Raw genomic sequence first — 475139 nt, 5'->3', positions numbered from 1 at the left:
CTCCCAGGCTCCAGCAAGGCACAAGGTAACCCTTCCCTGCATAATCACATTCTCCCTTTTCACATTAATTTTTGTTTCTAACCTGATCCCTTTCAAACTCCCTCCAAGATAATTATTAAAGCAACATAATCCAGCCACAAAAAACTGTTTTCTTTGTAATGTTAAAGCAAGGATCCTATTGTGAGGGCCACCTGATGTAGCCTATGACTACTACCTTTGACTAAGATCTTTATTTCTCCCTGGCCAGGGTCCTATTTGTCTCCTGAGATTCCGCACTCTTGTGATTAGAGGAATGAAAACCAAATCACAGTTCTGCCTCTTTCTCTCCTTTGTCTTTGTTGATCTACCCAGCTCCTCTCCTTTATTAGACTAACTCTTGCTATTTCTGCTAGTTAACCCTGTACTACAGATGACTCCTCTGAGCTCTCTCAATAACTCCTGTTTAAGAAATGAAGACAATGAGGTTCCAAAAAGTTAGTTACAACACTACTAACACTAGGATAGGATTTGAATTCAAAACTGTTTTATTCAAAGCCCATGTGCTTCATTCCATACTCTGACTCCTCTTGAGATTGCTTCATTTGTGATTGAGTTAGAAAATTAAGTGGTAAGGGAATGGACTTTTTTGTTTATTTAACATGAATAATCATCCCCTATGACCAATTATCCTGCTGTTGAACATTTTCAGCAACATATAAATAAAATGTATATGTTCACACATTATAATATTTTCATTATTGTTATTTCATTTACAGACATCTTAACATTGATTTGTTTTCTCCCCAGATTTTTAGTAAGAATCAATCATTTCATATAGCTTTGCAATTTTTAAGAAAATCATGCTGGTTTTACATAAAGATCTTGTGGAAGAATATTTTTCAGGGAAGAAAAATTAAATGATAAATAATACACAAAGTTTACTCTAGTTTCCTCAAAATAACTTCTGCCCTTGATTCAGTTTGTATGATCTTATTGGCATTGGTATGTATATATATAATTATTGACAAAATCCCTATGCAAGGTTCCACATGGCCAATAGTTATAGCTAGGTAGCACTGGAAGTTGAAAATATTTATAAGCTAATCTACATTTTAAAAAAATATATGTTTTTATTGATTTTTACAGAGAGAAAGTGAGAGAAATAGAGATAGAAACTTCAATGAGAGAGAAACATCATCGATAATCTGCCTCCTGCACGCACCCCTACTCGGAATCCAGCTGCAACGTGACCTCCCGGTTTATGGGGCAACCTCTTGGTTCCTGGGTCAACACTCAACCACTTATTAGCGACACTGTCCAGGCACAAGCTTATCTATATTTTGAAGTTTTGCTTGTGGTTTATTTTCTGCAAAATTATTCTTAATTTTATGGACAGTTTTGTTTTATTTGGGGGATTTTAGGACAATCTAATATCATAAATGATTATTGTTTTGGACCATGATATAGAATATGTCCTGGAACTTCTGTTTCTTTTAGATCAGAGTTATTGCTAATGTGCTTCGTGTCAAGTTTCTATAAGTCATACTGTGTGTCAATGTTAGTTTTTGTCAATAACTTACGATATCTTGTTTTACTTCTATTTTATGCATTTAATCATGTTAGTCTGCTAAGAAGCCAGGTTGTGCAACGATTTAGTGATATGCATTCATGCACTCAGACACTGAAGATAAAATAGCATGCAAGACGAAGTCTCTGCCCTGATGGAGTCTAGTTGGAAGGACAGACAACAAACTAGTAAGCGAATATCTCACCTACTATCTCCCATCTTGAAGTTGTAGAGAACTTGAAAAGCAAGAACTGTTGAATATAAAGACTGAGAGTCCAGAAATCTAGACTGTCCAGGTTCAAGTGCTTCGAAAATATGCTCTGTGCCACATATTCCTGAATCTTGGCTATAGTATTTTTGCCATCTCACCAAAATAACATTGGCTACTTTCACTTTCCCAACAGAGTAGCAAACTTGGCTCAGTTAAGATCAAGAAGCAGGAAAAGTTGGCATTATTTATTTGCTTATTCCAACAAAAATGGATTATTTCTGTTCCATCTTTTTGGAAGGCCAGAGTTCTTGTAAAGACTAGAAATTATGTGGAGAAGGACTTCTGCTTCTTTTTTTTTTTTTTTTTTTTTTTAATTTCTTTATTGATTAAGGTGTCACATATTTGTCCTCATCCCTCATCCCCCCATTTCCATCCCACCCCTCTCCCCACGCATGCCCCAATCCCCTGTTGAACTTAACCATTGGATAGGCTTATATGCATGCATACAGGTCCTTTGGTTGAACTCTCCCCCTCCCCCCCACCCTCCCCCTACCCTCCCCTATCCTCCCTCTGAGGCCCGATAGTCCGATCGATGGACTTCTGCTTCTAAGCAGAATGTAATAGGCCAATACTCTTACTGAAATAAATAAAAAATATTACAAGGGTAATTTTCAAAACATTGGAGAGCTATGAAAGCAATGAAGACTAAATGAACTGAACTTCCAGAAAACAATTTGGAGGCAATGGTTGCCAGCTACTTTTCTCTCGGGGCATTTGTCAGTTCTGGGGATTCACTGATGCTTGGGCTTGACCCAACTGGAGGGACTCTGCTGGAAGAAGAGCTATCAGCCAAGTGTTTATAATCTTGTGGAGCATTGGAAACTCAAGGAGCCTCAAATGCATGCCCGGAATGCATACATTCCCCATTGAGAGCTCCCAGTCTCGCAGAGTTTAGAAAACAAATTCATTGGGGAATAGATCTGTTTCAAGTGCATGGTCAATTGCCAGAAGACATTTGTCAAATCTTGAAGTTGAATGGAACAGGAAACCAAAAAGTAAGCTGAAAACTTCTGAAGGGCAGAAATGTATCTCCTGCAGTTTAGAATCAAAAGCCTGGAATAGTTTTGCACAAGGAACATGATTAAACCAGAAGTAAACTAAATCTTACTAAAACGTTACCCTAGTCCAGTTTCTGATGGGATTTAGTGACTAAGTCCCATTCTCTGCCTAACAGAGGTGTATTAGTTGGCTTGTGGGGGTGGGGGGTGGGGAGAGAGATTATCTTCTTATAATGACACTAATCCTATCAGATTATGGTCCCACTCTTAAAACCACATTTAATCTTTTTTGTTTGTTTAAGAGATTTATTGTTTACATTAATATAGATTAAGTGGAAAGATACCAACTACTTTTCAAGTCAATCAGACATCTTTGAGGTTTCAATTTATGGCATGGCATATTTCTTATTATAATTTCTATATAATCAGTGAAACTTTTTCTTTTTTTAATTTTAGTTTTCAATTAAAGTTTACACTTATTATTATTTTGTATTAGTTTCAGGAGTATAGAATAGTGGTTCACTTTACAAAGTGATCCTCTGATATTTCAAGAGCCCACCTGGTTATTACAATATTATAAATCTTATGCTATACCTCACATCCCATGACTATTTTGTAACTACCAATTTGTACTTCTCAATCCCTGTATCTTTTTCACCCAGAAACCCAACCTCCCTCCCCTCTAGCAACTATGAGTCTGTTTCTGTTTTGTTTGTTTATTTTGTTCATTAGATTCCACATATAAGTAAAATCATATGGTATTTGTCTTTCTCTGTATGGTTTATTTCACTTAGCATAATACCCTCTATGTCCATCCATGCTGTCACAGATTGCAAGATTTCATTCTTTTCTATGGCCAAATAATATTCCATTGTATATATGTGCCACCACTTTTAAAAATCCACTTGTCTATCAATGGGCACTTGGGTTGCTTCCATATTTGGCTATCGTGGTAAATAACACTGCTAAGAACATAGGGGGTACATATATTCTTTTGAATTGGTATTTTGAGATTCTTAATATATATTCTCAGAAATGAAATCACTGGGTACAAAAGCAGTTTCATTTTTAATTTTTTTGAGGGAACTCCATATTGTTTTCCACAGTGGTTGTACCAGTCTATATTCCCACTAGCAGTGTACAAGAGTTCACTTTTCTCTACATTCTCACCAGCACTTGGCTGCTGATTTATTGATGGTAGCCATTCTGACAGGTGTAAGGTGATATCTTATTGTGGTTTTAATTTGCCTTCCTCTAATGATTAATGACGTGGAGCATCTTTTCATGTCTGTTGGCCATCTGTATGTCCTCTTTGGAGAAGTGTCCATTTAGGTATTTTTCCCACTTTTTAATTTGATTGTTTTTTGGTGTTGAGTTATATGGTGATATTGACCCCTTATTCCTCAAGGGGGACCTCTGCAGCTGAGAGATCCCTCTGGATTTTCAACCACCATATGTGGGTGCAGGGCCAGCCCTTTTCATGTCTCTGCCCTTCCTACCAGTCTTGATGTGGATTCTTCCATTTATCCTTAGTTATAAGACTTCTGTTTAGCTAGTCTTCAGATGATTATTCAGATTGATTGTTCTATAATTTAATTATAATTTTGCTATGGTCATGGAAGGAGGTAAATATAACTTTTACCTACTCTGCCACCATCTTGGACCCCCAATACCTCATTTAATCTTAATTACTTCCCTTGAGGCCCCATCACTAAATACAGTCACATCAGGAGTTAGAGCTTCAATATATGAATTTGGGATGACCCAATTCATCCATAGCAAGAGGAGAAGGAGACATTTCTTCTTAAGGAATATAATCATATCTGGAAACTCTATGGGTCTTTTATATATAATATACATACCTACAATCAAGAGTCACTACACGTATAATGAGGCAAGTTCATATGACCAATAATTGAGGGGGAGGAAGAACCAACAAGAACAATGGACTGATGATTCACATAATTGAAGTTATCAGACAAGAACTTCGAAACAATTATAATTGGGGACTTCTGGGTAGCTGAAGAAAGTGGCAGCTGCCTAACTACTTGCCTCCCAGTATTTCCTCCTCCAATGATTCAAAACAACAAAATATGATATGCAAATCTACATAAATCCATGCCATCAGCATGACTTGAAGACAGAGAATGTTAAAACTCTAAAATGACTGTGACTAAAAAGAGAAAAACCACCACATCCCAGTGCATGATTTCTCATACTCTGGTTCGACCCCTGTACTACTGTGAGGCTCTGCAGAGGGCAAAGGCAGACTCAGAACAACTCCAGGAAAGACAGAAAAAGGAAATGAGCAAAGGTGCTTAAGGTTCATCAAAAACCACCACCAAAGAGACTATATTCACCCTCCATATGAAAATATGATGACAGTATCCAGGCAGAGCATAACTTGGACTACAGGGAAAAGACTTCAGAATATGTGTGATTATAAGGGCCAAGAGTTATTTAAAAGGCATATTCAAAACATTGTTTAAGGGGAGAATACAAATACAAAAAGGAAAGAAGAAGCACCCTTTGTAATTGGGTGGTGAAGGGAAAAAGGAGCAAAAGGTGGGAAACTTAGGGTCCTGCAAGATCAAAGAGAAACACAGAATTGGAGGACTTATAGCTCTTCCTTGCGCTACCAAAACAAATGAACAACATAATTCCAAAAGCATATGGACCTTGCTCTATTGATAGATGTATCCACTAAGCTAGGAATCTTTCAAATCACTAAAATACCATAAAAATGAAAAGAAATATTAACAAATTCATACAGAGCCATTGCAAACAAACAAACAAAAAAAAAACAAGCAAGAAATTTTACATGTACCAACTGAGCAACAACATTCCTCCTATGAGAAAAAACCTGACACAGAAAAAATTTGTAAGTCAACACTTCAATCAGAATCACATATATTCATTCAAGCATTTGAAGATAGAAAATACCATTGAATTAGAAATTCAAAAACTAAGAACAGAAAAGGATAAAACCTGGAAGAAATAAAGAGTTGATTAAACTCAAGAAAGAAATGAATTAATAAGACAAAAATATCTGAGATATAAAAAAATAAATCATAAGGTCCCCAAGGGAAAATGGACTTCCTAAACATTTAATAAGCATAGGAGAAAGGCAGGAAAATAGATAAGATAATAAAGTAAAAAGGGTCAGAGAGAAAGTAATGGAAATGGAAGAAAGACAAGGAAAGACAGTATAAAAAAACAGTAACTATGAACCAATATTCTTTTAATATTGATGCAAAATACTAAGTAAATACCAGTATTAGCAAGCAGACTCCAATACCATATTAAAAATAAACCATGACCAAGTATTGTAGAAATGCAAGATTTGTTTAATATTAGGATATACATTAATCTTACATACTATTTCAATTGTGCTAAAGAAAAAATGATTAGTTCCATCAATACTAAAAAAAAGTATGAAAAAATTAAAAATTCAAATTCATTCACAATAAAGACACTCAAAAATAGGAATTGAATACTTTCCCACACTGATTATACGTATATAGTGAGCTACTCTTTATGTAATAAAAGAAGGGTATATACAAAATATACATGCATCTGCTAATTTGCGCAAAAATAATGTGATAGTAATGTTAAATAAAACTGGTTACCTATGGGTAGTGGTGTGGAAAGGAGTAGAAAGAATGGAGAAATTAAAATGGAATAGTGAGGTGAGAAGAAGGTGGCACTTCCCTGAGTATACCCTCAGGTATATCTCTGACTCTTAGAACCCATGACTTGCCAGTAGGTTAAGCATAACATGAGGCCAACAGCCATGTTTTCTTCAGGCTTGGACACAGGAGGCCATCAGAGATGCAATACTCATTTTTTACTTTCGTGTTTTTCACACCAACTCTATTTCTTCATTTATAAACAGCTCATAGTTCTTTGTCTAGATTTTTAAACCTTAAAGTAACAAATACCCCATATAGAGCAATGGTTAAAAACAAAGTCAATTTTAAGTACCAAATGAATCATTTTATTTGCAATCTGTCAATTGAGAGTTTATAACCATTCCCTTTTGATACCCATGGTGTACCCCAGGCAATTCCCTCCGCCGCCAGCTCTGGATAATGAGCCTAACTAATTCTTAGCAGGTTGATTTTGTACAGGGGTTAATTACCTCCTTAACACGTTGCTCTGTCTCTCTGAGCACTAACTGCTCTTAATTACCTTCAGTTCGTGATGAGATAACAGGAAAGGAACAAGGGGGAAACTGGGAACTCCTGTACCCTGTGGTTCATCTTTTGTGTAGGCAAGCAATTACTGAGCCAGTTCTGGAGCCTTCTCTTTTCACCCAAAATATTGCATTTTGCCATATTTGCTATAAGGACATGTGATTACCATACACCATATGTCTTGATTATCCTGGTGTAACTATTTAAATTTGGCTAATGTTATTTATTCTTGTTTCCTTGATATAGCAAAAGAATTAGAGCTGAATTTGAATTTTGACTTTTGCCTACTGACTTACGGCAGATCTCTCCCCTAAGTCTTGGTTTTTCTACTTGTAAAGTTGGAACATTAATAATTGGGTATAATAAAACCTAAGTCTCAGTGCCAATTACTAGTAACACACAATCTTAGTTTTCTCCATAGTGCGGTGAAGGCCTGGGGAGGAGGCAGGCATGGATTGGAGGGGGTCAATGGGAGAAAAAAAAGGGACATCTGTAATACTTTGATCAATAAAGATATATTTAAAAAATTTAATTTTCTTTCTGTAGTCAGTAAGAACTAATCTTCTATCACCATTTAAAAAAATAATACAGCACTGTGTTTCCTAAAGATATTTCAGTGGAGGTTTGTGAGCAAAAGCAACATAACCTAACTCTGATTCAAGCGGAAAATTATTTAAGTAAAGGATATTGGGTAGGTCACAAAATCTCTAGGAAAGTTAGAAAACCAAGCCTGGAGGCCAAATAGCCTGGGGGGGAAAGCTCCAAACTAAGCTCCACAACTATTTAGAGCCACATCCTGCAGTTGCAGTGGGAATAGGCAGTATTTGGTACATTTGGCTCCTCTGATCCTGGAGCCAGGATTACACCACCAGACCACACATGGATCCTGGATGTGGCCTTGCTAGGAATCCCTAGTTCTATGTCACCAGCTTCTGAATCAGTGTCCGGGGTAATCTCATTATATTGGCTAAACCTATGTCTTGTGTCTCTGTGCTGGTTACAGGGGCACTAGAAAAATGTTTCTCTAAAGGGAGATGACGCCGAAACCGGTTTGGCTCAGTGGATAGAGCCTGCAGACTGAAAGGTCCCAGGTTCGATTCCGGTTAAGGGCATGTACCTTGGTTGCGGGCACATCCCCAGTAGGGGGTGTGCAGGAGGCAGCTGATCGATGTTTCTCTCTCATCGATGTTTCTAACTCTCTATCTCTCTCCCTTCCTCTCTGTAAAAAATATTAAAAATAAATAAATAAAGGGAGATGAACCTGGATTATAAAGTGGGAGTTCTGCCCAACGAGGAAAGGGTCTCAGGTACCAGTCGGTAAAAAATGACAATGCATGCCACAGAATTCAAAGAGATGGAGTAAGCATTGCCCAAGAATATGGGGATATGTTCCATGATCAGGTAAACTAGGTAAATGCTCATTTCCCTTCTTTCTTTCCCCGACTCCACCCTCATTCTTCACCTTCACCTCACTTAAACCTTCTCATTCTTTAGGGAACTTCTCTCTTCTCACACAAGAATATACATGGCACATCAATGGCTTTAGGCTAAGGGTAATCTTGAATATCCTCTCTAATTTAAAGGAAAAAGGTAAATGCAATCTAAAGTCAGGTATGTATTGGTATTGACAAATATATTAAAATACACGTGATTTTGACACATTATGAGTTATGATACTATGACTAAAACATGTTTTAGGCCAAATAGTAACAGAAACACATTCTCCTCAAAATGTGCAGGTTGGAGGTTGCTCTATGAACAACATTAACACTCAATCAGAACCCCACTGGGTTTTGCTGCGTCCTCCTTCCCTTCTTGACTATCTATTGAGTACCATAGTTTATGCTATTACTAATATTATTTGGTGGTGTCCACTTAAGCTTCCAGTATCTTTCCACATAATCTGCAATCAGTTCTAAATAATTACACATTTAAATACAACTTTGTAACCAGCCAACATTAATTGCTGCTTTCCTCAATTACAATCTTTCCCAAATGATTACGTCCATAGACTAATGTACAGTGCTCTCCATTCTAGCCTATTATGTCAATTACAAATCATTCTGTGATGTCTGGTAGTGCTGATTTATGACTTGTACTATCACCTTATTGAGCTTTTATCCTGTTAATGACGCTGCTGCCACAATCCTCACATCACTCAATATAAATTACCTGTGGCTTTGTGCCTTACCAGTGGATTTGTGTGTGCCTGTGTGTTTCTCTTCACACACAACAACAACAACAACAACAACAACAACCTACTGTTTTGTTAATATCCCAAATGTCTCTTATGCACTGATTGAGGCCTTTAATGCTCTGGAGGAAATTCCACTGTATTTGCCATTGGCCCTCACCTCCAGAAAAATAGAGACATTTGTCTAAGTTTAGCTTAGAAGTCCCATGAGTGTTCATATCTCAAGTCTGGGCCAGTTTCCTCCCATTTACAACTCATATTCCCTGTTAGTGTTTAAATTTTTCTTTCTTACTGGAATGGTTCTTAGTACATCATTCTAGGCCCCCACTACAGATCCCCTTCTTTCTTATGAATCTGACTGGGTTATGGATGAATGGACACCAAGTGGAGCATCTCTGCTACTATCCTAGGACATCCCTGGACACTGTCTGTCCCCAGTTTTCATTACACCGGCAGAGAGAGATACATGCTAAGACATCTCTCACTCCACAGCGCTATTCTGGAGGGATTTGAAATGTATCACTTCTATCATTTCTCATCTTCCTTTTGACAGTGTTTCCAAAGTATATGAAAGAAAGAAAAAGGAATCAACAGGAGAGAAGAAACTGAAAGCAGGTTGTATAATTTTTAGGGTACATATTTCAAGTCCTAAAAAACAAAGAATGACTTAGATGCACAGTTGTGAACCTTAAATTGTTCCTGTTTGTTTTATAAGTTTAAAAATTTGGCCTGGCCAGTGTGGTTATTAGGTCGATGAACCAGGAAGTCATGGCTGGTTTCTGGCTCAATCTCCAGTGTGGGAGGCAGTCAATCAATTATTCTTTCCCATCATTGATGTTTCTACCTTTCTCTCCCTCTCCGTTTCTCTCTGAAATCAACAAAAAAATATATTTTTAAAAAGTTTTAAAATTTGTTATATTTCAGTGTCAGGCACAGTGTTTAATGTTCATATTTGAATATACAATAATGAAATGTATTGCAATGTAATTAATAATTACATATAATATTAGTAATATGTAAACACACTCACACACATATATATTATTTACATCTTACAACAATCCTATATATATATTATTTACATCTTACAACAATCCTAATATTATGAGAAATATGAATTATCTGATTTGGAGAAATTTGCTGATCTGAAAAATTGGTTCTTACTTTGTATTTGATGTTTGTATCTAAATTACTCCTACAGATTTTAATTTTTGAGATCCCTAAAGGAATTAAATATTGTTAGGTGACCTACTAGAATGGCAGTTCTGCTTCTAGTGGCATAAAATTAGGCTAGAATCATCTAGAGATTTGCCAGCAAAATTAGCAGCAGAGGGTATAAAAGCAGCAATGAATTATGCTAGAAAATGAACAGAAGGGAAGGCACTAATCGTGTTAGCAACTATGCCATCAGTCAAAATAGCAACGATGTAGGAATGAAGCTTTGAAGGCTAATTTCTCTTCAAGAATCCCTGTTTCTCTTTTTATTTCAAGACCAGTAGCAGAATAAAGAATAATATAGCAAATGAAATTTAACAGGGGTGAAAAAACAGAGTTGTATGATTGTTCTGTCACATAATTTTGTAAGAATGGACATGGCTCAAGAGTGACTTTGGGCATGCACAGCACTTATGGCCTAGATGCCACAAGCAGTTGTCACTGTGTTCAAATTATATTGAAAGTTTTGCAAGAACAGACCCTCTGTGTAGAGTTAGCTTGAGTGGGTAGACTAATGGATTCAATAGGAAGAAGATGCAACAGACCTGGGCATTAGCAGAGAAGACGGTCTGACTTCAGCTGGCCCAGCCTACACAGTCCAGAGGCCATAAGGATGAACAATAAGACATGGATGTGTTCTGTTCATTGGTCTCTATACATGGAGACTATATTATTGGGCATGTGGCCCAGCAGGTAGGGTGACGTGGGCACTTTATTTCTCCTTTATCCAGTGTAAGGTTATGAGTCAACAAAAGTGTAGAGTGTGAGGAGAACCCACTTTTCCCAAAGGTAAGGAGCTCAAAAACTATTTATTAGAAAGATGATCCCACATTTTACCACTGTGGCTAATCCTAGACTATGGCTAAATAATCAAATTTTTTTGTTTACATTTAATTTTGCCCCTGATAAAAATGGACTTAAATGTTATTCCTAGCTTGCACTTATCTCTCATTTGTAAATTCTCAAAGTCTCCTTACATTGTTAACATGTGGATATTGTGGCTAATCAAATCAGACTCACAACTGGAATGGTTAAAACATCTATATATATAAAGAGGTAATATACAAATTAGCCAGGTTGCTGTAACAGTCACGACTGGCTCAGGAGGAGGCTGCACGTGCAGATGGGCGGGAGGGGACTGCATGCATGGTGAGGCAAGCCATGGATGGAGCAGGCCCAGAGCGAACACACACAGGGGGGCCAGCCCAAGCTGCTGCGACAGGCCAGCAGTCCTGCCTCTGTGCGTGAGCTACAGAGGAAACACATTTTCTGACCACTCATTGGCTAAGCTCCCTGTACAGCACTTGCAGTGTTGTTGGCAACTTGGGTAATAAGAATCCAAGAAGGTGATCTAGGGTTTTTCCACCTCACTCCTGGAGGAAAAAACGAAGGTCTGCTGATGGAGGGGGTAAGAAATGTCATATCCTGCCATAGCTGGTTTGGCTCAGTGGATAGAGCCTTGGCCTGCAGATCATAGGGTCCGGGTTCGATTCTAATCAAGGGCATGTACCTAGGTTGCAGGCTCCTCCCTCGCCAGGGCCCAGGTCTGGGCTCATGCAGGAGGCAACCAATCGAAGTGTTCATCTCACATTGATGTTTCTCTTTGACTTTCCCTCTCTCTTCCATGCTCTCTAAAAATCAATGGAAAAATATCCTCAGGTGAGGATAAAAAGAAAGAAAGAAATGTCACATCCTATGAAAGAGACATCTTGAAAATGTCTAACGAAAGTTGTCATTTTTTTGTGGTGAAGGGACTGGAGTCCGTGTTGATGAAAACACCTTGGCGGCTGTGGTGGCTGACAGTGGCAGCAGCAGCAACAGGGTGATGGGGGTGGCACCTTCCCCTGATGAGCCTGGTCGCCTCCTAAGCTGTCAGTAGGACATCCCCTGAGGGCTCCTGGACTGTGAGTGGGGGCAGGCTGGGCTGAGAGACCCCCCCCTGCAGTGCACAAATTTCGTGCACTGGGCCTCTATAATAAAAGGCCAATATGCAAATCGACCGAACGGTGGAACACCTGGTCACTATGACGCGCACTGACCACCAGGGGGCAGACGCTCAATGCAGGGGCTGCCCCCTGGTGGTCAGTGCACTCCCACAGAGAGAGCACTGCTCAGCCAGAAGTCCTGAGCCAGGCTCACAGCCGGCAAGTGCAGCGGCGGTGGCAGCCTCTCCCACCTCCATGTCAGTGGGACATCCCCTGAGGGCTCCGGACTGTGAGAGCATGCAGGCCAGGCTGAGGGACCCCTTGAGTGCACAAATTTCATGCACCAGGCCTCTAGTGTAGACATAAGTATCTCCATGGAGTCTTGTGAGGACATTTTAAAAAATTGGACTTCTGAGTCACCAAATCCCATGGCATTGACTTAATTTCTAACTAGATATAATCTCTAGTGACTTGACAACAGCAGCTATATGAAATTCAAAATACAACTACTGTCCCATTTTCACATTCATTATTGAATTAATAAAATACTCATTTTTATTTCAAAAACTTTTCTTGAATTTTTTGGGTGACATTAGTTAGCAAAATTATATAGGTTATAAGTGTACAATTATATAATACATCATTTGTATATTGCATTGTGTGTTCGCCACCTAAAGTAAAGTCTCCTTCCATCATCATTTATCTGCCCTTTAACCTCTGCCACCTGTTTCCACCCCCCTTTCCCTCTGGTAATCACCATACTGTTGTCTGTGTCTATGAGTTTGGCCCTTTGCCCACCGCCCCCCCCCCCTTTTTTTGCTTAATCCCTTCACCTTTTTCATCCAAAATATTCATTTTTAAAAACCCATAAGCTTGTTGATTTTTCCCGAACACAATTAAAGAACTCTAAATACCAATACAGTAATTCAGGTTGAATGACAAAACAGTCTCATGTGATAACTTTCAAAGGAAATTGTGGAGAGGCCAGAAGTAATTCTGGAGAGGTGAACAATGTACAGAAGTGAATAAATAGTGCTACTAGCACTGTGCTTGGCACTAGAATGCTCAAAAAAGTTGTTTCGCTTCCCTCATCTGTATTGTCTAGTTCATGCAGGGAAAGTCTTGGGCTAAATCCACAATTCTCCATAGTGCTACCCAGCTAGGGAAGTTTGCTTCGGTTTTCTGAGGGCTAGAGACTGGGTTCTTATATTGTCCTACTGCTGGTTTGTAACTACCCCACCTCCAATCCTATTTTATTTAATTATTTTAATAGTACTTTGATTTTCCCCTTGGGAGCCACTCTTCCCTGACTCTCCCCTATGAAATTTAGGTGGCTGGTGGCAGGGTGGACTCATGCCTTGCTAAGCAGCATGTTCAGACACAATGATTCTTACCTCATCACACCTGAAGATTATCTACCCTTGGACTTACTGATAATGTGATTTTATAAATCCCATTTCTAAATAACCAAAGAATTGTAGCCCCCTTACTTTAGAGCAGGGGTGGGGAATGTCTGGCCTGTAGGCCATATAAGGCCTGCAAAATCATTTGGTCTGGCCCTGCCAAAGCATTGGGGTGAGTTAGTTAAATGTTTGACCAAGTATAGCAGGCTAATTTTTAAGTTGATAATTTTGTGTGGCCCTCGAATGATGTTATAAATATTCAAATGGCCATTGGCAGAAGAAAAATTCCTTCCTTCTGTTTTACAGCAAAGTCCTTTGCTTTCTACACAGGCAAAGCCAGCAGACAGAGACATGTCTCATAACAACTAAGAGTTATGTGACTTTAGGAATGCCCCTGTGCTTCTCTTGTGTAAAATTTTTCCTGTTGAGTCTATGCAGGACTGCTACTGGAGTCAGTTCCAAGTCCCTAATAGACAGTCCTGGTTTGGGGCTGCAAATGTCAATCTGAGTTAGTGGGTCCCTAAACTGGGAGCTCTCTGAGGTCAGGGTTACTCCTCCCTGTTCACCACAAAATCCCCAGTGGTTTAAAGATAAAAGCAGCTTTAACTCTATGGATGAGAATTGCCTAATTGCCTCAAGGTTAGTTACTCACAGTTATTACCCCCCCCAGTAACCACTCTTCCGTGAACAAAAAATTAGGCCATATCTGTTTCTGGGTTTCTAATATTGCTAACCCCAGTTACTAAGTTGTCCCAAGTGAAAGCTATATTTCATATGCTTATAATAATTATTTCTTTTTAATTTTAGTCTGGCCAGTTTTTAACATCATGGATTAGTTCTGCATGAAGGCATATACTTCTTATTTATTTTTTTTCATAGACATTCATTTTTTAAAAAGTTAGAAAATAAGTGAAATTGCCTGCATCGGGTTCAGTAACAAACAATGAAATTTTGGGGGGACAGCTTATGAATGCTCTTATAATAGTTCTTTTCTTATGTAGTCACACTAGGAAAACATACTGTCTTTATGTTTTACATTTTCTCTGTTTAAAATTTGTTGGTATATTTAGAACAACCTTTAATAATGCTATTTGTAAAGCAATATTAAGATTTCATTAATCACTATCTCATAAATTTACATTAGGTTGAGAAAATCTTATATTTATAAAATTTAGTTTTTCAATAATTCACTAGAAGGAAGATCTTGAATAATTTGTAGTTAAAACAGCAATGAAAATAGATTCAGTTTATTTGTTAAGAAAATAGTTCCCACAATCTCTGTGAAAACCTCCTTTCCTGTCGTATTCATTGTATTCAAACTCTAGCATATGAATCTGAGAAGTAGGCTACTTAAAACTGGGATTAGAAATAACGGTGACAACAAACTGAGCATTCATTTGGGCATTAATTTCTCTCAGCATTGAATTTTAATGGCAGATATTTGTTAGTCTTGATCAATTTCTATAACTCTTAGCAGTAAATTAAAGTCCAGTTTTATTCGGGACAGGAGGTGATACAACTGGAGGATAGATGGTCTTGGTAAATCCCAGAGGGGCTGTGAGGGCCCCGGGGTGTGCCTGCTATTCCTCCCTCATGGAGTTTGCCTTTAAAGGAGCTCATGGTATTAGAGAAGCCATTTCATATCCCGTAGCTTGTCATAAATTATTTTGGTCTTGGCCTAACAATTTCTTTGAGAACTTGTCTTAAAAACACAAGGTGTTTAGCTTATTAAATAGGTAACAAAAATAAGGTGGGAGGGGGTGGGTGAGTGGGAAGAGATCAACCAAAGAATTCGTATGCATATATGCATAACCATGGTCACAGACAATAATAGGGTAGTAAAGGCCTAGAATGGGGCGGGGACAGGCTAGACAGGGTCAATGGGGGAGAAAAAGGTAACATATGTAATACTTTCAACAATAAAGATTTAATTAAAAACAAACAAACAAACAAACAAACAAAAACCCACAAGGTGTTTAGCTTGTTAAATAGGTAACAAAAATAAGTCCTTTTATAAGTCTCAGAGCATTGCAAATTCAGTTTGGTTTTGTGAAATCAGAGAAGGGCTTAATTTACTGTAAAGTTGTGCCTATGTCTAATGACACAAACCAGACAAGGAACTGCAAATGCTCTCATAAATACAACTAAATTGAGTATCTCATTCACCCATTGAACAACTATTAAATGTGAACTCAGTGCTTCTGGTCTCTGTAAAGCATGGAAGAAAAGGCACAGACCAGAATAACTGATGTCATCTAGTCCCAGTTTGCTTTGCTATTGACTGTATAATTAAAATCCAACGTATGCAATACATAGAGGAATAGTTATTCATTTATCTCACACTTATTAAACTCTTACTATAAGAAAAGCACTGAGCAGGAATGAGACTCAATCCCTACCCTCAAGGTTATATATCAATTACTTAGTGTATAGAAATCATGTAAAAACAAACAGTGTTAGTCCCCAAACCAGAAACACCAGATCACTAACTCCCTTCTTCAGCCATTCTGTTTATATACGGCCAAGTGGTAAAAGCTGCTGCAGGTCTGGGCAGTGCTTCCAATTATGATTTTATCGGAGCCCTTCCAGTTCAGTATTTTTTACCAGGTCTTTCCCTCCACAGTGTGCCTGTCCTGCTGGTGTCTACCAAGGACCTACTCAAGAGGAGCTCAACTGCCTTTTTAAAAAAACAATCTTCAGTCTCTGAGAAACCTAGTCAGTCCAGTTAATCTGTCTGGCAGAAACCCTAGCCATGGCCTTGGCCTTCGGCTTGGCCACTTGCCTGTTCACAGGCTTCTTGACTCCTCTGTACTCGGCCACAGCTTGTGAGCCGCATCATCTTGCTTCTTGCTTCCTTTCTGGCCCTGGCAAAGAGCCTGTGTGTGTTCTGTATCATATTGTGGGGTAGGAAGGGTGTGGTTTGGGCCTCAGATAAGAGATTGACTTCTCCTTTGCTGTTTACTAAAGCTGTGCAATCTTGGACAAAATAGTTAACCCTCCCAGCCTCTAAGACCTCCACTTTAAAGGGGATAATAGTTTTTAACTTCCTCTGATTGTTACAAGGATTAAATTAGCTAAGTAGATAAAATGCTCAGCACATAATTACGCTGTATACACGAGCTAGCATTTGCTTTTCTTCTAGACCCTCACTTTAATTAGCCAATCTCCACACTTGTGTGCCTGAACAATTTAGCAGTTGAGCTTCTGAAAACTCACCTACCACATGTGTCAGCCAAGCTTCCTCTGGCCCTCCATGGGGAGCCCCAGGTCCCTTGCCTACTACCAGTCAGGGAAGAAGGCATTTCCATTACCAAAGCAGTGTCTATGAAATACAGCGGTTCCCACAGACAAGCTCTTGCAGCACTTTCTGAGTACAATTCAAATGAAGGAATAATGAATATAGGAATAAAGGCTCAGCCTAGGCCCAGGTCTCTTACTCCTCAAGAGCCTGCTGGAAAAGGTCAAGCAGTGAGAAGACATTGGCTTTCTTTCCTTTGCTCACAGTAGGGAGCAAGCATTGTATTTGAAGCCTGCCAGGGATTCTAGGGCCAGACTGCCTGCGTTCAAACCCTAATTTTGCCACTGACTAGCCAACCACGTTTAGTGAGCTTTTTAACTTCATCACTCAGTTTCTTCATCTATAATATTAGGATAGTATCTACTTCATTGAGTTGTTCTGACAATTAGTGTGTTCAGATCTGGGAGCTGACAAGCATGTGACACTCGCGCCCCGTGGGTTGCAGGCCTCATATAAATAAACGAGGCCTGCGGCCCATGAGCCTAGAGTTTGACATGCTTGGAGAACAATGTTTGGGATGTGGTGACCACATTGTGGTTTTTCAAATAGAACACATTTAAAACTAAGAACTGAAATCCTGAACACAAAACTTGATGAGCACTGCATGCTCTACTCATTCCTTTTGCCTCACTGTGCTCTGGAAAGCTTTTCTGGAGCCACCTGCACAAATTCTGCAGGTTCCTGCTCCTGCCATGTCTGTTAAAAAAAACTTCACTGATTCAAGAATATAGACTCAATATGGGCTTCATCAGGTTAGACCAGTGGTCGGCAAACTCATTAGTCAACAGAGCCAAATATCAACAGTACAACGATTGAAATTTCTTTTGAGAGACAAATTTTTTAAACTTAAACTTCTTCTAATGCCACTTCTTCAAAATAGACTCGCCCAGGCCGTGGTATTTTGTGGAAGAGCCACACTCAAGGGGCCAAAGAGCCGCATGTGGCTCGTGAGCCACAGTTTGCCGACCACAGGGTTAGACTAAGTGATATTCCTTGAATCGATTACCCAAGACATCTACCTCCTAAAGAAACAATGCTAGCTCTTCGTATATACATTTTAAAAAAACCTCTTCAGCATAAAGATGCTATTCATCCCTGGGGCAAATTGCATGATGTAATGATAACAGTTATACTTGCTTAGACCTGTGATTGTTTTCCCTGTCTCCCTCTGAAGAATGCATTTTGCCAGTAATCACTATTCCTCAAGGCCCTCAGCTCAGGTCCCTTCTGCCATACTGCCCTTCTTGATACTTGCAACAGGTGAGCATTGTCCTGTTTAGTTCACCTTCTTTCCTGCGTTCCTTTTACCTTCTGTACTGATGAAGCACTTGTGACGTGCCAGGCACTAAGCCAGGTACTGGCTACACCAACAAATCAAATGCACACGTACTCAGTTGTCCTGAAGCTTTCAATTTTGAGAAGAGGAATTATGTTTTGTAACTTCCTCTAAACATCTGGTGAAATGGTTTACACTTAAATGAGTATTTGATGAACTTGTTAGATTCAAAGATCAGCTTAGGGGGAGTCAGAATAGGACTCTGCTGGTAACTCCTTATCTGTGTAATGCTAGCGAGGGTGAGACCATAGGCCTATGTTGTCTTCAAAGGTCCCTGCCATCTCTAAATGTCACTAAATAGTATTTGTGAACTTGAAGATAAATACAGATAGGTATGCTAGTGTTAGGTGTCTTTTAAGTGAGGGGTAGGACTTTAAAAATAAGATAAACCACCATGGCAGCTCTGAAAGAAACACGAAAGTGTCTAGATCCATTTTATAGGTTACTTTTGAGTTATTACAACATTAGCATTTAGATATTTGTTTCAAAATGAGATGAGTTAAAATGACACCAGATAAAGAATGGAATTAGTCTTTTAAAAGCTGATGTGAAATTTTAGTTTCTCCATAAATATTTGGTGATGAAGTCTCTTTTCTTCTTGAATGGGGTAAATATGCCACTCATCCAAAAATGACTACACAGGGAGTAAAATTATCCACAGAACTTAGCTCAGTAGGAGTCTGAAGTAATGACTTCCATGGGCAATTAGGCTTATGAATCCAGGTTCTCTGCAAATTGTACATACTTGTATTTACAGTTTAATTTGTATTAAATGACTGATGATGAAGAAAAAAGGATATGCTGTACAATCCATGTCTTGATTAAAAAACACACCAGCCTGAATCCCACCACAGTGAGTTTTATTGAATGAAAAATGTCAAAGAAAATATGTCTGAAACTTCCTTATATCAATATTTAAAGTTGGGTTATACCCATGTAGACCTAAGAACCTAAAAAGATGATTCATTCAAAATCTGCTATCTTGCAGAAGCTTAGAGAAAATAAGTGACCTTCCCAAGGTCATTCCATGAATTAACAGCAGAGCTGGAATTCTACCCCTCTTCTTTGGTCAGTTAATTCCAAAGATTTTGTACTCTGTATGTAATGCAAATGGACACTGGCCATATCTGATACTCATCTTTTTAAAGATATTCAATTAAAGAAAACTCAAAGCATCCATACTTCATAAATCTTTGTTTTAGACAGTTCTCTTAATTAAGCTACTCATTGTTAAGTTTAACCTTTCCTTTCTTCTTATAATCTAAACATTTATTTTACCTTTAAAGGTCCCTCTTTTCTATTTTCTTTATTTCTATTTCTGAATCTTGTATAAAACTTAACTTCACTCATTTTATTTATAATCTCACTGGTCTTGTTGCAGCCTTGACAAGCTCTCTAGTATCTTCACTCAGGATTGTTAGGATTTTGCTTTCGATTTTGAAAGCTGGCACATGTGCATTCATATCTGGTATTCCTTATTTCAATTATTTTTGAGCTGTTATCAGAGATTTAATGTTGACTGTGGAAACTTTATCTCTCTCATCTGACATTTTGAAGACAAATTCCTTCATCCTGGATCATCCTAGGGAACCACACTATTAAGTCCTGGATAGAAGGCTAGGTATTACTTGTCATATTTGTTTGCTAGGTGTAGCCCTTTTGAGGGCATAAGGGGGTGGGGAGATGAACCCATAAAATGACTGAAGGAGAAAGTAATTAAATTTTTGATGCTTCTTAGGCAGAGAAAGTGGTTACATTAAGCTGGTGCAGGTGGCTAAGTATCAGCTTTCTCTCACTCTAAGCTGGTAAAACACATTCTTCCAGAAATATTGAAGAGAAAGAATCACTCTTCTTTACCTCAGCTTCTGCAGAGAAATAAAGTCATTTCCCACATCTGTGGGAATCTATGGGTTTATAATGTCTCAGCTCCCAATATAGGCTAATTGCTCTGAAGGAAAGTTAATTTCTGAGATACTGAGTTAATGATATGCTTCCACGAGTCAATGTGAAAAACTGATGGGAGAATTTCTGCTTCTGGCTATGTCAGACTATCTTATATCAGACTAACCCTCCCATTGAATCGAATTACGAAAGCAGCATAAAGAAAATGTTTGAAGGAGTCCAAGAACTTCCAAGAACTTCCTCTTTGTGCTTAAGGGGCTATGATGCTGAAGAAAAGGGAAGCACAGAGAGAGCCTGACATTTGGCTGAACAATTCCCCTGAGCCATTTGCTGATTTATAAGCAGCAGCTGAAATGAAGAGAAGCTAACTAAGCAGAGCTTTTGGCAGGCTCACGAGGCCGATGAGACAAAAATTTGTCACCGAAGAGGAGGGCTGATAAAAACTTTAGGTGATGAAACCTTGAGCTTTAGGGCAAACAAGAAATATACCTGCCCTCTCAAAACCTGATACCATGATTGGAGTCATCCCCAATTAGATTAAAAAGATCTGCCTCTGACTTAACAGCCTGACAGAAGTTGAAGCACATTCTCTCTAGGAGGAAGTGACATCAGACTCAGGGCCTCAAATTATTTCTAGAATCTTTAACAACAATGTCTGAAATTTTATTTAGAAATTACCACAAAAATATAGAGCTTAATTTAGGCAAAGATTTCTTAGCTATGATATCAAAAACACATTCCATCAAAGAACAAATTGGTATACTGGACTTTTTCAAAATTGAGACCTCCTGGTCTTTCAAAGAAACTGTTAAGAAAATGAAAAGAGAAGCTATAGGATGAGAGAAAATATTTGTACATCACATTTCTGATAAAGAATTTGTAACTAGAATACGTAAATTGCTCTCAAAACTCATTAACAAGAAGCAAACTATTCAATTAAAAATGGGCAAAAGATTTTAAAGGAGACTTCATCAAAGACAATGTAAAAATGACAAGCACATGAAAAATGTTCAACATCATTAGTCATGAGGGAAATATAAATTAAAATCACAATGAGATACCACACACTCTAGTTATAATAGAAAAAAAGACAAAAGCAAATACTTTCAGGGACATGAAGCTACTGGTACTCTCATTTATTGCTGGTAGGAATGGAAAATGGTACAATCACTTGGGGAAATAAAATGTTTGCAATTTCTCTTTATTTGACATTTTAAAAAATACTAGTATATCTTTATTTATTTATTTTATTATTATCTTAAGTTTTACATATGTCTCCTTTTTTCCCAATTGACCCTCCCCCCCAAGCCATTCCCACCCTGGCTAGCCTCCACCCCCTCAGTCTCTGTGTTCATTGGTTATGCTAATATGCATGCATACAAGTCCTTTGGTTGCTCTTAACCCCCATCTCCCCTACCATTTGTCTCTGGATCTACTTTTGTTCATCAAATTATGTTGATCATTATATCCCATTTATGAGTGAGATCATGTGATATTTATCTTTCTCCGACTGGCTTATTTCACTTAGCATAATGCTTTCCAGTTCTATCCATGCTGTTGCAAATGGTAAAAGTTCCTTCTTTTTTATAGCGGCGTAGATGTACCATAGTTTTTTAATCCACTCATCTGCTGATGGGCTCTTAGGTTGTTTCCAAATCTTAGCTATTGGAAATTTTGCTGCTATGAACATAGGGGTGCATATATTCTTTCTGATTGGTGTTTCTGGTTTCTTGGGATATAGTGCAATTTCTTATAAAGTTATACATACACTTAAAATAAGACCTAGCAATTCTATTCCTATTTACTTTCCCAAGTCAAATAAAAATTTATGTTTACACAAAACCTGTATATGAATATTGACAGTGGCTTTATGTATAATCACTCAAAGCTAGAAACAACTCCTTCAACTGGTGGATGGATAAACAAACCACATTACAATGGAACACCATTCATTAAACAACAGAAAAGAACAATCCACTGATACAACATGGATGACTCTAAAATGTACTGTGCTAAGTTATAGAAGCCAGTCTCACAAAAGCTACATGCAATGTGATTCTATTTACATGACATTCTGGAAAAGCAAAATTGTAGGGATAGAAAATGGATCCATTGAAATGAAGAAAGGAGTTGACCAAAAAGAGACATGGGGATATTTTGGGGGATGATGGAACTTCGCTAAATGTAAATATGATGTTAGTTACATGATTGTATGTATTTGTCAAAACTCTCAGAACTGTGCTGTGACTTCCACTTCCAGGAGCATGGAGTAGACATACTTTTCACTAAGAACAATTCCAAACTCTGAACTTTACACATAAAACAACCATAAAAAGGCTCTGAAAGGTGAAGCAAAGCAGACAAACCAGCTTGGTACCACGGGTCCAAAGTAACACCACCAGGAGATTGTGATAATTATGAATATATAATGTAATACCTAGAGCAACCCTCAAAAAACTATACTTAAGATATATACTAAAAAATACTGTAGGCAATTCAAAATAGAATTCTAAAGAATTCTCAGGTAACCCACAAGGAGACAGAAAAAGGTGAAACAAAAAAGAGAATGAAAAGCAGAAAACAAAACAATAAAATGGCAAACTTAACCCCTAACATGTCAATAATTACATTAACTATTAATGGTCTACATAAATCCACTAAAAGACACAGATTGTCAGAGTAGACTGAAAAACACGACTTATATGCTGTATACAAGAAACCCACTTCAAATAGGGTGATATAGGCAGGTTGAAAGTAAAAAGATGAAAGATCTATCATGAAAATATCTATCAAGAAAGCAGGAATAGTAGCCCTAACTGGTTTGGCTTAGTGGATAGAGCATCGGCTTGTGGACTGAAGAGTCCCAGATTTGATTCCGGTCAAGGGCATGTACCTTGGTTGCAGGCATGTCCCCAGTAGGAGGTGTGCAGGAGGCGGCTGATCGATGTTTCTAACTCTCCATGCCTCTCCCTTCCTCTTTGTAAAAAATCAATAAAATATATATTTTTAAAAAAAGAAAGCAGGAATAGCTATGTTAATATCAGATAAAATAGACTTCAGAGCAAAAAATAAATTAACAGACAATAGAGGGACATTATATAATGATTAAAAGGTCAATCCACCAAGAAGACATAATAATCCTAAATTACATGAAGAGATATTTCACTAAAGAGGACACAGAGATGGCAACTATCACATAAAATTATTTCAATACTATTAGCCATTAGGGATAAAAATTATAATCACAATGAGACATCATTACACACATATTAGAATGGCTAAAACAAAAAAGTATTGCAACAAACAAATGTCAGTAAGGATACAGAGAGGAGCACACATATATTGCCAATGTGAAAATTGAATGATATACAATCACTTTGGAAAACAGTTTGGCAGAGAGAGAATGAAGCAAAAGCAACAACTGAAAAAAAATGACCATGAATTTTCCAATATTAGTGAAAGATATGAAGTAACAGATTTAGCAAGTGCTATATATAAAAACAAAAACAAAACAAAACAAAACAAAACAGAACAAAACAAACATATAAAAACCAAAAACAGAATAAATGCAAAGCAAAGCACACTTAGGCACATCATTGTAAGACTGTTGAAAACCAAAACCAGAGGAAATTTAAAAAGCAGCCAGAGAGTCCTGGTCAGTGTGGCTCAGTTGGATTGGAACATTGTCCCATGCATGGAAGGGTCCCAGGTTCGAGTCCCAATGAGGGCACATACCCAGGTTGTGGTTCAATCTCCCGGGTCAGGGTGCATTTGGGAGCAACAGATCAATGTTTCTCTCTCACACAGGTGTTTCTCTCTCCCTCTCCCTCTCCCTTCTTCTCTCTAAAATCAATTTAAAAAGTACTATGCTTGGGTGAGGATTAAAAAAAAAAAAGAAGCCAGATATAAAAGACACAATGAAAGGGACAATGTAGACCTCAATCTGACCTTACGATAGAAATAATGAAAATCAGAAGACAATGGAATACCTAATAGCATTAGATATCATCAAATGGATACATGCAAGATATCCATGCAAAAATGACCATACTTTGGATTAAGCAACTGACGTTGCTTTGGATTAAAATTGTGGATGTGGAGGCAGGTGTGGGGCTTTAAGATAATTTTGCAGAAGTGCATTTCATTTGTTAATTGTCATACAATTCTCAATAATTAAAAAAGAAAGTGGAAGTAAATATATTAACATTAGAAAAAATAAAATTTAAAACGAGAGCTATTACTAGAAACAAAGGAAACATTTTTAATGACAAAAGATCAATATTTTAGGGAGATTTAACAATCATAAGAGTATATACACCTAGTAATAGAGGCCCATAATATATGAAGCATATACTCTGAAATGAAAAATAGACAATTAAATCATTATAGTCGAATATTTCAATGTCTCACATACAACTCTTAATTTATAAAAACTCTATCATAGCTTTGAAATTTATAAAGTAAAAGTAGAAATAAGAGGAGGAACAGCAAACCCACAATCACAAGGGAGATTTTACTGCATGTCTCTCAATAACAGATTGAAGAAGCATACAAAAGTTAGCAACAGTATAGACAATTTAACAACATGATTTACAAAATAGAACTTACTGATATATCTAGGAAACTACCCCAAAACTGCAGAATATAAATTGTGTTCTAGTGCTTTGAATTATTTACAAACTGAGATTACCTAGCCATAAACATGTTTCTACAAATTTCAAATAACATATAGTGAGCATATTCTCTGACCACAGTGAAATTAAGCTAAAAATCTATCTAAAAAATATAAAATTACCCAATGCCCAGAAAATTAAAGTATATTTATATATATTGGTTAAAGAGGAGATCACAATAAATTAAAAAATATTTTGCACATAAGAATAATAAAATAAAACATACCAAATCTTTTGGAACACAGCTAAAAGTTATGTTTAAAGGAAATTTATAGCCTCTAGTGCATACAGGGGTGGGCAAAAGTAGGTTTACAGTTATGAGTAATTGAAAGTTTATTCTTGTCTTATTATTTATTTATAAATTATTGTGTTATTTGTTTGTATTACTTGTTTTCTTCTTATTGTTATCATTTTGTATCCTTACTTATGATTTATCTGCTAGGTAATGATGGTTGGTAATTTAATCTACTTTTGTACACACCTGTATATTTCAAAGAAAGCTAAAAAATAACTATGTATTTACCTCAAAAGATAAAGAAAAAGACAACACCAAATAGAACCTCAAAAAAATAGAACAAAGGAATGATATGCAAAGGTACAAAACAAATGCAATACTCAGAATAAATAAATGAAAAAGTTGGTCCTTTAAAAGTTATTAAGAATAAGTCCCTCAAAAGAATACTGAGAGAGAGAAAAAGATAATTTTCTCTCTCTACTTGTAGAAATGGTGACATCACTATAGAGTCTTTATTTATTAAAAACACATAAGACAGTATTAACAAATTTTTGCCATGAGTTGAAAAATCAAATAAAATGGGAAAACAGATAGAAAAACACAACTTTATAGAAAATGATGTAAGAAAAAGTAGGATATATAAATATTCCTAATTTAAGTAATCAAATTTCTATTTAAAAACCATCTCATGAGAAAACTCCAGGCACAGAAGTTTCCATTAATCAATTCTTTTAAACATTAAAGGACAAAATAATATTAGTCACACACAAACACCTCCAGAGAACAGAAAATAATAATTAATAATCAGCTTATTTTTTGAAGCCAGCATAATCTTGATAGCAAAATTCTATAAAATATTTTTTTTAAAATTACAGTCAATCTCTTCCATGAACATAGATGCAAAATAATTCTAAACAAAATGCTCGCAAAACAAATCCAGTGATATATCAAAGGAGTCATGTAGCATGGCTAAGAATGTAAGTTTGGTTTAGTTCTACAAGAATTAATCAGGATAATTCACTGAATTAAGAGAACCATGAAGAGTAAAATCATATTTCAACACATGAGTTAAAAACATTTGATGAAATTCAATATCCACATATAAGAAAAACTCTTAGCAAAATAGAAATAGAAGGGAACTTACTTAATCTGACAAAGTCTATTCACTAAAGAAGCCTACTGCTAGCATTACACTGAACAGTGAAAGAGTAAAAGCATTTCTGGAGGTTGGGAGTAAGACAAGGGTATCTACTACCAATACTTTTATTCAGCATTGTCTTGGAGGTCCTAAGCTGGGCAGCAAGTCAAGAAAAAGGAGTAAAAGTAGTCAGGATTAATAAAGAAACTGTCATTATTCACAAATAATATGACTATGTCAATGAAAATCCAATAGGATCTATAGATACTCTAGTAGAGTTTAGAAGTGAATATAGCAGTTTCTTGAACTAGAGCAATATACAAAAACCTTTTGTATTTCTATATACAAGTAGCAAACAATCCTATCTAATAATGAGGGAATATGCTAATTGACCATCATGCCCTCACAAATGGCGACGCCCAGTCCCCTCAACCCTGCCTCATCCAGCCAGAGTCCCCCAATCCCCTCAGTCCCTGCCTCATCCAGCCTTAGTCCCCCAGTCCTCTCAGCCTCGCCTCATCCAGTCCCCGCAGCCCTGCAGAGGAAAGCAGTTGTGGGTGATCGGGCTGGCAGGGAAGGGCAGTTGGAGGCAATTGGACTGGCAGGAGAGGGCAGTGGGGACGATCATTCCGGGAGGGGAGCAGTTAGGTGTCAATCAGGCCGGCAGGGGAGTGGTTAGGGGGCTATCAGGCTGGCAGGCAGAGAGATTAGGGGCAATCAGGCAGGTGAGTGGTTAGGAGCCAGCAGTCCCAGATTGTGAGAGGGATGTCCTGCAGGATTGGGTCTAAACCGGCAGTCGGACATTCCCGGAGGGGTCCCAGATTGGAGAGGGTGCAGGCTAGACTGAGGGACACTCCCCCTCCCATGCATGAATTTCATGCACTGGGCCTGTAGTTAGAAAATAAAACTTTAAATATTTTTTAAAATAGCCTAAAATTCAAATACCTAAAAATAATTTTAACAACAGATGTACCAGACCATTACATACACACACAAAACATTTTTTTAGAGAAAATGAATATGACATAGGTAGGGGCACTTCCCAATTAAATAGTAGAACAGTGGGGTTATTTTCCTTTTAAAATTGAATTTTTAAATTTAAAATGATAAGTAGCATCATTTAGGCAGAATTAATTCATGCAAACAACCAAATATAGTTTTTATTTCTTTTTTAAGAAAGGTAGGTTGTAAGTTAATACTTTTTAACATTTATTCTGATTATATTTCCTTTGTTCTTTATTATGTCTCTCAAGTGTATTTAAGGAAGTGGCAGCATTTCTTTGGGAACATTATGTTCTTTAAAAAAAAGTTTATCTTGTTCAATCACATCTGTGCTACTATTGAAGAGAGTCCAATGGATAAAAATTTATAGTGTCCCATGGAGATAAAAGTGCATGCTTTGTTGCAAAACAAAAAATATGTACTGTTAGATTTTAGAATTAAGCTTTAAATGCCCCTAAAATTAGTAGGAGTTTTCTATAAGTAGTTAAAAAATAACAAGAATTGGATACAAGGGTAAGAATGAGGCTAGCAAAGAAGGTATTGAGCAGGCATAAAAGATTGTATGAACTAGGAAGAGATGCTTCCTTTTATTTTATTTTATTATTATTTTTTTAATGAATCTTTATTGTTCAAATTACAATTGTTTCTCCTTTTTCCCCACATATCTCCCCACCACCCAGTTCCCACTCCCCCTCTGCCCTTACCTCCTCCCCCCCCCGCTGTCCTTATCCATAGGTGTATGATTTTTGTCCAGTCTCTTCCCATACTCCCCACACAGACACCCCTTTCCCCCTGAGAATTATCAATCCACTTCCATTCTATGCCTCTGATTCTATTAAATTCACCAGTTTATTCTGTTCCTCAGATTTTTAATTCACTTGACTTTTAGATTCACTTGTTGATAGATATGTATTTGTTGTTCATAATTTTTATCTTTCTTCTTCTTTTTCCTCTTTTTAAAGAATACCTTTCAGCATTTCATATAATGCTGGTTTGGTGGTGATGAACTCCTTTAGCTTTTTCTTATCTGTGAAGCTCTTTATCTGCCCTTCAATTCTGAATGATAACTTTGCTGGGTAGAGTAGTCTTGGTTGTAGGTTCCTGCTATTCATCACTTTGAATATTTCTTGCCACTCCCGTCTGGCCTGCATGGTTTCTGTTGAGAAATTAGCTGATAATCGTATGGGAGCTCCCTTGTAGGTAACTAACTGTTTTTCTCTTGCTGCTTGTAAGATTCTCTCTTTGTCTTTTGCTCTTGGCATTTTAATTATGATGTGTCTTGGTGTGGTCCTCTTTGGATTCCTTTTGTTTGGGGTTCTGTGCGCTTCCTGGACTTGTAAGTCTATTTCTTTCATCAGATGGGGGAAGTTTTCGTTCATTATTTCTTCAAATAGGTTTTCAGCATCTTGCTCTCTCTCTTCTTCTTCTCTCTCTCTTCTCTCTCATAATTCTGATGTTGGTTCGCTTGAAGTTGTCCCAGAGGCTTCTTACACTATCTTCAACTTTCTGAATTCTCTTCTCTTCATGCTTCTCTGGAGGAGTGTCCTTGGCCTCTTTGTATTCCAAATCTTTGAGTTGATTCTTGCAATCCTCTAGTCTGCTTTTGGGTCTCTGTATAATATTTTTTATCTCAGTCAGTGTATGTTTAATTTCTAGTTGGTCCTTTTTCATATCCTCAAGGGTCTCATTGAATTTATCGGCCTTTTCCATGAAATTCTTGAAAAACCTTATAACCGTGGTGTTGAACTCTATGTCCAGTCGCTTGTTCTCCTCCATTTCTTTGGTTTGTGATCTGTTTCCTTGCCTCCTCATATTCTCTGCTTTCCTGAGTTGGTAGGGTAGTTTTGTGTACTAGGTGTCCTATTGGTTCAATGGGTCTGCCTCCCAGTTACTTGAGGTGGACACTCTTGGTGTACCCTTGTGTACTGTGTGTCCCCCAGCAGGAGCTACAGCAAAGGCTAGTTTTCTCCTCTTTGCTTGGGCGGATTTGGAGCAGTCTGACTGGAGCTGCAGTTAATTTCGTTGAGCTGCCACAGAACAGGCCATTTATATGCAAAAGCCGCTGTGTGGAGCCTGGGCGGGTTTGCAGAAAGTGTGGGGCGGAGTCTCAGGCCGTCACTAGGCTGGGGCGTGGCCAAAGGCAATGGCTGGTGTCAGCTGTCTCAGCCTTTCCACTTTTCCAAGTCCCTGCGCCCTGCGCTCCAGCGCAGTAAACAATGATTGCTGGGCGCACCTCTGCAAAAAAGTCACTCTCACTTTCCGACCTGATGGCCGAGAGTCCAGCTTCTCCCCGTAGGTGTCTGGGTCCCCCGAGTGTCCCCAGAAACTGGATTTCAGAGTGATCGGGAGCTTGTCTCCCTGCGGGTTGAAGGAAAGCCGCGCACCCAGCCGCCCGCCACCAGCCCGATTCACGTGCCTCCGTACCTCAGCTTTTCAGCGTTTGTGCTCCTTTCTCTTCTTAGTTGTAAATTTTCCACTCAGCCAGCTTTCCCGTGGTTCTGGGTGGTAGACGTTTTGTCTTTTAGTTGTATTTTTGAAATTGTTGTGTGAGGCAGCAGATTAGTTGTTTAACTATGCCACCATCTTGGTTCCTGTCCTTTTATTATTTTCAAAAAAATAAATAAGAATATAATTTTATTATAGGAAATTTAGAAAGTACATGGAGGGATAAAAAAGAAAAGAAAAAATCACCAATAACTATCTTACTAACTCAGAGATAAAATCAAAACAAACAAACAAACAAAAACCCAACATATCAGTTTGGGCCTATTTTTGCAATGTATTTTCTGGGTCTCTAATTAAGTAGGTTTTACTGTATTATAAAAGCTTCCCACCCTTACCATTATGTCTAGAACATGTTCCCACATTGTTCATCAGATTTTTATTAGATTCCACATATGAGTGAGGTCACGTGATATTTATCTTTCTCTGACTGGCTTATTTTGCTTAGCATAATGCTCTCCAGGTTCATTCATGCTGTTGCAAATGGGAACAGTTCCTTTCATGAGAGCAAAAGGAAGCCTTTGAAGCTTTATAAGCATAGAGGAGATGTTATAGATTTTAAAGCCTACTTTGGCTGCTGAGAAAACACTGAAAGAGGCAAGAATAGAGCAGGGAGACCAGTTGGTTACTGTTTTTGTTCAAATGTCAGTTAAGGTGGAGAGAAGTGGATAGGTTAGAGATATCTATTGTAGGTGGGATCTATAGGAAATATAATTAGATCTGAAATAAGTTATTTGTGCTATAAAAGCACATGAGTGAAAATGGGATAATAAAAATATGTGTGCATTTATGCAGTGTTATAATAATGATATTTCATGTTTCTATAGTACATGGCAGTTTACTAATCATTTTCTCAAAGACAAAAAATGTTAACTGAGAAAAAAAAGAAAAAGAAAAAACAAAACAAAAGGTTAATCGAGCACCTACTATTAACCAGATACCATTTTAGACACTGAAGTTACAGATACACATGGCATAGACGAAGTCTATGCCCTCATGACATGAGGTAAGTGGTGGATAAATAAGCAAACAAAAGTGCTCTTTCAGTTGGCAATAAGAATTTTAAGGTCAAGCAAAGCAGAGTAAGGAATTGAAGGAAGGAGGACAGGTCACTTCTAGCTATTTTGCATATTAAGAAAGCCTCTCTGAGAAGTAACATTTGGACAGAAATCTGACAGCATGAGAAGAGACATGAGGAGAGAATGGTGGGAGATGAGGTTGGAGAGTGTAGGTGAGGTCCTAACAGGCTCTTGTTGTCAGAGACATAGAACCCTGGGATAGACTGAGGAATTTCAGAGGGAAGGTGGGGGCGGTGTGGGAAGGGGGGTATTAACTGGGGAGTTTATATGCATATTAGAGGCCCTGTGCACGAATTCTTGCACGGGTGGGGTCCCTCGGCCTGGCTGGTGATTGGGGCCAATTGGGGCCATCTCGCCCAGTCCCAATTGGGGCCGATCAGGACTGGCTGGCCAGGGGGAGGGACAGTGGGAGGTTGGCCAGCTGTGGGAGGTTGGCTGTGAGAGCACACTGACCACCAGGGGACAGCTCCGGTGTTGAGTGTCTGGCCCCTGGTGGTCAGTGCATTGTCATAGCCACCAGTCGACCAGTTGAGTGGTCAACCGGTCACAACAGATGCTTAGGCTTTTATATATATATAGACTAGAGCCCGGTGCACAAAATCTGTGCATGGGTAGGGTCCCTAGGCCTGGCCAGGGATCAGGGCTGATTGGGGCCTTCCGGCTGCTGACCGAGGCCTCCCTTCCCCAGCTGCCAGCTGCCAGCAGGGTCTCCCTTCCCTGGCTGCCAGCTGCCGGCTGGGGCCTTCCTTCATTCCATGCCACCCCCTAGTGGTCAGTGCACATCATAGCGAGCAATTGAACTCACGGTCTCCCGTTTGAACTCCCGTGGGGACACTTTGCATATTAGGCTTTTATATATATAGATATATGTATAGCCCATGGACACAGACAATAGTGTGGTGAAGGCTTGGTGGGGGGTGCAGGGAAGAGGGGATCAATGGGAAAAGAAAACAAAGAGGACATTTGTAATACTTTCAATAATAAAGATACATTTTTTTAAAAATTAACATCTTTAGCCTAACCTAGAAGGCCTGGCATAATCTCATTCACTTGCTCTGTAACCCCTTTTCTTACACTTACAAATCTCTGGTGGCTACTCTGGTTTTTTCTGTTTCTGTTTCTTGACTACCCTGAGCTCTTTCCTGCCTGAGGACATCTATACATGTCTCCACTACCTGGACCTCATTCCCCATTTTTCCCTATTTAACTTCTACTCAATAGTCACCTTCTTCAGGAATGGCTTTCCTGACTCCCTGGTCTTGATTGGGCCCCTCTGTCAAAAACATTTAGAGCATTTTATAATTTTACTTCTTAAGGTTTTTACAACTGTAGTTATATCTTTATTTCTGTAGTCTATCATCTCCACTGGACTGCAAACTCCATGAAGGTATAGCTCTGCCTATTTTGTCCCTGCTATCTCCAACAGCTAAAATAATATCCGGAATATACTGACCTAATTTTAGTGTGTCTCTATTGAATAAGAAATATGAGTTTTGTCTTTAAAATACCTTTAACATTCCAAAATGTACCTTGTATATGAAAATGGCATTTAAAACTCAAGCCTGCGTATTAACTGCTTCTATTTCCTAGCACAGCAATTCTTATTAATAGACCTAGAATAAACATTTTTTTGAATGGCCCAGGTCTCCACTCAGAATGAAAAGTATACTAAATAAAGCAAAATTATTCTTACAACATTCTTTCGTCATCCTAATGTCAGATCGTGGCATCAAACTATTTTCCTAGTTGAAATGGGATTCTGAACTTTTTAGATAGTGAGAAAGGGTCCCAAGGCTGCTGTTAACTCACAGAACTCATTGGTGGCTTAGGAAAAGCCCCTTCCTCAGGATAGTTTACTGCCACCTGTTTGCAATTGTTGTAATATACTACTGATCTTGTTGAAATTTTATTGTCAAAATTGTTCTAATCATTGCACAGTTCTGTAGCATCCACAATGTGAATGGCACCTCTGGGTGGCGCCATTGTACCTGCCCAAATGTCCAAGGTAGCCTAGGGGGGTGCACCAAACTCGGACTGGGACACTGAAAATGTGTCATCCATTGCATACTTGTGCAGTGGCTTTTCTTCACCAGTGATACAAACCACAGTAAATGTCCAAAAAAAAATAGATCTTTTTTTATGCTCATTGGGATTTTTCCGAAGGAAGACTGTAACCACATTGATAGGCCTTTAAATATTTGATTTCCCTCTTCTCGTTTCTTTTTCTGAAACCCCATCAGTTTTGCTCGATTCCATTTTGCCCCATGTCACTCTAACTGATCTCTTACTTCACTTTTATGATAGACCTTTAAATTCATGCTTTAAATTCATCCCAGAGGGCATCATCTTTCCTGCCTTGAGGAAACAACAACAAACAACTCAGGTAGTCTCCTGGAGAACTTAAAGTAAAAAATTAAATTTTAAAGCAGCTGTTTTGTTGGCATGAATTTTCTCAGTGGCAATGAATTTTATCCTCTCATCCAGCCTTTCCTAACGTGGTATTCTGTAGGATGCCAAGAGGAATATGGTGGAAAACCACTTTATGCTGTAAAAATTAGGAAACTGCTGGTTCATCACATTTAACCTGTTGGGTCAGTTTTTCTAATGCTTGTTTTTGTGTTGTTGTTTTTTTTTTTTTAAGTAGGTTTTAACTAGATTTTTAATTAAGTTATTGTGTAACTGAATTTGAAATGTTTGAATTTAACCATAAATCCTTTGCAGCACCTGTTATGAAAACCCTGAAAAATGTTTTGCAGAACACAGGCTTGGGAAAGGTTGCTTTACTGATTAGTCCCTTTGTGTGTGCTCCTGGGAAGCAGGGTGGTGATGTGGAAAGGCACTGACTGACAATGAGGAGACCTGATTTCCAGGCCTTTTTTCCATTGAGTAGTTAGATACCTTGAGCAATTAACTAAATCTTGCTAGCTCTAGTATCCTTCTTGTTGAATATTTGCTCAAAAGTGAGGCAAGTCAATATTCTTAGCTAGCTATATAGTGGGCTGCTGTCACAGAGCACCAAAAACTCAGTGGCTTAAAACAAAAATGTATTGTCTCACAGTAAAGGCTAGAAGACTTGAAAGCAAAGTATCAGCAGAGCCTTGCTCTCTGAGGGCTCCAGGGAAGAAGCTTTCCTTGTCTTCTAGCTTCTGGTGTGCTCTGGCAACCCTTGGTGGTACAGATGCATCACTTCAGTCCACAGCCATCTTCTCCTGTGTGCCTTCACACTGCCATTCCTCTGTAAGTGTGTCTCCAGGTCCAAATCTTCCCTTTCTATGAGGACACCAGTCATATTGGATTAGGTCTCATCCTAATGACCTCATTTAACTTGATCATCCCTTTAAAGCCCAATTCCAAATAAGATCACATTCTGAGATTCTGAGGGGTTAGGACTTCAACAGTATCTTTTTTTGGGGGGGTGGGGGGAGGAATTCAATCTATAACAAGCAGCCATCAACAACTTTGCTTTTTTTAAAATCTGAAATACATTAAATTTGCAGATTCTTCCTTTGTTAGGAACTACATTTCTCCCAACCCTGTGCTCTGCTCCTCACTATGGCCAGCTTTCCAGTTGTCTGCTTTGCATATCTCTGGGCCGGCCTAAGATTCTGTTGTACTGATATAGTTCCTGGACTAGCAGCATGGGTTCATCTAGATTCTAGAAGCTTTTCAAAATGAAGACTCTTGCCCTGGCCGACATGGCTCAGTGGTAGAGCATCAGCTTGAGCACCGAGGGGTTGTGGGTTTGATTCCCGGTCAAGGGCACATAACTCAGTTGTGGGTTTGTGAGTTTGTTCCCCAGCCCCAGTATGGATGTGTGTGGGAGGCAACCAATCTATGTGTCTCTCTCACCTCTCTCTCTCTCCCTCTTTATTTTTCTTTCTCCATCCCTCCCTTCTATTTTCTCTGAAAATCAATGGAAAAAATCATTCGGTAAGGTTTAACAACAACAAAAATGGAGACTCTTAGGCCTTATCTGGAACCTCTTAAATCGAAATCTATATTTTAAAAGATCTCAAAGGGGCTCTTATGCACATTAAGTTTTAGAAGCACTGTATTGAAGAATTACTAGTAGCTCCCATGAGATCAGAGGACACCTAAGGCTGAAGTAGGAAACTGACCCTTCTCTTAAACCTTATTTGAACCTAGGAAAGAGACCTGGTTCTTCAGATGTTCTCTCTTGTTGCCTTCCTGCTTTCTTGTCATCTTCTCCTGTGTCCTGTCCTGACTGTGTGGATCGCTGTTGGTATCATCTGGCTTGACTCTTGTCTTAGTATTTACCTTCCTCAGTCCTTCCTAAGTCTTTCTTCTCTCCTAGCTACCCACCTTGCACTTAGGCTCTGCTCCTGCTGCCTAAGCCCAGGCATGCTATGAATTTTAAGTGCCATTGCCCCTGGAGTACAAGGAATTATAACAAAGCAAGTTGAAGACTATCAAGCAGATGTATTATCATATCCTCAAATGACATTGGAATGTCAGTCTCATTAGTTTCACAATGTCTATGATATCTCCTTCCCCCATTACTAATATAATCCATGAAGCTAAAACAAGCTGCCTACCAGCTGGGAAAGTGTGTGATGTAAAGCAAAATCAAAAATATTATGATATTGAAGTTATAAAAGCATGTATGTAATTATGCGGGCTTTATTTTGCATTGGATTCTCTCCGAGGTAGAAAATGAAATTGCCTTCCTTTGATAAAAAAAAAAATCCATTTATAAAGGATACTATCATTCAAATAAAAATAAAAGTGACTGACACAAAAGCAATATATGAGCATGCAATTTTTATTCTGTGTGTAAATTATAATTCATTAATTAAAAAGAGGAACAGTGAAGTGTTATTTTAAATAAAATATTAGCATAAATTTCCTTTTTAGAATATTATTTTGGACCACATTGATTGCTACTTACTCTATTAAGATAAAATTTTATTACCTGCTTATGAAAAAGATGCATTTTTTCCTATTTTTTATTAACATGTGAATCTTTATGTTTCACAGAAGTAGATTTTTTTTAAACTAGAAATATCTATTATCCATTTCCCCCCCTATATTTTATACAAAGTCAAATAATGTCTCACATTTAAAGGTATGATTCCTCTATCTATGTTTCCTCTATTACATGAAATTGTTTAGCTTTATTTCAAAAATCTATATCTGGTTCTTTTTCCCCAAATTATTTTTTTTCACCTGAGCAATGTTTGTTCTTTTTAATCCTCACCTGAGAAAAAAGGGGCGGGGGAAGAGAAACATTGATGCCTTCCATATGTGCCCCCAACCAGGGATCAAACCTGAAACCCTGGAATGTGCCCTGACAACCTTTCGGTGCACAGGACAACACTCAACAAACTGAGCCACTCTGGCTGGGCATCATATGAACAATGTATAAAATGGAGTTGTCTGTCTGGAATTGGATCATTAACAATCCTTACTGATGATATCCAGTGAGACTGAAATGTTCAGATTCAAATGGGAAACACTCAGCAATAAATAATACCCTTTTTATATAGCACCTATCATGCTCTCCCATTAAATGTGCTTATGGCTAGGCATACTAGAAAGAAAACATTTATGACCAGGAAAGTGCATGCATGAAAAACCGAGCAGGCTGGAAGGAGAACTATTTTACACTGAGAAAGGCAAAGATCAACTCAGAGGAGATGAAACTGGAACTCAGTGTTTCTTTTTCTGTTAGTGAATCATTTATCTGGCTCTAAGCACTTAATTAACTGCTTTGAACATGATTTTTTGTCTATACAGGTAAGCCTCTACTTATGACAGAAAGGTACTTTTGATATGAAATATGGAAATGAGTTATATAGAGACAATTTAAGTAAAAATACTTTCCCAGTCATTTACTTAGGCATTAAACAAAGTTTTAATACCTATCTATTTCTATGAAACATCGTTGACTTGAGGAACTAACTCATAACCTAAGGAATATGTCATACTAGAGGCCCGGTGCACAAAATTCATGCACAGAGGGGAATTGTCCCTCAGCCCAGCCTGTACCCTCTCCAATATGGGACATCCCTCTCACAATCCAGGACTGCTGGCTCCCAACTGCTTGCCTGCCTGCCTTCCTGATTGCCCCTAACCGCTTCTGCCTGCCAGCCTGATCACCCCCTAACCACTCTGCTGCAAGCCTGTTTGCCCCCAACTTCCCTCCTCTGCCGGCCTGGTCACCCCTAACTGCCCTCTCCTGCAGGGCTGATCACCTCCAACTGCCCTCCCTTGCAGGCCTGGTCCCTCTCAACTGCCCTCCCTTGCAGGCCTGGTCCTTCTCAACTGCCCTCCCTTGCAGGCCGGGTGCCACCCAACTGCCCTCTCCTGCTGGCCATCTTGTGGTGGCCATCTTGTTAATGGGGGCAGGATCTTTGACCACATGGGGCAGCTATATTGTATGTTGGAGTGATGGTCAATCTGCATATTACTCTTTTATTAGATAGGATAGAGGCCTGGTACAGGGGTGGGGGCCAGCTGGTTTTCCCTGAAGGGTGTCCCTGATCAGGGTGGGGTTCCCTTGGGGCGTGGGGCGGCCTGAGCGAGGGGCCTGTGGTGGTTTGCAGGCCGGCCACGCCCCCTGGCAACCCAAGGGGAGGCCCTGGTATCTGGAATTTATTTTCCTTCTACAATTGAAACTTTGTAGCCTGGAGCAGAGCCAAGCCTGCTGCTCCCTCGAGGCTGGCAGCCATTTCTGTGGCAGTTAATTCACCTTCTATAATTGAAACTTTGTTGCCTTAAGTGGTTGGGCCCGGCCAGGGTGTACGGAAAGCTTTGCTTCCCCTGTTGCCGGTGGCAACCCTGGCCTGCTCTCTTAAGCTCCATTCTGCTGCCATTTGTTTGAATTTGTTTACCTTCTATAATTGAAACTTTGTAGCTGGAGTGGAGGCTTAGGCCTGGCCAGGGCAGGCGGAAAGCTTGGCTTCCTCTGTTACCTACGAAACCTTGCTCTCTGTGGCTGTGGCCATCTTGGTTTGGGTTAATTTGCATACTCACTCTGATTGGATGGTGGGTGTGGCTTGTGGGCGTGGCTTGTGGGTGTGTCAGAGGTATGGTCAATTTGCATATTTGTCTATTATTAGATAGGATACTTGGAACCAACGGCAGGAGAAACATCTTATGATATATAGTTGAAAGATTAGGCTTAACTCTTGTTAGCTGGGTGAACCTATGTATATCTTCCAACTCTTCCACCTTAGTTTTCTCATCTGAAAAATGAAGCAATATTCTTACCTGTCTGGAATACAAACATTAATCATTTTTATTAACTTGTAGAAAATTAACACATTTAAAACTCTGTTGATAAACTATCAACTAAAGCAATGACTTTCAACTACCATACAGTTTAAAAGGTATAGGCTGGAAAATAAGAATTATTATAAATACACTGCACATAAAATATGATATGAAAAATTATAACTAATTTCTCTTTTCAACTCCAACATAGAATCTGCTGAAAAGCCTGGGCAATTACTGATCTCCTAACTACAAAGACCTTTCAGATGAAAGATTCTCTGTGAATTTAAAGTAATATTGTTAATAAAGTTTTATCAACCCTCAATCCACAGACTGGGTGATCAGCCCCTAAATGATATTGGTCCTCTTCACTTAATGCTACTATTTTGCATAAATATTGCTTCCACAGGAGTCAGGATCTATCTGTTTATTGTACAGGCACTGATAAATAAGCTCCTTCATCCAGAGGTCTATTGAATGCTCTAAATGTCCCTTTATTTACTCTTGCTTGGCCTAGAAGTCTTTTCACAGGTGCAGATTTATAAGTAAGGTGGGAAGAAGGGATGGAGAAGCCCTGACACTGAAGGGATGTCCCAAATGAGAGTGGTTGGAAGAGTTACCAAATCACAGGCTATAATCTAATAGTGACTAAAAAGGGTTTCTGGGCCCAGTTCCTATGTATGTGTGGAGGCTTCCTCACACCAACAAGTTTCTTTGATGCCAGCAGGTGTCCAAGATTTCAGCTCAATTCTGGCACTATCTAGTGATGGAGTCAGATTCCACAGGTAAAGGCCTCAGTCCCACAAGACTGCCCTCTACTTCAGATGCCAGTAGCAAGCCTAGGTTGCTACTTGTGCTTCTGACCAACTGGCTATAAATCCCCACAACCCCCTCCTTGGGTTTAATTTGCTAGAAGTGCTCACAGAACACAGGAAAACCCATTTACTCACTAGATTAGAGATTTATTACAAAGAATATTAAAGGATATGAGTCAACAGCCAGGTGAAGAGATACACATGGTGAGGTGCCAAACAAAGGAGCTCTGTCCTTATGGAGTTGGGGATCTGGCATAGTGCCATAGTTCTGATTCCTCAGCATGGAAGCTCTCCAAAAAATGGCAACAGTCTCCTGAGGCTTTTACGGAGCCTCCATTACATAATCACGATTGACTAAGTCACTGGCCATTGGAGATTTATTCAATCTCAAGCTCTGAAAATCAGGGGGTAGGATTGAAAGTTCCAATTTACTAACCAGGTTGGCTCCTATTGACAACCTGCCTTTGTATGAGGTCCAAGAGTCGTCTCATTAGCATAATAGGAGACACCATTGTTGTTCTCACCACTTCCAAGAGGTTTGGGGACTGAAAGACAGGTATTGTAAATGAAGACCAAATATATCTGCAAAATATATTCTGGTCATCTAAATATATATACTTCCTATGAATCATAATGTCACAGTGACCTTATGCAAATCTCATCACCTCTCTGCTCCTCAGTTTGCTCAGTGATAAAACATTAGTAATAATGGTCTCTGCAGATCATTCAAAGGAGAAAATGAAATGACATGTAAGGACCCAGAATAGTGCCTGCTACATAATAGGTGCCTTATAAGATAGCTATGGTTCTTCTTACTCATCATCATCTTATTCTCTCAAACTTTCTCTAGGATCAGATGCCCTGGGGCTGCCCTCCTTCTATAATTCTCGGGTTAAAGCTGTGCCTGTAGCCAGTTTTTTTGATGTTGCCAGGATGATGACTTTAATTAATGTTCTAAATTTCTCAAAGATAATCTCATGTTATTTATTATCTGAGTCTCTCAGGCTCTCTAGGCCTTTTACCCTCTATCATTGGAAAACATGTGGCCATTTTTTCTCTCTCCTTTCAATTTATATATATATATTTATATATATATAGTATATATATATATATATATTTGCAAGATCCATGACTCTGTTTTTCTGTCACAAACTAGTTACGTATCTGTGGCATGATTTTAATGTTATTCCACCTTTTCAGTCTTGCCATTTTATTATGAGTGAAATGCACCCTGACTATATCTTCCTAATTTAAATTTCTTTTGCAATCATTCTTAAATCAGTCCCTGATTTTTCTTAAGTACAATAGAGCCTAGCTTTCTTTCTTTAATATTTAGAAAAAGATGTTTCTTGTAGAAGCTAATGATTTAATAAAATATTTTCATTTTATTTAAGTTGTTTTTGTCTATACTATCCTCCTGTGCTCTAACAGTTAAGAGGTGATTATTAATATCACCATTATTAACATTTTGATTAATTATAGAAATTATAAAAAATAGTATATGTTCTCCTCTTTGTGTCCCCACTAGATTAAGCAGTAAAATTTTGAATGAATAAATAATTTCTATGAAGGAAAAATATCTCAATGATTATGTGTATTTATAATTGAGAACTCATAAAAAATAGAGTGAGGCTAAATCAAGAAAAAAAAATCTAGAAATGTTGAGGTTAATCTTCACATCATAATTATGATTTAAATACTAATACATCCAGTGGCCTTATCTGAAAGCATGAGTACTGTACTGTTTTCTACAGATAAGGTACCTATAACATACAAGAGTATTTATTCTGCTGTAGAATTCTGCAGTTCAAATGCTAAAAGAGAAAACTCAGGCATCATAATTTTTCTTTCAGAATCTTTTGTGTATAGGATATTTAGAGATAATATCTGAAACAGTAAAATTAAATTATATATAAAGAAGAATAAAAGCTAGACTGTTGGGGAAGACATCCCATTAAGAAAACATTTGTGAGGATATTGGCTGCAGTTTGAGAGGAAATTTTAAACTTACAGTATTCAGGTGGGTGATAGCTGCCATAAAAATAGTGAGAAATATGAGCTAAAGAGAAGGATTTACTGGAGTCATTTACTGGAATCAGTACACTCATACAACCTTCAGATATAAGCTAACTCAGAATTTATTTACCAGGTTACCAACAGTAAGGATTCTATGACTGGAAGTATTTTTCAGTATAGTAGTATTAGTTGTAGTAGCATTAATTATTATTTAAAAATAGAGCATAGCTTGATTAGTTTTCAATATATTATTTTCTCTGTCATGAAGTAGATAAATATAAGGCAAACATAGTAACTTTTTCCAGATAGAGTATTGGGAAGCCCCCCTGCCCCCAATCAAGCAAAAGAATTTCTTATCATGCTAAAGGATAGGCGGAAAAAGAGAAACGTTATTCTCATGCCTATTTTACAGATCAGAAAACTGAGGCACAGAGAAGTACTGTAATTTGCTTAATGTCACATATCTAATGACAGAGATGGTATTTGAGTTAATGACAGAGATGGTATTTGAGTTTAGGCAGCCTTCACTCAGAACTTAGACTCTGAAATTCTATATTTTACTGTTTTCCAAAGAAGAAAATTCCAAAGTACTGTTCATTCTGAAAAAGATAAATGTGTAGACATCAGTGCACAACATAAAACATTTTCTATAACATACTCAATTCAGTTAACAGCATTAACAATTCTAAGAAATCCTAGTTTACATTAATTAGATTTGGTTTTCCCATTTGTCTTTGCTGAATGTCTCCAGCCCGGGGTCACACCATGACTATTGTGTGGAGCAGTAATAAATGTTCAAACCACCTGGAAGAACCAGTGTACAGGGAAATGTTCAGGCTTTGCCTAGAAGGAGTCTTCCCATGTTGTCTGGACTTAGTGCTCTCAGATAGTGACTATTCCTCTGGGTTTCCAAACTGGACCAAATCTCCAGTGAGATCAGGAAACTAGGCAGTCAGTTACTATGCCTTTAGCTGACTCAATGTTACTTAAATAAAAATAATATATTTTGGCACAACAAGAAGTACAATGGTAGGGCTGCTCCAGGGTTGAACTAATTCAGTGGTTTGACACTATCATTAAGGATGCAGATTCCTTTCCATTTGTCACTCCGTCATCCACAGTGAATTGGCTTTGTCTTGTTATAAGATAGGAGTTACAACCAGTCTGATAAAGTCCAGTGGTGGGCGGGGATTTTTTTTCTAGAAGACCTTTCCTCATAATTACTGGGCCAACACTGGCAAGGGGAACGGGGCTATTAGGATTGGTTGACAGAGCCCCTGCAACTGGGTAAAGGACCCCTCTCTTTAGTCTTGGAAGAAGGATTAACCTTCAAATGCCTTGCTCTTCCAGAAAGGAAAAGGAGAAAGGGTTGTGGATGGACCACCAACAATGTATACTACAGGAGGATAAATTGCTCATTTTGAAACTGTTCACCTTTAAGTTTTTTTTTTTTAAAAAAGAGACTACCTTTAATTCCAAAAGATATATTCATAATACTGCCCACCTTTCTGGTTATGAGAAAGGCTCATTGGTATTTTCTGCATTCAGAGACATTTTTTCATATTCCTAGATCTAATTTAACTCCAAGTTCTTTAACTTTGCAGGAAAATATTATGCAAGCATGGCAGGCAAACAGAGGAAGCAGAAGCATGATGCACCAACTAATACTTTAGTAACTGAAGAGTGAGAGAAAAACCTGAAGTGGCTTAACAGGTGGATTGAGTAACTCTTTACTGGACAGTGTTCCCTTCCCATGTAAGTTCAAAGTCTTATCCCAGATAGAAACAGGAGGAGGATGGAAAAAACACACAGAGAATTTGGGATTTCCAGGACTTAAATCTTGGCCCACCTTTTTCTAGGTGTGCGCTCTTAACTAATTCTCTTTCCCCACCAGTAAAATAGTAATAGTTAAAATCTACTACATGTTTATCATGAAGCTCAAATAAGATATTATTTACAGAAGCACTTAATCACTTAGGAATACTTTCAGCTGCAAGTAACAGAAAATCAAAATTCCAATACTTTACACCATCAATTTCCAACCTATGTGCCACTAGAATTTTTAAAACATGCAATACCTGACTATTTAGTCAGGGGCACTGACCTCTTGTCCCTTAGATTGCCAATAAGAAAAGACAACAGCCAACACAACTATATATATTTTATGGTATGTTGCAGAATTTTAGTAATTAGTTTATGTGTGCCATGAGATGAAAAAGGTTGAAAATTGCTGCTGTAAACAAATAGAAGTGTATTGTTTTTTTCTCATAACAATACATCTACAGGTAGGTGAGCAGGAGTAGCAGCCCTATGACATCATCGATGTCTCAGGATTCTTTTATCTTTCCTTTCTAGCTTCCTTAGCGACTTGGCTAATTGCTTCATCATCACAAAAAGTACTCAGCTTTTCAACCTCTACAGTGGAGAAGAGCCAGGGAGTGAAGAAGATTGGATAAAAAAACAATCAACAATGTCTGCCACAAGCATTTTGTAAAATAATAACTATTGGTAAATGTTAATTACTAGTGTTTTAGTTAAAGTTTCCTGGAAGTAAATCAGTCACTAAATACATGGTGGATGAGAATTAGTAAAATATATAAGAAGAAGAGAAAGTTAAAATGTTAGCTTGTTTAGAGGGACATCTAGTTTCTACCGTGTCACTGTGGTAAACTGGTCATGACTTATTACCTTTGCCACAGGAAAAATGTGCAAAACAGGCCTTCAAATGAAATGCTACAAAAAGCATGGATTAATTGGGCACCCTTTTCTATTCTTATCACCATGTTTTACAAAAGATTAAATAATTTGTGTCCTTTCTATCCCCCTTTTAGTATTTGTCAGTAGTATGGAGTGTCAAAAAGGACTTACAATGCCTAAAACACTTAGAAATTAAAACAGTATGTCATGGTACCATGACCTTTTCAATATGCTGGGTTTTCAATTATTCAGCCATTTCTCTTGTTCTTTTCACTGACTTTTCTTTATGAGAGGAAAGGGTGTACTGGCACCTAAAGTATGGAGTACTCACAGGAACAAAACAGCACATCATTAAAACAATTCAGAGGCAATCCGGCATTGCCTCAAAGTGGCAAGGGAACAAAAGAAGGTAACTTTATTAATTGTGACAAGGCGGGGCAATGGATTTAGAACCTTGCCTCACCAATTTTCCTCTAGTGTGCTCTGTAAGTACCTGTCTATTCATAATCAAAATGTGACCCTGCCTGTTCCAAAGAATAAAAACTAATAAATCCCCCAATGATATTTCTTCTCTATTTCTCTGAAGGAAAATGGTTGTTGCTTCAATGTCATTATGTCCTAAGACATGTCTTGGAGGAAGCCTTCTGGGGATGCCCAAGCCCCTCTTTTTAGTTTCCCTAGCACTCTGCATGTGTTCCCATGCAGAAATTACCACGCGTTATTGCAAGTTTCTGTTTACCAACCTGGTCTCTCAGAGGAGTGTGATTTCATGAAGGGCACCTAGCACATGCCTGGAATACCAGAGGGATTCATGAAATGTTGACTGAATAAATACCACCCTGTGGGAAGAAGAAAGCCAAATCACCAATCAAGAGGCCTTTCTCCTGCTGGTCAGAGGTTCTCCATCTCTGAAAAGATTTAAGAAAACAGCAAGCATATTAGATGGGTGACTGCCTCCTCTACCATCTCCAAGTTTTATTCCAAAGCTGACTTTGGTATAGCTCTGCCTAAATTATAGAAAACTGGGATGACTTCCTAATAATTCTACAGATGCAAGCAGCTCTAAAGATACTCTTCTACTTTCTTAGAGTAAAAGAGGAGGTAGATGTCATTCTTAGATAATATTGGTAATTTCAGAAATAAAATTAAAATATCCAGTGTCTCACACTTTTATTTTTATCTTTCTCCTTTCTTGCTTTATTTCCCAGAGGTGAGTAGCTCCAGAATCAATTGGCCAACATCTATCAGGAAGGCAGGTGTTTGCACATCCATGCTAGATAGGTGTCTGAGCACAGCAGGTCCTGGCATATGGAACTACATATTTAGCAGGGGGTAAAGAAGCCAGTATTTTTATATCTGATTCTGGTTAAAGAAAAAAAAAAAGGAAATAAGCAAGCATATTATATTGGTTAAGAGGGAGGCCTGTAAAGTGTAAGGATTTGCGTTCAAATCTGAGAGCAGCCACTTGGTAGCTATGTGACCTTGGTTACTTTACTTCTCTAACCCTTCATTTCCATATATGCAGGATGTTGATAATAATAGTGCCTGAAACATGGAGTTGTTAAGAAAATGAGATGTGATGTACAGGGCTTGGCTATTAGTGAGTTCTCAAAAAGCATTCACTGTGAATATTAGCTATTACTATGTGACAATGGGCCTGTCATTGTTCTTCTAGGAGGCTGGACACGTAGAGTGGAGAAGGTACAATGGTCAGGAGGCCTGAGCTAGGGTCTCAGCTCCATGACAAACTATAGACACAATGCTGGGCAGTTCTCAGGGCTTCAGTTTTCTCATCTAACAAATGAGAAGTGTTTAGATGAATCATTTCCTACCTGATTGTTCTGGAAACTCTGGCTTCTAGCAACCAGTATAAAACAATTTAAACACTTCTCTGAGTATTTTCCGTGAGATTGAATGTAGCAAAGTTCAGTTTCCTAGGAGTATCCTTCAACGGGTGCATGTATGAGGTCTATACCCACAAAAGAGGAATTAAAAGTATAGCTCCGAGTTCTCACTGCCAGCCCTCAAATGAGCACAGAAGATACTGAGAACAACGGTCCTACATGACTCCAATAGCCCTAAGAACAACTCTTTTGGGTTCCTGGACCCAATTCCAAAGTCTACTTGTACTGGGGGGAGGAGTTCCTACAAAACACCAAGCAATTCCTGGACACCAGCAGGATGTCCAAGGAGTCAACTCAATTCTGACACTATCTACCCAGAGATAGCATCAGATTCCATAAGTTAAAGGCTCAGTCCTACAAAACTCCACCCCCACCCCCATTCCCACAGGTTGTTACCTATGCTTCTAACTGACCAGCTATAGATCAGAGGTTTCCCACAACCTTCTCCTTGGACTTCAGAGGCCAGTCACAAGTCCAAGTTGTTACCTCTGCTTTTGATGGACTGGCTATAATCAGAGGTTCCCTGGACCCCCTCCTTAGTTTTTGTTAATTTTATAGAGCAGCTCATAGAACTCAAGGAAACACTTGCTTACATTTACCAGTTTAATAAAATATATGATAAAGGATATAGATAAACATCCAAATGGAAGAAATGCATTGGGCATTTCTCCAGCCCCTTGAACTCAGGTATGGCTTCCTGGATTCAATTCCTTTGGCCAATATAAGATGAAAAGAAGCCTTTCAGAGCCAATACACTTATCACTATGTCCTCTTCCCCTGCTGCAATGATTGGAAGCACAAGCTCAGATGGAGACACTGTGGGGAGGGGCACAGAGCTTCTATACCTCTATTTGGGTCACCACTTTCCCAAGCACCTCCATGTGTTCACCAATCCAGAATCTCTCCAAACCCAGTCTCCTTGGGGTTTCATGGAGGTTTCATTACATAGGCATGATTGATTCAATCATTGGCCATTGACAATTGATTCAAACTTCAGTCTCTCTCCCCTCCCCAGAGGTCAGGGTAAGGAGCAAAAGTTCCTATCCTCTAATCACAAGGTTGGTTCTCTAGATAATCAGCCCACAACCAGCCACCTCATTAACATAACAAAGGACACCATTACCCACTCTAGAAAATTTCAGGGGTTTTAGGATCCCTGTGTCAGAATCAGGACATATATATATATATATATATATATATATATATATATATGTCTTATAAAACACAATATCAGTTACCTAATACCTCCCAGCTTATTTTCCTTGATCACCTTTCTGGTCATGCTTAACTTTTGTTTTAATAATGCTTTTCTTTTCCCTGATCTAATCACCCATTCTTCACCACCAAATTCTTTTTTTTTTTTTTTTTTTGAGCCCTTTACAACTCCAAATCATGGCCCCAAATCATACTCTACATCCTTAGCTTCTTGAGGCAGCCTTCCCTCAGTCTTGTTGCCTTCACAGATATTTGGCTATCACCTCATAAAGCCACTTGGTCCTATAACCTTTTTGAGAGGAGAGCTCTTTTTCTCTCCCACACACTATGTAGCTCATGATTGGGAAGTAGAGTCTGTGGCCCATTACTTCTGCATCTAATCTCATATTAAGGAAAACTCCTGTCTCTGTGGAGTCCTTGACAACTAGACATAGTCCCTGAGTAACTTCAGAACCAGCTCAGAGACTTGGGATGGAGGCTCCATCTGAGCTTGTGTTTCCAATCATTGCAGCAGGGGAAGAGGACATAGTAATAAGTATATTGGCTTTGAAAGGTTTCTGTTCATCGTATATTGGCCAAATAAATTGAATCCAGGAAGCCATACCTGAGTTCAAGGGGATGGAGAAATGCAATCTTACCATATGCTGGGAAGAAGGACCAAATATGAATATTTATGAATAGCCAGTGACTGCCACCATCATCAATCTCAGCTGCTCCTGGCTTTCTTAATGTTTCTCCATGGCAACAATTTCAAATTTCCTTAACTCTATTCAGCATCTAACTGTACCTCATTCTTGTGCTCCTACAGCTATGTAAGTTGGAGAGAGATGAGACTGTCCTAAGAAGTGGTTGTGGAAATTTATCATCTACAGTTTCCTCTCTATAACATTGAGATAGTAACATCTGCCAAACTTACTTCAAGGCTAAGAAAGTATAAAAATGAACTAAGAGCCCTGGCTGGGTGACTCAGTTAGTTAGAATATCATCCCATACACTAAAAAGTTTGCGGGTTCCATACCCCGGTGGGCCAGTATGGGAGATAATCTCTCTCTCTCTCTCTCTCTCTCTCTCTCTCTCTCTCTCATCAATAAAAACATGTTCTCTGGTTTAAAAATTTACTAAAGACATATTTGTGAGTGCTCTGAAAAGTTACATACTATCTATATATATAAAAGCCTAAGTGACCAACCAGCTGAATGGCCGGTAGCTATGATGCGCACTGACCACAAGGGGTCAGACACTTAATAGGAGTGGAAACCACAGGCATGAAAACATCGAACAGACTGATGAATCTCAGAGGGAAGGGGGGAGTGAGGAGGCCAGGAAGAGATTAACCAAAGATCTTATATGCATACTAGAGGCCTGGTGCATGGATTCGTGCACTGGTGGGGTTCCTTGGCCTGGCCTGTGTCCTCTCGCAATCCAGGACCCCTCAGGAGATGTCGGAGAGTCGGTTTTGGCCCGATCCCCATAGGCCAAGACGAGGGACCCCACCAGTGCACGAATCCATGCACTGAGCCTCTAGTATATTATAACTTTATATTATTATTATTAATTATTTCAGACTACCTAACATGCAAAAAGTGCAAAATGGGCACATTAACATTGCAGTGGTTTGGATTTTAAGCTCCATGTGGACTGACTCTTTTTGTCCATTCACTGCTATATTCTCAATGCCTGCAATGTCTGACACATAGCAAGTACTCAGTAAATATTATTGAATAAATCCATTTTTATAAACTATCTGTCTGATTTATAAGATAGCATCACTATTGTAGGATGTTAAATATTTTTTTCTAAGTTCATATAGTAGGAACTATTACCTAGTTCTGTATACAACTGAATATTTTCTTGTTAATCCAGTATAAAATTAGAACTGTGTTGGGAAGTGTAGGGGGCTGGTTATCTCAAAGAAATAAGCTCTTGCTTTAATGGTATTTTAGAAGTAAAGTTTTGCTTGCTAAGTTTTCCATATTCTAAATGCTTTTCAAATTCATATGAATTTTGTATGTGCATAATAAAATATTGTCATTATTATGAATTTAAAAATACATTATTTAAAATATGAATTTAACATACATTATTTAATATACTTAACATATGGCAAATGTTTGCCAAAAATGTTTTCATTATATATTAGACAAGGCAAATATATTACTTGATACATCCTGGCATGATAATTTAACAGAAAATATTCACAATTGATCTTTTTTAAAAATAAATTGGATGCAGCTCAATATTTACTCAGCAAATTATCAGTCATTTCTTTTTAGTTTACATAAAATAATTCTTGTCTAATTTTAGTTATATTGCATAGCAGTAGTATATGTGAATAGATATGCAGTTAATACTTATTTGCTTTCCCTTGTACTAAATGCATTGGTTGCTAATATTTTTTTAAAACTTAACTATTTTCAAGTGATTAACCTTTGAAAACATTTATAACTGTGGGCAATTATTTTTTCAGCATACAAAATTCAAAAAGCAAGTCCATTTAAATAGCCTTTTTGTTTGAAACTTTTTAATATGTATTATGATTTTGTTCAGAATGGACATTTAAAGTGATGTTTAAAGTTCCCACCATAAATCAGCAGCCATTCTAAAAAGTCACAACCAGTGATGACAACCACAGAGTTGCTTGGTATTTCAGCAGAATGTTGTGCCACACAACTCCAGGCCACAAATGTCAAGTAAGTCAGGTTCATTGTGTCACCAAATCCCCCAAAGGCTCAGGGTTCTCATATTTTCCATTTTGGCACAGATATCATGAGATACTTCATTACACTTACTAAGGGCAGCATTTAATCTCTCTCTTGATCTAATTCTCCTTATCAAAATCATATGTCTTATATTCTCCATATTAAGCCTTAGAAGATATCTTGCTACTCATCTCATAAACAAAACCAAACTTAGCTCTTAATGAACACTTGATGTATTTTCCTACGACAGCTCAAAACACGTCTGAACATCTACTGTATGCAAGTAAGATGCTAGGTTCTGGAGTAAGAAAAAGATTCTCTCTTTAAGGATTTCTACCTGTTGAATTAGACAATCTACAGTATTATTAGCTTGTTTAGATTTAACTAAAGGTAACCAAAAGTTAATGAGAAGGTGTTATGGGCCAGTCATTGTCCGGGGCACAAGTAAAGAACACCCAATCTGTGCCCTCAAGGAACTCAGGGTACCATGGGGGCAAAAGTGGCAAATTTGTATCTGCAGGCCCACTGCTGCCTATAGAATCCTTGTGTTTTTAATTGGCATAGTGCTTTAGCAATTTTGAGACTAAACTTGAGGTTGTGAGATTTCATATAAAAATCTTTACTTTCCAGTTTCTCCAGAAAAATCGTAAGATCTGGCACCCTTGGTCCCAATTCCTGACACGCTCATCTGATATTGAGTGGCAGTTTCCTCATTTTGGCAGAGTGTGAGTTTCACAGTTTGTCACAGTCCTCACCAGTCCCTTTTCCCTTCTGACACCGAGATTGAGTTTTAGTGGCCAATGAGTTTGGAAAGAACTAGAGAAATATTTTTATAACTATGTCCATAGCAAAAGTGGAAATGAAAGGCCCAAAGGAACACATTTTAAGAAAAATGAAGGAGAGCATATTCCTCAAAAGAAGTAAAAGTAACCCAATCTATACTAATAAAAGGGTAATATGCTAATTAGACCAGGAGACCTTCTGGGATACCTTCCAGATGTCCTTCCGGACAAAGCTATAGTGGTGGGGCCGAGGCAGAGGTGGTTAGGGGTGATTAGGCCAGGAGGGGAGGGCAGTTGGGGATGATCAGGCCAGTGGCGGGGGGGGAGGGGCTGTTGGGGGCAGTCAGGCTGGCAGGAGGGGCAGTTGGGGGTAAGCAGGCTGTTGGGGGGAAGTTGGGGGTGAGAAGGACAGTGGAGGGGTGTGAGCAGGCTGGCAGGCAGAGTGGTTATGGGCAATCAGGCAGGCAGGCAGGTGAGTGATTAGGAGCCAGTGGTCTGGATTGCGAGAGGAATGTCCGACTGCCAGTTTAGACCTGATCCCATCAGGCAGTTGGACATCCCCCAAAGGGTCCCAAATTAGAGAGGGTGCAGGCCAGGCTGAGGGACACCCCCTCCCCCGTGCATGAATTTCGTGCACTGGGCCACTAGTATATTTAATAGGCACCTAGCAGACCTGTGTCACTCATTTAAGTCAACTGCTTTACCTCTCTAAGCATTTGAATTTGGGGCCACTGGTTTAGGAGATACTGGTGTAAAGTGCACGATGGGAGGAAGGAACAGAAGAAATTGTATGGGAAAGAGAGAGTGATAATTAGTGGGAAATCTGGACAGGATTCAATCAGGCGGTGGTTTTGTGGGTAGGGTAATAAAAGTTACTCATGGAGAAGCATCATCTTGATCAAGTTCTAAAGGCAGGAGAGAACTTAGTGAATATTAATGAAATAAATGGTAGCCAGAGTGAGGTGCCCTGGAGGGGAAGGGGATTGAATGGGTGATAATACAGAAGTTAGAAGCTCTGATACATAAAATGTAATGTTTTATATGGGCTTCAAGGAGACTAATATGAGTATCTCTTTCTCATCCTTTCAGTGACTCCTTCCTAAAGCCATTATAGACCATTTTCATTACGCTTTTCGGACCACCATTGAACAAGGCAAAAATGTGGCATCACTACATTGTTTAATACCATGCAAAATAATCTCAAAATCAGGCCCACATTGTATCTTTACCAGCAACTGATCAAAGGGGATATCCCCAAGGACTGTAGGTGTGGGTTAAGCTAGACGTGACAAAGTAGCAAGAGTAGGTGCTTAGGAATCTGAGCTAACTGCTTTCAAGCTTATCTGTCATCAAGGCTTACTTGAGCATGATCTTGTTTAGAGTACCTTCACTTGATTATGGAGTGTTGCTGCCCATGCCCAAGTCTGTGACTCAATGAATTCAACAATATCAGTTTATGATGAGAAGCTCAAGCTATATGATTGCTTGATGGACCATGTTAGCCATTCAGGTTGTACTTTGGTTCAGTTTTATTCTAAGAGTTATTTCTCAAAAGGATAAGAATTATCTGTGCAAGAAAGCATGGCTTCACTCTAAAAACCAGGGGTTGCATTTTAATTTTCTTATCTGGATTTGTTAGAGGCTTAATATAGCATTTCCATTTGAAACAACTGGTCTTTACAAATTAGTATAGAGAAGAAAGCATTTGCCAGATCAACAGTGACATACCTGATGCCAAAGGATGCATTAATTTGCTCCAGAAAAGATAGCGGCAGTAATTTAATTAGTGTCACAGACTAATTAGGTTTATGACAATCTACTGTTTTTTTTCCTTCAAAATTCATCATTTTTCTTCTGTACAAGATAAAAAGAGGAGATTTATGTGAATGTGATAGGAATTACCACTTCTGCATCTTTCAAGTTCTTGGTGATGATATAAATCTTTGAAGTCCCCAGGGTTGTAGAATTATTATTAATTTACTACTCTGGTAGAAAGGGTTTCCTCTTGGCCTTTCCTATCATAATAGCCCTCACTTTATGGGTCAGGAAATGAGGATTCTCCAGTTGCCAAACATGCTTTTGGAAACTGGGAAAATAACCACAAGGCTAAGTTCACAAATTCACAGGGACTCAAGCCAAAACACCATTTATTACTGACATCCCTAAGTCCCTCCTCTAACTGGTGGATCCTAATATTTTGGGAATCTATTCAGATTCAGTGTTCAAAAATCTGTAAATATCTGAATATTTTCCTTTTCCAAGAGTATATAATCATACTGATAAATAGATGCATTTTCCTTTCAGGAAAGCTAGGAGGAAATTTTAAGTATATTCTTGTAACCTCATTGGGTATTCCTCAAGTGGTCCCAGCCTCCCCTTTTAAGGAACCCTATTAACTAGCTCAGGCCTGAGAACTGGTGAGAGTCCATGACTCTTTACTGTGGCTATTAGTTAGTTATATTAATATTACTATTTATATATAATATAAATATTATATTATATTTAATATATACAAAATTTGTGCACGGGAGGGGGGGTGTCCCTCAGCCCAGTCTGCACCCTCTCCAATCTGGGACCCCTCTGGGGATGTCCAACTGTGGGGTCAGGCCTAAACCGGCAGTTGGACATCCCTCTCACAATCCAGGACTGCTGGCTCCTAACCACTCACCTGCCTGCCCCTAACCACTCTGCCTGCCAGCCTGATAGCCTCCTAATTACTCCCCTGCTGGCTAGATTGATGCCTAACTGCTCCCCTGCTGGCATGATCGTCCCCAACTGCCCTCCCCTGATGGCCCAATCACCCCAAACTGCCTTCCAATGCGGGTTGAGGAAATTGAGGGACTCTGGCTGGATGAGGTGGGGCTGAGGGGACTGGGGGACTGAGGCTGGATGAGGTGGGGCTGAGGGGACTGTGGGACTCCAGCTGGATGAGGCGGGGCTGAGGGGACTGGGGGACTGAGGGGACTGAGGGGACTGGGGACTCTAGCTGGATGAGGCAGGGCTGAGGGGACTGGGGGACTCCAGTTGGATGAGGTGGGGCTGAGGGGACTGGGGGACTGAGGCTGGATGAGGCGGGGCTGAGGGGACTGGGGGACTCCAGTTGGATGAGGTGGGGCTGAGGGGACTGAGGCTGGATGAGGCGGGGCTGAGGGGACTGGGCGCTGCCATCTTGTGGTTGTGGGTGCCGCCATCTTGTGAGAGCATGGCAGTCAATTAGCATATTCCCTCCTGTTGGGAGCCAGCAGTCCTGGATTGTGAGAGGGATGTCTGACTGCCCGTTTAGGCCCGATCCTACTGGAATCGGGCCTAAACGGGTAGTCAGACATCCCTCAAGGGGTCCCAGATTGTGACTAAGTCATGTCAATTGGCCTCTGCAACTCATGGCAGGTCTTCTGAATAGTGTTATATTATAGTGTCACCCTGAATCTGAAAAGGGACAGATAACACTGAGATTTTCAGGGGTGCTGGTGCTTCCCTTGCTAATATATTTCTCAATGTATTATCTGGGCTCTCCTTGAGGTAGGTGAGTCAGTCCCATATGATTGATCCATGCCAACAGTGTTATCTTCCTAATCCTTTGAATTCTTATTATATCAATTTAATGTAATCAAGGCCACTGTTGGGTCCATTTTAGTCAACAATCAAGCAGACTCTTTATAGGATTATTCTCAGACACTCAAACTAAACTAGAATTGAATCTAGAATATGTGGTAATTCCACTCATATTAACAAATTTGACTATATCCAAAATTATGTTTCTTCTTCTGTTGTCTAAAAATTTTTGACTCCATTCCAATTAATGTTTTCCAGATTTCTGATATCCCTCCAGAGCCTATTTGGCACTGACCCTAGTCATAAGTCTGGGGACAATAAGTGGTGGAAGTGGACCATGAAAATAATCTTTATCCCTATAAAAAGTAATTGTTTCAGAAGGCTACTCGCAAATGGGAAAGAAAGACAGCTCTGTGGGATTTAGAAGTTCATGACTCTCAGAACCATTAAAATCCACCCAAAATGTCCTCATTTCAATTTTTGCTCTTTCACAATCAATGCTTTAACTTTTGCATAAGAGACCTGTCAAGTCTATGAATTCTATTTGAGTTATAATTATGCAACCTACAGGATAAAAAATTTATACATTAGCCATATGGCTATAAGATATATTTTTAGATCAGTCTTAGAAGCTCTGTGGTTCTCTGACTTTGCCTTGAGCTGAGAATTCAAAATCTTAATTTTTTATTTAGAAGCAGTCAGCCATACCATAGTCCTCACAAGTCCTTATTCTCTTTTAAAATCTGAGCATAATAGTAATTTCTCAACGGCTTTTCTATAATAAACGTTTCATTCCAGAAAACTATAGGTAATTATTTTGCCGCTGCTTTTTATGGACTACCAGTAAACTGGAGATAAAGTCTTAACTACTTTCTAATCTAAGGTCAGATAACTAATCCCAAATTCCTGTCTTTGAGTTTCTGCATCCTGAAACCACTTCTGGAAACCAAACACTGTTATCAGTCAGGGTCTTGCCAGGAAAGCACTTAACTCTTTAGTTTATAGCAGGAAGGGATAATTAAATACAAAGGGATTTACAAAACTGTTGGGAGGACTGGGACAGTTAAGGTTCATGGAAACATACTACTGGCTCTAAGAAAATATGGAAATCCAAGAATCACAGTCAGTGACTGGTGGTTACAACTGCTTGAAGTACCAAGGGAGATAATTCATAAAGACTTACCCAGAAGCATCTATAAACTTCATGTTTGCTATCAATACAGACATTGACCAACCACTACTGAAGAAGAATAATGGCTACTCTTTCTTCTATCTTCCAAATTTTGTGCAAGATGCCTTTTACTGGCAGAATGTAATTGAGGCAGTGAGGGAGTTTAAGCAATGTATTTTCCAGGCTTCCAGACTTTATAATATAATGAAGAGTTTGGATGGAGGAGATCATTCTGACTATGAATAATCAATATTTGGCATAGAAAATCATCGTCAGCTTCTCAAAAATATTTAAAATGTGGCAACAAAAATTAATATATGAACATTCAACTTCTTACTATAGGTTTTTCAATAAGTACAGGATTATAATTTTCCCATGACCTGTTTCTTCTTTTTTCCTGACATTTCTGAACCAGTTATTTTGAACCTTTAAGATGAGACTGAGCAGGTAAGAGGTAAATAGAGAAGAATTCAAGGATCTTGAGCAGTTGGGCTAGGGAAGAAGCTTTTCGGGGAGGAGTTTGGAGAGAAAGGCACAAGAATAGCTACAATATGAGAGCTTTGGATGGAAGGCGAAAATGACTTTGAGAAACAATGCTGTGAATTGTATGTTTAGTTCATGGTGCTTGAGAAACACAAATAGAGGATTTTAGTGGTTTTGAAATTCCTTAAGTTGCTACATTTTGTTTGTTGCTTGTTTACAGCAGAGCTTCTCCAAGTGTGGTCCAGAAATCCCTAAGGGTTCCCCAGAGCATTTCAGGGGTATTATTTTTGTTTGACTTTTTCACCATGACACAATTTCTACTGATGTGCAATAACAACGATGGGCCAAACTGCTGGCAATTTAGCAAGAATCAAAGCAGTGGCACAAAACTGCACTAGTCTAAGCATGTTCTTCACCACCATGCATTCACACTATAAAAATAAAATTAAAATACCAGTTCCACTTAGCAATGTTCTTGATGAAGTAGTATAAATGATATTCAAATAAACAAAATAAGCTGGTTACTTCCAGGAAAATATTTTACAGTGTATGTTGCTAATGATAAAATCCAAGCTTTCAAGTAAAAGTAAACACTTTGGAAAACTTGTATTTAAACCATGAGCTTGACAGAAAGATTTTTCTAATGAGATTGATGCTGATATTAAGTATATGACTCTTTTGTATTAGGTAATGAAATGTGTCAACATTTGGAAGATCTGCATAACTCAGTGAACCAATATTTTCCAAATGACCAATGCATGATATTACAAAATCATGCATGAGTTAAAGATCCCATCAAAGTGCAAGACAGACCAATGGATCTTAATCACGAACTACCAAGAGTTCATTGATGTAGTTTCAGATTATTTATTTCTATTTCTGCTAAAAGTCTAGTTGGTCCAGAATAGCCAGACACTTCTGCACATTATTTGACTTTTTCAAATAAGAGAGAGTCAGAAGCTCAGGTACCTTCCATGTTTTGCTTTTATGTTCTATATGCGTGTCCACAGAAACATTTGCATTTCATCCAGTAGAAAAAGAGTAAGAGAAGAATCCTGGACAAAAACATGTATTTATTTAAGTGATGTAAAAGTTGCACATGTTATTCTGCCCACATCCTTTTGAAAAACACTTAGTCACATGGCTACATACCTTTAAGTAGGCTGAGAAATAGTCTCAAGGTGGTAAACCATGTACTTGTCTAAAAATCCATTATTATTGAAGGAGAGAATATATTAAGATGCCACTATCAGTTTGCCATAGCTAATGTGTGTTAAATACCTAGTCTAGTACCTGCTAATTCATAGGTACTCAGCAATCTGTGTCTATTTTTATTATGAGCAATACTGTAAACAAGTATATGTTTTGTCAAATAAGCTAAAAGATTTACAGAAAAGTCTTTTGAGAGAACATTTCCACAATGGCAAATTTTAAGTGGAGGAGAAAATTTGGTACAAATATACTTTTCTTGGTTTAATATTAAAAAAGGTTCATAGCCTTAGGTTGTACTTCTTTCATTCTACTGGAATGCCTGAAAATTTCACCATTAAGGTCTAATTTCTTTGAATATGATAGAGGTGAATAATAAATTATTATGGAATAGTAGCATCTTAAAATAAATTTATTAATTTGTTATCTCCTATCCCACTCCTCCTCCTGTTTTCCTTTATTTTCATAAAAATCCACAAGAAGCAAGAATTTCCAATTTGGGTAGAAGAGAGGAACTAAGCAAGGAAAGCCAGAACCTTTCTTATAAGCTCAGAGCAGGTACTTGTCAGAATAAATGAGGGACATAATGGGTGAGTTTTAGTAAGAAAGGGGAAGAATGTTGTTCTGAGCCAGGGTTCAGTCCTAACAGGGTAAGTCTTAGTGAAACTATAAGAGCATTAGGTGCTCCTGAGAGCAGAGAAGGCACTGGAGGTGCTGATATCGAAGCAGCTACTTCACAACTTATTTCCAGGATCAGCCACACTTCAGAGGCTTTGCTGCAGCCCTATTTAGCTAGAGACAAATAACGTATATGAAAGCTTCCAGGGCTTCAAGCTTTGAAAAAGCTCAGTGCAATTTCTAGGCTTTTCAGTTATTAAATCAAGGCAAGCAAGAGGGTTATAAATGTAACAACTTTGTGATTAAGATTAATGTGCTCAGAAGTTAACTCTTGCTTTTACAGGCAACTGACAAGTGAACATTATACATTAAACATTCCCTAAATTAAATCTCCCTGCTTGGTGGCAAAGAACAAAAACATGGCTCCTGGAATTTAGCCTTTTCATGGTTGGCACCAGAGTCAGATTAAATGGTAGCATTAGTCAGTTAGGACATTACCAAGAGTTGCAATCTGAAAGGGGTGATAAAACATCATGGATCATGTAACTAAAACATGGTTTGAGGTCCTGGCCGGGAAGCTCAGTTGGTTAGAGCATTGTCCAGATAGGCCAAGGTTGGAGGTTCTATCCCAGTCAGAGCACATACAATGAATACACAACCTAGTGGAACAACAAATTGATATCTCTCTCTCAAATCAATCAACAAATAAAAATAAAAAGATTTGTTTTTGAACCAGAATTTCTTTCAGAAAGATTGCTCTGTTATTAGAAGGAGTAATTTGAATATGTTATGTAGGGTTGATGTCAACCAGCCAAAGAGTTTGCTTATAGCTTTTTCTATCTTCATTTTAAGCTGAGACTTCAAAAGCTGAGAATAACATGAAGGGTTATTGGTGTCAATTCATGCTCACTTTCCAAAATGAAGCGCTAAACCATTATGCAAAGAAGGATCACCCAATTCTTAGGCAAACAGCCGTCTGAGGATATAAACAGGTTTGAGTTGAAGATGTTGGGGTGGGGGTAGGGTGGGTGTTTTTAGAGAAAGTTGTTGTTGGAGTTCTATGACTATCCCATCCTTAGCAATGTTGGAGTAGTAGGGTGTGCTCACCTCTACCTCAAGGAAGATCTCCAGGGAAACTACTTAGAAAATTTGACTTATGTCCCTGAAGCCTATAGGGAACAGAGACTGGAAAAGTATAAAGATAAGAGCCTGTGGCTGGCTTGATGCTCTTGAGTAGTTAAACAATCTTAAGCAGTAGCCGGTGGGTAAGAGTCAGTAGGCCACTATGGAAACTGCTAAATTGGCTTACACACTTTCAGAGATTCGGCTGGTAAAGTGACAGTGAGCCCGAGCACATTCAGGTAGGTTCTTACTACACAGCAAAAGCAAGGTCACCATGGTGTCATTTCCCCTGGCTGTCTCCCACAGGACAGGGGAGGAGGTGTGGGTAGTGGCCAGTCTGTGGTGGAGGAGCTAATTCTAAAGTACAGCCAAGAAGTTTTGTAGACTTACACAGAAGCCCACGTCTGTACCCTAAGGAGGGAAGGGAGAGTGGGTGAAAAGGCCTGTGTTCAGCTGAAATTAGGGAGATGGATGAGAAATGCTCTTTGGCAGTCTTTCACAAGATAAGAAGGCAGGTGAGAAACTGCATTGGGCAGGTTCTCACAAGGTGCTTATGTCCCTGTGTTCTGAAAGGAACCACAGGGCATTCAGCCAGCACTTAGATCAGATTGTGGTCAAGTCTTCCCTACGTGTCCTATGTGGAGAACAAGGCTATCAGGGTGCTGTGGTGAAGCTGTCTCCTGAGTAAGTCATGGTAAGACAGATAAAAGAAGGCTGCATTAGGAAGTGTCTGCTTTGGATTTTGCCCAAACAGATAGTCTTGAGGGTAAATGGTGGAATCAACTATTTGCAAATGACCAGAGGCTGGGGCAGGAATCATGCGATGCATGTGGAAAGAGATACATCCCCAAATTGTGTGAAATGCAACTGGATATTCCCAGCTGGTAAATCTCAGAAAAACACTCAGCAGCACCCAACAGAGAAGTCAGCCTGAAACATCCACAGAGCCCAGAGAGCAGCGCTGCCTTATCACAGCAGATTCACCACGTAAAACCTCTCTCTCTGTCCAGCTTTTCTGTTTAACCCCACCCCTGAGCAGACATCAGAGTCAGTCTAATGGAAATGGAGTGCTCTGCAATAAATACAAGTTAGAGAAGAAAGAAGAGGCCGAGCATGCATCCTTTTAGGCTTTTTAGATCATGTACCAATGTAGGCTTTCAGCCAGAAGTAGCCCAATATGGAGGAAGAGAAAAAGCTTTCAATCTGATTGAAGTTTGAAGTTTTTTTAAAAAAATATTTTACTTAAAATGTTTTTTTATTGATTTTTATAGAAAGAGGAAGGGAGAGGGATAGAAACATCATCAACTGGCAGCCTCCTGCATGCCCCTACTGGGGATTCAGCCCACAATCCAGTCATGTGCCCTGACCAAGAATGGAACTGTGACCTCTTGGTTCATGGGTGGAGGCTCAACCACTGAGCCATACCGGCCAACCTGAAGTTTGCAGTTTTGACTATTATATTAGAATGGAAATTTTAATTACTGATATTGTGCTTTGACTAGAAGTCCCTGAAGGACTTTTAAAACATTATCTACAAGTGAACATAAAAGGCTATACAGAAGTATGCCTGAGTAACAGTAGATGGTGATAAATTGACTTGAAAGAAGTGACTGTCCTTTCGCTGAGTGGGATGTGCAAGTTTGGATTGGAGTTGAATTGCCTAGGGAAATCAAGAAAGGACTGAGACTGCCCCAACCCCTCCTTTTCTACCTTTCCCCCTCCTCACCTTTACATAAACATTAAAGTAATAGTTAAGAAATACTAGACGTGAGTGCCAATTGTTTAGTCTGTTTGCTGTAGCATATCAATTGGTCCAACCCTGGACCAAGATTTTTTTCTTCCTAGCTAGACTAAGAATCAATTGGGTTGGAGGTAACTCTAAGTGGAACAGATTTGGAATCAGAAGAGGGTGAGTACTTCCTTCCTTTAACAAACCTTGCTGCCTCTATGAACAATTTACGTGGGCTTTCAAACAACTCATCAGTGAATAGTACTGTCTTCCTAGGTAGGTCACAGTTCCAAAACAGAAGTGGTTTTTATTTTAATATTTGGACACATAGTGTCTGGAATGTTTCCTTGTTTTTGAGACTATGAAACAACTTTTATATATAAATGTGGGTTTTATATGAATAGCTTTTAAAGAGAATAATTGGTTATAATCAGGCATAATACAATGGTTCTTAGCTCTGGAAAAACTTGTCCCTAGGTAAACACTGGTGGGTGGTTCATTACTGAATGAGAACTAGAGCAATAGGCCACTAAAAATAGTGCTTACAAGTTTCAAAGATCTTGCCAATTTCCTAGTGCCCAGTCAGAATATATTTCTGTTCATGCCACATAGCCAATACAAATATTCAACCTTTGTTTTCTAAAAGCTACAACTAATAAATCTCTAATCAAATAGAAGGTAAATGTTGGTGCTCAAATTTCAGAGAATGACAGAAAAAGAGCCATGTGTCAGGTTTGGTTCATTCAAGTGAATGCCCTTAGACCAGGAATGTTTATTTCTGTGACATCCTACATTTAATCATAGGGTACTTTTAAAATACTCAAAGTTAATTTAATTAACTTTAAAGTGATATGCCTTAACAGATTTTCAGCAGGATGGTTGGGTATAATAAAATAAAGCAAATAGTAAAGGTATCTATATTCTAAAAGGTTAGGTCTTAGTGTCTGAAACCTGTCAAAATGGAAAGTTATATACCTACTAGAGGACCGGTGCACAAAATTTGTTCACAGGGGTGTGTGTCCCTCAGCCCAGCCTGCACCCTCTCCAATCTGGGACCCCTCGAGGGATGTCCGACTGCCCGTTTAGGCCCGATCCTAAAACCAGGACTGCTGGCTCCCAACTGCTCACCTGCCTGCCTTCCTGATTGCCTCTAACTGCTTCTGCCTGCTAGCCTGATCACTCCCTAACCACTCTCCTGCCAGCCTGTTTGATGCCTAACTGATCCCCTGCCAGCCTGATTGCCCCTAATTGCCCTCCCCTACAGGCCTGGTCACCCCTAACTGCCCTCCTCTGCAGGCCTGGGTCCCCCCCAGCTGCCCTTCCTGCAAGCACAGTTGCCTCCAACTTCCCTCCTCTGCCAGCCTGGTCACCCCTAACTGCCCTCAACTGCTGGCCTGATTGCCCACAACTGACTTCCCTTGCAGGCCTGGTCCCTCCCAGCTGCCCCCCCCTGCTGGCCATTTTGTGGCAGCCATCTTGTGACCACATGGGGGCAGCCATCTTGTGTGTTGGAGTGACAGTCAATTTGCATATTACCATTTTATTAGATAGGATAGAGGCCTGGTGCATGGGTGGGGGCCGGCTGGTTTGCCCTGAAGGTGTCCTGGATCAGGGTGGGGGTTCCCTTGGGGTCTGGGGTGGCCTGGGTGAGGGGCCTATGGTGGTTTGCAGGCTGACCACGCCCCCCGGCGACCCAAGCGGACACTCTGGTATCTGGGATTTATTTATCTTCTATAATTGAAACTTTGTAGCCTTGAGCAGAGGCCAGGGCAGGCCAGGGCTGTGGGAAGCTTTGCTTCCTCCATTGCTAGGGCACTCAAGCCTCCTGCTTTCTCCAGCTCCGTGGCCGCAGCCATCTTAGATGGGTTAATTTGCATACTTGCTCCTGATGGGCCGGTGGGTGTGGCATGTGGGCATAGCAGAGGAAGGTCAATTTGCATGTTTCTCTTTTATTAGTGTAGACTAGAGGCCCAGCACACGAATTTGTGCACAGGTGGGGTTCGGCTAGCCAGGGAGAGGGGCTGTGGGCAGTTGGCTGGCCGGCCCCATTCCCTATTGAGGTGTGTGTGTGGGGGAAATAGGGGCGGGGCCAGCCAAGGGGAGGAGCCTCAGGCTATTGGTCAGTTGGTCCCACCCCCTGGTCGAACTCCAGGTTGAACTCCCGGTCAAGGGGACAATTTGTATATTAGCCTTTTATTATATAGGATAGTTTCCAGAAATAGAGAGCCATGAGGTTCTCTCAGCAATCTATTTCAGTAATTTATTCCATGAATGTTGTATAAGCAGATAATACCCATGCTAGATATTTTGTCTAGTGTCCCAAGTACTGCCTGAGGGAAAATTCATATATTCCCTATGAATATAATGGGGATAAACAGAATTTTGTTTGGAGCAGAATGACTCAAGGCAATTATCACATCCTTATAATTAGGGATGCAGGGGTATGATAGCTGATGATGGTTGAACAAGGGTCAGGTAGAAGGGTCCCTATCAACTTGCACTCACAAAGATAGTTATATGTTTTATAACATATAACATCCATTCAAAACGTATATGCTACTACAAAGCGAAACTCAAGAGACTCTCTTCCTTTCCTTATTTCTAAAGTCAAATATTGCCCACATTTTTCTATCAAGGCTGTTCTTGATGTTAATTTAAACATACTGTTCCTGTGTAAACATTGTTTTCAGGCTCTGTGTATCTGGATAATTGGCTCTGGATCTGGATGGCTCTGGACCTTTTCCTATCTAGAAATAATTACAAAGATATGAACAAAGAGTCATCCAAACCTCTCCCCAAATATAGTCTGTTTCTCTTTGTCACTGGAAGGCATTTGTAACCCATCCTATCACTTAGTCACCATCTTGGCACAGTCCCAACTGGATTTCTGTGGGCATTTTCTGTGTTTCCCTTCTGAACCCTCATAGGATATTTACACTCTGCTCTCTGCACCAAACCTTCACAGAACTGTACCTTTCTGACTTCCCCAAGAAATCAAACCCACTAATTATATCATAATTTTTGGAGTTTTTGAAGATTTGTGATCTGATAAAAGAATCAAGTTGTACCCTAACCAGCATTTTGGTGCCATCCTAACTCTCCCATCCCCCACATCCCCCTCATTGGCTTCTGTCTCAGACTTTCCTCTTGCTGCCATCTGCTGCCTTCCCAAAGCTTGTGTTCCTGCCGTGGTACACTCTCTGTCCTGCATGGAGCCCCCTTGTTGGTTGTAGTGTCCTTCAGGCCTGTTTTGGCTTCTTATCTCAATAGCCCTTTCTTTTGTTAATAGTGCCTCAATTCTCCTCCTCATATTCATTGCTTGACTTTTGGGCAAACTGTCAATCAAGGTGACCCAGAGTTCTTGGACTGGGCCAAACAGCTGTTCTATCCTAGTGTTTGAAATCAGCTGGAGCTGATTCATCCAGTCAGTTGCAACCCAAGAAACTGCCTATTGTGTACACTCGTTCCTTTCCTTTCTAAAGCCTTTCCTTCAGTTCTCTCCGATATGTCATTTCTTTCTTTTCTACTTAAGTCAGTAGAGCTCCAACCAAAGGACCCTGACTGATATAAAAATACTGCCTAGTTTTTTTCTCAACTGCCTTAGAAAAACATTTTTTTCCTAGAATTCTGGCAAATAATTTTTTCATCTTGCTATATAAATATTAGGGAAATTATCACATTTCTCACACCTAGCAGCAGGTCTTTTTTAATGGGAATGTCAGGGGAAAGGCAAAGGAGTCTGAAATTAATACACAAAATATAGGCAAATATAGTTAAAGCTGCCCACAAAAACTCTAGGATTTGTCCTAGGCTGAAATGTGCAACTGAGATGCATTCCAAAGGCATGAATGAAGGAAAGATTTTCCTGGAAGTTAAATAGTGGCTTGAAAGTAATTGTTCCCTTTTATTTATGAGAACTCGCTGTCCGTACTCATTCTGCTGTTGTAGTCTTCTTCTTCTTTTTGTCATGTGATTAAACAGAACAACTTAATTGTACCTTCTTCTCAGCTAAGAAAATGCTTTGTAAAATATTTATTGTCCTGGATTTCTCTATATACAACTGGATCTCTGAATAGAAATCATCTATCAAGTTAACTGAAAATTGAGTTTAAAGAAAATATTATGCAACTCTCAAAAAATCATCCAGTGTTTCTTGCAGAAGTTATAATACTAATGTTTTCATTTGTTCTTGTACCAAAAATACACAGAGAAATGTAATAGCATTCCAAAATTTTTGTTTGCCAGGTATCTTCAAAGAAATATTTTCAAGGAAAGTGGTGTTTAAGAGATTAAATATTTATCTTTAAGATGTGATTAGGTATAAATGTGATTAGGTGGGGTAGTAGTTACCAGATGAAACAGGTTATTTGTGTTTTCACATAAAGTGAAAGGCATACTATAGGGAGAATTATTATATAAAGTATGATGTACTCAATAAAAATGGAAATAAGTTTGAATTATACTTCAAGTTGGTCTAGTATTGTGATTGATTATCTTGACTGTAAGAGAACTGAGTCTTGCAGACTTAAGGCATTCTAAAGTAGTCTATAGGTTGCTATGGAAACTCCCCAGAATGTATTCCTACACTATTTGGGGACATTTCTACTGTACCTATTGACAAGTGCCTGGTAAAGACTGCTCAATTGGTGGCTTACTAAAGTAGTTTTGGATTAGATTTTTAAGAAAAAGATAATTATTGGAATGTATATTGCACTTTGCATTTTTCAAACTATTTTAGACACTTGGGTTTTGCAGTTTTTTTACAACACTTATGAAGTAGATCAGTACTATGATTGCCCTCTTTATTTAGCTGAGAAAACAAAGAATTGCGGAGCTATAAAGCATTTTCAAAGCATGGGTCTTAGGCAGGACTGCAATTAAGCTACATAAACTAGCCTGCATTTTACTGTGAGAAATCCCTAGTTTATTCATTTACAACACACTAATTGAAAACAATTTGAACACTGGGTATGTACTAAGTACTCTGCTAAACTATTTCCATACATCATATTATTTTTTCTCTCACACAGATGTGATGTAGGCATTGTTATTGCCATATACAGCAGAGGAATCTCACTCAGAGAGGTTAATTAACTTGCCAAAGCTCAATATGAAGTGACAAAAGCAGAATTTGAAACTAGATCTATTTGACTCCTAATTTAAATACATAATAATTTTGTGGCAGGATAGTAAAAAGCTAGCAAAATCCCTGGGCAAGTGGAATAGGGAAACTGAGACAGGAAAATTAAGGTCAAAGAGTTTGGGCAGCTTGCAGCCAGCTTGTGAATCACAAGACCGTATCTTCCCCAATTAAGGACACTTGAGAGCAAATGGTTTATACCTCTCCTCCCCAACCAGAGAATACATAGCTTAAATCACCCTGGCCTAGGAAAACAGAGAACAACAACCCAATTAATGCTATTTGTGCCAGCTAAACCCAAGGACAGATGAAGTCGGGGAACAAATAACAAAAACCCCATTAAAGCCAAACAGACCAAAGAATAATATAAAACTCCTGTATACACTCATTTTGAAGAATCAGTATATTAAATGCACCTGGAAAGCTGATGAATATTCTACTGAAACCCTCCCCTAAGAGTCTCACCTGCAGGGAAAAAAAAAAAAAAGGATAAAAGCCCTCAGGATACTCAGTGCAGACTCACTTTAGAGCAGGTGTCCTCAGACTATGGCCCGTGGGCCACATGCGGGTGTTTTTGCCGTTTTGTTTTTTTATTTCAAAATAAGATATGTGCAGTGTGCATAGGAATTTGTTCATAGTTTTTTTTTAAACTATAGTCCGGCCCTCCAACCGTCTGAGGGACAGTGAACTGGCCCCCTGTTTAAAAAGTTTGAGGACCCCTGCTAGAGCATGCCCATACCTCTTCCTGGACATGAACTTTGTATTTCTTCCTAAACTCTAAGGGTTCCCACAAGACTTGAAACCAGGGAGCAGTGGGCAGCAGCAGCTTGACCTGGCCTCACCCCCTGATCCTAACTCTAAGGACCCCTTTTGCTGTGACTTCCCAGTGAGCTAACAGCAGCCCCTTCTTGGCTCATTTCTTTCTTACAACATTTCTAGAGAGCCAAAGCAGAGCACAGTGTAGGCTCTCCCCTGTTGTTTCTTCTATCTTAATTCTTCTGTTTCACTGTCCCAAGCTTTAGTAAATGTACTCTTACAATCACCTGGACTCATGAGATATTTTCTACACAAAGTGGAGAAAGATCAACCAAAGGACTTGTGTGCTTGCATATGAGCCTAACCAGTGATAACGGACAACAGAGGGGTGGGGGCATGCGTGTGGAGGGGTTTGGGATGGGAATGGGGGGGGGGTTTGAGGACAAATATGTGATACCTTAATCAATAAAGTAATTAAAAAATAAATAAAAAAGAACCCACATATCACAGGCTGGCCTGAGGCAGACCTGCTCAGGGCCAGTCCCTGTCCAATAGCATTTTTGCCATACTTTCTGTTGCCATTTTATATTTGCATCCAACATATGTAAAAGTGTGTTTTACAATGTAACATGTTTTTAAAGTAGTAGTAAACTAAAAAAACGAAGGTGCTAAGGTTAGAGAACCTTGGGCTCAAACTCAGACAGTAACCAGTTTGTAGCTACTGCTTTATTTGATTACTAGAGGCTTGGTGCACAAAATTCGTGCATGGAGGGGGGTTGTCCCTGAGCCCAGCCTGTACCCTCACCAATATGGGACTCCTCAAGGGATGTCTGACTGCCCTCTCACAATCCAGGACTGCTGGCTCCCAACTGCTTGCCTGCCTGCCTTCCTGATTGCCCCTAACTGCTTCTGCCTGCAAGCCTGATCACCCCCTAACCACTCTGCTGCCAGCCTGTTTGCCCCCAACTTCCCTCCTCTGCCAGCCTGGTCACCCCTAACTGCCCTCTCCTGCAGGGTTGATCACCTCCAACTGCCCTCCCTTTGCAGGCCTGGTCCTTCTCAACTGCCCTCCCTTGCAGGCCAGGTGCCTCCCAACTGCCCTCTCCTGCTGGCCATCTTGTGGTGGCCATCTTGTGTCCACATGGGGGCAGGATCTTTGACCACATGGGGGCAGCTATATTGTGTGTTGCAGTGATGATCAATCTGCACATTACTCTTTTATTAGATAGGATAGAGGCCTGGTACAGGGGTGGGGGGCAGCTGGTTTGCCCTGAAGGGTGTCCCAGATCAGGTGGGGGTTCCCTTGGGGCATGGGGCGGCCTGAGCGAGGGGCCTGTGGTGGTTTGCAGGCCAGCCACGACCCCTGGCAACCCAAGCGGAGGCCCTGGTATCTGGAATTTATTTTCCTTCTACAGTTGAAACTTTGTAGCCTGGAGCAGAGCCAAGCCTGGGGCTCCCTCCGAGGCCGGCAGCCATTTCTGTTGGGGTTTATAATTGAAACTTTGTTGCCTTAAGTGGGTGGGCCCGGCCAGGGTGTTCGAAAAGCTTTGCTTCCCCTGTTGCCTGGGGCAACCCTGGCCTGCTCTCTCAAGCTCCATTCTGCTGCCATTTGTTTGAATTTGTTTACCTTCTATAACTGAAACTTTGTAGCTTGAGTGGAGGCTTAGGCCTGGCAAGGGCAGGCAGAAAGATTGGCTTCCTCTGTTAAGGAAACCTTGCTCTCTGTGGCTGTAGCCATCTTGGTTTGGGTTAATTTGCATACTCACTCTGATTGGATGGTGGGCGTGGCTTGTGGGTGTGTCGGAGGTATGGTCAATTTGCATATTTGTCTATTATTAGGTAGGATTGGAAGAATTTAACAAGATTAGACAAGTCAGCCTCAGCACTTAGAGTAGGGGCATAGAACAAGGGGTCAACCCATTCTCCCTAACTCTCACATAGAAGAGCTGTTCTCACCTAATTCATTCCTCTCACTTAGATTAGTTAACCTATCCAAAATACAAACAGGCAAACAACATTCATTAAACAGATGCCTTCTCAATTCTTACAGCAGATACTGTCCCAGGAGCTGCTGACACAACAGTCAACAGTACAAACAACAACAGGCTCCTCTAGTGTCATTTTCCTGCTAAAACCCTTCAAAGACTCCACATTACTTACAGAATAATATTCAAGGAACAGTTAGTCATTCTTGACGAGGCCTCTGTAATGGAAGGATTTATCAAGTAGTTTAGAGAAGGTATAGGAAAGGCCTGGAAGGATGGGAGAAGGTAGGAAGGACATGACAGAGTCGTAAAGAGCATGGGAGTCTAAAAGGCCAGGCAGGACCACGAATTGGACTTCAGGAAGCACGAATTCTGCTCTGGATGTGAGCTCTCCATAAGTTCTCCCCTTCTCTACTCTGGCTCCCCATGATCTTCTAATCTCCACGAGGACAGGATTGTGGCATCTCATCTGTGTATCCCCATTGCCTGACCAAGGCCTGGCACACCGTAAGAATGTAATAAATGTAACAACACAATGGTCTAAGTATGTATGGAAATTTGTTTCTAAATCCAGTCTGGGTCAGATTTTTCTCTTCAGAAAATGAGGTAAAAAAGATCCTTGCAACACAAAGTATGGCCCATAGATGTGCAATATACCTGGAAACTTGTTCAAATCAAAGAACCCCGGGCCTCACCAAAAATAACTGACTCTGAGTTTGCTTTTAAAAAAGATCCTCAGGTAATTTGTCTGCACATTAATGTTTGAGATATGCTAGCCAAGATAGTTTTTATAACTAATTAATAATTTTAAGACAAAATATAAGTAACTCTAACACACTACACTCTGACAGTTCCCACTGTTTTCATAAATATCAGGGAACAAGTGCAAGGCCAGGGCCTGAGTATGTTGCAACAGGATAGACTCTGAAATCCTGTAAACCTCCTCGGAAATATTGGCACCCAAGAGAGGAGGACTTTATAGCCCCTGACAAAGTTAGGAGGCTGTAGACAGAACATATTGCATTTGTCAACCTGGAAACATTAAAGAAAGTTTGTTCTTTTGTGCAATCATTTAGCAATAAGGTAAGGCTTGCCAGCTAGATTTATTGGGATACTGGATTTTATGTTTCTTGTATCGAATATTTTTTACATTGTTTATGTCTAAATAAATCTGTCTTCTATTTTACATTGCCCTGTAGTATTGCTGCATATAGATAAAGGGTTCAGGTAGCATAATTTGCTCTGCTCTTGGGATATGCTGCCATACATTAAAACCCAGTCTCTACTGTAGTAGAGAATTTCAATGTGCTCTGAGAAGTTACACAGAATAATGAAGAAATAAAGCCCAATGAGAAGATGGAGTTTCTCAGCTTGCTATCTAGTCTGTGTCTGGCAGACACTGATTATCAACAGACTTCAAACCCAAGGATAATTTCAAAGTAAAATCTAGTATGTCCTAAAAAATCCCATTTTTGATCCAGTCCTTGCAACAGTTGCTTTGTAACATCGTGGCTTTATGCCCATCAATACCAATGTGTTTTTGATTATTTTTATAGCATACATACAAGAATCGAACCAATAAGCAATAATTAAAATAAAATACAATCAGATTAGCATTTTAAAATAAGTTAAAAATTTGCAAAGGAAATAATGACTGTTAAAAGGCAAATGAATGTAGACCCTTCTTTGTGCTTATAAAAGGAATGAAAATGGGGTCTCATTTTGAACAGGCAGGATAAAATATGCCTATTTGTGTTACAGTCTTTATCTGATAGTCTGCTTTATGATTTGATTTCATGTTTTCACTGTTCCAAAGCAATTCTCCAGATTGAATCTTAAAAGGATTATAAACCACAAAAGTCATTTTAAATTCTACATGGAGTTAATATACCTACTACAATTCTGTGCATTTGTCTTTTAAATTTTATAAAGAAATTTGTTGACACATTCCCTTTCACTTGTTTCTGACAATACATTTTGTGTAAAAATATGTCAAACACTGATGCCTGTCTTATTTGCTATGTTTTAAAATATGCCAGCCAATCAGCATAATTTCAAATGTCTAATATTTGCTAGAGTTTTACATTCTTTTCGGTATTAAAATACTACCCCAAATTGAAATAATTTGATGATGTGACAGAAATAGCTAAAGGCTTGGGGGAGGCAAATGGAGGAGGTCAATGGAAAAAAAATGACATCTGTAATACTTTCAACAATAAAGATAAATTTAAAAAAAGAAATAACTGAAGCTTAACTTCAGAAAGCAGTCATTGGAGGTGGTTGTTTTCTGACAAAAGTCTGGTTGCATTGTGCTTTCTCACTCTAAAATAGAGCCACTGTTGAGAGCATTGGGTAATTTAATGTGCAGTCTTCTTGAGCACCTTTGAAAGACAGCCTGTGTTTGAAATGGATGGGGTAAATAGAAATGAAACGAATCCCTCTATCTGTAGAAATAAGAGCAGGTGTTAAAAATTCTTTAGCAGACCCAAAACATTTTAGTCAAGTTGGCTAATATGGGCACTAATTTTTCAGTTAGAAATTTAGCCTTTTCAAAAAGAAATGAGTAGCCAGTATCTCCCTGTTCATACATACAGAGAAGGAAAAAGTCCTGAGACTGAAAATCAAGCAGAGGGCAGGGAAAGACCAAAGAAGGAGGCTGGTCACTCTAGATTGGTAATTAATGGAGTTTACTAAGGGAAACTTACATACCAGGCATGTTTCAGGAGGTTCCAAGACAAAAATGGATCCCCACATCACTTGGCAGGTGCCAAAGAATTAATTATATAGGATAAAAGGGGGGATAGTAATAAGTACTAGTGAATGCTACCAGGTACAGAAAATTACATAGTGGACCAGATCAGGATAACGAGTTGTTCTAGGAACTGGCACATAGCAGGAGGCAAGTGAGGGGTGCTGATTTATGTCATCATGAACATAAATTACAACCAGATAATCTCTAAAGTAACCTCAGTTCTGGCCTGGGTCTATTTTGCAGGATACACAGTAGTCACATCATGGAACAGTGCCTCCTCCACACTTCCTCAAATATTCTCCTCTTCATAATTAAAACATAGGAGATGGTTCTTGATGTTTGAGATCCCAGTGTAAGAGCCCAGGCCAGGGATACCTGGAGGATTCAGACCTGTTCAGGAGGTAGGTGGGCTTTCCAGAAGAAATAGATAAGCTTTATGGTTCAAATCAGGGTTGGTAGAAATGATCTGTGTATAAAAAATTAAAAATTTCCAGTAGAGTAAAACAGACTTGGGTTCTAGCCTTCTGCCTCCCCTTCTTTTCAATATTTAATTATCTAATACCACTTTTGGATGGATTGACTACAACCCATATAAGAGGGTATGCTTCTCTGTGCTGATCCTGGGAGCAGGGAGTCATCAATTTTCAAATTGATACTCGAGTCATCTGACACATGCAGGAAGTAGCTTTTATCCTTTCTTGGAATGGGTGATTACCATTCTTTCCTCCTTTCTGATGGACATTTTTCATAGTGGTACCACCCATTGGTAGTCCCAGTTATCCAAACTAATCCCAATAGATTGCACAACTGGAGAGGCAGTGTCTGGGACATGACTATCCAATATATGTTTTTACTGGGTAATTATTCTTTATCAAATAGGCAAAAAACAGAGCTTATTTTATACTTTCAATTCGTACCGACTGATAAACATATTGTTTTTGTCAGATACTAATTTGAGGGTAGAATATATCTCCATTGCTTACAAAAAAATAAATTAGAATTAGAACAGTTATAAGAGCAAGTTTTTTGATGTTTCCACAAAAGGTAATAACAACATTTTTCAGAAATGTGAGTAAGTAGTAAAAATCTTGAATTCACCATTCACTTTCCTATATTCCCACACTATTTCACACATGTTCACAACTCAAACTTGCCCTTCCTATACAGGGCAGCACTAAGGGTACTCAATCTTTGCACACTCCCTTGTAGGAATGGTGAGTGGACCAAAAATGAAGATCTGCTAGGGGCATGCAGTTGCTTCTCAGTTGGTTATGCCTCACTTCTCTCATTCTCCAAGGCCCGGCTGCCATTGTGAAAGCTGACACTTGCCAATATCATAGGAATACAGGGAGGTAAACCTCTGTGCAACTGGGGAGACGATGAAGACGGTTGTTGTTGCTACAGTTAGACACTCAGGAGAGCATGCGATTGCTATCTTCTGCATAGTTAGGAGACCTGAGCTCACTTTGTTCTAGAGCTGGGCTTTAGGAGGAGCAAGCTTACCAAATATAAGAAAGTCATTTTTTACCAATTAGCAAATATTCACTTCATTTAGGACAAGTTTGTGAATACTTTCCAGTAGGTAGAATCATGCACTACAGATTCCATGATAGAAACCACATGAATAGACATCAATATAATTGTCCACTCCTAGAGTCATCATCTTTGTCAGCCTTTTCCCAGGGCTATATGGCTCTCAAAAAAGTATAGGTAGCATTCTAGAGCTAGGATGGTAAGGAATTTAGAGCTTATCTGGTCTTATCCCCTATTTTATATCAGAAGAAACTGAAGTCCACAGAGGCTATATATATTAAGGGTCAAATAAGATATATCCTGTAGATTGCTTACCATACTGCCTAATACATAAGTGTTCAACAAATATTAACTATTATAATTATACTAGAGGCCCAGTGCATGAAATTCATGCTGGTAGGGTCCCTAGGCCTGGCCGGAGATCAGGGCTGATCGGGGCCTCCGGCTGCAGGCTGGGACCTTCTTTGCAGCTGCTGGCCTGGGTCTCCCTTCCCCAGTTGCCAGCTGCCCACCAGGGCCTTCCTTCGTTCCATGCCACCCCCTGGTGGTAGGTGCACATCATAGCAAGTGATCGGTCTCCCGGTCAAACTCCCATGGGGACAATTTGCATATTAGGCTTTTATATATATAGATTGGTCTGCAACTTGCTTTCTCAAATATATACATGTATATGTATATGTGTGTATATATATATGTGTGTGTATATATATAGTGAATATATATCCATATATATGTATATATATATATATATATATATATATATATACACTTAAAATATATAACATGAACTTTTTATAGACCTATTTCATTCAATTATATAGATGTTTGACTAATTTTTTAAGTAGTTCTCTATTGATGAACATTTAGGTTATTTCTAATGTTGTTTTTTTTCCATTTCAAACAATGTACAATGAACATCCTTAAAGATCTTCTTTCCATATCTATGTCTTATTTCTGTAAGCTAGATTCCTAGAAGTGGGATTGCTGAATGTATATATTTAAATTTTTAAAACCATAGCCAAATATTTTTCAATAGTTATTCTACTAATTTCTACTCTATCAACCATGTATAGGAAGATTTCTCTACATCTTTGTCTGCACTGGATGTGATCAGTCATTTAAATATTTTTTCCCCAATCTGGAAGGTTAAAAAAACAGATAACTTGTGATTGTTTTAATCTGCATTTCAATTATTACTATTGAGATTGCACACCTTTCCATATGTTTGCAAACATTTGCATTTTCCTGTGTACTTCCTACCATATTTTTTGCTTATTTTTCTACAGGTATTTTTTCGTGTTAATTTGTAGAAGTTATTTATTTATTCAACAAATACTTATTGAATGTACCAGATGTGGTCCTTTCACTGAGGATGTGACAACGAGCAATGACTACTATTTATTAAACTTTTACTAAAAATCAAAGACAATGGTAAGTGATTCTCACAAAGATATTTATGAACTGAGTACTGTTGCTTCTCCCCATTGGGTAGTTAAACTGAGATTCACAGAGGCTACAAGACTGCCCAATATTATATACCTCTATATAATGTCAGAGTCAGAACTTCAACCCAAATTTGGTTAACTCTCTTCATTATACTAGAAACTGTGGGTGAGGAGAGTCACAAGAACCTGCAAGGGATGGTGGCCTGGGAGACATGGTTCCCTGCAGCAAGTGCTTCAGTCTGAAATTAATTCTGAGAACCATGAGGGAGTAATGCTGCTGAGAATAGTCCAATTAAGAACATTAACTCTTTGTTACAAGTATTACAAATATTGCCTCCCAGTTCTGTTGCATGAGAAGTGTTTATTTTTTTTTTTTTGGGGGGGGGACAGTTCTTAAAATATTTTAAAAAATTAAAATATTATGTCATCATATCCGTCAGATATTTTTCTTATGGTTTCTGGATTTTATTTCTCACTTTGAAAGGCATCTTCCAAATACATATTTTCAAAATTTTATGTAACATATCATTTTAATACTTCATGACCTTGATTTTTAAAATTCATATAGCACTTATTTGGGGTCTGACTTTAACTTTAAATAATCCAAATAAACCTTTTTCTAAACAGAAATGAGTTCTATCTCATTTACTGCCATTTTTAATTGAAGTTAAGTTATCTGTTGCTTAAAGGATTTCAGATTGAGAGAAGGCTATAGAGAGAAAGGCATTGATAAAAAGTCTGCTTCAAATTTTTTCATATTTCAGTTGCTTTTGAGAGGACTTTATGTGTCTTTCTGAAGTTGGGCACACTAGTGAGTACATATAGAAAAGTTTAATGATCGGCAACAGGTTGATTCTTCTTAAACCAGTATATTGGAGGAGAAAGAATTTGGACTTTGAAATCAATAACTTGAGTTTAAATTTTTGCTACATTACTTATCAGCTGAATGACTTTTAGAATTATTTAACCTCCATGAAAACCAATTCCCTTTCCTGCAAACATGGGGTGGGGATAATCACCTAATAAGGTAAAGATTAAGATAATGTGGGAGAGGAAAAAAAAAACAGTAATTGGCCAATCACAGTCCCTCAGAAAACATTAGTTTGGTTATGTTTGTCATGTCTATTGTCATGTTACATATGATTGAGAAATTTTTGTTTCCTAATCCACTAGAGAAGGACATCAGCTAGTGGGTCACAAGACAGAATAACAGAGAGGGGAGACCTGCACACAGTGAAAACTCCAGAGCTATGCAGAGGTTCTGCTTTAGGTGAGGTCTAAAGAGAGCATGTATGTGCAAAACTACTTGAGTCAAGAAAAAATAAAAATTCAAAAATATTTGAGGTAATAGTGTCTGGCACTCACACAGGGCTGGGAATAGTGTCTGTTTATCTCAGCCAGATTGGAAAATCTCAGGATTCATGGGGAACTATATACTATAGTACACAGAAAAGTGTTGCTTCAGTGGTGGGGAATAAATATTTCTAAACTGAATGTTACTGTAGTTCTGTCTAACAAATCTTAGAAGGAAGAACTGAAAGGACCAAACCATTTCCAAATAACTATATTCTAGAGTAAATCTCAAGTGTATTTGGAGGTATACAAATTATTCACCATGCAAAAAAGGTAAAATCACAAGATCCTGCATACAGAGACCATTTGCAGGCATGCAAAAACAAAAACAAAAACAAACAAAAAAAACAAAAAGGATAAAAAAATCAATCTGTTTGAACTAACATAGGCCTGACACAAATGTTAGAAATAACAGATAAGGACATTAAATCAGGTATAACTGTATTCCATATGTTCAATAAATTAAAACATAAAAAGACCCAAGTCAAATTTATAGAGATTATAACTACAATGTATAAAATAGAAAATATACTAGAAGGTATTATTAGCAAGTTAGACAGTGCAAAAGAAAAAAATAATGGATTTAAAGGCATAGCAATAGAAACGATCCAAAATGAAATACACAGAAAATATAATTTTTTTAAAAAAACAAGCAGAGCATCAGTGAGCTGCGGAACAACTTCAAGCAGATTAATATATGTGTAATAGGAGCCCTAAAGATGAGGGAGACAAAAGTAATTGAGGAAATAAAGGCAAAAGTTTTCTAAAAACTATAAATCCATAGATTTGAGAACTTCAATAAAACATGAAGACGACATCAAGGCACATCATAGCTGATTTGCTTAAAATCAGTGATAAAGAGAAAATATTAAAAGTGGTCAGAGAAAGAAGTTACTTATACTAGTATAAACTGGAATAAAAATAAAGATGATAGAATTCGCACTGGAAACAATACAAACTAGAAAACAGTGGAACAACATGTTTAAAGAACTGAAAACACATACAAAACTAGTTTAAATGAGATTAAAAATGTTATTTTCAGACATGTAAAAGTAAAAATATTCACCAACAGATAAAACCTACACAAAATTTTAAGGATAGTATTCAGACAGGAAGAAAATGGTACTGGATAGAAATAAAGATATACAAAAATAAATGAAGAACACAAGAAATGGTAATTACATGGATCCTATCTAATAAAACAGCAATATGCAAATTGACCGTCACTGGAACACACAAGATGGCTGTCCCCATGTGGACACAAGATGACTGCCACAAGATGGCCAACAAGGGAGGGCAGTTGGGGGTGATCAATTCTTCAGGGGAAGGCAGTTAGGGGTGACCAGGCCGGCAGAGGAGGGAAGTTGGGGGTGACCGGGCCTGCAGGAAAGGGCAGTTGGGGGGGACCCAGGCCTGCAAGGGAGAGCAGTTGGGGGGAACCAAGCCTGCAGGGAAGGCCAGCTGGGGGTGACTGGGCCTGCAGGGGAGGGCAGCTGGGGGTGACTGGGCCTGCAGGGGAGAGCAGTTGGGGGGGACCAGGCCTGCAAGGGAGGGTAATTGGGGGTGATCAAGCCTGCAAGGGAGGGCAGTTAGGGGTGAACAGGTTGGCAGAGGAGGGAAGTTGGAGGCAACCAGGCCTGCAGGGAAGGGCAGTTGGGGGGATCCAGGCCTGCAGGGGAGGGAAGTTAGGAGTGACCAGGCCTGCAGGGAGATCAGTTGGGGGGGACACAGGCCTGCAGGGGTGGGCAGTTGTGGGGTGACCAGACCAGCAGGGGAGAGCAGTTAGGAGCGATGAGGCTGGCAGGGGAGGGCAGTTAGGGGTTACCAGGTTGGCAGGGGAGGGCAGTTAGGGGCAATCAGGCTGGCAGGGGAGCAGTTAGGCATCAATCAGGCTGGCAGGGGAGTGGTTAGGGGGTGATCAGGCTGGCAGGCAGAAGCGGTTAGGGGCAATCAGGAAGGCAGGCAGGCGAGCAGTTGGGAGCCAGCAATTCTGGATTTTGAGAGGGATGTCTGACTGCCATTTAGGCCCAATCCTACAGGGATCGGGTGGGATTGGGCCTAAACGGGCAGTCGGACATCCCTTGAGGGGTCCCAGATTGGAGAGGGTGCAGGTTGGGCTGAGGGACACATCCCCCCCGTGCACGAATTTCATGCACCAGGCCTCTAGTAATTATATAAAATTTATTTTCTTATTTAAATTTCTTTAAAAGATAATCAAGTGTTTAAGCAAAAATAATTAGAATGTAACATGTAGCTTATAATGTATAAGAAGCAAATGTGTGACAACTATGGTACAAAGACCAGAAAGGAAGAAATGAAAGTATGCTGCTGAAAGGTTCCATGCTATATGTGAAGTGGTCAATATCAAATGACAGCACACTGTGACAAATTAAAGATATACACTGTAAACCCTAAAGCAACCACTAAAATAACAAATCTGAGTTATAGCTAATAAGCCACTAAGAAAACAAATTTGAATCATAAAAATTTTAAACAATCCAAATAAGGCAGAAAAAAATGAAAAAGAGAACAAAGAAGAGATAGGAAAAATAGACGATAGCAAGGTGATATATGTAAACCTAACCATACTAATAATTATAGTAAGCAAATTATCTAAATACTCCAATCAACAGGCAAATATTGTTGGACCCAAATAATGGTGGCTATGAGAAACTTACATTAAATATCAACATACACATGAATTAAAAACTGGAAAAAGATGTACCAAGATAAAATCATATAAAGGAAAGCCAGATTAACTACAATTTACTATACTATCAAGTGAATTAGATTTCAGAGCAACAAAATATTACCTGGGATAAGAAGATCACTATGTAATAATAAAAATGTTAATTTTTTGAGATGACATAAAAATCTTAAATATTAATGATCCTAGTAACAGAGTATCAAAATATATGAAGCAAAATGAAATAAGAAAATGCACAGTTAGAGTGTATATTTCAATACTCCTTTCTCAGTAATTGATGGAAGAAGATGCCAAAATTCAGTGAGTGTTCAAAGATTTGAAAAACGGAATTAACCAACTTGACCTGATTGACATTTGTGGAACAGCAGAATACACATTCTTTTCAAGTGATGCACGTGATGTGTAAACCCTTTCTGGTCCATGAAATAAGTCTCAATAAAGTTAAAAAGGACTCTAGTCCTACAAAGTATGTTCTTTGAAAACAGTGTAATTCTATAAGAAAACAGTGTCAAAAATGTCTCTGGAAACCCCCAAATATGTGGAAATTAAATAAGAAACTTCTAAATAAACTGTGGGCCAAATAAGAAACCAAAAGGGAAATTTGGAAGCATTTTAAACAAAATGAAAAAGAAAAAATACATTTTAATTTGTGCAATGCCACTTATGGGGAAATTTACAACACTCATCATCCATATTTAACACGAGGAAGGATCTCAAATTAGTGACCTTAAGTTCTACCTTAAGAAAACTAGAAAAAGAAGACCAAATGAAACTCAAAGTAAACAGAAGAAAGGAAACAATAAAGATCAGAGTAGAAATCAATGAAATAGAAAAAAAATGATAGAAAAAAAACACTGAAATCATATTTCCTAGAGATGATCAATAAAATTGATAATCCTCTAACCCAATTAATCAGGATAAAAAGAGAGTAATCAGTGAATACCAATCACCAATATCAGAAATGAAAGAGGTGACATCATCACACATTCTACAAATAATATAAGAATAATAAAGGAATATTATTGCCCTGGCTGGTGTGGCTCAGTTGGTTGGAGCTACATCCCATCACTGAAAGGTCGCAGGTTTGATTCCTGGTCAAGATGCACATTTAGGTTGAGAGTTTGATCCCCTGCCCCAGTTGGGGTATGTCTGGGGGGCAGCTGGTCGATGTTTCTCTCTGTGTGTCTCTCTCCCCCTCTCTCTAAAAATAAATGAGCATGCCCTTGGGTGAGGATTTAAAAAAGGAATATTATAAATAACTTTAAGCTAATACATTAAAAAACTTAGATAAGATATACAAATTCCTTGAAAGACAAAGTATTCTTTCACCCTAGCAAAACTAAATAACTTGTATAGCTCTACATTTGTTAAAGAAATAGATTTGGTGATTAAAAACTTTCCATACCCTGCCCCCTAAATCTTCAGTTTCAGATGGATCAGTGGTAAATTCTACCAAATATTTAAGGAGGAAATAATACCAATTCTATAAAAACTCTTTCAGAAAACTGAAGAGAAGGTAATACTTGTCAACTCATTCTGTGAGGCCAGCATATTATTATTATTATTTTTAAAAATATATTTTATTGATTTTTTACAGAGAGGAAGGGAGAGGGATAGAGAGCTAGAAACATCGATGAGAGAGAAACATCGACCAGCTGCCTCCTGTACACCCCCTACTGGGGGTGCCCGCAACCAATGTAAATGCCCTTGACCGGAATCGAACCTGGGACCCTTCAGTCCGCAGACTGATGCTCTATCCACTGAGCCAAACCGGTTTCGGCCAGCATATTATTTTGATACTAAAACCGAAGCCATTACAACAAAAGAAAACTACAAACCCATACCCTCATGAATATAGATGCAAAAATTCTTAAACATAATTTTAGCAAATAAAATCCAACAAAAGAAAAAGAATGATACATCATGATCAAGTGAAGCTTACCAGCAATGCAAACTTGGTTTAGCATTCAAGTCAATGTAATGAATCCTTTTAATGAATTTATTCTATTTATTAATAGATGCAGAAAAAGTATTTGACAAAATCTAGCATGTATTCCTGATCAAAACTCTTATCAAACAAGGAGTGAAAGTGGATTTATTTAAAGAGCTTCTATGAAAAAAATCCATAGCTAAGGGTGAAAGACTGCTTTTCCCCTAAGATAAAAAAAAAAAAAGACGAGAATATCTGCTCTCACCACCCATATTCATCATCATACCAGAGGTTCTAGCTGGTACAATAAGGAAAGAAGGAGTATATATATTTCATGATTCCATTTATACAAAGTCTTGGAAAAATGCAAACTAATTTATAGTGACAGGAAGCAGATCCATGATTGCCCGTTTCTGCTTGGGACCCTGAAAGGTGGGAGGAAGGAATCACAATGGGGTATAAAGATAATTTTGGAGGTGATAGACATGACAAATTCCTTAACTTGATTATGGTGATGGTTTCAGAGATGTCTATGTGTGTCAAAACTTATCAAATCGTATGCTTAAAATACATGCAGCTTATTGTATGGCAACTATACTTCAATCAAGTTGCTACAAAAATAAATAAAGGCATGGACAAAGAGGGGAAAAAAGATAAAGGGCTATAAATTCAAGGATCAGTGTATGGGGTAAATTTATAGTGTGGATTAGGAAACTTAGAAATGAATCTATTTATTAATGAGCCAGATTGTCTCCAGTGTCTAAGTAATGCTTAAATAGGAAGTTAGGTGTAGTGGGCTGAACATTATCTTTTTCTAATCATCAGGGTGCCATTTAGTGGCTCTCTAGAAAACCAGCAATAATGCACTAATTGCTCAGAATGGAGCCAGTGACTCCCTGGGGACTCGGCACAGCTCTCAAGACTCAGAGCATCTGATGCTCAGCCAGAGGTCTCAGCAGCAAACAGGGGAAGTGACATGGAATCCTCAAAATCCTGTTCTACGAAAAATCTATCCTATCACAAAAAATATCACCAATTTCCCAGGTTTTCCACCTGAGCCATCTCTAAGCCTGCTCACTAGATAGAACTAGCAATTGTGATGGAGGTGGTGACAGCAGCCCTCAGTGCTCAGCATTTACTGAGTACCTGTTCTGTCCTAGCTACTGTATTCAGAGCTCAGAGTGCAGCCCCTTCTGCGTAGGTGCAGGGCCACAGTTAACAATCTCTACTTAGCTTATGGGGCAGAACATATTCCTTATCACGGTTGGCTCTGGGCATTTTGCGAATCTTTTCTTTGCCAGGTCTTTTTCAAGGTTAAAATAAGGAAATAAGTACCAAGATTATGTCCTTACCTCATTGTGTCTTACACATTAAGCTTGACTTTGTGGCTCTTTGTGTGTGTGCACTTTAGATATCATCAACTGAGTTATTTCATGATTCAGACACTATTCTAAGAACTTTATTGGATTAACATATTTAATCCACATAAGAACCCTGTGGGTTAGTAATATTATTATCATCCTTTAAAAATGAAGAAACTGAGGCATGGAGGGGCTTAGTAACTTGCCCAACTTCTCAGAGCTAGTAAGAACTGATGGAGCTAGGACTTGAACCCAGGCGTTCCAATTCAAGAGCCCACATCCTTTTTATAATACTAATTAAACTGAGTGAAGGGGAAGACTGATGGGCTGTGAGCCAATCTTCTTTGCCAAGTGAAAAGCGTTCTGTTTTGTGGTCACAGGCTCTTTAAGAGGTTTGTTTATTGGTGACAAGCAGTATCAAGTGAAAGATATATAATGACTCATTGTAAAGCCATTCTGATGGCTTAAAAAACAGCTCACATTTCAGTGAGTGCCCACAATGCCATCTCATCCAGAGAACCTTACTTTTCCTTCATCCCATCTCTGCCCAAACTGCTTTTGTGAGGAGTGGGGGCCACAGAGTGAGTGGGAAAGGCAGGCACTGGAGCACTGGCCAGGGAAGAATTACTGCCCATTGCTGGACGCTATCAGAATGAAAAAGGAGGGGCTGAGCTTTGTTTTTGAGGTTCTGAGGGAGAAAGGCAGAGGAATCAGATTTCAAAATACAGTAAGGAAGAACCAGAAGTAATTTCTGGAAGGCCTTGAATAGAAAAATGTTCCAGATGACAACTATATTCTTCATGACTTTTAAATACCAACTAACATCCTTGCTCATTAAACCAACTAGCTTTCCCGTTGCAGGAAAAATCCTGCAATAGGATTTCCTGCTGCACTCTACCCCGCCTCCGTTCCTCCCTTGTCCCCCGCCCCGCCTTCTCCTCCAGCCCACCTGTGTTTCCGTTCGCCCCCGGCCCTGACTTCGCTCCTCCCTTCTCCCCCCCCCATTTCGATGCTGTCTTGATATGCAAATTAGCCGCCATCTTTGTTGGGGTAATTTGCATACTCGTCCTGATCGGTTGGTGGGCGTGGCTTGGCTGGTGGGCGTGGCTTAGGTGTAGCGAAGGTGCGGTCAATTTGCATATTTGTCTATTATTAGATTAGACATCAAGTTTTTAATATGGGAACTGAAACTGTTTTCTCTTAGACACTAGGTCTCGGCTTCCCAATTGTCCCTCCTGGTATCCATTCTCCAAAAGGGCTAATTTAATCCAGTAGTTGCCTAACTGTGGACCATAGGTCTTATACTCTCATCCATGTTGCCCCTAGTGACCCACAATGTCTTGAGCCAAAAGAATCCAGGAATATGACAAGGGCCCTCATTCTTCTCTGGCTTTTGTCTTGGCTCTAGCAGATCTGATTGATAGCCGACCTGCCTCGTCTTTTGCTACCCATGATCCGATATTACAAAGTACTCCTAGGGTTCAGGGCCACAGGCTGCAGATCTCTGCTCGCTTGCCTTCATCTTATATCTTAATCATCACTATATCAGGCATGGCCATCTCCAGGTGGGTGAGTAACCCAAGGCTGGTGCTTCCCTTTTATATTCTTTACATTTTCCGTGCATACACAATGCATGTGCTTAATAAACATGGGTGACCTAGGAGATGTTTGATCATTCTAATTTTAAAGTCCTGTAGGGAAGCAGTTGCTTTCACATAACTTGACTCTAGATAGGGAGATCCTAAAAAGAGGGTGCAAGGTCCAAATTTCCTTAGTTATGCTTCTGGCATAATGTTTGTGCTATCAAGTGTTTTCCTGCACCAAAGATTTCACTTTCACTTAAATTCAGTGAGACCTCAGTAAAAAACATGGTATAGAAAGATACATTACAGAGAAGATTAGAAACATAGTCCATGCCTTTAAAAAAGGAAAGAGAAGTGATCTTTTTTTTCCCACCCTATATAAAAGGACCACACTAATAATAAGCAATAACAGTGTTAATGAGATTAGGTTTAATGATTAACTATTATGAATCCTTATTATGGTTGTTGCAATTGGCATGGTTCTACTGTTGATATATTAAGTAATTTCTAGCAATTAAGAAATTCAAACTAGATCTCAACTATAAGGTACTGGGTAATAAGGGGGAAAATCACAGACAGGAGGAAAGCAATAAAGAGCAGCTGGATTTTGAAATTGTGGAGTGACTTTGAGCAGGTATGCTTGAGGAGCTATGCAGAATGTACACATGGGTAGGTATAGGACTCTAGGAAAGTGACAATATGGCAGAGGGTCTAGTTGATGGTAAACTGCATTGTGCATTGAATACCAATATTCCCATTGCAGGGACAGAAGTGGGAGGTCCCTGTCCTCAATCCACATCATCCTCATCTTTTGGCGTCCTGTTACCACCTTGAAATCCTCTTTCCAATTCGCTTTTTCCTTCTTGAATCTTACCCCTCCTCCATCCCATCTTCTGTTGTCTCTTTTTCCCCTCTCATCCTTGAAATATAGCTCCTTTCATCTGCTATTCTCAGCCCTCTACTCTTTTCTTTTTATATGGTTCCTCCGAGAACTTATTCACTATCAAAGGGTCAACTACCACTTCTAAGCTGTTAACTCCCAAGTCTTTATTTCCTCCCCAGCTCCTCTTTCCAAGCAAGGATACACAATTGCCTACTTGATTTCCTACTTCATTTTCACATAATGTGTCATTTAGAGCTCAAGATGCTTCAAATTAAACTCTGCCCAAACTAGTTATTTTTACCAAAGTCTTTCTAAGAAAGGCATCAGTATTCCTTTAATTTCCAGCTGTTCCTCACCCTCCATAGCTAATCACTCCTCAAGTAACAAGCCTTTGATCTTCACAATTCTCTCATCTATCCCATATTTCCATGAGCCATGGCCAGAGTTTAGGCTCTTATCTCTTTTTTTTTTTTAATTTTATTTATTTATTTATTTTTTTAATGAATCTTTATTGTTCAGATTACAATTGTTTCTCCTTTTTCCCCACATATCTCCCCACCACCCAGTTCCTACCCCCCCTCTGCCCTTACCTCCCCCCCCCCCCGCTGTCCTTATCCATAGGTGTATGATTTTTGTCCAGTCTCTTCCCATACTCCCCACACAGACACCCCTTTCCCCCTGAGAATTATCAATCCACTTCCATTCTATGCCTCTGATTCTATTAAATTCACCAGTTTATTCTGTTCCTCAGATTTTTAATTCACTTGACTTTTAGATTCACTTGTTGATAGATATGTATTTGTTGTTCATAATTTTTATCTTTCTTCTTCTTTTTCCTCTTTTTAAAGAATACCTTTCAGCATTTCATATAATGCTGGTTTGGTGGTGATGAACTCCTTTAGCTTTTTCTTATCTGTGAAGCTCTTTATCTGCCTTTCAATTCTGAATGATAACTTTGCTGGGTAGAGTAGTCTTGGTTGTAGGTTCCTGCTATTCATCACTTTGAATATTTCTTGCCACTCCCGTCTGGCCTGCATGGTTTCTGTTGAGAAATTAGCTGATAATCGTATGGGAGCTCCCTTGTAGGTAACTTAACTGTTTTTCTCTTGCTGCTTGTAAGATTCTCTCTTTGTCTTTTGCTCTTGGCATTTTAATTATGATGTGTCTTGGTGTGGTCCTCTTTGGATTCCTTTTGTTTGGGGTTCTGTGCACTTCCTGGACTTGTAAGTCTATTTCTTTCATCAGGTGGGGGAAGTTTTCATTCATTATTTCTTCAAATAGGTTTTCAGCATCTTGCTCTCTCTCTTCTTCTGGTACCCCCATAATTCTGATGTTGGTTCGCTTGAAGTTGTCCCAGAGGCTTCTTACACTATCTTCAACTTTCTGAATTCTCTTCTCTTCATGCTTCTCTGGAGGAGTGTCCTTGGCCTCCTTGTATTCCAAATCTTTGAGTTGATTCTTGCAATACTTTAGTCTGCTTTTGGGTCTCTGTATAATATTTTTTATCTCAGTCAGTGTATGTTTAATTTCTAGTTGGTCCTTTTTCATATCCTCAAGGGTCTCATTGAATTTATCGGCCTTTTCCATGAAATTCTTGAAAAACCTTATAACCGTGGTTTTGAACTCTATGTCCAGTCGCTTGTTCTCCTCCATTTCTTTGGTTTGTGATCTGTTTCCTTGCCTTCTCATATTCTCTGCTTCCCTAAGTTGGTAGGGTAGTTTTGTGTACAAGGTGTCCTATTGGTTCAACGGGTCTGCCTCCCAGTTACTTGAGGTGGACACTCTTGGTGTACCCTTGTGTACTGTGTGTCCCCCAGCAGGAGCTACAGCAAGGGCTAGTTTTCTCCTCCTTTGCTTGGGCGGTTTTGGAGCAGTCTGACTGGAGCTGCAGTTAATTTGGTTGAGCTGCCCCAGAACAGGCCATTAATATGCAAAAGCCGCTGAGTGGAGCCTGGGCGGATTTGTAGAATGTGCGGGGCGGGGTCTCAGGGCTGGGCGGGGTCTAGGGCGTCACTAGGCTGGGGCGTGGCCAACGGCGATGGCTGGTGTCAGCTGTCTCTGCCTTTCCACGTTTCCAAGTCCCTGCGCCCTGCGCTCCAGCGCAGTAAACAATGATTGCTGGGTGCACCTCTGCAAAAAAGTCACTCTCACTTTCCGACCCGATGGCCGAGAGTCCAGCTCCTCCCCGTAGGTGCCTGGGTCCCCCGAGTGTCCCCAGAAACTGGATTTCAGAGTGATCGGGAGCTTGTCTCCCTGCGGGTTGAAGAAAAGCCGCGCACCCAGCCGCCCGCCGCTGCCGGCCCGATTCGCGTGCCTCCGTACCTCAGCTTTTCAGCGATTGTGTTCCTTTCTCTTCTTAGTTGTAAATCTTCCACTCAGCCAGCTTTCCCGTGGTTCTGGGTGGTAGACGTTTTTGTCTTTTAGTTGTATTTTTGAAATTGTTGTGTGAGGCAGCAGATTAGTTGTTTAACTATGCCGCCATCTTGGTTCCATTTCTACCTTATCTCTTATCTGAACTATTGAAATGGCTTTCTAATTGATCTCCCTGATCTAATAATCTCATACTGCCTCATTCCATCTAAAATCTGCTGTCAAATTAACTTCTCTAGAATACTGCTAGGATGTTTCATCCCTTAATCAAAAATTCTTATGATACTCATTATCCATTGACTAAAGAACAACTCATATAATTATTCATTGAACAAATATTTATTGAACACCTACTATGTGACATGCACTTGCATGGTGTTGGGGTTTCAGCAGTGAGCAGGATAGAAAAGATCATTCTCTTCATGGCTTTTGCCTTTGAGTGAGAAGATAGGCAGTAAACAAGTAAGCAAGTAAATAGGATGATTTAGTGCTATGAAGAAAATGAAATGTAGCCATGGGCTAGTGAATGAGTTGCTGGGTGGAGAGGGAATTGCTTTAATGATTTGGGCAGGGTAGATTTTTTTGGGGAAAAAATGAATAATGAGCAGGACCTGATCATCTGGAGATCTGAGAGAAGAGCACTCCAAGTAGAGAGAATAGCAAGTGCAAAGGTCCTGAGGAAGGAAGGCAAATTACTTATCATTCTTGGCTCCTTATTCAAGTTAGCTTTTAAGTCTAATCTTATAGAACTCCTCCATACAATATTCAGGTTTTAGCCAAAGCATTCTTCGTACTATTCTCCAAACATGTCTTTGTATTCCTGCCCCATGGTTTTGTCCATTCTTTCCTTTCCAATGGAAAGCCCTACCCTTTCCTATTTATGACTATTAAAAGTCAACAAAACCGAGTTCAGAAGCCATCCCTTCAATGAAATCATCGCTGATTACCCCCAGTAAAAGTCTATCTTTTCCTTATTGAAATCTTCTTGCACGTGTGTGAACCTCTAATCTCATACTTGCCACATCCATATATTTCTATAGGGGGCTGCCTTCCTGGAAAAGACATCATAATTTGAAGTATGTAAGCCAAATCAGAACTTGCTCATGGCGACTGTGTCATGATGATGGCTGTATGCCCAGTCAAGGGCCTGATTGCCAGTATATAGAGAAATGTTCCAAAACAATAAATATAAGGAACTCTTCCTAATAAATCCATATTCTATCTCAGAATTATTCAAATTTTATTTTTAAGCAGGAGAACTTTCCCTCTCCCCTTCCCTGCCCCCCCTCCCCCAGTAACATATACCTGTATTTCCCACTATATAAAGTAGTGCTTGTCTGGTCAAATCAGGAAAAGGAGGCTCAGGGGTCTTCCTGCTCAGCTTATTTGACCTCTACAGGCAACAGATCCTCCCTCTCCACCCCTCCACCCCCGGAGCCCTGAGACCTCTGTGGAACCTTAGGGCTTCAGAAATACGATTCAATAATGCACAGCCATATCCAACACAAAACATCCTATATAATAAAAGAGTAGTATGCAAATTGTCCCCTCCACAGGGAGTTCTTCTGGGAGTTCGACCAGGGGGTGGGGCAGGCCAGGGGAAGGGAGGGAGTACGCGGCCTGCCTCCGCCAGCCACATGAATGTCATGCACTGGGCCTCTAGTATGTAAACAAGTTCAATTAACCTCATATCTTTAATTTCTTTAGATGAACTCAAATGGAGGATTTGAGGATAGTGGGGACTAGAGGAGGCCATTGCCACAGGGCTCACAGATATAGCTAGCCATAGTACTCACAGGACAGAGTTTCTGAGTTCCCATCGTGATCCACCTTTTTAAGCTAATTCCTCCTTTTCCTTTGGGTCTCACATAGATGTCACTTCTTCCTGGAAACCTCTCCTGCCCCAAAGCCTGAGTTAGATTCCTCTTTTACAGGGTTGTACATTACCCTGCACTTACCTAGCCACAGCTCCCTATTGTAACTGCATGTTACACTGTAATTTTAACAGTGGCTCCTCCACTGTTCTATGAGCTCCATGTGGGCAGCAACTGCACCCATCTTGATAACCCCAGAATTTCCAGTGCCAACAATGACCAATGCATGGCACAAGGTAGGTGCTCTGGTATTGGATGGATGGATGGATGGATGGATGGATGGATGGATGGAAATAGGCAAGGAGCAATTCAAAGCAGGAGAAGACAAGGAATGGGGTCTTACTAGCCCGAGCCCATTTGAAGCACTCTGATGCCATGTAGTGTTGTAAGGAATATTGTGAAGTGCCTTGTATTGTGGCCCTGCATATATGTTTTGTTCTCCTTTTGAAGTATAAGCTTATTGGGAGGCTCCACCTACAGTTTGGAATATCCATACTCTTTAGGAAACCTTTGCTGTTTGTTGCCTAGTATCTATCCCTGCTTCCCTTGCCAGTCCCTTTTGGCAAACACTCCTGCACCCTTTTCAGCTAGGTGCTGTCAAATGACTGACCATACTCCCAGCTCCAGGGTTGGTCCTAATTGCTTTAAACCAATCAAACTATCCTGCCCCAAGGGGCCCATAGTAATTGGTTCAAGAAGAGACACAGGACCCAATCCGAGTCAATGAACTGTCAGCAGCCCTTAGCCTGGCCTTCTGGGAAGGAGGAACTCAGCAGAGAAGGTACAAGCACAAAATTTAGCTCCAGACTGGGTTAGAGTCCCATTTGCATTGCCAACTAGCTGAAAGAGCTCTGTGTCTCAGGTTTTTTTTAAATGTGTAAAATAGTTATATCTGTATCTATCATCTATCTATCTATCTATCTATCTATCTATCTATCTATCTATCTATCTATCAATCACTTAGAAAGACACCTGAGATGGCTGTTAAATACCTTGATTGTAGTGAGTATTTCACAATGTATACATACATCAAATCATCAAGTTGTACATCTTAAAAATATATACAATAAGTAAAAGAACACAAATCAACAGAGAGGAGTAGCTGCTGTTCCCATTGTTGTCACTGTTGATACTATTGCACAGGCTATAGCATGTGAAGATGTGTCCATCTTGCTGCCTTAAGGGAAGCCAGCTGGAGGGTGAGGCCAGTACAGAGGACAATGGAGCCCAAGACAAAGAACTGAGCCCAAAGACATGCATTGTATCTCTGGATTAAGCCGTGCCTGAAGCCAACTTTATGTCTACACTTCCAGAGATGTGAGCTGATGAACCTTCTTTCTTGTATAAGCCCCTTAGAGATGTATTTGCTATTATTTGGCGGGCTCACTGTTTTTTGGTAGCAAGGAAAAAAACAACTTTTTTAATACAAATGTGGGAAACCAAGTGATCTGCTACACTTTGTTAGTCAGTTTTGCATGTGCAATATTATTTAACCTTCATTATGACCTTTAAAATAGATATATCTATGACAGTTATTATCCCCTTTGTATGAATGTGGAAGCTAGGATTGAGTGATTGATTTTCCCAAGACTTAGAGCTAGTCAGGGTGGATTTGAACTCTCCACCCTCTGACACTAGAGCCTTTTCCAAACCTTTTACCTCTCCCCAAGGGTAGAGATAGGGCCCCAAAGGATAAGTGCTTTATATTTAGATACTCAATCCCAGGGACAAGTACTGGTTAGCAACTAAATGTTAGGTGAATCAATAATCTAATTTTTAAAAAGGGAATTAAGGCCAAACTTAAATTTTTAGGCTATAGATCTCATTTTATTAGAACTACTTTAAGCTGGCTGAACATTAAAACTAGAAAAGATCATGAAATTGGTGTGCAGAGGTTTTTTCTTTCTTTTTTCCTTTCCTATATTTTAACCCCAGGCTCTAGATGGGTAGCAATCCTAATTAGGAAATGATTTCCTTTCAATTAATTTAGATGGCCAAAATCATACTAAAGGCTCCAATTCATAGCTCAATATTAGTACCTTGGGCCAAAATTTTGACAAAAAGTTCCTGTGGTGAATTGTGATTGTCCTGCTTTTAGTATTTATTTTTTCCCTTAGAATTAACATCTTGTGAATCCATTTATAAACTGTTAACAATAAATTTTAATTGCTTCCTGAAACATAAACATCATAAAAAAACATACAATTTCTTAAGTAATAATTTATAAAAAGAAGTACTGATTGCCGTATCTTTAAACTTTAAAGGGTGTTCAATTAAGTCTTCCAGCATATCTTTTCTGATTTTATTTGATATTAATTTTATCTATGTTTGTAGTTTAAAGTAATTGGCTTTATATGAAAAGGCAATCGGAGAGGAGAAACTCTGTCCCTGCAGTCTCTTTGGGATATTTATTTGGAGATAATTTGGATAATACATTTAGCAACTAGCTAATGTATATTTTTTGCTATATCAGAATTCTTACCTAGTCCAGTGCAAACAAGTGAAGGTTTATCTGGCAGAGTTTGTATGGAAACTTGTTGGAGATGGTTCATGGGATTCTTTATATTATTTTCTCACCTAGAATTTAAGTCAAAGAATGTCACTTCACAATGAAGTCTTAGGAAGGAGACCCATTACCTGAGGAATATTTAGCCTTCCCCCTTTTCTTTTGAAATTTATTCCTGGGGGATTGTGCACTGGATGAAGCATCATGTTTAGGATGCAATTCCAGTGCAAATATAAATGATACGTTTTTATCATTAATCTGTTGTTTGTTCATTGAAAGCCAGCTTGTTGTACAAACTGTATAGCAAGATCCTTGGGCAACACATCAGAAAGGTAACCAAAGGTAAATTTGTTAAGTTGTGCTCCCCATGTTCTGCAAGTGTTCCTTATCAGGCCAACTTCTCTATCACTCAGACACTTCCTATTCATCATGTCCACATCTCTGTAATTTGGGCCTTCCACCTTACCCAAGGAGGAGAGCAGGTGAGATAGTCAGATGGCCCTTTTCTGGGCAGTGGATTGGTTGATCCTTCATAGCCTGCCTTTATTTTTTCCATCTTACACTCTGGAAGAATTGAGCGTGTCTATGACCAGAGATGGGGCAGTGGGAGGGCCTGTAACAAAATGGTTTATCCCCTCCTTCAGTCAGGCAAATGTTTACAAAGAATCCTTAAAACTACTATTCTTAGTATTTTTTAGCTAAGATGCAAGCAATATAACCTACTAAACAGAGTCCAAAGTGTGGTGGGTATCTCTAGTCTGGCTAACTTATTCCAATGCCTCATTTATAGGCATGGGACCCAATTCTAGCTTTTTGGGGAGCTACATATGTCTATCCTATCAATTGCATGCAGATTCTGCATGAAGAACTTCTTTTACATTCTTTTAACTCCTTCTCCACCCCCATCCCAAGTGTCTGGCTCCTGTCCTATTGTATTCTCTGGTACCCAGGTCTAGTCTTTCTCAACACAAGATTGAGTGGAGGAAGATACATAGAACCCAGACAGAGCCTGAAGAGGGAGTGGGTAATTAAATGGTCTGACCTGAGACTGAAATATCTTTCTAAAAATCATATTTTTCACACTATAAAGGTTACAACTTCACAGACTGTTTTTTCCCCAGTGACTCCCAGGCTGTTTTAGCACACGAGTATAAATCTCTGTACATGTCCAATTAGCAGTGATTGTCTTTGCATCTTTCTGCTGCTTTCCTGTGTTTCTATCTATTTTCATTTGTAACTGTCCCATTTTTTTTTGCCTGTGTATTTTATTCCCTCAATTTGATTTCACACTCTTAAGAGGAAGGGCCATATCTTCTATTTCATTTTAATTCTCTAAATTCTCTACAAACAGAGCTTAATGGATGCTCTTGGCTGTCTGATGTGCCTTAACAAATAGCTTTGAATCTGCCTGTGCCCTGGGCTTTTTACAGGAAGCTTGTCATGTGGAGGTGCCCCTTTTGACCTTGAACAAAGCTTTAAATCCTAGTCAGCTGTGTGTTTGCCTTTCATCATAAAAATGCTGCCACCAAGGAGTTGTGGCCCAACACAGATTCAGGAATCAAAGCTCAAATTTGACCCCACTGCCTATCTTGAGGACAAGGGCACTGCAATTCACACCCTGGACACTTTTTCCCCCCCTAGCTCTAGGGAAATTGTATATAACGAATAGTTCTGCTGACATAGATTCATTCATTCAACCACTCTCTTCTCTGAGAATGGTTTGCCTGACAGGCTCATAATTAAATTCTTTTTGTCCCTTTCTTGTATTCTAAAAAATAAAAACAAGGCCATCCGCAGAATAATGACATCAAAATAATACCATGCTTGTGAATGAGCATAATGAATGCAGAGAAAATTGTGGGCAATTAAGACTGAAACACTGTCCCTGTCTTTCTAGGCACAGTAACGCCTTTCCGAACTGCTTTCTTCCTCTCTATCCTGCCCAGGTTTTTTTTTTGTTTTGTTTTTTTTTTTTTTTTTTAAATGAATCTTTATTGTTCAGATTACAATTGTTTCTCCTTTTTCCCCACATATCTCCCCACCACCCAGTTGCTACCCCCCCTCTTCCCTTACCTCCCCCCCCCCCCGCTGTCCTTATCCATAGGTGTATGATTTTTGTCCAGTCTCTTCCCATACTCCCCACACAGACACCCCTTTACCCCTGAGAATTATCAATCCACTCCCATTCTATGCCTGATTCTATTAAGTTCACCAGTTTATTCTGTTCCTCAGATTTTTAATTCACTTGACTTTTAGATTCACTTGTTGATAGATATGTATTTGTTGTTCATAATTTTTATCTTTCTTCTTCTTTTTCCTCTTTTTAAAGAATACCTTTCAGCATTTCATATAATGCTGGTTTGGTGGTGATGAACTCCTTTAGCTTTTTCTTATCTGTGAAGCTCTTTATCTGCCCTTCAATTCTGAATGATAACTTTGCTGGGTAGAGTAGTCTTGGTTGTAGGTTCCTGCTATTCATCACTTTGAATATTTCTTGCCACTCCCGTCTGGCCTGCATGGTTTCTGTTGAGAAATTAGCTGATAATCGTATGGGAGCTCCCTTGTAGGTAACTAACTGTTTTTCTCTTGCTGCTTGTAAGATTCTCTCTTTGTCTTTTGCTCTTGGCATTTTAATTATGATGTGTCTTGGTGTGGTCCTCTTTGGATTCCTTTTGTTTGGGGTTCTGTGCGCTTCCTGGACTTGTAAGTCTATTTCTTTCATCAGGTGGGGGAAGTTTTCCTTCATTATTTCTTCAAATAGGTTTTCAGCATCTTGCTCTCTCTCTTCTTCTGGTACCCCCATAATTCTGATGTTGGTTCGCTTGAAGTTGTCCCAGAGGCTTCTTACACTATCTTCAACTTTCTGAATTCTCTTCTCTTCATGCTTCTCTGGAGGAGTGTCCTTGGCCTCTTTGTATTCCAAATCTTTGAGTTGATTCTTGCAATCCTCTAGTCTGCTTTTGGGTCTCTGTATAATATTTTTTATCTCAGTCAGTGTATGTTTAATTTCTAGTTGGTCCTCATGGAATTTATCGGCTTTTTCCATGAAATTCTTGAAAAACCTTATAACCGTGGTTTTGAACTCTATGTCCAGTCGCTTGTTCTCCTCCATTTCTTTGGTTTGTGATCTGTTTCCTTGCCTTCTCATATTCTCTGCTTCCCTAAGTTGGTAGGGTAGTTTTGTGTACTAGGTGTCCTATTGGTTCAACGGGTCAGCCTCCCAGTTACTTGAGGTGGACACTCTTGGTGTACCCTTGTGTACTGTGTGTCCCCCAGCAGGAGCTACAGCAAGGGCTAGTTTTCTCCTCCTTTGCTTGGGCGGTTTTGGAGCAGTCTGACTGGAGCTGCAGTTGGTTAAGCTGCTCCAGAACAGGCCATTTATATGCAAAAGCCGCTGTGTGGAGCCGGGGCGGGTTTGTAGAATGTGCGGGGCGGGGCCTCAGGGCGGGGCCTCAGGGCTGGGTGGGGTCTCAGGGCGTCACTAGGCTGGGGCGTGGCCAACGGCGATGGCTGGTGTCAGCTGTCTCTGCCTTTCCACGTTTCCAAGTCCCTGCGCCCTGCGCTCCAGCGCAGTAAACAATGATTGCTGGGCGCACCACTGCAAAAAAGTCACTCTCACTTTCCGACCTGATGGCCGAGAGTCCAGCTTCTCCCCGTAGGTGCCTGGGTCCCCCGAGTGTCCCCAGAAACTGGATTTCAGAGTGATCGGGAGCTTGTCTCCCTGCGGGTTGAAGAAAAGCCGCGCACCCAGCCGCCCGCCGCCGGCCCGATTCACGTGCCTCCGTACCTCAGCTTTTCAGCGATTGTGCTTCTTTCTCTTCTTAGTTGTAAATCTTCCACTCAGCCAGCTTTCCCGTGGTTCTGGGTGGTAGACGTTTTTGTCTTTTAGTAGTATTTTTGAAATTGTTGTGTGAGGCAGCAGATTAGTTGTTTAACTATGCCGCCATCTTGGTTCCTCCTCCTGCCCAGGTTTTTTGAGGACGTTTAGACATTCAGCCATTTTAGCCTTTGCTGTGTTTGTTCCTTGTTACTGGTTGAGGAGTTTGTTGTTTGCTCTTTAGTGTTAAGACTCCTTCCATATATTGGCATTTTCAAGGAGGATGTAAATAATCCCATGCAGGACAATGTTTTGAAAGTTTCTCATTTGACAGATAATGATGACTTCATCTGAGCCAGTAAACAAGAAAGCAAGAATGAAGCCCAGGGTCCAGGCAACATTGGCATTCAAACCTGGGAACCGAAGCCTGAAGTTATTCAATCAGGCTCTCAGAAACCCAACATGGGTTGCAGTCAGTGCCACAAGGTGAGGAACACAGGTCAAGTTACAAATGGCATCATGTTTGAATGATGATAGGGGATTTGGGTTGGATGCTTATATTTTGGCTGATTATACTTTGTCACCAAAGTAGTAAATGATGGACCTTATTGGTTATCAAAGCACTGTCTGTCTAAGAAAGTGGAAGACTGCATTTCTTTAATTCTGACTTTCTTTGGATTATGCTCCTGAGCTTCCCTGGCTGTTAATCTAGTGAAAAGCAAAGGATACCCAAAGTTCTAATTTTCTAATTTGTTTAGAAGAGACTTCTGTACACACTTCCAAATTCTGCTTTTCATTTCAGTACAATTAACGCCCTCTAGCTTGAGTAAAATCTTAAGGTAAAATTCACCATGTATTTTTGAGGTCAGTTCCCCCAGGAAGGAATTCTGACTTACTCTATGTTATTCCAAATCAGAGAGAACAAATCCCATTATATACTAATTTTGAATCTACTTTAAACCTCATTGCTCTGTTTTTCAATGCATGATGATACTTCTCGATCTACCACGAATTACAATTTTTGTTTCCATGCTTCTACCTGCTTTGACAGAAAGACCCATGATTTTGATTTCTTTTCATGCCCTTGATGTTTGAAATCATGCCAAGAATCTTTACAATTTATTAAACAGAGAACTATGGTGTATTTATTTTGTACCTATAGAGTCTCAGATCTGTTTCACAAAGAAAATTAATTCATCTCTAAGGTTCAGGGCTTCCCAACTGCTTCACAGTCATGCACTCAAATGCACTGAGGTGAATATGTACATATACATCCAGGGCATAAGAAACAGTCTCCTGGGCCCTGCTGCAGCTGGGATCAGGACTAGTGAAACACAACTGGGAATTCTTTTCAACTTAAAATGGGCTCTACTTTAAGTGTCAGCCACCACACTGCTTGTTTTAAAACACTTATTCAACTCCTAGAGAACTTACAAATTCCTGCAGGGGTAGTGCAGAAAGAGAAAGGTACAATCCTGCCAAGGTCTAGAGGGCATGAGCCAACCTCTCCTGAGGGATGAATTAGAGCAGAGAGGAAAGAGCTAGGTATTTTCTTCATTTGTCCCATGCCTACCCTCTGGCAGTAGCTAAAATCAATACCAAAAGTTGGTTGAGAGTAGAGTACAAAGAAAGTAAAGTTGGTCAAAAGATCATTTGATTATTTTATATTAATCCCAAATGTTTTCCACTGCATTTCCACCTCAAAGAAAAGAGTCAACCAATAGAGGACAGTTAAGTTAGTTTGAAAAGTTTCTTTCTAAGGGATCAGAAATTTTGAAGACAATGAGAGTTAAATAAACCCCACGCTTACATTGAAGCACCAAGTGTAAGGCTTTTGAGCTAACTCTATTATTAGGAAAGCAAGATATATAGTAAAATGCCCTTCCCCTCCCTAATATAGTTCAATGATAAAAGTAGATGTCAGGAGGGCTTATGAATGTTACTTTCTGCTCTGGTTACTACAGCTTCTGTCTGCCTGGGTCTCTCTTCTTTTCTGGTCATGCCTAGTCATTGGTCAGGCACACACACTCACTAGTGTTTTAGGGAACAGAAGCCAAATAGGGCAGTGTGCATGTTTATATAAACATAAAATTCAAGTATTATTATTAGCACTAAATTTTGAGAGGATGAGAAACTGGCTCTATGCCCTATCATGACTTGCAATTGGTCTGTTTATACATAAGCTTTGGTTGGAGAAAAATATGTCCTCTGAAAATAATTCTGAACGTAAATTGTAAGTGCTTTCTCATAGATTTATTTAACTTTTGAAAACACCAACCTTCAAATTAATGGTCCATTTGTTTGAACAGAATGAACTAAAAAATGAAAAAAGGACGAGGACAATACTCTAACACTCAGCTCAGGGCTCCTGATTACAGGTCTAGGTTATCCTGGGAACGGGAGAAGAGGGTAAGCAGAAGTCTGCAAGTGCCTCAATCAAAAAAAGTGATAGCACTTTTTTAAAACATAAGAAAAGACATGTTTAGAGTTATCGTTTGATAAAAATACATTAAAATGGCTGTGAAAGTTTATTTTATTTTTTGAGAAATTCAATGTCTCCCTACCTACTCTCCCTGCTCACCCAAAAATTAATAAGAGCTTATGCTGAGAGCATGGTTTTCTTAATCCCACTTAGGAGTGGTCATTGATAACAAAACTGTCCCTCATTCTTTCATTCAACAAATATTTATTAAGTGCAAATTACTGGAAGGTTCTGTGATGAATGTTAAAGATTCAGCAATGAGTTAGTAAAACCCAGTCCTTGCCCCTAAGGCAGTGGTCGGCAAACTGCGGCTCACGAGCCACATGCGGCTCTTTGGCCCCTTGAGTTTTTAGCAAAGGCCAGCTTAGGAGTACCCTAATTAAGTTAATAACAATGTACCTACCTATATAGTTTAAGTTTAAAAATTTTGGCTCTCAAAAGAAATTTCAATCGTTGTACTGTTGATATTTGGCTCTGTTGACTAATAAGTTTGCTGACTACTGCCCTAAGGGAACTCAAGAGCTTGGGGAAGAAAAAGTTAACTGATGACTGCAATGCAGAAGGATAAGGCTCACCAGATGGTTAGTATGGCTCACCTGATGGTTAGTAAGAATCACCTGATGGGAGTAAGTGGAAGGAAAGTCCAACCAAGCATGCCTGTGGAAGGGGTCAGGGAATACTCTCTGGAGGAACAGATGCGTAGGCTAAGACTGGAAAAATTAGGAGTTAGGAGAAATGAGTGGGAAGTTGGGATATGTGGGAGAGCTTTTCAGGAAAACAATGTGTCCAATCCTAGCTGGTGGTGGGGAGGAGCGCATTTCCCATTAATTAGAGCAGCTAAACTCCAATTATTATCTTTGCTCACATTCTCCAGTATAAGAGTGGTCAATAATTAACATTTCTACAGAGCATGTAAATATGGAAAATAAGTTTTGAACTTATACCCATGGAGGTAGGCACCCAAGGGGGCCATTTTGCCTTAGGATGGGATTTCATGCAGAAATACTGCTTCCTGTTACTGTGACTTTTTAACAACTGACAACAATAGTCTGAAACATTTAAACCTCTTTTATATGTTATATACATTTAAGTGGGTGAAAATTTAGAAAGAACCAAAAAGCAACACATTATATATTTGTCTTGTTTTATTTCCTTAACAATATATCTTGAAGATCATCCCTAATTGGTGGGTTAAACAGTTCCTCATGCTTTTTAAAGGCTTCATAGTATTCTATTATATGGATGTATCATACAATGGTACTATTATATATACATTTAGGTTTATCCAAATTTTGATGTTAAAATAATTCTGTAGCACTAACATTATTCATTCCGCAGGTTAAATTTCTAGAAGGTCAACTGCTAGATCAAATGCTATGTGGGTTGTTATTTTGTTAGATATTGACAAATTTACTTCTATAGATGTATGTAAACTTGCACTGTAATGTATAAGAGAGCATATGTTTCCCAACAGACTTTATAATCTTTGAATATTTACCAATTTGATATATTTTTTAAATGACATATCAGATTAATTTTAATTTGCATTTTTGTTATTCTAAGTGAGTTGATCATTTTTCATCTTTTCTAAAGAACCATTTATGTTTCTTTTTGTGAACTGTCTATACCTAACCTTTGACCCCCATTCCTATTGTTTTGACTTTTTATTACTTTAAATGCGTTTTTACATAGATATGACAAATAGTTTTTTTATACTCTGATTAACATGGGCCTAAATACTTTTGAGGCCCAAACTTATTTTAGCTTATCATCCAGTGTGGAAAATGGAGTCTTAAGCACACTGATCACCAGGGGACAGCTCCTACATTGAGAGTCTGGGAATTCAGAACTGCTTCCTAAGAAATATCTTGACTTGAATTTCAAACATCCCTGCCTTCCCACATAGAGAAGAATAGGCCTTAATCTATATACATAAAAGCCTAAGCGACTGTTACGACTGGACAACCGGCCGGGTAGCTATGACGCGCACTGACTACTAGGGAGCAGACTCTCAATGTAGGAGCTGTCCCCTGGTGATCAGTGTGCTCCACAGCCAACCTCCCTCGGCCGGCCAACCTCCCAGGGTCCCTCCCCCCAGATGCCCCACCCTGATTGGCCCCGATTGGGACTGGGCGTGACGCCCCCCCCCCCCCATCAGCCCCAATTGCCGGTCAGGCCAAGGGACCCCACCCATGCACAAATTCGTGCACTGGGCCTTTAGTCTTATTATAAAAATCCTTACCACTTAGTCATCTTCATGGTTTCCAAAGCCAATGAATTAGCAGTGACAAGATCATTTCATTTCAGGCCCACTTTAGGGAGTAGAATCTTGGTGTGCCTATAACTATCTTTTATGAAGAGCTGTAATGGTAATGTCCTCAAGGTATGAGGTGGAGGGATAATGGCACCTGCTAAGTTCTATCTACGTGTTATTTGAAGATGCCAGGCCTACACATTAAAACAACATCTCTGCAATCTCTTAAAGAATTGCCTTCATTGTGGTAATTGTTTTACAGTGTGTATTTATCTACAAGCCCATAAAGTTGTATACATTAAATCTGTCTCAATAAGCCCTCAATAAATTGGTTAAAAAAAAAAAAAAGGACTTCCCTTACTTTGTCATCAAGCATGAAAATTTCCCTCAGTATTTGAGCCAAGAAGAACTTGGTTTTTGAAAGCACTAGTTTGTTTCCTCCTTCTAGGGAATAAAAGCTTTAATTCTAAAACCCCAGCCCCTTCTATTTGAACTTCTTTAATTATTGTTATTATTATTTTTGATAAATTGACTTTCTCCCAAGGGACAGGTGATCCAGCTATTTAATATCCAACCAATTCATTCAGTATGTCTCAACCTAAGCTGCACACTAAAATCACCTGGAAATTGAACATCTCCCTATGTTTCAGACAATTTAGTTAGAAGAATCTCTGGGGGTTGGTCTATTTAGAAGCTGCCCAGGTTATTCTGATGCTTGTGAGGATTAAGGACCAGTGCGCTAAACAGTTGAATAAAATTGTAGCAGCAGAGTAGAAACTGCCCAATGATGTCATTTCCATTCTCTGCATGATTAGTAAAAATAATAATAGCAAATGGTATTATAGTAACAGTCATAAGTTTGAAATGACATTGGAGTTGGAGAGCTGGTCTCTCTCTGTGTTTCTCTTTCTCATTCACTGTGAAATGCTATAAAAGAAGATTCATCCGATACTTTCTGATAGAAAATTTCCTAGAAAACTTGACTTGAAAAGCTAATATTGTCCTGGGCTTTGTTGCAGTGCAATTGTGTCATTTTTTTCACCCACCTACTTGGTAGAGCTTATTAAGGGCAAGGATCGCTGAAACTGGTTTGGCTCAGTGGGTAGAGCGTCGGCCTGCAGACTCAAGGGTCCCAGGTTCGATTCCGGTCTAGGGTATGTACCTTGGTTGCGGGCACATCCCCAGCGGGGGGTGTGCAAGAGGCAGCTGATCGATGTTTCTCTCTCATCGATGTTTCTAACTCTCTATCCCTCTTTCTTCCTCTCTGTAAAAAATCAATAAAATATATATTTTTTAAAAAAGGGCAAGGATCATGTCTTAACTAGCTATGTATGTATGTTTTGTGTCCTACATGTTGCTAGGCATATAGTTGGTACTTAATAAACATTTATGAAAGGAAAGAAGGAATTAAGTTTTTCAGATTTTTTAAATTTTCAGGAATATACTGAGCATTCCATAGTTGTTTTTGCCATTTTATACTGTATTTAATCACTCAACTGGAAAGCCTGTTTTGAAAATGAACTGGTCTTAAAAAAATTACCTAACTAAATATCCTATGAAACAGGCATTAAAGTATACACAGAATAAAGACAGGACCAGTAACTGTGTTACAATATTCCATCCCATTCCATATGTGTTTAACTGTGTTACAATATTCCATCCCATTCCATATGTGATAAAATTTATCTATTTTATCTCTTTCCTATCTCTTTGATGTTCATCTCTGTAGAAAGAAAGTGAAAGAAAGTGAATCAGTGTGGGAGGAACAGTTTCAGAAGAGAAAGGGATGGCGTGGAAAGAGAGATGGAGAAAGAAAGAGCAAAAGGAGAGGAATAAAGAGAAAGGAACAATAGTATAGAGTAAGGATTAGTTCTACACCATGTGCATTTAGAGTTAATAAGTTGAAAATAACATTCATGAAATTTTGTGTAGGAATTGATCCTTCAGATAGAGCTCAGGAATGGGGTGGAGAGAGCAAGAGAGTGTAGTACAGAGGCCTTGGCCTGTGAAAGTCCCAAAGCAATGACACAGATGGCATATCTTGTAAAGCCAGTTCCACCAGCACCCCTACCATTATGGTTCTACAGCCAACCCCCTCTCCATTAATTCAGTAGAAGTTCTCTGAGTACTTAATGTTTGTAAGAGATGGGCTTATGTAAATATAGGGAATATATGAAGATTTCAACAGGGATCCTGCCCTTAGGGGTCTTATGTGTATATCTTCAACCATTTTTAAAGCAAAAAGTACTGATATCAGTACCATAAAAAAGTACTGATATTATGGGATTTCATAAGAGGGATAGATTCTCACACTGATTCTTCTGTAGAAGCTCTTTTGATGCTTCCTTTTCAAAATGGCATATCTCTAAATATCTTAACCTCCTGCAGTCAATCCATTGTGCCCAAAAGGAAATAACTCATTATTGTGAAGTACTGACTCCAAGTTATGGCCAAGGTACCTCCCAATTATTAAATTCCATATCATTAACATTAATAGTGTTTTCTAAGTGGCCATAGGTCATAGCTCTAAACCTGTTTAACACACACAGCCCTTGTCTTCAGGAGTGGAAAATCTCAGTAGACAATTAAAAAATGTAAGAACACACATGTGCATTGTATGTATGATGGAGTCCCCTCATTCCTATTTTCAGGAATCCTATATAATACAAGGCTAATATGCAAATCGACCAAATGGCGAAACAACCTGTCGCTATGATGTGCAATGACCACCAGGGGGCAGATGCTCACGGCTGGCAGGTGCAGCAGTAGTGGCTGGAGCCTCTCCCGCCTCCTCAGCAGCGCTAAGGATGTGTGACTGTCAGCTTAGGCCCGCTCCCCACTGTGAGTTGGATATCCCCAAAGGGTTTCGGACTTTGAGAGGGTGCAAGCTGGGCTGAGGGACCCCCCTCCCCCCGCACAATTTTTGTGCACTGTGCCTCTAGTGAAGTAATAAGGGATATAAATATCTTTAAAGGCTCTTCCATTATTGGGACCAATCAATTGAAATCTAATTAATACAGGCTTGGTACCAAACAAAATCTTACGAAAGATTTGGAGTTTCTGTTGATGCAAAGGGTGAAATAGAACCAACTTCAAAGTGTTAGAGAACCCCAGTTAAATGAAATAAGATGTGAAGACTCATGTTTGAGGTGGGTGGCAGAGAAGGATTCCCTTTTTAATACCCAGATTGAAATGACATTTGATATACTTAACGAATGTATAATTTTGCCTTTTAATGATTAATGATGGATTTGGAAAGGGCTTTTCCCAGGCACATCTCAGGAATGCACTAAGAGAAAGTTGGGAGATGAGTAGAACTAACTACCTTGATATATGGTAAGTATCTTTTCTCATTACCTGAAGAAACTGACCTCTATGGCCAGTCCCATAGGAGACACTGATTCTGAAGTGCAAAAGGTCAGGACAAAAGTATTAAACTTGTTAGGTTCTGTGCTTTGGTACTTGTTTGCTCTTCACTTGGTTGTCAAGTGGCAAATTCCTTTTAAAAACAAAAATTGGTAATTCTGTTTCAGCAAACCAATGGCCTAGCAATTGACTGATTGATCTCATTTCAGTCAGCGCAGTCAGGGAGCAAGATGGTGCTGGAGGTACATGTACTGGGGGCAGCACTCGCTGCCTCAGCTCATCCTCCCTCCAATTGTCCCTGGGCTTAGGTGGAACTCCAGATGAATATGCTGGATAAATGAGAGAGGAGCAAGTATACTAACTTCTCTTTACCTGGGTCTATCCTTTGCCAAGTGGCCAACACTATGCTGACCTGGGCTAAGGAGTGAGAAAGGGCTGAAGAGGAGGTGGTTAGTTCATCAGAGGACCTTGGTCAAGGACTGAAGGTTGATTAAAGGGGTGAGGGTGGGCTCTAGGTGCTGCTGTTAAGGAGGAAAGGAGCTTGGTCATGGAGGGAGATAAATGCTCTTGGCAGCAGCATGAAGCAGTCTCCTCAGGCAGAGTGTGCAAATCCTGTGAACTGCTGCTGCGAATCCGGCTGAGTTGGATCCTAGCACTTCATATTGTACATGTCATTGTCAATTTAGTAAACCAGGCAGTGACTGCAGCCACCGTTTCAGAAGCCTCATAAAGTGAGGCTGCATTATAGTTTTAGCAGTGTTAAGAGAAACTGAAGGTTTCAACAAAATGAGACCCTGTGACTAGATATGAAGTTCTATCTTCCCTAAAAGCGGCTTTATGGCATATAAAACCAACGTTGCTTTGTGCAATTAAATCAGAACAAGATAGATGTGTCTCATTCCTGACATAATGGCCTTGAAGATTCTTAATGGAAACATTCTAATAAAAGTTTATTTCCAATACTGACCACAATCCTAGCACTGGCGGCAGTGAAAATGGTGAGCACCAGCCCAGAGCATTCAGCCTTATTGAAAAAGAAACTTGTCAAAACTTGGTGATGAAGAAATCAGGATGAATTGTGGGAACTGTGAGGATGACAAAAATAGAATGACATCTGTATGGAGCTCCCTTACCTCACAACTTCAGAGAAGTAATTTCTGATCTCTCAGTCAAAAGGTCTTCTGCGGACCTTCTGATACCCCCATCAACTTCTCTATAGTGGCTGGAAGATGAATAGAATGGCCTATAATCTCTCTTTTCTTTGAGAGCCTTGTGCAAGAGAATAGGGCATCACTGTACTGCTCACACTGGAACTGAGCTCTTTAAAAATAAAATCCCTTTTAATCTTTAAAAGAAAGAAAATCTTTGAGTAGTCATAAAGAAAACCTTAAGATGTGTTCAGAGAGAAAAGCACTCCTAATAAATGCACCTCTTAGCACTAATATAATACCTGCAACACAGATGGAGACCTGAACTGCATTTCCCTTAGTGTTGCCTCCCATAATGACTGTATTCCACAAACTTTAGGCCAAATTCATGTATAAAATATACATCTGAACCCTGTCCCCTCAGCAGGAGATGAGGGATGGACTGATCCTCATTTCACTCAATGCCATCAGGAGACAAGATGGTGCTCAGATAAAAAAACAAACAAAAATCAAATCACCTTGATCTTAAAGGAAGCTTTGAAATTGGAATATGCTGTGTAGTCATGTCCATAGCCACAAAGGTCACTTGATATCTTTAGCTTTATTTACAGAAGGGGAAAGCGGGCACAGTTTACACTGAAATGTAGCCATGAAAAATGGAATTCAATCACTACATTCATTTCCTGTTGTTTGCCTTTGCTTGGAAATGCCACCTTGTACTAGTGCTGCGATCTGATCAGAGTGCTGGGAAAAGCCACGTCTATTAAGTGACAGTCACTGCTCTTGGACTTTAGAAACTCAGTCATAAGTCAATGGCATGGACTTTCCATGAAGTCCCTGTTGGTGTTGGTCTCAGTTTGAGTCTCTGTCTCACAAGCTCCTAGCTATGTGACCTTGTGCAGGTTATGCACCTTTCAACATATTTTTTTTTAATCTGTAAAAAGGCAGCTACTTCATAAGTGTGCTGGGAAGAGAAATTCAGACAACTGTTACAGACAGTGGTATCTGGCAACTAGTAAGTGCTCCATAAATGCTAGGTAGTGGTGGTAGTGGTGGTGATAGTAGTAGTAGTAGTAGTAGTAGTAGTAGTAGTAGTAGTAACCGTGTTATTCTTATTCAGTCTCTCAGGCCAAGGATATATAAACTAGGCAGACTAGGGAAGGGCTGAAATATTCAACGTATCTTTCGTTTTCCTTGTTCCATTTTCTGGCAATGAAAGAATATTAGTGAGGCTTTCCAGAAAGCAGATCCAAAATTTTTTTTTTTTCTGTATTCGACTGGTATCCTCTTTGTTTGGCCATGAACAACATACTGCCACTGTGAATAATGAAAATTCTATAATGTTTTCACTCAACTTCTGTCTCTTGGCAGCCATGACCAAAATCACCCTGCAGCTGTCATTTACAACAGGGATCCAAAGCTAGTCACTTGCAGCCACCCTGCTGTGAGGGGCAGCTGCTCAAGAGTATTTCAAGCAGGAAAGTGACAGAGCCAGATGCTCTCAGGAATCCCTCAGTGAGGTCAGGGCATTAGGAAACGGTGCGCCTTGCTCTCCCAAAAGGATGGGGACTCCTGCTTCCAACTCATTCTAAGCCACAAACCATATGATCTTCCTAAGATCTTGTTAATTACAACAAAGGCCCAGATACTTTTCAGTGCTTGGAGACCTACAAAAATTAGTAGGAAACCAGTGATAAAGTTTCAGGGAAAGCTGGTCCGCTATGCTAATTCTTTAAATCCCTTTCTTGTAGGAGTTCAGAATTTAAAATGCAATTATGTAAGAAGTGATAATAATGTATACCTTAAACTTATATATAATTCTTCCAAATATATAATACTAGAGGCCCGGTGCCTGGATTTATGCACTGGTGGGGTCCCTCAGCCTGGCCTGTGCTGTCTCGCAATCTGGGACCCCTCGGGGGATATCGGACTGCCAGTTTCATCCTGATCCCCGCAGGCCAGGCTGAGAGACCCCACCAGTGCATGAAACTATGCACCAGGCCTCTAGCATGCATATAAGATCTTTGGTTAATCTCTTCCCACCCTTCCCCCTCCACCCCTCTTCCCTCTGAGATTCATCAGTCTGTTCCATGTTTCCATGCCTGTGCATTGAGTTTCTTCCCCTAATGGTCAGTGCACGTCATAGCTACTGCTTGGTTGAACCGTCGCTTAGGCTTTTATATATAGAGATACATTCTCTCCTTCAAACGCTCTGAATTCAAAAACCCATTTGGAAATTCAAAGATCTTAGGGTTTTCCTGGAATTCTTCCTCCACTAGAAAAGGAAAGATGTTCAGAAAAGGATCTTGCATTGGTTTTTTGAGAAATGCTAGTTTCTCAACAGGGATTACACAAAGGTTTGCAGTATAAATTTATAAGGAATAGTGTCAATACGTGTTCCACAAAGGTATGTCTAAGTTTGTCTGAATGAAATAAAATTAAATAAGATTCTCTATCACCAAACACCCAGAGCTTTTAATATGCAGATGTATGATGTACCCTGTGTACAGCATTTCTCAAATGTGTTTGATCACTGCGCACGCGCACGTGTGCATGCGAGAGAGAGAGAGAGAGAGAGGGGTGCACAACTTCAGGAACATGTTTTCTCTGTAACAAAGTTTGGGAAATACAGCCCCAGACTATAAGAATCTTGAAAACAGGAACAACATTTTATTTTTCTTTATTACTCCTAGACCCTAATACAATGCCTAGCACGGAGTAGGTATTCAATAATGTTCACTGAATGAATTAGTCAATGCTGAGGCAATTCCTCAGATTTATTGGTAAATACTTATGTATCAAGGAGGAGAAGATAGTTTAAGATGTGTCACTTAACGAGGGACTCAATAAGTTTTATAGTAAAACTTGGAATTATTCAGAAAAGAAAAAAAAGTGATATGCCAGGGAATAAGAACACAGTGGGTCACACATCTAGTAGAACAGTGGAATTATTTTAATACAGGAAACTCAATAAATAACACTTTTGCAAATGAGTTCTATATATTAAGGTCTTCTACCCACTTGTACTCTGGTGATGGGAGTGACCTAAAGGCCTCCTTTGCCTGCCTAAAGGTAGGGTATCTCCTTAATTGTCTTCTATTTTACTTGCAGAACACAAAAAGGTGAAGCAGATTTTGTAGGTGTGATTGCACTATAATCCTTAGTGAGTAGATGCTGGTGGGAGGAGAGAAAAAAGTCTGAAGGAGGTACATTTCTTCACCTGGGCCTCACTTTTTCAGCCCTCACACTCAGCAGGGCCCACACGACACACAAACCTGCTGCCCTTTCTCCAGCACTTCCCTCACCCACATGGCAGTATGAAGACCATCTGGACCACTGCTGGAAGGCATTGTGGATAATGTGTCCCACAGAGAAGCTGCAGACATGATAAGGAACCAACATCAGCTGCCAGGATGCCAGTTGCCAAGCCAAGCACCTGTCTCCCATGGAGACTTACAGGGCTGTTGGAGAGGAGAGCTGAGACCCATTCAGACCTGGCAGGGTAGTTGATATAATAAGATGACAATATTTTACTTATCAGATGGGAAAAGATCAAACAGTTTGATAATTAAGCATACTCTCTTGTTTTCTTAAAGCCTCATATTATGTATTCTGAGAAGACTAGGCTGGTCAAGAATTTTTGGTACACTGGCAAATTATTAGCAACTTGTGTTGAAGGCAAAGAAGATGTTATTTGTGCAAAGTGAGATAATTCAGTTGTGATTCTTCAGTGTACAAAACTACTTTTAAATCTCTGGCAGAATATTTATAATCAAGCAAAGTCTCCTCTTCCTATGCCAGCAGCTGCTGCATTGTATGTGCTTTCCTAGGATTTCTTTGTTGCCAAAAAATACAATTACTTTTCAGTGACTTCAGAAAACTTTTAAACAAACTATAGGAAAATGTCATGATCCAAAATAAGAATTTGCAAAGAAACTTGTTTCAATCACATCCATTTTGGCTGTGAGGTGCAAGCTTGATAGATTGTGTTTCATTTGCTTTGTAAGCACCTTGTAATTTATGCCTAGGGTTGAATTTTATCAATGGAAATCTGAGCTGTGTGTGTTTGCTATTGGGCTGCTCTCTGTGTGTGCCTTACCTAAGGCCTAGGATCTGTCTGCTGGGAAAGCCAGTGTTCCATTAGATCAGCTGCACACATGACAGTAAGGACAATCAAATCTCCAAACTGATCTCATATAAATACAAAGTGACAGTGGGCATCAGGGACGTGAAGCAAAATTTCTGAAATGGCTGTAGATTTCTATTTTTTTATGACTATTTTAAAACTAGAAGACTACTGTCCTGAATAAAGCTGAGCTGTGCTTAAGAACCAGATTGTCCCACGGTCCTAGCTGATCTCTGGAAAGGAGTGGAAAACTCAGACTGATTGAGTGCCTACTACATGCTGTTACACTACTTCAGATGATCACATCTATGACCTTATATAATACTCAAAAACTCCAGTAATGTTGGAATTATTCTCCCCATTTCCCAAGATAGAATGCTCTGGTGCTAAGAAATTCATTTATATAAACAATGTATTATATGGCAGAACCAGAATTCAAACCCAGATCTGTCTAAATCCAAAGTCTAGGCTCTTTTCACTAAATAACCATAAAAGATTACATTAATTCAGTCAGTCCTTTAAGATGGTATTTGAAATGCTATTGAGTTAGTCTGTTCAATAGAAAGTTTTCAGAACAGTTTGCCATATTTCTTCTTACTCATATCTCTAATTGTTGACCAGGCAAGGAGAGATTGTTCTTGTGATTGTGATTTTAGGACATTTATATACCTTGCAATGCAGTAGACTGGAATTTGGGCAGCCTCCACAGGAGATCACCTTGAAGTAGAGAGTGATATTGACATTCAGACAGTGTGGCCCATTCAAGTAAAGCCCATTTCCATTTTCCATGCTACAGCCCTCTGAAATGGGATGGAGTTCTCTCAGCTCTGCTGTTCCTCACCATGACCTGCCTCTCCCATCAACTGTCATGTTTAGCTATCAAGAATGTGAAGTGCTTAGTCTCACTATCAGAAGAAAACACAATAGTTGCAAAGGAAGAACATCCTCTTGTCCCCTTGGGGCCATGGAGATCAATGGTGTGCACAGTATTAAAAAATAAGCCCACAGCTATACTGGCAGAATCCCAAGCTCACATCAGACCAGAGGCTGGGGCACTGTGAAAGATCTCAGAAGAAAGTGCAAAGGATGGAGTGATTTATTCACTCACACCGTCCCCTGAGCAACAGCTGCTACTCTACTCTACCTGGAACATGAGAGGATCCAGTTTAGTATTAAACATAGTACATCTTGCGTTTTAAAAAGCATTTGGGCACCTTGACATTCCTGCCATTCTTTATGAAAGTATTTATTTACAATGCCTATTATGTGCCAGGCACTGTTTTAGGTACTAACTGGATATTCAACAATTAAATAAAGCAGAAAATAACCACTAAAACACATTCATGAAAATAATCAAAGTAATACAAATTTGAGTATATGCTTCAGTTGCAATTATATAAAATGTGAACATCAGGCTGAAGAATGCAATAGTAAACGTACAATTGAAAGTAATTATGTCGGTGTCCAAGATAACAGGATTTTCCCCCCGAAATTTTCTTTACTATTGGTTTTATACTTATTTTAAAGAAAGCAAAAACTAAAGTCAAAGTAAACGTTAGAGTTTGCTTGATGATTTCTACTTTTTTGGGGTCTATGATTCCTTGATTTTTCTCACCTAGTTTAATTAGGAACTTAGGTTTCTTGAATATTGAAACTCAATTTCATTTGGGATAAAATTTTTGGAGATGGTGTGGTAATAAATCCGTGAAGAAGATTAAAAACTAGTTTCTAAAAGGAACACCTAACTGAATCTTGATGTCCAATCATTATATTGTCAAATTGTAATTCTATAGGAGAAGTAAAAGCAAAGAAATTAGATTCCATAATCAAGAATTAGAAAAAAGAAAGGGCCATGCATTAAAGAATATTCATATATTCTTTTGTTCAAATGAATTTGAGACTTGTTTTAGAAGACATTATAATTTGCCCCAAATTTCCTACAATATTTCAAAAAAGTCTGTATGCATATGTTGGTATATTTTTCCAGTTGAACATTATGTGAAAATTAATGGTGAACAGATGGTGATAAACTATTGTATTGAAATGTTAACAGTATTAACACTACATTGAAACTATGCTTACTCTCCTTCATCAACATCTTTTCACCTGTGTGACTAGCAGCTTCTGTTTGACAAGGGATCATCCTTAAGCTAACCAGCCAAAATCCAATCACATCCCAGTTATTTGGGGGGGGGGGGGATGGTCATTATTTACATGTAAAAGTCTTAAAGTACTGAGTTTTGTTTATATATTCTGTATTAATGAAAGAATTAAATATATTATCACCATCAACTCATTATAATAACCAATTTCTCATTATAAACTTGACACAGTTTCTGATTACCAAATGCCTTCAGGCATTATGTAAATAATTTTCTCTTGAGCAGGTCTTCAGGAACTTTGATCTAGTACCAAACATCACTTGTAATGTTTTTTTCTTCCTTAGGTGGGTAGAAAGTTATGTATTAGCACCGAAAAGCAATCTGGTAGTTGACTTTACCACACATAGAAAGAATTCAGTCTCATACCATGGTTAAAAAAAAATAAAAAATGAAGTGCACAAAATGAGAAGTGTTGCCATGAGTAATTTCACACATGCTGCTAAATTCTGCAGAGTATTGCCAAGACTACCCTTTAAATCTCTAGGGGAGCCACAATACCTATAAACTCTTATTTGCTGTCAAATGTCTTTTGTAGGGTTATTAGAAAAGATAGGAGGTGAAAAAACCCTTCTAAGTTACCTTACTTTTTAAAATAATAATGCTTTTATTATCACTACCACTTTAACCTGTTGATAGCTCAAAACATGCTTGTCACCAGCCCTAGTCAAAATTATGAAGCAGGATTCATGAGGGTTTAGTTTCTAGGTTCCACTCTACTTTTCTAGGTTCTCATCTACATTCTCTCCCAGCAAGTTGCTCCCCTTCTGAGCCCAGCTCCTGCTCTCTGTCAAACCACTTAACAACAAATTTAAGGCTATATTCTCAGCAAAATGCTGACCAGTGTGATATACTGACCCACATTCATGGATTACTAACTTCCTTAAATCTCGCAGGTAAGGATCTTACATGACTAACCATTCCAGTTTGCCTAGGATTAGGGAGGTTCCTGGGGCACAGAACTTTGCTCAAACCAAGGAACTTCCAAGCAACTGGTGACAAGTTGGTCACCTCTAAATCTACTTCACAGGACTAGAATGAGGAATAAGAGAACTGTGTATGTTAAGTGCTTAGAACTGCAACTTGCAGTTAGTATTATGTAGAACTGAGTTATCATTCTTATTTCTCCAGATACATGCCTTTGGTTCAGTGGTTGAATTGTGAGATTTAATGGCACAGTGACAAACTGTGGCAGAGACACTCATGGATAGAGAGGCATTCTCAGAACCACTTATGTAAGCCGAGGTCCTGCCTAACTCAGGCCTACTGCTGACAATGTTCTGAAACATCCTCAGCATTATAGGGTGATAGGTGGAGAAGAGCTGTCTCAACAATAGTTCCTGTCTGCTATTATCACTGTCCTGGTCCACTTTGAACCTGCTATTTGAAGGGAGGAGAAAGGTCAGAGAAGAAAGGAAAACAATTACCTGGTTATTTGATGCATCTTGTGAGGAATGACTAAGGCCTGGAGGGTTAGGGGAGGTGAAGCCAGGGATAGGTTTCAGCTTCCTACCTTTTCTATCCTGCTCGGAGCAGACTCCAGCAGGGACCGTGGGCTGTATTTTTGATGCTGTACATTGAACACAATTGTAAGGACTTGATGTATTAATTCTGTGCTTCTCCTGGGTCTGAAATCAGTCCTGCCTCTGCCCCTGCATGGTGGGTGATTCTGGATAAGTTATGCAACTTCTCAGTTCCTTCTTCTGTTAAACAGGAATAATAACAGGACCAATACCATGAAGGTGTTGTGAGAATTAAATGAGAAAATCCATGAAATGAACTTTTCTCAGATCCTGGCTTGAAATATGGCAAACATTCAATAGTTATTCCTCTAAGAACCCATTTACATATGGGGGAAATGGTGACTCTATAATGTTGCTTCATTGCTATGCTTACATTTCCATGTACTAAAATCTTCTTTTAGCTAACTAAACTTACACATTATTTATTCACTCATTTTTAACATTTCTCTGAAATCAGAATGTTAAAACTATGACTAAATATTTTTCTAAGCCTAATGCTTAGACATGGAGATCATGTATACTTTTTCTGCCTTGTTAAGAGTTTGTTTGCTTAATGTAAACAACCAATAAGAATTTAAAGTCTGGGGTTCCAGAAATTAGGTTTTAGTGTGTCATCAGCTCTCCCAGACAGAATGCTAGAAATGAATATCAAATAATAAAGTTATATTTTGCATGTTTAATTGCTTACATGTTTACCAAAATCACTCATTTATTATTTGATCAAATTCCTGATCCTTCTATCTATCAGTGTTTCAGAAGCAGTTTAAATTGTGATAAGGAAAATTGAACAATGCCTTAAATTCCTGGTTCGATTTTCCCTTCCTTCATGTTCTTCTGGATTTACTTTTTGGTATTCTCTGGTATTTTTCCATGCAGAGGACCTTACCCTTGGAAGCATGACACAGGCAAGTCTTTTTCCTTAAGACAGACTGGTGCTGGCAGAATACCTTGTGCTGCTCCTTCTTCCATATTCTTTCTTGTACATAAGAACAGAACCAACTGTTTCTATTAAAGCTGAGTAGCCCAGATCATACCACCAAGAGCAGCCCTCTGCTTTTACTCTTTTTACATATCCTTATTCATCCAAAACAGGCCTTCAGATTGAACCAGTGGGATGATTCACAAAGGTAAAAAAAATCTTCTGGCCTCATAATGCATGGCCTTCCCAGTTTATTGATGTGTATCGTGAATTCATTGTTCTAGGGCCGTGGTCGGCAAACTGCAGCTCGCGAGCCACATGCGGCTCTTTGGCCCCTTGAGTGTGGCTCTTCCACAAAATACCACGGCCTGGGCGAGTCTATTTTGAAGAAGTGGCATTAAAAGAAGTTTAAGTTTAAAAATTTGGCTCTCAAAAGAAATTTCAACCGTTGTACTGTTGATATTTGGCTCTGTTGACTAATGAGTTTGCCGACCACTGTTCTAGGATATATAGTAAAAAAAAAAAAAAAAAAGAAGTTAAAACACACACAGACACACACACACACACACACACACACACACACACACACACACACACACACAGACTCTTGCCAAACCGTTGTACCCTCTGAGTAAATGCAGCCTAAAATATATTTTGAAGGTAATTTTAATAATCATTTCCATTTCTGCTAAGTCTCTGAATTTCTTCCTTCCATATTGATGCTCAACTTGCTGCATGTAGGTCAAAGGTTGTGCACTTCAGAATTTTATGGCACCTCAAGTTTAAAAAATGAACCCACTCATTAAACTATAGACCAAATTCTATAATGTTACCTTATGTAAATGAAACCTAATTTTTAAAATTGTCCCAGTTAATTCAGAACCAATTGGTAGTGGGTTCTGGATATGGGTATACTTTCCAAAACTCTCCAGGTGACTCTAATGTGCACCCAGGGGTAAGAAACATTACCCTCTAATACAGGAAATTCAAGGAGAATTTGGGTGCAGGGTTTGGGCACTCCTGTAATATCTGGGCATATCTTCAACTCCTAGCACTATAGACTCAACCTCTAATATACTACAGAAGCTTCAAGAATGCCATTCCCTTTTAAGCTGGATATGACTCCTCTACCCTTCCCCACATAGACCTTCTAGAACTTTTATTAATATGAGTTTGTGAAGGGTACTTATGAAATAACAATGACCCTAGAATCTCTTGTCTCACTCATCCTCCCAGAATGGACATTTATTTATTGTGAGATATAAAAATGTACCAAAAGCTTACTCTGTTTTTTTAATCAAGGTGTAAAATTATTATTTTTATTGCAGTATAATGAGTTTGAATCTTCTCTTTCTCTTGACCTTCTCCTCTTTCTTATCAGCCCCAGAAGCACTTCTCCATGACACACTTAGAACTAAGAAGGAACTGTGAGTCTCACACAGGAAGGAAGGAATGTATCTACCACAGACCACAAAAAGCATGATTGGCAGCTTCCGGGGCCAACCCAGAAACCAAAAGTGTGGCTTATACTGGAAATGACAGAGTAGCCTATGTACCCTATTGGCAGAATGTTTTTCTAAAAGATGGCCTTGATCATCCCATGTCCTTGATCAGAATTTTCCAGAAGACCTGTTGGCTGCAGAATAAAGTGTGTCCTCCATGTCTACCATTAAATGTCTTTACTCCTCAAGCCCACAGCGGCTAGTTCTAGCCTCATTTTCCACTACTGATCAGCAATACTCCTTGCTCTTCCCAAGATAATTCTTCCCTTTCCCACCCCACTTCTTGCTCTGTGCCCTATATGTAGAACATCCTCTCTCCCATTCAACTAAATTTTGAAGTGACCTTTTCCTTTTCTGAAAGTGTAAGGCTGTGTTCCTACTAGAATGAACATGGGCTTTGGACTCAGACAGGTCAACTTTAAAATCCCATGACTTTCAGCTAGTTTCTTCATTTTTTAGTGCAAAAAGGGGGGAGGTTATGATAAAACTCCTGGGAGAGGACGGCTGAAAGAATTATATGACATCACACGTGAATGCACTTAGATGATCAATACATATTTCCTTTCCTTTTACCACTCAGATAGCATTGCTCTCTACTCTGGGTTTTTGAAAGCATGTCTTAATGTCTCTATAACAGCATAGGATCCTTGAAAGCAAGGGCCTTTTCTTAAACTTATTTGAATATTCCCTAATACTAGGAAGAGTGCCTGGCATGTAGAAACTTCATTTTTGATGGCTGAATCAATAAATGAATAAATTTTCTGGCCCTCTGTTGGATAAAACATAATGCATAGGGGGAGATGAGAAGGAAAGAGCCAGCCTACTTAAAACAGAGTGCCCTAACAAAATGTTATAATGATTAGCATCATTATGAAAAATGCATTAAATAACTTACCCAGTCATATTCTAACCTGTTTAGGCTTCCTGGATATGGACATGAGGATTTTTTTTTCTTCTCAAAATGTATTTATTTATTTTGTGATTAAAAAACATAAAAATAACTATTTAACCATTTTTAAATGTACAGTTCAGTAGTGCCAAGTGTATTCATATTGTTGTTAACCATCTCCATAACTTCTTGCAAATCTGAAACTCTATACCCATTAAACAACAAGAACATGAGGATTTGTTCAGCTTATGCACACAATTGCAAAGAGGTACTCAGGTTCACACAAAAATAAATTAATTGACATGTGATGTCTTTATACTTGCAATATAAAGAATAAAATAGGCTTCCACAGTTTTCTATTTAAAACTTCCCTTTAATAAACTGCCCTCTACTGTGTAATCCAGAAGGCTGTATTTGGTATATCAATGTAAAAGAATGCTTTAAATTCTATGAAAATAGGAAGGACGCTCACAAAAGGGATATTTTATAGATAGTCCAAGTAGGGATAGTGTCTCTTTCACAATAGTGACAAAAACATTTTTTAAAAAAGATTCTGTATATAAAAAGGTTACTGCTTCATTCTGAAGTGAACTGACAAAGAGATGATGCCAGAGAGTTTCTATTCTTCAGGAGGAGATATCTTTGTCCTCTCTCCAGAGAGAAAGAAAAGAGAACTAGATGTGTTTACTCCTAATACTGCTTAAAAAGCACTCATAGTCTTATTAGATGACATAAGAACAGATTCAAATTTATATTGCAAGGTAAGAATGAGCCACTTACTGATGTTTAAGATCCATTAAGACTTGCAGATAAATTGAGATTTTTGACAGATGACCTTGAAACAAAGCACTGCAATGTGATATTTCTTTACCACCAGAAAGAAAAGACATTCTTGACAGCTGAGAAATGGGGACCAGATCTTGAAGCCATTCTTTCTTCTTAAAGGAATTTGAAATATAAAACTTAGGACAGAGGTCATGACTTTGCTGAGCTCTTCAAGAGCCTAAGGTAATATCAATATCCCACAGATAAATCATGATTTATAATCATTATGTTTATAAGGAAAAATAAGTGATATTTTTAGTGAGAATTTAGTGAGAATTAAATTTAGAGCATGGTTTAACAAATTCCTCACAATTTCACAAGGTCAGATATTTATTCAGTTGTACCTTCATTATTATATCTAATATTGATGGAAAAAATATATAGGTTAACATAAAATCTCATTGATGTAAATGCATTATAATAGTAGCATGGCTATTTCCCCCAGCTAGTACTCTTTAGGATAATAAATATAAACAAAATTAAACAATGCTGCATTTTATTAGCTCCTTTAGGACTTTAAAAATCCGCATTATTCTTTCAGGTCAGGTCTTATAAAGCCATTTACAAGAGGGAAAAATCGCTTTTTACATTAATGATTGATATAATAACTGGTAAGTAATCAATGGCATATGATTATTTTTCTAATAGGTTAGATTTAAAATAGGAAGGAAAACTGAAGGGAAACAAAAGAATGAAATTTTAGGATCTGTTGTTCTCATCAAGACACAAAATATTTAACAAAAATTAAGTTATAAATCAGTGATGGGCAACCTTTTGAGCTTGGTGTGTCAAACTTCGCCAAAAAACTGAGCATAACTCGGGTAGTGTGTCACTTTGAGGAAAAAACATTATTTCGCAAATGTTTCATCCTCAGGAGCAGCAAATGTTTCATCCTCAGCATGCGGCCACCTCAGCGGCCTCGTGTCATCAGAAATGGCTATGCGTGTCAGTGCTGACACACGTGTCATAGGTTCGCCATCACTGTAATATAAATAGTAATGTTATTATTCTCATTACAAACTATCATTTATTTAACATAAAATGTTAAAGATATATATAATTTTGCTATTTATTCTTGAGCTAGCAACTCCTCAATGTTAGAAAAAATATCTTATTCCTGCCCTTGCCAGTTTGGCTCAGTCGATAGAGTGTCAGCCTGTGGACCAAAGGGTCTGGGTTTGATTCTGATCAAGGGCACCTACCTTGTTTGTAGGCAGTTCCCCGGCCCAGGCTCTGGTTGGGGCTTGTGCAGAAGGCAACCAATTGATGTGTTTCTCTATGGCTTTCCCTCTCTCTTCCACTCTCCTAAAATCAATGGAAAAATATCCTCGGGCAAGGATTAACAAAATAATAAAATAAAAAATATCTTAGTCTAGAACAAAATAGTCCTCACAACCAGCTTCTTTAGCTGCTTTCCTAATTCCCACCATCTTCCCCACAGATCAGTGTCTTCTAAAATACAGGAAAATAGCTCCCTTAGAGAAAACTGATTCACAAACAGGAACCTTTTTGTTTTTTTTTAAGCCCCCCCCCCCTTTTTTTAAAGCAGCCTTTCCAGAAACAGGAGACACATAAATAAGCCTAGCAAAAAAAAAACAAAAAAAAACAAACCTTTTTACTTGGAAGTAATTTCAAACTTATACAAAGATTCAAGAATAAGATTAAATATCAATATTCACGTTACTCAGATTCACCTATCCTATCTATATATATAAAGAGCCAGGGTCGTAACATCCACAACGACCAGAGGCTCAACTGATTGCCAGGCTGTGTGCGCAGCAGGCGAGCAGGCTGAAATGCTGACCTCTCGGAGAGAGAGAGAGGCAGGGCTGATCAGCAGTGGCAGTGGCTGCTGTTGAGGCCCAGATAGAGAGGCAGGGTGATCAGATCCTGCTTCTCTCTCCTGGCCTCAACAACAGCCAAGCCTCTCTCTCTCTCCCAGAGATCAGCAGAATAGCCCACTCGCCAGCAGCCTGGGGTGGCTGCTGATCAGCCCCGCCTCTATGATCAGGCCCGTAGATAGGCCTGGAGATGCTGACTGGCATAAAAACTGACCAATCAGAACCAAATCTGGGTGAATTGCGAGGAGCCAATGTCTGCCTAAGAGGCAGAGCTTTTGATGCTGACTGGCATAGAAACCGACCAATCAGAACCAAATCTGGGTAAACTGCGAGGAGCCAATGGCTGCCTAGGAGGTGGAGCTTTTGATGCTGACTGGCATAGAAACCAACCAATCAGAACCAAATCTGGGTGAACTGCAAAGGCAGAACCTAAGGTGGGGGCTGAGGAGGGGTTTTAAGGTTAATAGCTGTTTGGTGTAAGATGTAAGAAAGTGATTCAATTTTTTAATGACTGGTTTGGCAGTATAGTGCATATGGCTGGCTATCAGTCCAGATATAGGAATTATGTATTTTTGTCTGCCAAGTGCATCTCCTCCTGCTGAAAAAGGCTCCCCACCTTCCCAATTTAAACAATCCTATCCTATATAATCTATCTATACTAATAAAAGGGTAATATGCTAATTAGATCAGGTCGACCAGCCATCTTTCAGACATCTGACTTCCTTCCAAACAAAGCCATGGTGGTGGGGGCCGAGGCAGAGGCAGTTAGGGGCAATCAGGCCAGCAGGGGAGGGCAGTTGGGGGTGAGATCAGGCCGGCAGGGGAGGGCAATTGGGGGCGATATCTGGCCAGCAGAGGAGGGCAGTTGTGGGTGAGATCAGGCCAGCAGGGGAGGGCAGTTAGAGGTGACCAGGCTGACAGGGGAGAGCAGTTAGGGGCAAGATCAGGCTGGCAGGCAGAGGCAGTTAGGGGCGATCAGGCAGGCAGGCAGAGAGGTTAGGGGTGATCAGTCATGCAGGGGGGCAAGGTAGAGGCAATCAGGCCAGCAGGCAGGCAGAGGGCTTAGGGGCAATCAGGCAGGCAGGTTAGTGGTTAGGAGCCAGTCATCCCGGATTGAGAGAGGGATGTCCCCCAAGGGGTCCCAGATTGGAGAGGGTGCAGGCTGGGCTGAGGGAACCTCTCTGTGCACGAATTTTGTGCACCAGGCCTCTAGTAGTATAATAAAAGGGTAATATGCAAATCAACTGAATGGTGGGACAACCAGTCGCTATGACATGCACTGACCACCAGGGGGAAGACACTCAATGTATGAGCTGTCCCCAGCCCGCAGGCCCTGATTGCATGATCAGGACCTGCCAGCCAACCTCTCAGTCCTTTCCCCCAGCGGGCAGGCTCCGATGGCCCAATGGAGGATGGGGAACCGGGAGTGGGTGGTGGCGGGGGGGGGGGGGGGGGGCAGGTGCTGGAAGCCAGGGAAGATGGTCCTGATCGCAGGCCAGGCCTAGGGACTGTATCCATGCATGAATTTCATGCACTGGGCCTCTAGTTGTTAATATCTTACTCTATTTGCTTTATTTGTGTATTCTCTCTTTCCCTCTCTTGTGAATATTCGATATAATAAAGATGTAATATGCAAATGGTTGTTATGCCATGAAGCATAATGACTGACCGTGTAACTACCAGATCATGGTTCAGCAGGAGGGTGAGGCAGCGAGCTACAAGCGGGCGGCGGAGAGCTATAGGAGGGGGCAGGGCAGCAAGCTATGAGGGATTGGTGGGGGGGTGGAGGGAGCTATAGGATGATGGGGCAGCAGGCAGAGAGCTACAGGAGGGTGGCAGCGAGCTACTGGCTACAAGTGGCCAGCGGAGAGCTACAGGAGGGGGCAGGGAAGCAAGCTATGAGGGGGTGGGGGTCAGAGGGAGCTACAGGAGGATGGGGCAGTGGGCGGAGAGCTACTGGAGGGCTGGAGGGTGGCAGCAAGCTACTGGCAAGCTACTGGCACACAGATTTGTGCACAGGGCTACTAGTATATAATATTTTTCTGTGAGTAATTTGAGAGTAATATGTATACATCACACTCTTTACCCTTAAATGCCTTAGTGCTTATTTAATATTAGAAATATTCTTTTATATAAATAACCACAATATAGTTTTCAACTTCAGGAAACATAACAATGAAACAATACCATCTAGTCCACCATCCAATATGTCCATTTTTCCCCCCATTAAAACACTTTATAGCATTTACTTCCCCCCAGTTTGGGATCCAGGCTAGGATCAAATATTGCATTTAGTTGTCAGCCTTTCATTGAAATATTTCCACAGGCTTTCTTTGTCTTTTGTGTTATTAACTTTTTTGAAGTATACAAAAATATACACTATTCCTCATTTGGAGTTGTCTGCTATTTCCTCCTGATTCAATTTGGATTATAAGTTACTGGCCAGAATATCACATGAGCAATGTTGTATCCTTTCCAATGTATCATATTTAGAAGTACATGATGTCTATTTGCCCTTCTTTGGTGATGCTAATTTTGATTACATGGTGAAGGTGTAGTACTATGTGTTTACTATATAGTTATTGCTTTTTCCTATGTGGATTTCTTGAAGACCATGCAAATATCCTGTTCCCCATCAAAATTATCCCTATAATTAGCATCCACTGGTGACTCTCGCCTGGAACAATCTTTACCAATTGATATTTACCCAATTCCAGCCCTGCCTCTGTGTTTGCCACTGACACCCAGCATTGTATTTTAAGCAAGAGCCCTCCTTCACCCTCAATTTATCTACTTATTATCAGTATGAACACATGAATTCTTATCTTATAATTGTTTTATAATTCATTACTATACTCAGTTATTTGGGCACTAAAATTGTCCCAGATTTGGTAGTGACAGCCCTTTCAAACTGGAAATTAAAAAAATTTCCTTTATCTTTTCCACAACCAAATGTTGTAGGTCCATCTTGTACCTATTCTGCTCTAGTCTTGTAATCAGCCATTTCTCTAAGAAACACTGGTTCCTTTAGAAATATTCAACACCAAAATATGCATGCTAAGAGTGCTCATTGCTACTGTGGTCTCTTTATTTCCAGACCATCCTGGAAATTATATACATATATGTAGACATAATTATATACACATATGTACACATATATTCATGTGCATGCATAGATATGCCTATACACACACATACACATATTTTAGAAATTGTGAATTCACACTGTACTTCCAATTTTAATTTATCACCATGGGATTCTTTCTTGTATTTTTCAGTTCTATATTTGTGCACCTCTTCTTTCATAGTTAGAATCCTGACTCTCAACAACATCAATACATTCATTCACCTGCTTAATTTTATAATGTACTAGAGGCCCCGTGCAGTAAATTCGTGCACTGGGGGGGGGGGGGGTCCTTCAGCCCAGCCTGCACCCTCTCGTAGTCCAGGAGCCCTTGGGGGATGTCCGACTGCCGTGTCATCTCCTGCTACCACCGCTGTGCTCGCCAGCTGTGAGCCCTGCTTCTGGCTGAGCGGCGCTCTCATTGTGGGAGCACACTGACCACCAGGGGGCAGCTCCTTCATTGAGCATCTGCCCTCTAGTGGTCAGTGTGCATCATAGCAACCAATCTTTCCACTGTTCGATCTATTTGCATATTAGCCTTTTATTATATAGGATTTTAAATGGTTTCAAAATTACTTTAACTATAAAACTAAAAAAACAATAGATAAAACTATGAAAGAGAGGTCAGGATTTGCTTTCAGTACTCACTATATCCCAATTGTCAACCAAGACTGAGGCTACATAGTCAAACACTGTGTTTGTAAATTATCTGAATTAGAACTTCCCACCCCACCCCTCAGTATAGTTATGGCAGACGTTTTAAATTGTGTTTGTTTCCCTCAATGCTTTCCATTTTAGTTTTTTTCCCTTTTCATCCTTGTTGAATTAATGTTATTTTTAATTTGTAGAACATTAGTATGATTCCAAAAGTTGAAACTATGCAAGAAATTCCCTCTCATATCCCTTCTTCCCTATTTCCTATTCACATTGTTAAGTAACCAACTGCACTGTTTTCTGGTTTATCCTTCTATATTAGTTTTCTAGGGCTGACATAGCAAGATACCACAGATTGGGTGATTTAACAACAAAAATTATTTTTCACAGTTCTGGACTCTGGAAGTCCAAGATCAAGGTGCCAGCAGTTTTATTTTCTCTGAGGACTTTCTGCTTGGGCATCCTCTTGTGGCCTCTTCACATGGCCTCTCTTCTGTGTACAGGTTCCTGGTGTCTCTCCTTTCTCCTCTTCTTATAAGGACACCAGTCTGACTGGATTAGGACCCGCCTTCATAGTCTCATTTTAACTTAATTACCTCCTTAAAGGTCCTATCTCCAAATAAAATCACACTCTTATGTACTGGGGATTAAGTATTCAACATATGAATTTTTGAGGAACACAATTCAGTCCATAACTCCTTCCTATGTTTCTTTTTATAAAGATAATTAGATATGTGAATGTTTGCTTATTTTTCGTTTTCCTTATGCAAATGGCATAGTACTTATAGTTTTTTACACTTTTCTGGCTCACTTTCTTTTCAGAGGCATTTTTGTTAAACACGATTTTGAATTTTAGTATCCATTATATAATATCAGTTGAATATATTCAATAGTTCTAAGATTCAAGAATTTTTATGCATTTGTGATGAGTGAATCAATCTTAGCCTCATATAAACTGTGTTCAGACTAGACAGTGAGGAGTCATTTTGGATTTTTGGCTTACCAAGGGGTCTTGAAAACAATCATTTCTGGGAAGAGTGGTTTAATTCATTAAAGTGGATATGAATAAATTAAATAGCAAAATTGCAAGTGACTGTAGTCAGTGGGCATTTGATGTGTGGTGTTAAAATAAGCATTATAGCCAATCATTCTTGCTCAGAAGGAATTCTTGCTGGTCTTTTTCAAGTATGAATTAATATTTTCTTTACAAATGCATAGTTCTCTATAATCCTTTTCACTATCACAGTACAGCAGAGAAAGAAAGCACAGAACTATAAAAGATGTTCTTCAACCCACCCTTACCACCACCCCCTAAAACCCACAAAAACTAAAAGCATTTATTCTGAAGAATAAGTTTGAATCTATGCAATAATAAATTATGAATAGTGGTAGCTAATGTAATAGAAATATACTTGCCAAGGACTATATATCTGAAGCCTGAACATACATCATTGAAACAGAGAGATTGAGTCTCTTTGCAAGAAAAACAACTTGGAATCACAGTAAGAAGTATGCATGGGTTTCAGAGTCATGCATACTTGTCAAGTGTCTTTGGTCATTCAGCCAAACTGCATTTAGATGTTTGGAGAATCTGTCACTGCATATATGAGCCTAGCAGAAGTCAGGGCCTAGATTCCCATAATGAAAGAGAAAATAAAGAAGCTGGTTCACTACTATGGACTAATTGTGTCCTTCCAAAATTCATGTTTTGAAGCCTTTATCTCCAATCCTCCTATTTAATAAAGAGGGAATATGCAAATTTACCATCATGCCGTGACAAAGATGGCGGCACCCATAACCACAAGATGGAGGGACCCAGTCCCCTCAGCCCTGCTGGAGTCCCCCAGTCCTTTCAGCCCCACCGGGGGGGGGGGGCAGGGGATGGCAGGTGCACATGGTGCAGCCGGACCCACCCTCAGCCCCCCAGCTACCCAGGGCTGGCCCAAGGTGCAGGCAAGTCTCGGATGTCAGCTGCCCAGCCAACCTAAGGCTGGCCCAAGGCACAGGGAAGCCTTGGATGGCGGCTGCCCAGCTGCTCAGGGCCGCCCAAGGCTCAGGTAACCAGGGCTGGCCAAAGCTTATGCAGCAAGCAGCAGCAGCAGCAGAGGTGTGACGGGGGCATCGCCTTCCCCTGATCACCAGGTCGCCTCCTGTCCCTGAGAGCTCCCGGACTGTGAGAGGGAGCAGCGGGCTGAGGGACTACCCCTCCAGTGCATGAATTTTCACGCACCAGACCTCTAGTGTAATTATATTTGGAGATAGGATCTTTATGAGGTAATTAAGGTTTAATGAGGTCATAAGGGAGGAACTCTAATGTAATAGAACTGGTAGTCTTATAAGAATGGGGGCGGAGAGAGAGAGAGAGAGAGAGAGAGAGAGAGAGAGAGAGAGAGAGAGAGAGAGAGAAAGAGAGAGAGAGAGACACTAATTCTTCCAGGGCACAAAGAAAAGAAGAAAAGGCCATGGAGGACATAGTGAGATGGTGGTCATCTGTAAGCCAGAAAGAGAGGTTTCACTAGAACCTGAAACAGCTGGAACTTGATCTTTAACTTCTAGTCTCAAGAACTGTGAGAAGAAAATATCGAGCCTGTGTTATTTTGTAATGCAGCTGAGCTGATTTAATACACAGGACCAGACCCAGGCTCTTCATCTTTAGATGCTCTACTTCTGGAGCAAAAGATAGAGAGAAGGAACAGAGGCAGAGAGCTCATGATGCTGGTGGTAGCAGCAGCAGAAGTAAAAGAATACTAACTTGTCCCTCTTCTGGCATCTTAAATTTATTATATATTACAACTTTACATAAATACAGAAATGTAATCACACTCACACATGTGTCTTTTTAATTCTTTCTTTTTTTTCTTTTTCTGTTTTGCTTGATTTCATCAATGGTCCTTCTGTCCTCCACCCCAGACAATCATTTCTAGTGGTCACTTAGAATAAATCCTTCCATGTTTTTCTCCATATCATGTATTTATATGTAAACACATATATATTCATATTAGTATATATAAATATGTTGGATTTGTTATGTTTTAAAAAAGGGGGATCATATTATAGATACTTTCTGCATTTTGCTTTTCCCATTCAGCAACTCCTTATGAAAATCTCTCCAAGGTACCAGGGAGTGATCTGTTCATCATTATTAATGGCTGCATTGTATCCCATTAATTCCATTACAATTTATTTCAGCCAGTCTCCTTGATGGTCATTCACTATCTCCATTTTCTTTTTACTATGAACAAATGGCATGACTTGGGCTGAGTTTCTGACCTACCCAGCCTCCCCTTTGTTCCCTTGCTCAGTTTTGAGCCTACTTCTCCAGCATAATGAGATACCTTTTTAAGTGGAAAAAATACATATATAATTTCTGGAAGGATGCACATAGAGGTTGTGAGGTTTCTGGTATTTAACCAGAATCAGAATCTATCCTTTGCAACCCAGAACCCTAATGGGTATACCAAGGTTCCCATCTTACCTTTGCTGTTATTATTAATTATTAACTGTGTGCCCTCTCTGAGCCCTTACTTGTTAGTAGAGTTATAAGAATTTGGAAAATATATGCAATGTGATTGGTACAGTGCTTGACATCTCAATAAATGTAACAAGAAATCATCTATATATATAAAAGGCTAATATGCTAAGTGTCCAACCATCCGGGTAATGATGACACATAGCAACGCCCGGCTTCCTCTCCCTAGTGATTAGCCTCCTTGCAGTTTCTTCAGCCCAAGAACACAACTTGTTTTATAGCCTGGTGGAAACATTTCACACTGTAACCAAATGTCTGTGAAGCATTTTCCCGTGCCTCATCTCATTTGATCCTCACAGAAGTCCTGGAGTAGGTAGATGGGAGACTCAGTGGAATCCTATTTTCTTTTCATTAGCCGGAAAATGGAGATTTAGAAAGCTTAGAAAGTTGACATGACTGAAAAGTAAGACATGGTGGACACTGAAAATGACTTCAAGTTTTCTCACTGCACAGAATATAGTAAACACTGCTGCAGTTAAATATTTTACCCTTTGTTCTCCCTGTGTGATCTACAATCATAATCTGCTTTGTGTTGATATTTCCTGCTTTGTTGCTGACAATTACCTGAAAGAGAAGTTGGGGTGCTTCACTGGGCTGGAAAAAGTTTAGCTAACTCAGAAAGCAGGTGTAATTAAGCAAGTTTATTCTATACTAGAGGCCCAGTGCACAAAATTCGTGCGGGGGTAAAGGGCTGTCCCTCAGCCCAGCCTGCACCCTCTCCAATCTGGGATCCCTCAAGGGATGTTCGACTGCCCATTTACAGGGATCGGGCCATGGGGGTGTGGCCAGCCTGGGTGAGGGGCTGATGGCTGTTTGCAGGCTGGCCACACCCCCCGGTGACCCAAGCTCCTAGCCCCTCCTTTTTTTCTTTTCTTTTCTTTTTTTTTTTTCAGCACCTCCTTGAGCAGAGGCCAGGGCCAGCTGGAAGCAGGTATCTGGGATTTATTTTTCTTCTATAATTGAAACTTTATAGACCTTAGTGGAGGCCAGGGCCGGCCAGGGCTGGTGGGAAGCTTGGCTTCCTCCATCACCGGGGACAACCCAAGCCTCCTGCTCACTCCAGCTCCGTGGCCGCTGCCATCTTTGTTGGGTTAATTTGCATACTTGCTCCTGATTGGCTGGTGAGTGTAGCGGAGTGATGGTCAATTTGCATGTTTCTCTTTTATTAAATAGGATATCTATACTAATAAAAGGGTAATATGCAAATTGGTCAGGATGCCCTCACAGTAACAACTGAATAGCAGGCTGCATGGGGTGGTGACTAGGCCAGCAGAGGGGGGCAAGTGATGGGTGACCAGGCCAGTAGTGGAGGCCCTGAGGGGCGACCAGGCCAGCAGGGGGGACAGTTGGGGGTGACCAGGACAGAAGGGGGGGCAATTGGGGGTGACCAGGCTGGCAGGGGTGGCAGTGAGGGGAAATCAGGCTGGGGGGGTGCGCAATACATATAAAGCTCTCTCTGGCACCAATCTCATGCCTGTGTTTCGATCTGTCATTGTCGATCATAAATTTAGTTGACACTTTATTACAGAGAAAGGGCGAATAGCAATAGTAAAATATTTCTTCTAATTAATTTCCTTTCAATGTGCACAAATTCGTGTACCGGGCCACTTGTCATTAATAATAACAGTTACTGATAACACGTAAAGGACAGGTCAGAGAATCAATGGAAGATATGGAAAAAGGTAAGAATCTAAATGGGACCAGGCTTAATTAAGTCTTCACCAATCCTTTATTGAGAAGGATTTAGGGTTGTTGTCAGAACCATATAGTATAATTACCTATTTATGATTCTGTATATTCTTTCCCCACTGTGGATTCAGGCATTCTTATTTTGTCCTATCCATCATCATTTCAAAGTCTGGCAATTCAAGAATTCCCTGTGATCATAACATGAATAGTGAAAGGAGTGAAGCAGTAGACACATCCGATGATACTGAAATGATTTGGGCCAAAACCGGTTTGGCTCAGTGGATAGAGCATCAGCCTGTGGACTCAAGGGTCCCAGGTTCGATTCTGGTCAAGGGCATGTACCTTGGTTGCAGGCACATCCCCAGTAGGGGGTGTGCAAGAGGCAGCTGATCGATGTTTCTCACTCATCAATGTTTCTAACTCTCTATCCCTCTCTCTTCCTCTCTGTAAAGAATCAATAAAATATATTAAAAAAAGAAATGATTTGGCCCAGAATGGGTAAAGCAAGGAAGCAGGTCCTTTTATCCCAAAGCCTATCCTTTGCAAGTCCCACATGTAAATTACCATTTGAAACACTCCAAAAATGTATATATTCCTTTGAATTTTTCTTTACCATATAAGCGTATGATTGCAATCGCTATTCCAATGAAAAGTATGTCTGCATTTAGTTGTCGATATTTTAGGTGGGTCATGAAATTAAATTTTCCTTCAGCAGTGAGCATATGTTGACAGTGCATGGCAGAGCTATGTGTATGTGTGAGTGTGGTTATGAAGAAGGGAAGAGACCTTCTGTCTTTTATATGCATATTCATGGGGAAATCCAAAGTTCTTTGACAAAAGTTTCATTTATATATTTGAATCTTGATAATTAAAGCAATTAACTGAAAGGGAGCCATTAGTTTCACATTTTCTATTATTTAGAATTTATTTTCAGGTTGTTTTATTTTAAAATCATGATATATCACCATGACAGGCCGTCATGACAGACCATCAAACCTCAGAGGGAAGGTAGGGGAGGTTGGGGGTAAGGAGGAGAGATCAACCAAAGGACTTGTATGCATGCATATAATCCTAACCAATGGACACAAGACACCATAGGGGTGGGGTGGGGGGGCAATGGGAGGATAAGGACACATATGTAATACCTTAATCAATAAAGAAAACAATAAAAATAAAATCATGATATAAATTTATTTTCATTGAAAATTATTTATCCTACTTCTTATGACCAAATAATGATTCCCCTTTATTAAACTTTCAACTTTTTCTTTGATATCTACACTAATAAATGAGAAATATGCAAATTGGCCATACCTCTGCAACACCCACCAGCCAATCAAGAGTAGGTATGCAAATTAACCCAACAAAGATGGTGGGTTAATTTGCATACACAAGCACAGAGAAGCCGGGCGGGGCAAGATGCTTGATATGAGAGGGAGAGTGGGGGGCAGAGAGAGGGAGCTACAGGAGCAGCGCTCCAGCTGGAGCAAACACTGAAGGCTCCCGCCAAAGGGAAGGCAGAAGGCGGCGGCTGGAGCGAAGGCCTGGGTCCCAGGTGCCAGAGGAAAACTGGTGACGGCAGCCAGGGGAAGAAAGGCCTATTCTTGCATGAATCTTCATGCAATGGGCCTCTAGTATTTGATATTTGCCATTAACTGTCCTTACAGTTTTATTAAATAAATTTCAGTTTTAAATAGTTTACTATTATGGTTATTCATGTTCATGACTAAAAATTCAAAGGCTATAAAGGTGTATAAATTATTAAAAAGCACAAATAAACCTCTCACCACAATCTCACTTCTAGTCGCTGTTCACAATCTCTTGTGCATCCTTCAAGAAATAATTATATATATGTAATTTCCCTTAAAAAGGTTAGGCATATGATGTCACTATATAACTAGAGTTTTTTACTTAATGCCTATCTGAATATCTTTCCATATCTTAAATATCTGTATATATAAGTATTATCTAATAATATAAAAAATAAAAATGTCTTTATATATAAGATATAAAAATATCTCCATATGTTTATCTCCCAATTGCTTATATAATTACTGTAAAATATTTAAATACATTTTTGTGTATATGTTAGTCACTGATTAGTATTCTATTGTATTGAATATATTGTAATTTTTTACCTTCAATTTATGAGCATTTAAGACATTTTGAGGGTTTTGTTTTGCTTGATTACTTTTAATAAAATGATTGACATCAATTAAATTGTCCATCATATTATTGAGCTATGGATACCAACTGACCAAAGAGAAGACTTGAAATTCACCAATATCAAACCCATGCCAGCTCCTGTTCCAACAATGACTCATATTCTGCTTCTCTAGCAGTATTCTGGAAACCAGTTAATTAAAGTAACAATCTTCCTAGAATGATTACTTTTGTCAGTAAAATATACTTCCACTGTTATTTCTGGGTGAGAGTTTGCTATAATTCAAGAAAGTTGGTTATTTTGATAATTATATAATTTTCTTTTTGATGACAATGAATGCTTACCAGAAAGGCCATGTATCAGTAAGATCTCAACTGAGACTATGTACACTGCCTAATTGTTTGTGTGATTCCCACAAGAAATGCAATAATAGCAACAAAATAAATGAAAGAGGATTCAAAAATTCTACAAAATGTATCAAGTGCTTCCCACTTTTCTCAATAATTTTTATATTGTTTTTGAGTGTTTAACAATTTTTTGTTTGCAATTGATTTCTTACTTTTCTATTAATGGACAGATTTCTCTTACTTGGTTGACAACTTCTACTTTGTGGTACCTACCAACATTAAGCTAATACTAAATACAAACAATCTTATCTTTAACCTTTTGTACGCGGATGTCGAGTGTGACTCGACACGGTTAGCATTAGAATAAAGGAATTGAGAAAAAAGCAAGCGAGTGCAAAGGGTTAATATTCTGAGTTGTCTTTTTTCTTCTCTATTATTTCCTTAATAGCCTCAATTTCATAAAAAGTCTCTTTTTCATATTTTTGTTGTCTATTTCTATTTATTTCTAAGTCATCACTCTTGCAGCTATCCCATGATGCATGTATTGTATGAAGTCCTTTCATTCTCTTCATTATTCTTACCTTTACCTTTTCTGAAATATAATAGATCCATAACATGGGATATTCCTATGCCTCTTAGAATGAGCCCAGCTATTATATGTGCATTGGTTAGGCATTTTCCAGTCACTTCTCTGTTTACTACTAGCTCTGAAATATGCATTTTCCTCTGTATCCTTGCTATTCCTATATTCTTCTGCAGCAATATGTGAAAATCCTTATGCTGTGGAAAACATATATATATACTACCAAAACAAAACCAATATTTTATTTAGATTATATGTAAATTTTCAAGGTGTTTTCTTCTTTGTGTTGCTAGTACCTTAGAATAGTGCCTGGTACTTAATAGGCAGTTGGTAAGTTCTCATTGGGGGATTTATTTGCTTGTTGAATGGATGCAAACTGCTATAAATGTAACTGTAAAATTATGTTTGAAGATGGACAAAATGAATAAAAAAAACAGAAAAATAATAATTGATTTGTTAGGGTGGGGTAAGAGTTGGCACTTTGCTGCTATTTTTATTGTGTGACATCATTATATTGCTGACTGAACAATAAAAAGTTCTGTTGAAGTTTATGTTATAGGTCTGTCTTGAATTCAGTATTCCCCATTTTTTTTTACTAATAGCAGAGCACATTGTGGCCTTCCTCTGACTCACTCCCAACATTTTTTTGATATAGTAAAACTGAACTGAAAGGAGCAACCATATGAACAATAAGGATAATGATAAAAATAAAAGCCAACATTGCTTATTCACCCATTGGTGAAGTACAGTACAGGGTAGGCAAAAGTAGATTTATAGTTTTGTGACTACATGAAACTCAGTTTATTCTTGTATTAGTATTTATTAATTATTGTATAATTTTTCTTACAAACAACTGTAAACCTACTTTGATCCCACTCTGTGTTTTGCACATTTCTTGCAGCACCTCATTTAATACTGCCAACATTGTTAGGGGGTAGAATTATTATTGTCTCTATTTTAGAGATCAGGAAGAAGAGAGTTGGAGAAGTTAAAGTCTGGGAAATACCAATATCTTGGGTCTGTCTCCAAAGTCCTTGCTAGTAACCATAATGGAGCCTGAGATAAGCAGTTTAGAATGGAGAATTGACAGGTACATCTACTTTGCTCCAACAAGGATTAAAGGATTGATTGGCTATTATTCTTTGTTCAAGGGTTGTGGCTGTTGCCTCTTCTTTGTTTTTCTCAAGACTCAGATAAATCAGAATATAACTGAAGAACATATAGAGTATAACCATCAAGAGAATTATTTGCACAAGAGACACATGTATGAGCTGGGAAAATAAAATAATAAGAAAAATAACAACAACAAAACCACATTCTTATTCTCAATAACAGAGTTTTGAGACTGCAGGTTTGACCTAAGGCTTGTCACTCCAGATCAGAGGAAAGCACCTGTTCAGATCATAACAGTCCTTGGTCCCAGGTTGATGGTGTTATGAGCCAGAATGAAGGGGCTCTTTCATACCACTTCTCTGAGGCTTTGAGAACACCGCTTTCTGAGTCAAATAATAGACCACATAAGGACCAAGGGGTAGGGTGTGGAGTGAGGGACCCTTTACACTGCAGCCTCAAGAGTCTGTCACAAGACAACCAAGTAAGCAAGAAAAATAAAAGATGATGCCATTTATGAATTCTTGTGAGACAGCCCTAGTGTTCAGCCTTGAGCTGCCCTCAGTGTTCAAAACTACATTATTTTCCTTGCTGGCCTTCTGACTGCTTCTCTGGGTCATTCCCCCTGGATGAAGGACAGCCCTACCAGAATTCACTGCACCCAACTGACAGCAGCTTTTTATTGTTTTTGTTTCTAAGAAGATAGTGGACTTCAAGGGCAAGGGCAATATTTTTTGTCTCTCTGGTAGGGCTTAGCCAGTATGTTGGGCATAGAGCAAGCAGCTATAGTTCCTCATTAACCTGATTTGACATTAGCTTGGTTCTTATTGTTAGTAATTCAAACTGTACAAGGTTGCTCAGAGGTATAAATGAAAAGAAAAAAATCCCTCCTTCCTGGCTACCTCCCAGGACAACACTTCTTGGAAAGGATTAAAACATTTTGCATCTCTACTAACCATTTCCCTGGGAAGCAAAGCAAAGTCTGTAATGCTGATTAACAATGTTAATATTCTTCTGTAGGTGGACAGATCAATTATATTTCTGAGTCTTGCTTCCTCACCTTCCCTCTCTTCCTTAGATAGAATGACTTAACTCCTCTTTTCAGACACACACACACACACACACACACACACACACACACACACACACAGAGAGAGAGAGAGAGAGAGAGAGAGAGAGAGAGAGAGAGAGAGAGACTTGTTTATAGCTATATAGACTTGTAGACTCTACCTGGTATATGCATATCCTATAGGAATTTAAAAAGCAGTGAACTTTAAATTACAAAAACACAAATAATCTATGCTTAACCCTGTCTTCCATATCAGAATAAAGTAGGAACTAAGAACAGAGAAAAGACCTGATGTTTGAGGCCATTTAAGGGCCTTCTCGCTAAAGCCAGTGAGGTTTCAATATCAGAAACCTCACTGGCTTCTAGATCTCAGTGACTATAGGAAAATAAAATACCACAACACACCTGGCAGACTATAGTCTTTCAGCTTGGTTGTTTATTTATACTTCACTATGCATTTACTTGTCTAAGAGACCCTGTTTCTCCTAATTTTTCTTTTTTTTTTTTTTGCTGAACTCTTCTTTATGTTTGTATTATATATTTTTTCCTTTCTTTATTGATTAAGGTATTAAATATGTGTCCTTATCTCCCCCCTCCCCCCCGGTGTCTGTGTCCATTGGTTATGCTTATATGCATGCATACAAGTCCTTTGGTTGATCTCTCCCCCTAACCCCCACCCTTCTCTACCTTCCCTCTGAGGTTTGAGCATCTGATCAATGCTTCTCTGTCTCTCAGTCAGAGAAAGATAAATATCACATGATCTCATTCATTTGTGGATTATAATGAACAACATAAACTGATGAACAAAAACATATCTAAATTTTTTATTGCCAGACTCCATGTACTACCAGATCTCTCTGGTGATGATTGGGTGTTTGTTAGTTTGTTTGCCCTTTGACAGAAATTAAATGGTGGGATGACTTGTGGTTACAACTAAGTTTGATAAAGTATGTTTAGACATTGCACAAAGGAGTGAGCATGGGTCCAAGAGTTAATACTTTTTAGCTTAATTCCTTTCTGACCTTTAGTAAGAACCTCATCTCTCTGTGCCCCATTTCTGTATCGGTAAATGAGCAAGTTGGACTAGATGACTTAAAGGATCATTCCAAATTCTAATGTGGTGTGCTATCTATCATCTACAAGAGAGTGGGGTTGATGGAGAGATCTCCAACTGAAAATCGAAGACATGTTCTTGAGGTCCTCACCTTGTCATTAAACAACTCATTAAACCTTTCTGAGACTTGGTTTCTTTCATCTGTAAGATCCATTCCAGTTCTAAATTCTATGATTTTTATGATATTACTTATTGAGTCTGAAAATATCACAAACATAAGTTCTCAGAAATTACCTTTAAGATTTTCATGCTACACAGATTGTATCACATAAACCACCCAATTTGATCATCAACAACCAGGATTTATTGTGCAAGTAAATGGTTTATCTGCACAGCAGAGGTGAAACGCTGCCTATTTTCCAAATACCACTCAGAAGCAATGGTTTTACTTGCCCTATCATAACTGCATTTTAAATCACTATTAATATTTAGCACAATTACCACCATGCTGTCTGGTTTTCATGAGGTTAAACACTGTGTCAACTTGATAGATTCTATATTTTTACACTCTGGGTTGCCTGCTTTCTATTGAATGGTGCCACTGGCAAACAGCCAACAAGCTCGGATTGACACCTTTCTACAACTGACCGTGGAAAACTGCATGCCTGTATATGTGTTTATGCAGCCAGATTCCTTTAGTAGGGTCCACTTTAGAACTTGACAAACTCATCTCCTTCCTACCCTAGGAAATAAAGTGTCACTTTTTTTTTTTTTTTTGTACCAGCTTGATTATGGCTGGCTGTTGTCTGAACTATAAGAGTGCACGGAGCAAAGAATGGCTATTTCCAAAGAGCTATCTGTAAGAGACAGAGGGAGGCTGCATTGCTCTGGGGTACTGACATTGTGCTCATCATTTTCCATTCTGTCTTATTGGCTTTCCTCTAAATGCCAGAAACAGAAGATGGTTTGAATTCTCTGGCAGCTGCCAAAGTCAAAGAGGGAGGAAAAAAGATGGGACCTAATATGTTTATGTTTATTAAGTACCTGCTGTGTTGCCAGACACTGTTTAACTCATGAAGGGACATCAGACACCACAGAATCGGGGGTCCAAGCAATGTGGTCAGAAAGCTGATGGTCACCTCCTGGTTCTGTTTTCCCCTGCTTGACTGTTCTCACACAGGTTCTCTTCACATGGTGGCAAGGTGACCACCAGCAGCCTCACTCTCACATCCTCCTAGCTTAGCAAGCCTGTAGATGGAAGATTTATCTTTCCCATGTCTGTATAGCAATCCCAAGGAAGATTCAGATTGATGTTGCTATGTCACATGTTCATGAATGAACCAATCACACACACACACACACACACACACACACACACACACACACACACACACACACGCCATGGTGAGCCTGTTCAGGAATCAGGGTGGAACAGTGATGAACAGTCCCAGTGTGGAATAGGAGAGGAATTTCTTTAAAGAACCAAAAAAAGAGAGGTGGCAGCCCTTGCTAAACAGACAACAACTCTGTCCAAATGGCTACCCCAGTCCATTGCAATGAGTTACTGAAGAATAATGTCAGTTTCAGTTGTCAGTTTGGATGTTTTCTCCAGTAAAACTGAATCATAAACCCAAAAGGAAAAGTTAAGGGCAGTTTACCTTCTCAGTGGGCATATATTAATATACATTTATCAGACAAGCTACAGAAATTTGTCTTTTTTCATCTTTTGATGACTCTTGTACAGAAATGGCAGCTAGCTTTCTCCTGGATACATATGCAGGCATCTAGATTTAAAGGCATATGGTCTATCTTGGATCACTTACAAATTGCAAGATGGCTCTGTAGCCAAACTTGCTGCTTATTTCATGCCCTGAACATTTAATTACTGCTTGATGTGAACAAAGAGTTTTATCTGTAGATATGCAGCACTGAAATCTTAGCTGAGTTGAGTTATACAAGTTTTTAACAGATTGAGGCGATCTTAGAGGGAAGAAAGTTGGCTTGAACTACCTCACTGTAAGTCATACATGTTTTGAATCTGTCTGATACAAGTGTTCCTAGTTAGTACTTTTCTGGAAAATTCTAAAAAACAAAATTACTCTGTTGCGGTTAGTCAATATTGGTAAATGGTTAACAGGTTGGTTCTGAAAGAGATAGGGCATTTCCCTTACTTTTTTTCTCTTGAATTGTACTTTAGTTTTAATTTGGTGAAAAACTAATTTCTCTTTTTTTTTTTCAACTTTTTTTATTAAGGTATTATATGTGTACATATCTTACCATTGCCACCCCCCACCCCACTCCCATATATGCCCTCACCCCCCAGAGTTTTGCATTCGTTGGTTATGCTTATATGCATGCATACAAGTCCTTTGATTGATCTCTTATCTCCCCCACCTCTCCCTAACTTTCCCCCTGTAATTTGACAGTCTGTTTGATGCTTTACTGTCTCTGTATCTGTTTTTTTGTTCAAGTTTATAATGTTCTTTATTATCCATAAATGAGTGAGATCATGTGGTATTTTTCTTTCATTGACTGGCTTATTTCACTTAACATAATGTTCTCCAATTCCACCCAGGTTGTTGCAAATGATGAGAATTCCTTCTTTTTTATGGCAGCATAGCATTCCATTGTGTAGATGTACCACAGTTTTCTGATCCAGTCATCTGCTGATGGGCACCTAGGCTGTTTCCAAATCTTAGCTATGGTGAATTGTGCTGCTATGAACATAGGGGTGCATATATCCTTTCTGATTGGTGTTTCTAGTTTCTTCGGATATATTCCCAGGAGTGGGATTACTGGGTCAAATGGGAGTTCCATCTTCAGTTTTTTGAGGAAACTCCAAACTGTTCTCCACAGTGGCTGCACCAGTCTGCATTCCCACCAGCAGTGCACGAGGGTTCCTTTTTCTCCGCATCCTCGCCAACACTTGTCGTTTGTTGATTTGTTGATGATAGCCATTCTGACAGGTGTGAGATGGTACCGCATTGTTGTTTTGATTTGCAGCTCTCGGATAATTTCTCTGCAGCACAAGTTTTCTTAGCTCCACTCTTTGACTTTCTTCCAGGTGTTCATGTCAGTTCAACCATTCCTCAGTGACGTCATCTTGGTAGCACTAGCCTGGGGCAGAGAAGAAGTAAGAACTGGGGATCCTGTATAACCTGGGATAGATAAAGAGCTCATGAGTTTGGATTGTTCAATGTAATGGGTTGCTCTACCAATTTCTATTTATCTAAAAGTAAATAGAGGAAAATAGTCACACTTATGATGAGGATTGAGTAAAATAATACTAATGAACCGCCCAGCATAGTATTGGGCACATGCCCTTTATCTAAAGTGGCTGCCATGTTGTTGTTGTCATCCCTAGGCTGCTGTCCACATACATTCTTCACATTGGAGTACATTGGGTGGTGCCGGGTAGCTACTAGCTACTCCTAGCCCCTGCATACTGCTTCTGAAATATCCTCTGCGGCCCTAGCTGGCTTGGCTCAGTGGATAGAGCGATAGCCTGCGGACTAAAGGGTCCCAGGTTCAATTCCGGCCAAGGGCACATGCCTGGGTTGCGGGCTCGATCCCCAGTAGGGGGTGTGCAGGAGGCAGCCGGTCAATGATTCTCTCTCATCATTGATGTTTCTCTCTCTCCTCCCTTCCTCTCTAAAATCAATAAAGAAATATATTTTTTTAAAAAAAGAAATATCCTCTGCCTTTTCTTTCTCTGCTGCCTTCCTCTGTGTGGAAAAAAATGCAAAAATAAGTAAATAAAGGAATGAATTAGAAAATATCACCTAAGCTCTGATGCTAAGAACGAAAGAATGCAGAAAGTAATTTTATTGACTTCTTTAAACCCCTTCAAAGCATTGCATGTTCTCTCCTCTTCTGAGTCTTCACACAGACTGGTCCTTCAATCAGGAACACCTTTCTTCTCATATTTGTTTCATGAGCCTTCTCATAATCAAGGCCTCAGTTTGGATTCCTCTGTCTCCAGAAAGCTCTGCCTTGATCCCTGCTGTGAAGCTGGGGTTAGATGTTGCGTCGTCTAGGTCTTCTATGCCTCTTAGAATGTTAGGGCTCCTTTATCACTACAGGGTCACTCTGGTGACTGGCTCTTGCAGAAACTGTGAGTTCCAGGAAGGGCAGAAATCATGTCTGCCTCATTGATCAAACTGATCATTGTACCATCAGCACCCAGCAAAGTGCCTGGCCAAGAGCAGACACTCAATAAATATCCTTGCTTTAAAGCACATGTAATTCTTTTTCTGGACGCGGCTCAAGGATTGTTTAGTATTTTGTATCTCCTCAATTATCTGTTTCTTGGAGCCGCACAGCAATCATAGTGGAAATGTCCCATAGCTATGTCGGCTAACAGAGTAACCACTAGCCACATGCTGCTGTTGAGCATTTGAAATGTGGCTAGTGCAACTGGGAGGTTTTTGTTAACTTAATCTAATTGAAATTGAAAAAGCCATACATGCTATTATATTGGCCAGCATAGCCCAAGAGCCTGGGGTTTAAAAGTGTGTTTCCAGGAGCTGTAACCCTAGAAACTTTCATCTTTTAGGAAGATAGAATTATCACAAAATCCAGAAGTTCGGCAGTAACATCAAGTATAATTAAAGTTTAGAACCAGGTTCCTGAATAACACATAGTATCATTTGTTGGGTGATACTGAGCATCCCAATTTTAAGCAAAGGAATGCAGGGCCTAGGTTAATGCATGCCTGCTCTGATTCCTTCTCCCTGTGTGACCCCAAGCAAGCTACTTAACATCTTGTGTCTCCATTTTTTACCTATAAGATAGAGCTGATAATAACCTATAAAATAGAGCTGATAATAGTTAAGAGCACAGTACAGTGCCTGGCACATAGTTTGTCCTCAAAAATAGGATATGTATATCTAATATATATATATGTGTGTGTATATATATATATATATATATATATATATATATAAATAATACATATATACATATATCTAATAATAGACAAATATGCAAATTGACCATACCTTCGACACACCCACAAGCCACATCCACAAGCCACGCCCACCATCCAATCAGAGGGAGCATGCAAATTAACCCAAACCAAGATGGCTACAGCCACAGAGAGCAAGGTTTCCTAGGTAACAGAGGAAGCCAAGCTTTCCGCCTGGCCTGCCAGGCCTAAGCCTCCACTCAAGCTACAAAGTTTCAATTATAGAAGGTAAATAAATTCAAACAAATGGCAGCAGAATGGAGCTTGAGAGAGCAGGCCAGGGTTGCCGCCAGCAACAGGGGAAGCAAAGCTTTCCTCATACCCTGGCCGGGCCCACCTGCTTAAGGCAACAAAGTTTCAATTATAACCCCAACACAAATGGCTGCCGGCCGCTCGGAGGGAGCCCCAGGCTTGGCTCCGCTCCAGGCTACAAAGTTTCAATTGTAGAAGGAAAATAAATTCCAGATACCAGGGCCTCCACTTGGGTTGCCAGGGGGCATGGCCGGCCTGCAAACCACCACAGGCCCCTCGCTCAGGCCACCCCACACCTCAAGGGAACCCCTACCTGATCCGGGATGCCCTTCAGGGCAAACCAGCTGGCCCCCACCCCTGTACCAGGCCTCTATCCTATCTAATAAAGGAGTAATATGCAGATTGATCATCACTGCAACACACAATATAGCTGCCCCCATGTGGTCAAAGATCCTGCCCTCATGTGGACACAAGATGGCCACCACAAGATGGCCAGCAGGAGAGGGCAGTTGGGAGGCACCCGGCCTGCAAGGGAGGGCAGTTGAGAGGGACGAAGCCTGCAAGGGAGGGCAGTTGGAGGTTATCAACCCTGCAGGAGAGGGCAGTTAGGGGTGACCAGGCTGGCAGAGGAGGGAAGTTGGGGGCAAACAGGCTGGCAGCAGAGTGGCTAGGGGGTGATCAGGCTTGCAGGCAGAAGTGGTTAGGGGCAATCAGGAAGGCAGGCAGGCCAACAGTTGGGAGCCAGCAGTCCTGGATTGTGAGAGGGATGTCCGACTGCCCGTTTAGGCCCGATCCCACCGGGATCGGGCCTAAACGGGCAGTCGGACATCCCTCAAGGGGTCCCATATTGGAGAGGGTACAGGCTGGGCTGAGGGACAACCCTCCTCCATGCACGAATTTCATGCACCGGGCCTCTAGTATATATATATATATATATATATATATTAGAGGCCTGGTCCATGAATTTGTGCATGGGTGGGGTACAGCCAGGCTGGCCAGGGGGAGGGGACATGGGTGGTTGGCTCGCCTGCCTGCTGGTCGAACTCCTGGTTGAGGGGACAATTTGCATATTAGCCTTTAATTATATATAATATATTTATATATATATATATATAAGCCTAAGCAACTGGAATGACTAGAACAACCAGAACGACCAGTCGCTATGATGTGGAAAGAGGGGGGTGGGGGGGGAGGAGGCGGGGAACCACACCATGGTGCGGCTCTAACGATGGCAGCAGCTGGCATCCGTCCCTTCCACACCTGACCCGGCGACCATTGCCTCCTCTCCTGACCCTGAAGGCCCCGGGCTGGGATGTGGAACTGGGGGTGGGTTGTGGTGGATGTGGCCCCTTTCCCAGGAGGGGCTGAGGGCCGGCTCCCTCCTCAGGACCAGCAGCCAACCTCCCATGCCCTGTCCTTACCCCCAGCCGACAGGCCCTGATCGGCCCACCGCCCACCCGTTGCAGTGGCAGCATGGCAGCAAGGGAAGGAGGAGTGGGGAGGTGGGGAATCGTGCAGTGGCAGGCCACCAATGATGGTGGCATTGGTGTCCAGCATCCGTTCTTTCCATGCCCAACCCGTTCTTTCCATGCCCAACCCAGCGACTCTCACCTCCTTTCCAGCCTGGCCCTGATCATCCTGGCCCCAATTAGTTCTGATCGCCAGCCAGGCCTAGGGACCCCACCCCGTTCACGAATTTCATGCACCGGGCCTCTACTACATATACATACAGACATATACATACATACACACATAAATATATCCTCTAAATTCGTTTATAACCTTTAATCAGGAGAATAATAATGTGAGTGTAAAGTGCTATGAGAAGTTTAGCGGATAGGTATAATAGAATGTTAAACTTCACTTTATTAAGGAAGGTTGCTCATTTTAGAAAGGTAAAGTATCTTGAAAGTTTATATTCAAAGAGAAACAGTGTTTGAAGTAGGGAGTAGAATTCCTTTTTGTGGGAAGGCTTTGCTGCAAACATTTCTATTCTCCTTTGTATCACCTCTTAGGCTGCTCTTTGCCATCTTCTCAAGAGGCAAAATGTTCAGTGGGTGGCTGCCTTGTACCATGCACCAAGGGGACTGGCATGAGCTGATGCAGTGAGTCCAAAATCAAACCTTTGAGTTTCACTATTTAAATCAATGTGCTCTACAATGTTTTTTTATATTCTTTGTGGCCCCTTAGCCCCATTAGAAAACTGTGTGAGTGAGGGTAGGAGACAGGGAGATGGCTCCCAGAATCAGTAGCTGCTTTGCAAGCCTGAGAAGTTTGCATGAAAGGCAGCAGTAAAAGTCAGTCACCAGCTCTGATATTTATAGTGAGAGTGAGGAAAGAAAGAAGAGAAAGCCATGAAATGTTATTAGGAAGTCAGGGAAATAGAGAGAGCTACTCAATATAACTCCTACCTTACTACCTGTCTTTCATTTAAAACAAAGTTTTGGTGTTTGTCTTTGTATGAGGTATATGTGGGGTCTTTTTTAAGGAAATTGAAACAGGAAATGGTGCTCCTTCTGATCAATGGTGCATGGCAAGAGACTATATCCTTTTGATAATATAAATTAAAATGAACTAACCACAAATGCAGGAAGATGAGATCTAAAAAGCAAGATGTTTCCTTTTTTCTCCCCTTGCTTCTTTATGTCAGAAATTGGGGAATCATGCTGAATTTCAAATAATATGCTAGGTCCCAATATCCAACTGTTGCACATTTTACAAACTGAGATGCATTTTATAAAACATTTTATGTAATACATTTGTGTATGTTCAAAATGTGTTTTTTAGATAAAGCAGGGTGAAATTTTGACATCAAAAGATCTTGAGATAACCATAATAATGAGAATGATCACTGGGGTAAGAGTATCCTTCTTTTATACTGAGTTAGAAAATAGCTATTTTGGACGATTTATTTTAAAAAAATGGAAATTTTACTTAATTTCCATTTATCCTATTCTAAGTCTACCAACCCTGAAAAGCAGAGGCATGATTGATCTTAAAATGTCAATCTTACACCTAAGGAGAGGAAGAAAAGATTTATTTAAAGAATAAAATGTCATAGGGTTTCTTAGGAGAAAAGCTCCTGGGTTTGGATTTTCTTTGACTGCCAGGCTTCCAAATGAGTCATTTCCCCTGTCCATCCATCCTGTAGCAGCTTCTTAGCTGTGAGTGCAGACATGTACTAGTAGACTGGCAAATGCTTCAATGTTTTACCCTCCTTTCTGACAGTTCATTTTCCTGGGCACTGACTTTCAGTAAGGAGTTCTTAGTACCCCTCCCCTTAGTACTCCTCAGGACTTAGGGGAGGTGATATAATTCTCCTCCTGGATACATCCATGCCAATGAAAATGCATCCATTAGGCTGAAATTGGGGGTGATGGAGCTGAAATTCAATGTCTTTGGTTTAGTCCTAGAGGATCAAGGAAGCAAATGAAATGCAGGATTTGTAACAGTCACCTAAGTAGAGTTTAAGCTATGAGTGCGTACAGAAAACATGAATGGATTCATCAGAGGATCCAAAGAATTCTCAGCACCTATATGCACTCTGCACATTAAAGGTTTAATATATGCATTGTGCTGTATGTCTATCTGCCTGGCATATAGTGGGCATTTGAGAATTAAATGTTAAAATAATTTAGTGTCAAAATTATAGAGAAAACCTCCCACTGGTTTAGAGGTGAACAGAAATTTCTATTGTTTATGAAATTTAATCAATTTTATGACCCTTTAACTAAAAACAAACAAACAAAAAATGAATTTAAATACACTTTGAAGTTTTATCTAAATTATCTCCTGTTTCAGAAAGAATCTTACTCAAGTCACCCTAAATTAATAAATTCTATTTCTAAAGACCTTAAGATGGAAAACGGTTGTATATAAAGTCCAGTGTTTGGTGCCTTAGCTTTCTTTGTGTGAGAGTAAATAATTCCTGTTCTTCAAGTTTTCTGTATTTTCCAGATAATGGGCAAGATTAATGGCACATGTTGCCATTGCACCCAGCTAGCTAGGACCTCTAGTCATCCTGACAGCCTGAAAAACCTGGTCCCTCTCCTCATCCTTGCAGTCACCACAGAGGAGCAAAAGGCAGAGAGGAGTGTCCCTGTCATTGCAGAAAACCAAACTAAGGAAGAACCACTCCAAAGACAGAAATTTGTAGTCTGCTCTCCCTTTTAGGGAGCCTGAGCGATGAGTCAGTTTCTCCAAGACTACCAGGCTGCCAGGACTGAAAAACTTTTATTTGCCCTCATAAGGATAGGGAGGGACAGAGGGCATAGTTGAGTAGACAGCTGCAGTTGGCCATTCCAAAACATTTGGAGAGCATGACCCTAAGAAAGTGAAAAAGGGAAGGGGGTCTATTTTGGCTAAAATGTTTCATTTTCAACAAATCCATATGTTAAAATCCCATCACCAAAGGTGATGGTATTAGGACCCAGGACCTTTGGAAGGTCATGAGGGTGGTGTCTTCATGAATGGTATTAGTGCTCAGAAAGAAAGACCCCACAAAGCTCCCTAGTCCCTTTCACCATGTGAAGAGGAAGAAGTCTGCAAACCAAAAGAGGGCCCTCACCTGACCATGTTGGCACCTTGATCTCTAATTTCCAGATCTGTAAGCAGTAATTTTTGTTTATAAACTGCCCAGTCTATAGTATCCTATATAATAAAAGCCTAATATGCAAATCGACCGAATGGCAGAATGACCAGTAGAACGACCAGTCGTTATGACGCGCACTGACCACCAGGGTGCAGATGCTCAATGCAGGAGCTGCCCCCAGCCTGTAGGCCCCAGGCCAGCAAGGTGGGTGTCAGTGGGGGCCCCCTCAATCTTCCCAGAGGGAGGCGACCAGCGGTGGGGGGGGGGGGGGGGGGGGGCAGGCCACCCCTCCCCATTGCCCTGCCAGTCGCCTCCCACAGAGGGAGGCAACTGGTGGTGGTGGTGGTTGGGGGGCAAGGCCGGAGAGCAGGCTGGCCTGTGGGGTGCGGCTACAGTTTTGGACAGGTCCAAGCCTTGGACTGATGAGAGGGTACAGTCCTCTCATGGCCACGTGCAAGTCCCAGCTTGGAGGGCAGAGCCCTCCCAGCACAATTATGGCCAACAGCTGTAGTTGTAAGCTTGAATCTGTGGTCCGAACATGTGGCCCCACGTGCCTGAGTGATAGAGTTCAGGTGCATGTAGTTGAGTAGGATTGAAACCCCCGAGAATGTTGTAAACATCTTGATCACACCCTTACTTTGCCTCGTGGCATCTGCTATAAAATAAAGACACGGCTTGTGGGCATTGACGCTGTCTCTCAGGAAGCAGCGTCCCACTGAGACCCAGCTTTCATTCTCTTGTCTGTCTTTTCTAAACCTTTCAGCCACCTCCACTCAGGTTCACCCTTGGCTGTGCTGGCGTGGCACACCGGCCAACGCGGGTATCAGCGGGGGCTCCCTGATTGCCCTGTTGGTCACCCCACAGATTGGCCCTGATTGCCAGCCAGGCCTAGAGACCCTACCTATGCATGAATTTTGTGCACCGGGCCTCTAGTATTGTTATAATAGTCTGTATTAAGACAGGGCCAAATGAATAATATTCCCAGTTATATCTCTAAATAGTATGTCCACCAGAAAGCCACCTATTCCTAGTTTCCAGATAATGCAAGATTAATAACTTATTTATTCATTCAACAAACAGGGCAGCGCAGACATATATTATAGATGGGCTTCGTAAATATATCTGCTTCTTACAGAGAATTAGCAAGAAACTTAATGCGAATTTGGATTGTTCTAAATAATTTCCATAGGTTACACAGTGGCATGCTTATAATTTAAACATACCAAAGATAAATGGAATATTCTTTTAAAAACCTTAAATTATTTAAAAGGCTTAGATATGTTTAAATTGAAGAGATAGCTTAGCATCAAGTCAGGGTCTGAATATACCCGAACTGCTATGTCTTGACTTCCTGAGGGTCTGCACAGTATAGATGAAACTGAAAATGCACAGGCCTTTGGTTCCCCAATGGCTGTAGGAAAATACTCTAGTTTATTTGGGATTTTCTAAAAATAGCTTACCCTTTCAGTTATGTCTCGTTTTATGTTTTTTAATTTGTAATAAATTTTACTGATTCTTGTTGATCATTTTTCTATGACACACTGAGAAAACTAAATTAACTGTTTTAGAATTTTTTCTCTAAACACCTTCCATAAAATTTAATTATATTGTATTTCATTTGTACAGTTCTTGGATGCTATTTTACCTTCTTTGTGTCAGTGACCATTAGAGGGAAAAAAGGGTTCCCACCCATTCCTTACTTGGTATCTATATCCCTGTAAGTGAAGACATTGGTTTTATCCACAAACTGCTATAGTCACATTGTTCCAGAAATATGAATTCACTACTGCAGAACTAATGCAATGCTGTTACCAGAAACCAGAGATTAAATCCATGATGCAGGGCACTACCTTTAAGAGAAAGTGCTTGGGATTTGAATCTGTATGATGTGGTATATGAAGGTATGTAAGGGACGATAAGACTGAGAGACAGGGAAACCCTCACCACAGCACATGGAAGTTTCTCCTTAGGAGAGCCTAGTAGCTCATGGTGCTTGTCAAGTAGGCTAATGTCCCTGTAAATTTCCTTTGACAGCAGCAGCACCAGAAAACAGCACAACCAAACTGTGGAAGACTAAAGGCTCAGTGCTTGCAAGGGTGATCAGAATATAACAGAGAAAAAAAAATACAAGGCTTTGAAAATAAACAAAGGCTAGGAAGAAATGAGATCACTTTCTAAGAAAAAAAAGCATTTATCATTACAGGCCAAGAAAATGTTTCTCACAAAGCTATTATTTATGTGTTATTTGGCAGTCTCAGTTCAAGGTCAAAAATATCAGAGGGCAAAATAATATGATTCAAGATTTAAGATTTGTCATGACTGGCTCTGCAATTGCATAAATATTAAATATGTAGAAATAATTGTAAGCACATTATCTCCACATCTCCACATGTTGCTTTAATTTTTAATGTAATCTTTTATCTGCCTTTCCCTCAGCTGGCTGTGGGTTTGTGATTTGCATAGCTAGAATGATCCAGTGCCATCAATTTAGTAATGAAGTCACTCATTGAGCAGGATAGATTTCTAAAGATTATACAAAGCTGTAGGAAAGAAGAGTGTGGAAATGCAATTTTATGTTTTAGGGAAATGGGAAGTTTATTTTAGAGCACATTTTCTCATTGTAAATTTAATACGGCCACTTTAAAATAAATTTGAAAAATAGAAGTGGGAAAATAAGTACCCATATTTTCATCATCCTAACTTACTGTGTTTTATCTTCTAGTCTACCTATGCATATGTATTTTAACATAGCTGTAATCACAATTATATGTGTATCATTTTGAATCCTGTTTGTTCTTATTAATATAACTATATTGACTTATTAATATAGATATATAACATAACTTTTATGACTGTAAAATAATAATAAAAAGAGGGGAGCACAATTTACTTACTAAGTTTCTGGTGACTAGCAGAGCAGAGTGGTTAAGCTCCTGAAATTGGAGCCAGATGGATCAAATACGAGCTCTGCTACCCAACTATAGATTTGGGCAAGTTGGTAAAGGTTGGGCCTCAGTTTCCTCATCTATAAAGTATCAATAATAAAAGTGCCTCTATTAGAGTGTTCTTGTGAGAGTTAAAGGAAATTATCCATGGAAAGTACTTAGCCTAGCTCTGTCACACAGTAAGTACTAAAACTAGTGCAATTAAAGAAAAAAGTCATATATATCACATTGTTTTTTTTTTTAATATTTCTTCATAAAAGAAAGCTTAAGTCCTTCAAAAATGTGTTTCCTAAGTCATTGCCATCAGTTAAGAAGTTCCATTTGCTTTTTCCCAGTAACAGCTCTTGGCATCTATCTCTAACCACACATTAATTCAAATGTAAGCATGCTTCCCTAAAAATGTATCTTAGTTTTGTCTGTTATTGAATTTGATAGAAGTGGAATCACACGCACACATGCACACACATGTGCACATGATATCACTGTATTAGGAGGCATGCAATCTAAGGCTTGGTTTTATGGTGATGAAAAAGCTTTGGGGGAACGAGCATTTGAGATCTTGCTCCCCAGTATGTTGTCAATTTAGTTCAAATAAATTACTATAAGAGTTAAAAAATTAAAAGAAAAGAAAAAGTTTTGGACAGGGAGTCAGAAAACCTGGGTTTTAGTCCAGTTTCCATGAGACCTTGGGTAAATCTTTTTGCCTCTTTGGGGCCTCCATGCAAAATGTCTGGATGTGTTAAGTGTCTTTGAAGCTTTAGATTACTAAATTGTTAAGTCCTTCTTTTTGATTAACATACGAAAAATCAGAGCCAAAGAGAATCCAGAGAAAGTTCTGGGGCCTGATGGAAATATGCATCCTTTCCCCCCCAAAAAAAATCATGTCAATAATCATGTCAGCAAACAAAGGGCTATAGAAAAATGAAAGTAATGATACTATATTACAACTGACTTTCCTGTTTCTGATAGAGACACATTTAGATATATTATCGGCTTTAATTATCATGTGCGTAGAGCATGTTTTTTCCTGGAATAAATTATAGCCACAGAGATTTTAATGTCAGTTTTGAACATTTTATAACCTTCTGTATATACTCTGTATATATTATATTTACAATACTCTGTATAAGTATTATACTGTTCCTGGTAAGTATTGCAGGTTGTCTTACTCAATGTCCATTACACCCTCCTCTTATGGCGGCTTCATAATGCAGAGAATAGAAGCTCAACCTTTTGCACTCGGATGTTGAGTGTGACTTGACATGGTTAGCATTAGAATAAAGGAATCGAGAAAAAAAGCAAGCGAGTGCAAAGGGTTAAAACATTTCCTAGACATCCTTGCACCTAGAGCTATGGACTTGTATTAGGTTTGTCAATTAGATATACTCATGCAAGATTTAGAAAACATAATAGAAGTTGACCTCTTGACCACTTTTGGCTGTATTTCTTTTATAATAAAGGTCATCTGAATATTTTTCTGCATGTGTTCCATGGTTCCTGGAAAACAGTAAGCAGTTGTAGCAGTTGTGACAGCAGTAGCTTTTTGATTCCACCTTCTATCATGAGGTTAAATTATTGAATCCCATGTTCCAGTAGTCCTCAGTAGTAATAGTTCTACTAATACATCAACTCTGTACTGTACTGGAATCATTGATTCTTGGAGGGTCAGATTGTAACTCACTTCTTCAATCCTGACATGGATTTTTATAAGTACCTTCTATTTAACACTTTCATACTTAAAATACCTAGAATTGTTTCTGTTTGTTTACATTGAAATATGACTCTTACACATCCTAAATGTTATTTTGAAAAATTTATTCACTGTAACACAGGAATAAAATACTATAACTCTAGAATGTTGTAGCAAGGAGAGAAGGAGTTTTGAAGCCAGAAAAAACAAGCTATACCATTTAATAGCTATGTATACTAAAGTATAGGGAGCCCTTGTAGGATTAAGCCTCAGACTGACCTGTTGGCAAAGCCAAAAACAAGTCCCAGCTTAGAGGGCACAGCCCTCTTAGCATAATTAAGCTTGATCTTGTGATGCTCCCTAGGTCTTTCCTGGGTTGCTTAATGGGCTGTGGGAGATGCAGCAAGTGCTGCCAAAACAAGTGAAACGTACAAGAACATTGTAGATTACATTGTTTACCTCTGACTATAAAATAAAGGCTCAGCTTGCAGTTTGGGTCTATTCTGTGGCCTCAGCCAGGCACAGAAGATCCACCTAGACCCAGCTTATTCTCTTTATCTTTTCTTCATTCTTTGCCCATCCCCCTCAGGCTTGCTGAACCCTTGGCTTTGCCGGCGCAGCACACTAAAGCAAGTTGTTTAACCTTTATGCACCTAAATTTCCTTACATTAATATACTGATCTTATAGAGTTGTGAGAATTAATTGAGGCAACACAAGTAAAGCACCTAGAATAGACTAGTCACTCTATAGTGTTCATTTCTTTCTATACCCATATTGTACTTCCTTTAGTGACTGAAATGATTAGTAAAATAATTTTTTGCGAAAATTTTCTTTAAAGGACTTATATAAAAAAACAACAACCTTATAGGAATAAAATATTTAGTGCTGATTCACAAAGACAAGAGGAGTAGCTTTAAACATTTTTTGTTATTATATGTTTATTTCTAGTCTGCAGAGGCAAGACTTTTTAAAGGAAAGAAATGGGGACAAAAATAGATACAGAGGCAAAGAAGCATTGAACAGACTGTCAAACTACAGCGGGAAGGCAGGGGAGGTTGTGGGGGGGGGGGGGGCTGTAAGAGATCAACCGAAGGACTTGTACGCATGCATATAAGCATAACCAATGGATACAAGACACTGGGAGGGGGCAGGTGAGGGCATGTACTGGGGGGTAGGGGAGGCCGGGGAGGTCAATGGGGGGAGAAAAGGAGACATATGTACTACTATTTGTAATACTTCAAATAAATAAATAAATAAATAAATAAATAAATAAATAAATAAATAAAAAAGAGGAGTAGCTTTAAATGCAGCTCAAGAGCAGACTTCTATTATGAGCCAGTGTAACCCATTCTAAGTACTACCATTTCACCACACCTGGTGGTTCAAGGCGCAGATAGTCATTAATTCATTCAACAAATATTTATTAAGCCTCAGCATTGCTAGACACTACTTTACTCATTAAGAGACAGCAGTGAGTCAAAAGGCCCCTGACTTCCAGGAGCTTGCATTCTATTGGGAGAAACAGACATAATAAATCAAATTCAAGTAGTAAGAACCATAAAGAAAAGGCGTGCTTCCTTCAGCTCTCTTTCTCTTACCTTCTTAGCAGTTTCTTATGTTACTTGACTCATCCTGTGCACGGCAATGTCAAGATTCTCTTAGGTAGGTGAGTAGTTTCAGGATCTGTGAATAGTCTGGGGCCTATTACTGTTTCATAGATGCAAGCAGAATACATAAGATGCCTGGATTAGAGACAATGAAGCATGTAAAAGCAGCATAAGCATGATGTGATACTAGTTTCCCATATCCCCCAAATCCCATTGATTCTAAGAAAAGAAGTCCAGGTGGGTGCTGCATATACAGTGCATTTCTGTCATAGACAAGAAATACTAAATTTGGGGAACTTACTGCTTTTATAGTGTTTGTTAACCAAGCCTGCTCTTTGTTTGGGAGAAGGTATTACTTGGTTTCTCAAGGTTCCTCATTGCAAATGCAACCCTCAGAAAGAACATGAGTATTTAGGGCCTGGCATTCTTAGCATACCCAGAGAAATTTGTAGAAATATTCAGGACCCTTGGTAGACCACTTTTTCCAATAGGTAGAGGGGGGAAAATGATTGCACTTTCCATCTTTTATAGTTTTATCCAATCATAATTATAAAATTTTGTAAAGTTCTTAGAACTTTGTCCATACCCCTTTCCAACTTTTCAGTTGTTACCAAATATAACCTGATGCTCTTATATAGATCCTCCCAACACTAAAAGCATGGAGCTAGACCTCATGTCTTCCAGAAACCTCACCCCAGGCTCTTTTCCTGTTCAAGATTAAAGTGAGTGCTTATTCTAATAAACCTCCATGTATTTATGTGGGTAGGGAAAAGGACACAATATGATATTTCCACAGCCCTGAGCACTCCTTGTGTGACCATTGCTCTTACATGCTGGTGAATGAGGCCTTCCTGGATCATCCTCACATCCACTTTTCTTGGACTCTCAAGCCATAGACAGCTGTCTCCTTCACCTGTATAAGCATAGAAAAATCATTCTCCCTTGTCTCTTGTCTATAGAGTTATCTGGCCACTCATGTAATAAATTTCACATTGCCTCAGAGGTGAGGCCTGGGGAAGATACAGTGATAGGGATTAATAGCTCTGGTGGAGAGAATCACTCTGGAAAGGAGAGGAAGAGGGCAAGCACACAGTTCTTATTTACTGTGAGGTAATAAGTAAGAAATCTCCTTCTGAACTGGAACACCTCATGGATAAAATGAATAAAGATGAATACTGAAAACACAACACTAGGCAACTGAAAAGTGTGATAACACAAATATTTCCAGACTATGAGATAAGTAGTTATAACAAATACCTGGTAATATTTGAAGAGATATAATGTTTGAGCTTCATTGTGTGGAATGAGAAGTAATTTGCTGGTGGACAAGGCAGCTGGAGCACATTCCAAACATAAATAATTATACCATGGGTCAGAGGTGCACCTTTGTTCAAGTTTTTATAAAATTGGCCCTTCCTTCAAAGTAATTTACTTCCATATGCCACAAAATTGTCATATAATATTCATTTCATTAAAATAAGGCACTTTACTGCCATATTCTAGAAAATAGTTCTAATAACTATACAAATTGACCTTGAGAAGATATTCAAAGTTCAGTCTATACAATCATACACAGAGACCCTATCTGCTTGGCTCATTAGAGAGAAAGCAACTTATTCAGCATAACTAGAGTGAAGATTATGTTTGAAAGAATGGTAGGAAACAAAGACTGCATAAAAAGACATAGGTCAAAACGTAAGGAAACTTAGGGTCCATAATAATGTGATTAAAATCAAACCTGAGGGTGCTGGGAAACTACTAATGGATTTTAGGCAAGAACATGTGATAGACATTTTTAAAATGTCACAAACATGGAATATTGGAAAGTGGTGACAGTAGGACAAGATTAGTCAGCAGACCTGGTAAAGATAAGCCAGATGATAATGGGAACTGGAAAGGATGGAGAGAAGGTTGATTTCTTCGAGACAGAAGAGGGGAAGGAGGTCTTCTTCCTTTCCACAGTGACTCTCTCCATCAGAGCTATTGGTCCCATCACTCTATCTTCTCTACCACCTTGATCTTTCACTTAACTTTTCTTTTTCTTGTGTCTTCAATCTCTCTCACTCCTTACTCCATTCCTGCAGCTTTTGGTTACCCTAATATGTCAAAGTTTCACTTCTTCTCACTCCTATTTTTTTTGGCATGATTATTTCCCTCTAAATTAGAATGGATTTATTCACCCTTCATATTAGGATAATCTTATCCTTTCGAACTAACAAGTGGTCGAGTAGCCTCTAAGCAGCACTGTGGTTGCTAACACAGCCACAGGGATCACTACTGAGTTGCTATGTTGGTTTGCCACAGTTGCAGAGATTCAGCAAGTAGGATTGTAACAGGCTCAACTAGATTCAGACAATTATTACTTATACAGCAAAAATATCAGCATGGTGTCACTTCCCCACATCTCTAGCCCCATAAGATGACCTAACTGGAGGGACCCCATGATAGAGTCACGAGTAATGGGTTAATCTTCTACTGAGAAGTCATCTAAACTAAAGCCAGATAATTTCTAGATTTACATAAAAGCTTGTAGCTGTATTTGAAGGGGGGTGGAGTAAGATGGAAAGTCCTGTGCTCAACTGATACTAAGGAGATGGATGAGAATAAATATTATGGCAGTCTTCTGCAATAAAGCCCCTCACAAGAAGCTTCTCTCTCCTTGGTCAAGGAGGAATTGCGGGGCATTCCAACTCTGGTCAGATTTGTCTGGCTGTCCTATGTTAAGACATGTATAGTTATGTGGTGGCAGAGCTGTCTCTCGGTAACTCTACCCCTCGACCTTCCATATATCCAAGTAACAACTATTTTCTGGAGTTCAAGTTACCTATTAGATTATCTTATTAATTGTACTGATTAATTATAGGGGCTTGTATCAAGTCTTTTCTGTTTGTCTTAAGCCACATCAAATGAGAGTGACTATGACTATGACTCCTGGCAAGATGATCAGGCCAACTTGAAGGAAAAAAGGCTCCCCATCCAGAACCAAGCCAGCTAAGTATGTCTCAGGTGCTGCTGCGTTGACCTTAGAGAGCCACACTACTTTCTTTCTAAGGTAGGAAATAGATTGCTCCATCTTCCCTGATTCATTAATATGAGTGCAGCAACAGGCGTTGGCATTTAAATATATTCTACCCTGACTGGCCAGCAGTAAGCCTGGTGCAATGTGACTATGATTACTTGCATCAGAGAGTTTAGACTGTTTTGTTTGTCAGACAAGTATAGGCCTGATGTCCACATAACAAGTAGTACCCTATTGGGGGCATAAACTATATTAGGAGTATTAGGTATCATTTATTACAACAAGGAGTGAGTCAGTTTTGTGTCCCTTGTGATGGACAAACTCCTTGATAGGAACTAAATAATTTCTGCACAGCAGGCTGGAGTGCTTTGGAAGAAACAATCTGCCTATCAGAGCCAACTAGCCTTGCCATTATAGTACAATGGCCCCAGGTGAACTGTATTATGCTAATAGATTTGTAGTGACTTCAGCAACAGCATTTTGCTGACATGGGGTTCAATGTTTGATTCTTCAGTGTTCAAAGGAACAGTTGTTACGTTTTTGTTAGTAGGGTCAGAAGGGAGTGATAGACACAGAAATCAATTAAATTCAGAGAGTAGCTATGATCTAAGAAAAGTATTTTCCTTAGATGGTAGAGAGAGACACAGGAACTGACAATAATATTAGGCTAGGGGGTCATATTAATGTCCAGAAAATTAAAATTGCTGTCATCTTGGGTGAAGGTCATCCACTTGTAAGGTCAACAGTATTTAGTTTCTAAGGAGTAAGGACCCAAGTCCTAAAGACCTAGGATCTAAGTTAAGAATGGGGATTCATAGCTACTAAAGCATTCTGAGATGCCAGGTCAGGCCAAGTGACCTAAAGGTAAGAGCAAAAAGGAGAAAATGATTCTTCCCCCAACTCCTGACTTCCCTGGGTGTAGGGTGTTCCTTTTCTATGATCTGGGTTGTTGCTTCCCTAGCATAGCCACATGATTTTTTTGACCAATGTGTGGCAATCACTTCACTCTTCTTACCCATTCTCATCATTTCTAAACCACACCATTTGCTTGCATTCCTCTTTCAGTGGCTATTTCCTTATATTGTGTGTACCATCTTGAACTTATTCCATTCCTGAGGTATGGGCTTTGCCAGGACCACTTAACAGTTGTCACATCATATTCATGGTTACTATCTTCTGCCTTCTAGTTCAAATATATCTTACCAAGGCATCCAAAATCCTTGCTATTTCCTGCTCATCAGATTCAATCAGCACAATGTTGTCATTATGAACAACCAAAATGAACTGATGTAGTATTTTTCGGAATGTCAAGACAATTAACATCTTTGTAGATGATATTAAGGAGAACTAATTATACCACTGAGGAAATACTCTGAAGGTACACTGTTGACCATATTAGGTAAAATCCAACAGGTTCTTGTGGTTTTTATAAATAAGTATGAAGAAGATACCATTAGCCAAGTCAATAGCTATATAACAATAGCCAGGTGCTGTGTTCCAATAAAAATACTGCATTTGAAACAGCAGCTGCAATTGGAATTACCTCCTGATTAAGTTTATAATAGTCCACAGTCACCTCTAAGATCTATATGACTTCTGCACTGGCCAAGCTGGTAAGTCTTTTATGGAGGTATTAATTGCTTCTGGTTTACTATCTTGCAAGGAAGTGAAAGGTCCAGGAGCTTCCACTTAGCTCTTTGTACTGTAATGGACCTCAACCCATGGGCAAGAAAGTTAATGTTGGGATATTGTCAGTTCTAGAACTGCGAAAATAACCACACAGTGGCTATGTGAATCAACTGAACTAACAGAACCAATTGGGAGCATCCCCAGGAATGAGCATCAATTCAGAGCCAGTGTCTAGTAAACCTTAAAAAATCTGTGTATTTCCTTGTCTGCAATGTACTGTCACTATTCTGGATCCTGTCATTCCCATTGAAATTAAGGAGCCCATCTCCGTAATTGCATCATCTATAGTCATATATGGCATACAGAGGGGAACATCACATAAATTTCAAAGGTGCATATCTTTCCCTAACTAATTTCTCATTCTTCAGTGAAGGGAATGTCTTATAGCCCTCTTATAGCCCTTTGCATGGAACAGATGGGCAATGGATATGCAGTTTGAATATGATAAGTCCAGTATAACATTTCCCAAAGCCTTTGGATTCCCTGTTCCACATTATATCAGGAAGCTCTTGTATCTCAACCTCACAAACTCCTGGTCAACATTGAGTCCAAGTTTCCTTCAATCAACCAAGCAAGCTAGTGGCTACAGGTAAAGCGTAATAAAAATAAAAAGCTTAATACAAATAATTATTAACTTTAACAGGGGGTTAGAGTAATGAAGGATTCACTAGTGAAAAGAGAACCATAGAAAATATAGAAATAACAGCTACAAGGAGCTAACAACCTTAAACTAATCTTTGAGCTGAGAGAGAGAGTTCCCAAAGAAGAACTCCCCCAGGCCCTCCCAGGCTAAGAGCCAGCCTTGATTGGAAAGGGAACAGCCTGGTTCACTGAATGGCAGAGAACTCACTAAGGTGTCACACCCGCAGAACTTGTTGAAAATCTGCCCTCTGGAACTTGCTTCAAAGCTTTGTCTCTAGTATGCCAGGAAAGCTCTTCATGGGGCAGTGTTATAACAGTGGGAAATTATAACCCACCATTCTTTTGACCTTGTTTCTGTAAATGCTGATTCTGACTAATATGTAGCTTATAGATAAACAGAATTTCTGTTTGTACAGGAATCCTAGGAACTAACTTCAGGAGATACAGACTCCGACCTTCAGTCATCCCAGCTCTAGGATTCTGACCTTCAATGGTAACACCAGGATTACAAAAGCCAGGAGGATGCACACCAGAGCATCACGTGACCAGTGTCAAGGCCCTTATCAGAACGGACTGTGCTGGTCTCCACAGAGAGAACTTCTCAACCCCCTCCCCTTGATCTCTGTTCTGTTTTCCCTTTCCCTCCTCATAAAAACCCCTATCTGCACTGAGATGTCAGGATGGCCTTTGAGATATGACCTTGACATCTTCTCAGGTAGCCGACACCCGAGTAAAATCGCTTTCCTTGTTCACCAGCACCGGTCTCACGAGTTTGGCTTTTGTGGCCACCGGTGGTTGTGGAGTCTCGCTTTAGACACTCGGAAAACACTAGAGTTGGGGACGTGGGAGAAAACTGCTGTCTTGGCATAAGAGAAAGTCGGGTATGCTGCAAGAGTTTGCCTACCAATACCCCAAACCCAGGTGACATCCCCCTCCCCCCATTTCTTTCCTGTCATGTCTCTTCAGCACCCTCTACTGACACAGCGTCGGCCCTGGCTGGCAAAGGGAAACTTACTTTAAAAGGCCCAGATGCCTTTTCACAGCACAGTCAAAAGAGGGTGAATTTGGAGTGGAAGGCAATAACTAACTGGCCTAGGCGTCACTTCCCAGGTTCCCCTCACAGATTCTGTGGCCAGAGGTCCACACCTGCCTGGAGCGTGCTTGGGCAGCCTGCTCTCCCTCAGGTTTCACCAGGAAGCCCCACCAAAAGCAACGGCAGAAACGATGAGTCTGAACAAAATTTAAAACTCATTTCTCTTCTCTTCCTACAGCTCCAGAGTTCCCGTCCCAGGCACGCCAAGACCGGGTCCTCAAGGACGGGAAGCCTGAACAGCGAAAGGGGGCCGGGGAGGAATTTCAGCCCCTGCGGAAGGTGGGCGGCGGGCACCTGAAAGCCTCCGAGGGCTGGAACCCCAGCAGAGCTGCCTCCCGGGGACGAGAGCTGCCTGAGGTGTCCCCACCGCCTGGGCGCCGGGCGGCAGACGCGGGGCGGGGCCGGCGGGAGGCGCGCTGTGATTGGGCGCTGGTGGCCCCGCCTCCTCATCCCGGCGCGTCGGTGAGGGGCGGGGCCGGCCGTCGCTCCAGCTCTCGGGCAGCGGGCGCCTATTGACCCAGCGGCAGCCGCGCCGCCGCCGTCGTCTCCTCCTGCTAGTGGCGGGCGGTTAGGAACGCCGAGTGGCGCTGGAGAACCAGCGCTTCCTTTCGCCGCTGCTGCCGCCATCTCCACGTTTGCGGAGCGGGAAGGAAGGAGGGGACTTGCGGCTGCAGCTGGAGCGGGCTTCTCTCCAGGGATAGTCCCATCCTTGCTCTCCTTTTCCTCCTCCGCGCGCCACCGCCGCCGCCGCCCGCCCCCTACGCCCTCTCATCGCAGCCCTAGTTGGGGAGCGGAGAGGAAGGGGCGGCGGGGGGCGGGATAGGCAGGCGGGTGGGCGCCCGTTGGTGTGGGGGGGCAACTCCTGCCCGATTCGTGCGTCCTCTCACCCCGGTCGCTTCCCGACCCGACCTCAGCTGCGGCGGCAGCTGCAGCAGGAAGGGGCTCCGTTTAGGGCGGCGGGGGCGGTGCCGCGGAGGCGGGACCGGTTGTCCCGGCGCTAAGTTGTGGGGCCAGGCTCCTCCCGACCCGAGTCTTTACCCCCTCGGCTCGTGGGTCCCAGCTCCGCGCCATCGGCCCCGGAGCTGCCGAACCCACACCTTCTGGGTGAGGAGGACACGCCTGCCCTTTGTGGAGAAAACTTTTCCTGCCGACTCGGTCGGGCGGCGGAGGCAGGAAGTCCGAGCAGCGACCTCTCCAACGCCGGCCCCGCTCGGCCTGCCGGGTGCCGGCACCGAGCTCGCGATTAAGTTTTTTTCCGGGCCCTTGACGGACTGTAGGCGGGTCCCGCGTGGGGAGCGACGCCCAGGGAGGGCGGTGGGCCGGGGCAAAGGCCGAGGGCGCGTGGTGGCGCCGGAGAGAAGGTGCGGAGCGTGGTCGGGGACCCGCATCCGCAAATAGAAAGCGAGGAGAGCACCGCTGGGAAGTGGGGGACCTCCGGCGGCCGCTCCCTAGAGCCCACAGTCCGGCTCCTTCGGGTGAAGACGGTGTCCTGGCCCCGAGTCCGTCGGGGGAAAATGAAGTTAAGCCGCCAGTTCACCGTGTTCGGCAGCGCGATCTTCTGTGTGGTGATATTCTCGCTCTACCTGATGCTGGACCGGGGTCACTTAGACTACCCCAAGGGCCAGCGCCGCGAGGGCTCCTTCCCCCAGGTAAGCACCGGGGGTGCTGACTTCCAGATGGTAGGCAGGAGAGGGGGGCGTAAGTTACCCGCTGCTCCTGGCCCTCTCCCTCTCCCGGAGGACCCCTCCCGCCCCCTGCCGCCCCTCCGGGGCTGGGCGAGCCCGAACTGGAGGAAGACTCCTCCAGCCCGTCTTTGCCGCGTTGGGGATGGCGGAGAGCCTGCTCTGCCCCGGCCGCGCCGAGTTAACAAAGTGCCGGGCGGCGTGCCCGGGCGGGATCGCGCTCCGGGGAAGTGGCCCGGTTCCTGGACTCGCACGCGGGCCTGCGGGGCTGGCCTCGGGCACCTGCCGGCTGGAGAACGGGCGCGGCGTGAGGCGCTCCCTCGCTGGCGCAGCGCCGTCCTCCCGCTTTGGGGCAGCCCCTCGGCCCGCGCAGGGTTAAGCTGCACAGGCCCCGAGCGCGCATCCAGTCGCGGAAATGGATCCACCAGACCCCATCTGCGAGGCGTTTTTACCCCACTCTAGACATAAACAAAAGTTGATTTGGTGTTGCAGTCCTCTTAGATGTGAATCTGCAGGGTTGATTTTTAAAGTGTCGTCATCCTTCGGTTGTGACATCGGCTTGGTGTGGAGCAGACGTGGGAGAGCCTAGTGGGGAAGCGCGTGTTATACTCCGGCCGGAAGCTGTGGGGCGCTCGGCCCTGTGCCCGGTGGTCGAATTGTCAAACGCGTGGGGAAAACGACCCTTCTTCAGTCTCTGATTTAAAGTTGCTAAGAATAAGCAAACGGAGACAGGCAGTTCTATTTGGAAGGATGCCGCGTCGCGTGCATTTTCATTTCTAGTTAATTGCCAATGACCAGTACACTAAGGAAGTTTTAGTTGAACTGGGTATTGTGTAGTATCCCCTGTAATGAATGAACCTGAGAAACTCAAAACCCTGACAAACTGATCTGACAACTACTTAGGGATAGAGAAACGTGGAAGAGCAAGTTGATTGTGTGTGTGTGTGTGTGTGTGTGTGTGTGTGTGTGTGTGTGAGAGAAACAATTTAAAGGACCAAAGAATCTCCTTGTCATTTGTTCTCTTGATATGTTAGGGCAAAAGGCTTGACTTTATTTGAAATAAAATAAACTGACTTTACCTGAATTATTATAGAAGTGAAACGAGACCTCCATGTGGATGCTACCATCGGTTTAGAACACTCAAAGTATTTTGCAGGTGTGAGGTAGTGAAAATCTTGTTATAAACAGATGTATCAAAAAATTTTAAAGCTTCTGTTTCTTCTAAGTACAGTAGTCTGACAGGGAAAAATGTAGTGAGATATATAACATGGGATATCTTTAAATCTTGAGTTTAGAGTTTGTTTAATGCTTGTTAAGATTGGAAAAAAGTTTTAAAAAGGATACACCCTGTGAAGCAAGAGCAAAAGGAGGAATTTTAGGCCTTGTTTAATATTCTGTTTAATAATTTTGGGGCGCATTTTACTGTAATTCCTCCCCGCCCCTATCCTCAGTAACATTATTTTCAAAATTTTCTTCATTACAGGAAAAATCATAAAAACTGATATATTTAACTTAAAGTGTTATCTTGAATAAGGTATTTGGGGTTTAGTTTGATGATCACTTGGAAATGATTTATGCAAACATCTGGGGCTGCAGTTGACAACCTTGACATTTTACTGTTGCTGAAGAAGTGAATGACTCATTCAGTTACTGGGACATCTCAGGCAAAGTTGATCCAATATTTTAATATACAGCCCTAGTCCTTGTCAAGGGGCTGAATTTCTGCTTAGAGTGTAACGCATTTCATGGAAAGTGACTGGCTGCTAGAAGAGAAGGCCCTGTGTGTTTTCTGTTTTCTGTGCAAGAGGAGAGGGTTTGGTAGGTGGAGCTTTTTGTATTTAAGGGTATGCTTCTCAGGTTTTCAGTACTGAATTTCTGTGCAGGAAGAAGGCACTCTTTGCTGATTTAGTTTTGGAGAGCCACTAAATCCCCAAGCAGGTGGACAGTATGAACCTGCTGTAAGCCTAACTCATGTCTGATATCAGTCTTCCATGATAAACTCTATTTCCACAACCATCACCTAGTAGGTAAGGAAACTGAGGCACAGGGAGATGAACTTGTCCAAAGTCACACAGCTAAAAGCTGAGATTTGAATAGGTGGCCTTTGGGGGTCTATGCTGTCAGCTGCTAGCTGTACTGCCTCTTGGTAATCCTTTACCTACTATTAGGCCCCAGCCTACTTGTGAAAGACCTGATGGGGAAGCCAGAGAACATGTTTCTCCTTAGCTTATGACTGTTATTTTTTAAATATAAGTTTTATTATGAAGCCCTAATGAATATGCTCCTTTTACTGAAACACTTAATGCTTAAGATTTATACCTCCCCCAGAATGTCTTCTAGCTCTCTTCAGAGCTAAACATTGTAATGAAAATCATTATGTAGCCCAGCATCCAGCATTTGACTTGATTTTTTATTTACTCATTTTTTTTTTTTTTTTACTACTACTGTCATGTAAACCTTAATTTGATGAGAACACCAAACAGCAAAACTTAGGTTGCCGTGTATCATAATTGTGGTTGGCTACAGAATTCCTTAGTTATATTAGAGCCAAGGTAGGCAGTCACTATATGTCATTGATTCAAGTGGAATGATTTATCTAGGAAGGGATTGAACTCCTCTGATTTGTCCATTTTAGTTTCTTTCAGTTAATATGGAACCTTCAGGAAGGTATATAGTCCATTTTACAAGAAATGTTTTAAAACCATCCTAGACTAAGAGCAATCTATTTTGCTGTTACTCTGGCTTTCACTCCTTCCTTCCTCCCACAACTCTGTGTTTCCCACCACTTGGCCAGACTCTGGGGCAAAAGTGGGCCCAACTCAGGGTGCTTTAGTTTCTTCCACCCTAGAGCAGCTGCCTGCCTCTAAGATAGTCTTTGGAAGGCTTTCCCCCTGTTCTCCTGGGAGGAATTTCTTTGAGGCCTGGAGGCAACAGGTGGTCTATCTTTTTAGCATATATATATATATATATATATATATATATATTTCAGGGTTAATAAATCTCAGCTAGAAAAATTAATAAAAATTCAACTCTGAATGAAAGACTGGCAAGGGCCTAATGCCCCGAAGATGATGTTTTGAGGTAATGTAAGAATTCCAGCAGCTAGAAAGGAGAAACATTGTCAAGGTCTTTCTGAAATGCTTTATCACTTCTTACAAGCATATTTCTCAAGTTACTTAGGATCAACTGTATGTATAATATGTCTGTTGTTTGGATCTGGAGAATTAAATTAATGAGCCAGGTTTTGTATAACAAATGATGAATCTTTAAATAACAAGTATGCCAAAACCGGTTTGGCTCAGTGGATAGAGCGTCGGCCTGCGGACTCAAGGGTCCCAGGTTCGATTCCGGTCAAGGGCATGTCCTTGGTTGCGGGCACATCCCCAGTAGGGGGTGTGCAGGAGGCAGCTGATCGATGTTTCTCTCTCATCGATGTTTCTAACTCTCTATCCCTCTCTCTTCCTCTCTGTAAAAAATCAATAAAATATATTTTAAAAAAATAAATAAATAAATAACAAGTATATCATAGGACCATAGGGATTAATATTAACTTTTGGGACTGATGGGAAATACTAATATGAAGTTTCAGACTTTATTATTATACCCAGATAACATTTATAAAGTGAGAATGTCTTTACATAAGTATTCAATTGAAAGAAACTGGAAAGTGGGGACTGTTATGCCTTTTGGTTTTTTAACTTTTATTGTTAGTATAATACACATATAAAAATAAGCTTAAACGCTTTACATCTCTAGTACTTTTTAGAGTCCAACATAGATGATGTTTAATAAAATTTTACCTCCATTCTCCAGTTGTTTTATCTTGCTTTAAGAAATTTGTGAATCTTTAATGGTACATAGAAAAACATGATCTTCCCTGCTTCTTCACACTCCAGTGCACTCTGTCTAAACTGCTTGTTGCTCGTATTTGGGCAGGCATGTATATGGGAGCTTGTTTCATTTTTGGGGGTATAATGTTTGAGATCTGTGACTTTTGGGAAGGGGTGAAACTTTGACAGTGGTGGCAACCAGACTTTTAGGAGGAATGCAAGAACTTGAAAGCCTCTGGCGAGGCTGGTGTCCTCTACCCCCTCCTATGTCCAACAATCTTGCGGGACTCCTGCCCAGCACAGCACGTTTCACTAACACTCAGCTAACTTCCTGTACACCCTGGGGACAAACACTCGTGACTGCATCTGGTCTGAAGGTTTCAGTTTATTTCATAAATTGAATTGCATGTGTTGTTCCCAGATCAGCACTGCTGTCAGGGCCTAAACAAGTCCGTTTATTTGGGGATGTTGCAATCCTGTTTTGCAGGGGATTTTCTGTTATTCATTAGCATTAAGGGATTTCTGGGTTGTGGAAAAAACATTGACTAAAATTACCAATTTTATTTGTTGTTTTCACTTTGAGTCAGCTATTGCTTTTTGTGATGGCTGTTAAAACTTTGGCCTTTTTTGACAGATGGCATAAGTATTGAGATTTTCCTAGAAGGAGTAGTTCAGTAGCTGCTTCTGATCCCCTGTTTAATTATTAGCTTTTTTTTTAGTCCAACAGTCTGTTTTTGCTTGTTGTTCCCTCCCTTCCATAGAGATCTTTAAGAAAATGGGAGGATATTCAGCAGCTGTACATGATCTTTGGTTGCTGGATCATAAAATCATTGCATTTTGACCCCGCCTGTCTTGGTGGTCAAGTTCATAGTAGTATCTGCTTTTCCAGTACATGTAGAACTAAGGAGGGGAGGAGGAACTCTAAAAGAGTGAATTTTGCTTTTTTTCATAGTTGTCAAGAGGAAGCAGACTATTTTAGTTAAAAGGGGTTTCTCTTTCAGTAACAGATTGCAAGCCATGCTGCTAATTTTAAGTTTGAAATCATGCTTAGGATCAAATAAGTGTGAGGGTTAATTGTATTGAAATTGAGTTCAAACCTAGTGTTTGAGTATTGCTAAATTTGCCTTATGATAGGAGGAAGTAAATCCTTTGCTTTAAATGAACTCAGTTTCTTGAGGTCATAACATAGTTTTTTTCTGTGAGATGCTTTAATGTTATTAGTACTTTTATGCCAACAAGCATATAGTAGTTATCCATTAAATAGTTTTTTTATTTTGTTACTCCTCACCTGAGGATATTTTTTCCATTGTTTTGAGAGAGAGAGAGAGAGAGAGAGAGAGAGAGAGAGAGAGAGAGAGAGAGAAGGAGGGAGAGAGGGAAGTGGAGATAGGTAGAGAGAGACACATTGGTTGCTTCCTGCATCTGCCCCAACTGGTGTAGGGAGCAAACCTGCCCTTGACCTGGAATCAAACCTGTGACTCTTCAGTGCACGGGCTTACGTTCAACCACTGAGCCACACCAACCCAGTAAATATTTTACATTAAATTTTTAACTTTAACATGCTGTTTTCTAAAGAAAATATCAACCTTGAAGCACTTCAGCTTAAAATTGTACAAATTTTATCTTTGGCTGCCTTACATCATCATTGCTATTGTAACATTTTGGTGTGGGGGGCTGTCCTATGTGTTGTAGCAGCATCCCTGGTCTCTACTCAAAATATGCCAGAAACACCTTTTTCTCTCCTTTCCCTCAGGTGTAGCAACCAAAAATGTCCCCAGACATTGTTGAATGTCCTATGAGCAAAAATCAACCCTGTTGAAAACCAGTTTGGCTGCAGTCTAGCCAAAAGCCTATTCTTTATACACTGCTCTTCGTTAGCATTTTGCGTTTTAGGAAGGAGTGATCAAAAGGCTTAATTTTAATACTCAAAAAGATATCTAGCATTTTTGGATGATTGAATGTATCCTTTGTCTGGATGCCTAAAATTCACTTACATTTTTGGGATTCTAAATTGCAATATGTTACAGAAAATATAAGGGTAGATTATGTTCATATGCAAGTTAAGGGAAAAATGGAAGATTATTATAATAAAATTTAATTTTTTAAAAATTGGATATATTTATTCTGAGGAAAGCATTACGGAGAAAAGGTGATGGTAGTTAGATCATCTTTTACTTTCTGCAAGCTGAATTAGAGATTGGCAGTAGTCCAGGTTGTATTCCCTCTACCTTTTAGAACAGGAAGATAAGATATATTTATTAGTAACAAGGTAGTATGAAAATCATATGTAAAAATAATTGGAGATATCTAAAATTTTCTTAGCAAGCTACTTCCTTTCTTCAATGAATCATTGTTTTATTTATGTTAATTCTAATGATTCTGGTTACTGCATTTTGTATCCTTTCTTGAGATGAGAAAAAGCAGGGAAAGTGGAAAATAAAGTGTATGGAGACTCTCTCTATTCATTTTATTTTGTTCTAAATAGCCTTCTTTAAAGAAAGGGGGATGGAGGTAGGGTTAGGAAAAGAACGAAGTTCTTGGCAAATACCTTCCTTCCTTCCCTTTTGTTTCCAAGGCCTCTGGTCTTAAACTCTGCCTAAGCCAGCTGCCAAATCTAGACTGCCACCTGCTTTTGTAGGGCCCCAAGGTAAAAATGCTTTTTATGTTTTTAAATGGTTAAATATTTCATGTCATATCCACAACTCATTTTTCTATGAATTGTGCTATAAGGTCAGGTGGCCTACAAAGGCAAAAATATTTTTAAAATGGCCCTTTACAGAAAATAATTCTCTAACTATTGGTTTAAACTGTATTTCTCTGTTATTAACATAGGAGGCTTGTAGTGTGGTTTGACCTTGAAGTAGAGGTAGGTTAATTGAAAATAAATAAAATTCTCATAAACTGGTTGTTATATAAGCATTCGTCAAATTTAATTTGTTTTTTAGAGAGTGTGGTTTAAAACTAGTGTTATCTACATGCTCATACATTTCTAGGTATACTCAGAGAACTTTCATGCTGGATTACAGATGTGTTTGACATGTTTAATTTGTTTTCTTCCTATCACCTGAAGGTTTCTCACTGCAAGACTGCTCTGGGATACAGGGTTCTAGGGCATGAACTATACAAGATGAATCGAGTCTCAAGATTTAAAGCCATAACTTTATAATATTTGGATTTATAATAATTTACAGATAGGCTGAATTGTGAACCTAATCTGACTACTGGGATTATTAGTAAGCTATAGAATGAGAGCCGGGGTCTAGTTATCTTCCTCATAAACCAAATATCTGGACCAGAATTTGGCAATCTTCTCTGGAACCCTGAGGGCTGCTCAGCTTGGAGGCAGAGAACTACCAGGATGTCTGAAAGGGCACTGGACTGCAGAGTAATTAATTTCTGCTTATTTTAATCCTTCTTCATGCTTCTTAAAGATAATGTGTGACTTTCTTCATTCCTTGAGGCAGAGGCCACAATCCCTTTTTTTGTCCACAGAGATTTTGCTGTCATCATTAATTTGCTGTAGAGTTAGTATGAACAAAGTGGGTGTAATTCTTCTTAGTGAGTGGTGTTATAACTTTTAAGTATATTTTTTCCATTTTTAAATGTATGCATTTGTGCATTTTTCACATGTAAATGAGTTTCCCCACTGTCTTCCTTTTCAGGTAGGTGCCTTAAGAAGTCCAGAGAAATTAAATGCTTTTTCCAAGGCAGAGCAGGCCCCAGAATGTGTTCCATTTCCACCAGTGAGCTCATTGTTCTGAATAAGGAGTCTGGAGATCCAGGGAATTTGTTGATTTTTTTTTTCCTTCTTTTAAACACCTTTCCTCCAGCACAGCTAGTGTTCAGTTTTGTGGTGGGAAGCTCTTCTCCTTCAGAGTGAGGCTGTACTTTGTGGCTAAAGATGTCCTTTGAGCAGTTCCCCTCTGTTGCTTCATACCAAAGATGTGGAGAAATGTGGAATTTTTGGGTCATGCCTTTGTGGTAGATTTTTTTTTTTTAATCCTGTGGAGCATTAGAGGATGGAAGCCTGAGAGTATGAATCATTCTTAGAATTATTTTCTACACAAAAAAAGTCCTGAATTTGCATTTTTAGAACCCATAAGGTAGTTATTCTTTTTAATACTCATCAGAACCCCAGAAACGTGGTAATATGAAAAAAAATCAGACGTAGAATTTTAGAGTAGGGAGGGTGCTTCCAGGTCTGGTAATTTAGTCTTTGGCTTTTCAGATAAGGACACTGAGACATGTAAACTGGACTTCAGAAATTTGCCCCAGATTTCAGAACCAGTCATAGCATACCAAAGACATTGTAATTCAGTGGCCCTTCTCTTGTACTGTACCCACTATATATTTGAAAGCTTCCTATGTGTTCAGCGCTATTGAGATTACGATAGACATACTAGATACATTACTTGCTTTGAAAAGGCATCTTAATTATTCGAGAAGATATAACTGCCATTTGTGAAACAATAAGAGACAGTTAATTGTCATTTAATGGTTCACTAAGAGTTAAAGAAGTTAAAACAGTGCCTATAGGCATATAGTAAATGCTCAGTAAATGTCAGTTATTACCAATGAACACATATTTATGAATGGAGGTTTACCTATTATGTATCAGGCACTGTTGTAGGTTCTGGTTATACAGGAGCAAAAAATAAGACTGTGATCTTCAAATTCATATCCTGTTTTTGTTGTTTTTGTTTTTGTTAATCCTCACCCAAGGATATTTTTCAGTTGGTTTTTAGAGAGAGTGGAAGGAAGTAAAGGTGGGGGAGAAAGAATTGAAGTGAGACAGACACATTAATTGGTTGCCTCCTGCACGATCCCTGGCTCCAGGATTGAACCTACAACCCAGGTATGTGCCCTTGACTGGGAATTGAGCCCACTGCCCTTTGGTGCACAAGGGGATGCTCCAACCACTGAGAAACACTAGCCAGGGGTTAATTAATAGTCTTGATATAAGGGCAAAGGTTTTAAAGGGAATTTAGAAGCAACAGAGTTATGGTTATGGCCAAGCTGACCAAAGGACATGGGAAAGAAGCTAGGCTTTTCTGATTGGGTAAGACTTTGAAGGGAGAAAGAACATTGTGAATGTGAATACAATGCTTTCAAAGGCTTGGAGTCATGAAGGAATCCTGAATCACAAGAAGTGAGGAGATTGACTTGGAATCTTTGTTGCCTGTTAAAGAGTATTTGGGAAAACAGGGTAGGTAGTTTGGGATCTGATTGTGAATTACGCTGAGAACCAGTCTGAAGAGTTATGAGTTAGATAGAAGTGAACCATTTGAAGTTACTAAGTATACAAGAAAGCTGCTTGAGAAAAGCAGGGCTGGAAAATTAATTTCATAGAAAATTTTAGACCTGGAAGAGAGCTAAGAGAATATTCAATCTAGATTATTCTGGTAGCAGTGTGTAGGAAGACTCAGACGCAGTAAGGAGCTGAGAATCTGAGGTTGTATAGACATAAGGCAGTAAATCCCTATACTAGTACTGAATTGGCTAGAGTCAAGAGGAAGAGGAAATATGTGGCAACATTCTGTAAAAAGAAGCAGCAAGGCTTTCTAATAGATTTGATAAAGGGTTGGTTTGAGTCAAAAATTTCTTCCACCTTTTTCCTTTGGGGTATTAGGAGATTGCCTGTACTATTTGCAGAAAGGGATAGTTTGAAAGATAAGCTGGTTTGGAAGCCAAGTTCAGTTTTTGTTTATTTGTTTGTTTGTTTGTATCCAACATGTGTTTATTGGAATGGTTTCCCACTCATATTGATTTGAGGTGCTTTTAATAGTGCTGCTTCCTTCTGAAGGAGCATCCTTCTGTAAGCCTTGCTTTTCCTCCTGTTGGCTGACAGAGTACAGTGGAGCAACCAACACACAAAACTACCGTTTGTGCATGGCTAAAGACGGTGGTGATTTATAGCATCCTGGCCATTTTACATGCATGAAGTAGGAATTGGGGCTCTGCACCAGGCGCTTCTTCTTGTGTTTCCTCTTCTCTTCTGGAGAAGGATGGAGGAATCCTTAGCGAGAGGCATATTGTTGTGGGGAGGTCATCACCGCCGGAAAGGCTTCAGTTTCATTTCTGATGATGTGGATGTTAGTAGAAATAGCCAAGTGGGCTGGAATGCCAGAGTGAGAGATCAGGGAAGAGAGATGCTGATCTGGTAGTCATCAGTATATGAGAGTGAATGAACTCACTCGGGACTATGCTTTGTGAGAAGAGAGCAGAGAGCCAAGTACATTTCTTATAGCCAAGAGCTCCACTTCTTATATTAAGATTATTGTGTAGCAGATGTTAATAAAATTAAGCAGCTTGTATTCAAATTGTCAGAAGCCAAATCATTGATCAGCACACTTAAGAAAAGATAAATCTATCATAAGGAAAGATTTCAAAGAAGCATTTCAATAGGAAATCTTTTTTTTCTAGGCTTAAGAAAAGAAAATTCCTGTGTGTGTGTGTGTGTGTGTGTGTGTGTGTGTGTGTGTGTGTGTGAGAGAGAGAGAGAGAGAGAGATATTTAATTAAATATTAAAAGGCAATACCCCAAGTAAGGACCTCAAAGTTCAAGGTTATTCTGAAGACAGATTTCTGAGAATACCAGAAATCCAATTACTTCTTGTTTATGGTGAAGAAGAGCCCCTACTCTTTGATTGGTTGCTGACCCCCCACAAACTGAAGAAGTAAGAACTGTGTTTGTGCCCAAGTTACCTCTTGAAAATTGTAGAGCCAATTGAGGACAACACTGGAGATTCAGGATATTTCTTGTGACTTTTATGGAGAAGATCTAACCAATAATTTCTTAAAAGAAGAAGAATAAAAAGATTTAAGAGCCCAAGAAATGTATATCCTTAACTCTTCTTTGAGTCTGATGGTATGACATTTAGACGTTTGCTATTATTGTAATTTTATATATTATATTGTGCCTTACTATTGCATTGTTGCTTCTGTGGTATTTACCAGGTCCCACCTTACCCTTAGAGAACAATTGCTTCAGATGAATTTTTATAAAGTAAAGTCAGTAGGGAAGGACTTGTAAAACTATAGAATTCTTGGTGCTTGTAAAGGGTTAGTTAGGAAATTTAGAATTTAGAAAGGGGTAGAAGGAGCTTATTGAGGAAATGGTTGCTATAAATAAGCTAATTATCTACTTAATACAACTCTATTTTCAGAGGCTCTCCAAAACTATTTCTCTATGAAAAACCATCTTAGACATGTCAGTTGCATTTATTTAACAACAGGTCCTAAAATACAATATGTGCCATTCATCCATGGGTGTTCAGAGAGTATAAATGGATAGTGCATAATAACACCTCTATAAAAATATAGGCATATGTCAAAAAATATAAGAAAGATTACCGACATAGACCAACAATCACTGGCCAGATGACATATGACAGTATGACTGTGGTTCCCTGGGAATTGTTGCGGTATAAAAGTACATCTCATAAACTTCCATGAGTAGTCTTGGGTAAAGTATACTGTTGATATATCTCAGAAGAGAAATACAGTAAAAATACATTTGAAGAAAAATCAGTGGTTTTAAAACTTTTTTTTGGAAAAAAGTATAAAGAAAATAATGTTCCATAGAACAGTTTGAGAAGTATTGAATTTAAGAAAAATATTCTATTAGACAACACTTAATTTGCTTAGTATAATGCTGCATTGTATGAAAATATTTCATAATTCAAACATTTTGCCCTATTTACAGGTCCTTCTAATAGTTATTAAAAAGATACCTGTTTGGCAGAATCTCATTTACATAGCAGCTTGGTGCCTAAAATGTTGCCTCAACAGGTGGTGGTTTCTGTGCTGTTGCATTGGGCTAGTGCAGGTGGGGTTCATAGGGTTTTAATTTAAATATACATCTGGAAGCTCACAGGGTAGAGATGGAGCTGTGTCCTGGAGCAGAAGAAAGTGCCAGCAACTGGAATCAGGACTATGCTTTTGGAGGTGGTGAGAGGGTGGGGATTACAAAGGTGGGGAAAACCTGAGTGGCCTGTTGATATTTTAGGTGTGGGTTGAGCGTCTTCTATAGTGATTCTGGCAGCTGCAGAGTGGTTTACTCAGGTGCATCCACGAGTCCTTTGAGTACCCAACCGAGGCAAGGGATGGCGAGCTGTGAGTCGAAGCTCTTCCCTTCACAACCCCAGTGCAGGGACTCTTGTCATATACCTGTATCCTGCATCTAGCAGCCTCTGTTACTATCACATCTAGGCATGTGTGGGGTTATGAATATGATTTGCCAGGGCAAAGAATGCATTGCGCTTGTGTTTTAGCAAGGTATTATACAATTAAGTATTCTTTATGTTCACATAGTGAGGGCATTTATTTCCTTGAATGAACAAGTGGCAGTGTAAAGATAATACCTTGGAAGAGATTCAGGCATGATAAGCCCTGTGTCTGGAAAATATCATTAAAAAGTCATTTGCAACTGTGATTTGTGCCTTGTTGATGCAGAAATAGAGTTAGATACCTAACTGTGGCCACAGCCCCAGTTTGTACTCTTTTTGGCATCAACACTACACATCTTAAGCGGTAGAGTGGTCACTTGAGGGTTTACTTTTCATTCTATCATATCAAACTAAAATACTTTCTTGTTAAATGCTTGAGATCTAACTGAAAAGCAGGATTTTCCTGTATATAGTTGAGTAGTGTCTGACTGACTTAGAACTACTGCACTAATGGTGAAAACGCCTAGTGGAAAGCATCTGCTCTTTTACCAAATCACAGTCCCTATATTTAGCTTTAATGCAGTGGTTCTTAACTGCAGATGTGTGAGAATCGCCTGGTGAGCCTTTTACAATTATAAAAAGCAGCTCTGTGCACTCTCTTTTAGGTAATGCCATTCATTCCCACTGCTTTAAATTCATGTTTATACTGGCCACTCAAGTTTATATATTTTCCTGATTTTCAGACTTGCATATCTATCTCATAATACCACTGAACTACCTAGTAGTTCCAGAACAGAACCTTTGCCTCTCACTCTGCTCCTTCCCCCAGCATTTATTTTCCTAAAATGCTACCTGTCATCTTCCCAGTTGCCTTAGCAAGAAAAAGGCCATTTTTCTTGCCCTCTCCTTTCCTAGTTCATCAGTTCCAAATGCTTTCACATTCCTCCATCTCTACCATCCTGGCCCAAGGCACCAAGGTGTTTAACTGGCCAACTTCAGTAGCCTTTTACTCCACTTGCCCTACCATAGCTCCCGAACAGCTAAATACACTATTTATTAGTCCCCAAACTGTTCAAAATGGAGTTGTTGGTGTTTTTTTCTCTGAAAAATATTTTTAACCATGAAGTTTTTTCCTGCCTCCTTTATTCTATAGCCTTGTTAAACAAAATATGCTCCTGGGGAAACAGCGTATAAAGTGGCATGGTCTCAGCCTCCATTGCTCCAATGCGTAGGGTCCTAGCTCCTCAGACTCAAAGCTCTCCACTTTGCATGGGGACTTGGGCAGCTTCCTCTGACAGGGACTCTTAAGTGTAAGGATACTTCCTAAGCTTTGTATTGGTTCAACTCGTTGCCAGGTGTATTAATTTTCTATTGCTGTAATAAATCACAACAAACAACGGCTTAAACTTTGTGAACCAGACTTCAGGAAGCTTTTTACCTGTGGGTGAGGGATGCTGGCGCATGCTGTGACCCTATGTCTAGCCTGCAGGGCACCCAGTGCAGGGGTGCGTTACTGTACCAGTTTCGGGGGTGGTGTGGGATTTTTTTGACTCAGTCCGCAGGCCTCCACAGCATTGACAACTGTGTGGTCCTTGGCAAGTGTTGCAGAGTGTGTGCAGTGATTGCAAGGGTCCTCAGTGGCACCTCCAGGTCCAGTGGCTAGGGATGAAGGCCAGACAGCTCTGGTGGCTAGAACAGGTAGTGTGCACACATTCAGCTCGGGGGGTTAGCTGCTAAGGCCCTCTGTAGAGGCAGGGGCTGGTGGCAAACATACCTGTAAGTAGTGGGAGACAAGGCAGGCAGCCTGGGCTGGGGACAACTGTGGAAGCACTGGTAGTTGCAGGGGCACTTGTTGATGTGCACTACCGTGATTGCTCAGTCTCACATAAGCACACGGTAGTGGATACTAATGACAGGGATTAGGCTGGGGGTGTGCAGGTGCACGGCTGGAGGGTCTAGCTGCAGGTGTGTGATAGTACAGGCCAGTGACAAGACAGGGCTTCATCCGGGGCCACAAGCAACTGTGGAACCTTAGCTATAGGTATGCTCTCCCATGGCTGCATAGTCTTCCTGAGCGTACATAGAAAGTGCAGACTGATGACAAGGGTCAGGTCCATGGTATATAAGTGCACAGCTAGCCCCATGGCAGTGGGGGTCAGCTGTGGAAGTTAAGACTGGAGTCTTGGATTCCTGCAGCCTCAGAGGCCTGAGCCGGCTGCTGCTGCGGTTCCTTGTTTCCAGAGAGGGTGGGGAGGGAGCAGGATGGAATATAGGTGGCTGGCATTAGTGAATGCCAATAGATGTGGGCTGAAGACTGGTGAAATCTGCAGGGCTTTCATGGCAGCTGTGCTGACTTTTGGGTTGGACCTTATTTGGTGGAGAAAGCAGGGTTTGTCTGTAGAGCAGGTCACTGTGAACCCGTGTGACTGCTATTGGTAGCTCTTGCTTTTCTTCCTTGTTCTGAAGTGTATCTATATGTCTCTTTGTGCAGTGAAGGCTGGGGAAGCTCGTCATTTACCTGTTCTTCTTTCCCAGCAAAGGGGACTCTTTCTAGCTGGGGAGTTCCCTGTGGTGTTGAGCAGTACTAGCTTGGGGGATGGGATGATGCAGGCAAAATGAAGCTGTCTTCCTTCTTTTTGTGTGTGTGGTCATTCTCAGATTTTGTTGTTGAACTCTGTTGTTAAAGTTTTGTAAGAGATCTTCCAGAACTATTTTTGTTCATGGATAAGACGGAAGCTGCCATTTCAGTGAAGTTATTCTCTTGGCTGGGGCCTTACTGAGATTTCAGGATGGATTCCTGGAATTTGTAATAATGACCGGCCTTTCAGATGATTCTGATGGTCCCTATTGTACCCTGCTCACCTCACCACACTTGCTACATGGTGGGCATGGCACATGCCGTGATAGAGTCAAAAGTCCAGAAAAATCTTGATGTGGCTGACTCTAACAAAATTAGATTTGAAGAGGGTAAAAATAAAAGATGTTAGAAATTTGGAGTTTCAGATACATACCCACATATACATTGTGGTAAGGTTTTGTTTCTTTTGAATACTACCATTGGTGGTTATAGTAAATGTGTAATAACATTTCCTCTACAGTTTTCTTAACTAGAAACTATATTTGATTGTATGAAGATCTTATATCACTAGCATGGTATGAAGGATTCTAGAGTCATCTACAGTTTCTTTTTCCAAAGTCTCTCTATCCTCTGTATCAATTGTAGCCCATTGTTTACTGATGGTAGTGAATGTGGACTGTACAGAATCCATAATCTTTTCCCAAGAAAAGGAGCCACATATTTTACCCTACTCACAAGGTCATGATTGTCACCTGTGGCCAAGAATGGATCAGGTTCTGTCATTTCTTAAACGGTCATGAAGATCACCCTATTATTTAGGACTTTCATTCTTCTTTTTGGGTTACAGTAAAGATTCTTTTTCCCCCCTTTCTTTAAAAAATGTTATTTTTATCTTTATTTAAAATTTAACTTTTTAATTTCTTGATTTTAGAGACAGGAAGAGAGAGAGAGACATTGATTTTGTTATCCCACTTATTTATGCATTCATTGGTTGCTTCTTGTATGTGTCCTGACTAGAGATTGAATCTGTAATTTTGGCATATTGGAGTGATGCGCTAACCAACCGAGCTACCTGGCCAGGGCCAGTTAGTGTTATTTTTGGTATAGGATTATGTGCCCAAAAATGACATTTAATACTTTCATAGAAAAAAAGTCACACAGTTTTTACTTCTTCCCCCTCAATAAATACAGGGGTGGGAAAAAGCAGTTTTACAGTAGTTCATATGGAAAATATAATAATTACTAAATAATAATATAAGAATGAACTCTAATACACATACAACTGTAAACGTGCTCATTTCTGTATTTTGCAATCCTATTTTGCACCAGTTATTGTGCTAGGCATTAGGGTACAATAATGAATATAACAGCTATGGTTCCTGTTCCCAATATAGAGATTCATTAGTGATGGACATGGGGAAGCAATACCTGAATAAAATTGATAAAAATTCTGTGGAAGAAACAAAAAATAAGTTGACATAGAGTGTAACATGTGAGAGACCTATCTATTTTAGATAGGATGGCTAGGGAAGGTTATGCAGAGCGGACTTTTGAGGGAGAGTTGAAGCACTGTATAGAGAATATGTTCCAAGATATTGAGATGGGATGGGGAGGAGCTGAATTAGAATTATCTTAGTGTGAAGCTAAGTTGGGGAGGACAAAAAAGCAAAGGATAAAATTATAGATATGCAGGTCCTTATTGATTGTGGTGCAAGGTATTTTCAATATATTGATAAATGAACACTGGAATGTAAGAAAGGTATTGAATCTTATTAGGACATGGTTAAGAGATGTGGACATGAGAAATCAGTTAAGAGACTGCTTTACTAGGCTAGAAGAGAATGTCTGTGGCTTGGACCAGTGTGGTGGCATTTGAGAGGGAGGGAGGTTAATTGATTCAGTAAGTATCCTATATAATAAAGAGGTGATATGCAAATTGGCCCTCACACCCTCGCACAAGATGGCCGCCCCATGTGGTCAAAGATGGCCGGCAGGGGAGGGCAGTTGGGGGAGACCAGGCCTGCAGGGGAGGGCAGTTAAGGGCGACCAGGCCTGCAGGGGAGGGCAGTTAGGGGCGACCAGACCAGCAGGGGAAGGCAGTTGAGGGGGACCAGGTGTGCAGGGGAGGGCAGTTGGGGGTGACCGGGCTAGCAGGGGAGAGCAGTTAAGAGGCTACCGGGCCGGCAGGGGAGGGCAGTTGGGGGTTACCAGGCCGGCAGGGGAGGGATGTCCCAGATTGGAGAGGGTGCAAGCTGGGTTGAAGGACACCCCCCTCCCCCCGTGCATGAATTTCGTGCACCGGGCCTCTACTTTTGGAGATAAGGTGAAAAGAGCATGTAGGATGGGTGAGCAGGGTTGAATGTGTGAGCAGGGTTAGGGAGGGAGAATCAATTATGCCACCAAGATTTTGGGAGTGCGTAACCAACAAAGTGGAGATTCTTACTGAAGACGTAAAGACTATAGAAGGCTTTTTTGTGTGTGTGAAGATGTCTTTTGGACTTAACCCTTTGCACTCGCTTGCTTTTTTCTCGATTCCTTTATTCTAATGCTAACCGTGTCGAGTCACACTCGACATCCGAGTGCAAAAGGTTAAGTGTGAAACCCAAGTTGAGAAGTCAGTCATTTGGATAGACGGGTCTTTTTCTTTCTTTCTTTCTTTTTTTTTTTTTTTTCTTCCAGAGAAGAGGTTTCAGATCAAGATATAAATGTGGGAAACATCAATACAAAAAATATGGAATTTAAGCCATAGAGTAGATGAGATAATTTAAGATAGTATAGAGAAGGCAGAGAGCTCAAGGGCTAACCTTGAGAACTCCACAATTTAGATACTGAGGAGAGAGGGAGATGGATAAATAGTTGGCAGGAGGGCAACCAAGAGTATGTTGTGCTGGGAGCCAATGAAGAAACAGTTTCTAGGAAGGAGTGCCAAATGCTCCTTGCGATGATGAATAAGGTGAAGACTAAGGCTTGGCAACATGGAAGCCTTTGGGTACTTTTCAAGAGCAGTTTTGGTGGAGTTGTGGGCAGGTACTGATTGGAATGGGCAAGTGAGTGAGTGGGAGTTTGTAAGGAAGGGGGATAATGAGTGTAGACTGTTGAGAACCCCTGTATGTCCATGAAGGGGATAAGGCCAAGGAAGGGAATATATGGCTAAGAAAAGCACTGGAATTTGACTTTTTTTTTTAAGATCGGATAAGATGTTAAGTTGAACCATAAGAAATTGGTGACATTTGACTACTTTTGACTTACGAGAATGTCAGTTTCCTATAGTTTGACCTAATAAAACATGTTGTATTATTGAGAATGACTTGCTTTTAGAAGGGGACTTTGATGAAGCAGTGTTGAGAGTTTAACCACAAGAATATAGCCTTTGAGCAATTGAGAGAGATGGGGTTGGAGCTCACCAGCAGTGTTGGCCTTTGAAGTGGGAGAGGAGAAGGCACATGTTTTTTCATTGTCACAGGAAGGAAGAAGAAGGTGTGCAGATTCAGCATGCCTCAGTGATCACAGTGATGCCAATCCCAGCAACGCATGTCTTACTCAGGGGCAGTAATTACATAAGACTTTTTTCAGATAATTTGTAGATGCACATTGATTTTGTTCAGAGGGCTGAGTGGCTCCTGATCCTATTTTGCCTTGTAGTAGGCTCTAAATTTTCTGTCTCAAAAGTCTTTGATATCAGTGATTTTTTTTTTGGCTCAGTTTTTCTCTCATAGAAAGCAGAAAAAAATCAAATACCATGATCTCCTTACCCACTCCTCAGCAGTGCAACACCATGGCCTCCCTATAGAACTGATTAGCAAAAAATAAAGTGGTTTTCTCATAAGTAATTTTTTATACTATAGAAAATTGTCTTTTTCAATATTACCATTGGTACTCTTTAACTTGTCATCATATGAAACATTATCTATGATTTCTATTACTTTAATGTAGACTATGAGCATATCCTTTTAAGGTCATACTACTCTTCTCTGTCTTGTACAGAATTTGCTTATGAAGTGTGTGTATTTCAAAAATTTCAGCTATTTGGAGGGAGACTTTATTCCACTGAATAATATAGTTTAAAAAATAATTTCCATTAAACCACAATGCTGACATATCCCTAGGCCACAGTTTTCTCCATGAACTTCATTCAGTACAGTATTCCAGGTACTAATCATTGATTGTATCTTTAAAGAAACAATGATATTGAAATCATCTTTAGTGCTTGCAGGGTCCTTTTTCATGAAACATCCATCTCCTATAATGTTTATTTTGAATAATACTCTCTTCCATGGGTTATGGGACCAGGAAGGAGCCCTGTTCTTTCTCGGTGTGTGTTTGTTGAGCTAAAGGCAGCTTTGCTGTGTGCATGGCTCCAGAATTATCTTTTTCCGAAAGTACAGGAAGATTTGGAGAAAGTCGGTGCTCTTATATTCTTTTATACACTACTAAGTGTCTGATAAAACATGTGGCATCTTTCAAAACTCTAGGATGGTAGTATTTATTTATTTACTTTTAGCCTTTCCAGCACAACTTTTAATTTTCATTGGAATAAATTTATTTTTCCCTTTAACATTTTCAAAAATTTATTTTGAATTATAGTTGACATAATATTATATTAGTTTCAGGTGTACAGTATAGTGATTTAACATTTATAAACCTTACAAAGTGATCACCACAAGTCTAGGAACCATCTGTCACCGTACATACTTATAACAATATTATTGGGGTGATATTTTAGACTAAGCTAAGGCTTTGTTTTATGGAGATGTGTAGCTTTACTACAGGCAGAACAAGTCATTGTGTTCTAATTCTGCTTGCAATCAGAAGAACTTGATTTACTGTTGTTACCTGCTGTGGTAGAAATTGCAAGCATCACTGAAGTAGACTTGCATCCTCAGCATTGGAAATATTCATTTCATCAGGAATGATTTTAAAAAGCCACAGTCTGTGATAAATGAGTGAAGAAAATTTTTCCCTTATTTCAGATAGCCTTTGATAGTATGTCTGTTTTGGAAAATAGGTACAGATTAGTCAGCTGTGTACCTGTCTCTCAAATATTTTTAGCTTCTTTGGGTGAACTTTGGGTTATGCCAAGAGTCCTCTATGGCCTTTCTTCGGAGAAACGCTCAACCAACATCGATGTGTGCTTATAAAAAGGGCTTGTAGTATATATAACACTGCTCAACAGCTTTGCTGACCTGAAGTCTACATGGTTCAACTAGTTTTTCTTTGAACCCTTGAACTAGTAATGTACTGATCATCAGGTTTCCTTTGCTTTGCCATTTCTAGTCATGAACTGATCTATATTCTCTGTCTTGCTTTTCACTAGGGACTTGTCTTGCAGGATGAGTTCTGTGCTAAAATGTTGCACTTCCTGCTTCTGTATACGCTGATGAACAGGCTTCAGAGTTCTACCTTGTGGAGACATGCCACCCCACCTAGAAATGACAGATACCTTAAAGGACTGCAGTTTTGATATGTGTGGGGCTATTTCTGTCTCTATTAAATAGAGAGGCTTATGAGAGCATCTTTGAAGTCTGAGGAGGTACATGTCTGTCTTGTGCTCCTTGTTTCTCGTACGTCAGGGCTTTGAGTATTCATCTCCAGTGTTACCTCTCCTACTCACCTCCCAAGGTAATTTGCTTCTAATTTTGGCTACTTTTTTTCTTATTCTAAAATGTCTTCCCTTGCCCCTTCAGACTTCTGTCAGTTTTCACAGTTTGCTGAAATGGCCTTCTTTTGGTAGACAGCTAGCTGTCTGTTGACTTCTCCTCTCCCTTGTTGAGCTGGCTAGTAACCTGGGAGTAAAAACCTTGTTTCTCTCAGTCTCCCCATTGCAAAGGCAACAACTATTCATAACAAGACAAAAAAGGAAGCCTAGCTGTTGTGACTCAGTTGGTTGAGCATCATCCCATGCCCTGAGAGTTCGTCAGTTCTATTCCCTGCCAGGGCACATGCCTGGGTTATGGGCTCAATTGCCAGTAGAAGGTGTGCAGGAGGCAGGCAATTGATGTTTCTCTCTTTCCCTTCTCTTACTTTCTAATATCAAAAACATTTTTTTAAAAAGAATATAAATGCTCATAACCAGTTTTTACCATCTCAATTATGGCCTTCCATATGTATTATTTTTCAAAAGGGGAATCATCATGTCATATATACTATTTTATTCATACATACTATTTTAAAACTGCTTTTTTTCCACTGTATCTTCTGAAAGTACCTTCTCATATATTTTTATTTAAAAAATTATATTCCTAACTTTTCAGTCCCTGAAAACTGTTCTGTGATGTTAGATATTGACCAGTCCTTCATTTTTGGACATTTAAGTGTTTTAGCTTCTTTTCTCTTTTCCCTTCCTCCTTTCTGTCTTTTTGTTACTTGTACTGTGATAGAATTTTTGTTTTTGGGTATCTAGAGTTGTTTGCTCACTATCCATATAGTTATTTTATTAAACTCTAATGCGGACTTTTGGGGGTAAAGGGTAGGCTATTTCTAGTTACAGTGTCACCTTGTGTGTGTGTGTGTTTAGATAGGGACTCATATCTTATGCATTCCTGCCTTCCCAGCATGTAGCATTATACCTGGCACAGTGGGTGTTCACTAAAGAATTATAGTTGCTTTCCAGAAATATGAGGGCCATTTTGCAAATTTATAACTATCTACTCTGTATTTGGAACCCTTGGAATATGAGTGAGCAAGACAGAGATTGTCCTTGCTCTCATAAGTTGAGGTGTTATTCTATATAGCAAGGTTTATGTTATAGAGAGAGCAAGCCTCTATAATTAATGTGAGGATCAATTAAAAACCTAAAGTCACACAATGTAGTATAACCAGTCTAAATGACTTAATAATGTGTGGTTACTTGGATAGTTCATGTCAGTTTTTTTTTTTTCAAGCTTATGGTGAAATTAACAATTGACTAATTGATTTTTCTGTAGATCATAGCTCTTATTTAGGATTGTCCACTAGTGTTACTGATTGAGATGAAATGATTGTTTTCAGGTTTAAAGGTCACTTTTTGACATTTGGGAATAACTAGAATAATTTATAGTTAAATTTAAAATTTTATACCTGAATATAATATGTTACTGTACTTAGTGATTTTAGAGACCAAAAGATATTTTTGGGCTGAGTGTGGGATAATAGGAAATATATCCCCAAATATTTTTTGTCCTTCTGTTGCTCTTTTTAAAATATGATTAGACAAAGATTGCAGCCATGAAGAAGATTTTCTGCTGTAAATTTGTATTTCAACCATCCAGCTGTTAATGCTTTCTATGATCCCACTTATAAAAGTGGAAAGTGAAGGGTGAGTGGCTGCTCTCTTGAGCAGGCACATAACTTAATAAAAATATATGGGTGTCTCAGAGCTATGTTAGAGTTTCATATAGCTGCCTCTTTCTGTTTTATTATAGGGCCAGCTCTCAATGTTGCAAGAAAAAATAGACCATTTGGAGCGTTTGCTAGCTGAGAATAATGAGATCATCTCAAATATTAGAGATTCGGTCATCAATTTGAGTGAGTCTGTGGAGGATGGGCCAAAAAGTTCACAAGGCAATTTCAGCCAACGTGCTGGCTCACCTTTTCTGCCATCGAAAAAGTCCCTCACAGTTGACCCTGAAGACTGTCTATTTGCTTCACAAAGTGGAAGTCAGAATGCAGATGTGCAGGTAATGTATGCATTTGTTAATAATCACTGGGTTTTTGCTTTTTTAGATTTGATCTGGTATCTGTTCTTACTTAGTAAGTTACTTAAATTCTATGGATTCTAGTTTCTGTGATTTGATTAATTACAAGATCATTAATATTCTTTTTTAGTGATAAAATTCAGTAATTCTGTGCTTCTAATTTTTTATTTTATTTTATACTTTGTGAATATGGCCATTTTGTATACCTCTTCAGTCTTGTTTTTTGTAGCAGTTGTAGACCTTTAAAGGTTTAAATTTGGCCAAAGAGATTTTCTTACCTTCCTTTGGAGAGTACAAGAAGAGCCCTCCTCTTACTATATCACTGTTATACATTATATGTTTCGCATAGTGTAGGGTTAGATTTTTTTTGCTGAATATGCCTTTATGAGAAGGAAGATATATATTCTAGAGTTGTGCTGTCCAATATGGCAGCCATATGTGGCTACTGAATTTGGAATGTGGCTAGTTTGAATTGAAACATGCTTGAAATATAATTTACACACAAAGTGTTGAAGATTTAGTATGAAAAAAAGAATCTATAAAGTATCTTGTTCATTTTCATATTGATTACATATTGAGATAGTAATATTTTGAATATATTGGCCTAAAATAAAATATATCATTAAAATTAATTTTGCATATTCCATTTTACTACAAAATTTAAAATTACATATTTGGCTTGTATTATTCTCTTTGATCACACTGTTCTAGAGGATAGTGGAGTTGAAGACTAGGTAAGAAAGAACTTTTGCCTTTCTTAAGCTTTGGGTGTGTCACTCATATTTTTTAGTTCTGCAAAATAGCAGAGAACTATAGATTTAACCTTATACCTTAGACCAGAAATTGGAACTTTGTGATAGGACCCTATGAGGTGAATATTTTAAAGTTGGATAAAATGAGTTGGCTGTGTCCTGGCTTCTAAGTAGGAATTTTTACTAACTCCTGGGGACAGAGAACATGATATGACCTTGAGGACATGGCTCCCAGGCCACGCTGGAAACTGGAACACTTGAGCTGGCCAGGCCTTATGCCTACAACCTCATCAGCTAGTGTGTGGCCAGGTTCAGTTAGGATTAGGATCCTATCCTGTGATTTGAAAGGATATCTATTTCTGTGAGGCTTGGCTTTGTTCAGGTATTAATTCACTCCTTTTAAAGAGGAACAAAAAAACTTTTTGGTAGGGGTGGGTCTAAATCTGAGATGGACAGAAAGGAGGTAGGAGCAACCATGGAATGCAGGCAGAGGGAGGGAGCAGGACTGGGAGATCTGCAGACTAAAGAAAGAACTTGGAGAAATAGCAGAGACTGTTAACACATCCTCCCTTGGCCAGCTGGTTCCCTAAGATTTGTTGACTTATCCTTGGTGCATTGTATTTTACTTTATTAAAGTCAGAAATTCTGAAGTGAGAAATATATTATTGCCTTATAATACTTTGTATTCACTTTTATGTAGTTTGCTTGATATCTTAAAAAAGTTTTCTAACTCATTTATATATTAACTAGTGGCCCAGTACACAAATTCGTGCACATTGAAAGGAAATTAATTAGAAGAAATATTTTAATATTTCTATTCGCCCTTTCTCTATAATAGAAGTGTCAACCAAATTCACAATTGACAATGACAGATCAAAACATGTGTGCGATTGGCGCCAGAGAGGGGTTTATATGTATTGCGCATGTGCGAGTCAACTTAGTCTTTTATAGATATAAACTTGCTTAATTAGACCAGCTTTCTGATTTAGCTAAACTTTTTCCAGCCCAGTGAAGCACCCCAACTTCTCTTTCAGGTAATTGTCAGCAACACAGCAGTAAATATCAACACGAAGCAGATTATTATTGTAGATCATGCAGGGAGAACAAAGGGTAAAATATTTAACTGCAGCAGTGTTTGATTATATTCTGCGCAGTGAGAAAACCTGAAGTCATTTTCAAGGTCCACCATTTCTTACTTCTTTTCAGTTGGGTCAAGTTTCTAAGCTTTCTAAATCTCTGTTTTATGGCTAATGAAAAGAAAATAGGATTCCACTGAGTCTCCTATCTACCTACTCCAGGACTTCAGTGAGGATCAAATGAGATGAGGCATGGGAAAATGCTTCACAGACATTTGGTTACAGTGTGAAATGTTTCTACCTGGCTATAAAGCAAGTCGTGTTTCTGGGCTGAAGAACTGCAAGGAGGCTAGTTGCTAGGGAGAGGAAGCTGGGCATTGCTATGTGACGTCATTACCCAGATGGTCGGACACTTAGCATATTAGCTATATATATATATATATATATATATATATATATATATATATATATATATGGATTTAACTTTTACATAGTTGAAATTTTACCAAAGGGTATTTGTGTTGTCATATTTAATATTATAGAGAGTATGGAGAATAGAAGTTTTTAGCGTTTTTATTTTGGGGGGAAGGGCAATAATTTTTTTTTTGTGTTCAAAATATATTATTATGTAGAAGGAATGCTGCATTGGAAACTTAGAAAGCATTTGAATACTTAAAAGCTAAATCTCAATTTAAAATATTCCATTTTTAACCTAGTCAACCTTGTTGTAGTTTTATTTTTAGAACAAAAAAAGGTAAACATAATATATGCTAAATGAAAGAATAGAAATAGATGCATTTTCATTAAGATACAGATTTTAAAATATAAGAGATTGAGTATAAAATAATGACAACTCAAAGTAAAAAGTAATTTTCAGTAAATTGTTTTTTAATCTGGTCATAATCATTTTTTTTTGGTTTGCTGTTTAGTTACTATCTATTCCTATTAAATTGTATTGGAAATAAAGCAGGGGAAGAGGAATTGAATGAAATTATTTTTTTATTAGAAGCAGATGGGGAAGGGGGTTACTACTCAGAATAGTTATGTAATCCAGGTAGCATTTTAAGCCTTTGAATGGTGATTAAATGTTTTCTGCCTTGAACCCTTCATGTCTACAGAAATAGTTTTATCTTGTAAAATATATACTTGGAGTACAACAATAAGTAGTTTTGAACAAATATTTTTCAGCATTAAGTTTAAATTAATAATGGTTATACATAATTAAACCTTTTATTTGTCTTTTATATTTTTAGATGTTGGATGTTTACAGTTTAATTCCTTTTGACAATCCAGATGGTGGAGTTTGGAAACAAGGATTTGACATTACCTATAAACTTAATGACTGGGACACTAAGCCCCTTCAAGTCTTTGTGGTGCCTCATTCCCATAATGATCCAGGTAAAATTTGCACTTCAAAAAAACTAGAGGTTATTAAACCCCCTGTAGGCACAGACTAGTTTAATGAGAATCTGGTGGCACTCACTTCTCAAATTTTTGAGAAATGTTCCTCGACTTTAAACAATATCATATTCCTTTTATATGTCATTGTATTTTGAGTTCTTACTTGCTTAATTTATGTACCATTTAAAGATAAAAGTTGTGCAGTATGAAAAAGTAATAACACAAAGAAGGAGGACAAAAGTTGCACACATTTAAGGCACTGATCATTCATTTTAGTTACTTAGTATCACATCCGACATGGGAGAATTATTTCGTGCCCATAAATTCTACATTTAAAAAGTCAGAATGCACATGGGAAAGTTTGAGTCTTTAAAATGGAGTAGTAGTACAAAATGATTAAGAGACAGACATGGGTGAGACCCAACCTCATCAGGTCCAAAGTGTTAGGTCTTTAGGTAAATTACTTAATCTAAGAGTAAGTTTTTTTGCAGGTAGAATCAGGATAAAGTACTTCATAGGGTGAAATCTAAAGGCATGGTACACAGCCCAAAATTAACTGCTATCATTGTCATTATTGTAATTGTTGTTCCATATGATGACTTTTGATTTTTGTTGGGGCCAGGGATTTTTTCCCCCCAAGATAGTGGAAATCCTAAAATTATAATGGGAAATATGATTTTATGTTTGTATGATTTGCATGTATCTGTCCAATTTTCCCAACACCAATTATTGAAGAGACTGTCTTGATTCCATTGTATGCTCTTGTCTCCTTTGTCAAAGGTACTTGTTAGTTGTGAATACACAGGCACAGAGTAAATGCCCAGTGAATGTATTTGTAGGATTTCTTTTTGGAATGTACTTCCAAAGACACTTTTTTTTTTTTTGGAAGGACTTACTGATACTTCTATTTGTTCTTTATTACAGTTTCTCAATTTCATTACTATCAAAGGAAGCACTTTTCTCTTAGTACTTTGAAGTTTTTTTCTTTACTCCCAACATTTATCTCCTACATGTATTCTTTCCCACTCGTTTACTGTCATGTATTCCTTTCTCTTTCTAAGATAACAGAACTAACAAGTTAGTGTCTGGACTCATGATTTGGGATATGTGCACGTGTGTACGTCTTTGCTTGCGAGAGGTAATTAGGGAGATAGAAGTTGGATACTGAAATGTTTGAATTGCCAGAATACTTGAGTTTTAGTAAGCACAGAGGTATAAAACATAGGAAATCAGTATTGTTTTTTGGAAATTTGTGATGAGCGTTACTATCCATCAGCTTCTGACCTGGTTTCTCTGTCTTTGGTCATAATGCCTTTATCTTTTTTTACAGATACCTATTAGTTTTATTAATTTTTCCTCTTACATGTTTTGCATCATCTTGCTCCTTAATCTTAGCCTGTTCCCTTAAATCCAAACTTAGGGCTGGCTGGGCATCATGGAAAGACTGTAGGGATTTTGAGCCAGGCAGAATGAGGCAGGCATCCTAGACTCGGCTATGTATTGCTCAGGTATCCTTGGGGACATGCTTATTTGTATATCTGTAAAATGGAGATCATACAGGTGGAGTAGCATCTTAAGCAGGAGTTGGTTATGAAGTAAGTGCAAAAGGTGATGAAAATCACATCTAATCAAAATAGCACCAGGTTAAATAGTACATTTGCATTTAGGGAATACATATTGTTACGGAACAGAAAGAGTTTGTCCACCTGGTACTAGCAGAGCCAAATACTTTGGGAATTGCATTGGAGAAATATTGGCTATTTTATTGATGAATAGTGCCATCCAGGAGAAGAGGAAGCTAGTGCTCAAAAGCCTAAACTCCTCGATGGCATGTGGGTTAGGAGTTTGGGGTCATGCTGGGAGTCGATTGGTCAGAGGTGAGGCAAGGGTGATCGTTTCTACAAAGCCACTGTTCTCAAAACTGCCTGGTACTGCACAAGAACAGAAATACAGACCAATGGAACAGAACAGAGAACTCAGAAATTTACCTAATCCATTATGCTCAATTCATATTTGACAAAGGAGGCAAGAGCATACAATGGAGTCAAGACAATCTCTTCAATAAATGGTGTTGGCAAAAATAAACTCTCAATGGATACAGGACTTAAACATAAGATGGGAAACCATAAAAATACTAGAGGAATCCACAGGCAGCAAAATCTCAGACATATGCCAAAAGAACTTCTTCACTGATACTGCCCCTAGGGCAATGGAAGCTAAAGAGAAAATAAACAAATGGGACTACATCAAAATAAAAAAACTTTTTTACAGCAAAAGAAACTATCAACAAAACAAGAAAGCCCACTGTATGGGAGAACATATTTGCAAATGGTATCACTGATAAAGGTTTAATCTCCAACATCTACAGGCAGCTTATACAACTTAATAAAAGGAAGATAAATGATCCAATAAAAAAATGGGCAATGGACCTAAATAGAATCTTTTCAAAAGAAGACAGAAGGAAGGCCAAGAGACACATGAAAACATGCTCAACATCACTAATTATCCGAGAGATGCAAATCAAAACAACAATGCGGTACCATGTCACACCTGTCAGAATGGCTATCATCAACAAATCAACAAATGACAAGTGTTGGCGAGGATGCGGAGAAAAAGGAACCCTCTTGCACTGCTGGTGGGAATGCAGACTGGTGCAACCACTGTGGAGAACAGTATGGAGTTTCCTCAAAAAATTAAAAATGGTGCTCCCATTAACCCAGTAATCCCACTTCTAGGAATATATTCCAAGAAATCAAACACCAATCAGAAAGGTTACATGCACCCCTATGTTCATAGCAGTACAATTTACAATAGCTAAGATTTGGATACAGCCTAAGTGCCACAGGCAGATGAGTGGATTAAAAAGCTGTGGTACATCTATATAATGGAATACTACGCTGCTATAAAAAAGAAGGAACTTTTATCATTTGCAACATCATGGATGGACCTAGAGATCATTATGATAAGCAAAATAAGCCAGTTGGAGAAAGATAAATATCACACGATGTCACTCATTTGTGGAATATAATGAACAACATAAACTGAGGAACAAAAAAGAGCCAAAAGAAAAAAATATTTTAGACTATAATAGAAGTAATCCTGTTATTTGCAGATTTTTAATATTTCCTACAACTTTTGTGATATACTATGCTAGTATAGTTTTGTAATATTATTATATTTAAAATATTTTTTTCTTGAAATATTAATGTTTATTGCATGTAACATTATTATATTTAAAATCGTTTTTCTTGGTGGAAAAAAGGGTGATCATTTCTTCGGGTCCTGGGGAACTATGGGGTCTTTTCTGGTGTTTTTTTGTCTGGTCTCATGAGCAAGTTGCCAGATGTTGTTTCAACTCAGGGCTCAGGAACTGAAACAGAACTTTGGTCAAGATGTTGTCTTTAGTCTTCCAGAGATCCAGATTGTGTGACAAATAGTCAGGTCCAGGCTTCTGCTGCTTCAGAGGTTGCTGATTATTGGGGAGGAAAGGCTAGGTCTGGGAGGTGGGGAGAGAGAGACAGAGGGAGAGAGAAAGGGAGAGAATTTCTGGAGCTAAGTTTTAAAACTCAATTTAATCAGTCATAAGGACCCTTGACTGTTTTTTTGTTTGTTTGTTTTGTTTTCTATATCAGATGCTCAGTGAGGTGAGGTGTTTAAACTTCACATATGAGATCTGAGACTGCCTGTAGACTATAGATATTTTTTCTATAAACCTCATTCACTCTGAAATATTCTCTTGGTGAGTGAAATAACAGCAGAGCCACTTGTAGTAAATAGATTGTTCTTTCATCTTTTCTGTCGATCATGTGTAGTTTAATTCTTGCCACTTAATTGGGTGTGCGATGTGGTTCCATTGTCTATTTTCTGTAGGTTTATAAATATAATTTGCAGTGTACCTTGTAGGTCCTCATGTGAACCCAACTTTCTTCCCTTTTTTAATTTTTAAAGGCCTTTATTATCCTTCCCCCCTTTCTGCTATCCTCAATTTCCATAAATCTCATTCTTGTTATCTACAACATGGGCACTTAACTATAATAATAAAATTAGCAGTTTACTAGGCACTATGCCAAATGTTTTACTAGTATAAATGTCTAATGCCCCCAATAACCCTGGAAGGTTGGTGCGACTGTTCATGAGGAGGGTGTTACCAACCTGCCAAGCTTACATAGGTAGTGGCAACAGAATAGTTTCCTGTTAGTTTATCTGGATCTCCCACGTGAGTATACTAGAATGGCACATCTGTGTCTTCTATTATAGTCTATCCTCATTGCTTAGCTTACACTTGGCTTGTCGTAACTGCTACATATATGTGTGGCCTTTTCTGACCTACCTCCATGCCCCTCAACAGCTTTCTCACACTGTATACACACACATACACACACACACACACGTTTCCATATAGGCACACGTAAATATTTAGAGCATTTTTTTCTGGGCCTCCTCACTAGAATGTAAGTTCAATGAGGACTCAGACTTTGTCTTATTAACCACTGGGTGGCTAATGCCTAGAACAGTTAACCAGCACACAGTACAGCTCATTTAGTTAAAGAAGATAAGGAATTAAGGAATCTGACTCTGCAGATTCAGATGAAATATTTAACCTTGGCTCACGATTTTAACTCCCTTCCTTTTCTTCTTCACATTGTCTACTTATTTCTGTTTAAAAAATATCTTTAGAACAAACGTAATTTTAAATACTAGAAACAGATGATGTCAACCTCATCAAGGGCAGGGATTGCCTCTGCCTTCTAGACTTTGTTTGTTTAATTCGCACTGTAGTGAGTATGTTGTTCTGTGAGAAGACATCCTTAATAACTGTTCCTGACTATAATAAAAGGATATGTCTGTTGGTATCCTAGTAGTCACAATTGAATCTTTTTGTCTTAGTAAAAGATGTTAATGACCCTTACTCTCAGGCCCTTCTCTATCTGAGGGAAAAATAATGGTGAGAAACAGACCTTGAAATCTAAGTAATGTTATTAATCAATGTCACCCCAATAAATCCAATTTAAAAATTTGAGAATAAGATGGGGGGTGGGGGGTGAGGGCATGTGCTGGAGGTTGGGGGTGGGCAGGGAGAGGTCAAGTGTGTGTGGGGGAATAAGACTTACGTAAGACTTTAAACAATAAAGAATTTAAATTAAAAATAAATAAATTAAATTAAATTAAAAATATTTTAGAATAAAATACCTCTTTAACAACAAAAAACAAACAGTAAAGTGATTTTTGCTACCAAGCAAAATTCTAGAGAAAAGAACTGCTGACTTTTCTTAATAATTTTCACCGCTTCTTAACAAATGTAGAATTTAGATAAACTAAATTATGAATCATTCAGATCATGAAAAACCACTTTTTCTGTGAAGGACAGAAGGTACGTGTACTTGCATCACAAGTCAAATGTGACTGTGTAATGGGGAAGTCTTTGTGAAATATTCCTAAATAGAAGTGCAATTAGGCAGCTTACTTCCTAAATGAGATTTATAGAGATTTTTATTTTTTGCAGCAACAGTTTAAAACAAACTAGCTCAGTAGTTTGTTTCATCAGTGAAGTTTTATCTGTTGGGAATAGAAATATTTGAAATAGGTATTTTAAAGATTCATGTATTTAGTTCCCCAACTTAAAGAATTATGTTGCTGTGTTTTTATATATGTAGATATTTTTCTATTTGGTCCACCTTGGCAATACCTCACAAGAAAGATAAATTTCAGTTATGTTTGTATTTTAATATAATTTCTAATTATGTCTTCTTTCAGTCCATAAGAACATGTAACAATTGTCATACAATATTTTGTGTGGTTTACATTAGTTAAAAGAAACTTGGAAAGGAATTGTTAAGTAAATGCTGATAACTTTTTACTGTTGCACTTTTGACAGTTTTGAATTATGGACCATGAAATTGAAATGTTAGTTGATTGATACATGTTCATGTTGTATTTAATGAGCTGATTAAAACACAATTATAGCACCTTTGTATCTATAATCTTAATTCTTTGCTTCCCACTAAATTGTTGAAATATTTAGGCAGTTTTTCTTCAGAGAAATCATAGTGTGTAGAGAGAAGATAAGGTATACTAAATGGAAAGTTGGACAGCATGTTGTTAGTTAAGCAGCTTGTAAAAATGAACATCGAAAAATAATCCCTCATGTGGTATGACTCCAAAATAGAAGGAAGGTCTAGGTTCAGGAGTCATACCTCAATATAATTTTCTTTTGTGCATTTGTAGAATTTTAAAAAATATATGTTTTTATTGATTTCAGAGAGAGGAAGGGGAAGGGAGAGAGAGAGATACATCACTGATGAGAGAGTATCATGGATTAGCTGACTCCTGCATGGCTCCTATTGGGAATCAAGCCTGTAACTTGGAAATCCAACTATAACCTCCTGGTTCATGTGTTGATGTTCAACCACTGAGCTATACTGGCCAGGCCATTTGCAGAATTTTTATTGACTCGAATGATTAGGATTTTTCAGCTTTCTTTTTTAGTTAAAAAAAAACAGATTTTTGCATATAATATTATAAGATAATTTGAAATGAGTTTATATATCCTTAATCTTTAAAAAGTTTGTGAAAAAGAACAAAAACATGTGAGGAAATCACAGGGTAATGTTATTTTAAGTCTTTTCTGTTCAAATATTGTTAGGCACAGTTGGAAGAAAACAGTTCTGGTCAGCCATAGTGGGGCACAGGCCAAGTAAGGTGAGAGTCAGTGGAGACCTAGAACTCTGGCTGCCAAGGGCACTGCCGAGTGAAATGTAGTGATCAGGAGAGGGAGAGATTTGTATGTGAGCACAGTTTGGGGAGTACTTTGTTTTGTTTAGCTATTGTGGGATAATGTGAGCTCTTTGGTTTTGGCTACTGTGAATGGGGACTTTGAGTTTCTGGAGCTGAGATATTCTGAGGAAGAACTGAGAACTGGCATTCATTGCCTGTTCTGCATCAGGAAAATGTTGGGTATGTTACTTCATGTCATCCATTCTGCAACCCTGAAAAGTGGTAAAGTAAACCCACCCCATTTATGAGGTGAAGGCAGTGAAGCTAAGGTAGGTATAGTCATTTCTTCTTTCAGGGTCAGTTAGTTATAAATTGACAGGATGGTGAACTGCAGCTCAGATTTGCCTGGTTCTGAGATGCATGTTCTTTCTGTTACCATGCCACCTCTTAAGATAACTTTATTTAGTTTAAATAACTTCATTCTTTTTTCTTTATGGGCATTCGCTAATTCAATGCATTTATTTGAACTTTATGTTGTTAATAGGGTTGCCAAATTAAAAAACAACAGTTTGCTCAGTTAAATTTGAATTTCAGGTAAACAATGAAAATTTTTTAGTATACACACACACACACACACACACACACCCCAAATATCATGAGATCTATTTGTACTAAACATTTATTCATTATTTATTTGAAATTAAAATTTAACTGGCAACCTGTATTTTATCCAGTGATCTTAAATGTTAAGAAAATGTGTCATTTAAAATAAATATTTACATGGCTCTAGAGAATTGTCTTTTTAAGAGATCTCTAGAATTGATATAATGAGGTTCCTTTTCAGAGGGGGAAAAATCTATTTGGGCTCTGACTGGGCCGCATTCCTTAGGAGCACGTATGTCAAGTAGCACTTAAGAGATGTAGGTGGTCATTAAACACCTCCCAGTCCCCCCCATTTCAGTTACTTTTGTCTGTCTTTTGAGCCTGGATGCTTCAGAGCTCACCAGTGCCCTGATTATACAAACAATTGCTAGTACTTGTGGGAATTTACTGTTTTTGGGCACTGTCCTAGATATTTTACATATGTTAAATCCACTACTGCTCTCTGTAACTTTATGACAAAAGTAATACTATTAAAACTGATAAGAACAGATACTACATTTGATCCTAGTCAAAAGGCTGAGAAGTGATAAAAAAAAAAAAAAAAGTAAACCCAGCCCTTCCTTAGACACATTACCTATCCTCTCTTCTGCCTCAGAGAAAACTGAGGCAAAAGAGAGGATAGGTAATGTGTCTAAGGAAGGGCTGGGTTTGAACCAGGACTTGTAACATTTATATAACATTGCCTCTTTTTAGGTAATGCTTCTGAAACAATAGGCAGAGCTTCTAGGAGGAAAGTCTTTTCAAGACAGATGTCATCTATGTTATGTTATTAATCATATAAAACATTTTATTAACTACTAGAGGCCCAATGCACAAAATTCATGCAAGGGGCTCGGCCCTTGCAGCCCCAGCTGCCTCGGCCCTCGCAGCCCCTGCTTCGTCTGGAAGGTCGTCTGGACGGTTGTTCGGAAGGTCATTCTGCTGTTCAGTCTAAGTAGCATATTAGCTCTTTATTATATAGGATCTTGCAAAAGGAGGCATCTTCTGCACTGTTTCTTATTCTTCCCCCCCCCCCCCCCGGTCTATCCCTATTGAAATGGATGTTTCTGCCCTTAAATATTGCATTAGTACATGAGATGGTGAGTGGTTTTCCTCATTGCTACATATTTTACAACTAAAAAGTTATTTAGAAGTAGTATTTTCCAGCTTTTAAAATAGTTTCTTCCAGAAACTTTGATAATTTGCCCACGTTTTGCACAATCATAAGGCTAAGTAGCCTCCTCACATATCTAAGAGTAACTCCTCAAAGGAGGTCAGTTTTTCCTTTACTTCTAATGATGTCTCATATTATAGACACTTTGCATGATTTCAAACAACCAAGCTCTATTTGGGGAAGACTTATTAAGACTGAAGTGTCCTCATTTGGTGTGAGTCCTTAAAAAGGGATGAAAATTACTTTAGCACAGATTTAGAAATTATTTTGGAGGTTGATCTCACAATTGTAGATGTCAGTATCAGCATATGCAGGTCGTTTAAAGGGCATTTAGAAAAGAAATATAGTAAGGGGTCACAGTTGGATATTACACATATCCAGCTGCAGGTTGAACAAAACCCCAGCTGTGCTAACAGCAATGCAATGGGTTCTTGTGGTGTGGGATAGAATTTCCAGTGACAGCATCTTACCAAGGTTCAGAATGTGCTGTATGGAACTTAATGGAAGTGAAACTGATATGCTTTGAAAACTATTAGATGACATTGAATCACCTGGAAAAAAAATGTTTAGGTTATTTTGGAAACCTGAGTCCAAAAGCATTTAGAGGAATCAGCAGATTTATAGGTTTCCAAACATTCATAGGTCTTTAGAAAACCTGAGCTTAATCCTGTACTTTCCTACTTCTCTCTCTTGGAAACTTTAGTCAGTTACTATGTTCTCTTCTTTTTGCCTCCTTGGCCTCTTATTTATCTCTGTCTCTTTCCATTGCAATTCACTAACCATTTTTTAGCAGAATTATTGTAATGGCCTCATTTCCTGTTTCTCTTCTACTTTGTTTTTTATTCTATTTTTTACACTTACAGAACAGTTATTTTCCAAAGCACAAATCAGAAAACCTTAACTTTATTTCTCCTAAGTTTTCAGTAAGAAACAAAAATGGTTCAGAAGGTTTGCAGTGATCTGACCCCCACTTCTGTTTTTCTCAACATGCTCCCTCCATGTGAGCTGCAGTATAGCCATACCTAGTTGCCTTCTGCTCCCTGAAATTGACATGTGCATTCATGTGTTAGTGCCTTTTCCATATGCTCTTGCCTCAATTTGGAAATACCACCTTTTTCCTCCATCCAGATGATGACTAATCTAAGAATCTCTTTTCTTTCCTTCTGATAGGAATTTACCATTTATTTATGTTCACAGCATTTGTGCATGTTTTCACTATAGAATCTGTTTTCATTTAGCTTAGCTTTATTGCTTTGCCCTTATTAGATGCTTGTTTGAATGAATAAACCAGATCAAAACATTAATTAAAACTCTTTCACAGTTTATTGGTTAGGGGAAAACAAGCTTAATTTATAATAGAAATGTTGGAATTAAAATTAATCAGCAACATATGTGAGTTACGGTAATCCCAATTAAGGTTGTATGTGACCCCTTAAGTGTAAGACTGGTTGTTGCAGTCAAATATTGAAGGATTTAACAAGTGATGGAAGAAACCTGTTGATAGAGAATAATTTAATTACTAAAATTAAGAAGCTTTCTTTTTTATGAGGCCTATTGTATTTATGTTTAGATTTGAGAATATCATATTAAAATGGAAATAACTTACAGCTTAAGTTGCATTTTTAAAATGTTTACTTACATTAATTATTTTTGACTCAAAATCTTTTTGTTTCCTTAACAGTTGGTACCTATTTAACTTTTGAGTAGAATTAATGTACTCATTAAAAATCATTATTGTAGTAGTTAAAACTATAACAGTGTAACAGTGATTTGAAGGACATGCCTTTTTCGAGATGTGTGTTTTAAATTATTTTAGGGCTGACAGAGCCTTTTCAGATATTAAATATAAACCTAAAGATAATGGTCAAAGATTATTAGGTTAGGATCATAACAATCAGTGAACATATTAAAGCTAGTAATGAATGATATCTTTTAATTTTGGTTTCCTTTCTAGTTGCAGTAATAAATTTGCATTCATATTCCACGTACATTTTTTTCAGTCCCTTTGGGTATACGTCATCATTCATCTTTCAAGTGCTTATTGAACTCTTGCTGTTGTAGGCTTCGAACCAGGTGCTAGATTCATGAGAATTAACTAATTTGAAGTTTAGGTTGGCATGTTTCCAAGGCCTGCATTTAATATTTGCAGGACCTGAGGCAGAAAGTACATGGAGACCCTCAGACTCTATGTTTAAACATTTAATAATTATAAATCTAACTAATACATTGCTAAATTAAATAGGTCCTTTCCTCCTGCCTTGGGAAGTAGCTCAGTGATCTGGAAGGCCAAGTGTGGGTTTAGATTGCTGGGGTTCTAGTTCCCCACAGGAATGTGGTAGTGTGTGGGGGAGTCAACCTGTGGGGCAGCCCAAACCCTCTCTCCCTTGACTGGCCCTCTCGTAAACTAGAAGGGCCCTTCTTGCAGACATACTAACACTCTTTCCACACCCTACAAACGGCAGCCCCTTGGCCACTGTTCAGGTTGGGGAAGTTATTACCTGCAAGGTTGACTGCCCTGACAGTGGAGACTCCAGAAGCCTGCTTAGGGTTGTTTTGACACAGATTCCTGGGCCTTGGTATGCATCAGGGCAGAGGAGGGCAGGCTCTGAATGGGCACGTTCTTTGCCCTGTGGATTTATCTTGTGGAAAAAGATGTTTTCAGAGGATGAATTAGGAAATCCCTCCAAAGTCCAGAACTCAGAGTGGGGCACTCTTGCCTAGATCCTAAGGGTGATACTGTGTATGCCCATGAACCAAATAAAACTAAGTGTTCCTTAAGAGGATCAGATCTCTACACAGTCTCTAGACTTCGAAGCTAGATCATGAGTCCAGTTTTTTTTTAAAATTGTGCTTTTTCAGTGAGCAATTAATAGGTGTTTGTTTATTCATATTAAAAGCAAGCAATAGAGTTTTCAACTTCATTAGTTTTATATTTTAGAACTTAAATTTTTTGTGATAATGTAATATTAAATTTGGAATTATGCCTGCTTTATAGAACTTCTAATTATGTATTCTTTGTTTTAAATATTTACCCATTTATTTAAAATAGCAATAAGCTGTTTTATGGATGATAGTGTTGTTAGAGTGCAAAAGACTAAATGGGAAGGTATTCATGCTGTGCTAGCCATGGTTAAATTTCCAAGTACATTCAAGGGAAAGAAAAAGGCTATGAATTGACCACTTAAGTAAATCAGTTTGCAACTTCAGTGTCCTAAAATGATTAAATCTAGAGGTAAAACTATAATGTTATGTGTCACAAAAATTTATCCCATAGAACTTTTTATAAAATACTACCTTTCTGATTGGGCACATGATAATATACAATTGTAGTTTCACAGTACTTTAGAAAAAGAAAGAGCCAATTCAGTGTAAAAGGGAATACTTGATTACTCTATTGTATAAGAGCACTAAAAACTAATCTACTGTTATATTACTCAATATTGAATGCTGCAAGAGGCTATCTTTCAGTTCAATCTTCATTAATTGTGCTATATTGTTGTGATATTAGTCTCTATTATAGATGAGTTTTATGGAAGACTTTTAATTTGACATCTCCGAGCTTTTATTTTGGCTCACTTAAATGTCTTTGACGTATTTTTGGAATGATTGTTGAAGGGCAAATGAAGTATTGAAGGCAAAATGGATTAATCAGTCATTGTGATTCTTTTGTGAAAACTCATGATAAACTATTCTTTGAAATGGTCTTAGTGCATAACAAAGTATAACTGATGAAAATAAGTATTTGTACTTTAAAAACATTTTACTTATTAATCTTTATAAAGACTATTCTAAATTTGCCTTTTATGCTAGATTACTAGAATTTTCTTACTAAATTAATTTTGGAGGCATTCCACTGTTCATCATAGCACTTTTCTTTAATTGAGTTAACCAAATAATTAGAGATTAGTTTTTACCTTTGTTAAAATTTAGGTGACAGGTAGGTGTGATGTTTAAAAATAATAATTCTAAAAGAACCGGTTAAATAATTTACATGTAATAATAGTATGGTACAGAAGTAAATGTTACCTACATACATTTGCTTTTGGCTCAGTCTTGCAATATGGAGATAGATGTATATTAAATATTATGATGGTATTTGCTAAAATAAATTCTCCCCACATTGTGATTTTTATTTTTTGGTTGATAACAACTCTATTTTTTTCTAGTGCTGTATTAGTTTGTTAGGGCTGCCATTCATAAAATACTACTGACTGGAATACTTAAACAACTGAAACTTATTTCCTAACATTTCTGGAGGCTAGAAGTCCAAAATCAAGGCAGTGTTGGTTTCTTCTGAAGGCCTTTCATCTTGGCTTGTAGATGGCCTTCTTCCCCCAGTGCCTTCATATAGCTTTCCCTCTGTGTGTGTCTGTGTTATATCGCCTTTCCTTATAAGGACATACTGGATTAGGGTCCACTCACATGACCTCATTTTACCTTAATTACATCTTTAAAGACTCTATCTCCAAATACAGTCACATTCTGAAGTACACTGGGTGTTAGGACATCATCATATGAATATTGAGGGGACACAATTCAGCCCCTAACAAGGGCATAGAATGCAAATCATAATTTTGGGCAACCAATATGTTTAAGATATGAAGCAGCTTATTTAAATCCTACCTAAAAAAAGGGTAATATGTAAATTACCATCACTCCGCTATGCCCACGATTGGGCCAGCGGGAGGCGCAGGTGGCGGGACTCAGGGTGGCCGGGGTAGCCGATTGGGCCAGCGTCTGCGCCATGGCTGTGCTGCGGAACAGAAGGGGCCTCTGGGGCAGCAAGCTCACGTCCCGTTGCGGACCATCAAAAGCGGGGGAGCTGGGTGCCTCTCTGCTCTGGCACCAGGCCTTTCAGAAGCCCAGCCAGAGGCTTCCAAAAGGCCTGGTGCACCAGCAGACAGGCACCCAGCTCCCCCGCGATCGAAAGCGAAAGCGTGTAGGGGACCCTACACGTGCATGATTCAATCATGCACTGGGCCTCTAGTGTTTTAAATAAATTGCATATTTAAAAAAATTAGATGTTAGAAATATTATTTAGTACTACTTTTAACTGCTTTGATTATAGAGACAGGGAAGGGACAATTAAAGACTTATGATGATAATTAAGCTAATAATAATAGCAGCTAGTATTTATATTATATGCCAGGCTCAGGTTTGAACATATGAGGTTTTTTAATAGAGAAAGACTTTTAAACATGGAGAAGTTGAATTATCCAGGTAGCATTATTTGTTGATAAGCCAGCTTAAAAAATACTGTATTCCTCCTTGGCTCCTAGCTTCAGACCTATCACTTTGTAGGTGTTCAGTAAATAACCATATAATGAATGAATAGATTTCAGTTAAAACAAAAGGGAGAAATACAGTCACTGTGGCTGTGCCCTTTTCAGAAGCTCATATTTGCATTGTCAAAACAGTTGTATTGTCTTCTCTGCCATAGCAGGCTTTTATTTTGTGCCAGCAAAAATAGTATACATTGAATATTAACTTAGAGACAAAAGAAATAGTTGGAGTCCTTATGCTTTAGTTTCCCACGTGTTTGAGACTTGAAAGTATAAAGCAATAGTTCAACCTGGATATATAGACACCTTACCCCTCCCCATAAGATTTCCTAGATAAGAGGTTATTTTCCAGAGGGTCCATTTTGCCAGTAGGTGGAATTGGTGGCTCTGTACATTTTTGCCTCAGTCACTCATCATGTTGCTTTAGAACTCTGCCAGGTGGGGCTTTGTTGGGACCTATGGGTCTTGTTAAAAATGTTTCTTTATACTCAAACTAGAGGCCCGGTGTACGAAATTTGTGCACTTGGGGCAGGTGGTGCCCCTCAGCCCAGCCTGTGCCTTCACTCAATCTGGGACCACTGGCTCCCAACCGCTCACCTACCTGCCTGCCTCATTGCCCCTAACCACTCGCCTGCCTGATAGCCCCTAACCCCTCTGCCTGCCTGCCTGATGCCCCTAACTGTTCGCCTGCCTGCCTGATCACCCCGAACCACTCACCTGCCTGCCTGATCTCCCCTAACTGCTCACCTGCTTGCCTGCCTGATTGCCCCTAAGCACTCTACCTGCCTGCCTGCCTAATCGCCCCTAACTGCTCGCCTGCCTGCCTGATCGCCCCTAACTGCATGCCTGCCTGCCTGATCACCCCTAACTGCATGCCTGCCTGCCTGCCTGATCTCCCCTAACTGCTCGCCCACTTGCCTGATCACCCTAACCACTCACCTGCCTGCCTGATTGCCCCTAACCACTCTGCCTGCCTGCCTGATTGCCCCTAACCACTTCTGCCTCAGCCCCCACCATTGCAGCTTTGTCTGGAAGGATGTCCGGAAGATCGTTTGGCTGTCTGGCCTAATTAGCATATTAGGCTTTTATTATTATAGATTACACATGTCTTTAGATAAAATTCTCTGGATATATGGGAAGTAGTAGGAAAAGGCAGAGAAATAAGTTATCAACATTTATAATTCTCTTTTGAGAAAACTTTACATAGATGTGTACACATTTGTTGTTTGATTAATGTCAATTTGTTCTACCACAAATGGAATATGAACAGTCTTTGGGAACTAATGCCTATTTTTGGCAGAATTCTACTTCTCAATATTCATAAAAGTGTTGTGATTACCTCATTGCTCTGCTGCTGGTTTTAAATACAGTTTGTACTTCTGCTTTTCTTTTTCTTAGTTTAACTTTTTTAATGAGTGGAGAATTTTAGTTGTGCCATGAGAGGATAAAAATTTCATCCCATACTATGAGAACAATAATGCCAACTTAACACTGTTCAGATTTTTAAAATAAGAAAATCCCTTCAATTAGAGATAAATTATAAATAATTAGATACTATAATTGTTAAGTTTAAACAAATGCTTTTTGGCCTTAGGTCATTTTTCTCATTTGTATCTGAATTTGTGCAGTTTTCAGAGTATTTTTATAATTTAAATTTTAATGATTGTTTGAGTCTCATGTTCATTTAAATGTAATTTCATTAATTCAGAACATTTCTTAAATTATTATATATGTCTTTATATGACTGAAACATCCAAGGGTATCCAGAGGTAGTGCAATGGAATATTACTGAGTTGTAATCAGACATAAACCAGACATTTATGGTATATTTGTTTCTTGATTTAGGTTGGTTGAAGACTTTTGATGACTACTTTAGAGAGAAGACTCAGTATATTTTTAATAACATGGTCATCAAGCTGAAGGAAGACTCACGGAGGAAATTTATATGGTCTGAGATCTCTTACCTTTCAAAGTGGTGGGATACTATAGATATTCAAAAGAAGGATGCTGTTAAAAGGTTTGTTTTTATTTTATTTTTTAGTTTGGTAATATTAAACATTAATTGTATAGTGAGTGTAAAATGCGTGTTGAATTTTTAGATGGTGAAAATTCTTAGCTTTATATCTGAAACTTAAAATATTTTTTCATATGTTTTTTCCTTGATTCTGGTTATTCTCTTAAAAAGTGACTTGAAACTTTTCCATTGAAATTCTTATGTTCCAACTTTGTCCTAGAAATGGAATTACTAGGTTAACGGGACTTGGTATATTAAAGGTTTTTTTTAAAGCATATAATCACAGGGGCCCCAGAAAGGTTGTTTCAATGTATTATTTATTCTTCAATCTTCTATATCATAGTGTACCAATTTCTCTGCCCATGTACCAACAATACAACTTTTTCCCTAATACCTTGATCAATTTGATAGTTGAAAATATAATTTTAATTTGTATTTTTGATGAGTGATAATATTGCATATTTCTTATATATATAAGCAAAGCATTATAAATTGCTTGATTGTGTAATTTTTCTTACTGATTTGTAATTATATTCATATACATATGCACAAATACACATACCAACCCTTATTTATCCTCAAGTGTTTCTTAATTCTATTTTTTAAATTATTGAAAGTATTACATAGGTTCACCTTTTCCCCCCATTAACCTCTTCCAGCCCGCTCCTGTTCCCCCCCCCAACCAGGCCCTCACCATCCCATTGTCTGTGTCCATAGGTTATGCATACACATGCATACAAGTAATATATAGACTTTAGCATTATTATATAGTCAAATTGATTAATCTGTTTTTTTGATATTTACTTTGCCTGTCATATCTTAAAAGGTATTCTCTAGTTTAGAAATCAGATAGAGTCCTCTTTTCTCTAGTTTCATTTTTACCATTCATTTTTTAAAATCCTGAAATTTATTTTCTTCCTGTGGTATGATGGGAGGTTCGGTTCACCATATTTCCCTCCCCTCTGCTTCCTGGAGTTTAAGGATTATTTTAGTATGTATTGCTTTCTTTTATCTACTTACTATCACATTACAATACTTACTGCATTAGTCCCTGTTATAAGTAGTTTACAAATGGTGATTGATAATCCTCACAACAATCCTGTGAAATAGGTACAATGACTACCCACATTTTCTAGACAAAGCACTCACTGGTCTTTCATGGTTACGGGCTGGGATGTGCTGCACTGGTATGCTGTTCCGTCCAGCCTGTCCAGTCCTACAGGCTGTTCCCTTTCATGCTGTGCTGCTTCTCAAAGATTTAAATAGTTCATTCTTTTTACTGATTTGAAGTGCTATCTTTATTGTATTTCAATATGCATTGATTTCTGGGATTTCTGACCTGTTTCCTGGACTTTTCTATTTGACTGTAATTGTTGCAGTATTATGATGTTTCATTAACTGATAATCTTCCTACCCTATTAAAGAATTTTGATGAAAATTGATATAAACATTTAAAGGTAATTTGGAAAGAACTGTTTATCCATCACTAGCCATTGGAGCTCTCCCTCCTCTTAATAGAACAGTTAAAATGCTTATAAGATTGGCCAGAAAGATGGCATAAATGAAGGCTATAGGCTTTGGGGGTGATGGGATGAACCAAGAGTAGCTGCCCCACCCAAAGGGGCTAGCCACTCTTCTACTCCAGCCACATTGGCAGTCCATGGGAGCCAGAGTGATCAGGATACTCCTCCAATTATTCAAGACAACTTAGAATTCCAAAATGCTATGTAAAATATCTTGACTTTTTAAATTGAAATGTTAGCAGCAATTTAGATTCTCTCTCTCTCTCTCTCTCTCTCTCTCTCTCTCTCTCCCTCCCTCCCTCTCTCTCTCTCTCTCTCTCTCACACAAACACAAACACACATAGCCACACACACAGAGTAAAACAGAATCCTTAGTTTAATTTGAGCCACCTACTAGTTTTTAAACTTTTATATTAAGAACTGCTCTATAAAACTCTGTGGAACTGGTGTTTGTTTTACAGGTAATTCTTTTGAATTTTAAGATTAAAAATATTTTTGTCTGTTTAGGTCTAACATTACTCCGTGAATACATATAATACTTCATATTTTCTTAGATTGCAAGATTTTATTTATCACATCTGTAATTGAAGTACTTTTTATTTATCACATCTGTAATTTTAAAGTACTTTTGGGAAGCTGAATATTTTCTTCATCTTGAGTAGATTTGGCTAAAGCTTTTACTTTTTTTGGTTGGTTTTTGCACACCCTCTCACTCCCAAAGAACTGTGTATATGTTGCTGGTTTTTACTCTTGACTTTTCTGCTTTTATTTTTTACTAATTCATTCTACCTGCTTTTACTAATGCTAAATGGGCCATTTCATTTATTTTAATAAGGATTTGCCTTTTAACCCTTTGCACTCGCTTGCTTTTTTCTAGATTCCTTTATTCTACTTGGGATTTAATTTTTTAAATACCCCAGATTTTACAAAGCACGGCAATAGAATAAAAAACTGGAGTTTCTTTTCATACAAACTTATTTATTTGGATTTTTTTATATTTCAAATTATTGATACATTCAATAACCATCACACTCGACATCCGAGTGCAAAAGGTTAACACTGCTCTAACTAGCTTTTAATTTTTTTTTAATTTTTTATTATACCCTATATAATAAAAGGCTAATATGCAAATTGACTGAACAGCAAAATGACCGGTTGCTATGACACACACTGACCACCAGGGGGCAGATTCTCAATGCAGGAGCTGCCCCCTGGTTGTCAGTGTGCTCCCACAGGGGGAGCACCACTCAGCCAGAAGCCAGGCTCACTGCTGGTGAGCATAGCAGCAGTGGCGGGAGCCTCTCCTGCCTCCATGACAGTCAGACATCCCCCGAGGGCTCCTGGACTGCGAGAGGCCGCAGGCTGGGCTGAGGGGACTTTCTCCCAACCCCCCTCCCCCCCCCCCCCCCCGCACTGAGTGGACGAATTTTGTGCACCCGGCCTCTAGTATTTTAAGAAAATGTTATATAACTGTATTTATTGTTTTTCCTGATTTGAGTATGTTAGGATAATAATTTTTAATTTTCAAGTACAATTTTTCCCCCAGTTATACTTTAGATTTAAAAACTAATTTTTATGTCTTATGGTCAGAAAGTGCAGACTATACAATTTTTATTCTTTTTGTTTGGATTTGCCTACCTGTGCTGCTCTTTTTACTTTTAAGGACAATCTAGAGAGGTAGTTCAAATGGCTGGGCAGTGGAGCTAGGCTGCATGTGTTGAAATAGGGCAGACTCCCATCTACTGTGTGACTTTGCGGAAGTTAACATCTCTGTGCCTCATTTTATGTTTTCTATCTTTAAAAGAGGCTTTCTTATGTAATGTTTCTGTGAAGATCACCTTTGACCCCTCTGGTCAGATGTTTTTAGGATTTTAAAAATTTTATTCATAAAATTCTAAATTTTCACCAGGTATGTAGGTATAAATAACTTATTAAATTTTCCATCTACCAGTTCAAACATTTCTCCAGCTTACGTTTTCTGCTCTTGCTAATTAATTAATGTTTTTATTTCATTTGTTTTAGAATTCAGTTATCTAGTATTGAGTCTCTAGTCTCTTTTATGCACATTTATTTATTTTTTTTAATTTGTTATATTCACTGCTTTTGGGAGTTTTTTTCCTCGAGGGTTTCCCCCCACCTCCCTCAAGCTTACTTCTCTATGGTATAGAGTCTGTTCTGTTCTGGCTTTAAATGCTTGGTTTTAACTATATTTTTATTACCCTTTAGTTCTGTGTTCTTTTTATTGTTGTTTGTAAGTTCAAGTGTATTCCCCCTTTTTATTCATCCTTGAGCAATAACTGGTGTATCCACACTTGGGATTTGTTCCAAAACAGAGTGTAACTCTCCTGAAACACCTTCCTTTTATAGCAAAATACTTTGTTTCTTTGCAATGAGTTTAGTTAATACTGACTGGCCAACATCCATTTCACCAGATTTCCTTTTGGGAAACTGTCTCTCACAGAAATCAGGTCCTCCACCTTTCCTGCCTCAGGTCAGATGGGCCAGCTATGACCTGAGCTCAGTTAATCCAATATATTATTTTTTCAGGGTTTTAAATCTTTAGAGAGTGGAGTGAGAGGGTAGTCAGATGGAAAGAAGGGAAACACATGGAGGGAAGGTTGCAGGTCATCCCTCACAACACTGGTGCCTTTGCAAGACTCTTCCTGTCCTGTGGAATGGTCCCTGTGCTCCCCATAGCACAATAGCACATGACCTCTTGTTTTCTTCCAGCCCTTTGTTAAGCCTCTGCTTTTAGCCTGTCCTCAGTACTCTGTGTCCAGGACAGTCTCCCATACATTTCTCCTTCAGCATCAGTTTGTGTTGCTTGCATAGATTATTCCTCAGATCTTTGTTGGAGAGCTGGGTTATGGAAGATGAGTGTTAGGGACCCAGCGGCCAGGAAAGAAGTTAGGGTTATGAATAGGACTTGTGGAAGGGAAGAGAGGAGCTGGGGTGGTGGGAAGACTGGGAGAACCATGAAGTGTTTGCTGTTTGTTAGGTGAGGCACCCACGGTTGGCTTTCTGTATCTAGCTTCCTTTTGGGTTGCCTGTAGGCCAGGTAGGAGCAGTGGCTTAGATCAATGACTGTAGGAAAGAGTCTGCCACCTCCGAAGGAAATTGGGCTTGCTGTTTGCTGCTTTTGGTAAAGTGAGGCCAGGCCTGGCTCTGTCCCAGTGTAGCTGCATTAGGGAGCCATCCTCGGCAGCAGTCAGGGCCTGGGAGTGGAGAGGTCTCTGCAAGATGGGACTCACAAAAAGATGAAGGATAGGGACTGTGATTAGTGTCTGTTCCAAGATCCAACTTTGCTTCAGCCCTTGGCCCTCCAGATTAGGGGCTGTTGCCAGAATATCTTAGATTCTTCTCTCTTGACTACTTGGGACTCAATGCTTATTTTTCATGCCAGGGGGTTGTAGGTCAGTACTCGTTGAATTCTTTTAGTTTCACCTGCATAGTTTCTGTCTCAAATGCACCAATTTTGTGACATGAGGATGGTCCCCTTCTGATTCTCCTGGACACAAGTTTCTCTTTCTCTTTTTCTGTACTGTTGGCCATTTTACTTATGTTGGACCATATAAAATTACTGATGTTTGACTGCTTTTGATGTACAAAAATGGCAGTTTTATATGATTCAACCCAAGATTAAGGTAGAAAACAGTAAGATGTTAGGGGTTGGAATGCAAATTAGATTCTAGTGCTTAAGCAGTTTTATTCAAACTCCTTTTGAGAGCTCTTATTTTGACAATGGGAAATATAGGCCTGTTCCTCAATGATATCATTTTTCTTGAAGAAAAAATTGTTTTATAGCCACATTAGGGCCAATGATTTTGTTTCTGGTCAGGCTTAGCTAAAGTTCCCTCCCTTCTAGCTATAACCATTCACTTTATTGATTTATTACATTTATATATAGAACTATGGTAATAGCATTTTTTCTTACTTAAATATTTTTAGTGGTTCTTGCCTAAATGTATGTTTTGGGGAAAAGCTTAATAGCTATATAGGTTTGTCCCTATTATTTAAAATTCTGAGCTTGTAGTAAGTGACATTACTGATACAATTTTTTTGACTACTAGTGTAATGCTCATACAATGGCTTGCATTGGGTTGTTTTTCCTCAGATGAGTCTATGGATTAAATGTCTGTACCTAAATTTTCAAGCTCGCTGTTGCCAAGCAGAACCTGTTAATTCCTGTAGAGGTTCATGTGAGCTTTTACTATTCCTGAAGAATACCAATTGATCGTGGGAACTTAACAGAAACATAACTCAAATGATCCCATAATCTATCCTAGCAGTGACTTGTTTGATTCTTTCCCCTGTGGCAGCAGTAGTCATCTCTGTAGACTTTCAAAAATGAAAATCTAGTTAACTAAAGGGAGATCCATGCAAACAGCTAGTTTTTTCATTGTTTTAAAATTCCAACTAATTTAATCAATTGTAGTCATGGTGCCTGCCTGTTGTATATCCAGTGGATTTAAAAGAAACTGCTCTAGATGGTTTAGCTTAATGTTAAAGCATCAGTCCTTTGACTGAAGGGTCATGAGTTCAATTCTGGTTGCAGGCTCAACCCTGGCCCTGGTTGAGGGGTGAGCAGGAGGCAGCCAATCGATGTGTCTCTCTCATATCGATCTCTCTCTCTGTCTCTCCCCCTTCCTTCCACTCACTCTGGAAAACAATGGAGAAAATATCCTTGGGTGAGGATTAGCAAAAAAGTAAAAATTAAAAAATAAAATAAAATAAACTGCCTCACGTTAAGTAATCAGCACATTTTCCGTTTATGTTTATTTTATTTTGAAAATGATTGGTATTCTTTTTACTTTCTAGGTTTCCTATTTTAATATATATATATATATATATATATATATATATATTTTTTTTTTTTGCTAAATGCAGTCAAATACTGCATGATGTTTATAAAAAAAATACATCAACATGTGTGCCCTGACTCAGAGTCAGCCAGCTGAAACATTAGCCTTAGCGTTTCCTTTGACTTGTACCCAGTGTTATTACGTATTCATTTTTCCTCTCTGGACTCTGAGACATTGAAATAGCTTTTACATTGCATCTGTTCCTGGTGTTGAGACCAGTGTTCAGTGGAGAAGCCCACCGAGCTGTTAGAACTTAGAATAGTTTGTGTGTTTGCCAAGTCTTGACAGACTTCTCTGTGTGGACCTTTATGTGTGAAATAAGTTCTGAATATGTACTGGGAGGGAAAGTACCATCAGTTAATATAGATATTATATCTTCACCACATTGCTGAGTTTTATCACTTTGCCAAGAAGGCAAAGTCTTTCTCTATAATCTTTATACCATCCTCTTATATCATATTTCCTGAATTTATATTTAAATCAGCCTTCTGTTCTATCTCTTAGCTATCTGTGTTTGCGTATTGAAATCAAAGAAATGTTTGAGGTTTACTTTCTTAATAATACAAGTCCAAACTTACTGATGTAAATTTTGAGTTTCACTAAAAAAAGTACCTCTAAAGTACCTATACATTTTATACAGGTACTAGTTAATGGTATTTAACCAAAGGCTGCTGTAAAATTTACAAAGCAATGAGAAGTCACAGTGTGTCTTGTGATGTTTAGGGAAAATTACAGATTTGGATGAGTTTAGAGCCTAAATATATAAACCCTTTCACAAAGGAATTAACGCAGTGCATCACTGTCTAAAATAACTTCAGTTCTGATCACTGAAGCAGTGGTATACATTAATTTTATAATGTATGTGTTCCATCCCATTTTCTCCAATCCTGGTTCATCTCCAGTTAGGCAGTTTTGTTCTCATTCCCATCAACTGCTAGCTTCTATTTGCTTCGTGGAATCTGGCAAAAGCCATGAGGACCTTCTCCACCGCCTCGTCCTTGGGTTACTTCCTCAGTCCTCCAGAATTTCTTGCAGCATTGAAACTGACCACTCGATTCTCCTTGAAATTATTATTTTTTGTCTCTTATGACCCAGAGCTCTGTCTCCTGGTTCTCTTCCTGCATTGCTGAGAATTCCTTTCTCATCACTTCTGGTTTCCTCCTCTGCTCACTTTCTAAAAGTCCCCATTCTGGCCTGTGGGGTAGCACCCTTTGGTTCTTCTCTTCAATGTGTGCTCACCCACCTGGTTTTAATTCATGCTGCTTCCAGACCTACAGTTCCAACCTCAATTTCTTTCTTCTTCCCTAGTTAATGGTAATAGTAACAGCTAACATTTATTGGGTGCTTACTGTGCATAGGCATAGTCTAAGCACTTATATGTATTTATTCAGTCAGTCCTGTAGCATTCCCTTGAGTTAAGATTCTTTATTATTCTCATCTCCTGTTGAAGAAACTGAAGCAGAGGTGTTAAGGAATGCGCCGAAGGTCCCCCACCTTGTAAGTATGGCATGAAGGTCAGAGCCAGGCAGCCTAACCCCAGAAACAGTGCTTTTAACCACTGTGTGCTCTGCCATTTGGGCCACATCCACTCAGGTCCTTATCCTTGTCAGTATCTCTGTGTGAAACCCTCAGCTCAATCCCCGTTGCTTATTTCCTTCACCTTGGTCTCCCTGTGTCCAGCTATATCACTTCTGGGTATCCTCCATTTCACCAACAGAGTTAGGTTTCTAATAGGTGAGTCTGCTCATCCTGCTTCTGTGACACTTCAGTGTCAGAAAGTACAGCCCAATCTCTTTTGCCTGGCACATACTGGCGTTTTTTCTCTGATTCCTCCTTACTTGTCCACCCTTACCTCTTATCACTTTCTGCCTTGTGAGCCATGTGGGTGTCCTCAGGCACATGCTTTTTCCTGCTTCTTAGAAATTTGTCCATGAGTTCAGCTTAGATTTTCCCCCCTGCTATACATTAGATAATATCAATCCTATCAATTTTTCAGATGAAATATTACCTCATCTCTGAAGCCTTCCCTTATTTACTCCATCATTCGTTCAACAAATATTTACTGTACTAGACTCCAGGGATACAGGAGATAAGCAACTGACCTGGTCCCAACCGTCAGGGCAGAGCATAGAAGATATAACTAAACACAGTATCACAATAAAGTTTTATCTTCTATGGAAGTAAGAAGGAGATTATGGAAGGTATCCTGAAGCAGGTGGTATTCAGGTTGAAACCTGAAAGGTTATTAGAACTAACCAGTTAAGCAGGAGGTAACAGAGGGTGGTGAATGAATTCTAGGTTATGAGAGGGACCAACTAAGATGGGGAAGATAGACAGAAAAAAATCTACAAGTAAGAAAATTCTGCAAAACATTTTAATGAGTGGGAGGCTTTTTATGCTTCCCCCAAAACAATAGACAGGATAATCCTTAAAGTGATTATTATATGTAGAAAAAAATTCAATACATGATTACAGTAGCATCTCAGGCATCATGTTGGGGGAAGAACTAGATTATTGACAAACTAGAAGCCCAGCACGCGAAATCGCATGGCCCCACCCACGCCCTCCCTGAGCCGCTGCCCCAGGTCTTGTGAGCTCCTTTGTGCCTGGCTGGTCCCCACTCCTCTCTCCCCAGTGTTGAGTGTCTGAGCCATTGGCTGCTCCGAACCTTTTGGCGCTTTCCCTTAGTAACAGCTTTTACCATCTGCCTTAATTCCTCTCTTAACTCACGCCCTTCACCTGTATGCCGACTCCCCCGCCACCACAGGCTACGCGCACCCCCGTCCCTCCCCCTGTGGTGGGAGCACCTCCGCTCCCCACCTGGGGACCTGTGCCATGCTCCCCGTCCACCCGACACCCATTCCCTGCACCCTCTTCACCACGCGGCCCCAGCATCTTCTGGAGTCCCGCCCCACGGGTTTGGCACTGCAGGACTTTCTTGATGCACCTCCTGGTCAAGTCCCTGCCGGCACCTGCACATGCCTCGCAGCACACGCAGCCCTGCCCATCTGTGTGCTCCTGCTGCACATGCAGATTTCTGCTGATGAGTCGTTACGGTGTGATGGCGTGATGACCACAGGCTTTTGATAATATAGCATGGAGCTTAGGAATTTAGTTGCTGTATATGGTATGTGTTATTCATTGCTTGTTTGGCTGTTCCTTGGAGCATATTCATGGCTATGGGACTGGAATTATGTAGCAAAATTGATATAGATGAAAAATTACACCATTGGAATGACTTTTCATTTTAGTTCTTATTTTTCTATTTAAGAGTAGTAAATAATTTATTTCTGAAATTTTCCAAAAGATATGTTTATGAGGATACTGAGGTAAGGAAGTCAAATTTCTATATTTGATGGCTAGAGATTGAATCCCAAATCTGTCCAACATCTCAGGCTTCCAGGTACTGGGCATAAAGCATAAGAAGTGGGAGTCTGGTCCATGACATCTAGAGTATGGCTAAATCAGGCAATCACCAGGAAGATGAGAAAAAGAACTAACTAGAGGCTAAGTCCACTGACAGTAAGAGCAGGACAAAATAGTCTTGAATTTAGTTTGTATTCTGGAAGAAATATAGTTTTTAGAAATTTCCAGCTTTTTTAATTTAAGTTCTTGATTTGGGCCTGTGAAAACCTGAGGTTTGACTGGACATTTGATTTTCTTTAGACAATATAATGAGCTATCTTGTTCTCCATGCAAAATTATATTAGTTGGTGATTCCTATGGCAATACAGATTTAATTAACATTTTTAAATTTCATGCAAGGAATTATTCTTTCATTCATTTTTAGAAATTGTGTCCATTATTCACTCTGGTATATGATCATGCATATGTTTGAATAAATCAGATGTCGTGTTAATGCTGTGGCTTCTGTTAAAGGCTTTGTAGGAAAATACTTCTCTATCTTTTATGGCTCTGCTCTGCTTCAGCTAAATTTGACTTGGTACTTGACTGATATTGGTGGGTATCCAGTGATGTATATCCTTACTAAAGTTGCTTTTCTTTATGAAACTTTACACCATTTTCCAAACCATCTTGTTGAAAATTGACAAGTCTGTGGCACTTAAGTTGTTTGCTTAAATTCTTGGCTTTTATATTTCCTCAGGTACTTCATCAAATTTTAATAGTTTGATTTCTTTTTTTCCTTATCAAAGGAAGGTATCTTCTTATAATAATTGAATGTTTCTAGGACCGGAGATCTAGTTACCTTGTATCGTATTGTGGCAAAGAAAGGAGTATCCAATGGATAGATAATGATAATGTTAGAGCTCTTCACTCAATAATGAAAAATAAACTATGTAGCCTACATTTTAACTGAATCCTGAGCAAAGTGCTTTATAATGTTTCCTGTATTCCCAGAGGCATGTGCTGTGTAGCTTGTATGATTAACTTACCAGTGTTAGTAGGACCAAAATAAATATTGATTTTTCAATATAGGGGTATTGAAACAAATGCCATGCTTAAAGTGACAGTCCTCCAATAAACACTCATCAAGCATATACTCTGAGTAAAGCATTTTGCTAGGTTCTTGCAAGATTTAGAAATAAATCAGATGTGGCTCCTGCTATCAGGAAACTTTGAGGTTGTGAGGGAGATTATACCCTGATGAACAGGAACTTCCAAAGTGTCCTGCAGGCCTAGGATGGCGGGTGGTCACCTCAGACACTCAAGGGTCCTAAAATTGAAATTCATTCACTAGTTTAAAAAAATGTTTTAACAATTAGTATAATAAATACCAATTTATTTAAAGGCTGTCCCTAATATTTATGCTGACTTTAATTTTTTATTTGAACTTTTCTTATATATTAATTAAATTCTTACATTATTTTCTTTCTAGTTTAATAGATAATGGTCAGTTTGAAATTGTGACAGGTGGCTGGGTTATGTCTGATGAAGCTGCTGCACATTATTTTGCCATAATTGACCAACTAATTGAAGGACATCAGTGGCTGGAAAAGAATTTAGGTATGTATCGATGTCTTTCCCCTTCATTTAGACTACTTTGGGCAGTTAATGTGGGGGATTTTGAGTTGAGGCTCTATTTTATTATTTTAAATAATGAATTTTTCCAATACTGATTATTTTTGAATAATTTATTTTTTATTAATTTATGTTGTTTCTTTGTTCAGGAGTTATATAGATATGATATATAGTCTTTTAGGGTCATCTACCTTGTTTAATCTACTACTTTACTTTTTACCTATTATTTTTAATAGTTAGAATAACTTTTTTCCAGAAGTATCCCATTGGTATTTTAATTATATGCTACTTAACACACTTGATCAAAAACCCAATTTACTAGCTAAGGATATAAAAAAAAGACTGGTATTAATTTTGTCACTGAGAATTCCAGATATATGGTAGCTTCAGGAAAGGTTGGATCCAGGGGACTCAAAGTATGTTGTCTGAGCACTTTTTTCTGGCTTTGCTCATTTTTGCATGGTTTCTATCCTCTCCTGGCTCTCACCCCAGGGTAAGATGGCCATAGACAATTAGGACTCACCTTCACAGTCTAACAACCAGGAGGAGTTTTTCCTAATACCTTACCTAATTGGTCCAATTGAGTCAGGTACTTATTTCTGAGCCAGTTACTGTGGCCAGAAGTATAGCAGCTGAAATCACCAAGGCCTAGTCAGTATGCTGGAAATGGTCACGGGGACAAGGGGTTTGTGGGGTCAGCCTCACCTGAAGCATGTGAATAGACGGGTCCTCCATGGGGAAGGAAGGATCCTGTTATTACAAGAAGTGGGAAAGAGGATGCTTCACTAATAAAATCACATGTTCACTACAACTCATAAGGACATGGGACTAACTGAAATTTTTATGATATCTAATATTTGCATTCTGTAACACGATATGTAATTTTTTTAAACATTTACTATCTCTCAGTACCACTTTGTAGTTCCTGTATGGTAAGTACACATGTTTTTATTGATGTTATTTCTAGATATTACTTACATTTTTTTTCTATGTAGTGATAAAATCCCCATTAATTTTTTCTTTATTTTTTATTTTGGAATAATTTCAAACTTAAAGAAAAGTTGTAAGAATACTATAAGAACTCCCATAAACCCCTTAACCATGTTCACCAGTTATTAACATTTCAGCATACTTAACATTATTTTTCTTCTTTCCATATTGTTGTTGTTATTGTTAGAGGAAGTTGAAAATATCGTACCTGTGCAGAAAAGAGATAACATAGTAGGTCGGAAACTACTATCCTTAGAAAGGTCTTGCCTACAAGGTTGGCCCTTGGTTGGTGTCTGGGGCTTGGATTTCCTAAATGCTAAGAGTGGCTTGCTATGTTTAAGTTGTTTGTAAAAACCAATGTAGTTTATGCTAAATACTTGTTTTTCTTCTGGGAGTCTAGAATCTCAATATATACTAGGCAGAGGGTGCCTACCTGACCAACCCCAATAAAAACCTTGGACACTGAGTCTCTCGAGAGCATCCTTGGTTGACAGTATTTCAGGTGTTTTCACAGTTTGGTGCTGGAGGAATTAAATGTGTCCTGTAACTGCACAGGGACATGACTTTTAGAAGCTTGTGCCCCGTTTCCTGTGGACTGTGCCCTTGCCTTTCCTTTTGCTGATTTAGCTTTGTATTCTTTCACAGTAATAAATCGTAGCTGTGTGCCAACTCCTGTAAATTTTCTTAGCAAATCACTAACTGGGAAGTGGACCTGAATACTCCCTGATTTTCTAAGCCAAGAGTATTGTAAGCTAAGAATATTCATTTTTTTAAACCTCAGTTTTTATGGATTTTTCTTTATGTTTAGCTTTTATTGACATAATTTATATGCAGCACAACATATAAATCTTAACTCTAGAGTTTCAGTTTTGACAAATGTACATACCCATTTAATCCATATCTTCACCACTCCAGAAAGTTCCTCATTCTACTCAGCTCTCCCCTTCAGCCAGCTGCTCTCTGATTTCTATCACTGTAGTTTACTTTTGCCTGTTTAAGAACTTCATATATATGGACTAACTCTTTTAGATCTGGCTTCTAGTGCTCAGCATACATTTTTTCTTATGCGTGTATTGTTTACCCTATAAAATTCACCCATTTAAAGTGCATAGTTCAGTGGTTTTCAGTACACTCACAGAATTGTGCAACCATCTATTTTTAGGATTTTTTCTACATCCGGAAGAGAAACCACTTACTCTTTAATAGTCACACCACTTTCTTACTCTCCTCCCTTCCTTACCTCAGGCCCAGACAACTAGTGATCTCCTTTTAAATGTATGCATTTGACTATTCTGGACATTTCACATAAATGGAACCATACATTATAGCCTTTATGACTGGCTTCTTTCACTGGGCATTATGTTTTCAGGGTTCACCCATGCTGTAGCAAATATTGTGATTCATTCCTTTTCATAGCAAAATATTCTGTTGTTTGAATACACCACATTTATTTATCTCTTCTTCAGTTGATGAACATTTTGATTGTTTCCCTTTTTGACTGCTATGAATAATGCTGCTGTTATACAATTGTGTTCAGTTTTTGTGAGGACATATGTTTTATTTCTTTTGAGTATACACCTAGGAGTGGATTTACTGGGTCATATAACTCTGTTTAGCATTTTAAAGAGCTGCCTAATTGTTTTTCAAAATGGCTGCACCATTTTTCATTCTCACCAGTAATATAAGTGTTCTAATTTATCCACATCTTCAACAACATTGGCCATTGTCTTATTTTTTTTATTTTAGCCATATTAGTGTGTGTGAAATGGTATTTTATTATGGCTTTGATTTGCATTTTCCTAAAGACTAAAGGTATTAAGCATCTTTTCAAGTGTACTAGTGCATTGGCTATTTGCATACCTTCTTCAGAGAAATGCCAATTCAAATAATTTGCCTATTTAAAAAAAATTTTTTTTAATAGTCTGAGGAGGATAGATTTTAATTCTTCTTTGAATGTTTGCTAAAACATCCCTGTGAAGCCCCCCCCCCCCCCCAGACCAGGTCTTTTGTTTGCTGGAAGTTTTTTGATTACTACTTCAATTTCATCAGTAGTTACTGGTCTTTTCATGTTTTTTGATTCTCCCTGCTTGAGTATTGGAAGATTGTATTTTTCTAGGAATATGTCCATTTCATCTAGGTTGTCCAGTTTGTTGGAGTAGAGTTATTCATAGTATTTTATTTTTTTTACAATCTTTTTTTTTTTTGTCTGGGGGTTCGGTTATTTCACCTATTTCATTTCTGATTTTGTTTATTTGGGTCCTCTCTCTTTGTTTCTTGGTGAGCCTGGCTAGAGGTTCATCAATCTTGTTTATCCTTTCAAAGAACCAGCTCTTGGTTTTATTGATCTTGGTTTCATTAAATGTTTTTGTATATCATTTATTTTTGCTCTGATCTTTATTATTTCTTTCTGTCTGCTTACTCTGGGCTTTTTTTGTTGCTCTCTTTCTAATTCTTTAAGTTGTAGGGTTGGATTATTTATTACCATTCTTTCTTGTTTTTTGAGGGAGGCCTGTAGAACTGTGAACTTATCTCTCAGGACTGCTTTCATTGCATCCCATAGATTTTGGGTTGTTGTGTTTTCATGGTCATTTCCAGGATGCTTTTTATTTCTTCTTTGATCTCTTTGGTAACCCAATCATTGTTTAATAGCATGCTATTTAGCCTCCAAGTGTTTGATTTTTTTCATTGTTTTTATTGTAGTTGATTTCTAATTTTATGCCATTGTGATCTGAGAAGATGCTTGATATGATTTCTATCTTCTTGAATTTGAAGAGACTTTGCCTGTGTACCAGTTAATAATGAGGATTTTGTGATCAAAGAAAACACAATAATTTCAAGAGAAACATCAAAAATGCTTTATTCAAAGTAATGTCCATCTCTAGCTACACATTTCCCCCATCTTTCAGGTAATTTGTGGATACTATCCCGATAGAACTTTTCTTGTTTTGAGGAGCAAACTATTCAGAGACCCAATTTTCCATTTCTTCATATGTTTTGAAGTGCTGCTCAGAAAGCACGTGTGCCATTGATCAGAACAAGTGGTAATATGAAGGAGCAAGGTCTGGTGAATATAGCAAGTGGGTTAGTACTTCCCAGGCAAGATCTTTTAACGTGTCTTTAACTGGTTTTGAAGTATGTGCATCATCATGAAGCAAAATTACTTTGCCGTGTCTTCTGGAACATTCTGGTCGTTTTATGATCAAAGCGTGGTTCAAATTGATTATTTGTTGTCGGTAGCGATCAGTATTAACGGTTTCACCTGGTTTTAGAAGCTCATAATACACCACACCTTCCTGATCCCACCAAACACAGAACATTGTCTTCTCTCCGAAGCTATTTGACCTTGCAGTCTATGTTGATGGTTGACCTGGATCAAACCATGATTTTGTGCATTTGTGATTCTCAGAATAAATCCACTTTTCATCACCAGTCACAATTTGATGCAAAAAAGACTTTCTTTCGTGCCGTTGAAGCAACATTTTACTGATGACTTTTCAGTTTTCCATTTGTGTTTCATTCAGTTGATGTGGCACCCATTTTCCTTCCTTTAAAATCTGTTCCATTGCTTGTAAATTGTTTGCTGAGCAACGTTTAATCTTTCTGCAAGTAGTTTTTGAGTTTGACACGCATCTTCATTTAATAATGCTTGTAGTTGTTGGTCTTCAAACTTTTTCAGTTGACCTGGACGTTCTTTGTCTTTCACATCCAAATCAACACTTTTAAAATGTTTAAACCAGTGTTCACAAGTATCTTGAGATGGAACATGTTCACCATAAGCTTCCCATCGTATATGATAACTTTCAGCAGCACTTTTCTTCAAAATAAAGTAATGAATTAAAACTTCTCGCAAATGCTCTTTTTTTTGGCACGAAATTCGACATTTTTAAGTGTAAAAATATGATGTTAACACCTTCAGAAAATTTGACATAATGAAGTTTTGAAGCTTGCTGTCAATACAACAAAATAACATATATATCAAATCACATATATATCAACATATGTGAAACTCCATCTAGTGAAAAAAATCTGCATTATTAACTGGTACACATGTTATGTGGTCTATCTTTGAAAATGTCCGGTGTGCACTTGTGAACAATATATTCTGTAGCTTTGGGGTGAAATGTTCTGAACATGTCAATTATTTCCACCTGATCTATAGAGTCATTTAAGATTGCTGTTTCTTTGCTGATTTTTTGTTTAGAGGATTTATCCAATGATGTCAATGGGTATTAAAGTCCCCTACTATGATTGTATTACTGTCAATCTCTCCCTTGATATTTTCCAGAAGTTTTCTTATGTATTTTTTGGTGTAGTTTACCAGCTTTACCCTGAGTGAATAGATGTTTACCAGAGTTATAACCCCTTGGTGAATTGCTCCCTTTAATATTATGAAGTGGCCCTGCTTATCTCTTGTTTTGGCCTTCACTTTGAGGTATGTTTTGTCAGATATATGTATGGCTACCCCAGCTTTTTTTTTCATTTCCATTTGCCTGAAAAACTTTTTTTCCATCCCTTCATTATCAGTCTTTGTGAGTCCCTTGTTCTGAGGTGGGTCTCTTGTAGACAGCAAATATATGGGTCATGTTTTCTTATCCATTCAGCTACCCTATGTCTTTTGATTGGAGCATTTAATCCATTTACATATAAGGTTATTATTGATAGGTACTTGTTTATTGCTATTTTTATTCTTTATGCCTGTGTTCCTTCTTTCCTTTCTATTTCTTCTTTTTACAGCAGTCCCTGTAGCATTTCTTGCATTGCTGACTTGGTTGTAATAAACTCTCTTAGCCTTTCTTTGTGAAGCTCCTGATTTCACCTTCAATTTTGAATGAAAGCCTTGCTGCATATACCAGTAGTATTCTTGGATTCAGACCCTTGCTTTCCATCACTTTGTATATTTCAAGAGGAAGGCAAACTTCCAAGCTCTTTCTATGAAGCCAGCATTACACTAATCCCAAAACCAGATAGACTCTACAAAAAAAAAAAAAAAAAAAAAAGAAAGAAAAAGAAAAAAAGAATTACAGGCCAATATCCCTGATGAACATATATGCTAAAATCCTCCATAAAATTGTAACAAATCGGATCCAGCATTACATTAGAAAGATCATACACCATGAACAAGTGGGATCTATTCCGGGGATACATGGTTTGTACAATATCCGCAAATCAATAAGTGTTATACATCATATAAACAAGTTGAGAGAAAAAAATGACATAATCATATCAATTGATACAGAAAAAACTTTTTACAAAATCCAACACCCTTTCTTGATAAAAACTCTCAGCAAAGTGAATAGAGGGATCACCCTCAACATAATTTAAGCCTTATATGCAGACCTACAGCCAACATCATACTCACTGGGCAAAAACTAAAACCATTTCCCTTAAGAACAGGAACAAGACAGGGATGCCCACTTTCACCACTTCTATTCGACATAGTACTGGAAGTACTACCCATAGCGATCAGACAAGAAGAAATAAAAGGCATCCAAATTGGAAAAGAAGTAAAACTGTCATTATTTGCAGATGGCATAATATTATACATAGAAAACCCTAAAAACTCCATCAAAAAACCTACTAGACTTAATAAATGAATTCAGCAATGTAGCAGGATACAAAATTAACAACCAGAAATCTATGGCCTTTTTATACACCAATAATCAAATCCCAGAAAGTGAAACTAAAAAAAAACAATTCCATTTACCATTGCAACAAAAAAATTAAGACACCTAGGAATAAACTTAACTAAGGAGGTAAAAGACCTGTACTCGGAAAACTATAGGACGTTGAAAAAAGAGAGGAAGACATAAACAGATGGAACAACATACCATGTTCACAGGTTGGTAGAATCAACATCATTAAAATGTCCATACTACCCAAAGCAATCTACAGATTCAATGCATTTCCCATTAAAATACCAATGGCATATTTCCCAGACCTAAAACAAACTCCAAAAATTCATATGGAATGAAAAAAGACCCTGAATAGCCACAGCAATCCTGAGAAAGAAGAACAAAGTTGGAGGGATCACAATACCAGAAATCAAGCTATATTACAAAGCCACTGTTCTCAAAACTGCCTGGTAATGGCACAAGAACAGACATATAGACCAATGGAACGAACAGAGAACCCAGAAATCAACCCAATCCATTATTCTCAATTCATATTTGACAAAGGAGGCAAGAGCATACAATGGAGTCAAGACAGTTTCTTCAATAAATGGTGTTGGGAAAATTGAACAGATACATGCAAAAAAATGAAATTAGATCACCAACTTACATCATACACAAAAATAAACTCCAAATGGATAAAGGATTTAGACATAAGACGGGAAACCATAAAAATCTTAGAAGAATCCATAGGCAGCAAAATATCAGACATATATTGTAGCAATATCTTTACCGATACAGCTCCTAAGGCAATGGAAACTAAGGAGAAAATAAACAAATGGGACTACATCAAAATATAAAGCTACTACACAGCAAAAAACAAAAAACAATCAACAAAACAATAAGAGAGCCCCTTGTATTGGAGAACATATTTGCCAATGTTATATTTGATAAGGGTTTAATCTCCAAAATTTACAGGGAACTCATACAACTTAACAAAAGGAAGATAAAGAGTCCAATCAAAAAATGGGCAAAGTACCAAAATTGGCACTTTGAAGGAGGACATACAGAAGGCCAAGAGACATATGAAAACGTACTCAAAGTCATTAATCATCAGAGAGATGCAAATCAAAATGACAATGAGGTACCATCTCACACCTGTCAGAATGGCTATCATCAACAAATCAAAAATGACAAGTGCTGGTGAGGATGTGGAGAAAAAGGAACCGTTTTGCACTGCTGGTGGGAATGCAGACTGGTGCAACCACTGTGGAGAACAGTATGGAGTTTCCTCAAAAAAATTAAAAATGGAACTCCCATTTGACCCAGTAATCCCATTTCTAGGAATATATCCCAAGAAATCAGAAACACCAATCACAAAAGATATATCCACCCCTATGTTCATAGCAGCACAATTTGCAATAGCTAAGATTTGGAAACAGCCTAAATGCCCATCAGGAGATGAGTGGATAAAAAGCTGTGATACATCTAAACAAGGGAATCCTACCCTACTGTAAAAAAGAAGGAACTCTTACCATTTGCAACCGCATGGATAGACCTGGAGAGCATTATGCTAAGCGAAATAAGCCAGTTGGAGAAAGACATATATCACATGATCTCACTCATTTGTGGAATATAATCCTATCTAATAAAAGAGTAATATGCAAATTAACCATCACTCTGCTACACCACAAGCCACACCCACAAGCCAATCAGGAGTCAATATGCAAATAAACCCAACCAAGATGACTACGGCCACAGAAAGCAGGAGGGAGGCTTGGGTTTCCCCGGCAATGGAGGAAGCCAAGCTTTCCACCTGCCCTTGCCGGCCTAGGCCTCCACTCAAGGCTACAAAGTTTCAATGATAGAAGATACATAAATCCAAACAGAAATGGCGGCAGCCTCGGAGCTGGAAAGAGCAGGAGGCTAGGGTTGCCCCCAGCGATGGAGGAAGCCAAGCTTTCCGCACACCTTGGTCGGCCCAGGCCTCCGCTTAAGGCTACAAAGTTTCAATTATAGAAGATACATAAATCCCAACAGAAATGGCTGCCGCCATGGAGCAAGCAGAAGGCTTGGCTCTGCTCCAGGCTACAAAGTTTCAATTGTAGAAGGTAAATAAATCCCAGATACCAGGGCCTCCGCTTGGGTCGCCAGGGGGCATGGCCGCCTGCAAACCACCATAGGCCCCTTGCCCAGGCTGCCCCATGCCCCAAGGGAACCTCTACCCTGATCCGGGACACCCTTCAGGGCAAACAAGCCGGCCCCCACCTGTGCAGCAGGCCTCTATCCTATCTACTAAAAGAGTAATATACAGATTGACCATCACTCCAACACACAAGATGGCTGCCCCCATGTGGTCAAAGATCCTGCCCCCATGTGGACACAAGATGGCCACCACAAGATGGCCAGCAGGGGTGGGCAGTTGGGAGGGACCAGGCCTGCAAGGGAGGGCAGTTGTGGGCGATCAAGCCTGCAGGGGAGGGCAGTTAGGGTTGACCAAGCCAGCAGAGGAGGGAAGTTGGGGGCGACCAGGCCTGTATGGAAGGGCAGTTGGGAGGGACCCAGGCCTGCAGGGGAGAGCATTTGGGGGGGACCAGGCCTGTAGGGGAGGGCAGTTAGGGGTGACCAGGCCTTCAGGGGAGGGCAGTTAGGGGCAAACAGGCTGGCAGGGGAGCAGTTAGGCATCAATCAGGCTGGCAGAGGAGTGGTTAGAGGGGATCAGGCTGGTAGGCAGAAGCGGTTAGGGGCAATCAGGAAGGCAGGCAGGTGAGCAGTTGGGAGCCAGCAGTCCTGGATTGTGAGAGGGATGTCCGACTGCCCAGTGGCATTGGGCCTAAATTGGCAGTCAGACATCCCTCGAGGGGTCCCAGATTGGAGAGGGTACAAGCTGGGCTGCGGGACACCCCCCACCCCCGTGCACGAATTTCGTGCACTGGGCCTCTAGTGAAGAACATAAATTGATGAACAAAAATAAATCCAGAGACAGAGAAGCATTGAACAGACCGCCCAACCTCAGAGGGAAGGCAGGGGAGGGAGAGGGTAAGAGATCAATCAAAGGACTTGTATGCATGCATATAAGCATAACCCATGGACACAGACAGTAGGGGTGTGAGGGCATGTACTGGGGGGTGCGTTTGGCTGGGGAGAGGTCAATGGGTGGGAAAGGAGACATATGTAATACTTTAAACCAGTGGTTCTCAACCTTTCTAATGCAGCGACCCTTTAATACAGTTCCTCATGTTGTGGTGACGCCCAACCATAAAATTATTTTCGTTGCTACTTCATAACTAATTTTGCTACTTTTATGAATCGTAACAGTAGCGATGGTCTTAGGGGACCCTGCTAGTGGTTCTCAACCTGTGGGTCGTGACCCACAGGTTGAGAACCGCTGCTGTAGAGCCTAAGACTATCAGAAAACACAGACATTTACATTACGATTCATTAACAGTAGCAACATTCATTAACAGTAGCAACATAACAGTAGCAACATAATGAAAATAATTTTATGGTTGACGGGCACCACAACATGAGGAACTGTATTAAAGGGTCGCGGCATTAGAAAGGTTGAGAACCACTGCTTTAAACAATAAAGAAAAAAATCTTTGTTCTTTTATTGTTGACTTGGAAGTGTTCTTTATATATTCTTGATACAAGTTTTTTGTTGGATAATGATTTGGAAGTAATTTTTTCCATTCTGTGGGTTGTCATTTCAGTTTCTTAAAGGGGTTCTTTGATGAACAAAAGTTTCAATTAGGGTGAAATACATTCTATCAATTTTTGCTTTCATCACTTATGTTTTTGATGTTATATTTAAGAAAACATTTTCTAACCCAAGGTCATGAAGATTTACTATGACCTTGTGTCTGCAAATGTCTGCCATGCCCGGCTTAGATTTGGATCACAAGGAATAGGAAGCAGGTGAATTTCATCCAGGGGTCTATCCTGTCTCTTTGGAGACTCCTTTAGACTTTTCTTATTTTGCTTCCAGCCTAACCAGGCTGTCTCCTAAGTTATTTTAATATGTCCCCAGAATTCTTTGACCAGTTATTTAATTTGTGGCACAAGAATATGTTCCAGGCTTACCTTGTACTTCCCAGCCTCAGCCCTAGAATAAGCTATTTAAGTTTTACTAGAGCATGGTATTTAGAGACCCATACCTGAAAGCTATAGTGTGCTCATTGGTACTGAGGTGTTAACTTCATCTAGGCCCATCTAGTGCACAGAACTAGGAAGTGTGTGTGTGTGTGTGTGTGTGTGTGTGTGTGTGTGTATGTGTGCGCTTGTGCGTGCACACACGCGAGAGTGCACATGTATTTGTATGTAAAACCCTAAGTTAGTACTGATAGTTCCTATTTTAATTCAAAATCCTAGGGTGCATTCCAGTCTCCCATATACATGTTTGTAGTCCTCTTAACAGTAAAAATCCTGGCCTCTTCATCCTAATTTGTTTACTCTTTGAATACATGAAAGGTAATTTCAGAATTGGTGAACCCATAATGCCACACACCGGTAAATTACTAAGCCAAGTTCAAAATTTCTTTTCAGTTTTTGGAAATAAATTACATATGTGAAATGCATAAATCTTATGTGGTCAGATTTTTAAGTTCTGACACATACTCTTGGTCCTCTGAGAGTTCTGACTTTTCCTTCTCAGTCTCTCTTGCTGGGTTCCCATCTTGGTGTTTATCTCTAGTATCCTATATAATAAAACCCTAATATGCAAATCAACCAATGGCAGAACGACTGGTCGCTATGATGTGCACTGACAACCTGGGGGCAGGCACTCAATGCAGGAGCTGCTCCCTGGTGGTCAGTGAGCTCCCACAGGGGGAGCGCCACTCAGCCAGAAGCCGGGCTCATGGCTGGCGAGCTCTCCTGCCTCCGCTGCAGGCAGGTGGTAAGGAACGAGAAGTCCCAGACTGCGAGAGCCCCAGACTGCGAGCGGGATGTCTGACTGCCGGCTTAGGCCCAATCGGATATCCACCGAGGGTCCCGGACTATAAGAGGGCACAGGCCGGACTGAGGGACACCCTCCCCGCAGGGCACAAATGTCGTGCATGGGGCCTCTAGTTGTTCTATAGAGGTCTTTCCACTGCTGTCTTTTCTGTTATTCTGTGTTACACCTATTTGCATGATAGTATCTGCAACTAGAGTCAGAACTAAGATTAATTCATTTTTGTAATCCTAGGGCCTCTCATAGTCTTAAATATGTGGAAGGTGTTAAAAAGGTGTTCAAATGAAAAAAAAACACACACCACACAGTAATATTACTTAGGTTGATTTATAGGTTGTATGTAGAAGCTGTCTTTAAGAATCCCGAATAAATAAAAGATCAGACATGTATAATACGAGATAAATAATTTATTTCATCAATTCTAATCGGTATATTTATTTATTTATTTTACTTTTTATCCTCTGAAGTTGAGATATTTAGTCGATGGCTCTTAATATTGGTGGCAGTCAGATATGAAAAATTCCAGTGACATCTTCTAGATAGAAAGCACCAGCATCAAAAACAGAGAGAACAGACTGACTGTTGATAGAGGGGAGGAGGTTGGGAGACTGAGTGAAAAAGGTGAAAGGATTTAAAAGTACAAATTGGTAGTTACAGAAGAGTTTGAGTTTTAAATTACAGCATGGGGAATATAGTCAGTAATATCATAATAACTATGTATGGGGCCAGGTGGGTTCTTGAAATATTGGGGTATCACTCTGTAAAGTACATTATTGTATAATCATTATGCTGTACATCTAAAATTAATACACAGAAAAATATTGAATGTAAACTAATTTAAAAAAATTTAATGCAAAAAAGTCCTTAAGATTTAATGAAATATGGTAGTTATTTTGGTCATTCCTGCCACTGTGTAATAAGATGATTTGGAGCCGTTGTAAGGTATAAAAGACAGCCTAAATATTTAATGTTGGGATTTGGGAGTACAAATTGAAATGAGTTAGCTTACTTATCTTTATTATATAACAGCAGATTGCTGCATTATCCAGCTTCACAAAGACAGGCATGTGAGATCCTAGAGAGAGGACTTAATTCTGTTTGTTTCTCTAGCTCCATTGAATGGCAATAGATCTCTACCTATTAGACAACAGAGTGCTTATTTCTGCTCCAACTGATTAACTTCCAGTTTGCTTCCCCAGCCTGAGAGGGCATGGCAGTGGCAGAATCCTCCCTTCAGAGATACCTGTTGGGAATGTTCCTAACGGGTAATGCTGGGCAGTTCCTTTGTCTTAGCATCCAGGAGACCACAGAATTCTGGGTCTTAATGTGTTGTGACCTCTTTTTATTTTATTTGTTAACTTAAAAAAAATAATGCTTGTTTTCTTTTTCAACAGGAGTGAAACCTCGGTCTGGTTGGTCTATTGATCCTTTCGGAAATTCACCAACAATGGCTTATCTTTTAAAACGTGCTGGATTTTCTCACATGCTTATCCAGAGAGTTCATTATGCAGTTAAGAAGAATTTTGCATTGCATAAAACGCTGGAGTTTTTTTGGAGACAGAATTGGGGTATGTAGGGTTTGATGGAAGTTGAAGAGCTCACTTGACCTAGATGTTATTTCACAAGGGTTATGAACTCATGCCATATTGGATTTTATTCAGAGTGCCAATCTTGAAAATCAGGTTACCTAAGATACACATTCTTATTTTTACAGAGTACTTGCGTGGAAATTCTTTTAAGCAATGGTGGATATATTTATCTATAGAACATTGTAGGTTCTTTTTTATGCATAAAGAAAATAAATAAATAGAAGGAATTTGATTTTCAAATCATGTTTTCACTTCTGTTTAAAAAGTACCTGTTTTCATCACAATTGAACATGCATTACAACTAATACCGAGTCCTTTATCTCATATTCAGCTAGCATTTCTTTCTTTCTCTCCTGTCTCTGCATCTAGTAAAGACCTGCCTTTTAAAACCTTAATCCTACCCTCCTAGATCAGCTGTCATATTACCTATTGCTTGTTTTCTTACTGTGTTTTATGGGAACTCACACATTCCAGGGACATACTTTTGCAGCTCTTTGTTGGGTGAAAGGAGACAAGATTTAGGTCTCTTCGTAGGCCTTTGCCTTTCCCACCCCCATTTAAAATTCAGAACATCTTATTTTTAAGTTTATTTTTATTTACTGAGTCTTTTTTAGGGGTCATGCATTGTGTTATGTGCATTATATTAACTCTTTTCATTAGGTCTTCAAAATAATTCTTTAAATTAGGGTCTATTATTATCCCTTTTGTATAGTGAAGAAATGGTGGCTTAGAGATGGGAAGTCATTTTCCAAAAGTCAACAGGTATTAGGTACAGAGACAAGATTTGAATCAGTCCTGAGCCTAAACTCCTAACCCTCAGCGTATACTGCCTTCCCACTACAGAGTTCTCAGTCAAATTTCATCTGAAAAAAGGATTTAGTTGCTAAAGCAATGTTCAGAAATGACTGTATTACAGCATACTTGCATCCCTGTGTAATATAGACCCCCCTCTTAAGTGTTTCAGAAAAATCATTTGTAAATCTAGATAGTAACTTTCTTGTATGTACTGCTTTGTTTCAATAAGGAAATAATTAACTCTATACTTTTTTATTTTGGAAAATTAAATCTGTAGGGAAAACAAGAACTTGTAGAGGGTTTGATCAAATGCAAAGGAGCTTATTCATTTCTTAAAAAAGGATTGTTAAAGTAGGAGCCCTACTTAAACTATTGCATACATGCCAATTGCCTGCAAATATTAGTCAATAGGAAATTAGTGAGCACTATTATGTAGTTAATAACTTGCTTGGAAGAAGTTTAGAAAACATGCTTGCCTATAAGGAAATTAGGGTCTCATTTGATAAAAACAAACAACACCAAATGCAGCAGATAAATGAAAACATGTAAATGGGCTGCTAAATAGTATGGTGTGAAAAGAAAGAGGGGTGAGTATATCCTTGATCCTAGGAGAAAGAAGGAAGTTCCATCAGTTCTGAGACTTGGGACAACCTCTGTGCAGATAGCTAGCATTAGTGACCAACATCCATGGTGTCGTAAGGTGATTCAGTGAAAGGACTGACAATATAGAATTAATACAGATTATAACAGCTTTGAAGTTTGGAAAAGAATTAGCAATTATTTAAGCTAAATGGAGTGTGAGGTAGAACTGAACTATTTTAGGACTTATCTGGTAGAGTTGAATTTGCTGCTTTAAAATTATGTTTTGGAATTGAGCTTCTTTGTGTGTGCTGGTTCTTAATGAAGCAGTTGTTTTCCTTTTTATAATGTAAATGTTGCTTTCTTTTGTCTGTATTATGGAAGCAACATATACCCATTTCTGAAAATTGGAAATCCATACCTAACTAAAGGGGGAGAACTAGCTACCCATCAGGATCATGCAAATATAACCACTTTTAACTCCTAGTTAAGCCCTCAATCTCACTGGGTGGGCTTCTGAACTCAAAGGCAATTATATCAACACCTTGCTGGCATTAACATTTTAATTATAAACAATTCCGCATCTGGAATCAGTGTTCTCCATATCTTTTTTGTTTGTTTGTTTTGTTTTTGAAAATTACTGCTCCTTTTCCTAGGCTCCCTTATGGGTGCAAAGTCCCATTAGCTCTTTATTGGTGAGTGTTGGAAGGACTTCTTGAATTCTCCTGGTTGAGCTTCCTTCTTACTAGAGAAGTGGATAGGAATTTGCCCAGTATTGTCACACACACACCCTTCTTTGTTCTTTCTGTTCCCCCTTTTACTTCCTTCCTCTCTCCACATCCAGCCTCTGCAGCTAATGGTCTCTCTCAGTGTATCCTGTTACCCAAGGTGGGAAGAGATGTGTCAGAAACTGGCAGTCAGGGATGGACATGGCCATAATGTTGGATGAGCTGGTTATAAATTTTGCTTCTGCTTAGTTTGTATCATCCAGGTCACCCGATGCTGGTTCGGGATGGGAATCTTCTGTATCTGCTAAGTGTAGATATAAGAGGTAGATAGAGACAGAGACTGAGGTGTGAGTCTCTTCCTTTAGGCTGGTGGTCATTCAGTACTGCTGGGGTATATGTACAAGTAGTTAAAGGAGTTGTTGATTTAGGGAAGAGCTTGCATTATGTAAGTATAAAGTACTGGCATTTTTAACAGTTTTGGGAAAACAAAATTTATAAATGCAGGTTTGTCTGTTGACTCTTTATTTTAGATCTGGGATCTGTCACAGATATTTTTTGCCACATGATGCCCTTCTACAGCTATGACATCCCTCACACTTGCGGACCTGATCCTAAAATATGCTGCCAGTTTGATTTTAAACGGCTTCCTGGAGGCAGACTTGGTTGTCCCTGGGGAGTGCCCCCAGAAACAATAAATCTTGGAAATGTCCAAAACAGGTAGGAAAATAATGCATTTCATAAGACAACATCTTGAACAAGCAAGCATTAGTTGCTTGTTGCTGAAGGGTTGAGTAAATGGGCTTCAGTAGCCAACGTTATCCTTGTTCACGGTATTCATTCAAACCAAATCTAAAGCAACTCAAAAATGCCAGAGCCTTAACGATGCCTGTTATGTGTTACAACTTAATGGAAAATGAACAATAGTAGATCAATATACAATAGATAACCTATAATGAACTGTTATTACCATCTCCTTTGCCCTCATTATAAAAGCCTTCTACTGTGTTTGATTGATTTCCTATACTTTTGTTGATAATAAAACTTCTGGTCCCTATTGTATAAATTGGTAAGAAAAGCAACCCAACTGCAAAAACACATTTATTGAAATGGAACACATAAAAGTGTAATTATTTGTTCCCTTAATAACAATTCCAATACTAGTGAATGCTGCCCAGCCCTGATGAATATACATCTCTGCACCTTTATGATGTTTTTGAATCATAGAAAACTTAATTAGAAATATTTATACTTAAATATACTTAAATAAAAATCAAAGGAATGAACATATTTAAAAGAAAATTGTGCTAATGACAGAATTATTAAATAAGTTCTTTATAGGTCTTATTTTGGTGCTTTTAAAATTTAATTTCTCCACTAAAAATTAGTGGCATATAATAAATTAAAATGAAACGTTGTGTTATAATATAAACCACTCAACTCTGCTAAAAAAATAATATAGCCTTTTAAATAAAGTAAGATCTTTGTACTGTGCTCTGGAAAATGTATGTGTAAAAATTACATTTTAAATAATGTGTGTGAGGAGGAAGGTGAGATTGTGTCTCTTTGCCTTGAGCAAGTCCTAGTGGTCATAAAGAAATTACTCCAGTGTGAACCTCTCTCTCTGGCAAACATAAAAGTATTTAGCATGACAGCCTATTTTCAAGCCATGGATCCTTTCCATCAAAATCTGACTTTTATAATTGTTTTGAAAACCTATCCAAGATTAGAGATTAACCTTGATTCATTTTATTGGTTCCAACAGCAGTGAGAACCATTGAACAGCCTACTTTCAGGGATTAGGCTGCTTAGGCATGAGAGAATAGCTCAGTATATTATGTAGGGAAAGGAGGTGGGGCCAGGGGTGGCTTTGCCTGTCTACTTGAGAAACAGCTGTGTGTCATTGAATCAGGTATTTACACTAGTTCTCTCAGCTCAGGTGGTCAGGGATGGGGAATTGCTTGAAGGGTAATAAGCAGTTGTAGAGTCCAAGTGCACCCATAGCTATTATGAACCCCTTCTTTTTATTTTTTGGGTGGTGCTGAGAATATCTGAGAGGCATTTTGTGTAAGCCTTTTATTGTGTTGTCTAACCCTTCAGGAACACACCTTATGCTCAATCAGTTCCAGTGATTCTGAAATTAGTTTCCAGGTACACGGGGTCATACAGATGAATCTATATAATATTTATGTAGATTTAAAAATTGTTATAAATCTTGAAATCTTAACCCTGCTGGTTATTTCACATCCAAATATTACCTTCCTTTTGACGTTGTGATGGAGATCAAACACAGACATCCCAGCTTAGTGGCACTTGACTTTCTAATACCCTAAATAAAATGAAGTTTAATTATAATATACAGGTGACACATTTGATACATTCAGTTGAGCAGGTTCCTTTACTTTGAAAATAAAGAAATGTCATTCTTCATCAAGTTTAGTTTTTGGTTTAGTACCTTGTATTTTACATATGATGATGATTTACATGTCAGATGATTTGATGTTTCAGGATTTTTTTCCTCAATTCTATTTTACTTGACATTTTATACCTGGTAGAAAAAGTGAGGAGCAAATTGCAGCTGCGCATCTTGAAATGTGATGTTGGTCAATTCATTGGTCATTAGTTTACCATATATTTAGTGAGTATCCACTCTGCCAGGTGGTATAGGCTGGTCCCTGGGCTTTCCTAATGTTGACACTTTCTGAGCAGAAGCTTGAAAGTTAGAATAGTTGTTGAATGGAAAAGATGCATCATTAGTGTTCCTGATTCTTTTCCTTTTATGTGTTTTACACATATATACCATGGTAGCAAACCTTGGAATACATTAAAAATCACATATCCTTTTTTATGCTGGTGCCTGAAGGATCTGGTTAAATGGTCAATCATAGTATATCATATATTTGTGAGTTATATATTTGTTTTAGTCTCATTTCTTTCAATGTGATTAATCTTGGATTTATTTTTTAATTGTGAGTAATCTAAAATGGTTTTTGGTAAACTTGGAATATTAGTAAATTACTAGTAAAAAATAAGTACTCAAGTAATGCTAATCTCAGAAAACTAAGCATTATTTTATTTATGAACATTATTATGGTTATATTTTATCAAGTTATTAAACTTTGGTTAATAATATAATTCTTATAAAGCAATTTCTGAGTATCAATATAAAGAAATCATTTGAGATTCTCAATTTAGGTAAATGTTTTTTCATAATTTCTATAAAATGCTTCTTTCCATCATTTTTGTTATTGGAGTTTATTTCATAAGCTTTTATATTGTGAATTGGAATTTACTTCTCGATAATTCTTGAAGTAAAAATTGAAATACTGGGTAAAAAAGCATATTTGTAATTTTTCATTAATTTCTTGCGCTTTGGTATTATAAACACGGAGAGCTACTCTGGTTCATCTGCTTGTTTAATTTCCTTTTCACAAGCCCTTGTCTTAGTTTGTATTTTCAGACTTCCTCAAATGGTACCCAGTTCAGCATTTTCCAAAGGGTTTTCTGCAGAATACTAGAATATGAAATATAAAACATAGCGAATTGTGGTTAACTGATCTTTTGAGTCATGGGCTAGAGCCCAGGGAGGTAGAAACCAAAACAGCTCACTCAAGTCTTAAGCTTTATCTGTTGTTGAGTATTGAACACAGCATGGAAAATACTCAGGTTATTGATGGCAGGTGTTAACTGAATTGATTTTTTCCTTTAGAAAGGAAATGCGGCTCTATAATTGATTTCATTCAAAATATACTTTTTAATGTTTAATCAGGCAATTTTAGGTTAAATTAGAGAAACGGATATTAAGTCAAAGCAAACTTCAAAGTTCATATAGATGAGAAATCCTTATTGTCTTCCTAGACTACATAATTTTATTTTTTATTTTTTCCTGATATTTGTTATATGATTTTATTTATTTTTTAAATCTTTATTGTTGAAAGTATTACATATGTCCCCTTTGGACTACATTATTTTAAAACACAGCTATCTGGGATCCCATCTCTATAGCTGACCTTTACAGGGCATTGATGCCCCAGTAATTATATGCCAATATAAGTATATGGCTTTATTTTTCTGAGGAGTTTTTACATCTGATAAGAACATATGAATATTTTAAATGGATAATGAAAATTAGTGTGGTAAACAAATCTGCCCCCTAAATCTTACTAACCTAGGAGATAGGTAAAATAGACCATTTCTTTTGATATAATACTTTTTAATGAGTTGCCTCATTGTTCATTTCTTAATACTATTCATATTTTCCCTTTTTTGTTCTGTAGGGCTGAGATGCTTCTGGATCAGTACCGAAAGAAGTCAAAACTTTTCCGCACTACAGTGCTTCTGGCCCCACTAGGAGATGATTTCCGCTATGTTGAACGCACGGAATGGGATCATCAGTTCAAGAATTATCAGATGCTTTTTGATTATATGAATTCTCAACCTCGGTATAATGTTAAGGTAATGAGAAAAAATTTACTTATGATACTCTCTTTGAAGTCGAGCCTTCATTATTAAATGAAGCTAAAACACAATAACCTTAGTTTTTGTCCTGCATCATAGCATTTCTTACAATATGTATTTTATGTAAATTGTAATTCATGAAGAGGAAAATTACCTGATACTCTAGTGCCATTTCCAGAGTTTTCCATTTTCTATCACTCCATGAAGATTAGAGGGCCATTACTTTTATTTGGTTGAAAACATGTACCTACTAAGGTGTGATGTTCATTTTTCAATCATCTCTTTTTCTACCAGCATTGACAGGATATTGTTTCTCTCTGACAATGGCATCCTTGTGATTTAGTGGTGTGACTGGCAGGTGCAGGTGAACATGTCATGAATTTTGCAAATAAATGTCTTGTGTCCAGAGAATACATTAGCGTTTTTCTTAGATGAGAAAATTTCCAAAATTAATCATTTGATTATAATTCTTGCTCTTTTCTTTTTTTGGGCGGGGGTGGAAAATTTAAAGTGTATCCTAAAGTTTTGAGAATAATACAAATACATTCCCACCATTCTGCAACTCATTCATTAGCTACAACATTCATCAACTCAATGTCACTTTCATTTCAGCTATGACCCACTGTCATCTCCCTGTCCCTAGGATTATTTTGGAGCAAATTTCAGATGTCATGTAGTTTCATCTATAACCATTTCAGTGTGTATCTCTAAATGATAAGGACTATGTTTAAAAATAGAATCATTGCCCTACTTGATTTGGCTCAGTGGATAGAGCATCGGCCTTTGGACTGAAGGGTCCCAGATTTGATTCTGGTCAAAGGTACATGCCCAGGTTGTGGGCTCGATCCCCAGTAGGGTGTGTGCAGAAGGCAGCCAATCAATGATTCTCTCTCATCATTGATGTTTCTATCTCTCTCTCCCTCTCCCACTCTGAAATCAATAAAAATATTTTTTAAAAATAAAATAATAGAATAATAAAACAATTACCACATCTAAAAATTAGCAATAATTCAATAATAGATTCAAGTTTTCCTGACTTAATAAAAACATTTAACAGATGCTTTGTGTGAGTCAAGATTCAAACTAGAGTCACATAACAGACCCTTTATGAGAAAATTATCCAACATGATTATTATATTCACATGTTAACTTTTCAGAAAATAGAAAATCTGTGAAAATACTGTACAAGGGAAGTGATGTTACTGTGTAGGAAATTTAAAGGCTGATAATGGACCACAATTTATGTAGTGAGAATTCAGGTTTATTAAGAAAACTTAAATAATATAAAATAGATAAATAAACTTAAATACCAAGTTTATTCAAGGTACTTACAACTAAATTTCTACCAGATTATGAACTCTGAGCATCAGGATTCTGTTTAAATCATCTCTGTAATATTCTCAAGGATTAAGCTCACATATGTACATTTGATTCGAGGGCCATGTATATATGTTGGTATCTTATCTCTAAATACATTTTCCTGGGGAATGGTTTTGAACTCCATAAAAGGTTCTGCTGCCTGACTCTGAAGAATTAAATCCTAATTTTGGTATTTTACCTATTTCCTCCTTTGTTTGCACACTAGAGCAATTTTTTAAAAGTAATTTTTAAGATTGAAACATCACATACGTAGGAGTAGTGCACAAACCACAAGTATGCAGATAATTTTTTTAAGTTTAAAAACCCCCATGTAACCACCATCCAGATCAAGAGGTAGAACATTTATAGCGCCCCGGCATGGCAATCTCTCAGGAATTCCCCACATCATTACCAACTCCTGTAAAAGTAACCATATTTTTACTTCTGTCACCATGATTAGTGTTTCTTCTTTTTAAATTTTATAGGAAGGCAATCTTAAGCATGTGCTATTTTGCATCTAGCATTTTTTGCTCCACATTATTCATCCATGTTGTGCGTAGAGCAGTAGTTCATTCATTATTAATGCTGTATAATATTCCTATCCATTTGATAACTATACTACAATATAGCCATTCTATTGTTAATGGATATTTGGGTTGTTTCTGGTTTTCTTCTATTACATATAAAACCACTTTGAACATTTTGTGCATGTTTTAGTGTACAAGTATATGAGTTTCTGTGGGTATAAAATGGGATGGAATTTTTTGGTTATTAATTAAGTACATGTTCAGCTTTAATTAGATATTGCCAAACAATATTACAAAATAGATACATGAGCTATTGCCATGCATGATAATTTCAGTTACTCTACTTCCTTACTCAGACTTTGTATTGTCAGGATTTATTTTTCATTTTTATCCTTTATGGCAGATGTGATTATTTTATTTTGTATTTCCCTGTGGTTAATGAGGTTAGCTGAGCCTCTTCTCATAATTTATTGCCACTTGGGTACCTTCTCTTATGAAATGCCTATTTAACTCTTTTGATGATTTTTCCCCCTTAAATTGGTTTGCTTGTCTATTTCTAACCACTTATAGTTCCTTTATGTATTTTGGATTGAGTCTTTTTTCAGATAAAAGTTATGCCAATATTATCTCCTATGTAGTCTGCATTTAATTAGTGCTGTCTTTTGATTAACAGAAATTCTTAATTTTAATTAAATCTAATATTACAGTATTTTCTTTTATGGTTAGTGCTTAGTATATTCTGTTTAAAAAATTTTTGTTGACTCGATGGTCATGAAAATACATTTCCTTTATTGGTTTTCCTTCCACTTTTAGTTCTGTGTCCATTTGGAATTGATTGTTGTGAGTAGTGTGAGGATAGGGATCAAGACACACATTTGCCCATATAGATATCCAGCATTATTTATTGAAAAAACTATAATTTGCTGACTGCACTGCAGCATCATCTTTGACATTAATGATGAACCTGACTGCATTCCTATGGGTCTGCATCTAAACTCTATTCATATAGTATGCGATTTTATCTATTTGACTAATCTCATATAATTATTACAGCTTTATAGATCTTATTATCTGCTAGGATAAGTCTTCTAATTTTGTTCTCCTTCTCAAGATTGCATTGGTTATCCTTAGTTCTTTGTAGTTTTATGCAGGCTATGGATCAACTGTTAAATTTCTATATAAAAAAGTTGAGACTTTGATTAGGATTGCATTCAATCTATGAATCAATTTGAGTGCAGTTAACTTCTTTACAAATATTAGGACATCTAATCTATGAACATGGTATATTTCATGTATAAAAAAGTGATTGCCTTTTGAGTTTTAACCTTGTATGCAGTAACCTTGATGCATTTTCTTTCTTTCCAGAATTTTTGTCCCTCAAGTCCTGACTGCTTTGACTGCCCTTCTACTAGTATATCTTTGAACAAATTTTTTTTTCTATATAATTTATGAAGCTATGTCTATTTTCGGTGGGATATTTAAAATTACTTTGTCTAAGCTGAAAACTGATGTTTATTATTTTCTTTTAATGAAAGGAAAAACAGGAGTATTGAATAGCTAAAAAGTTGACATTGTACTAGCCAAGAGAGCTAGTTTGCCATCCATCAACACTTATTTAAGAATTTATGTAATTTTTCCCTATATGATGTCCTGATATAGGAGTTAAGATTAAGGTTATGTTTAAGATTTAAATTTTGCTTTTTAATTTAAAAGCCATTTAATTATATTTTTGGTTATATTTTTAGATGTCCCAAATGTTTACTTTATTTGAGCTGCCAAGAGACTGTATAGAAAAACTTACTTTAAATATTTTCTTTTGAAACTACTCTACCATAGAGTATTTCAGCTCTTTAAGGCTGAATTAGATTTGTGAGAAAGCCTACTGGGCCACTTACTTAAACTTTTCTCTGGGAAAATACAAAGTCGGAAGTGTAATAAAATTAAATATTTTATTATTAATAAAATTAAATATTTTTAAAAGGTATAGTCAGTTGTTACTAGTAACTCTATAGTATGCCATGGTTTCCTAAAATTTGAAACTGAAAGGGATTTTTATTATCTAATAGAAATCCCTTATTATTTAGATGAGCAAGGTATGACTTAGAAATATTTAGATCATTTAATATTTTGCCATTATATACTTCCCTGATGTCATCTGTACCTATTGGGTCTGAAGGTAATGTTGTATTTCCTTATATTTGTGGCCCTCATTTCTTGTATGGTTTTACACACACACACACACACACACACACACACACACAACCACTTATATTCTGCTTCCTAGTAATTAAAGGAAGAAATAATACTTACAATATTAGCAAAGCATATTGAGTACTTATTATTTGCTATTAGCTTTTTAAAGTGCTTCACATTATTTGACTTATTTAATTCTCTAAACATTTTCCAGTAGGTACTATAATTAACCCCATTATAGATGAGGAAACCAAGACCTAAAAGATTAACATGCCTAAGACACTGTATTTAGTGAAGCCAAAATAAAAGTGGAAAATACAGTTGAAAATTGATTTTCTTTAATGTAAACATAAGGATTTAGAAATAATTATCTGATTTGCTATTACAAAATTTACTGTATCACAATCCTATATAATAAAAGAGTAATAAGTAAATTAGCCATCACTCCACGACAAAAATGGCGGTGCCCATAGCAGATGCTGGAGGCATCGCCCCGGCAACGGGAGCCCAGAGGGGTCTCTGGCCAGAGGAGGGGTCTTGGCCACGGAGGGGTCTCTGGCCAGAGGATTGGGAGCAGGACGCTGAGCTCACGTCACCAGTGGCGGTGCGAGCCCAGCGTCCGCGCCACGGCTGTGCTGTGGGGGGGAAGGGGCCACTGGGGCCGCGAGCCCAGTGTCCATGCCACAGCTGTGCGGCGGGAGGTAAGGGGCCTGTGGGGCCATGAGCCCAACGTCCGCAAGCCCTGCGTCTGCGCCCTGGCCGGCCGTGCGGCGGAAGGGAAAGGGCCTGTAGGGCCGCGAGCCCAGTGTCCGCATGCCCAGAGTCCGTGCCCCGGCCTGCCTTGCGGCAGGAGGGAAGGGGCCTGTGGGGCCCCGAGCTCAGCATCCGTGCGGCAGGGGAGGAACCAGAAAAATGGATCTTTCCAGTTCCTGATGCTGACAGAGCCCTATGGGTGCCGGGGTCCTCCATCTACAGCCCCCAGTCGCAGCCCAGCAGCCCCAGTTGCAGACTGGAAGCCCCCTGCTAGCAGTCCAGACGGGACCAGCGTGGCAGGGGGGCGGGGGAGGCGGGTGTCAGCGGGCACGCTACAGACATCAAATCACTGCCGCCGAGGCCACCCCCCACACACACACTCGCAAGTAGTATGGTCCAAGGGGGCGACTCCTGAGGCAAGGCTCCCATGGCAGCTGATGCTCACCATGCCAGGTGAGGAAGCCAGACCTGAAAGCCCAAGCCCCCAAGTACCTGAGCTGCAGGGTGTCGTGGGCCGGGGCCCTGAGGAGGCCCTAGGACAAGCATCTTCCCAGAGGCTGTGCGGAAGGAGGGGAGGAACCTCTGGCTAGAGGCCGGGGTGAGGGATGCTGATGTCTTTGCAGGCCAAGACCGGGCTGAGGGACACCCCCCTCCTCCGCATGCCCATGCACGAATTTCGTGCACCAGGCCTCTAGTAAGATTATAATAACTTATTCTTGACTTACTAATATCACTGTTGTATTTCCAGTTGAAATTTTGCATTTGCAATGGAGAAATAATAGCTAAAACTCACACCATTATTTGCCAATATTTGTAAGCATTTTACTTAGAATTCCATTACCTGTAACACAGAGAGACACACAGATAAAATATAGTATGGTCAAAGCCACATGTTAAGTGTTTGAGGTAAAATTCAAACCCATGCCTCCAGATCCAGGTTTCTTGCTGCTCTTAACCACTCTACTCATGTGCTATGCTCTGTTTAGAACTACTTTTAATTTTTTTTCTGCCACACTGGATCAAAATAGCTTTTAATCCCCCCCTCCCCCCAAATAGGAAACAACAAAATTAGCATCTTTCTATTAAAAGGATAACATTCCCTGTTGAATTCTCTGTTTATTTCTAAAAAATACTGTGTTTGTTTACAAGGTCTGGTATAATGTTTCTCTTTTCTTTTGATTTATAGAATAGTTTGTTCTTGTAAAAATGGATTTATGTTTTGGAAATTTGAATCATTTGTCAGAAAGACCTATTCGTCTGAGCAGTCAGCTTAACACTCTGTGTTGTACTTCTCTATTCCGTGTTGTGTTACCTGCTGATAAAGTCCGTTTTTAAAATATGACCTGCTATTCATGAAGTCCTCCCTTCTCCCTTATAGGAACTCAAACTGAGGGGAAAGGGAGAGCAGGGGAGGGTATGTGTATATGACATAATAAAGTACTTAATGACTAACAAAACTTACTATTCTCGACTTTTGGAATATTTTGCTCAAAATATGTCTTTTATTTATGACTAGAGGCCCAATGCACAAAATTCATGCAAGGGGCTCTGTCTTTGCAGCCCCAGCTCCCTCTGCTGGCCCTCACAGCCCTGGCTTCATTGTCCGGGAGGTTGTCCAGATGGTTGTTCTGCTCTTCGGTCTAATTAACATATTAGCTCTTTATTATATAATAGAGGCCCGGTGTACGACATTTGTGCACGGGGGGGTGGGGTGGGTCCCCTCAGCCCAGCCTGGGCCCTCTCCTATCCAGGACCCCTTGGGGGATGTCCGACTGCTGGTTTAGGCCCAATCTAATCCGGGATCACTGGCTCCTATCTGCTCACCTGCCTGCCTGCCTGATTGCCCTAACTCGCCCCCCTGCCAGCCTGATCACCCCTAACCACCTCTGCCTGCTGGCCTGGTCACTCCCAACTAACCCCCCTGCCGGCCTGATCGCCCCCAATTGCCCCTCCTGCCGGCCTGGTTGCCCCTCACTGTTCCCCCTGCCAGCCGGGTGTCGCCCCACCCGGCCTGCTGGTCAGTCATTTGGTCGTCCCTCACTAACCCCCCTGCCGGCCTGGTCGCCCCATGCAGCTTGCTGTTCGGTTGTTACTGTGAGGGCATCGTGACCAATTTGCATATTGCCCTTTTATTAGTATAGATAGGCTGTTTCCCCATCTTTCTTTTCATTTCTGAATTATTCCAAGTTCTGATCATTGAACCTTTTGAGATTCTACAGATATGTAAGGAGTTTTTAGATATACAAATTTGTAGACCTAAATAGCTTTTCTTCTAAATGGTTAGTTGTACAAGTTTTCTCCTAGTTTAATTTGGGACTTGATTCCAGTAAAAGAGAGAGTCATGAGTATTTCTCCCCTGCTTTTGAGTTTTGTAAAGTCTGAGCTACATTTTTTAAAATTTATTTTTATTGTTTTAAGTATTACAGATATCCTCCTTTTTCACCCTTTACCTCTTTCACCCTGTACCATCCCTTCCCAGGTCTTCATCACACTACTGTCAATGAGCTATGCATATATGAATATAAATTTCCAGGTTAATCTCTCCCACCCATCCACCCCCACCCCCACCTTCCTCTCAGACTACGTATCTTTACTTGGAAGCTTACCTTAAATATTTATTAGAAACTTTTCATTTTAGTGCAATAGTAATTTTAATGTAACTGTGAATAATTGAAGTATAATTTATTTTTACTAGATACAGTTTGGAACTTTATCAGATTACTTTGATGCCCTGGATAAAGAAGATGCAACTAGTAGAACGAATAGCCAGTCACTATTCCCTGTTCTAAGTGGAGATTTTTTCACTTATGCTGACCGAGATGATCATTACTGGAGTGGCTACTTTACATCCAGACCTTTTTACAAACGAATGGATAGAATATTGGAATCCCACTTAAGGTACATATACCTTTAGATAGATGCATTTAGTTACTCACTTCTTTTATGTTATCATAGCCTTCTGTAGAATTTTGTGTAATATCAAATGTTTATGGAGTGTCAGGATGTATTTAATGTAATTGTGAAGTTTTAATGAAATCAGAGATATATCTCCAAAGCGTAATCAAATTATTACATGAGTTTTTGTTCTGGAAGGAAAAGCAGTTTATGTAATTATTTTTTCTGGAAGTTGTATTATGTGTTTTATATTTTTCTAATTAATTGCCTGTATTGGCACACGATGATAATACTCAGTGACATTGTCATGTTTGTCTACAGGTCAGTAATCTGGCTAAATTATTGGAAACAGGCGTGAATCAAAAGGAGCAAATAGGGCCTTTCAATAGCCAAAATGTGGGCCTCAAAATACATACTCTAAAATGAATGTATTTTGTTGGTAGGAGAACTTTAGAGGCTTCATCTCAGTTCTTATTTTATTTAAAACTCATTTCTATAGGTACTTTTCTGCTTAGAAGAACAAAACTTGTAAGAGATGAGAACTAATGGAGGCAGAGTGAAAAATAAACTGACAAGGAGAAGACAAATGTCAGTAGAAAACATGCAAATACTCTATACCAGCCTTGTCCAGTAGAACTTTTAGTTACTGTCCAATAGAACATTCTGCAGTGATAGAAATACTGTCTCTGTACTGTTTAGTGTGGTAGCCACACTGTCAAGGGCTTGAAATGTGACCAGTGTGACTGAGGAACTGAAATCTTAATTTTATTTAATTTTAATAAATTCAAATGCAATACTACATGTAGCCAGTGGCTATCACATTGGAGAAGGACAATTTTAACTGAGTCTTGTTTTTGATAAAAAATAAATTATCCCAGGGATTCATATGTATGTGTAGCCCAGGAGAGTAATTAATTTTCATGATGAGTTCATTTTCATTTCGGTTCAAATCATGAATTGATTAATTTTCATGATGAATTTCAGTATTAAAAATAAAAAGCTATATCATATTTATGCTCTTTATATACTAGTGGGAACAATACATTTTAGGAAGCTTTTATATAAAAAACATGAATTTCTTAAAGAGTTGTACTTTGGTATGATAATGTGTTTTTATTACTTTACTGTTGTGCTACTCTTAACCTTTTTTGACTGGATATTCACAAGTGTGCCAGATGAATACATTATTTCTGTATTTGTAATAAAACAGTATATTTCATAGAGATTTATGCATTTTACTGAATAGACTCTTAGTTCTCTGTTATGATATTCTGAACTATCTGTGACAAAAACCGAGCCCGATTATGAATGATTTTTAAGTGTCAAGTGTTTTTTAGTGACAAAGAGTTATGAATGTTGGGTCAATCTTAATTTATTGAACATATTTAAGGTGAAGTAGTAACTATGGGTAATATAATTTGAAAATTCTGCTTTAAAATGAACAACAAAATATAATTGTGAATTTCATAATTTAATTTATTTGAAAATAAGTTCATTATCTCATAATAATATTTCATTCTAATGCTCATTTGTAAACACACAATGTTTACAAATTAAAATTTGAATAAAATAGTAAAGTATAAAGAATAAATATTCTTAAAGTCCACTTTCTTACATTTAGGGATATATATATATATATATATATATATACACACACACACACAAATTATTAATACAAATTTAGTGATTCTTATGCTATAAATTTCAGAAGGGTTAGAATTTAAAAGTAGAGATTATTTAGTATCTTTTCATTATTTCAACAATTTAAAGAAATTTATTTTTTCAGAAAGCACTGAAAATCTCCCTTTTCCTGGTATCTTAATACATTTGCAAGCCACCTTGATTTTCTTTCCCTCATCCTTAACATGTTTTGTTTAGAGAACCTTCTTATATTTTTTACTCCATCAAGCCATGGCTCTTTTTAAAGAACTTTTAAACCTATCTTGAATCATATCCTCTGATGAAAAATAAAAAAAGGTGAAAATTATAAGCTCCCATATTCTTGCTCAAAAGCTATTCTTAGAGCTAAAGTGTTTTATTCTTTAAAATAAACAAGAAAAACCAGAGTATGTTTATCATCTCTCAGTTTTTATTGTTAATTCTCTGTAATTGCATGTTATTATTCAACATTTAGAGTAGCTCTTGTCACTGAACTATCAAGCCATCATTTTCTGCTTCTCCTTTACTGTTCGTCTTCCATTCCTGTAATATGCGTTTTCCCACCACCTCTCCTCTTAATGTACATTCGTGAGAGAAAATGGCTTTTTGGTGATGAAGTTCATGGCATATGTCTTCACTGCTCTTGGAGAGAAGAAAGGAAAAAACCATCACATTCTTACTGCTGAGCTGAGATACTTTTTCCCGATGTTATTCATAAATAAGCCTGTCTTGCTGCCAGTGTGTACTGGCTTTTTTCCAGACCCATCTAGAATGAGAGCCATTTGTATCCACAGGGAAATGATGTTTTTTGATGATTGAGGATATAGATTTATTAGATAGATACCTTGGTGATATAATAGAAATCTTTATTATCAATATCTTTCTTATAAATTGTTTGTACTGAAATTGTGGATTTTCAAGTCACATTTGAAAATGTGTCAATGCAACATATTTTAGATAGCAAACTAAAACGATTGTTTTGAAATAAAAATTAATGACTATTTTATGCATTTAGGGCTGCTGAAATTCTTTACTATTTCGCCCTAAAACAAGCTCAGAAATACAAGATCAGTGCATTTCTTTCATCATCCTCTTATACGGCGCTTACAGAAGCCAGAAGGAACTTGGGACTGTTTCAACATCATGATGCTATCACAGGAACTGCAAAAGATTGGGTGGTTGTGGATTATGGTACCAGGTAATATAATTATTGAAAAGTGAGCATAAAACAAAATTTTTAAAATTTGGGGTCATAAGCTTATATCTATTAATGAAGTTTCTTTGTTTGTTTCAAATATATATATATATATATATATATATATATATATATTATTTCAGAGAGGAAAGGAGAGAGAGAGATAGAAACATCAATGATGAGAGAGAATCATTGACTGGCTGCCTCCTGTATGTCCCCTATTGGGGATCGAGCCCACAACCCAGGCATATGCCCTTGGCCGGGACCCTTAAGTCCACAGGCCGACACTCTATCCACTGAGCCAAACCAACTAGGGCTTGATGAAGTTTTTAATGTATATCCCTTGTAATATTTCTGTAAAAAAGCAACACCAATTTTCAAAGCATTTTTTCAAGAAATCTGTTCACAGCATACTAGTTTTCTCAATGTTTTTTGCAGTGCATTTCTACAAATGGAGTAGTAAAACATTGTAAAATGGATCCTGATTCCTCCCAAGTATGGTATGGTACTTGGAGTACCTTCATAACTAAGGATTTGGTATCTAAATCATGGTTATAACTCAGGGAGATAAAGAGTTTCACTTCATTGTATAAAAATTTAATTTCATCCTATTTTGTATCCTGTTCTTGGATATCTTATATTTCTAGAGGGATATTGACAAGAGGAAGCCTAGAAGCATAGCCAGCAAGTAGAAGAACCTAGAAACCTAGTCAAATATGGATTATATAAGGAATTGGGATGAGAAAAGAAGGCCTGGGTATTAATATCAAAGTCATCCTCAACATTTTGCAGCATTTAACATCATAAAGCTGTTAGATGAGTGAGGGGAGAGAACCTCAGTTATTTTTATATTGTGCAGAATTAGAAACAGTGAGTACAGGCTTTAGCTTAGAAAAGCAGGTTTTTGTAAACAGTGCTTTCAAATAATGGAATGGCTTATCTTTTGTAATAATGAGATTTCCATCACCATGCTGGAGTGTGAGCTACCATTCATTAGGATCAGTGCAGAGGAGATTCTTACAGGAAGGAGTGTTGGTGGTTGCTTCACTATAGTTCAGATTATTTCTTCCAGATTTTTTTTTCTATCAACAGTGGTATGCTGTGATAATATTTTAAAATTATTAAAAATATGCTCTGATTTTCTTACAATATAGATTTAAAAAGTGAATCTCTGTTTTACATAAACAATTGATCCACAACTAATGTTACCAATTGAAATAAATGTTAATGAAGTTTTGTTAACAATATTTTGACTGCCTTTCTAGAAATTTGGGGGGAAATATCCTTGAGGTTTTATTAGTTGATTTGAATCCTTAAAATATATATTCAAGGTAGTATCTTGAATATCTTCTCAATTTTCTTGTGGCATATGTATTTGGAATCCATCTCTTGAGGTTTAAGATGAATTTAAAGTGGAAAACACTCACTGGATGATAATGATGCTGGTATTTTTCCCACAAGAAGCAACTTTTTCTTTCTTTCTTTCTTTCTTCCTTTCTTTCTTTCTTTCTTTCTTTCTTTCTTTCTTTCTTTCTTTCTTTCTTTCTTTCTTTCTTTCTTTCTTTCTTTCTTTCTTTCTTTTTTTTGGCTTCAAGGGTTTTTGAAAGTAAGGTCAGAGCTTCAATTTTTTTCTTTTCACTTGTCTTCTTGGTTTATTGAGAGTTTAAACATGAGGCCGCTTAGAAGCAGACCCAAGTTTCTAAGAGGAAAAAGAGAAGTCATTCTCCTGCACTGCCTCCTTGCTCTCTGGCTGCCATGTTGAAAGAGATTTAGGTACAGGTTATTGAATTTTTGCTACAGGATATTTTCTGTCTCATCAACTTTCCAGATACCTGTCATTATATCTTCCAAGTGTTTGGTATTACTTTTAGCTTATAAAAACATCCCTGTACAAATTGCATCTTAGAGAAAAGCACACACTAATTCTCAGATTGTAATTGACATTTGTGAATTTGCTTTGTGAGCAGTTCACACTTCACTGAAACATCATAAACAATTATCAAGTCATTATCACAGACATTTTCATTTGGAAATTTCAAAACACAAGTATGAGAATTATAAACAAAGAGGCAGCATTGGGTGTCCTCTTATTTTTGGACTGTTGACTAATTTTTATTCAAATGTTAGCAGATATGTCCCTATGAAAAAAGTGTATGAGTTAGGGATGGCATTTGGCTACTAGTAATAGCAACTCAGAACAGAATAAACCTGATCCTACTTATTTTTATGCTTATGTAAGAAGTCTGCAAGTCCCCTGTTCAGGTATGACAGCTTCTTCTAGCTTTCTCTTCTGCCATCTCATGGTGACTTTAAAAGAGTCATGCTCTCAACAGCAGATTGAATGTTCATCCTATATAATGAAAGGCTAATATGCAAATCGACCAAACATTGGAACTACCAGTCGCTATGATGCGCACTGATGACCACTAGGAGGCAGACGCTCAACACAGGAGCTGCCCCCTGGTGGTCAGTGCGCTCCCACGGGGGGGGGGGGGGGGAGCGTAGTGCACTCCCATAGGGGGAGTGTGGCTCAGCCAGAAGTCAGGCTCACAGCTGATGAGCACAGTGGGGGTGGCAGGAGCCTCTCCCACCTCCACTGCAGATGGGTGGTAAGGAGTGAGGGGTCTCGGACTGCAAGAGCCCCTGACTGTGAGAGGGATGTCTGACTGCTGGCTTAGGCCCAATTCCCCTGGCAGTTGGACATCCCCTAAGGAGTCCCGAACTGCAAGAGGGCGCATGACAGGCTGAGCCCCCCCGCCCCCCAGTACATGAATCTCGTGCACCAGGCCTCTAGTGTAATTATAAACTGGAGAGAAAGATACATTATGACATATTTTTGGAGGTTAATTCTAAACATGGCATAAAAATGAATTAGACTGGGACAGTGTTTGTAATAGATGTTCAGCTTAAAAGTGGATAAAGGGGCTATATGGAAGAGAAGAAGAAATGGTAATGAGGTCAGTTACAGAAAGATTTAGAATTTGCCAAGTTGTGATTAAAGGAGGTAGGAGAAAAAAATGAGCAAAGGGCTAAGTGTGAGGGTCCTAACATATACATCAAACTTGGTATTACAAACAAGATGACATCTCTATGAAACAGCAGCAATGATAACATTAGACTAGAAAATGGTAATTTCTAAGTGATATTGCATAAACTGTTCTATAATAATAGGATAAGGGCATGTTAGGAAGTTGGAGGCTCTGAGAAATCCCACATTGATTTTAAATGTTGAAATATTTAAAATTTTGTTGTATCCAATGTTTTCCAAACTCATTTACTGTTTAATTTTCTTTTGTTTTATACAAAGCTATTTATATCTTGAGAAAGTGTTTGGAGAATTGTGCTAGTCTTCAGTACTCATTTCATTAGAAGACTGCATGTTTCTATGTCTTGGCCACTATGAATAATGCCACAGATAGGGGTGCATATATCATTACGAATAACGTTTTCGAGTTTTTTTAGTAGATGCCCAGAGAGGGATTGCTGGGTCATATGATAACTCTATTCTTAATTTTTTGAATACATTTATGTGTTTCAGGTATGTCCAGAAAGTTTTCTATTTCAAGTGAGTTCTTGTCAGTGTTATCTTTTGATTAACCTTTTTACTTCTTCTAAATACTTAATTGGGAGCATACCAAAAAGGTTCTTTCTAGCCTAGCAGGTTTGGTTCGGTGGATATAGCGTCTGCCTGTGGACTAAAAGGTCCCAGGTTCAATTCCGGTCAAGGGCACATGCCTGGGTTGCGGGCTTGATCCCCAGTGGGGTGCATGCAGGAGGCAGCCAGTCAATGATTCTCTCTCATCATTGATGTTTCTATCTCTCTCTCCCTCTTCCTTCCTCTCTGAAATCAATAAAAATATATTACAAAAAAAAAGGTTCTTTCTAGGTTTCTCTTTGTGACTATAGGAATGAGGTAATGATGCTTCAACCAATATGAAAGAAATTGAAAATATTGTATACTGATTTTTAAGTTATTTCTCAAACGAATAAAATTTTTGATTCACAGACTCTTTCATTCATTAATGAATTTGAAGAAAATAATTGGATCTTCTACACTACTACTTCTTTTGAAGGACAAACACTCGTATGAATCATACTCTTTTGATACCCTCCTAGACATGGTTAGTTGATATCTCTTATATCCATTATAAAAATGTGATTCTTTTGTTTTTTGATTGGAAAAAGGGGGTGAGAAGCTTAGTGAAAAGACATTGAAAAATAATTCTTTTTTGTACATTATTTGAAATAATTTGCATTACTTTATATAAATTACTTGTGTGTTCTTTCCTATAAGTGTGCCTGTGTTTGATTTATGGTGTGTATTTTGTTCTGACTAAATTTAAGTGTGAAAAATAAAATAACTTATTTCAAGGAATGTGAAACATACACTCTTTTAGAACACTATTAAGATGATATTGTAAGGTAACTAGACATTATAAATAGCTATTTTGCTGGGCATTAATTAGAATCCCCTTGATATTTGAACTTCTGTAAATCCTTAATTTATTTTTGGTAAACTTCAATTTGAATACTCCTAACTTGTCTTCTGGTTTCAGGATGAGTCCTTGAGGGCTATGGTCAGTGCTGGGATGTGTAACAGTAGAGCAGTGATTGAGGATTTAGGAGACTAGCTGTTAGCCTCAACTTTTGCACCTGATTGCATGGGACTTGAAAAAGTTATAACATCTTTGAGCCCTCATTCATTTAACGTAAAGTGGGATGATAATACCTACCTTGTCTAGTGTTGTTATTAGGATCAGAGGAGCTAATAAAACAGCATACATTGAAAGGAAGAACAGTTGAAGAAATGTTTGATTGTAACCCTCTTTACACTTCCACTTGGGCACTCAGATATTTTAAAATTATAATTTATGTGTCATTAGAATCTTGTGAATGATAGACTTTCACATTTTATATGTAATTTAAATTTACACTTGTGGAATCAGATATTTTCATATACTGATGCTTATAATCAGATCATGATTATGCATTTTCATACTAAAGTTAAAAATTGCAATAAACGGACATACATTTTTTAATGTGACACATAATGATACAAAAGTAAAGTAGTAAAACTTTTTTCAAAATTATCTCTAGAACTAGATTTATTTTGTTCCTAATTGGAGCTACCCATATGGACTCTAGTCCCAAGTAATATACACTGCACTAGATGTCTAAATACATTCACATACATACAAGACTTTTTTATTTTTAACTTTGTTGGGCATTATGTAGCTGCAAAGAAGATTTTTTTCTTATTTTGCCTTTTTAAAGATTTTTGCAAGGTAATATTGCATAGATAATTTCAAAACTTATTTTAAAAGTAAAATAAAAATTTTTGTTCATTTTTATAGGATTTGAAACAAAAATCACAAGGTTCCCTGCCACAAAAAAATATAATAAAGCTGAGTGCTGAGCCAAGGTAAAATACATTTCTCATATACTTTTACTACTTTTCTGGCTTGACTCTTGGTTTTTATGATGCTGTTTTCTAGTCGGCAGGTAGTATTTCATTTAATCATTTTAATAATTTTAAAATATTTTCTGAAGAATGGATTTTCTCTTATGACTGTGTCATGTTCATTGCTAATAGTTAACACATATTTGGCATGAGATGGTAAATATATAGCTGTGATAAAAATTACCTTATCTTTGTAACATTGATTATTTTCACAGTATGTTCTTTCTTGATTAACTTTTTGTTTACTTTTATTTTGATGAATCCCTATTTATCTTAAATGAAGAAAGAAACTTAATTGGTTGACCTAAAAATGGTGCATTTAATTGGTGGCTGCCTCTGATTTACAAAGAGATGCTTTATGTTTTTATTGGCAATTATTCAAAAAAGTCATCTGTTTTTAATGACCACATATCCATCAGTCATTGAACTTGAACTTCTGTAAATCCTTAATTTATTTTTGGTAAACTTCAATTTACCCAGATACACAATATACCCAGTATACTTCAGTATACCCAGATACACAATTTATTTTTGTAATGTAACTTTTTACTATTTAAATTGAGAAATTTAATATCACTTCTTACAAATTATAGGATAAAGGAATAACTGTACAGAGTAATTTATGATTTTAACTAGATATACTTCATTAAAGTTATTAAAACACTAGAGGCCCAGTGCATGATTGAATCATGCACGTGTAGGGTCCCCTACACGCTTTTGCTTTTGATCACGGGGGAGCTGGGTGCCTGTCCGCTGGTGCACCAGGCCTTTCAGAAGCCTCCGGTTCGGTGGAGGCTTCTGAAAGGCCTGGTGCCAAAGCAGACAGGCACCCAGCTCCCCTGCTTTTGATGGTACTTGGCGGGACGTGAGCTCGCTGCCCCAGAGGCCCCTTCTGTGCCGCAGCACAGCCATGGCACAGATGCTGAGCTCAGCGTCCCGCTGGCCCAATCAGCTACCCCGGCCACCCTGAGTCCCACCCCCTGCGCCACCCGCTGGCCCAATCGTGGGTGTAGCGGAATGATGGTAATTTGCATATTACCATTTTATTAGGTAGGATAAATGGAATCAAAGTATTACAGAAAATTTGCAATTGATCTTAGGAAGTTTCCATTCAAGGAAATTATTATTGACGGTAGCATGGGCCAGAAGAATAACATGCTATTCTTTGTTAAAGAAAAAAGCCCCTCATATCTGTAGGGCACCAGGGCTGAATAGAAGACTGAATATTACAGCACAGCCACCTTAGAGCGTAGCCTTTTGGTAACTTGCAGTCAGGTTGCAACTATGCATTGAATATATTACTTACTCACACTTTAATCCATTTCTGCATCTTCTTTACATCCTCAGGCATTATTAAAAATCTGCTTATTTTATTTATTTTTTGTTGTCCATTACCCTTACTAAAAATTAGCTTTGTGAGGTCAGAGAACTTGTTTGCTTTTGAATCCCCTGGCAAATATCTGGCATAACAAATATTTGTCAAATTAACTAACTCAAGACAAGAGAGAGACTTGAGCCAATATCAACATGAAGATCAAGGGTAACTTTAACATTCATGGTGTGGATGTTACTTCTATGAGAGTAAATAAATGGAAAAGTTACCATCGGAAACCTATGACAAAGCTCTACAAAATGACAAAAATGGGAATAGCGTGAAGACTAGAAGAACAACTTACCCCATAAAAATGATTTATTACAGAGACCAGAAAAAATTTTTTAATGAAACCTCTTTGGAATTCTCAAAATGGTTAAGTCGTGATCTCTAAGCAATATATGAAACAGCAAAAGGCTGAAATGAAAGGAGAAGATATGAAAAATGGGAGGAGTGCTGTAGAAAAGATCATTGGGAGGCTAGAACAGAACATCATTAGTGATTCTGAAGAGTAAAGCGGACATTGTGAAAGAGTGTATCACTGACATGAATTTAAAAAATTAAAACTCTTGAGATACTTTTTAAGAATGCAGAGAAAAGGAAGATGAATGGTAATGAGAAAGACAATTATAGGTAGAGAGGACAGTATTTCAACAAAAGAACTACAGATATTTTAAAAAATCGCAATTGCAGTTGATATACAATATTATATTAGTTTGAGGTATACAACATAGTGATTAGACAGTAACTACCTTGTGAAGTTTAAACATGGGGTGTGGAGAGCGGATCTCCCCCTTGCCGGTTCTTGCCTCACAAAGTTTGAAGAATAAAATTCGTGGACTAAAAGGACTTGTTAGTAAAAGGGTGGAAATTTATTGGAAGCAAATATAGACTCCCACGTAGGGAGGGATTCCCAAGGGGGTAACCCACTAAGCCCCCTTTTTCTAAGGTTTATAAAGGCTATAGTTCTTTTTCTATCTCTCTTTTTTAATTTCTTTATTGATTAAGGTGTTACATATGTATCCTTATCCCCCCATTACCCTCCCATTACCCCCACTCATGCCCTCACCCCCCCCCTGTTGTCTGTGTCCATTGGTTAGGCTTATATGCATGCATACAAGTCCTTTGATTGATCTCTCCCCCTTACCCCCACCCTCCCCTACTTTTCCTCTGAGGTTTGATGGTCTGATTGATGTTTATCTGTCTCTGGATCTGTTTTTGTTCATCAGTTTATGTTGTTCATTATATTCCATAAATGAGTGAGATCATGTGATATTTATCTTTCTCTGCCTGGCTTATTTCACTTAGCATAATGCTCTCCAGTTCAATCCATGCTGTTGCAAATGGTAAGAACTCCTTTTTTACCTCAGCGTAGTATTCCACTGTGTAGATGTACCACAGTTTTTTAATCCACTCATCTGCTGATGGGCACTTAGGCTGTTTCCAAATCTTAGCTATGGTAAATTGTGCTGCTATGAACATAGGGGTGCATATATCATTTCTAATTGGTGTTTCTAGTTTCTTGGGATATATTCCTAGAATTGGGATCACTGGGTCAAATGGGAGTTTCATTTTTCGTTTTTTGAGGAAACTCCATACTGTTCTCCACAGTGGCTGCACTAGTCTGCATTTCCGCCAGCAGTGCAAGAGGGTTCCTTTTTCTCCGCATCCTAGCCAGCACTTGTCGTTTGTTGATTTGTTGAAGAAAAAAGCCCCTCATATATGATGATAGCCATTCTGACAGGTGTGAGATGGTATCTCATTGTCGTTTTGATTTGCAACTTAATGCTCTCTTGTAATTGGACCCCTTCTCTATTTTATGACCTTGTGCTTTTCTAATTGGTCACTCTTTTGCAGAGTATCATCTTCAAAGTCCAAAACCCACGTGGTGTTCCCCTCTCTTTCTCCCCCTTATCTTGCAACATTCCTTTATCTCCTGAGAACATATGTTTCCCTCTTTCCAGCATCTGTTGACATTTCTCTATCCTTTGTGAAAGTATGTTTCCTTTTTCCCCATACGCTGATTTTTCTTTATCCTCTGTGAAATTATGTCTTCCTCTCCCCTTATCCTGTGGCACCTTTCTATTCTCTGTGAATGTATGTCTTCTGGCGGCTCCAAGCCCTCACCTATGCATTCCTCTCCCATGGGCCCTCTTTATTCCTCAGACTCCCTAAACGTCCCTATTTTATCCCTAAAATTCCTTTCAAAGTCATCACCTCAATGTCTAGTATCCATCTGACACCATACATAGTTATTACAATATTATTGACAGTAATCCCTACATTGTACTTTACATCCTTGTGACTTTTTTTATAACTGTCAACTTGTACTTTTTAATCTCTTTCACCTTTTTCATTCCCCCCAAGCCCCCTCTTATTGTTCTGGGGAACATACGTTTGTTAAAAGAATTATAGATTTTCTTTAGGGAAAAAAATATGGAGCAGAGGCAATGATCAAAGATATAATTGATAAAAAGTTTCTGAGCTGAGAAGGTCTCTCTTTATAGATGAAAAGCGCTTATTTCTGGGTAGTATAAATGAAAAGAGAGTCTTCCATAGTACATATTGGTAACTCAATTAAATTAAAAAGAAAAGGACATATTGCCAAATACCCAGGCATTAAGACAAATATTATATAATATGGAACAAAAGCTAGACTGACTTAGGTTTCTTTTCTGTGATGAGAACAATATGGAGTATTGAAATCATTTTATACTCAGTTATGTTTCATATGTGAAGGCAACAAAAAGACATTTGAAAATATGGAAATCCTTATAAAACACACGGAAGGCACCCTTCTTTTTAAAAATTGTCTTGATAAAGTTTAACCTCAGCTCACGGCTACATGAATCAAAATTGAGAAGACATTAGAAATAGATATTGCAAAATCCAAATAATTGTTGTAACACCAAACTGAAAGGAGAAATGCCCATCTAGTTTGGGTAGAACTTTTATAATATAAAGGTAGTTTACTCACAGTAATATAGATCTGTAGCTTCAGGTAATGTTATCATTTGAAAGAGGTAGAGAGGCAGGAGCCTATAGATCTTAAATAAATAATTGTTTGCCTCAGTAAGATTTAAAAGATAAATGCTCCTGGTGAGAGTGTTATTTCCTACTCGATTGCCTTTATTTATTGTCAAGGTACTGTTGACTCCCCCAATATGGATTTCTGAGGAAAGTATCCAGAGTTCCAGACCCACATACCCATAGGCCAGTTGCATGGCTCCGTTTAGATGACCCACGCATATCTCCTCAATGTGTTTCCAACTGAACTCCTCTTCTCCACTCAAACCTATTCTGTGGTCCCAAGCTCTTTAATAAAACTTTAGTATTGTCAGCCAGCTTACCAGGCCAGAAACCTGGGCCTTGATTTTATAGTGATCATATGTTCCAGTTTGTCACTAGTGTCCCCACTCACTCTCAAAAGTGTATTCATTTTGACAATAAATTATAGAATTTACCCTGATCATCTTTGTCACTTTCTTTCAACTTGTATCTAAACAAACTCCAGGTCTTTTCATTCTATTTCTTACATTGACTTTTATCTCAATTCTGTCTACTTCTAACCTTCAGTTGCTACTACTCTACTTCTGTGATGGCAACAATCTTGTCACAGGTGTCTCTGCCTCATGCATTTGTTGAGAAAATTAAATAAGGTTATTTATATGAACTTAATACTATGGAATTTAGCAGTTAGGCACTCAACAAAATAAATAACTCCTTAGCTCAAAACCCATTTATTCTCCCTTGGTCTGTGGGTAAACTCCTAGATGCTAACTTGGCTTATGTGTCTGCATTTTGGTTTCTCTAGCAGCATCTTTCATTTCACCCCAGCCTGTACTGTGTGCTTCACTCCTCACCTATCAATTCCATGACATGCCAAGTTCTCTCTTACTTAGAGACCTCTGCTGCTTGGAAAAAAAAAAAAAAAACTACCACCATCACCCGCCCCCCCCCCCACCCCCATTTGTCTAATTGATTCCTGGTTATCTTTTAGGACTCAATTTAGATGTTACATTCTGTGGTACCTTCCCCTAAATTCTTTGAGTCAGGGCTAGGTGTCACTTTTACAAGCTCCCACAGGACTTACGTTTTCCCACTTACTACATGTATAATGTTCCTTTGAATAGATGTCCTATTAACCCAATGAAGTCATGATCTGGGTCTTGTTAATCATTCTAACATCACACATGGAGCAGTCTTTCAGGAAAGTGGTCTAGTAATATGGGCCAGGAGCATTCAAACTGGGCAATGCCCTGGAAGATATATCTCTCAGCTTTATCATGTGAACAGATATTTTAAAAGACTTTACATTTTGGTCAACAATAACCATCAATGGATTAGTCAAATATTCTGTGTTCACAAAATTCTACATAAAGTTTTTAAAAGATGTCAAATTAGCATTTCTTTTTGTAATAAAAGCATTGTAGGATTGGTAAATACTGAGGTTTTTAGCTTAAGTTTTAATGAAATATAGCTTTCAATTTCTGTGGAGAAAATGCAGAGGACCTGTTTGAATTGAAGAAGTTGTGGACAGTTGAGTGAAATAAGGAAGAAGTGTTTGGCACGTATGAGGTGTTTGCTGAATTGATAACTAATTGAGATGGTTAGATGAACATATGAGAAAGAAGTTACATGTAATATTTGATAGGCAGTTAAGTAAAACATATTTAAAAATAAGCAGCCCTTTAAGGAAAAGTTTGTTTATAGTGATGAATCTTTATGAGAAAATTTTTGCTTTAGCAGAATTGTCTTGTATTTAATGTTACCTTCTTTTAAGATCAATATTAAGTCTTTGGTACTTGTTGGCCTCCCTATGTTACCCAATATTACTTGTGTGTATAGTATTTCACTGCAAATTGCATTTGACTACCTATAACAGATCTCATTGGCTTTATAAGAAAGCATAATTTTTCTTATGAACAAGTTTCAAGTTAGGTAGTTGAGGACTCATGATTTGTTTCACAGGGTCATTGAAAGACCTGGCCCCCTTACCTTTCAGCTCTGCCCTCCTTTGCCTGTGACAAGATTATGCCTGCTTCTCCACACATTACCCCTGTGTTCCAACCAGGAAGGAGAAATAGCATGGATGAAAGTTATGCCAGTAGAGTTTGCTGACTTTTATTAAATTAGGGATACAATTTTCTGGGAAACTCTGCTTATTGAATTCTAATTACATTTCATTGGCAAGAACTGTGTCACATGACTACCCCAAGCATGCAGAATCTTTTTTCTTTTTTTTTTTTTTTTTTTTTTTTTTTGCGGGGATGGGGGGGTTACCTTTTTTTTTTAAGCGAGGATTGTCGTCCTGAGTAAAATTGGGTTTCTATCAGTAAATGAGAATATGAGAATGGCTATTGGGTAGGCCACTACCAGTATCTACTCTTAGGGCATCTACCATGTTTTCTGATCATTGCCTTCTCTTCCCTGCCTGCTTCAGCTCAAACTGGAGTTATGTTCTATACACTTTCTGTGTTAAATAAATTAGCACTGGGTGTTACAAATTTTTAAAAAACTTGTTCTCAAGCATTCCTATCAGGTAGAAAAATAATCTGAAACACTTACAATTATTAAAGAAACAGAGATTTTTCTATTTATTTCAAAACCAAAATATAATTGAGTATTGCAAAATTAAGAATTGGAGAGAGATAAAATGAAACCTCATAAAATAAGAGCATATATATGCTATTGGGATTTGGGATGTTCTCATATTAAGAAAATACAGTATTCTTAAATGTTTGTTATTTCTTAGTGCCCTATTTAAGACCATGTTAACATTTACTTATTCCTTGGTTCAGTCAGCCAGCCATTCAATGGCAGATCTATTTGTGTTCCTGACTTTTGTAGCACTGTGCTGGGATGTGTTCATAGCTTTGTTCCCCTTTTATTTCTTGGTTCTTTCTTGCTCAGAACCCATACAGGCAGGGTGTCTCCTGTAAGTGGTCTGTGACTTAGACTCTGCTATATAATCTGCCCCAAAATTCAAGTTCTTAACCCTTTACCTGAAATCTTCAGGGTTAGATATATTTTTTAATTCAATTTTTTTAAATTTTAGGAAAATGCCATATATACACATTACATAATGCTTCAGAATCTGAGGCAGGACTCACTCATCAAATACTTTTAAATTTCTGAATAGTCAGATCCAATGGGATAAATAATTGAATGTAGCTTCATGTCAGCTCCGTTTTGCCACCAAATGTTTTTGTAAAATCTTTATTTTCAAACTTCTTGGATTTTGAAGATGGATATTGTAGAATAGATCTGTAGAGTAATGATTTGGAAGAATTATGAAATTATTTAAAATGATTATCAAGTTCCCTAATGAAGATGCATTATATCAGATACCATCTTGATTCTTCTGACTGGTGTTAGATTATTAGCATTTATGCTTGAGTGCTTTAACGTTTCCTGTATGTCCTGATTTCTATACTTTTTAACAGCCTATTGGAAAATGTCTCTCAAGAAATGTTTGCTAGTTGTGCAGTGCTGAATCTTCACCCTTCTGAACCACATTCCCTAAGCATGGAGATCTTTAAGTGTTGACTTTTTTCTTTGTAAGAGTCCTTTCCTTGACTCTATCGAGTGTTCTAGCTTTCTTACTCTACTTCAAGAGTGATTATCAGAATTTGCCTTTGCATAAAATTTCTTATTTTATTCTTGTGCCTCCTGAAATAATACTTTTATAATTTTTGCATCAGGCAGTTTAATATTTATGATCAGCAGCTTTAAGTAATATAATTGTATATTAGTTATATATACATTTTTAATGTCATTTAGAAGTTTCAGGAGAAAGTAGGCTACTGTACTAGTAAATCTCACACATTGACTTTTAAGTGATTTATAATGTGGAGTTTGTCTCCTTAGTACTTTCAGGTGGTTCTTTTTATAAATTTTATGTGAATTTCATAAAAGTCTTTCTTCCTAGGCCCCTTGTGATTAGTCTGCTGTGATTTTGTTCCTAGGTACAAAATTATTTTAGATTTTATTAAATTTAGATTTTATTTGTGGAAGTGATCGAACAGATTGAATTTTAAATGATAGTTTTAAGGTTTCTTAAAAAGCAGTGACACAGTAGTTGTATGTTCAGTGAGTACCTGGTAAGTCTATATTTTAATTGACAGTTTGCTGTTTATACTTTAAATCAAACTTTCTTAACTAGCCATGAGGTTCTAGTTTATTGTTCACATATTATTATATGGGAATTGAGTTGTGTAGTTTGTCTAATGAAATTTGCTTGTTGATGACAACATCTTGTAATTATCCCATCAAGGACTACAATCAGGAAAGTGCTGAAGATGAGAAAGAAAAATATGATGAGATATTTTGATGTCTTGTAATATGAAGGCAGGGTTAGCATGGGGACTACCACCTTTAGTCTAGGAATGAATAATTTCCAGTTAAGATATCTAGAAATATGTCACTTGTAGAATCTAAGAAAAACTTTGGAAAGAAGATAAGATAGTGTTAGTGAAGAGCTGGAATTAGTTTATGTGTGTCTGCCAGATAATGCAAATTTTGAATGATTCTATTCTATTATTGCTGTAGTGCCAAAGGTTCTTCCCCCATAGTTGGAGTTACATAATACACTATGACAGTGTTAAAGTAAATTAAGTATCTGGCTTGAGAGTGATTTTTTTAAGTGGTTTGTATTGGGGTGGGGGTAATTGACAATTATATGAGAGAGATTCCTTGGTTGTTTATTTTTTCTAGTTTCTTGCAAACTTAGTCCTCTTGCTCTTCTTTTCCTCAGTGTCCATCCTGTCTTCTGAAATTGCTAACATAAAGCTAAAAAACTCAGAGCAGTTCAGGGCATAGACTGAAGTGATATGGCATATTTCAAAGTCTTCCATTCTTCTGAACCAGATATTTTCCCTTCTAAATGCAGATTAATAAAGCATGCAATACAAAAGGAACAAGGAAAATAATTTTAGTTAAGGTTTCCTGATCTTGAGAAAGTCAGGGAGGGCTTCAAGCCCATCTTGGACTTCATAACACTTCACAACTTTGTGGTAAAAGAAAAATTTTAAATAGAGCCTTTGGACTTACATATTTCATCCTTAATAGGAAAGTAGCATTATTTGATAATTTTATTTTTTTAGGCAAAAATTCTGTGTGCAGTTGGGCTATTTTTCACACTGAGACATGTCTGGGTGTAAGATTTTTTTTTTGTATGTATTTAATATATACTCATAGTATTTTAGGTAGTTGGACAACTTGTGTGTGTTTTTTCTTCGAAACGTGTTCTTTATCTCTTGTAACATCATGTTTGCATTCTCTAGTGTTTTGTATCTTCTTCAGTCATTTTATTGGATTGTAGAGTAGAATGTCTTTCCCAGGACCAATATTATGTCTTCAAGTGTTTTGAAAGTAGAAAGTGGCTTTGTGTTTTGTTGTTTTTCTGTTTTTGCCTTTTATATGATGCCTCACTAGCATGAAGAGATGTAGCACCAATAAAAAGTTGTTGTTTTCTCTTCTTTTCACCTAAGAATCTTACACAAGATATATTTCAGTCGTTGACACAGTGAATATTTGGTAGTTCTGTCTTTACCAACAAAACAACCTTATTTTACTACATTAACTTTGAAGGTCTTTTTATTTGTGAAAATCAGCCTGTTTATGTACTATGTGTTCCTCCAAAGTTACAGCATTTTATCATTGGAGAAATGAAATTTTCTTTCAGTAGATGAAAATTACATTTTGATTGAACATCATTCCTTATGCAGTCACCCATAAATATAATGTGTTTTGCTGTCTTTTCAGAAAATGGCTACAGATGTGATTTCTGAATTGACAAGAAAATAAAACATCTTTAATGTTTTAGGTAAAACAGATGGTATTTTTGTTTTAGGCAAAGCTATCTGAGAGTGAAAGCAACTTAATTGGTGGCAAGACTCTTGGGGTCAGCCAAATTATGTACAATTTGTGTGTCTATTTCTTTTATTGCTTTAGTATCAAAAGTTTTAGAGTAGTTGGAAAGCAATATTTATCCTTTTATTGACTTGCTATTTTTTGTTATGTACTGGAAATACTTAAGAGTTTTTAATCCTATTTTGTTTATAAATGTCATAAAATTACATGTTGATTCTACTTGGGTTATACTTGTACCTTAGAAATGCTTTTCCCATTAGGGGAAAGTCCTGAAATATGTAGTTATACTTTTGAGGGTTAACACTATAGTATTGAATTGCATTTGCAGCTATAAATTCTGATAACATTGATGATACTCTTTTGTTTCCACATCATTGCGCGTTGGGCAGATATCACTGTCATATGCCTGGAGAGGCACATACTGTGAAGTGAGCCCTGGACTGAGAGTCAGGGGGGTCATTCTAGTCCCACCTCATCACTAACCAGCCTCATATTTTTGAAACTTTGGTTTCATTTGCTATATATCTTGGGAGAGAGGAGGTTAAAGTAGCTGGTTCCCAGGGTCATGTCCAAGTGACATTTTATTTTCTTATTCGTTAAAACATAAATCATTTATAATGCATTAATCTGGATAAACACCAGGAAAGGAACTTTTGGGGTAGAAAACTCAACTCTGGAAAACAACCAAATTTGTCCAATAACTGGGACATAGGAAACTATTTTCCAAAATATCAGCACTATTGCAAGAGGAAGACTTGTTGTATAGCAATTCCCCTTCTACCACCTCTTATAAAAAGTCCCTTTTGCCATGTAAGGTTACATATTTATAGGTTCTGGGGATTAGTATGTGGACATCTTGGGTGGATAATTATTCTGCCTATCATACCTGGAAACCTAAAGTTTATATTTCCAGTGGGTAAGTGGGTAATTAATTGAGAAACATCAGGATAAATCTATGTAGATGTTCCTTAAGCACCTCAAATTCAAGAAGTCTCAACATGGATTTATCACCTTCATATTGAAACCTCCTTTCACTGCCCTTCAATCTTGGTTAAGGGCACCACCATAACTCTCCCACTCTAACTGGAAACCAGGACTTACAGAAGACTTTTTTTTCTAGTTTACCCCATCCAGTCTTATCCAAGGAATAAAAAAATTCTACTGATAAGATACTCCACCTGTTTCTCACATTTGTTCTTTTTGTATTTCTTCCACTCTGTAATTTAGGTCTTAACTTTACTTACCTGAGCTGTTGTAGCTATCGGCTTGGTTTTTCTACTTTGAGTCTTGACTCCTTAAATTCATCCTCCACCTGGCAACTAGATATACGTATTAAAAATGAAAATATGGTCATATTAAACCTCACTCCCCATAACCTATATAATAAGGTCTAAGCTCTTTGCAGTGACTTAAACTATCTTATAACATGAGATTTATTTTCCTTCTGGCTCCATATATTAGCATTTTAGAGGTGTACTTCACTATGTAGATTCTAGTGATTTTGGATAGTCTGTATGTTCTATAAATAACATCATTTTTCTAAAATCTGCATTTGTTCTTGTAAGCACTGTACCTAAAGTATTTTTCTACTTTTTTTTCCTGGTTATCTCCAACACCCATCCTACTTTTAAAAAGTTGCACGTTTTTGTTATATTTTTCTTATTTAAAAAATACATATATACTCTTTGTAGATAGTGTTTCACACCCAGAAATATAAAAAGTAGTTGCATAATATTCAGATTATTTACCTAGAATCTATAGGAAGTATACCTCTTAACAGTTTAACTTCTCTTCTGCTGATTCTACTGTTGTTAAACATATCTGCTGAATTGTTAATTTCTAATATTCATCCTTTTGGAATTTCGTACAGTTAATTTTTTATTTTTATTTTAGTATTTAATTTTTGTGGTAAAATTTTTTTATTTCTTTATTGATTAAGGTATCACATTTGTTCTCATCCCCCCATTCCCATCCCAAGACCCTCCCACGCATGCCCCCACCCCCCTGTTGTCCGTGACCACTGGTTAGGCTTATATGCATGCATATAAGTCCTTTGGTTGATCTCTTCCCCTAAAATTCTTTATCTTTTTATTTACTTTATTCATGTTTTCCTCTTTTCTCAGAAAGGACTGGACTAAATTGAGGCTAATTCACTCAACTTCTTGTTTACCTAGTCCACTAAGTTTTCATCTGATAGCCTGGTATATCATGAAGGCCCTACTCCCTGAAATCACATAAGCTGTCTCTGAGATCAAGGGATCTCAGAAGCTTTCTGTTTAGATTTAAAACCTCCCTTCTGTGTAGCCCCGAGTACATGGCACATGTTCTGATGAGAAAGTCATATGTGTGCTTGAAACCTCCTAAGTCCCCACCCAGTGCTCTTTTGGGTCTTTCTGTCCTCACAGTGATCTTCATGTAGTTTTTACACTGGCTTTGCATGGAACTCAGCCTCTCCCATGCTGAGAACTGGCACGCCCCAGGATGAAATGGCCACCATGGCAGCTCACTTCTCTGAAGTTCTTTCTTCCCCTCAGCAATTATCTGTTATAGCTATTTTCAACTTTTTTCATCTCATGGTGCATGTAAACTAATTACTAATACTCAGCGGCACACCAAAAAATATATTTTTGCCAATCTGACAAAATAGGTATAATTTTGATTTAGTTTCATCAGACAGGTAACTTTGTGTTACTGTTGTCATTTTTTTATTTGTCAATCTAAGGGAAACGAGGTCAGTGCTCCTGACTAAATAGTCAAGTTTTTCATGTTTTAAAATTCTTGCAGCACACTGGTTGAAAATTGCTGCTGTATTGCCTTCAAGCAGATGATTACTTGTATTTTATCTGGCTTTTCTAATTGGCCAGTAGAAGTAAGCGTTCTTGTTTGTCATCAGCTGCTCCATCTCTCCTGGAAATGGAAGTATAATATATCTTTCAACTTTAATTTGGTAAAAGAAAAATGCTCACTTTTTTCTACTCCAGTGTTTATATTTCTATTGATTTGTAAGGGCACTTTACAAATTTCCTTAATTTTATTTTATTTTTTTACTCTTTAATCTTATTAAGATGGGAAAAGTTTTAAGCTTTTATTATCAAATCTGCCATCCTTTTACTTTGCTATATTTTTTCTATTATAATTAGAAAGATCTTTTGTATCACAAATTACTAATTTTGTATATTTTTTTGTTTTTAAACTTGTAAATTCATCTGGAATCAATTTTGGCATATTGTTTTAATGTATCCATTTAATCATTTACTTTGCCTCATCTGTTATAGATATATATAGAACTAGAGACCCAGTGCATGGATTCCTGCACATTGAAAGGAAATTAATTAGAAGGTGGCCGGGGCGGAACTGGGCAAGATGGGCCGGACAGGCCCTGGAGCCAACCTCCCATTGCCCCTCCCAGCTGGCCGTATCTGGGGCCGTGCCTGGGCTCAAAGGGCATCTGTGGAGTGAGCGGGGGTCCCTCCAGCAGGTGGAGTCCCTCATCTGGCCTGCAGGGATCAGGCCGAAACCAGCAGTCCAACATCCTCCGAGGGATCCTGGAGTGCAAGAGGACACTGTGCAAAGTTGCTGTCGCTCAACAGCTCTTGAGTTGAGCGTCTGCCTCGTGGTGGTCATTGCATGTCATAGCTACTGGCCAGTTGGCCGGTCGCTTAGGCTTTTTTATATACAGATTTTTTACCTCATTAATGATCCCTTCCTTTTCTCATCTTTCTCCCAACAAAAGGATTTCAATGGGAATTTTTTTTAAATCTTTACCCAAGGATATGCTTATTGATTTTTAGAGAGAGAGGGAAAGAGAGAGAGAGATATGAGAGAGAAACATCAATTGGTTGCCCCCGTTGGTGCACGGGACAATGCTCCAACTAACTGAACCCCTCGGCCAAGGCTCAATGGGATTTTGATTGGCATTGTGTAAGATTCTATGGACCTATGCTTCTACCCTTTCTCCCCCAGTCCTGTTGTTTCAAGATATCTGTGTTATCATGTGTGGTTTTGTTAATATCTTTCATTTAGATTTATATATCTCTTACAAAAAAAAAAGCACTTAAGGCAATTCAGTGATCTAGGTTAATTAAAACATTCACTCCACTATCCAATATGATTCATGTACCATGGTCCCTGGTGAGGGTGCCAGGAGGTTTTTTTAAAGGACAGGAGAGAAATTAATTGCTATTGAGATTCTACTTAGTGCCCAGGCTGGGCTATGTGATTTTTCCAAACATTTTATTATTTAACCCTAATAACAATTTTGTCTCCTGATAGTGAGATATTAGGTTTGGAGAAATAAAATAACTTGTCCAAAGCCTCTCAAATTCTAAGTGTCATGCTGGGGTTTTGAGCTTGAATATGTCTGACTTCAGAATCTAAGAGTCACAGAACTGAGTGTGATTGTTGAAGATCTAATATATCTCAAAGAGGCCCCTTTGTTCTCATATCTTGATCCCCCAATGGCTAATATGGTAAGGATTATGTTTTAAACCTAGAAAAGTAGGTGGGCTGTATTAAAAGGACTTCAAATTTAGAAATTGCAATTTTTGTAAACATATAATTCCAAATATATATTCAGAATACTATACAAAAGTTATTCTTAATTTTTTTTTATTTTTTAAATATGTTTTTTTGGATTTTAGAGAGAGAGGGAGAGAGAGAGAAACATCCATCTGCTGCCTCCTGTATGCCCCCACTGGGGCATGTGCCCTGACCAGGAATTGAACCTACGACCCCTTGGTACATGGGACTATGCTCAACCAACTGAAACATACCAGCCAGGGCCACAGTTGTCTTTCTTAATATGATGTGAATTATTTCTACGAATGAGGGAATTCTGAATATGAGCATCTTGATAGAATCTTCAAGGATAGGACCATGTGAACAGTGGAATTCTTTCTACTTCTTTCATAAAGTGATTCCCAGCTTGACATGACCATACAGATGGCTTTTATTTTTCTCCATTCCTTTTTTCCTAGTCAAAAGTAGATCATTTTCTGCCCTCTAATTCGATGGACAGGTAACATGAGTGCTTTGTCTTCATGTGGTGAGAGTTGTTCTTTGATATAGAGAATTGAGATAATTGCTGGTAACCCCAAGTAGTTGGGGCTTAGTGTTATAATGAAAACTAGGAGTTTGGATGTGACTTGGTGACAGATGAGAAGTAGGAAGCTAATGCAAATGTGGGAGGATTTGGGGGAAGAGTTCTGAGCTTCCTATACAGTTACTTCCAAGGTAAAATAGAAATTATTCTCATTACTTTGAAGCATGGATGCATAGAACAGAATAACAGATCTCAGTTTATGGGAGGAGAACTTAACCTAAGATTATATATGCATAAACCATGGACACAGACAATAGGATGGGGAAGGCCTGGGGTGGTGCAGGGTTTGGGGGGGAAGGAGGGAAAAATGGGGGACAACTGTAATACCGACAATAAAAAAAATTCTCATTTTCAGGGTATAGATATGACTCTTGTTAATGTGGATCAAACATTTTCAGTAAATGAGCATGATATTATAAGATATTAAAACCATTGGTTTTATTCACAACTAAAGAGCTTAAAAAGGCTCATGTTTGGACATATTGGTGGTATAACAAATGTTTGGTTACCAAACATAATAATGACAGTGACATTTAATTGTTTTATGATGGTGTACTTATTTCCAAAGGAAATATAATTCAAATATAATCATGCTTCTTCTATACTCTACTTAAAATATACACAGATAGAAGTTTGTGTGTAAAAGATAAATTTGTGCTGTGCTGCACTTGAAAAACACGCTGTGAATCTCCAATTATGTTAAAAAATTATTTTCTTAGTGCAGCATTATGCTCATTATATACTCTACACATTTAGCTTTCGAATAGATTCCTGGCATGATAATTACATAATCATTCAGTACAGTAGAAACATCATTATGGTCAAATACTAATTAGCTACTAAAATGAAACAAAACAGAACCTAGTTCACAGCTTATTATAAAAAATGATTTAATATTGTACAAAACCAAATGTATGGTTAAAGTTATTATTTGCTTTAAATGTGAGTCATTTCTTTTTTTCCCATGGGAAGGAATCAGTGTTCTGGATGCTTATTACCTAATTTATTGCTTGGGCACATGTTACATTTTATTTTCAGAATCTTTATGACCAATTCTGTGTATTAGAGCATCCAAAGAACTTGCCAGGGAATTCTAGGCTTAGTACCAGGGTGTGCCTCAGGGCTTCTGCACAATTAGGAGACTGGCTGGAGTCTGGGAACATGGGGTTCAGTAGTAAATTACTCCTTTCTGGGATGCTGATTTGAACATCTTTGTTGCTGAGGATGAGTGATCCTCAGCTATTTTTTCTTCCCCAGTGCACCTTAGGAACAGAGTATCATCCTCTTAGTAACAGTGAATCTTGGCCATTGTGATTCTCCAGTGTGTTCATGATAGGAGAATAGCCAGGTGCAATGTTAGCCTGGTACAGAGCAATGGGAGGGTGCAAAGAGGTTGATAGATCCCTTAGGTAAGTCAGTTAAACATACCCTTCAAGGGGACATTACCCTCACTCTCTTTGAAAATTGCTTCTGTAGATAAAATAGGATTTATCTAGTATTAGGAGGCTCCAATGGTCTTTGTAAATATGTTTCAACTGCATAGCTTCTACTGCTCTTCTCATATATGTAAGGATTCTCGATTATTTCAGAATATTATTTTAATCATATGTGCTTCTCTTGACAAACACTTTATAAGTCAAACACTTTACAGATTTTCTTTATCTTCATATTTTCCTGTTGCCTTCGCTTTAGTTTTGGCCACTATAGGTATTAATTTTATTTCTTAATGAACGGTTTGTAATGCAGTTGAAACATAGAGGACACATATGTAGGATACAGGAATACTGCTAGGCTTTCTGATGCACTGCCTAAATGATGCTAGCTTGATCCTACCACCTTCATTGTAGCTGCTAAGTCTCAGGGAGAAAAGCAGTGCTATCTAATTTTAGTTCTGTGTTCTTGCAATTAAAAAATTATATAGGAAAACAATATTTCAGATCATGAAAATAATCACTGATGAATCAGTGAGTTATAGTATTGGTCAGACATGGTCTTCGCAATATCCTTTTATTTAATTGAAGATAATATGATACAAATTGGTTAAAGCTAAAATCATAAATCTTGCAAAGGCTTCAGAATTCATGAAGTCTGTGATATGATGGTCTAGAACGTGGTCGGCAAACTGCGGCTCGCGAGCCACATGCGGCTTTTTGGCCCCTTAAGTGTGGCTCTTCCACAAAATACCATGGCCTGGGCAAGTCTATTTTGAAGAAGTGGCGTTAGAAGAAGTTTAAGTTTAAAAAATTTGGCTCTCAAAAGAAATTTCAATCGTTGTACTGTTGATATTTGGCTCTGTTGACTAATGAGTTTGCCGACCACTGGTCTAGAACATTTCTATTCAGAGGAAAAGCCATAAAACAGTGAATATCTGGCCGAGTCATGCTACTGAGAAAAGTAAGATGTTAGGTTCTTCAACTGAGAATCACTGGAATATTGAAAAATGGAGAGAAGACTTTAGGAAAAATGAAGTCCTTGACATTTTAAAAAACAAATATAACTATGTTTAAGACCATCCTGTAAAAACAAATGTTACAGGATGGATGTCATAATGTACTAGTAAAAAAACTGTTGGAAAAAGTCTGACCAAAACCCCACTCAGTTCATTTTTTTTTTTCATTCTAAAAATAACACTAGTGGCAAATATTGCCTAAAATTATTTAATAGTTTTTATTTTCCTTTCTCTAGATAAGTCCCAATCAAATATTTTGCCACTATTTATTATAAAATTTTATCCCCTATTTTAAGTGAATTAACTTCATATGTCTTTTTTTCAGAACTAAGTCTCTTGGATTTAAAATATATGTGTGAATTATGTGATTCCACATATATAGTCATACATTTTTGCTGTTTTAGTGGTCTAAAATGAATGTCAGAATTTTAGTTGAAATTAATTATGGTTAAATTGCAAATAATTTATATATTTCTTTAATTCCACTACATTAGGCAGGGATCAAGATATTAGATGTATAGAGCTAATTCTTTGAGACAGATCATATGTATATCAGTCATTTTCTGGGACATGAAAATAACTTCATTACAATCCTGTTAATGGCTTCTATTTGTATATCATTTTATTCTGAGAAAGTGAACCATTGTTTCATTACCCTTTGTATTGTGCAGTATTTGTTGTGATGAAATAGCATGTTCTCCAAAAGTTTCACCAAAATATTCTATGTAATTTCTCTGCATGTTGACTCTATGACTATCTATGAGCTGAGATCTTACAAATAGCATTAAAGAACTGCAAGTATTTTGAGTCCACAATAGTGAAGCAGCTGTTTTTGCAGGTATCTTGTGGTCTATAATCCTTCAGAGCAAGAACGAACCTCACTGGTCTCAGTCTGTGTGAGTTCCCCCGCAGTAAAAGTGTCCTCTGCTTCGGGGAAGCCTGTGAAAATTCAAATGAGTGCGGTTTGGAATACAGCCAGTACTATTTCACAAACAGCCTATGAGGTATGTTTCTGCCACAGAACTTAGAAGCCTCATTAAAAAGGTATGACCAGTTTATATATGTGTACATGACTCCTAGAGCTGTCCAGTCGTTGTGTGTGAAGTGGTTAAAGTTGTAATTACCAGGGGGTTTAACCAGCCAGTTAAATGACACAAGGAAAATAAATTCTGTGTTTCCCAAAATATTAATACATTTCTTAGTATATATATTCTAATGTTACTGTTAGTACATATTAACATGTATATTGTATATCTTTGTAAGTATGTGTATTGTAATCATTACTTTTTCCTGAAGTAGTCATTATTTACAGAATATGGATTTTTTTGTTGTCTAACTCAGTTTAATGACAATTATGCATATCGAAATTGAGATAAATACCACCCTTCTACATAACTTTGGGTACTTTCAATTTTTTTATTGCAAAGGAGAGACATATATCATGAAAGAGTTATTTCCTAAAATAAGTAAGATGCTTCTTCTCCAAGATATAATTAGGGAAAATCTGGACCAGGTAACAGACAGGGAGGGGGATTTCTTAAAATAAGCAATATGAAACTGAACCCCAACGTCATTAGTAAGGTTGAAATTTTAGAGTCTGGAGTACAGTTTTAACTATTACTTCTGAATACACAGCCATAAGAGAGGAACTCTAAAAGAGATTTACTTCCATTTGTCAAAAGCCATTGTTGGTTGCTCTAATAAACTGAGAATCCTTTAAGTAGAAATGAAAGGTTTGGTACAAGTTTTGGTAAGATGTTACAGGAAACATCCTATCTAGAAAATAGAACAGTAGTTCCTAGAAAGTCTGATCTTACAGTATGTGCATTCTCTAAACCTTGTTCAGTGTCTGCTAGATCCCAGGCATTGGGTGGCTGGTGTTGACTGAACTAATACGCTTAATATTTATATTATTACACTGCCCGTTTTTCTGTTTAATTTACTGAAATATAGTATTGTAAAAAGATTCCTACTAATTAGGAAAAAATCATTGTTTGTAGTAAGCCCTTATTGTTTTAGGGAATTTCCCTCTCTGAACATTTATGAGCACTATAAGACAGTTGAGAATGGTCACATGATTTCATTTATTCAGTGAAAACAATGTCTTTGATAATTCTACTAATTTAAAGTTATTAGGGTACCTGGGTAAACTGAGATGTTGATACTCTACCCTTGAGTTATCAAAACATATTTATAGAATTAGTTTGTTCTTTTCACAAGTATAAATGTGTTTTCTTTCAATAGAGTACATTTTTCTTTAATAAATTCCATCTTCTGTCTTTTAAAGATCTCTTTTCTAGCACAGATGCCACCATTGGGACTGCAAGTGTATACACTTTTGGAATCATCAAATTCATATCCACATGTAGCTGAGTATGTCCTGTATAATGGTAACATAGAAAATAAAAGCATTTTCAATGTGAAGAATATGAAAAATGCTGAAGAAATAACTCTGGAGAACTCTTTTATTAAGCTTCAATTTGGTCAATCTGGGCTTATGGAGGTATGTTCTGAATAGTTCTGAAATACATAGAAGGTTTATTTTATTATAATGTGTAGAGATTACTTATGCAAAGGGGAAACAGTGTTTGCAAATACTCTGAGAGAAAAGGTGAATGAGCTCTGTGAGCCTTCTTCGTGTGGTCTTAGTGACCACTTGCTCCTCACAAGTATAGTTTGTGGCGGGTGCTCCTTTGTGAACTGTTTGTAACTGGTCCACAAAAGTGTAGAAGCAGTGACTGTTTAGAAACTTTTATGGAAAATTTGAAAACAATTTTACAGAGTCAATTTATGCCTACTGAGTCTATATAAGATTTGAGTATGTGTTTGGTATATTACTTTAAATTTAATTTTCTAGTAATTCACTTTTATTGTACTTTACAAAAATATTGGTTCATGCATATTGGAAATAAAAAAATACGCCTGCTCCTCCACTACAAAGGATTGGAGAAGCACTGGTCTCAGTGTTTTAATTTGTGTATCGCTTTCTTTACAAAAGTGTGTTCTGACTTTTGGTTCCTATTGTGAAGGTTTTTAATTCTAAGGTTAAGTATAACATTGTGAGTGTTCATCCAAGAATTGTGAGTATTAGAAACTATTAGCATTTTTTAATCTATCCTGAGATAACTTATTAAATTGACATATACGTAGAACCAGATGCAACATCATTAATATTTTATACTGAGTTGCCTTTAAATTTTTTTCTCTTTAGGAAATGATAAATAAAGAAGATGGTGAAACTCGTAAGGTAAAAGTACAATTTTCATGGTATGGAACCACAAGTAAAAAGGACAAAAGTGGTGCCTACCTCTTCTTGCCCGATGGAGAAGCCAAAGTAAGTGCTGGTGAGCTGAGTTATTCTAGAAAAATAGCTTGGCCACTGGGTCATATTTCTTCATAACTTTTAGTACCTTAAAAAAAAATAACATCCTTTTCACCACCCTTCACTGAAAAGGTAGTATATGCAAATTTTGACACATTTTTAAAATACAGAAAACAATAAAATTTATCAACTATTTCATAAAAGCCCATGTAAACCAATGCCAATATTTTGATGTATTATTGTCTTGTATACATACCCCTTTTCCACCATCTTCAATTTTTGTCTTATTGTATTACATATTTTTCATTGTAACAGTGCTCACAATCTGATGGTATAGGTTTCGAAAAAAATTTTTAATGTACACTGTTGTGTTTAAAAAGTTTTAGTTATAAGATGAATAGGTCTGAAGGTCTGATGTAAACCATGGTGATAGCTATATTGTATAATTGAAATTTGCTGAAAGTAGAGCTTCATTGTTCTCACCAAAAAAAGAAAAGTGTGTTTATGCATAAAAAAAAAATTCCTATTGTTGTATATGTACATTTTCCACCAATACTTCATTACTGTAACATTGTGATAATCTTTCCCTGTAGCATTATTTTTATATGCAATGCTGATTATTGCCTGAGAATAACTTTCCAAAAGAGTCCTTTTGTGTTAGTGGATGAGACCTTGTAAGGCCTTTGATACATACTACTTTTCTCTCTGGAAAGAGTGCATGTTCACTCCCATCAGTGTTTTTTGAGAATAGCTTTCGAATACTATACCATTTCATGCACTGAGAATTAGCCATTTTAAAAGCTTTACCTATAATAATAGGTGAAAATATTTTAATGTTAACATTTTTATGAATATTAGTGAGGTTAAATTTTTTTTACACATTTATTTACCTTTCATATTTCTTTTGCGAGTTTTTACTTAAGTTCTTTGATCATTTTTCTATTGGTATAACTTATAGATCTGTAAGTGTTCTTCATATATGATAAAATTAATTATTTTTCCTATATATTGCACAATTTTCTCAATGTGCTATTTAATTGGTTAATTTTAATTTTATTTTTCTATTAAGGTACTTTTTAATTTTTGTGTAGTCAGTTCTGTATTCTTTTTTTTAGATTTCCTTCCTTTGCTTTTGTATTTACACAGGCTTTCTCCACTTCATGATAAGTTAAATATTCTCCATATTTTGTTGCCTAGGAACCTATCTCCTGAAAATGTCACTTTTGTCCTACAATTTAGACAAGCCTCCTAACTGAAATCAAATATAAATTTTAAAGGATTGTGTAGGTCATGCTAAGAATTCTAGTTTTTTGTTTGTTTTTAGTTTTTTAAATTAGTGAGGAATTAAAGGTAAGGTACAGCTTACAGTAGGCATTCCAGGATGTGCAGTGGGCCCATGTTTTCTCATCAGCTTTTGTCATTGAATAGGCATTTTGCTTTGACTGTCTTGTACTTAAAAAATAAATATATAAGTATGTATACACATACATTGTTTGATAGCTCTATTGATGCTTCTTTCTTTTCAGATGTAACCCACTGAATTAATAATTATTCAAAGTGTGTATTCACTGTATATTCATATATCTGTGCTATGAAATATGCACGGACCATAGTAACTAATTTATTTAAAATCATTTTATTTTTAAATAACTCGAATGTTAGAAAGATAAAGAAAACTATCATATGGTTAGAAGATAAAAGCATATCGGGGAAAGAGGCAGCTGGGTATATCAGAAAAAAAGCAGGGGCCTAGAAATTACTGTCCCAAGTTTCAGCCTCTCCATTACTTTCTAGCTATGTGTTCATTAGGTAAAGCATTATATTAATTTCAGAACATTTTTCTGTAGCCAAAGAGGTAAATTTGGAAGAAAATTACATAGTTCTGAAAATCGTATGCTACTTAAGTAGTTCACATTGCAAGCCTAGCTTCTTATACTATTGTTGAACTTTCTAAGGTGTGTAATACTTAAGAAAATATAACTCTTTATGAATGCTTTGAATTTGTTCACATAAGTTACGTGTATTAGTCCCATATTTTCTTGAATGTAGATTCTAAGTAATGAAAACTAAATCAGTGGGGCTTTTTCAAGTTTATGTTTGCCTTATATTCAGCTAGCTCTTTCAAGTAAAAGGGCAGTGTATTTTTAGGGTAGTAAACCTAACTGTGATTAAACTGTGTTTCTGAATCTTGCTTCCTGTTTGTTTAGATGACTCCCTGTGGTCATCCTTGCCACCTGCCTGACCCTGGAACATTAGGGGGCCATGGTTATAATAAACGTTTGCCTGGGAAAATGTCACTGCTGCAGAACGAGCACTTTATCTAATAAGTAATATATGGACAAGAGAGCAGGACTTTAATCAGAAATTTTTATGGCTGGGAGGAATGTTTGTAAATCTACACCAATCAAGTTGTAACATTTTTATTTTCTATTTTCAGTAATTATTGTATAATGAAAATTAATTTTATAGCAAATGCATATTACACTTCGTAAGGTTTTCACTTAAAATTGCAAATATCAGGTGATATGAAATTGCCATTTTGGAAACTATAATAAATATTTCTTGGAAAAGTTAAAAGCCCAAATATTTTTCTAAAAATGTCATTTTCTCTTCAGCCTTATGTTTACACAACCCAACCCCTTGTCAGAGTACAACGTGGAAGGTTTTATTCGGATGTAACTTGCTTTTTTGAACATGTTACCCATAGTGTCCGACTGTACAACATACAGGGTAAGAAAACAGAGAAATGCAGTTGTGATATATGTGTAATGGTTCTTGAATCTTTGTTTTCCTTGTGTTGTATTTTAATAAATTAGAAGTTGGGTTTTAGAAGTGGTCTAAGCATCATCTTGACATCATACTTACTGTATGATTTAAAATATAATATTTACCCTTTGATAATAAAAAATGGTAAAACATTTAACTCTACCGTACATATACATGTTCTTTTTTCTGTATGTCTTCTCTTTCCTACCGTCACATTTGTCTTAGTTATGAGCTCAATTTTATTTCTAAAATCTAAAAATAGTGTAGCTTATTTTATTTTATTATTTTATTTTATTTTATAGAAGGGAAATTATGTCAGCTATGGCTTTCAATTAGTGGGTCCCTGATACACACACACACACACACACACACACACACACACACACACACACTGCCTTAAATGTAGAATGTATTGCAATAGCATGCATCACTGGAATTTAACTTTAAAATAATGTTCTAAACTAATTCTCTTTGTTCACTACTCTTCAGCTATTAGAGTATAAGATCAGGCAATTGTTTATTACTTTTAGGACAGTGTTAAGAAGCATATTTATTAACTAAGTGATAGAAATAGCCTTTGATCCCTTTAGGAACTAACTGTGGGCATTAGCATTAATCCTTCCATAGGATCTAGATGGAGTTGTGGTACCCAGACACTCTCAGAATTATATTATGTGATATCATGTCAATTGATTTTTAATTCAGTGTTTTTAGGGTAGAGTACTTTTCCAACCACAGATTTCATCGTAGTAGCCAGGCCATTTACCATTTATCAACTTTCTTAAAAAAAGACCTCATGAAAATGCCACTTTAAATTTTGCTTTGCTGTTAGCTAAGCTGAAAAAAACTAGAAAGGAAAAATACTTTCCCCTGAGTCTTCATACAGGTAGACAATAAAGCATTATACAAAATAGTGATAAAATGTATAGGCAGGCACTGTTTAATTTTTAAGTATCGTGGGGAAGCAGAAAGGCATGCAATGTTCAGGGACTCTCTTAGCTGAAGTTTAATTTTCTAATTTCAGTGTCTAAATTTAATTTTGCTTTTAAACAGATTTTTTAATATGTATTTTATTTTTTCCATCACCATTTATCCCCTCTATGCCTTCTCCCACTCCCTCCCCCCTGCAATCACCACACTCAAGTCCATGTCCATGAGTTCTTTCTTTTTTTTTTTTTTGCTCAATTCTCCCACCTCCCTAACACCTCCACCCCCCACCATCAGAGGGCTTGCCTTTTATTAGAATTTCAGGTATTAACAAAGTTTCCCATGTGATATAATGAGATATGTTCTCAGAATAACTCATGCTTCATATGTTACATCAAGAACTAACAGGTCTTCTAGAAGGTAGGAAAATTTATACTAGACACTAACTTTGTGTCCTAAATGTTTTGTACAGTTATCTGCAATTACTTTGCTACCTACAAGAAAGTCTGTAGTTCTGAAATAATCTTCTCCCAAAACCTCTAGTAAGTCAGAAATAATATTTGTAACCATCCCTTTGTACTTTTATATAAGCCATTATTTAACATCTTCTAGAGCTCTAAAGTTACATTTTCAGCTACAGCCAAAAGTTTCACTTCCTGGGTACAAAATAGCATTATCGTACAGGAGATATACTTACCTCCTTTTAAATTTGCTTAAAATTTTTTTTTAATGGAAAAGTCCTTTCTTGAGTATAACCTGGTGCACATGATGTAGGCTTGTGTTATCAAGCTTGGTTTACCACTGTTTTACATCAGTTCTATTTAGGGATAGGCTGTTTCTCAGAGTGAGTGCTGAAGCCGCACATCAGAAAATTCCAACTTCTCAATCAAGTGTATTTGCTTACTTGCTTTGCTTTTATTTGTTTTTGTGACCTGCACTGCAACATCTTAGTTTTTTGAGTTGTTCAGGGGATCTGGATCTCAAATCGAGGGTTGTTTCTGTATGTTGGAGGGCCTGCTTCTGCTGCTATGGTCACTTGCTATCTTGCTTCAGTGGTCACTTTGGAAGTTAATAGGCTCTGATTTGTCTGTGTACTTATTCCAAGGACCAGTCCTTAGAACTGAGTGCTTGTATTTTCTCATCTCCCCATCTCTTCCTGTTCCCCAACTGGGCAGCTGGAAATGCCCAGCAGCTGAGTAGCAGGGAAGGGATTTTAACTGGCTCCTGGCCTTCCATGGTGTCAGTGCTGGCTCTCTGAATAAGGCACTTAAAGTATTAGCATAACAATAAATAAATAAATAAATAAATAAATAAATAAATAAATAAATATGCAGACCTTAGATTGCCTCTGGATGTCTCAATGGTTGGAATAAATTTGAATTGTTTCCCCCCCTGATACTTTATTTTTGTGGCTTGAAAGCAGAAAGCCTCCAAAGTTTGCAGGAAATGACAAATAAGTAAGTTAGTATAATATGAAGTTAACATAGCTATGTCTCTCCGGATCAGTTTCACTGTACTTTCCTGGATTGAAATCTGAAACTGGCATATATAACTGTCAAACTCTGAGCATTTTTTTCCCAACATGAAGGTCGTTGATGGGAGATGGAGCTACCAGATCACTAAAATACTTTCTTGCAAACTGTATACCCCTCCATGTTTGTATTTGAAACTGTCTCTACAAGTCTCCCTCCTGGAAAAAATAAGCCCAATTGTGGAAACATAATACCTTTTCTCAGTAGCTTTTGTGACCCACTTCCATCTGTCCTTTTCTTTCATATGCCTTTGCAGGAGGGCTCAGGTGATCTGATCCTGACTCATTGGGGTTTTAATCAGATCACTAATTAAGACCTACAACAGCGATGTGAAGTCTTCAGGGTGGGCGACTCTCTAGGTGTTCAAACTACCTGAAAGGGGTTTGATTATGCTGCTCCAAAGCAAATGTATGAACAAATACTTGAAAGCTCTTCTATGTTTTAAACTTTGGCCTCATGTAAACCAGGCAGCTGGGTGATTGATCAAAATGCATAGACAGAATAAGGCTTTTCATCTTGGGTACAAAGAAAACTTCAGCCAACTTTCATGCTTTCATAGATTGGTTTTTGCTTAATATTTTTTCAATTAACAAAAGTACATATCCTCAAATTTAATTTATTTAACTATTTCTGAATATATGTTAATTTTGCCTCCTTTAAACTGAACAGATGCAGTTATTTGGCTAAGTATTAATGAGTATAGCCTGTTTGTTGTTAGTACCAAATTTATGATTAAGAAAGAATTGGGGGTTGGGATAGAGAGAGTCTATTACTGTTTTATGACTACATACCATAATTGTATTAGTTTACTAAACCAGTTAATTATACAAAAGTCATTATTATCTCATCAATAAGGGTAAAAAAATAACAACACAGAAAATGAGTTAGAATTATGGGTTTTCTGTCTTTATTGAGTGTCAAATTCAGCTTACTTGAAGTGTTCTTTTAAAAGACTAAAGTAATGAAAGCCTGACTAAATATCCTTACATTTCTTAATCTCTTTTTTAGTTATTCTTTGGCTCTTCTCTTCCCAAAGTAACTTTTGTCCAAAGTAAGCTTCAGGAGAAAACAAAATCAAACAACCCTTTCCAAATTATATAAACTACTAGAGGCCCGATGCATGAAATTCGTGCACGGGGGTGGGGTGGGGGGGAGGTGTGTCCCTCAGCCCAGCCTGCACCCTCTCCAATCTGGGACCCCTCAAGGGATGTCCGACTGCCCATTTAGGCCCGATTCCTCTCACAATCCAGGACTGCTGGCTCCCAACCGCTTGCCTGCCTGCCTGCCTGCCTGCCTGATTGCCCCTAACTGCTTCTGCCTGCCAGCCTAATCACCCCCTAACCACTCCCCTGCCAGCCTGATTGACGCCTAACTGCTCCCCTTCTGACTCAATTGCCCCTAACTGCCCTCCCCTGCCAGCCTGGTCACACCTAACTGCCCTCCCCTGCAGGCCTGGTCCCTCCCAACTGCCCTCCCCTGCTGGCCTTATCGCCCAAAACTGCCCTCCCCTGCCGGCCATCTTGTGGCAGCCATCTTGTGTGTTCAAGTGATGGTCAATTTGCATATTACTCTTTTATTAGATAGGACTAGAGGCCCAGTGCATGAAATTCTTACACGGGTAGGGTCCCTAGGCCTGGCTGGCGATCAGGGCCCCTCTGTGGGGCGACCGGTGGAGTGATAGGGGGGCCCTGCTGGCACCCGCCTTGGCTGGCCTGGGGCCTGCAGGCTGGGGGCAGTTCCTGCGTTGAGCATCTGCCCCCTCGTGGTCAGTGTGCATCATAGTGACTAGTTGTTCCACCAGTCATTCCGCTATTCAGTCGATTTGTATATTAGGCTTTTATTATATAGGATATAAGACTCACTTTCTTTAACTATAGGAAGACAAGGGGGTCAGTTAGATGTAGCCATCAGAGAATTATTACTGATTTTGAAACAAACTGAGGTGAGAGGGGCCTGGGTTCAACCCACCTGCTGATTTTGTTTTTAGTTATTTAACTTTAGTTTTTCTATTTATGTTCTCTCTGGATGATGGGAATAATAAGAGGCACCGTTTAAAGTCTTTTTCTTAACATCACTTAAGTTATTAAAAAAAAAGCACTGTGGGGTTTTTTTCATTATCATTTAGACATTACATTCAAAAGGTTTCTAGAAATAGTAAATTAGAGGAAATCCACTAGCTTTTAAAGCTCCAAAAGATCAGAGTGGTTTTAGAGATTTCTAATGAAACATAACGCTTTGCCTTATGTCAGGTTAAATAATAAATCTACTTCACAGAGACCACAATTTCATGAATACCCTTTTGGAACTATTTCATGATTTCTAAAAGATTGTTTAGTTTGTAGCAAATAACATTTTTCCAGAGGAAAATATGAGAGAGGTGGGGGTTCATTTTTCTTGTAGTGTAATCATCTTCGATTAAATTGAAGCTTTAAATGTTACCAAATAGGATACTTTAGCTTTTGTTGTTAATCATGGATTGGAAGGTAGAAAATGATACAAGCAGAAGCCCCTGTATCCCCTTGTGTTATATTTGATATTGTACCATCACAAAAAGTACATGCCTTATGGTGACACAGTGATCAGTAAGTGACATTTGCTAGCTATGGCTTCATTTGTCTTCAGAGCTGTAATTATTAGACTTTGGTGCCCTAGTTTTCTGACATCAGCAGCCACTTTGAAGAATTATGTTGCTATGGGTTACCAATGTGTCATGTACATTTTCAGTGGCACAAAGTTTAGGTTCTAGATTTGTTATAATATGTACCTTCAGGGTTTATTTTCTCCCCCCAGGACTGTGTTCTCCTATGTAGGTGTGTGTTTGTGAGGGAGTCAGTGAGTCTGTATGTTTTACCCCTTATGAGAAATATCTTAAATAACAATACTTTTGCCTACTTTCCTCCAACATATTATAAGGGTACTATATGTAATGGATCTTGCTAAAAGAAAGCAACTAGCCTGAAGGTAAAATGTAATGAACTGCCATCAAAAAGTATGGAAGAAAAAACTTCCCTTTAGCTGAAATGACTTGTATTTTCCTTGCATGGGCATATTTAGCAAAGAGAGGTTGCTTAGTTTTTTTCTATTTTGAATATATAACAAAAATGAATTCTAATATGACCCTTGACTTTTAGAGAATCAAAATGAACTTCATCTAGTTAAACAAATAAGATAATCACATTGGAATTAGAGATCTGAATCCTTAGTTTCACTGCTAAGCAAACTATAGACCTCGTTCCTTAAACTGTAGAAAGACTAGATGACCAATTAGGTAGAACCATGTAAGAGTCTTCACAAAACTTAGTGTCACATAAAGGCTCTCTGGTGCTTGACCCCTGCTTCTAAATTCATCTTCTGAGGTCATTTGAATCTCTAGCCCCATCCCTTGGGTCCTCCAACTTGTACACAAGGTCTCAGAGCTTCACTGAAGATTTTATTTCCATAAAAAGATTCACGAGGATATTAAAATGGTTTGCAATCAATCTCTCATTTTTCCCCCTGGACTACATTCCATATTTAGTTTGATTTAAGAGTAAAAAGCATTCAGTAAGTTATGGCTAGGTAGGCTTAGGTAATTAAGACATTTTTGGAATATCATGCAATTGACTGCTAAGAATTTTTTTTCTGTTAATTGGAACTTTTAAAAATTGAAATAAGTTCCATGTGTTGAATCTGATTATTCCCTACAGGCATGAAAGAGAAGGTTATTTTAAGGAACTAGAAGCCCTTTCTAGTTACATAAATTCAGAACTCAGAGGTTATCTTGGGGGCTGTTTGACAGAAGCTGCTGCATTGAAGGCACATCCTCTTAGCAAGGAAATAGCATCCCCCACAAATGTGTACTAACTCAGAAGGGCCCAGGGAAGGGAAACCCCGGGGAAGTACAGGGTTAATATTTCAGGCTCTGGAGTCAGCCCACCTGCAATTCAATTCCAGTTCTCATCCCATGGGGATGCTTACCAGCTGTATGGTCTTGTACAGATTATTAACTAGCCTTGATTTCATTATTATGACAATAACAAAGTCTACCTCATAGGAGTGTTGGAGGAATACTGAGTTAACATGAAGTTTGGTACTCACTAAGTGTTGTATCTCTCTAAGAGGATGTGTGACCAGATGAGTTAGACAACAAGTGTTACAAGAGAGTCATTATTGAGGGTTGGGAGAGTTGAGGAAGATTTTTTATAAGGAATTGAATTGTTAAGATGCTAGGTCTTAGAGAAATGTCACTTGAATGGGCAAAAAGGAGGAAGACTATCATGAAGCATGAAGTGGGGTTGTTTAGATGAAATTCCCTTGTCCCTATAAGAATTTGAAGAACTCTGTCATTATGTATTTTTTAAGTTGACACCTAGTATTTCTTCAATATTTTTCAAAACGTCTTTTTCAGTCTTCACTGGAGTTAATTAAGGTGGATGAGAGGTATGCTATTGCTGCCTTTTTTTTTTTATTTTTCTGTAAGTGAGTGAAAGTGTGGTAATAAGAAAAGGAAGAACCCATGCCTCCCTGGCAGGCCCATTTCAGACAGATCATCTTGTGGGGATTTATGGAAGCCACGCTTCTTGACAAAGTACCTTGGAAAGGTCCTTGTTTGGGAGAACAGGAAGTAGGCGAGTTCAGAATGACTGTCAGAGTGTGTGAGGACATACTATCCTGATTATTCCAGCATTCTCTCCCTTGTCCTAGGCCAGCCCAAGCCTGGATTGTGGGGAAGTTATAGAAATCTCTGGGGTTGTGAGCTGTTTTATTCACCTCCCAAGAAAAGGCTTCAGTTAGACCTGTCTCTTGAATTTAAAGAAATGTAACCAATGCAGATATTTCCTCTAAATCAGAGCTTCCAAAAACTCCATTGTTTCTTAAAAATCAGTGTTTACTAGAAAAAACAAAGGTAGCTTCCCAGTTTTGTAGTGTATTTCTTAATTATTAGGCCTTCAAGTATGTCATACCTAATTGTTATAACCTTTCACTAACATTTGAAAAGTATGATGAAAATTCTATACCTTTCCTATTATGCACTTACTTTTATATGATTGTTAGAATTATTGAAATGAAAAGCTTAAAATATGTTGACTAGTGTCTAGCTATTGCAAATAGATCAGTAAGTAGTGATGGTTATTTATCCAGGGCTTTATAAATAAAACAAACTGATCGATCATAATTTTCTTAAACGTGAGACTTGGAATGAAATTTGCTAAAATTTGTATTCATGAAAGCAGATGTTGAAATTTTCACTTGTGGAGAAATAATCAATGTGAATATTTACAGACTTGGAAATCAGTAGGTACCTCAGAGGATAAATTAGATCTTATAATGGATAATAAGTTGACTAAGTCAACATAGAGAAAAAGGTCATCTAATTGTGGGAATTATTACCATTTTTATTCTCGGTACTTTCAGATATGAGTACAATATTTTAAGATATATTCATGATAATATTTGATTTTTAGAAACATTTTTATGTTGACCTACTTAATTTATCATTTTTGTGAGAATTGTTATTCAAGTATATATGCTGAACTAAGCATTAATAACATAAGTGTCAACTCCCAATTAAGTTAGATAAGTTCACAAAACTGTCACAAAAGTAAATACATAGTGGGGAAAAATATTTTTATATTTTTGGTGATTTAAATACAAAACAATATTCTCTCAAAGTTGAAGGGAGGATATTTAAAATTAGAGCACCTATTTATTTGCTACCTATTGTCCTATTTCTGCTATAAAATTATGATGGCTCAGTCACCTCTGTTCAGACACAGGTTTGAAGAAAAGGAATTATGAAAACAATTAGATAGATAGCAAGGTTCCATTTTTCCCAAGAGCCCACATTTCTTTTTTATCCTCACCCAAGGGCATGTTTAGAGAGAGGAAAGGAGGGAGAAAGGAAAGGAGAGAGGAAAAGAGAGAAAGAGTGAGAGAGAGACACATTAGAGAGAGGAAAACATCGATCAGCTGCCTCCTGCACATGCCCCATCTGGGGATTAAACCCAAATCCAAACATGTGTGCTGACCAGGAATTAAACGGGCAACTCCTCAGTGCACAGGGTGATGCTCAACCAACTGAGCCACTCTATCCAGACCCAAGAGCCCACATTTTAAGAACACTTACTAAAGACCTTGTTTTCAATCTTAGTTGTTTTTTCTAAGGACTTATTTTATATCTTAATGTGAAATTCCTGTTGAACTTTTGTTTGAAGATTCCAACACCTCTCTTACAGTTGTTTCTCATCATTACTTTTCATTTTCTTAGATGGGTGTGGGCCACTTACTGTTATAATTCCATCTTGATCTAATGAGTTGTCCCAATTACAGTTTTAGTACCACTAAAATAGTATTTGATTCTTGCTTGAGTATGAGTGACGCTGTTTTGCTCTGTTTTTTCCAAACTGCTGCCTCTCACTGTTATAACCCTTTGAGTGTAGTGAAGATGGAGTCTGATTTATCAGGTATATTCCTTGGTAAGTGTACTTTGTATTTCAAATTGCTAGAGTAAGGTGATCTGGAGAGGTTGAGAGGGTTGGATCAACTGAGATTCTACAGTTGTGCATTGAATTAGGCTCGTCAGGTAGATTTTATAATGTGACAGTTAACAGAGTAGATTGTGCAGAGGAAATGACACCTAGGATTCTCCGAAGGCCATCAGTTGCAGCGCAGAGCCCTCACCTCAGACTTTCCATCTGCATTTCCTTCCCAAGTCATTTTCACCCTCACTGATGTTTCCTCCACCTCTTCTTTCAAATATAGGGTGTATATCCGAGTTGTCCTCCAGTTTTTCTCTTCGCTAGCAGAATGCCCTTCTTGGTTTCCTTAAGACTGCTGCTAAGCAACCAAGTCAGGAAGGTGATGGTCTTTCTTTTCTGTCTGCCCCTTCCTGAGCCACCCAGAAGGAGATGTCTCTAAAGAGACCAAGATCATTTTGAGAGTAACTCAAAGATCCTGAGGCTCTTGCCCCCTAAAGCATGTTCCCTATGATAGGGCCTTGCCTGACCCTGACCCAACCACTTATCTACTTAGTTCATTTTTGCCCCCTCCTTCTTAGAAAATATTCTTTTAAAAATGCTTCAGAATTATTTTTTATGTATATAAATACAAATAATATATATGTACTAGAGGCCCGGTGCATGAAATTCGTGCACTGGGGCGGGGGGTTGTCCCTCTGCCCAGCCTGCACCCTCTCCAATCTGGGACCCCTTGGGGGATGTCCTATTGCCGGTTTAGGCCCTATCCCATAGGCAGTAGGACATCCCTCTCAAAATCCAGGACTGCTGGCTCCCAACAGCTCGCCTGCCTGACAGCCTGATCACCCCCTAACCACTCCCCTGCCAGCCTGATCGATGCCTAACTGCTCCCCTGCCGGCCCTATCGCCCCAACTGCCCTCCCCTGCAGGCCTGGTCCCCACCAACTGCCCTCCCCTGCCAGCCTGATTGCCACCAACTTCCCTCCCCTGCCATCCTGGTCGCCCCTAAATGCCCTCCCCTGCTGGCCTGGTCGCCCCCAACTACCCTCCCCTGCCAGCCTGGTTGCCCCTAACTGCCCTCCCCTGCCAGCCCAGTCGCCCCCAACTGCCCTCCCCTGCCGGCCTGGTCACCCCCAACTGCCTTCCCCTGCAGGCCTGGTCACCCCCAACTGCCCTCCCCTGTCAGCCAACTTGTGGCGGCCATCTTGTGTCCACATGGGGGCAGCCATCTTTGACCACATGAGGGCAGCCATCTTGTGCGGGGGTGTGAGGGTCAATTTGTATATTAGCTCTTTATTATATAGGATACGCTTGACAAAAATTTCACACATTACAGATCTAAGGTAAAATTTCTCTGGAATCTGTGCCTGGCCTCTATCCACTGCTCAGGAGAGATAATACCTGTCATTTCCTGTGTTCTCTCTCTCTCTCTCCCCCCCTTTCTCTCTCTCACACACACACACATACATGTAAAAAATATAGTATAGTAAACTCTCAAATTTGCAGACCTTGATTTAATGGACTTTGGATTTAATGGACAAAATTTTGAGTCTATATATCATATTTGAAAATTAACACCATGTTAATTTTAAAATGATTTTAATCAAGGTTTGCTTATAATTAAATTAACAGGTTATTTTGTTGTTGTTTTATTAATTCACTGTTATTTTTAGCAAATTTTAGCAAGTAGGCCATATGTTGGAAAAAACATTGTGGTAATTTCGCTGACGTAAATAAATATTACATAAATATTTATGTAAATAAAAACCTACTTTATTAACTCATAATCACACTGCATCTCGAGAGGTAATTGGTTTCTGTTGTTGTGTAGCATGACTTTCTGCAGCATTTATAACGCGTGCCCATCAATGTTCCCACATGCTCTAAGCCTAGCCCCAGCCATGTGCATTTGTTTACTCATGGTGACTGGTGAATGCATGCATTTACTAGACCTATTCAGTATAAATTTGAAATTACAGTAATACAGGTAAAAAACTTTTCTGTGAAGCTAAACTTTTCAAACATACTTAATTTTTATTACACAAACATGTGTACATAAGTAAAAACATGTAAACTAACTAATTTGTCAATTTTTTAACATAGGTATTCGGGAAACCTACTTTATTATATAATGGACTTCAGCCTTAACAGACACGCCCTTGCCTGAAATAGTCTGTTATATCGAGGTTTTACTATATCGTGTTTCTGTCTGTTTTCAGCATAAAGTTTATCATACTCTACAAGTACTGCATTAGTCTTTTTCATCAGATCTTTCTTGGTCAGGACAGAGCTACTTCATTCTTTTCATTTCCTATGTCAGCTAATTTCTGCATGACAAGTGAGTCGGCACCTACCACATGCCCAAAACCTTCTTAAAAACTGGAATGCAAAGATGGTGTGTAGGACAGTCTGTGTTCGTGAGAAGCCAGCAGGCTCTAGTGGGGAGGAAAAAAGTTGAGGAAAGATTCTTTTGGCATCTCCGTTATAGCTGTTCACCCGTGGACTGACTCTGTTCTTACTTGGCATTGCTTGTGTTAATAAGGATAAACAATCTTCATTCTCTCTTCTCTAAGGCATAATGTGAGGCATTAACAGGAAGAGGGAACTTTTTTTTTTAAACCTGGAAATGGCATCTTCCTGTCACCCCCATGGACTACTCTTATAAAGTAGTTACCGTTTCCTTTCCCAGGATTGAAGCCTTAGCCATTCATGCTCAGGTAGAACTACTTTGCTTAAAATACCTTTTGCTGCCACATTCTGCAAAGACTCAGAAGGCCACTGGAACCACTGGGTCTGTACCCCTGCTTCCCAGGGAGTTCTCCCCTCAGTCCTCTGAGCTGCTTTTGGAATGGCATGGTACGTACTCTTTAGGGAATTCTTGACACAATAAGAAAAGTTGGCAACCCTCTCCCTCACACATATTTTAAAAAATAATAATAAATTACCTTTGAAAACTCAGGGGTACCTCTTTGCTTTTATTACTATGACAGATTTTCTTTGGTTTATTTGTATATATATAATAAGTTTGATCTTATTTTAAAAGTCTGTTCAGGCATAGAATTTAAATTAATGTCTTGCTGAATTTTGAATGGATATAGATGCTCCTTTTAAAGAAGCTTTAAGGACTTGTTGCCACAACAGGATCTGAACATAATACTGAGCTTGAGAAAGATGATTTTTCTCAACAGAAATAATTTATTATTGCTAGAGGTGATGTGAAATTATTAATTTTTTTCTGAAGCGTGTTTTCTGTAAATTTTTCCAGAGATACATGACTTGAAATTAATGACACTCTCCTTTGTTAAGACTTTATTTAATTTTTTGTATTCTGTTGACCCCTGAGAGAATATCCAATCTAGAGAGGAGAACACATAAAGCAGTGCTAAAAACCCTACAAATGTGCCGAGTAGATAGAGTTTACTTGCCACCTTCTGTTTCCCCAGTGCTACATGAGTACTGTCCTCCCTGGTGCTGCATTTTATGTTTGGAGCATTTTTGGTTCATTTATAGAAGCTTGCCTATTAAAATTCAATATACAATTAATTTGGTTTTTGAACAATATTATAGCTAATCTAAGCATACTGAAAGGAAATTTGCATTTACAGTAATACATTTCCGAGTTCAAAGAAGATACTGTTATTCTATCATCACTGTATGTTGTTTTATTTAACTTCCCAATAATAGTGGAGATATATTTGGGTCAGCTGTCTTGGCAGGTTCTTCTAGTAATTCTCAGAAGGAAATACATATGTATATTTAACTGGCAGAGGTTAGTGGTTCAGACTGTGTCCATAAAGCAGGGGGAAAAGGCACTCCTTTCCCCCACTCATGTAGACCATACTCATAATAGCTTTATGATCATGGTAAGGAACTGACGTTAGCTCTCACTGAGATTATTGAGTTGGAAGAGCAGCATCTACCAAAAAAGAACTTGGGTGAGCATTCTGAAAATCCTTAGCCCATTTAGGATTTTCACCACATTATTTATGCTTTATAATTTCCAGTTTATTTTCACATAAATCTATAATTCCTGGACCAGCTGCATTTCATTCTTTTCTACAAATCTCACAGATTCAAATTTTTTTTGTTCACTATTCCCTGTCACCTTCTATAAGCTCTGGGGATTCTTCTTGGCTCCTAGAAAAAGTCTTCCTTACTCCCTTCTTTTCCTCCCCATTTTTTCTTACCCAGCCCTCTTTGTCTAATGAGTACTGGCTATCAGCAGAGGGGCAGATTGTGTGAGGAGTAGGGAGAAGCAGATAATGAATAACAACTGCAGGCAAGTGTCTTGGAATTTCAAAAAACTTCAGCTGTATGAAATAAGATAGGGTCAGTCTTTCTTCTTTTGATCACTTTCCTTCTTTGAAGATCCTGTAATATCTTACACACACTGAGTTCTGTATTAAGAGTGTTGTGTTTCTTCATAACTCCTCCCTGCATCTCTGAAATAGACCCAAGGCTTCACTGAGTACCTGACAAGCAGTTAGGGCAGCATGATAGAAATTGGTAAACACTTTAGGCTTAATAAAAAGGAAGTCTGACACATCTGGGACTTCTTCAAGCTGTCCTCTGCTTTGTATAACAAAGGGCACAATGAATCACTCAAAAACACAAGGGGTCCTAAGATACCAAACTCAATTAAAATTGCTCTAACTTCTAGGGAGTTCTCCAGATTATACTCCAAAGTAGTAATATGGAAATATCAGTTTTAGCTATAAATCATGTCTCTTTTCCTTGATATGATCATGGGCACTAATACACTGCCTCTTGAACCAATAGAGTATAAATTTTACCGCTCATAATTTTCAGTATGTGAGGAGAGAATGGTGAAGAAGTAGGCTCAAATGACTCTATTGGGGAACAGTGGTACAGACAAGAGGTGGACTGGCCTGGAATGGAGCTGACCTTTTCTCATTTAATGTCCTCTTTCCCCTCTAGAACTCATTGGAGAATAATTTGCATGTTATATTTCATCTGCATTTACCTCCACCAACCTCTTCATCTTTCTGTTAAGTTGTATGTGCCCCTGAATGAATGTTATCTACCATGCGATAATTAAAAAAAAGAAAAGGTGAATTGTGACACTGTTTAGCATATGAGAGTTGATAAAGATAGGAGATAAAAAACAGGAAAATATATGCAACTTTGGAAGGAGTTCTGAAGAGTATATTTAAAAATAGTGGGCAATAAATTTCTTTCTATTGTGTATATTCTTTTAAATTTAGGGATAGAAGGACAGTCTGTGGAAGTTTCCAATATTGTGGACATCCGAAAAGAATATAACCGTGAGATTGCAATGAAAATTTCTTCTAACTTAAACAGCCAAAATAGATTTTATACAGACCTAAATGGATACCAGGTAATTTTCCTTCAAAATGTCTAAGTAATGGTTATGTGCGTGTGTAACTTTTATATATGGTAATGGCTAGTTAATTTTGCATCCTTTCACAAATAGGCTTAAGGTCACAAATTATTTTTGAAATAAAACATTTTTAACAGATACTTATAGGTTCTTTTTTTTAAAAAAATATATTTTATTGATTTTTTCACAGAGAGGAAGGGAGAGGGACAGAGAGCCAGAAACATCCATGAGAGAGAAACATCGATCAGCTGCCTCCTGCACATCCCCCACTGGGGATGTGCCCGCAACCAAGGCACTGCCCTTGACCGGAATCGAACCTGGGATCCTTTCAGTCCGCAGGCCGACGCTCTATCCACTGAGCCAAACCGGTTTCGGCACTTATAGGTTCTTTATTAACTAGATTTCCAAAATTTCAACAACTAACTAACTGACAGAGTATTTTGTAAATCATCTCTTTGTAAGAATTTATTTTTTTCAAAGGAAGATTTGGTGACAATTATGCATGTTAAATAACATGGTGCCAAAGTATATATGAATTTATCTAATATAAAGGAAACATTAGGGATTGATGGATTACATTTTTTTCTCATAAGAAATTGGCCTATGCATATTTAGCTTATTCTATATATATTTTTTAAATGTATAACCTAATAAAAAAGAAAGTTTTCTTTCAGGAAGACTTGTCCCTTCTCTTTATTGGAGAGGAGGGTGTGTACCTTAATATACATACATATGTGCACATAGATAAATGAATACAAACATATCTACTTAGAAATGTGAGTAGATATGTATTTAATAAAAAAAATTTTTGAAACAGTAATGAGAAAATTGATTTATAACATTTTTCAGATTGTCAGTTCTCTAATTTAATAAAACTTTTTATTATTACCTAAATCTCTGTACTCAGAGTTAATGGGTGTGACATATATCTTTGAAATAATACTATTAAAAACATTAGCATGTTTTTGAGACATTAACATTTTAGAAATTTCTGGCTATGAATAGAAATAATTCCACAACAAATGCTTTTACTTTGTCTGATTGTCAATTCAAATGAGTGGACAGAATTGTGATAATTTTCTCTTTTACGATTTCCTGCAAAAGTTAAATTTAAACCTTTTCCAAAGCATAAAAATTGCAACATACATTTTGAATTAACATGTTAATTTTACTACAGCTGTTTGGTTTTCAAATGAAGCCCCTACTTTGTGGTGATTCATTTTCTTTGTATATAAAAGAAAGGCTTTTCTTAAAATCTTCAGAAGCAATTATTTGTATGTGTGAGTGTATACATGAATGAAAAAAACTTAGTAAAAATGAATAAAAATTTTCTTTTTAAAGATTGAGCATTTGAATAAATAGGAAAATATCATTTTTAAGTCTATAACCTAAATATTTCTGCTTTTAAAATAAGCTCTTTTTTAACCTTTGAAAAGACTGATACTTGGGCAAGACTAGAAGTCTAGACCTACAGCTGGGGAGTGAGAGTAATAGCCACACAGTTGTGAGTTTTAAATGTCCTTTTTATTAAAAGTATATGAGTTAGCCTGGCCGGTGTGGCTCAGTGATTGAGCATCTGTCTATGAACCAGGAGGTCACGATTCGATTCCCAGTTGGGACACATGCCTGCCTGGTTGTGGCCTCGGTCCCCAGTGGCGGGGTACAGGAGGCAGCAGATCAGTGATTCTCTCTTGTCATTGATGTTTCTATCTCTCTCTTCCTCTCCTTTCCTCTCTGAAATCAATAAAAGTATATATTTTAAAAAGTATATGAGTTATTTGGAATGGAAGATCAGGATTGGAAAGGAGAAATGGAGAATTCTTTTGAGCTAGCTTTTTATTTTACCTTTTTATAGTAGTTTCTCTACTAGTTTATGAATTTCTTGAGACTGTGATAAAAATGATCCCAAGCTGGATGGCTTAAAACAACAGGAATTATTCCCTCACAGTTTGGGACACTAGTGCTAAAGCAAGGTGTCAGCAGGGCCACCTCCCTCCAGATGCTCTAGGGAAATAGCCTTCCTTGCCTCTTCTAGTTTCTGGTAGGTTCAGGCCACCCTTGGTACACTTTGCCTTGTAAACACATCACTTCAGTCTGTATCTTCACTGTCACATGCTGTCTCCTTGTGTTTCTATATGTGTCCTTCTGTGACCTGATTTTCCTCTTTTTATAAGAATACCAATCAATGGATTAGAACCTACCCTAATCCAATGCAACTTGATTATATCAACAGGGAACCTATTTCAAAATAAAATCACATTCATAGGTTCTGGGTGAACATGAATTTGTGAAGGCACTATTCAATACAACCAGTAAACTGAAAGATACATTGCAGAGTTGTGGAGATTAAAGGTTTTATCTGTGAAATTCCCAGCACTGTGCCTGGCGTTAATGGGTTCTCAATACATGTTCACTATTATGTTAACTTCTTTGCTTTAGTTTCATGTCAAATTTTTATGAGTTTAAAAGAAGAGATGACATTTTATGTGGTGTGAATAAGTTTCCCGATAACAGAGTCTCTGTTTGATGTCTCCTCCTGATGTTTGAGTGAGTCTCCTTGCCCCAGACTGGTTTAGTGCACTGTCAGTCTTTCTCAGAAACTAAAGTTGGGGTTGTATTTCACTCATTCAGATACTAGACCAAGAAAAATTAGAATTTGGAACTATCTACATTGAAACTAAACAAGAAGAATATGCATGGAATAGTTTATAACCATAAATATGCATTTGATTATTATAATGTAATATGTTAGAGGATTTGATGAGGAGGTCTGGGATACTTATTAAAACTGATTTTAGAAGAATTACAAGATATTTCTTGAAAGGGGATAAAGAGCTATTATGCTTAGCATTCATTACAAAAGCAGTATGTTAGATTTAGATAAAAAATGAATACTTAATACCCTTATAATTTGTATGCAAATATTGGAGAGCTAGAAGACTTTTGTTAAGGATATTTATTCTGAATTTAAATAGGAGTGCCTATTTTAAAAATCTGGACAAGTTCTAAGTCTCTTAAAAATTGTTTTCTGAAATCCTTGTGATTTTTTTTTTTATATTGTTTTGAAGAATGTTTCAAGTTTTAAATTAGCTCTAACCTTGAACAAGAAAGGAAGCTGTTCCTTTTTCTCTTTGGAAGAAAAGTCATCTGTAGTCAATACTAATTTTTAAAAGTTCCTATGTAAATATCACTCAATTTTTAAAAAAAAGATAATTGTATGGTCTTATAGATTCAACCTAGAATGACAATGAACAAGTTGCCTCTTCAAGCAAATGTGTATCCGATGACCACAATGGCTTATATCCAGGATACCCAGCATCGCTTGACCCTGCTCTCTGCTCAGTCTTTAGGTGTATCGAGTTTGAAAAGTGGTATGTATTGTTTAGATTCTTTTTGCTCTTGTAAGTTTCAGTTCCAAGTGTATGACTTTTTTGCCAGTCACATGTATTAATTATCTTCTCCACTTACCAGGTTTCTTTGGAGAACTAGACTATTAGTTCATTTTGGGTTTTGTGAGAATAACGTAAAATGATGGATTTCCTCAATCTTAGGTGAAGAACAAGGACCTAAACTTCTGTGAAACTGATTGTTTTTCAAGATAATTTACCTCACCTGATAGCCCATTGTTTGCAGAATGGGCTGTTGTGATTAATTGGATGTAGAAACTCCAACTATAGATAACTTACTCAGTTCCAAAGCTGAGAGGTTACAGTTCAAATTTAGGTCCTCCTCTGAATCACATTCTTCTGCACCACCACCCAAAAAAAGGAAGGAAGTAGAGATGATACAGATAGGAGGATATAGAGGTAACAGACATGACTTTAATGATTCCAAAGGAGAGAATGAGATAGAGAAAGAAAACAGTAATAGATACTGATTAATTTTTGAAAAGTTCCTATTGAGACGCTTATCATTTATAGGTCATCAGTTGCTCTTCCTTCATTACATGCAAAGAGTTGCTAAGTGTCTTAAGGAGCTAGGTAAATAAATGAGTTCAGATGCTTTGACACTTTTTATATTAGGCATATACATACATTCTGTACTTCCACATACACACAAAAAATACTACTTCTCGTTTTTCTTGTCGCCTGTACTGGACAAAATCATGCAGTCATCCCATAAAGATGACATGAAGTTATAAAAATAATAAAGGCCTCACGTCAGGGATTCAGTCTGGATGGTGAGACATGAGCAACCTGGAGCAACCCCATGTGCAGTGGGGCGGCCACTGCATAGTGCTAGTACATTGTCTCCATGGGGAAGGGGCCCAGTGTTGCCAAATGCTTCAGTTTTTGAAGAGCCCAGAAATCTGGAATTTTATGTGAAGACTAGAGGTCCAGTGCACGAAATTCATGCACGGGTAGGGTCCCTAGGCCTGGCCATCGATCAGGGATCAGGTTCCCCTCCTCCTCCTTCCCTCGCCACCCGCCTCCCCACCTCTCTTCCTCCTCCTTCCCTTGCTCCCTCAGTGCCCTGCTGCCATTGCTGGTCGCCTGTCATGTTTCGTGCCACCCCCTGGTGGTTCAGCGCACGTCATAGTGAGCAATTGAACTCCCAGTCTCCCAGTCAAACTCTTGAGGAGACACTTTGTACATTAGCCTTTTATATATATAGATGCCCAATCTATAAATGTTGATGTAATTTTTTCCAGTATCAGAACATAAGACATCTTTGTGCCAGATGTGACTCTTGACCCATCCATTTTTAAACCTGCCTTAAATTCTCAAAGGTGGGCTCTAAACAGGGTCGAGTCATTAGGACTCAAGCAATCATGAGCCATGAGTCTTCTCTCACTTCCCTCATCTGCCCCTGCCATAGACACCCAGATACCCTACTGCTTGAATAGCTACAGACATGAAAACTATTTAGATTAGTGTCACTTATTATATGGACTAACATTTCCTGGCAGGGAGAAGAGTTAGTAATTGCCAAGAGATTGATGTATAATTTGGGTGTGAAGTGATCAAACTCTAACTGTTCTCATAGGCATGGAGCCAATTAGTCGCAGTGCCTGAAGAAAGGCTCTAAACTAGACAGTTGTCTTCTAAAATATGGAGGAGTGACAACCAAACATTTGCTCATTTTATCTACTGGATGCCCAAACTAAGAAAGAAAGAGTTGGTTGGATTCTGTAAGAGTAATAGTTATTAAAATATTTTATGTATATTCAGCTATTTTATGCTAAATGATCATATAATAAGTAACAAATGCGAATGAATGGATGAATAAACTTTAGGGTATTTTTTTTTTAGTATAATCTCAAATATATAATATGACTGGATTTCTTTCTTTTTTTTTTAAATTTTTATACTCATAACCTAACCATTAGCTTACAATTTAAATTAGAGGAGATGTGAAATTATTTCACAGCAAATGAAGGAACCACTGTGACTCCTCTTGGAGCTAGAGGAGATAGGACAGTGGAGAAGCTGCTAACATAATCTCGGAGGGAAGGGGGTTCATGGTAGGAGTTACCAAATCCCAGGGCTTCTTCAGGGATCAACACATATCAAGTAACCTAAATATTTCAAGTCCTAGTTAGATCCTACCCATCTGTATTTGTTTTATTACTCCCTGTGTGCTGTGCATTTTGAAATGAGCCTCATAATCATTTTTAAATTCCAGATGGTGACACCAAAAATTTTGAAGGCTTAATTTACTCTTTAATTTTTGAATTTTAGATTAATACTTATTTAAAATTTTAATTTTTATCTGTTTTTAAATTTCTTATCAGATTTTACTAGACATCAATGAATAAAAGTAGAAATATAATCATATTTTTATTGGCTACCTTAAGCCATTATTGAGAAAAAGTTGTATAGATTTGTCTCCTTGACTAAAGGAGAAACTTGAATCAAGACTGTGCCTGAACTTAACATGTTCCTCATTGGATGTTTGTATTAAATAACCCTGGCCAATTTTTTTGTTTGGTTTTTTCGTAGGTCAGATTGAAGTTATCATGGATCGGAGACTCATGCAAGATGATAATCGTGGGCTTGAGCAAGGTGTCCATGACAACAAGATTACAGCTAATTTATTTCGAATATTACTAGAAAAAAGAACTGTTGTGAATATGGTAGGAAAAAAAAAAAATAACGTGTTATCCACAATTTGAAATTGTGACTTTCCACTTTTTTATTTTTTACAATTTTCAATATAGTGATATGTTTAAAATAGATTTAGCCTATATTCACAAGAAAGAGAATTTCAGTTTAATACACATACACACATATAATGTAAGATTTGCATTTACGTCATTTTAATTTTTTTCTTATTATGTAGATATAAAGTAAGGTTAAGAAATCAGTTTGGGTGAAATTTCCTGAAATTATTTTGAAAGTGTGTGTTAAAGAATAGAGCTTAGTAACATATTTAGGAGATTAAATTTGATTAGTAAAATGGATTTGAAACCTAGTGTACTTATTTTAGTCTTAAACTCATCAATTGAAAATGGATTTTCTTGTCTGTCTTCTTGTTCAGTTTTCATTCTTTGAAGTCTAAGTCCAACATTCCATGTCTGGCCAAAGATCAGTTGGACATAAACCAAACTGACAATATGCTTCTTCAAGTGCCAATAAAGTACCTCAGAGTCCTTCATAAATTACTAATTACCAGCTCAAGTGGCCCTTGAGATGGTCTTTTTACTCCTCTTTCTCTCTTTCTGCACTCACAATTTCAAATTGTTTCTACTATTTCAGCCATGTATACTTTATAGAGAGCCATTCGACAATGCTCGCTATTCTAGATACCAAGCATCAACTCCCACCCTTTCTTTCTTTCCTCATGTTACAGAAGGGACATTTACCTTCCTTTCTTCTTAGGCCAGTGCCTCTGTTTGTCCTTGGAAATTGGCTTAATCTCCCTCCTCAAGATCCTGTTACTAGGTATTCTCCCTCCTTTCCTTCCCCTGCCCCTCACAGGAAATCCTTTCTATTCGCGTTTAAACACTTTATTTTCTCCCATTAAAACTTAAAACAGAAAACAGCCCTCACTCAGATTCTCATTTCCAAATCTTATTTCCTGTCTCCCTTACCATCTTGAGTCAGAGTTTATAAGATAGGATTATTTTATCATTTTTTTCTCACAATTTATTTGAATCTGGCATTAGCCTCCATCATACACTCTTGCCAATGTCACTAGATACAGCAGAGTGCATCTAGATGATGCACTAGGTCAGTGGTCGGCAAACCACGGCTCGAGAGCTACATGCAGCTCTTTGGCCCCTTGAGTGTGGCTCTTCCACAAAATGCCACGTGCGGGCACGCACATACAGTGCAATAGAAACTTTGTGGCCCAGAAGCAGAAGTCAGTTTTTGGCCTGGACGAGTCTATTTTGAAGAAGTGGCGTTAGAACACTCAAGGGGTCAAAGAGCCACATGTGGCTCGCGAGCTGCGGTTTGCCGAACACTGCACTAGATAATGCAGTTCACTTACTTCACCTTTCAGCAGCATTGGACACTGACCATTGTCACTTCTTAAAACACTGTCCAGCCAGGGCTTCCTTGGCACCACACTCAGTAGGTTTATTTCCTTCCTCTGGGGCAGTTCTTTCTCTATAGCTCTTACAGTTCTTTAGTTCTTAAGGGCTAATCAGAGCTCTCAAGGCTTGGCCCCAGGCCTCCCTTTCCTTTTTTTAAAAAAAGATATTTTATTGATTGTTTACAGAGAGAAAGGGAGAGGGATGGAGAGTTAGAAACATCGATGAGAGAGAAACATCGATCAGCTGCCTCCTGCACAACCCCCTACTGGGGATATGCCTGCAACCAAGGTACATGCCCTTGACTGGAATCAAACCCGGGCCCCTTCAGTCCCCCGGCCGACACTCTATCCACTGAGCCAAACTGGTTAGGGCCTCCCTTTCCTTTTTATGTTCTCCCTCTGCAACCTCTCCTACTCCCCTGGCTTTGGTTACCACCCCTGGCAGATGGAACCCACAAATACATATTCCATCTGTCTAGTTGTTTTCTGTTATTTCTTTCTACATTTCTAACAGCACCTGAAACTCAACATATCGAAAATCACTCTCATGATCTCCCTTCTCAAACCTGACCCTTCTCAATGTTCCCTCTCTTGGTGATGAGCACCACCTTCCATCCAGTGCCAGCCACCTAGGAGTCATCCTCAGACATTTATCCCTCACCAGCCCTTTCTCACAACAGTGATTACCAGTGCTTGGCTATCTCATTGCCTAAATATTTCAAATCTATAAACTTGTTTACTTCAACCACCCTAATCTCAACTAACATCATGCATTTCCTGGATCTAGCCTGTGCATCCACGCTGCTCTCCTTTCTGCTGTGTTTTCTTAATCCAGGAAGCATAGTGTTTTTGTCTTTGTTTTTAGATTTTCTTTCTAAACCAAAGATAAAACTCGTGAGCACAAACAGCAGTGTGGTGGCTGCTAGAGGGAAGGAGGTTTGGGGAGAAGGGTCCTGATATATGGTGATGGGAGAATATTTGACTTTGGGTGGTGGGCACATGGTGCAATATACAGATCTTATGACATAGAAACCCACACCTGGAACCTATATGATCATGTTGACCAATGTCACCCCAATAAATTTAATTTAAAAAACAACAAAAAATCAAAAGCTAACCTCATTGCCCCACTGCTGAAGCCCTCTGATGTCTTTTCATTGCTCTCAGTATAAAAGCCAAAACCTTACCACGACCTACAGAGCCCCTCATGTATGGGCCCTGCCTAACCCCTTCCTCATTTAGCGTGACTCTCGCTATTTCTAACTCGGCCCACTTGTTTCCTTTCAGTCCTAAGTACTTTCCATGCACCCTACCCCCACAGCACCTTGTACGTGTTTTTCATCCTCTTTGCCCAGGGGACTCTTAGTTCTATTTCAGATCAGAGCTCATTTTGTCAACTGCTTCTGCTTGAGCAGGTCCAATCCCCTTCTATGCTCCCTCAGATCTGGGCATATCTCCTTCATGTGTATGTCATTGTTGGATTGTTGTCTTTCTTTTCCTTTGGACAGTATACTCCCTGAAAGTAGAGGTTATGTCTCTCTCTGCTTCTAGGCTGTTCCTAGCGGAGGAAGTACCCAATATATATTGTATGAATGAGTGAGCTGTGACAGCACACTGTGCCACTGTGTTTATCGCAGTTACTGCTTACTTCCTGTCACTGTATGCATGTTCTACTCCCCCTACTAGATTCCAGGAGCTTGTCTACTTCATTTTCATGTGCCCCACAGGGCCTCTGCCTTAGGTAAGCATTCTATCAGTAAAATCCTAGTCCACTGAATGAAATATCAACATTTAATTAAAGCAAAGAATTCTTCCAATATCTAGAATTTTTCAGGAAAAAGATTTTAATATCCATTCTAGATGTCAAGATTTATACCGATCTTGGAACTCAAGGTTTAAATCAATTACTGACAATAACTTAGTTTTAAGACTAAAACTGCATAGGAAATATGTTGGAGTACTGGCAGCTATTGTATTTTTCTCCTGAAAATGTTTCTGGCTTTTATGATTTTTCTTTCTATATAGACACTAATTTGCAAAACTGTTAACTATGGCAATAAGAATTTTCATGTCAGACCTATAAAGCTTTCACTTAGAAGTTAAATAATTTGTTTATTCCCATTCAAAACTCCTTAGAGACTAATTGATTTAAATTTGATCCAATGTTTTTGTAATCCTATGTTGGTTAAATTTTTCTTTTGCTCAGCTGTAAGTTCTTAGACTTAAATCAATAGATTCTTTTAAATAAAAAATGAACTAGAGAAGAGAAAATACATTTTAATTTCTAGTGAGATTGATTAAAAAGACATTTGATAAAGAAAGGTTACATATACATAAATTTTCTAAAAAGTGTTTTTATTTTCTCAGGTCTTAAATTCTAAAAAATTGATGGTAGAAACTGAGGTGGGGAGACAGTTTGGGCAGGGAGGCATTTTAATGGGAAGTCTGACCCTTTCGGAGCCTCATTGGGATAATTCCAGAGAGGTGGTGAGAATAAGGACTGGAACAGTCCTCTCTGCGGAACCCTGGAGAACAGGACTCACTTCTATTCAGTCATCCAGGGTTACTCCAATGGTAATGATACTCAATGGTCAGCAGAAGTGAAACATGGGAATTGTCTCTTTGGCACTGACCGTGTCTGATTTGTTTATTTGACCCTTACTCCCAACATGGTCCTGCTGGCAACTGGTATACTAAAGGGGGCATTGAGCTGGACTTAGAAGTACTGAAGGTGTTCAAGGGTTACAGTTGTATCATTTTGCCTCTGGATATCAATTCTTTGCATATAAGGAAAGGGAGTTAGGAGAGATCAGATGAAAAACTCAAATACTTACAGGGCTCAGGAGAGTGATGGCATGAGAGAGGTTGGTCAGGTTTAAGAGCAAGGGCTTAAGTTAGGTAGCCAGCGGATCGGTGGGGAAGGGGAACATGACACATAACCCACCTGGAAGCCGCAATTGATTGTTTTCACATGGGAACCTGAAGCCCAGTATGACTTGAAGTCCCTGTGTGGGGTTAAAAAAACAGTTAATAGTGTTGGGGGAGTTTTTGTTACTATCATTTTTGAGTATTTTAATGTGAAATCTCCTGGATTTTTTTTTTCTATTATTGAGAGTTGCCTGAAAAATAAATAACTTTTTAATACCATGCTGACCTCCCAAAACATTTCTATAGACAAATTAGACCCACAAACTACCAAGCTTCAGCTCTGCTATATGATACTTATCTCTAAATCTTTAGATTCCATATATTTTTATTCTTCTCTTTCCCTTTGTCTTTTTACTTCCTCCCCCCCTAATATTTTTCTCTGATTTATTTATACTGCATTTGCTTACTAAATTAATAAATGAAGTTCAACAAACATTATGAAGTTCTCACTGTCAGGTCATACTGAATAATCAAAGGCGACTAAAAAACAATCTCTCACTATCATATATAACTTAGCAAGTTTGGACGTAAGTGGAATGGAAACCTTTGGTGTTTAGGGATCAGGTAACACGAATGGGCTTAATGAAAGGCACTGAGGAGCCTGACAAGAAGTTTGGCTTAGGAAATAAGAGCTAGAACCCAGTGGAGACGATCTCAACTTGGTGTGTTTTGGATCAGAATGTGCTAAAAACTATTTTAATTTCACACATGTTGTAAGGAGAAAATTAGACTTGTATAGACTGAAGTCTTCCAACCAACAAGAAAACAAATCTATATATATATAAAACCCTAATATGCAAATAGACCGAACTGCCGAACAACCGGTTGCTATGACGTGCGCTGACCACCAGAGGGCGCGCACAGAACATAGCGTGTGTCGGCCGCTGTGGGATGGTGGAGCAGGTGAGCGGGGGGGCGCCAGACCAAGGTAGGGTGCTAGTCGCTGTCATCGGGGCAAGGCTCTGGTGGTTACTGAAAACTCTTAGCTCCCGCATGCTGCAGTCCCACCTGGCGATATCACCCGCTGCCAGCACTGGGCACCGGTCCCAATCCCTCGACACTGTCATCAGGTGCGAGTGGCAGCTGCCGGGCCCAGTCGCCCTTGAGGGCTTCTCCACCTCCCCCTGCTCCTGAGGGGCAATCGGGGCAGCATCCACTGCTCACACACTCTGATGGCACCGGCCCCAATCGCTCCGCATGTGGGAGCAGCGGCAGCGAGGGCGGGGCTGCTGGCAGACTGGACCAGGGGCCATGGTGGGAGTGGCCGGGCGGGGTGCGGAGGATGGGCCGAGACCTGCCCATGTGCTTACCGCTGCCTCGCAGCCCACAGGTCCTTTCAAGGTGCACGAATTCGTGCACTGGGCCCCTAGTAATGTTTATAATAGTGTGTTAGTTACTACATATAAGGCTGAGGAATTCATTTATAGCACAAACACTTGAACATGTTTTATAAACTTTGGGTTTATTATAAGCATTACTGTGAAAAGATTGCCTGTCTAGGAAATGAATCCAAATAGTGGTAGTTCAACAGTTAAATATCTTTGTGAGCCCCCTGTCATTGTGAATATGTTACAGAGTGTGTGGATGGTGGTGCCTTCTGTGAGATGGTGGTACCTTCTGTGTCATTGTCCATGGTGCTCTTATGGCACTGAACTCCCTCACTTCTCTAAACTCTACTGCCTTATCTTGCTTAGGACTATAAATGGTACAGTTCTTGAATTTTCAGAGTACTTAAATTCATGACACTGTTTCTTTGACGAGATTTTTCATGAACATGTTTTTGAGTCTGAATCCTGTTTTTTTAATCCAAAACTAGTTTAAAAGGTGAGGATTATACTTTTGGTTCCAAATGGCATTCTATTTCTTCTAGAAAGTTGTAAGGGTGTCTGTCTGGGGTGGCAGTTCTCCGCACAGGTCCACAGAGCAGTGTGGGTCTGACTAGAGGAGATTCACCTGGAAAGGGGTGGCATTAAGCTTCACCTTTCCAGGCCCCAAACCTGCCTGGGGATCTATGCTTTTTAAAAGCTCCCCAAGCAATTCCTATGTATGATCAATTTGAGGGGGAAACACTGAGGGTTAGGTGAACTGATTTGGTGTTAATGTGCACACCAAAGGAAAGGTAAATACGCACATTACTGTGTGTACAGATAATCCATCAAGAAGTCCCGCATCTTCTCACCATGGTGTCCAGGGATTTTTCAAAGTGCATAGAACAAAGTCAGAGAGCTTTTTCTGAATGTTTCTTGACCTAAAATGAACTTAATGCCTCCTGAATCTGATAAGGCAGGTGTTTTCCTTTCTGTCAGAATCTTTTATCTCTATTACTCAAAGGTGATTTTGTCAGCAATCCTGACCTACATTGTGGAGTTCTTTGATCTTGGACCACATTTAAAGTGTCTTATTGAAAATGTTCCTTCTCTGTTCATATTATTTTACAAGCTGCATTAAATTTCAATATTGTTGGAGAATAATATTTTATATGCTTTATTTAATCTTTCCTTAAAAAATGTGGAATGGATACATTTTTTACAACTCTTTCAGACCTCATATTTTTTGTCAGTATCTTAATATTGTGTGTCTCTCTGCTGCCTTTAAAAATCTTTTTTTCTCTCTCCCTGGTCTAAATTGTAATGACATCTTCAGTTTGCTACAGACACGATGCTTGTCACTCTTCACTAACACCCTCTGTTCAATGCTAATCTGACATTCTGAATCTTCTATAAATCCTATCTTTTCACACAGATAAGTAGCCAAGCCTTTCATTTGAAAAAGGGATGTAACATCAGAATATATCAGTGAAATAGCCATTTTAGAAATAAGATAAAAATTTAAATTTACCTCCAATGTCACTGGTGAACAAAAGACCTTTCTGCATAAATTTTCTCTTTTTAGTGTGTTTGTCTGCTTTTATACCTTACGCATCATTGGTGATGGTTCTGCTTAGTCATTGATTTAATTGTGTGTCATCTACCATATGTATGTCTCCAGTCCTGGCAGACTTATGTAATGTTAGAACATGCTGAAATGCTTGTCAACAAGTCTATACCATAGCAAAGACCAAAGTATTTTTAAATTATACTGAATAATTATGTATCATATAAATGTGTGATAAGTGTTACATAACATATGTAACTGTTCCAATTTTGGGAATAGAGTGAAGCAATTGACAGTGATTTACCCAATTTAAAGAAAACATGATCTAGATATGCCACCTGTGTTATTTAAAAACCTTATTTATTTTGAGAGTTTTTAAGTCCTATCACTGGATAACATTTGTGAAACATAGCTTTGGATCAACACATGACTTTCGATCTAGTTAAGTGTACAAATGAAATCAAGAGAATATGATGGGTAAACCTGAGGGAAAAGAGATAACATTTGATGACATGTAAGATGTATGAGCATCCCAGTCCATTTACTTTAAGAGTTTTGTAGTAGGTTGGAAAAGAGTTTCTGTAAAACGTTATACCTGTCCTAAAATGTTTGTGGAAAATGTTTTCAGGGTTTTTAGTATTAAATCAACAGAAAAAATATATTTCTAACATATGAGTTAAGTAGACAGTTTGTTTTCTTATATTGCTTAGAACTGAACTTGGTAATCTGCTATGCATTTCTATAACTGTTATTAATAAAATCAAAGTATCTATGTATTTTTATATTTCTTTTCTATTTAAATCCTATCAGATAATTCAGTTAACAACTTGAAAACTGCAAATTTGTAACTCTTAAGAATATTTTTGTTTTTTTCTTGATAGGAAGAAGAAAAGAAGGCAGTCAGTTATCCTTCCCTTCTTAGCCACATAACTTCTTCTTTCTTGAATCACCCTGTCTTTACAATGACAGAGAAGAGCCCCATGCCCAACCTTCAGCTGCTGGGTGAATTCTCCCCGCTACTGTCATCTCTGCCTTGTGACATTCATCTGGTTAATCTGAGGACAATACAATCAAAGGTATGTCCCAAAATCTATCAAAATCTTACATTAGGTACAGCATTTGTAATATACCTGATATAAGGGGATGGGAAGAAGAAAAAATACTCTTTAAGTTTTACTGTGCTTCAAAAAATGATAAAGAGGGCTTCACCTTTAGGCAAAATTATTATACCTTTCATTTGGGTATTGCTCTATAGCATCAATTTTCAACCAGTGTGCCTCAAGAATTTTTTAAAACATGCAATATCTAACTATTTAGTCAGGGACATTGACCTCTTGTCTCTTAGATTGTCAAAAATTGACAACAACCGACACAATAGTCATACAGTGTGAAAAAATCAAAATTACGCCTATTTTTTTTTTTTGTCAGATCGGCAAAAATATATTTTTTGGTATGCTGCAGAATTTTAGTAATTAGTTTATGTGTTCCATGAGATGAAAAGGGCTAACAATTGCTGCTCTATAGTTTGAAGCATACTGCAATACTAATTTATTCCATTCTCAGAAAAGTTCTTTGTGGTGAATAGGTCAAGGAATAACATCTTTTTCTTCTTTTTATGGATAGGAAGCTAAAGCCATCTTGAGGTCACATAATTTGTAGGTGGAAGAACCAGGCGTTAAGATCAGCTGTCCTGGCATTTTCCATTCATTTCTCATTGTTAGCCAGTGTTTCTGGGGAGTTAGAGAAGTAAAGAGCATAGTGTTTAATTAATTCTGTGACAGAGGCTTTTTACCTTTTGTATCTTTTTCCTGAAAATCATTGCAACCCAAACCTTTGCATTGAGAAACCAATTATTTAGGAGAAATGGAGAAATAAAATCAGAAATTGCATTTGAAAAGAATAAAGCTTAGACATTTGACATCACTTTTATGTTTTGTGGAGCTGTGCTGATAATTGTAAATTAACATATACTTAGCTGAAAATAGTAATGGCCTGAATACGAAAAGAAGAGAATGTTCATGTTTGAAGACAACATAAGAGGCGAAAAATGTTTAGTTTCAGAACAAACCACTAAAACCAAATATAGTAAAGATAAATGCCTACAAATTTGGATAGTTATGGCTTTTAAAACTGTATGCTCAAGATAAAGAACTTATGCCTGACTATATAGGAAAGCACATATAGTTTGTAATAATGAATACAAGTGGATGCATGCCTCTGCCTGCCACAGGCTGTTTGATCCCTGAGTGAACTTGTAGGCTTAACTTCATGCCTGCCAGGTGCCAGTTACTGCTAAAGGAATAAGAGATATTGTCATGAACAAAAAAGACAAAATCCCCTGCCAACTGGAGTTTAGATTCTAATGGGAAAAGAAAAAAAATAATTAAAGAAGAAAAGATAAGAGAAACATATAACATGTTAGATTGTAATAAATGTTATGGAGGGAAAAAAGCAAGGAATGGCAAGTGTAAGAAGGTGATGCAATTTTGAGTAGGGTGGTTGGAGAGAGTCTTGCAGAAATGGTGATAATGAGAAAAAATATGGATATCAGGGAATAAGAGACTCAGTGCGGATTTTTGGGGGAAAGTGGTCCAGCCAGAGTTAAGAGCAAGAATGAAGGCCTGAAAGCCAAAGATGTGATCATAATGGAGGCTCCATGAGAGCTGTGCTTTTCTTTGATCCCTTATTGTCTCCTCTTGCCTGGAACAATAACTGCACATAGTAGAGGCTCAGTAACAATTTGTTGAATGAGCAAATCTTGTGAGTATTCTTTCTAGGATTCTGCTATAGTTTTTTTGGGTCTACTTTTCAACTCATAGAAAGAACACACCAAAGACAGCTCGCTTCCCTGAGGTAGCCTGTTTTTATTTCATGAGCTAAAGGACCAAAATAATAGAGAGGAGGGCCCCTTGTTGCCCGCTCTGAACATAGATGGTAGAGGACCATAGCAGCCTGAAGGATCCCTGGACTTCCAGGGCTCATAGTGGCTACTTTTTCTTACTACTAGATGACCCATTCCCAAAGTCTTTTGAAAGCAATTGTTATTTGGAAGCAGCTCTAGCTGACTAGAGTGAGTGGATTACCCTCTACAGTTCAAAGCTGGCCCTTGTTTTCCAGATCACCTCTTTATAGTGATCACCTGCTCCTTTTATTCTTCCTGCTGCTGGCTACCTTCTTGTCATACAAATCTAATCACTTCCCAAATGAAAACCTCATTACCCACCAAATTGGTTCAAACCTTAAGCCTCAGGCCTTGTACAGTCTGGCCTCCACTCACTAGCCACCTGGCTCCCCATTGTTCTTCCTCCCTTTGGACAAGTGTGCCAACTTCACTATCTGCTGGCTGAGTGACTGTTGAATCAGCTACCACTTATGAAATGAGGCTGCTATTAGATATGCCTGCTACAGGTCTGTTGTGAGAAATAAATGAAATAATGCTGTGAAAGCCTTCGAAAACAGAAGTGCTTTGTGAACATATACGATGTTATCCTGATGATGCCACAGGATATGCCAACTCAGGTGAAACTAGAGTTTTAGCAGAGGGAATAGAAAGCAATTTAACAATGTAGATATTTAACCAGAAAAATAAAGAACAAAATATTAATGCCTAATGATAACTACTATGCTGGTACGTGATCAGGGCTAAATACTTGGGGCTATTTTGCATTATCATACTGATTCTTGCCAGTTTTTATATTAACCTTTGACTCTTAGTGCAAATTTCTAATGTTTGGTTAAGCTCTCTAGTAAACCGAAGGGATTGATTGGTCCATTCTCACTTCTTTAAAGACTTGTTCTCTGTCCCCTAAACTGTGATAATAGGAAGATAATCATTGAAGGAAGCTGATGGTAGGTATTGACTTGAAGAAAGCTTGGCACTTAAAATATGTCAAGGGTAATTCCGTGGTTATACTAAAAGAAAAACACAAATGACTTAATAAATTCAGAAACCTGACCTATACATTTGGGATTGTGTTCCTGTTTCTGTGTGCTGTCAGCTCCAAACATATAATTGTGAATTGTTCATTTGGAGATTGCAGTGCATTTTTCCTACTGAAATACAAATACAATTAACCCTTAAACAACACAGGGGTAGGGACGCCAACCTTGACCCATGCAGTGGAAAATACCCATGTAACTTACATCAGCCTTCCAAATACACAGATTCCCAACTGTCAGTTGATCCTTGAACAGTGTGGGTGTGAATGTGCAAGTCAGTCAGATTGAGTGGCTTAGTTGAACAAAATCTGTGTATAAGTGGACCCACGCAGTTCATAGCCACATTGTTGAAGGATCAGCCTACAGGTTGGGTTCCAAGCAAGACCAGAGGTCTATATGGCTTGTATCTGAGTAAGCATTTTCTTTACCATCACCTCATAGTATTTCCATGATAAATCTATCTAAGGACCACCTTGGATCAGTAAGGGCATGTCTCTGTTCCTGCCTTCTCTCCTTCATCAGAAAGGTGATAAGGACATACCTGCTTCCCCATTCCCTTGGCCACTGTCTCAAGGTTCTTTAGTTCTACGCCTCAGTTGGTCTCCCTTACTCCTCATGAAAAAAGAAGTTATGGGCTCCAGCAACAGTCAGAGAGGTGTGGTGGGGGCTGGAGGTGTGCTAACCCATTGAGGTGGTTCAGTTCCTATTACCAATCCTCAGAGTCGCTGTGTCCAGATCACACTAGGGAAATTTTAGAAACAGAGACTTTTACAAATTTGCCCTACAAAATTAGGCTGGGGTAGAGATCCTAGGGTTTAGTAATTCTTTAAAACTCTCAGATTGGGAAACTAAAGGCCAGAGAGATTAAATGATTGGTTAAATGATTTAACTAAAACTACCCCCTCGGTAAGTGTTAGAATCCAGACACACCCCCGGTCTGAATCCGAATGCTGGATGTTGCCACAGAGGTAGTATTTGACTCTTTAGTTACTATATCTTTTCCTCCAAGTTATTGGTAATGAGTTTTTATATAAGCCTGTCTTGCTTTTCTAAGTTATATATGTGCTCCCAGCCTGTTCCAGCCACTGTCTAGGAACTTAACTGTTAGTCTTCTCATCTGGTAGGTCTTACCTCGAACTCTCTTCTTTTTGTCACCCCCTTTTCTTGCACTATTAGGAGCTTCAAATATTAAAGTTTCTGTAAAAGTTTGAAAACTGGGTAACAGGAGCACCACTCAAGTACACTGAACGGGAAAGCCATGTCATCAGGAAAGGGTAATGATAAGGGAGAAAGAAGTCTTGGGCAAGAATATGCTGGAGGAAGGATCATCATGGCAGGAAGGATCATGGGTCAGGGTTCTGTAGGCTAGAATTACAGGAGCTGACATCCTGGGGACAAGAGAGAGATGGCTGAGCTGTTGAGCTAGGCTTCACAGGGCCAGTCTGCCATGAACAATATGTGATTCCACTGTTGTTTTTCCAGATTATTCCCATGGCTTCCATGTTTAACTGTACTTTTATTTAGATATGTATATGTTTATATCTGTAACTACATATACACTGTCATATGCATGTGTAATTTGCTCTCTGTGGAATTTCTTTTGATTTGTGCTTAACTGATTCTTGCAAATAGTTACCCTGTCATTTCAACATCAACACCACCTATTGAATAAGATTTTCTCTCCTAACTTATTTACACCACCCCTTTCTTATAAGAGGCAGTTGTAAGTTTTTACTTTATTATTTTGCCTTTCTTATAAGCATTGATTGGTGCTTTATTGATCTCCCTAGCTTCTGGAAAGGTGAAAATTGTGGGGGAAAATTCTCTTTGTTGTACATATCTAAGAACTACCGTTCACCTTCCCCTTTCTGTCATGTTATCTTGTTCATCAAAACAGGATAACTGTTATTGGACATTTTAATAAGTACCCTGGAAAATGAATTTCTACTAGTTATTTCCTGTCTCAGGACATATAACACAGTGTGCAGTTTTCTAACCTTTCCAGCTGTCAAAATGCACTGAAATTTGAGTGTTGTTAGGCATTTTCAAAGTATGTGAGCAGGTTGGAGAAACTTTTTCACCAGGTGTTTAGGTATCTCTTAATCTATGCACACCTTACACATCCTGTGAGGAGGGTAGGGTCACATTCCTCCTGGAGAATAGGTCAAATTTATAGCCCCTCTCATCCTCAGAAAAAAAGTGTACACATATATTTACTGTGGTTTCCAGGAATTTACTGATTTGTGAACCTCACATCTATATATATAAAAGCCTGAGCGACCGAACGACCGGTCGATCAGTCTCTATGACACACACTGACCACCAAGGGACAGATGCTCAACATACAGGATTGGGCTCCCTCCTGTCTGGATCGGGCCTGTGGGAATCAGGCCGCAACCAGCTATCTGACATCCCCCAAGGGGTCCCGGATTGCGAGAGGGTACAGGCCAGGCCAAGAGACCCCACCAGTGCACAAATGCGTGCACTGGGCCTCAAGTTACTAATAAGCAAATTAAGTTTCTTTTGGTGTGAGCCAGGAATAGCATAACTCTCACATTTTGAGCTCTTACCACTTCAGTAGAGGAATATTTGCCTGTATTCTTATGCAAGACTGTAATATGCATGTATAATTTTCAGAATGGCTTTAAATTCTGCTTAAAATAGGATGAATGGATGGATGGGTAGGCTGAAGATGGTTAGAAATTATAATTTCTAAAGTTTACTTTCTGAATTGATATGTTTTGATAAATCATGGTTTTATCTCTGCTGGGTCTATTAATGAAATCCTCTCTGTTAGCAGCCTCAAATTAGAGGGCAATCCCCTTTAGTTTAAAGCCTTTTGTTATGTTATGTTAAAGGTGGTTCTCCCGTTCCCCCTCCTTGCTGGCATCTGTGAGCACCAATTCACAGCTAGAATAGAGGCAGGAGAATGAAGTTGTTAGAAGTACAGACTTTGGAGTCAAACTGCCTGGGTTTGAGTGCACCTCCTCTACTTGCCATCTGGGTGACATAGAGCAAGTCATTTCATTCTCTGAGTCTCAGTTTTCTCATTCATAGCGTGGCAGTATAGAACCCACCTTGGAGACATTCTGAGGATTAAATGAGTTGATGTTTGTAGAGCATTTAGAACAGCAGCAGGCACAAGGAAGCACCGAATGTTTGACAAATGAAGGTTCTTAATTGTGATAGTTATGAGCAGTTGTGATTGTTACTAATAATGAAGTGAAAATGCTGGCATATTTTTTATAAATTAGAGAAAGCTGAAGTTTATTGCCAAAGTAAATCTTGATGCTATTTTACTTGTATTCCTTGTACATTTTATTAATAATTCCTCAGATTCTTCAAAACAACATACCTAACATTGTCTCTATGCCAAGCATTATGCTGAGTATTTACTTGAATGTTATTTAGCTCTCACAGCGCTGTGAAGGTAGCAGTACTGTACCTCATCTTATAGGAGAGGAAACTGACTGACCTGGAGATAGTAGGTAACTTTTTGAGGTCACACCGCCAGTAGTTGATGGTGCTGTGAGGCACAGCTCTGCATCTCTGATTCCAGTTCCCTACCCAGAACCTTATCCTGCCTCTTGAATGGGGCCAGACAGGGAGTGATAATGTGGAGTACATTGGGGAGTATGCTGACTTATTTCTCTTGTTTACTCAGTAATAATGGAACACCCACCAACTATATATGGGAAAAGATCATGAAGGTCCAATGTAGAGTCATTAGAGATAATTACTATTAAATATAGAGAGGATGCTTTGTGATTAGGGATATTTCTGTACATTTAAATCTTAATGCAAACTTGTTTACCACCTCAACTACTTCAAAGGCTGTAAGATGATATAATCCATGGAAAGCTTTCTGCAGAGTCTGACACAGCAGCAGTTCCTGTTATTGTCACTGTGGTTGGCCCTTGATCCTCAAAGGGACTCTTCACAAGGCTAACTAGCTCTTGGAATTTCAGAGGATAAATGATATATGCTCCGTCATAACTGACTCATGGTGGAACCAACGCTTGCCTCTGGTCCAGCTTTCTCTAAGCCTGATAGCTTCATTCTGCAAGCAGACCTCCTACCCTCAAACTCCACCCCGTTGCTGGAGAAGCTCACAAGCCCCATTTAGTGTAGGAGCCTCATTTTGGTTTATCCCCTGAATAAGTTCTGTAATGGATTTTCCCCTGCGTAACTCAATCATCCAAGCCTTCCAGGATGGATTCAGCTGCAGTTGTAATCAGAACTATTTTATGAAGACATTTAGTTTGTAGCTCACCCAACACAGTGCATTGTGCTGTTTCAAAAATTGGTGAATTTTCTTCCCCTCACTCTTCTCTTCTTTTCCAAGGTCCAGATATTACTTACATGTTAATGAATGTAAAAACAGGTCTTTTAAAATCTGTTTTCTCTCCTGGCGCACACAGTGTGACTACATGGTATTTTTTAATGGGTTAACCCATGAAGGAGGGAGACATGCGTGAGCTCCGTTTTATTGGAGATGAGGAACTGATGTGACTACTCCAAGGTTTCATACTGGCATGTGACAGAGTTCTCTTTGTTATTCTCCTGCAGCTCTTACGTTTATTATAAATGATGTGTTTTCATGCTATTTTGAGACTGTGTGAAATTTATAGAAATTTTATTAGAAATCTTTATCCTGTGATTTAAACTTTCTATATGTATTATGTGGTCCTGCAATGACTCAGAATTCCTTAAGTGACTTTTTTTTCTCCCTTCAAACAAAATCTTAGCAGTACCACTGCAAAATACCAGTGTGAAATGTCATAAAACAGGTTATTCCAGCCAAGAATCTGAGGTGAGGACAGCTTTAAATTGTTCAGGCACATTAAAATCAAATCAGTGGTGGGAATGCTGGCAGCTAGTCAGAAAAGATGTCTCTATAGCACATTAAAAATCTTATCCCCTAGTGAGGATGATCAAGAACTTGGGCATATGTGTATCTGTGGCCACAGAAGAAAAAAAGGGATCATTTTCATCATAGTGTCAGAGGTAGGCAGCCACAACTCTATTTGAATCACTGCATATTTCTTCATTTTTCAAAGGAGTTTTAATTCATTTTGTTTATTATCATAAATACATTTCCACTTAAGAAAACATATAATTTATTAAGATAAGTATAATTTAAAATATTCAAAGACCTGAACCACTTATGGCATTATTATTTAAATGGATGCAGGACATTATACTTCAGGGATATTGCGGGTTTGGTTGCAGGCCACCACAGTAAAGTGAATATCACAATAAAGAAAATCACATGAAATTTTTGGTTTCCCAGTGCATACAAAAATTATGCTTACACTATACTGTAATCTATTAAATGTGCAGTAGCTTGTGTCTAAATGTACAAAGCTGAATTAGAAAAATACTTTTCACTAAAAACTGCTAACCGATATCTGAGCCTTCAGTGAGTCATAATCTTTCTGTTGGTGGAAGGTCTTGCCCTAGTGACATCAAAGATCATAGATCACCACAAGAAAAAAATTTGAAATATTGTGAGGATTACCAAAATGTAACAGAGACACGAAGTGAGCAAAGGCTGTCGGGAAAATGACATCAATAGACTTGCTCAACACAGGGTAGCCACAAACCTTCAATTTGTTAAACACAGTATCTGCGAAGCACAGTAAAAGCAAAGCTCAATAAAATGAGGTGTGCCTATAACTGAGCCCTGTAGCTGACTTGTCATGTTTCGTATTTCTCCTTTTGCCTACATAGAAAGAATAGCTTCTGTAATGTGAATTTAAATGATACAGCAACCTACTAAATGTGGTTGGCCTAGCAAGTGATAAGCATAACTAATTTAAGTGTCTCTTATATAAAAATAATGAACCAATACATTAAAGATTTAAGATGTTTTAATGCAATTAGCAAAAATTAGTATTAAGTAATGAAGCCTGTTTCAGTTTTAAGATGGAGTTTACATCATCATTCAGTGACCAGATAAGGACTAAATTCAGGTACACATTAAAAATTTTATCAAGAACTTTATTCAGCTGCTGTGTACGTTAAAAATAAATAAAAGCGAACTGCTTTAAGAAAAACTGATAAAACGTATGTAATAAGTGCACAAAAGGAAACCAAAGTCCTCAAGGACTGTGAGGAAACCAAGGCATGAGATGACTTAATAAGGAACCAAGAACATAATACCACCTGGCTCCTTGGGGGAGGCCGACAGGCTCAGTGCACATGGAACCTAAGGGGAAATGCACTTGCCTGGCTTCACTGCTACATAAAATGAGCCTTTGTGGTTGGAGATGCTAACAAAAAGGCGGTGAAGTGTGCGGTAGTGACAGTGTTTGTTTTAATATCACGGTGGCATGTTGGCACTCTGCTCCTTTGCAGGTGGACGGCAAGCATTCCGATGAGGCGGCCTTGATCCTCCACAGGAAGGGCTTTGATTGCCGCTTCTCCAGCAGAGACACGGGGCTGCTTTGTTCCACTACCCAGGGAAAGGTGAGCTGAAAGGTTTTTGTTTGTCAAGTTAGTGTGCTTTCAAATCCTTACTTTCTGCAATAATCCTGACAATAAGATAATGTTTCATTGCTTCTTCATTGATTTGTTACCCTCAGCTACAAATTAGCTCAAGTTTCCACATCTTAAGAAAGCACTTTCTCAACCTTCAGTCTCCTCTCCTTGTCAACATCAAAATGCACAGCCGGAACGTGTGTATATTTGAATGTTCTCATTGATTCTTAGGCTCTCCATTTTTTACCTACAAAACATCTTTAGATTACCTCACCACCATATTTTCCGCTTTCTTGGGTATACTCATGCATGATCTAGTTCAGCAGTCGCCAACCAGTGATCTGTGGACCACTGGTGGTCCTTGAGTCTGAAAGGTTGGCGACCGCTGATCTAGTTCAGGGAAGGCAAACCCAAGTCCTGTGGTGGCCGAGTTTTATAATAACTTAAGAGAATTGGGGGAGCAATAGGAAAGCAACAAGGAGCACAGAGAGTGTAGCCAGTGGGAGAATTCAGCCACTGCCCCCAAGGTAACTATCCTGAGCTCGTATCAGTTGTTTCCCCATGGAAACATGCTGGTCTAGATCTTCTGATGAAGCCAGATTGGCATGCAAGTCCCCCCTGTGAAGGCCAAACATCCTCAGGCTGACCACGGCTGGATTTTTTTATTTCTCTTCAAGTTGGTCTTGCTCACAGTTCCATCAAGCCTCTCCCTGGAAGAAAGCAAAACTTCAGTCTTCTGCTTATTTCTCTGAGCAGGTTTTAACTCTGAGGGATTTACAGTTGGGATGGTTCTAGTACACAGACAGGTCTGCCCACCCAGCAGCTCAGCCAAACCAGCTCTTCTCCAAAACCTCACACATACCCTGTAGACCTGACTCAACAGATTTAGTTCCAAACCTTACAAATAGCATGTACATAGTGAGAAGAAGAGAGATGCGGTAGGGGACCTAAATCTATGCAGATAAGCTTCTTTCTCCATTTCGTTTACCTCACCCTTTGTGGAGTTGGTACTAAGAAAGCACTGATAACTTTATTTCTCTTTATTATATTTGTAACTCTACCTACATTATTGTTGATAGGAGTAAACTTGGTCGTGAGCATTTGTATTCTAACATTAAGGCTGTGAATCTTTTGGGAGCTGTAGGACCCAGACATATTCATGCAACCTCTCCACCAGACATATTCATGCAACCTCTCCACTCATTGACATGATGAGCCTTCCTTGTGGCAGGTCCGTCTCCTGTCTCAGCTCTATTGGAACAGGAAAAATGGTTGAGAACCACTTGTGTTTAGGTGTTTTTAAAGCTTCTTGGCCCATAGATGTCCCTGATTTTTATTGAAAAGGGGCCCCTAACATGGTAAGTTCTCAGGCTGTACAATAAAGGAGTACAGCCCAGGTTGACCTCTCCTGGTTCCCACTTTCCTGTGTTTCTCCCAGGGATGGTCTGTATGTTCAAGCCTGCAGAGGCATATTTAATCTCCCTCCCTTCCTCATTATTGTACTTAAAGGGAACTTCAAACATACTGTTTTAGCCTGGCCTGGTGTGGCTCAGTGGTTGAGCATTGACCCATGAATCAGGAGGTCACTGGTTCGATTCCTGGTCAGGGCACATGCCTGGGTTTCAGTCTAGGTCCCTAGTGAAGGGTGTGCAGGAGGCAACCGATAAATGATTCTCTCTCATCATTGATGTTTCTATCTCTCTCTCCCTCTTCCCCTTCCTCTCACTCTGAAATAAATTGTTTTACTCAGTCTTATACTATTTTTCACTGATTATAGAGCTGTGTTGCTAATCTTTCTTCAAAGTTGATCTAAATATGCACATTTTATCATTTACTTTTTAGATATTGATACAGAAACTTTTTAATAAGTTTACTGTTGCAAATCTCGTACCTTCATCATTATCCTTGATGCATTCACCTTCAGACGTCCGAAATATAAGTGAGATCAACTTGAGGCCCATGGAAATCAGCACATTTCGAATCCAGTTGAGGTGAATCTGGCTTTCAAATTTGGACTGTGAAGCATTGGCTTATATACACTTATTAATTTAACGTGCAATAAGAAGCACATTATTTAAGCTTCTGGCTACTGTGAGAACATGAATTCTGTGTTTTGTTTTTAACCATTACATAAGAAAAAAAAAAGCCATGCTACAACCAGTTTGGTTTTTGTTTTGTTTTTTAAGTTTCTTTCATCAACTACTACCATCTGTATGAATTGATGCAACAAACAAAGAAATGTCTAAAGACAACCTCTCAACAGATTGTATCTCAGGTTAAATGCTAACTAATTATATCTGTGTTGGGGGTTGTGAAGAGATTGTTACGAGTCTTCATGTTGCCGGTCCTTTGATAATTTTACAAAAACGCCCACTTTTATCAAAATGGAATAAGAAGCTGGTGGGTAATAGCTAATGGCCAAAATGGTTGTAAACATTCATATGCATTAGAAAATGTTCTTGTGTTGAAATATGTGGAAAAGTGCAATCCATCAACCCTTATGGTATATGTAGTTGATTTTCACACCTTTTTCTAATGTACCACTTAACCCTTCCCTGCCTATCCTTTGTAAAATATTTCCAGAAATATCCGATTTTGAATCATTCAGTAGTAGAAAAAGAGACATATTTTCATTACTTGACAATGTGGGATAGGTGCAATTTATTACATTGTCACTAAAATAGAAGAAGCAATTCCATAGGTACCATAACCTATTTTAGGTACCACAAGGTGTCTTTTTACACAGCTCATTTGAATACAGATGTTCTGAGAAGGGGTTTTCTATTTTAAAAATACCATATCAAAATAAATGTGCCTTATTTTTGTATAAGTCTTGTTAAATCTTTTAGTGTCCATATTACCGTTTAGGGAAGGGGGGAGGTTGGGGCAGGAGAGAGCGTGGGTACTTTCTATGACACATAAATTATAAAATTTTTGCCTGACAATGCTGGCCACATTCTGATCTGTTTCATTAAATTTGTGGTGATATTACTCTAAACATTTTTGACTATTTGAATGTACTGAAATATCAGAAAACAAAACAAGGGGAAAATATAGTTAATTAAAATATGCTGCTGCCAAGGAGACTGCAACTTGAAGCAAGGATTCTGTAATGTGCAAAGTCCACACCCTGTTTCCACTTCAGAGGAGTTAACCACATTGAAGAGAGAATGCTTTAAAATAGACCTCGTTTGGAAACCCAATTATATGTAGCTCCCCATGACTTACCATATTCAAGAATATGTCTGTTCACTGAATTCCACACTTTGGTATGTGTGCGCTAACCTCCAAGTGAAATTCTGAGCCCATGTGCCACTACAATACTTTTTATAAAATTTATTTGGGATCATTGTTAAGTTGACATTAAAATAAAAGCAACATTTCGACTATTCAGTTTTAATATAAAAAGGATTGAGTATGTTCATTTCTGAAAGTTCTCTTTGTGTTAATGAATAGATTATTGTCTGACCTTAAACTTCCATTTACCTCCTGTTATTCCAACAACTTTTTAGAGAAATTAAAACCTAATTTCTGTTTCACCAGGTAGTCTAATTATCATCTGGATTTTTCATCAAGATACAGCTCCTAAGATTATTATTATGTTAAATTCATAGGCTTCTTTCACCTTTAATAATTAAGGAAACAGTACTGGTGGTGATAAAGATATTAAAAGGGAGTAGTTTTCATGCAATAAACATGTACTGTAAGTTTCCTTCCTGGTTTGGGGGGGGATAGACAACTAAAAAAGAAACAAAAACTTCCCTTTTGTGGACGTCTACAGACCTTAGAATTGTCAGAAGCAAGTTCTAGGAATAAGATCAATATTTTCATTGCATCTTAAATGTAAAATCTTCCTATGGGAGTTCACTGTGTTCTGTGGTTAATTGGTCTGGGAATTCTGATCAGTTGAAATAACGTATCTTGATGCAATAACAGTGGTTTTGCCACTTCTGGTTGTTTAAGGATGGTCTGTCCCATGTCAGTTGGGTCTTATTCTGTGTGTATTGCCACTAACTGCTCACAGATAAAGCAGAAATTTTCTTTAACGAGAAAGTTATCAGGGAAATGAAGAGGGGATGCTTTTGCTTTGGGCTGTGATCAAGAAAATCTCATCAGTGTCTCCAGCACATACTAAAAACTGTACACTTCAGTTGTAATTTTGGTGGCATATTTGTGTGCCTAGGTTTTATTACAGTTGTAACAGATGTTCAGTTGACCGGAGTAGTTCATTACTTTCTCCTATCTTTTTTTTTTTTTTGTAAATTTTAATTTGGGACTTTAACTGCATTGTTTGAGAACTCAGCATCCTTGTTTTCTACAAATGCTGGCTAAAATAAAATGCTGTAAAGTGTGTTGTAAAACATTGTAATTACCTTCCCATGTCTTTGTTGTACTTGTGCCGAAATGTTTTCACATCCTTTTGTCTGGAAGGAAATCTTTGCTTTCATTTTATGTTGCTTACCTTGGAATCAATAGGTTTTGATATTTTCTCTTGGAAGATTTTATATCTTTTTGGGAACATGTAATATAAGATCTCTAATAAAAGATAAATCTTATCACGTACATGGCCCTCTAGAGTGTTCTTAAATCTTATTTTGTACCCAAAATATATTAAGACATTTTGAGTGGTAGGGTGGAGTAGTGAGGGCCTTTGTGAATGAATTGCTCCTTCTTTAGCCCAGTTCTAGTTAGAAAAGATAGTTATCAAGGGCAGGTGGCAGATGGGATGGAGGTGGGTTTCACATCTGGGTGTGGGATCACCTTTGAGATTAGAATCTAGGAACCTTTTGAACAACGTGGTGCCCATGGGTCCTAAGTCAATGAGGAGGAGCAGATTGTGGTGAGAGTCCATATACTCCAGGACAAAGGTGAAGAGGAGAGTAACCCAAGACATGACGCTGAGAGGGTCCATGTGAGCTGATCCACAAGGCGAGGTGGGTTGGAAGACTGGGATCTGGAGGCGCTCTGCCAGCCCGCTGGCCCTGACCAGCACACAGCACACACCTAGTGGCTTTGGGGGAGCTCCTTCAGAGCCAGGAGATGGGGGGAGTGCAGGATAAGTATCCAAGAGGTGGTATGTATGGATTAGCCAGGCAAATGATACATGACATGCTAACTAGGAACTTTCAACTTGTTTTGAGTGACATAATATAGAGATTAATCAATTTGTATATGCCAAATTGTAAAAACCTTGAAAAATAGTAATACAACTTGCATCAGCAGACGATGAAAATTACCTTCAGCTCCATAATACTTGATTATCAACATGTCAAAATAATTTGAATATTAAAACTAATAAAGAAAAAATTTAATATAGGTGGGCATATGTTCACGAATGCCTAAACTGTGATAAGAAACCAGCTATGGGGTTTGTGAGACTTATTAAAGGGGCGGCTTGGAGGGGAGTGGAGGGAGATCACGCAAGGCCCTGCTGCTGCCATAATCAGCAGAGTACAGAAGCCTGAAGAGGTTGTAACTGATGGGACGCCTTCAGCATACACTGGCTTACGCAGGCACAAATAGGAAATTTATGGTCCCCAGCAACAAATGTTCAAGGGTAGCTAGAGAGCAATTCAGATACAGCTGTAGCCAAGTATGAGATGATGTCATGCAGGCATGTCTTGCTCTCTTGGTTTCGCTTTCCCTCTGAGCTGTTCTCATTCTCAGACAAAGACTGCATATTTGATGGCGGGATGGCCACCAACGACTCATATTTGCATCCAGCCAGTTTAGTGACCTCAGTGGGGAAAGCACCTTTATCTAATTTTTCAGCAAATGTCCTGGGATTGATGTCTCTGGCTGTCATCTGGCTTATATGCTAATTGACTGGCTAAGGGTAGAGTTGGGTTCAACTAAACCACATGGACAAAATGAGTGAGAAATAGCCCTCCCCTCATACCACTTCCCCCAATAGAAAAGGGATTCTACAACCAGAGAAAAGGGAATTAACTACTAAGATACTTTGGCTGCTAGGCAGGAAAAATACAGTAGAAATACATTGCAGAGAAAAACTAAATGCACAGATTTAAAGAAAGCAAGCATACCCAGTTTCCGTTTCAGGAAAGGTTCTACCGAAGAGGACTTGAAATAGCTCTTAGAAGATGCATTTGATTTTAGCAGATACCGACAATATGTGTATTCCCTGTAAAAAGACCAGGAAACCTTACATCCCCATAATGGCAAGGTTCTTCATCCACGTGCTGTCCAAGATGGTAGCCACCAGCCACAGATGGCTCTTGAACATTTGAAATGTGGTTTGTGCAACTAGGGGATTATCTTATTCTAGTTTAATTAACTTTAAATAGCAACATGTGGCTGCAGTATTAGTACTGGTCTGGAGCACATAGTATGTATAAGATACTAACTAGTAGGAAATACAACTAAAAATGTAAGTTAAAATCACATTGTGTTGGAATCTTGCTAGTTGAGGTGGTCCTCATGCCAGAAGCACGGGCATTACCTGGAAACTTGTTAGGAAGGCAGAACCTGAGGCCCCACACCAGACAGCTGTTCATAACCTACATTTTAGCAAGATCCCGATGATTCACTGGCCTGGGACACGTTTCAAGAGTATCTCCTTATTAAAGTTTCCTAAGTAACTCTTGGTGATAAGTTCTATACCCTGAATCCTCTGCTACCAGAAAGCATCCCATAAAATCTGTCCACTTGTCCCAATCCACCCCCCACCCCCCAATTCCAGCCTCCACCTTGTACATGGCCTGCTGCCTTTGCCACCTAACAGTTTTTCTGCCTAATTCCAGTCCTACCCATTTTGGTTTCTTTTTTTCACATAGAAGCCAAAAAGTGAAATTGAAAACGCTTCTTTCCTGTTGAAAACTGTTTCTCATTACACGTGAAGTAACATACAAATATTCACCATGGCCAAAAGCCCTACATGACCTGGTCCCTATCCCTTCCACCGACCTCAGCTTTAGGAGATGTGTGTGTGTGTGTGGCTTCAGAAATCCTTTCCTGACCCAAATCCATGTCATGTTATACCACTCACCCTCGTACTGTTTTCTAGGGTTTTTATGGGTTTCTAACACACCAAGAATTCCTCTTAAGGGCTTTGCACTTATTTCCTCTGCTTCCAACATCCTGCTTTCAGATCTTCCAAGACAGGCTCCTTGTTCTTCAGGTTTAGTTCAGGTATCATCTCCAGAATCTCCCTTGACCAGCTAGTTTAGCCAGCCCTGCCTCCCCTCCTTCACTGAGTATTTTATTTCCCCTCTTTTCTTCTTAACAGAGCCAAACTTGAAATTATGTAGGTTTGCCTTCCCCTCTAGAATATAAGCTCCACAAGAACTCCAGCTATTTGGTCAGCATTGTATCCCCACCCTGGGAAAAGCAGGGTTTCAGTAAACACATGTTTAATAAATAAATGAAAGTATGTGTATCACCAGTAAATGTTGAGGAAAAATTACATTTTCAGAATTGAAGGCTAGAAAGTCTCTTACATCTTCATTGCATTTTTCTGTTCATGCTATTTTCCTGCTTAAAACCCTCAGGAAGGACTCATTACCAGAAATTAAAGTATAAATGTTTCAAGCTGCATTCCTAGTCTCCTAAAAGTTGTGACCTTATGGAAGATACTGTAGTTGCTTATCAAGCAGCGACTGCCCCTATGCCTTCTTTGCTAATAAACCCACAATTTACTCATGCATCAGACAGTGAGAAGCCTCTGGAGATGAATTGTGATTGGTCTAAATTAGTCATAAGTTCCTTGTGTAGGCTGGGTAATTGATTTAGGGATTGGCGTGTGTCACAATCTTAGCCAATGAACTACCATAGGAGGTTGGTTGGGGGCTTCTGGGAGAGGTCTCCTCCCTCTTCAAAAGGGAAGAGCATGTCACTCTCACTTGACGGTGTCAGAGGCAGTGTTGTGTTGTGTGGAGGCTGGAGCTGAGGCTGGTGCAGCTGCAGCCATTTTGCAACCCTGCAGAGAGACAAGCCTAGGACAAAAGTCAAGTGCATGACCAAGTGAAAGTAGAGCTAGGGTCCTGATAATGATCTACTGAATGACCAGCTCCAACTTGGTCATCTATAATAATAAAAGCATAATATGCTAATTAGACCAGACTGCCAAACAGCAGAACGACCATCCGGACGACCTTCCAGACGAAGCCAGAGCTGCGAGGGCCCAGGGACAGACGCAGTAGCTGCGAGGGCCACGCCCCTTGCACGAATTTCATGCATCAGGCCTCCAGTATGAAATAATCGGTCACTTTACTATTCAAACCACTTTGGGTTTAGGTTATGTTACAAACTGCTGAAAGCATTTAAACCCATGCTCGTCACCACTGCCTCAGCACCGGGCTCTCTTGTTTGGATACTTTGCTGAATGGGAGCCTGACTAAAGCTTGGCTGTGACATTACTTTCTCAGAATGCAGACTCTGTGTCCCTACTGCTCCTACACCTTGCATATTTTGCTCAAAATGGTTAATACTGCACTGAATTATAAAGAATTTTTCAAATGTAAGGTGAGAAGGGTTTTTAAAAATACAAAGTGAATCAAGGATGTGTATACTAGCCTTAAGGTTGAAAATGCCTTAGTTTGCAGCATTCCTTTAGCATATACGCTAGGAGAGTGTTTCAGTTCAAACATGGAATTGGGGCTTGCTCCTATGTAGCAAGGTGAGACTTCCCAGCGTCAAGCAAATCTGGAGGCTGAGGGGAAGGGAACCCAAGGGTTGGGTTGGGAGCAATGAGTCGGAGTGGCAAGCTTCTTTGGAGTATGTCACCACACTCTTTAAATATTTTAAGATTTTCCCAAATAGATTTATATGACTGACTATAAGTGAATTTTTAAATCTCCAAACAGGTAAAGGAGGGAAATTGGAACAGTGCTATTTGAAAGGCCATATTTTAAGGGCCTTTTACATGGAGTCTAGTGTTCTTGGCTCCCATGTGCTACATAGCTTTCCAATTTTTTATTCACAAGCTTAGCCTTGGGGCTCATTTTCTGGTCCCAGATCTGAATGGTAATGCTAGTAAGCAAGATATGTCTCTAGGGCCTGGAAGTGTGCAATTTTTTCACTAAACCAAATGAAGCCCTCATTGGTTGGCTTTCAAAGCATGATCTGCAATTGGGGGAGACCTTTGTTTTGGCACAAAAATTTTCCCTGAAACAAAAAATCAGAGCACTTGCCTGCCTTGGGATGGATTTCCTTGCCTCATGCAGGACTGAAATAACTTCAGGCTTGCTGTATGGGAAGTGAGTGTTCAAGAAAAATGATTTGACTCATTTGGTCATTTTGTCTTTCTAAATGGATGTTTTAAGTGCAGTTAACAAGATTGCTTTGATGTTAAAATCTATTTTCTTAGGAAAATCTAGAAATTCATCCTCATTGAATCTATGGGGCTCCCTTTAATAGATCCTGAAGGCAATCGGTTTTAAATTCTGCACTGAGCTTTCAATAAACATTAACTGAAGTTGTCATCTGAGCACAGGCTCTGGGAGGAGGATTTTAATTCCTTACCCTGTGTCTAGTAAAGGAGAGAAGTCCTGCATAGAGTTAAGGAGCCATCAGATCAGGGGCAACGGGGCCATCTTAGTAGGCGGCACAAATCATAGACACTGGAAGTCAGAGGAAGGAGACTTTACTTCCATCTGGAGTGATGAGGCGGAAGGCAAGCAGATGGGAGGATTTGAGCCAAGTCTGGAAAGATAGGTCACCAACCAGCTGTGGGAGAGGAGGGTGGCAGGACACCAACAGCACAAAAACAAGCAAGCTCGTGTCTGGTGGAAGTGTGTGAAGGGAAATCATTGGAAGTTAGACTACGAATGCTCCCCGTAATTGGTGTCTAGACTCTGGATTCTGCAAAATAAAATGGGGTGCATGCACATTAATATTGATTTGCAAACACGTTGTAAGAATGTGAAATGAAAGAAGCATGTGTACAGTTTTCAGGAAACTTTAATATACCTACACATAATTGCCAGTAATTGTGAAGAAAAGGACACATGTATTTCTGAATTTCTGATTTTTTTTTCATTATAGCCATGTGATGCTTCATTAAGGCAATTAAGAAATACAAGTTTCTTATATATGAGCCCGTTGATTTCAGAACTCTATAGTGATTTTATCAGGGAAAGAGTAGCATCTAATCTAAGCTTGGACAGAAAAATTTGGTAGGGTATTGAAGTAACTAGCTCCCTCCGTTAGTCCAGTCAATTCACTTCAGGATAGCCTCTGAGGGTTAATTTATCAACCATAAACTCAGGAATATTTGTCACCAAGATACATGGTTAAAGAATTAATGAGAGCCCTAACCAGTTTGGCTCAGTGGATAGAGCACTGGCCTGCAGACTGAAAGGTCCCAGATTTGATTCCAGTCAAGGGCATGTACCTTGGTTGCGGGCACATACATCCCCAGTAGGAGGTGTACAGGAGGCAGCTGATCGATGTTTCTCTCTCATCGATTCTTCTAACTCTCTATCCCTCTTCCTTCCTCTCTGCAAAAAATCAATAAAATATATATTTTTAAAAAGAATTAATGAGATACATTATTTAAATACTTTTACCTTTAAAAGGTCTATTATTTTAAAGTGTAGTGGAACTTTGTCATAATGCATCTCTTAGGGATGTGTAATTGAAGTGTAATAATGACAAGGTTTTTCATTCAGTAAAAAGTACATATGGTGAAAGACTTATCTCACCTTATCCGGAATCTCACCCTGTTTGCATGATGAGAGATGAGTGAGGTTTCAATAAAGTTGTAGCCCCAGTTCCTATAGCTTCAACATGTGCAGGGAAAGTGAAGATCTCTGGAGTAGAAAACATTTCAAATGAGAAGGGAACGCAAGGCACAGGGTGGCACCAGCAAAAATGACGGGTCTTTGAAACTATGCACCTGCCTTCATTAAAATCTCTACAAATAAACAATGAAATGAAAACTGCTCAATATTTTAATATTTAAAAAGAAAACTACCTATTGGAGCACCTGATGTCACAGAGCCAGGAGGCTGTAGAAGTTAGAAACTTGCCAGGGTTCAAATAGAAGGCACACTGTCTTGGGGCATGGGGAGCCCTGGGAGTTTGCTGTTGGCATCTGTGTGATTGTGACATTCAACTACCTGATAATGTTTGTAAAGCAGGGGGTAGGGGTTGCTCATGGCAGTGGGCAGATTTTGACTTGTCTGGGGGCAATAGAAAAAGAAGGGATCACTAAATGTCAATTCCTTTGTTTCTCTTCCTTATTCAGAGGCATAGCCAGAAGTAAAATAATCCTATATAATAAAGAGGTAATATGCAAATTGATCCTCACACTGTATCACCATCACAAGATGGCTACGCACACAGCAGAGGCGGGGTTCCCATAATGAGCAATCAGCAGGGACCTGAGGCTTCGTGGCACTAGGCTGGGGTGGGAGACCTGAGGCTGTGCACCCCGCCCAGCAGGGCTTGACGGGGGACCTCAAGGCACGCCCCCGGCCCTGGGCGAGGGGACCTCAGGCCGTGCCCTTCACCCTGGGCTGGGGTACCTGAGGCCATGCCCCCTGCCCCAGCACCTGGCCAGGGGACCTGAGGCTGCACCTCTCGCCCGGCGGGGCTTGACAGGAGACCTGAGGCTGCGCCCCCCACCCGGCGCCAGGCCAGGGGACCTGAGGTTGGGCCCCCCACCCAGCAGGGCTTGATGGGGGTGGGGCTGGCTGGGTCTGGATCTCACATGATTTCAAGGCACGCAGGGGTGGGCAGCCTGCCCCAGACTCTGACAGGAGGAAGATTTTCATATACATTTTACTAATTTTCTCTCATCTCTGACACTTCTATTATAGAGAAAGGGCAAATAACAATATTAAAATATTTCCTCTAATTCCCTTTTAATGTACACGAATTTCTTGCACCAGGCCACTAGTCATGATAATAATAGTAGATAACATTTATTGTGCCAGGTACTGTACCAGTAAACACCTGGCATACTTGCCATTTAATCCTCACAGATAGATACCCTATAAAAGCTGAACTGTTATTATATCTGTTTTATAGAACAGGAAAGTGAAGGTTAATGAAATTGAACTCCAACCTTATTCTGTTTAGGGTTCTGGGAACTACAGTCCACAACCAAAGCTAGCCTCCCATCTGTTTTGTAAACAAAGTTTTATCAGAACACAGTGATACCATTTGTTTAAATATTTTCTGTGGCTGCTGTAGGCTACAAAGAGAACTGAGTAGTTGCGACAGCTGAAAATATTTACTAATGGTCCTTCAGAGAAAAAACAAACACAACTCTTGTCTATCTGACTATAGAATCCATTGGACATGGGATCCCTAGAACTTTCACTTTGGGGGCTATCTATATTATAAAGAGGTAATATGCAAATTAGGCCGGGACTCCATAACAGGTCACGACCAGACATGAGGAGGTTGCATGCGCAGGTGAGGCCTGGAGCCAAGAGCCTCTTTGCATGGCGGGAGGCGGGGCGCCTCCTCGCTCGATTTCAATCGCACGCTGGGCCTCTAGTTTTAATTATAAAAGAGAATGGAAAAGGTGGCATCAGTATCGGGAAAAGCACTCGACTTTGAGCCTGGCAATCAGGATTCTAGTCTCAATTCTGTCAGAAAGTAGCCTTGGAAAAGTCACCCAGGAAACCTTTTTCCTGACCTATTAAATAAAGCCACCCTACCTTCTAATTCCAAATTGGAAGGTTTCCTAAGTACCTTTTGTGGTTTACAAAAAGTTACTTTAGCATATCACATAAAAGGCATTTTCCTGGTTCTCCACAGCAACCCTCACAGCTCTTGCCAAACAACCTTTGAAGTCCTTTTTCTCCATGCTTTGGTTATGGAATCTTTAGGTAGATAGGCATTTGAAAATGGGAATAGAATTATCTGTTTAATGTAAAAACGTATTTCTGTTTTGTTTTGTTTGCTTGTTTTTGTGAATGCCAGTGTTTCCTTCTTCTGAAACTGTAAGAGGCCTTTAGATAAACATGGGCAGAACAAGGCCTACGGGCCAGGTACAGAAGGTCACCAGGGCAGAAAGCCTAGGGAGCTTAGCAACGGGCAAAACTAGGAAAACAAGGACTTTGCCCCCAGGGTAACCTCTCCTTCCCTAGCATATTGCTGGTCATGCGGTTCTGACTCTCCCCTACCTTTCATATTGCGGGTCATGCAGCTTTGACCCTCCCCTGACCTTTCCTCTGCTGGCATGTTGCTAATCATGCCGTTAGACTCCCTTAGAGGGGGAACAAATGAGGGAACCAGAGAATAGCCCTTACGCATTAACTCCCCAGGAAAATGAGGCTCTGACCTGCATCCAATGCATCTAGGCCTCAGCTGTGTTTCAGCTCCAGGCCCAGAAAAGCAGCAAAATCAGACCAGTGATGCCACTGCTGAAGCCTAGACCAGCTGCATTAACTAATGACCTGCCCTGGGGCCAACCAATCAGTGGAGACCACAACCCTGAAAGGACACACCTGAAAAGCTGATGACTATTCTATTGAGTTTCTCCCCTGGGACCTCTCTTCCTAAAATCCCTGCCTTAAAAGTTCTTAGAATGGAAGTCCCATAGACCTCTCCCTCCTGGGGGGAGCACCCCAGCTTTCCCCCTCCCTCTCATCAAACCCCCCCTACCACCACCACCAGCAGGCTTATTACCTTTGACTGTCCTCTCTCCTAAGTCTCATGGACCCTTCCTTTGCCTTAGTAACTTGTTTCCTGAGTCCATTTCTTCTACAGCTCACTTCTACCTCTGTGACTTTCTAAATAAACTTTCTCTTATAGTTTGAGTCTTGGCTCTGAATTCTTTTCTAGCCAGAACTCAAGTACAGAGGTTGCTGAACCTAGGTCCCATCTGGCCCTACGGGTCTTTCTGGTACTGTTCTTGCTGCCAACAATAAACAAAGCCTGGAGTTTTCTCTAGTGAGACTGAAGCCTGAAATTGAAGATTAAGATAAAAAAAAAAAAATCCTGAAAGGATTATGTGAAAACCTGTGAATCAACAGAAACAGTTCCTACACAGAGGCCTGTGGAACAGCAGGTTCTTCCATGGAAGGATGGAGACAAATCACGTTAAATCCCAGTCTTTGGCCGTTCGTGGTTAAAAACCAGTCTTGGTGTAGCTTTGCCCTGAAAGATTAAAGGAAAAAGGCTGCTTAGGAAAAATACAGTGACTGAGGTTTGCCTTCCGCAAAGATGACTTACTTGATAAGAAGGCTGGTGATAGGACCTCTATCTTGTTCCATGGTGCAACACAGTGATTTGAAGCAAGAAACGTGTTAGTTTGGTGATCCCATCTTAACTCTTTTTCTATTTAGAATATGAAAATTTGGAGTGGGAGCAGGAACAAGATAATTAATTGTGTATCTTCTTTGAATTCAACCGCAGGCAAGTTTGAATCTGAGAGAAGCTATATGTATATTTTAGGAACAGCAAAATCTCAGAACGTCATGCTCATCATTTGGGAATGAACTTCCTTCCCTTTGACTAATATCAGCCTGTTGGATCTCAAGTTGATAAAGCACTGCACGTACCGAGCCTGACCCCTTCTTATGAAACAAGGCGTTTGTAGAGGGTTGAGTGGTGGGTTCCATGTCATAATCCCTGGAACCTGCTAATGTTACTTTACCTGGGAAAAAGACCCTTTGCAGATGTTATTAAATTAAGAGCCTTAAGATGAGATCACCGTGGCCCATCTGTGTGGGCTCTAAACCGAATGACAAATATCCTTATGAGACAGAATAGAAAACACAGCAGGGAGGAGTCAATGCGACCAAGGAGGCAGAGACGAGTGGAGAGGCTGCAGGTCAAAGAGGCAAGGGGAGAGGCTGCAACTGGAAGAATCAGGAAGGATTCCCCTCTCGATCCTCCTCTGGATCCTCCAGAACAGTGGTCAGCAAACTCATTAGTCAACAGAGCCAAATATCAACAGTACGATTGAAATTTCTTTTGAGAGCCAAATTTTTTAAACTTAAACTTCTTCTAACGCCACTTCTTCAAAATAGACTGGCCCAGGCCGTGGTATTTTGTGGAAGAGCCACACTCAAGGGGCCAAAGAGCCTCATGTGGCTCGCGAGCCGCAGTTTGCCGACCACAGCTCCAGAAGGAGTTATTGTAGACATTCTGTCTTTAGAACAGCGAGAGAATAAATTACTGTTGTTTTAAGCCACCCAGTTTGTGGTGATTTGTTACAGCAGCCTCAGGATACTAATAAAAAAACTCAAAACATTTTTATCCAATCAACCCCACTGGAGAGGCACATGGGGCTTTCTCCAGACCCTCCAGGGATTCTGTCAGAGAGGAAGGGTCGGGATCATGAGGAACTGAGACTGGGCGCCTCGCCAAAACGAGAGAAGCACCACAGTAGGCAGGAACCCCTTCAGTGTTTGATTCATTTTGTGGGATTAGTTGTACATCTGCAGTTTAGAGCACAACTTGTTCTAAAAACAGGAAGATGTTTTCAGTGACTTGCCACCATTCACCACAGAATGTAACTCATCTAGATAAAGATTGCATCTCATGCCCTTGTGGGTTTGCCTCAGTGGTTAGGGCGTTGGCCCATGGACTGAAGAATCTTGGGTTCCATTCTGGTCAGGGGCATATACCTCAGTTGCAGGCTCTGATCCCCGAGGCAACCAATCGATGTCTCTCTCTCACATTGATGTTTCTCTCTCTTTCTCTCTCTTTCTCTCTCTCTGTCTCTCTCTGTCTCTCTCTCTCTTTCTGTTTCTCCCCCTCCCTTCAACTCTCCCTAAAAAAGAAAAAAAAAAAAATCAATGGGAAAAATACCCTGGAGTGAGGATTAACAAAACAAGACAAGATTGCATTTCATGTTGGCGGTAAATAGCATGCTCTTTATTCGAAAGAAAATAAAATTGTATATCTTCCTCAAACACACACAAAAATAATTTGGAGATTAAAGATTTACTTAAAAACTAATTTGGAGATTAAATATTTAATTGAAAAAATTTATTTTGGAAAAAAACTGTATGAGATAATTCTATTTTTTTATTCAAAAAATAATAGAAGACGTACAGGAGAATATTTTAATCATTGGGAATGAAGAAGGCCTTGCTATGCATGGCATGAACTTGAGGGTTATAAAAATAAATAGGCAAATTTGCTTATACAAATTAAAAATGGTGTGACCAAAGATGCCTTAAATAGAGTGAAAGGAAAATCAAAACAATATATAGTCATAAATACTTGCAATATGTATTGCTCATTAGTGTATTCAACAGTTTTGGAGTATCAGCTCTCGACCCAACACTATAGTCAAAACACTAAATAGACAAGTATAGGCCTGACCTCGTGGAACTTGTGATCTAATCAGTGAGGAACCCACACTGAACAAGTGCTTTTGAGTATAATTAGAATTATAAAGGTCAAGTCTAGATGCCATGGGAATGTATGAGATGAATAATTATTGACAGAAGAAAGTTAATTAACATCTCTAATGTATAAAGAACTCATGGAAATCAATGAGAAAAATATTAACATAGAAAAATTGACAAATTTCCAAATGGTGAAATATAGTTCACCAATAAACATATGAAGATGTTTATCACCAGGAATAATAAAATATATGCAAATTAAAAATAGATATAATATTTTACTATCAGATTACCAAACAATAAAATTAGTTACAACAAAGACTGCTAATGATGAGATATAGAGAGTTGGGTATACTCTGGTAGCAGCATACATTAAAGAAAATCTGACAATATATAGTAACATTTGCAATTTTAAAGTATGTGCCTCTGTTTAGTGTGTTATGAACTAAATGCTTGCGTACCCCCCAAATTCCTATGTTGGAGCCTTTACCCACAATGTGATGGTGTTTGGAGGTAGGGCCTTTGGGAGGTAATTAGTGTTAGATGAGATCATGAGCCGCGGGTTGGGATTAGTGCCCCTATAAAAAGACACCAGAGAGCTGGCTCTCTCTCCACAGGCACACACTGCAGAAAGGCTGTGTGAGGACATAGCATGTTACAGAATATTATACAGCAATTGATAGGGTAGATTTTACATAGACACATGGGAATATGTCTTAAGATATTTTGTTAAGTGAAAATTATAGCTCCATATGTATAGTATGATCCATTTATGTAAACAATATATAAAGAGAAAAGCATTCATATGTATGCAACCAACTATAAAGTGCTACAGTGTGCTAAGTACAGAACTAACTACTTAACATAATTTATCTCATCTCATTTATGCCATATAACCTTCACATGTCATAGGTAGTATTATTATTCCCATTTTACAGATAAGAAATTGAGGGCCAACAGGTTAATTTTCCTTGTCATACAGATAATAAATCGCAAAGCTGGAATGTGAATCCATGCTCTTAACCATGACACTCTGCATAAATGTTCAAAAAGTACAAATACCAGCAGTTATTATTTTACAGTCGGAATGAGAATAGGAATATAGCTATAGGGGCCTTTAATTTTTTGATATTGTGTACTGTGTTTTTTGGTAATATATGATTACTGTTAAAAATTCAAAGGTATTTCTATTTTGGAAGAAAAAAACCTGTATGAGATAATCCCATGACCTTTGCCTATCTATTAGACAATGTTTACAGTCAGTAAATTGTTGGTACTGTCACATTAATGAAAAATACATCTAAAGCTGTCATTTACGATCATTTCTTAACTAATTAAACTGTTATCAGAAAACCAATTCAATACATAAATGAAGGGAAAAAGGCTTTAACATCAATTATTTTTCTAGAAAACTGCAACACAGGCAAAACCATAAAATGTCAAAGCTTGAGATCACCACTATGGGTTCCCTAAGTTTGCATTATTCAAAGGGATGTGATTTTCCTGCCATGGGCTTTGACAGGCACAGCTTGGTGAAATTAAGTACATGTTGAAAATAAATTACATTGAAATAAATTAAAGATCTGGATTTAAATCTTGGCCCTGTCCTTTTACTAGCTAGGTCATTAAAGAGCAAAGTATTTACCCTCTTGAAACCTAACTTATTTCATATTTAAAATGGGGATATCAGTCCCTAAGTTTCTGGGTTTTCATACTTTAAATCCTCTAATATACCCAGTGCATTGCCAACCACTTAGATGCTTAATAAACATTGGTTATGTCTACAGAGATACCCTTTAAGCTCTCAAATAGAAAGTTAAATCGGTCATCTCCGATTTTTCTGTCCTCAACTACACTAGTCCAGAAGGAAGGTGGTTTTCTCCCACTCACTAGCACAAGCTGGCAACAGCACCACCCAGACTGGATGTTCATCACTATGGTAACAACCGTGATCTCCCTGCTTCCTGCTCAGTGTTTATTCTCCCATTTTTCCCCTCTTCTCAGAACCAGACTTTGCTTTATGACTCCCACTCTGAAGTCCTTTGAAAAGAATATACAAATTACAGCAGATGGACATTGGACATAATCTCTTTTTCTCCGCAAAGTAAGATAGCACTAAGGTTCTTCCTGTCCTCCCCCTCCCTCCCTCCCTCCCTTCCTCCTCCCCCTCCTCTCCTTCTCCTCCTCTACTCTTCCTCCTCCTCCTCCTCCTGATCCTCCTCCGTCAAAGGAACCTAACTAAATATGGCACTTTCATTCTTGTAACATATCACCTTGCTTTGGAAACATTAAGCAGGAGGCAAGATTTTGAGGCTCACTTAAACCTAATGGATTTGCTGATTACTCTTTAAAGGCCTAACTGCAAGGCCTTCAAATTGAGGAGACTGTGAGAGCAAAGACAGAAATAGGAATACAATCAGTGGATCTGAAGGTCCACGTGTTGGAAGAGACGGTTGACACAGGTGAGGAGTGGGAAATGAGGGTGGAGTGCTACACGCAGGCCATGTTGTAAAATAATGGATACCATTAATGTTGGTTTTCTAGGAAAAGTCATTTTTCATTATGCAAGAATTATCTGTAATGATCTATGGAGTCCTGTACTCCCCATGTTTCTGTGATTCCAACATCTGCAAGAGACCCAAAAGCAGAGAAACTCAGCAATATTTGGTCTTAAGCAATTTACCATCTATGACCCTAGTTGTAATGGTTACACTGCATAAATTATTTTCTTAGCTTCCAGTTTCCAAAAGGCAGATCTATCTAGATTGTGATTGTGACAGGAATATATTTTTGCAAACATTGAACTGATAGTTTTTCCTTCCCAGAAATCATGTTGCTGTGTGGCTCTGCACTTATTAAATCAATGGACTTCTTCATTTCACCGAAGGTTGAAACAGAGAAAGCATTTCTTGGTCATCAGTGAAACACCATATTTTTAAAAAAATTCACGGTGAGACCATGGTATTGAAATTCAGGCTTTGTTGAGATGGGGCAAAAAGGCTGTTTAAATTTGCCAAAATTCTTTTTTACAAACCAAATGCTGAGCCTAGAGAAACTGGATCACTGGATTTTATTATAACTAGAGAGGACTGATATATGCTATAGAGATACTTCCACCCGAGAGGAACAGACCCTTCATGTTTCTGAGAGGAGGTGGCTGGAGAAGAAATACCAGTCATCAGACATGAATGTCCCAGCTGTCTGACATCCTTGCAGTTGTACTTTGCTGGAGTATGTGGTAGAAACACGTTCCAGAACAGTGGGCTAATCCTAATATACATTTTAGAGCCATCCCACCATTGGCATCACCTACACCTAACATGATATCAGAGAGGACTGTAGAAATGGCTGAGGGAGGTGTCCAGAGGACTGAGCTTTAGATATCACCCTATTTCTGCAGATCCTACCGTATGCTGTATCCCTGGCAGGGACGGGAATGAAACAAGAGGTCTAAGGTTAGAAGGAAGATGTCACAGTGAGCACTTACAGTAGAGCCATGACGGCAGCAGAGGGTGCCAGCATGGTGTTTCAAGAAACCAGGTGGGGAAAAGCACACGTCAGTGGTTGCCACCACCATCACCTGCACCAGACCAAACAGGCTATAACATGTAGGAGACCAGCAAGGATCCAGAGGATAATAAATGGCTGTCTGTGTCACACACAAATGTACGTTATGTCCAGATGCTAACTTGAGCAAGATGAGGTGAAGAAATGAGGGTAGGACAATTCTTAGAGAGAGACCAAATTTTGAAATATCCAGACCCAGGCATCTCTAGATAGCAATAGACAGAGAATAAAGAAAGATTATTTTTTTTGTCAGATGTATAACTTTTGAACCATCTACACCAGTATTCTTAACGACCCGGAGAACTTGGCGTTGGGAAAGGTATGAAGTACAGGAAAGAAGGAGAGTTAGCATGGTGACAAATCTTTCTCAAAAATTTTTTTTCTCTAATTGCTATTTTCCAGATATTTAATTTCAACCATTTTATATCCTACTTTTGAGAAAGGAAAAACTGGATTTGGACCATGCCCATTAGGAGTCTTGCAGAGGTAGGTGTCTTGAGAATGATTTTGGAATCTGGGAGCAGTTTCTCCCTGTTGTCTTAGAGCCTCAGCCTAAGATGAGACCAAGTCCCAGTGCACCTTCCTGATTCATTCAGTGGAGACAGATCTGTACACTTGGGTGATGTAGGTGCAGAGCTAGGAAGATAGTAAAATCAAAATACTGCATTGTTTCAGTGCTTTATTTGGCTACATGATATATGTTATGAATGTTTTCAACTTTCCTCTAGTTCTGAAAAAGAATCTTTCTTGTTCACATTAGACTAATGTACTTTGGAAAATAATTTGAATTTAAGAAGCTAAATATTTAGAACAATTTTGATTAGACTGCATATTAAAGAGAGTTTATATATTCACCATTAGTAATTCCCAATCTAATATTGCCAATGAGGAAACTCTGAACAGCTGCCATCTAGAATTCTAAAATATCACTCGTTGATAAATGTGCAACATAAGCACCATAGCTCAACAAAATGAAGTGCAATTTTCTCTTCAGTCAGAGAAAAGAGCAAGTTCAAGATTACTTATGCATTAAACAGTCCATTTGGGGAAGCTAATTAGAGAAAGAGAAGACCTTGAAATAGAAGTCATCAGAAAAAGCTAGCAGATGAGTCTTTTTGGAGACTTAATTTGTCCTTTGTCACAAACAAGAACACCTGTGAAAAGAGCTAAGTTGCCCTCATCCTGGTTGTGAGGTTCAGAAGGTTTTCTGATCCTGGAGAAAAACAAAACAATAATAGTTCATGTCTTTAGGGGCATTGGAGCCTTTTGAGTGTTAGGTTTCCAAATCTGTATAACAGGTGTTCAAATTAACTGCCCAAAACAACAACAACTTGGGCACAAGAATTTCGATTTTTCTCTTTCCCCCAAGACTTTATAAGGACTGAGCATGAATAGATCATACAGTGTTAAGACAGTCATATTTTTTAAATAGGAAATCTAGTACGTGAAAAAAAGTAATTGAATTCTAGCCCATTAAATGTACTCAGATTAGTATAATTCCCACTCCAACCACAACGCCCCTGGAAATTGCCCCATTTTAATATTACATGTTATTTTTTGTAGCACATTAATCAAGAACAAGAAAAAAATAATTCTTATATAAGTTGTATTCTCATTAGTAGCATTAAAGTGCATATTTCTAGAATATTTAGGTGATTTTTTTTTCTTAACAAATTTGTGTTAGATGATCAGTATCTAGAGGGTTCTTAATATTATTTGATAAAAAGGCAAAAGAAAAGTTTTGGAGAAGGGTAAAAGTGGTGATTGTCCTTTATGAGGGGCAGCTACCAGAATTAGTGATAATTCTCAGGAAATATCTCTGAGCAGACTGTCCTAGGCCTGTTTTTTATAAGGAATGGACAAAATGCCCTCAAGAAAAGACCTGAATCATAAATTAAGGCTTTTTTTGTCTTAGAGCCTCTGCTGTTTGAAAAGTTGGCAGTCCAGCCCTAAAGCAAGATAGGCCAGAAGTTTGATTCTTAAACTTTTAGTGTCAAAAACTCTCAAATAACCTATTAAAATCTCAGGCCATGTACTTTCCCATCAGAAAAACTATTTTTATTGTAAAAAAAAAAAATTAGCTAGTTCTGTTCTTCACATGCAAGTAATGAGGCTAAGGAAGGTCACTTCTGGCACTTGCATAATGAGGCGTAATGAGCTTGCCCACTCCTCTGCACTTGGCAGAGGCCATGCTTAAAGGTCAAGAGAGTTGCTTTTGGGTCATACTATTCACTGCTCTTTTACCCTCTCCTCCAGCTTTTCTTCCCTTTGGTGCCAAGCAGCAAAAACATCCTATTGACCTGGGTAGGTTTCTGCAAGCATATGCTTCTTGAAAAAAACTGCCAATCTTTACAGTCCATAATCTCACCCATGTGATTCACCTCATTCATATTTAATTCCCACACAACCAGAGATGATATTCAAAACATTTAACAAGGAATAAGGCACCTTCATGGATGCTTTAAGTGGCAGCCTGGAATAGTGCTGAGGCAGGGCCCCCGAGTGCCTGCTGTGTCTTAGTTGGAGAATCAGGGAGAATCATGAGTAGGGGGCCACAGGGAACACTGCAGGGTCTTGGGCAATGATTATTTACCCCCTTGCTAAGGAATTTCCACATTTTAACCGTCCATACAGCTGTTGCAGTGTGTGCTGCCTGGATGGAAGCTCTGCTCACACATAGCACTGTGAGGTAGAGATTATAATCTCTGTGTTACAGCTGAGGAAACTGAGACTCAAGGAGGAGGAGTCATTTTGCTATGGCTACTGCACTAGGATATAGGGAGGAGAGGGAACCTGAAGGGCACCCAGGCTTGTAAGATGCCGAAGCACAGGCTCTGTCCTCTGTAGACGCTGTGCAGGCCCACGTTTAGCCAGCGCCTCAGTGTCTAGTCTGACCTTTAGATATAACCTCGGGCCCTCGCTCATTCTATGAGGTTGACCTGGCTGGCAAAAGATGCAAGACCTGGGAATTGCGCCTCTGCAATGAAAAGGTTGTTGCTGCCCTACCCCCTACCCCCTACCTCAAGATGCTGCAGGAGACCAGGCAGGCTGCGCAAGAGCCAGTTCAATGGCTGAGTTCCTAAATAAAAGGCAGAAAATAGGAGGCTTAAGTACACTCCTCTTAGATGTATTTTTTCCTCTTCTTATTTCTCTTTGAAGATCAGTGAAGTATAAAAGGAAATTAATTTTCTTTATTTTTATTTAAAATCCTTCTTCATTTAAAAAGTTTTGGTGTTACCTGTAAAGTTAACATATACTCATTGTAGATGACTGAGAAAAAAAGTCACTTTACAAATTATTTACATTCCTACTACCTATTATTTTATTATATATCTTTACATATGTAGCCTTGAAATCATACTTTTCAGCATTTTAAATTAGTTTGAAAATTACTGTTTTTAAAGTTATTTTTGAAACACTTTTATGAGTTTTTCCTGATTTATTACATTATCTCTGAAATTTGTTCCATTTTTCATTTATTATTACATATGGGGGGTATTTACAGTTTTCACCATTCACATGATGCTGCACCTAAATCCTGATAACATGAATCTCTAACTCCCCACAGGCTGTTTCCTCAAGTAAAATCCTAAAAACTGAGATTACAAAGATGAGAGTATTAATATATTGTACTTAATGGCTCTTTGTGTCTTTTCTTTTTCTGAATTGTTTGTTACAGCTCCTGGCATACTTTTAACTCTTTTGTTATTTTTTTCTTTACATGTTAAACATGTAACTAGCATATTTCATTCAAATAACTCCCAGTATATTGTTTGCCATTTAAGATTATGGGGTTATTGTTTTTTCTCATATAGAAAATTTTTTCATTTTATAACCAATTCTACTGTCCTTTTCTGGTCTTTTTTTAAATTATTGATTTTTTTTTTAGAGAGAGAAGGATGAAGGAAGGGAGAGAGAGAGAGAGGGAAAGAGAGAGAGAGGGAAAACAGAGAGACATGGATACTAGAATCAACAGATTCACACCGGCCAGGGCTGCCCTTTTCTGTTTTGATTCTTGCATTGGTTAATTCTTTAAAAGGCATTACAAATATCAAGATCTGATAAATATTTTCTTCTCATTTGTTTGAGGTTAATTTTTAACATTTCACTCTTTAAGCTATCAGAAATTTTATTGGTTTAAGACAAACTTTTTTTTCCTTCAAAATAGTGATCTAATTATCCCAGCACTATCTATTGAATATTCATTCTTTTCCCCATTAAGTCATGATACCATATGTATCTTACACTAAATTATTATATATACTAGAATTGGTTTCTTGGTTATTTGTTTTGTCTTATTGGTCTACCTATAATTTCTTGAAGTAGTATATACTACTTTGATTATTTAAACAAGAATCATAGGGTTACTATAAAAATTACTATCTGTGCTTGAATTATCATTTTTTAAAAATCTATTTTAAGTGAAAAGTTACTAATTTTTTTTGTACATAATTTATTTATGCATATTTCATTACCAAAGATTTTGGAATATTTTAGACAAAGGTGACACAACATAATGGAATGAAAATGAGAAATTTTAAAACAATAAGATAAATTCAGGGCTCAAGTTAGATATGAAATGATTGTCATAATGAACTAGAATAGACCACATATTGGGTTCTAAGCATTCTATTGGTCAAAGCAAAGAAGCAAAATGACCTATTACAAGATTCCAAATTTAAACAATAGAAGTTTTTTTAGGAGACGTACTGCTCCTCTAATACTGAGACCTAAAGTGGTGGAAAACGTTCTTGATAACATCCCTACAAATGGCAAATGAGTCACTCCCTCTCTGTGCTTCCAAGGATCTTTTGTGTCATTATTATAACAATCCCTGGGAACTAGCAAATGCTGGCCCTGTCAACTCTTTGAGGCAGGCAAGATTCAAGCCAGTCCCTTGGACAGCACTCAGAAAAGATGGCACGCTAGATGTGTGGTCCAACTCCTTTGCTCCTTAGGGAGTAACTTGGAGCTGGGGGTTCCCTCCTGATCATATGGCACTGTACCAGGGGTGAGGTGTTTTTTGTTTTTTAATATATTTTTATTGATTTCAGGGAGGAAGGGAGAGGCAGAATTAAGAAGAGAGAGTTTTCAATAGATCAGGCACCTAAAAAAACAGATTTCTTTAAAAATAGAACCACAATAAGCACTGGACTCCTGGCCAAAAATGGGCACATTTCCCGGCCATTTTAGAGGTCTTGGAGAAAGGCCTAAACACCGATCTCCATTGATCCAAATCGGCTTCATTAAACACTCCCTGGGCCTGTGAGATGGATGGTGTGTGGGCTGAGTCCTGACAGGTAGGGAGAAAAGATCTCCCGCCTCCAGGTGCTCCTGGCCCAAATTAATGGCCCTGCCATGGAAACTTTCAATGAGGAGGCTCTGCTGTGGTCATGAGGACTGAACAGTGTTTTTTTCTGGATCTTTCAGAAGTTTCCTCTGATTGAGGAGGAAACCTGGATATATGTGCATGATGGGATTGCAGTGAAGATGGGGAAAAGGAAGGTGTCTGTCCTGGCCAGGACACTCAAATGTGAGAGACTATTACCACACTGAGTTCATTTTCTTTTTTCTGTAAAAGTTATAATACATACCTCACAGGGTGGTCATATTAAGATAATATATGTGTAAACTTGATGTACATGTAGTAGATGGTAAATATGTATTAAGTTCCTGCCACTCTTCAATGCCCATTCCCACCCCATTCCAGGTGAGAACTCTACTTGTGACCTCCAGGGTGGACCACTTCAGAGTACATAGGTAGAGTTTGTGGAAAGGGGAAAAGTAGATTGACATATATGTGTGTACATGTGTGTGTACATGGCTCATGGTTTTCAATGTGTTATATAAAGGGAAGCTTATATTTGCTATGCGTTTTGATATAGTAAGTGAACAACAAAATGATGGACAAATAGCATCTGTTACTTTTGCACTGAGAAGAGAATGTAATTGGAATCTTGAACTCAATGTGGAGAGAGATGACTTGCTGGGCTAACATTAGCTTGTAGAAAGTTCTACAGTCTTAAAGTGGCAAACAAAAGGGAAATTTTTTTTTGCTCAAACCAGGAATAAGAATGAATTTAATCTGAGGCAGACTGATGAGTAGCCTAGGAAAACAAGAATTTCTTTTTTAAAGAGAGTTCAATAGCCAGAGTGAGGGATATTTACTGTGGCTGTGGGAGCCTTTCAGGTCAGTCTTCATTATTTATTTAATGAGTATGGGAAATGGATAATTAAATGAGCATAAGTATTAGTTTTCTAGAGCCGCCCTAACCAAGTACCAAAAAATGGCTTAAACAACACAAATTTATTGTCTCACAGTACTGGAAGCTGGAGATCCCACAATCAAGATGTTGAGAGGCTAAGTTCCCTCCGAGGGCTGTGAGGGAAGGAGCTGTTCCATGCCTCTCTCCTTGGCTTGGAGATGGCTGTCTTTTCCCTCTGTCTTCACATTGCCCTCCCTCTGTGTGTACTTGTTTCCAAGTTTCCCCTTTCTTTAAGGACACCAGCCATATTGGATTAGGGCCCACACTCATGACCACATTTAAGTTGATTATCTCTGTAAAGATCCTGTCTCCATATATGGTCACATTCTGAGACACTGGGGGTTAGGAATTTGGGTGGGGGTGGGAGATACAATTCAACTGAATTTCATAAGAGTTTTGATACTTGAAAATCTTTGCTAGATGCTATACTCCTGGCTTAACAAAAAAAAAAACAAAGGGGGGGGGAGGCAAATTATACAAAGATAGTCATTTTTGTGTCTCTGACAATCATTTCTGGACACAGATATGGAAAAAACCATGATCTGGGTCCAGAACACTTCTCGTAGGAGCTCACCGAAGATTCAGGAATTCCCTGAAACATTAAGACTTGTTTCTACATGTAAATGTTATGTGACAAGTTCACCTAGGTACCAAATGAAGTAAATGCATGGAGGGCCAGCAGGAGAATTATCCTCCCAATAACCCAACTTCAGTTTTTAGGGAATATAACTTCAGGTGACATTTACAGAATATGGTGTGCCTCAAGTTATCCTCATCTCTACCCACACCATTCCATTATAAATGGGCAGGAGATCGAAAATAAGTAAATAAATAAGTAAAACCAAATGTAAAGTAAACTAATAGACATAAGACCCTCAGAGCTCGTATGTGCACAGAAATAATAGATTAAATTTGAGGCAGAGCTGTCACAATATAGCTGTCTATTAAAATAGCTATCTTTAACGTTTTGGTTTGTTTTTTACTTTAAAATGGCATGTGAATTAGATAAGCATTGTTTCTTTTGGCCTTTTTATTATTGTAAGATGTGGAAAATAATACATATATTTACTAGTATGTTGTTGTTAATGACAGCTTATGTAAAGGACACGATATTGAAGAAGGAGACTCATAGGGAGAAATGGCCATCAGCCCTGACATTTAGACAAAAGCAAACACAACAAAATGATAGGGAACTAATGCAACAAATTCTGGAATGTTAATATTTCAGAGACTCTTCCTCAATTATTTGTTTTTTTGCTGCTCCATATCACTAACTGTTGATTAAATGCCCTTGTCTAGTAAATGGCCCAGCACAGTGATGGAGGGCCATTTATTAGACAAGGGCATGTATTAGATGAAACAATGAAGTTTCATCAGAATGACGACCCACTCGGTCTTTGAGTGAAGACAGACAGAAGTTGTCAGGGAAGAACACATTTTGCACAGGCAGTATTAAAGATGGCGGGGTGTTGATACGGCAGAATGTGGGGATGTCTTTGGTGAAGGGGTTTAGCCCTCTTTTGCAATGAGCACAACTCCTCATATAGAGATAGGACTAAGCCTGACATTGTTCCTATAGCTTACCAAATGGATTTGAACATGCTTATAAAAATGGCTGCATGAATGTTTTCCTTTGCCCATTTCAGAGCATGCTAATCAGAAAGGCTTTTTGAAAACAATATTTTTATCTGTACCTCAAATTCATCCATACCTATTAGCTACTCAATTAAGCGAGACAAACTTTTAGTTGCATGCCAGGGGCTTAATTTAATTTGCCTGGGATAAGCAGTTGGCCATAACTGTGAAACCCTGTGTTTTTTTATAAATTAAACCAGACTAGTGAAGCAAAAAAATCTCTTAAAGTACAGTGTGGAAATTAAAGCAGACCATAGTTTACGTTTTGTAGAAATTCAAAGCAATTTAGTAAGCAGTATGCAGGTATGTTAGTCACATCTTCCTGATCTTGTTCACTTTCCAGTTACCGATTTTTTTTTTCCCTTGCTTGAGTCCTGTGGATTCTAAACAGAATAACTCAAGTGACATCAGTTCATGAAGACAAAAGAAGCTTTTTCTTTTATTGTGTCTGGGTGGGTGTTAGGTCAAACAAGAACTGAGCAAACTACACGTTGTCTTTATAAATCTTTAGCCTAATGGAATTTTCTTGGATTCAAGATGTAAATTTGATTAAATTGCTTTTCAGTCATCATAGAATGTACTTAAAGCATTTCTAGACAGTGAAACACATTTAGCCCAAATGCAAAGGGAAAATAATTTAACTTTGCAAGAAATTGTTCCTTTGTTTTTAATCATTTAAAAAAAAATCCAAGATATACAATTCTTACAAAAAGGAATGTGGGAAGGTTGATTCTTTATGGTGTATAAAATAAGTGTATTTAGGTATGAAGCACCTCCCTAGGGAAACGGAGGAGTCAACAGCAAAGCCTGTTCCCAGTGTGCGTCACTTGCACGCATGCTGTGTAGAAACGCAGAAAGAATCACATCTGGGGTGTGAGGCTCAGGGATGAGTCCCGCTCTGATACTGAGATTAGCTGCTTGACTCCAGACAAGCCACTTGACCACGCTGTCTTAGTTCCCCAGCGCGTGAAAAGGTGAAAGAAACACTGTCTCACGCAGCGCATGGGATGGCTTTATCAAAGGGAAAAAAGAATGGAAGTGATTAATACATTTCAGGTGGAGAAATGTGCAGCAAGGGCCCAAGTGAGAGTTGTGAGATAGAAAGAAGAAGAGAAGAAGGTTGAGAGAAAATTTGGAAGTAAAGAGCAAAAGGGGCAAATGGAGCCATGAGACTCAGGAGGGTGGGCTGGGAGAAAGCCTTCCTGAGTGTGCACAGGGAGGAGCTGGCAGGAGAATGGACAAGGCACTGCCTCAGTGGAAACAGTGAGCCACTTGAGGGAGGTGGGTGGAGTCTTCTTCCTTGGTGGTCTTTGCAGTGTCTACCTTCTGCTGACTGCCCCCACTCCGTAACCAGTGACAGTGGAATTTGTTCAGAATCCAGGTGTGGTCTGGGCCAAGGAGGGATCAGTGCTAATAAGGGTATTGTGTTGATGACTGAGTCCCCGGACTGAGTTCCCTGACAAGCCTGGTGGATGGAAACAGTCCAGGCAATGGCTGAGAGTAATGAGGTGATAATTGAAGAGACAGAGGAAAAGGCACAGACAACCACTGTGTCTTCAGTGCCCAACACTTCTCAGCATGCTGATCTATCCAGCAGGAAAAAAAGACTAGACGGTCTTTCATTTGTAAATTTACTTGCTTAGTTGCCAATGAGAGAGAGAGAGGCTGCTCGCAGGTGAGTTGCCAAAGTGAGTACATGTGAGTTATGTTAAGAAATTAACAAAAGATGAATTTCAGGCAACTTTCTGGAACACACAGTTTGGTGATAAGATCCACTGAAAAGTAAAATAGTCTTTCAGCGGAGGAGGGAGTGCCTCATTTGAGATATTTAAAACAAGACCAGCTAAAGCATCTGCTAGAATCCTATCCAGAAGGGGAAATCCAGACCTGGCAAAAACTGATGTCTGGGAGCTCTCACACCTCTCATTCTTGATTTCGAAAAGTTGTGGTCAAATCCCTGAACATTTTCACAAGCACATTTAAGACTGGGGGCCGTGTGACTCATTAGTCATTCTGGTAAACTCTTAAGATTCTAGCTGTGGAATTTCAAGCAGATGTGACAAAATAGCAAAGAACACCTTTCAGATTCATATCTTCTTTGTCTCTCACTCTGGTTTTATCCATGGAAGAATTTGAGCATATTTTTAAAGGGCAAGTCAGGTGGTGGTAGAAATGGGGGCGGCGGGGAGGGAGAAAGAAAGAAAAAAATCTGTTTACGAGAGAAAGCTTCCAACTTCCTAATTTACACCAAGGGGAGATGAATTGCAAATGTCCAGATTTAAGTATTGTAGACTACCAGTATGCCTTGATCTGACCATGCAGGGGCTGTGGCCAACCCAGAACAGTTGTCACAGTTAATTATGCATTTGAGCATTAGGACCAACAAATTGGTAATTCCAGACCATCTTTCCTCTGCTGTCTAATATGTTTCTAGTCTGTCCCTTGGCTGTTTTCTAGCAGAATGAACTATAACCTTGATGAGACTGCTATGTGAGAAGAAATGCATCTGGAAGGACTGGCAGAAAAGAAGGGATAAGAGTGCTCCCTTGATAAGTCTTTGCGACCATCTGTTACTCTGAGTCTCTGGGTGAGGCTGATTGGGGAAAAGACAGGTGCAGATCAAAGTCGAGAATACTCGTTTTAAATGAATTTGTCAGAAGTTTGCCTTACTTAATTTCCACAAGATACTAAACCAGTGGCTTTAAATTGGCCCCCTGGGAGTGGCATTTGCATTGCATGTCATTGACACATGCACTGTGTAGAAAGGCAGGGAGAACCACAGTGGGGCCTCGGAATCTCAGAGCACATGTCCTGGCTCTGATACTGATATTAGCTGTTTGACTTCAGACATGTTGCTTAACCATATTGTCTCAGTTTCCTGGTATGTAAAGGATAAAAAGATTAATACCTATCTTTCATATATAGCCCACAGGGTTGTCTCTATTTAAAAAGAAAAAAAGAAGGAAGCAATTAGTACATGTATTCTGGAAGAAAAGCACTTAGTTTTGACAAATTAGTCCTATCGAAGCCAACTCCTCTATACATTTAGCAACTGGAATTTATCCTCTTTTACATAAACTCTAGCAATTCTTCATTTTCCATCCAGTATTGTTATAGTCAGTTTGGGATGCTATAACAAAAATACCATAGACTTAGTGGCTTAAACAACACATGTCTGTTTCTCATAGTCTGGATTCTGGGATGTCCGAGATCAGAGAAGATTCCATTCCTGCTAAGAGCTTTTCTGGTTTGTAGATGGATGCCTCCCTGCTGTATCTTCATATGGCTGAGAGAGATCATTTCTCTCCTGTCTCTTCTTATAGGAGAGACACTAATCCCATTCAGAAGGGCTCTACCCTCATGATTTAATTACCACCCAGAGGGCCACCTCCAAATACTATCACATTGGGGAATTAGGGCTTCAACACATAACTTTTGGAGACACACATTCAGCCCATAGCATCTATCGATTTTCTTCTCTCTACTGGATTATGGCCTGTATGCTCAATATTTCCCATCTTAAAACAAACTACAATGACAAAAAAACTTATTTTACCCTTAGTCTCATTTCTCCCTCCACCTACTGTCTCTTCATCTTAATGACAAAATACTCCAATAGAGTTGTCTGCATTCTGCTACGTGCTTATCTTTGAATTTCTTCCTAACTCATTTCCTTGGGTTTTGTTATCACCACTCCTTTGCAACCATTCTGGTAAAGTCATCAATTACTTCCCTATTGCCAAATCTAGTGATCAATTTACAGATCTCATCTTTCATGAACTCTCCGGATCATTCACCATAAATTTTCACTTCTTGTTTTTGAAATGCTTTTTGCTTGGCTTCTAGGCCATCACAATGTTCTGATATTCATTCTACACCCTTACCTCCTTCTCAGGCTTCTCTGCTGGTTTCACCTCTTCTTTATGACCACTATTTTAGGGTGCTCTGGGGTTCATGTCTCAGATCTCTGTCCTCTCTATATCCTCAGGTTATACCATCTAGTTTCATGTCTTTCAATATTATGTGTATCCTATGTCTCCAGGCTCAATACTTCCTCTGGACTCGAAACTCACATCCATGTGTCTTGTTGGCATCTCCAAAGTCTAATAAACTTCTCAAACTTAGTATATTAAGTAAATCTACTCAGTTATGTAGGTCAGAATTACAGAAGTCACCTTTTTATTTTCTTGTTTCATTCATATCCTAGATCTCATCCATCAGCAAATCTTATTCATTCTTCAAATTACACCTCAAATTTGATGACTCCTCAATTTTAAGACTACTATCTATTGTATCACCATCATTTCTCATTAGGGTAGTGCAGAAGCCTCCTTATGGCTCTTCTTGCTTCTGCTTGAAACCGCCCCAAATCCAATCTCCACTCAGCAGCCTCACTCTTTTTAAAACCTAAATCAGATTCTGTTCCTTCTCATTCAAAATTTCCAATATGTTGCTATCATGCCCGTAGTAAAATCCAACTCCTTTATTATAACCAACAAGTTCCATATAATTTGGCTTCTACCTATATCTCTAAACTAATTTCCTACTTTGTCCTCTTTACATACTCTGTGTTGATCAGATGAACTTTCTTCGGTTCTGTGAACAGGCAGGCTTATTTGCTCCTCAGGATTCCTGCAATTACTTTTTCCTGAGTCTGAAATGTTTCTTGCAGATCTTTTTTTTAAATATATTTTTTATTTATTTCAGAGAGGAAGGAAAAGGGAGAGAGAGATAGAAACATTAATGATGAGAGAGAATCACTGATCGCTGCCTCCTGCACACCCCACATCGGGGATCAAGCTGGCAATCCAGGCATGTGTCCCGACCTGTGACCACCTGGTTCATAGGTCGATGCTCTACCACTGAGCCATGCAGGCTGGGCTCTTGCAGCTCTTTGAAAGACTTTGCATGAAGAGTCTTTCCCCAACCATACTATCTAAAATGGGCCTTGTCCCCCACTGTCTCACCACAATCCTTTAATCTGATTATATTTTCTTCAGAGCATTTATTAGTATCTAAAGTTACATCTTTTGGTACTTTTGTTGTTTTTACTTGCTTTTCTCTGTCTACCTAAGTAAATGTAAAGTCCTGAAACACAAGGACTTTCTATGTTTACTGTTGGATCTAGCATGCAATAGGTACTCTATAATGGCCGGACTGTGTCTCCACCCCCTCCCTAAATTCATATGTTGATATCCTAACCCTAAAAAATGATAGGATTAGCAGGTGAGGCCTTTGGAAGGTGATTAGGTGAGGAGGGTGAAGACCTCATGAATAGGATAATAGGAATACCCTCAAAAGTCCTCTTCATAGTTCCCACAGAGCTCCCTCACCCCTTCCACCGTATGAGGGCGTAACAAGAAGGTGCTGGCTATGAACCAGGAAGAGGGCTTTCACCAGAACATGACCATGACAGTGATTTCCAGCCTCCAGATCTGTGAGAAAAAATTTCTGTTGTTTATAAGCCACCCTGTCTGTTGCATTTTGTTACGGCAGCTTGAAAGTATTAAGACATGCTCCATAGTGCCTTTATTTATTTATTTATTTATTTATTTATTTATTTATTTTGCATCTTATTAATCCACCACACCTTTTAAATTTATTTATTATTTTTAACCTTTGATGCATAAGGAGACCAGGTCTTCTTTATGGAGTGAGAGAATGTCTACTGTATTGGCTAACTCCAATGTGCTATTTTTCATTCTCATAATGATGTGGAGTAGTAGTGTTTGTTTAGTGGTTGATTCTTTATAATCCCTGTGTGTGTGTGTGTGTGTGTGTGTGTGTGTGTGTGTGTGTTTCTCCCTAAGTATGTCCATGATTCATAGATATTAAGGGAACTACTTAGATGGGCTTTGGAATTGGGTTTTGGTAAAACCATAAAAAAATCTGGTTTAATTTTTTTGTTTACCTTTCTGAAACACAGATGTATCAATTTGGGGACTGTGGGTTGATGCAATTGGGCTTGAGAATGGAGGAGAGTGAGCTGGCAAAAGAGTAAGCCAAGTCTGGGGGTGGTCCCAGCACATTGAAGAAAGCATAGCTGAGAGCCCAGTGCACAGAGTGATAGGATACCTCAAGGCAAAGCAAAGAGGCCCACTGGCTGGAAGGTGGGAGACTATTGATGGACAATGGCAAGATGAGGGAGATGGCCACAGGGCTGAGCCACAGAAGTGCATAGCTATTAGCAGAAGGAAGGGGACAGTGGTAAAGGAGGGACAAACTTTCACTCAGAGAGACTCTCAGATAAATCTTTGTGGAGCACTAACCACATTCTTTATTGGACTTAACTTTTAGAAATTATTAAGTGCCCAATCTTTCTGTTAAGAAGCTCATAGACCAATCCCATGTCCTTCAAGTTCTCAAAGTCTGATGTATTATCTGTGCTCAATAAAACTATGTGCCGAAGAAATATTTTTGAAATAAAATAAACTTGGTTTAATTTTAGGAAAGATAAAGATGATGGAAAGTAGTAGAGATTAGGGGACAAACGGAAGGTAGGTTGAAGAAAAAAGACTTAAGATCAACCAAAGGACTTGTGTGCATGCATATGAGCCTAACCAGTGGTTAAGGACAACAGGGGGGTGGGGGCATGCGTGGGGAGGGGTGTGGGATGGGAATGGGGGGATGAGGACAAATATGTGATACCTTAATCAATAAAGAAATTTTAAAATAAAATAAAAAAGACTTAAGGATATAGGCTGTCTCATTGAAAATAAAAAATTCTTATTTTTTCATTATTATTTTATCCTCAAAGCCTTCATCAATTGATATAGCTAATGCTTCCTTGTTAATAGGGGGATTTTTTTCCTTTTTCTCTTTGACTTACATCAGCATGGATGACAAAATAGGAAATCTGAAGTTAATTGAATAGACACATTATTTCCAAGAGTGTCTGAAAACGTGAATACAGAGGATTTGAATGTAGGTAAACATTTATAAATGCTCCTCTTATCTGCTATGTTCTTTTTTTCCTACAACTCCTTGGAGAAGTTTGCGTGACATTCTGTTTGACGTAAAATCAGCATGTGTCCCAAGTAAATCAACAGCAGCTGTTTTAAATAGCAGATTGTGTTCCAAAATATCATTATGAACCAGGGGAAGAATTGCTTGGGAGCTTGTGATTTCAGATTACACTGACGAAACCTAGCATCTGGACGCTGAGGCCACCAGTAGACGGAGGTCAAGTTGGCTGAGAGAGAGCCGTGCAGTGACCTTTAGGGGAAACTCCAGTGTGGCCTTAGGGTTAGAGATGCCAATAAAAAAACAACAACAACCTGGCTACATTCAAAGGAGTCATGCATCAATTCGTTGGAGCTTTTACTCAGAATCCTGGGGATTTCTCTAAATGGGCCAGAAAAGCAGTTTAACACTAGTTTTGTCCCCTTCAGAAATACTCACAGCAGTGTTCTAAAAAATGCACAGTACCTTCCTCCTTTTAAGTTTGTAGTATAATATGATGGGCTCATTGTATTATCCACTGTAACTAAGAAAGTTTCGGTTCTATGACCTATAGGTTATTTTAGGCTCAAAATAGAACCAGCTCACCTTTAGTCATTGGCTGGGAATTCTTTGGCAATGGCCATGGTACTGCCCTCTGCTGGGATAGCAGGCCTCCGAAGAGGAGCTAGGTATTTCCCCTTCACCTCCTAACAACTGCTTTTTTGAGCAACACTTTCCCCTTCCACAATGCTGCCAAATGCAGGCCTTACCTGTTGAAACTATTTCATTGAGTTGCAGAACAATAGCTTCAGACTTTGGGTGGCACATGCATATTTTAGGAGTTTCAGAGTGGACTCGGTTTGCCTGAACCTTCCTTGGGAGCCTTATTTTTCAGGCTTGCTGGAGAGCATTGCTATTTTAGGTGACTGCAACAATACCAGCTCTCACATGTCATGGCTCCCTCCTTGCCCAGGCAGGCTTGTCCATTGAACACAATATAAGTCCCTATGCCACCGAATACCCATTAGAATGGCTGCTTAAAAACAACAACAACAACAAAAACACACCACACACAGAAAATAAGAGTTGGCAGGATAGAGAGAAATTAGAACAGTTGTGCACTGTTGGTGGCAATGTCAAATGGTGCGATTGCTATGGAAAACAGTATGGTCATTCTTTAAAAAGTTAAAAATAGAATTACTATACGTCTAGTAATTCCACTTCTGGATATATACTCAAAAGGATTGAAATTAGGGTCTTGAACCCACTTCAAACATTACTTTGATTGTGAAACATTCTCCAACTCCATCAGGCATCCTCTTATTTTCCTCTCTATTGTTTCATAATATCTTATACAGTGTGTCAAATGCCTAGCTTGTGCATCCGTTTTCCCATTACACTATGAGCTTAAATATAAGGACCATGCTCAAATTAGTTAAAACATTTTAGGTTGCAAAACAAACCAACAAACAAAAAAAATCAGGGTCTTGAAGAGTTACATGTACGTCCATGTTCACAGCAGCATTATGCACAATACCCCAAAAATGGAAGCAACCCAAGTGTCCTTGGACAAACGAATAAATAAAATGTGGTATATGTGTACAAGCAGTATTACTCAGTCTTAAGAAGTAAGGAAATTCTGACATATGCCATAGCATGGATGAAACTTGAGGACATTATGCTAAGTAAAATGAGTCACAAGAAGGACAAATACTGTATGACTCCACTCCATGAGGTACTTAGAGTAGTCAAATTTATCAAGACAGAAAGTAGGATGGTGATTTCCAGGGGCTAAAGGTAGGAGGAAATGGGGAGTTGTTGTTTAATGGGTATAAAGTTTGTTTCGCAAGATGAGTAGAGTTCCAGAGTACAACAACATGAATGTGTGTCACACTATTGAACTGTACACTTAAAAATAATTAAGATGGGGAATTTTATGTTTGTACATTTAACCACAATTAGAAATTTTTTTAAAAATTAAAAAATAAAAGGTCTCTGTGACCCATCTCAGTATTTCAAGGAAGTGCCAGATTTGACCTTGTACCCCAGACTCCCTTACACATCATACCTGTCTCTGGACTGACCACGCTAGAGAGCTGGACTGTTGACTATAGCTAGTCCACCTTTCCTACATATACTTCCAGCCTGAGGGCAGTCCCTCCCCACGCCCTGACCCCACCCCTGAAGAGGGTTTTGGACTTCCTGCTACTCTGGGGAAGGGGTTTGAACTTATCTCCATTGAGCACATATCCCCCAAAGGAGCTACTGAAACCATCAGTTTCTATCACATATAAAAGTTCTGCCTGTTGTAGGTAAAAATATGAATACAAATGTTCATTGCTCCAGCTTGTGCTTTCCTACTGTTTTGGTGCCCATTTCTTGGAAGCACTTTGTGTGGTACTTGAAACACTTGCTGGTCCCAGACCTCTCTTGTCATAGAAAAAAAAATTATCTGAAAAACAAAATTACTTCTTTATTTTAGAATATTTACTGTTAAAAACATAGGGAAAAAGCTTGCAAATTTCAGTGCCTTCAAAACATCTTCCAGGTAGGTCCAAATCTTACCACCCTTTAAGGCATGGCTCAAATGCCAACTGATCCTAGAGTTAGAAGTGATCAATAACTTCCTCTTTTGAATTCCCACAGCATTTTATCTGAAACTCTCTGAAGACATTTAAAGTTTTTATCCTAGATTATCTATCCTAAATAGATACCAATACATATCTGTCTTTCATGTAGACTCTATACAGTATAAGGTACAGTACTGCTGTGTCTCCAGCTAATGCCTGTGCATGAAGGATGCTTAATATATGTTTGCTGAATACAAAACACAGAACTTGAAAGGGTTAAGCTAACTGCAAAAATCAAATTGAAAATGGCACGATTTCTGGCTCTGTAGGTTCTGGGTAGTGCAGACAATCTTTGGACAAGAGCAGTGGACCCTTTCTCATTGTTCTAGATTACTCTCTGCCGGCCGGCCGCTGTGACTCGCAGGAGGCCTGCCACAAAGTGTGAAGTTGTTAATGAGACAAATGCAAAGTGATGTTGACCACTCACCCAAGCCACCGTGAAATCTAATTAACAAGCGTGGTCTTGACCAACATGTGAGATTAAGAGTTCACATGCAGGCTAACATTGCCAGGGAGACCTTTCAGAAGAAAAAGGAGCGTCATTGAGGGGCAAAAATGGTCATTTCACAGACAGAGGCAGCCGGGCTGTTTTATGGAGCCCAGGCAGGGTGATCTGTTCAGCCTGGGAGATCCAGACTTAACTACTTAACACTTTCAAGTGAACAACAAAGGACTCTCCAGCTTTCAAAATGTACTTCTTCTGTCTGCTGCTCTCTCCTTCTAACTCATGCCAAAGGTCAGAGAAAGGACAAAATATAAATGAAGCTACAGGGAAAAAGGTATTGCCAATGCTGCTACTTTCCCCTTGAGGTTAATTCCTGTTCAGAATCCTTTTCACCTAGAGAGAGGCAAAATAAAATCAATGGAAACAGCACTCAAATTGCTCTTTCTCTGGGAAAGAGATCATGACAAGCCCTGCCCCCCACTAAGCAAAGCACTCTTGCTCTTCACCCACATAATGAAGAGGGTTATGTCCCCCTGAACCCTTAGAGTCAGCCACCTTACCCCACCCATTCACCTAGATCCTAAAGTTACTTTTCAGTGCTTACCAGAAGCACTGAATATGGAAAACACATGGTTCACGCTTTCTGGTTTACTGTGTGATCTTGCACAACCAGGGAGTACGTGGATGAATCCCGAAAACTGGAACCTCATAAGGCCCCTTCTGTGTGGCATCATGTCTCCCCCTTTATTAGTCAACCCTATGGTGCTTATATAGGCAAGGTTTTCATCATTATTCAGTGTTGAGTGCCAACAATAAGCAAAGTGCAGAACATACTTTTAGATAATATTTCTGCCCAGAGGGACATGCATGCTGTATGTAGAGTGAAACAATAAAGCAGTGCAGTGCTCAGGGGATGAGGGCAGATCCCTGGGCCTGTGCTATTTCCCTTTCCCTAGAGGAACCTGGCAGAAGGCTTTTTCTTTTCTCATGATCTCCTCCACCCCCCACCCCACCAGCCCAGCCCTGCTTTTGCTCTCACATCAGATGTGCTTGCAGATGCGGGGACTAGCTCTGGCTCTTCTGAATTTCTGAACCATATGTCTAAACCCTTTGTTTTGAAAAGTGTTTGGGTTGTTCTACCAGAGAAATTGACTCACACCCAAACCAGACAGTACGTGCTCCCTGCTTTGGGGGTAGAAAGGATGGTGTACTGAGAGAGCCAATGCCACTTGAGTATATATACACTGATCAGATGATAGTCACAGAGATGGAGAAGTATGTTCAGGTATGTCCCATGATCTAACATGTGTGAGTTGATTAAAAGGGTCCTGGCGCTTTCTCAATGGAAAATACAAAGGCTTTAGAGCAGATTTATAAGGGAACTTCTATTTTCCCCTTTCAAGTCTCTTTCCCCTCAAAATTTAATCTGATTCCTGAAAGTAAGAGAGAAATCCTGGGGTGCTCCATTCATTAATGTCATTCAAGTAACATTCATTAGGCATCTGCTGCTTGCAAGTATGGTTCTCCAGAGAGATTAATAGGGGATATTAAGGTCTCACCCCATATCTACACAGGCTTTGAGGGCAAAACCCACATATTTTTATTTCTCTATCCCCATTATCTTCCCCCAAAGGCTTGGTAGGTGTTCAACAAATATTTGGTGATTGAATAAAAAAAACAAACAATTAAATGTAGAAAAGTATTATTTTCCGAACAGAGGTACTATACATGGTAGCTGTCATTTACTGAGGGCTTATTCTGTACTAGGCTTTTTATATTCCTTGTCTCACTGTGATTTCTCATGTTATAGATGAGGAAGCTGAGCTTGGACAGATTATCACCTTGTCTGATCTGACATGGCTGCAAGTGATGGAGTAAGATTTGGTAAGATATGGCACCCCAAATGACTCTGGGGTATTCGTAGATGGATAAGGCCTCCAACACATGAGTCACCAGGCCTGTCCAGCTGCCCATCACTGCCACATGGTGCTGTCCTCATCGAGCCTGAGCTGACCTAGGAAAGTGAGCCTGTAATTTAGAATGTTACGGCTCTTTTTAAAAGCTGCAATCAAGCCCATGTGTGTTATTGTAAATGTATTGCCAGTTATTTCCGAGTCTGACCCATCACCCGAGATGATGGTTTTAGGAGGAAACAAAACCCTGGAGTTGCACAAGCACAGTGGAGGCAGCCTCCGCTCCGAAGTTAGATCCCTGCGTAGTGCACAGTGTTTAATTGATGCCTGATCAAATTCAAATCTCATTTGAATGTGGAAATTAAAGTTCTCTACAGTGAACTCAGAGGGATTTTGTCAACATGAGATAACTCTCTTCCAAGATAATGACTAAATTTAATCTCACATAAACCTGATAACAGGCAATTCTCCTGACAACCTGGAGCTGCCAGGCTGGTGTGGGAGCAGTGAGGAGCTGAGCATCTCCAGAAGCACTGGAGTGTGGTATGTGAGGGAAGCGATGAGCAGAGAACAGGACATACCCACGTCAAAGAGGCCTGGCCAGGCCTCTGAGAGCAAATGCAGCTCAGTCAGAGAACCCCAGGGATGTAATCTGAAGTCTTAGAGGTACTTTTGGATGTATTCATTTCTATTTTTCCTACCTCATTAAAAAAAAAAAAATGATTATGCTCTTCTTCCTCAACAATACTGGCCCTAGAAATTGGCTTCTCCACCTCAGGGCAAAATAAAAGTACAATATTTCCCTCACCTCATATGCTGATCTAGAGACACTTGAGCCAAACATTTATTGCCCATGAAGGATTGGGTGCACAGGAGTGAGCCAATGAGTGAGTTCCTAGATCTTCCTAAGTGTGCTTTTTAAAAAACATCAATCCTCTTATTTGGACTCTGCTAGAACCTGACCTTGAATGGATTTTTGAGAGTGACCAGGGTCTCCAAGGCCCACATGGGCCCCCTGCCCTTTCCTTCCTGGGCCATATGGAAGGTAGGACTGTCAGTGGGCCCTCGCCAGGGGCCTGTCTGTATGTGTCCTAGAAATGCGGTGGGGATGGGGATTGCTGTCTGTCTGTTGTTTGGGACTTTTTACCCATGAGCGTCTACAGAGCTAGCTTTACTTAGCTTTTCATTGCAAAGCTTCATTTCCAATTTTCCCCAACTCCTCTCGCAATCAGACCTGGTTCTCCAAGAACACTCAAGGTGAAAAAAGCAGGTAGAGTACTTTGACCAGTTTTGGTGGTTACTGGTCACCTATGGTTTGTCCCTGTTGCTGTTGGAGGCTCATGGTCCTGTCACCACTTCTCCCAGTTGGTGAGGGCCCGATAAAACCTTTGACTGCCAAGACTGGGACCCCGAACTGCTCCACACTTGGGACTAAAGAAAAGATGCTGCAATTATGGACTGGAAGCCACCACCATCTGCATGACTGGCTCTCTCACTGAGGAGTGGATTACACAGAAACAGACAGCAGGGACGTCCAGATGGACATAGCTCTCCAGATCTTTATTGGCTGACCACAATCACCTTTTTCTGACCTTTAATTACAGTGCTGTGTTCTCTTGACTCCTAGCCTGAATACTAAGGCAGAGTGGCTGGGAAACCGTGCCCAGCATGTGCATTGTCACTGTTCTGTTATTTTCCCCCTTCTAATCAATCATGCAATCCAAGAATGTGCTAAAATTACTTGGGCTCTAGGAACTTACAATATCGAGGGACACAATATTAGCACAGACATAGTAATTAAGAACAATAGAAAGGAGTCTAAATGACTGCAGAATTGTGTGCAACCGTTTGAAAGGGTTGTAGGAGGAGGCTTGAGGGCTATGGTAGGTAGCCAAGAAAGGCTTTGAGAGAAAGTAACTAAAGCTGGGTGTTAAAGAATGTGCCAGATTTGAGTAGGGGAAAGCACTGGGGAGGGAGGGAGGAGGACATTCTAGGAGCCAAGAACAAAGGGGAGGCTATGGGAGGCTAAAGAAAAGCAGTACAACTCTACGCCAGGAAAGGACAGGCTGTCAGGGTTTTTAACTGTGGACTAAGTTCCTGAGGGCACTTGTTCAAGGCAAATCACTGTGACTCACTCACATGTCCAGGACCCACTAGGTGACCTCTCAAGGTCACTGAGCAGCCATGGTGCCAGAATGCTGTGGTGTATGTAGGCTCAAAGCACTTCTCTCTTAACCACGTTGCATTTGCTCCCACTCATAAGCCCTTCGAAACTTGCCAAAACACAGGTGCACTTTTGTTTTGATTACAAATTTAGAGAGCGGCTGGTGGGACTTCCTGAATGGTGAAGTTGCTGTCGCTTCTGCATCTGCTCACATTCTTCAAATTGCTGTGGCCTGAGAGGTAGGGGGAGGGAAACCCGCCTCCCCCTCCCCCAATCCACACACACACACACTCACACACACACACACACACACACACACCCTTTGGAAGCAGAGGGTGCTGGCCTCCTCCTCCTTGTCACTGATGCCCCACAGTGCCAAGTGCTGACAGGAGGTCCTGGCTGCTTTCAGCTGAGCATTAGCCTTAATGGGTTTGGCAGGACTCTAAAATAATCACAACAAAGCATGTGTGTGTGTGTGTGTGTGTGTGTGTGTGTGTGGTTGGGGAGGGATGTGATGACTGCCTGAGCTCAGATCACAGGAGATGCTGCACAGCCCTGCCCGGAACAGCTCCAAGGCCTGATGCCAAGGGTCTGTCTGAGCTGCATAGAAATCTGGAGTGACTTTATCAGAGAAATTGGTACATGATTAAAGCTGTAAAGACTCACGAATCTTAACTTGTGTTTAGCACTCCAAGGATAAGGTATCCCTGGTGTTACTCAATTACTCCCTCAGGCTCAGCCAATCTACAGAACAAATGGGGAGGCTTAGCAAGGAAGAATGGTGGAGGGAAGATGGGGCAGGTGGGGAATGGAAGGAGCTGTTGGCTGGAGTGGTTGGCTTTGTCTGTGGGAGGTGAAATTCTTTGGGCACTGATTTCAGTCCATTAATTAGATACCTAGGACATGTGTTAGACTTAAGAAAAGACAGAACTTTGACCAGGTTAGATATTGAGATTTTAGTTAAATTGGCATAATGTACACAATGTCTCCGAGAGAAAGGTCAGGCTTTCAAGAGGGCTGGGGAGGAAGGGTGCTCCCACCTAATCTTTCCGTGAGGCTTTGTGGCAGGAGGATTGTGCTCCTGCCAAAGCCACGCAAGCCCATGACTTTCAGGTGTGGCCAACTGCCCATTGTAGTGAGCATGCTCCTTTGTCCCCAACCCCAGGGCAGAACTTAGGGACACTTCAGTGGAGCTCCTATAGGCAACAGTTTGAGAACAGCCAGAGGGTGATAGTTATCAAAAACTATCCTGGGTTTTATTCTCATTTCTGCCAGAGGCTCCCCTCCATCCTGGCACTTTTGTCTTCTAGCTCCACATGCCTGTGGTTAGGACGGAGCTGTTGAAAAGCATTTTTTTCAGAGCCATCATGAGGACCTGTTTTGGACGGGCCAGGCATGGTCAGGCCAGGCAGCGGGCATGCTCCAGCCCAGCATAGCTTTGCAGAAGGCTGGCCTCGGGTCTGGGCTGGGCCTGTCCTCAGTGGACCAGGGTCTTGCTCAGAGTTCTTTTTGATTGCACACAAACCAAGCAGAATGGAGAACTGATGCTAAGAAAATGGGGCTATTGACTGAAACATGAGGGAAGAATGTGTGACTGGGCCCAGGGCTGGCTGGAAACCATTCAGAGAGCAACACGGTTTCTCTCTCTGTGTCTTGCTCTGGGACTTGCCAGGCTCTGACTCTCCACGTGTGGCTGTGTATCTGCTTTATTTTTCTCGCACTGCACCAACCTTGGCTATTTCTTGAAGCACACGGCAGAAGATGGCCACCTCTTAGCTCCCAATTTTACAAAGCCCTCAGTTCAGGCAAACAGTCCAGCTGGTCCTCTCCAAAGTCAGAGAAAGGCATCTGATTAGTTAAGAGTAAGTGAAAGCAGATTAAAGGGTTTGGAGGGAGAAGTGTTCTGAGTTCTGATCATAGGATATGCCTAGGAGCCTGGGTCCAGAGCAGCAACAAAGCTATGGTCCTAGGGTGGCAGGGGAGGGAAGAAGAACGGGCAGTAGAGAGAGGTCATAGAATATGAATTTAACTACCTGAACTGGGCAGGGGTGGGGTTGGGGGGGTTTGAGGGGGGAGTTTATGGTGGGGTAGAAACCTCCAAAGGCATTTACAACTTCAGATAGATAACCAGGGAGAGGAGAGTTGGACTTACCCTTTATCTAGAAAACATTTTTGAAGGCACCCTCCTATTGTGTACTTCAGCAAAATTGCTCATTAGCATGGCCCTCATGAATCCGGAGATTTGGTCCCAGATTACCTAATCATCCCCTGGCTTCCCAGGGTGGAGACGCTGATATATGCTGGGGAGCCGTTTGTGAATTTACATTTTCTTTAATATGCATTGGGCACAGATGGTTACCAGGTTGTCTCTGATCCATAAGTTTCATCACAGGCTGATCAAAATTTAGTGCGAGCAGGTTTAAAGGGACAAGCTTTTAGGCTTGAAATGTGCATATAAATAAAAACGTTGCTGTAGCAGCCCCATTGTTAATGAAAGAAAAATGATCCATGTCCTCTTCCGGGATAACGGAGTCTCTGAATATATTTATTTCAAGATTTAGGTGCTGGGGGAGCAGGCCACAAATCACAGAGCAGCCATTAATGAGCCTCTGTCCCTACCTGTTAAGCTTATTAACTGCCTGTTACCTACAGCTCTATATCCCACCTGGGGACACAAAATGGATGCTTCGGCAATGCAAAGGCTGAAAAGTACAGAAGTTAATCAAAAGCGGGTGGGGGTGGGGGGGATGGGAATGCAATCAGAAGACAGGCGCTGGCTGAGATTGTTGGCGGACCGGGAGGTTGCTGGCGGAAGGATCGGATGCTGTCTGATCTGAGATTTGGCTAATTAAATCCACCAGTCCTTTAGTCAGTGCCTTCCCACTCTGCACGCTGAGGACATGAAACGTGCAGTCCCTGTCTTCAAGGAACCTGCATGCTAATTGAGTGGGCAACTCAGCATATCTGGATCAGATGGATTCTGAGGGAGAGCAGATTCAGGACAGTTAGGCAGAGGCTGTGTGAGTAAGTGCGAAAATACTAAATAAAAACAGGAGGGTGTGACGGAGTGGAAAGAGCCCTTAGCTGGGAGAGAGGAGACCTTGGGTTTTGTTCCAGTTCCCCCCCCATATGACAGTGGCTCTACAATTCATTCTCTCCCAGTCTGAGTTTTCTCATTGATAAAAGAGTTTAAACTTGGCCATTGCTAAAGAGTATCCATGAAATACACTTTTATGTATTCATGGAACAGAACTAGGGACAGAAAATTGCTTAGAGGAGGGGAGCCTTGATTTGAGTACTTAGCAAAGTACAGGATTTAATTCATAGAGCAGAAGGAGGCAGCCACTCTTGGCAGGGAAACATGCAATGCCTTGGGCCTAGAGGTGGGTGTGTGTTCTAGTATGCAGAGGAGATGGCCTGCCTCCTGGGGATGGGAGCCAAGGAAGGAGGGCAGTGTGTACAGATTATAGGCAAAGAGATGGACAGAATCAGGTAGGGGGCAGGCATTGCAGAGTGCAATACTTGGGCCTACAGCTATGTTCTCTAACGCAAATATTTCAGGAATCTTCCTAGTCACTTCCCCACTTTAAGGCAAGGTTCTTTCTACTAAAAGCAGCAGCAGTCTTTTTAAAGTAATTAGAAGGCAGAGATAAATACCGAAAACTAAAAAGCATTGGCTCTATGATTAATTAAAGGAATCATCTCAAATTTAGAAAATTGCTTAAATAAAAGGAGATACAAAATTACATCAGTGTGTCTCCATATGTTAATTACTGTGATTTTTCCTTGTTTTTCTGCTGCTACTACAGCTATGTCCCATCTATCACTTGGTTTGAGGCGTCATGATCAATTGACTGTACCATAAACAACATGTTGTACATGTGGCAAATGATAACATCATTTAACTCAGCACAGGGCAAAAAAATTCTCTTTTTTTTTTTTTACCTTTCCAGTCTCTCAGAAGAGAAAAAGGACAGCCTTGAATTAATTTCTTACTGAGGTAAGCAGACAGTCTTTGTGGACCCTATGGAAGCAGAGAAACAGGTTCAAGCCCAGAACTAGACCCACTCTGACACGGGCTCCATAGATGCATCTGTACCCTAGTTCCCAGAACAGTGCCTGGCACATAGTAGGTGCTCAACTGCTGTATGTTAACTGAATCGCCACAGAAAATTGATGTTCATCACCAGAAGGGATGTTTTCACACTTGGAGGAGAGTAAATCTTTTCTGCTGGCTGAAAATAGAGGATCTCATCATGACCTCTACTTAACAGTCACCTAATGAATTCCACATGGAATTCACTGGTGCTCTTCTGTTTCTTCTCTAACATATGGTGACTGAAGGCTCACGGCATACTGGATGCTTATAGCCAGTCGGCCACTCAACATGATGCCAGTGTTTTGCTCCCTTGGTTACCTGTAGGCCTGTCCTTAAGATTGTAATTATAGAATTAAATGAAATATCATACAAACTGATAATACATGTAAGAAAAGAAATTTTTTTCCTATGAAAAATAAGATTATTGCTTTGATGGACCTGAATAAAATCAGGTACTTAAAAGTGTATGTTAAATTAGTGAGTGAGATACCCATAAATGATTGAAAAGAAGTAAACACCTAAAAGCAATGCACTTTCAACTTTAAAGAAACTAAATCTGGAAATAATTGGTGATGTATGGGTTGTATGAGTGTGCTTAATGCAAGAAAGACAATATGCAACTCCAATTGGCAAACGCCCACTCAAAGGAAGTACACTTAAAGTTTCAAGGGGAAAGAAATATTTAAACTACATATATTATAACTCTTGAAAATGGTTTGCTGCTTTGATAAACTTTTTACAGTCAACTATTTTTACTGATTGGTAGGTAGCATAAGAGGAGTTCTACTAAAAACAAATTTAAAAAATTCAAAAATAATTAGGCCACACAAAATCAGCAGTATATTTTTGCAGTGAAAGCACATGATTGGTGGTCACAACCCTGGAAACTGCAACAATCTGAGAGTTTAGCCAAGTACCCCCAAATGAAACGTGACCCTGGCAGTGTGGGTCCTATGGAAGGGGGATGGTGCCTTCAATAATTCATCTGTCTTGCAATCAGCTGTTTGGTTTTGTGGTGTTGTTTTTTTTTTTAAAGATACCCTCTTGAAGAGCCAGTGCCTTTTATTTATTTTTTTAAATATATTTTTATTGATTTCATAGAGGAAGGGAGAGGAAAAGAGAGATAGAAACATCAATGATGTGAGAGAATCAACGATTGGCTGCCTCCTGCACGCCCCCCCCCCCCACTGGGTTAGAGCCCGCAACCCAGGCATGTGCCCTTGATCGGAATCAAACCTGGGACCTTTCAGTCCGCAGGTCAATGCTCTATCTACTGAGCCAAACAGGCTAGGGATAACTGTTTTTCTTATACATAGCTCTTGCTATCTCTTTCTCTGGGTAATATTTTTACAAAAAGGTTTATCTTGAAAAAATTTCAAACCTAAAGCAAGTTGTAAGTATAATATAATGAACTCCCATATACTCTTTACCTAGATTCACCAATGTTAATTTTGCAGTTGTTGCTTTGTTTCTCTTTCTCTTTTTATACTACACACAGAACTCTCTCTCTCTTTCTTCTCCTCCCCCTTCCCTACTCCTCCTACTCCTCTTTCTCCTGTCTCTCCTCTTCCTTTCCCTCTTCCTTCTTATTATTAAACTTTCTAAATGATTTGAGAGTGTTGCAGATGTCATGAATTTTGCCCCTAAATACTTCTGTGTGCATCTCTTAAAAACAAAAATATTCTTTTACGTACCCAGGAAACTTCACATTGATATTATAATATTCTCTGATATACAGTTCATATTTAGATATCATTTCATTAATATCATTTATATCACTTTTCTCTTGATCTAGAATCACTCATTTACTCTTGGCAGGGATATTACATAAGTAATATTGTGTCCTGAGATGCATCACTCAAGTTAACACCTGGTATCAGTTTGTCCCATTACTGGTGATGTTACCTTAGAGTCGGCAAACTCATTAGTCAACAGAGCCAAATATCAACAGTACAACAATTGAAATTTCTTTTGAGAGCCGCAAACCGACTTCTGCGCATGGGCCACGAAGTTTCAATTGCACTGTACATGCGTGCCCGCACGTGGTATTTTGTGGAAGAGCCACACTCAAGGGGCCAAAGAGCCGCATGTGGCTCGTGAGCCGCAGTTTGCCAACCACTGCCTTAGACTGTATGGTTATCCACAGTAAAGTTGCCATTTTCTTTTTAGTAATTAACATTTGGACACTTATACAGTATCCTGTTTCCCATCAAACCTTCACACAAGAATTTTTTTTAATTTAAATTCTTTATTGTTTAAAGTATTACATAAGTCTCCTTTTCCCCCCATTGACCTCTCCCCAGCTGCCCCAACCCCCCAGCACATGCCCTTACCCCTCCTACTGTCTGTGTCCATTGGTTATGCTCATATGCATGCATATAAGTCCTTTGGTTGATCTCTTACCCCCTCACCCCCCGCCTTCCCTCATAGGTTGGACAGTCTGTTTGATGCTTCTATGACTCTGGTTCTATTTTTGTTCATCAGTTTATGTCATCCTTTGATAATCTTTTCTAAATTAGTTATTACTATTATGATTGTCAAATGCTGTACCTATTTCTCTCTACTTCCCTACTTTCAAATGTAAAAATCCAAGCATTTGCTAGAAATTAGATGTGGGGATGTGGAAAAAGAACCTGGATTTCTTTCTGTCCCCATACTTGGTTATTGAAGTAGAAATAGATTCCTTAATCTACTTATTTTGCCCACAAGTTATATTCTAAATTCTTGGGGCTCTCATATTCATGAATGTCCTTCCCTCCTTCTTCTTTATGCCAACTCCTAGAGTGTCTTACTGAGGTAAGCTTTTAACCCTTTTGCTCTCTACCTCTCATATTTCTTCTATTTTCTTTTTCCAGCCTTAAAACAGGGGAGATCAGTCTACTCATTTGTGTATGTGTGTGTGTGTGTGTGTGTGTGTGTGTGTGTGTGTGTGTGTGTGTTTCTTCGAATGCAGTGTGTGGGATAAGAGGGTATCTGTGAACTTATCAAGTCATTAGTATAGAGGGAGGGAAGGAGAAGAAGCCCGTCAGAGATCTGTCCTCAGAGGGGAATAGCTAAAAAACACATCAGGTGTCTTGCATTACAAAGACTAATCTGATGGCATGGCATCTCCTCTCATTACCTTATTAGGCTAAGTGTCCTTTTACTTCCTAGCCTTGAGATACTTCTTTTGCGTTATTTAATGCCTCCAGGCACTAGCACTTTATTTGGTTATCTCATTTACATCTTGCAATAACCATATGTCATAGGTACTATTATTAGGGGCTCCAATTCACATACGAGGAAACTGAGGCTTACAGAGGTTAGCCTGAGCTTATATAGCTGATAACCAGGGCAGTCTGTTTCCAGAGACCACTACACTCCTTTGCCACCATATTTCTGGGAAGTGAGAAAAATAGGTGGCATAAAGCTCATGCACATAGTATGGGATTACCTCTGGCCTTCCAGTTAGAATTTGCTGACTAAATTCTGAATCAAATTATGCTTTCCAATATAATAATCCTGGTTATATGGTTTTTCTTGATAAGTGGCAACTCTTTTTCAATCATAGTTGATTCTCATGGGAAATAAAACAGCCACACCAACAGATGGCAGCTGGACAGCCAGAAAAAAAATCAATGGAGGGTTCCGAATGGCCCACTATCCTGGCACACCCAGCTCCGAGACAACCATTTGCTCACACACTGATAAAACTGAAAAAAGAAGAAAACCATGCATTGTGTACCATTGATCTAATTTTTTAAATATTTTACTTTTCGGCATCTGCTCTTACTGTAATAAGAATGGGGTGGGGTGGATGGAGGAAACAGGATTCAGTGATCTCTAGCAGGACCCCTCTAGGTTCATGAATCTAAATGTGATTTGTTATTGTAATCATTTCATTCCAGAACACCAATAACATCTTTATTTATGTGACACATAAACATGACCTACACTGAAGTTAATCCTGATGTTGAAACCACTGTAAAATTCTTTAAGACAGTGCTCTCCTAATTGGTTTTTGGAGCAGACACTTTTGGTGAATAAATTCTCCCAAGACAAGGAAGAACTAACTCTGAGATCATTATCATATTCAGAAGACAAATGCATCACCTCATGAAAATGTTAATGGGCAGCATTAATTGGAAGCAGAGGTCTGGCTGGGAGTTCCCTGTAGATCCAAGGAGCCCCAGAGGACTCGGTCCATAGAGCACATCTTTCTAGAACTGGGCAGGGGGTATTTTAAGCCCCTTAGGCGTCCTGATTCTCTTCCTTCCCTTTTGCTCTGTGTCTGCCTTTGTTCTTAGTTTTCACCTCCACTCTCTTCCCCCCTCTTCTCTTTAGCAGAAAATTTAACCTGAAAATTATTTGAGAATGGGCTGGAACATCTATAAAGCATATCATACATGAGGATTCACCTTCCCCATGTCTTCTTCTAGCTATTGTTTCTCCTTTGGAACGGTCAATTCACAACAACAAAATATATATAAACAGCCCTAACCGGTTTGGCTCAGTGGATAGAGCGTTGGCCTGTGGACTGAAGGGTCCCAGGTTCGATTCCGGTCAAGGGCATGTAACGTGGTTGTGGGCACATCCCCAGTAGGAGGTGTGTAGGAGGCAGCTGATTGATGTTTCTCTCTCATTGATGTTTCTAACTCTCTATCCCTCTCCCTTCCTCTCTGTAAAAAAAAATCAATAAAACAACAAACAGCCTAGCCAAATTTTAGCTCCACAGTTGCTTTTATTTCTTTTGCTTTCACTTGAAAATTATGCCACCCTACTGTATTTTATTTGTTTTTGTTAGTACTGTATTTTACTTATTTTGTTACTGCCTCACATTCTTTCTAGGACAAGAGGGATTCAAACAAAAAGAAGCATGAACAATTTGTCCAATTGTCAAAAGCAATCAATGTGTTTCTTTTATTAATAATGATAATCTACACTCATACTGTATGTACCATTTGCCAGGCACTGTTCTATCATATCACATATATTGACTCACTTAATTCTCTAACACCCCCATGAGTTAAGCATCATTATTACCCCCTCCTTCCCTTTTATAGGAAAGAAAATGGAAGCTTAGAGCAATTAAGTAACCCCTGCAAATTCACAATCTAAGGAGTGGTGGAACTGGGACTTGTAATTATGAACTCTGAGTTCAGACTTCAGGCCTTTCAGGTGTGATGTTGCCTCCTTCTGATGTGCTATTATGGGTGTGATGAGTGAAAGCGTATGAATAAGTCCATCAGTGCTCGGTGAACTGGCACCAGCTATTCCGGAGATGAGATAGTAACTGCACACAGCTACTCTTCAGGAACTAGAATACATATAGATTTAAATACAACCCAATCAATTTGCTAAGTCCCAGCAGATCCTACTAGAGATTTCCACTTTAACATGGATTATTGGTTTTGATTCTGCAAAAAGACTTTTGCAAAAGGCTGGTAATTTTAAACTCTGATAAGAAATATGCTTCCCTGAAACTCTCACCTTCCCTTGGGCATTTTGGATATCTTGCCTTTTCTTTATCTTCTATGGCTGTCCCTTGTCACAGCTTCAGTCCTTTTTCTATCTGATAAGCAGTGGTTATGTGTCTCTGAATGCCATCTGGGACTGTTTCTACCTGTAACCTCATTTGGCTCTTTTGCTAGAGAGCAAAACCCACTTGGCTCAGAGGCCGTGGTTGGGGGCAGTTGATGGATCCTGCATTCCTTTGAGAACTGGGCATTGGAGGGTTTCCTTGAGATATCCATTTACTTCAAAGCTGACCCGTGCTGCTTCTGTGTTAGCCCAGACTTGCACCGTACTCAGCCTTGGTTAGGGCAATACGGAGAGACATTTTGACTTTTATGTTTGTGGATGCTTTCCAGGCTTAATTAAAAGTCTGAGCTGATTCCAGTTCCTTTGATGTGCTGATGAGGATGTCCAGCTAGAAGGAAAGAGGCGAATTTTCCTTTGAAATGGAACCACTGGCTTGGGCCTCTCCTCAGCTCCTGCCAGTAGAGCCAGAAATGATTGTGAATTGTTTTTCACTTGATTCCACAATGCTTTTAGATGGGAATGATGGAGAAGAGAAGGAAGCAAATAGAAGTGTTGCATTGGTTACATGCCATTTGTACAAAAGGATTAGTTTGTTAGCACTTACATCTTAACTAAGAAATTGCTTTACAAGACAGGGGCCTCTATGCTTGGTGGAAGCCTGCTCCTCTGTTCGGAAATAATTAAAAGTCAACTTCAAGATTTTCTATTTTTAATGATATCCCAACAGTATAATTTCCTTTCAAGCATGATTATTTTGAATGGGCACATTGGTTGAATTGTCTCTGCCCATGTTCTCTAGGAATGATTTCTCAGGACACAAAAATAGTTCAGTGACTTCCATTTAGCTGACGACTTTTTGTTTTTGACACATTCCTCATACACATGGTTATATGTGTGCTGGACTGTAGGAGGCCCTTGACTTCATCTTGTACCTTTCCCACCTTAGTTAGGATGACTATTCTGTGTTTTCCCTGGCTGGTCCAAAGGTATGCTCTTGTCCCAGTATAATTATGAATAATGCTTCTTTCCCTCTAAAAATTGTCACAGTTTTGATGGTGAATTATCTGGTTATACTATTTCCAGTGAACCCATAACAGATGCCATCCAGGGGGCATCACAGTGGTGTAGTAGAAAACTGGGGTTTAGAACTAGAAAGTTTCTTCTAAGTCCTGGATTGTCCATGGGTGCTGGGACAAGTAAATTTAAAATCTCCTGAAGCTGCAGTTTTCTCATCGAGTGAATAGAAATATCAATACCTTATAGAGTTTTTGTGAGAATTAACTGGGTCAATATATTGTGAAAACACCCAGAAGTATGCATAAAACCAACAGGGAGTAACAACAATTGCTTAAGGATGAAGTCTTCACCTGAGGTGAGAGTAGGGATGGATTATAACTAGCTGCACTTTAAGTAAATTTTTTGTGATGGAAATGGGGCAGAGAATTGAGTGAAAGAAGAGAGTGAGTAAAGGAGGAAATGCTTTAGAATTGTAGTATGAGACACAGGAATACTGATTTCAAACGTCGCATGGAAATCATTTCCACTCAGAGCTGTGTAATAACTGCACATCGATCCCCCAGGGCATAAGGGAGGTTTCTCAGTGTATTTCATGTCTTGAGTCTCTTGACACTTTTCTATGTTCCAGCCCCTCTCTCATGTTCTTTTGAAGCACGTTCAGCTTCCTGTGAAAACATGGCATTTCTGTGGGAAGGCTTGTGGGTGCCCTGGGACTTATGTCTCCAATAACTGAATGGAATGAATACAGAAAACAAACAAACAAGCAAGCCAGATCGCCAGGCTGGCAAGACCAAGAGAAAAACTAATCCAGATACAAACATTTTCAGGCAGCTGGCTTCAGCTGGTTAGACATGAATTACAATACAGTGATGGGTGTCGTGTATCTGCAAGATGTAAAGGTCCAGAAACAGCCAGATCCTCTTTTTAATTCTATGACCCATTTACTACTTCACCTGGAATAAAAATAATGACATGAGAAGTTTTTAACCTGGTTTTACGCAAAGTTCTCATCATCAATGTAGTGCATATTTATTATGGGAAATATTATCCACATGGCTACCATTCAAATGCAACCACTATTTTGGCTTGTTTTATTTTATCATATTTTTACAATTTTGTATTCCCTCTTTGCCCCTCATATTATGCTATTATTTTACCATGTTAAAAGTCCATTAGATGAATTTCCCAAAACTTACCTAATTATTTTCCAAATGTTAGATCTCATTTGCTTCAAATTTATGAAATACCAATCTTTCTGTATTAATCCTTGTCTGCATTTGGGATTATAATTAACCTTTGAACAATAAGGGGGTTAAGGGCTTTGAACCTCATGCAGCTGAAAATGTGTAACTTTTGACTCTGCAGGTAGTCATTGGTATTAGCTGTTTTAAGCAACCATAGATCTAAAACAGTACAGTAAAACCTCGATATGGTAAACTAATTCAGGTGAGGGGAATATCCGTTAAAGCCAAAAGTCCATTATATAATAAAGTAGGTTTTCCAAATAAGCATGCTAAAAAATTGATAGATTAGTTTACCTGCTTTTCCTTATGTAGACACATTTGTGTAATTAAATTAAATATGTATGAAAAATTTAATATTCAGAAAAGTTTTCTATATGTTCTGCTGTAATTTTTAAAAAAATATATTCTTATTGATTTCAGAGAGGAAGGAAGACAGAGATAGAAACATCAACGATAAGAGAGAATCATTGATCGGCTGCCTCCTTCACGCCCCACACTGGGGATTGAGCCCATAATCTGGGCATGTGTCCTTGACCAGAATTGAACCCAGGACCCTTCAGTTCACAGGCTGATGCTCTATCCACTGAGCCAAACCAGCTAGGGCTGTATTAACGTAATTTTAAATTTATATTAACTAGGTCTAGTAAATGCGTGCATTCACCAATCACCACAAGTAAACAAATGCACATCGCTGGGGCACGGCTTAGCCCAGGTCGGAACATTGGCCCCAGGTAAAACGGCGGCAGAAAGACTTGCCACTCAGCACAGAACCAATGACCACGTGAAATTCGGTGTGATCACGTGCTAATCATTTGCTAAACATTGTTTATGAGTGGTGACTTTTGGATTTAAATATGTAGACTATAGTTGTAGATATATAATATCTATTTATATTGGTGAAATTACTAGTGTTTTTTTTCCAACATATGGCCTGTTTGTCAAAATTTGTTAAGAATAACAGTAAAATAATAACAAAAATAATGTTAATTTAACTATAAGCAAATCTTGGTTAAAAGCATTTTCAAATTAACAGGGTATTAATTTTCACAGATGACATATGGACCAGAAATTAAAGCTGAAGTCTGTTAAATCGAGGTCCGAAAAATCGAGGGCTTACTGCCTGTCCAGCTTGTGGCTGGGAATCTGCGGTTACAAATTCGAAAACACTGTTTTTGATCGTTGGTTAAATCTGCTGATGCGAAACCGGTGGGTACAAACGTGGACTGTATTTATGAAGGGAATTCGTGTCTGCCTGGGCCTGTGCAGTTCAAACCTGTGTTGTTCAGGAGTCAACCGTATTTCTTTAGTACGAAAATTAAGGGAGAGGAATCAGCGGCACAGGTATGAGCCTTTTAAAGTTCTTTATGCAAACTGAAAAGCTGAGGAACTATTTTAAAATATTGCTATAAGTTCACAACTAACTTAACGTTATTTCTTTTCATAATCATTTTAATGAGATGTAGTAGGTACTGTCTAATAATCATTGCAATTAATCCTTACATCGCTCTGTAACATATTCTGATCAAGCTAGCATACAGGTTAATCTGAAATTTTCAATATGAAAATTCTGGTTTTTCCTATACTCAATACTGATGGCATAAGTTGTCTCTATTACTTACGTGGTTTCTCATGGTCCAGTGTTTTCCTGGGAGTCTTAATGGTCCCTTTTCTTGTTCATTATTGTACTCAGATTATTTAAAAAGCCAGGCCAGTAGTGGGAAGGGAGAAAGGGAAGGATGTTCTTCCTTTAGAAATAGCTCAAGTATTCCCAGAAGGGCATACTTTTGGTATTTGCAGCATATTTCGACACAAATTGTGGAAAAGATGTCGATTTAAAAAGAGTGATTTTTATTTTCTAGCAGCTTCTTTGGATGAGTATTGGGCAGAAATCTTGGAATGGATTTCCATATGTGGGGGCTCGGGATCTGTGGTCGCTTTGTGTCTCTTTGAGGTGAAATTTCAGGTCGAAAACGACAGCTACCACCTTTCTGTGGCTCTCTCGGAACCTGTCATTGGCAGAGAGAAACCTCCTCTGTGCAGAGGAGAACAGAACCTCTGAATTGTCTTACTCCTTTTCTGGTGGGAGAAAAAAATAAAAGAGCACCTGGCCAAAAGACAAGGTTCCCTGAGAGCCAAGATTAGGCCTCCGCCTGTGGTCATGATGCCATCCCTGAGAGCAAGGAGCCCCATAGCCAGGCCCTGTGCTAGAATGAGCAGTGCAATGCTGATGAGGTGACTGCCAACCAGTTTTCTTTGTAAAACATAACATTCAAATTTCTTCTCTGTTGAATGATGACAGAACAGTGCTAATTTTGAGCTCAGATAATTTTTGGTCAAGGTGGATATATTTATGATTTTAGTGTTTTCTGCAACTTTAATACCATTTTCAACAATATTGTAAACTTATTTCTCTTCTTTTGGCTTAAACATCCTCAATTTCTTCAATAGTTATTCTGATAGAGTGCTTTCTAGAACATTCCCTCTGGCCAGCCCTCTTCCACATCTCCACCAAACTTGTTGATGTCATCTGGAATGTATGTAGTTAGCCAACATTTTTCTTGAAATATTGTGTGTTCATCAACATAATACCTTATGTGTCACCTAGTATGGCTAGCCCAAATTCTAATAGTATAATATATACATGTGATCAGGATAATACCGCTGAGACAGTCCAAAGTTAATTTGTCTTCCCCTACCTTACACATCATAATATTTGCTTATAATAAATCTCTTGTCTGCTCTGACCTTCAGAATTGCTGCCAAGAAAATCTCAAGTTTCTGGATTCTAACCTTGTAAAATTGCTTTTTATTTTTTATTTATTTGGACATAGGACTTTACATCTATTTCATTAAAATGCATCTAGTTTAAGTCCAAGATTTTAGTATCATACTAGGTACCTAGAAAGGCACTGAATAAATGCTTGTTAACAAAATGCTTAATATATATTTTTTAAATAATTAGGTGACCATGAAATTTTTCTGCTGTCGTTAGTAGCTTTAATTTCTCTCATCCTTTCCTTTTCCTTTTCACTGTATTTTAAATTCTTCCTGAAGTTGTCAGTGTAGAAATCTTTCTCTTTCATCTCCCTACTTGCAGTAATGGGATGCTAGAATTTGATTCTAATGGTCTTAGTACCACATTTTAAAAGAAAGGGAAAAAAGGAAAAAGAAGGGAGTTAAGCAAGCATTGCCCTCCTTAATAATACATGTTTTCTGTTCTCTGCATAGTTTATTATTTGGAAACTGTGGGCTCCACTATCTTTCCTATAGCAAACAGAAACAGCATAGGGTAAATCGGAATGATTAGTATGCAAGGGGCTGATTCTGGGATTTTCACTATAGCTTGTCCTTTCAATGTGTCTTCTTTTGACATCTTCACCCTGGGTATCCTGGCAACAGAGTACTTCACGAAAACAAAAGTCCCATAGACACTGTTTGCTGAATTCCATCAGAATAATAAAAAGACTATTTTATTCAAGCATTTGCTGAAGACAGTAATTTAGGAAAATAGCAAGAAGGCAGCTAAATGTACTTGATTCAAAAGTGACTGACACTGAAGGAAACCCCACACCAAGGATGGTGTCTTTGGGTCAGATAATTTCTCAACCGTTTATAGGAGGATAGGAAAGTGAAAAAGAGATGATTTATGAACTAAAATGGGAAGGAGACCAACATGAACATACTACAGTCAGAAATCCCTAAGAGGGCCTGTTTATACCATAGAGGCACTTGTCTCCACACAAGCTAGAGACCTGTCTCTGCTGTCTGTGTGAACAACCTTGGAAGCGACCTCTTCCGGCTACAACGTGGAGCCTCCTCCCCAGTGCTCCATTTGCTCTTGAGGAGAGTAGCCAGCTGGGAGCGAAGAGCAGCACACAGACTCTTTCTAGGCCTTTGGGGATCGAATAACCTTAGACATTTGGGACTTCTGATCCACTTAGTGCAGTTCCAGTGCTGTCAATGGCCCCCTCAGGGCTTTAACAGGTTAATTAAAACACCTCCCTCAGACTCCAGCTATCTCCTTGCTTAGACACTGGGGAGAGGAGGGCGCAGTGGATAAGACACTGGTTAACATGATCTGTTTCCTATTTTTTCAGACTTGTCCTATGGTTCCACATCTCCTATGTCACCAGAGACTACATTGGTGCAGGGACTATCTGCTCTCCCTGAGGCCAAAAGTTCGGATATGTTATCCTACTGCAAGGATTTATTGAACAGAACTCAAGACTCACAGGGGAGGACTTTAGGGACTAGAAGTTTAAGCTCCTCAAAGAACTGAAATTCAGGCAGGCTATGTAGTAAAGTAGATGCATTTAGATAGTGTGCCTAGCCCCAAACCGCCTCCCATTGCCTACCTTCTTCCCACCCTCCTTCCCCAGTTCTCAGAAGTTGCTGCTGACAGCTCTTTTTGCACTGTATCCTGACTCCTACCCCAACCCTTTCCAAAGCCATAGCTGTTTGGAGCAGGATCAGGCCTCTGACCCCATCTGACTAGTCATAGTCTCAAATCTGGAAATGGAATTCAGCAATACTTGTCAGTTCAGATGCTTTTTTGAACTGAGGACATTTACACTTGGGGGACAATTTCTGCAGGCATGGAAAAGCTGAGGCAGAAATGACATAGCCACACAGCAGAACTAGATGAGAGAACATGGAGATGGAGAGAGAGAGATTGTCCTGATTGTTGGGGCTTTCTAGTTCCAGTCTCTTTTGGGGTTCAACTCTGCTTGTTTCCCTTTGGTTCTATGCAAATCCTACACCAGAGACCCTATTTGGTCTAAGCTAATGCAAGTGGGTTTTGCTTAATTATAATTTAAAACAAAACATAAAAAGGAAACCTTGACCAAGAAAAACTGATCAAAGAAAGCTTCAGGACTGGAATCCAGATCTCCAGGCCTCCAAGCCTCCTGTCCCCCCAAACAGTGTTTTGTCCATACTACCAGACCTTCTGCCTGGTAGCTCAACTCCAGACTCAGGGGAAGAATCTCTTTCCTGTGGCAGCTCTACTGTGTCCTGATGGGGCCAGAGGAGCACAGGCCAGAATTTATTCCCTGAGTGGTCCTAGGCACCTTTGAAGCAGCTCTTTCCATTTTTAGACTTTCTTGAGGTCAAGCCATAGAACCTGTTTTTATAGTGGCCATGTTTTTTTTCTGTGACTGCCCAGCCTCTCTTTCTTTTCTGGTACAGCATTCCGCTTTTCCATTGAGGTTCACTCCTCCCCTAGCCTTAGCCTGGTTTGGGGGTGGGTGGAGGCCCAATCCTGGACAATATCCCAGAATTTGTATCTTCTTGGTCACAGTGATTGGCTAAGGAATGGGTACATGCCTCAAGCTGATCGAGTTTACTACCCTGAGATCTCTTTTTACCATTTCTGTGAGCCTCCTCCCCTCTCTGCCCCTGCACCTTTAATGTATTTTCAACGGCCAGCTATATGATAATTCTTCTTCTGAGGACCACTGCTGAGCTACCCCAGCCACTTTACCCCAACCACAGAGAACTGGAGGTACCCAGTCATTTATATTACCCTCCTATATATATTTTTTAAATAATTTGACCAGGTTTTTCCTAAAGACTTTTATTAAACTATAATTCACATAACATAAAAAATCACCCATTTAAATGTACAATTCAATGATTCTTACTATATTCACAGATATGTGCAACTATCATTACAATCAAGTTTAGAACATTTTTATCACCTGAAAAAGAAACTCTATACCCTTTAGCTATTACCCCTCTGTCCTCCCTTTCTTTAATCCATCCCTCAGCAATTGCTAATCCACTTTCTGTCTCTATACATAAATGTACCTCTTCTAGATATTTCCTATAAATTGGATCATATGTGGTATCTTGTGACTAGATTCTTTCAGCTGGCATAATGTTTCAAGGTTCATTCATATGTGGCATGTACCACTGTTCTATTCCTTTTTGTTGCTAAATGATATCCCATTGTACAGATATACTACATTGTGTTTATTCATCAGTTGATGGGCATTTGGGTTGTTTCTACCTTTTGGCTACTATGAATATTGCTGTTATAAACATCCATGTGTGTGTTTTGGGATGGACATATGTTTTCATTTCTCTTGGGTATATTCCTAGGGGTAGTATTGGCTGGGTTATAAGGAAACTATTTTCATGGTTTGAGAAACTGCCAGATCATTTTCCAAAGTGGCTGAATCATTTACATTCTCACAAGAATTGTATGAGGGAACTGATTTTTCCACATCATCACCAACACTTGTTTTATCTTTTTTTATTCTAGCATCCTAGTGGGTACAACATGATATCTCACTGGGGTTTTAATCTACATTTTCTTGATGACTAATAATGTGAAACAATTCATTTTCATGTGCTTGTTGCATATCTTCCTTGGAAAAATGTCTATTTTGGTATTTTGCCTATTTTTAAATTGGGTTTACCCACCTTGTTGACCAATAACCTTTTGGTGTGAAGATATGGAAGTCCGGCTGTATTCCCTTAGGCTGGGACAACCCTGAGGCATGACTTTGTCTCCAGAACTCCTCTCACGAATCAGGTAGAAGCCATCATGGTGAGACTCTTGCCTTCTTCCTTTCCTTATTGGGTTCCTCTGGGAGTATATGGTAGCTTGTCTTGAAAACTGGCTGCCTTCAATTTCTTCCCTGCCTCTTTACACATTTCCTCTCCTGCCCCACTGACAGGCAGAATCTCTGCCTCCATCTATTTGAATCTGGGCTGACTTGTGACTGCTGTGTGTCCAACACAATCCAGCAGGAATGATGTTGCCATTTCTGGACTTTGCCCAGATCTTAGGCAGTTTCCACGTTCTCTCTTGAGTAGACCAGGTAAGAAGACCGGAGAATCTAATCCAGCCTCTTGGTTTTCAAAGTTTCTCAGATCAGTTCAGCATTATTTTAGTATAAACATTTGTTTCTCATTGAAAATTACAGTTTTTGCATTGTAGAAAATCTGGAAAATACAAAAAAATGGGGGTGGAATGAATAGGTGGAAAACGGAGGATTTTTAGAGCAGTGAAAATACTCTGTATATCAATTATGGAAGCATGTCACTGTACGTTTGTTGAAACCCATAGAATTACAACACTAAGAGTAAACCCTATGGTAAACTATGGACTTTGAATGATAATGCTTTAATGCAGGCTCATCAATTTTAACAAATGTATCACTGAAGGGGGATGTTGATAATGAGGGAAGCTATGCATGTGTGGGGACAGGGGATGTTTGGGGTATCTCTGTACCTTCCTTTCAGTTTTGCTGTGAACTTAAAACTGCTGTAAAAATAGTCTTTTAAAAAAGAAATAAGATAATAAAAATCACTGGTAATATAGTTCTCAGTGGTACATACTGCTAACATTTTGGTATATATCCTTGCAGTTTTGCCTGTGATAATAAATCCATATCTAGCCATCATTTGTCTACCAAACAATTTATCTTTATGTATTTTATTAAAAAAATGTTTGGCTTGATTTATATGCACTTTTTCAAACTCTGTCAAATTTCTGACCAGGGTCATTATTCTCCTGGTCTTAAAAGCCTAGGTAAGACACTCTGAAAAAGTGTTAGAAGGTATTTGATTTCAAGATTTATAAATTAAGAAAGCATGGGAGAGGGAATAGTAAGAGATGGAGAGGAGAGAGCCATGATTTCCCTCTTTAGTAATATACTAAACTCTCTGATCCTTAGCATACCGGTATCTCTATCTTTTTATTCTCAAACTGTTTTGTGTTTCACCTTCAAAGGATCCGTTTTTGTTAAGGGAATGGAATGCATGAGCTGCAGTCCTTCTCCATGTGAAAGCACTTACTCAGCAGATGCCCCGTTGCCTAAAACCCTTAGTCTAAATAAACAGACAGACAACCAACATATATCTGCAAGTTGTAGACGAGGAAACTTGAAGATAATGAGTTCTGCTTCAGGTAGCACAGGGGGAAATAAAATCACAGAAGCCTCTTCTCAAACATTGACTGCGAGGCCTGGGGGTTAATTGCGTGGATGGGAATGGAGGTGCTGGGGTACAGTAGGTTAGAATGTACTGGCTGATGCCTGGCTGTGGGCCCCATGCAGGAGAGCCGCTAGTTCATCAGCAGCATGTCCTAAGTGAAGCTCACAAATTTGTAGCTCCAGAGTGATACAAAACAGAATTATTGATGAAACATCTGTTAGGACGGCGAGGGTGTGAGCACAGACCAGGGGAAGAGAATATAATGACAAGTGCAAACTATTATAGCTATGAAGAATCAACAGAAAGTTGATTCAAATTTATCAGTAGTGGGAATCTTGAATGTAAAATTCAAGAAAATCTGTTTTGCCACCTCCTTGCAACAACATAAACAGAGCAAATGAGTTAAAGGTAAAGTCTCATTGGGGGAATGCAGTGGTTAAGTTCTTCACCTTGTGGATATTGAAAATGTCATTTGTGACATCTAAGCTTGGAGAGTGGAGGCATGGGGCTCTCAGTGAAATAAATATCTGCTTTCCTTCCTTGCTCTCTTCTGGCACGAGAAGGCTGGTCTCTTTTTCCTTGTTGGAGGATGCTGGCTTTGGGGCTTGCCAACATTCCTTACACTCCCATGTCTGCTCATTGACAGTGTCATATTTTATAGATTCTCACAACTTATGTCCAAGTTCCCTGTCATTAATCACCAAAGCCTACCATCTTCACATTTCTGAAATATAATGCAATGAATTTGCATCCACTGAAACAAACTCCTTCTCCTGGCTGCTGAAATGCTGTGAAAGAAATACGTGTTTCTGGCACATCGTCTGATTATATGAAATTCTACCAAGACAGAATAACCATCTCAGTTCTAGCATCCACTTTTGTTTTTGAGAGAGCATTTTTGCAAATCTGGGATTGTTGTGATATTAAGTAGAAAGACATTTGACATTACCAGATAACAACTATTGACCTTGGCTAGCTTCCCAAGCTTAATGGAGGTGAGTGACTGGTTGAACAGGCTGTGTATTGTGACAAATTCCCTGACCTTGCTGGTTCACCTCAGCTACTGTTAGCATTTGGACAAAACAATGTCCAGATCCTATTATATGCAAAGATAACAAATGCAGGTTAGAAACTAGTAAAATGGAGATGCATTTCAAATTTAGGGCTTTTTCTAGAGAATACATTCCAATCATAAATATTTAGGACTTACTGATTCTATGTTCAGGTCATAAAATGTATGCTACATGGCTCTTTACCTCATTGTTATTACATATTCATTTAAATGCTCCCTAAATGTCTGATATAGTATCTTAATTAAGATTGTTTTAGCAAGGATTAGCAGACTCCTGAATAGGGCTGTGGTTGTGGAGACAGAGGAGAGGAAAGATCTGAAGGATATTTATAATATAGAATTCCCAGGAAAGTAATTCCACGTGGAGGAGAAAGAAGGATTTGGATAACTATGAGCCTTTCCCCTTGGGAGACATGATTAACTGCGTTCTGGGAAGATTTGATTCGAGGTGTCTGTGACATGAAGAAAATGAAAAATTAATTATTTAACACTGTAACCCTTAGTGAATTAAGCTGTCTGTCTGAAGACGTCCCCTCTCCCCAATAGGTGAGCAAGAGTGAGCCCTGCAGCTGGGGCTGGGTGTGGAATCACAGGGCCAGTTGCTGGCAGCGCTTGGCTCTGACATGTGTCTCAGGTGGACTTACGAGACAGCATCTGGGAGAAAGAATATTGAAAAGCTAGGAGGATGGTCTAAAGCTATGTATGACTTCCATTCCAATAAACCCCACTGTAGAAGAAATATCACTGTTTTCTGAAAATCAACTTGATGTAGAACTCTGAGTGCCCACTCTGTTCACTTGGTGTCACATTCCATCTCTGTCATCGGAGCTCCTTCTCCCTCATGGGACTGCACTGAAGCCTGGGGTGAGGTGAGGGCTTGCACAATGCCTGCAAAAGAGAAGATTCTTTGATTTTAAGTCCACCGTGCTCACTGCCAGCATCCTCACTCTCCAAACACTCAGGGTCTCTTGATAGCTGGCGGGTCTCGGTTTCCACATCACATGGTGCATTGGCAGGTTTGAGGAAACCGGGACCCTCTGTGCTGAGGGTCCTGTCCCTGTGGGTGCCCATGGAACTATCTCTTTGTGTCTCAAGGCACCACTGCTGAGCAAAACCAAGAAGTTGTCCCACTGCTCTGAGAGGGCCTGTCTGTCTCTCTCTCCTTCCCCAGGCCAGGGAAATCCCTTCCTGCACGAGCCACTTCTCCAAGTCCCTCTGCTTCTTCTGTCAAACCCTCTCCGCCTCAGTGGGTTTAAAGTTAAGGAAACACAAACCAGAAAATCTAGCAGGCTTCCTGTTTTGCATGCTGCTGCCAGGTAGCTGCCCTAAGGCAATGAATCAAAGAGCTGGCTACCTGCTTTGATGAAGGAAGAAAAAAGGAAAGCACAGGAAGGAAATCTACTTAAATTAATACCTCAAAATATTAAGTGGCTGCTTCAGTCATGAACCTGAAGGGGGTGGGCAGAGAGAGAAATCCTCGGTTTTGAAACCAATGCAATGAAACGTGTGGGGAGCCCACAGATTACAGCCTTGGAAAAGTAAGTGGGAGATGGAGCCTGAAATAGTTCCTTCAAGCTGGGGTGGAAAGTGTCTAGGTATCACATCTCCTTGCAGGGTATTCTGGGTTCCATGGAAATGGAGGGTGGGGGTGGGGGTGGGGAGAGGAAGCAGCATGATTTTTTTCCCCAGTATTTCCTTTTGAAAGAGGCTTACCCTACTTTCTGCAGATAGAATGATCTGCTCTTGCATTTCTGCTTCCTGATATGCCTGGTCCCTCCCAGGCTTTGGAACCCGATGTGCTCATAACCTAGGGCAAGACAGAGGTAGGGGGCTGGGTGAGCAGAAGGGAAATATTGTTTGATCCACTGCTGGGTTGGACTGAGTTATTGATTAACTTATGGAGCAGAAAAGACACAGCTGATAGTGCTTTTTCAAAATAAATCAGTATTCCAGGCACTGAAAGGAAAACCAGGCTTGAGGGAATTGCAAAGACAGGCTGAGAAAAGATCAAACCACAGAAGGTCAGGTACCACCAAGAGGTTTCTGGCAGAATGAGGTAGCCTTTTTTTGATGGATGTAGGCAGCTGGGGAAAGACATCAAAGGAGAGTGTCTATTCACAAGTCCCTCATGCTGATGTGGCCTGCATCGAGTTCACCCAGAAAAAAATCAAGAGGAAAGAGTGCTGGGAGTGGGGAGGAAGGAGTGGCTCAGCAGGCACTGTGTGACAGAGCAGTGGCCCTCTGATATGGACACCACTCTGGGGTGGAGTGCAAGGTGGCAGAGGTACCAGGGGGTGCCAAGTGCTGGGCTGGGCACAGGTATAGCTTCATTCAGTTGTCTGCTGGGAGCAGGGATATGGAGCCAAGCACAGACTGGGCTGTGATTAAGACCAGATGGCTTTTCTCCTTTTCCTTGCTAGGCCTTTGTTTTTGCACCTGTGTAAGGAGAATATACTTATGGAGTTGTGAGTATTAAATGAGACCAAGCATTTTTTATTCATTTACTCATTCAACTATTTTTTTCTGGGTAGTGAGGATATCAGTGCAAAAATAAAGTGTCTGCCTCAATGGAGGACACATAGAAACAAAGTGTCAGGTCTTGAGCTGTGACAGAAGCCAGATGAACCACAGTGAGTGGATGAGTGATGGAAGATGCACCTACAGAAAGGGCACCGGGAAGGCCTCTCTGACAAGGGGTGTTGGAGGAGACACAAATGAGCAATGGGAACAAACCACAGAATGACCAAGTAAACCCTGAACAGGCTTGGTGTTTTGAGGGAATGGCTGGGAGGCCAATGATAAAGGGAAGAGTCATGGGAAACCAGGTTAGCAATATAGTCAGATCATTAGGGCTTTTTAAGTAAGGAGAAGGACTTAGGATTTAAGTGTGTTGGAAAACTCTAATATATACAAAGAGTTTAATTAAGGCATGTATGGAGCACTCACTGGATGTCAGGTCCTACTCTCAGCACTTTACTAATTCAGTTCTCACACAACCCTATGATGGGTCTGGAAGGTTAAGTGACTCACCCAAGGTCACATGTCTGGCAAGTACCAGAGCCAGCATTTGAACCCAGGCAGACTCTGCCTTAGATCTTGAGTTCTTCCCTTTGCACATGTCTAGCACATAGGAAGTGCTCAATATATTGATCATGCTGTTGATGTTTAAACTCTTTAATGGTATCTAGTTTTCCTAGAAAAACACATAGACCCTTCAATAAGGCCTGCCAGCCCTGCCTGCTCTGGCTCTGCTCACTGCTGTGATTTCCTGCCACGCACTCCCTTCCTCAGTCACATCTTCCAGTTACACAGGATCCTGTGGTTTCTTGAGCATTCCTATGCTTTACCCACCTTGGGGCATTTGCAGAGGGCACTGCCCCTGTCTGGAATATTCTTCCTCGGGGCCTGTGGCCGGTGCTACACATCCTCCTCCCAGATGGGATGTCTGACCACACCCCTAATAGTCAGCTCGCCCACCCTGGGATTCTCTCTGTTGGTTTCCTCTTTCTTCATGCCCTTGCTACACTCTGATGATTTCACTGGTTTATTTGCTTGTTATTTTTGTGTTTATATTTCCTGTCCATTTTTTATAGGGAATTTCAAATGTATTTTTTTTTCTTTTTCAACAATACATTCATTTGGAGATTGCATGATTGATGACATGCTCATAATTTTTCTTTTCTATAGATGAAAAGTCTTTGCATTTTGTACATTTATAGAACAAACAGAACCTTGATTTACCTTTCATAATTGATATCACTAATTTCATGTATTATTGACAGTCTTTTTATGTGGTTACCCAATGTAATTTGTTTTTTCTCATGGGAAGTATTCTAACAGCTAAAAGACATCAAAATAATGATGTTTTTAGCCTAAATTGGTAATATTCACATACAAATACTTTAAAAATATAAAATTGTATGAGTATTTATAGTTTATTGATTACTAATTAATTAAGGTATTAATTCATTCAAACACGAGTGCATCTATGAAATGGGCATTGCACTATATTCTGTATCCAAAATATAAATATGTCAAAGTCTTTCTTGATGAGTTTATAATTTAATGGAAAAGACAACTAAACATAACTACAACCCAGTTTGACAAATTTTATGCTACAAAGAAACCCAAGATACTGTAGGAGTACAGGAGAAGAGGATCCTAATGCTGGACAGGGGGACTGTCTCAAGGAAGGCTTCATGTGTGTGCTGCTGAGATGAAAGCGGAAGAGAAAGAAAGCGGGGTCAGAAATAGCATATCTGGCTGAGGGAATACTGTGTTCAAAGGTGCAGGGTTGTGAGAGAGTCTGGAACATTTCAGGCGCTGCAGACGATGTACTTAGAACCAATCCTACATGGGTATCCTTAACATGCTCCACACTAGTGACTATTAAATGCATAAGCTCTGTTGCCTGGTTCTCAAATTTCTCTACATGTTAACCCTATCCTTCCTCTAATAGCTTTTCTCCCTACTACTCAGGGTTATGCACTCTACACTTATTCCAACCTATAAACCTTTGTTCATAATGTCTCTAATCCATAATACCTTCCTAATCTCTTATGGTATTTGAACTTTTCCCAACCTACCTCTTTCAGGAAGACCTCTTTGACTATAATTGTCCATGGTGATCTCTCCCAGCAGTGAATCAATTTTGTCCTTCAAGACAATACTCTTAAGGATCTACTCCATTATCTTCTAATTATTTTGAATGTTAAATTTGCATTCCCAACCCATTTGTGAATTTAGTAATAGTAGATACTCCTTCATGACTTTAATTTATCTAGCTCAGTGTAAGGCATGATGAACACTCTCAGTTATTATTACAATTGATAAATACTAATTTGATCATATTTTTTAAGGGCACTGCAGTATGCTGATTATGGTTTGGAGCATCTAGCCTCTTGTACAATTGGGTGGTGAAATGGGCAGGTTTTATTTCTTCTATACTGATTTATTTTGTGACTTTGGGAAATTAAGAAGAATCAGCTAGATCTGTATATATCAACATATATACATCACCAAACATAATGTTGAATGGAAATAGCAACTTGCAGAATGATACAACACAATACTATTTATGCAAGTTTTAAAAAGATACATACTAGTATTATACTATATTTTTAAAGGACATGTATATGCATGTTAAAGTATAAAAATGGACTAGAAGTATATACATGCTAATGGATGTCTCTGGATTGGGAGAGGACAGAGAAAATTCCATCAAAATGTATTTTAATTTCACAAAATAAAAAATCCAAAACAAAGAAGGTACATATTTTCAATAGTCAATACTATTTTTCTAGCAGTTAATATGTTGTGGGATTGTTATAGTATTTTTCTCTTTAAAGATTTTTCTCAAATACATAAACATACATACACAAAAAATTACATGGGTGTTCAAGAGCTGGAACATTTTGGGGAAACAGAGACAACGAAGGTAGACAGAGAGCTTGAACAGATCAATTATTGTGAGTAGAACATTTTTCTTGTAAAATATTCAAGACCCTGCTATTTCCCTATTATAGTTCCTTGTAGCTCAGGAGACAATTCTAGTAAAAATAAATTCTGTGGCCTTTGCATGGTCTTTGATTTTACTGTAGGCTTCCTGGGATAATGTGGGAGCTGCCCTGGAGACCTCAGCTAACTCTCTAAAGGAACTGAAGCTTCCTCTCTGCCTTTTCTAAACTGTATGATTTCAGGTGAGGTTAATGGGCATTAGTTATACCAGTAGCTGGACTATATGGGGCCTGAATTTTAATGCCTGAGCCCCTGCCATTCTGAGATCGATACTGACTCAAGAGAATTGCAAGTAGACAGATAACGTCAAGGGGCTGATTATTAACATTCCCATAAAAGCTGGGAAGGTGGGGGAGGTCGAGGAGTTCAGCAGTGATGTAGGGCCCAGAGGACCTGAGGACATCACCAGCTTACAAGGTCTGAATTGCTCTCACTTAAACTCACATCAGTGGAAAAGATGAGAAGACTTTGAATGAGCAAATTGAGCTGATTCAACAAGATTGTGTGACCTTACAACCAAGTGCAGCCCGAGGAGATAATAAAGAGACAATTGAATCCAAAAAGGAGGGCCCAGTTGTTTTAATATTAACTCACAGAGAGGGAAATTTCCCTGAAATGCAAGCTGATCTAGGTTCCAAAGAATAGGTAATGAGACAGAGATTTACAAATGTTTTTAAATTAAGTGCATTAGATGTATGTATGTGTATATATATGTGTGTATACATGCTCACATAAACATAAACACAAACATGTAAATGGTATATACCATATTCACATATCACGATAACATAAATATATATATACTAGTATATACAGGGTGTCCCCAAAAATGTATACATACTTTAATAGCTAATAGCTCAATTGATGTTTCTTTTCAGATTTAACCCATTGGAATTAATAATTATTCAAAGTGTGTATACATTTTTTGGGGGACATCTTATATATAAAATGATAGCTTATCTGTATATAAATCTCATCAAATGAGTACATCTGATCAATAAATGTATGGTGAATTAGTGAGTATCAAAAATAGAAAAAAACCTTAGTAAGAGTAGTATTTTCCCTCTTATATTTCTTATTCTTCATGAAGATTTGTTAACCTTCCTGAACTGGGCTGAAGTTTCAGGACAAATGGTAGCAACTGGGAGAGGCAAGCAGTTGGTGTGGAGAGGTGAAAGCAGGGCATGACAAATCTCCCACATCTCAGAAAGTACCATGTCACCAGCATGTTTACTCCTCTCCCACTGGCTGGGGGTGTGGTTACTGTTGTTGATTTATGGACAATCACTTTGTGCTGGGCACTGTGCTAGGCACTTAGCATAGATCTCATGTAATCTCACCATGATGCCTACCAGGTACCAGGATCCTCATTTTCAAAACTGAAAGCTTAGACTAAGTAGTTTTGATCAGAGAGCTAATGAGTTTTGATCAGAGACAGTAACTGATAGGTGGCAGAGCTGGGATTTGAACTTGGCTCTGGCTTACTCACAACGCCTGCTTTAGTAATTGCCAGCTTCTAATCACACTCAATAGTGGATAGAAGGAGCTTTCTGTCTAGTGCAAGACTAAGGGACAGTTTGGACTTCTATTAGACGTATGCATAATAAAGACACATGCCCCAATAGTTGTGAGAATCATAGACTACTCTTCAACCAGGCAAAGATGCTCCCAAACCACACACCTGAGGTCAATGGTGAGATCTTTCGAGTATCAGCTCTGCACCAGGGAGAAGGCAGCATAATATAAAGAGAGAGGATGGGCTTTGGAGACAGTGGAACTTGTGATCAAATTCCAGACTGTCATTTAATAGTTTGCAGCCTTGGGAAAGTTACTTAACCTCACTGAGAGTTTCCAAAGCTCTAAAATGGTGACCGTCATGCCTACCTTGCAGGGTTAGTGTTAGTATTGGAGAAAAGCCACAAGAAGTACATGGAAGGTACTAAATTGCAGGTAACTATTTTTATTAATAACACTAATTATAAAAATTTGTTGGCCATTGAACCTAAACAGAAAAAAAGGAATACAGGGTCTATGTTGAGGGACACAATAGACCTCGTTGAATACATGACTCACAGGCTAGCAGCACAGCGCTCCCAGTGGAAATGTCCTCCCCTTTGCTGTTGAACAAGGTGGGGAGGCTCCAGGGGAGAGCAGACAGTCTCCTCCACCCACATTTAAAAAAATATTTTTATTGATTTCAGAGAGGAAAGGAGAGGGGGAGAGAGAGAAACATCAATGATGAGAGAAAATCATTGATCGGTTGCTTCCTGCATGCCCCCTATTGGGGATTGAGCCCACAACCTGGGCATGTGCCCTTGACCGGAATTGAACCTGGGGACCTATCCATGAGCCAAACCAGCTAGGGCCCCCACCCACATTTTGTAATGTGGTTGACCCATAGAACTCAAGAAAACTTTAGCAGGGCAGCTGGCGGGACCCTGCTCTGGCTCTGGGGTGTAGTCTGTCTTTGGACATTTCTCCATTTTGCTCCATTTTCTGGTGTGTCCTGAAGGTATCCATCCCCTTGAGTCTTAGCATTTTTTTTTTAAAGGAGTGAGTTTCTCTTTGAACAAGGATTTTCATTCCTGAGGGGAGCCCCTATACACATTTGTTAACATGGATAGACTTGCACAAGAAAGAGAGCAGAAATTATAAACTTTCATAGCTAATATTTATTTAGCACGTACTCTGTGCAAGGCACTGTTCTAAGGGCATCATATGTATTAGTCTTTTAATCACTTAATCCTGACAATAGCACTATTAGGTAGATACCATTGTTATTTCATTTTATGGTTGACAAAGCAGGCGCCAAGTGTTAGGTATGTTACCCAAAGTCACAGTCCTTAAGTGGCAAGCTGGGGTGTAAACCCTGGCAGTCCCTCTCCAAAGGCCTTGCACAGTTGGAGGCAATAATTGATATTTACAGCTCCATGGGCTTCATATCATGGTGCCAGAGTTGCATACAGAGCAAAATGGCAGCTAGCAGAAAGAGTCCCTCTACCTCAGTAGCCCAAAGCTCTGCAACCCAGAGTTAAAGGCATGCTGCTTCTCAGGATTGTGTCGCTGGCATCTTAATTTTAGAGCAGTTAGATAGCAGCAGGGATTCTAACCCATATTTACTGAATTCAAATTAAATGTCTGCTCATTTTGTTACCTTGGAAATATACCTTGCTTTAATGATATGCTAAGTGGATACAATGTCACAGCAAGATCATGCAGTCTACCTTTGTGGTGACCTATACGTAGGCTGGCATTTGTGATGATATTTTTATGGGAACTCATGGTTTTGGTTGTCTGATTGATGCATATTCCAACTACTTTGCTGCCCTACATTTTGCTTGTTTTCCATTCACAAATGTGCCTTGCTCATAATATAGAGTGTATTTTGGCTTCAAATGAATACGGAAACCTAAGACATTCCAGGCTCTAGGAGTTCTGAAATATTCTAAAGCTTTCAGTTAGAGAGAAAGAAACAAATAGCAGGGTCATAAAAAGCACTTGGGAGAACACCCAACTACTGAACTTCATCCTGCTTGTTCTCATTTATAGTACAGACATAGAGATCTGTAATGTTGAACTCCTCTCTGTGTCACAGAGAATGACTGGATCCTGGATTTTTAGCCTTGGTTGCAGAGACCATTGACCTAGTCATTTCTACCAAGGAATTACATGAGTTTGGAGAACACTTTCTTTTATTAGAGAAATCTGAATCCATGGAGCTTTGTTCATTGGATTACACAATTTTGCACTTAAGATCAAGACTGGCTTTGCACACTGGGGAGAAGGCCTTGATAAATGTATCAAAGAGTCCAGGCCTAGGCAAAATGGTGATGTTGGTGAACTTTTCAGTGTTGAACCTTCCCAACCAGCATCTCCTTTTGCTGCCAGAATGAAGCCACAACTCTCCCTGGTGATTCATACTTATGCCTCCATCTTTCTCCTCCTATCACATTTAGGGCTTATGGAATAATTTGATAAAATCACTTGCAGTAATAGGTAATTGACTAAGAAGGTTTAATTCCCCGCCCCCTATATTCTTGGACATTTGTATTTTACTAGACCTTCAGTCTTCATCCAAAGGAATAAATGCATTCTAGAAGTGAGGAACTAGTCAAGCAAGTATATTTTTTGAAATTGAACATTTCTTTCTGGTGCATATGAAATACATAAATTGCCACTTTTACTGCATAGTAGAAGGGTTGACCTTGCACGTTAAATGTTCACATGTTGAGAAAAATAAACTGTGTACCCAGGCTCTTTGTTAACTTTGTTAAAGGCAAATAAAGAGAGTAATTACAAGTGATTCTTAACCACAGAGCATTAATACGGTTTGATAATACATGTACTTATAAAAATTAGTAAAAGTTATTCTACATGTAAACTTAATATTAAAATAAACATTTCCATAATTTGAATTTTGCACTACTCTTGAGTACAATAACAAAGCTACAAAGAGGTTGTAGAGCTCGGTGCTTCCAAAGTGTGGTCTCCATACCAGCAGCATCAGCATCACCTGGGAACTCGTTAGATAATCACATTCCTGGGCTTCAGGTGAGAGCTGCCACATTAGAAATTCTGGGGGTGAGCCCAGCAGTCTGTGTTTTAACAAGCTCTCTGGGTAACTTCAATGCATCCTAAAATTTAAGAGCCAGGTTTGTAGATGATTATGCTCAAACTCATCCTAATTCACGGATGAGTAAATTGAGGCTCAGAAAGATAAAGAGACTGAGCAGAGCTGCAGATTCTTAGCAGTGTTCTTTTTAGCGTCCTAAACTAAGTCCCTCTGGCTAATCCGTCTGAATGAAGGAGGTTTGCTGCAGCTGCCTTGATTGACAGGATGGCCAAATCGCTCCCTGATTGTGGGCTTTACCCTTATAAGGCCTTGGGGTAAGACTTGAACAACTTCAATCTCTTGGAGCCTCTCAGGGATCAGGCTGCTCCATATTCACTCTCTTAAAAAGATCAGCGTTCATTTTCCTTTAAAGTTGAGGTTAGTCTGCCTGAGTTGCATACAAATAAGATGAATGAATTCATTACCAAAAGCTAGATTAAGTTTTGCAGCTGTTCTGCCCGGGGATCTAGTACGGAGAGGGGCCAGCACAACTGAAAATCCTTTACTGATCAAGGCAGTCTGAAAATGCAATCTTACATGGTAAGTAGCATTCAGAAATACTGAAATGAAGTAAGAAATTAAAATGACTTTTGCCTAGACATGTGGGGATTGCAGAAATCCTGGGGTGCTACCAAACATATATCAGAGCTGTGGAATGTAGATGCTGTCTTTTTAGCTGGCTCACTTCAAGGGGAATGCAACTCATGGATATAGGATTGAGAATTCACATTCCAGATTTCAAAGAGGCTGGATAAATTGTAAGACAAATACTGATGTTTGCCATTTTAGCAACTTCATTTATCCATTTGTCTCGAAATCACAACTTCTAAACTATGCAGTATCTAGGAACTGATTTCTTCTTATCTGGTATCTGCCCTATAGGAATGCCAACAAGTATATTCATCTCTCCCCCCCTTCGCCCCCCACTTCCATCATGAATGCAGCCATTTATCCTGCGATTATTTTAAAACTATCTTATGAGCCAGGACTATCTGGGATTGTTTTTTTCTCTTACTTCTTGCCTGTTATTCTCAATTGAATAAGTGATTTGTATCTTCTTTTTTTTCCCTTGCCAGTTAGAAAGTTACATGTGCTGTTTCTTTCTTTTAGTGGTTACCCTAGACATTTTATCAAATATACTTAAATTATTGAAATCTAAAATTAACCGAAACCTTCATCCTACTCCAAGAAATATAAGATCTTTTCAGAATTTAATTCCATTTATCCCCTTCTTGACGTTGGTTACTGTGTTGTATTTTAATTCTACTTAAAAACAATAATTGACATTATTGCCGTTTTATATAATCAATGTTGATTAATATTAGTTCATTTTATTCTATCTTGTATCTCAAATCTTACATCTAGAATTACTTTCCTTCTGCCTGAAGTGCCTCCTTTAGATTGTCTTTTAATGGATTGTGCTAGTGATGGACTCTGTTAGGTCTATAAATGTCTTTATTTTTACTCCACTCTTGAAAGATGTTCCACATGATATAGACTTTTAGACAGGCAGTCATTTTCTTTGAATACTTTGAAGGTTTCATTCCACTATTATCAGGACTCCATTGATATATTGAGAAGTCAGCTGTCTAAGGTATTCCTTTTCATATGATCTGGGTTTTTTTTCTGGCTTCTTTAAGAAATTTTCTCCTTGCTGATTTTTAGCAATTTTACTATAATGTATTTAATTTGGAATAAAAAATATTTTTACTTGGGATGCACTAGGTTTCTTGAATCTCTGGATTGCTATCTCTAATTAGTCCTCAAAATTTTTTCAAATATCATCTTTTCAAATATTGCCCTGACCTATTTTTTCTCTTCGCTAATTTTAGTTTTCCAGTATTATAGCTTGTTGTGTTTTTCCCACCCCTTTTCCTCACTTTTGTGTTTTCTGCTTTTTTTTTCTCTTCATATTGCATACAGGACTATTTATCCTATCTTATTTTCCTAGAATATAGTAGGTATTGTTGAATGAAATGAAATATTGGATTTAAAATATTTTCTTATTATATGAAACTAGTTTTCTGTCAGACATATAACTTTTTAAAAAAATATATTTTATTGATTTTTTACAGAGAGGAAAGGAGAGGGATAGAAAGTTAGAAACATCGATCAGCTGCCTCCTGCACACCCCCCACTGGGGATGTGCCCGTAGCCAATTGAACCCGGGACCCCTCAGTCTGCAGGTCGACGCTCTATCCACTGCGCCAAATCGGCCAGGGCCAGACATATAACTTTAAAAATGTGATATTATCCTTTTAATTTCCTGTTGCAAAAACTGAAGCCTGTAGGTTTAATGACTTGGTTAAGGTTATAGAGCTAGATAGTGGCATATCTGGCCCTACTTGGGTAAGAGGTCTATATAATTTTCACTCAGGAGAGGTAATATTATTTTAATAGTAATCTAATTTCTTTATTAATGACCAGTAAGAACTAAGGAAGCTGGAAATGAGGTAGAGGAGGACAATGGGTGGTTTAAGAACTAATTAAGGAAGTCTTTGATAGCTTTTGTTAAGGTAATGACTAACTGGAGAGCCCTCAGGTAGAGAAGCCTCTTTTCATTCCTTGGTTGAGCAAAATCCACCCATAAATGTACCGGGTAAAAGTATTTGGTGTACAACAGTCTTGTCTATAGTAAAATGATGAAGAATAGTTATACAATGGTGGCTTACACTAATGCCTGAATAATTAGCCCTAAGATATGGCAACCTCCCCACTCCCCACAATTCCATGAACATTTTTCTGCTGAAAATAGATTCTTTTACGCAAGTGAGAACAAAACTGAAATTAATTAAATAAGATCTATGAAACATAAGTGGGGAAACATAAGTGAGGGGGGAAAGTAGAAATGCAGAGAAAATACAAGATAAACCAAAACACCTTCAACAAAAAGTATGCGTGTGTGCAGGAGATGGGAGATAAAAGAAAAACTAATTCTTATCAGTTATTTTAAAATACTATGAAACAGTATTATTTACATATGGATTAATCAATGTAATCGCCTAAAAACATTTTATGAAAATTTAGGTTAAATTAATCAAGTGTCCTAGAGTATAGTTTTGAGAGATGCCATATTTTGTATCCTTTTGCTTTGGGCTATTTGAATACATTTTTGAAAATAACATTTACTCATATACTTGCTGAATTCTTCCCAATTATATTAGTTCCCAATACAAAAATTATGCAATGATAAAAAGAAATGTTAACTCCATGCCCTCACTTTCTTGCATTCTTCTCATCCCTGGCTTTGCAGCAATAATCACTGCCATATACCTGTTTAGTTCCTCCCTATTGCCCTGTATAATACATTGCTTCACAGACACAATACACAGCTATATGATGATAAGAAGGGGGGGAAATACTTTCAAGTTCATCTCTTCTCCTAGCTTTGAAACAGTAATTACTTCCACAATTTTTATCCTTTCTTCCTGTCAAGACAATCTTACTATTCCAAGCGTCAGGTCAGTGTAACATGACTCTAGGAGCAGCTCTCCAGAGAGGAGGGACAACCCCCACTTGTAGAGCAAAGAAGATTGACTAATAACAGGTAGGGAGGGGGCAGCATCCAAGCCTAAATCACAAACCACAGATTTGCTGGCCATGTGCTTTCTGCTTTTATCCTCAAAGGGGGAAAGCAAGGGATTCAGACCAATATATTCCCTTCTTCCTTTCACCCCAATAAAGAATGTCATCCTATCTCAAAATGATAAGATCTGACATGTTCTCTGAAGAACAATTTTTTTTTTCCAGGCAGCCATCTGCATTAAAGCCATCTGTTAGCTTCTCTTGCTTATTAGTCATGTCCCTGAGAAAGCAGCTGTAGTATCTGCTAATCCTTACAGGCCATGAAATATTATTGATCAGGAATGGCAAAGGATGACACTTAGTTGCAGATAGTCGCCATCCTTACAGTGCAGCATAAAGCACTGAAAATTTAATTCCTATCAGTATGGAAAGGCAAACAAGAACACTCATCCTCAATGTGTGTGTGTGTGTGTGTGTGTGTGTGTGTGTGTGTTTTGTTTTGTTTTCTGTCTCCTCACTTTTGTTTTGGTTAATAACCATTAGATGGTTGAAATTTAATCTTTCCTGTGCTTTGAAATGGATCAGGGTATCATTTCTGTCCTGATTTTTTTTTAATTTTTGCTTGCTTGTCATAATTGATGGGTATAAAGAGGTGATTATTAATCCACTCAATTTAATCCTAATCCTTTTACAAAGTTTAATCTAGGGGGAGTCTTGCAATTAGCAGCATAGAAAGAGCACTGACTCATTTGTCAGACATCCTAGCATCTAGCCCTGTTCTTATAGTTACTGACCCTGAAATTCAGGTAGTTTATTTAACATAATTTACTTTTTAGATATATAATGTAAAGCTAATAATATCTTTCTAAAGCAACCAATAACGTTGCTTTGAAAAGATAAAATGAGTTAATATGTTTATTAAGTCATTCTATTATTCACCCACCCATTTCTCTATCTAACCAACAATCCATCTTTTAAAAGGTATTTATTACTAACACATGCCAGGGATAAAACAGCAACTAAAACAGACAACAATTCTGCCCTCATGAAGCTTAAATTCTAATAGGGAAAAATAAATGTTATAAATAATTAAGCTATATAATATGTCAGATGACCATAAGTATTATGGAGAAAAATTAAGTAGGAAAGGGCCTGGGGAGTTATGATTTTAAATTAAGCAGGCAGGGAAGGCTTCACCGAGAAGGTGGTATTTGAGCGAACCCAAAGGAGGCGAGGGAGTGGGCCCTACAAATATCTGGGGGTCAAAGTATTTTACCAAAGAAACAGTAGGTATAAATTCCTGAGGCAGCAATCCACCTGCCATACTCAAGGAAAGCCAAGAAACAGTGTGGCTGCAGTGTCTTGAGAAAGGGCAGAGTAATAGAAGATACGGTCAGAGAGAAAGTGGAGGACCGATGATGAACGTGGGGTCTTGCAGACCACTGGGAGGACTGGCTTTTACTCTGAATAAGATTGGGGAAGAGGAGTAACATGATTTGACTTAGGTTTTGGATTCTGTGTCCCAGAAGAAGCTGCATTGGGATAGGAAGCGCATGGAGGTAAAGGCAGAAGCAGAGAGACTCGTTAGGAGCCTATTATCATCCTGGATCCGGTGGTTAGAAGTGATAAATTCTTATTTAAAAAATGTTTTTATTGATTTCAGAGAGAGGGAGAGAGAGATAGAAACATCAATGATGAGAGAAAATTATTGATTGGCTGCCTCCTTCACGTCCCCTACTGGGGATTGAGCCCACAACCCAGGCATGTGCCCTGACTAGGAATTGATTGTGACCTCCTGGTTCATGGGTTGACACTCAACCATTTAGCCACACCAGCCAGGCAAATTCTGACATTTTGAGGGTAGAATCAGGTAGATTTGCTATTTAGAAAGGAAAGGAAAAGAGAGATTAAGAATGATTATTGCATTTGGCCTGAGGAACATAAACAGTAGAGCTGTCATATACTGAGATGGTGGGATGGGGCCAGCTGAGGGAGGAGCTGGTATGATGGGGAAAATGAGAAGGTGGGTGTTGAACTGCTGAATTTGATATGCATACAAATCTTTCTCATTCATTGAACACTTAACTAGGAACCACACCACACTGAGTTCTTGGGGTTGGGAAGGAAGTGATGGCCAGAGTTGACTGAATGGCTATCCCAGCTTTCAAGGTTCTTACTCCTGTAAGACAGTGACCCACAGCATAAAGACAGTTAACCACAGCAGGAGGCATAGTAGCCTAGACCAGTGGTCGGCAAACTCATTAGTCAACAGAGCCAAATATCAACAGTACAATGATTGAAATTTCTTTTGAGAGCCAAATTTTTTAAACTTAAACTTCTTCTAACGCCACTTCTTCAAAATAGACTTGCCCAGGCTGTGGTATTTTGTGGAAGAGCCACACTCAGGGGGCCAAAGAGCCGCATGTGGCTCTCGAGCCACAGTTTGCCGACCACGGGCCTAGACTGTAGGAACACAGTGTCATTTCTAATCAGAACTTTTCCTTGGGATAGAAATACTTAACCTCTCTAAATGATTCAAACTTTTAATCGCTTATTTAGCCTTCAGACTAGGCACAATCAATATCACACCTCATCTGATTACAATCTCTTTCTTGACACTATTAGAGATAAAACTGAAGAGATCTCTCTGACCCTGCACACACTTGCAAGCCACACTTTGATGGGTATGTAATTATGTACCTATTTGAAAAAAGTCTCAAGTGAAATCAAATCCTCCTGCTAATACCTGACCTTCACCTTGCTCTATATATTTTTTGTCCAATCTTTTTGCCCGAAGCTGGGAATTGTGCAGATTAAGGTATGTCTTTGCCAGAGTGCTAACATAGATAAGAAGTCATCTTGCACTATGCATAATTATCAGTGATTTGATACATATCCCAAGGGTTTTCAGATCAATGTCTTTCTAAGATCAGTTTTGAATGAAATTAAGGGCTATCAAGAATAATTGTTGGAGTAATTTAAAATCAATGACTAAGAATACATGAACACCTATAAGAATTAAAGTAATTGCCCTAACCTGTTTGGCTCAGTGGATAGAGCATTGGCCTATTTACTGAAAGGTCCCAGGTTCGATTCCGGTCAAGGGCATGTACCTTGGTTGTGGGCACATCCCTAGTGGGGGGTGTGCAGGAGGCAGCTGATCGATGTTTCTCTCTCATCGATGTTTCTAACTCTCTATCCCTCTCCCTTCCTCCCTGTAAAAAATCAATATAATATATAAAAAAAAGAATTAAAGTAATTGTGTTGGGGTAGTAGATTGTAGTTATTTTTATTTTTTTTCAATGTTTTTATTATTTAAAAATATATAGGAAAGAATCATTGTCATAGTTCTATATCTGTCCTATGGATTTGGGGGTTTGGGATTTTAGGGAGTCTTTCTCTGTCTTTGCATAATGCTTAGAAGACAACTTCGACTTTGTAAACTAAGCCCATGGTGAGGCCCACTGAAGACAGAGAGATCATGGTGCTGGCCACCAAAGACTGGCACCAGGCTCAAAGAGAAGTAGTTGGAGTGAGTAATTGTTGTTTGTTTCCATACAGTAGCTCTTCTTTCTTTCTCATTAACAGCACCCACTTACTCTGAGGAATCAGTCCTCTTCCACTCAAATTGATTTTTCAAGAATTGGCAACAACAGACTGTTACCTTTCTGGCCTAATGGGTGGGCCTGTGAACCAAGCTTGTATAATCAGGGCTCTTTTCTGAAGTTAGGAGGGAGAGTTCTCTAGTTCCCCTTGGACTGTGAGCTGTAAAAATATGACTTCAAAACTGGCAGATTCCTTCAAAATTTGGAGTATAGCTGAGAACGTGAAGTCAACAAAGACAGAAGCCGAGATGAGAAATGGGTAAAAGTAGAGTGGATGAGATGGGGAGAGTGTAAGCTAGAGACTGAATATGATTTACCTTGTTTAAATCCTGTGTTTCTGGGGAAACTCAATGCTCATTAAACCTGTGGACACTGTTCATCCTTTTCCATGCTTTGATTCTGTGATTTAGTCAATCACCTTAAAAAAAAACCCAACCACAATTCTTTGAAATTTATCTTATTTTCAGCCAAATACAGATTAACATAGGGCAATGCATTCTTTCTTTTAGAAGTTCTAGTCAATGTTTCCAACAGAGGCAAGTGGGCAGGTGGGAGAGAGAGAGATTGTGCAACAGCTAGAGATTTTCCCTTCTTTCTTTCCTTCCTTCCTTCCTTCCTTCCTTCCTTCCTTCCTTCCTTCCTTCCTTCCTTCCTTCCTTCCTGTTTTCTTTCTTTCTTTCTTTCTTTCTTTCTTTCTTTCTTTCTTTCTTTCTTTCTTTCTTTCTTTCTTCCTTCCTTCCTTCCTTCCTTCCTTCCTTCCTTCCTTCCTTCCTTCCTTCCTTTCTTTCTTTCTTTCTTTCTTTCTTTCTTTCTTTCTTTCTTTCTTCTTTCTAAAAAGAGCCCCCACACCAGTAGAGGAAAAATGGCAATTAACTGAGTGTATCATATTTACTGGAATTAATAATAAATATTTAAAATATAATGTTCAGTTTCAGTGGAGATTTCTTAAAATAAAAACAGTTGTGAGAGGAAGAGAGCTAATGTTAAATTTTGCTTATTATATCTTCAACACATACTAGATGCTTTATATTCATTATTTAGTATTATGACCTAGCTTGAGGAAAACAAAACAAACACAAAAAATTACTGGCTCCCATAATTGACTAGGTCCAAGATTAGAACTGTTTTTTGGAGGGACTTGATTCAGTGCTTCAGGATCATTTCTGAGCCAAGATCATTGTGTTGCATAACTCCTGTTACATGGAAAACTAAGCAAGTGGCACTCCTTGGAGTTGTACATCTGCTCCTGCTCTTTTTTCTCATACTTTCCTATTCTTAGGCTTACTTGGGGCACCCTGGAATTTGAGGCTCATATTATACCAGCACCCATGAAAATGTCTCTTTCCATGAGAATACAAACAAAAGTCTTAGAATTGAGTCTTATCAGTTCTATGCAATTGTGAAAATATTTAAAGATCATAGTTTCTTGGAGTCAGACCATGCTGACATTAAATCCTGGCTCTGCCATTTACTGGCTGTGTAACTTAGGTATGTCCTTGACTTTTCTGAACCCCAGAGATGGCCAGTACCTTCCTGTTTAAATTTAGTGTCAGAAATTTGCTTTCAGAAAATGAAAGTTATATAACTGATTTATTTACTATATTTTTTAGGGATTCTAGATACAACATTTTGATTCAGGAAGTGCAATATACTTAACTCAAAAATCTTAGTGCCTTAACTCTTCTGCTTAACTCAGATAGATTCAACTTTTTCACCCTTAGGTTGTCTGAGATTTATTTTTAGCAGTAGTTGGAAGATAATCTTATTGAAAGGGAAAGGTTATGGTCACCCAGTTTTTGCCCAAGAGACTTCCTTCTGATGTTTTCAAGTAGAAAGAAGCTTTTACTAATTCATTCTATACTTTTTCCCTTTCATTAAAATCCTGAAATATTTGTACAATTAGAACTCTCATGAATTGTTCTAAAATTGATTTCTATTGTACACAAGTTTTATTTTAAAGGATCACTGCCTTTTTTTCCCCATTAATTTTTAACTTTCTAAAGCAGTGATTTTCAAAAGGTGTGGTGCAAGAGTTTTTGAAACATGCAATACTATTTAGTCAGGGGCACTGACCTCTTTTCCCTTTGCCTGTCAAATAAAAAATGACAACAGCCAACACAACTACAGCCATCTGGTGTAAATAAATACAGGCTATACCTATTTTTTGGACAGATCAAAAATATATTTTTTTGGTGTGCCACAAAATTTTAGCAATTAGTTTATGTGTGCTATGAGATGAAAAAGGTTGAAATCACTGTCTTGAGGGTATTTGAATAGTTATTATGTATTAAAAATTAGACTTATATTTTTTATCTGTGAAATTATACTCATAAAAGCTTGTAAGTATCTCCTTGCTCCTTTAGCATCTTCAATCTTCTCCTCCTGCCCATAGACATATTTGCCTGTCCTAAACCTGATCTAAGTGTCTGACGCTCACAGTCTGTCTGAGGAGTACCATCATGTGTGGTAATACTCCTTTTGATACAATCACAAATAGATATTTAGCACAAACACATATGGTCTTGGAATTCACTTTTGGAAAATTAGAGGTAACAGACTTTGTCATCTTAGATTACTTTTGAACTGAGTTTGAGTTATGTGAACACAAACTTGTCAAACAAGGCTGAAATATCTTAAACACGGTGTGAAACTGAAAACTTGCAAAACATTTATGTAGTTCAGAGGTTAAAACATAGTTTCTGCCCACTAAGGCATTGTAGTATGTATCCCCATTCGGGAAACCAGTCCTATGAGCCTGGAAGATTATCTTTCATCGTCAGAAATTTCAGGTTCCTCAGATGGGATAATATAAAAGGAGGAGCTCTTCAGGCATCTTCCCTCCCCTTTGATAGGGTTCTCCATCACTTGCCATGTTTCCCAACTTTGAAACCCTGCGCATCCCTCTGTGGGAAACACGGCAGTTTCTTGCAAGAAACATCAGGCGCTTAAGGCTCAGAAGAGACATGAAAACTGTCTCCAATTATTTGACAAGTTGTCAGATGAAGAGGGCCCCCAAGGACTGAACTGAAAGATGGACCAGTGGATGGCAGATTTCACAGGGCGCCATATTTAGACTTAATGTGATGGGAAGCTTTCTAAAAAATCGTAGCTATTCAACTAAAGAGCAGGTTTCCCTAAGGTGTTTGAACAAGGACCATATGATATTTTTTTTTAGGTAACAGAGTAGGAGCAAGAGGTTTAACCTCATGTCCCAATTACTAAGGAGATCTCAGAATGTCCTGAAAAAAAAAAAAAGGGGGGGAGCGAAAATCATTTCTTGGTCCTATTAGACACACTGACATTCTGAATTGTGAAGAAACTTGTTTATCCTACCCCAGTCTCAGAACCACCTATATACAGTCTTTTTCAGAGTGCAGTATAAATACTCTAAAGGGCATGGTTGTTATGCAGGAAGGAGATATAAATGAGTGAAGTGGGCCAGGTGGGCACTGTGGTGAAATAGAGCAAACTCTAGTTTAAAAATGCATGCATCTACAGCTTCCCTTTGCCATGTGGAATCAAGATCTAATGTTGTCAAACCTGCTGAATTTTCAAGGAAAGCAGGAAATTGATTTCTTATATGTGAAAGATCTTGATTTTTTAAAAATGTTGACAACTAAAAATATTTAAGATACTATAGTGCAGGATTGAGGTTGGGGGTGGGTTCAAAACCACATGTCTGCAAATAAAATTTGGTCCTTGGGTCACCTGTGACATTTGGGACAAGCAAAGAGATAATAAAGTGGGTGAATAAATAACTTCCTTGATCTCTGATGAGAGCACATATTTTTGAGTCTTATATGACTAACTTTCTTATCATTTGTGCCACGTAAAGTCTTGATCAGGGGGCTTGGGTCTAAGAATCATATTTGTTGTCCTCACAGCAGTACAGATATCTTGAGAGGCAATATAGCAGTGTAAAAATGTGTTAGATGCCCATATCTAGTCAGGATTCTTTTGTATACCATCATCAAGAATGAACCAATGGAGGTATGATGAAGCAGTGGAGAGTCACAGAGGCCTGAGGTAATATTCCTAATGTTCCTACTCACCATCAGGTGACCTTGGGAAGATCACGTAACCTACCTGAGTTCTAAGTTTGAAAAATGGGAAAACTGATACTTACCTCATAAGATGGGTGTGGCTTCCAATGAGAGGAGGTATATAAAACACCTAGCAGAGGCCTGGGTACAAAGCTAAAACCAAAGAAAATTACTTCCCTAGATTTTTCTCCAGGATCTTCCTCTCACTCATTTGAGAAGATTTTCTATTGAAAAATATAAGTAATTGTCTGGTTTTATTCAGGAAAAACAAATAATTGAATTAAAAAAATCAAACAGCAAACAACCAATATAATTGATGTGATGGTTACTTTTGTTTCAGCTTGGCTGGCCATACTGCCTATATTTGGTCAAACATTATTGTGATGTTTCTGTGAATTTTTTTTTTTTAGATAAAATTAACATTTAAATTAGTAAACTTTGAGTAACGCAGATTACTTCTCTCTCTCTCTCTCTCTCTCTCTCTCTCTCTCTCTCTCTCTCTCTCTTCCCTTCCCTCCACATATGCACTCACACATACATTCTGCTGGCTCTGTTTCTCTGGGGAACCCTACTAATACAACCAATAACATTTGATCCACAGTGAAAGATGTTAAAAAGGTGATTCATTCATGTGAAAAGTAGCAACAAGTTGTGCAGGGGCTTTTGTTTGTGATATTTTGGGTCATGAGCTGTGCACCCCTCAGAGTCTATGGTCCTAGAGGCAGGGCCAGGCTTGTCCAGTGTCCAGTGCTTTGTTAGCCTGACTCCACTGAAAATCCCAGGGCGTGCTCACACAACAGGAAGCACACAGGACAGGGTTGCTGCCCATTGGATGACTCATCTTTCAAATTCTCCTTCCAAGTTCCGGGGAAGAAGCAAAGATCCTGCTACCCTCTGCTCTTGGTACTTCATATCCTCCATTTCATGCAATGCTATTAATGCAGCAGGGAAAGGCTGCGAGGAGGTTAGCTGATTTGGATTACACTGGCTCACAGAGATCTCCGTGTGAAACTGTGGGAGGGAGAAACTTGATTACTGCAGCAATTTCATTTGGAGCCTTTGGGGCCCACACTGTCATGCTTTGTATTTAACAGCCCTGTGCTGTTATTGAACATCTTTTGCTGACCTTCTCCGCTCTCTAGAGATAATATTCAGACCTGCATGCCTCCTCCTTTGCTCCAGGATGTGGGAAGCAGCTGTCTGCTGAACTTCCATCCCGAGTGCTCAGAGTGCAGGGTGCTCACAGGGCGGACTCGGAGAACAGGCACATAGCTTCATGGGCACTTTGGGGAACCGGTATGCCATGCAGTCTGTGCACATCCTTGAGAATTATTTAAGATACACTTTTTCTTTTTCTCATTGCACTGCCCACTTTTTAAATAAGATCCTAAAATTCATCTAATGCACTGAGCAAAGGATCTCAGGAAATGACAGTGATGCTCATGGAATCTGGCTTATTCTGATTGTAGTAAAAGTGGGCACAAGCATATATTTATTTGGAAGTCACCCCATTTATAAGCTGAAAAAGACAGCCGTCTTATGCTCATCACAAAATACATCATATTTGTCTGATGTCCACACATAGAAGTCATGGCTGGGTGCCATTTTACAACATATAACTTAAAACAGGTATAAATAGTGCAACAGAGCATTTCTCTCACAATAAAGAGTACTGCAGCAATCGATATTTATTCTGCAATTTATGGAGAACTGAATGTATATTGTTTGGGAGCTGGGCAGAGATGAAGTTAGAATTGAGGAGACAATTTAATTACTTTTCTTTCATAAAACTAGAGCAGCCTTTATAAAGAAAGTAGATGTGTACAAGTTCTTCAAAATAAAATAAGAAACAATAATGCTTGACTAAGATTTTTTAAAATTAGAAAAAAAAGTGAAAAGAAAATGCTGATGTGGTCACCACGTGGTACATCTTATTGGCCCTATTAGTTGGGAGAGATTATGCGTCTGTTAATACCTGGTGGTAAGCAGAATTTCAGAAATAGCACCCAGGCTTCAGTTTTGAAAGTTGCTTAAAATCTTGTGGGATCACGACTCCCTTAATATGACAACGCAATGCCTTGGGCTCCCAATATGACCCCTGGGTTCTCTGAGCAGGGGACACCCTAATTGGGATTCAGACCTCTATTAAAGGGAAAGACCTGGAAAAGTCCTCCTGCGTTTGACAGCACTCATTAACTTAAAGCAATGCTTAATCAGCATTTTTAGGTAAAAGTGTTATTAACCAGATTCCTTACTCTTCCTTATGATGTTTCTTTCACACAAACTTCATCTCACATTTAGGATTCATTCCCCCTTAATTTCTTCCCATTATGTCAAGATTTTTCAAATGTTTGTCTTGATTTTTGAAAAGCATTCTTCCACTTATTCCATATTATCATGATACTTCTTTTACTTCGAATATTGCTCACTATTTTAAAATATGTATATCATGTATATCAGAACCTTATATCCATGGGGAACAATGATCTATATTCAAATGTCTTCTCATATTTTTTAATTTTTCTATAAGACTGTAAACAAAGTAAGAAAATAATAAAATCTAATATTTGAGAGGAGTGCCACAATGCAGAGAGAGACCCTTTTTCATATGGACAAGCCTGCTTCCTCCTTGGTTTCTCCCAGGCTCGGTCAATATCAAACACCATTCACCAAGTCACCCAGATGGAATCACCCGAGACTGACCCCTCTCCCTAGTCCTATGTATTTCCAAATAGTTCACTTTATACACTCCTCAACGTCTTTCATATCCAGCTCACCCCTGCTGCCACTGTCCCAGTTTACAGACCCTAATAATCTTCCGTCTGGACTATTTCATTTACCTCCTGCTTCTGATCTCACCTCCTTCATTAATTCAATAAATGTTTTGAGATCCTACCTTAAACTGTGTTGGGTGTTCATCACGTTGAGCAAGATGGATATGATCAGTACCCTAATACAGTTTAGAAGGGGAGAGAAATGTGAATCAAATGATCACAAAAATATGTAAGCACAGAATCTCAGCTGCCACAGTAATTTTCCCAAATGCAGTTTTTTCCCCCACCGTACTTAAAACCCTTCAGTAACTTCTGTTTCCTTTCAATTAAAAATCCTAAACCTAGTGAGGCATGCCAGGTCCTCAGTTCTCTGGTCCCTAAAGAGTCCATTTCAGTCCTTTCCTTGACACTACAATCTCTGCTGTCTCCCTCAACCCCATGACAATTGCCCAAGTGAGATCATACCACAGCTGCCTGCCTTTGCTTATCCTCTTTCTTCTGCTTGAATATTTGTTTCCTTCCACTCCTCCTCTCTAGGAAACTCATCCTCTCTGCTAGGCTAAAACTGGTTAATTTTCCCAGACTCAACTCAAATATCAACTCTATTTATAAAAAATATTCTGGCCTTTCTTGTACTTTCTTGTTCCTCCACATATAACATGATCCACCTTCATGTCACACTGTACCTTATAGATTTGAGTCTTAACCTTGCTCACTTCATTACCCTTACACATTATTATGAGCATCTATCTTATTCACCAGATTAGAAATGCCTGGAGGTCACAGACCCTGTTTCATTCCTCATCTCTGAATCCTCAGGGCCAGCTCTCATTGCTGGCACATGGTAAAATAGTTAATTGCAAATGAATATGTGAATGAGTAAATATAGATTTATTTAGATATATTGAGTGCTTGTTTAGTGACTGTTCTAAATGTTTTACATGTTTTTAATCATGTCAGCAATCTGAAAGGAAGGCACTATTATTTTTTCATTTACAGATGGGGTAATCAAGTTAAAAAATTTGGCTAATAAGTTTACTCAAGTTATAAGACATGGTTGAGAGAATGAATGATTGAATGGGTGAATTCACAAAATTTAAAAAAGCTATATGAAATTCAGTTGTCCTTATTTTGTCACCATGGAGAAAATGATTTGTAGTTGTGACTGTTGGACTCTAACTGACTAGAAATATGAGTAAGGACTTTGGTCTTAATTCATATGAGAAGATTGTGGCACACCTCTCAGAGGTTTGTGGTAAGGATTGAATGAGATAACTCCTATAAAGTGCTTAACACAGTGTCAGGCACATAGTAAGTGCTAAATAAATGACAGCAACTGCTCTTATCTTTAATGACACTAGGAATTCTTTTTTTCCTTTTTCTTAATTTTCAAAATATTATTGAAATTTTTAAATAGACAGAATACAGAAAATAACACAAACCTCCATGTACTTAACACCTAGATTTAATGTAAATTAACTAAGTTGAAATCCCTTTTACAGATAAAGTCATAACATCATAACATTTTATAATTACTATTAAGGTCTCTTCCAATGACTCCCTTCCTGGAGGTAAGGACTATATTGTCATTTGAGCTTACTCTTCCTCCTCAATACTTTTTATACTTTTATTCCATTTGTAATTTATTTATAAACAATGTATACAATTGCTTTGTATGCTATTAAAATTTGCCTAAATTATTATATTCTATATAATTTTTTGCAGCTTGCTTTTTCATTTAATATTATATTACTGAAATTTACCTATTGGGATGCATATATAATTGGTTCATTCGTTCCATTGTGTGGATATACTAATTTATTCATCATATAGTATCTCTGTATATAAAACCCTAAGTGATCAGTTGACTGGTCGACCTTTTGACCGATCACTATGACACAGACTGATTACCAGGAGGCAGACGCTCAACACAGGAGCTGCCCCCTGGTGGTCAGTGCGCTCCCACAACAGGAGCTCCACTCAGCCTCCGTGGCAGCGCTTTGAGTGGCAGCGGCAGGCGCAGTGGGGCCGGGATGAGCGGGAGCGATACAGTGCCTGCCTGGGCTCGGGCTCCTCCCAGGCCACCTGCAAATTTGCCTACTACTACATCCCTCGGGGGATGTTGGACTACGGCAGTCTAACATCCCCCAAAGGGTCCCAGATTGTAAGAGGGCGTAGGCCAGACTGAGGGACCCCACCGGTGCATGAATCTGTGCACCCGGCCTCTAGTATATTCATAAATACATATCTCTTTTAGAAATGTTTTTGGCTGTTAAAAACAAAGCTTGTTGCCTTGGCCAGTGTGGCTCACCTTGGTTGGGTATTGTCCTGTGCACTAAAGGGTTACCAGTTCAATTCCTAGTCAGGGCACATGCTTGGTCTCTGGTAGGGGGCGTGCAGGAGGCAGTAGGTCAATGTTTCACTCTCATGTTGATCATTCTCTCTCCTTCTCCCTTGCTCTCTCTAAAAATAAAAAAATAAAAACTTCAATAAGCAAACAAACCAGTCTTACATGAAATGTTGAAGGGTCTTCTTAAGAAGAAGAAAAAGAAGATAAAAATATGAACAATAAAATTACAATAAGTACATATTTATCTACAATTGAATCTAAAATCAAAATAAATGAACAGGCAGAACAGAAACTGACTCATAGATACAGGGAACATTTTAATGGCTGTCAGATGGGAGGGGATTGGCAGTATGGGTAAAAAAGGTAAAGGTACTTAGAAGTAAAAAATTAGGTAGATATAATGTAGTTATGAGGATGTAAAGGATAGCATAGGAAATCCTATATAATAAAAGGCTAATATGCAAATAGACCAAATGGCGGAAAACTGAACAACCACTAGCTACAACATGCGCTGACCACCAGGGAGTGTGCACTGAACATGGCAGGCGTCAGCTGTGGCAGTTTGGTGGAGCAGGTGAGTGGGGGCACCAGACCAAGGCGGGGCACCAGTCGCTGTCATCGGGGTGAGGCTTTGGTGGTTACTGAAAATTCTTTGCTCCCACGCTCCACAGTCCCACCTGGTGCTTGCACTTGCTGCCGGCACCGGCCCCGCTCGCACCCCGATCTCTCGGCACTGTTAGCAGGTGCGAGCGGTGGCTGCTGGCCCAGATCGCCCCTCAGGGCTTCTCCACCTCCCCCTGCTCCTGAGGGGTGATTGGGGCCGGCAGCTGCCACTTGCACCCGCTGCTGGCGATGGCCCTGCTTGCATCCACAGTCAGCACAGGAGCTGCCGCTCACACCCACTGCAGGTGCCCAGCGCCAGTCCCGTTCGCTCGACGCCATCAGTGGGTGCAAGTGGCAACTGCCGGCCCTGATTGCCCCTGAGGGCTTCTCCACCTCCCTCTGCTCCAGAGGGGCAATTGGGGCAGCAGCTGCCACTTGCACCAGCTGATTGCAACCCCGCTGATGGCGCTGGTCCGAATCGCTCTGTGTCGTCAGCAGGTGGGAGTGGTGGCAGTGGTGGGAGCAGGGCTGCTGGCAGGCAGGGGACCGGGGGCCGCAGCAGGTGGGGCCCGGCGGGAGCTCGGAGGATGGGCTGAGACCCCCCCCTGTGTCCACCACAGTCTTGCGGCCCACAGTTCCTTTCAAGGTGCACGAATTCATGCACTGGGCCCCTAGTATAGTCATTAATATTCTAATAACTATTGTGTCAGATGGATATGAGATTTTTCAGGATGATAATTAATAAGTTTTATAACGTGTAATCACTGGGATGTGTACTTGAAATTAATATCCTAATATATAAAAACCCAGGGTCCATAACAACTGCCCAAAGGCTTGACCAAACACCGGAAGTCAGTCCTGCAGTCAGTGCTGGGTTGCCATGGAGACCCAGCACTGACTGCTGCCGGTGTGGGTGTGGCGACCCAGCACTGACTGCCGAGGGGGCTGCGGATCAGGCTAGAAGAGAGGCCTGAAGAGAGAGGCAGGGTCTGATCTGCAGCCTCCATGGCAGCTGTTGGTTAGTTGTTGCTTCTCTCTTTCTCTCTGGGCTTCACCAGCAGCCGTGCCTCTGTCTCTCCCCTGGCCTCTGTGGGGTATGCTGATCAGCCCTGCCTCTCTCAATAGATCCGAAGATAGGCCCGGGGATGCTGACTGGCATAGAAATCAACCAATCAGAACCAAATCTGGGTGAACTGTGAGGAGCCAATGGCTGCCTAGGAGGCAGAGCTTTTGACGCTGACTGGCATAGAAACTAACCAATCAGAACTAAATTGGCCGGCAAGGGAGGGCAGTTGGGGGCAACCAGGCTGGCAGGGGAGGGCAGTTATGGGCGAGATCAGGCCAGCAGGGGAGGACAGTTGCGGGCAAGATCAGGCTGGCAGAGGAGGGCAGTTAGAGGCAATCAGGCAGGCAGGCAGAGGCAGTTAGGGGCAATCAGGCAGGCAGGCAGGTGAACAGTTAGGAGCTAGTGGTCCCAGATTGTGAGAGGGATGTCCAATTGGAGAGGGTACAGGTTGGGCTGAGGGACACCCCCTGAATTTCATGCACTGGTCCACTAGTATATTTTATAAAGAATTTCTATAAATTTATATTGGAAGGGAAGACCATGTAACTTTAGTAATCTTAATAATTTAGTAACAGTGCAACCAATGTCACCATGTTGCCCAAAAGTCAGGCCCAGACAGATCCATCAGGGTATTTTCATGCTACCATGGAACAGAACAGACAGCTAGTTGCATTACTTACCTGAGACAATCCAGTTTCCTTTTTGTGAGATGGTGGTGACTTATAATTTATTTATTTTCCTATACTAATTCTTCTTTTATTGCTCTAAATTTTAATCTATTTTTCATTTTTCTCCCTTTCTGTTCTCTTTTTTTGGGGGAGCGCGGAGAGGGAAGGAGAATGCAGGGCAATTTTCAAATCACCTCCTATTATAGGAGTGAGAACCAAGAGTGGCCATCTCAATAAATTAAGAAATAATAAGTATGTCAAGATAAAAAACATAATATGTTCCACTCAAACAGATGTACACCATAGAATTGTCATAGCTATTTTTTCCTCTAGGTTGAACACATCTTCCCTGTGTGTACATAAGAATCCATCTGCATTGTCTTTATATTCAGATACCATTTTTTTTAATGCCCCAAATGAAGCTGATTGTAGGCTGAAGGCATAAAGACAAGTTACCTAGTGATGATTTTCCTTGGCTATACCATCTTTGATAAACTTGTTCTCCTAATGATGCAGAAATGATTCCCTTCAAGAACCATTTAGTGACTACTATATTACCAGAATATGGGTGATCAGATTTTCCAGTTTCCTTACATGTCTCTTATTTTTTTATTGGATAATATATAGTTAATTTTTGTCTTCTTTTAAAGAGTTTGGTAGGCAATAAGCTACTTTTAGACCATCCTGATTCTTTTGAAAATTGATTTTAGGTTTTTAGAGTATATTTTTTTAATTTAAATTCTTTATTGTTTAAAGTATTATATAAGTTTCTTTTCCCCCCATTGACCTCTCCCTGGCTGCCCGCACCCTCCAGCACCTGCTGCCCTTCTCCCTCCACCTCTCCCCCCGCCCCGTCTATGTCCATTGGTTATGCTTGTATGCGTGCATACAAGTCCTTTGGTTGATCTCTTACCCCCTCACCCCCTGCCTTCCCTCATAGGTTAGACAGTCTGTTTGATGCTTCTATGACTTTGGTTCTATTTTTGTTCATCAGTTTATATTGTTCATAATAATCCATAAATGAGTGAGATCATATAATATTTATCTTTCTCTGACTGGCTTATTTCACTTAGCACAATGCTCTCCAGTTCCATCCATGCTGTTGCAAATTGAAGCAAGTCTTGCAATATCAAGAGGACAACTACACAGGTACCTGGAGATAATTCTGTACATAACTTTTTCTTCTACCCCTGAGATACCACTGCATCATACTCCACCAACTCTTCTCTTTTTCCTCAGTGAGACCACCATGCTTGCATGGGTTTCCTGTTCCTGCACCACAGTTTGAAAAGTGTCTTTAAGTAGAAAACCAAGATATTGCAAGGCTTGCTTCATTTGTTTCCTTTCTTTCAAGAATCACAGTCTGAAGCTACCTATTTTTCAATATTTGAGTATCATTGCTTCCATATATTTTGTTCAGTTTCTTAATTGTTTATGAAGAGAGGCAAGTCTGATGTCAGTTTCACTGATATAAATGGAAGCAGAAGCATTAGCCAGTATAATTAAAAGTTAACTAAAAATTAAATTTTCCTTGAATTGGGGAGGGGAATTTTGCTATATTCTCCAAGGATACTGGAATGCTAAAATGTATTCTAAATACAATACAAATATATATCAACTTTAATATAATATACTAGAAGCCTGGTGCACGAAATTCATGCATGGGTACAGTCCCTAGGCCTAGCCTGTGATCAGAGCCATCTTTCCCAGCTGTAGGCAGCTGGCCTCGTCCCTCCCACCCCCCGCCCTCGATGCCACCCACCTGGGTTCCCAGTTTGCCATTGGGTGCTCAGAGTCTGATGGCCAGTGGGGAGGGACTAAGAGGTCGGCCGGTCCTGCCCGCTCATGGCCCCGCCTCCACCATGGGAGTCTTGGCTTGGTGCTGCCTGTATCACCCACCTCCCCACCCCCGGGTCCCTGTTTGCCTTTGGGCAATCGCAGCCTGTGGGCCACAGGGAGGGACTAAGAGGTCGGCCATTCCGCCCGCTCATGTCTTGCCCCCTGCTGCCACCCACCCTGGTTCCCCATTTGCTATTGGGCGATCAGAGCCTGCTGGCCAGGGGGAGGGACCAAGAGGTCAGCTATTTCCACCCGCTCACTGGCTCTGACACCTGCAGCCACCCACCCAGGTTCCCCATTCACCATCAGGTGATAGGAGCCTGATGGATGGGGGGAGGGACTGAGAGGTTGGCCATTCCCGCCCACTTGCGGGCCCCACCCCCGCTGCAGGTCATCCTCTGTGTGTGGGGTGACCAGTAGGGAGGGGGCCTTGGCCTGGTGCCACCCTCATTACCCACTACCCACCCCTGGGTCCCCGTTTGCCCAATTGGAGCCTGCTGGCTGGGGAAAGGGACCAAGAGGTGGTCAGTGCACCTCATAGTTCTGCCATTATGGTCTCTGCGCTTTTATTATATAGGATATGTCAAACTTCTTAATAATTATTCTTTCCCTCAAAATCTGAAAGGATGCATATAAAGGATTCTTTCTCCATGAATAACAATCAAAACTTTTCAAATAGAAGGCCAGTTGTTGGCAATAGAATAGATATTGATTGAACTCACTAAGTATTTCCCTGAGAAAACTCTCAAAGAATTGATAAAACCATAACCATGTTAAAAATATACACGTATAGCCCAGAAAACAGATGGAATAAATAGGAATTTAGAGATAATTTTTTAAATCCTTCGTAAATGTTTTTCTCATGCTTCAGCATTGCCAATCATGCTTTCTAAATCACAGTAATATTGAACTAAAAATAAAATCTGGTTTGCATATTTTTTCTATTTGATGTGACATACTGCACTTAGCATGCCATTTACAAAAACAAACATACTATTAATTATAAATTGAATTAGTCATCCATATAGCATTTACCTATTTCCTGAAACATTCAAGAAGAGATAGAGGAGATAATGGCTTACTGTGGAAGCCTGTTTTTTCTGGATCAATATAGACCTATCACCACCCTACTAGTACTTGTAACTCCTCAACTGTATCAATTAGAAGAATACCATTGTTAACTCACAGGACTCTGTCAACAGCTGAATTAGAGCTACTGAATGTTTTTCATTTCTCAATATTTCCCCTAGAAGCCCTGCCAAGGGTTTCCTATCACATTGAGGCTCAGGATTGAAGATTGCTATTAAATTGACAAAATGTTGATAATTGTTGAAGTTAGATGATGGGTTCATGGGGGTAGTTTCCTTCTTCCTTGGTATCAGTCTTTTGGTCTTTTTTTCTCCCCTTTGCCCTCTGGCATTGGCTTCAAGGGTTTCTCTTTCTCTACTGAGGCCTTTTTATCACTTTGACTTCATAGTCCTTTCACCTACATAACTCCAATTATTTTGACCTCCATTTATCCCTGATGACAATTCCTGTTATTTCGCCTCTTATTCTTTCACTTAGTCTTTCTGAGCCTAGAATTTGTTTCACCATGAATTCTAAATATTGCTGAGGAAGATCTCTACTGCAGACCTGTGCTCTCTCTTTGTAACTGGACCCTTACGGCTGTTTGGGAGCCTATTTATTCATCTATTGACTGGCTCTGTCATTCAGATACCGATCCTACTGCCGACCCCTTATTTGACTTATCTCACACTTTGAAGATATCAAGATAAATGTAAATCCTTCAACTTCCCATTTTCCTTATAAAGTTTCTGTGTATTGTTTTCCATTTTTTTCTTCTGCGCATGTCTGAGAATTATGGCCCTTCTCATTTCTTTTTTTTAAAATATATTTTTATTGTTTTCAGAGAGGAAGAGAGATGGAGAGAGAGAAAGATAGAGAAAGAGAGATAGAGAGAGAGAGAGAGAGAGAGAGAGAGAGAGAGAGAGAGAGAAACATTAATGCATTAATGATGAGAGAGGATCATTGATTTACTGCCTCCTGCACACCCCACACTGGGGATCGAGCCCACAACCCCAGCATGTGCCCTGACAGGGAATTGAATTGTAACCTCCTGGTTCATAGGTTGATGTTCAACCACCGAGCAACACTGGCTGGGCATGACCCTTCTCATTTCTAAGGATAAACCCTTTACATAATTTTCAAGTATTTGCAATCTTCAAACCCCCCTCTTTTAATTCAGCTGCCATCTCAGAACACGTTCTGTATCTTTGCTTCTTGAAAGTCTAGTGTATACTTACTATGTCTACTTCCTCACTGCCTAGTCATTCCTTCCCACTCTGGTCACCTGGTAGGATCTGTCATAAAATCCATTTGTTCTTCTCATTTTGCTGCTGTTTATTTTCCCTTTGGATTTTTTCCCTTTCTACTTAAAAAAAAAAATTATTTATTTATTTCCCATTGATTTTTAGAGAGAGTAGAAGGGACCGGGAAAGACACAGAGAGAGAAACATTGATGTGAGAGAGACACATCGATGAGTTGCCCATGTGCCCAGACCAGGGCCAGGTGTCTACTCTGCAACCAAGGTATGCCTTTGACCAGAATCAAAGCCAGCACTCTTCAGTCCACAGGCTGACACACTATCCACTGAACCAAACTGGGTAGCGTCCTTTTACTTTTTTTAAATGCCGGATTCTTCCTTGACCTCATGAAGGAGTCAGTGATGGCTAAAATAAATATTGACAGTGTATCCAGGACCAGACCAAGACAAAAGAGGCTGGTTGTATTCATGACTGTGGTGGAGACTAGGAGTTGAGTTGCAGGCTCTTTTTTAAAAAAATTTATTGGGGTTACATTAGTCAACATGAACATATAGGTTACATGTGTGAGTTACTAATTTACAAAATCTGTATATAGGACCATGTGCCCACCACCCAAAGTCAAATCTTCTCCTGTCACCTCATATTAGGACCCATTTTTTCCCCCACCTTCCTTCTTCTGGAAACGACCACACTGCTGTTTGTGTTCATAAGTTTCAGTTTTATATACCACATATGAGTGAAATCATATAGTTCTTAACTTTTTTGGTTTGCTATTTCACTTCGCACAATGTTCTCAAGGTCCATCCATGTTGTTGTAAATGATGCTATTTCATCCTTTCTTATGGCTGTGTAGTATTCCATTGTGTATATATACCACATCTTTATCCAGTCCTCTAGCATAGAGCACTTTGGCTGTTTCCAACTCTTGGCCACCATGAATAATGCTGCAATGAACATAGGGGTGCATTTATCTTTGCGTATAGATGATTTCGAGTTTTTCGGGTATATACCCAAGAGTGGGGTTGTTGGGTCGTATGGTAGCTCTATTTTTAATTTTTTGAGGAATCATCAGACTACTTTCCATAATGGTTGTACTAGTCTACATTCCCTCCAGCAGTGAATGAGGGTTCCCTTTTTTCCACAACCTCTCCAACACTTGTTGCTTGTCTTGTTGATAATGGCCACTCTAACTGGTATAAGGTGATATCTCATTGTAGTTTTAATTTGCATTTCCCTAATTGCCAGTGAGGTTAGATTCAGGCTCTTATATAGTCTGGAAGATGACCCATTAAGGTAAATGTCAAAAATGGAGGACATAAAAGAAGTGAAATGGAATATTTGGATTGGAACACACGGTGTTCCCCTGGGCAGAATGGTACCCAGGCTCTTTGTTCATGGGAGTCAAAGAATGAATCCACAGATGGAAGATGGTATAGCAAAGGAGGAAATTTATTGAATAAGAAGTACAGATTCCCATGTGGGGAGGGGGAAAGAGTCCCACTGAGTTCCTTTTCCCTATGGTTTATAAAGGTTGTAGACAATGCAGGCGTTCTGCCCCACCCCCATGGTTCGGCCCTTGATATCCCTTCTAATTGGTCACTATTTTTAGCTCCTACCATTTTAATTGCTCCATGCATTGTTGCTATAGGGCGTCAAACATTTTTATCACTGCCTAATCTGGCTCTGTACTCTGGTTGAATGTGGGTCTATCAGTTTTTTAAAAGACAACCAGGAAAGGCTGTGGATTAGGTTAAGGGTAAATTGCAGATAGTTGGTGATAGATATGACTAGTTAAGAGGGTTCTTTCCATTAGCAACTCATTTAAGGACACCGTGTGAATAAGGGAGACTCACCAGGGAAGGTTATTATTCTTTACTGATCTGGGCAGTGGCAGCAGAACTGAAGAGATTGAATTAGGTGGCTAATGGGCTCAGTTGGAGGTTTTGTTCTGCAACATTTCCTTATATTCTTGGTTTCTCAAGGCATGTAACTAGAGTTGGGGGCCTGATTCACTCATTCCATAGATATTTAAAATCTGGCCTCTAGCTCATTGTTAGGAACTAGCACACACTAATTGAGACTATACAATGGTACCTGATTGTTTCACCCTTTACCCATAGGTTATCATCTTAAAAAGTTTTCTCAATTACAATTTACTTTCAATATTATTTTTTACCCATTTCAGGTGTACAGCATAGTAGTTAGATAATCATATACTTTACAAAGTCTTCCCCCTCGTATTTCCAGTACCTACCTGGCAACATACATTATTGCAATACTAGTGTTCCCGTTGCAGGAAAAATCCTGCAATAGGATTTCCTGCTGCACTCTACCCCGCCTCCGTTCCTCCCTTGTCGCTGCCAGCCCGCCTGCTTTTCCTTTCGCCCCCGGCCCCGCCTCTGCTCCGCCCTTGTCACCCGCCCCGCCTTCTCTGCCAGCCCGCCTGCTTTTCCCTTCGCCCCCGGCCCTGACTTTGCTCCTCCCTTCTCCTCCCTCCCCCGGCTTGCTTGCTTCTTCGAAGCTTTACTCCCTTCTGCAGCTCTTGGCTTCTTTCGACGCTGTCTTGATATGCAAATTAGCCGCCATCTTTGTTGGGGTAATTTGCATAGTCATCCTGATTGGTTGGTGGGCGTGGCTTGGTTGGTGGGCGTGACTTAGGTGTAGCGAAGGTGCGGTCAATTTGCATATTTGTCTATTATTAGATTAGATTATTGACTATATTTCCTATGCTGAACTTTACATACCTGACTATTTTGTAACTGCCAATTTGTACTTCTTAATCCCTTCATTTCTTTCACCCAACCTCCTCCCCTCTGACAACCACCGGTTCGCTCCCTGTATCTATGAGACTTTTTCAGTTTTTGTTCATTTACTTTGTTCTTTAGATTCCACATAGAAGTGAAATCAGATGGTATTTGTCTTTCTGTGACTGACTTATTTCACTGAGCAGAATACCCTCTATGTCCAACAGTGCATGGGCAGCCTTTAAATGTGAATGATGTGTGCCTCATGATTTTTTCAACTTATTGCAGAAATTTTTCTGTATAATCATTGTGCTCTTGGATAGCAATAACTTTTACTTACTTATTCAGGTGAATATTTACAGTAGTTCTGACAAAAGTGACATTGGTGTTCCAGTAGCTGGTCATTCTGGACCTGTGGTTTGTGTGTGTGAATGTGCTGTGATTTGATCAGAGGCAAAGAAAATAACATTACTCCAAGTCAGGCACACAGACAAACCTCTATTTTTGAGTTTATAGTCTCTGTACTAGTTTCTTAACTTAGGAAATACTATTGTCCCACATTATATTACTCTATTACACAACCACACTAAATGACTCAATGACTGTTTCATTTCCCAAGGCTGTCCAATGGTCCCATTGGATTATTTTATGTACTTGGATAAACTGCAGTCATTGCTGGTAATGCTATAGGTTCTCCTGTTCCCTTTCCATTGCCTTGTGTTAATTTGATTACTAGAGCTGGCTTTGTTGAGAGTACTATATACAATAAGTATATTATTAGGAGTAGTTTTTAAAGTCATTTGCAAGCAAATTGCAATGTCAATGCACTATAATAATGTTCCCTACTTCTATTCTTTGCAAAGTCCCTTTTTTCCCCCTCAGAAATAAGTCATACTTTTAAGAACTTTGCTCTAACTAAAATATGAGCCAGTATGCATCATAATGGAACACCCTCTAGGGTAATAACATTATTCCTATAAAAAGGGGACTGTACATTTAACAGTCATAAGAAAAGAACTCATACCTCATCTCAGAATTATGCTACAGTCCTTTTATTTTAAGCTTTTCCCACTGTTTAGAAGAACTGAAGCTTGTTTTTGAACTTGGAAAGATATTTTCAAGGACATTTCTTTCCCCCCTAATCCCTGCTTGAGCTGCATATGTCAGCGGTGCTATTCTGACTCTTAGTTTACAGCTTTCATTTGTCTGCTTTTGCTCTCTTAGTCCCTTTAACACTTCTAAATCCTTTAAATCACACAGTTCTGCTCTAAGCCTCCCACTCTCTTGCCCAGATGATAGTGGAAATATTTTCCTTTCTAGGACAGTCTTTGGGTATCTGCACAGAAAGCGTTTCAGTCATAAAAATGTGTAAAGTTGGGATGAGTTGGATTAAATTACCTTTACCACTGCTATTTGGGCTGGCTCTTCAAAAATCAATCAGTAGGGGGTTGGGTTGGAGGGGGAAAAGCAACTTTCTTTTGTAGATCAGGATTCCAAATCTGTTGAAATATGTTTCTTTAGCTTCTGAGAGTAGAGATCAAGATAATATTAATTTGCCTCAAGAAGACTACCAGAGGGTCATCTTTGCTTAGAGGGAAATTGCATTGTTGACACTTTTGTAATGATCAGATCTTGCCCTGAGTTGGTTTTAATAATAGCTTCCATATTTTGAAATACTATGATGAGGTCTATCTAAAAGTGCTTTATATATATAGCAGTTGTGAATTTGAGACTACATCTCAAATATGCAAATCTGTCTCTTTTTTATTGAGATGTAATTTACATACCACAAATTTACCCTTTCAAAGTGTACCCTTTGGTGGCTTCAAGTATAGTCACTAAGTTGTACAATCAGCACTACTCTCTAATTCCAGATAATTTTCATAACCCCCAAAAGAAATCCCAGGTCCATTAGTGGTTATCCCTACTCTCCCTTCTCTTTAGTCCCTGGCATCCACTAGTTTACTTTCTGTTTCTGTGGATTTGCCCATTTTAGGCATTTTGTATAGTTTGATTATATAATAGATGAATGCTTATTTTCTGGGTTCCTTCACTTAGCATAATGTTCATCCATGTTGCAGCATGAATCAGTACTTCATTCCTTTTTATGGCCAAATAATATTCCATTGTGTGGATAAACCACACATTTCACATTCAACAGTTGATGGACATTTGTATTGTTTCTACATTTTGGCTAGTAGGAACAATGCTTCTATGAACATTTGTGTACAAGTTTCTGAACATTCATGTACATATGTTTTTATTTCTTTTGGGTGAAAAGGAATTTCTGGGCCATATGGTAACTCTGTTTAACTATTCAGGGAACTGCCAAACTGTTTCCCAAAGCAGCTGCACCATTCTCATTCCCATCAGCAATATATGAGGGTTCCAATTTCTCCACATCCTCGCCAACACATTATTATCTGTCTTTTTTATTATAACCATCCTAGTGGGTGTGAAATGGTATTTCACTGTGGTTATATTATCTCTCATTGTCTACAAATCAACTGACTTTCTATTATAAGCTTTTACCCTACCAGGCTTACACTAAGTGATTTTTTGGTATTTGTTTCTGGAGGTCACATCAAGATCCTGGGAGACTTACACATACCTGGATATTAGCAGGTCAGGAACTAAGCTGTCTGATCACTGAATTATCCACACAGATAACTCCTAAATCATTTATCAGCTTGGTCAACATGTGTACACAGTTATCTCTACCCTTCTTAGGACACACAGAACTCTTGTGAGGTGGCTTAGGGTTCCATTTGCATAGGGGCATCATGCAGCCATGTGTTTCTTTGTTCTGCTGTGACCTTAGTGTGTAATTGGGTGGGCCTGAGTTCACATTCCCCACTACCCTAAGATCTCACTATTTCTCCATTAATCACAAGGGAATCTAGGTTGATGGAAATTGTTTTTCCTTCATGTTTCACTCACCAAAATGAATCTTTCTCCCACTCTCAACTCTGGAGAAACAAAAGCCATGGAAGCAAATCCTATCTAATAAAGAGGGAATATCCTAATTGACCATCATGCCATCACAAAGATGGTGGCACCCACAGCCGATAAGGAGGGAATATGCTAATTGACTGTCACACCCTCAAAGATGGCGGCACCCACAGCCACAAGATGGCGGCGCCCAGTCCCCTCAGCCCCGCTGGGGTATCAGGCATGCTCCGCACGCCTGCCTCCAGAGTCCCCCAATCTCAAATGGGAACTGAGGCTCTGATAAATTAATCAGCATAATAGACAGATTATATGTATTGGTTGAATTAATCGAACTTACCTACGATTACGCAGTTAAGTGATAAAACTGGGAATTACACTATAAAACTCAAGCTCTCCAATATGCCCCACTATTTGAAATTTACACTTACTTGAGAGCTTGGCTCCAAATGACTGCTTGCAGTCCAATAATGAGTCTTATCACTGAATTCCCCAGAGAGTATTATTATTTCTTCCTTTTTGTACTGAAACAAAGGTGATCAATTGTACTATAAACATGAACCTCTTGTATACTGCTTCAAGTCAGGAAAAGTGCAACTGTACATGTGCAAAAGCCATGAAGTCTGGACTTGTTTACATGTTTAAGAGCAAACATTGCCATGGGGGCTTGATTTGCAGAAGCCTGAGTTAGACCCAATGTTCCAGTATTAGGAGGAAGGATTGAGTGTGGCAGGGACACCACTGTCCATTTGAGGGGAATGGCTGTTCTGGTTACTGGATTTGGGGATGTGAGATTTTTCTGAGACATTTACCTGTTTTTGTCCTCCCAATAGCTGTGGCCAGGTAGGCTGTGTCCCACCACACTTGTCTGAGAAACCACATCCTCTCCTCATTGTTTTCCTAACCCATAAGGAGGCCAGGTAATATTGGCAAGCAGGTAAAGTTACCTTTTGCACCTGATACCTGTTCTTCCAATAGTTTTATTTCATGTAGTTCTATAGGCCCCACTTTGCCTATGTTTTCTCCCTCATCAAAATATGCTCCTCAAAATACTTCTATAAGTCATTCATTCCCTCCCATCAATTCACCTGAATTTCCCAGGATTTTATTTATATTTTAAGATACTTTACCTTGAATTATGGGAAAAAAGACTTTTATTCATTAACAAAATTTTAACTTCAGTGGAGCAGATAAGCCATGGGTTGATTTTCTAAAAGTAGGGTTTATGCTAGGGATAGATAACAATAAATGCTAACATTTACAAAAACTTAATTCCATGCCAGGAAAAAACTAATGCTTTATATGTATTATCTCATTTAATAATCATAATGAAAGCACTTAGATATAGGTATTATATACTGTTTTACAGGTGGGGACGTTGAGGCTTAGCAATGCTCCAGTTATTTGGTTAATAAGTGGTGAGGCTAGAAATTTGACCTAGGAGTTTCTGGCTTCTAAAGTCCTCTCTAGTTGGCTATTGACTCCTTTCATGCTTATCTTTGAAACCTCAAAGACAGGTCAGAGTACTATGTCTGAATGTTAGTGAATTCCTAGTAAAAACAGAGAGTGATTGTGGATCAGGTAGAAGAGGTGTGGAGTAATTTACAGGAGGTTATATAAGTGCCTATTATGGACTAAATGTTTTTGTCTTCCCAAATTTCATAGTTAAAGTCCTAATCCCCATTGTGATACTAGGAGGTGGGGCCTTTGGGAGGTGGTTAGGTTTATATGATTTCATGAGGGTAAAGCCCCTATGATGGGATTAGTGCCCTTAAAAGAAGAGGAAGAGACACCAGAGCTTTTTGTCTTATCTTTGTGAGGATATAGGAAAAAAGGCATCTATCTGCAAAACAGGAAGTGACCAAATAACCAAATCTGCCAGCCCCTCATCTTTAGCTTCCCAGCCTCCAGAATTGTTAGAAATAACTGTCAGTTGTTTAAGTCACCCAGTTTATGACATTTTGTTATAGTGGCCTACGCTGACTAAGACAATGTCCCATCTTAAAATATCACCAGCCCCAATATCACTTCCTCCCAAATCATTTAAGAATATATTCTTTGAGTCCAGAAGTTGGATTCTAAGAGTTTGGATTCCCATGTGCCTGTGTGTTTGTGTGTGTGTGTATTAGAGACCACCATGCCTTTAGTCATTGCCAGCAGCTTTGTTGCCATGTTAGCAGGGATTATGTTATGAGCCAGTGCTGAATAAATTGAATGCAGGTAGACTCACCTTCTGGGGAAAGAGGAGGTGGAGGGCAAAGGGAGCAGAAGGACTCTACAGAGGCTGCCCTCTCCCCTATTAACTTGTCTATTGATAGAGAAGACAGTTACAAGGGGAGTCTGAGGGCTGACAGAAATAGGAGAATTCTGTAGATGTGTCAGAGAGGAGTTGCTTGCCTTGCAGTGATGAAAGTGGAATCTGTCATTAGTGCTGTGGTTTATGCCTAAGCAGAGAGATAATTTGGGGAAAGGCAATCTAATTACATATTATTGTATTGTCAACCTTTCCTAGTTTTGACTTATTCTTTTGATCCTGCAGACAGACTCAGTTCATCTCCATTGTACAGAAAATTCCTTCATAAGCTATAAATTTACTCCCCCTTTTCTATAATTTTATACTCTCTAAGAGTTCACATCCTCCTCCTACTGTCTTACTTCTCTTTGAACTTCTCATCCCCTTATAATCATGTTTCTACTTTCACCAATCCATTAAGTCTGATTTCACTGAAAACATTTAGAAACAAAGCACAAGACTCCCAATGACCAAGGACATTTGTGTGCCTCATACCACCACACCATCTGCAGCATCTGGCTATGAGAATCATATCCTCCTTATGAAATTCTCTTCCATCTCATAGGCTATTGTATTACTCTCTTTGTTCTCTTTTGTTCAACACATTTATATATTTATTCATTCTATGTATCAGTTTCCTAGGCTGCCATTATGAAGTACTGCAAACTGGGTGGCTTAAAGAACAGAAATTTATTGTCTTACAGTTCTGGAGGCTGGAAGTCTTTTTTTATTTAAAATTTTTAAAATTTAAATCATTTTCAATTTTCAATTATAGTTGCCATACAATATTAAATTAGTTTCAGGTGTACGCCCAGTGATTAGACATTATATAGCTTACTAAGTGGTTATCCTGATAAATCTATTTAGTCCCATCTGACAGCATACATAGTTATTACAATACTAGAGGCTCGGTGCATGAATTTGTGCACCAGTGGGGTCCCTTGGCCTGGCCTGCAAGATCAGGCCAAAACAGGCTCTCCGACATCTCCCAAGGGGTCCCAGATTGCGAGAGGGCACAGGCCAGGCCGAGGGACCCCACTGGTGCATGATTGGGGCTGGGAAGAGATGGGAGAGGCTAGCCAGCTGGGAAGGGATCACAGGAGGGCTCCAGGGCGTGTCTGGCCTGTCTCGCTCAGTCCAGATTGGCTGGACCAATCAGCGGACCCCAGCAGCAAGCTAACTTACCAGTTGGAGTGTCTGCCCCTGGTGGTCAGTGCACATCATAGCAAGCGGTTGAGTGGCCTTAGCATATCATTAGAATATTATGCTTTGATTGGTTGAATGGACAACCAGATGACCTGACACTTAGCATATTAGGCTTTTATTATATAGGATTATTGACTGCATTCCCTATGCTGAATTTTAGACCTCCATGACTATTCTGTAACAACTATTTTGTACTTCTTAATCCCTTCACCTTTTTCACCCATCCCCCCAAAGCCCCTCCCATCTGGTAACCTTCAAAATGTTCTCTCCATCTATGAGTCTGTTTCTGTTCTGCTTCTTTGTTTTTGAAGATTCATTTGTTCCTATGTATTTATTGCCATTGTTCATAATTTTTATCTTTTTTTTCTTCTTCTTAAAGAAGACCCTTTACCATTTTATATAATACTGGTTTGGTGGTGATGAACTCTTTTGGCTTCACATTATCCTCCCTCTACAGCATATAGGTTAGGTCTACAGCATATTTTTGGTGGGGAATAAAACAATTCAACCCATAATATTCAACAAACTTGTTTTGATTGTCTGTGATTTGCCTGATATTGAGCAAGGAGTTGGGAGTTTGGGTATAGAATGATCCAACACCTATCTTTAGGGGGACTCAGAGCCTAATTTGGAGACAAACTCAGTTCTTAAGCTTGGGCCACACAATATAGTGACTTAATACAACATACTTGATGGTTTCACAGCCCAACCCTGGAGATTCCCCAGAAGTAAAAGAACATGTTGGGGGTCTAAATAATGAAAGCGAAGAGTGTGAGAAACACTGAAAGAGGGAGTATGATTGTGACACAAAGTATAGGAAATGACCAATAAAGGTAAAGGCAGGCCAGGTGCCATAGTCAGGGAGAGCCCCAGTTGTGCACTTTTCTCTCTATTACACTTCCGGAAATGGCTAGTGGATACTTTTTGTTCACCATAGTAGGATAGGAGAACATTTCAACACCAGCCCAGTTTGCACAGTGAAGGGGATTATGGGATAACACCAGCCAGGGAGAAGGGTAGGGTCGGGAGCAGAGAAACATGTAGGCAGGCTGATTGGCCCACTTTCAGGCATTTTCTTATTTTACCTCCCACACCTTCAGTTCTAGGCAGTTAGAGCTGAATGATAAAAGCTTTTAGAGAAGAGCAGTGCTTGGGCCCGAGGAATGGAGTAGTTTCCTCAGGTGCAGGATTACCTGATAAGCAGAATGCAATTGGGGTGATCAAATCCAGACTGTGAACACATCACCAATCAAGATGGCTGATATCTCTAAGGGAGGAAAGTCACAGGTGAAGCAATCAAGTGATTAATAGTACAACCAAGAAAAAAGGTAATAGTGAGCATCCTATACAGAACCAGAATGAATAAAATAGATCAAGATTTTAAAATATACGCAATAATTATCTTCAAGGAGATAATAAATGGTACTGTGATATGAAGTAGGAATAAACATGCCTGCTTGTGGAAGGATCCTGGGAATAAAAAATTTAAACATGATAGATGTAATTACAGAATGCCATATCCAAGTAGGAAGCCACAAATTTGATGTAAAACTCCATTTGATTCTTACAAGAAAAGAATTAAGTGGCAAAAGTAGAAAATACAATAGCTATCTAAACTAAAAGTTTAGATAGTCATAAAATAAGAATATATGTTTTATAATAATATAAACATATATAAAGACATATATCATACACATTAAGTGACTATTGGGCCATTGGTAGGTATGTAAGTGAGGGCTCAAGAAAGAAGGTAAAACATTAAAAAGAGGGGAATTCAACTCTGTACCTTGAAACAAAATATATTTCTCTTACCTCAACAATCAAGCCTTTTTAGATTTCTGCCCTGGTTCCTTTTCTTCTTACCATCCCTGAAATATTGATGTTCTAAATCATTGACTCTTTTCTCTTGTTGCTTGGTGAGCAATTTCACCATACCTACGACATCACAATAATCTGTTGCCCAATGAACATCAGTTTCCTCCTGGTTCCTCATCTCTGGTCTGTAATTCCAACTGTTGACTAGATTTCTCTACACTAAATCCTTAAATGCACCAAGCACACCTCCAAGTTCCTGGGTCTCGCATAGTTCATGGTCTACAGGAATGGTGGCCAAATGGTGGTTTGCCATCTCCTAGAGTTGACTAGTGTCTCAAATGCAGTACCTGCAGATGAAACCATGTGTGAGAGAGAGGAAGGTGCAATACTGCCAGTTCAAACTTTCTCTGTTTTGAAAAACAATTAGTTTTGAGACGTACTGTTAATTGTTATGGGGTTAAAGGATGAACTGCTAGATATGTCTTTAGGGCTCTGTAGAGATGTCCTCAGAGTATTGTCACAGATTGTCTTAGAACTGGTTTATTGTATGTTTGGAATAATAGGCTTGAACACATACTCAGAGTGGCCAGATTATGATCTCTGAAAGCATAATAATCTGGCCACTCAGTGTATATCCTATATAATAAAAGGCTAATATGCAAATTGTCCCCTTGACCAGGAGTTCGACCAGCAGGCAGGCCGGCCAACCGCCCATGTCCCCTCCCCCTAGCCAGGCTCGCCGGACCCCACCCATGCACAAATTCATGCACCGGGCCTCTAAAATATACATACCGGTGCATACACACACACACACACACACACACACACACACACACACACACACGTGGCCAGATTATTATGCGTTCAGAGATCATAAAAATTTGGCCACTCAGTGTATGTGCGTAAACATTTGAAGTTGGAATAAATATTAGCTGTCATAGAATGTTGTGGTTATCAAACTCTTCCCAGCCTAATGCTTTCCTAGTGAAGCCTGCCCATCTCAACTCAACTAAAGGAGCTGTGGTAAAGAGTGGAGTGGTGAGAGCACAGACCAAGGAGGTGGATTCTATACCAGACCCACCATGTATAGCTATGTGACCCTGGGAAGATTTCTTAAGCTCTCTGTACTTTTTTTTCTCTGTGAAATAGAATTTATAACCAGATTCACCTCATAGAATTTTGTGAAGATTATAATGAAGCATTTAGAACATGAAGAATTTAGAACCAAGCCTCCTACAGAATCCATGCTCAGTGAGCACTCTTATTGTTCCTATTATGATTTATTTCAGATAATGAGACGGGTAAGATTTTATTAGAGAAAGGTTTTAAAAAAATGTTTAGAATTTCCACTTTTTAGTTCTTTCCATAATTTCATAGATGGGAGGCTGTGACTCACCTATAACCATGCAGTTAGTAGAGTGATAATAAGGTCTCAGGACCCCTGAGTCTCAACACAGTGCTCTGCTCCCCACTCTCCTCCCAAATCAGGTACTTTGGACATCTTAGCTTCCTTCCTATATTAATCATCTTTCCTTGGGTTTCAAGTGAGGGTAAATAATTCAATTGGCTTAAACAGAATAAGAATTATCTAGGCTTGGCCACCTCTTACCCCCTTTCCAGAGAAAGGTCTCCTCGCCTAATTAGAGCAACAATTCAATGACTCACTCTCATGCTCTTCTTGGTCCAGTGTGGGTGTGTGTGCACATTTCTGAACTAATTCTTGTGGCCAAGGGGACCAAATGCTCTGACTGGCCAGGAATGGGTGAAGTGCTCAGGCTTGGAGCTGGAGATGAATGGGGTAGTCCTTGACACATACTACAGTGGTATTGAATGCAAAAGAGGATGCTCCCTAAAGGAAAACTAAGAAGAATGATTCTTGGGAAGGCAAAAACAATAAATGTTATTTCTAAAAATTGACTTAATCCCCAAAGAACTGAATACCTCAAAGTAATCAGTCCTATAACTTAGAAGAGCTGGGCCATTTCAGTTTATATTATCAAACAGTTCACTGGTGGTTAAATTTAAGTTAACCCCTCCTTTTCTCCCCTCAGTGGCTGCCATGTCTTTCTTGCCAACATGGCTACTGATTTCTTGATTTTTTTTTTTCTTTTAACCCAAAATGGAGATTATCTGGAGGACACTTTTCTAAAAAATCACCTAAGCTGCAAAATGGACTGGGAAGGTGTGCTATATAACATTTTAGGTGATTTTATATTGTCAGCAATTTTCCCTAAGTCTGTCAGTATTTAGCTGTAATTTGAGTCTAAGTGTTGTACCTTTGAGATCCTCTGGGAATAATGCATGTCCCCCTGTGACTGCTAAGTAGAGTGGAGTGAGCTATGGGGATTTGAGGCCCCAGTGTGCTCAGGCTGCCCTTTTCATTCCTAGTGCAATTCTAAGACACTGATCTCCAAGTCCCTAAATAACTCAACCTCAGTCTTGGAAATTGTACTTCTCCCCAGGAGCCGCCATCACAATTAGCATGACTTGAAGCACTCTAGCTACAGTTTGGAAATTCAGTCTTCAGGGAAAGAGAAGCAGAACTTTCCCCGTGGAAGGTCCTCATTTGTAGAATTTTCTCTGCCTGCCCTGATTGCAAAATCCCAGTGAGAAAAACCTTCTTTTTATTATGGTGAGTTGCTGATGCTAATATATGGCAGCCAATGTTGTTTGCAATCTATTTAAATTAAACATTATTTTGCCCTGGCTCCCTGCAGAGTCTGTCTCACACAAAAAAAGCACAGTTTCATAAATCTAATAAACAACTAAACAAATACATGCCTTTGCACATTGATGCCACTTGGAATCTCTGTATTTTCCTGTTTGTCCTATATGATTTTGAAGACAGCTATTTGTTCTTATTTGTGCATGAGTAATTCTTCCAGTTTCCTTGGAAGTGAAGCCAACGGCAGACATTGGCTGCTTCTGTGCACATCTCTATGTGTACACAGGGATCTATAAATATGAATGCTCCCACTTTATGAGTCTGAAAATAAAACAATCAAGTATTTTTTGAATGAAATTGGTCTTGCTTTTAATCCATACCAGCTTTCTGAGGAAGAACATTCTAATAAAACCACGGTAACAATCAGGTGTTTTTTTGAACACCAGTATAATTAGCCCTTTCAAGGAGAGAACAAAACCATATTGGAAACCTCAGTTTAAAATAGAGTGAAGCCAAATACCTAATTATAGTGATGTCTTTTTCCCCCCTCTTGCTTTGATTTCCTAGCAAGACGTTATTTTATGCCTTTGTTCTCCCTTCAATGACCATAATAGTTTTGGCATAAATTTTGTCAAAAAAACTATTATGGTGAAAGCCTCCTCTCTTGTATTTCTTGTTCTTTTGGAGGATAGTCTTAGAAATAACCAAACTGGTGGTCTGCAAAAAGGGCTGCCCCCTAGGGAGGTAGGATTCCTTCCTCAGCCAAGCTTCACACAGACATTTCTGTCTTCTTCCACTGCATCCTCAAGACCCTTGAATTTCTCCTTCCCTGTCTTCAATCCCTTTCTGCTCAAGGGAAGGATTATATTAGGGTGGATTTAGAGGCACCTGGGAATGCTTATAAAAAAGCCCCTTGGGAGGTCTGAGCTGGGACCTCCCGGAGTTGTCTTTTAAGCTTTGTCTATGAAGTAAAGCATGTTTGTCCCCAGTGAAAGGGATCCCTCTGTGAGCAGGATGGGGAGCTATTTGTGTGTTGGGAATCTTTTCCCGTGGGAGGGGAACTAGAAGAACAAATAACAAAAGCATAATAAATACAGCTGGTGAAAGCCGGGATTTCCAAGTGACAGGCTCCAGTGCTTTCTAACCATAGCTCTGGGGGTTAGGACTTAAAACACCTCACTTTGCACCCGACTTAATGAGGACCCTGAAGGAGGAGTTGTTCTCTCTTCACTTCCTGATTTGCCTCTGAAGCATGAAGGAAGCTGAGCAATAAAGATCCTTGATACTCCAGTCCTATTTCACCATCACAATAACTGAAATACACCTGATTCTATTAGCATGCCAGTTTTCACTCATTACCATAGTTTCCTAATGAAGGCTAATATTACAGATCCTGGGCTTTAAAGAGGAAAAACAACCAGTGGGAACACTTACACTGGAATGTGATTTCTAGAAGACCAAGTTCCTTTGTTATTATTTTTCTCAAATATGTGACTCTTGCAAAATTTTAAATCAAATTATATCTAAAACATGTGTTGAAATACAGAGTAACATCAGTAGTAATTATCTTTCCTCTGGAAATGATAATAGGAGTCAATAAGCCTCCTTTCCAAATTGGCAGCTTTTGAGGCACTTAGGATAAATCTGAAATAATTTATCATGGCTTGCCAGCTTCAGTATTGGGTACCGCCTAACTCTTAACCTCTGTTTTGTTCTCACATTCTAGTTACCACTTCTTTCAGCACCTGAGTCCACCCTACTTATTCTTGCTTTTGGGGGTCCGTGTGTACTGTTTCCTTAGCCTAGAACACTCTCCCCCACAGTTCACTGATAATCCTCTGCTCACTTTTCAGTTTAAACATTATGTCCTCCCCTGGACCCCAGAAAGGGTTGGTTCCCTTGTAATTTATGCCTTTAATATTATGTCCAACTTTTGACCCGCTTTCCATATTTATAATTATTTTTTAATATCTTTCTTTGTCATTAGAATATTAGCTTCTCAATGTTATGGGCATTAGGGTTCTTGGGTTCCCCAAGATAGAAATTGAGAGGAAACCCCAGAGAAATTTCCAGATAGATTTTATTAAGCATATGCTCAAGCAAAAGGGAGGCAGCACAGAGGAAAGCTAAGGTGCTGTGAACTGACTTGGGGGCCGGCTCTGCTTGCCTGCTTTTATAAGACAGGGAAGAAGTGGGCTTGTGCAAAAAGGAGGGCTTTTCAAAAAAAGATGGCTTGCCTAATTTTCCATTTCAGGGTCAGCAGACTTTCTTTTCCTGCTGTGTTGCCTGGTGACTATGTTTGTACCTGTGCCTTGGGGGCAAGATAGCAGACTGTTCATTGCTGCCCATCCTAGGAAGGTCCTATATGGGTCAAACCTTGATCAACTCCACATTTTGGTTGGTAATGTAAGCAGTCAGTTAAGAAGGGAGATACAATCAACTACCTCTGTGTTTCTGAGAAGGGAGAGGAGGGATGGTAACATTTTTTTTTTATCAGAAACACTGATTTTACCCTCTTCTCTCCCCAAACCTTTAGGATATTCAGTTAGGTCTGAATAGAATGGCCCAGAACTTTTTTTGTGTGTTTTTAAATATATATTTTTTATTGATTTCCAGAGAGAAAGGAGGAGAGATAGAACCATCAATGATGAGAGAGAATCTTTGATCAGCTCCCTCCTGCACATCCCCCACTGGGGATGGAGGCCAAAACTCTAACAGGTGCTCTGACCAGGAATCAAATCAGAGACCTCTTGGTTCCTGGGTCGACCCTCAACGGCTGAGCCACACTGTCTGGGCGGCCCAGAAGTTTTGGCAGACCTGAAAGTGAAGCTTAGACTGAGCAAAGAGTTCTTAGTTCCCTTGATTTGATTATAATGACACTGCAAGTCTCCATGAGGTCCAGAATATAGGCTAAGGCTAGTCCAATTTTAGTAAACCCTATGCATCAAACTCTGAGGACACAGGAAGGCTGGCTTGCACTGAGTATTTAAAGCCTAATATTAGGCCCCACCAGACATGGGTCTTTATTCTGGTCTTTTCCATAATAGCTCTCTCTTCCTCTCTCTCTCTCCAGTCCTATGGAATCAGGTCAGGAGCCTGGACTTCCCTTTTGCTGGATGATGAGCCATCTCAGCTGCGAAAGGATTCAGTTTGCTCTTTATTCAACCTTTTTCTTAGTTAAGTCTTTGCTGCATACTCTTAGCTCCATCAGAACTTTTCAATATTAATGCAGTTTTATTTGGGATCATTAAGTTGTTCAAATTCTAATCAGCATTTAAAAATTATATTATCAACTTTTTAGCTTCTAAAATGTTTTTGAAGCCTCTGAGTCCTGAGTAATCTATACATAACCTTAAATCTCTACAGGTGGGGGTCACACTGAATCAAATAACATTTTTTAACAAAAAGTTACATCTTTGAGGATTTACATAGGAAATAATGCTTTGATCAAATAAAGGATAAGCATTTTCATAATTTACATGGATAATACAAAATCTTATTGAAGTGGGAAACCTTTCTTTTCTACCCTACCCATTTCCCATTCTTACCCATTCGAGCTTATCCTTGTATTAATAACTTCTACAGAAAAGGTGAGTCTGGAATCAATTTATTATAACTTCATCATTTTTGCAATATTTATTGAAGTTGCTCAGAGAAGTTAGAATCTTTTAATGAAAGTCTAAGTAAATATGATCTTGGACAACTATTACTTGGTCAGCAAAGCATTTCCTAGGAATTAAACCCATCTATGAACCATAAAACATTACACAAAAATTTCTTATGCTCTCATATTTTCCTGACTTGGTTGTAGTTATGGAAGGTCAAAACAGCAGTTGCAAAGATACCAAGAAAAATAGAGGTTCTCTTAATAAACTTAGGAGACTTCTGATAGAATGAGCTGTCATCTGGAGCCCATAGAGTCTCTTAGTCCTGAGCATTTATTAAGCATAGATTGCATGCCAGGTGTTATCCTAGATTTGGAAGGCTAAAAATGTAGAGGCACATTTCTTGTCCCTGGAGTTGCAAGTAGTCTACCAAAGGCATTTAGGGTAATCCTCGGGTGAGCCCAGGCCATGGGAATGTAAAATGAGGTCATATATGGCAAGGGTCTGCGAGTTCCTGACACAACCTCCCTGGGTTACTATAAAGGACATTTGCCATTTTAGAGATGAAGAAAATATTGGTTTATGATTGGAAACACAAGATACTGAGGAATATCTCAAAGTGAAAGCATGAAGTTGGCAGCAACTTCTTTGTTTTTTTCTTTAAGTCTTCTGTTGCTTCAGTTTCAGTGTAGATTCTCCCTGAATTAACTGTAGTTACTACAGTGTCTTCCAGGTTATTGTTTCCCCCACCCCCTTATTTTCTCATTTTAATCATGACAGAGAAAGGAATAAGTGCAGTCAGAGTACAGGGACCATTCCTTGGCATAAAAAGGCTGATTAAAATAGAAAATTAAAATATTAAAGAAAGGAAGTCCCTTTTTTTTTGACTTAAGAAAAATTCAAGTTGTGCAAGGTCTTCTGGAATTAAATATTTGTGCAAGTTTAGCAGTGTCTGGATTGATACTCTGCTTTTTTTCTAGAAGTGATTTCAAACAGGCTAAAATGATACAGGAAATGCCCTTTGGTTAAAGTTGGAGAAAAGAAGCAATAAGAACAGGGGAAAACAAAAAGTGATTTTGGAAAAAGCCTAAAGACACACCCACTATGGAGACCACCACACACCTATGATAAGTAGCCCATACTTCCTGATACCAAGTTAGTACAGACTACATGGTAATTGCCTTAGGGAAAAACCCCCACACACTTCTGTGTAATTACCATATCCCCCTGACTTATTGAATTGAATTGTGTGGGTTGATGCTCCTCAGGAGTAACTAAATTGACAGATTATCTTCTGTTTTCTATCCAACTGTTTAAGCGATTGCAAGTTTCTTGGGGCAGCAGCTTGTTTTTCATTATAACTGTAGCATCAGATAAAGTGCCTAGCACATAGTGGGTGCTGAATATACACTGGTTGACTGACTGAGTAAATGAGGGAATTAAGTAGTGTGAATCAAGAGATCTGCCAAATCTAGGCAGGGGTTAAAACTCCCTGAATCCTGGGAGGCTGCTTGAAGTGTTAGAAGTCTTTGAATAACTGCTGTAAGAGAATTAGCAAGAAAAAAAGTTAATGATGGGTATATATCTGTATATATCCTATATAATCCTATATAATAAAGAGGTAATATGCAAATTGACCCTCACACCCTCGTGTCACAATGGCCGCCCCAATGTTGTCACAAGATGGCCGCCACAAGATGGTTGCCCCCACATCGTCACAAGATGGCCGCTCCCACGTCATCACAATATGGCCACCACAAGATGGCCACCCCCACATCATCACAAGATGGCCGCCCCACATCATCACAATATGGCCACCACAAGATGGGCACCCCCACATCATCACAAGATGGCCGCCCCATGTTGTCACAAGATGGCCACCCCCACATCATCACAATATGGCCACCACAAGATGGGCACCCCACGTCGTCACAAGATGGGCACCCCATGTCATCATAAGATGGGTGCCCCCATGTTGTCACAAGATGGCCGCTACAAGATGGCCGCTCGCACATCATCACAAGATGGCCAACAGGGGAGGGCAGTTGGAGAAAATCGGGCCAGCAGGGTAGCAGTTAGGTGTCAATCAGGCTAGCAGGGGAGCAGTTAGGGGGTGATCAGGCTGGCAGGCAGAAGTGGTTAGGGGCAATCAGGTAGGCAGGCAGGTGAGTTGTTAGGAGCCAGCAGTCCCAGATTGTGAGAGGGATGTCTGACTGCCAGTTTAGGCCTGATCCATCAGGCCTAAACTGGCAGTCAGACATCCCCTGAGGGGTCCCAGATTGAAGAGGGTGCAGGCTGGGCTGAGGGACACTGCCCCCTCCCCCCCCCCCCCCGTGTACAATTTCATGCACCAAGTCTCTGGTATATATATATTTACATATATATACATACATACACATATATATATACATACACACATATATATATATATATATATATATGATCAGAGGTATGTTGTAGTTCATGCAGTAAAATTAAAGTCCTTAGTGGACAGGGAGTGTCTTTAGCTACCCTGGGGGCCAAGGAAAGCCTGAGAATTCACTTACCAGTTACACTAGTATTTTCAGATCAGCCCTATGAGGGAAGACCAGGTAGATACTTGGGTATTATCTCACCTTTCATCTCCTGGACTGATATGAGAGGTTCAAAGGTTATTATTCAGCATTTAGACAAATGACTAGGAAGGAGGGAATCACCTTTGTGCTTCAACTGACTGTTAGGTCTGTGCTGATAGGAGCCAAGCGAAAAGACACTTTGAGAGTTTAAGATATTTTATTACATTCTCTCACAGTGGGCCGAGACCAGTATATCAGAGGCAGCACCAAGAGAGTGTGTATATTCTCTTATATAGGGACTGGGTCAGGGTTGCATCAACCAACTGGGGTAGCTGCCTGAACAACAGGACATTCTTGGAAGATAGCAGGATATCTGGTGGGTGTACAACTTGGTCAGGCAGAGGGGAGTGCCCTAGTCAGTTGGGGAGTGTATCTTATCTTGCTTATGCAGGTGCAGACCGTGTGCTTCAAATTATGGGGAAAAAACTTATATTTCAGAAAACGTGTCCAAACAGGAGAGGCCAGAGGTAGTACATCCTAACACTGTCCACTTTATTTCCTTGTACCACAGTAGGGCAGAGGTTGTACACAAGGGGCCTCTGAAGGGTGTTTCATGCAGGGCTCCAGCTTTTTCTGACCCCCCTTATTCTCTCACTTTCTAGATCTTTCTCCCCATAGGAAGACTTACCTCCTCCAGAGTCCTGGTCTATCCCTCAGATCCTTAGAGTAAACATTCTTTTTTTTTCTATAGAAATGTTCCAGGATTAATTTCTAGCATTCTCTTTTTTTTTCCTCTTGCAAGGTACATATGACAACACTTGAAAAAATATGACAAAATACCCCGTAGGCATTAAATTTTTCTGCTTTTAAATTCTGCTGCATAGCAGTGGATAATATCTGTCCTGGTGTCTATGTATGCTAACCTCCTGGGGAGGAAGGAAGAGGAGCCCTGGTGTTAATCATGATGGTGGTACTGGTGGTGGTGGCAGTGTGTTTGTGTGTGAAAGTGATCTGGACTTTCACTCTGGATTGCAGCTGATTTTTACTCCCATTGTATCAAGAAAAAAGCACTAGTTTAGTTCTTGTCTCCATAACTGAATTTCTTCCAAAAACTTCTAACTGGTCTACTGAGCAATTCCTATCTCTCTGGTGACATAAATGTAACCTTTGCAACCTAATTGTATTGACTTATGCTAAGAAAAATTCACTTCCTCTCTGCTCTGAGTTCAGTTCAAATATTCCTCCATTAACTGACAAATAGTTCTTCTTGCTAATAAGCAGATTGCCCCCTGACTCCAGGGATGGTGTAGAATTTCTTTTTATCCTACTATATTCATTAAAACAAAAAATCTACAAATTGTTCTGACAACTATATAATTTCTTTAGCTTTTGGGAACATTAGTGATCATATATAGTCCTCTACACTCATTGTGGAGCTGAAGACAGCTGACTTGGTCTTTGCAGAATTGCCCTTTCTTTCATCAAGATTTTTCATACAATGTGTTCTGATTGGCAGCCCTCTCCATATATATATATATATTTGATTTTATAGAAAGGAAGGAAAAGGGATAGAGAGAAACATTGATCAGCTGCTCCTGCACGTCCCCTACTTGGGGACTGAGCCTGCAACCAAGGTACATGCCCTTGAACAAAATTGAAACAGGGACCCTTCGTCCTTGCACCAATGCTCTATCCACTGAGTCAAACCTGTTAGGGCTATAGGCCTCTCCTTTGGACACACAGCCAGCATAGTTTGATGATGGTGTATGTTAGGATGCTTCAGACTGCCCTTCATTGAGAAAATATGCCTTCTAGATAAAGCAAACAGGGCCAAATGTTAATGACTTAGGTGGAGGATGCATTAATATTCATTATACCATTCTCTGAAATTTTTGTATATTTGAAAATTTCCATAATAAACAGTTGGCAAAAAGCTATGTAGTCAGGAGAAATCAAATATTAGTGAGCACAACACATTGGGATGAGGGGAATGGAAACTTCATTTAGGTATCAACCTGTGTCCAAATAGCCTGCTACTAGACATTGTAAAAGCTTATGAGTAATTAAACATTGGCTTTGAAGCTATATTAGGAAGGCTTAGTGAAACTCTGTAAACTCTCTGGGGGAATGAGGTGAGCTTTTCTCATCAAAATTTTCCCAACTTCAAGGGCTTCATATACCTGGGCTCCCAAATAACCTGGGGTCCCAGGTAGCATGGCACATGATAACTATCTTTTGTCAGGTAAAGAATTTTGTCATTGAATTTTGTCTACATAAAGGGGGGACGAGTGTCTCCCGCCTTTCAGAGTGACCAGAGGCAGGCCACATGCCTCTACGTTACTTCTGCACAGAATCCGGACAAAACATGACAGAACTCCCCAAAGGAAAAATAATGGACAAATCATAAAAGATGTCAGCTTCTTTCCTCATAGCAGATCTTGAGAAGGACATAACAAAAAAGAATGTAGGGTTACAAGATCCCCTTTAAGAAATGGAGAAAATATGTCTTTGAGGGGGAAACACTGTAGAGATGACATTCTGGGACCAGGAGACATATACTATTTATTTTATAATTTTTAAGTGAAAGTTAATCTTTATTATATGTTTAATATATGTTATAAACAATGGCTAGCAAACTATGGGCTGTGGGCCAGATCCAACCTGTTGTCTGTTTTTGTATGACTTAGGAATTAAGAATGATTTTTGAAAAAAAAAAAAAAAGAATGATTTTTGAATTTTTAAATGTTAAAAAGATCATAAGCCTTCTCATGAGAACAGCTGTTCAAGAGTTGAGGACACTGCAACTTGGCCTACATCACCTAAAATAAATACTATTTGTCTCTGCAGAGAAAGATTGCCATCCCCCATTGTGAACTCTATTAAATACTGAGTGCATTATCACATTTAATCTTTGCAGCACTCCTAGGATGCAGGCACATTGCTTTCCCCAGTTTACAAAGGAGGGGAAGTAGGCTCAGCAAATATAAGTAACTCAGTCAACATCAGAAAACAAGTATATGGCCAATTTGGAGTTTGAACCCTGGGTGTATTCCCTCCAGAGAAACAGTACCAATAGTGTGTGTGTGTGTGTAGAGATAGATAGATAGATAGATAGATAGATAGATAGATAGATAGATAGATAGATAGATAGATAATAGAGCTAGGACAATGGGCCAGTTATAGAATTCACCAGGTCACCAGGGTGGAACATTCCAGGCACCTAACAATGAGAAAGAACTGGTAGAGCAGATATTGGAGATATTTGAGACCTTACCCCTAAGACCTCCGCTCCACCCTAGAATGCCTTTGGTCAAGCAGGTCAGATTCTTCTGATCTTTTCTCCCCTGGCATGTGGTTAGTCATATGATAGATTCCCGCCCTTAGAGGAGGAAAGCCCCATCAAACTTCCATGCAAGGACAGAAGATGACAGGACAGGACCTGATAGGTCAGTTTGAAGAAGAAAGCAGTTAACTGCCCTCCAAGGGTTTAAAAGGAGCCCTAGCCCACTCCCCTGGACAGCTCTTTGAGCCTCCTGCTTGAAATTTCTCTTTGCTTGCCCAAATAAATTTTCTCTAGCGAGTTTGAGTCTTGGCTCTGAATTCTTTTTTTAGTCAGAACTCAAGTACTAAGGTTGATAAACCTAGGTTTGATCTGACCCCATGGGTCAGACAGCTGGTGCCATTCCTGTCACCTACAACAGATATAGATTTTAAAGAATTGGCCCATGTGCCCTAGCTAGTTTGGCTCAGTGGATAGAGTGTCAGCCTGCCGACTGAAGGGTCCCAGGTTCGATTCTGGTCAAGAACAAATGCCCAGGTTGCCGGCTTGATTCTCAGTGTGGGGCATACAGGAAACAGCCAATCAATGATTCTCTCTCATCATTGATGTTTCTATCTCTCTTTCCCTCTCCCTTCCTCTCTGAAATCAATAAAAAATATATTAAAAAAAAAAAGAATTGGCTCATGTGATTATGGAGACTGGCAATACTAAAATATGCAGAGGGTTGGCCAAAGTCTGGAGAACCCGGAAGGAGCCAAAACTGCAGATCAAGTCTGAAGGCTGTCTGCTGGCAGAATTCATTCTCTTCAATGGAAGTCAATCTTTTGTTCCATTCAGGCTTTCAATTCATTGGATGAGACCCATCCACATTATGGGGGGAAATCTGCTTTACTCAAAGTCCACTGATTAAATAGTAATCTCATAAACAAACCAACCAAAAAAACCCTTACAGAAACATCCTAATATATAAAAACCCTGGGTCCATCACATCCGCAATGACCAGGAGGCCCAACTGTTCACCAGGTTGCGTGCGCAGCAGGTGAGCAGGCTGAACTGCTGACCTCTCAGAGAGAGAGAGGGGGGTGGGGCTGATCAGCAGTGGCAGTGGCTGCTGGCAAGGCCCGAATAGAGAAGCAGGGTGATCAGACCCTGCTTCTTTCTCCCTCGCCAGCAGCCAAGCCTCTCTCTCTCTCCCAGAGGTCAGCAGTTCAGCCCTCTAGCCAGCAGCCTGGATCGGGCCTAAACCGGTAGTCAGACATCCCCCGCGGGGTCCCAGATTGGAGAGGGTGCAGGCTGGGCTGAGGGACATCCCCTCAGTACACGAATTTCATGCACCAGGCCTCTAGTCCTAATATATAAAAACCCTGGGTCATAACAACCAGTAATGACCAGAGGCTGACCAACCGAAAGTCAGTACTGGCCCCGCCCTCAAGCAAGCAGTTAGGGCCAATCAGGCAGGCAGGCAGAGTGGTTAGGGGTGATCAGGTAGGCAGACCAGTGGTTAGGGGTGATCAGGTAGGCAGATCAGTGGTTAGGGGTGATCAGGTAGGCAGGCAAGTGGTTAGAGGAGATCAGGTAGGCAGACAGCCCCTCACTGGGCTGGCCCCACCCCCAAGCAAGCAGTTAGGGGCAATCAGGCAGGCAGGCAGAGGGGTTAGGGGTGATCAGGTAGGTAGACCAGAGGCTATGGGGTGATCAGGTAGGCAGGCAAGTGGTTAGGGGAGATCAGGTAGGCAGGCCAGTGGTTAGGGGTGATCAGGTAGTTAGACGGCCCCTCGCAGGGCTGGCCCTGCCCCCTAGCAAAGAAAGAGGGAGGCCTAGGCCAGCCAAACCATTGCACCCCAGCCTGTCGCCTGCAGAGGGAGGCCACTGGTGGCAGGGGAGGGGGGGCAGAGCTACACAGATGGCAAGCAGTGGCAGCTGCGGGCATGGGGCCAGCTGCCTGTAGCCTGGGGAAGGAAAGCCCTGATAGGCCCTCATCTCAGGTCAGGCCTAGGGACCCTACCCAAGGGGTCCTGGATTGTGAGAGGGTGCAGTCCAGGCTGAGGGACCCCACTGAGTGCATGAATTTTAGTGCACTGGGCCTCTAGTTTTATAATAAAAGTTTAATGCATAGAAATATAGCATTTTAATATTTCTTAAGAAGGCCATATAACGCTAATTTACAATAACTAAATTATTTTAAAAGCCTATTTCACATTTTCTAGAATGCAGAGCCCTAAGGAACCATTCATAATGCCTCATTTACTCGGCTTTCTCACCATTGTTATGCAGATGAGGAGATAAACTAGCAGAGTCAGGATAAGGTTCTGAGTATCTGCTGATTGGCAGCCCCAGGTCATATTCTTTGATCAAACCACATTCCTGGACCACCATTCCTTTATACCCCTTTGTTCAAGTCATAAGGTCATCTCAGAAAATGGAACTGAATAAAACATCAGGAATTATATGAGGTGATATTGAAAATGTAAGGGTCTGTGTAATTGTGTTTAGCAAATTTTAACAGTGGTAATATATCAAGATTTTAATTTGCTTGGTGATGTATCTGTTCACCCATAAGGTATTTTCTGGTTTGAGTTTGGTATGATTTACATTACTGGTGTTCAGTGTGATTTCATACCTAATGTATTTACAGAAATTCAGGAGCAGGTGTTTGTGATTCAGCAATGTTTCAGCATCTAATTCAGTATGCAAGTTAGTAGGTCATGTATCATATTTATAGGAACTCCGTTACATTCATAATAGGGTGAATTTTTTCCTTGGGCAAAATCTTAAAGTTTATCAGAGAAATTATGTATTCATGGCCAAGTACATGAAAGTTTATAATTCTGAATTTAAATTTCTTTATTTCTCTCCTTTTTTTTTAAAAATCATCTCACTATTTGAAAAGTAAAACATCAAATAGCTTTTCTTTTTAACTTTCCAGCTTTGTTTTCCAGCACCCGGGGTGGGAGGTAATGATTAAGTATTTGGAAGGGATCTTAAGTGAAAAATCTTCTTGGCACCTTAGGACACTGAATGAGGTCTAAGAAATGCTGGTGGATGTGGGATAAAGAGCTGGTTGATAAAGTGTCCTGGCTCTGTAGACCTTGTTCTTGCTTCAGGGCTGCCAACAAGATGCTAAAATATAGTTATTGTTATCCCTTGCCTTGGGGAGAAGCATCAGGGCTTAAACTTGATTTAAGTACATAACACCTGGAAGTATTTTTATCCTTTTTACTCCAGGCTGGATTTGAACTGCTAACTTGGAGTTCTACAGCCCAGATCCAATCCTTGGAGTCAATCATGCTCCTTCTGTATACAGTTTCCACTGTGCTGGTGTCTGAGATAGATGTTAAATGTTCCTGAAGAAAAACACGATGTTGTTGTTTCTGTAGGCAATGATGGCCATATTGACACGCTGTAGATTGACTAGAGCTCTTCTATTTTATTAAAAGTGAGTGAAAATTAGCTTTAATACCATAAACCAAAAACAGAAAGCCATGATTTGTACAAAGAGCGGACAGTTTGATTAGACATGTCTGCACAAAAGAAACAAATACATTTTTTTAAAGAGGCTTGCCAGCACCACTATTCATAAGTGTGTGTTCAACAGATAGTCTAATTGCCTCATTTATAGAAGTAGGACATGCGGTTTCCTTTCACATTATTTATCCACCTGCTGAGTTTTGGAGGAGACAGTGAGACTGCTTTTCCATCCTGACGGCTGCTTCTCTTAAACATTGCTTCTGTCTCCGTGACAAGTGTTTTATTGTCACTTCTGACTGGATTCATATTTTGTTCAGTCAGTTGTCTGTCTTCACAGAGTTCATGAGTTTCAGTAAAGGTTCTGAAAATATTTTTTAAACCCTTCAATTATTATGACTCTTCAAAAATCAAGTGGCGTGTTCCATATTCCTTTATGAAGTGAATAAGACAAACAAACTGGAAAACAATTCTGTGGCTTTTCCTATGAATTGAACTACAATCATTTACACCTGTATAGGTTTTACTTTTCATGCATATCAATTCATAAGATTGTTACAGTACTTGGTTAGATAGTTAAGGCAGAGTTCATTTATTCACTCACTCACTTATTCATATATTTATTAAGCACTGATATGTCAGGCATTAGGCTAGGTTCCAAATGATTAGGTCAGGAGAGTGGAGCCCTTATTAATGAGATTAGTGCTTTCACAAAGCAGATTTCTTGCCCCTTCTGCCACGTGAGGACACAATAATAAAATGACTGTGTATGAACCAGGAAGAGGGTTCTCACCTGACACCAACCTGCCGGCACCTTGATCTTGGACTTCTCAGTCTCCAGAACGATGAGAAATAAATTTCTGTTGTTTATAAGCTACCCAGTCTTTGGCTTTCTCTTAAAGCAGCCTGAATGGACTAAGACGCTTTCCAAGACATATACTTTATTTTTATTTTCTATTGCACTGCTTAGCACCTCCAGTAAATGACAGTGATAACTCACATCCTTGGGTGTTTTTTTAAAAAATATTTTTTATTGATTTTTTTTATTTTATTTTAGAGAGGAAGCAAGAAGGAGAGATAGAAACATGGATGAGAAACATCAATTGGATGCCTCTTGCATGCCTCCTACTGGGGATCAAGACAGCAACTTGGGCATGTGGCCTGAAGGGGAATCGAACTGGTGACCTCTTGGTGCATGGGAAGATGCTCAACAAACTGGGCCACACTGGCTGGGCACTAACATTCTTGTTTTGTTCCTAATCTTAGGTAGGAAGAATGTTTTTAATATGTCACTAATTAAATATGACATTTTTATAGGAGTTTTTTATAACCTATATACTCAGGTTAAAGATGGATCCTTCTAGTACTTTTTATTAATAGGAGCAGGTAAAAGTTGGCAAGAAGTTCTGGAAATGCTATTCCAGTATGGCTCCCGGCACATGGGGGAACAGGGAATTTTCCCATAGCGAAGAAGAAGAAGAGGAGAGAGGGCTAAGTAGGGATAGACAAAATAATTTATTCCCTTTCTTTTCTCTCCGAGCCACATTTCTTCTACCATCAGCCTCTCAAGTGGTCTGACTCCTCTCAACATTCTTGTATTTATTTTCTCCTTAATTTCTACTGTAGATTGCAGTTTACATGTGCTCTTGATGAAATGAACAGAGAGGCATTCTTCCAGCCACGTCACTGTCCCTGTTGAACAACTGGGAAACAACTTTTAATTTACAGTGTGGGTGACCAGCTCAGCCAGTGCTGTCCCATAGGCCATTTGCATCCAACGCCTGTTGACCTTACATCCAGGGCAATAAGATAAGCTCTGGTGCTTCACAGCTCGCTCTGGAACTTTCTGCCCCAGCCCCTCACATTTCCTAGTAACAGCTGTGCTGCTGGAGTCTCCGTGATTAACAAAGTATCAAATTATTCCCCTGGAATCCTCTAGAATTTCCTCTCCTGGGGTACCTGATGGATCTCTGCTTCAGAGATGGTTTATCAGTACATCAGGTAATAACTTGCTCTTCTGTCTCCGTCCTCCTGAGTACATTTTAGAGGGGAAAAAATCTCCAGGTCATATGATAGGTGTTTTATCCTTGTTAACACAAGCACCTGGTAATGAATCTTTAAATTATTAGCTGCATGCTGAACCAGCCCTGTTCCTGGTTTCGCTTTGAGAGCCTATAATTCCACATTTGCTTTAGCTTTCTTATGAAAGCTTGAGATTATTTATTTTCTCTGTGTATATTCTTGGCATATTTCTGCCTAGAGGAAGAGCAAAATCAATAAGTCCTACATTTTTATTAAGTTTCTTAAAGAGCAGGATATCTGATCTGTTGGCTGCAGTTGGTTAATCACCATCCTGTACAAATTAATCTTTGGATGGTGGTTTTTCCACATGTTTTTTTTTTTCCAGTTGTTATTAGTAATAATGTTGTCTGACTTGATAACCTTACTCAAAGGATAATTTTTGCTCCTAATGCCTTTTGATGTAGCCCAAAGTAGCCAAAAAGGTAAAGAATATTTTCCTACACACACATTCTTTTGCTTTTTAGCCTGTCATATACTACAGTTCAATCTCTCTTCTGTTTCTTCCTATGGGGCCAGTTTTGGCAACTTTAGCTGCCACTGAGCCTGCACCAATTTGCAATAAAAGTCAAGTGAGATCACATGACATATATCTAATCTCATTTGAATATGGCCAGTCATGTACACGAGGCTTGGGATAAACTGCAGCTGGCTGTCCCAAAGTACAGGGCTCTGCTGGAAAAGAGCATCCAGCAGCTTGGACAAACCCTTCAACCTTAGCCAGACTCTCAGTGCTGCCCGGAGTCATTCTCCAGGAAGCTAGTCAGCTACTTCTCCCTTTTGTCTCAGCAGCTATTCCAAACTTTCAGTATTCTGTAGATTCCGTCCTCTGCCCCATCCTCGCCTGCTCTCAGCATATCGCCTTGCCTTCTTATTCTTTTGGAAAAACAAGAAATAACACCCCCACCTTCACAGCCCCAAACCAAAAATGTATTTCCAATAGGACACATGCTTTCACAACGTTTCCTATTTTCTGCAAAAGACTGTTCCCCTGCTGCCCAAGTCTAATTCATCTACCCGACCAACCACCTGCATTGAAGTTTGTCTCTGACTTGACAGAGACCCAGGGCCATTAGCCATCCACTTTATATTCTGTTTACTCCATTCAAGGTAGAAACATGCCTTTATAAACATATCTGCTGACCCTCCATCACCCTTTAGCTACTGTTGTATATCTCTTTTCCTTTGTAGCCAGACTTCTTGAAAAGCTATATGTATTTCTCATCCTCAACTGACTGTGATTTATCTTCTGTCCCCAGAATAGCAATGAAATTATTTCCACCGATTAACTTCATTATTAAATCCAGTGGATATATTTCTTTTCCTTTATTTGACAATGTTAACAATTTCCTCTTTCTTAAACCTCTCTTTTTAAGTTTCATAACATTTTTTCTCCACTGGTTTTCCTGTTGTGTTTCTCACACTCCTCAGTCTCCCTCATTGACTCCTTTACTTGTGATCCCTCAAAAATGACAGTGTTCTCAGAGGTTTCTTTCCAGGTGTAAGTACATTTTCCATACTGACTTCAGCAGCCATGTACATATGGCTGACTCATAACTCCAAATATACAGCTCATTCCTCTCTGCAGGATTTCACACTCACATTCACTTGAGTATTCCTTAGTCACCAGAACTGAACATCTCCCAAACTAGTCTCATTGTCCTTGTTCCTAAGCAGGCTGTTTCTATATTTATCTTAAAGAATAGCACCCAGAGGCCTAGAAGGAAACCTGAGTCATTCATTAATTTCCCTTCTCAATCACTACATCCTTCTATGCTTTATTTCCTAAATATAGCACATATCTCTTCACTCTCATTGTCATTACTTTATTTCATTCACCCAATTGCCTATGTAGCTCTCTAACTGGCCATTTTCACCCCTTAAGTCTGATCCCTAATAATAATAACAAACTTGATAATATACTTACTACTACTAGAACAATGCTTCTATATTAATTTTGCCAAAACTTTATAGATTTGTTGCAAGTCCAAAAAAATGACTTTAAAGCAGGGGTGTGGAACCTTTTTTCTGCCAAGGGCTATTTGGATATTTATCAGATCATTTGTGGGCCATACAAAATTATCAACTTAAAAATTAGCCTGCTTTATTTGGTCAAACATTTAATTAACTCACCCCTAATCCCCTGGCAGGGCCAGACCAAATGATTTCTCGGGCCAAACATTCCCCACCCTTTCTCTAAAGTATATACAAAGTATGGCAAAAGTGGATTTACCGTTGTGAGGATGCAAAACACAGAGTTTATTCTAGTGTTATTTATTAATTATTGTATTACTTCCCATATGAACAACTGTACACCTACTTTTGCCCTACCCTGTATATAATATCAAAAAGCAAGAACAACCAAGACATCTGTGAAGAAGATTAGGGTGAAAAGACTTGCTTTATTGATATCAAGATTTTTCTGATGCTATTATTAAAGCAGTGTGTGATTGCCTCATGGACAGACAAAGCAAGCAGTGATACATAATGCTAAGCCCAGAAATAGATCCACTCATAAAAGGAACTGTGACCTTTGACAGAGGTCTATCTCTGGTTGAAATAGGGAAAACAAAAACTACTTGGTATTTTAAATAGGAGGGATTTGCTGGTAAAATGGGACAAGAGAGATATAAAAACTATTGAAGGGCTGGAAGGGCACAGGTTTGGGACACAGGCATGCCTTTGGCTTGATAATGAATGCACTGCTAGCACCACCCAGAAGTCAGCAAAGTTTAGGACACTCCTCCTGAGGTCACAGCCTTCTCCAATCGCAGCCCCAAGACTGGTGACTGGCATAGGAATTCTGAGTCCATCTGGCTCCTGAAAAACCTACCTTCCAAAGTATGTAGCTCCTCTGCTATTGTTGCTGGGAATAAATGGTCTCTACCTTTCTTCCCTTAATTTGTGTAGGTGCATTTCTCTAACAGCATCTGAACCTTAACCTTCCTGGCAAAGAAGTTTGGAAAATTCAATTTTTAGGTTGTTAGTCCTTGTAATACAGGGGAAAGCAAGAAGGGAAATCAGTGGGTGCCAAGGGCCACAGAAAGCATCTAGCACAGGGAACACTGAAGATCTATAGAGAAAGGAAGAACTATTCAATAAAAAGTGCTGGGATAACTGGATAGAAATTAAAAACAGAAATTGGATTTCTGCCTCAGGCTATACTCAAGAGTCAACTTACATAGATAAGGACTTTTTAAAAATATTTTTATTGATTTTAGAGAGGAGAGAGAGAGAGAGAGAGAGAGAGAGAGAAACATCAATGATGAGAGAGAATCATTACTTGGCTGCCTCCTGCACGCCCCCCACTGGGGATCGAGCCTGCAACCCAGGCGTGTGCCCTTGACCAGAATCGAACCTGGGACCTTTCAGTCTGAAGGCCAACACTCTATCCACTGAGCCAAACCAACTAGGGCGGGACTTTTGAGAAAAGAAAAAGTTTAGGAAGAAAATACAGGAGAACTTATTTTTATTTTTTGGAGTAGGGAAGATTTTGTTTAAAAAGATTCTAACCATAAAAGAAATGATATATTAATTGAACTACGTTAAAATTAATAACTACTATTTACCAAAAAAAAAATCATAAAGAAAGTGAAAAGACAACAAAATATTAGAATATATTTGTTATACATATACCAAACAAAAGCTTAATACTCAGAATATATATAGTGTATATATATATATAACAAAAACTACCATTTGATAGGAAACACACATACAAACAAAATAGAAAAATGGACTAAGATATGTAAGTGTATCGCCAATAAACATAAAAAAGTGTTTAAATGTTTCAGCAGTTATAGAAATAAAAATCATGATCAAATTGAAATATACTTATCATATTGGTAAATATTAGTAAGTTAATATTAGGAGTCATACTGATGTCTCCTTACTCAGCACATCTTTGTATATTTATCTCCTAAATACAGCCTAAATCTGCTTATTTTCCTTTTCATTGTCATTGCTTTAGTTCACAAAATATTGAAGAAAATAGGGATCAATAGGAATTCTTATACAATGGTCTTGGAAAGGTAAATTAGAAAATCACTTTGGAAAATAATTGGAGTTATCTTGGAAAGATGAACATGGAAACGCTATGTAAGTAAGTAATTCATACCTAGTATCTACCACAGAGAAATTCTTGTACATATACCCAGGTAGTAGAAAAGAGTTTGTGGGAGCCAACAATTAGAATTCTTTTTTTAAAAATAAATTTTATTGATTTTTTTACAGAGAGGAAGGGAGAGAGATAAAGAGTTAGAAACACCGATCAGCCGCCTCCTGCACACCTCCCACTGGGGATGTGCCCGCAACCCAGGTACATGCCCTTGACCAGAACCGAACCTGGGACCCTTCAGTATGCAGGCCGACGCTCTATCCACTGAGCCAAACCGGTTTCGGCAATTAGAATTCTTTATAATCCATTATCAAGAAAATGGATGTATAAATTGATCTACATTTCTAGAACAGAATATTATACAGCTCTGAAAATGGATGATCCATAGCTATACTCAGTAACAAATGAATCTTAGGAATCTAATGTGGAGTAAAAAAAGGTCCTAAAAGACCATAAACAGTAAGACAAAATTAAAATAATGTTCAAACACAAAAATTAATATGTGTAGATGTACATATATAGTTATTATGGGTATTTTTTAAAAGCACAGTAAAGATAAACAAAATTCTGTATAGTGCTTTACTCTGGTTTCGTGGGGAAGGGATGAGATGGGATAGAGCTGAAATACGTAGGTAGATGGAACTTATTAATAATGTCTTCATTGGATAGTATGTTCATGAGAGTTGAACATATTATTATGCTTTATAACATAAATATATGATAATAAAATCTTTTGCATGTATCAGATATAACATTAAAATATTAATAAAAATGATCTATATTCTAAGATGTTCAGGTTGTTTTAAGAGTAAAGCTATCATTTTTTATTATCTATTTCATTTTTGATGTTCAATAAATAATCATAGTATTTAAAAAAACTGTTCCCTATCAGTCATCTGTCTGTATCACATGTATTGCCACAAAATCTCTAAAAATATTAATTTTAGCTTAGTTCTGGAATGGCTTATTGCCCACCAAAACACAAAGCAGTGTAATGACAGGGAATAAACTTTCTGAGGAAATAAACATGTGAAAATGACAAGTAGAGTCATCACTATAGGTTTTTTTTTGTTTGTTTGTTTTCTTTTGAAATCTTAGTACATTTCAACTGTTGGAGATAGTGGGAGGGGGGAAAGCAAAATGAAATAAAATTGCAAATCATTCACTGTCTCTCTTTTTAATGTTCCCTTATCTCCCTCTCCTTTTTGGACCAGGTGCTGATGCCTTAGCTTTACCCACAAGGCTCCTCTTAAAGTCTTCAGAGTTTCTGCCTGTCCCACTTCATCTCCTGTCACATTTCTGGCCTTCATCTGCTCAAACCCTTCTCATAAGCCAAACTCCACTTCCGGTGGATCTCTGAGCAGGTCCTGCTGTTTCTGCCTTTGTGCCTTTTCCCAGACTATTTGCTCTTCCTGGAAATCCCATCCTTTCCTCCTTTCCCTCACTGACCTCCCACTAGGAAGTCTTGCTTGACCCTTTCGTCTGGGGATCCCTTAATCCCTTATGCATAATTTGCTCATGGGTGTAGAGACCAGGTCTGCTTTTGTTCACTATTGCACTTCTCCTGTGTGGTATAGAGTAGACTTCCAATAAGTATTTGTTGACTGGTGGACTTACTGAATGAATGAATGAACTGTGAGCATTGCTGGTTTTCAGGACATAAGGAGCATGTCTGATGGACTGGTTGGAGATGCACAGCCCACTCTGTTACCTGATAGCATGTGCCAGGAGGACATGGCTTATTCAAGGAAGGTTGCTGTGGGCACCTGCAGGATAGATGAGGATCGGAACTACAGCATCATGCTGTTTCAGGTACTCCTCTCCTTTCTTGGCCTATGACTGACTTCTGAGACTAAAAGAGAGAAGATTTACAGGCAGAGGGTAAAGAAGTCCTTCCCACAAGGGAAACTCAGATGTATGAGATCTACTATACTTTGTGGCCAGGTTGACAAAGCCACTCCAGTTGAGGTTGGGGAGGAAATCTCCCTGCCCCGGCACAATCCAGTGTGGTGCTTTGAGTGCAGAGTGACTTGATGGCACAGGGTAGAACCCAGGGAACCCTTAGCGTGAACGTGAATATTTTCTCTTTGACATCAGGCACAGTGTCAACAGCCAAGCACACTATCAAGTGGCTTTTTGAGGGGGGACCATTCACAATAAAGAGGAGCTAGAGGGAAGAAAAAACATATGTCCTCTTAGGATACAGCCTGAGGCAGAAATAACTAAGATCCAGAGCCCTGTGAACACTGTTTTGTGCACGTGGAGTGTAGGACAGTGGGATTAGAGGGTTTAAAATATGTACATGAGAGTTTCAAATATATATTTATAGGTTGCTGAGGCCTGAGAAAGTCAGGGTATGTTATTATAGTTCTCTGTGGTTCCAGGTAAGAACTTGTTCCTGAATTATTTGAAGTTTTACACTGGATATAGTCTCTAGTCTCAATCTTTAGTGATGTGTTTTACTGATCAACTTACATAGTTTATAGTTTGACTTGTAAAAAGAGCCCTTTAGTTTGACCATCTGGAATTGTTGATGTTAATTGCTTCTCTTCCATATTCTGTTTTTGTTTTTGGCCTTTGGTGCTACATATGACCTTCATTAATATTTAAGGTTACATGCCATCGCCTCTAGGTCTTCGTTAAATGAGTTTATATTGCCAAACGAATATGTTAAATGTAGGAGAGCAAAGGCATTTATTACCTCAATCTTTTTGCCTAAACTGAGTTATAGTTTCTGTATTTTCTTCACATTGAATCAACTTTTATTCTTAAGCCTTTAATTACTCCGGGAGCAATCTTTATTATCTGTAAGGGACCTGACATCTCCAGACTTTCCTTGGCATGAGAACTCCACTTCAGCTGCCAGTGACAATGCCTCCATTCTTCAAACAAAGGCACTTCATTAGACACCAGGAAGAGGCGAACTGAAAAGGTGGGAGGTCACCACACTGCACATCAGGGGAGCTTGGGTCTGGATATGGCTCTTCCACTGACTCCTCAGGCCTCAGATAATTTCTCCATACAAATGAAGGTGAGGAGCATAAAGTAATCCGGCAAAGAGAACAGAAGTCCTACCACCCCCAAACACACACACAGAGAGGGAGGGTAAGGCCCAATATGTATCAGGAGGCTGGGACCCAGAATTTCTGCAGGGCTGAGTAGTCTAAGCAAGTCTGATCCTGATGTCTTCTCCATCGTCTACCTGCAGAAAATCTCATTCAGCCTCATGCTTCATACCTCATCGCTCTCTCCCTCACTGACCCGCTTTCCCTCGTTGGCATCCCTTTGATAGGACATTTTCTGCTCCTTGGCTTTCCAGCTATAACTTAGACATCTCTCTTCCCACATATTTAAACTATGCAGACTCAGGTAGTTTGCAAGGACGAGATGACAAAATACCAACTGATAGATAATATGAGAGTAAAGTGGAAAAGTACATGCAATACTTTTCCTTTTAATTTTCCTTTTTCTGTCTTTATATGCTCAGCTTTGGACTGAGTTGCCCTTCCCCACTATTATCATTTTCCTTACCCCTAAAATTAGCACAGAGGTCTTAGTAGGTGATTAATTCTCTAAGAAGGATTTTGAAAAATCAGCCTCAGCCACTCACTTCATTTTGTCTCCTCTGCTCCCCACCTCTCCTCTGATTCTGACACAACCAACTGACCTGGTGTTGCAGACATGCGTTCTGGCATCCAACACACCCTCAGCTTTTCTCTATCTGTTTTCCCTTTGTTGTTGGGCATGTCTGCGAGGGACTTCTAAGGCAGGAAGAAGCCCGGCAATACACTTTTCCCAGGCTGCATGCAGCATACTAATGCATGCTCCCCGGGCTCTTGCAATTGCAGATATGGACTGTGTGTGTCAGGGATGAAAGTGGAGGAACAGCTGCAGCTGCCAGGCGAAAGATAATGCAGGAATGAGATTGTCAAAGTAGCTTTGCGGGCCTTCAATTAGCTGCTTGTTTCTCTTTCTCTCCTTTTCCATTCAATCTTTCTATCCCAGGGTTCCCAGCATCTTTCTCAAGACTTTCATCTGTTATGCTACATTACCCGAGCCAGTTGTTCTGGAAGGAATAGTGGCCCTCACAGGAGAGGAGAGAAGAGGGATTGGGGTGGGGGCTGGAGGGAGTGGGAGGGGTAAGAAGGGAAAGCAGCTGGATCCTGAGGGGAAGAGTGTGATCATGTATCATAACACCTCACCATAAGCACCAATTAGAGTGTTTCCGAGGTTATAATTCAGTTCAGGGTTCCAATTCTTAGCCAGCCTTTTAAAGTCTATATTGCAAGGCTAAGGATGTTATGCCCACCTCACATTTTAATACCGGATAGTCCTACCTGCCTCTGGGGATTAAAATGAATGATGCATTCCACATGCGGTGAATTTCTCCATCTTCCTTCTTTGCACGGTGGGAGCACAGCTCATTTGTGCACCCCTGGCTTGCCTGCCAGTCTTTTATTCCTGCTCTGCCGTTCCTCTTCCTCCCTTATCTTACAGGAGTACAAGTGGCTATTTGTTCCTCTCTATGCCTTGCAGCCCAGCACTGAGATAATTCACCCTTCTTCCCCTTATTTACAAACACAGACATCACTCTAGGAGTGAAGACAGAAATCAGCAAGCTGCCCTCTGCCCAAGCCTGACCTGACGCTGGGTGGGGGGCCAGGTGGAGGCTGTTTTGATAAGCTCTGTGGGCACTGCATCGGTTTGCCATCCGTCGGTGCTTCTGTGTGTGCGCTCCCCTGTAGCCTGGCCTTTTGACAATACCATTTGTTGTCATTGATTTCTTGATGTTCAGAAGGCTGGTGGATTCCGCAGGCAGTTTCTTAAATCTTAGAGGAGAAAAGGCTGCATACTAACCCTGCTGGGACCCGTCAGTCCCTTTTCTGGCTGGAAAGAGGCTCATTGAGGGACTGAAAAGTTCTCAATAGTCAACTCCATTTAGTTCAGCAGATATTTATTGAGACGTTGCTTGGAGTCAGATGTGATGTTAGGCAGGACAAGGCATAAAAGATGAATGGGACTCAGATCCTTGCCTTGTGGGAGCTCAAAGCCTGACGAGGGTTACAGTGAGATGCATTCAGGAATAGCCTGTAGATCTAAAAGAGGCAACGATTCTCTAATACCTTGGGCTTTGGGAAGGCCGAGATACGGCAGATTCATTCTGACTGGGACAGGATCTGACAAGTTTTAGAAGGAAGTGAAATGAAAAATGTGTATGATTTAAATGGGAGTGTGTGTATATGAGCATGGAGTAGGGAATTTTCCAAGTGGGAAATGAAGAAAAAAGACTGTTGCGGTTTGTCTAGGATTGAATTCCACATATGTATATGTCTTAGTCAGTTTTGGCTGTTGTAACAAAATGCCACACACAGGGGGGCTTAAACAACAGAAATGTATTATTATCTTTCAATTCTGGAGGCTGGGAGTTCAAGATCAGGGTGCCTAAAGAAAGACAAACAACCCAATTAAAAAATGGGCAAAGGACCTAAATAGACACTTCTCCAAAGAGGACATACAGATGGCCCAAGACATATCAAAAAAATGCTCAAAGTCACTAATCATCTGAGAGATGCAAATCAAAACAACAATGAGGTACCACTTCACACCTGTCAGAATAGCTCCCATCAACAAATTAACAAATGACAAGTGCTAGAGAGGATGTGGAGAAAAGGGATCCCTAGTACACTGCTGGTGGGAATGCACACTGGTACAACCATTATGGAGAACAGTATGGAATTTCCTCAAAAAATTAAAAATGGAACTGCCATTTGACCCAGTGATCCCACCTCTAAGAATATATCCTAAGAAACTGGAAGCACCAATCAGAAAGAATGTATGCACTCCTATGTTCATAGCAGCACAATTTACAATAGCTAAGATCTGGAAATAGCCCAAGTGCTCATCAGTAGATGAGTGGATAAAAAAGCTGTGGTACATTTATACCATAGAATACTGTGCAGCTGTAAAAAAGAAGAATCTCTTATCCTTTGAGACAGTTTGGAGGGACCTGGAGAGTATCATGCTAAGTGAAATAAGTCAGAGAAAGACAAGTATCACATGATCACACTCATATGTATAATCTAAGTAACAAAATAAACTGATGAACGGAGTGGATCCATAGACATGGAAGCATGGAAAAAGTGAGAAATCTCAGAGGGAAGGCGGGGAGGGTGAGTGGGTGGGAGGAAATCAACCAAAGACCTTGTATGCTTATATGCATTACCCATGGACACAGACAGTAGGGTGCTGAGGTCCTGGGGTGAGGTGGGGGGAAGTGCGGGAGGGGGTCTCGAGGAGGTCAATGGAGGAAAAAAGTGGACATATGTAATACTTTCAACAATAAAGAATTATTAAAAATAAATAAATCAGGGTGCCAGCTCAGTGGTGTCTGGTGGAACTTACTTCCTGGCTTGTAGATGGCCACCTTCTCACTGCAGTGTCCCCACATGGCAGAGAAAGGAGAGAAAGAGAGATATATCAGGTGTCTTCTCTTATAAGGGCACTAATCCCATCAGACCAGGACCCTTCTCCCATGACCTCATCTTACTCTAATTACCTCTTTTTTTTCCTTCCTTCCTTCCTTCCTTCCTTCCTTCCTTCCTTCCTTCCTTCCTTCCTTCCTGCCTTCCTGCCTTCCTGCCTTCCTGCCTTCCTGCCTTCCCTCAAAAATATATCTGTTGGATACTCACAAAAAATGTACTAGATATTATGTGCTAGGTATTGTGATAGCACTACCATGCAAAACTTGTTATCTATAACCTCATGACACAAAACAGCACAGGTGATCTTGTAGAGGGGGCACATAAGTTGTGCCACACCTTGTCTGATCACCTCTAGTCCTTGTGCCAAAGTCACCAGGCCCATTTCCTCCACACATTCTATCTCTCAGATTTTCCTTTGCTGGGCCTCTAACTGGACAGAATTCTAGTCTAGCCCATAAAGAAGAGCACAGGAAAGTCTTGCTATACAAACTGAGTTTGTAAAGGAGGCACAGAGTCTCTATGATTGCCTGCATGTTCACTGAGTAAGAATATTCAGTTTTCCCACCTGCAAACTGTGAGAAAGTGACTACCACTTAATTATTATCTGATAACAAGTTTATGCTGAGAAATAGAAACTATTGAGAGAAAAGGGAGCCCTTATGGGTCAAATGGTGCAAAAGGGGCATACATATTAAGGGTGCACCATATATGCCTGCTAGTGAGGTCTGCTAGAGTTAAATCCAGCAGTGGCTAGTGTCATAGTTCCTTCTCTCCTCCCACAATACTCACCTCCCAGACACACATGGGAAATATTTAGTTTCTAGTACATGAGCTTTCTAGGAAGTCCTGTTTCTAAGAACTTGAGTTTCTGGAATCTTAGAGATTTTTTCAAACTGCTAAGAAGAGGTGACTATGCTGATTATTACTACTTTTTCTAAAACGGATAATGCTCAATAAATCAGTCTCCTTTTTTAACCTAATTTAGATAAACAGACCTTAATTTCCAGGAAGGCTTTGAAAATTCCAAGGATTCTTCTTAGGAGTTTTGGCAAACAAAATGAAAGAACAAATCCACAGGACAAGTCCAGGGCTGCACATCTGTCAGGCTTTTTGTCCCTGGCACTGCCCATCAGCTTTGAGCAGCTCCCTCAGGTGCAGACAGCCCCAAGTGCCTCTCTGTCCAGATCCTTCTCCCTGGGGAAGGGTGACCCCAAATAGAGTTGAGTTTTATGCCACCAATTGCTGAAAACTGGTGATTAGCTGGAGACTGTCAATCATCCACCCCCATGTCTATTTCGGAGCCACCACAGTGTTCTTGTTCTGGATCACTTATCCATGCCCGCGGTTATCATGCCCTGGCTACTCATTACCCAGAGTAAAGCTCTTTCCAGCGTACTTTACTTTATATCCACTCTTTTATGGCTGTTTTAAACACACAATTACTAGGGAAGAATAGATGGCTTTGAGGTATAAAACATCAACTCCTGGCTCTCACAGTAATGTGACAGTCTCTACCTTGCAGAATTATGGGTTCTGTTTGGTATATAGTTTCATCTGGTTTATTTAGGTCATCATTTGAAAATTTTTACACACACACATACACACACACACACACACACACACACACACACACACACACACACAGAGTATTTCCCTCCCTCCACCCAGGACACAACAACAATCACAATTTTTGTTTAACAAAATAGAAGCTGCACCACACCTCATTTATTGAGCATTCACTATATGTTAGACACATTTCTAAGAAGTTTAAATGTATTAACTCATCGAAAGACAGACTAAATCAAGCTGATAGGATATCTAATGTGGATAGGCTCTGTATGTCCACTGAATTCAGACCATCATCATTACTGTACTTTTTGGGAAGTTTTTATCTCTTAGGTTGTTTAAAGTAAATATTTTTCTCTGCTTTCACAGGACCTAGGGGTAGATCAGGCCGCCCTGAGAAGCCTCATGGCTCCTCTTTGCCAGGAGCCAGCTGCCCTTGTTCTTTTCATGACAGTTGCAAACTGACATGTGTGTCTCCTCTCCTTAGTACCATTCCATGTTCATGAAATTCAGCAAACTGCAAAGTTTGGTGCAGATTTGGAAACTCCCCCTCCTTTCTCCAGTTGGTCTCCTTGCTACTATTCTTGAGGTATTTAATCTGGGAAGATGATGTAAAAGGCTTCAACTTCTGAGTCAGCCTACACAGGAGTTAATGGGTGGACAGTCCTTCCTGTTAAGTCCCTTATTCTCAACCTGTGCTTTGCTCCCCTTCTTTCACTCACTGGGATGCGTGGGCTCCTCCAGGTGAAATTAGGGAAAGGGTGGGAGGTAAGAGGTATGGATATATGTTCTTTCTGACCAATGTTGTCATGTCAGCACTGGCACAGGGGTGGCACATTAGTAGAGATTTTGGAGCCCTCTCCCGCCCTTTCACTCGTGAAATCTACCTTGATAATGGTAAACAGATTCTTCAGGCAGGTTACTTCCTATTCCTCCCTTCGCCACTAGACATGTAGCAAAGCACTTCCAGCTTTTCTCTCCTAGGATCACTTTACCTCTCCAAGTGGCTTTGGGAAGAAGAATTAAGACAACCTCAAGCCAGCTCTTCCTTTTTCATGGACCACTTTTGGTCCAGGGAAATTACATATATTCTCTGTTCCATGAAACTCTGCGGAGAGACCTCTTTTTTTCTGCCTGCAGAGAGGCTGGCTACCTTTTTCTCAGGAGGGATGGAGACATCGGGCCCCTTAGTCCCCAAACACCAGGAGACACATTTTGTTTTACAGTAGGGGAGGGCATCTCTAAAGCCATTTCTCTGGTTTTCAGCAAGAAACATTTCTAACTGTTCCACTCTTTCTCAGCCTTTCCAAATTCTCTTATGGATTAGAGGTGGGTATTCAGCTAAGTATCCCCAAACTGGTTCTCAGCCACCTACTTTGAAAGTCCTGCCTTTGCTTTCTTACAACTCATTTTATAAGATAGTTGGAGTTGATCCCCTATCATATGGCCCCAGTCAAACTGTGCTGCCATAGTTCCATTTGAACATTTTGTTTTACCTACAACCAAATGGAATATTGGCAGAGTTATGACATCAATTCACAGATGCATTCATATAAATAGCCAACACATTTCTTAAAATATGTTCAACATAATTATGAAATCTTGGAATTACAATTAGAGCAAGTGGAAATCATGTTTGTTTATCATATTGGTGAAATGTAAAGGGTTGATAACAGCTAGTATTAATGGCATGTAGAGAAATGATGCATTGTTGGTGGGGTATGCATTGATATATAGTCTTTTTTTTGGAGAGCAATCTGTCGTCTCCATTAAGATAAGAAATGAGGATAGCAGAAAAAATGGCGACGGAATAGAGTCGGGTTTGGAGTCTGTTCCTGGGGCGGAGAGTCGGAGCAGCAGAGGCTCGCAGAGGGAGTGTATGTGGGCAAGCCAAGGGACAGCTAAACTCCAGGAGAAGGCGGGGGAGTGCTGGGCAGTGTTCCTCTGACCACGCAGCACCCACAGGGGCTGGGTCCCCTCTTGGAGCTGCGGGCTTGCCGGGCGCCGTGCCATCTTGCAAGGAAAGGAGGATTTTAGGGGAAACCTGTCTTTCCGCGACAACTGCAAACACTGAACTGCTGGGAGCACCAGACCACCGGTCCCCTATCAGCGCAAACATTTGGATCCAAAGAAACTCTCCACTGCACCACGGAAAGGTCAGATTTTGTCTGAAATAAGCTGCGGTTTCTAATCCCCGCGGTGGGTGAGGGAAGCCCTGGGTGAGGGAAGTGCGGCAGCCGCAGGACCGGCAGGAGCCGGGAGGTCTGTGCCTAGAAAAATCAGCGGCAGTTGGAACTGCCGTGATCCGTGAATGAGGAGGGGGGTCTTCTGAGCTGCTAACAGAAGTGACCTCTTGAAAGCAACTCATTTTAATCTGACGAGGAGGGTCAGACTAAGAATTTTCAAAGGAGTGCAGGCTCCTTAGTCTGGGGCACAGACCCACGGTCCGCACACCTGGGCTCTTTCCGACTCTGATTGCTAAGCCCAATACAGAGGCAAACCCAGGTGGAAACCCTGAAAGACTGCAGGGGGAAGGTGTTTTTTCGGAACCTGGGGCCAGAGCTGCGTGTGACCATCAGAGAGGCAGCTCTGAGGCGCACACCTCTACAAACCGGTAGTGAGTGCCATAGAAGGGGAAAAAAAAAAAAAAGAAAAAAGAGCTAGAGAGGCCCGGAAGTCAATTCAGAAACACTGCCACCCAGGGGCTGAAACGCTAATTGTCTCTGGTGTAATCAAAAATAAATACGAGAAATTAAGACAGGGCTGGCTTAAAAAGCAGGACTGGCTTCCAACACTGAGGAGCCCTGGAATGAAGCTGAATTGATATACCGCCCAGACTGGGAAAAAGGCGTACCAAACAGAATAATAGAGGAAGTGAATGACAGCCGCTACTGCACATTTTAGTCTTCCTATTTTTTAATTTTCAATTCTTTTTTCAATTTTTTAAATTTTTTATTCTCATATTTTTTTATTTTCATTTTTTGCATCTTATACTTAAGAAACTAATATTTTTTCTTTTTCCTCACTTGATTTTCACCTTTTTAATTATTACATTTTTATTTCCAATCAGCAATATTATTACTATTATTTTACTTTTTTTTTTTTTTTAATGTCATTTGATTTTCTCTTTCTTTTATTTTTGGATTAGTGTCCTACATTCGATTTGCATCTTTCCCTTAGAATCACTTTACCCTATCTCAAAGCTAACATTATGCCATCACTCTCCTCCTAACCTTTCCCCCTTGTTCCCCAGTTTATCTTAACCCTTTCTGGCTTTAGATTTTCCCTACTTTTTCAGTTTACTCCCTGCTAAAACTTCACCCTACTTATATATCTAATCCCAACCCCCTGCTCCAAATCCATACAAACCTCTCTCTACGCTACCTTTAAAAAATTATTTTTCTCTCGGGCCTTTTGTTGTTGTTTGCTTGAATGTTGATTAGATTGAATTTTTATGCTTTTTTAGGAGATTGTTTTGATTATTCTTTTTGTTGGTTTGGTTGGTTCTTTTGTTTGCTTTGTTTTTGTTTGTTTTTTACTTTTGTTTTCCCTTGCCTCACTTGAAATTAGCTGCTGTTGCAGTTTGTATTAATCTCCAGGCACGTGTTGCTGGAATTTGCTGGGAATAGTGGTTGTTCTAGTGGAGTTTACTCCCCATATATATAGTTTGTTCCCCTTTTCTCTCTTAGTATCATTCTTGTCTCTCTTACTTTTTTTTTCTTTTCTTTTTCTTTTCTGTTATTTCTTTTCTTTCTTTCTGCTCTTTTCCCAAGTTCAGATTCACACTCTTTGTTTTTTTTTTGTTTTGTTTTTTTTTTTTTTTTTTTTTTTTTTTCTTCGTTGTTGTTCTTTCTTTTTACTCTCCCTCTTCCACTCCTATTCCCTAATTTGTCTTTCTCTGGTGGTTACCTTTATTGGAGGTTATTAATATCGTGAATACAATTCTGTTCAGTGCCTTGTCTGTTGTGCCTGGTTGTGTTGTATTTTATACCTTTAAATCAACGCCAGAGAGAGAAATCTATATAACCAGACATCCGGAGAAGAGAGACCATGGGGAGACAAAGAAACAGCCCCCACAGGAAAGAGAAGCAGGCATCACCAGAAAAGGAAGTAAACGATTTAGAGGCAAACAACCTATCAGAGAAAGAATTCAGAGAAATGGTCATAAAGTGGCTGAAAAGGATGGAAGACAAATTCGACAATATGAGTAAGAACCAAGAAGAAATGAAGAAGAACCAAGAAGAAATGAAAAATGACATCGCTGCTGTAAAGAACTCAATAGAAAGCATCAAGAGTAGACTAGATGAAGCAGAGGACCGCATAAGTGAGCTAGAAGACAAGATGGAAAAAAATACCCAATTACAACAGCTTCTAGAAACAAAAATTAGAAAGATGGAGGAGAGCGTAAGGGAACTTCAGGACAATACAAAACAAAACAACATCAGGATAATAGGGGTGCCAGAAGGAAAGGAAACTGAGCAAGGAATAGAAAACCTGTTTGAAGAAATAATAACAGAAAACTTCCCTGATATAGGGAAGAAAAAACCCACACAAATCCAAGAAGCTCACAGAGTTCCAAGCAAAATGAACCCCAAAAGACCGACGCCAAGGCACATTATAGTTAAGTTGGCAAACACCAACGACAAAGTAAGAATCTTACAAGCGGCCAGAGAGAGACAGACAGTTACATACAAAGGAACCCCCATCAGACTAGCAACTGATTTCTCAACAGAAACTCATCAGGCCAGAAGGGAATGGAATGAAATATACCAAGTCATGCAAAGGAAGGGTCTAAATCCAAGAATACTGTACCCAGCAAGGCTATCAATCAAAATTGAAGGTGAAATCAGGAGCTTCAGAGACAAAAAAGGACTAAGGGAGTTTATCACCACCAAACCAGCAATGAAAGAAATGCTAAAGGGACTGCTGTAAAAAAAAAAAGAAAGAAATAGGAAGCAAAGAAGGTACACAGGGGTATAGAATAAAAATGGCGTCAAATAAGTACCTATCAATAATAACTTTAAATGTAAATGGATTGAATGCCCCAATCAAAAGACACAGGGTAACAGACTGGATAAGAAAACAAAACCCAGATATCTGCTGTCTACAGGAAACCCACCTCAAAAAAAAGGATGCATACAGACTGAGAGTAAAGGGATGGAAAAAGGTTTTCCAGGCAAATGGAAATGAAAAAAAAGCTGGGGTTGCAATACTTATATGTGACAAATTAGATCTCAAAGTGAAGGACATAACAAGAGATAATGAAGGCCACTTCATAATACTAAAGGGAGAAATCCAACAAGAAGAAATAACTCTGGTAAACATATATGCACCCAATACAGGAGCACCAAGATACATTAAAAAACTCCTGGAAGATATCAAAGGAGAGATTGACAGTAATACAATCATAGTAGGAGACTTCAATACCCCACTATCACCATTGGACAAATCCTCTACACAAAAAATCAGCAAAGAAACATCAATCCTAAATGACTCACTAGAACAGATGGAATTAATCGACATCTTCAGAACATTTCACCCCAAAGCCACAGAATATACATTCTTCTCAAGTGCACATGGGTCATTTTCAAAGATAGACCATATGTTAGGACATAGGCAAAGTCTCTCCAAATTCAAGAAGATAGAAATCATATCAAGTATCTTCTCAGATCACAGTGGCATAAAACTGGAAATTAACTACAATAAAAACAACCCAAAGAAATCAAACACTTGGAGACTAAACAGCATGTTATTAAACCATGACTGGGTTACCAAAGACATCAAGGAAGAAATAAAAAACATCATGGCAACGAACGACAATGAAAACACAACAATCCAAAATCTATGGGACACAATGAAAGCAGTCCTGAGAGGGAAGTTCATAGCTCTACAAGCCTACTTCAAAAAACAAGAAACAATGGTAATAAATTACCTAACCCAACAACTCAAAGAGTTAGAGAGAGAGCAACAAGATAAGCCCAGTGTAAGCAGAAGGAAAGAAATAATAAAGATCAGAGCGGAGATAAACGACATAGAGACCAAAGAAACAATACAAAAGATCAACAAAACCAAGAGCTGGTTCTTTGAAAGGATAAACAAGATTGATGGACCTCTAGCCAGGCTCACCAAGAAGCAAAGAGAGAGGACCCAAATAAACAAAATCAGAAATGAAAGAGGTGAAATAACAACAGACCCTGACGAAATACAAAGGATTGTTACAAAATACTACGAACAACTCTATTCCAACAAACTGGACAACCTAGAGGAAATCGACATATTCCTAGAAAAATACAACCTTCCAAAACTCAATCAGGAAGATTCTAAACAGCTCAACATGCCAGTAACTATGGAAGAAATTGAAGCAGTCATCAAAAAGCTTCCGGCAAACAAAAGCCCGGGGCCTGATGGCTTCACAGGAGAGTTTTATCAAACTTTCAAGGAAGAACTAAAACCTATCCTCCTCAGACTATTCCAAAAAATTCAAGAGGAAGGAACACTTCCAGGCTCCTTCTATGAAGCCAGCATCACCCTAATACCAAAACCAGATAAAGACAACTCAATGAAAGAGAATTACAGGCCAATATCCCTCATGAACATTGATGCCAAAATCCTCAACAAAATTCTAGCAAATCGGCTCCAGCAGTACATCAGAAAGATCATACACCATGACCAAGTAGGATTTATTCCAGGAATGCAAGGATGGTACAATATCCGCAAATCAATAAACGTGATACATCACATAAACAAATTGAGAGATAAAAATCACATAGTCATATCAATAGATGCAGAAAAAGCATTTGACAAAATCCAACACCCTTTCTTGATAAAAACTCTCAACAAGGTGGGAATAGAAGGCTCATACCTCAACATAATAAAAGCTATTTATGATAAACCCACAGCAAACATCATACTCAATGGGCAAAAACTAAAACCATTTCCCCTAAGAACAGGAACAAGACAGGGATGCCCACTCTCACCACTCCTGTTTGACATAGTACTGGAAGTATTAGCTATCGCAATTAGGCAAGAAGAAGAAATAAGAGGCATCCAAATTGGAAAAGAAGAAGTGAAGCTGTCCTTATTTGCAGATGACATGATATTGTACATAAAAAACCCAAAAGATTCCATCAAAAAACTAATAGACTTAATAAATGAATTCGGCAATGTAGCGGGATACAAAATTAACGCCAAGAAATCTATGGCTTTTCTATACACCAATAATGAACTTACAGAAAGAGAGACTAAAAAAGCAATCCCATTTACCATCGCACCAAAAAAATTAAGATACCTAGGAATAAACTTAACTAAGGAGGTAAAAGACCTATACGCAGAAAACTACAGGACACTGAAAAAAGAGATAGAGGAAGACGTAAACAGATGGAAGAACATACCATGTTCCTGGATTGGTAGAATCAACATCATTAAAATGTCCATACTACCCAAAGCAATCTACAGATTCAATGCACTCCCCATCAAAATACCAACAGCATATTTCACAGACCTAGAAAGAACTCTCCAAAAATTCATCTGGAATAAAAAAAGACCCCGACTAGCCTCAGCAATCCTCAGAAAGAAGAATAAAGTAGGTGGGATCTCAATACCAGATTTCAAGCTGTATTACAAAGCCACTGTTCTCAAAACAGCCTGGTACTGGCACAAGAACAGACATATTGATCAATGGAACAGAATAGAGAACCCAGATATCGACCCAAACCACTATGCTCAATTAATATTTGACAAAGGAGGCAAGAACATACAATGGAGTCAAGACAGTCTCTTCAATAAATGGTGTTGGGAAAACTGGACAGATACATGCAAAAAAATGAAACTAGATCACCAACTTACACCATACACAAAAATAAACTCAAAATGGATACAGGACTTAAACATAAGACGGGAAACCATAAAAATACTAGAGGAATCTACAGGCAACAAAATCTCAGACATATGCCACAAGAACTTCTTCACTGACACTGCCCCTAGGGCAATGGAAGCTAAAGAGAAAATTAACAAATGGGACTACATCAAAATAAAAAGCTTTTTTACAGCAAAAGAAACCATCAACAAAACAACAAGAAAGCCCACTGCATGGGAAAACATATTTGCAAATGCTATCACTGATAAAGGTTTAATCTCCAACATCTACAGGCAGCTTATGCAACTTAATAAGAGGAAGATAAATGATCCAATAAAAAAATGGGCAACAGACCTAAACAGAATATTTTCAAAAGAAGACAGAAGGAAGGCCAAGAGACACATGAAAACATGTTCAAAGTCACTTATTATCCGAGAGATGCAAATCAAAACAACAATGAGGTACCATCTCACACCTGTCAGAATGGCTATCATCAACAAATCAACAAACAACAAGTGTTGGCGAGGATGCGGAGAAAAAGGAACCCTCGTGCACTGCTGGTGGGAATGCAGACTGGTGCAGCCACTGTGGAGAACAGTATGGAGTTTCCTCAAAAAACTGAAAATGGAACTCCCATTTGACCCAGTAATCCCACTCCTGGGAATATATCCGAAGAAACTAGAAACACCAATCAGAAAGGATATATGCACCACTATGTTCATAGCAGCACAATTTACAATAGCTAAGATTTGGAAACAGCCTAGGTGCCCATCAGCAGATGACTGGATCGGAAAACTGTGGTACATCTACACAATGGAATACTATGCTGCCATAAAAAAGAAGGAATTCTCATCATTTGCAGCAACCTGGATGGAATTGGAGAACATTATGCTAAGTGAAATAAGCCAGTCAATGAAAGAACAATACCACATGATCTCACTCATTTAGGGATAGTAAAGAACATTATAAAGTGGTGAACAAAAAGATAGATACAGAGACAGTAAAGCATCAAACAGACTTTCAAAGTACAGAGGGAAAGTTTGGGAAAGGTGGGGGAGTTATGAAATCAAACGAAGGACTTGTATGCATGCATATAAGCATAAACAATGGACGCAAAACTCTGGGGGGGAGGGCATGTGTGGGTGTGGGGTGGGGGGGTAATGGTAAGATATGTACACATATAATACCTCAATAAAAATATAAAAAAAAAAAAAAAAAAAAAAAAAAAACAAAAAAAACAAAAACAAAAAAAAAAAAAAAAAAAAAAAAAAAAAGATAAGAAATGTGCACATTCTTTAAACCATCATTTATCTACCTCATTTTCTACCCTGGAGATATACCTGTCCATGTACTTACAAAGGCAGGTACAAAGATATTCATTGCAGTGTTATTTGTGAGAATGACAAGAGACAGGCCATCCATCAATGGCAGAATAGTTACATTCGCAATGTTTAAGTCTCCCTCAAAGTTATTAGGTAATATTAGTGGAGGTAATGTGGGTCACTTCTGGGCTATTTCTTTTAAAAAGTAAATGAAACTTCTCCATGCTTTCCCACTAACTGGATGTAGATAATTGCAAGACCCTAGAAGATGGCCAACAATCAGATGAAAGGAACTTGGGTTCCTAAATGGAAGAAAGCTACCTGTTGACTTGCATCACTCTCATTGGACTGATAGGTGAATAAGACATAAACTTCAACTGTCTTAAGCCATTGACATTTTGGGACTTATTCATTACCGTGCTAGTGTTACCTTAATTCAAATGATATGTAGCAGTTAAAGGGGAGGAAGTAGATTCGTATGCTTTGCCTTATGTTTCAAACATATATTAAGTGAAGAAAGTATATGATATCAGGTACATTAACTAACATTCAGATTACCTATATATGTGTGCAAACACATGGAAAAAGTTCTGGAGGGTAAACACCAAACTCATAAGAGTAGATACTTCCAAAGAGGGGAGTAGGATTGTGTATTGGAGTAACTGGGGACTTTTGCTTTGTATTATTGAAATTTTTATGAGGAAAGTATTTCTTGAATTACTTGTATAATTAAAAATTATAAAAGAAATTGGATTGGCTCCCTAGGCAATTGCTTGCCTTGAACTTCTCTTTTTTGTTCCTGTCCTCATTTATGTGAGAAAATAGATAAAAACTTTTCATCCTGCCCTGTTGACCAATATCCCGGTACAGATTATTGGGAATAATTCCAAAATTATATTTTTGGGTCACAGTTATGAGGAAATTTATTAAGAGTGTTTAAAAAACACTACAGATGACTAACATCAGAAGAAAAATGTTAGCAAATCAATTATCATGACATTTAGAAATATTTTGCTGGGACTGTTAATGTAGTACTATTGAATTCATAAATATGTCTCACAAAGAACACTGATTCACTCAACTGTCCTTTTTAGTAATTACAAATGTGATCACAAATAATACCACCTTTCATAAAGCTACGATGACCTAACTTCTCATTTTGAATTCAATATAACGGCATGGGAATAAGGGAGCACATTTCCTTTCTGCCCTGCTGTCAGCATTCAGGGTGTCATCTAAAAGAGTAAGAATATCTAAAGTGTCCAGCCACGAGTGACCCAGAAAACAGCAGTAGCATGATGCCTTTTCTCCCACTCTGCCCCTCTGCTTTCTATGCATTACTTCCTTCAGGTCTCTTCACACAACTGTTATTGGTACCTCCTTGGCTACCTCTTTGTTACTAAGACAACTGCCTGTCCTTATGCCCTTTAAGGAATAAAACACCATTAGAGATGCTCTTAGAGGCTCTATGGCTTGGACTAACTTGATCATTCTTTCTCCGGCATCTTCATGAGGCTTCATTTTCAAATTATGCTTCAGGCACCACACACACCACTTCCCAAGAGGGTGGGAAGCTGTGTAGGTTTTAAGACTCACTCCTCTCTTTTCCCTCTTTTTATTTTACTCTCCTAAAACTGGATCAGATTTGACCTTATAATTTCCATTTCTTTCACTACTCATTTTTTTTTCCTCAGGAGTTTCATTCTGTAATTCCTGTTACAGCATTTAGTAATATCCAGATAAAATAGAAATAGCAAAGCCTAGCTTGCCTGAGTTTTTGTGAGAAGTAGAATGTGAATCAATGTGCTTAGCAGGAACACCATAATGCTACTTTCCTTCCTTTGGTTTCTCATTTCTCATATTCTGCAGGTGTTTGTCAGTGTTGCAAAATACCAACCAGGTGGGCTGTTAAACTGGCAGTTTTAGAATGGCATGCCAAGGGTTGTGCTTCCTGGGAGATGGAAATGGTTCAATCTGAGAATGATGAGGTCGGCGAGGGTGGGGCAGCTCCAGGGTGAGTTAGGAGCTAGGGAAGCCAAGAGCAGACAACTGCTGCCTGCAGAATCACACTATGGCAAGGACCTTTTCCCATCAAGAATTATAACCTGGCAGTAAGCTTAACTTCCATTTCAATCTAATACATTAAAGCTAAAATCAGAGTTAAAAAAAAAAGCAGCAGAAAAAGTCTAAATCCTACCCCACTGTGCATATGATTGCTTTTCAGTGTGAAACTTTGCATTAAGAGGAATTATAAAGTAAGCAACAAGTCTGATGGGTGATTGAGCTTTAATGAGAAAACAGAGGCTTATATTTCTCTAAGCCAAACTCTTCCCATTGGTTAGGTGTCTTTGTTTTCCCTCTCCAGGTCTCTACTGATGTCTTTCCCAGTCTGCCAACAATTTGCTCGCTCCCGTTATTGCCAGTCTGAGGATCACAAGGATCCTATGTGTGGCCAGCACGCAGGCTCCTCCCCTTACTCTCTCCTGCACCCCTTCTCAAGCCATGGCCTGTGGGACCTTCATCATAATGTGGAGAGGCCGTCCTTCATCTGGTATCTCCCTCCTCCCTTCCCTCTCTTAGTGAAAACTCTGCCTCTCTTCCCCTGGTATGGGTCTACTTTCTTTTCAGAGCCACTTCTGAAACATTGGCTCATTCTGATTCTTATCATTTGAATACTTCAAATGATTACACTATTGTCTCCCACTGCCTCTGCATGTTTCCTTTTCTTAAGTAAATTTAATGCCTCTTGTAGTTCTTTCTCTTCTGCCATCTTGGGATTCAAGTTAATGACCTTTTCATCTCATCCTCCTTGACTACATTGAATACTAATTTTGTCCCCACCTCCATCTGTCCACATTTTACCCATCCCAGGCTCAGCTCAACAGCTATCCCCTCTTCACAGCTTTTCCTGATCCTTCAGCTGCAAGTACAAATTACCTATTTTTTTTTTCTGGGTTACCAGAAATTCCTTTATTTATACCCTTTTATTCATTTAAAAATTTTGATCTTGAATAATTCTTAAATGTTTCCCCTTGTTAAAAGTATGGTATTTAAGGACAAAAAAATGTGTTTTAGTCATATTTATATTTTTGCCAACCCTATTTCAGCACCTTATTTTGTGTTTGGCATGCAGAATGCACTCAATAAATGTTAATTTGAAAACAGAATGATGAAACCCGCTTCCTTATCATTTCCCATTATAGTGCTACTTGTCATTGTGCCATAAACTACAACTCCAAAATCTCAAGAATCCAGGAACTCCCTGGATCACTTCCACAATACTATTTTTAATAATATTTAATATTATTTTTTAGCATATCTTGTGTATTGAGCCCTGTTATAACTGGTGGGCAAGGAGTATTCTAAGTGGCCCAGAATGAAGCCACTTGTTCACCCATGTGGCAAGGGGGAGACCCAACAGCCCACCTGAATCATATGGCCTGACTAGGATTATAAAATAGGACAAGAGTAGTCCCTAAAGCAAAAAAAACCTGTTAACTTATTTTTTGCCCCCAAATCTGTCCCTCTTAATCCCTTCTGTAGCTCTTCTCTAGAGTAGGCTAAGTTGCAATTCTGAAAAAGTCCTATTTTGTTTAAAATTCTTTAATAGCGCCGAAACCGGTTTGGCTCAGTGGATGGAGCATCGGCCTGCGGACTCAAGGGTCCCAGGTTCGATTCCGGTCGAGAGCATGTACCTTGGTTACGGGCACGTCCCCAGTGGGGGGTGTGCAGGAGGCAGCTGATTGATGTTTCTCTCTCATCGATGTTTCTGGCTCTCTATCCCTCTCTCTTCCTCTCTGTAAAAAATCAATAAAATATATTTAAAAAAAATTTTTTAATAGCTTTCAGCATGAAGTTCAAGTGCCCACTTTAGTATACAAGACTTTCCTGAGCTTCCTGTTTCTGAAGTATCATCTTCTTGCACTAAGCCACATGCATGCCCGCTCTTTAATCATGCCAACCTTCTTTTAGTTCTCAAACCTGGCATGCTGTCTTAAGCATCTGTGATTTCTTCACTTCCTCTTTTTTTTCCTTTCTAAAATGGTTTCTTTGTTATAAACTAGTATCTTAGCTTGGGCTCCTATAACAAAATACCATCGACTGGGAGGCTTAAGCAACAGCTATTTATTTCTCACCATGCTGGAATCCAAGATCAAGGTGCCAACAAATTTAGTTCTTGGTGAGAACTCTCTTCTGAGCTTGCAGATAGTTGCCACCTAACTGTATATTCACTTGACCTATTCTTAGTGTGCTAGGGAGCTAGAGAGAGAGAGATCTGGCCTTTGTTCTTCTCCTTATAGTGACTCTACTCCTCAGTTATAGGGCCTCCACCTTCATGACCTCATCTAAACCTAATTACCTCCTAAAGTCATCACATTGGGGATTAGGGCTTCAACATATCAGTTTCAAGGGGACACAGGCATTCAGTGCATAACAACTAGCAAGTTCCTTTTTACCTTTTAAACTCAGTTTAAGGATCATGAATCCTGAGAATCTCTTTTGACTTCCCTATTTTGTTTAAATATCTCCTCTCTGTTCTAGCATTATGTGAGTGCTCTGTCATAGCACTTATCAGACCCTCCATCCATAATGGTGAGTTTACATGTCTGCTTCCGTTTACTGGGTGCTCTTTTGTTTTATTCAATTATTGAAGCCACATCACAGCCCGGGGTCTGGTTTACGGTAGGAACTTGGTAGCTTTAAAGGATTATATCCCAATACTTTTCAGGTCCCTCCTTGAAATTCAAAATAAATAATTGCTTTACTTATTTACCTTCTTTACTTTCAGAAGAGTTTATACTGGACAAAATTTTATTTGATTCTAGAATTGTTAAACTTCTTATTTAGATAAATATTTTCTTTCTAGTTGGATGATTATTAATGTTGATGCTGCTATCAAAGCACTTATAAAATTGAATTACAAATCAATTATTTATTTGCTTTTCTATCTACTTCATTCTATTGTGAAGCCCCTGAGGTAGGATCCACATCTTATTATTTATTACTAGAGGCCTGGTGCACAAAATTCATACATGGGTAGGGTCCCTAGGCCTGGCCGACAATCAGAGCCAATCAGGATCTTCCAGCTGCCAGCTGGGGCCTTCCTTCATTCCACGCCACCCCCTGGTGGTCAGCACACGTCATAGCAAGCAATTGAACTCTCGTTCTCCCAGTCCAATTCCCGAGGGGACACTTTGCATATTAGCCTTTTATATATATATAGATATATTTTTTAAAAAGACACATAAACAGTGCTCAGTGAATGTTAATTGAATGAATACAAATACATACCCTGTTTTTCCAACTAACCTCTCACCTCCTGATGATAAATCAGCTCTCCTTTTTTCCACACTGTTGGATCCTACCTTTGTGTGTCTTTTTAAAAAATTTATCTTTATTGTTGAAAGTATTACAAATGTCCCCTCTTTTATCTGATTAACTCCCTCTTTCCCACTCCCACCCACTCCATGGATGGACCTGGAGAATATTAATATAAATAAGAGAAAGACAAATATTATTTAATCTCACTTATATGTGGAATCTAATGAACAAAATAAACTGACAAAATAGATCCAGAGATATGGAAGCATGCAACAGACTGAGGATTCTCACAAGGAAGAGGGGTGGGAAGAGATTAACCACCTTTGTATATCTTTTAAGAACCCTGCTTTTACAATTATCCCCTCTTCTTTCACTAGGAAAAGTAGACACTAGGATAAGCATATACTATTTGCTTATAATGCATCCACCAGCTATGGATTCTAACTGGAGGGCAGGGGCTGCTGAATGAGAGGAGGCATCAGGAATTTCAGGTGGCAATTTCATGTCTTCTTCATGTCAGTCAGATACAAGGGAGGACTAGGCAGATTTAAGGACACAGCATAAGAACCTCGGAATGCCAGGATAGGGTTAAGTCAGTTCTTAGCTTGACACTGTGGGCAGTAGGGTCATTTTTGGAAAAGCCTTTGTGGCTAGCTAGCACTTCTTCCATTGTTAGGGGCCAGCAAATGGAGGGTAGCTGAATAAGAATCAGAAGGTCTGAGGGTAATTTTTTTTCCTGTTTACTTGTCAGATGTTTTCAAGTCATAAGTTCTATGAGCCTTGGTTTCTGTTCTTCTGATATGGGATAGTCATATTTATCCCCTTTATCTCACAGAATTGTTCCTAGCCTCAAATGAGATAAAATCAACTGCAAATTGTCAATTAAGTTTACAAATGTGAGAGGTTATTATTTGTTATGAAGATGATAATATTCTTACCTAGTTTCTGGATTTACAGATGTAATATGTAGACTGCCTACTTTTTAAAAACTTAAACTTTAATTTTAACATAACTGTATCCTATTATGAGAGACTGGTACTACCAGTTAACTTTCCTCTTTGGAAAACAGTATTTTTTAAAAAAATTATCTTTATTGTTGAAAGTATTACAGACATCTCTTCCACCTCCCCTGTTGGGGAACACAAGAGACTTGGTTGGAAAGTTGTAAGGACATTCTGATAAAAGGGAAGTGTGTGGAAGGCCGCCTGCCTTGTTTATTGGAATTCCGACTTAGGGGTGACTTAGGGGAGTGCTGAAGGCAGCGCCCCTAATTATTCCTTAAAAACAAGCCTGTGCGTGTGCAGACTCCCAGGTGTTTACTGGAATCCTTATGCTTAATCCCTGGGTGCCTTTGCCTAGAGGACAATGTGAGCACATGTGTCCTCCTAAGATTACTCACCCTATTGATTGTATCTAAAGATAAAAATTCCAATAAAGGCTAATGAGGCAGGCAATCGAGGTGGCCTGGCTCCTTCAGTCCTTCGTTTAGTGGCTGCTGGTCAGCCCTGGCACTCCCCTCCCCGCCCCCCACCCATTGGCCCCTTCTAGCCTGCACCCGCCTCCTGCCCCAGGCTTTCACCACACTATAGTCTGCGTCCATAGATTATGCATAGATACATATAAATTATTTGCTTAATCTCTTCCCACCAACTCAACAACCCCAGAGAATAATTATTTGTGCTGCACTTAGTGTGAGCCTGTTATGAGGTTTTGTTCCTTGTTGAGAAGTCAGGGAAGAGAAGGGAAGGAATGTGAGAGGAATGCATAAACCAGCAGCCTTCTCATAGCTTGATTTCACTTGGTTTTATTTTGTGGACAAGCCCAATCCTGTTGGAAAGTCACAGTTTTCCTCAGTCACCCATCATCTCAAGCTTATCCTCTCAGAAAAGTTTTGACGGTCTGTACATTAACAAATATTTATTGAGTACCGTCAATATGCCAAACAGAAGAAAAATACAATGGTGAATAACATAGAGAAGGTCTTTGGGTTTTCAGAATTTATATTTTAGTGGAGAAAATGAACAGCAAACAATTATAGATGTTGGGGAAATATAATTAAAAACAAAATCTCCCAACCTAGAAAACCTCTCCATAAAGGTAGGAAAGGTAGAAATCAGTTTTATTATCAAATACCAGGTAAACATTAAACCAGAATGGGATACTTATCACAGGCAACCTCCTAAGAAATGGAAAGACAGAAATAAATCTCGCCCTTTTATATAGCAAAGTAGATACAACCCATTGCACACATGTTTTTAAGAAAAGCAATAACTAGTCTTCAAATAAGAGGATTTGGCAGTATCACTTGTTACATATAGTTCAACCTAACTTTACTTAGTAATTGGAGTGACCATATGTGATAGCTAATTGGCTTTTCCAGAAGAAAAACACATTTCTCATATCTTCATAACAGGAAGCAGTTTTGCAATTTAGAGCAAAGAGCCCACCCAAGTTAGGTTCCTGTTCTCTCACAGAAACTGGGAAATAGGGGTTCTAGAGAAAGTACTTACAAATTTTTTGAAGTGACTGGTCTAAGAAAAAGGAGAAGTTAATCTCTTATTTTCAACAAGGAGAATTAAGCCTTTTATTTTGAATTTTTATTTGTTATACACAGATAAACTAATTTAAGAATTCCAAAGGTCAAAAATATTTCAATTTAGGAAGACTGTACTGCAGTTGATTTATTTTTTATTGATTTGGGAGTGCTTACTCACATTAAGGGTAATGTTTATGTTTTATACCCTGCACATGTATTTTCTTAGTATCATTTTGTCCTCTAATTTCATGGTACATTTCATTACACAGAAATGCCAGCACTCCCTAGCTTCAAGAAGCTGGCAGGGGGGGGGGGGGGGGAAGCTGCAGTGACAATTCATTTAACTGAAATGATTAAAGTCTAAAAATTAGTTATGTAGGCAAACCAGGGATAAAAATTGGAAAGTGTTCTTGAACTTTGGTCTTGAGGACTATGAAACGACTGATGATGATCATAAACACACTTTAACTTGATAATGTTACTTTTTTTTACCTCAGCACCTTGTAAATCAGGACATAGTAGGTTCTCATTAAATCTTGGCTAATTTGATAAGTAGCTGCATTGTCTAAATAGCTGCCCATAAAGGAAGGGATGAGTGTCATACCATGATGAGCAATTCCTCTACAGATTCCCCCAGATTATTAGGTTCATGAATATTGATGGCCCAGCATTTTTCTTTCTTCTCTGCCAGACCTTGTAAACTTCCTGCATTCTGCAAAATTCTAGAACTTCTGCTAGCTACTTCTAGTCTGCAATGGCTGAATAAGAAAGGGTGCTTTCTCTTCTACCTCCCCAACCAAAGGCATTCCTTTCTTATACCTGGGCTGGGTTATTCAAAGTTCTCCAGTCCATACCTTTTTGCTGACAGTAGATGGGTATACACCACTACACATGGGGTCATAAGTGGTGGATAGCTTACTAGGTGTACCAGTTAATAATGCGATTTTTTTCAATAGATGGAGTTACACATATGTTGATATATATGCGATTCGAATCACATATATATCAACATATGTGTAACTCCATCTATTTTGTTGTATGACAGCAAGCTTCAAAACTTCATATGTCAAATTTGCTGAAGGTGTTAACATCATAGATACTTTTATGCTTAAAAATGTTCAATTTTGTGCCAAAAAAAGAGCATTTATGGGAAGTTTTAATTCATTATTTTATTTTGAAGAAAAAGTTACTGTATACTTCGGGAAGCTTATGGTGAACATGCTCCATCTCAAGATACTTGTGAACGCTGGCTTAAATGCTTTAAAAGTGATGATTTTGATGTGAAAGACAAATAATGTCCAGGTCAACCGAAAAAGTTTGAAGACCAACAATTACAAGCATTATTGGATGAAGATGCATGTCAAACTCAAAAACAACTTGCAGAAAGATTAAACGTTGCTCAGCAAACAAATTTCTGATCGTTTACAAGCAATGGGACAGATTTTAAAGGAAAGAAAATGGGTGCCACATCAATTGAATGAAAGACAAATGGAAAACCAAAAAGTCATCAGTAAAATGTTGCTTCAACGACATGAAAGAAAGTCTTTTTTTTCATCAAATTGTGACTGGTGATGAAAAGTGGATTTATTTTGAGAATCCCAAATGCACAACATCATGGGTTGATCCAGGTCAACCATCAACATCGACTGCAAGGTCAAATCGCTTCAGAAAGAAGACAATGCTCTGCGTTTGGTGGGATCAGGAAAGTGTGGTGTATTATGAGCTTCTAAAACCAGGTGAAACCATTAATACTGATCACTACCAACAGCAAACAATCAATTTGAACCACACTTTGATTGTGAAATGACCAGAATGTTCCAGAAGACACAGCAAAGTAAGTTTGCTTCATGATGACGCACCATCACACCCTTCAAAACCAGTTAAAGACATGTTAAAAGATCTTGCCTGGGAAGTATTAACCCACCCGCTGTATTCACCAGACCTTGCTCCTTCAGATTACCACTTGTTCTGATCGATGGCACACGCACTTTCTGAGTAGCACTTCAAAACATACGAAGAAGTTGAAAATTGGGTCTCTGATTGGTTTGCCTCAAAATAAGAAAAGTTCTATCGGGACGGTATCCACAAATTACCTGAAAGATGGGGGAAATGTGTAGCTAGTGATGGACATTACTTTGAATAAAGCACTTTTGATGTTTCTCTTGAAATTATTGTGTTTTCTTTGATTACAAAATCCGCCATTATTAACCAGTACACCTAGTACTTCTTTTTGCTTGTGATCACCATCATCTTTCTAATTTTCCCAAGATGCTTCTCCTTTGATGATTAGGGTCCATTCTACTTGGTTTGTGACCTCAACCCCACTTCACAAAGCCTCTGAGGGTTTATTTCTCTCACCAGTTCTCTGATCACCAACTTTCTCTTCAAGATACGTCCCTGTTACAGCATACACACAGACATGTTTTTACTATTTATATGTAGTTAGAATAATAGAGTCACCTAGAGGTAATCACTGATATAGAATATGACACTATAGGTCAGCAGTTTCCCCCTTCCTCAGGAAAACCTCAAACATATAATTACGTTTTTCTAGATTCAACCAGTAAGATGTTTGTAATTAATTTTATCTTATTAGAAGTCATGAAAAAGGAAGTGATTTTTCACTCTTTGGAGATGTAAACTCTTTTGAACTATTGAGAACAAAGAATGTCCAAAAGGATAAGAAGGGCACCATTTAATATAAGGAAACTACAATTTACTTAAAACTACCCTAGTAGTTTAGAAAGACTTACACAACTGCCGAGCTTTAAACATTTAATCAGCTGATTATTTGGCGTTGTGCCACTTAAACATACAGATGATTGATTTCACTTTTAAATCACTTGACTACTTCATCCTGATATTTTGGCATTTTGCTGGCTCCCTCAGCATGCAGCACTTATTAAGAGAGCTCTTTACTGCCGCCTCATGGTGAATTGGTGAATGGCCATGGGTTAGGAGATGATGGCTCTACCCCTATGCAGGTAAATTTGGGTAAATTGAATGATTTTGAGTAAATTACTTTGTGTGGACCTCAGTTTCCTCTTTTGTAAAATTCAAGTTGAATTGGTTACAAAAGTGTGTAAATATGAAGCTGTCGAATTGGCAAGGAAAATCCTCAGGAATCTGTGAATAACTTGGTGTAAAGCATGCATTTGGGCTTCTGTGCTGTTTTCATTTTCCCTTCTAATGACTCCCTGACTCACAGATTCAAGTGATTTACCTGGAGTTCCATGTCATCGCTGTCCCTGTGTATTAATACACCTGCACACTATTCTGTTTCTGGGCTTAGGAACGTCTTCTGTTTTGGAATCCATTCGGGCTTCTTCATGAGGATAATTAAAAGCCTTTGCCCTCACCCAACAAAACAGGCGTTGATAAAAAAAATAAAAAGTGGAATTTGGAGATTCCTCGTCAGTAGTTGAATAAATCAGGTACAAACCAGGATGCAGATATGGGAGATCAAAGTGGAAATTACCTCTGCTGGCCCCTTGAAGAGCAAATTGTTTTATTGACTTTTCTTCAACATAGTTCTTGTTCTGCCTTGTAGGGGTTTTTCTTCTTTGCATTTAAATAAAATGGAACTTGATGATCTCTAAAGAAGGAACAAAGACCTCTGACTCACACAGCCTCTGTCTGGCTAGAGGCAGAGCTAACTTTGATAGTGTACTTTTTAATTACAGCGGAGACTTCCATGGCCTCCTGAGTAAAAGTCAGCCGCTGTCTGTCCTGCCAGAAAGCAGGCGAGGGTGTAGACAGGAAGCAAGGACGGCTCTGACAATAGGAGCCTGGGATGCTTACATGGAGGAATTGGTTGGGCAAAGTCAGTCCCTACCCAGACGTTAGCCTTTGGGGGATGGGCAGAGATTTGAGAATTTCTGAGGGAAACTCAGAGCCTGGACAAGCCTCGCTTCACAATTTAATCAATCCCAGGGATATGAGCAACAATGCTTTGCCGGGTACCTATGTAAAATGAAAGGAGTTTCAGATTCGAGTGAAACTGTATTATTCAGCTGCTTTCATTCACTTTAAAGACATTCTACTTTATAGGTTATGCATGAATTTCTCTCATTTGCAGGAGTAAAAAGCAGTAGCCAAAAGCCATCAATGTTTTATAAACTGTGACTAATCACCAACACAGTCTCTCTCTCTCTCTTTCTCTCACACACTCTCTCTCCTCCACTCTTTTTCCTACTGTTCAGAATATTTTGTATTTGTTGATATTTAGCTGCTACTTTCTATACGATTATTATTGTTTAAATCACTTGAGATCATGGAATACTGTGGGGTTTAGGATTGATAGGGTTATTAGAGAAGCCTGCTCTTTCCAGCCTTAGGATTGCTTTGAAATATTTTGCTTGAAAATAGCAACAAATAAATCTGAAGCTCTGCCTTCCAGTAGCAGCAGCACGGTGCATTTCCAGGGTCCTCTTGGCTGTTGCCACCCAAAAATCGTGGTGGTCTCATCAACGTTTAGCAAATGCTGGTAATGAATGTGGCCAGGGCAGACATAGCCAGTGTGTGTGTTTTTTAATCATGCATCACTTAAAACAAAGATGATTCTAGGATGCTGTGACAAATTAATTTGCATTGCACTTCAGAGAAGGGAGAGAGCAGCTGGGCTTTAGCCCATGGAGCTGCACTAGCTGTATCTGCTAATAAAGTTGCTGCTGCTGCTGCTGCTTCCTATGAAAACATACATGGAACCATAAGGCACAAGGAATGCTTTGCTTTTTTTCCCTCCAGAGTTTTGGTGGAAACCATATCAGTCTTTCTCTAGTGTTTCCAAGAGCTCCTGCTGTACTATGTCAGTCACTTCAATGCAACCATTGCCCCAAAAATTATCCTCTACAATTTAATCACTCATATGTGGAATCTAATGAACACAATAAACTGATAAACAAATTAGATCCAGAGACATAGAACCATGGAACAGACCGATGAATGTTAGAGGGAAGGTGTGGGGAGAGATTAGCCTGGGAACTTATATGCATATATGCATAGCCCATGGACATAGACCAGTGATGGCGAACCTATGACACGTGTGTCAGCACTGACATGCGTAGCCATTTCTGATGACACGCAGCCGCTGAGGCGGCCGCATGCCGAGGATAAAACATTTGCTGCTCCTGAGGATGAAACATTTGCGAAATAATGTTTTTTCCTCAAAGTGACACACTACCTGAGTTATGCTCAGCTTTTTGGCGAAGTTTGACACACCAAGCTCAAAAGGTTGCCCATCACTGACATAGACAGTAGTGTGGTGAAGACTTGGGAGGGGTGGGTGCAGAGAGGAGGGCGTCAATGGGAAAAAAAACAACAACAAACAAAGGGAACATCTGTAATACCTTCAACAATAAAGATAACTTAAAAAATTAGGCACAATGACATCTTCTTTGACATTTGATGAAATATGAACTCCTGAGCAATTCAAATGTAACTTCTCCCTATCCCTCTTTTATGTTTGCTGTTTTGTGTAACTGTATATAAAAGGCCATAGGTGGGCTAGGTTTTTGCTAGGTTTTGATTTAAAGACAAATGGTCTGAAAGAAAAGTGCACTTGAAAGAAGTTCAAAATTTAGTTACCATTCTAAGAAAACATCAGATGTGAAGTGGAAGGAGAGGGAGATGCAAGTTATTGCACATATAAAGATACCAAAAATCTCTCCCAATCTTTGCCATTCTAATAACCTCTACACTAATGGCTGTTGTCCCCCAAACCTCTTCATCATTAAGTCTCATCTCCCATCACAACCAGCAGACACGAGCCACCAAATTTTCTTTTTTCTCCTTTTTGTTCTACCATTCTTTAAAAAAAAAAAAAATCAGGAATATATCTCTTTTTTTTATGCAAACCCTCTTTCTCTTGATTTTCTCCAGTTCTGCCTCTTGACTATTGCCAGAGCTCTGCAACACTAAATCCCAGGAGCCATCTTTGCTCCTCCACTTAGAGGGCAGAGGAGTGGGAGGAGCCATAGGGCAAAGCCAGAATTTTCTTTAGCAGGAGAGACAGAAGGCTGAGAATATTCATATTCTAATAATTTTTAAAGGCTACAGTTTAGACCCTGGGTACACATGACCTTGTTCTAAAAATACATAAGAAAAACATACTGTTTTCTGCCTTTCAGAGGAGCTGAGGGACAGCAGGGGTGGATGAGGCCTGGGGTTAGTTTCATGTATTTTGTAATGATGAAATGTATCTACTAAGACCCTTAAGACTTGAATTGGAGTTAGTAAGAGACTTGGGAAGAATAAAGCCTCTTGATATCATCTAATACTGTCATTTAATACTAAAATATAATTTTTATGTTTTGATTGATGAACAGCTTTATGACTATCTTTATATGTAAGAGTTTAACATTCAAACTAATTTATACTTTAAGCCTGGGTGTTTGGTTATTTGGTAACTAAATGGTTTCAGGGACTAAAGAGTCCTTGAAAAGACTGACAGGTATATGATGTGTGGTTTGACCCCTTCCAATAGCTTTTGTGGTGATAATGAAGATGATAATGATGATGAACATCATATAAATACCTAATATTTATGGAGAGCTTAATTTGTGCAAGGTGTGTCCAAGAACATTACATATATTAATTCATTTAATCTTCATAACAACCTCATTTGGTAGAAACTTCTATTATTCCCATTTTTCATGTAAGGATATAGAAGCACAGAGAAGTAATATAACTGGTCAAGTGGGCTTGGTGCCAATTTGCTTGTATTGGCCAAGTACAACCTGTGTCTCACTATGTGGCCTTTAATAAATGGCCAAACAGATCTTGCCCTAGAGCTGCCTTTGGTGGGCTGTCAGCCAGATTGCCACCTCTGCTCGACATTTATCTCTATTAGAAACACAGATTGGAAAGTTGCCACTGGCTTCCAATGTCAGACAATGTGCCACCCAACTAAACATTAATAAATAAGGACAGAAAATAGAATCACAGCTTTTGGCCTACCTGTGGCAGACAGACTATGGCTCTTAGGATACCTGTTTCTGAACAAATTAAATAAATTTCTATAGAATTATGTTGGCAGTTTTCAAATCCGATAGTCTGCTCTTTTGTGCCCAGCACTGTGATAGGTAGATATAATAAAAACCATACAAGAAACAGAATAATAGTCGTTAGGTTTAGAGCCACCTGCAGTTTTGTAGGGAAACATGACAACACACTGTGAATAAGTAATGAATAGCACATGGGCACATTTGAGTAACCATCAAGGAGTGCAGTTCAGATCATGAGCGTCAGAGGAGCTTTGTGTTGCAAAACGGATACTGTACCTAACACAGGTGGTACACGTGGCTGCTTCAACAAGGCCATCATCCTGAAGCCCTGGGAAATATAAAATATAATCCATTTTTGCCATCTTCTAAGCCCTGAAACACTGCACAATTATTAGCATTGAGTCAACTATTGGGCAGTAATATTTTTTCCACACTGACTTAAGATTCATAGATATGTAGGTAAGTGTTAGAATCAGCACTGCATGGTATAATGTGACCTCTAGAAGTGTCTTTGCAACTTGCTGGAAGGCTTTAGTCATGGTTCTTCATTGGTCCTGGGATGTCTGAGAAAATGGCATAGCCCAAAGGGTAAGCCATTCATTCATTCAGTATCTAATTAGAAGTTACTATGTGCCCAGTTCTCTGCTAGCTTTCTGAGATATTTCAAATTCTAGGAAGATGAAGCACAGAATTTAGTGTCAGGAGACTTTTGAGTTATATTCCTGCTCTCTCCTTAATTTATAGTCAGGCAGGATGATAGCCAATTTATCTAACCTGGCTTTAACTCCACATTTGTGAATGAGAAATTGGCGACATCTGTTTATAAATTGCACTCCATGGAGTTCTGTGGTTTATTTTTCAGGGTTATCTGGGGATATTCTAGAACAGTGGTTCTCAGCCAGTGCCAGTTTTTACCTTCTCACTATGAGAGGACATTTTGATAATGCCTGGGGAATGTGTTTGCTACTGGTTTTTAGGACAGAGGCCACAGATGTTGCCTACAATCGACAAGACAGCCCCTACAACAAAGAATCATGTGGCCCACATGCCTATAGCATCCAGGTTGAGAAACCCCACTGTGGAAATGTGTGTGAGCCCAAGCTGGTGGGACTCCAGGGCCCTAAGCCACTAACACCAAACTACATCTGCTTTTATTTGGTGGGTGTAGCAGGCATGAATTTGACAGGCAATAAACAAATGTGTAAACTTTAAGTTGATTTTCTCTAATTGAGCTTAAATCATATCTTAATTCCTAACTCTGGTTCTTAATTGATTTACAATTTACACTAAGGTATTTCAAGATTCTACTCTTTCTTCTCTTCAGCTCTGAATCTACATCTGGGGCTTAAAAACCATCTTGCTGTTGGCGAAAGTGGCAGTCTAGTCTTCCGTCATCATGGTTTTTTTTTTTTTTTTTTTGTTATAAGATTTAATTTGTTTAGAATAGTGTCAGGTTCACAGCAACATTGAAGAGGAGGTACAGAGATTTACCTTTTGCCCTATGCTCCCACACATGTATTACCTCCCCCATTACCAACATCCCCCTCCAGGGTGGTAATTTGTTACAATTGATGAACCTACATTGACAAATCATAGCCTTACCTTAAGGCTCACTCTTGGGGTTGTATATTCTATGGGTTTGGACACATAGATAAGGACATATTTATCATTATGGTATCATAAGAGTATTTTCACTGTCCTAAAATCCTCTTCCTCTGCCTTTTCATTCTTTCTAACAATGCCTCCACCCTTCACCCCAATCTCTGGCAACCACTGCTTTTTTTTTTTTTTTTTAACTCTCTCCATAGTTTTGCCTTTTTAAGAATGTCATATAGCTGGAATTGATGCTGTTGTAATTAGCTAGTTATTGATAACAGACAAGGAGCAAAGGGGGAAGTCAGACATTATAGGCATGTCCTTTGGGCAGCTTTGCCAGGAAGCTTCAGTTTCACACTCCCCAGGGACTCCACTAAGGGGAGATAGATGCATATTGGGGACTAGGGAAGGTGCTTGCTGTCAGTCATACTTGGGAATGGTTGCGACCACTGCAAGCACACAAACATTTGGGAATGCACAATCCCCCAAACAAAGGAATTCACTCTCGGTTCCTTGTGGACTCTTGGGACTCTTGTTATTTGTGTGACTCTTGGCTTTTGGCTCTCTTGCATTCGCTAGGATGACCCATGGCCATGTGGACCCCACATGCAGTGGACTAATGGGTTGCAGCTAGCCTAATGCTGAACTGGTCCCAGCTTCAACATGGAAAGGAAACTCTGGACATTGGCTCTGATTTTAGCTCTCCTGAAATCGCAGCTACACTTCTTTTATGAGTGGACTAAGGAGAAATGGGACTCTGGAAACCCAGGGGTGTGATTCCAAGGAAATAAAATGTTCTACTATATTGCATCCTCCTGTGCGAGTTTCAGAAAATTCCTCTTCTCAGAATATCGCAAGAACTTCACCCCCAGCAGCAACCGGGGAGACGAGGCATGTTCCCCTCTGGTAACAGAATCCTATTTCCACAAAGGCTTTTCCACTTAGGAATATGTACTTAAGTTTCTTCCTTGTCTTTTCAAAGGTTGATAATTCATTTCTTTTAGTGCTGAACAATATTTCATTGTCTGGATGTACCCAATTTATCCTTCATCTACTTAAGGACATGATGGTTTCTTCCAAGTTCTAGAATAAAACTGCTGTAAACACTTATGTGCAGGTGTCTGTGTGGATACAAGTTTTCAACTCCAGTCATCAGTTTTTGTCTTTGCTGCTCTTGTCCCTGACCTGCCATAACCACCAGCTCCTGGGCCTCGCAGCATCTGTAGTAGCATGCTCTCATCATACCTGTAATGACACTTCTGGTTCACTCCCTCAGCCACTTGTGTTCCCATTTGGGGGTCACTACAATTTTTAGAATTTGCTCTGTAAGTCCTTAAGGTTGAGAACCGTCAGAGCAGAGCTCCCTCAGACGCCCCTCTCCCTTCTCCTGACCTTCTCCCATTTTTGTTCGCAGCTGTGGTTTTATACTTGAGATGAGAACTTTTCTGTGAGGCTCCCTGGAATTCTGGAGAGGCCCAGAGAAGTGGGGCATATTTCTCCCAGCTCTCAGGCTCCCAGTCTTATCTAGTTTCCTTTGCAGAGACTCTCACCAGCAGCTTATTCTAGTATTATTCCCTTCACGATCCTTTCCTCCTCCAAACTGGCTGAAATTTATCTCTTTAAGAGTGGGAGATGACTCCTCTATAATCTGGCATTTTTTTCTAACCTTATTGTATGTAGTATAAAATTAATGCTCTTATTTTTATCAAAACTGCCATTTCAAGAAATGCTTTCTTCTTTCAAAATCCTTGCTCTTAAAATAGAAAAACTTAGTGTTTTTTTTTAAAGCTAATAACTCAGCCATTAATTTCAAAACCCTAAATATAAGAATTGACTTCTTTGTAATCCAGCAGTGTCTGGCCTCCCTAATGACAGAATGCCAGTGATTCAGTGAATAATGGGTTTCAGGATTAATAGTTACAGTTTCAACATGCTTTCAAAATGTGATCTGATGCTTAAAAAAAGAAAATTAGGAAGGAAAGGAGGAAAAAAGGATGAAAAGAAGGCAGGAAAGATCAAAAAGCCCTGGGCTAGATGGCTTCTATTCTAATTCTTTCATCACAGAGTGATCTGAACACGTGGAAAGCTGGGGTGCATTGTCTTTGTCTGTTACTCTCCTTCCTTCTTCTCTAAACGGACCATGAGAGGCTAGATCTCTGGAGTTTCCACAAGAAGCAAGGAGATCCACACAGGATTTTTTCTTTGAAAATCACTGTCAATGGGAAAGCAGGACTGGATAATAGGAAACATTTGACACAGACATTCAGCCAGTTACCACTCATATTGATTCCTATGTGACATTTGCTTCCGAACACTTAGAAATATTCAGAGATAGAAAAAATATTCCCTAATGGGGAAAATAACATAATTACCAAATTTAGGGATTGAAGAATCTCTTTTGCTGTCTCCCCCTCACCTCTCTTCTTATCATTCATCTATCTGTATGTCTAGCTACATCTACTTATCTATCTAATCTTTAGCATGGTCGATAATTCCTGTTTTTTAGGGGATTAAGATTTAAATCTTTAATGGCAGGACAAGGGTTTATTTGAAACACATTTGGGTCATTCATTCATTAGAATACTATTTATTGAATGTACAATGCTTGGATAAACCCCTTGAGCTAGTCTAGTACCTAGAAGGCTAGGTTCTAATGCTGCCTGGGTTATTAATAGTGGTATGACTAAAGGACCCACTACATCTTTATATGGCTCAACTTATTCATATTTAACATTGAGGGCTATTTCTAAGGTTAGAAACATGTACCTTTTTCTCCCACTAGCTACTTCTGGTACAGCTTTCTTAGAATATAATGTGCAAATGAATTTAATTCCTACATTTAATGATTTAAAGTTCCAATGATTAAATAGTCAATTCTATTTCATCTACATTATCTTATTTAGCAATCATTACCTGATAAAGTGCACAGCAAAGAATAATTACCAATCTAATGAATGTAAGCCAATGGCAACCCAAGAACTAAAATCCATTTTTACTATAAATAAACTTTCTGTATTTTAGGTAAACTCTAAACTATAACATATGTTTTTATTCAAAACAATTTAACAAGTAAGACATTTCAGCTGAGAACAAAGTAAAACCAATCTTTTCCTCCCTTTTCTCTCCATTTAATCCCCTGAGTTTGGGTAAATTTCATCAATGAAGGGTCATATTGAAAGCTCACAGTTATCTGGAGGGTTAGGTTTCTGATTAAAGAAGGAACATTGAATTGAACTTTTAGTCAGGACAACATTCTGGGAAAATCAGCTATTCAGTCATGCTGCACCTGCTATTGGAATAATTTATTATGAAATTCGTTCACTTAAAAGAAGGTGTAGGTAGTTAAATTTTCAACTCAAGATTTGCTATGTGGTAGGAGCTAACATTTTAAATTAAGGGGGCTTTTGCAAGGGCACATGTATATGGGGTTTACTGTGTACCCGGGGAAAATGACCAACTTACCATTGCTAACTCTCATGGCACGCTACCAAAATGCATCCCTGGAACTTCTTTTTTTTTTTTTTAATATATTTTTATTGATTTCAGAGAGGAAGGGAGATGGAGAGAGAGACAGAAACATCAATGATGAGAGAGAATTACCGATCGACTGCCTCCTGCATGCTCCCCCACCAGGGATCAAGCCCACAACCCAGGCACGTGCCCTTGACCGGAATCGAACCCGGGACCCCTCAGTCCACAAGCGGACGCTCTATCCACTGAGCCAAACCAGCCAGGGCTCCCTGGAAGTTCTTCATCTTTGTTAGTGCACATATTTCTACCTCTTTTTGAAAATGGACTGTTCTGTTATCAATGTTAAATGCCAATTCTCTGCATTCCCATGTTCACATTTACCTTTGAATTGGAATCACCCATATCTCTGCTATCAGCTGACTGCATACTCATTTTCCCTGAAGTTCTGGTTTAAGATAAGACTTTACCTACTTTCCAGTCTCCAAATGGACTATGTGCTTAAAAGCACTGACATGCACCCTTGAATGTGATGGGCAGAAATAGCGCAGGAGGAGTGCAATGTGGATCTTGGTAGGGATCCCATCCTCATCCTTCCCGTAGTCTGATAGATTATTGTAATTCTGATCTCAGTGTCAGCACTGCACTGGATAATTACAGAATTCTGGGTAAAGCATTCACTTACCCTTTCTTTCCTTGCCAAAGGATTTGGTGAAGACATTGATGGGCTCCATGGCAGTTTCTGTTGCTATTAATCATCATATACAGAAAGCTTAGCCTAGTACGTTTTCTGCAAACATGAACAAGCCAGGATTTTTGTCCTTTATAAGTTCACATGGCTCAAGATGAAGAAATAAATAAAAATAACTCTGTCTTGTACCACTATATCTGAAATTTCATTCAGAGCTGATAGTGTTATGGTGTTTCTGTTATTACAGATTCAGTATTGGCTAGAGTTGCATCTAGATCTCTTATCACCTCACTTTTATGTAGGTGAGGAATTTAAGACTTGGCTAGGATCACTTAGATGCTGCTGCTTTACATATTTTTCCTTAAGGAGATCTCCGAATGCCCCAGTATTTAAAGTGAATACAATCAAGAATCGTCTTTTGAAGTAATAAAATGTAATCTATAGAAAAATCTGACTTTAATTTTCTTCTTCCTAAATATTCATTTACTCAGAAAAAGCCCAGCAGAGAGTTTATGGCTCATTTGAAGCATATCAGGATCTGTTTAATGAAGAGAGGCAGCTGGAGCTGCATATTTTCAGTTGTGAAAAAGGAAATTAATAAGAGATGGAGATAACCATGGCTTCTATGGAAGTCAGCTTGCAATACAGGTATGACTGCCTCCCACAGAGGTTTACACAGTTAGATACACTCAGCTGCTGATTGTCTTGTGCTTTTTTGCAGAGGCCTGTCACAATATAATGTGACAAGGATGTATTAAAGCACCATCCACCCCCACAGGTCAAAATATTCTGATACCGTGTATTTATGTAGCACCTGGCTCCAGGGACCTCACAGTGCTGACTCACAACATTACTCCCTGATTACATTTCACAAGCCCCTGCAGTGACTGGTTGACCGCTGTGCAAATCCAGCCATAAGTGCATACTCCGAGTGAGGAAACAGAATGGGACTTGGGAATCCAGCCCCAAGTTTGAACTTTAAGTGCAGTGCTGCATGATGAATTAAAGGTGAGGAGGCTTAGACTAGACATCAGAAAGGGCTTCATCTCCAGAGCAACATTAAATGTAATATTAGGTTCAAGGATAGAGTGGTCATGACTGGTAATACAGAAAAAAAATGGCTGGGAATTATGGGTGATGATTAAGAAATAAAGTAAGAGACTAAAGAAATAAAGTTATCAAGAGAAAGATGGTCTGACTCGTTGGTCCAGTTGACTACCATTTATTTCCTGAGTATCAGTGGCCCATCAGTACACAGTAAAAGAACTATGCTTATTTAAATCTATATCAAGCTACAGCTCTACTTGTGGGTGAGATGTGTGACAGAGGCAGGAGGAATTTTTGGCCAAGGGAGCATCATACACATCCAAGCTATCTGGGAACTGGCAGACCGCCCAGTTCAGCAATTTAACACATTTATTGGGGTAATGGAATATACCTTTATATCAAAGGGACGTGTATTCAGTCTCTCTCTCCACATTTTCTGGATGTGAATATCAGTGGGGCCTCAGAGTTCAAAAAAAACGCGTGGCCTTGATTTCCACTTAACAGTACTGTCTCTAGTATACATTCTTATTTATACCAAACAAATGGTGTTGAGGATACCTCCCTCCCTTCTGGATTCTTTTTGGTATATGGGCTAAGGGCAGTAATTCTTCTCTTCTGTCATTAGCTTGGCCTGATACTTACAGGATGAGTGATAATCATATTATTTTCATATGTGAGAAAACCCAATAAACCCCTCAAGAACCGACTGCAATTAGGACACTGATTACCATATTGAATAACTTGCTAATATGTTGTCATCACTATCAGAATGAAGGGAAGGAAATAAATTAATGAGTACCAAGTACAAGGACATTTTAGTTCCTTTTCCTTCCAATGCAGAATTTATGAA

The 475139-nt window shown here is 39.2% G+C and overlaps 1 protein-coding gene, 3 long non-coding RNA genes and 2 pseudogenes across 5 annotated transcripts; 1 reads left to right on the top strand and 5 right to left on the bottom strand.

The window, feature by feature from the left end:
* Window positions 1-34161: 34161 nt before the first annotated feature.
* Window positions 34162-155895, bottom strand: LOC114232596 (uncharacterized). Its single transcript, XR_008555839.1, has 4 exons — window positions 154931-155895; window positions 149396-149478; window positions 148557-148700; window positions 34162-34183 (listed from the first exon to the last, which is right to left on the bottom strand). It is a non-coding gene; the product is annotated as an uncharacterized LOC114232596 (long non-coding RNA).
* MAN2A1 (mannosidase alpha class 2A member 1) lies at window positions 155825-311525 on the top strand. Its single transcript, XM_054715013.1, has 22 exons — window positions 155825-156657; window positions 178666-178920; window positions 182020-182164; window positions 197825-197996; window positions 209216-209343; window positions 222306-222479; window positions 225133-225319; window positions 228877-229054; window positions 236585-236787; window positions 239459-239641; window positions 243645-243759; window positions 244993-245060; window positions 263734-263899; window positions 265183-265398; window positions 266107-266229; window positions 268833-268947; window positions 283123-283256; window positions 286489-286630; window positions 289202-289335; window positions 297422-297616; window positions 306840-306950; window positions 308805-311525. Exons 1-22 carry the CDS (start codon window positions 156523-156525, stop codon window positions 308955-308957), a joined length of 3432 nt encoding a protein of 1143 aa, XP_054570988.1. The 5' UTR covers window positions 155825-156522; the 3' UTR covers window positions 308958-311525.
* On the bottom strand, window positions 166299-166551 carry LOC103288770 (40S ribosomal protein S27-like; annotated as a pseudogene).
* LOC114232619 (U2 spliceosomal RNA) lies at window positions 189963-190072 on the bottom strand (annotated as a pseudogene).
* Window positions 311526-367525: 56000 nt separating the features above from the next.
* Window positions 367526-387538, bottom strand: LOC129148849 (uncharacterized). The gene is made up of 4 exons (XR_008555836.1): window positions 387274-387538; window positions 371411-371504; window positions 370486-370585; window positions 367526-367632 (listed from the first exon to the last, which is right to left on the bottom strand). It is a non-coding gene; the product is annotated as an uncharacterized LOC129148849 (long non-coding RNA).
* Window positions 387539-391082: 3544 nt separating this feature from the next.
* LOC114232595 (uncharacterized) lies at window positions 391083-413955 on the bottom strand. Of its 2 annotated transcripts, XR_008555835.1 has the most exons (6): window positions 413632-413955; window positions 413013-413086; window positions 406770-406870; window positions 396085-396236; window positions 393896-393949; window positions 391083-391152 (listed from the first exon to the last, which is right to left on the bottom strand). It is a non-coding gene; the product is annotated as an uncharacterized LOC114232595 (long non-coding RNA). The 2 variants fall into 2 exon arrangements; XR_008555834.1 differs by lacking the exon at window positions 406770-406870.
* Between the last annotated feature and the right edge of the window lie 61184 nt (window positions 413956-475139).

This window comes from Eptesicus fuscus, chromosome 4, assembly GCF_027574615.1.
Source record: "Eptesicus fuscus isolate TK198812 chromosome 4, DD_ASM_mEF_20220401, whole genome shotgun sequence".
In the NCBI taxonomy this organism is placed as follows: Eukaryota; Metazoa; Chordata; class Mammalia; order Chiroptera; family Vespertilionidae; genus Eptesicus; species Eptesicus fuscus.
This window is presented reverse-complemented; position numbering and strand designations above follow the sequence as displayed.

Coding starts and splice junctions, on each gene's coding strand:
- MAN2A1 (XM_054715013.1), top strand. CDS start 156,523: ATGAAGTTAAGCCGCCAGTTCACCGTGTTCGGCAGCGCGATCTTCTGT. Junction 268,948..283,122: donor CCGACTGTACAACATACAGG/GTAAGAAAACAG, acceptor TTTTAAATTTAG/GGATAGAAGGACAGTCTGTG. Junction 297,617..306,839: donor TGAGGACAATACAATCAAAG/GTATGTCCCAAA, acceptor GCTCCTTTGCAG/GTGGACGGCAAGCATTCCGA.